At 43.7% G+C, this 576,716-nt stretch overlaps 6 protein-coding genes and 1 long non-coding RNA gene across 31 annotated transcripts in view; 3 read left to right on the top strand and 4 right to left on the bottom strand.

The window, feature by feature from the left end:
• Positions 1-83,645, bottom strand: part of ELP3 (elongator acetyltransferase complex subunit 3) — a 97,732-nt gene extending 14,087 nt beyond the window's left edge. Inside the window, exons 1-16 of one of the 4 annotated variants that reach the window (XM_074820319.1) lie at positions 83,566-83,645; positions 81,017-81,116; positions 79,956-80,094; positions 78,592-78,662; positions 73,960-74,023; positions 71,279-71,347; positions 69,281-69,435; positions 48,051-48,212; positions 44,589-44,715; positions 29,044-29,237; positions 23,395-23,485; positions 20,030-20,095; positions 13,805-14,032; positions 10,700-10,781; positions 10,362-10,525; positions 5,846-9,357 (exon numbers count right to left, since the gene is read on the bottom strand). In XM_074820319.1, coding sequence (XP_074676420.1) covers positions 9,271-9,357; positions 10,362-10,525; positions 10,700-10,781; positions 13,805-14,032; positions 20,030-20,095; positions 23,395-23,485; positions 29,044-29,237; positions 44,589-44,715; positions 48,051-48,212; positions 69,281-69,435; positions 71,279-71,347; positions 73,960-74,023; positions 78,592-78,662; positions 79,956-80,094; positions 81,017-81,116; positions 83,566-83,584 — 1,818 coding nt within the window. In that variant the 5' untranslated portion in view covers positions 83,585-83,645 and the 3' untranslated portion in view covers positions 5,846-9,270. Of the gene's footprint in view, positions 1-301; positions 520-5,845; positions 9,358-10,361; positions 10,526-10,699; positions 10,782-13,804; positions 14,033-20,029; positions 20,096-23,394; positions 23,486-29,043; positions 29,238-44,588; positions 44,716-48,050; positions 48,213-69,280; positions 69,436-71,278; positions 71,348-73,959; positions 74,024-78,591; positions 78,663-79,955; positions 80,095-81,016; positions 81,117-83,565 lie in introns of those variants that run through there. The other 3 variants (XM_074820321.1, XM_074820323.1, XM_074820322.1) reach the window with 3 other exon arrangements.
• Positions 32,369-34,062, bottom strand: LOC141921921 (uncharacterized). Its single transcript, XR_012622821.1, has 2 exons — positions 33,960-34,062; positions 32,369-33,169 (listed from the first exon to the last, which is right to left on the bottom strand). It is a non-coding gene; the product is annotated as an uncharacterized LOC141921921 (long non-coding RNA).
• Positions 83,646-96,559: 12,914 nt separating the features above from the next.
• FBXO16 (F-box protein 16) lies at positions 96,560-134,230 on the bottom strand. The gene is made up of 9 exons (XM_074820852.1): positions 134,193-134,230; positions 127,336-127,478; positions 121,606-121,641; positions 113,623-113,829; positions 111,600-111,764; positions 110,489-110,694; positions 103,758-103,863; positions 99,091-99,310; positions 96,560-96,848 (listed from the first exon to the last, which is right to left on the bottom strand). The coding sequence occupies exons 2-9, from the start codon at positions 127,429-127,431 to the stop codon at positions 96,781-96,783; spliced, it is 1,104 nt and encodes a 367-aa protein (XP_074676953.1). The 5' UTR covers positions 127,432-127,478; positions 134,193-134,230; the 3' UTR covers positions 96,560-96,780.
• A 233-nt stretch (positions 134,231-134,463) lies between these two features.
• On the top strand, positions 134,464-194,686 carry FZD3 (frizzled class receptor 3). 4 transcript variants are annotated; one of them, XM_074820315.1, is made up of 7 exons: positions 134,464-134,568; positions 139,531-140,051; positions 164,953-165,149; positions 166,712-167,729; positions 190,593-190,741; positions 192,553-192,786; positions 194,239-194,686. In XM_074820315.1, exons 2-7 carry the CDS (start codon positions 139,863-139,865, stop codon positions 194,450-194,452), a joined length of 2,001 nt encoding a protein of 666 aa, XP_074676416.1. In that variant the 5' UTR covers positions 134,464-134,568; positions 139,531-139,862; the 3' UTR covers positions 194,453-194,686. The 4 variants fall into 4 exon arrangements, with proteins under 4 accessions (XP_074676416.1, XP_074676419.1, XP_074676417.1 ...); XM_074820318.1 differs by lacking the exons at positions 134,464-134,568; positions 139,531-140,051 and adding an exon at positions 161,795-161,835; XM_074820316.1 differs by lacking the exons at positions 134,464-134,568; positions 139,531-140,051 and adding an exon at positions 162,009-162,170.
• Positions 194,687-232,670: 37,984 nt separating this feature from the next.
• On the top strand, positions 232,671-366,945 carry EXTL3 (exostosin like glycosyltransferase 3). Of its 6 annotated transcripts, none has more exons than XM_074820308.1 (9): positions 232,671-232,801; positions 254,840-254,914; positions 303,357-303,451; positions 324,192-324,320; positions 328,283-330,909; positions 356,149-356,276; positions 359,770-359,914; positions 360,803-360,931; positions 362,834-366,945. In XM_074820308.1, exons 5-9 carry the CDS (start codon positions 328,762-328,764, stop codon positions 363,041-363,043), a joined length of 2,760 nt encoding a protein of 919 aa, XP_074676409.1. In that variant the 5' UTR covers positions 232,671-232,801; positions 254,840-254,914; positions 303,357-303,451; positions 324,192-324,320; positions 328,283-328,761; the 3' UTR covers positions 363,044-366,945. The 6 variants fall into 6 exon arrangements, with proteins under 6 accessions (XP_074676409.1, XP_074676410.1, XP_074676412.1 ...); XM_074820309.1 differs by having other exon boundaries at positions 232,721-232,855; XM_074820311.1 differs by lacking the exon at positions 232,671-232,801 and adding an exon at positions 233,520-233,626.
• An 8,145-nt stretch (positions 366,946-375,090) lies between these two features.
• INTS9 (integrator complex subunit 9) lies at positions 375,091-449,652 on the bottom strand. 4 transcript variants are annotated; one of them, XM_074820305.1, is made up of 18 exons: positions 449,565-449,652; positions 448,710-448,835; positions 445,352-445,479; positions 440,561-440,621; positions 438,008-438,070; positions 433,709-433,848; positions 431,726-431,812; positions 427,051-427,171; positions 424,896-425,030; positions 418,449-418,560; positions 412,472-412,652; positions 410,053-410,113; positions 399,672-399,843; positions 394,146-394,270; positions 392,507-392,674; positions 379,817-379,915; positions 377,360-377,497; positions 375,091-376,392 (listed from the first exon to the last, which is right to left on the bottom strand). In XM_074820305.1, exons 3-18 carry the CDS (start codon positions 445,414-445,416, stop codon positions 376,216-376,218), a joined length of 1,905 nt encoding a protein of 634 aa, XP_074676406.1. In that variant the 5' UTR covers positions 445,417-445,479; positions 448,710-448,835; positions 449,565-449,652; the 3' UTR covers positions 375,091-376,215. The 4 variants fall into 4 exon arrangements, with proteins under 4 accessions (XP_074676406.1, XP_074676405.1, XP_074676407.1 ...); XM_074820304.1 differs by lacking the exon at positions 448,710-448,835; XM_074820306.1 differs by lacking the exons at positions 377,360-377,497; positions 448,710-448,835.
• A 264-nt stretch (positions 449,653-449,916) lies between these two features.
• Positions 449,917-574,807, top strand: HMBOX1 (homeobox containing 1). Of its 11 annotated transcripts, none has more exons than XM_074820298.1 (12): positions 449,917-450,244; positions 496,788-496,871; positions 498,037-498,118; positions 509,361-509,840; positions 511,779-511,864; positions 521,243-521,353; positions 528,482-528,635; positions 549,977-550,059; positions 552,265-552,360; positions 554,038-554,132; positions 554,342-554,473; positions 557,846-574,807. In XM_074820298.1, exons 4-12 carry the CDS (start codon positions 509,374-509,376, stop codon positions 557,981-557,983), a joined length of 1,362 nt encoding a protein of 453 aa, XP_074676399.1. In that variant the 5' UTR covers positions 449,917-450,244; positions 496,788-496,871; positions 498,037-498,118; positions 509,361-509,373; the 3' UTR covers positions 557,984-574,807. The 11 variants fall into 11 exon arrangements, with proteins under 11 accessions (XP_074676399.1, XP_074676400.1, XP_074676401.1 ...); XM_074820300.1 differs by lacking the exon at positions 498,037-498,118 and adding an exon at positions 555,132-555,212 and having other exon boundaries at positions 449,933-450,244; positions 557,846-557,968; XM_074820299.1 differs by lacking the exon at positions 498,037-498,118 and having other exon boundaries at positions 496,788-496,841.
• The last annotated feature ends 1,909 nt before the right edge of the window (positions 574,808-576,716 follow it).

The following is a 576,716-nucleotide window of genomic DNA, read 5'->3' as shown; positions in this document are numbered from 1 at the left end:
CAAGGAGGCAGCTTCACCTGCTGCCACCAGCACGCTCGTCAAGGACAATTAGCAAGACACCAACACTTTAAGGATATGGCAGTAGGAAGGTGCTGACCCTCTCCTTGTGGCAGCTGATTTAGGCTAGGTAGGTAATGACAGAGACAGCTACTCAATAGCCGGATACCTTCAACTCTTCTGCTGTGGATAAAGGGAATGCTCAGTGGTAGCCCCATCTTAACAAAAAACTTGCGTTACGGAGGTAAAATAAATAAGCCATGTACTGTCGCTGTTAAATGCCACTGGTACCAAAACCACCAACCTCTGCCGTGTCCATCAAAAGCGAAGTTGGAGGCAGCTACTTGTGCTCAGCACGTGGCAGCGGTGTGAAGTTTAGAGGAAAGTGGCTTTCACACACTGAAGACACGTGAAGGGCACGCAGAAGCAGTGGTGGACAGTGTAAGTAGGGTTTGGAGACGGTAACGTTGAAAATCCACGTGTAAAGGCAGCGGCTATCCCCGAGACAGGCAGAGACATATCCTTTCGAAAAAAAAAACAACAACCCAACAAGAACAGTGATGTTACACACGGAGTCAAAGCACGGTATTTCGGTGCCAGGATGGGATGTCACTTTGGCACAACCCCAACACTTCTCACAAAGACGAGCAGGAGATTAAGGGCTTGGCAAGGAGCTAGCAAAGCGTAACAGCCCAGAGCATAGTCAGAGCTGGGAGGAGCTCAGCGTAAAGCTGGGCTGCCCAGGTGCAGGCGAGCTCTGACCCAGGGGTGTCTCACACTCGGTTATTGCTAAGCCCTGTGTTGGCACGAGCTGGTCAGAGCTGCTCAGGTATCGGCCAGTTGTGTTCCAAGTCTTCAAGGTGGAGGCCTGAAGGCCACAAAGCCTGGCCAGGAATCACAGAATCATCTCAGTTGGAAAAGACCTTGAAGATCCTCCAGTCCAACCATGAACCTCACACTGACCGTTCCCAACTCCACCAGATCCCTCAGCACTATGTTGACCCGACTCTTCAACCCCTCCAGGGATGGGGACTCCCCCCCTGCCCTGGGCAGCCCATTCCAACGCCCAACAACCCCTTCTGCAAAGAAATCCTTCCTAAGAGCCAGTCTGACCCTGCCCTGGCGCAGCTTGAGGCCATTCCCTCTTGTCCTGGTGCTTGTTCCTTGGCTCAAGAGACTCATCCCCCCTCTCTGCACCCTCCTTTCAGGCAGTTGGAGAGGGCCAGGAGGTCTCCCCTCAGCCTCCTCTTCTCCAGACTAAACCCCCACAGTTCCCTCAGCCGCTCCCCATCACACCTGTGCTCCAGACCCTGCACCAGCTCCGTTGCCCTTCTCTGGACACGCTCGAGTCATTCAATGGCCTTTTTGGAGTGAGGGGCCCAAAACTGAACCCACTCATCGAGGGGCGGCCTCACCAGTGCCGAGCCCAGGGGTAAGATCCCTTCCCTGTCCCTGCTGGCCACGCTAGTGCTGATACAAGCCAGGATGCCATTGGCCTTCTTGGCCACCTGGGCACACTGCTGGCTCATTATCAATCCCCCCCAGGTCCCTCTCTGACTGGCAGCTCTCCAGCCACTCCTCCCCAAGCCTGTAGTGCTGCTGGGGGTTGTTGTGGCCCAAGTGCAGCACCCGGCATTTGGCCTTATTGAGTAGATCCCATTGCTGCCTCAGCTCTGGGCTGTGATGCTTTGTCCTGCTCTAGATGAGCACCCGGGCTTTGGCCAGTGGTGCTGGGCACTTCCAGGGGCTCTATGTCCTCCTGAGTGACCTTGAACGTGCGTGTGCTGCTGTCACTCCGTGCTGCTGAGTTCACTCATTCGCACCCTTCTGTCTCCGTAGACCTGCTGGTTACAGCCTCTCTCCAGATTTCCTAGATTGCTACAATAGATGACACATGCATTAAAAGAACAGAAATCTTTGGGATAGGAACTTTCCCAGAACTGCACCTGCACACACATTATTTAAGTTCACAAGGATTATTTTAAAAGGAGGTAGGGAAGCATTTCTGCCACTTTTTTCAGTATCATAACTACTGTATTTTAAAAGAGAAAGGTATCGGTCTTGTAATTTTACAGCTCAGGTGCTTCAAGTAATTGTAAAGCACTGACTCGTATCTCTCCAGTCATCGTCACTGACAAAGGTAACTACCAAAATCAGAGGATGAATCAGAACAACTAAGTTGCTGCTTAGAGGAAACACAAAGGACCCACAATGTATGAATTTGTTTAAGCACATCCAGTCAGGAGCTTTATGCTGCTGCCATTCAGGAGGGGGAGGACCCAGGACTTTTAATATTTCAGAATTTGTTGTATGTTACATTTCACATACTCATCACTAGAGCTGCTTTAAAGAAACAGTTTGAAGTACTTGTTACAGGATTAGGGTCAGAAGGGGCTAATTATGGGATGTCAAACAGCAAAGTCAAACCAACAGCAACAGGAATCCGCAAGGGGACAACAGATTGCACCTTGATGAGTGGGTTCAGTTTTGGGCCCCTCACTCCAAAAAGGCCATTGAATGACTCGAGCGTGTCCAGAGAAGGGCAACGGAGCTGGTGCAGGGTCTGGAGCACAGGTGTGATGGGGAGCGGCTGAGGGAACTGGGGGGGTTTAGTCTGGAGAAGAGGAGGCTGAGGGGAGACCTCATGGCCCTCTCCAACTGCCTGAAAGGAGGGTGCAGAGAGGGGGGATGAGTCTCTTGAGCCAAGGAACAAGCACCAGGACAAGAGGGAATGGCCTCAAGCTGCGCCAGGGCAGGGTCAGACTGGCTCTTAGGAAGGATTTCTTTGCAGAAGGGGTTGTTGGGCGTTGGAATGGGCTGCCCAGGGCAGGGGGGGAGTCCCCATCCCTGGAGGGGTTGAAGAGTCGGGTTGACCCAGCGCTGAGGGATCTGGTGGAGTTGGGAACGGTCAGGGTGAGGTTCATGGTTGGACTGGAGGAGCTTCAAGGGCTTTTCCAACTGAGATGATTCTGTGAACAGGAAATGTTTTAAGAGGACTGCCCTTTATCCACCTTCACTTAGACCAAACGATTACTCCTCTCAAACTCAAGGTACAACGACAAGGCAGTGTACCCGACCCTAAAGAGCTCATGGAAAGGGATGGGGAGCGAAAGTTTATCAGTTGTTGCAGGCAGACAGACTGGCAAGGCAGAGAAATCCCTTGAGGGCCATCACACACAAAGGCACCCTCTCTGACTCTAGAAGTCCTTGGGCAACAAATGGCTGGAGGCTGAGAAGATGTTTGCATGCTTATTCGATATTTACTCCCTTCCCCAGACACCCAGCATCGGCAGAAATGCCATATTGATCTGACCTGCTGCAGCCTACTCATATTCTTCAGGCAGAGGCAGAGTCTGAGGCAAATAGGCTGCAAGTTGGACTAAGGGCCAACAGGCATGAGGGCTGCGTTGTACTTACTCCATGGGAGGAACGCAGGGAACGAGCATGTGTTTGTCCTAAATCATCCTCTGGATGCTGTGCAGTTTCTGACAAGAAAAACCCTGTATAGCTTGAGTCAGTGCACGCGACTGCTCGCCACTGACTCCCAAAGGGGACCCTGGCAAGCGCCAGCACCTACAGACCGCAGAACAGGAGATACAGCCTCAAAACAGAGCTAAGAAAAATCCCGTCCCGAACAGAAAGCGATATGGGGCTGCAGACTAAATGGTAAAAGAGGAGTGGAAGGGAAAGCTTTGTTAGGGATTGGAGTAGCATCATCATACCAAAAGGAGAGAAAACCCTGAATACAGAATTCAAGCATCGGCTGTTGCCAAAAAGGAAGAAGCGATTATAAATTCAGCAAGCTTATGAGCCCATCCACTAGCCTCAAACACCAAGGTTTCTTACATTTTCAGTGCCTAAGGACTTGTGGACATCAGAGGAGCAACATGTTTAAAATTGTTTTAGTGTAATTTAGGTTTTGGGGGGGGGGGGTGCTTTTTTTAATGAGGAAAAAAAAAAAAAGATGCAAATTCAAAGCAGGTATAACTGAAAGCGAAAACAAAAAAAAACCCCAACCACACCACAAAACCAACAAAAGGCAAAGAAAACACACATGCAATTACAAATGCTGGAAAATGGAAAAACAGACATTTCAGATCAGACCTCCCCAGAGCTCTGAATAATGGAGTGATGCCTCCAGGGTCTACCATTCAGCTACCCAAGCCTGCATACTAATATACTACTCACATCAGAGGAGTAGAAAGGCACCACTCATGCAGAAAATTACCTTAAATGAGCAATGACTTCATGATAAACAAGCCACTTGCTTTTTTACTTTGCTCTTTGATTTAGGGCAGGGGGGGGCACCTCCTCCCTACCATTAAGACGCAGACACCACACTTCTGGGTCTGCGCAGAAACCTTGCAAGCAGGCCACAAAATCACCTCGTTATTGTGAATATTTAATTCTGGTTGGTTTAGTCAAACATCCAGAGATGAGCTTCCATCTTCGGAGGCTGGGGACGGGGGGGAAGGATGTACCTTGCAATTTTAGCAGCCGAAGCATCCAGGATCACTAGCATCCAAGCTTTAAATAGAGAAGAGAATCCGCACAGTGGCATTACCAGAGGTGTAACTACAGCGTCACACACAATATGAACCCAGAGTATCTATGGCTGATATCATTTCCCATCCCATCGGTACCCTCATTTCCCCACGTGCTGTCAAGAATCCAAAATGCCCTCCTTAACCTGGCTTGCAAATGCTCCTCCTTCCCTTACAAATGCACTCCTAGTGCATTTGTCATGGACTCCGTAGTCGATTAAATGCAGTTCTCCCACCGGTCCCCTTCAAATGAAGTGATATTTAACCAGACACACCACGAGGCAGCTGCTGTACAGCCTCAGCTTGCTTTGTGCATCATTCCCCGGTTCATTGCCCGCGATGACTCCTGGGTGCCTGATGCAGGGGACCTCAGATTTTCCTTTGTTTGAAAGTAACCTTGCATGGTTTTAGGTACTGTCTTTATAAGCAACAGCAATCCTGTTAAATCCTGCTGCATCTTCTTCCCTTTTCGTCTGTAAATTGAACACCCCTAAGAGCTAAAAGACTTATGATGAGAAGACAGGTTCAGCTGAACCTGTTTACTCTAAGAACAGCAGGGAGAACAAAATGCTTTGGAAAGAGTCTGCTGGGAAACTCTGCATTTTTATTTTTTTCCCTAGGAGTGCAAATTAACGTGCTCCGAAGAAGCACGGGAACTGATGGCATTCATTTCTGCAGTCCTGGTTGAAATGTGCTTTTAAAGGAAAATCTGTTCACTGTGGCATGAATACCTCCGCTCGTGACGTCGGGAGAGGTCCTCACCCTGCTCTGGGTAGGGCGATGGCAGCTGATGAGGTGCAGAACACGACCCAGATTTCAGGGTGAGACTGGTAAACCAGGGAGGAGCGTTGGTTTTTCCATAACAGCCTTTAGAGATGAACAAAGCACACCGGAGATAAGCCTGCCTTAAGCCAGAAGTAATTCTCTGCTAAAGCAGCAGTTGAAAAGCTGGACTGCAAGTGTGTGTCGAATTTGGGTTATAAACACAACAAAGATGAAACCCACAACTCAACCAACTCTACACTCAAAGCTTTGACTAAGAACAAGCTTTAAGCCTTTAACCCCCGGTGCAGCCTTGAAAAGGAGGATTACCACTTGCGGGCAGTGTAAGAACAGCACCAGAGAGGAAGATTCCCATGAAAGGAAATTATTTTTAAATCCCTGAAAACTGCTATTGCTCACAGTTCTGAAACACCGGAGCAGGTTGCCCAGAGAAGCTGTGGCTGCCCCCTCCCTGGAAGGGAGGCTTTGGGCTTTGGGCAACTTGGGCTAGTGGAAGGTGTCCCTGCCCAGGGCAGGGGGTGGGACTAGATGGTCTTTAAGATCCCTTCCAAGCCAAACCAGTCTGTGATTTTATTTATACTGCTGTGCTCTACAAGTCACTAGGATGAAAATCACTTTCAATTCATGATTAATTTGATTTCTAAATGCTTCCTACCCAATCTAATTTCAGACTTTGTGGGTTTTTCAGTTGTTTGGGTTTTATAAACTTGGGGATAGTTTGGGTTGAGATTGGGGAAAGGGCTGTTGAGGAAGGAAGAAGCACAAAGGAGGTCTCCCCATACATTCAACTCCTGCTCACTAGAATCTGTGTAGGGTTTGTCTTACTGGTTCTTCCTCTGCCCACTCTAAGAAAAGCTCCTGCAGATGGAGACCACACAAAAGCCTTAACAAATCAAGACAGATTCCCACTTTCCAAAACAGACAGATGCAAAATACGTGGAAGTCTCTGGTCTGTATTATGCAGAAGTTAGGCCACATTATAAATCTTTGTTTGTAACATATCTTATACTGTATATATATAAAAACGCTTCCTACTAGAACGCCCTTGCAGAATGCTGGCTTCTGCAGAAGCGTCCTTGCTTAAGGACAGCAATATTCCTGTCCACGCCTGCACCAAAATCCCACTTAATATACTATCAAGCCTGTTTTCAAAGCTGTTACATCATTAAACCTTCAAAATTGAAGTTCATTAAGAACTCGAGGATTGTACACAGTAGCTATTCCACAACACCAGTCCCCTAGTATGGGTTTATCCTTGGCTTCTTTCAAATCCCCCTAATTAATTTTTTTTTTTTCCAAAGGCCATCAATCTGAAGCGGACAAACATCAGAGAGCCAATTCATTAACATTCCCATATTTCCACTTATCTTGGGCCACTTCTTCTCTTATTAATAGCTAGTAAGATTGGCGTTTCTAAAAATAACCAACCAGAGCTGGAAGCAAAACTCCAGGGAGCCCTCGCAAACCCCATCAATCCTCCCAGCAATACTTCCGAGTCTCGTCCTAAGGTCTCCCGAGTACACCCTGGCAGTTGGCAATCTCCGAGGCAGGCCATGAATCAACATCCAATATGAACTACGAGATGCTGATTACTCAAGTAATTTATTACTTCTAGGGTGACCAGAAGGCTGTTTACACGGGGAAATTAGGATACTTCAGAGTACCGTCACCTGTGCCCTGAAACTTTACCTCTGATTTATACGCCAGCTCAGTTTCTCTCCCCTTAATGTTCTTCATTGCAGGTGAATTTAATGCCAGTATGATGCATCAGATTTACTTTTAGAAAGTTCTGAACCTCCGTTTTCTCCCTAACTGCAAAAGGCAAAGGCAAGAGTAGCACAGTTTCCTTAAACACATGAGACAGTGTGCTCAAGCAGCACCAACAGACTGGGAGATGAGTCACTGACTATAATGAACGATTTTATCTCTCGTGGAGACTACAGAAAACAGGTGGTATTAGTTTAATTTCTATTCACAGTCTTGCGATTGTGGATTCCTGGCTGCTGCAGTATGCTTAGGAGAAAGATGTTGGGATCAGTCACCCCGATCTGATTATTATGGTCCTACGGATCTTAATCAGGAGGCAATCATGAATTACTCACTTGTTTCCCATTTACATGTTTGTATCAAATGATTTTACAGTACTGCCTGACAGAGAATATAAAAATGCGAACACTTCACACTGAAATATGCATCTGACTCACTGCTGAGGGGGAAGGAATTTTAGCCCTCCTTGAAGCAAGAAACAGGCAAGTACAAGACACGACACCTGACCTAACGAAGGGGACATCTGCATTTGCAGGCAAGTGAAATAATATTTAATTAAGAGTAGTGAGTAGGATATACGTGGGAAGGAAGCAAGCAGAGGCAGAGAGGAAAAGATTTTGCCTGAAGTCCTCCGGGGAGTCTGGACAAAAGGAAAATTGGGTCTGGCAGCTAACGTGCTCTGCCACGGAGAAAAGAGGTTTCTAATGAGTAAGACTCTAATGGACACAGCCTGAGATGTCAGGAAATGTTGAATACTGCCTTGATCAGGATGGGCAGCAAATCAGCTGGACAGGAGAGAGGTGTTTCTCATGTAGCCTCACTAAAAGCAGATTAGTCATATGGTGGTTTTTTTTTTTCTTTCCTGTTTTTCATAACCACTTGTATTGCCTCTTTTGGATGTTGTACATATATGCTTTCATCTGAATTTACCTTCATCTGGCTTGAGTTAAATGCATTTCCAAACCAACTTCAAGACATGCTTCAACCCAAGGCCGTGGCAAATAATCAGCCAGAGACTCTTGGACCCCTCCAGACTTATCTAGCTCCCCAAATTCATTCCCTAAAGGGGCAGCAGGGCCCCCACCAGCTGCACGAGCTGGAGATGGGTGTCTGGCTTCCCACGTCTGGAGAGACAGGGGTATCTTCAGTGATCAACTGCAGGCTCTGACATACAGCAGGATACCAGGGAGTACCCAGTCATTTGGGGTCCCTAAGAAATGGGCTGTCCTAAAGCGATCAGTATGAGATACCCCTACTCAAAGCCAGGGTAGGGAACAGTCACAGATAATCACAGAATCATCGAGTGGTTGAGGTTGGAAGAGACTTTTAAAGATCATCCAGTTCAACCCCCCTGCCATGATGCCTGCTGCGAATTTCTAACCAGAGCTGAACTTGAACTGATTTTAGAGATGAGCCCTAGTCAATAAGGAAAACCCTTCATGCTGTCCTATCTTAAAAATACACGTATTTCTTTTTGAAGAAACCAAAGAGGGAGTTTGCTACTCAGACATAACCTTCCCAGAAGTTGTTAAGAATACAGAAATTCAAGCACTTTGCTAGCGGAAGCCGCGAGAAGGTTTCAGCCCTGATGGACCAGCACAGCCCCACGCAGTTCTCCAGCAGAGCACGTGCATCAGTGTGGACCAGGGACCATTCCCTGAAGATGCAGTTTGCATGTTCTGGCACTGTTCAGTTGACCAGTTCTGATGTAGCCACTAAGTACAAGACTGGAAAATACTGCTGGAGAAAGGACACTGTTAAACAAAACACTGCAACAAAGCATTCATAAAAACATGCAGTGCTGATGAGGTAGAGTCCTGTGAGAGACACCTTCAAAGCCAACCTCCCTTACATGCTTCCCTCTAGAAAGCAGTCAAAATTCTGCAATAGGTTGGAGATGTAACCTTGCAATGGGTTCCCAGATTAAAAATCTATTTGGAAACCAAAATTAGCAAAACCAAGATCATCCTCCAATGGAGAAGGAACTTCTGGCTGCATTTTTATTTCAGATAAAATCTACAGGAGAACCGAAATTCAAGTGGTAACATCTCCAAGGAAACAGCTGGAAAACTTGTCGTGTTTGCAGATGCTGTAGCATTCTGTATTCAAAGACAAATTGTACTATATTGTACTTTGCACTCCAGGGGTGGGGGGGGAAAAAAAAAGCACAGACAAGGTCTTAGCAGGATGCCACAAACCGCATGCAGCAAAACGAGACTTCTTGCACTGGATCTCGATGCTGGAATATATTCTTCACATCAGTTTCCTAAAACACAGCTAAAATTAGTAACATGAATGCCTTCACAAATTATTTTTTAGTAACTTCTGTACGTTTTCTGTTCTTGTCAAAAGAAGTATTCTTTAGCACAGAGGAATTGTGATTTCCTCTCTCCACACATCCCAAGCGAAGACACTACTAGCAGAACCAAAAAAAAAACATTTCCATTTTTTGTGCCTCTTCTTTACCGAGGAGTGACGTGGTACGGACATTTCTTAGCTGTATGAAATTCCCAGTTCAAACTGACACCATGCAGCAGCTATAGGGAAACTCGACTGGCATATGGCTTAAGCAAATAAGAAATAGGGAATACAGAGAATACAGAATTCTCTTTCAGCATCTGGCTACTGCCTGCACGCTGTCCTCACTCACACTCCGGCCCTTGCCACAAGTACTTGTCGAGATGGCCCACTTTGGCTTTTCAACATCCAGGGACATTACAGAGCTGGGAACACACAGAGAACCTCTTCATTTCAGCACTCAGCAGCTTGGATCAAAGATGGGGATTTCTGCTTTTTGGGGTTTTTTGGTGGGGCAGCAGAAGACAATTTTTTTTTTTTTAAAAAGATCTATATTACAGCTACTCTGTATAAATCCCCCAGCCTACATTAATCTTAAGCCAACAAGAGTTTCTCTTCCCATGCAATACGCCAGCTTCCCCAGTTGTATAACCTATACGCCTGTAAAAGCTTTCTATAGCTACCATAACTGCTAATATAAGATAAATTAAGACACAAAGGTAGTCCCAACCTTGACTTCACACGCACGCAATGAACTGATGCCGCTCTTCTTAGTCACAATGCCTTAAAAATGAAATAGAAGAAAGGGCTGCAGCTCTTTCTTACATAGCTCCCTTCTTCATGATAATGCTTAATGTATCCTAAAAGCACATCTGTCCACCCTAATGACAGCACTTGCAGAAAGACTCTAAAATGGAGGCTGGCAATTTTCTATCCTCTAAGCTCTGGAAAGCAGCCCCCAACAATAACAACCTGCGACGGGGCCAAATCAGCGAGGTTGGAAATAGCAGTGTTTGGAGGAGGAGGAAGACACCCGTGGTCATGCACTCCGTCTCCTTCGGCACTAAAAGCAGGATGGTTCTCCGCATCATGTCCTCCGGTATGTGGTTTACAGTCCTGGTATTGTCTGGACAAAGCTACGACAGAATTTGATTCCATTATGAAGAAGCATCTGCTGATGCTCGTTTTCTACCTAATATGATGAACGTTCACAGCAGTGGCGTTGGCTGCAGTGGGTTTATTTTCAGATTAAGATATATATATATATATATATAAAAAAAAAAAAAAAAGGAGGGATAAAGCAAAGGTACCTGAAATTACAGCAATTTTCCATGACCCGTGCTCCTCCTTGGCTATTCTTTCTGCCTCCTCCATTAGTAACATACCAAATCCCTGTAATGAGAAAAATAACAGGAAGAAAAAGATAAGTTCTGTAAAAATAGAAAGCATATAAGCCAGGTCAGAACGTAAGCATTAGTACAGTTTCAAAAGACTCATATTTTTGGCACAGGAATGATCCTGTGATCAGGAATATTGCTGAATCTTGCAGGAAAGGGCTTGAGAAGAGGTGTACCAACACTAAACTTTAGAGTGGAGCTTTCTCAGGGTTTTTTTTTCTGATCATGAAATTATTCGTAGGCAGTTCTAGTGTCTGACTGCTTCTCAACGGCAGGAACAGAATGATGTTAAATCCAGTGATGGTAAGAACTTGGTAGGCATCCTGTAATTCCTGGTGCTGAACGAGTCTATCCTGCTGAAAGAACCAATCCTAAACAACAATCACCCATCTCAACACCTACCTTACTAGACCTGGGTTTGTGCTGGTGAATTAAACAAAGCCAGAGCACAAATGCCGGCTACAATTGCTCGTGCTGTTGAACTGCAGAAGGATCCCAGTGTCGCTCTGACTGGGGACAGCAGTTCACAGAATCACCTGGGTTGGAAAAGCCCTTGAAGATCATCAGTCCAACCATGAACCACACAGTGACCGTTCCCAACTCCACCAGATCCCTCAGCGCTGGGTCAACCCGACTCTTCAACCCCTCCAGGGATGGGGACTCCCCCCCTGCCCTGGGCAGCCCATTCCAACGCCCAACAACCCCTTCTGCAAAGAAATCCTTCCTAAGAGCCAGTCTGACCCTGCCCTGGCGCAGCTTGAGGCCATTCCCTCTTGGCCTGGCGCTGGTTCTTTGGCTCAAGAGACTCATCCCCCCTCTCTGCACCCTCCTTTCAGGGAGTTGGAGAGGGCCATGAGGTCTCCCCTCAGCCTCCTCTTCTCCAGACTAAACCCCCCCAGTTCCCTCAGCCGCTCCCCATCAGACCTGTGCTCCAGACCCTGCACCAGCTCCGTTGCCCTTCTCTGGACACGCTCGAGTCATTCAACGTCCTTTCCGGAGTGAGGGGCCCAAAACTGAACACAGTTGAAACGGACGTAGCCAGACATTACAGACCCAGAGACAGGCCCTGTCGCTGCTCACTTTTCTGATACACACGTTGCCTTAGCGCCTCGTCATTTTTATTTCCACAACCCCTCCAGGAGTCAGGAGCTGTTACCGTGCTCATTTCAGGATGAAGAACTGAGGCACGCAGCGACCACAGGGCTTGTCAGAGCTACCCACAAAGGCTGCATCAAACCGCTGCGTGACCCTTGCAGACCTAGGCTGGGCTCAAGCTCTGTACTGCTCGCCTAGGCTCAGCCCGTGACACAGAAGATGCCAAATCAAAAAGAATTGCAGAAGAACATGTTAATATTCTGGATCAGATCCATGCCTCTATTTACATTTGGAAATCCTGCACAACAGGAGTGCTACAGAAAACAAAATAATGCTTCAAAATAAGGGAATAGCCTTTCCACTCTATTTAACAACTTCGTTGTCCTATATATCTGGGAATAATTGATTGGATTAATTCACTCCTAACATTAGGATGCAGAAATTGTACTCGGCTCTTTGTCCATCTGTTTTCCTGACAAGATGTACAGAATGGGGCTGTGGCGACACTGAAGCAGATGTGATTTAATTCCAAAACACATTTAACACTTACAGGCATTTTTAAATAACACACAGAAATCTTCATTCTAAAACGTCCTTCTAATCAGAAATTGCCCCCACAACTGTGAAGAACACTTTCTGATTAACCTCTTGAACACTGACTAGTCTGAATGAACATGAGTGCGTCATATGCCATGAAATTTCAATTTGCAGCCTATTTAAATGTTTGTACTGGGCTACTTTCAACTGATTTTCTCTCTTTTTTTGGTTGTTTTGGGTTTATTTTGTTTTGTTTTGTTTTAAATACTTAGGATGACCACCTTTTTATTCCTAAATTTTTATGTGTTAACTACTTTATAGAGGAAATATCCTTCCCCCCCCACCGCCCCAAGCCATTGCGTTATGGTCACACATCATCAGCATCTAGCAAAACTGCATCTTAATTCATATACTCAGGGAAAGATTAATAAATACAAGGAAGTTAATTTAAAGCATCACCTTGAGCACTTCTGGCAAAGAGGACTAACTGATTGCTTTTTTGAAAGCTCAGTCTAAAGGTTCAAAACCTACCAGGGCAAAATTTAATTCACATTTTTGCTCACCGCAAGCCACAGCACGTTACGTGCAGCAGAAGGATAATGTGCCATTTTCATACAAGTCACTGCAAGGAGTTAGAAACACAGCTTTCCACTCCATTCTTCACACGCTTTAAGACATATATGAAATGGTTTCACAAGTGTGTCTGAAGCAAAAAACTGTCTGATCCAACTAAGAGACTCTACTTGGGAGTGTCACCAAATGACAAACCGATAATCATCTCTGAACCAAATCTGGATTTCTTCTGTTTTGGTAAGGAAAATGTATTCAATTAATGTTCCTTTGTATGAAAACTAGGTAGTACCAAAGAAAATCTCACCTTCCCACATGTAATTATTTAAGATTTCAGAAATGAAATTCATCTATCGAATGAGATCAATTTTAGAAGGAAATAAAAAGACACCCTTTGCTTTGTTTTCACTCAGTTTGCAGCCAGGTCTGATGTACTGTACAGGATAGCAAAGGAAAGATACTTCAGAACCAAAGATGCTTAGTAGTCGAAAGTCAAATTAGCACCAGCACACTGTTACTGTATGGGCATGAAGCAACGCTGACACCATGCAGCCATATTTTTTTTTTTAATCTCAGAGTGGTTGCAATTGCCTAAACACGATCACACTAGCAAAAACTCAGAAGCAGCCTGATTTTAGCAGGTGAAATGCAAGAAAGGGCTCAAGTTAAACTCTGTTTCTATTGCAGCCAACTATAATTCAAAGCAACTGAATGAATCTAAGATATTAAATAAAATTCTTCTCCAATTATATTGAGGAAAGGGGAGAAGGGTGCAAGAAAGAGGCACAGATGACAAATAAAGATGGTTTGGAGTACCTGGTGCTGAAATTTTGAAGGATCCCGACTGCTCACGGGGACCACGCTCCCATACACGTGCAATTCCCGGACAATGGAAACGCCTCCTTTCAGCTCAGGTCTGAATGACTCCTCTGAACACTTCCGCAGTCGTAGAAGGCCAACGAGAATATCCTGCTCTGGATCTTCATAAGAGAGGAAGGTCTCCCAGCCACCATTAGCCACATAATCTCTTCTAACTAATTCAATCTGGTCAAAGAGAAGAAGTGATGACAAACACAAAAAGGAAAAGAGAAAAGGAAAATTTCTTTAAAAATCTTTAAGCAACACATTGAACAGACCAAAACCAATTTCATGGATCCATAAATTATTATGTTTCAGAAAAAACATGAAGTGCTTTCTTCAAGGCCAATTTAATTCTAGATGGATTTTAGGAGCACTGGGTAAGAACTGCTGCTACTGCAGTCATATGAAAGATAAAATATGCGACTACTTTAATAGAAATGTATTTGCCAATGGGAAAGAACTAGTCTTCTATCCCTATCTGCAAGCTTTCAAGAAGGGCTGGTAACACACATGATTACCTGTTTGTAAGGCAGAAACCTAAAACTTACATTTCTTGAGTTATTCGAGTTTCATAATCCCTGCAAAATCAATGGGGGCAGCAACTCTTGCCTCCAACCCAGGGACCTGCTCTAACTGAAATTCAGCTCCAGTTACAAACTTGCTAATGTAGAGTGAGTAGTTTTGCATCTGCCTTCACTAAACCTGCATTTAGAACCACAGACTGGTTTGGGTTGGAGGGGACATCAAAGATCATCCAGTCCCACCCCCTGCCACAGGCAGGGACACCTTCCACTAGCCCAGGTTGCCCAAAGCCCCGTCCAACCTGGCCTTGAACCCTTCCAGAGAGGGGGCAGCCACAGCTTCTCTGCGCAACCTGTGCCAGGGCCTCACCCCCCTCACAGGGAAGAATGTCTTCCTTAGATCTCATCTAAATCTCCCCTCTCTCAGTTTAAAACTGTTACCCCTTGTCCTATCCCTACTCCCCTGATCAAGAGTCCCTCCCCCCTTTCCTGTAGCCCCTTTCAGTCCTGGGAGGCCGCTCTAAGGTCTCCCCAGAGCCTTCTCTTCTCCAGCTGAACCCCCCAACTCTCTCAGCCTGTCCTCACAGGGGGGTGCTCCAGGCCCCCGAGCATCTTCTTGGCCTCCTCTGGCCCCACTCAAGCAGGTCCGTGTCCTTCTGATGTTGGTGCCCCCAGAGCTGGACCCAGTACTGCAGGGGGGTCTCCTGAGAGCGGAGCAGAGGGGGAGAATCCCCCCCTCGCCCTGCTGCCCACACTGCTCTGGGTGCAGCCCAGCACACGGGTGGCTTTCTGGGCTGCCAGCGCACATTGCTGGATCATGTCGAGCTTCTTGTCAACCAAAACAACCAATTTAGGTCAATGTCTCTACTGCTTTGCAAAAGAAGTGGCTTGGAGATGTCTACAGAACATGGGCTTTCTAAGTAGCAGTCGACTTCTTTACTAATTACCAATTAGCTCTTTCCAGCACCACACAGGATCTACCTACATGAGCAAACTGTGTACTGCAACAGGAGTGGATCTGAAAGAGTTGATGCTGAGTGAATATGGCATTACACGTGCTTTACAGAATCAGCTGGAAGGATTTTCTTACTCATTCAAATAGTAGTGAAGACACCAAAACCATCCAGACAAGCACCCTGAGAACTGAGCAGTAACATATTACTCGTCTCAGAACCAATTTTTTATAACAATCTAGACAAAGGCAGCTCTAAAGATCACAACAAGTGGAAGGGAGAAGTGAAGTGAGAGTTGGCTGACTGTGGAGAATACAATAAAGACCAGGCTTAGGTAGAAGAAATTACTTCTGCAGAACACTCAGAAGCTATAAAGATTAACTGGTGAATATGAGAGCAGAAGGAGGAAAAAACTTCTTTTTCAGACAGTCCTGACCTACCATCATCAAGGAGCAGCCCCCAGGACCCAAGATGAGACTTCCTTACGGCAACATGAGACCTGATCAAATCTCACATAATGGTAGCTGTGGTTATATGCAGCAGAGTTAGCACTGAGTTAATCTGATGTAACCTGTAGATGATGATGGTAATGTCACATCTTTGGTGACATAGTGACTCACTCTATTTGTGTTTTGAATTGATAAGGGTACAGATGAAATAGCTGCCCATCCTTCACAGAATCACAGAGGTTGGAAAAGCCCTTGAAGCTCCTCCAGTCCAACCACGAACCTCACCCTGACCGTTCCCAACTCCACCAGATCCCTCAGCGCTGGGTCAACCCGACTCTTCAACCCCTCCAGGGATGGGGACTCCCCCCCTGCCCTGGGCAGCCCATTCCAACGCCCAACAACCCCTTCTGCAAAGAAATACTTCCTAATATCCTTGCTGTAGGGATTCTCTTGCCCACCTGTAACAATCAGCTGCTAAGACCAAAATTATTTTCCAAATTGCCCAGCTCAACAGAAGAGTGGTGGCAATAGTTTGCAATATTGAGAGCCTGATAACAACACAGTGTATGTTGGGGGGTTTTCAGTACAGACTAGTCTTGGTTCTCACCCCGTGAACTAGGCACCCATTACCAGCTTTCTAAATTAATCTGCAAGGAATCAGGGGAATAATCGGAGGATTTGATTCAAAAGCACACACCGCTGATCTGAACCAAAACCATCACACAGGTACACCTGACACCATTTTGACAGACTCCTTTAACTTTAGGAACTCAAATGTGAATGGCAAGTGTCAGTGGATGCCTTGGGCACCAGCACTGCACTGGTGTTTCTAACGTTTACATCCTGAGTACAGTATAGGATTGATCCCTATGTATACCTTGCCATGCTCTTCCCAGTACTACTATAAAGACTAAAGCAATGGACCTCAGTATTTTTTCTGCAAATCCTCTAATACCCAGAAATCCATGAATTAAACATTTGTTTACTGAACAGTCATAAGGGATTCTGTCGCCTGCCTGCTCTACCCCATGACAAAGCCTGGGTGAACACAGTTCACAATTAAATCCCTTACTGACTACAGAAGCAAGGCTCATTTCAGCACTGACGTACAGCTCACGGGGTAAGCGCCCAAGCAGATGTCTGCCGATGTGCCAAGTTCTCCAAGAGCACAACTCCGCTCCAGCTTGTGTCAGGATGGCTGACACACACAGATCCAGATCTACCGTGAGGTACATAACGCCACTAGTAAAATGGAAATGTGCAGGCAAATAAAAGAGCATGAGATTTTTAAAATATCCAGATTCTGCAGTTAGTTTCCTACGTGGAAAAGCAGTTAGGTTAAAGCTTTCTGTTAATGTATAAAAAAAAAAAAAGCAGAAAATATTATTAAACAGTGCTATCCTGAGTTTGAAATGGCAAGATTGGAGATCTTGTGGTTTTTCCTGAGGACAAAACAAAACAAGCAGAAAGCGTGGCTCCACTGCTTGTCCTCCAGCAGGGACTAGGTGCTGCGTTATGCCCACATCCAGTCCAACAGCCACTTGTAGGCAGAGATGAAACAAGACTACAGGAACCTTCACCAGGAGGCTTTATATGGTGTGCATTTTTGTAGCATCATGAGCATGTACCAGAGAAGCCGATCTGCTCAGAAAAGTCCCTTCTGGATCAAGTTTTTGGTTCTCCCTGCTTTCCTGGGCACAGAGGGTTCTAGGATACACAAATCCCCTCAAAGACTTTTTAGGGACTCATGAGATGTACAAAGCCTTTTCCTTTCTGGGATAGGGGTATAAAGGTGGCAAAGCCATCCTGAATCCCTCCTGGTCGGCTCTAGCATGCTGCAGTCCCCGGCGTCAGTGCCTCGTCCGTAAACCACCCCGTGTGCGGGGTAAGAACCACCCTCCTCAGGGTGGATCACCATTTCAGTTCGTATTAAATGCCCAGCACAGCCTGTTTTAAACTCACTTTGACAAACAAAGGGAAAACCCAGTTGCAGATTACACTCAACCTAAGACAGCTACTCCCAGCTTTAAAATCTGCCTTATTCCTCCCAAGGCTCTACATTGAGATCATTATCTTGATACAAAACCCCCCGCTTTGCAGGAGCAGCAGCTTCTATATCTTACACTTTCTGCTTTAACACTAATGTAGGTTCATATCTGTAACAGAGCTGTCATCGCCCCTCGCCTTTCAAAAACTGTCAATCCAACGTCTCTTTACAGCAACAATTCACTAGAGCATTTTTAAGGCTATTACGTAGCACTGTGCAGCCTTAACCATTCTGAGAGCAAGCAAATACCTTCCGCTGCTATGGAGAAATGCCACTAATTGAAAAGGCAGCTTAGAGACAGCTCCGTAAATTACCAGCTACAGGCAAGTAATCTACTTCAGATTGATTTTTTTAAAAAAATACTTTTAAAAGCAGACACACCATTACCATTATAAAAATACATACAGCCCACCGATCCTTAACAGAAAGAAGCTGCATAAAACACAACTAATTACAGCAAGAGATTAATTTATTTTAGATCTGACATGATAGCCTCTCTTATCAAGAGGATGCGTTGTTTACTTACGAAGCCAAGAAAAACATCATACCTTGTCATTAGTCTAAAGCGCATGAAAAATTATACCATCTTCAGAATATTTCTCTTGCTTGCTGTCATGATAAATTTTGCTAAGACTACATAATGACATCCTCCTGCCACTCAGACAGATGAGTTTAACAAAGGGAATTTTCAACATAACGTTGCTTTGAAAACCCTGTGATAAGCTATTTGCTAACTACTCAAGAAATTTACAATTTAAATTAGATTAGCACTGCTGAGAACAGACATCTTTGGAAGATAATTTCGTGAGATGACCTCAGATTAGATAACAGGAGCAGAGCACAAAGGCTGTATGGCCTATGTGCAAACGAGTCCGTACAGCCCCAGTTCTTGCAAAAATCTGGTAGGAACAAGATAATTTATCTGGGATCGTTACACATTTATATACGTTATATCCAGTTATATTGGATTTCTGTTCTGCAAGATGGGGAGTATCGCACTCCATCTGAATTCACATAATGGCAGGAGAAAAACAGAATATGGCACCTAGTAATCTCTGATTTGCAAAGTGAGAACATCTTTCAGATGCTAAACTCAAGAGAATATTCATTCTACTTAACTTCTGGCACCAAACTCAGAGCCTCTTTGAAGCCTGAATAATCAGTGGAGCTTCCAAAGCTCAAGTGAGAGGACCTCTGTGAGGAATCTCTCTCTGTGCTGACACACAGCCTAACCCCAGTTTAGCGGCTCCCATTTAGGAAGCGGGTACGTGCCCATTGCACGGAAAAGCAGAGAGGTATGTGAAATTCTCAATCAGCTTTCTACCTGGGGGTGGCAGTGCCTTCTGCCTGGCACAAAGAACTCTTGTTTGAAAGTAAAAGCCACATTATCATGGACAAACTCCAGAATCGTTTCAGTCCCTCCTTAATGTCAGCAAAGGCACAGGAAGAGAATATTCCAGGGAATGATTTATTAGCTACAGCATACGTGTATAGTAAGGTGGATCAGAGCCTGTGTGATCTTAGAAAGCTCATCTCCTTGGGTGCCACGGACCTCCTGACTGCTTTCTGGAACAATTGATCCTTCCTTGTGACTACTGGAGGATTAGTTTCCTAAATTGGATGCTTGAAGTTCAGCAGTGAATATTTTCCTTTCTATAAAATAAGCATAGCAATTTTTCTGTGGACTATTTTAGGATTTTAGGAAGGAAAAAACACAACATGTGTCATATGCTAAATGGATCTACTCCCATATAAATATATACATACACGTGCAGAAGTGTGTTTATACATATACTGTTTGCCTATATAAACATGCACATTCACAAAAAAATAGGCTTTAAACTCATCTTGCTAAACCTTCATTCCTGTTCAGCATGCAGACATGGTGCTATTGGTATTTTCTAAATTCAAATTTGTAACGAGGAGGCAGAAAAGGGAAGGCAGTTATTTTGTTATAGCCGTGCAAATATCAAAATAACTGCTGGCTGTAGTCAGTTTATTGAACATGGTGGTCCATAAATTTTAACATGTGACTGTGTTCAAACAAAAGACATCCAAAGCTGCTGTGAGAATAAATGGAAAATTGGATCCAGCTACAAAGGCAAACCACAGGATTGGACGTGCAACAAATGTGTCTCAAGGTCTCCACACCAAACACATATAACAAATGGTGTCTGAAACAAGCTCCTAGAAAAAAAGACAAATCTTACCTGATATGGTCTCACTTTATGGTGAATTTCTTGAATTCCAACCTCTCTTGTCCTTACATCACGACACTAGGAAAAGAAAGGGAGGAAAAAAGAATTACATAGGAGAAAAACATTAAGCTCTGAAACATAGAGATTTCCAGCCACCTATTGGGTTCAAAACTAAACTGAAATAGCATGAAGTTGCACAGATGAATTTCAAATGGATAGACTTCAAAATAAAAATGCTCACCGATCCATCCCTAATATACCTCAGGAAGAGGTCCTAGTGCTAAATGGAAAGACACGCTGGCAAAAATCAATTCACTAAGCAACCATTATGGCTCATAAGGAAACGTACCCTTTGATTCACAAACAGCGGGCTCCGGAGACAAAGTCAACAGACGTGAAAAAATAACAGAGAAAAAAAACCAACTTTGGCATAACCCATTTTTACCCTACACTGGGAAGGTCTAACATTGGCAAAATCTACGCCAAGGCACCAGAGAGTCCTTAAATAGCCAGTTTTTGAACCTCAGCAACCTTTTTTTTGCATTTAAATGAGGACAGCTGCAGAAGCCCTACGCAGATATCAGACGGTAAAGCTAATGCTGATCTGGCATCCACAGAGCATCACTGAGGCTTGGGACCAACGATGGAGAAAAAGACAGCCAAGAGAAATCCTCCCTCCCTTCGAAGTCAGACAGAGGAAGAGATGAGGCTCCAAGGCGCTTGAGAGACGGGTTATAGCTTGCATAAACTTTTGTGCTTCTCAGAAAAGCCAATGAAAGTTGAGTAATTTGGCACCCATTCCCATAAGCAAACAGTTGTGACAGTATAAGGACTCCGACTGTGGGAGACTATGTGCACTCACATCTTGGCAGGTTTAGCAGGAAGTCCAACCATCAGCTTAACCCAACTTTTGTCAGCAAAGTGCAGCCACAATAGTTTTACCCCAAGTTGCAAATGCTCGTTTCATTCCACTAGTGCTGCTGTACTTGGAGGGAAGGAAGATAACCTCCATCGGTGGACTAAAATTACTTTAACAGCAACAACACCTACTTGCCCGTGTGTTTCCAAAAGGCAGACTTTTAGACAGGGAAAGAATGTGTGAAAATCCAATTCACACAGAAACTCGGAGTGCCCAGAACAAGCTCTATCTCATGCCCTGTCCTCCTCTGAATGCTTTTAAATTCCATTATCGATATAAAGCAACAATCTCTCAAATAGCAGAAAAATGTGAGGTTTTGCATTTGTTTTTATCCTGGGTTATGGTAAAACCAGGATTCACTGTTATACCAGGATTCTAGAGTAGAGGAACTCTTCTCTGCTTTACAGTTTCCTAGCTACACAAACAGAACAGTAAAAGGTAAAGAAATATCCACCCTTCATTAAGAACCCCAGAACTGAGGAAGGACAATGTATTCTGGGATGCTGCTTTAAAGTTCTGTGTCCCAATTGTGTATCTTCACTTGCACCCCGTGGCTGGCAGCCACACAGGCCAGCAGCTGGTCCCTTCAGTGAGGCTCCTCAAGAATAATTTCCTTCCAACCACCACAGACACAAGTTGCAGTGTTAGCACGACTGATCCTCAGCCCTCAGACGTGCTCCTCACCAAGCCATTCCTCAGAGAGGGCTGCCAGAACTGCCAGAGCTGGTGAGCTGGCTGATCTTTACTCCTGAGCCTGAAAATGTGTAAGATTCCTACAAGTCCCTTCCTTGCCTTGGCCTTTTCCTCTCCTTTTGCAAGCCAGGAGACAAGAGGACAAAGCATATTTATAGTTTTCTCCTATGACACAAGAAAAACACAACAGTACCTTACATTTCGAGCTATATTGTAGCAGACTGGTTCCTCATTCCACCAGCTGCAGTGTTTCTGCCTCACAAAATTAAAATCTGTAATCATCTGCACAGCAGAGATATTTACAGAGTTGGTTCTTCTAGAAGCGATCACTGCCAGCCTGACAAGCCCTTTAATGGTTCAGCTCAGCCCTGACTGCCATGGATCAGCCATCCCTGCTTCTCCAGCTGGTCTTGATCAGGTTCAGCTCAAACGATGTGGTTTTAGTATCAAACTCAGGGAAGAGTTCAGTAGTAGCCCTAAAGAGCTCAACTGAAAAGCTGCACCACAGAGATTGTCTCCCCTGCCTAGTTTTGAAGTGAAAAGTCAGCAGGAGGGATGGAAGCTTCTGTGGCTGGCAAAGCTATCTGCCAAATCCTGGCTTGCAACTGGAGAGAGACTGGGAGGAATGATTTAGGGAGAAAGTCCAGGGCATCAGCTCAGGAGAGATTAAGTGGTGTGGAAAGCCCAGCTGGAAGGAAGACAGTCTGGAGTTTCTTTTCTGATTTTTTTGCACTGCAACTGCAAGATCCAAGTGAGACAGCAAAGGCAGTAAGGAGCTAGATGTGGCCTAGAGAACTATCCACGTTAAATACCAAAAGTACAGGTCAGCTGCACAAGTTGATGTGGGACCATGTAGTAGCTGAAGACTTTACTATTGCTGGATGCAGTAATGCCTGAAAAGCTCTTTACGAAAAGGTGAGCTAGAAAGAGCGAGCGCTAAAACACAATACAGACGCATGGAACAGTTGTGGTGAGGATCTGCCCCTGCCTGAACACAGGACACCAAAGCAACTAAAACCCCGTGGAATAGGAAGTCAAGCATCCCAAGAAAGGAAGAACTTGGGCATAACTTTCCTGGAGGATCCGCAAACTGTGGCTGATAGGCAGGTTTCAGAGGGAGCAGTGTCAGGGCAGACTGTGAGGGGCACTGTGAACACCGACCGCTGCAGCGATCTTCCGAGAAAAATCAAGACTGGGTATACGTAGCTCCTTCTGACTTCAAATACAAACGCAATTCCTCCCTCCCCCTCCTTCTCTCCACCCCTACTCATATTTTTATTTGACCTTAGAAATATCAAGAATATCAAGTCTCATTTGTTTGTGCTGAAATCTCTCTTGCAAGATTTCTCTGGCCTCAGACTAAGAGCTTTTCTTCCAATTGTTCAGTCAAGTAAGTGCATGCGTGGGAAAAAGAAAGCAAGAAGAACTTCTAATAGCATAAATTAAAAAGAAACCTTCCTGCCTTCTCTCTGATTTAAGAGTTTCATTCTGCTAAGCAGCAGAATATCACAGACTAGTTACTAAGCACCTTCAGGAACAAGGTGAAAGTGTTAAACTAAAAATCAACCAAAAAAACCAGCGTTTCAGAAGTACCACCAAGGTCCTTTTTAGTCATTAATATTTTTTTGAGAGACCTTTGCAGATTGTTTTAGTTCAGCAGTAAACCTGGCTCTGATCGTGTCTTCTGGTCATTACTCTCCTCTCTGCTATTTTGTGAAAAGTCAACAAGCAGTTCTCCCTCAGTACCAATTGACAAATATTTTACCTGTGTCCCAAGATCTTTCATCCTGGCCAAGGCAAGCTCTCTCAGGTTCCCGTGCTCCACTCCAGAGCTAACTAGTGGCATTGGGATATCTCTGCATATAAGAGGAAAAACAAAAACCTCAGACAACTGCATTAGCAGACAATACACCATAAAGCGCCATTACAGTTGCCTAAGTCAAGATCCCAAATAGCAGACCACAGAATTTATCTGAATTACCTTTGTTTCAAGTCTTAGGTTGAACAAGAAATAAACACAGGCAAAACACAACTAAAAGTAGGAGAAAGATGAAGGGAAAAAAGCTACAGATTTTATTTTAGTAAAAAGATTGAAGATAAAAGTAGGCTTTTACAATCCTCAGAAATAGGTTATAATTTTGCTCTCAGTTCTTGGAAGTCTGGAAAAAAAAAAGGATCATCCAGCCAAGCCTGTGCCTCGCCTAGGACTCCGGGTCAGATGTTCTTATGGTATCTGTTTCTGGAGACCAGCAATTGGGAACCAGACTGCATTTTTCTGCTGTCTTGGAGTTGAAAGTCCATCAGGGAAAATTCATCAGAATTACACATTTTTATATTGGGACACTAGCTGCTTGAAAGTGAAAAAATTCTGTTTAGCAAAGGATTTGCAGCAAAGCCCAGCCAGAAAGTCTCAGGCCTTCCTATGGGAATGTAAATCATGGGTCGTTTAGATGAGATGCTGGGGGATGTGGTGTAGGGGAGAACTTTGTAGAGTCGGGCTGAGGGTTGGACTCGATGATCCAAAGGGTCTTTTCCAACCTGAATGATTCTGAGTCTGCAAACGGCAGAACTCCTTCTTTCAGTTCTCCAAGGAAAGTACTAAAATGAAATTTGAAAGCCAGACCAGGTTTGGCCTCTCCGCTGCCTTCCGGGGCCGTTTGTCCCACTAGAGATTATGAAAGCACGATACCATCCCTTAGGGAAAGGAGGATTTATCCATCCAGATCAAGCTGAAAAAGAAACATGTGAATTATCGGCACATCCCACTCCACACTCACCTTCTATCTAACTATACTATAGGGTGATCTCAAACGCTTCTCCCTCCCCCTGCTCAAACTCCACCCTGGCACCTCTGATAACACATCACCCAAGCGCACTGCTGTGTAAGCCAAACCCCCTCAGATCTCCTACAAGGAAATAAGGACCACACAAGTATGAAAGATACCCAGGAAATTGTACAACAGGGTTGGTCCCAAAATAGGGCTCAAACATTCCTTGGAGAGTATTCCTCCTTTTTCTTTATCTACACAAGCATTCGACAGAGTAAAGAACAGAATATCACAAAAAAAACATACAGAGAATGGGATGGTTCAGGGAATTGGTAATGTAATTAGCTCAATCCGTGTTGGTTCAGTAGTGACTAAAAGTCATCACCATCTAGCAGCTGGCTGATGACCTCCGTAAAATGTATTAATTGATCTATTCAGTTCCTTGAGGACTTGCATTCACACCATGGCCCTCACTAACAATTACTATTTTTGGCAGTAGCTGTATAAAAGATAAAGGTCTTCAAGGTTCCTGAAGACCCTTGTGTTGCTTCAGCCCTGCAGAAGTCTGAGACACTGGCAAGGGGGGCAAGAAAAGGAGTTTTCCTTTACTGTTAAGAATGAAAACAAGGGCTTCAGGATTCCAGGATTCTCCTGCCATTTCAGCACTGCGCTCCAATTTCGGTACAACTTTCTCCGACATCACGAAGGCCCTGTGTTTTACTTTTCTCCCCTGTTTTCCAGGCTCTTTTTTCTATAAAGCCAAAGGGTCTACGAAAAATTCCTCGCCTCTCACACTCGCATGCCAAAAAGTTGAGGCAAAATACAATTAGCTAACCAGTTCATTTATTCAGTGGATTTCTTTGAGTAAATAAGACACCGCAGAGCCAACACAACATACTTTAAAGACCTTCAATTAGAGGAAATGAGCACTTCACATTGTGACTAAAGGACACATCAGAGGAGAATGGCATTTTCATCAGGGTATGTTAGATCTACAGTGATAATCTAACTAAACGCCTTTCTTCTAATTATGGAACAACTCCAAAAAGTCAGGCTGTATGTATTTTCCCTACAGGGACACAGATAAACATCCTCACATCTTCCAGTACTAAGTCTTTAGCTAAATCCAGAGTCAGCTACGAAACAGTAAATGAAGTATTGCAAATAAAAGACAGATTACAACATACAGTATCTTGAGCCTCTCTCATCTGCCTACTAGGGAGCAAACTAAATTAAAATATGAATGTGAAAAATAAGCTTTTTAAGAAAGAGAAAGCAAGAAATAGGTTTTCCATCGCCACTTCACATGAGGGCAGAGTATTTAAATAAATACCCTGTGTGCATCATGAATGCACACACTAACTGCCTATTTTGAATAGCCACAAGACAGCATTGTACCAGTGATTTTAGAACTTGTTAAAATGCTAAACAAATTCAGGGATACGGGGGATTAAATCCTGACCCTATTAAAGTTAATGTGCAATTTGCCAGAGGCTTCAACAAGGCCTATTTAATCTTCTGTTTTTCAAACATTTTGCATTACTTAGGACACTTGTGAAGCAGCTGACTGAAGCACACAGCAAAAGTCTAAAGACCTTGAGTCTGCTCTCAGCTCTGACTTATTATATGATCTCGAGGGAAGGTATTTTATCTCTTCATATCTGCATCTCCCCATGAGTAGAGTGAAAATAACTTCCATACAAAACACCAAGACCCACAAAAGAAAGTCCCAAGGTGTGTGGCACTACTACTTTCACACTTTCTCACACACCAAAGCACTTCGGTGGTAATGAGGTTCACAAACATTCAGGATAAATACAGTATTAAGCATCTCTGACAGTCACAAAACACCCTGGAAGATATATTCTACCCCAACCAGCCATTAAAAAAAAAAAAAAAAAGAAATGCCATTGCTAAACATATTTAACTAGGTTTCCTGAAGCAGAAAGACTTCTACAGCGTTTTGTCAGTGAAACCCTTCCCATGTTCACCCGACTCATTAAACTGATTATTTTGAGCATGTGACAGACTACAAAAACACTGAGTCCCTTATGTTTCCTCAAAAGCTGGTACTAGGGAACAGAAATCCCAAATAGTGGTCCTAATAAGGAAGGGTATAGATGTCTCAGCCTTTTTCTGGTGGTGTTTGCTAGAAAACCTGAATGCACACACCAAAATGGCCAGTCGCCATGCAGAGGGCTAGGGACAAGTTGCCATTCCAGGCACGGGTTGAATCTGAGAAGATTGTGGAAATAGAGCCTGAAATACAATATGTGAAGGCTGGAGGGAGATGGAAAGGGCCTGGGGCAGTCCTGGAGAACAGGAAAAAAGTCACTGTCCTCAGTGAAGCAGGGTTGGGAACAGGCCACAAGTGTTTTTAGAAATCCAGCTTTGTTCATTATTCTGTTGCAGGGTCACACAATGGCCCTGAAAGCAATTTAGATCAAAGTAATAGCTTTTGGACCTTGCACTGGAGGTGTAAAAATCTGTAATCACCACGAACAAATTTCAGATAACATGAGCCAGTCAGTAAGAAAACAGCTATTCCACTGGAACATAATAACTGACAACCAGATGACAGCTGGATGGAGGCTGCTGCTGTTGACAGAAGAAATCAGTCAAGCCCAGGCAAACCAGCACACGGAGCAAAGACCTTTCCAGGCCTGTGTTCCTTAGGAGAAGGCCTGCTAGGCTGCAAACTCATGCTGTCCTCTATGAAAAAACCCGTTATACAATGCCATGGTGATAGCATCATGAACAAACGGGCTGTTCCGTCTGTAGTGGAATTGATGAGGAAGAAGGAAATGTGCAGGGAGAAAAGGTAGGAGTTTTGCCTTTAATAATGCTTCTACGAGTGATGGGAAGAGCCTGGGGGAATATCAAGTAGAGATTTCCCATCAGCTATGTTTTGCTTTCTTCGTCAGTACCACATCCTTCTCAGAATTCAGCTACAGGCACCAGTTTCTCACAGTGACAAAGATCTGAAGAAAGGATCTCCTGGTCGCTGAAACCGTGTCTCAGTTCCTACAGGCTGCTGTATCACAATCACATTCATAAGCCTAATCAAGCTTCACTATAGTCCTATTTAGCTTCTTTTTCTTTTTGGTAACTTTGGAAAGCTACTCCAGAATCTCAGTACTAACTGAAAATTCCCAGCTTCCTGCCTCATTTTATGCAAGGCTATTTCTTTTCTTGTTCTCTGCCCAAATCAATGTTCCTGTTTCTTAAAAGGTTATATTCCTTCTCTCACAGATTTACAGAGGTCATTTATGTCCACATCCATCCTTCAAACAAAAGACTGATGCTCCTCTGCACGTATTTCCACAGTTCATTTTCTTGAAGATGGGGATTATTCCAGATGAGGTCTTACCAAAGCCTTGTCTGGCTGCTGCGTTCATACTTTCATCTCTTTTTAAAAAGGGTTATCCTGAAAAAAATGCTTTTCATGGCTGCATTCACCACTGGCTTATGCATATTACAGATCAAGACATTAAGAACTTTTCCTCCTCTGCATATTTTCCATGGTGATCTTGTTGTTTGCAGCAAAACCCCCCCTGAGTCTGATCTCAAACTTCCCTGAACTGCATCTCATCTCATCTCTATCACTCCAGCTTCACCACCACAAGATCCCGCTTGTGCATCCTCTTTCCGTGATCCTTCCCAGCCCCGCCAGGTTTCCTCAACACCCTATTACTTTTTGTGCCATTGTAAATAAATACAATTTTGAGCAAGATTAGTTTTTTAAATGGATGTTTGAGAAACTCCACTACCAACGCTGAGTCCATACTTTCTTTGCCAAAGCTACCCAGTGTTTCTTGCCTTCAGCCACTTTTTCTCTACCACGTTTCTCTGCTTATCCCCACTCCGCTACATTTATCGGTCTCATTTCCCCATCACAAAATCAAATGTCTTAGAGAAGTCCAGGCAGGTGAGGTCTAATGCACAAGCCTTTCTCTTTCTGCTCGTGGAGAGCCAGGCACTGGCACTGCTTCCAGCTCATGTAGCTGGAAGCCGACGAGGTATTGTCTCCACATGCAAAAATAGGCAAGTAGGCTATAGCCTCCCTCCCTATTTATCAGACAGATTTAGGAGATAACAGAGGAAAAATAATCCAAGGAAGACCCCATACTGAAAATGCAGTGCTAAATAGGAGTATTATCTATCGTCCTGGGAGGTGAGTGCTGGAAATAACGGCACAATCATAGTACATTTATGAAAACACTGCAACACCCACAGGGAAAGAAAGGAAGTTTCTATAGCCAAAAAAAAAAAAAAATTACACACCTCACAGCTCCTGCAATAAATATATTTCTTCACCCACAGCCAAGAGGCAATTATCCATCAATATCATTAAAGTACTATGCGTGCTGCATCCTATGCTCTTGTCTGACTGGCAGCAAAAGCAGGGCCTCCAGAAATCTTGGAAGTTTCTGGGTGCATTAGAGAGGCAGTTCAATTTAAATAGCTTCGCATTCTACTTGGCCTTTCCCAGTCTGAACAGATAGGAAGCAGTTTTAAAAATCTTTAGTGCATTAATGATTAAGGTTGAAAAATAATAAAAGGCTGAGTCAGATCTTACTGTAATTAAAGTAAGAATCCCTCCAAGTGCAATAAATCAATATACAAGGCCTACCACAGAGAATTACCTCTGAACACGGTACACACGTGTCCATGGTGGGACAAGGGCCAGGATTCTGGCCACCAGATCCACAAGAGTGCTGGGGGGGTAGCTCTTGTATCTTCCAGTCTTCCAGAGCTCATACAGACCGGTGCCACGGATCACTAGTGTTGGATAGAGCTTCATGCCATCTGGGCGAAAAGCAGGGTTCTCAAAAAACTCCTGCAAAAGTGGAACAAAAAATGCAAGTCAGGGCAAAACAAACTACATGTCCCAGGGCTTCAGTGCCCCAACAAAACCAATTTCAAAACAGATTTTGTAAAAGACAATTGTAAGTACATTTTAAGAATTACTGGCTTACATTGAGTTGCCAGTATTTATCAGCTTATGACATTTTTCAAAATAAAGAGTGTGCCCTAGATTTAAAGAGAAGAAAAAAAAAAAATCCACATGACAATGCCACAAGTCAAATCTGTACATTACTTCTACCTTTCAGCATGAATACAACAGATATTGCACCATTTATTGTAACGGACTCTGTTCAGAATTAGAATAATAGAAATGAGTGTACTTATCTTCAATCTCAGCAGACCACATTTAGAGATTAATCAATGTGTCTGGGAAACATCATTTGAATAGCAATGAAGAAAAACAGATTTATTCTACAATGATGTTCTGAACAATCCTGGAGAATGGGAGGACAAACAGTATCTCCTGCTAACTTCTATGACTAAATCCCATCACAGAACTGCAAATTGAACAGCACTAGCTCGCACTACACAACAATTGCATTGGGTTTTTCTTAAAATTAAATTTCAGTAATGACAATTAAAATAAAATAACTTACAAAAAAAAAAAATCAAAAACCAGGCAGGACACCCTGAATCAAGCAACCATTAAATTGACTTAAGTGATGACATGGCACGCATAATAGCATCCACAGGCCAGATCTAATACTGGATTAGACTGTTGCACACCTGGAATCCACAGCTTGATCCCTCCCCAGCATAGTATTCTCATAGTAATACAAAAAGTACAAGTCTGTGAAGCTGAATTAACGGCAGACTACTGTGGTGCCACCAGTTGCTGTGGTAGAAGCACTCACCAGCACTTTGCCAAAGTGCTTCAACACATTCATGTGGCCCAGACCCTCTCAGACATTTTGCTATGTTTCCTACTGCTGCTGTGTGTTAAACCAGCTCCTGGAGTGCTCCAGCAAGCCCCGACATTGGCATAAAGCACCATTAGCAGCCTGGTGGGAGCTGGACCTCCACACCTGGGCAGCTCGAAGTGGCTCTGTTGGCTCCCTGGGCTTCACAAAACCATACTTCAAGACGATAAAAAGCAGCAAATGGTTTGCTGCTAGCTTAAGCACACCAAAATGGATCTGCACAGGCTTGAATGCACGCTAGATCCAGCACAAGGACGGGAAGAGGCAAGCAAGGTCAGAGAAACAGCAGGACCACGTCAGCCCAGGCCATTTCTGGCAGACTCCCTGCTTAAGTCTGCGGTCAGGTCCAGCAGCCTCTGGCCTGTGCACCCACGCTCCTGGGCCACCCTACCCACTGCGCAGCTACAGAGAAAAACAGACCAGAGAGCTAGCCCAGATGAAAAAAAAAACACTAAAAAAATATCTTTTCCAGGCAGAGCAGCCTCCTCAGCCATTTATACACATCCTCAGAGAGAGACAGGGACAACTGAGTTGGTTTGAGACACAAAACAAGACCTGGACCACGGAGAGAGTTCATGCTGCTGCTCCAAAATTAACTGTCAAATCCTGCATTTCTGGTCTGATGAAGCTTCAGCCATCACTATCCCAGCAACATCACTGGCTTAAGGAGCAGGAAGTTCCAGATGACCCCATAAAGAAGGATCACACAAGGGTGAGATACTGGTTTTAAATTTTGCAGGGTTGTTTTAACTCAGATCAACTCGCTGATTTGAGTTACCTGCAGCTTTGCAAAACGGTTGTGCCAAAAGCTGCTGCTACTGAGAGAACCGAGCACTTGCCTTGTACAGAATCGCTAAACAATTTGGTTCTCCACCCTCAGCCTCCAGGAGGAATAACTAACTCATTTCTCCTCAAAGAGCATCCAAGATACAACACCAACCATCCCAGACAGGTAACACATCTTGTATCCCGTTAAACTGTGTTTCCTGTAAAGTAAATGGTTTGCAAGGAAGTTGGCTAAAGGCAGATAGAGAGAGATGACTCTGAACCCCAGTGCCCAGGTGCTCACTCTGGAGTGTGTACAGATAGAAGGCTGGTCTCCTCCTTTCCTCAGGACTGTTTATGCACTCCATAAACACTCCTGTTTGTCACAGATTTCACATGGTCACCACGAGATGAAAAAAAACATACTTATCTTGCCAGCTCCATGAAATAATAAAATCATCGCCATCACCCTGAGGACAGGACATAAATGACTTATTTGGAGGCACTCTGGGCTGGTCTGTGCTGCAGCTTCGCCAGCAGCAGATGTGATGGCTCCCTGCCCACACTTCCAGCCACGCCGTCCTGCTCCCAACCTCGTGCCAGATCCGATTCCTGATGGACCCTTGACCAGGATGACTCACCTCACTAACGTGAGAAAACCCAAGGTGCACTTTGGGGAGAGTGCTTTTCTTTTGTTTCAGTGCTGGGCTGCATTACAGAGCCACCTATGGAGCACCACTGGTGAATCTCAGAATATCTCAAGTTGGAAGGGACATAAGAATCATCAAGTCCAACTCCCAGTAAGGAATTAAGGTCAGAAACAGGATCTGTCCCCCTGTGACAGCAGGGGACCATTATGTCTGCTTAATGCATCTCTTGGAAGCGTGTCCCCTCCCCTCTGCCCCAAGGGTTCAGTTTGACTTTACAGGTCAATACTGTTGCTGGTGGCTGTCAGAGAAGGCAGACATGCTCTGCCCTTGGCCAACCACTTCTACCACTTCTCCTGTGCTGGCTCTCGTGTGCATCTGATGTTCAAGATGCAAAGAGGGGGGGGAAAAACCCCATAAATCACTGGACTAATTTTCAAACCAGCTGAAGCAGGTGTGTAATCCAAAGTCATATAGCATATGAGGTAGCATAGGGTCAGGAAAATAATTCAGAATCCTGTTGTCCTGGAACAACCCAAAAGGACAGACTTCCATCTTTTGTAGGTGGTTAGAGGTGCTCTAATGTAAAACAAAGCAACTGTGAAAGAAGGAATAAGAAAACCATGTAAGAGGTGATTATTCTAACGAGAGGAGCTCCATGGCCAAGCAGCACTGAAGAAGAGAAAGACATTAAGGTAAGGAAGCAATGATGCTTCCCCAATGAGATATATGAAGGTAAATAAACCACTACAGCAGGGGAAAAAAAAGGCTTCCAGTGAGGTTATGTATTAATATTCGCAACGATACTGAACTGAATGCAAAAGCATGTATGATTCACCAGTCAGAATATTTAAACATTCACTGATTTACATTGCAGATTAAAGGCAGGCATCAACACAGCTCTAAGGTTAAAGCCATCCAGCAGTCAAAGGCAAGGTCAAATTTTAAGGTTTCTAATCACATTGTGAATTTTGCATTTCATACACACTGCACATTTTACGTCAAGATATTAAGCTGGCTGATAATGCTACTCCACATTTCAGCAATGCTGGCATTAAAAAAACCAACGTATTTTCATATTTATTTCTTAAACTATTTCTCAAAATATTCCTCAAGCTTAATTTTTTCAGAAGTAATTAATTTCAAACAATACAACAAAGCAGTGTCTCCTTTTTTTCCCTGAACCCCTTTTTCCAGCAGTAAACTTCAAATAGTTTCTGTAAATCCCAATATTTAAAGGCTTAACCTTTTTCCATTACAAACAGTTTTGATTAAGTCTCTCATGAAACAAAGGAACTATAAAATGCTAACACATGCCAAGCTTTAGTAGGAACTGTAGCCTTTTCTTTTTTTAATTAGACACCTTAAAAGCTGTCTTCAACTGATAAAAACGTTCAGAACAGTTTACAGCCAAAACAAATTCAATTCCTAAAACAACATTTGTTCCAGAGACCACCATCCATGGCATCCCTGGAGTCAACAGGAGGCCTTCCAGCAGCTCTCACAAGCACTCAATCAGGGCTTAAATTCGCATCTGTTAATGCACCGTGAAGTTAGAGGTTAAAGATGACCTAGAGAGAAAGGATCCTGACGTTATTTCCAGTCTTTTTGAATCATTTGAGGATGCAGCGTAGTGCTCTCGCATGCATGAATACTCCAAATGGAAGCACATACAACTTCAAAGCTACTAAACCAATTTCTTTGAACTTGGAAGTTTCTCTCCTCTAGCTAAAAACTGTAAGCCAGCATTTAACACGTCTTGTATAAGAAAGATGGATGCTAGAGTAAAATTTTAAATTTGTGTGTGTAGACAATGGACAGGACCTGAGAGGTTATCGTAGTAGTTTCATTGTAATAAAATAAAAAAAAAGGTCAATTCAGATCAGCTGAAACTTGATCTGAAGGTTCATAAACATGGACCTTTTCATACCCTAAAATAATGTTTCTCATAACCTTGCCCAATTTATGTGGTATTAGAGAAAAGTTGAGTACTTTTTCACAGCAAGTAATATAATGAGTAACCAGAGAATCCTGGAATTCACATTTTTTTTTGCTTCACCTGAGCTCCATTAAACATACTTTACTTGTAGGAACAGCTGCTCTGTGAATTACAAACAATGAATCTTAATAAGATCCCATCAACACACATTCAGACTACAAGGTTATACAAGTTAGCCACTAACATGTTTTATGAGAACAGTAATTGATTTTAGTAGCATATGCCTTTGTTGTAGAAGTTCCCTGTTATTAAAGCTAATGGCATCTATAGGATCCATTCATTCACCACCTCATAAACTCACTGCCACTATGAATAATCAGGGTCCAATGGGTGTAAAATTAGTCATTTAGATGCCAAGAAACCTCTGATTTTTCCATCAAGGCAGACGTATCGAAGTGCGTGATGGAATCCTTTTGTCCAACTCCCATCAGTTGCTTTGAGTCCTAAAAATTGCATGACATTGTAATTACTGTCCAAGAAAACAGACATTAGTTGAAAACCAAAAGTCAAGGTAAGACTATGTGAACCAAAACCAGATCAGAATCTAAGAGGAGACGGAATCAAGGGATGAAGTCCTGAACTCAAATATTTCACCTTTTTGAACAGAAAACCTGTTACTCACCCATGTATCTGTTCAGAGTTGCAACAGAAAAGTCAAATGATTTGGGACTGTGAGACCACACAGCAGTTTGGTCCCGTGTTCAGGGCTGGTAATAGCACGACTCAGCCAATATTAAAAGATTATACCTTGAAGTTTTAATCTGATTTTACTGACCACTTTAAGTACAGAACAAATTAGAAACATGTTTTGAAGACATCCAAAAGCTGCAGTTCTCCAAAAAGAGAAAAATATTATTTTATGGGATTCCACTTCAACATTTTACAGACCAAAGATTCAGTTGCCATCTTTAATCTTCTTGCTCTCAAGGTGTTCAGCTGTTTGAGGAGATATCAGTTATAGGATAAGTGCAGCAATTTTTTAAAGCAATTTACTAAAATGTCAGGATTTGTTAAAAATAAAGGTCACCAAAATCTATTTTTTAATGACCGTCCACCAGAAATCAGGTGCCGTTCAACCTCATTCTTGAATCACTTCCTTTACTATAGTCCCTGCATTAAACAGATGATTAAATTCGTGTCTAACTACATTAAGATGAACATTATCTTAACTCTCCATATTACAGCATTCCTTATCTCCATCAGCTGTATTATTTATAACTACGAATACTGGTAGCACTTGAAAGCTGCTGCGTTGAATGACACTTCCAACTCTACAGGGAACGAACAATCACTTAGTAGTTTAATTATATGCATTAACAGAAGCTTGTGGCTCAAAAGTGTGGCTCTGTTTTAACTCTAAATTTGCATTTTCCCCTCTTTCTTGTAAATGCTAGTCTAATTAAAATGTAATGAGAGGATCTGCATTCACTGATACTGACAATGGCCTACTGACCGAGAAGTATAGACTAAATTGTGCTTTTTTTTACTGCCTTTGGAGCAGTCTGGGAACACACACGTCGTCGAGCACCAGTTGTCACCTGGGAAGCAGGGAAATGTGGTGCAAGAGCAAGCTGAGAAGTGGTCATTTTACCACCTAAGTGTTAAGTTTAAATCCCTTAACATCAATATCTTTCAACCACGTGACCTTAGACTTCTATCAAGCTACCAGAACATAGTAAGATGCTACTTGTTAGCTGCTCTGAACACCATCTGTTTGCAGACTCTGACTTGTGATAAACGAGGAGGTTTTAGATCTAGCTTACCACTTTGAGGGATAATGATGAAAAAGAATCATATTTACCGTGATGCACATTATAAGTGCATATATGTTACATACTGCGGTTGTATACCCCCTGTGGGCAAAACCAGGAGAGCACACGTGAACAGGAACACAATGCACAACATAAGGCAGATCAGCCCTCTGCGAAAGGGAAGCAAACTCTCCAGCATTTCACCTGTGGCAAGCTGGAGCTTGTTCTGCTGACTGCCTGCACACCCACTCTTCAAGGTATCTTCACCTGACACTTATTTTAAATACATAGAATTAAAATACAATTGAAACATTCTTCTAATATACCTGGGGATTTCCTAAAGTTGCCTTGGGTTTATAGAAGGATGGTATGTTGATATTACTTGTGCCAAATATACCATTCTTTGAGGTCCATCAGGGGTTATCTGTCCTCAAAGAGCAACACTTTCTGACCATCCAAATGTTCTCTGGAGGAGTGACTTTACAGTGCAATCAGTAAATACTGGCACCGAATCAGTGATGTCTAATGAAACACAGTACAACATCGCAACGTTTTTAATTAGGCTCTTCTGAAAGGCATATGTTACTTTATATATGGTGTCATGAATCTCTATAAAATTGATTCAACGGTGAAAGTAAAGCAGAGATAAATTGAGACACTTCTGCTTTATGTCTGCACTCATGACAAAATCTCCTATAGATGTGACCACGGGGCAAGAAGTTTCTAAAGCAGATGATCCAATTTCCAGCTCTTCTGAGAGCACCTGTAAAGCAGTCTGCAATCAAAGGAGGAAAGACCATTTTCCAGTTAATTGTTATAACCTTCCTGACTATTGACAGCTATGTGACAAAATCATTTCAGTTCCTGACACATTCAAGCTGTTAGATTTCACCACATAAATATAATTATGGAAACGACTAAGCCAAGAAAACAGTGACATAAACCCCAACATTTCTGCCACGAGAGGGTCAGTTCTGTGATGATGACCAATATCTATTTTTAGCCCATCTGCCTGCAAATCTCTTTGACACTAGTATATATTACGGTGCAGAAGAAAAGCACATCACAGATTGTAGCATGGTAACGCATGGTAGGTGAAACAGAAAAGTTTGTTTCATATTAATTTTGCATATTCGTTTTGCTAGTCTTTAAACTCCTTAAGGAAGACGCTCAAAATACTAGAGTTTATCAGCAGCACATCACTGCAGACCTCGATGTCTTACTGAACTATTACAAATTACAAAAATTACTAGTGCAAATTACCAAAAAAAAGTATGTTTTTGGCTGCTAGTTAAACTAATCCGTGTGCTTACTTTAGGATGTTCTGTAATGCCTCATACGTAGACTTTGAATGTCAAATAAGAAAAGAGGATTTTCCTGCTAAGGTCCAGGGTGAAGAGTGTAAAGGACCCTGTAAATCCACCCCCCCAAGATGCAGGAAGCTGTTATGCCTCCTCCCTTCCCCAACAGGCTCTAAACCCCAAATCCACATGCCAAAGGGAATCTTCCCAGAAGTGTCTAATGCAAGTGAATCCCCACAATCTTCCACTTCAGAAGAACCCATTATCACATAAAACTCGGAAGCAAACTGCTCTTGGGGTGCAAAGCAACCGTTACAGTAGAGACTAGCTAAATGACAGGAGCATTTAGTCCACAGATGTGAAGCTGTCTTCAGCAAGTTATTTACCAAGACTGTGCACCTCAGCGTCACAAATACCCTAACTCTCTACACACTATAGGAAACTGCTGCTGCCAGACGAGGAGGGAACATGCCTGCCTCTCATCCCATCCCTCCCACGGTCTTTTTTTACCCCTGGACTGTCAGGATCTACAGGTTGCCTCCTGTCTAACACTCGGTTGGATAGTTGCTCTCTCCAAGTTTGCACAGAACTTACCGCAAGGAGATCCTGGTCGGTGACAGTCCCTGGCACTGCTATAATACAACTCAATAAGAAGAGGAGACATTTAACACTTGGAAGAGGCCTTGGGCATCAGCAGCATGACCTTGGAGCGTGGGTTTGACTCCTGAACGCAGTATCTATCCGAACACCAAGACAAATCTCTCCAGATTGTGCTCACTGCACCGAGCAGTCCCATCTGCTTAGTCTTGCAGGTGCTCCAAGTGAGTCTCCATTTATTACGCAGTTTTGGAGAAACCCATGAGACTACCTCAATCAATTTGCTGTGAAGTTTCACCTTCACTTTTACCAAGCACAGAACTCTGGTCTTTATGTTTCTGGAAGGGTCAGCTTTCCCCTAGGGCTAAGTACAGGAAATATAGCATTTTTCATTGTCGTAAGTACACAATTTTTGCAGCACAGATCCCTGTGAAGCATGTCTTCTACCCTAAAAAACATCAAGACCAGCAACTCTATAATGTTTTTGATAATCTAATCCTCCTTCATCAGACCTCTCCTTTCCATAAGGAGCATCAATACAACCATGTGCTCTCTCCCACCCTGCTCAGCGCTGCAAAAGCTTCTCTCATTTACGTTCACAGCAAAACCATTATGCTTTTCTAGGATGTTTTTTTAATTAAAAAACCCCCCAAAACCCCATAAACCCCACAAATCCAACAACTAAGTCCTCAAAAATCTAATTTGGACATCATGGTTTATCCGCTCCGATGACAAGCATTCAGTTGCTGATGATGATTTGTGCTAAAATACATATTTTACTGACTGATGCTCTCTTTGCCTAAACGCCTGGCAAATTTGCACTCTCTATCCAAGACACATCCCTTTACTCCTGCGCTCCTTTCCATTTGGCTTTATGTTCCCAGCCATATGCTCATTATTGACTTCAGCAGCAAGGGGCCTTAGGGAAAGAGCCCCAGAAAACAACTTGAATAGACAGAGCGACTGTATGAGCCTATGCAACCCACAGTTGTCTGGGACCTGTTAAGTACAGAAATGATCTTTTAGTTCAGGTAGGAAAAGGGTCTCAACTATACCTTTATATTTAACAGAAGCTTTTTTGAATGGAAGGCTATTTTAAAGGTAGTGATTGTCATTACCATAACTTTCACGGCTGGCATGCTGGAGAAAAATGTGCGTGCAGACAAAATACTAATTCAGAAAGACAAAGAAAGCAATTCAAGACCCTTAATAAATGCAGTTTTTCCACAGAGCCTTGCAATTTATCACGTCCATACTAACGGCATAGCAGTATGCACTGTTTCTATGCAGTACAACACAACACAGCAAAGATCACGCTGCTACTGAAACGGCCATCCTTTGCATTTTCTGGTGTAAATAGGGTGACCCTAGCCACATTACACACGGATCCCCAGGATAAGGGACCAGTTTTCCCTCTACCTTTCAACTGATTCGGCTATCCTCCTCCTGCACATTGTCACACCAAGGGCTGCAGCTTTAACTTCTACCTTCTTTCCTACATTGCACATATCCAGAGAGAAGTCTGACCCACTTTATAGAAAACACACCCAGAGCCACAGCAAGCAAATAGAAGTTATTTCCACACAGACACTGGAGAGGGAGAGCAGCTTTGTGCACACAGTTCAACCATCTGCAGAAGTGGGCACACACCGGGGCTTTATCTAGATATTTTATCCAGAAATATGAGTGCAATTATCTGTGAAAATAGTTTCTAAAAATAGCCTGTTCCTTACTACCGTAATTCTCATTAACATAAAAATTACCACGGCGTTGGCCATAGTTCATGAAACTGTAATTGTTTCCAAAGTGAAAAGCTTTTGAGCTCTAACATTTACCAAGACTCCAAGAGAAGCTCTAGTAACTGAAGAACTGATCATTAAATACCGTCTAATCTGTTTCTGTAAATGTGCCCATGAAAAGACAAATTTTCAGAGGTAATGCTGGCTACCTGCCAATAATAGTGTTTCAATGAGATGTTTAGTAGGAACTGAAAGGAAAATCATTTACCCCACTAAACATCTCAGAGCTATATTTAAAAACACAGATAATTGTCTTCCCAAAGGAGTAAAAATCAATGTAGATCAGCAGTTTAACTATCTTTTATTACAGTTATTAAAAGCTCCTGATAGAGGTGCAATATATTAGTTTCATTATGAATTTCATCTCCTTGATAAAAATGAAAGCCCTCAGGAAAACTACCTCTTTATTTACAGCTAAAGGCGATAATACAATAGCATTTAAAGTTTTACAACAACATCAAATACATTGCAAAGAAAAAGGACACTCTCATTACCCACTGCATTGCTCGACCATTATTTTTCTTTCTCGTGTTCAACGCACCCAAAAAGACTGTAGCCCTCTGCATAACTTACACTTGGATCATAGATGCATCAGGCATTTCACTAAAATTAGTCTATTTCTGGGAAATGCTTATTTTGCAATTCCTTCAGAAAAACCCCAGCCTGACACATGACTATAAGAAAACTAATTTTCACCAGACTAAAACCATTCGATGACTGAATTTTATTTTAAGAACACAAGAACGGCTCGGCTGAACTGAACCAAAAATCTCTTCAGTCTGATACTTGTCTCCAGTACTGACCATTAAATGGTCCTGCCTATGTTTTTACCCTCATCATTTTATTTATAGTAGACTTTAGATGGACAGAGTGAAGCCACAGGACCTCCTCATGGATTTCCTCATGGAAAAAGAGCTTATCTGGTGTTTCTGGGCAGCATCCACCAGCTCCCACGTGCCTTCAGAGCTGGAGGGTTCTGCCAACAACTTGCTGTGACACTTCCCCTGACACTTCCCACACTTGAAACTTCTAATCTTCTGGCTCTCCTCTCCGTTTCCTTTCCTTTTTTCTGCTCCCCAGATTTATTTCATCTATGAAGGGTCTTTAAAGTTGTTTGAGATGGGCTTACAGCCATCCCTCCCAGACGACCAAGAGGAACAGCAACAGTAAATCATGCTTAGGCAAAGACCAGAAAAATAATAAAATAAAGGCAGACACAGGAATATCTTCTCTCTTAATAAATATGTTACTAGCTTACTAATATTTGTTCTAGAACGGATAAAGTTTGTTGATTATACTATTGCCACTCAGTGGCTCTGCAGAAACAGAATGAGGAATTAGTAACAGCATCCTGGGAATTCTTTAGCCTCCTAAAGTTTTTGCTTAAATCCTAAGTTCTGCTTGGTAGCCCTGTTGGCAAGTGTGATTCATGAATCCTCCCAACCATTTACCCCTAGAGTCACCTCATCTCTCTCGTGCTACAACAGCAAAGCTGAGTGTTTATCGCGTTCCACAGGATGAGGTGTCTGCTCTGGTAACAATTCCATTATTCCTGCTGAGTCCTTGATTTATTCTAGCTATTATTCTAATTATTTTCTCCGACCACCTGCTATGTGAGGCACTGGGAATCAGTCTTATCTGTTGGGCTTGCATTTGCCAACCACAAGTAGCAATCTGTGTGTGTGTGTGTGTGTGTGTGTGTGTACACTACCTGGCACAACCACATGGGTGGTGGGAGGAAGCAGAGCATACTCCCTCCCTGCAGCGTTTTCCCATATGTGGAGTGGGGTGGAAAGACCTGAAGTAGAAAGGAAATCCTCTGAGGCTATAAAAAGAATCAATAATAAGGGAAAAAAAGAGGCATGACGGGGGAAGGAGTGGAGAAGCACAACATAACTGGGACACAGGACTATATCGATACTGTTTAAAAAAAGTAACTGTAATAATCTTCATGATGAAGGCAGGCAAAAAGCCAGTCACCTGCCACTTACTGTAAAAAAAATATAACGAAAGATCTATCTACTATACTCACTCCTATCAATAAATCAAAGTTTTGAATAATTATTAATAAACTCTCCAGAAAAACAGTTGCTATACACACCCACAACTCTGAAAACCTAGATACGTTTGCAAAAGAGTAACTGATGGGCATCCTAGCTGCTGGATGGGAGCAGCAGGAAACACTTTGAAATCAATAGGTCATAAGGGACAGAAGCAACGTTCCTCTTGAAACCATAATTACCTGTTCAATTTGAAGAAGCACCCAGTATTTTTAGTACGCAGTCAGCACAATCAGCAAGTTATTATCTTCCCAGGAGAAGCCCCTGTATTTAATATATCAGCCAGTAATGAAGGCAAGGTGCTCAGACCTCCTTCTAAAGTCATCTGATTCCTTCTTGTCCTGCCTTTCCCTGGTCTGAAAAGCAGGGTGGCTAGAAGGGAGGTTAGCATCACAACAAATAACTTATTTTTTCCAAACTTGTTTAGAACTACTACAAAATCAGAAATCTGTAAGGATCCTTGATAAGCCACAGGTGTCTTTGTCCAAAAAAGTCAGAGGTATCTTATAGAAAGATTATATGTTTTTGTGAATAGGAGAATACTGCATAAAAGAGCACTACTGCTGCTCGTGAACAGCTTAGTACTGTTGCAAGAACACAACAGATGCTCTCCACTCGGTTCCTCTCTTTGCTCTCACATTATTTTTATGTAGTAGAAATGTCTAAATATTTACCAGCATGGACTAACATTTATACAGCCCAACATATAAGTCGTTTTAATAACTCAAAACCATGATATAAAATTTGAAGGTAGGAAATAGAGAATGTACTGTCTAGCTGAATCCCTGGGAAAGAAGGAGTTGTTGTCTGCTGAATACTTCTATTATATTCAACAGTGCAGGGCTAAAGGGTTGTTTTTACCCTCTATTCTCCCCTATTTAAGACAAAGGATCTTTTAAAAATAAATTCTAAAGCATTTAAGATAGGATGAGCAAGACAGAGGAGAAGGTAAAAGGAAGAGGATAGCTGTCTCTTGTTTACCATTCCATCTTCAAACATGTCACAGTGATCCACAACCTCTCCACTCTCATTCCCTGCAGCTCCATTTTCTGAAACACACAGTGATCACTTAGCTGGCCATCAACTCTGCAGCTGCCTCTTTCACACAGGTCTTTTTCCGTGGGCTGTCTGGTCTCAGATGGCGATGGGGACCCCGTGCACCTCTCTAACACAGGCATTTTTGATTCCTTCTTCTCCCCTTTCCCATACTTTCTTCTCTTTAAAACAACACAGGTATAATTCTTCTCCATGTTGATGTGATCTATCACCTCTTCCTCACCCGCCCGCCTCCCCAAGTCCCATTTTTCTTCCTCACTCTGCAGCATTCACATTACTTCTTGAGGGCTTCATCCTCCACACTGATTACTCATCCTCCAACTCCTCATCCGTATGTTCACTGGCATCAAATCTTAATTTGATCTGCGAGCCTCACTTCAAATTTCTGAACTCGTTAACAGGGCTGTCACTTGAGGTTGGTCTTCACCCCATCACCCTCTCTTCTTGAATTCCCCCTCTTAAACCATCACCTGGTTTTCTTATTCCCCTGCTTAGCACTTCTCTTTCTGGCCCTCCAACCTGCCTTTTTGCCAATTCCAGCTCTACAGCAAAAAAATTCTGATCTTATCTTCCTTCCTGCCGTGTCCCAGAGCTGGCTGACCATCAACATTGGTTTTCCCAGCTCCTAAAGCCAAGGGACTTCTCTGGCAGAAACAGTCTAAATCAGTTGACCTTCTCTGCTCTTGTTTTCTCTTTCTCTTGCTTTTCTATGCTCAACTATTTTCCCAGCTTTCTTTTAATCTCCGCTTTCACAATTCCAGCCTTTTCACCAAGTTCTTGTCTCCCCTTTCTGAAAGCTTTGCCTTCTGCCTCTATTTCTGCAAAAATTGTCACTAGGTGGGCAAAATACAACATGGCATTACCCTTCCCCTAACAAGCAGGGCAGCCTGCTGGCCTGCAGAAATCAGAGGCAGTTCAGTGTCACTTGAAGTTATAACTTTTAAACAGACTCCCCAGATCCCCTGCAATGAAACAGGAGCAACTCCAGATCCGACAGTGGAAAAGCCTCAGCCATTTATCAGGAATAAGCAGCAATGACTAATAATCACTAGTAATTTTCTATAGAAGCTTATAATTCTGTCTTAAATAATTTCCTCCCTCTTCAGTTTTACATCTTGCAAATACCTTAGATTACCGTCTCCTCCTTGCTGGGTCTTACCCAAGGTTAGCTCTTTAAATCTTTTTGCCAGTATTGCTATTCTTCCACCTCAAATTCTCTCCAGCCTAATACTACTTCACTAATGACAGGCCCGTAAAGAACGCAGAACTAGAGCTGCAACTTCTCAAGATACTGAGCAAGGGACTCAAGTTTTGCTGTACCCTGCATCACAAGTAATTCTATGAAAACACAGCTACTGCGATGTCCATCCTCTACACCCTTCAGCATTATAAGAAAATAATCCAGCAGCAACAGGGTCTGGGGCAGGAATTTTGAGTTAACCTTCAGCTCTTCTGCTGCCTTCACCTCTAGTTTTGTGTACATCACTTTGCCCCAGCCTCTCACTTTGTCACATGAACATAATATTTGCTAAGTACTATGACATTATGTTTATGAAGAGCTCAAGGAATTTTGCACAAAAACCCTTAGTAAAAATACCTATTGCAGGTTTCAGATTTTCCTTTATGTACTGTACAGCTGCAGTTTCAGCTGGTTCTTTCTAGATGTGCCTGTTGCAGCATATCAAGATAAACCACTGCTTTCTGCCTGTACTTCTAATCAGTATATTCCATTGCACTGATAGTTTTTAGTGCCAGAAAGCACCTAGTCTGACCCTGCACAGAAATATACCTGGGATCCCTGTGTCATGACCGCAATTTCTGCAGTATTTTAAAAAGATGACCAATTTTGACTTAAAATAATAATAATAAAAAAAAAATCTACCACATTACCAGATAAAGTGGATGATTCCCTACATCTATAAACATCTGTTTATCGTTTGCTCTTTACTCCTCATTTCAATTTTTCTAGAAATAATTTTATATTTTCTTCCACATCATTGATAAAGATATTGAACAGCACTGAGCCAAGAACAGAGATGCTATATAATACACCTATACACTCTACTTTGCAATTAATTACCTTCGACATAGTATGCTTTTAACTTTGAATCATGTTCTATTCTAAATCCAAGGAAAGAAAACCACCTTGGAAAAAAATAAGAGCCCTAGTTAATATCGGAAGAGCTATATTCCACAGAGACCCGAGTGACTCAGTCTTTCATGAGGCAAGGATATAATTTTCTGGATGAAGTAGTTCAACAAATCTTTTTCACCCTCCACCTTCAGAAAAGAATTTTAAATTATTTGTCCTTAAGAAACAATTCTGGCCTGGATCGTAACTAATAGCTGAGCTAAGGAAGAGAAGCAGCATTAGATGAAAAAGCTGGAACACACTAGAAACTCCTGGTTATTTTAAGCCATACTCACAACAAACTGGTCCATGTCCCTTTCAAGCCCCATGTTTGGTAGATCAGGCATCATGTGGGCCACCACTTTAAACCCGGCATCCTTGGCTAAGTGAAAAGACTCGCACACAGCCTTCACGGTGTGACCTCTGGGAAGAGAGAAAAGAGATTCAGGATCACATAGAAAAAGGCGTATTTTGATACGTTTAGTTGAGATTATTCTCTAGGAAGTGCAAAGGGTTGAGTTTTATTATCAGTTTACCACCCTCAAGTCTTGGAACATGGCTGTTAATGAAGTAAACGAGGGCCTAAAAGTTTACTACTTCTATAGCAGGTGAACCACACCAAGGCTACAGCTATTCAAACCACAGCCTGAGAAACTTTGGAAAGCTGCTGGAATTCCATTTGTAAAGCAATGACACGACTTGATGCCACAGCACAAACTAGGACACTCTGCACCAAAGACTGTGTATAATTAAAATGAAGCATAATGAGAAACAAAAGCAACAGAAGAGGAAAAGAGGAAGAAGGATGGGGGCTAAGTAAAACCAGCTAGCTAGAAAAATCATCCTGCAACACGCTTGCCAAACTCTCAAGTACTCCTTTTAGAGAAACACAAACTCTTCTCAACTTCTGAGAGGTGCCAAACCTCCAAAACATAGGGTGGATTAGGACTCTTGAAGGATTTCATGTTCTTCTCTGCCAACATCAAACCAAACTAACTCAGGCTTGCTCTCCAGGAGCTCGAAGAGCCTGGGAGCCCAAACGATGGCAGGAACAAAGGTTGAATTTCACATAACTCATCAGCCTCAAGCAAACTCCTCTCTCCTTCCACCTCCATGGCTCAGGAGCCGCCTTCTGCCTCCACAACAGCAATCACTCTCACTACAAGGAGCTACCAGGAGGTCCCCATCACATGTGACCAGTCTTCCCACAAAGTCCTTGCTTTTGCTCTTCCACTACTGGCTGACATTTCTGGATGTTTCTATCCCCTCAGCATTTTCTATCTTCTTCCCTCTCCAATCCCTGTTTTTTTCCCACCACACTTTCACACCAGTTCACCACATTTTTCTGGAATTTCTTGCCAACAGATTAGCTCAGCAGGTGACTCTTCTTCTCCTCCATAGTCCTTTGGATGAAAAATTAATGCCATCTGGGCATCTTTAGAAATGCATGTCTTTGGCTGAGACCTAATGTTAACCAAACCAAACAGCTACTTCCCTTGTTTTAAGGACCTCTTCTTTCCTCTCTACTGGAAGATTCTGCCTCTGTTAAATCCCTACATGTAGTTTTATGACTATAGTTTTATTTATGATTTTTTTTTTTTGGAAGTATTACGGTGTTTTTCTGAGACTGTTCAAGGACAGTATTACTCAAGACCTTGAGTACCCTGAGGGGAGTAAATGGAGACTTGCTTCATAAATAAAAATTATTTTCTTATTAGAAGTGGAATTTGAGCTGCATCAATAACTTGATTATTTGATGCCTAGATCTGTTCCTGAATATTTTTCTGCCTCACAGCCACCAAAAGCACTCAAAAATCTCACTAATGACTTATGGAACATAATAGAAAGTAATTTCCAAACAGTTAGTCTAATTGGTTGTAATCTGACATTTTGCTACAAGCAAAATATTAAAAGTTTAAAGCCAAAACACATCCCCCACAAAGTAGAAGAACAGAAGCAAAATGAGGTCATTTCAAAAGCAAGAGAAACTTGAATCACCCTTCTCTAAAAGTATATTCCAATTCATTGTTCTGAAAAGTTAGAGGGAGATATACAAGTGAACAGCCTGCATCTTCCCTGCTCTGAGACAGCCTGCAGCAAAGCCTTTTAGGAATTCTGCAAGCAACTTTGAAAAGTGCCAAAAACCTTTAAAAATATAATTCTATACAGGATTACTTGTGAGTGAAGTCAAGTCAGTAATATACTACTTCATTCTTCCAATTCATCAGCAGGAAAGTGAAGGTTCGTTAGCAAATGTACAAGCCAAAAGTGACGTACAGCTTTGAGTGATTTATGGTACCACCTCTGATGTGACAGAAAAAAAACGGAGGAAAAGTGAAGATGACTGAAGTGACAGCTAAGCTTTAAAGTTCCGCCTCAGGATAGGACACCTTTAAAAGATCTGAGGTGTAAAAAATTATTTTAAAAGCTGAAAATAAATTTAATTGTTAAATGTATAATCTGTGTCAGAATTACCTGTAAATGAATACATCTAAGATTGAAATGAATACACCTAAGAGTGAGATCTAGCTACATTCCTCAGTATGGATCTTTTCCTCTGGAAAGCTCTGACATCTAGAGGAGGAAAGTACCACCTATAAATATTAGCTCTTAACTCTTGGACTACTCAATAAATGGCTTTTCGTGTCTACTGAGACCTGGAGCCTGACCATTTCATAGCAGTGACATCCCACACTTCCATGCACCAGCAATGCTACAGCTAAACCCACAGGAGGAAACCCATTTTGGATTCTTTCTTTAAGTCTCTACAAGAAAATGTCCAACATTTTCAGTTTTGCACTACTGCCTTTAAGGTAGGTATTAACAAAAATGTGCTTTGGTTATTGAACCATCTGGTTATTGAACTCCGTCATTACATATGATTATGGTTATTAAACATCCTTGGTAGGTGACTGGAATATGCAATAAGAACGGAGGCAAGTTGAATGAGCATCAGAACTGAAAAAACAAGAGAAATATCTCAACAGAATTACCAGACTTGCAATAAAAAAAAAAAAAAAAAAAGATTGGCTTACTTGCCTGAAAGGGGTGGGATGAACAATATATTGTGCGCTCTCCTACGCAGGACAACTGTTCTTTTGGCCACAGGACCAAGATGACAAGGAATAAATCCCAGGCCTCTTGCAAATATATTTTCAATCCCTAGAGATACTGTATGCCTAGAATGACTGTGGTTAATCTATCAACAGGCTTTGTTTCTGGCTATGTCTCACTCTCTGTACTTGCCAGTGTCATCTCTCCTCTCCAGTACTCAGCACAAAAAGGTACCTGGTGTAGAGAACACGCTCTTTGCTGGTAACTACCTCCAATAGGTTATACTGCATTGTATCTACTCAAGCCTATAAATGGTGAATTATGTAGGACAAGCACTATGAGCTCTCTGTGGGCACATGTTCTACTTCACAAAACTGCATTTATTTATGAAGCAATGAAAACAAAGAGAGAGGTGTACCATACAGGAAAAGAACATGAGTTTAAAATAAATCACAAATAACTCCATTTTTTCAAGCCATGGTCTACAGAATATCACAAAGAAATCCATGAAGCCACTGCAGTTTATTAGTTTTTCTTAACAGACCTATGGCCACACAAGCAAGGAAATGAGCTAAATGTTTCAACATTCAATGTCAAATGGGTGTTCAAGCAAACAGGTCAAGACCCGCTACTCAGGAGCATTCCAGAAAGCAGAAATACAGCGAGCAGCCGCGCTCAGCTTCGCACTGAAGCTTTCTTCTCACCTGTTGGTGTCCCTGGCCACGTCCTCGTACACGCTCTGCACTCCGATCTCCAGCCTCGTACAGCCGTAGGATAACATGTCACTTAAATGCCGCTTCAGGCAGTAATCTGGTCTGGTCTCTATCGTTATCCCAACACATTTTGTCAGGCTTCGTTCTGAATACCTGCAAAAAAATCCAGAATCACAGAATTGTTGAGATTGGAAGGGACCTCTGGAGGTCATCTTGTCCAATCTCCCTGCTCAAGCAGGGCCACCTAGAGCTGGTTGTCCAGGACCACATACAGATGGCTTTTGAAGTATCTCCAAGGAGGGACACTCCACAAACTCCCTGGACAACCTGTTCCAGTGCTTGGTCGCTCTCACGGTAAAAAAGTGTTTCCTGATGTTCAGACGGAACCTCTTGTGTTTCAGCTTGTGCCCACTGCCTCCTGTCCTGTCACTGGGCACCACTGAAAAGAGCCTGGCTCCAACCTCTTTGCACCCTCCCTTCAGGCATTCATATACATTAGAATCATAGAATCGTTTAGGTTGGAAAAGACCTTTAAGGTCATTAAGTCCAACCGTAAACCTCACAGTGCCAAGTCCACCACTAAACCAAGTCCCTAAGCACCACATCTACACGGCTTTTAAACACCTTCAGGGATGGTGACTCAACCACTTCTCTGGGCAGCCTGTTCCAATGCTTGACAAACCTTTCAGTGAAGAAATTTTTCCTAATATCCCATCTAAACCTCACCTGGCAAAACTTGAGGCCATTTCCTCTCATCCTATCACTCGCTACTTGGGAGAAGAGACCAACACCCACCTCACTAGAACCTCCTCTCAGGTAGTTGTGGAGAGTGATAAAGTGCCCTCAGCCTCCTTTTCTCCAGGCTAAACAATCCCAGTTTCCTCAGTTGCTTCTCACAGGACTTGTGCTCTAGACCCTTCACCAGCTTCATTGCCCTTCTTTGCAGGCGATACAGCACCTCACAGAATCACCTTGGTTGGAAAAGACCTTGAAGATCATCCAGTCCAACCATTAACCTAACACTGACTGTTCTCAACTCCACCAGATCCCTCAGCGCTGGGTCGACCCATCCTCTATTAAAATTGTGAGGGTGTCACAGGTAACTTCAGAAGAGTTTCCAACACACTCCAGGTGAGAGTATCTATGTCACACTACCAGAATTAAAATGCAGGTTAAAACCCTCAAATAACCCAGCAGCCAGGGTGCCCTCAGCTTTATGGCAAGGCATGGATGAAACAATACATAAATATGCACACTAGTAAAAGTCTGGGGTTTGCTTTGTATGAAAAGAAGTGGACTGCGACAGCCTCACCGGGCTTTTTTAAACAGCATATGTTAGGAAGACGCTCCCAAACCAGACTGAGCCTTGAGCACTCATTGTCTGGAAACAAAGCCTGGGCAAAAGGGAAAGTCAGGGTAAGCAACGAGAACCGTGTTCGGTTTTGGGAACAAACCAAAGGCAGCCTGAGCCCTTGCCCCAGTCACTGACGATAATACAGGACCTCCCATTAAGCAGATCTGGTATAGTCAGTACATTTTCGTTTCATTCCCACAGCGTACAGATAAATTGCAGGGACTGGGACAAGATCCAGCTGCGTTCTCACAAGAAAATGTACAAGACTGTCCATGAAAAATTCCACAAATCACTTCCCTTTATGAGCAAACAGCATGCTCGCAACTTCATTGAAGTTTAACGCTGAAACAAAATTAATTGTTACCCTTCCCCCGCCCCTTCCCCATTTATCACTGGATGTCTAACGAAGACTAATTATTCAGGCTAGTAGAAAAATCCACTACTGATGACAAATGGTAAGTTACTGACCTATGAGAGTGTAAAACAAGAGAGAAAAGGAATCCAAACCAGCCTTGCACCAAAGTTCACAAAAGGAAACCATCAATCAACATAATCTCCAGCACCACCAGCAAGGATAATAATATTCCTTTCCGTACAGGAATCATTTCACTTGACCGTCTTTCCTGCAGAATATGGTGGTTGTATAATAGAGGACTGCAGCACAGGAGAAAAGATTTACAGCAGGAAGAAGGAAACAACTTCTTTGGAAATCATTTGAAACTGCAGAGATAATCTGGATAATTCCCAAACAGGGATGCGGGCAGGATTAACAGTCACTGTTTGAGAGGAATATTGGTCTCTTTAATGGTCCCCCATGATGATCTCAGTATTAATATTAAATGTTGCTGAAAAGAGGACACCTTGAGTAAGAGAGAGATGCTATGCTTATACCTGAAAGAATATTGCACACCAAAATCACAAGGATGACTAACTTCAGCTCTTTATTAGGTGTTCTATAAAAATTCATCATCCAATTTCTGGCTCCGGGTAGCTGGAAACTTCTGAATCAAAATAAAGCTTCAGAGCCTACCTTAGAGCATGATGGAGGTCCAGTTCAACCAAAAAAACCCCCAACCCCCCTGCCCCAAAAGACCAGCAAAAAACCACAAGTGGGCTCAGACTCACAAGCAAAAAATATTAACTCCCTTTGAACTCTTAAAGCCTAAGATATAAAGACCAAGATATTTAAGGGATAGACTGTAATGGCTGTCAAAATAGCATCTTGAAAAAGAAAAAACAACAAAAACCATGTAAAACGTTTCAGAGTTTGCGGCTCACTAATCTGACAGACTAACGGAACAATTGTTTATCACGTCAGGGAAAATATTGCCAACGTGTGATTCATTAACATCAGACTGAAAAACGCCCACTTTTAAAGACGTGATTTGCAAGAATTAAAGAGAGAAATTTTAGCTAGGGGGGGAAAAAAGAAAAGTCACCAGAGAACTCACCCATCATGCCAGAGGGTACGTGCTCATATTAAGCACCTGCAATCAGGCTAGAAATACTGAGGGGAGACAAAAATAATTATATCCCCGCCCACCAAGCAAATTTCTGGCCCAGATATAAAATGCTGGATATAATGAACACCAACAGACCCTGAACTACAACATCTACTAAAGGCACCAACGGAATTTCAGTACGGTGTAATGGCTGGTAAAATTGTCTTGCCCAACTCTATCCTGAAAAGAAAAGAGTGTCTTAATGATAATCAGAAAAGCAAAACAAAGACGAACCCAAACCAGATAAAGTAACAAAGATGCCATTTCCAAGAAAAGTCACAAGCCTCATCAAATCACCATCCTCTGTAAGAGATGCACATTTTCAACCCGAGCCACAATCTTCCAGCTCTACCCAGCAGCCCCAAAGACTTGTGGTGAACAGAGAGAAGTCTCATACTCTGTTTTCTCAACGTAAAATAAAAGCTTGAATTGAGTGGTCCACACTTAATAAAGATTCCTTTCACCTAATTGGGAAAGATGAAGAAGTGTGTGACAGCCAACCTTCCACAGAAGGTGATTCTGGCAACACACTTCCATCATTTCCTGAATAAAGGAAGATAAATTGGACTTTTCTTGAGTTTTTTCTCAACTTTCAAACTTTAAAGACTCATTTGGATATTCATTATTGTTTCTATTTGCAAAATGAGCAAGTCTATTTCATTTGAAACCTAATACTAAACCTAAGGACAGGCACAAACTGTAAGATTATAAATTAAGCAGCCAAACACAGAGTATCAGAAGTAGACATGAATTAAAAGCTTTACTAGATTTACATAACCTGTCATTTTATGGAAGGAGCTATCAAATAGTACCCATAAAAGCTGTACAGATTATTATTATGCAGCACAAAGCTGCATTATACATCTAAGTTCAATTTTTAATTTAAAAAAAAATAAATCTGTCAGTGTTTAACAGCTAGTTTCAACATTTTCCTATGCACGGCCAGCACCTCCTTTGCTGACCAAGTCAATCGTGAGCTATAAGGGAGAGCTTTGAGACCTAAAAAAAGAATCAGGAAATACTATATAAAAGGTTATCTCCTAAATACTGGATTCACATCAAGACAGATACTGATTTTTTTTTTTTTTTTTTTTTTTTTAAATCGAATTGGCAAGATCTCTTATTTTAAAGCACAGTCAGGATCTGAGACAGATATGTACCAGCCAGCAGAGAAAAAGAAAAGACAAACTGATGTATGCTTAAGAGTAACACATTTTTAGTGGAGAAAGCTTTGGGATTATTATATTTTTAAAAATTTTTAAAGAAGTATATCTTTGATATCTCAACTTGCGGATCAAGTCACAGATTTTTTTTATTATTATTAATCAGTGAGTTATGTAATAATTTATAGTAGATTGGCTATTTCAAGATGACACTGCTCCTCCTACATCTCCTACTTTCAGTACTCAGGTTTCACTGTAACTGCCCACTGGAAATGTGGTGGTTTCCCACATTTCTACTCAGTTGGGTAGGCACATTTTTGCCCTTGCAAATCCATGCTGAATGCCACTGGCCACCTTCCTGACCACAGAAGCAGCTTCCACAAAGACATGCTCCATAATGTTCTCGGGGACCAAGGCGAGGTTTACCAGCCTGTAATTCCCCTTCTCACTCCTCTTGAAGACAGACACAACATTGCCAGTGACTGGGGACCTCTCAGTTGTCATGACCTCTTCAAGGCAAGACGGAGCTGCCTCACCCATCCCCTTCCACAGACTTGCATGTGTCCAATTTGCTGGGTGTCCAAGGTAATCCTCTGCCATGGGCACTACCTCTCACCCCAAATTGCCACCGAGCAAGAGCAGATCTTGCAAATAAAGACCAAGGCAAAGAAACACTGCATATTTCAGCCTTTTCCTGTGTCCCTCATCACCAAGATGCCTGTCTCGCCCAGCTGCAGACCCACATTTTCTTTTGTCTTCATTTGCTGACTATGGAAGTCCTTCTTGTTGCCCTATAATCCCTTGGAGTTTCAACTCCAGCTAAACTTTCCTAATGTGCCCTCTGCCTGCCTGTATCCCTCCTGGGTACCCCATACCTCCTTTCACCTTCTGTTCATAGTCCTTTTTTCATGTTTGAGCTCCATCAGGACTTCCCCATTCAGCAATTAAGCAAAGCTGGTGACCTGGCGGTGCCTGCTTGGTTTCCCACCCATCAGGGAATTGTCTTTGCAATTTGAGGAGGTTGGCCTGGAAGATCAGCTAAGCTCACCTGGGCTTATCTGCCCTTCAGGGCACCCTCCCATGGGATCCTGCCTTTTGGTTCCCTGGAAAGGTTCGAGTCTGTTGTCCTGAATTCTGACATCTTTATTCTGCTACTCGCATCCCTTGGGACCTTAAGCTCTAACACCTCAGAGTCACAGCAGCCAAGACCGCATCCCCGCCTCAATCAGCTCTTTGCGAGTAGCAGATCCAGAAAAGCACCTCTCCTAGGCACTGGATGAGCCAACTATCTCAAAATATCATCATAATGCACTCCAGAAATCTCCTAAATTAGTTGTGTTCCACCACGTTGCCATTCTAGCAGGTATCTGGGTGTCAAGACTATATTCAAGGAGTTTTGTATATTGTTCATTAAGTGCACATATTCTAATGCTTACATCATTTTCATCCCTTTTTTTAGCACTATCTCCAGTTTATAAGCATTCTTCTTGTTGCCTTTGATACCAAAAACAGCTACAGAACTTTGCAGACACACCAGTACTATATCCAGATGGAATATGATTTGCCTATTCCTATCTAATTTTCCACTATTTATACAGTCAAGGGTAATTTGGCTGCTGAATCATACAGAAAGCTCATGATAATACAACTTAACTCCTAAATATTTTCTAGATATTTCGCTGCTTCTCGGAATAGAATCCTGCACCATTCCTAGAAAAACAGCTTTACATTTTCCCATAATAAAGTACACAGCTTGCTCGTACACAACTTAGTATGGAATACAGATTTATCCCTTATTTGCCCATCTCCAATATTGATAGCTCCTGCCAACCCTTAGAAATTACTATTTTAACACAAGTATTAAGCAGAAGGCCTGGAGGCAAAAACAACAGAATCCTATTAGAAACCATTCAGGTCAGTAACAATAATTTTCTGCTATGCCTGTTTTGAAAACCAATGTAATGTGTGACATGTTGTTCTAGTCTCTTTTTTAATGTCAACATATCTCACTGTACCAAGTCAATTCTCTTGCAGAAGTTTATGCATATTACACTTCATTTCTCAAAAAAGCTCACTAACAGGATACAGTGACTTATCATGATAATGGACATGATGGATTTGCCTTCACTTAATCTTTAAAAACAACACACATCTAACCACATCCCCTGCAGGAACGGCACGCTAGCCAAGGCAGATATGAAGAGGGAACAGCCTCTATCCAACCAGGCAGCCAGCCTGAAAAGCAGGTACCTAGCGCTCTGAAGAGAGCGACTTCAGGATACTCAGACACAAGAGGTTAAGACAACCTCGATGATGACCAAGACAACTGAAGACCAAGAGAAGTAAAATAGAGAAAGCCCTGAGGAATTAGATGAACCCAAGTTGGAAACTCCATCTGTGATGGTCTTGTATATACAAGTTCACTCAAATTCCGTGTTCATTCTGGTGTTGATATTTATGATCAGCGTTTCTTCTATGACCTGAGAGTGGAGATGGATTTTATCTTCTCAAGTAGCAACAAACATCTTGCAGTGTTTCTCCTCCTTCCTCAGAACAGTCTTATTTGTTATTTGTACTACAGCAGTGCTGAGGAATCCCACATAATCAAAAGAACAATCAGAAATCAAGACAAGTATATAGCACAAGATGACAGAGGGGCAATTTTAATAACAGACTGACCGCAGAGGTGAATTATGCAAATAAAATAGATGCCAAGTCATACAAATGAAGGAAATGAGATACACAGAAATCTTACGATTTGCACAGACGTAGCTATTGTAAAGTCAATTCTTTTCAGCATGATTACAGAACTGTCTGAAATAGGAAGAAGTAAAAGAGAGGTTATTAATTTTAATCATTGGAGAATATTTGGCTGAATTTTCAGAGAATGCTGGTACATTAAAGCAGACCTTCAAATCAGAATCTGCCTCTTAAGCTCAGGTTTTTTAGATCAAAAAGGCACCTACCTCTCCACCAGACACAGCAGTTTGTCATAGGGTATGAAATACTTTCTTAGAGAAAAAACAGACAGCACAGTTCTGGCATAAAACAACTCATTTAACAAAGCTTCTACTCGCTCTCGATTAAACTTTGGCCTACAGACAAAAGTCTCGTCAACTAAAAGATCAGAACATCAAAGACTCAATTATTTACAATCCATACAACAGCAGCTTCCACACTCCCTGGTTGGGATCAGAGTAGCAGGATGTCAGACAACACAGAAAGACTTGCCTCATCCCAGCAAGCTCAAAAAAGATAAACTATAAGAATAAAGCAGGTGGGTTAACACATTGCAACCAGTGGTCACAGCTTAGCTGGGAAGGGGAAGGCACTGCTGCTTATCTACCCCTAGCCTATCCCCAAGAAAAAAAAAAAAAAACCAAACTGTTGCAAACCTGCCTTAGAAGAGGTGCTCAGTCTTGTGGAAAGAGGGAAGTGTTGGAGGGCTGGGTGAGAGAATCAAGAATTTTAATCAGCAACCAAAGGAGTCCTTGGCAAAAGGTTCCTGGCCTTAACTTTGTGAATGACGAGACTGTGAACATCCAGCATCTCAAACAAGACTAACATCTTGAAAAAAAACCCTTCTTGTGCCCTTGACTACAAGGAGCACGGTCCTAGATGTAACACAATCACAGGTGTTCAAGACAGACAATGATGTCTATAGACATGGAATTAAGATAAAAAGTGACACCATTGGTTTCTGAAGACGAAACTGCCAATATAATACAGAAGTATCCTAGGTACCACATCCTCACCCATTACTTAAATGACCTCCTTTTTCTTGATCTCTCCTAGCTCTGCTTTACCACAATGCCAGTCTCTGAAACACAGCTAGCAATAATTAATTCAGTATCTATAATTTCCCGCTAGTAAACAAAACAGGTGGCATCTTACTCATCCAACACGTTTCAAAAATTGCATGTTTGATGATTGCCCAGAGCAGGTATTTCTGAAAGCTCAAATGCCAGTTATTTGGCTTTATACTGCTCCCTTTTTATTACACCATTTCAGTGTTTTCTTTCACTACCAGGAGTACGACAGACTGCTTTGGTTTCTTAGCAGCATCAGCTTCCCAAGGCTCAGTTTTCAAATACTGAAAAACTTAATGTTACTTAAAATACAGTCATTTATTGACTAAACTACAATTTTCCAATTTTGATGAAGTAATAGTATTTATACCTGCTAAAAGATAACTGAGAACAAATCCTCTTCTTTTTTTTTTTTTTCATGAAATGCTACTAACAGGTAAGTCACACATAATTATGCTCCCTCCTGCTGTGTCACTTGGTGTTAGAAATCCAGGATAGGATCTGTGTTCAAAATAGTACCCATTCTGAAGCAAAAACCCCCTAGAATTTACCGATTTTCTCTCTTTCTTAATTTGTTTACCAAGTTGTAACCACAATGAATGGATGTGACATCTGAAAATCCTCCGAAGAAAAAGCACAGCACGAGCAGAAGCGGCACAGTTATGTTAACACACTTCAGGCCTAATCAAAGTAGGGCTATTTGCATGGACTAATTAAATGCCTGGCTGTAACGACAAGGAGGTAATGATGTTGGCTAGAGAGGGAAGGGGGTGGGAGGGTTGTTTGATTTATTTTTGTATCATTCACAGCTTTCAGAGAGCAACGTCATGTAGAGGACCTCTGGGCAAGGAGGCTGCAGCTTTGCTGGAGGGACCCTGACGTTCACAACAGCCAGGCCAGAGCCATGCACGAGAGCCGCTCTGCTCTTAAAATGCTGGGCTCATAAATGAACAATTATTTCGAAAGCCATAATCACCGCCTATTCTCAGAGGATGTCTGAGCAGGCCCTGAAAGGTTTGTCTTAGCTCAGGAGGCAAAAAAAAGGACACTGAACAGAAAACCTCGACAGGACCTTCTAACACTGCAGGCTTATTTTCTAAGCTCCCATCCATCAAGTTCAAGGCAAGAACAATACAGAGAATGTTTTTTTCAGCAACAAATTATTAGCAAGCTGTAACTGAAAACACCAGGATGCATAAGCATATGCTACAGTGAAATATTTCCAATAAGAAAAAACACATATGTGTGGCTCTAACAGAAGCCGAGTTGCAACCTCTTTTTTACCTCTCCCTGTCAAAACTAAAGGTTATGAGGGTGAAAAAAAGCAAAAACAAGGCTAATATGGGCAAGACAGTGCTTATCTCCTCCTCCCTTATGTTAGCTCTCTGCCCTTCTCAAAGCTGTCCCAGTGAGCAGAGCCAAATTACAGTCTTGGAGACCAAAGTCTTCACATTTCTCCTGGAACAGAAGCAGCAGCACGAGCTACCAGCTTCCTCACACCAAGGCTTAGGGAGACCCGAGTCTCTGAACTGCCTTCAGACAGCAACTGGAGTGCCACTAACAAACTGGAACCATGAACATTGCCTTGGGCAAGTCCAAAGGTCTGTTTAGCCCAATATCCTATCCACCCGTGGCTGTTGCAGATGCTTAGACTAGAGCAGTAGGAGCAGAACAAGCTGGAGTGTTTTTTTCCTTGAATACTTTCACAGTTGCCAATTATTTTCTCTTCAGGGACTCCCTGAGCCAGAGGTGATGTCTTTTGTGGTAGTCGGTGTCTTCAGGATTTAGCAGCTCTCACTGGGTATTTTTCTACAAATGTGTTTGGTCACCCCTCAGCCTAACTATGTCCTGGACAAAAGTGCCTCCTTTGTGTTTAATTCCCATTTCATCCGATAGCCCTAGCTCTTGTGCTGTAGGAGATAATCAACATGTATCCTTTTTTTGTCTTCCCCATGCTGCTCAGGATTTCATAGATCTCTATTATATCACTCTCAAACATTTTTTCCGCGGTTCCACAGTATCATTTTCCTTCTCCCCTCCCTTATTCTTAAAAAGACCTGAACACAGGTTCAAGCTGTGAAGGCACTGCTGAATTACGTGGCAGCATAACAATCTTTCCCAGTTTGCTCTCTATTCCCTTCATTATAATTCCTCACACTGAGTTGGTCTTTTAACCGAGCATCAAGCCTGTGTTTCTCACAGTCACATCTACTACAACTTTAAAATCTTGTTCCTGAGTGGCACTAGTCAACTTGGAGATCATTGTTCTGCAGTAAAATAAGGAAAAATCTTTCTTATACACATTGCTCTATATCTACAGTAATTTTCACCTGCCCCTTCACCACCCAGCCAGCATGGTCAAGACCACCTATTCCAGCACAGATTCCTCTGGGATGCCACTAACGACTGTCCTCTATTATGTAAATTGATCATTTATTCCGTCTTCTAATATATTTCAATTATTTATGCATGCAAAGTCTTCACTCTTACTCCAACAATCTTTAAAGAGGCATTGGGGAAGGACCTCATTTTTAGAAATCCAGGTACAGTTACACATATTTGTCAAATGCTTCAAAGAAAACTACAACCTGGATGTTTTGTTGAAACATTAGCCCATTCCAAGTAGCCAGAGGAAAGGAGTTCATCTGCCATATGATGAAACAAGAAGCTCTCTATACTCACTCTATATATAGAGGGAGGTGGTCTGGTTTTTTTAGCAGCTAAAGAAAACAAAACCTGTTATCCTAATAAAGACAATTGAGCTCCAACACATCAGAAAAACATAACCTTTACCAAGATGTCCGAAAGAAGAAAATACATAAAGTGCTTGTAAAATGTCCACTTCTAAGCCCACACTCAACCTGTAGATGAGTATACACACTTCACCACGAGCCAGGCACTTTAAATTTCTGACTAATCTATGAATGCCAGTGAAAAAAACAACCATTCATCTTATATGTGGAAGATGTAGTTAGTCCAACACACCATGCTGATCATTCCAGCCTGGGTTTTCAACAGCCAAGACAAGCAGATCAATGAGCCACACACAGATGAAACGATAGTTTGGTTGCCTACACGCCCAACCAGCCATTCCAAAATTCCCATCCTTGCTCCCAGGATGCTTGTGACAGACTTTTTATCTCCTTTAATCACCACTAATAGCATTTGAAAATGACAAACGAAGAAGCTATGAATGGCGTCTCGAAAGACTTGATAAAACTGCAAAAAGGAAGAAGTGGTTCAGATGATCAGAAGCTTGAAGGCATTATCAAGCTCTGGGCTTGGTACAAAAGAGGGCAAGATTTCCTGTGCCAAACAGCAGCTATTTAAGAAAACAAAATAGTTTACAAGTAATCACATGCCCTCCCAGGCTACCAAAACCATACAGGTCACTTCTGAAATGGAGAAAAAAGCTCATGCATGAGGGTTATCAGTTCCAAACAGTATTATTTTCAAAACCATTTGTCAGGTTATGATGCAGAAGAAAAGCTTGAAAAAAAAATCAGCACAATGAGTGAAAATTGGAGAAGTTTAAGCTACGAAGTTTTAGAAAGGATCAAATGCATTTCTTGGTAACAATTTGGGAATTTCTGTCCAGTAATCCAGGATAAACACTAAATACAGAGTCCCACTCCTTGCTTTAAGCATCAGTTCTGTGCACCATGGTGGCCTTAACCCACACAGTATTTCAAGGGGAGAAAAGCAGAAGGCTGTAGGCTGTGTTTGGTTAATATTTTGGTTTGGTCCATTTTACCTTTCTGGCATCCTTTCACCAAGCAACATAAAATCTAGAAAGAAGTAGCTCTTAGTCCCATTTCAGCTGTCCCTGATGTGGATTCCAGTACAATTTTATTTGACCTTTAGTTAAATTCCACCTCTACAAGGCAATCGATATCAGCTATTCCCACAGGACAGGTTTTACTCTACATCCCTTTCTCTTTTTATCCAAGTGCAAGGAAGCAGATAACACATCCCATGAACAACAAACCATGTCACCACAGTGACACCGAAGCGCAGCTCATCAGCCTGCTACACACAATGAAACAAAGACTGTTTAAAACTTGCATGAGGAGGTGCCCAAGATTTGTCCTTGATTTCTCACATCTTTGCTGTGCAATTTAGTTCAGGGAAGAAGAAGAACAATTTAAATGTCTGCTGCCAGATCAATATGATCAACGATTAGGTCATAATTACCACAGAATAGTCAATATTTGTAGTTACAGACGCAGGCTGAAAAGGGATTCAGGAGAAAAAAATCCTTTTATCTAAAATTATGAAAGAAATGACACGACAGTCTCTTTTATTAAATCTAAACTGAAGTTCAAGGTTTCCTTGCTACAGTTGATGAGACAGACAGTACTAGGTGAGACTTATATGTATTAAAAAAAAAAAATTTAGTTCCAATTTCAATTCTGGTATTGACTCACTGTGGCCTAGGGAAAGTTGCATATTCTTAGTAACAACCACTTCCTAGCTTTTATTGAGAAAAATAACCACTTCTGCTGCTGCGGTGCTGCGTATAGTTCCGACAACTCAATGCCCTAAAAGCTATTGTTGCATAAAGACAATGTCCAGTAAAGACCTTGCTTTGTAGTGTCTGCATCTACCTATTAAACAGAATTCATCTTGTCCCCATCTGACACACTGATATAAACATTCAGCTTGAGGAAGGAGAAGCAGCTTGATTGCTGCTTTGAGGAAACAAAGAAATTGTATCAATAAAATTATAAACAGAGCTAATAAAAAGGAGTCATCAGCCAAAACTGCCAGCGAAAAGCTATGGTTTAGCTAATCTTGTTCTCTTGCCAAAACAACTCCCTCACCTATAAAGCTGCAATATGATCTCTCTCCCAAAAAAAAGCGCTACAAAACCATACACGCACTTGTTTTCTCCGTCCTTGTAAAACCTCACGTTCAGGAAGCGGCTTGCTGCAGCAGACTACAAGAACTGATGGTGCCATTTCTCCAGCTCCATTTGCCATCCATCGTAGCTCCAACTAAGGTGCCAACAGCTACTCAACTTTTAACGGCGATCGAGCTCATTGCTTTGGAAAAGTATTTCAGCTTTTAGCTGCTACAGTAGCTCAAAACTGCATCCTCCCTAGGCACAGACATCGCTCGCAACTCCAGTGAAGATGTGTTGGTCCCAAGGAGCAAGTTCCCACTAAGGAGTGAAGTCAAATGTTTCCTATCGTGGCTACAACCCCCTGCAAATGGCCCAACCTGGCTCACAAGACAGATACACCACAGAGGAGACAGAAAAAGAGTACAACCAAAGGTGAGTGACCACTTGTGTCTTCCTAGAGCCGGGGAAAAACAAAGGCCTGGAAAGGAGAATGAGACCAAGAACCAACACTAGAAGAAACAGGAGTATCTTGCAAAAAGCTATGCTGCACCAAAAACCAGCACGAGCTCGAGGAGTCAAAAGTCAAAGATGAAGAAGGAAACACCTCCTGCCCGGGCCTGCAACGGAGCCAAGACTCTTGGTGCGGGATCCAGCCCACGGATGCAAACACCCACATTGAGCTGGGGCTTTCACCTCCCGTGGCAGCCAGCAGTGCCCGATCAACCGAGTGACACATGAGCTGGATCCTTCTCTAGGCTCCACTGACTACATCTCCGCTGGCTGTAAGGGGAGATCAGGCACCCAGTTCACACAGAAACACCAGAATTGAGCTGTCTTAACCCACGGGCTGAACCACATCTCACCTCAGAGCTGTTAGATAAAAGGTGAATCTTATTTACATCAAAGGAACAAAGGCCCTTCCCACTAATTTTAGAATTTTTTAGAGCAGCACACAATCTATCTCTGGACGTGAACCAGGCAAAGGTCTTGCAGAAAGAGGAAAAAAGTAGATAATGGGATAACACAAGGCCCAGATGAAGGGTGACCAAATCAAGGCTGCACAAACACCCCCAGCTCTGCCAGTTCCCAGCTTCCAAGTACTTGACTTCACAAACCGATGGGCCACGAGGAGGCACAGCATCCCAGAGCGCATTAGCTGCAGCACATTGCAGAAAGACATTTTTCAAAAGCAAACAGCCTCTGCTCTGCCTCGTACAGCATTCACAAAACAGTCACAGGAAAACCGCTTCTTCACATCCTTCTACAAAAGTATGAAAATTAAACCTGTCTTTTTTTTCTTCTTTGCATGCCTACTGCACCCACCATGTTACTAGAAAATGACTTTTCTTTCAAATTAATTTAGCACTGTTGAAAGGCACTGGATCTCAGTTTACAATATCAATGAGGCAAGCACAGCACAGCTGAGGGAACCATAAACCACATCTCACTATTTTACCAGCTCATTTTAATTTGGGCTGAAAAGCAATCTCTGCTGAAAGAAGGAAAAAAGGTAGTGCAGGTCCCGCGTTAGCTCTCCAGGGCATGGGAGTATCAGTCTAGCATCGCTCGCATCCTTACGGAGCTCAAAGCAGTCGCTAATGTTTGATCTTCTGCCCACTTGGAAAATCAGAATACAACAGCAATAAGGCAATGCTTCTGTAATACACACATCCTCCCCTGTGTCAGGGAGGAAATTAACCCAGAAAGCTTATTTAGTACATGCCACACGGTCTCTTCATGACATTATCTTTGGATCACCAGCACAATTTGAACTAGAACTAATAATCAGGCCAGGTTCATATTCATACAGGTGACCAAGCCATGAATAAAACTCCATCTCCAGTTACCGATCCCAGCTGACCACTCAGATCCCATCCCAGCATTAACATTTTAGTGCAGGTCACCGGAGAACTTGTTATGCTTGCCAAATTACACATGCACAGCAGTGAAGCAGCAAAAATGAGAAAAGTATTCCCTTTGGCAGGTGTTCAGCAGTAATTTGCTGAAAATGTACAAAAAAAAGGCACTGAAATTCATTATTTAGCTCTGACAATGTCATGACCGCTAGGGCCATCATCCTTTCCACCGGCGTAGGAGAAAATACGGACCAACAGTATTTACAAATATTGTTAAATTTGGTGTAGTTCAAATTGCTGTTACAAAGACACACTATCACCTCATAAACCTTTGACAAAGATGTATTAGGTCCCAGCACCCACCTTAGAAAACCTGAAGTCACATAATATCAGACATGCTGTTGCACCTGCACAGAAATATATGAGTATGGCTTCCTCACACCTACCTTCCCTAGTCATCTACATTCAGTCACAAACCTGAATATTTTACATGCAGGAGAAAATGCTGTGGAAATACTGAACAGGACAGATAACTGGATAGGCAATCATTTTCCATAGCTGCAGGAGGAAAAAAGATGAACAGCTACCCGTAATAAGATTAGGATCTGATGAAATGACTTTCACTTATATATCTTCCAAATAACACACACTCCAGCAGCTGAAAGTTGGGTCTTGCAGTAGAAAATATGCAATGCAAAAGTAACAGGATGGCAACAAAGGCCAGCCAGCTTTTGGGTAAATTTCCTCAAATTCTGACAGCTGGAAAGACGTTATCCATACTGAAGGCATTTAGGGGTAAAAACTCAGCAACAAACAGGTTTTAATGGCAAACCTGACTCCTGCACCGTGAAAGAGTCACATCCAAAGCTGGAAAGAAAGAAAGAAAACCTGCCTGCTTCACCAGAACGTTAGGAACTAGTCTCCAAATCTCCGGAAACAAAACAAAATTTAGGCAGAATCTCTGTTGTAAATGATCTGGCACTAAAACAATAGCCAGTTATCTCCTGCCTGGCACAGAAAAATCACTGCCCAGTCAGATGTCCTTAGGGATTTGACAGACAAGCTGTGACGGATACAGCCACAGCAATTTGCAGTGCTGCTGCCACCTCCTATTCGCTTCCTTCTCTGCCAGAACTGCTGCCTGCACAGGAGGGGATGCAGGACGGGATAAGTACCCACACACCTCGGCTGCCCAAATTACTGCTAGAATAGGAGTTTAAGCCGACAATTACAGCAGTTTGCAAGGGAGCTGCTAGAGCTTCAAGAGCCTACCTGTCACAGTACCTACTCATTATGGCAAGTCAGGAGGTGAGATCTGACTATCAAATTCTGGCAATTTGTAGCAGGGCAATTTAACAGGCTGGGCTCCCCGCAGCCAAAGAAGTAGCGTATCTTCTTAAATCGCTATCCGATCCAGATTACATTAATTTGCCACAGGGTGAACTCTGGCAGCTGAAGGGTGGATGACTATGTTTAGCTGCCCATTTTGAAAGTGGTAACCTCAAGCACAGGGTCAAGGTAGATAAAAGGAGAACAGTAACCTCTTAAAATCACCCCAGCATGAATCACTGGAGCTAGTGAGTCAAAGCCCTCAGTTATTTTTGCTAGAGTCACAATTAGTACTCAGAAAGCACAATTAAGATACATTAATGTAACAAGCAACCATATGTCAATTGAGCCATCTGAATTGTAGGGGAGCATCTTCTTTGCCTACACTAACTGCAAGGTAAAGCATGTTTGCTTAAACCTCTTTCCTTGAGATTCACAGTACACTAGAATTTCTCACAAGCGGGGCCAGCAAAATACAAACACAAAGCCAGCTGCAACAGCACAAGCATAACATGCCCACTTGTTACCCCACGTAACTTCATCGTGGGTCTGTGGGCTAAAAGTCAAGCAGCCAGGTTTAAATTTTGGTAAAATTACAGCACTGGCAGCAGCAAGACTAGACTTACCTGCAGAAACCTACATCTTCTAATAAAACTCCTACTAAAATCCCGTTTGGGAAATGTGAAACAGACTTCCACTATGACAATTAAGTGCAACCTTTTGAAAGTAGGTTTATTCCTCACTATTGGAAAGCAAAATTAGGAGTGCCTTAGTTGTCAGCCTTCACAATCACTGTATTTCTTGTGGAGCTTCTATTAGAAGAATTATTGATACACAAAACCTAATGTGGGTATTTGAGAAAAGAATATAACGATCTTTCCAGAAAACACATCATTTGACAACCACACAAACCACATTTTTCATGGGTCGCTCTGATCTGGCGTGTTCAAGAGGAGTGATTTCCAGCTGGGTTTTAAAAGGCTGCTTCATGTATCAAACCAACTGCTGCTGAAACTGGCAGCGCTTGGGCTTTTTTTTTTTTAACTTCAAATGGGCTAAGAGGTCTTTAACTGGACACACAATAATCCAGCCCTAAGCAGTGGTTATTTAAAACCTGTGTTTTTTCTTTCAGCAAAGTCTCTAAAGTAGCTGATCTATCTACTTACCACTTGCCAAAAGATCAATATGGCTTTTGGGATGCTTAAAGGAAATTTCCTCGTGCATAATGAAAACATTTGTGGCAGCGGGAAGCACTGCTGCCTGCTCACCAGCTCCATGGAAGACACAGCTAATGGTGGAAACACAAAAGGACACTTGGCAAAAGCAATCGATGACAAGCCTAAGAAAAAGGCAGTCTCACGGTGTCACCAGGTATTTGGAGCTGCAATTTCTCCAGGAGGAATCAAAGGCAGCTGACAGTACTCACTTCTGCCAGTTCTGGGCTTCAACGCACGATGCAAGTGGAAAATGAGCCTTTGAAGAGACTACTGACTGACGAGTGGATGTAAAGCCAAACCAGTCTTGGATTACCGACTTATTATGGAAATAGTTATTATATCTGCTGTGCACCTGAATATTGTCACATAAATAACAGGTACAGAAGGCACTTGAATTGCAGAACATGAGGTTCCAGCAATTTTATCCCCTTCTTACTTTGCCATTAACAACGTGATTTACAACCAGATCGAATATGAGACAACACGATAGTGTTAAAATAAAATTTTTAAAATAATTTCTGTGCATTTTTAAAGACACTATGAGAAGCCAGGCTTGGCGTTGCAGTCCAAGGAACTGCATGCGTGCAGAGCCTGGGGGACCTTTCTGACACCCACCTTTCTCAACAAAGGCAAGCTCTCCTTTGGCCTCATTCACTAATTAAAAGTCAGAACCTGGCTCAGAGAAGAGATGCGCAGCCCTTGGAGTCAAGTGGTGAGTCACAGTGGCAGTTAAATATGCCCAGCACCTCTAATGACTCATGGGTCAGGTGAGAGAAGCAAAATGATGGGGAGCAGCAATTCTCATTTGCAGGTGTATTTTACACCTTCTTGGTTCATCGTCCTCACAAAAGAGCAAAGGCAGCCGCAATCAAGTCAACACTTTGGCTTGATGGGAACAACTCCCCGAGAAGGCTGTATTTCTTTAGTGTGCAAAAAGAAAAAAATCTGTCTTATAGTGATTCTTTAGCAGTTACTACAAATCTCCTCCTAAAGAAGGGAAGCTTATCACCAAGTCCACAACCTTGCTTGGTAGGCATCCAGAAGTGCACTGAAATCTCCTCAGTGGTGTTCTCGGCAGATAAAAATTAAAACTCAGTCTTGTTGCACACTCTCTACAAAACAAAGATCTCCCCCTGGCTCCGCAATTCTTTACTCCTTCCTTGGCCAACTTATTTCGCAAGCATACCAAAGCACCTCAAGCAAAGAGTTCTGTCTGAAGAGTCTAAAAAGTGTTTATTATCTCAATAGGGAGGTGCTACAGAAATATTAAACACCAGCAGCACTTTCTCTGGGAAGTCATGTCCTTCCTCCACTTGCAACAGATTTGCTACAAAAGCCCAGCAGTTTCTCTGTTTAATTTTTTACAAATCACACTTTTGGCTGATGAGTTGATATATGTAAATCCAGTCACTTCTACACTCACGTCCCATTCATGCATCCACAAAAAACAACATCTTAACTCACCCCAGGTCCACTCACGCAAAAAGAATCTCCTACTGCTTTATAAGCAGAGGTATAAAGGGAGTTCCTCACACCCCCCAGGTCAGCTGCCCAGTTTACCTGGAAACAGTTTAAAGCAGCAACCTAGCTTAGATGCTCTGAGCCATCCCATGAAGATCCTGCTCTTTCCACTGACTAAAACCACAGTTTCAGACTTATTTGTCAGGAGCTGGCTAGAGCAGTGCCCCACCTCCCTGAGACATCGCTCCCAGTCCCGCATCGTTTCTCTCACATAGGCGCTGCTGGGTTTGCGGCTCTGTGATTTACCATGAGGCTGGATTTACCATAAGACTCTGTATCTGCGAGAAAGCCCGAAGTCAACTCAGAATATCAGCTGGAGTCCAAGGGCCAACACAGTTTGAGGACTTATTTCTTCAGACTTGCAGCGCTGGTTCCTGGTGAGGAACAGCATATACCCTCACAGCAGGCTACGGTCATACTGTACTGGTTGAAACTGCACAGAGTCACAGCCTTTTTATCAGATTAACTGGGACCAGAAGCTGCAGCAGGCTGATCAAGACAAAGTATTATATGAAGAAAATTCCAAATTACATCAAGAGGAGGATGCCAGATTGATGAGCCCTTCAGTGCTGCACAATTCAGAGCGTATAGGTCAGCATATCCCTATCACTGCAAAGACAGCGTTGGACATAGAAGCAGAGCTCAAGTTTAGGGCAAAGTAAAGAAATGACTGGACAAAAGGGGAAAAAACTGTGTTCACAGTTAGGTGGACTGTAGCCTAAACAGATAGATGCTCCACTGGCTTAATCAAAGGTCATGCTCAGAAGGGCTTTTAAAAAAGCATCCTGGCTGAAGGTCTTTTTTCCCATTAAGGAATCACTGTACAAAATCTAAAGTTATGATTTGCACAAGCAAGAAAAATTTCAAGGCTACCACAATCCCATTCAAAGTAAGGGGTGAGAGAGACCAGATCCCAGGTTACTGCTGAATGCAGCACCCGCAGCGTAAAACAAGTAAAATACTGTCTGTATTCCCCATGTAGCATGGTCTCTGTTGATGGAAATAGTAAGGAAGAAGGGCTGAATCCTCACGTATAAAGAGAAATAAATTCACCCTTAATGTTTATTTCAAGTGTCACTGACCATCACAAAATAGTACTGCAGTGACACAGTACAACAGCGAAATGCAAGAAGCACAAAAACTAAAGGTCTGATTCATCTTGAACTCAATTTTCTTGCCTTTAGAATATTTAGGAAGTGTAACTTGAGTAACTCCCACATACCTCCATTTACTAAGCATTTAACATGAATTTTATGTTAAAAATATAAACCTTTATTTATCTGCTGGAAAAAAACCACACATTGCTAGTGCAGGTTTTCTCACATTGCTCGATCTGCGTGCTTGCCAGGCAGTACGCTGACTTCAGAGTCACTTCGTTTTTGCATGCACTCAAAATTACTTGGTCACACGGTCTGTGTCGTAAATAGTTTCCTCAGTAATCTGCAGAGCGAAGGACAGGCTACTGGAAAAACAATTTTAGGTCCAATAAAATTAGCTAGACACCTGCAGCAGAAAAAATATGGAATAACCACATCCTGAACCACCTGACGTACGTATAAGCCCAGCACTAATTTGAATAGACAACGTGCAAATACCACCCTTCTGCCATAATGAGCTGTGTCCTTCAGTGCCCAACCAGGGCACTAGAGCAAAAGAAAAGCACTTCTTTCCCCAACTTGTTCATTATTTTATCTTGATAAAATCCACTGGGAAAGAGCAGCATAGCACTTTTTGTCTGGTCTTTGAATGACAAGGGAAAAAAAACCAAAGAAAACCAAGAGAAGTGTTTGCTGCCCTCCGGAGGAAAACCAAATGAAATTACAGCTTTAAAATACAAAGGTAGACATGAAGCTAGGCAAGGGTTAGTCCTACTCAGTTTTAAAACTGCTTTCTTTAGATGATTAAAGGATCAAGGAAAATCCACTGCACTGAACGATGACAAGGTAGCAAACTAAAACTGTCAGTAGAGATGCTCATCTAGTTTTAACAGCTCCGAAACATCAAATCTCTCATTTTTCTTCAGTTTTTTACTACAAAATGCACTGAAAAGTTACGTATTTAATGACCCAAAGCACACATAAATAAATCAGCCTCTGCTTTTCCGTTCACCAACTGTAAAATGAGAAGAGCATCTCCTTGTCACACCAAAATACTGCAAGGGTAACTGCGTTTGAGACTGCAAGGGGCTCGGAGCTCCTGAGCACTGACGCTCTCGGGGGTGAGTCATCCCTTATGGGAGCTGACGTCTGGCCTCCCTCCAAGGCGGGATCAGCTCCCCGTCCCAGCTCAAGGAAATAAATCCCGTGGCAATGGGATTCGTCACAACTCCAAATCAAGGTGATGAGGCATAAAAGGTAAAAGTCCAGATGGAACGCCAAGAAATTAGAAGCAGCTTAGCATTTCCCACACGAGAAAATAGATAAACCATGGCCCTATCTTCTGCGGGTGCTATGCAGTACGCAGAGCTATGCTGCAAATTGAGCTATAAATATTCCGTGTCTAAATATGTATTTGGATAAACATTGCCTTTTTAAAAAAAAAAGTTTGTCTTTGGTATTTTCTGTTCTTACACCAGTTAAAGAACACTTTTAAACAATTACATTAAGGAAAAGCAAGACGCTTACCTGACAGCCTCTGCTACATTATTGGAAGTGTGACCTGATAAGGCATCGTGAAGGTTTCTGATGAAGTAATCTCTGTAGTCTTCCGGCAGGGCCATGAATGTTCCACCCATCACAATAAACTCTACTTTATCCACGCTGTGGCCCAACTGCTTCAGCTGTAAAATTAAAAGTACCGGGGAAAAATTACCAATCAGGGACTTATCTAAAAGACTTCCCTGAAAACCCTGAGATTCTTACACTGCGTTTCCTTCTTTAGCTGTCGTATCTTTTACGAATGACAAACCATTAACACTTTTGCACAGATTCCTTATAACCCTCCCCTTAAAAACCCTCAAAAGTTATTCTTCTACTGCAAGAACACAGTACAGATATTGAGCCTAGTGTTACAGGTTTTCTTGACAAAGCAGAATTATCTGAGCCTAGTATCTTGCTGATGGGAGTTACCCTGGTTCCAGTTTGAAGCTAGCTTAGATAAGTCCAGTAGTAAAAGTTTCCTCACATCTCCTTCAATCCATGTAGAAATAACTTTCCTTACAAACTTGTGGGAGAGAAGGACTACACTGAATCCATGGAGAATTTTCCAATGGATTTGGAGATAAACAGGGAACCAGTCAAAGCAGAATAGGATCAAAAAACTCTTCAGATCTTCTAACTCTCCAGCAAAGACGTGAAAAAAATTATTTTGGTAGGAAAGCCACTATTTGAGTACTAAATTCTCCGTTTAAGTAATTAACAAGAAGTAGCAAGTGTCACAGAAGTTCAGTACAATTTTTTTGTAATAGGATCTCCTATTAGTCAGGTATTGTTCAGAACAGATAAAATCTTATAAGACGTTCAAAACTTGTCATTTATCTAATGGAGATGACAGACAATTAAAAGGTCTAAAAATAATTTTTCTATGTGGATCAAGTCAGACTAATGTAGAATTATAGAATCACGAAAAAGCTGAGGTTGGAAGGGACCTCTGGAGGTCACCTAGTCCAACCTCTCTTCTCAAAGCAGCATGAGCTACAGCCATTTGTTCAGCGCTGTGTCCAAACAGGCTTTGAGTGTCTCAAAGGATGGAGACTGCACATCCTCTCTGGGCAACTGCTCACAGTTCCCTGATGTTCAAATGGAATTTCTCATGTTTCCATTTGTGCCCATTGCATCAAGTCCTGTCCTGTCACTGGGCATCACTGAGAAGAGCCTGGCGTTCTCTTCTTTACAGCCTCCCACCAGCTACTTAAATGCACTGGTAAGATTCCCCCAAGCCTTCTCCTCCCCAGCTTAAACAGCCTTGGCGCTCTCAGCATCTCTTCAGATGCTCCAGTCCCTTCATCATCTTAGTGGCCTTCTGCTAGACTTCCCTCAGTATGTTCACGTCTGTCTTCTGGGGAGCCCAGAGCTGGACACAACTCTCCAGGTGGGGCCTCCCCACCGCTGAGGCCAGAGGAAGGATCTCCTCCCTTCTTGATGTGTTGGCAACACTCCTAATGCAGCCCAGGAGGCTACTGGCCTTTGCCTCAAGGCCACAGTGCTGCTCATGGTCAACCTGGTGTCCACCAGCACCCCCAGCTCCTTTTCTGTCAAGCTGCTTTGCAAATAGTTGGCCCCCAGCATGTACTGGTGCCTGGGGTTGTTCCTTCCCAGGGGCAGGACTTGGCATTTCCCTTTGTTCAACTTCAAGAAGTGATCAGCAGCCCATTTCTCCAGCCTGTCCAGGTCTCTCTGAATGGCAGCACGATCCTCTGGTCTATCATCCACTCCTCCCAATTCCATATCATCTACAAACTTGCCAACAGTGTGCTCTGTCCCAGCATCCAGGTCATTAACACAGAGGTTAAACACTCTTGGCCCCCATATTGACAGCTGGGTTATATCACTAGAGACTGGCCTCCACCTGCACTTAGTGCTGCTGATCACAACCCTTGCAGTCCACCAGTTCAGGCAATTAAAAGCATTCTTATTATTTTCATCACAACCACAATGTATTTCCCTTTCAGTGGAAAAATTTACCTGTTCCACTCTGTGTCTTGTCTGGAGATAAGGGTCATATCTAGCCCGAATGGCCCTCATGGACGTTGGCTAAAAAACACAAGGAGATTCATTTTGTAATTTTTTTTTTTAAACAACAGTGAAAAAGAACAAAAAAAACACTTTTAGCATTGAAACAGATGCTTAAGTCTTCAAATCCTAATTGACCCTAAAAATCTTCAAACTCAGAACCAAAGAGTCCATCCAATTTTAAATATTATTTTGGCTCCTTAATTTTTTTAAAATTATAACAAAACACACTGTCATCCTGAGATGATAACATGACATAAAAAGAATAACACAATTTTTCAAATTTTTAGTGCATTACGACAGGATAAAGAATCTCTGTAGTGAGTCACAAAAAAATATCGCAAAAATCACAAAGAAAACATTTTTCAAAATACCACTTTTTCTGTCCCATTCATTTCAGTTTCTCTTCACTTGCACAAGTTATCCAAGCAGCATCCTCTAGAGCTCAGTCTAAACTTCAAATATTCTTTAAGCTAAAGATACTATTTGAACTGAAATCCCTAACAACTTACTTCTTATATTACCACCCAATGTAAGCCTATTAATAACACTCCAAAACAAGGTTTTCAAGTATCTTGGGTATCCTGGATTTGTTTGGTATTTCGTATCTGCTGCATTAAAAGCTCTAAAGAACGAGGACTCTCTTAATCATGCACAACTCACACATGCTGTTAGCACCGAACAAATTAATACAACGTATCTAAAACAACATGAATTTTAAAGCAGTTACATATACACAGGATTTTCCTACTTTGCACTAATGGGACAAGTTTCAAGTCGCCGAGAGGTGGATAACAACACACAAAATCCATACTAAAAGGATGCTCCATCGCTGTTTACCAAATTAATCCGGTTTGTATTTTATCTCATTTTGCTACTTTACATCTGTACTATAGCTATGAGTTGTTTTGTTAAAACCACTCACAATAACTTAGTCACAGCAAGATCTGCTGTTAAACTTTCTCCAGACAATAGGAGAGCACTCTTTCAGAAATATATGTATTTAGTGAGATACCACTGCAGATACAGAGACATAAAAAGGCATGAATGGAATTTCAGAGGCACTAACAGCTAAATAATGGTCTTTTTTCTAGAGCTTGACCTTTGTTAATCTGCAGGGTCTTGTAGGTTGGACAGGACTGAAAGCAGGTCCAGTTAGGACAGGATGCTCAAGGCTGTGTCCAGTCAGTGTTTGACTACCTTTAAGAACAGAGATCCCAAAACCTCTCTAGATCCCTACTCAAGTGTTTGATGACTGTCATGTTAAAACATTATTTTCTTGTATTAAGGCAAAATCTTCCACATTCTAACTCATGTCTGTTGCCTCTCATCTTTCCATTCGGCAGCTCTGAGGAGTCTGGCTCTGCCTTCTCTGTACCTTTCCCTTAAACTCATACTAAGCCACAAATAAAACTTTACGTTTCTGCTGGACGGTTTAGTTAGGAGAATTTTGACACAGATTGGTAACTCCTGTAGCAATCACAGCTAGCATTCATTTCAACAAACTGCATGCAGCAGTGTCCCATGGGAGACAGCAATGTCACCTTCAACTGCTCTCACTCAGTTGCTTTCCACAGCTGGAGATTCAGATTAACAGCCATGCCCACACCAGCAAGTCTTGGGGTACAGCCACAATGCTGCACCGCCCTGCTCACAATCACAGGCTGCTCACTCCTCTCTACAGCATATTGCATGTTTAACAGTATAAACAGCAGCACGGTGAGGAGAAAGAAACAACCGCTACAATAATTGAGAAGAATTTCCAGTCCTAGGTTGAGCTGCTTTAGATCTCGAAGTTTATGAAGCCTGCTTTTGTTTTTTATTCTTGCGACTCGAGTGAATTTGTAGAAACTGGGGAGGAGTGGCTGGAGACCTGTGAGTCAGAGAGGGACCTGGGGGGGTTGACTGCCAGCCAGCTGAACAGGAGCCAGCAGTGTGCCCAGGTGGCCAAGAAGGCCAATGGCATCCTGGCTTGTATCAGCACTAGCGTGACCAGCAGGGACAGGGAAGGGATCTTACCCCTGGGCTCGGCACTGGTGAGGCCGCCCCTCGATGAGTGGGTTCAGTTTTGGGCCCCTCACTCCAAAAAGGCCATTGAATGACTCGAGCGTGTCCAGAGAAGGGCAACGGAGCTGGTGCAGGGTCTGGAGCACAGGTCTGATGGGGAGCGGCTGAGGGGACTGGGGGGGTTTAGTCTGGAGAAGAGGAGGCTGAGGGGAGACCTCATGGCCCTCTCCAACTCCCTGAAAGGAGGGTGCAGAGAGGGGGGATGAGTCTCTTGAGCCAAGGAACCAGCACCAGGCCAAGAGGGAATGACCTCAAGCTGCGCCAGGGCAGGGTCAGACTGGCTCTTAGGAAGTATTTCTTTGCAGAAGGGGTTGTTGGGCGTTGGAATGGGCTGCCCAGGGCAGGGGGGGAGTCCCCATCCCTGGAGGGGTTGAAGAGTCGGGTTGACCCAGCGCTGAGGGATCTGGTGGAGTTGGGAACGGTCAGTGTGAGGTTCATGATTGGACTGGAGGAGCTTCAAGGGCTTTTCCAACAGAGACAATTCTGTGATTCTGTGAAATAAAGAGCAGCCTAACCCAAGTTTATAGAGAGTGCAGGCAATGCATGATGGCAGACTGATGTAATACCTCATATCCAGTGTAAGACTGTGTTGAATATTCAAAATCAGAATCAGGTCCACCTGGGCAGTACCTGCAAATATAAAAAGCCAGAAAACAGGCATCAAACTCAGACAATTGAAAGAGATGGGGTCTACAAAAGGGTGCAGGCTGAGCAGACACTGCTCTACCTACCCCACCTCTCATCAGAAATACAGGGGAGCACAAATTCAAGATAGCTGGCTGACCACAGCAACGTGCCGACCACTCTCCTGGCATTTGGGCATTCTCATATAGGCAAAAACAATTCCACAAAAGGCAGGCTTGACTAGCTCAAGCACTACAGTACATTAATGCTGCAATACAGCTTCCAGACTAAAGCTAGTTCAGGACTGGTCAGCTCAGAGCATGGGATGAATGAATAAATTCCCGTGTTTTTGCATGCTGGAGAGAATGATTCTGTGATATCCAGTAACACCGAGAGGAACTGCGCCTGTGTATGTTTACAAGTGCTAAGTATACCGTGCCAAACAGTTGTTTCATTTAATTTTAATGAGAATGGGATGTCAAAAAAACAGTTCAGACCTGTCAAATGACTACATGCACATAAAACAACTTGATGAGACTTCCTAGAAGCAAGATGTACTGTGAATGTGTTTCTGGAACATGGCATTATTTTAGGGAGCTGCCATATAGTTTTAGAGTAATAGTTACACACAGATTATTAGATTTTAAAAAGTAATTCAACAATCATAAACAATTTAAATATTTTCCACCATTCTATCAAGAACATAGTCTCATTTGATGTAAAATATGATTTTTGTTTGGCATGGAAAGACATAGAGATATCACCCTGTTATACAATCTACGTTTCTTTTCCACAAATTAATAGAATATAAGTATCTTGATAGTGAGAAAGCTCATTTACATTTGTTTTCTGAACTTTGGAATGAATACAACATTTTAAGACCACTTCAAAAGAATACAGACCATCTGCTCTAAATAACAAGGAGGGGCTGGTGGGGAACATGAAGTTCAAGGGCAGCCTTGGCTGCAGTGACCATGAAATGGTGGAGTTCAAGATCATTCAGGCAGCAAGGAGGGCGCACAGCAAGCTCTCTACCCTGGACTTCAAGAGAGCAGACTGTGGCCTCTTCAGGCATCTGCTTGGCAGAGTAGCGTGGGATAAAGCCCTGGAGGGAAGGGGGGGCCCAGGAAAGCTGGTTAATATTCAAGGATCATCTCCACCAAGCTCAGGAGCAACACATCCCGACAAAGAGGAAGTCAGGTCAAGAACATCAGGAGGCTGCAGGGATGGACAAGGAAGTCCTGGACAAGTTCAAACACAAAATGGAAGCCTACAGAGGGTGGAAGCAAGGACAAATAGCTTGGGAGGGATACAGAGAAACTGTCCAGGCAGCCAGGGATTAGGTTAGGAAGGCCAAAGCCCTGATTGAATTAAATCTGGCCAGGGACATCAAAGGCAACAAGAAAAGCTTCTGCAGGTACATTGGTGATGAAAGGCAAACTAGGGAAAATGTGGTCCCTCTCCGGGAGGAAACGGGAGACCTGGTTACCCAGGACATGGAGAAGGCTGAGGTACTCAATGACTTTTTTGTCTCAGTCTTCACCAACATGGGCTCCAGCCACACCACTCAAGGGGCAGAAGGCAAAGGCAGGGTCTGGGAGAATGAAGAACCACCCACTGTAGGAGAAGGGCAGGTCTGAGACCATCTAAGGAACCTGAAGGTGCCCAAGTCCATGGGACCTGATAAGATGCGTTCACGGGTCCTGAGAGAACTGGGGGATGAAGTGGTTCAGCCACTATCCATCATATCTGAGAAGTTGTGGCAGTCTGGTGAAGTTCCTGCTGACTGGAAAAGGAGAACATAACCCCCATTTTTAAAAGGGAAATAAAGAGAAACCAAGGAACTACAGGTCAGTCAGTCTCACCTCTGTGCCTGGCAAGATCATGGAGCGGATCCTCCTGGAAACTGCTAGAGAACATGGAAAATAAGGAGATGATTGGTGACAGCCAACATGGCTTCACTAAGGCAAATCATGAAGGGATTTCAAATTCCTGAAGGAATTTGTTGGCCTTCTATGACGGGGTTATAGCATTGGTGGACAAGGGAAGAGCAACTGATGTCATCTACCTGGACTTGTGCAAAGCATCTGACACTGTCCAACACGACATCCTTGTCTCTAAATTGGAGAGACGTGGATTTGATGGATGGGCCACTCAGTGCATAAGGAATTGGCTGGGTGGTTGCCCTCAAAGAGTTGCAGTCAACAGGCTCAATGTCTCAGTGGAGAGCAGTGACAAGCAGTGCTCCTCAGGGGTTGGGACCGGTGTTGTTCAACATCTTTGCTGGCAACATGGACAGTGGGACTGAGGCACCCTCAGCAAGTTCATTGACGACACCGAGCTGTGTGGCGCAGTGACACACTGGAGGGAAGGGATGTGCCATCCAGAGGGACCTGGATGGGCTGGAGAGGTGGGACTGTGTGAACCTCATGGAGTTCAATAAGGCCAAGTGCAAGGTCCTGACCATGGGTCGGGGCAATCCCAAGCACAAATCCAGGCTGGGTGAGGAGTGGCTTGAGAGCAGCCCTGAGGAGAAGGACTTGGGGGGTGTTGGTTGACAAGAAGTTTGACATGACCCAGCAATGTGTGCTCACAGCCCAGAAAGCCAACCGTCTCCTGGGCTGCATCCAGAGCAGCGTGGCCAGAAGGGCAAGGGGGGGGGATTCTCCCCCTCTACTCTGCTCTGGTGAGACCCCCCTGCAGTGCTGGGTTCAGCTCTGGGGGCACCAACAGCAGAAGGACACGGACCTGCTCGAGCGGGGCCAGAGGAGGCCACGAAGATGCTCGGGGGGCTGGAGCACCCCCCTGTGAGGACAGGCTGAGAGAGTTGGGGGGGTTCAGCTGGAGAAGAGAAGGCTCTGGGGAGACCTTAGAGCGGCCTCCCAGGACTGAAAGGGGCTACAGGAAAGGGGGGAGGGACTCTTGATCAGCAGGGAGGGATAGGACGAGGGGAAACGGTTTTAAACTGAAAGAGGGGAGATTTAGATTAGATCTAAGGAAGAAATTCTTCCCTGTGAGGGGGGTGAGGCCCTGGCACAGGTTGCCCAGAGAAGCTGTGGCTGCCCCCTCCCTGGAAGGGTTCAAGGCCAGGTTGGACGGGGCTTTGGGCAACCTGGGCTAGTGGAAAGTGTCCCTGCCCATGTCAGGGGGTTGGGACTAGATGATCTTTAAGGTCCCTTCCAACCCAAACCATTCACTGATTCTATAACTGTATGGCACTTTGGTATTAAATTACAGTTTCTGCATCTAGAGGCTTGTTTGAAACTCTTATTTTGTGACACAGCAAGATGGACTTGTGGCTATCACAGCATGACTGCTAGGCAGGAGAAGAATGGTACACAGCAGATGGTAACCAAAAGGAATATAAATTTATTCTGCGCGTCCTTAGCTTTCTTTTGAGGGCTATGGGATTAATGACCAATCTAGTCATTTCGTGCTCAAAGACGACCTGAGACAGAAGGGGTTGACAACCCTCCTACTTTAACTGCAGGTGCTGAGCACCTCCAACAGAAAAGGTATCAGAGCAGTCAGCGTATTATTACTTACGGTACAGATCTCAACTGCACAGACACCAAGATAATGCCATCTCTATCAAATCAGACACATTCCGTTCACAGTATAATTGATTAGTTTCCTCACTGCCTGCCCTGCAAACTCAACCCAAGTCATCTGTCACCATTATAAAATTAATTACCAAATTACCGTGGCCAAATTAATTTGCTGGCAAAAGTTGCGCAAACCAATTGAAGACATTTCATATAAGTAATTACCTGGAACATCTCAAACAGAATAGCTGCTCATGAAAAAACAAGAATGGAGCCAGCTCACTCTGTTAGGCAGCTGGTGGTGAAACACACTGATACTTCAGGAGGGACAAGGTGGGAAAGAGAAGCAATGTTTTGAAATAACTGAACTGACGTGGTAGGAAAAAAAACCAGATGAGATTTCAGGTGCACAGGCTCTTAAGTCAAGCAGAAGTAACACACTTTAAGGTAAACCCAGCTTGGGTTCCTCAATTCAAATAAAACTCAGAAGCTATTCGCTTAATGTCATGAGCTCTTGGCAGCTGGAGGCCTTTCCCTTCCATCTGTGCTCTTGTTTCCCTCCAGAGCCAGGCAGAGCTAGACTGTCACACCGAGCACCTTTCTGCAGACAACACCTGCACCTCCTTGGGCCCGTTTCAGTTCAGCAGTTTTTAAACTTTTCAGGTTGAGTCCTGTTTCTTTTCTGTAACTCCAGTCGGCTTACGTACCCAGTCGTATGCACAACACACCTTTGATCATTGTGATACAACTCACATTTGATCATTAATATACTCTCCTGGTTACTATATTCACAGAACTGTGAATCCTACTAAGGTAAGTAGGATTTGGCCCATGGAAGAAAATGGTTTCTTCCTTGAAGAAAAACTGAAAACAAGACTTTTTAGCATAAATGTGCAGGCATCAGCAATCTATAACTTAGTGCTTGTGCAGAAAGGAAGCCTGTCCCCAACACAATGCTACTGCAATATTAGATTTATACAGAAATACTGGAAAACAGTCCTCTTATTTCATCTAAGCTGTGATACTTACACACATATGTTGCCTGTAAAGTTAATGTGTGGACACCTGTGTGGTTTACACATCACAGCCACAACAGCAATCTGTAAGAAGCAAAGTTAGAGGAGAGAAATTACAGTAATTGCTTCTGAAGTTACTAAAATAAAATGCATCTTGGAAGGCTACGTATACATGTGCATCTGCGAGAGACTATTTAAAGATGTTTTCTGCTTAGTCTGCCACCTAGAATATCTATGTGTTAACTCTTGAAGGAGATAACAAATATATCACGAAATAGGAAACCTATTATTTAATATTTTCACAATTCAGAATAAAGCGGCAGTCTGTTATAAAGAACTGGGTGTCTTATACCAAATCTGATTAACCACCCTGCTGAAAAGATGCACACAGACATCCAAATATTCGCTAGAACCATCTAACACACACCTAAACCAGCGCAAGGGTGAGAGTGTGCCACCAGCCACCACCTGGAGGATGGAAGTGGGGGAGAGATGAAGAGAAACAAAAAGATATAAACCAAAAATAATAAAAACAGCTTCCTCACTCCGCCTAACTGAGCTAAGCCTTTCTTCCCTGCCTGATCTCACAACTGCTTTTCATACATTAAACATAAGCATAATGTAAGATGCTACCTTCCTTTGTAAAGAGGACGAGACAGACACACAAAGACTTTCCAGTGTCTGCTAATTTGGGGCACGCAACTCAGAATACCTAATTTCCAGCTGGAGTAAGAGTTTAATGAAATATTCTATAGCCAGAAAGATGAAATTAAAGAAATTAAGCAATTGGGGGGGGTGGGGGGGGTGGCACATGGTGGTTTGGTTGGGGGTTTTTTTTGTGGTTTTGTTTGGGGGTTTTGGATGTTTGGGGGGGGGGGGGGGTGTTAAGTTATAAAAAATGAACACTTCCTGGATTTTTGTTTCTGGGGTTTTTTTTGTTAACTTGACTTTAGGCATGCTATACGTACAGTACGGAAGCATAAAAACACACAGCTGAATGTTAGCTGTACCTCTATTATTGTTTTCAGCCTGAACTACCTTTCAGAGAAACAGGTTAAATACATTTTTTACCTTTGTTCACTGAGAGGGTCTGCAGATTAAGCTGCACTGTTTCTACAGCAACTAAAAACCAAGACATGCTGCTCTGAAACAAAACCTCACACCTCCTCTTTCTCTTCTCCCAAATGTTTTGAAAGGAACAGCCCTGTAGGCACAACATCACAGAAAAGGCAACGTGGAAGCTGGCAACGCAACCAGTGCATCTGTATTAAAGCTTCCGGAATTCAATATCCTGGTCTTTGAAAACAATTTAATACAATTTATTGATGAGAGGAGGGGAGGACGGTGGTGGATGGGGAGAGTGATGTGTATATTTACCCCGCTAGCGGTCCTTATAGGCTTGGCCTTCAGCTTTGGTACCAGCACCTTGCGGTACTGCGGTGGCACAGCAGCGATGATGTCAACCAAACGCGGCTGCGCTGAAAGCCCGTACTTGGCCGATGTCTTGGTTTTCAGCCTGAAAGCACAAATACCTCCAATTAAGAACTCCATCCTGACTTGCACACCCATATTCCACAGCAGTGCTATCACACCACTGTTCAGTGACGTGGAGATCTAGGTAGGTTCTGCCAATTTGCCTTTCCAGGTAACTTATTTAAAAAGCAGACAGCAATTCCTTGCAACAGCTGCCCCGAAAATAAACTCCAAATAAAGTTGCTATGCAACAACTGCCAATGTTTTTAGCTACTGTATATTTTTCTTCTAAATATGGTTTTATTAAAACATCTGCCCACAGACTCTGGCTTACCTGTTTTCAGTGATTTAATTATTTTCACGTCTTCCATGTGACTAACCCCTACACATGCAGACTCTAGCTTGAGTTCATTTCTAAAGACATTCATGCCAGTTAAAGACATCAGCAAAAAGTCTGCAATCACGTAAACGAAAGCAAAAAGTCTGCAATTCCACCATGTAAATGAAATAGAAACAGTAGGAGAAATTCAGGTTTTATTATTCCACATATGTAAAGAAGGAAGAACTTTCTGAAAACAACTTCATTTATCACACATTGCTAAGAAAATTTGATTTAAACTTTATCCCTAAATTAATCTCTCCTTTCCCTGGTGGAACTGACTTTGAGACTACTGAAGGATGAGTACAGGTGGAAACACAAAAAGGCAATGACAAGTTTCTTGGAGTTTTTCACCAACACAACCCATTTTGTACTCTGAGCATTGCCAGTGAAGTACCAAGGTACAATTTCAAATCACCACAGAATTTACAAATCTTGGTGTCTTTATTACCAGATAACGGTAAGAGAAATGACAGTAGCCTGTGAAAATAAAACATTTTAAAATAAAGCCTGAATGTAACAGGCTGTACAGAACACGTTCATCCCTGGTGGACCAGCTCTTCAGTGACGTCCCGGAGTGACTTACTTGTTCAGATTCACATCTTTTCCCTGCTCGTGAGACTCAATTAATTGTTTTATGATGTCAGCTATCGTCATCATCATCAGCTCTGCATGGCTGAGGTCTCCTGAAATGAGAACAAAACAACAAACCACGTGTACAGCCACTGCTTTCTAATTGCTTGTGACAACCAAGGCACACCAGCTCTGCCGTTCATTTTTAATATTTCCTACAGTTGTTGCCTACAGAGGGAATTTTGCCATCATCACTCTCGATTTGCAGCATTCCCCAAACAAATTAGTCACCACCTCATATCACTGACTTTCTTTTACTTCTAGAACAAACTCCACCTTCTTATGTCAGAGCAATCTGCATGACAGCTACAAATAAAAAGTCACTGGAAGTTAAAGATGATTAGTAGAATAGTCTGATGCTACGAGTACACGTGGCAAGGAACAGGACGCAGTGGTGGGAAGGACAGTGGGACCACGCAAAGGAAGAGGCCAGCTCCATCACAGAGAGGGTATCAGATGCAGAACGGGGTGCTGGGGGCAGGGGAGTCTGGGTGTTGCTGGGCCTTTCCCACATGGCAGAGTGGAAACAAACTGGGAGAGGGCATCAGGCAGCACTACCAGTGTCTTAAAAGCTTCCCCACTGCGCCTCACAGACCCACCCCATGCTGCAACGAGGGTCTGCACTGTATAGACAGTATACATTGCTTACATTTCTTCCTTACCAGCTTGGGGAGAAGGGGGGCATTGCTATTAAGAGATCCATCCACACTTCCTAACAACCACGGGTATTTATTTTGATGCCTGCTAGCTGATGCCCGCAAGCAGTTGGTGCTCATTGCTGTGAGGGGCCTCGGACAAGAATGCACCCAAGGACATAATTTTTGCAGCTGTGATGGGTACATCCTGGTGAGGGCAGAGAAGCCAACAGGCACCTGTGGTAGTCAAGAGAGCTGAGAAACTTTACAGACAGAGCAATGAGCCAAGACGAGGCCATATATGAGGAAAAAACCCTCAGAGTTCATGGAAAGGACACTAAGACACCTCTTCAACAGCCACTAGGGACCACCACAGACCACCGAAAACCCCTATGGAAGCCCCTCAGAGACCCTTCCCCAAATTTTAATACACTTGATCAATGTATTAACATATGCATTAGATCCTCTGGAAACAAGTGTGTACTTCTTGGAAATTACATGAATATTCATTTCTTTTATTATATACAATAAGTGTGCTTTTGTCTTTTGACATGCATGTTAGGTGGAACAACCCCCGTGCATCCAGCACTGTAATACAGACTGCCTGCCTTCTAGAACTTCCAACTAAGCCTTAGGGGGTTCTTTTGAGACCAAATTTATGGTAACAATTTCACCTTGTGCAGCTCCGTCTACACCAGCAAGTGTTGGGACAGCAAAATTGTCAGAAACCCCCCGAAGCAGGGACATAGCTGGGCATACAACTGCTCCAACAAGCTTTTGTGCATATCAGCTGCGCTGAAATCTGGCAGCATTTACACCCACCTGGGAGAAGCACCACAGTGATGCTCCCATCTGGTCTCTCTCTGCAGGTAGTTTTGTGGGACACGCCAGGCCACTGCAAGCCCCGTGCTGCCCTACATCATCTTTGCTGCCCAATACCCCTCTCCCAGTTTGTTTCCACTCTGCCATGTGGGAAAAGCCCAGCAACACCCGGACTCCCATGCCCCCAGCACCCCATTCTGCATCTGACAGTCAGAGCACCAGGCAGGAGTAAGGCAAATTCCTGAGGACCCACACGGGCGCAAAGGACTCTGCCTCCCAGTGACAGCGCCCAATTCACAGAATCACAGAATCGTCTAGGTTGGAAAAGAGCTTGAAGATCACCCAGTCCAACCATCAGCCTAACATTGACAGTTCTCAACTATACCATATCCCTAAGCGCTACGTCAACCCGACTCTTAAATACCTCCAGGGATGGGGACTCCATCACCTCCCTGGGCAGCCCATTCCAACGCCTGACTACCCGTTCCATAAAGAAATACTTCCTAATATCCAGTCTGAACCTTCCCTGGTGCAGCTTGAGGCCATTACCTCTTGTCCTATTTCTTGTTACTTGGTTAAAGAGACTCATCCTCAGTTCTCTGCAACCTCCTTTCAGGTAGTTGTAGAGGGCAATGAATTCAACAGTGGGGAGAGAAAACGGGTGGCTCACAGAGGGGTGCCAAGTCCCTCCAACCCTCAATCAAGGTTGGGGCTGGCCCTTTACCCGCCTCCATGAAGGCGGAGCGGGCAGAGCAAGCTCTCGCCCCGTTTTCCTACTCCACATACACACAGCGTTAGGGGCGGCGGTAAAGCCCTACCACTGCACAGCTCCCACCCCTACAGCGCCGGGGGAAGCACGAGGAGGGGCGCCGTCCCACAGCCCCCCCGCCATGCCCAACCACAAGGTAAAGTGTTGCCCCTCAGCCCGCCCTTACACACACACAAGGCAGCAACTTTCCGCCCCACCGCCCTCAGCTCCCGGAACAGGAGCAGGGCCCACCCTGCCGCCAGCCCCGGGCACTGCCATACCCCCACACCCCGCTACCTTTCCTCTTCTGCTTCATGGTGGCGGCAGGGCCTCCGCCTCTCGTCTCACAGACCGCCTGCCGTGAAGCGGCACCGCCCCTCGACACGTGACGTCGTGAAAACGTCGCACTTCTAGCCGCGCTGCCGGAAAGCAACAGGAGGATGGCGGGGGTGGGGTGTCGCCGTGCGGCGCATGCGCACACTGCGGCGGGTCCTGTCCCGCGGAGGGTCCCCACGCGTGTCTGTCCGGGATTCTTCCCTTTTCGCCCTTCCTTATCGTATCCAGTTATAAGTGTCCCTCGTTAAAACACTCAGCATTTACCGATATTTACCGGTGTTGCTGTGCTGCCACCGTGGAGGCCCGAGACCTCCTGTGTAGCCCACACAAATGTTTCTAATCAAGTCCAAGGACGCACACAGGATGTATGAGAGTCCCTACAAATGTTTCTCATCAAACGCAAGGGCAGATAGGACACATCGGGTTAGGTCAGCCTGTTCTTTAAACTGTCAACAATGATTAGTAAGGAACTTCTAATCAGGAACTACAGTCCTTGAAGAAAAGAAACATTCTGAAACATGGAGGCTCATTAAAATTGTTTACCTTAAATCAGCTTAATTAGAGATTAGAGTGTCCTTTGGAGGAACGATCCTCATTAATAGTAAAAATCACGCCCATTGCTTCAAAGACCCCTGCCTGAATAAAGACCCTCACCCTTGGAGCTTGCACAGAAAAATGACAGCCCTCTGTAACTGTAAATGGAGACGAGGCATGTTGTTATCCAGTTAGGGATAAAGGGATAAGAAAGTAGCCAGTGGTCACTAGAGTAAATGTGTATTTGTGTAGTCTGAAGTGTATAAATACCCTGAAGTTCTTTTGTGCGGCGTGCTGGCTTTGTGGAATTGCCACCCAACCCCCACCTCTGCGCAAATATGGAATAAACCAGTAGCTCGGCTCTGGGTGTGAGACTGGCTTTTTGCAGAGCGGGTAACGAACCCCGTTTGAGGGACAACAGTTTCAGGCACCCAGATGGGACCGCGCTGACAGCCTTGCCCGGCTTGTCTTGTCGTACTCAACGGGGAACAGCGGCCCAACTGGAATCCAGCACACACCGACCTATTGGTCGGGGACTCAGAATCCCAGAATCATCTGGGTTGGAAAAGCCCTTGAAGCTCCTCCAGTCCAACCATGAACCTCACACTGACCGTTCTCAACTCCACCAGATCCCTCAGCGCTGGGTCAACCCGACTCTTCAACCCCTCCAGGGATGGGGACTCCCCCCCTGCCCTGGGCAGCCCATTCCAACGCCCAACAACCCCTTCTGCAAAGAAATCCTTCCTAAGAGCCAGTCTGACCCTGCCCTGGCGCAGCTTGAGGCCATTCCCTCTTGTCCTGGCGCTTGTGCCTTGGCTCAAGAGACTCATCCCCCCTCTCTGCACCCTCCTTTCAGGGAGTTGTAGAGGGCCATGAGGTCTCCCCTCAGCCTCCTCTTCTCCAGACTAAACCCCCCCAGTTCCCTCAGCCGCTCCCCATCAGACCTGTGCTCCAGACCCTGCACCAGCTCCGTTGCCCTTCTCTGGACACGCTCGAGTCATTCAATGGCCTTTTTGGAGTGAGGGGCCCAAAACTGAACCCACTCATCGAGGGGCGGCCTCACCAGTGCCGAGTCCAGGGGTAAGATCGCTTCCCTGTCCCTGCTGGTCACGCTATTGCTGATACAAGCCAGGATGCCATTGGCCTTCTTGGCCACCTGGGCACACTGCTGGCTCCTGTTCAGCTGGCTGGCAATCACCCCCCCAGGTCCCTCTCTGACTGGCAGCTCTCCAGCCACTCCCCCCCAAGCCTGTAGCCCTGCTGGGGGTTGTTGTGGCCGAACTGTAGAACCCGGCATTTGGCCTTATTGAAGCTCATCCAGTTGGCCTTAGCCCATCGCTCCAGCCTGTCCAGGTCTCTCTGCAGAGCCCCCCTACCCTTGAGCAGATCAACACTCCCACCCAACTGGGTGTCATCTGCAAACTTACTGAGGGTGCACTCAATCCCCTTGTCCAGATCATCAATAAAGACGTTAAACAGGAGTGGCCCCAAAACCGAGCCCTGGGGGACACCACTTGTGACCGGCTGCCAACTGGATTTAACTCCGTTCACCACAACTCTCTGGGCCCGGCCATCCAGCCAGTTTTTTACCCAGCAAAGCGTGTGCCCATCCAAGCCGTGAGTAGTCAGTTTCGCCAGGAGAATGCTGTGGGAAATGGTGTCAAAGGCCTTACTGAAGTCAAGGTAAACAACATCCACAGCCTTTCCCTCATCCAATAAGTGGGTCACCCTGTCGTAGAAAGAGATCAGGTTTGTCAGGCAGGACCTGCCTTTCATAAACCCATGCTGACTGGGCCTGATCCCCTGGTTGTCCATTATATGACTTTTAATAGCACCCGAGATGACCTGCTCCATGACCTTCCCTGGCACCGAGGTCAGACTGACAGGTCTATAGTTTCCTGGATCCTCCTTTCTGCCTTTCTTGTAGATGGGTGTCACATTTGCCACCCTCAGCTGCGCTCCCAGAGTCGGACGGTGATGAACACAACAGTGCAACGCCTCTACAAGATATCGATAAAGGGGCACAAGGGAGGATTGGTGAGTAGAATTTTTATTTCGGATTCTGATTGCTCTGCATAAGTTGTTCTGTTAAGGGACTGCAGCAGGAGCTTAATTTTCTTCTACACAGAGACATGGGGGATGAGCAGCAGAGGGCTCTCTTCCTAAAAGCTGAGTGTATGAAGCTGTCGTTAAAGAAATTTTTTCTAGGAAATAATTTCAGTATGGGTTCAGTTTCCTCCACTGAGAAACCTCCTTGTACCCCTTTAGGATACATCCTTAAACATTGGAATAAATTTGGATGGGATCCCCTGACAAAATTAAAATTACTAAAATGCTGTGGACAATGGTGGCCCATGTATAAGCTTGACCATGATGAAATCAGGAGGCTGGAATATGCGACCTTGAGTTATAATACTATTTAACAGCTGAAGTGGTTCTGTAGAAGGATCAGTAAGTGGGATGAAGTACTGTATGTTGATTTGTTTTTCATGTTGTGGAATAATCATGAAACAAGGAAAAAATGTAAATTGTTAGCTAATGATCCTAACAGTATACATGTGTTAGCTGAAAGTGGGCAAGGAAAGAAAAAGCAGTGGTGTTGCTCGGCATGCAATATAGGGAAAGGGTGTGTTAAAGTATTTAAGGGGCCAGAGGAGCCAGAGGACGTGCAACTGTGGGTATCAGAACTAGGAGTCAGTAAAGAGGAACCAGTGAGTGAAAGCAGTAGTGAGGAAGAGGGATCTTCCCAGAAGGAAGGGAAAGAGACTTTTAGTCCAGTCTCGGGAAGGACTAGAGAACAGCATCCAGCTGTATAAGCACTCCTCTGACAAGCAGTCAGGGTGGAAGGAATGCCTATGTTTGTACATGTTCCTTCTACTACCTTGGATTTGTTGAATTGGAAACAGTCAATAGGATCATACCACAAAAATCCAGAAGAGATGTATCAGCTGTTGGAAACAATACTGCTAATCCATAACCCTAATTGGGGAGCTCTTCAGGCAGTGTTAAATACTTTTTTTACAGAGGAAGAGAAGTGTCTGGTGTTAGAAAAGGCTAGGGAGGGGAATGAATGCCATAATGCTAATGATGATCCTGCCGCACACATGCACAAGATGTATCCAGAATAACATCCAAACATCAGTTTGGGGAAAAATAAACAGTATCGGCAATTAATTTTGTATGGGGTCCAACACAGAGTTCCAAAACCTAAAAATGTGTCAAAGTTATATGAAATAAGTCAAGGAAGTGAAGAAAATCCATCAGCATTTTATGAAAGGTTGTATAATGTTGCTAGACAGTGGACAGATTTGAATCCAGAAGATGAGGCGAATAGGAGAATGTTTGATATGTTTTTCGCTGGACAATCTGTTTCAGATATTAGGCAAAAATTACAAAAGGCAGATGGTGCCGGAGAAATGTCGATTTCACAATTAATTGAAATAGCTTATAAGGTTTATTATACTATTCCTGATGAAGTCGAGAGAAAGGAGAGACAAAAGGAGAAGCAGAAAGAGAAAATTACAGGCTGCGTTGTTGGCAGCACCAATTACTGAGAGTTCAGTGAGAGGCAGAGGGTTCAGAAGGGGGGGTGGTAGTGGTAGGGGAAGAGGCCACATGAATAATCATGTCATCTGCAGGCCATTAGGACAAAATCAATGTGCTTATTCTAAGGAAGAAGGGCACTGGAAAAATGAGTGTCCAAAGAGGGAGAGATTACAAAAAAGGACAGTGGCCCAAGGGAGTCTGGCACTGGAGGCAGATCTGATCGTGCTAGCAGCCTCACATTCAGATTGACGGGGACCAGCGGAAAATAGTAAAACTTCCCCAGCTGACCTCCTGGTTCCAGTGAAGTTGAGGAACGAAACTGTTGATCTTCTAGTAGATAGTGGGGCAACCCATTCAGTAGTAACCTTTAAGTAAAACACATTGTTGGGATCACAGAAAAGTGAGCTTTTCAGCCATTTTTAAAACCTACGGAATGTACAGTTGGAGGTACTACCTTCACTCTATACGTGCCAGAGTGCCCCCTCCCCTTGCTGGGACAAGATCTATTATGGCAATTGAAAGCACAGCTAACATTTTCTGATGAGTCTCTTCAGCTACACGTGCCTGAGGAGACAGCGTGGAGAGCTTCATCGTGTCTGTTGACTGAAAAGGAGCAGAAAGGGACCAGGATCTCGGAAGAAATTTTGGATGCTGTAATACCCCTGGTATGGGCCTCCAAGAAACCTGGACAAACAAAGAATGCTACTCTGATAAAAGTGGAAGTAAAATCAGGATCACAACAGGGAAGGAAAAAGCAGTATTGAATGAAATTAGAGGCTAGAGTGGGGTTACCATTAATACCTTTGTGCAATATGGCTTACTATGGGAACGTCGGTCTGAGTATAACGCTGCTATCCTACCGATAAGGAAACCTGGACTCAAAGAATATAGACTGGTATAAAATTTAAGGGAAATTAACAAAATCACCATAGATGTTCATCCTGTAGTATCTAACTCCTACACTCTACTGTCTACAATATCTGAAAATAATGTATATTTTACAGTGTTAGATTTAAAAAACACTTTCATTTGTATTCCCTTGGAGGAGGAGAGCCAGAAAATTTTTGCCTTTGAATGGGAGAATCCCAGTACTGGTAGAAAAGTACAACTCTGCTGGAATGTGCTGCCCCAGGGATTCAAGAATAGCCCGAGCCTGTTCGGTAATGTACGTGCCAAAGAACAGGAAGAATGGTGAGATGGGGAATGGGCTGGATACGCTGTGGTAACCCCACTGCAACACGAGCATTGCCACCCAATACCTCCGCTCAAAAGGCAGAAATTACAGCTTTAACTCGAGCCTTGGAGTTATCTAAGGGTAAAAAGGTCCTTAAACTAGAGATACCTTTAGATACTCCAGTCCATGACTTCCAGCCAGGAGATAGAGTCTGTATCCTCACTTGGAAGGATGAGCCCTTAAACGACCAGTGCAAAGGGCCTTACCTGGTACTGTTGGTTACCTATACCGCTGCTAAAGTAAAAGGGATAGACTCTTGGATACCCTACACCAGAGTAAAGGGAGCTCCAAAGGAAGAGTGGATTTCTGAGGAAGTCCAACCTTTGAAGCTGAAGATTTCGAGCATCCAATAAACTGTACCTGGGAATCCATTAAGTCACATTCTGATTTAGATTGTGCTCTGTTTTGTATACTATTGTATACTTTGTATAGTATACAGTATATATATAGTATATATACAGTATATATACAGTATATATACAGTATATATAGTATACAAAATAGTATATTTTGTATACTATTCATAATATTGATTCCTTTTGTGAGATATATGCTTAGAAACGTCTATGAAGAACAAAGTGGGATTAGTTTGGGTGATACGGTATTGTATGCTAATTTTTCTGACTCAACAGGAACCAGGAAATCTGTGAGATCGGAATTTACATCTCAATCTGATTCAGAGGACCGTTACAATCACACACCGGTCTAATTGCTGGGTTTGTACTCATTTTCCATAACATGGCCGAAAGGGGAGTCCTTTAACAGGAATACCCATTCCTTCAAATATATCATGGCAAAATCTGTAGAGTACACCCTCTTTTAAAATAGAATCTTTAGAATCTCGGGGATGGGAAGTAGAAAACCCACCTCCACATGAGAGTTATGAATTATGTTTCTAAAGATGTTCCCCCCCGAAAGGAATAGAATAAATTGCTTGTTGGAAAACAACATTTTTGTGGGAAATTACACTAGCTGTAATTGTACAATAACAATAGGAAAAAGAGGAAATGTTGGCTTGCCCAATATTGTCTGGCCAGTTTCCAGAAGGTGAGGAATGGTACTGGGTATGTGGCACGTGAGCCAGGGAAGTTTTACTGGTGAACTGGGCAGGAATACGCACTTTAGGTGCAATTGTTCCAAATATAACAATCATGGACAAATTTAGTGGAGATAACCAGTTTTGGCTAAGATCATTCCTAAAGAGACAAATAAAAAGCCAATCCTCTTGTAAAATGACCAACAGCTTTTCCTTCTTTTGCCAGCTGGTTTATACCATGGTTAGGAGTCAGCACACTGGAAAAAGCTGTAGGAAATATTTTGGCCACAATTGAGAAAACTGGAAATGAGAGTTATGATGCTCTAAAGGCCCTGCAAGAAGTGTCTGAGTCAGCTAAGATTGCTTTACAAAATAGAATGGCTCTTGATACGCTGCTGACCTCTCAAGGAGGAGTGTGCACAAATACGAGCTGCTGTGTCTATGCAGATCAAAGTGGAAGGATTTCCACCGATTTAAATGAAATTTGGCAACAGACTAAAACGCTTCATGAGATAAAAAAAGGATAACACTTCTTACGGATTCAGAGAAACATTCAAATGGTTAACTTCCTGGTTCCCTGATTTGAGTCTATGGATAAAGAAACTTTTAGGAATATTAGTTACAATATTAATTCTGTTTGTATGCCTTTAGGTACTCATCCAATGTATGCGGAGATGCTGCTTATGTGTGGGTGAACAAACTGTGGAAAAGATGAGACTTATCTAGATGAATTTAAGTTCTCAAGATAGTCTCAAAGGGGGGAATTGTAGCCCGCACAAATGTTTCTAATCAAGTACAAGGACACATAGGACATATTACAGTCCATACAAATGTTTCTCATCAAATGCAAGGACTGATAGGACACATCGGGTTAGGTCAGTCTATTCTTTAAACCGTCAACAATGATTAGTAAGGAACTTCTGATCAGGAACTACAGTCCTTAACGAAGAGAAACATCCTGAAACATGGAGGCTCATTAAAATTGTTTACCTTAAATCAGCTTAATTAGAGATTAGAGTGTCCTTTGGAGGAACGATCCTCATTAATAGTAAAAATCACGCCCATTGCTTCAAAGACCCCTGCCTGAATAAAGACCCTCACCCTTGGAGCTTGCACAGAAAAATGACAGCCCTCTGTAACGAGGCATGTTGTTATCCAGTTAGGGATAAAGGGATAAGAAAGTAGCCAGTGGTCACTAGAGTAAATGTGTATTTGTGTAGTCTGAAGTGTATAAATACCCTGAAGTTCTTTTGTGCGGCGTGCTGGCTTTGTGGAATTGCCACCCAGCCCCCACCTCTGCGCAAATATGGAATAAACCAGTAGCTCGGCTCTGGGTGTGAGACTGGCTTTTTGCAGAGCGGGTAACGAACCCCGTTTGAGGGACAACACCTGAGGCACCCCTGTCCACCCACCCTCCGCCCCGGCAGCTTTCAGGCCCTGCGCCCCGTCAGCGCTAGATGGTAGCAAAGTATTGACGTGAGGAAAGGAAAACAAGCTGGATTTTCCTGGCAAAAGGCTAAAAGTGCCTCCCTGAGAGGCGCCTGCAGACCTGTGCGGTCCTGGGGAGCACAATGGGGAGAGCTTGGGGGCCGGGGGTGTGTGTGGAACGGAGCAGGGGCGAGAACAGGGGTGTTTGGGGGGTTCCCTGTGGGGAGAGACTGAGGGGAAGGGCTCGTTCAGCTGGGAAAGGAAAGGCTTTGGGGGCCCTGACAGCAGCCCCGCCCCATACCTCCAAGGAGTTTATGTCTTCACAGTGGTGTGTGGTGGGAGGACGGGAGATAATGGGTGTAAGTTTTAAGGAGAGAGGTTCAAACTGAGTGTAAGGAGAAACTCTTTCATTGCCAGACCAGCCAAGTGTGGGAGTGGGTTGCCCATAGCAGTTTGTGTCATCTTTGGGGGATTTGAAGACCCAACTGGATAAAGCAACCTGGGCTGGTCCCAGAGCTGACCCTGCTTAGAGCAGGACATTGGACCAGAGACCTCCTGGGGTCCCTTTCAGCCTGAATTCTCCTACGGTCCTATGAAATAAGCTCGAGATCCTTCTACGAATCTCCACTGTATTCTAGAGTCCACATAAGCTTCAACATCTATAACTTCTCAAGGCAGAGAGTTCCACGGCTGAATTACATCTCGCATGGGGAACTACCTGCTTTTGTTTGTCTGTTGCTGTTAGCCAGAGCCTCGCTGGTGCCGCCGGCTCCCGCTTCTCCTTGCTGGTGGCATCCTGGTCAACCAGTAGATTCTGGTGGATCTCTGTGAGTAACATGAACGTAGCAGTGAGCAGAGCGGAGAGGCTGCCTGGCTGAGAAAACAGGATTGCAGAGGTGGAGAGAACAGGCAGAAAGGAAAAACAGGCCACCAAAAAGAAAAAAAATCCCACCAAATTATAGGAAAAAAATGAAGAGAGATGCTGGCAACTGCCGAGTGACCCACTTTTATGATTTATGGGCTGGTAAAAACCTCTCTTTGAAAACCTCCTGATCTGGGGGCAGACCTGAAGATATTTTGGCATCATGCTGACGACGGGAGTGCGCCTGGGGACTGAAGGGTCAGGAGGGTTGGCAGGGAGGGAAGAGAGCACGTGGAAGGAGCCGCAGGTCAGCTGTTCCCACCGCGCGGGTTGGTTTATAAAGCAACCGGAGCCTGCTCTGGTGCCTGAGGTCAGCACAGCAGCCTGGCAGGCAGCTTGTACGAGGAGGGGTGTGTGTGTGTGTGTGCACGTGTTGTGAGACCTTCCTGCCTTTCCCACCTTGCTGGGTGGGTTTGGCAACATCCTGCCTATACAAAGCAAGATCCCCGAATGGAACAGGTTGAAAATATGGTTTAGACCATCTGCTCCCATTGCTACTTTTCTCCTGCCTTCAGGGCTTTTTGGAGAGCTGAATTCAGTTCCTTCCTACAGGGAGTGCCCTGCAATGCCTGGACCTGTTTCTACCTCTGATTTTACCTCCCCAGGGGTCTCCCAAGCATCCTGTGCCAACCAGCAATTTATCTGTGGTTTGGAGAGTGGTTGTGCTCAGGATACGGGCTGCACAAACAGTGACAAATCATCTATCCAGACACGCATCTTCTGCCATCACCTCTCTCAAAGCCGTTGCAGCAGCTGCTGTGCAGGAAGGGATGTTTCAGATGTGGCCACGCCGTCGGGGGTTGTCTGTGTGTCTAGCCGTGCCCTGCTTTGGGCTGGCTGGGGTGTGAAAGCAATTCCTTCCCTTGAATTATGTGGTGGTGCACGTCCTCCATCAGGAGGATGTTTTTGTATGTTGTTGGGGATGACACAGAGCGCAGGACAGGTAGGATGCCTGTGCTAGATGCTTGTCTAACAGCAAGCCAGCAGGGACAAGGCAACCGATTTCAAACCATTTCCCATACCCCCCTCCCTCCCCTTAATCCACACCCCCCTAAACACAACCCTGCGCACCGCATCACTGCCTCCTCATCTCCTCAGCCCTTCGTTACGTGAGCTGAGCTGTGCTCTGCTTTTGTTATCAGCTTCATCCACCTATTACAGCAACTTTTTATCTTGCATTTAGCTACTATCATTAGCTGCTTTCCCTTTGCCACAAGGTCTCCACGCTCTTCAGTAAGCGTCCTTTAACATATTACAATCCCAATGCTGAGGCTTCGCTCTCTGAATGCTCCTACTTCCCTGGCAACAGCTCACGTTCACTCATCTTCCATCGTGCCACGGGAGCTGGACATTTCCAAAAATCCTTAGTTTTAATCCAACTGTACTCCCACCTGCAACTCCCATCAACTTCAGTTACACATAATCCTTTTCCCAAGTTTCTGTTTCTTTAGCTCAGAAGAGCATTAATTAGGTAAACTTCATTTTGGCTACAAAGTCAAACTACAGTACCAAACTCTGCCATTGCTCCCGGCAAGGAACACCAGGTAAATGCAGGTGGAGTTTTGGGCAGAAACGGATGGTAAAGCTTGGGCAAGAGGGCGACTGGCATGTTTGGGTTTGTTCCCCACATCTGAGCAGGGCTGTAGCCTAGGGCTCACATTCTGATCTTGCTTGTACTGGTGGAATTCAGATGCAGCAATGCTGATTCATTGGCCTCTGGGGTTTAAAAGGTACTTTCAGTTCTTTAATCAAAGGCTGTGGCTAATGAGAGTTGTGCAGGATCTGGATATGCCAAGCAGTGCAGGGAAATGCGCATCTACAAGGAAGGGTGAAGGAAGGCACAACAACCTTCCTCTGTACTTGTTTAGCAATTCCTTATCAGCATATCTGGAAGCGGGCTATAAAGGCGGGTAAATAACCATCTGCCTCTGCAGATCAGCAGCCCGGGGCACAGGGGGTGATAGTCTTGCCTGAGGCCAGCCAGCAGCTCCTGGCAGAGGCAGGTGATGGAACCTCTTTTGTTTCCATTTCAGATTCTGACCCATTTTGCGACCTCAGGAATGATTGTAAAGTATGTTGTAAGTACATTTTTATTCTAATACAGTAATCGGTAGGAGTTACATCAAGGCGTTACACAGGTCTGCTGTTACTTCAAGGATAGACTACCTGGCTTGGTATATTCCTGGACATTACTGTTAGTTATCTGACAGCATCATAAATACAAAAACTTTGTAAGAGAAGGCCTAAGCCTTAAAATGTATAGTGAGCACTTAAGACACATGATCATTGCTGCGGGGTAGGCACGGTGTCTGCAGCAATGCCCGAGCACTCAGCTCCCAGACCAGTCAGACCCTGGGAACTTTACGTTTCTGGCAAGTACGCTCATTGATGAGAAAAGAAAAACCATTGCTGCAGGGTTACATCATTTCCTTGTGTAGCCATTTGCTGTTTGTAACACGGACCTAGCGCTGAACTGCTGCCACAGGAAGCTACGCGCTGCCTAACGGAGACAAAAAAAAAAAAAAGCTTGGACCAACAGTTCGGACTTAAGAAGCCAAGGAAACACCCATGAAGCAATCAGTTTAATTTGGTTTCCTGGGGGAAAAGGCTTGTGAGGAGAGATTTGCAATACCAGGGAATGATGCTGATGAATGTTTTGGATGGGATTTACCCCACCTCACTTTAAATGTTCAGAAGTTAGCTTTCTTAATCAAAATTAGTCAGCCTGGTCTCTTGCATAATCACAGATCCTAAGATATATGAGATAATTGCCATCTGCAAGTTCCTATTTCAGCTGATCGCTGGAGAGTTGACCAGCTTAGACTTATCTAGCTCTTAGGCCATCGTGTTAGTTGAGATGAATCCCCCTTGCAAGCATCCAGGAAAACTAGAAAAAGAAAAGAACAAAGTCTGAGAGAGGGAGATGCGCTGAGTTACCTAAGCATTGATTTGGAGCTGGAATTCACATGGCACTCAACAAAATACCCCAATGGGCAGAGTCTCCTGCTGGACACTCTCCCTTCAGGTAAGATCCATGGTGCGTCCTGCCCTGTGCCTGGTCTTGACAATGGTCAATGTCTCTTGCACCAAAAAACTTGAAACCCTCAAGTGACACAGTGCAGAATAATCTGCTCACAAATAAGAAGTCTCCTCCTAATCCTTGACGATCGCTAGTCAGCATTTTCTCTGAAACATGATTTCTAGTCCATGATTGTGGGTGTACTGTGACTCTTCCTAACATGTGGAAAGGTTCAGTTTTACCCCAGCTCTCTCACTCTGGGATATGATAAAGCAATGAGTTACAGTTGTTGTGCATTCAGTCTCCTTATCCTTAAAAACCGCTATTCGTTAATTTACTGGATATTTCCTTAATTGCGGAAGGGACAAATAAGAGCACATGATTTACATTCTCTTAAATAATTAGACTAGTGCCAGCTCCCCACACAGAGCCATGCAATGCTTAATCCAGGGTGTGGGATTTGATTTCCTTCTCACTAACATGATTGAAAAGATGGAGTTGCCTTGTTTAACATGAGAAAGAAATGCTGTCTTCAATACAGCCCTAACCAGTTTTTTCTTGAAGCGTTTTCCCTGAGCCTCCTTTCTCCCACATATTAAAGGTTTTTCCCTTGAAGGCTGTGGTACTTTCTTCACAGTCTCACTGATTTTGGAGGGGCTGTAGGTTACAGCTGAGGGATCACGTTATCATCGGTGGTAAACCGCTCACTTTGTAGGGAGGGTACAATTTCCATCACTCAAGTGGTGCTCCATTGTCTTCACAATCCCCTTGGTGCCTACAGAGACAGACAACTTCTGTAATTCACCAGCAAAGCATCACAGAGCAGCTCAGGCCATGGGATATGCCCCAAGATGTCTGAGCGACACACAGGCAAGCTCACATGAGGTCCAGCAGCTCTAGCAAGGATCTGCACAAGTGTCTCCATTGCCAAAAGCCCTGGTGAACTCTGCAGAGACAACATGCCCAGAAGAAAAAGAGAATATAGCACCAGCTCCAGAGCAGCAGTGACAGGAAACCAGGCTGAGAAGCACAACAGGAAAACAGACTTAGACTGTACTCCAGTTTGGAAATGGTGGATCCCACCTGGAGATCCCAAAGGCAAGCAGGAGTCATTGCAACAAGTACAGTACTTTCAAAAAAAAAAGTATAAAGCCTTTGCTCCAACACCTTTCTATCTAAACTGGCTGCAAGGCAGTTAAGATTTCTTTTGGCCAGTCTAAGTGAGGATAGATGCAGGACCTCCACGCCCATTTCTTTGCATTCTGCAGTGAGGTAATGAAAAAAGTCTTTTCTAGCAACAGCTGAAAAAAAATAAAGCTGGATCCTTATGAAGGACTCAAAAGCACGTGTTCTTCAGCGAACACAATCCGTGACTCGGTTAACATTGCTGTTGTTTCCCCAGTGCCAGGCAGATGAGCTTCTGTTCTGCTGGGATGGAAGATATTCTGGATCCTTCCTTACTCTGTGTCAGATCCTTGGTTAGATGGAGGAATGTGCCAGGGCTGAGCCTCAAACAGTGGAGATGCTAGACAAAAGAGAAATAATGTAAGAATCATATTAATGTAGTCAGAGAATTCAGATTTTAAACATATTTAGGTATTCAGCCAATCGTTGGGATTTTGGTGGCATTTAGTACCTCAAATACCTTTATAAATCTGGGTTGAATGGAAAGACAGTTTCCATTCATCATCTTATTATAGAGGAAACAATTATCAGTCAAAACATCTTTACTTTTCCGGCCCACCTTTCTGACAAAGTGCAAACATGCCCTGGTAAAGCCCAGCTGACACACTCTCTAAAGTTGGTAAGTTTACCTTGGGAAAAGCCTGGCAGAGATCACAAAGGTCCAGGAGAAGTCACTGAAGGGATTAAGACAGGATTTGTCTCTCTCTAATACAAAAAAATATAGGTTTGCCTTGCAAATTGCCCCTAATCCAAATGCAATCCCTCAGGGATAATTTAACTTGGTAGTTTTTATACTACAGTAATGGTGTTTGTAGGTAGCTTGCTTCCCTGTTCTCCCTAGCACTTTCCTCGTGCACAGTTTTTAAATTTCTTATCTTGTAGAAGACAGTGACTGCAGCAGAGCTCAGGCTGGACACGGCAGGCCCCTGCACGTGCCAATATCCCCCATCCATACGGAATCATTAATAATCACTGGGTGGCTGCTTCCCTGCAGGAGCTCCCCTTACTCCATCCCCCGCATCCTCTTTGACAACACCAAACCACACCTCAACAGCAGTTGCAGATCGGTTCACAGAAGTTAAGAGACTTAAGAAACACCTTATTCCTGCTCCCAGTGCCTCCCAGATGCAGCAGTCAGAGCTGAGTGCCACATTCCTGGGAGGCCACAACACTGCTGCCAGACCAGTGGAATTCCCTTGATTGACTGGAACAACCAATAACTCGGCCAAGGCCCTAAGTCTACGCTTAACTCTTCATGACTTGGCCCCAGTCCAGCATACAGCCTTCCTAAGGCTCTGTCCAGGCAATGGGACTTCAGGATCAGGGCCCTATTTTATAGTAACCTTGTGTTGCTTTAGAAATACGCAGCGCTGTAACCCTCCAGCCTAATTTTGATGCTTTCCTCTCTTGGCTTTTATGACCAGGATGCATTTATGTACTGCTTTCTCCGTGAAGTCTTCACGTGTTTTCCTTGGGCCTTATCTTACTCATTCCAGTGCTTTACCCTATTCATCCTTTGTCTGTGTTTGGATTCTTTCTTTTGTCTCCCACAGAAGGATTTGTGATCACTCATTTGCACTGTGGGCCCTCCTCATGGGAGTTAGCCCATGGACCTGCTAAAAATGAGAGAGATCCAAAGAGATGCTGGAGGTCTCCACGTGCTCCATTATCACCCTTCTAGATGGGGTCATCAATAATTACAGGATAGTCGCTGCCCTGTAGGAGTTCCCCTCACTCTACCCCTGTGATCTCTTTGAAAATCCTAACAGGATCACATCAGAAGCCTCTTTTCCTTTGTTCGCTCCAGATTCTTTATCTGCTACCCTCCTTGAACTATAAAAAATCATCAGGGGTCACAGATTGCAATCCTTATGTTGGCAACCCACTTGTGAACTAATAGGACGTTTACCAAAATCTGCACAAACGTTGTGCGCCTCTGAAAGATACCAAAAGGTTTTCCCAGTGGGCTGCAGACACTGAGGACCTTCAGGAGATGCTGGGTGTATCAAGAGGTGAGGTCATCATGAATAGCTGCCCAAGCTAACCCTAGACTGAAATGGCATAAAATTGGTTTTGATTGTGTCAGTCTGCCTCCTTATTTTTGGAAGGTGTTCACGGATCAGCTGCTTTCTCAGCTGTTGTCTCCCTGCTTTGTCCTGTAACTTGCTGAATGCTCTGATTCCAACCCAACCATAGCAGCTCCTCCTGGCATCTATCCAGGACCTGGCAGAGTCCATGGACTTTGGACTGAGCCCACTGTCACTTCTGATCTAAGATCTCTTCCTCTGCCTTGAGTATTAGTGAGTTAAACCCACGTGAAGCCTGTGCCAGCATTCAACACCAAGATGACAGTCGTGACAGACAGGTGGATCTAGCAAGTGCTAGATGTGACGTCTTTGGCCATATGTTCTCTTTTGATGCAGCAGATCACTGTCATCTGGATTCCCACCATCCAGAATGACTGCCTTCTCCTTCGCCTACAGAAATATACTGCCAGCACCATCTCCTTTCCTCTGTGCACTAAATTTGGATATTTGCAGTCTGTACAATAGCCTCCACGTGGGATGTGGCAGCATACTAACATGGAGAGCTGGTGTTTGTCAAGTCTTTCCTTCCTCTTTCACGTGGCTTTGGCACTGGAGCTCGAACAGGTGCTGGTCGTATCCCAGCGTTCCACTGGGAGCTCTGGACCAGGGTCTTTGCGGCTGCTTTGGAGGGCAGGTTCCCAGTTGACTGGTGAGTGGCCCAGCTGGGACGAACTGGTGGTTTTGGAACAGAGTCAAGATCTGCAGAAAGTGATAGCTAGGGAGAGAAGGCAGTAATTATCATCATCCCAAAAGCTTCACAGGGACCGAAAACGTTAGAGTCCATTGAGAACTATAAATTCTATACATCCTATATACATTCTATAAATTATATTCCTAAATGATACCCCTAAATTATATTTGTGAATGATACAAGCCTAATTTGTATTATTTGCAGTGACCTGTGCTCTGGTATGAGTTTACCTTAAGGACAAAAGGACCCAATTAGAAATTGAAGCTAGTAAAGCCAAACCCACATTAATTGATTCTCCACATCAATTCATATGTTAATGCACTAATTCTCCCCCGTGCATATGGCTGCGACTGATCCCAGCCTTGTTGTTTCAAGTCTCACAGTGTAAAGGATGAAGTTTATTTTAGCATACTGTTCAATGAGCATTTTACTAAACAGTATAAAAATTAAGCAAAAAAGCCTAACTTAGCAACACAGTGATTGTTTACTCCTTGAGAAGGACCCCAAATATTCAAAAAGCACAGGTTCTGCAGACCAACAGCTTTGGGATTTTTTAACTGATACTGATTATTTGGTAAGAATAGTGAACAAATGTTAACAAAACCAAAAATTTACATAGCAACTCATTAAAAAGCAATGTGGGCCGATAGTCTTATGTGAAACTAGTGTCCATAGTAAAATGGTGGTGCAGAAAAGTCAATGCTGTTCTGTAATTCCTGCCTGCCTGTTTCCCCTTTCCATTATCTGACTTGGCAGCAGTGGCAGATATATGGTGCTTCACACCTAATTATCTAGTTATAAATAAGCAAACCTAAAGAAAGGCCAGTGATTATACAACTGCGGAAAGTGGGCCAGGATCTGAGCAGTACTTGACATGTGACAGAGATGGTGTGATAAAAACAGCTGCAGTTTTTCTGTCCTAGCTAGGGGGAAAAGCACACTACCATAGAAGCAGTAGTAGCAGCACAGACCTGACTATTCCTTGTTTTTCAGCTCCTGTGGTGTCTGTGGTTCAGTTTTAGAGCTCACAGGGACAGACAGGCATAGACTATAGGAGCCAGGCTACTACTGTTAAAATTAGTGACATATATAAGCTGAGTTTGAATATGCAAACATTATACTGAGTTATTTTCACTTTGAGGAGTAGTCCCATGAAGTTCGACAAGATTTCTTGTATGAATAAATAAAATTCAAAATAAAATATACACTGGACAGGACTGTGACTCAGTGCTGAGAGCCCTGGATCTTCATGTGGGCTACACCCACATGGTACATAAATGCAATTCTTACTCAAAACTTCAACTCCCTGTCAATATGTCATAGGAAAATGTATTCCCGACTTCAAATGCTGCAATCTTATTACCTTAGGATATAGGCAGTGAGGCAAGAATGACTGATCCTGTCAAAAAGATGTTATTTAGTAAGTACTAAAAATAAATCAGTAATTCAGGAACAGCTGTGAGGGTGGAGTGGTCTCTCCAACAGAAACAAGCAGACAGCCTGAAAGGCAAAACCAGCCGCTAATTGCTGACATTGCAGTCATTTGCAAAGCTGTCAAAAGCATCAATCACATTGTACCTCCCTAATAAAGTCTCTGGGAATTTTGACGTTTGGGGCATGAAGCTGCTTATTTTGCTGAGAAGCTGCAGAAGACTCACTGGAAGTCCTCAGGGACTTGTCTAAAGGACACTGATGTGGCAGCAGTGACGCCTGCGAAGGGACCTGTAGGGCCAGAGCTCAGAAATCACAGCAGGGCAGCGCAGCTCCATGTCAGAGGGAACAGGAGGGATGATATAATGCCCTGAACCAGAGATCTGTTTCCATTCCCAGCCTGGTAAAAGCTCAGAGAAGTCACCGAACCTGTTGCATTCTTTGCTTTTATTTATATAATACTGGGACAGTAGCTGCTGAAGGCAATGTGAGCATTGAGGTGGTATAGACAAGCCATGAAGTCTTCATCCAGCAAAGTGCTTAAAGAGATGGTTAACGCTGAAACTCTACATATCCTTAGAATAAGGATAAAGATAGAGCAGGTATTCCCTCCCCACTGCAGAGACGTGGGGGTTGCATGAGCATTTGTAAGAAAGAATGAGGCCCTTTCTTCAGAGATCTAATTAACTTAATTTATTGTAATTTACTATTTATTGTAATTTAGCTAATTTACTTTAATTTATTCCAAATTAAGTGTGAGCCTGGTCACATTTTATGCCACCATTTTCATGATTACTAATAAACTCCAAAACCAAAGTTTACCAGGAGGAGAACTGATTCACCGCATGCAAATGTGGAGCCAGTGGATGTAATTCCAGGACTCTGGTCATCACCTTAATTATGTGTTTCTTCTATTTTGGTGTGCTGTTGTTCAGCCTCCTGAGCTTGGAGCTCCATATAATAGCCCTTTTCACCTCTTCATTGTTGGCTGTAATATACTTTATTCTCACCTACTTTCTGGACTTGGATCATTGATCTATTTAAGAGTTTCATTTTAATTTGACTCGATGTTTACTTGCTTGGGGCACTTATTCTTTCATCACAGTCTATTCTTCTTCTAAGGATTTACTAAAAGATTTGAGCATTAAGCCTCTTTATTTTGACTTGATTAAATAAAAATCTTTTCACAGGTCTTCATTTCAACAAGATTTCCCAATGCTACCTTAATAATAAATGGAAATTAATTTTGAATTATTCCTAGCAAGTTATATATATATTCTTTTTCTATGCATTAGCCTGTCATAACCTAACCTTTATTGACATGTAGTGTTGTAGTCATTAATGGCCAGAGTAACAGGGGGCTTATGCATCAGAGAATAAGAAACAGAGCTCTTCTACTGAAATTTGGACAACTCTAAACTCAAGAGAAATACAAGCCTATTTTTAATGTAAAGGTCTAGGAAAGAGCAACACAGCAACACAGGCTACCCCAGATTTTTAACACAAACAGAAGCCAGTGCTACCAAGACTGGGTAGCACAAAGGCATGGAGCTCTGATCTGGGCTGATGTCCCCAAGGTGTAACCCCATGGCTTCAGGACACACTGGGTTAGGCTGTCCTAACTGCCTAGGAGGGACCAAGGGAGGATGGTGGACATGTCAGGCCTTCGCAGCAGGCAGTGGCTTTAAGACTCTTCCCAGGGCTTTTTGTGGGGTAAGAATTCAGTACCCACTAACTCTGCGTGCTCCCCCAGACAACTGTCTCTGAGCATTTTGTGTCAGCTAAATGCTTTCAGGTGACTATTTGCTACAGGAATAATAATGTCCCTTTTAAACTGTGAGCAGCCAACAGAAAGGGACACACGTATACACATTGTTCAACTCTGTACTGCTGCAATTTGTAGCAAGAACTCCCACTGAAGTTGTGCAGGAGGGTTTGGGCTTCATGGTGGGAGTCAGACTAAGTGCTTGTGCCTTCCTGATTGGGGGTTGCAGGTTAAGTAACTTCAAAGAACACATAACTTTCCTAAAATCTGGGGAAAGAAAATCAACTTCACCTCTTCTTACCCTGAACTAAGATTCTTTCACTTCTGGACTGACAACAAAACACCTTTAAATTTGAAACGGGAAGCCGTGGTGGGGTGAAACCGTGTAAGGGCGCTCTGATCTAAGGGCTAAGAGGAAGCCATTGGAGAATGGAAATTGCAAGACACAGGGTAAATAACTTTAATAACATTTTCTGTTCTTTAACACTGACTGAAGCTATTTCCTTGTAAATAGGCTGTATGTGGGTCAGGAGAATGACTCCTGATCTCAGGAGACAATGCCCCTCTTTTATGTAAACCTTATTTAGCTCAACTCACATGTGTTCCCTGGCTTTCATCGCTTAGGAAACACACTTCCAGGTCTGCAAAACCCCCTGATACGCTTGTGAGCACATCCTTCTGGCAGTTATTTGTTGCCGTACCTACAAAAGCTTAGACCCATGATGCTTTCTGGAAGCCTGACTCCTTTCATGTGAGGATGCCCTATTTTACCAGCGATGAGTACAATGGATCCTCAGTATTAAGACCTTGGGGCTGCTTGCTCAGGATCAGTGCAATAAACTAACATCAAATTGCAACGATCAAAAGTTGCGAGCACAGAAATGAAGCTTTGGGAAGAGATGCAAGTATCCTAAGAGAATTGATCCAGCGCTTTGTAAAGGATGGAAACGGACTGTCAGGCTACTGTGCGGTAAGCAAAGCGAGGGAGGAGCAGATAAGAAGGTCACTGTTACACACAGAGTTACTGTCCTTTTCCCACCGAAGGCAGATGGACGGTGTCTCAGCTGCAGTGAGAGATTGCCCCTGGCGCGGCCGGACATGGGGTGCTTTGTGTCCTCCTTCTGCCCAGGTATCTCCCTCGGGGACAGGCAGCAAACGTGCCTGCCAGCCTACTTATAGCAGGAGCAAAGCTTCACAGTTACCTACATTAAGTAAAAGCTCTAAGCTAAAATGTTCCCGTGTATAACGATATAATTACAAGCCCGTGATACTTGCCAGTGATTTTGCCTTCTGGAGCTTATTAGATCCATGACCTGCTCTCTTTTTTCTCTCAGCTGCCTGCCGGCTAAGGTCTGGGGTCTCCCCTCCTCCTTTCTTTCTCCTGCAGAGTAGAACAGAATAGTATTAACAAGTGCTATGGAGTTGGTTCCCTGGGGTTGAGCAAAAGAAAATCCCTTATGATATTGCCATCGGAAAAGACACGGTTTAAGATAATGCTTTTTATCTTGCACCCAGGGCAAACCAAGAGCACACAATCAGATACCATGGCTCAGAGGAGGGTGGTAACTTGCTATTTTTTAAGTTATGATAACTTTATAGCACTCAAACACATGCCCTGAGCTCGAGACTTACTGATTTAAGCTAAATCCACATAACATGTTACATCAGCTTAGGGGAATTCATAGAAAGGCAAGTTTAGCTAAATCAGTTTGAGAGTTTTCAGTGAAGTCCATGTAACATGTAACAAAAATAAGGCTAGAGGACTGCCCCTTCAACAAGGTATTTATTCATTGTTTTTATAGCTAAATACTTCTTGTATATGTGTATGTCTATGTCTATGAATATGAATATGAATATATGTATATTTATAGATGTATATCAATTTATATGCAGCTGTTATTAAAGTCAATACAATTAACTGGCAGAACAGGAATATTTCAGAATGTGAAAATTAAGTGAAGTACATTGGAATATGGCCAGTTGTCACGTTTTTCCAATACCAGGAGTAAAATCAATACTATGTGGAAGTTTTTTTAAGAACTCGGGCCAGTTCATAAACACATGTGCTCTGAAGGTGTTCTTTCCCCTTCCACATTCAAATTCTGCAATACAAAATTAGCAAATTTAAAGCAGCAACTCTGTGTGCTCTCTGAGTGTGTCTCCCAGCTCCATCACCAGCGTCTCTGGGCTCCTGAAAGGCATGCTAAAAGCACAGTATGAATACAAAATTATGACTATAAAGGGTGGAAACAGAGTCTAAAAGCAGCATTTATCCTATAAAGAAACAGCCACACCACATAACACACACGTCCTCAAAAGCAGCCAACACCAGCATGTAGCTGGTATTCACTCATCCCGGACCAGCTGCAGATCAAGAACCATAAAGACAAATCAGACATTATTTCAAATAGCAAATTGAGGAAAACTGCAATCTGCTTATAAACACTTCAATAACAGTCAAGAGAGAAAATTCAATCCAAAATATTATTATGGGGAATGAACTGGTCACATTGGTGGACTTGGGAGTGTTAGGTTTATGGTTGGACTTGATGATCTTAAAGGTCTTTTCCAACCTAAATGATTCTGTGATTCTGTGATCTTTAGACAGAATGCAGACCTGGCCTTGTAGTCATAAATTAAGATATTAACCTCTGCTGCTGTATTTTAGTGTTCACTCTGACGGTGTCCGAGCATCCCCCTGCAGCAGGGCACCACCATGCTCTCACTTCAAGGTCAGGAAAATGTAAGAAGTGAGGATGGCTTTCTCAAGGCTGCAAAGGCAAAGGGCATCAGAGCCGAGAGGAGGACAGCAGGTCTCTCACTCCCAGTGCTGAACTTGGTGTTTCTCACCCCATTTTCCTCCCTTAAGGAATGATTTTAATTCCCACAAGCCTAACAGGCAGAGAGTACTGGGCTGGCTATTCAGAAAACATGAAAAGCAAGAGACAAGCATTAGGATTCGGAAGGACAGTGAAACACCATGCCCTTCTCACGCAAGCGAGCTCCTTTTTGTCAGAAACTGGGCCCAGGCTGCTGACAGAACAATTACTGAAAGTAATTATTTTCTCATTGGGTAAACACTCCAGTACAATATGCAACTGTTTTTAGAGCCGGCCTATGTCCATAAATTATCTAACTGAATTAGTGCTGGCTTCCAGAAGCCTGCGCTGGTTTGGGGGGGGGGGGGGGGGGGGGAAGGAGCTTGCATTTTGGCTGAGCTGTTGTCATGAGAAGTAGCAGGGCTCTTTCTTGAGGCACAAGGACACAATCTTGGCAGGGGTCCAGCGCTGGGCTAGAATCGGAATTCATTATTCATGATAAAGTGGGAGGCAAATCTTTTGATTTATTGGCAACAAGCAGCACAAACACCAGATGCCTTCCAGCAGAACTGTACATGCACGGACTGAAAGAAACGCCCCTCCTGGTCCTTTTCAGGCAGACCAGAGTCCCAGAGAAAATTTGCTAACTTGGTTCCACACTTCAGATGAAAATCTTTCACTTCACCTTTGCAATATTGCTTAGTGCCCAAAGAGACAAATCCATCCTTGCTGATCTCTGTTTTGTTGTATATAAACAAAAAGCTACCTGGACAATTCAGGCAGAAAACAGACCTACCAGAAATCATCCTTATGATAAATTGCACACATACATGCAGCAACACTGCAGGTCACAGATGTAACTCCACTGAGGGATTTCGATAACCCCTTCCAGGCAATTCGTAATTCAACCCCTGCCTGTATCTCTCCTCTGTCGCCTCACCACTCCCTTGACTCTGCGTCTGATCACTGCTATTCTTAATTTCACTGCTCAGTGACTGTGAAGCTTTTCCCACACGATCCTGTCTAAACCAAATAACCTCTCAGGAAAGACACTCAGGGATCTCTGTCCCATCTCCTTCATGCTGCAGTGATGTTTGTCACTGAGGCTCTTGGACAACATTCAGTTTTTATAGTATGAGCTCACGCCTTTCTGAGCAAGCAGCAAAAAAATCCATCAGAAAAAAAACCCAGTCAACTCTTAATTATCATCCAGATTGCAAATTAACACCATTCTGCCATGTTTTGGGCACTACCCAGCTGTGGCATGGTGTTATGGTTCTTCTCCCCTGTGACATGAAGCACCATCACTGTCCAGGCCAAACCCTCACCCGATTGCTCTACAGAAATCTATTTGTTTTTCAAAGGTAAATACCCAATTACGGTCTCATAGCCTGAAACACATGTTTTGTGTTACCTCTTTTAGGACTCTCTTCGTCTCTGCTCCCCTGAATAATTGGGAGTTGACTGTAGCTTGTTACACTTCCCATGTTCCACTTTTTTTGGCTAAGCAAGGATAAGTTCTCTGCTATGAATTCACAGCAGTGTAGTTTTGATACTGCTGTGGAAGGGAGCATGTAGCTAATGACTCCTCTCAAAAGGCCAGCAAAGAAACAGATGACAACTCTGCCATTTAAATGACAATATTTCAGCTGCAGTGTGGACACTCTGTTGTGATGAACAGGACAGTTCTCACCTCTCTCTGGACCAGAAAGCCAGTTTAGAGTGAGGTCCAGCTCAGAGGAGATGTTAGCCAGGTCCAAGAGCTAGGAAAAACTATTTTTTTGTTACCTCTTAAATTCTGCAAAATTTAACCTGACATTAGGCAGATTAACTTTGATTCAAAGAAGTAGCCAGTGACTAGTCTCACACAATGCTTTGATGATGGCGTCAGGTATTCCTTTGATGTGATCTTGTTTATTCACAAAGAATTTTCCACAAGTCCGGTTTTCCTCAGCGCAGCAGAACTCAAATGGAAAGAACGGTTTGTTGGCTCACACTTTTCTGGTCAACCTGCTGGCCTACAAGAGCTCTCCCTAGCCCTTCTCCCTCAGCCATCACTTTGGCTTGCTGCTGCTTTTCTGCAAGTTCTGCTCCCTCTTTTCACACATGCTCGTGACCTCAAGAAAATATTCATTCCTCTCTATATGCATTCAGACTGCAGCAAAGCCCATTTCCTCTCCCAGACTACCTTTGTAAAACCCTGTATTTGGGGAAATCACTCCTATTGTTTTAGGAATCTCATTTTACATAGATTTCATTACTTCTGACATTCATTTTACATGAGCAGTGGTTGTTATGCCCTTGAGCTCCAAGAATTCATCTAATCTGAAGAATAACTATACCTAACACAGCCTGGGGGATCAGAGATTTTTATCTTGGTTCTCTGTTCTACTTTACAACCCTTTACACTGGTCAGGCAGGGTCTGCCTGAGCCTGTAGGCTGCAGTGAGGTAGATCATCTTGCATAGCGTTCATATGAGACTCCTAACTCATCCGACTAGACACAGTTGGCTGAGCACGGCCTTCATCAGCCGTCCAAAACAATGCTTGGCATCACAGAGGGGCACTCTGACCGCTCTGCCATTGTTCTGCCATTGACAGGCAACTGACACCTGCCCGAGCCACACATTGGCTCCCGCTGCCACCTCCACCGAAAGCCTCACTCCAGGAACACTCAAGCGTGGAAGGTGGTGTCTCGCTGCTCCTGCTGCAGACAGGGAGCCAGGTGAAGTGCTGGAGACCGCATCCCTAGGCAGCTGCCTACAAGGAAAGGATGGAGGATGCGGTAGAGCCTTAGTTGGGAGGACTTCATAGAATCATAGAACGGTTTGGGTTGGAAGGGTCCTTAAAGATCACCCAGTCCCACCCCCCTGCCACGGGCAGGGACACCTTCCACTAGCTCAGGTTGCCCAAAGCCCCGTCCAGCCTGGCCTTGAACCCTTTCAGGGAGGGGGCAGCCACAGCTTCTCTGGGCAACCTGTGCCAGGGCCTCACCACCCTCACAGGGAAGAATTTCTTCCTTACATCTAACCTAAATCTCCCCTCTTTTAGTTTAAAGCCATTAATCCTTGTCCTATCACTACATGCCCTTGTAAAAAGTCCCTCCTCAGCTTTCTTGTAGGCCCCCTTAGGTACTGGAAGGCCACTCTAAGGAGGACTTCTGGGAAGGGGCTGCAGAGGGGACTCTGTCAGCAACGTGGCCACAGAAAAGCAGCAGCAGGATATCATTATGTGAGTGGGAAGCTGGGTCAGCACCTGAAACAGCACACCTGTGTTGCTGAATAATCATTACAGATGAGACTATACACTAGCAATTACTTTCAGCTTAAGTGATATTAAAGGGAGATCCTTGATAAACAAGCAAATCTCATAGAATTCATTTCTCTCCTTGCAATAATCCTCTATAATTACAGATAAATGCCAGATTTGCTAGAACACTTGGCACTAAAATATTCTCCATTGCACAAATGGATAGAGGCTCAAATCTCACTTAGGAGAAGAAAACAGTCAGTGTGCTTACTGTATCATTAGTAACTCAACATCATTTGCATCTGGTTGTCAGCTGCATCTACAGCTCAATGCTGGAACAAGCAACTTTTAAATTCTTCAAACAAGGCTTGTCCCACTTTTGACACTGGGTCATGGGCAGCATAATGGAACCCTAAACTTCACAGAAACCTTTGGGAGCTGCTACATAGAAACATTTAACACAACTGAAAAATAGTATCAGGACATCCATTTGCAACAAGAGGCATTCTGTCAAAATAATTTAGTTAAAAGCCTCAAAGAACTCAAAATGGTGCTAGAGTTTGGAAACATACCACAGAAAGAGGGTGAGGTGGAAACTGGAAAGCTCTTTGAAGTAGTGCAGTATCCTAGGACTAGGGGACGCGGATTATAAAATGATTCATAAAAGGCTTTTGCTCAGACACTGAGAACTTTGTGGAACACCCCGGAGGAGCGGTGGGTCCAGCAAAGTTAATCACATTAAGAAAGAGCCTACGTGAGTGCACAATTGCTTAGCCAAATAATCACTCGGCTGGGGTAATTCATGGGTTGATTGTTCCTGTGCACAGGGCTAATCTCAGCTCTATCAGTTATTTACTTAAAATACAACCTGGATACTTCCATTGTGGCCCCATTGGTTCCCAAGCTTTTTCTTGGCAGAGTGAAGAGGAATCTCCTTCTCTCTGCACCTTTGGTTGGGTGAGAGTCTGTGCAGTCCTTTTCACAGGGACTTGCACAGGAACTAGGCAATGGTCAATCTAACCCATTACGTGTTGACCTGGCTCAGATTAATGATAGTATTACCAGTTTCACAAGTTACTGCACATCAGCTGAACTAAGGTAACTGCTGTGAGCCCATGAAAAATGAGAGTTGGTATTAACAGAGACTTAAATGAGAAATGGGTCAAACACTGCACGCAGGTGACCACTGCAGCCTCCTTGCTATGCTTGTTAATGCACGGAAATTTGGCCACAGATCTAAGATTCTGAAAATATCTCATGCCAGATGTGTCAAAGGAAAACACGGGGCAGTCCTAACACAAGTCGATGTGCAAAACTATACTTTGGGGTGGAAATGCCTTTCTTTTGCCAGTTGCGGACCAGATAACCCTGGGAGCCCAAGAACTGATGCATCTAGGCAGTCTATCCCAGGCAGTGAAGATACAAATACTATTCATTACTTAAATGTTCTACAGTACGTACGTACTCTTACACCTGCATCTTCATTCAATCATCAAAATCTCTTTTCAGCCATAAGATACTCGAAGTGATAGAATTATATTTTATCACAATTAAATCAATCTTCCTTTTCTGTGCAGAACCAGCAGATTCCTCTCAACCTTGCAGCTGTATTTAAAAACTCTGGAATGAACTCTTGTCCTGATTCTTTCCATTACAGCTGTGTAACATCCCCAGGAGTTACAGCCTGTTTTACAGGCAGCCACTAACAAGCTGTGCCCATGCTCTGCGCTGAAAGGACACAAAGTAGTGCAGCTGCAGCTACAACCAGACCAAGATCAAGCCCAAAAAAGCCAAAAGAGCAGCAAAGTGGGTTTGCAACCAGGTTGCTGAACTACAAGGCTTCCAGGCAGTGTGAAGCCCAGGCAGAGTGAGCTTGCAAAGGACACAGACATACCCTATGTCGCAGAAAAAGCAAAAGGGAAGAGATCGAGCTCTTACGCCTGCCTAGCCTGCTCAATGGGATCGTCGTTGTCGAGGTAGTTGAATCGGATGGTGTCTGTAGGGTGCCTGTCTGATGAACGCCATGGTGGGAGCTCTTTTTTCTCCTTGTTTGTCCTCCTTCCTGGCACAGAAAGTTTTGTCTCTGAGATGTTGCTTTTTACTGGTTCCACATCAATAACTACAAACTCATCCTTTGAAGGAGTCTAATAAGAGAGATTAAAAAAAAGAAAATAAATTTTAGTCTATAATGAAAATGAGATTTATTTTGTCTAACTTTAGATTTCTAAGAACTGGGTATTAACTCAAAATAGCTCTCCAGGCTCCATTATGGTCAGTGGGCAGAAATAGGCACCCTGACAATGCATGTCATCACCCATGTCCCTAAATCTGTATTAAGATGAGCTGAGCTGCTTTTGAAGATGCATTGGCTTCCCTCTATTGACTACAGAAAGAATCTGTGGGGGCAGGTTGGTTAAAATTAGAGGGATGAGTTTTGAATTGGGGGCAGAAGAATCCCACCCTTACAGCCTTGCAAACCAGTCATGGCATCAATGAATCTCAGGAGAAAGCGATGACTACTGAGTAATGTTCCACCTCCCCAGAATGGCCCTGTCACCTTTGAAGAAGAGAGAAAGAGACAACACCAAGGGCTATAACAGGCATAATGGGTGGGTTTTTTCCTTGCCACCAAGTAAACTGACTCTGAAATGTCAGCAGGGGTGATGCTTGGTACTCTACCTCTGCTTATCAGATTGAGGCAAGCTATCATATGCTCTATAAACTGGGGAAAAAGAGAGGGGAACAGTCTTAAGTGCTGGAAAGGGAAATTTAGAGGATTACTCCAGAACACCCTGAAAGGACAGCAGAGTGAGACCTTGGTGATTGCTCCTCCTAAGCAGTGAGATTTTCACTTCCCCTCTACCAAGGATGGATGATGGGAAAGTAGAGAGCATGGCCCCACGTGAATTTAGATTCTAATTTAAAATTATGTATTTTCCATTTTACTAGTGGGAGCTTACAGAAAGATAAAGAGGAAAAGGGGTTAGGCACCCGATCAGCCTACTTTTCCTACTGGCCCCAAACATCTCTAGAGGTGGTAGATATGTACCTTTGGTCTTGTGACACGCAGCTCTTTCACCATCTCAATGTAATGTTTCTTCCAGATTCCTTGCTCAAAGGGGGTTGGAGAGAAGTTGATGTACCAGCCAAAACGCAGGCATTTCAGCATCCAGAGCTGATCCAGTTCAGACAGGTACTTCCAGTACCAGCTCACCTGTGAATGCCCAGTAAATTGAAAACCTTGGGGTTTCAAGCATCCATGATTGAAGCTAGCAACTTCTGTGCTGTGGATGTAATTCCACTATGTGGAAACTAGTATGATTCTTCAGCACTGTTTATCACAGAATCCCAGAATCATCTCGGTTGGAAAAGACCTTGAAGATCATCCAGTCCAAACATTAACCTCACACTGACCATTCTCAACTCCACCAGATCCCTCAGCGCTGGGTCAACCCGACTCTTCAACCCCTCCAGGGATGGGGACTCCCCCCCTGCCCTGGGCAGCCCATTCCAACGCCCAACAACCCCTTCTGCAAAGAAATCCTTCCTAAGAGCCAGTCTGACCCTGCCCTGGCGCAGCTTGAGGCCATTCCCTCTTGTCCTGGCGCTTGTGCCTTGGCTCAAGAGACTCATCCCCCCTCTCTGCACCCTCCTTTCAGGGAGTTGTAGAGGGCCATGAGGTCTCCCCTCAGCCTCCTCTTCTCCAGACTAAACCCCCCCAGTTCCCTCAGCCGCTCCCCATCAGACCTGTGCTCCAGACCCTGCACCAGCTTTGTTGCCCTTCTCTGGACACGCTCGAGTCATTCAATGGCCTTTTTGTAGTGAGGGGCCCAAAACTGAACACAGTTATACTCCATTTAAACCTTTCATTAAACCATTCAAGGTCTTCATGACATGCTCAGTGCCTAAATGTTAGCTGATCTCCAGCACAGGGTGAAATATGCCAAAAGTCACTGGCCAAAGAGGAAAGTTTTCAGCTTTTTTGGGGCAACTTCCTGCACTTCTACTCAATAAGCATACAGTAGTTGCAATAAAGCCTTTTCTTCCACTGAGAAAACAGCATCAATAATCTCCCTAAGTCTGACAGACCCGTTCTGAAGATTTTCTCCTTACTCATGTTCTGCTGTTATACTCCATCACACAGTCACCTTGCGTGCAATGCTTGTTCCAGCTTAAGGACAAGCATCATCTCTTGGCACTGCCATGCTTATAATAGCAGTTGTCTGATGATATGACACAGGTAGCACTGTAAAAATCTTCCTTTCTAAGTAAGTAATTTCCTAACCTGTCTTCTCCCTGCCTGTGAATGAATAGTGTGAGTTGCATCCACATAAAACATGAAATGCTGGAGAAAGATACTAGAGCAAGCTTTAAACAAACTGAGATTGTGATATATTCATAGTATGATATGGAGTGCTATGTTAGTGCAGTAATAATGTCACCAATATCTTAACTTATTAATTCAGAACTACTTTGGGCATCACCTCACTGCACTTTACCTCATGCAAACGTGTTTTTGGAGTATTAGCCACTGTGCTCAAAATACTGAAGCCCTAGCCACTGTGCTCCAAAGCACATCTGTAACTTCTCTGCTTCTCCACATCCAGCACTTTACCCCCAAGCATTTTAAAGGTTCTGGTTTTCCTAAAGCCTCATGTGTAGTTCTTTGCGACTACCACAAGTCAGTACTTTTTGAAGCAATTAATGATTCCGCACACAGTGCAAGGTACTTCAAAGGAACATGATTTTCAGAAAGTACCAGGTGTCCTTCCTGTGAAGAATCGGTCTTGTGAAGTGCTACATTTTATATGCCTTAGAGCTGAGCATCTAAAATTACTCTTCACTTCTGTAAATCTTGGCCAATCTGGCTTAATTTAGGATGTGTGGAAGTGTTGCGTTTGGTCTCATACAAGCATCACTGAGCATTTGGCACCAGGCTGCCAAGTCAGAAGACATCCGTGCATTATGAAGAACAGCACTGGTGTGTCTTTGCTGAAAACTAGTGCTGTTTCCTTTTTTTTAACTAGCTTGACCTGACTTTCTGAACTTTAGGTATGTGTTGGCTTTTTTACCTGTGCACATCGACAGAGGCTCCGTGGGTCCAGGAAGGAAAAAATGTATAAAGACAGGACTCTAGGAAGCCTTGTGGTAAAGTCTAGAGCCTCAGTGGGGACTCGATCCTGTAGCTGCTTGGCACAGAATTTCTGCTGTGATGGGGAGCAGCGTTCCAACAGGTCCACCAGGATCCTCCGCCTCTGACCATCTGTCCACTTGTCAAACTGAAAAAAGGAGTTTCAGGTTTTGAGAAACCGGAGATTCAGCTTCTTAAAATAAAGCACACATTTAAGGGAAGGGAAAGTGCATAAGCAGCAGCTTCTGGTGACTCATTCAAGAGCAAAGCACGTGGGAACTGGGAACAAATGGAGAGGCTACTTTAAAAGAAACTCTGAAGCCACGAAACATATGATTTATAATCCTCAAAGGATCCAGGATGGCCTAGTCTAGGACAGACTCATGCTCACAAGACTCTTTGCTCTTGGGACCAGCTCTGAGACCTGGCTTTGCTCATGCAAAGGAGAAGACTCAGATGTGTGTTTACAGGATCAGGTCCCAAATTATAATGAGTTCAGTGCTGATTCCTCCTCTATCCTGACACTTCTATGTCCCCCATTACTGCAATATTTGAGTGCCTCACCATTTTTAAAGTATTTATTCTCACAATCCCACTGCATAGGAGAGAAATCCCCACCACAGAGAAGAGGAGCAAAGAGAAACCAAATCAGCTGCCCATGTCTCACAAGGAAAATCTGCGGTGCAGAGCCCGCAGCACGGTAACAAAGATTTTTCACAGCATTTCTACGCTTATGACAGGTATCTAAAGAGGTGGATTGAAACGGTTGTGGGAAGAAATAAGCACTTAGGTAACCAGACAAGCATGTATCGCTTTGCTACGACGGCAACAACAACGCTGCGTTGAGCGGAGTGGGGCAGAGCTGTGTAAACAGGGTGGGAGCAACGGTGGCGGTAGCTGGTGTTTAACTTGTGTTGATAGCAGAGGCTGGAAAGGGCCCTGTCAGCAGGAATCTCCTGGGAGGAGACTGACCTCATCGCCACAATCTGTGCAATCTGTCTCAAAACCTGCAAGAGCAGTCCTGGCTTCGAGGGCAGTGCAGAGTGCCAGGAGGGAGGAAATGTCAGAGGACCACGGCAGCGGCTGCAGGCAGGAGCAGCAGGAATCCCCGGCGGGAACTGCAGGGACAGTTAAACATGAACTTCCAGAGGCGAAATACGGACTTTGGAGAAGTCCCACTTCATCCTCCTTCCTAGCGCAGCAAGAGCAACCCCGACCCAAACTCACCTTCTTTTCAAAGGCAAAACTGAACTGTTTGGGGAATTCCCCTATCTGGGCAATGCTGCTTTTCCCCACTGGTTTCTTTCTCACGCGTTGGCCATCCCCAAAACACGCACCCTGCTTTCACCAGCCTGTTTCCTGAGGCCAGCTTTCCACAGCTGACAACGTGCTCTCCACAGGTCAAATCACAGCACATTCATTTTTGCATTTAACCTCAGGGGCATTTGAAGTCCTTATTTAAATGTGACCTCCAAAAACTAAAAGTAATAAGAAAAAGCATATATTTCTTCCAATATTTTTTTTTTATTATGAGTGAACGGTTTAAGGTCCAATGTTCCTTTTCAGAACAAACAAACTAGAAATTCAGATTTTTTTTTTTCTCTGTTTCCCCCCCAAAAATCTATGGTCAAGTGGAGGACTGCCAGAATAATAGTTTAAAATATACTGTGCAGATGAAAGGTAATTGAGAAGGAATTTCTTTCCAGATAATTTTAAAGAACTCTTTGTTTCTTTATATTTACTTGTCTGTATTTAATTCCAGTACCGGAGAATGAACACTATGAAGTAAATAGCTCTTCTCCTTCTTGCAAACACCTCTGCAAAGGTCAGCAAGAAGACAGCATGGAATTGGCATTCCTGAGATCCCAGAGACAAAAAGCCAAAGAGAAGAAAGCTCCCAAATGTCCATGGCTTTTCAGACACAGAGAGTGAATTAAGGAATACACCCTTTTCCTCCCATCCCTGTTTTGCATATAACTTCCACCTCTAATGATGTTTAGCAGAGTACTAAGCAAAAACTGAAGCAGGACCTTTGGATTTGGGACTTAGAAACAGAATAAAATCAGACAAAGATGTATCAGAGGGGAACAGAGGAAGTTCTGCCTCTTCCCTTCCCACCCTCAGCTTGATATAAAAGGCTTTCTCCATTGCGTGGTAAAGGGGAAAAGCTTCTGCTGCACACACTCCCCATTCACGATCACAGCTACATCCTCTTCTCATTAAAACAATTCACAATCACCATTTTGCAAAGATAAATTTCTCCCATATAAGTTCCAGACACAAGGGGGTAACTGGCTTACTCTCTTTCACACCAAGAGATTAAGCAAACTAATCAAAGCAAATCTAGTTTCTCTTTCAAGGAGACAGAATATTTGCTCCTATTTAACTCTTCCCCTTCTGCCATGGATTTTGCAATAAAGCAATTCCTCCCAGCATCCTCAGCCTGTGCTTACTCTGCAAGGGAAACTCCATTTAAATCAGCGCCACACAATCAGGAGCATGGGAACACGCAGCTTCTTCTCCATTGCATTCAGCAGCAGCCAAGTAGTTAAGTAGGCATAATTTGTCTCTTTTCCAGTATTAACAAGCATGTCCCCATCCTACATTTGGCTGCCTTTCTCCCCAGTTCCTCCCCTGGCATGTGATTACAGCAACCCAACCAGTTGGACCGGATTCCCCTTTTCAAGGTGCTGCACCTTCTCTATCCGCAGCTAGGAACACTTTTTCCCCTTTTCGGTGCCTTTCCCCGAGCCCTGGCAAACAATGTCTCCCCAGGGACTGTATGACATAAGGCTACGCTGGCAACGCACAGTGCTCAGTCCTTGCTTCTGCGATCAGTTTACAATTCATCCATGAGTGCACACACACAAATAACACAGGCTGACACTGAGGGGAGAGCCCAGGCCCTCAGCGCCCAAGTACAGAGGCTCTGCCGCTTAGCCTAAAGAGGCCCCTCTCGGCCGTAAGAGACAGGTTGTTTTACTGACTTGAACTGAAATGGGACATAATCCTCATCTCCAAACCAGCATATCAACATGAGTTCACAGGGTTACAATCACACACAGGCATCCCAGAATCACAGAATCATTCAGGTTGGAAAAGACCCTTGGGATCATCGAGTCCAACCCTCAGCCCGACTCTACAAAGTTCTCCCCTACACCACATCCCCCAACAGCTCATCCAAACGGCCCTTAAACACACCCAGGGAAAGGGACTCCACCCCCTCCCTGGGCAGCCTATTCCACTCTCTGACCACTCTTTCTGTGCTCTGCAAAGGTAGGTCTGAATTCACTAGTCACTGAGGCTCTTTTGCAGAATGTCTCACAAGTAGATGGAGATGATTCACTTAGAGAGAAGCAATTTTTCCTTCCCTCCCCAGCCATCTTCTCCTGGTCCTGATGAAGGGATTTGGAGACCTGGGACCTGGGTGAGAAGGGAAGGGATGAAGCAGCCAGGCACCTGGTATCTATAAAATACACTAATCCACCCAATCAAATCGTAAACATCTCTGCTGCCAAGGAGCTCCGTGTCAGCAATTAGCAACTAGCCCCCATTCCTTTTTGCTTTCAGCACCGTAATTAAACAACTAAACCTGAAATTTTGCAAGAGGAGACTCCTGGGAAGACTGTTAAGGAAGACAAGGCAGCAGCCTCGTTACAAGAAGCACCCCTCAGCAGGAGCCATTGCTCCTGCACCTTGGCACCGAGCATGGGGTCAGGTCCTGGGTGAAGAGGTGTCTACAGGTGGGGGTCTGTGGTGAGTAGGGACGGGGTTCAGTTGCTCAAACACCAGTGCCCTGTCTTGTGGGGTATCCTGCAAAGTCTAGAGCTGCCACTTCAAGGGTGACAGTTGTCTGCAAGTCCTGCATCACATCTGCCGTGATATGAGAGGTAGATAATGAGACTAAGAGGTAAATAATGGATATGTCCCCACTATCATACTCTCACCCTTCCAACTGTGATCCAAACTGGATCCAAACTGTGTATTTGGCATGGTTCCTGGCCGAAGGTAATGTCTAAATTGTGTCTGAACAACGTCTGGAAGAGTGCTACTGGCCCAGGCCAAAATCGTGCCAGGGAGCGTGCTAACAATTTCATAGTGTGGATGAGCAAGTTCCAGTACCTGGGTACACTCAGATGTGCTGTATAAATTACCAGCGGAAGATGTAGCCCACAGGGTGAGCTGAATCACTGTCTGGGCTCCCCTGACTTGTCTACATCTCATTTGGCTGTAATGGAAGCTGAGACGCTCAGATCACCTGGAGACACTGAAGCTTAGGTGTCTTAATCTACAGGTTCAACCCCAGCTTCATTGTCAACTTATTAACCTGGGTGTCAGCATGATAGCACTGAGCATTAAGGTAGAGCAAAACGCTTTTATGTTTTTTAAATTAATGGGAGGAATTTTTGGCTTGCAGAACACAGCAGAAAGGGAGGCTGAGGCAGCACGTCAAGGCATCTGCCCTGGGTGCAATACAGAATAAAAGCAACTAGAATAAAACAGAAAAATTAACAGAGAGATGTTAACCCTTTCACAGTTTAACCATCAAAAGGGTTTCAACTGAAAGACAGCAGCACAATTCCTCTTTTATAACTATCTGGATAGTGTTTGGGTAAAGGAGTTGGTGTGAAGGAAATTCATCGCAAATGCCTCCAGCAGGATCAAAGCCTGCAAATACTCATGCATGGGAACAGCCACGTGAGACACGACACATCATCACTGCTTCCACTCTGTGCAGCAATAATACTTTGCAGAGCTGAGCACAACCTGAGACAGCCAAAAAATTGTAGAGGGTCCCATCGAGCATTTTGGATACTCCAGGTGACAGCACAGCCAGTCCCATGCCCTTTGGAGCTGCCCAGCAGTGCACAAACAGAGAAATAAAATCCCTCAGGTCAGCTAGTTCATTGTTTCTCAACCTGTGTTTTATGGACTACAACAGTCCAGGAGACATCAAAGATGCTCTGTGGCACAACTGGGAAAAAAATAACTAAATGAAAATGCACATACATAGTCCCTGAATGCATGCAAATAAAATCAGGAAGAAGAAAATAAACAATGAGCATTCAAAGTTTAATCTAATCTTTATTTGGCTGTAAAGGAAAACCACTGTGGCAATGCCACACAAGGCAAACTGTTCTGCTTTCCCAGCAGGTTGGATGGTCCTTTGGTGTAAAAAGGTTGAGAAACACTGAGCTAGTTCATCTCCTGCCACAAGGCAGGATCCACTCTACCTAAACCATTCCTGACAAGTGTTTATCTAACCTGTCCTCAGAAGACTCCAGCAATGGAGATTCCAGCCCTAACCCCTAGGCAAGCTACTCGGGCAGTGAATTATCTGTAGCATTGGCTTTTGCTGATGTCTAAATTGTCTCCATCACAGCAATTCAAGCCCATGATTTCTTGTCCTATCCAATGTGAACACAGAGATCAGATCATTCCCTTCCTCTTTTCAGACATCTTGTGTGCCATTGGAAAGATGTTATTATGTCTTTTCTCCATCTTCCCTACAGCAAAGGGATTGTTTTCATATTTTCTGGGCCTGAGACTGTTCTCACATATGACTTGTTCTCAGAAGTACCTCCAGTTGGTCCTCAGATTTCTCAGAATGCAGGGGCCAGAACTGGGGATGGTTCTGCCTTTCAGTCAGCTCTTTGGGATATTTCCCTGCATTACAATTATAAGGCACTGTGAGCTTACATTCAGTTTGTGATCCACCATAATTCCCAGGAATTTTTTATTCAGAACTGCTGCACACTTGGGTTTTCTCAGATCTGCAGTTTTTATAAATGTCATTCTCACATGCAGCACTTTTCACTTGTCCTTATCAAACCACAGATCATTTCATTCTGATTTCCAGTCTCCAAAGTTCGTGAAATCTCTCCAAGCCTGGTATCATCTGCAGATTTTCCATTCCATCATCCAGATATTGCTGAAAACGCTTAACAGTTCTGGACTTAGGACAGACTTCAGCCTTCCAGTTTCATAATAAAGCATTTACAACGACACTGAATCTGGGTTCCCAGCCATACAAACCCACCCTTCAGCAGTTTCATCTAGTCCATGCTTCCTGAGAGCACTTTGAGCAGGTCATGTGAATTAACATAAAAACTCCTGCCCAGAGCACTGTGATTTCTCAACACAGTTTCTCTCAAGCTCAGAGTGCTCTAGGCTTTGCATACCAGATATTATAATGCCACAGGCTTTGAAGGGAGTGAAGAGCAGCTTTTGTGCTTTCTGCCCTGTTTTCATTGGTATGATGGATGACAGAAGTGCAAGGAGAATTAGATCTGAAGGAGCGTGATGAGAGCTACTGATCTAGTGTCATGCAAAGGGTCAGAAATTTAACCTTTCAGAAGATGATTCAGCACTCATGTGTGTTTGGAGGAAGGCTGTTTCCAGATTTTACCTCTTTCACTGGGGGTTCTAATGAAAACATTTTTGCCCTTCTGCCAGTATATCCCATGGGCATTTTAAAACACCCAACAATTTTCAAGAGACAGGTTTTAGGTCTGTCAGTTACTGACTACCATGCTAAAAGGTGGGTTTTTGAACAATAATGATTCCATTTTTTTTTTTCTTGGTGTCCATGAAATTCCTGATTATCAATATGCATGCATGTCAACAAGCTATGGAAAGCATATTTCCTATAAAGATAAATAATCCTCATGAGCTTAAATAAAATACTTGTTTGTAAAGACCAGTTCACATGCAAAAAATTTCCACGAGTAACCTAGTCAGCATAAAGAATAAGCATCACAGTTCAAATAAAGTTACTGTGCAAATACTCTTTATCAAAGAGTGCTGATAAGGAGCATCATATCTATATTTCTGTTTAGCTTGTGTATGGTATGTGACGACATAACTAGTTTTTTGGTTTCATTTAAAATGATGTGCACAGGGCTCAACCATACAGTTACTATCGAGCCACATTAATGCATTCACTGAATTCACTCATTTATTGCAATAAAGTCCCCGAGTCTGCATTCCTGTTTGCACAGGAGACTGAGCAGATTACAGCTGCCTTCCCATAATGGCCTGTAAATGGATTTTGCCGTATAAAAGAGAAAGCACAATGCGATATTTAAGGTGAGCTTAGGACTAGGGCAAATCTTGTGCCATTGCATGCTCTGCCATCAGCTTCCTGGGTAGGCCAGGTAGAGTTGGATGCCTTTCAAGCAGCCAGCTACAATTCCCTTCATAGGCTATGGAAAGAAAGAGGAATCTCTATAGGGCTGATCCTTCATCCTACATTAAGTGGGATGAAGTACCGCTTTCTCTCTGTTGACTCTACAAGGACCCTGTGATGATCAGAGCAGCCAGGCTTAAATATTATATTTCAGACATACACACCTGGCCAGAGAAACCCCATCCCGAATGCCTAACTTGCAGCCATTTGTGGTTGGGGCAGACAAATCCTATCTCATGTCTTTCTGTGCCTCATTTTTTCATCCGCAAAATAGGGTGACAGCACTTTCATGTCACATGTTGGAGCTGTGAAGATAATGGCAGTACCAAATTGTGAGGTGCTCACTGATTACAGTATTAGGAGCAATATGTGTGCACTTGGTAGATAATATGTCATTTCTTACAGGTTTCAAAGACCTTCTAGCAGGCAATGGCAATACCTAAATATCCAGTACCGTCTTTGAAGACTTCACAGACTTTTCCCAGGGTTTGTTACCCCATTTCAGATCATTCTGATGATGGGATATGATTTCCCAAGATCAGAGCTTAGAGAATGTGGGCACTGAGGGAATTTACACCTTTACCTTCCTCAAAAGTAGAGCAGTTACAGCTCACTTTCACATCAGGAAAATGAACCCCTTTTTCAAAATAGGATTTTACATTCCCATTATAACAATCTCTTGGTCAGTTAGAAATCGAGTTGTATTTAAATATATATTTAAAGAGAAAAGTTTACCCATTTTCCAAGCAGGACTCTTCTTTCTTCGAATACCTATAATACATACACACACAAATAAAATTGAATATTTAAAGGGGATTCAGTATGTGCTAAGAAAAGTACAACTTGAAAAGCAATAAAACAATCTACAAAATATAAACAGAATCACTGAATGAAAGAGTTTAGAAGAAACCTGTGGAGATCCTTTAGTCTAAACTCCCTGCTAGGGTCAACTAAAGCAGGTTGCTCAGGGTCACGTCCAGATGGGTTTTGAATGTTGTCTTGGATGGAGACTCCACAACTTCTGTGGCACCTTGTTACACCCTCACAGTAAGAACATTTTTTTCTTATGTTTAAATGGAATGTCCTGTATTTTGATTTGTGGCTATTACCTCTTGTCTTTTCACTGGATGCCACCAAGAAGAGTCTGGCTCTGTCTTTACCCCTCTCATCAGATATCTATACGCATTGATAAGGTCCTCCATAAGCCTCTTTTCTCTAGGCTGAACAACTTCAGATCTCTCAACCCTTCCCTATACATCAGATTCTCCAATTCCTTAATCATTTTTGCAGCTCTGCCCTGGCTTTTTTCCAGACAGTCCATGTCTTTCTTGTACTGGGGAGCCCAGAAACAGACACAGCATTCCAGATGTGTCCTCACCAGTGCCATACAGAGGAAGGATCACCTCCCTTGACCTGCCACCTACCCTCTTCCTAATGTAGCCCAGGATGATGGTGACCTTCTTTGCTGGCTCGTGGTTAACTTGGTATCCACCAGGACCCCCAGGTCATTCTCTCCCAAGCTGCTTTCCAGACACTCAGTCCATTTCTCCAGCCTGTCAAGTTCCCTCTTAATCACTGGACCAACCTGCTCAGGGATGTGGTAGAGTCCCCATTGCTGGAGGTTTTCAAGACACAGTTGGACAGGAGGCTAGATAATCTCACCTAGGCTCCCTTTCCCACAAAAGGTTGGACCAAATGCTCTTTTCAGGTCCCTTCCAACCTGGCTGTTCTATGATTCTGTGATTTATGAGAGCACAAACATCTGGTCAATCAACTACTCTTCCCAATTCTGTATCATCTTCAAACTTGCTGAGGGTGCACTCTGCCCCATCATCCAAGTTGTTAATGAAGATTTTAAATGATCCTGGCCCCAGTGTTGACCTCTGGCGTACTCCACTAGTGATTGGCCTCCAGCTGAACTTCGTGCTGCTGATCACAATCCTTTAAGGCCAGTGAGTCAGTTTTCAATCCACTTCTCTCTCCACTGGGACTTCATCAGCTTGTCTATGAGGATGTTATGGCAGTCAGTATTGAAAGCCTTACTAAAGTCTGAAAATCAATCAGTTTTCCTGGACCTCTCTTCTCTCCAGGACCACATCCTATGTGATTCTTCCACACAGATCTCTGAAGAGGTCAAAGTCTGCTCTCCTGAAGTCCAGGGTTGTGATCCTGCTATTTGTCTTGCTCTTTCCTCTCAGTATCCTGAACTCCATCATCTCCTGGTCACTGCCACCAACATTGTCCATGACCTTCACATCCCCAACCAGGCCTTCCTTCTTTGAGGTCCAACAGAACATCTTCCCTTGTTGGTTCCTTGATGACCTGTGTCAGAAAGTTATCATCAATGCACTCCTGAAACGTCCTGGATTGCCTGTGCCCTGCTGTATCGCCCTTCCAGTAGATATCAGGGTGGTTAAAGTTCCCCATGAGGACCAAGGCCTGTGAACATGAGGTTTCTTCCAGTTGTCTGAGGAAGGCCTCATCTACTTCTTCCTGATCTTCTTCAACTCTACAGGCTGGTTCTTCTGGAAGGCTCCTTTCACTCCCTAAAGTTCAAGGGCTATGCATGCACGACAGCGAAGGAGAACTCTGCAGACTTGCTGCAATGTGCTACCTCTCATCTCCAGCTCCCTTCTTTGAAGCTACTGCACACACGATGTGCCAACATAGCACTCTACTCTCTCGGGCATACAGTGATGTCTTGTGTCTCCTGTGCTTTGATAAGACCAGAAGCTGGGCTTCCCACCTCTTCATTTTAAGAAATTTCAGTTCTCCTGAGTTGCAGACACTGAGTGCCTGAAATCTCCTAGAATGGATACAACATGGGTAGCTCTCACACAGCCCTGGTGATGGCTTCAATCTTAACGCAGCAAGACCATTAGGAGTAAGATTGTAAGACCAGTCTTTGTTCCCTGGGCACTTTACAGTGACAACTAACAAGAAGGATGATCAGTATCAAAATACAGCGGAGGATTTATGATGTTGACCTTTATCCATAGGGAGCTAGACCTGAAAGCACTAGCACGTGGCTTCCCTCTACCACAAAACTGCCTTCTCTACTCAGGATTGTGACCTGGGAAGAGAGGAAATGCTGTAGATGATTTTTCCAGAAGACAGATCAAAGAGGAAAAAGCCCAGCTTATAACTGCACATAAAAACAGCTATTAACCACAACTAGGAAAACATGCTTGATCATTATAAACTCCAAACATGTTATTACTATGACACCCTGCAAAGAAGGTTCCTGCGGAGAAAGACATTATCAGTGCTGCAGTAGTACAGCAGCTGACAGCCTTAGCTCTGTCTCTCTCAGCAGGAGTGTCTCTTGTGAGGGGTGGAAAATGACATTTCTTTTATTTGTATGTTGACAGTTATTATTTGCTTTATTTGCATGTGGGACACTTGGCAAAGTGCAAAAAACCAAAACCTAACGAGCTGAACTTGGAAAAGGATTTGCCACAAGCAAGTGATGAATAGTCAAAGATCTAAGTTTTGGGTTGGATAATTCAAGGGGAGCAGGAAGCTATTTATATAACTGGAAGCAATGTTAATGGTCTTTGATCAAAGAAAGACACATATTTGCTTTCAGCATTCTTGGAGATACATCTGAGCCAACTCTGTCAGAAAGTTCTGCCTACTCCAGGCACTTGGAAGCATTAATTAGCAACAGAATGGCCCAGAATTGGTATAATCATCCACCGCCTTAATCAAGCCCATGTTTACTGCCCTCTCCTCCAAGGCCTTGGAGTTACACCTGCAGTGTGCCTAAGCTGGCTGGCCTTGGACACAGCCTGAGGCCTAGGTTGCTCCTGAGATCTACCATCTCACATCCATGTCTTCAGGTGGTTTTAAATAAGCTCAAGTTCAAGGCTGTCTGGCAAATCCCTCCACCCCTTGCTGCAAATGCCACTGGAGGCTCTTCTACCCCATATCTGAAGTACTGCCCAGCAGAAGGCAAATCATCTCCTGACTTCCAGTCCTTCCTTAAAGCAGGACTGATGCTGAAGTCTGTCCGCTTTTGCTGCGGGTGAGCAGGCTGCCCTGCCTCCTACCTTTACGTCATCCTTAACTGTAGCACAGTCTTGGCATATCTAAGACTCCACCTCTGGTTTTCTGACCATGAATGCTGCATAACTGGAGGTTTTGTAATTCTGGCTTCTTGACTTTGGTCTGCCCCTGATGGTGATCCTGGCTTTCAAACAATTATGACTGCCTGTGTCCCAGTAGTAGCACCCTGGATAGTCTTTTCTGTTCTAACAGCTGCTGTTAAGGGCAGAAAACCATAGATGGAGGCAGCAGGACTCGGGATGTACGATAGGCAGTAGAGAGCTGGGTCCTACCAATAGTACAGACAAGTCTACTCTTGGGCATGTTTGAAAATCCAGGGAAATCTACAGAACTGTTAATGCAGTACCACCAGGATTACCCAAAATTAGACAGATAGCAAATTTATACTACTAGCTGTTCTTGGGTCTGATCCCAACAATGGTTTAAATGGAGCTTAAATGCTTCTGCCTTGGATCAGCTCTGAATTCCCACCACTCATGCCCCTCATTGCCTATTCTACTAACAAGTACATTTCTTATGCATCTCTTCTCTCTGTGCTTTCATCTTCTCACTGTTTTCCACATACCTTCTATCTAGAAATGCTTTTCTCTCTTCATGCTTTCTCTTAACTCAAGAGTGCAGAAATGAACAGAGATGATTGTATGAAAACGGCGCCTTCTTGCTCACTAGCACCTTACATATATCAGTTGGATTATCTCCTGATTTCAGCTGTCAGCAATACTTTTGTTGCAGCTATTTTTTTTCCTGCTAACACTGCAGAGCAGTATAGTGATATACAAAATGGAGTTTCAGGCAGATCAATGCTTTAAAACCTGGATCAGAAACAAGCAAACACTTTTTATCATGAATTTCATCACTGAGCACAGGTCTGGGAGCTTATGGTATGTTCTTTCCTACCTGGAACATCATTAAACATTGGAGTATACAACGATCCAATACGAGCACCTAAAAGTTTTGCTGCAGCCCAATGGAACATCAGACTGCCTAAGGAGCAGGGGAATAAGAAGTTGGGAAGGGTGTTTTTACCCACATACTTATTGCTAGTTAGATCATACTTTATTGCACAGTGATGTGCATCTGTAAAAAATATGTTTTATGGGGTGTAGGAAACAGACATTAAAATGATTCAAAGGCTGGAGAAGATGCCAGATTGAAAGGACTTCAAAGAGCTCAATCTGTTTAGTTTATCAAAAAAGTTCAAGTGTTGGCTTGAAGCAGGGTAAAAGTCCTTCCACAAGGAAAAAATACTGATTACAGAAGAGTTTAATAAGCTTGGAGGAGAAGATTTAAATGATGGAAGCTAATGCTAGAAGTATTTAGACAGGAGACAAGGTTTCATCTTTTCATGGTACAGGGGATTAATCATGTGAAAATTATTAGGGAAGTGATGAAATTTTCATTTTATAAGAAATGAAGGTACTTAACCCCAAAGGAAGTCTGGATACCTTCATGGAAGATATGTTTTAGCCAAATTCCAGTTACTGAGCTCAAGACCAGGAGAACTGTCTAAAACAAGAGGGCCCAAAAAATCCAGGAAGCCAGGCTACATGATGTAATGGCCCACTCTGGATTAAATTCTATGAATCATCAACAGAAATTTAAACTGAATTCTGAAGGAGGATTATGCTCCTGGTGATGCAGGAGCCAAAAACCCCACAGTTATGTTAGCAGATCCCAGATATAGTATACAGAGTGGGAGGTTAGGAAATGCATCTCGTTATTTATAAATTGAGTGCATCACTTCAGTTTCCAAAATATCAAGCTAGCCTCGTCAGTGCTGGGTTTAGCAGAGAAGCCAGAGCAGGGGTACTAAAGCCTTTCCTACGCGCTGAGATGGAGGACACTAGCCACTTGGACACCTACACTGATACTCAGCTTGCTCTGGGGTTAAACTGAAGTCTTCTGTTGCAAAAGACGAATGGTTTGGCAACTTTCACTGAGAAATGAATACACATTTTTTGTTCAAAGACTACTAATTTGGCAAAATAACAATACTTCAACTAAATACTTGTATGCTTTAAACAACATACATTAGAACTTTCAGTTTTTACATATTAGGTTTTTTATATATATATGTATACATAATAAAGACTGTATGTGTGTTTGATATATACATACTTCTAATAGTAAACAAAATCTTTAAGTTCTTGTTCCATTACTTATGATCTACACAGGCAAAAGCATAAGTTAAATTTTCTGCCACTTGAGAATTTGTGAAGTGAACCTGAGAATTGGCCTTAAGATTTGAGAATATTCAAAATCTGACTAGACAAGATCCTGAGCAAATGCTCTAGCTGACACTGCCTTGAGGAGCTGGCCTAGATGTTCTCCAGAAGTCCCTTCCGACCTCAACAATTCTATGATTTTATGAATTTGACCCATTTGCACAGAACTTACCTTGTCATTCATGAGCTGATGGTTCAGTGGAGTCCATGTGCTCATCTTGGTCTGTAGCTTGGGGCCATCCATGTTTCTAGGAGGTGCAAATGCCATAGGTATGGGAGATGGTGGGTCCTCTGATGTCTCAGCAGCACCTACGGCTGCAAAATTGAACAGAACAAAGACCAACATTATCTCTGTGCTACTCCATTATAGCATGTTAGTGAAAAAAAATAAGTTTAAGAAGGAATCCAATGATTTCACAGCATAGCAATGATACAAGTAAAATTATCTGAAAATCAGTTAGGGTAAGGGCTTTTATTTTATATACTCACAGTAACAGTGACAGAAAAGGCCAGATTTCCTGATGGAACCTCAGTGCACTAATGGAATGTAAATACTTAATAATTAAGTAGATCTTCCCCATCACAATTATTATTGAATACGCCTTTGATTTTTGCTGCATGAATGATCACAACAGGGTATTTGCAGCAAGCTAGAAAGTACATGAAATTTCTCTTTCCAGTTGCTGCCACTAAAAAATGGAGATAATTCGTGCATCTACTTAAGTGACACTAGCTAGGTTTTTACTGATTTTGATGGGCATATAATGCCAAGTCTCAAAGGGCCAATTTGTTTCTGTAACACTTAACTGAAAGAATGAAATCCAAAATGGTTCAGAATTGACTGAAATCTCTCAGGGTCCTGTGTTAGACAGATTGGTTTTGATGGTTTGGGCTGCCTGTGCTGCTCTTTTAGACAAAAATTTCTACATGAAGTAAATCAGACGTTTAACAAAATTTTCCCTTCCTTTTTGTAACACCCAATAACTGGACTTTGTTCAGACAAAGTAATTTCTTCATAAATTCTTGCCCAAACATAGGAAAAGCTTTTTTTTCCTTCATCTTCTATCCTGCAGCTGGATTCAGCAGGATAATGTCATTGCTCACCTCAGGCATCCAATTTCCAGACTGCAGGCTTAAGCTGCAGCAGCCTGAAAACCAAGTCATTTCTTTACCACATTAAAAAAATATCTCAGTTCCCTGCATATAGTTATTAGGCAATTTTTCTGTAAACACTTCAGATCGTTTTAAAGCTTCACAGTGACAAGGTGAATAATAGGACTTTTGGAAGAAAAGAAAAGGCAGATCCACTAAGTAACTCCAATATTGTGTTGCCAGCCTGCCCTGAACCCAAGCAGTTCAAAACCCACACAGCAAAAGGACTTTTCTAGCTAATACAGCTCTGAGGCTCACAAGACACATCTTCATGAAAGCCCAGTCCCCCATTCCTTACCCAGACACAATTCCTGTCTATATTAATGGAAGATTAATCTTCAAAACCCACTGCAGGATCTGTCTGGGCACATCACCTTTTTGATTAGTTTTTCCTCCCTTTCCTTCCTAAGTTATTCCAGAATCAAAGAAAAATAAAGAAAAAAATGAAAAATCTGTTATATCTCTCTCTCTGCATCTGGTGATGTAATATGGTCCGTGGTTAGGAAATAAGTTCATTACAAGAATCTGAGTTCTTTCTCTCTTTTTTTTTTCTCAAGATCCTTAAATAACTCATTGTCTGCATACTGCAATTTTAACTTCCCAGAGAGAAGCCACCAAAAGCTAAAAGACTTACTAAGGTTTCAAACTCTCACATTCTGTAGTTGGCCAATGTTAGAGGCTTCTTGTGCAACTGAGTAGGTGCATTTGGAATACACATTGCAATGGGATCACTTACTGGGTTGGTTTGGTTTTGTTTTGTTTTTCTGCAAGGCCCCTGCCCTTTTCAAGGCACAGAAATACAACATTACAAGCTAGAGAAACAGTTCCACTGCCAAAAAAACAGGTTCAGGCAACCATGTCCTGTTTTTCAGGGACAACCTTCTCCATTAGTCACAAAACCATCAGTTGTCGCTGCAGCACACTCCCAACCCTGGATTCATGTTCCCATTTCCCTATGCTTTCTTGGTGCTGCGTTCACAAAGCACCTCCGTGAGCTGGCGTGTTCGCAGCTCGTAGCCCAAAGAGGCAGTTGTGCCTCTGGACCCTCTTCACTTTCTGTGCCAAAACTGTGGCTCACAGCACACCTGGCAGAAGTCATATTCCCAGCTGCCCATGCCATAAAACTTCTTGAATTGCACTTGATGTTCAAGCACGATGCGTAAATAGGGCTGCAAAAGCAGGTACCATCAGGCAAAAAGGTGAGTGTAGCCAAATATTTTAACTTTGTACAAGGTGTGCCAGCCTGCCACTCCTCCCTCGCCACCCCTTTGGTAGCACTGTCACACAACCACCATCCACTCTGCTCCTCATCTCCCCAGCTACACTCAAAATCACGATGAGGGGAGGGAGGCAACCCCAAGGCCAACCTCAGCGGTGTGTGTTTGCAGGAGGAATTCTTTGGTGAAGTCAGGAGTGTGCAACGTCACTTTAGAGCATGCTGTGTGTTCCTCAAAGGCACGTTGTACATGCTGGGACTCGGTGTGCTTACTTATTAGGTGGCCTTGAATTTCATGGGATGCATCAGAGGAGCCAAAAGCATTAGAAAATATAGAAGCACTTCACCTGTGACATGCAGCTAGCCTAAAATTGGACTGCAAGCCTCCTAAGAAGAGACTTGCTTTACCAACTACAGTTCAGCTGCCTGTTCCCCAAAGGAAAACCTGTGCTTCTTGTCTTCACCCTGAACTCTCTATCCCTAGCAGGATTAACAGCTAATCTGGCTTCTTCAAGAGCCTAGAGTAACTCTGATCAGAGCTAATCTATGACGTGATACTGAGGCGGCGGCAGCAGCTTGCTCAGTACGCATTAAAAAGCAGCTGGTGTACTGTGCAGAGCAGCGATTGTCAGGCTGTTTAGCCAGGGCCCCACTTTTCTTCTGTAATAGTTGTTATCTTTGGACTGGCTGCCCAAAATAACATTCCAGAGATTGCTCCAGCTCGTTCTTCACGTATCTTGGGATGAAATTCATCAAGCTCAGCTGATCTGAAAACATTCAACCAGCAAGAGATGTGAGATGAGGTTAACAAGAAATCAGACTTTAAATAAGGAAAATGTTGGTTCACTACCCAAAGAGGAAAAGCTATTGACACAAGATGCCAAAAAAATTATCCATTATCCTTCTACTAGGAAAAATAAAAAGGCAATGTAGGAGCAGGTGGGCAGGCATAGTAAATACCAGTGCAAAAGGGATTTGGGGGCAAGATGAAGTTTTGTGAGCATATACAGTGTTTTCAAGCTGTTTGATGAACATCACACCAGGTTGGTTGGAGATCTCCAGATGTTTCAAAGCAGTTATCTTACACAGTTTGCAGAGAGCAGGTGAGCCTGGCAGAGGGCAAATGTTAAAAAAGAGTTAAACTTCCTGGGTTACTATAGCCAGAGAGTACATAGGAATGGTTCACAGTTTGAATGAAAGGATATAATGAGCAGGGATCCAAGAAATTTGTGCTTTTTGAGATGTATGAAGAAGGTATACATAATTTCCCAGTGCAGGAAACACGGATGGTGTTGTCTAGCAGTGAGAGAATCTCAAGAACGAAATCCTGCTGAAGCCAATGGAAATACTTTCACTGACTTCAGTACAAGTTGGGTCTAGCCCCTGGTTTAAAAAAATGCGATTGCATTTAAGAAAGATTAACAATACATAATGATCATATCATATTAACTAAGGGCATTGGAATAATTTCCTTTAGCTGGGTTAATCTCTGTTTAACCCTCTGGAATGACATTCCAGAGGTTTGTGCAAACCATACTCCAAACAAGTCCTTCAGAAGCAGACCTGCTTTGTTAATGTTTTTGACCACATCTCTCTAGCAGTAAGCCCTTGTGGTTCAGCAGATCCCGGTGCACGCTGAGGTTTAAGGATGCATTTTGCAGAGAAAGAGCCTAATCACATTAATCCATGTGACGACAATGGCACAGTCGACGAGTTCAGTTGTGAATAAAGAGAATTTAACTGAATCAATCTCAAGCTCAGGCAGGAAAGTAATATTTATTGTAAATTGTTATGTCGGCAATAAACAGTGTGATGATTGATGCTATGGGAGAAATGCTTTAAACAGCAGTAACAGAAAAACAATCTAGAATGTAGGCCAAACTATAGGGCACTCAAAATGGAAAAATTCAAGAGGATAGCTCTGGGTGGGAAAGATAATGTGAAACAGACCCTCAGATGTAGGGGGACACGTAAAAAGATGGCAAGAGGAGAAGGGCAGGAGGCTAAGTGCACATTTGCAATGATTTACAGCAAGGAGGCCAATACTGCGCTCCTGCTTTCTCTCTAGCTAGCCCCCACCCACAAGCTGCAAAGCACTGCTGTCATCCAGCCCTCCACGTTTGTCACCTGCACGTTGCACAGTGAGCCCCTGCCCTCAGTGAACACGTCTGCTCTGACTGTAGGGTACTGCCAGTGTTCCCCACTACCGCATTAGTCTTCTCACGGTTGTCCCCAGTCCCATGGAAGGCCCTGTGACCCTCACGCAGGGGATCGAAGATCTCTGTGGTACCAATGCTACAGCATCAATAAACCCCAGCGCACGGCATCGCCACGGTACTGATAAACCCAAACACTTGCAGCACCTTGTGTCACTGATAGTTCTGCCTCTCCATAGCACCATCACCTCTGTGCACCTTGCACTGCACCAGACCAACACCCTTACCCCTGCCAGGGTGTGCTAGAAATATCTCTGTGCACAAGAAGCCAAGGTTTGAGTGCCCCTACGATCCTCCTTACCCCAGGCAGCGAATAACTAACTCTGCTTTCCTCGCTGCTCCATGATGCCCACCAAGGCCTCGGTACCTCCATCCCAGAGGTGATATGCTCCACTGACCCACAGACCTCAAATCCCTTGTGCTCCTCCATACTCTTGTCCCCTACTGATGCCCTTTCCATGCTGCTTTAACTTCCATACCCACTCTCTTTATAACCATGGCTCAAAGCTGCATCAGAGGAGGTTCAGATTAGATTCTAGGAAATATTTCTTTACTGAGAGGGTGGGCAAACACTGAAACAGGCTTCCTAGAGAGGTGGTCGATGTCCCAAGCCTGTCAGTGGGGCATTTGGGCATTTAAGAGGCATTTGGACAATGCCCTTCACAACATGCTTTGACTTTTGTCAGCCCACAAGTGGTCAGACAGCTGGACTAGATGATCCTTGTAGGTCCTTTCCAACTGGAACTATCCTATCCTATTGCCTTTACTCCACAGCATCACTCAGGTACCCTCTTTGGTCTTCAATAAACCCAGCAATCTCCCCTCCCTGGTGGTGTCAATACCTGACTGCTCTCCTCTGTGTCCTCATTACAGACGTTCCCCAGGAGCTGCTCTGAGCCCAGAAGCACTGACTCCCACTCCTGCTCCATCCACATCAGTCTCCTTGTGTTCTGCAGGGCCAATGTCCTCCCAGGACCTGTCACAGCACTGCATAGTCCCAGTGACACTACACCCAGGGGAACTGATCAGTATTGATCCTTAACACCCTTTCACCCCTAAATAAAACAACAGCGAGGTCCCTTTTATCCCTCAAGAATAAAGCATTTCCCTTTCTACCCCAAACCTCGTGGGATTTATATTGTTACACAGTTGGATGATCCATGGTGTTCTTACCTCAGATTCCACCAGAACTTCCCTAGTCCTGCAGCAGTTACACTGCCCAGTGTCCCCATGTCCTCTGATGCCCCGATAGCTTTCCCCACCCCACTTCAAAAGCTGGTAGCAAACCCCAGCTGCTCAGTACTTGTGTCCGTAGATACCAGTGCTTTTTCCATACATTATCAAGTTTAAACTCATTGCATGATGTCTTTATGCCCAGTCCCTCTGAGCATTAATATTTCTAAGTACTCCTTCCACTCACATGTTGAAATCTCTCCCAGGACCCAAAGGCAACAACAATCCCCTCGGGCCCCTGGCCTGACAGTGCTGGCAGATGGGCAGACCCCAGGCCCATTGTGCCTTAACGTCCCCCACTTCTCCACTGAGTGCATTGGAGACCCCCTTCCTCACAGCATGGGCCATGTTTGGTGCATACTAGGGTCTTCCATCTTCCTGTCAGACTCCCTCCCTGCATCCTATTGAATCTGTTACCCTCTCCACATGCTCTGTGGTGTCTGTACCCTCCTCTCTTTCCACTGTCCCCCCTGAAGTGCTGTGTTCAGCTCTGGGGCCCCCAGGGTAAGAAGGACATGGAACTGTTGGAGCAGGTCCAGAGGAGGCCATGAAGATGCTTGGGGGGCTGGAGCACCTCCCCTGTGAGGACAGGCTGAGAGAGTTGGGGGTTCAGCTGGAGAAGAGAAGGCTCCGGGGAGACCTTAGAGCGGCCTCCCAGGACTGAAAGGGGCTACAGGAAAGGGGGGAGGGACTCTTGATCAGGGGGGAGGGATAGGATGAGGGGTAACGGTTTTAAACTGAAAGAGAGTAGATTTAGGTTAGGTCTAAGGAAGAAATTCTTTCCTGTGAGGGTGGTGAGGCACTGGGACAGGTTGCCCAGAGAAGCTGTGGCTGCCCCCTCCCTGGAAGGGTTCAAGGCCAGGTTGGACGGGGCTTTGGGCAACCTGGGCTAGTGGAAGGTGTCCCTGCCCAGGGCAGGGGGGTGGGACTAGATGATCTTTAAGGTCCCTTCCAACCCAAACCATTCTATGATTCTATGTGTCCCACTGCATTTGTATCCCCCTCCCCACGCCACACTGCATTTGTCCCCCCAGCGTTTGTCCCCTCGCGCCCCACGGCAGTTGTACCGCCATCCCCACGCACGCCCTGCCCACCCCCGTGTGCCCCACGCTCTCCCAGGGGACCCGTCCACCCCCGTGTCCCCTCAAACCTCCGTCACCCCCCAGCTCGGCCTCCCTGAGGGCTCCAGCGCCGGGCCGGGCCGCCCCTCACCTGCTTCCTCCCGCCCGCGGGCGGCGCGGCTTCCTCCTCCCGCCAGGCCGCTTCCCGTCGCTATGGCAACCGGCTCCCGCGCCCCTCCCCCGGGAGAGCGCCAGCCAATCAGATCCTACCGGCGGGGGTCGGGAAGGCAGAACAGCCGCAGGTTCCGATCTACCTAGCAACCTGCTCGGGCTCGTTCTGATTGGCTCGTTCGCTTCGGCAGGGAGAGGGGCGGGGCGCGGCGGCGCGAGGGGGCGGGGCGGAGGCGCGGGGCGGGGCGAGCGCTGCGGCGGGGTCGGGCGCGAGGAGGCGCGGCCGCTGCCTCCCGCCGCCGCCGCCGCCACCTGAGGGGAGAAACGGGGCCGCAGCGGCGGGACCCCGCGCTGAGGTAACGGCGGGGACCTGGGCCCCGGGAGGCGCGGAGGGGGGCGGGATGGGAAGATGGGCAGGGGGTTTCCCTCAGGGATGTCCTTCTTTCACCCCCATAGCGGCCACCTCGCTCGCTAAGGGGCAGAGACACCCGCTCCCGGAGACGGCGCTGTGGGGGGCGGCCATGAAGCGTCCTCTGGGCGGGGGGAGTGAGCGGAGCGGAGGGTTAAGTCCCCCGCTCCGATGCGGCGGGCGGTCGAAGGACGGGGGATGCTAGTCCTGTCCTTCGCTGGGCGACATGGAGGTGCTGAATCCACCCCGTCTCCCTCAGCAGCGCCTCGGGGCCGGGAGATGCTGGTCCCCGGCATTCCCGATCCCTATCCGTGCGCTGGGGAGCCAGCAGAAGGGGATGCTCGTCCCATGCGTTTCCCTTCCCTTTCCATTAGGGACCCAAGGGGAGGGAATGCGAGTCCCAGGTGCTCTCCGTCCTTCCCCTCGCAGTGCATCGGGGACCCGAGGAGGAGAGGGTGCCTTTCCCCCCGCCGCACACACGCCCCTTCTTTTCTTCTGCAGTGCATTGGGGACCCCAGAGGCTGCTAGTCCCACGCTTCCCTCTTTTCATGTTGCAGTGCGGTAGCCGTGACCCAGGGGGAAAGGGATGCTAGTCCCATGCGCGCCTCCCTCCCCCTTTTCCGTGCAGGAGGGACCCAAGGGGATGTTAGCTCTGTCCTTCTTTTCCTCTTGCAATGCCGTGGGGACGCAGGGGGAAGGGGTGCTAGTCTCATGTACATATATATCTTTCCTTTTCCTTTGCAACGCAGCAGGAATCCAAGAGGATGCTAGTCCTGCATGTGCACTTGTTCCTTTTGCCTTTAAAACACAGTGAGGATTCCAGAGAAAAGGGGATGCTAGTTCAGCCTGCGCCCTACCTCCTCTTCCAATCTAAGGGACGATAACTAGCTCCCCCTCCAGTTCCTACAGCTTGCCATGCGATATGAACTCAAGTGGAGCGAGATGCTAGACCTGTCCCTCCATATATGTGGAGAATCTCACCAGAAGGGGTTTGTGCCTTTCCATCCTCCCTGCGGGGAGGGGAGCAGGGGCTGTCGTGGTGTCACTGTGCAGAGGGAGAGGGGAAGAGGAGAAACTGCGTCTCTTCATTCTCATTCTGCGCTGTAGTACAGTGAGGGGGAGCGTGGAAGAGTGGGAGAGTGTAGTGTGTGCCCTCTTTCCTCCATGGGCTCCTAATTGAAATAAAGGATGTGGGGGATTATAGTTGTGGTTCTCCCTTAATATGTAACAGAAGTGGAACAGGGGAGTACAGCACTGGAGTTTCTTTCCCACTGACTAATTAAAATGGAGTTGGGAGAATAATGTATTCTCCTTTTGTGCCTTCATGTGGGTGGGAATGGGTTGGGAAAACGCTGCCAGTGCTTGTGTGCAACGAGTGAGTTCCTTTCCTTTCTCTGTGATCAGAATTGGGTGGGGAATGACTAAGGTGACATTCTCTTCTTGTCTTCTCACTTGTATGGGAGTCTAGTTTGATGTTTTATCACCCCATTTCTCTGGGACAGATAACTGTGAATTAATCCCCCTACATACTTTCTTTCTAAAGTCTGATGACTTTCTTCTCATTGCCCACCCCCCCACTTATTGCCCCCTTGGTAACTTCAAAAATTATTGGAAAAAAAAAAAATTCACTTGTGGGAATCAACCCTTTTAATTTCACAATTTTCATTCTTTATAATAGTCATCTATGCATGTCTTAATTTATCCTTTAGAGCAGGAATTGGATGGGCTTCTTATGATTATAAATAATGTATAAATCCATAACCACACTAACAAACTAGCTGTTTCCTACCCCTTTTGCCTGCAGCTTTTTTTTGCAGTGCCTTGGGGTAGACGGGTAGGTATCCCCTCCTCCTCTTTTATCCCCAGTGTCATCGAAAGTGTTTTGGTTTTATATCCATATAAAAATAACCACAAAATTTCATATGTAGAGGCTTAACAAAGAGTATACAGAACTGGATTTGTGGTAAGAAACTCTCTTGACACTAAAGATTGCTTATTACAGCATTCATCTGTCTACACCAATTAATAGGTCATCTATATGCTTGTTTGCAAAACTTTCGTCTCCTTTCGCAATGGTAGGGTTGTCTTTTTTCTTAATTTCACTGAGATTTATTTTTTTTTTTTCCATGAAAGGGCACTGCATGACTAGGCTATATAATTTGGTATTCTTTTCTGGATCTAGTAAATCTATTCTTAATTTCCTTTATGATATTATATAGTAATAAAATGGAAAAGTCCTGAAAGGACATGATGACTTTTGTTCTGCTTTTTGCACAGTTAAAACTTCTTGTGGCTTATTGAGTCTAGGTTTTTCCGTGTTTATTTCAGTTTGAGGCTGTGGGGAAGTCAGAAGATGGGTGGCTTTGTTTGGAGTCTCTACTTTGAATGTCATTAATATGATGATTTGTGTAAAGTGTTCTTGGAGTTTTTCCCAAGACTCTAGATCCTGACCTGGATTTGCCCAATGTTTATGCTTCTAACTTTAACAGAATAACCAGTGTGAGTACAGTTCATTTTATTTTGCTTCTGAACCTCTCTTATGAAGCGTTATCTACTGATCACTGCTGGGATAGCACCTAAATTACAGGGAACATGCTAAAAAATCAATTGCTAATCCACACTAAAAGTTGACTTCACTAAAGTTGTTGTATAAAGTCTTTTGGAGTTGGTGGCTGAAGTGTTTGGAACAAAGAAAAAAATTAATTGAACCAGTGTTCTGGAGATGGTGAGAAACTGAAAAGACTTCTTTTCCTGAATTTGGGGAACTATTGTTAACATGTTCAGATCAAAGGACTAGATTCAAAGGGGATTAGGCACCTTGGACAAAAGTAAGGAAGAATTGGGTTTGTCTGTCTATAACTTGTAATCTTCTGGTCAGGATGTGAGAATATGCAGAAGTCTTCAGGGTTAAGTAATGCTGCCTGGAAGATGGGATAGTTCAGGTCTTTGGGTTTTTTGAGAGGTGCCAAATTCTTAAAAAATAAGTCTGAGAAATGACTTCCTTAGATCAGAAGGACACAGCTTTTCAGGGTGATATGAACTTGAAATTGGACTAAAATCAGATGTGGTTAGATGTAGCATGTCTTAGATATTGTAGCTAATTTTGGTCTTTCAAATTCAGTGTGTTGACTGCTCTTCACAGCAACACTTGCTTCAGAATATAAGCAAGGCACTGTGATTTGAGCTGTGTTGGGTAGTTCTACCACCTAACTTAAGGTGTAGATAGGTTTTTTCCTGCTTTTTTTGGTCATGTTTTATTTTCCCTAGGTTTGGAACAGTTTTACTATTTATATTCTTTATGTATTTCAGTGCTGCTTCAAACATGGATTCCCTGTCAATAGCTGTGAGAGAGTAAGCAGCCTGTGAAAGCAAGTTGTCAATGAACTTAATTTAACATGGTTATGTTTAGCATCTTGGTCTTTTTCCTATTTGCATGTTTGTTTTTACCAGCCTGTCTTGAACAGCTACAGCCAAAACCATTGCTGCACATGATTTTAAAGAGAAGCAGAGAATTGTTTAGGTTGGAAGGAACCCCTCAAGATTATCTGGTCCAACCCACAAAGTATCTGAGGGTTTAAAGAGGTATATGCTATTTAATTTTTCTGACCATAAGATGGGCCTGTGTAAACAAAAGTGTGCATACATCACTTTTTTGATCGGCTGATACCAGCAGAAGTGTGGTAATTAACTCTTTCGTATCTCTCACTAAGTTTGCATTAGGGACCAAGGAAAAACTTTCCCTCTCTGACATGTAGAAATTACTTCTCTTCCTGAATATCTAAGGAAAAACATTAGTCTCTCAAGACTGGAAGCCTGTTCAAATTTGTGATTGCCTACTCTTGGGAATATTGATGGAGTACTTGGGGTTTTCTGGTTCACACAAAATTTCTAAATTTCTGTTACCTTTTTTAACCATAATTTTTTTTAAAGCAGTTGGTTAGAGATTGAATTTTGCAACTTTCATTGCTGTATGACAAAACTGTTTTAACCAAAGGGCCTCTCTGTACTCTTACGTCTCTGTCAACTTTTTCCATGCTTTAGCCTCCAATTTCAGAGTTTGTTTCTCCAGTCAATGAGCACGATATGCTGAGTCCCTGTTCTGCTTGTTCCACTCCGGCCCCTTAGCGCTGAGAAAATGCAGATCCAGCCCTGGGGAATGATTGCTGTTTAAAGTGGCTCTATAGGTAGAGTGGAACTGGCAGAGCAACCGTAGCGTAGCTACCTTTGCAATTTCCATCTTCACAAGTGTGTGGAGAAAGGAGTGCCCAAAGGATGCTGTCTTCTGACTAATCCTTAGCTGTTACGATGGTTTCTGGAGAGGAAGATATGAGATATGCGTGCAAGTAGAATGGGTTAGAGACAACAAAAAAGCTGCTTACAACTAGACTGAAATTACATATTTGAACACGGGTAGCCAAACCATGACTGCAGGTTGTTGGGCAGAACAGTAGTCTTCACTCCTGCAAGTTGGGACTTGTGTATCAGTGGTGGTGACTGTTTTGTTTTTGTTTTATAATTATTCAGCAGAAGTTACGAGGCCATGCAACTAAAGAGATGCTATCGATGTGAATGTACCAGTGCAGATGCTGAGTCATAAATAGCTTGGTTTCAGTGTGGTCAACAATTGTAATGCTCACATGGTTAAATTTAAAGTGTGGGGTTTTCTAAAAATATTTTCTTCATAGTAAATACATTCCCTATTTTCACCATCCTTTTTGGGTGGAGTCTTAGACCATACCAGCTTTTTTTCCACCAGAAATAGTCTGAAACCAGGATTTAAACTTGTCAAGGGACCCTCTTGGATGTGAGAACTTGAAGCAATTTGCCTGCCAGGCTATTTACAGCTAAAATTTTTTAATCAATTACAAGGCTTTTTACTGTATTCTGTTTGTTGTGTTTTTTATTCTAGGTTACCTAACAAAAGAAGAACATAACTCAACTGCTGTTCTGTCACGATGGGGTCAATTGTGTGGGAATGTGGTTAAACATTTTAATACCTTAACCTAATGCATGCTATATAATACTGAGAAAAGAAAAGGCAAGATTTCTCACACGTCTGTCTCAAACACATCATCTTCTGGTCCGAGCTAAGAATGTTGTATACAAAGAGTATTCCAGTTTTGAAGAACCTTGAACGAGGAGTGAAAATATCACCGTTGAAGTGAAATCTGAGGGTACATGAGGAGTTGAAAGAGCTTTCTGACTGGGCTCAGTAACTGGCCCCATTCCCAGTGTGGAAGGATGGCTGTTAGCTGGATGTTCTGTTACCTTTGGCTTTTGGATGTCTTGGTGGGGCACACAAGAGGGCACAGTTTGTTTTCTTGTGAGCCCATCATCTTGCGGATGTGCCAGGATCTGCCTTACAATACCACTTTTATGCCTAATCTTCTAAATCATTATGACCAGCAAACAGCAGCATTAGCAATGGAGGTAAGACTACTTTTTTCAGCAATATATTATGGTTTTGACCTTTTGTTAACAAATAATTGGTAACACAATCCAGGAAGATATTTCTATGAGAAATAAAAATGAAAAAATCAAGATAATTAATGATTTAAATGTAAAGCCAGATACCACTTACATAAGATGTATTGTAATATATACTAAAATATTCTATGACTGCAAAATTTGCCTAATTTAGTATAACTGAATGTGAAATACTCTGGATGTGTTTGTATGTTAGTCTGTTGCTTTAAATATTTAGACAGATCAAGAATGCATATCTTGAATGGTCTGTCACTTAACTAAATGCCAGAAAAATAGCATACTGAACAATGAGTAGATGGTTTTTAGTTCTGAAGACTATGTTCTTTGATGGCTTTGTAATATTTGGCCTTTTCTTACTCACCTAAAATTTGGTGTGAAGAAAATGAGAATAGTAAGACATGCTATGAAGATAATGGAAATTGCTCATTTATTAGCTGCAAGAATGTCTGTTGTCTTGCAGACAATTTAGGTAACCTGTTTCTGTTCTATATCCAGGCAGTCAAGCTTTTAGACTTGCACTTTCTTTGTTATAATGGTACCTTATTACTGTCGCCATTATTCCCAAAAACCTTTCTTGGACTTACACATAATTATTTTTTCCTTTTTAAAAAAACCCCACATTTTCACTGATATTTGTCAAACCTTTCTTTGGAGAACTTTCTTGATGGGGCTTCAACCACACGCTTTGTCTCTTATTATCGATAGTCTAGTTTATACAAGACTTTTAAGTTCACTTCAGTCTGTTCTCTATCCAGCCACCCTTCCTAAGGAGTTTCCTTACTTGGTATTCTGTGATATGACTAGCATTGATGGAAATTCAGAATATTAGGCAGGTCTTGCTGTCAGCCTGTTCAAATTTTCATGAGAGATTTGTGCCGATTAGGTTTATTTGTATTTTTGAAATGCTTGGGGATCCTTGCTGGTAGATATGTGTTGCTGTACACTGAGAATAGAAAGAGTAATCATATGTTTTCATCTTTGAATGCTCTTCCTGACAATATAGGAACTTAATTTAATTCTTCTTGCTAAGTAATATAAAGCCAAGCCTTCATGTAGTCTTCCTATGTAAGAGTTGTGAGCCAGACTTGACAGGCTTTTTACTGTAAGAAGAAAATAGAGATTTTTACCCTTAAATTTGCTTTGTTTGAAAGAACTATGGACTTGCATTGCAATGGCTGATTTGGATGTGGCTTGGGATTCCAATTACACTAAATACCTAGTAACAGGAATGAATTTTATTTTAGAATTGGTTCTGGTAAGTTCTGAGGACCTTTGAAGATCTAACTGTAAGGAGATAAAATGAAGTCAAAGCAAGTCATCAAGTTTAATAGGATAACAGTGTGAACAATTAGGTGTGTACAAACTGTTTCACTTTGAAAGGTGGAGTTTAGGATGTTAAAGGAAATGATGAAACCAGCTGGATTGAAGACTTCGGAGACTTGGCTTGCAGAGGTGTGGAGATAGTGGGTTTTGGTTTTTTGGCTGGAGAAGTAGATGGTCACCTCTTGGGGTGGAAGTAGATTATCAGTGGAAGGCTTTTGGGATCTGCAGTTCAGTATTTTCTTAAATGATCTAAAAGAGAAGACTAGCGGTAAGATGAGAAAGCCTATAGATACTGTTGTGAGTAACTTAAAGCTAAGGTCAAATCAGAATGAAGAATTGTAAAGATCTTGATTATGTTTGAGATACGTTGAGCCATAAAATTATTGAGGAAATTCAAAGTGATAAATATGTATGTGTTGGGGGGAATAATTTTCTTCACATCAATGGTGGTGGTCAGCTTATTTCATCAAACTTATGATGGTTTGTTCTATTGAAATATGAGTTGAAAGCTTGACTGAGCACTAAGAAAGCCAAAAGGCAAATCAGACATGGAATAATTAGGAAAAGAATAAAGACCAGATGTTACAGTGGTGTTATATAATCCTGTGGGTCACAAGTAGCTGGAGTGTTGTGAGCAATCTCAAAAATTTACTTAGAACTGAAAGAGGTCCAGAGAAGGAGAGGAAGAATGGCCACAGGCTTGTGGAACATATCCCATATGGGGAGTGATAGACTATGGCAGGGTGCTTTAGCCTATTTTTATAACAGAAAAAGCCCAACCAACAACCACCACCATCATAAGTGGCATGCAGAGGGTTGTAGGGGTTTGACTATACACTGTCTCGTCCAGCGCAGGAACTAGGCTCCATCAAATGAAGTTGCTAGAAGCCAAGTCAGACCAAAGATGAAGAGTTGAAACTCTTAGTACCATGGGTGCAAAACGTTTGAGGAGACTGGACCAGGATTTGGAAGATAATGCCAGTGAGGGTGACTAGGTAGAAAAAAACCCACTTCAGGCTCTTCCCCTTAGCGGAAAATTGTCACAGGCTGGGAGAACATTTGGGGAATGTAAGCAACATCCTGCTGATGGTCCATTTTACTGAGCGTTCTGTACCTGCTAATGCAAGAGGAGGTACTATTTAGGGAGGGGATGCCAACCCCCTGTCTGTGGGCTTCTCTGGTGCTTCCCCAGTATCCACAGTCCCTGAATTATGGATGTTAAGGGTACCTCCCTGCCTATCCCTTTAGTATCATTTAATGGATCTATTATCAATGAATTCTCTAAATTATTTTATGAATACAATACTGTCAACCAGTTCACTAGCCACCATGTGAAGAAGTGCTTATTCGCTAACCTGTTTTAAACCAGTTTCCTGCTAGTTTCATTTAATACCCTTTTGTTCCAGTATTGTGCAATATTGTGCTGCAGTTAAATCCTGTTGCACTTGTGATTTTGGAGACCTCAGTTTTATCCCCCAGGCTTTTCCTCTCCAAATTGAAGTGTTCCAGCTGTTTGGGCTTTCTTCTTGCAATTCAGCTGCTTCAATCCTGTAATAATTTCAGTCACCGTTCTCTGTCTTGTTTTTCTAGCCTTGTCCTTGCTGAGGTGTGGAGATGAGAATGGCACACCACTCCAGATGTGGGCACACTAGGGATTTATTTATAAATAAAATCACGCTTTTTCCTGCTCATGGCTTCCTAGGAATGGCCAACATTATGTTCATTCTTCTGGCTTTTGTTGCACGTTTAAACCAATGATTTCAGAGAACTGTCAAAAATGTAACTTTCACTAACAGTCTGTTTAAGGCCACTGTGGGAAGCAAAGCAGTAATATATGGACCCTCAGTCTGAGCCAGAATAACTGGTGTAATTGTTCTTATCTTTGTAAAATAGCTTTCTGCTACAGAGAGAGAAGCAGCTGAGAAACAAATGTTACTTCTCTGCACTCCGTGGTACAAAGCTCAACTTAATAGCCTAAATTAGCTTGCATGAAACACTGTGTTGCTGCAATTCAGATACTAGCTTGATGCCAAAGCTATTCTTAAACTTAGCATGGGTGCGTTGGTGTTGTGGGTGTATGTATAGGACTCCCTTCTGCCTATATAATTAGCATATAGGCCAGTGGTTTCAGACTGGGGATGGACTGTGGGCTATGTCTGAATGCTTCATGAAAAGTGGTGAAGGCTGTGCAAGGAAACAAGGCTGTCATCAAGCTTAAATTCACTATGCAGCAGCCTGTGCCCCCATTAGCAGAGTTTTTTAGGGGTTTGAGCAGGAAAAAAAGAATGAAAAGCCACAGGTTTTCATAAGTATATTTCCACTCCTTGTATTAGCCTGGATTGCCCCATAAATCTGTACTTAGCAAGAAGGAAGTTATTATTTGGCTTTTTATACATTATTTAATGTTGCAGTTAAATGGATGGAGCACTGAAATTTTGAACTGAATGAAGTCTATTAAAACTTGCATTGTGACATTCTTGGGTAAACACCTCTCATCCCCAAGCCCTCCCTAATTGCTGCCAGCATAAAATAATATAGCAGCAGAATCAGTGTGATTCATCTTGTGTATTGGGGGGGAAGGCCTTGTAATTCTCACAGTTTTTCAGTAGCACTTTTTCACAACAGTTCCTCATAAAACCCATAAGAAAAATTCAGCTTGCTTGTACTGAAAGAGTACAATACAAGAAAGAGTGAATGGGAAGCAAAAAGGAGAACTACTACAGCTGTTGTCTTACCACTCGCTTCCCATACCATTGATTGCTTCCTTGAAGGAACTGTTTAAAAACTTATTCAAAAACTCAGAAAATCAGCAAGTTGTCTTTTTGAGACTTTATGCTGAAATGATTCCTTCATAATTGTAATAAAGGCTAATAAGTTACGTCATCAATGTTGACTCATTATGTTGCAGCCATATTGGTATTAACCATCTTGATTTAACCAAGAAAAATCAAATATTACATCGGGAGTCCATCTTAGTGTACACTGGTCCATACTGTAATCAGTTCCTATGCCTGGCTTTACTCCTAGGAAGGACAGTGCCTTAAGCTTTCTGATGTGCTACATCGGCAAGGCCTGCTTTAACCTGGGAAGACTGAAGCGAGGGCTCTCTGCAGGCAAGGGCCTGGTGCGTTATTTTATCCCCAAGTATCTCCGAAGGGACTTCTTTTCCCAGAGGACAAACACCAGTTGCACCAGTCCAACCGCTGCGAACATCCGCTTGGCTGTAGCAGAGACTAAAACAAGAGTCATTTGACAGCTGCTGCTTTCCAAAAGGAGCAGTGCCAATTGACAGGGACTAACACACTAGTCGTGATAGCACATGGAGGTGGGAGATGATGGGTGCAGAGGGCAGGATTTTTGGTGTGACCAAGGCTGAGGTGTCCGGGCAGGAGTAGGGAGCTGTCCTGCCCTCCAGTACTGCACAGCGGCAGCCGGTTGCCTCCCGGTTCCTGTCTCACTGGGGTCATTCCTTTTATCTGCTGTCATGTCAAACGTATTCTAAGGTATTTTTTGAATTTTCTATAATATCCTAACATGTTGTTTTATTACAATAACCATCTACCATAGCCTGTCTCAGCTACACCGGTAAAACTTCCCTCTAAATGTGTTTGTGTTGATAGTGTGACATTGAGATGATGTTGCACCGCACTGCTGCCACAATTTTGCTGTGTTACATAGATCGTGAGCTGAATGAAGCAGTGACAATCGAGGAATTAAATTACCCCAGTCCCCCTGAGGGATCTGACCTTGTTTATCCATATCTTGGGTTATGGTTGCTACAAAGAATTATTTTCTGTCCCTTTTTCACTTAATGTTCCTTTGGCCTTGAAGGATTTGCTTATGCGTAAGACTAGCAAGCAGTGTTTTTTATCTGCCTTAATACAATTTTTGTAGACAAATATTTGTATCAGAGAACAAATAACTCGGTAGCCTGTTGCAGCCTGGGAGCATGCTATTAAAGCTTTTGTCACTGATGAAGGGAACTGGTTTAATATGATGATTGCCAGCATTTTTGCAGTTAAATATACTGCCAGCACTTCCTTCTTCTTACCCTGATTTTTATGGGACCTCACAAATGATGCAAGGGATCAAAGAGGCTTTAAAGGACAGGAACCAGACATGGTTGAGGGCTAAATGTGTCCCTCTGGGTGAACGCAGGAGCATTGTCTTTTGGGATTATACAGGAGGTCAAACGCTCCAGAAATGAGATGATACAGTCACCATATGGGCAGAGGAGATAACATGCTATTCCTTTGCTCTTTCTCACAACTTCCATTCCCATTTTGCATATCAAAACCCAGCAGCAGTAGGGATTTAGGGATGCACTGTAGCTAGGTTGGCTACTGTGTAGTTGGGAGATGCAAAGGGGGAAATAGAGAAATAATATTATCCCACAGCTGATTTGGTTTTTGCAGCATGAGGAGGGTAGCTGGAAGGGGAGAGGAGTAATGTTGACTGATATGCTCCTACTCCATCAGGGTGGCAGAGTTCACCAGCTGGGAATCATTGGATTAATATAAACTACCCAGTCATGGGGTTTTGAATATTTAGAAGCAGATCTAGTGAATAGTTAATGGACTTTGTCACAGAATATGCAACTCCAGATGTGCAGACACCTGATTTTTCATACTCTGTTTCAAATTTAGTGGTTTCTTGTACTGATTCTTGCAGAGGATAATGCCATTGACCTGCTGCAGAGCAGAGGGCGTGCTGCAAGATTTGCATACCCTTGCTAATTATATTTCTGTGTGCATAGCACAGTTTCTTTTCTGTGGCAATAGATTATTTTTTTTTTCTTCTCCCAGCAGTGATCTTTTGAGTCTTAGTTCATTTTTTGGGTCTTTTTTAAGTGGAAAAGAACTGGAGTATGTTTACAGAAGACATAGGAATAAATATGTATTCCCAGTCTAGCCTTAGCATCTGGGATAAGAGTTAGACATTTTTCCAGTGTAGGTAGGTCAAGTATTAAATGGCTCCTTTTAGTGGTGTTTCTCAAACAGTTTTTCTATCAGGCATATATTACTGCTGATTTTAGATAAGCGGGGTTTGGACTCAACATGGAATATTGTCTCTCAATTCTTGATTTGCTTAAGGGCCAGGGAGAAGTGTGCAAAATTCACTGATCTTGGTTTATGTGAATGTGATTCCTACCTTCCCTGGAGCTGGGAGGTAGTACTGCCCCATTCCTCTTCTGTTTCTGAGTGATTTTTTTTGGCTGCAAGTGGGAAGCATCTTTCTTTCTTTCCCACTGATCAGCAAGGATGGGGACAACGTAGGATGGAAAATCCTTAACTTCTTGCCCCCTTAATTCCATCTTTATTCCTTTTCACCCCTGCTCTTCTTTTGCTTTTCCTGTGCACTATATCCTCCTAAATCTCAGGACTTTTCCTTGGCTTTCTGTATTCTTCAGTTCTGCATCCAAAACTTGTAGAACTATAAGAATATAAAGCTAATGGAAAAGTAGGTTTTAATCAGCTGGTGTTTTGTAAGCACCCTAATCTTAGACACTAATTTGCAGTAAGGATTAATTTTCTCTTTAGTGTGTACGATTATGATGCCTACAGAACAATGGAACTGTACAGATCATAAGAATGCAAGCAGTGCACCAGCTGATTAAAGCCTACTCTTTCATTAGCTTTAAATTCTCTTACTCCCACTCTGAATTTTTACCATAGAAATAGCCACATAAAGATTTCAGATTGTTTTATGGTTAAACCAGAATGTCTCAAAGCTAGGATTGCAAAGATGATTCTGCGGAGTACAGGCAGAGCAAAGGAGTGCCTGATAATGTAATGCTTAGAAATTCTTGCTTTAAGAATACCTGAGGCTTGTCTGTTTGAAACACACCAGCTTGTGGTTTCAATCTTGACCTGTAAAGGCATGAGTGTTGTGCAAAGGTGGTAGAAATCCTGAGTGGGTAAGAACAATTTGGGAAGAACTAGAGCTGTTACCATCCCCAGGCAGATCCATACAAAAATTAGTATGATCTGACAATTTTGTAAAATGATGCTTCTGAGGAAGCTGTTTCTTGAACACAGCCTTAGACGGTCCCATATTCGGACCACCAATCCCATCCTTTTCACACACAGATCCAGTGAACGTCAAGATAATCTGAATGAATATTGAATATTCAATGAATACTGAAGTATTTAGACTCTTTAGACAGGAAAAGAGGCCACGTGAGATAGTAATTTGCATTCAGATAAAGCACACAACTATGTGTGTGTACCTGCTTTGAAGTTGGCAGAGACTTAAATAAGGAAGAAAGGGAAAGAGGCTTGTCCTTGGGTAGAAATTTTTTGAAGCAGTTAACCCAGACAGAGTAACGTCCAGGAACAGATGCGCAGAAGACGGACTTTGAGGCTGCTGTTGCATGCAGTGTTTTGTGTTTGGCAGAGTGTTGTAATTCTGACAACCGGCCTGTCAAATACTGATTTACTGAGGAAGGTATTTGTCAGTGCAGAGGTACCCACACCCACAACAGCAAACTGAAGGGATACGTGGACCTAGATCATACCTGAGCATGTGGTCCATCCTAGTACAACAGCCAAAGGGAATATAAATTATAACTTTAAGCATTTTAAGGTGGAATGGATGCTTGCTTAATGTGAGCAATTACGATGGCAAGTCTCTAATTTTTTATTCCTCCAGGAGCCATATCATTGCATTTCAGGAAAGTGGATAAAGGTATTCTAGTGCTGTGCTGTACAGAGCAGCATGAAAGAATAGAGTACTAAAGAGATGCTTCTTTCTAAAAAGGAGTACAAAGAACACAAGGGTTAAAACTTCTGCATGTAGATCATCAGTGTTCAAATAGTAGAGCTAGACAGCAGGTGTTAGAAGCTCAGACTTTCTTTTGCCTGGGTAACAGATGTTCTCCAGAGAATAATTTCAGAAATACTGTTTTCTAGTCTTTTATGTTTGTTAATGAGAACAAGATGCCCACGTGAATATTTTCAAAATGCAAACTAGTAGTGAGAGACAAAATGAAGAGAAGTAGGGTTTGGGTTTTTTTCCGTTAAACCAATAAACTACTGCTTGCACGTTGAAGATAGACTGTCACCATGTTCATGTTTTCTTGAATAAAAGATTAATTCTGAATGATGATCCAACTGGAAATATGGAAACGAAGTTTAGCCTTAATAGTTTAGTGCAAGCATATGAAAAAAACATTAGTTCTATGTAATGATTCAGTTTAAAGTAAATGATCTACATCTTAATCAACATCTATTCACAGTGGGCTCGTTTTCAGGGTCATGGAGGCAGATGGCTCTGCATTGTGACTAATTCTGTAGCATCTGGTGGAGGCTTAAAGAGGCATTATTAGGAAAGGTGGAACACACATGAATTTATTTTGTATAGTTAAATGACAGTGTACTTTATAGTGAGTTGTAGCTTTATATCTGCAAGTGTAAACTCAAAAGCAAAAGAATGTTGTGCCAGAGCATTAAGGGAATATTGGTCTTACCATTTACTGTTCCTCTTACCTACCACAAGCGTACAGACATTCATGCCTATCTTTGTATGCTTTTTCTCTACCTTAATCAAAATCAGCCTTATCTGCAGTTGCTGTGGGACAAAAAGCGTGTTTATATTATATATTGTATGCTATAGCAGTACAGGTTACTTATATCCAGTAGTATGTGCAACTTGGAGGATGTAGTTCAGCTCTGTTAGTACTGACGTAGCTACCTCGTATTCTGCATGTACACGCTTTAGATTTTGTCCCTTGTAAGGCAGAGATCTAGCGTGTCCTCTATAGAATCAAGCCAACACTTCTGTTTAGTCCCAGTTGCTAGCAAGATCTTTCTCTTCCCCCTTTACACTTTTCTGATACAAAGATTTAGATATCTCAGCTATAACTTGCGAACGGACATAATAGGTTGAAAGCTCTTTAGTTTTCTGTCCTTTTGACGTGCCATTCTTTCAGAACATGTTCTTTTATGCAAAAAGTTGGCAGTGATGTAAATAACCGTTGATTACTTAAAAGTTGTGTGGCTTGGCTAGGATGTACTTTTTATTCTGCTGGTCACCTGGAAGTGGTGGATTTTCCTTGCTTTCTCTAGTGTGTAATGCTGGTTCCAATTATAGGATAGTCAGATTCAAAAAGAAAGCCACAACAGACTGACAAGATGAGAATAAACATGAAATAACTTAAGCACCAAGGAGCAGTTCTCGTACATTTTATCATTTGTCTTGCTGGTATGGCTGCATTTTTCTTTGTTTTGGGAGACATTTGTGGTGATTTTAGAGAAAGTTAGGATGGCTTTTGCAATTTGAATCAGTTTTGTATCAATGGGATGTTCCTGTTTGGCTGTGAAGCTGTTGTGTGCTGTGGTATGAGAAGAATTCACCAAAGCATGTTGTTAACATTCAAAGGACCAGTCTTCTTAGATTCACATGTTCTTCATTTGTGCACTGCTGCCTTACTCCCCATTTTGTATCCTGGTCGTTAAGAGATGTTTTAAGGAGGGTTTTGTGACTTTCGGCAGGCGACTGAGCCAGTGTTTGTCCTCTGTCTAGCACCAAACTGGTACGGAAGGTGAGTAGCCCATGGGCTGCAAAAGATCCCTAATCATTGAGGAACCCTGTGCTCTTGAACTGAATTCATTATTCAATCTTGCAACACTTTGGACCTGCAAAAGAATAACTGTTTAATAAAATACGCTTTTAAAGAATATATTTGTTGTAAGAGACAGGCCAGTAGAAATTAAATCGGGGAGGAGATGGATAAACATAAAAACCTAAGTACAGCAATACGAAGTCAGACCAGCGATGTGGTCAGACTTGGTGCTCTGTCACCCAACGGCGGCCCACCATGGGTGCTGGATGGAACAGGCCAGGTGTGTAACACACATCTACCCAGGCTGTTCTTCCATGTTCAGCAATTTCTGGCTTGGAAATGATGTCTTGTGTTAGTAACCTTTCATGTATTTTTCTACAAATTTATCAGTTTTCTTCCTGAACTCATACATTCTTGTAGCATCCAGACAAATCGGTGGCAAATAGTTACAGAAGTTAAAGGTGTTATGTGAAGAATTTGCTGTCATTGGGGTTTTTTTTCCTTCTTCAAGCATATCACCTGCTGTTTTTATGTTCCCTACTTTTTGTGCTGAAGATACAGTGAACAATTGGATCATATTTTTCCTTTATGTATCATTTGTGATTTTATAGAGGTGTTTCATGCCTCATACTCCTGCTGTCTCTTTTACAAGGTACAAGAATAAAAGTATGCCATATTTATATTTTTATGTAGTATATGAATGCGATACCATGTTAATATGTAAATCTGCTCTGTCAGATTGCTCTTGCAGTAACAATAACGACTAGACTGTCTTCCAGATTCTGCAGAACTGTTAGTGTAAGCTGGCTCTGCATGTTTGAAGCCATAGCTCAAGAGCAATCTTCCCAAAGCTGTGTTGCTTCCAATGATCTGTGAGGCATTTAGAAAACATTTTCAGAGCCCATCAAAGTCAACGGGAAGATTCAGCATCTTTTCAGGAGAACATTAAACACTTGTGTCAGATTTGAGAATCAGATCTTGCCCAGTTTCTCTGTGGTTTCATCTAAATTAATTTGATGTGGACTTAGAACTAGCATGAAGTTGGATACTTGGTCCTTAAAGTTTTATTTTAACTTTTTTAATTTGTAAAACTTTTTTTTTTTTTCACTGTAGGTTCTAGCGTTGTGTTTTTAATGATGCCTTTCCATTTTGTTTCCCATCTTGTGAATTTGGCCATGATACTCCCTCCTCCTCCCTGCCTCTGTCCCGCAGAGTTAGTTCCTATGGTTACCCCCCCCTTTGTGGGGTGACAAAGGTTGGCATCTTGATTCTCCCGAGCCAAATTCTGCCCTTTGACTCTCTCCCCTTTTCACACCCCTTGCTAAGCTTGGCCTCTTGCTCTGCTCCGAGGCTTGTCAGCGAGGGGGTTCCCATGGAAACGAGGAAGGAAATTTGAAAAGAGGAGAGGAGAGAACAGAAGCACAAAGGGCTGGTTAATTTGAATTTGAACAAGGAAGGAAGGAAGGCTCCTTGTAGTTCATCTTTGTGTGTTGTAGAAACCCGAAATTTATCTTTTAAAAGTTGCTTTCAATTTGTAAACTTGTTTATATTCCCTGTTTCTTGATTTATAGAACAAAAGTTGTCATGTTTGTGGCACTGAGCAAGGAGAAACATCTTTTTAAATTCAGTGAAAGAATTCTGGTCAGCCATTCATTTAGCTTTTTTCCCCCTCACAGTTCCGAAAGCATCGTTCACGTTTTTAATATTTTTCTCTGAAAACTTACATCTATTACATTTTTTCCCTTCATAATGATTCAGTCATACTGTTAATTATCTAACATCTGCACATCCTTTTTTGTGGAGGAGTGGGTGAATATATGCCTTAGGAATCAGCAGACCCATCAGTTGAATCCCTGCTCATGAGTATTCCTTCTGCTTTCTTATTGTACATTTTTTAGCATCGTGGTCTGATCTGGGCAGGTGCAATATGGAAATGTAACTGCAGAGAAGAAGATGGTAACAAAGTTTGACCTTGAGTTTCAGTTTTGATGCTAACTGTCAATAATAGAGAAAAAAATCAGGAAAACAAAAATGTCTGTCACATGATAGTGCCTTCTGGGACATGTTATCTGCATATTTTACGAATGTGTTAAATAATTAAAGTTTGATATAAATTTGTTAAAGAACAGCGCAGTTACTTTGTCTTCAGATTTCCTTCCTAGCTTTTTGAATGACAAATAGTCTGTCTAGTTCTCACAGAAAAATAGTCTTTACCTCATGTAGAAGAAATACCATTTAAATGGTCTGATTTGAAAATTTGTGCTCCAGCTGCACTTTAACAAAATCTTGTGGCTAAAATGCTGAAAAATCTCAGAATCTGAAAAGTACACATTTTCTTTAGTCTTACTTTGCAACTACAGGCAAATTATTCCCGTTATTGAGAATAACCTTAATTAAGTGGCATCACAAGAAGGCGACATAATTCTTCAGATCCATCAGTTACTTTTTGCTGATACAATGGGAGGCAGTTGCTTTTGTCTGGAAAGAGTAAGCTTCCAGGCTTTTAAAATTTAGGCTTTGGTTCCCCTCTCCCTTTGTACTAGTTGCCATTAGTAGCCGGGGTCACGTAGGGGACTCAAGAAAGGGGTGTTGAATTGAAGCCAGGACTGTAAAAGATCTGCGGCTAGCGATTCTCTTACAGCAGTAGCCAATTCCTCTGACATAACCTGTTGTGCCCATCGGAGAGGAGCCAGTGTGACGGATTAAAGGACACGTTTTTGATCTCTGGGTGTTAGTCCTCATCTGTGAGGTGGGAGGCAGTGGGAGCCAAGCAGGAGTGAAATCAGCAGAGCAGAACTCATCAAACATTAACAAATGCACATATGTACCCTCCTATCCACTATCCTGTCCCCATCCTGCTGCTTCTGAGGTTTAAAAGACAAAGGGAGCTGGAAAGCCAGCTCTGCTGTGTGAACTTCTACGGTTCTTCAGAGCAGAAACGCCCTCGTGAGTGGTCTGCCTGGCAGCTGAGCCCTGCTGTGGCTAACCAAACGGGGCTTATCACAGCAGGCTTCCAGCTCTCTTCGCCTTCCCTACCTTACAGCCACACACCTGGTCTTTGCTCAATTGCATTTTCCATCCTTTTAGACACAGATATATGTATAAAAGGGATTTTGCAGCGTTGGACAATTATTCCAAGAGGCAATCAATGGGAAAACACACTTGTCTCTTGCATCACCCTCAAATGCTTACATCTCTGAGCAATTTAATGCAGCCTTTTCTATTTATCTGACCTGCTCTTTATAATTTCAGCCCACTGACTCCATTCTGTGTCGATTCCCCTGTTGCAAACACCCCTGCAGCATATTCCATGCAGAACTGCCGCACGGAGTATGTTTACAGGGCTTGTGAGTGTCACTTACTGTTTGAGACACGTTTTGAAGAGGTACTTCTTCCACAACACCCACAGATATTTGCTTCTCTTTATTCTATTTAACTGGAAAAGAATTTGGGTCTATCTCCTATGTAGGGACCCCACAGAGTAGTTGCATAATCTTTTTGTCTTCCCTTGTTTCCTTCCATCCGTGTCCCCTCTCTCCTCCCACTGTTTTATTAATCCTGTTATTGTGTTAGGTCTTGTCCTACTTGTCTAGAGTGTTTCAAAGACATGCCGGATACACTGTGGGAGCAATTTTCCCCAAAACTATGTTAGCGATGCAGAAGAGAGCTAAGCACAAACTTCTGTCCTCAAACAGGGAGAAACTTCAGGACCTTTGAGGGCAAAATATTATTTAATCTATTTTGAGAGAAGCAAGCATGCTTTTAGGGTGCCGCAGAAACAAATAAGCAGAGGCACTGTGGGAATTCCTGTCAAATATTTATCTGGTAAATTATTAACTGTAGGGAAGAAAAATAAACTTTGGGAGCTTGGTTTTATTCTTAATTTGATAGTTTTGATGAGGGTTTCAGAGTTGGTCATTCAGACACTTGTGAGGCAGATAACAGCTTCCTGTCCAGTGGAGAAATATTGTACAATTGCAATTATTTTTAGTTCTTTTTCCCTATCTTCCCCTTTAGAGTTCATCTGTGATCTCATTAACTTGGGACTAAATGGGAGGGATAGTATCCCCTAATGAATCTTAAATTTTAATTTACAGCTGCTGCGTTTGGCCTGTTTTTTTTAAAAATTATTAATGGTTTAAAAAGGGTTAAAATTTGAAGTCATCAACTAATTATCTTAAAACTTGCATTTTGAGCAGAAATTATTTTTCATTTAATATGTTGGAGTAAAGGGAAATTTTCTCAGTCTTAACTTTGCTGTTCTGTATTATTGTCTGATGAAGTAGAGAGACCTGTTTAGTGGCCCCCTTGTAATTCTGTAATTGGGTAAAAAAAATATATATTGGGATGGACAATCTCTTTTACAAGATAAAAAAGCCATCCCAATAAATAGAGTCAGTGTTTGTTCAGACAATATGGACTCACTGTAGAATTATAATAATGAAAGAAAAAATCTCTTTCCAAAAACTGAAAACTTTCCCCAAAGCCACCTCATTTTCCCATTGTTTGTGTCCACCTGTACGTGCTGTGCAGATGGCACATTGGAAGAATTTAATGCATAATACCAAAATATAGAGAGTTGATCCCAAGATTCAACTAGCTGGGGTCCCATTTTATTTTTGTAATGGCTTTATTGTACTTGCTGACAGTGAGGGCAACAGTACAGGATGATTCTGCGTGGAGCCCCCCGTAACGCTGATAGATACACTGTTGCTTTTTTACTCAAACTTCCAGGTAAATTTACAAGTTTTCCTGAATAAAATCTGGATTATATCATCATCTGCCCATGTCTCACATGCCAATTAATGCATGTGAAGAGTACTAAGTACTGCAGCTTTACTTGTGTTAGAAATTGGCGAAAATAATCACCAAACCAGATATAATCCCCTGAGAATCCTTACAATCAAAATAGTCTGAAAACTGTAATTGGTATATGAGAGAAGAGAAATGGTAACAGCTGTAGTAGAGTAACTCTGTAAAATGAAGTGGAAGGTGCTGCTGAACTGAGATTTGGAGACAGTGCAGCTTGATTTGGGTTGGATCTTAGTCTAAATGCATATGTGGGACAACGGGGCTGCGGGGTTTGCAGAGGGTAGACCACACATCCAGGAAAACCATTCCAAATTACTTATGCATGTGAATCAACCTGCTAATTTTTAGAATTAACTATACCAAAAGACAGCTTAGTATAGTAGGCTGATAGTGTAGCCTTCCTGGAAATGAAGCATGAGGGAAAGAAAAATAAATAGTTGTCAAGCCAGTAGACAATATGTTTTAAATATTGCCCTGGGAAATATCCTTGATTTTGAGGCCCAAAGATGCAAATCTTCCCTCCTAGCCAACTGTTGACAAGTGTGTGTGTACGTCTGTGTGTGTGTATGTCTCTGTGTGTGTACATCTGTGTCTGTGTACATCTGTGTGTATGTCTGTGTGTGTGTGTCTCTGTGTGTATATGTGTTTTTGCTGGTATGTAGATGTAACAGATGGTTTGTAATGTTAGATTGAGACACAGCTGTTAAAATATTAGCATTCATTTTACAGATAGGTTTTGTTTGCTATTCAGAATCATTTTTATAGCATTAATCCAACAGATTATGTTCCTTCTTCAGTTTGCTTCATATTATTTATGTACATAGTTGTGTTGGATCAGTGTCATGCTCTGCTTCTTTGCAAGCTGTATATACCAAAACCCCTGACTTTTCCATTGTTAGAGATGCATTATTATATTACCTGAGTATTCCTTTTGATTTTCAATTTGGACAATAAATACTGGGCAGAGTCAAGAAGAGTTTCAATATGTAGCCAAACACATCTGTAAAATCATTTGGCACAATTGGTTTTGGTTTTTTATGTAATAGTACATTACAAAGCAACAGCCTTATTTGGATATTGCAAGATCATTCCCTGAAGTATTTAGGTTAGATTCATTATGGGCTTTCATAGGAGCAAGATTAAATCATTTAACCTGTGCCCAAGGAGATGTTCATCCTAATGTAGCCAGGTAAGACATGAGAAATTTTGAATGGTAATTCATTCTTTGAGAACACTGACAGTCATAGCTCAAGCAGTAAGTTTATTTATTACGATGACTGAATCTGCCATTGGATTCTCGTATATGAAACCAGGTGTTTTGGCTAGTAAGAATTTTGTGAGAGAATTTTGACAGCAGACTGGCTGCCAAGGGAGTAGCAAATAGAGCTTCCTGAATTAATTTAGTATGTTTTTCCTCTTGCAGCCTTCTGTCTGTGAAAGGTTATGCTCCTGGGTTTTAACAGCATGAATGTCTGTTCTCTGCCACAGCAAGTCGTCTTTGTCTTCTGTGTTGTGGAGCTAATGCTGTAAAACTCAAGGGTTTACCTTAAACATATCCTTGTAATGTTTGCTGGGTCTGGCTGGGTCCAGGGCAGTTGAACTCTATTTTAGATGGTTATGAACACACCAGATGTCCTGAGCAGCACAGCGTAGGGATCAATGTCAGCTAATGTAAGGTCAGCTTCATGGTGCCCCATTCCTCATCTTCCAGCAACACGGCCCTTTTGCACCTCTAGCACTGGCACAAGTTTGCCCAAACCTGTTGTAAGGTCGTTGAGGAGCTAAACCAGAGAAAAACTAAGCTTAGAAAAAAATGAATTGATCAGCCTAGGTGTATTGTACAGGAGAGATATTTAGATGCTAACACTTAAAGGTCTCAGCATTCAGGATCTTATTCTGACTTTTTACACTACTGATGGGCAAATACAGTGTGTGTGGCTTTGGGGTTAGTTTCGTGGACAGTTTAAAACAATCTTAAACCCAAGTTGATGCAAAGGAGGCTGGTGGCAGGGGAGAGGGCAGGAGTTGATAAACTTATGCCCATTGTGAAACTGCACCCTGAAAAGCATTAGATGACAACCGTAATTTGTCCTCATTTCACAGCCATGTAGGAGAATGATGATGTCAACTGTACAGCTCGTGTTTATTTTCAAGGGGGTCAGCACACTGTAGATTCCCTTGGTTAGTCTGTCAAGAAGCAACTTTGTCTTGAATGTCAGAATTCAGAAAACAGAAGCTGCCTTCCATCCTCAACCCAGTGGAAAACATGGAGCTTCATGTAATCTGCACTGGCTTGAAATATTGAGCTCTCTTAGATATCCTACTACATCAGCTGTGTGAAAAATCATGGTGAAGTCACACATGAAATGGTAGAAGTCATTAAGCCTTTGAGAAATCAAAGTATATTTTCTTCAATAGAAGTATTCAGGGTTGCTTTCATTGTGTTTTAGAAATCCAACTTGTCTAATTTTATTCTGCAAGGTATTAATGTTGTTTATTATGTGGCAGACACTCATTCTATATGTTGATGGCAGTAAAAATGAAAAGGTGAAGCGAATCTGATTGGTAATGTTTAATCTTGGCTATGTCCTGTATTTTCCCTCATGTTTCCAATTTTTAGAAATTCCCTTTTTATGACCTCTGAAGAACTTGCTGTGGCTATCAACTCCACTGTGTGCTCTCAAGTTAGTGTCACGTCTTCTAACAAATCTTCATACCGATTGCTTTTCCTCCTCCAACTCAGCAAGGTACATTTTTGAGCACTGCACCAACAGTGAATTGTTGATACTCTTCACTCCTGTTATTCTTCAAGGAGACAGACCTCCCTTGAGTGGGCAGAAATAGTCCATGAGTCCCTGACACACAGATCAGTCTGCAGTGGCAGAGCTGAGGGAAAGAAAAGGTTGTTACCGCTAACGCTCAGCTTCTGTAAGGGCTTTCTCCCTCCCACAGGGACAGCAGCACTGGAGCATTTTTTGGGCAGGCATCAAAGCAGTGATCACTCTCAGTTTGTACTTGAAGGTTGTCTTTACAACCGCAGGAGATAGAAATGTGTCATTTAAATGAAAAATATTATTTTGTCAAGACTTACAGCTCCTGCCCAATAGTCTCTTGCTTGTCCAGGCAAGTGAGCTTTATAGTGTCTTAACTTAAGAGTATCTAAAATAGGGTCCAGAGGACTATATATTTATTTCTCTGTGATGCTTTGGAATTCTCCCAAGCCCATCACAGCAGGCATATGGAGAGGAAGGAGGAAGTCCAAGCAGTCTCAGCTGTCTTATAAAAACTATCACTTCTTGAAAATGGAAATTGTTACCAGGACCACCCATATGCATTCATCGGTTCCTAAAACATAAAGACCACATTTAGGAAAAGTGCAAATTGACAGATGGATGCCATCTTTTCAGTGTCTTCCAAACGAACTTGAGAATTTAAATTGAAGCCGGAGACCTCTTTAAAGAACAAGAGCAGATGGCTTTGCTTTTTAGTCATATAGACAGAGATTAATGTCATTTGCTGTCTTGTCTTTTAACTACTTTCATCTTTATCCTATTTTTTTTTCTGCACTTGAGAAATTAACCTCAGCTGTCTGTTTACAGACCAGAAAGTTTAGGGTGGTTTTCATGACTGCTGCCCTTTCACAGGGAAGGCAGGTAAAATAATTGGTCTTAGGTTTTGAAGTGAATAACAGGGTGATTGTCTGGTTTTAAAGTGAATAACGGGGTGATTGTTTGGTTCAACCTGTAGCTTGAGAAAAATATCATTTAAACCCATATAATTACTTGACTTTTTTTTTATTGTTGGAATGACTTAATAGCTATTTAAATGTGGACATGTATTTTTAGTACTAAGGTAAAACAATCTGAAATTTTTTACTTTTCAGTCTCTAAAGTAGTACGGTGCCAATCGAATCCTCATTGCAACTATAGTTTTTCCAGCTAACATCAAATTATGAGACCTGGGATATCAGAAAACAGTGGGCTATGTGGTTCATAAGGGTTCGTACAGATAATGCGAGAATAGTTTTTTCCCATGCTGAAGAGGAAAGCTTAATAGGCGGCCAGAATTGTGACCCCATTTGGCTTTCCATACCTATATCACTGTGCAAAGCTAAAAATAATTGTAAAGAAAAAAAAGTATACCTAAGTTTCCCCGGACAAGGAAGTTAATGGTGAGGTAAGCTTTGAATATCCATTATGCTAAATATTCTACAATGAATTTGTCTTGGCACTGTGCATTAAAAGCAGGCTTGGGCAAATTAGCCTTTTGAAAACAGAATAAAGTGTGTGTGCAATAGAGCTGTACTTCCATGGTCACGTTAAGTTGAGCAAGTGAGGATTGATTCCAAAAGAAATGGACTGACTCTTACACACCTGACCGTGTGTTTCTGGCCCTTTCTGCAACCATTACTTATGTGGCACTATCTAGCTCAAGGCCAAACTGAGTGGAGAAAAGGTAGTTTTCTGTTAGATCCAGCTATGGTTTCTGAAGAATTTAGTGCCCCAGATCACTGCTCTTTGCAAATCCCCAGCTCTGCTGTGCCCATGTGAGCACTCCCTAATCTTCTTTAGGAAACACCAGTTCGGTTAAGGCAGGACTCTCAATTTGCTCAGTTTGAAGCAGTTTAAGTGCTACAGCAGTTGTTCAGCTCAGGATATTAATTTACGACAAATATTTTCGGGTTAAGTTTGTGTACCAGCGTGACTGTGGGCTACAGGCTCCAGCAAACCTAGCAGGATTCAGAGCATGCAGGTCAGAGCCATCAGAGAACAAATTTCTACTGCCTCTAGAAAAGCAATTCTGCCTGTAACAGTCTCTAGAGAACACTCACACCAACTGTCAGAGCTGAGAGAGCAGTTCAATCAGAGAAGACGTGGAGTTATCAAAAGCAGGAGGCAGTAACGTGTTCAGTCTAACTAGCAGTTGTCTGACGAGTTAAATCTACCTGCTGCTTCTGCCATTCTCCTTGGGAGGTAGCCTGGAAAGCATTATTGCCCAGGCACTTTTCAGACACAGTTCAAGATTTTTTCCTAATGAATAACAAGCTAAATTCAAACATAGGGCAACACAGGACAGAAAGAGAGGATCATGTGGCTGGCCTGAGACAGGATACGCCCTGAGGCAGTTCTTCCACCAGAGAATTGCAACAGTAATTGATAGTCATAGCATCACTCTTTTCCCATGAGCCTGAGGGAAGAAAACTTCCCTCCTGCTGCCTATGAGTTTATGAGAATGCCTCCTGTTTAGTTTTCTGTTAAAAGAAAGGAATATATAAACAAACAGAATAGTGAAAGATCACCAAGATAATTTCGTTTAAATCTTTCAGTAATGTCAGTTCCCAAATAACAGCCAGCTAAAGGACTACCACCGTGTAAAATAAAAGGTAGAATTCGTTTTATTATCTCTCAGTTATAGGAGAAGTCTGAAACTGTAACACAGTTCCATGGTGTATTTATAGTTAGAGTTATTGATCTTGCTTTGTAACCAAAAGTGAGTATTTGTTAAAAAAATTATTTGGGGGGGGAAAATCTGCACTTATAATTTGGGCTCTCCTTTGTCTTTCATCCCCTCCTGAAAAAAAAACAAAAAAACAAAAAAACAAAAAAACAAAAAACCACAAACCAAAACCAAAAGAAAACCAAAGGCAAATGGGAAATTTCTACTCTCAGTTAGAGCATGGCCATTAAAACATTTTCAGCAGGTAGGAATTGTAGGGAGGGAAGGAGCTGGAGCCACACTGCTGGGAATCGGGAAATTTCTTAAAGCAACTTTGCTACCAGCAAAGAAAATTCTGGGGAAGAGGGAAAGAAGAGATGGGTAAGGTTGTACTGCAAGTTGGACTGCTCTGAGGAGAGTAGTGATAGGTGATTGTGGCAGGTTATTTGCCACACAACACCTGCATGGCAAAGCAAAGGAGGGACGAGAGTGTTCTGACTCAGCCTGAAAAAAAGTTGAGTTCCTAATGCTGCTAATCACTGGGTTTGAAGGAATTTGCATGGTCACAAAGATTGTTCACAAAGGTGGAAGGACTGGTGGGTGTACAACTGTAGATATATTATACAGTTATGTGATCTGGCATATTTTAAATACTTAAGTACCTTCAGGACTGAAGAAGTGTTTATCTCTTCTTAAACATTTATCCCTTCCCTTTCTTGGATTTCAATAATTTGAATTATTGAAATCAGTTTGGCTATCATGTCTTCTCTTGTCCTTGTCCTCTTCGTTTTTCCTCGGTCTGTTGAGTTATTCCACAGGCCTTCTTCAACAGCACGCCCCACTTAAACAGAGAGCCTTTTGTTAGGCACCAGTGGAGTAGGGCTAAATGTCATAACTTGCACTGCGTCCTTGGGCAAGAAGATAAAAAAAGCCTTTTAATCTCCCTGGCTTTATTTTTAATAGTAAACAACATAATCAGTAAGTGGAAGTGACTTTTCCTCTTAGGAGCTGCATGGGGGTAAGATAATTTTAGAGATAGGGTGCTTACAGACTGAGCTGCTTACAGGCACAACTGCTGCCGTTACTGCTTGAAAGCAAGTAAGTCTCTTTTTCTGCATTATGAGGAGCGGCTGTAGGGTTTTTTCTTCTTCTGTTGTCTAGCTTAGCCTCTTCATGATTTTAAAATAAATTGCTTTGATATAATTCATAAGAGAGTTTTTGTCTGCCTGCAGTTGCTATTTTGAGAGACAGAACGGTGTGAGAGAGGCTTGGAGTTGCTGGGAAACAGAACAACCAGCACTAGGGGAACAGTCCTATTAAATTACTCCTACTTAAGTGGATTTCTTCAGCGTTGTTGGGGTTGAGCATATCTGTACCATGGGTTGAGGAGTATGCTCAAAACCAGACGTGTGTTCTGCAGCTCTGAAGAACCCTAAGTGCAGTGACCATGCCCTCTGCGAGACTTTGTCAGGGAAGATTCAGTTACGCTGATGTTACTTCAGATGTTTCAGCGTCTTCAACCCAGCCTCCAGCTGCCGTGCCAGAAGGGAGCAGGTCTCTGCGCAGACCCTGCGTCGTATCTCTCAGGCCCGTGTGCGTGTCTCGGAAAATAAGTGGCATCTCAGATAGCAGGAGAAGCCACTGTTCAGGCAGCTGTCTCACATCCTGCGTGTTTGAGCACCCTGTAACTCAGCCCTCGGGCTGCTGAAGGGGACAGCCAGGGAACACGCTGCTCTTGCTGAGAGTGCTCTTTCAGACCCTGGAGCCACTGCCAAAGAGCACCATCTGCATCCCCATTTTTGGATGGTTTCTGTCTCAGTTCCAATATTCCCTCGGACGCCATTGCCCAGTGTCCTTTGGAGCTGGCTGAAAGCCGTTACAGCAGCCACCTGTCCGTGGTGGGATCAACAGGATACAAGGAAATGCTGGTACCTTTCTGTTCCCTTGAACTTGCTTTACTACTTTGCCTTTTCTTTGCAGCAGCCGTGATCTGGAGCTCTGGTTGCACCGTTTTCTTTCATGCACACCTTGAGATAGTCTGGGATCTTCCTAAATGGTACAGCTTTCTGCATATCAACCAAAACCAAACAGATCTTTTAATGAAGATGAAGTAGCAGGAAAAGAGAAATTTCTGAAACATCTTTTCTTGATGGAAGGTGTATCAGAGGAGAGTAGTAGAGCATTTGTCAGGAGAACTTGAACTTTAGGTAGGGGTACATGCAAAATGGCAGTGGCAGGAGGCAAGACTTGGGAGAGCCGGAGGCATTAAGCCAATAGCTCTTTTTCATAAAAATATAACTTCATTTTCTTATTTTCAAGATTGTTGGAAAAGAAGGAAATTTAAACACTTCCCAAAAAGTGGCATTTTCCTTTTCTTTTCCCTTTCCATCAAATAAATGAAGACTATTAAGCTTTTTCAGTCAGGTCAAGTGTCATAACTACCTAGAATCAATTTCTTGGATCCTTGTTGTCAAACAATAGCTTTAACTGTGCGATAGGCAATAACTACTTAAAAATAAAAACATATATGCTTCTGAAGTAAACGTCCAGTCAAACAGAAAGTATTCCCTGAGTAACAATGAGCTTGTAAACGCAAATACTTTCCAACTGTTGCTTCCTTTTTCCTTGTCAACAGCTCTGAAGGCTTATACTGCTCTTCATACAAGCTGTTGCCAAGTTGCATGGCTCTGTTGTCATGTGACCACCTTTTTAAAAATGCAGAGCACTGAAAATTTAATCAGCTTGGTAAATAATAATAATGTTTTTAAAAAAATCAGTAAAATCACAGCATGGTTGTGTCCTGTATTCCAAAAATTAACCTTCTGCAGAGCAAAGAAGGCATATAGGAAGAACTGGAAGAGTAAGGAGCCGATAAGGAAGAACTAAAATGTGAAACTTTTCCTCATATTTTCTAGGGATTGTCATTTATATTGCCACAGAAGATGACCTATTTTTTGTTGTTGGGTCTGTTCTGTTCTATAGTTTGGAAAAAGCAAATGTTGAATTGGTTTAAAATACTTCTCAGAAAATTGCTGTCTGAAAATGTAATCTTTCTACAGCCTACTCTTCAGCTTCAGCTATAAGATATAGGGTTTTTTATATAGAGAGAGAGCAGGCTCATTTGTGCTTCTGCTATTGCACCACAAATTCTGAAGATTAGACTTCTTGCTCTATAATCCTGCCAGGCTGTGGAGAAGAGGAAACTCTGGTATTGAGATAATGGACTTTTTATAAAAAATCTGTCTAGAGCAGAGCTCATGTTAGCATTGCCATTGATCAAGCAACTGTCACCTTTTCCCTTCAAGCTATGATTTGAAATATAAGTCAAAGAAAAGAAGTGGCTTACTAAAATGTCACTGCTGTTTCTCTAGTTTGGAGAATTCAGCATTTGTATGCTGTTTTGTTTATTCTAGAAGTGTAAATGCTAATGTATTTCAATATTCTGTAGTTCTACTTTTAAGAGAATATAATTGATCTTCTATCAATATCTGAAGAGATGGTGAGGCTTTGTGTAGTGGTAGTTGCCACAAAAACTCAGAATAAGATACTGATCAACTCCTGGAGAGTTTTAAAGACAGACCATAACAAGCAAGAGCAAAACGAACCCATGCTGGATAGTAAGAAGATAACATGGATTATCAATGTGCACCAGTTTTTATTAAGACATAAATCCCTGTCCTACTTTTTTTCCTTCTTTTTCATCCTCAGAAATACTTAAGAACAGCTATATATTGGCTAACTGTGATAGATTTTTCTCTCAGTGCTTCCAAGGAGTGTTGCTATCACCGTTACTTAAACCTGTTATAAAGCAACACAGTAGCACAAGACACCGGTTATTTTTTCTGACTAATTTTGTTCAGCCTTTGATTTCACAGCGCTTTCTGATGGTTAGTCAAGAAATGACATACTTAATGTGACTTCACTGTGATTACAGCCCTCTTCTGGAAGCTAGAAAGTTCTATGTGCGAGAATTTATGTAACAATGATAGCATGCACATTGGGACTGTTTTCTGTCTACAAATGTACTCTGATGGTAGAATGGAGATTTTAACAGATGGGTTCTCTTCAGCTGGAGAAGATGCTGTGAGAAGAACGCGATGGAAAATGTCCTGTGTTTGCATTTTGTAGGAAGATAGGAAGAACACTGCCCTGCTGAAGAAATTCAAGAAATAGAGAGATTATTTACAATTATTATGTCGTGATCTGTAAATAATATTTGAAAGATCACAGTATGCTATATTTCTCTACAGTCAAGGAGTCTCGCATTATCTAACATTCCTCTGATTGTAATCTCATCAATCAAAAACAAGTTTTCATATTATCCTACTAAATAAGCAGTGAGCAATTCATGTGTCTGCACTAAAAGGAATCAAGTTTATATGGCTGTTATTGGAGAGTGTGAAGCTAAGCCTGAATCCTCAGAGGTGTTTAACTGTCTAATTCCCACTGATTTTAATGCAAATCAAGTACATAAATGTCCCTTGTGAATCTTTGTCATTGTCCTCAGGCTTCTTGATTGCCTGTCTTCCTAAAATACATAAGTGCTGTGTTGTGATGATCATTTATTCCAACAGCCAAAGTTCAGAAGAAGAAGGTCGTGGTTATGGCTGTGAAAGCCCTAACACCTCATGAGGCAAATGATAGCTTCATGCGGAAGCGTTCTACAAAACTGCTGTTTGTAGCTATTGAATTCTCCTTTTTCTTTTCCAGCCGTTTCATCCGATGGTGAATTTGGAATGCTCCAGAGATTTTCGGCCGTTTCTGTGTGCCCTCTATGCTCCCGTGTGCATGGAGTATGGCCGTGTCACTCTCCCTTGTCGCAGACTCTGTCAAAGAGCATACAGCGAGTGCTCCAAACTCATGGAGATGTTTGGGGTCGCTTGGCCTGAGGATATGGAGTGCACCAGGTGAGCAAATCTGGTTTTTTTCAGAGTCCCGGGATAAAATTTTAGTATGATCTAGGGTGTTTTGTGATCTGAAACAAACGTTTTAAATGTGTTCCATTACAAGTGCCCTTATTTTCCCTTCCATTTGTGTAACAGCCTGTTTCCTGGGGTGGAAACTTGAGTTCATATTTCTATCATCTGCCCAAGAGATAGTTGAAAATTTCTGTGGGCAATTATTGTAAGCTGCACATGCATGTTCTTAAATGGATGGATATACCCATCTATTTTTCTTCTTGTCATTTATGCTGACCTGGTTTTGTCTGCTATACTGAGGTTTAATAGGTGATACTGCTATAAATTTCTCCGAGAGTTTGGCAAAATTACATACGCTAGAGATTAATAGTCTCTTTTTCTGAAGGGGGAGCTGGCTGGTTTTGATGAGGATATAAAGTCTCAAAGGTCTGTTTTCAGAGCATCTACCTCTTGTTGAGCTTGTGTGCAAACAGATGTTTTCAGCTTTACATTACACCAGTAACTTTATAGAAAAGTATTTGATGATGTTCCAATCTATTTGAAACAGAACATACATGAAATTGAAAACAGTATCTTGATGCTTTATTTTTTTTATAAGTGACTCCAACAGCTAATAAAATACAGGAGCACAAAGAACAAGAAATAGTCTCTTACAGTTGGATCGGAGAGAATGAAAGCCAATTAAAACTTCTTTTAGCAAAAGAGTAAGTCGGAGGATGCTTCTAGGTCCTGATAGTCTGGAGCAAAGATGGCTCTAACTCCATACTGTGAACAGATGCCTGGGCCCTTTAGGTCCTCCTGTCTCCTCAGTAAGGCCCGGGTAGTGAAATTTCAAAGCCAGAGCTAAAACTACTGAAGCTTTGCTGGTGCTGTGTTAGTGCCATTGTGCCAGAACATGAACTGTGGCAGAGGAACAGACGTACTTGGCTTCTGCTGCGCCCGCTGAGGCGATAACGTCTAGCAGAGGGAGGAACGGGACAGCTCTGCGTGGAATCCCTCCAGTCTCTCCTTCAAAACTTCAGACTGCACCTCCAGCAGTCCTTAGCCTCCAGTCACAGCTTTACTTAATTACAGAAATATCTTCATCATCATTTCAATTTATTAATGCTAGTAGCAGTGCTAGGTTGGATTTTTGGTCTAACTAGCTCGCAGTCCTATCTGATAGCAGCTAGCACAGTTGCTTAGGGAAAGCTTTTAAAATGTTCTATAAAACCATGCTTCCTTGGGCACATAGCCTCAGTTTAAATTTATAGACTTCCTGAGATGGATTTTGTATCCTCACCTTTATGCTTAAAGCCCCAATGGGTCTATTTATTTCTCTGTTTTATTTTTAAACCTATTTTATAGCTTCAACATCCACTGCATTCTGGGACAACGAGTTCTAGAGTTTGTTTAGACATAGTGCAGTATTTCATGGATTACCCATTATTTGGATTGTCCTTGTTTTCCCTCCAGTTATTGTGTCTAAAGTTGGACATATAAATAAGGTTACTAGTCTTTGCAAAGTATGCATATATTTCTTGTAAATAATTCTTTTCTTACTTTTTTAGATTCCCAGATTGTGATGAGCCATATCCTCGTCTTGTTGACCTCAATTTGGCTGGGGAGCCCACAGAAGAGGCCCCAATGGCAGTACAGAGGGATTATGGTTTTTGGTGTCCTCGGGAGTTGAAAATAGACCCTGATCTGGGTTACTCTTTCTTGAGGGTACGGGACTGTTCTCCTCCTTGCCCAAATATGTACTTTCGGCGTGAAGAGCTCTCCTTTGCTCGCTACTTCATCGGCGTGATCTCCATCGTCTGCCTTTCTGCTACCTTGTTTACTTTTTTAACTTTTCTGATCGATGTCACAAGATTTCGCTATCCAGAAAGACCGATAATATTTTATGCTGTCTGTTACATGATGGTGTCATTAATTTTCTTCATCGGCTTTCTTCTTGAAGACCGAGTAGCGTGTAACGCATCCAGCCCTGCCCAGTACAAGGCTTCCACAGTGACACAGGGCTCTCACAACAAAGCTTGCACCATGCTTTTCATGGTGCTCTATTTCTTTACCATGGCTGGCAGTGTTTGGTGGGTCATTCTTACCATCACGTGGTTCTTGGCAGCTGTGCCAAAATGGGGCAGTGAAGCAATTGAGAAGAAAGCATTGCTCTTCCACGCCAGTGCCTGGGGCATTCCGGGAACTCTAACCATCATCCTCTTAGCAATGAATAAAATTGAAGGTGACAATATTAGCGGCGTATGTTTTGTTGGCCTCTATGATGTGGATGCATTGAGATACTTTGTACTTGCACCCCTCTGCCTGTATGTTGTTGTTGGAGTTTCCCTTCTGCTAGCTGGCATTATCTCTCTCAATCGGGTTCGCATTGAAATCCCGTTAGAAAAAGAGAACCAGGACAAACTAGTGAAGTTCATGATCCGGATTGGCGTGTTCAGTGTTCTGTACCTCGTGCCACTGTTGGTTGTAATTGGCTGCTATTTCTATGAGCAGGCTTATCGAGGTGTGTGGGAGACGACGTGGATTCAAGAACGCTGCAGAGAATATCACATCCCATGTCCCTATCAGGTGAGGAAACCGGTATGACATATTCAGGAGTGCAGAAAATGGATAGTGAAGGGATATGATAAGACTTACTTGTCATCCCTAAGCGAAAGTGCTGCTATTCCTACAAGGACAGGTTCTTGCCACACTCAAATTATTTGCGTAATGCATTAGGCCTTCTGGAAGATTAGGTATTATTGGAAAATTGGAGGCTGCATCAGCTGCTTGGTGGTTTTTTATGGAGTTTCTGGGCTGTGTGGGACCCAAACAGGATATAAAGATGCTATTTTAAACCAGTTTCAAGAACAGGACTTAATGAGTTTATTTTTGGTCATTAGAGATGTGTTATGAGTTTTGCACTGAAGGAATTTTGGCATTTAAACTGAGTTGTCATCAGCCTGATTACTGCTTTTTCTAGATTTTGTTGTTCATCTGTAACAGTTTTGTCGCTTTGATTAGCCTAGGGGTTTTGTGCTTGTTTTAGAGCGGTCTATGCATGTGTCACAAACATCTATATAAAAACCTACTTGAAGTGTCTTCTGAAGAAAACCAGAGCTCACTGCTCATCAGTTTTGTTTTTTTCAAGAAAATGACACTTCCTCACTTGATTTGTTTAACTGAGTTATCTCAGGAACAGAAGCCTCTAAGAGATATCAAACTGTCCACTGTTTACTTCAGTATTATGCTGGTGCAGTTGCAAAGAAAGTATTTAAGTATTAATTACTTGAAGCCTACTTTCCTTTTTGAGCCAAAGTAGCAAATTGTTTTTGGAATAATATTGCATAGCTATTTCCTGCAACTTCTTTGAAAGCAATTTTATCTCAAGAAGCTGTACAGCAAGCATCTATTATATAGCTGCACACACAGGGGTATAAAAAGAAAATGAGTATTTTGGCTCTAAAGCAGTTAAAACACCAGCTGGATCATCAAAGCTCACATTTTAATGCAATAAAATATCACTTAAAGGTTTGGCTTAGTCTATGTAGCTTGATACTAATCCTTTTATTACCTTTTAACCCTTTTTATTGTTTTCTCTGTTAGATTTTATTAGGGTGTGACTCTTCCCTCCCATCCAATGTGTGAGCATTTTTATGGCAGGAAATATCTGTCAGTGGGTGTGTTCAGTTTTATTTGCTTGATTGAGTCTTCATTGCTGCAGGTTTTAATATGTTAAACTGATGATGCTTAAAAACAAAGAAAAAGAGGAACATGCGTTTTTCTCTCAGTGCATTTCAAATATCCACCATATACTAATCTAGAATTTGTATAAGAACTGATAAAATTTAAAGGATATTGCTTTCTCAGAATGTTGAACAAAACCTATTTTAAATCTTGTAACTTCTGATGTCTAAGGGCTAAAATCCTGGCTAGTGGAATAACGAAAACATGTAGTAAAATGCTACTCAAATCTCTAGAAAACCGTTAACATAATGGCTCAGCAGGGCTCAAAAGAACAATAATGGTTTCATTCACATCAAATTGGGTTGAAGGACCCTCAGACACTAGAGAGTATTAGAAGGGTTTTTCTTCTAACCCATCCATTTTTTTTTCTTAAACTAAACATGCTTCCCTAATTAAAGTATCCAGACTTATAACTGAAACGGATTTCCAAAGCTGTGGGGAAAAAAATTTTATCCTTAGATCATGCTAGTAAAATATATTATTAAATTAGGGGAAAATTTAAAGCTTTGTGGAGACTATCACTCACTTTCCAAACAAGACCATGTTTTTTCTAAGCCTTGATGTTATTTAACTTCACTTCAGATATTTGAATATCAGTTTCTGAGATTAGACTGTCCTAAATTGAGAGCTGCAGTTGATTCCCCAGTGGACATAGGTTTTCTGTGCAAAACTTACACAGGGTTGTGGTAGTTGGAATTTGCACAGGCACACTTTTTCCAACACCAGCAAATCTGAGGTTAAAAATTCATTAGTCTGTTCAACCGTTACATCATCTTTGCCATCAGAAGATGATGCCACAGTAACTCATTCTGGAAAATTGCTAATGGGGGAGCTGGAGTATGCAGCTGCTCCAGGCATGCCTCCCTCCTGTGTGACCCCTTCCTGGGGGAGATACTTTGCTGCAGATTCTCCTGGCTGCTGCTAAACAAATGAAAATTAGGCATCATGTTTCTTTGAACTGCCTAAAGGGCTAAATATTCCCAAAATGGAGAAAGCAACAAGATACCTTTATGCTTCAATCTTGATTCTGGCTACCTGGATGTTCCCTGGGTTGACCTGGCTATGTATTATTATGGTTTTTTGTCAGATCTGGGAGGTATCTGTTGCTTTCCCTGTGAAATAAAAACTTTTTTGTCACAAAGACAGGAAATCAAAATCCCAGTATTCCCTCTCTTTGAGGAGTAGGTGCAGAGTAAAAAGCAGCTCATGTTACCCTACCTTGCCCTCAGCATCCTCCATGTCCCAAGTTTCTGGAAGAGACTAGAAAAGAAGGGAAGGGTTTGTACATGCTGGCAACAGCTCTCTCTCCGTGAGCACATCCCAATCCTCAGTTTTCTGTAGCATCATGGGCTGCTGCAGTTCAGGCAGGAGCTTGAATCTGTTGCCTGGGCAGCAACAGCAGCTAAAACAGGCACCAGTTGCTCTCTCGTACCATGGCTGTGAGGGCTCAGGTGAGCTCTGAGATGAGCTGTCAAAAGTTGAGTCGAGTGAATATTGTTTCCTTGAGTGTCCTTTAGTAGGGAAAAAACAACTACTAAGTTGAGAGGTGAGGTTTATTTACAGTATATACAGCATATCTGATTAAGAAATTAAGTTGCACTTTCCCCTCTGTAGGGGAAACACATTGTTTTTGTGGATGTCAACTTGAACAGGCAACTCAGGGAGTTGGGTTTTGTATCAACCTGGACAAATCTCTTACTTAAAAATATCAAAGTTGCTCTATTAGAGCATCCTTCTTTCATTACGAGTAATGGCAGATTGACTAAGGTGTTAGCACAAGTAATTATTTTTATTGTTTCTGATTCCAGGACTATTTGCAGTAATTGCAGTGATGTAATCTTTCCAGTCAGTATTACTTCTCTGTGAAATATCTATTTACAGTGGCCTAAAAATGTCTTAACCCATCCACCTCCATTTTCACCGAGACTGGGACATTTTTCTTTTTTCTGGAGGGGGGAACAGTGCCTTTGTAATCTACTTTCAGCACAGGAATATTCAAATGGGGAGCTGAATTTTATGTTTATCCCACTTTTTGCTCATTGCTTTAAAAAAGGAATTCATGCTTGGCCTCAAAAAATGGATTAATGTTTTTGAGCAAGAGGAGTTCATGCAGTGGAAAATGAAATTAATTTTCACTAGCTATAGAACCTGGTACCCCCATCATAAATGTAGCATTTTATCTGAGCTGTGTGCATTACGTGTTCTTCAGATCAGTCTTTTATCTCATATATAATCTTTTTTATGACAGTGTAGTGCAATTTTACATCAAGGTAAAATGCAGAAATGAAAGGAAAAAAGCAGGGAAGTGTGACACAATCCAGTCATAAAATAATCACATCTCGTCATCTCTTTTGTTATGGTTGAAAATACATGCTTTGCTGCTCCTCCTCCTGCTTCTGTCTGTAACAGTGGTGGTTCTACCAATATAATATCATCATTCAGAGGACAGAGCCTTGAAACAGAGTTGGATTTTTGTAACGTTGGGCTCAAGGAGGGACATTGGGGGAAATAATATTCTGCGTGCCCCTATTGCTGTTCAGTGTGGCTATCATCATCATCATCATCTCTCTAATAATTATACAATTCTTAGCAAGTTCTTGGTACTGGCTTGGCTTTTTAGTCAGCAGTTCTGACCCAATGGTTAGCTCTCAAAGCTTGTCTCTTTCTTTCACATCCCACTCAAACGAGGGACGAGTGGGACATGGCACTTTCCTCTCTTACTTTGCAATTTCTACCCAGTATGTTGATGGAGCACGTCACGCTATGGGAACTAATTCTGATGAAGTGGTGGACTGGGATAAAATTTTGGCCAGTCACTTTACAGAAGCACAGAATCGCTCAGGTTGAAGGGACCTCTGGAAATCATCTAGTCAACCCCCCTGCTTAAGCAGGGTCATCTGAGGACTGTGTTCAGTCAGGTTTTGGATTCCTGCAGTCATAAAAGCTGTAAGTTCCTTTCTGTCAGACATCTAACTGCAGATATATCTGATGTAAGCTAAAAAGTAGGGTAAAAAGGAAAAAAAAAAAAGTTTGAGGTGCATTTAGCTGCTGTTACATATTCTTGTCCTCCAGGCACCACAGTGCTTTGTTCTTTACAAGGAGAGTGTCTCTTGGGAATTACAAAGACAATCAAACTGGGACACAGCAACTTGCCCCAGTCTATGAAAATATGTCTCAAAACTGGAATGAATTTGGCTACAAAGTGAAATAGATACTCAGCAAAGTCCGTCTCCCAAGCAGGTTGTAATGTACCTTTCTCTTATGAAAGGTAGTTCAAATGGTCAGTACGGCTTTTCTAGCCCAGAGAAAAGGAAAGGAAAGGGCTGCATCAAGCCAGAAACATTCAAAGGTGGAAGAAAGTGATAATTGTCATCTTCCCAGGATAAGGGAACGTGTCTGCTTCCTTGGGATGGCAGAGTATGGTGTTAAAAGCTTTTACCTCCTTTTTTAGTCCCGTAATTGAACTGTGTAAGGTAGTTTAGGCCTGGAGAGGTTTATTGGGCTGAACCACAAAATCAGATTTCCTGCAAAGTAAAGAAGGTCCTGAGTTAAGATTCATTTCTCTTAAATCCAAGCGTAAATACTCTCCACAGTTTTCACGAATGTTTCAGGGCTAGGCACGGTGTTGATGGGAGAGCCATCTAATTTAGATAATAAAGAGGAAAAAAAAAGAAAAATAAACTATTTCAAAGACATTTGCTACCCTAGTGTGGGAGTCTTTGAGAAATGAAACTAAGCCGTATGAATTATCTTTACTTGTGATCTAGTATTCACAATTTCCCTACTCATGTGGCTACACCGGATTGAAAGACCTTAGTGCTGACTTGCCAAGATGAAGGTGGTGCTCCCCGCTTATCTTTTTGATGTTATTTAGAGGAATGGAAGCAGATGTGGACAGCACATTTGATTTACTGTTGGTGGGGAAGACCTGAGGTGAGTTTAAAGTTTTTAAAGCAAAGATCAGAAGGAAAATAGAAAAGAGGTGAGTTTAGAACAAATTGCAGACTCTGATTTTGTATTGGAAACTCTTATTTTATTTTTCATTGGGAACTCGGTTTTGTGCTGGATACTGAATATCCATCCTGTCTTGCTCAGTCGTTGTTGTAACATACTCCAGGTAGATTCCTAAGCCCCAGACCAGAAGTAAAAATAGTGGTGAGTACATTTAGACATGGAAGGCACTGAAATGTATAGATCCAGCTATGGAATCTGTTCACAACTGACTTAACCAACGTATGGCGCTGTGCCTGTGCACTGTCTTCTTCACTATATCATCTATTTTTTAGCTTTGGGCTTGACCTCATATAAATGATTGGAATTTCAGAGAGAAATGGGCATTTTTATAGTGATTCATTGCACATTCAGATGAATTGTACCCTGACTTAATTTATTACCTATTTGAAGAGGTCACATTTGCTCTTATTGGATATTTTTATGTTAGGATTTTTGCTACAAAATTCTGGGGAAATTTTTTGGAAAGGGGTAGGAGAGGTTGGGTTTTTTTTTTTTTGCAATCTGTCCCCTAAAAAAAAACAGAATATGCCTCAACACCTTTTAAACACACTTTCTCAATCCTGACAAATCTTGCCTTGAGTAGCAGTCATTCCAGAAAGAAAGCTTGGTAGTGTGGTTTTTGCTCATTTTTGAAGCAAGGACATAAATAAGCACCTAAGACCACAGTGCCTGGAAGAACATAGGCTTGCGTTTGGGAGTCCCATGGACAGATAATTTTGTTTTGCTGAGCATCGTACAAACATGCTTCGGCTATTGTTGGAGAAGACTTTTTCTGCAAGAACAATGAGCACAACACAACTGTTTTTGCGAACGTAATTTTAACCAAGTTCTCGAAGCAGTTAGTATGCTTATCTCTTTAAATCTTTTCTATTTTCCTTCTTATCTTTGCTTTTAAAAAATTACAACTGCCTTGATATTTTTAAGGAGTTAATTATTAAGAGCGATGCTGTAAGATGATGTAATACAGAATATCATTTCTATCGGCAACAAAAATAGTTAATCCAGCCAATTGTTTTTCCTCTCCGCTCTACCTATTTCACCCCAAGACGAGGCCTCAGTCTTGCTGTGTAATGATGTCAAATGGGTTTTTATTGAAGATGGGAGTCCTCACCCACTCACTTCTGTTCATTGCTGGTGTCGGATAGAGAAGAGAGGATTAATTGTGGTCACCTAAGATACCAAAAGCATAAATGGAAAGAATGTTTTGTTGATAGTACCTCTTGGCTGTCAGTGGCAGTTATATGTATCTAGTACAGGCACAAAGGAAAACAAAGTACAAGCTTGCTAATATATTTCTGTTAATATTGAAATTATACCACATTACAGGTTATTTTAATGAATTATTTGATAACTAACATTGGAGAAATGGATTTTAATATTAGGATTAATCTCTGTCACCTGCTGATAATTTTGGCTCAAAAATTTGTCACTTTTCTTGCTTCCCATTTTCACAAATGTACTTCTTGATCTAATCACAGTTAATTTGTTTTACTGTAAGTTTCCAAGACCATTTTAGATGTCTCAAAATTAACACTGTTGCGATAAAAATCTCTTCCTTTCAGACTGGTTTGCATCACTAGCAACTCTAAATTGCCGTGTTTGTTTTGCATCCTTTTTAAAGGTTGCCCATGTAACAGGGGCAGGGGTAACATTTTCAAGTGTGTTTTGTTCCCACTCAGCATGGCTTTGTCCTTCCTTTACTTTATGTCTGGTGCCCTGAACAAACACCGCAGGAACTTTACTGAAAGCAGAGACTACGCGTAGCCGTCCTGCAGAACTGCTTCAACACAAGGAAGCTTTCTTATGAACAGGTGCCAACTGAAAAGCGACTACGGTGGTAAAGTAATGGTAGGCTGAGAGCCAAGAGTATGGGAGTGTTTAGTCATTTGCTCTGCTGAATATTATATCTCATAGTGCCTGCTTTTAAATGAAATTAGGCAGAAGCAGACACTGAGACAAGCTGCTATAAGTTCTAGCTCAGGTTTTGCAGCTACGTCTCTTCATTTCTCCCCCCTCCCCGCGAAAAAGAGAAGAAAAACAAAGAAAAAAGCCTTACTTAATTAATTGTATTTGTATTCAGTTTTTACACTACTGACACCCCCCCCCCCCCCCCCAATTCTTGATAGACATTTGAATTGACTGTAGAGATTTTAAATTTTGTGATGGCAAAGTCGACTCACATGTGCTTAAGAAATGCCCATGTAGCAGACTCTCTTTTCCCCTGGCTGCCTTGTGGGTGAAGTGTAGCCCCTGCTGACACAGGCTTTATTTTCATGCACAAGTGCTTTAGAACAATTGCACACGCGGACCAAAGAGAAGAAAAGATGGGGCTTGCAAAGATCTTGCCAAAAACAGTGGCAAGAAGTAATTGTTGAGACGTAGAGTCTGCGTTTTTGGGGTGCTGGTTAAGTTGGGATGGAATTTCCTCAATTTTATTGGCTGCAATACATGACATGTTCCAGTTTTTACCATTTTCTCCACTAATCAGGGGTGTTGCCACTATCTTTTTAAATACAAAATGTCTCAGCTGTTTTACCATCTGTGTTACAGTGGGTCTTCAGAAACATGCGGGGGAGAGCACTAAGCTGGATACAGAAAAGAGGCTTTGTTAAGAAACGTTTTAGCACTGTTTCAGTGTGGCACAGGCATAAAGAGAATATACTTAGAGATGTCTATAAATCTAGATTTCTCCTCCCCCCTCTTTTTCATTAGTTATTGTTTAGAATTCCTCTTAGAAGAGGTAATGGATTTGCTTAAATCTGCCCTAAGGAATTGCTTCTTGTTGAATGTAATTATTCTGTCCTAAAAAAAAAAAGAGGTTGAGATAAAAACGTATTTTCCATACTGCTGTTTACTCAGAAGACACTGAGCAAATCTGAGTTATGAGTTAGGCTTCTTTCAGAAACAAAAGTAATGTCAGTTCAGAACAACCACATTAATCACAGTATTGTGCCGTTTCCTAGCAGGGATTCAGTTAATTTCTCCTGATTTAGATGCTTAGGAAAAAGAATATATTCAAGGAAAAGAATATACTCAAGTTAATTTCTCGGAATTCTCCGTTTCAGCATTATTAATATCTGAAATCCTACATAGGATGCAATGTATTCTCTTACCTCACCTTGGCATGTATGCCATTTCCAGTCAATTAACATATTGAGTGAAAGCAATCATTTCCTTCACATGACTCGTTTCTGGCTGTTTTTTTAATTGGATTGACTGAGCTACAGACAAAGGGAAATCTTGATTTCTCAACTATTATCTTCAGACAGGTTGATTTGTACTTGTACCCAAGTATGACTCCTTAAGGTCATCTTTTTCTTTTTTTTCTTTCTTTTTATTCAGTATTTTGCTGAGGGTGACTTGCCAAAGGAGGTCAGATCTTGCTGGCTTTGAGTTCCCAGTTTCGTTCCATTCTCTTTTTAATAAGCATGCTTTATATCTACAACAGCCTTTAATTCTGATCATTAAGGAAGCTCTCTTTTTTCACTGACTCTTTTAATTTCTATTAAAATGGCAACAAAAACCAAGTTAGGAGGTCTGATTTCTCTGGTTCTGAAGCACCAGTCACTCTTAACTTTCAGAATTATATGTTGCAGTACATGTGTTAGGAAACCAGTCACATAAAAAAAGATTGAATTTTGAGTAAATTAAAGGAAATTGCCAATAATTTGCATTTGAAAATTATGAATAGCAATGCATTCATTAATGATTATGAGTCTTTCACTGGGTTTCAGAGCTGCTTTGAGCTGTTGGACAGGCATGTCAAAACAGCTGTAGACCAGCTTGCAAAGAGAAAAACTTTAACGGGGTGTTAACTGTAGATCTCTGCCAAAATCACAGCGAATGCTGAACCTCGATGTTTGTAAGTCCGAATGATCTGCACCCGAGTGAATTGCAGTAAGATGGCTTTTGGTGTGTGCTCTCTGTAACGTTCCTTGACTATCGAATGACTTGTCCTGTCAGCACAGAAACACAAGGTACAATAAATTTCACAGATACTGCACTTCTGTGCATTTATTCCTAGTGATTCCAGAGTATCATTATTGTTTTCAACAAATTTTTAAAACTTCAGTCCCAGAAGGGTACTTACATTTCAATGTCACTAGTCTCAAGACTAAACAGGTCTGACAGTTACACTGCTGACAATAGCTTTTCTTCTGAAAGCTTCAGCTTCTCAGGAAATTGTGATTGCAGTCACCGTATCTATAATGCCACCGGGCATAACACGAGCAACTGACTCCCCCTGTGAGTGTTCTGGGAGGTTTGCTTAGTGGTGTAACATAAAGCAGTTCAGAATGCAGTCTGTAAATGCACAAATACAGAAAGATCTTTACTCTCTCCGTTAAAATAATTAGACCTGAAATCAGTATTATTAAGACTATACTTAAAAATAGCAGATCTATTCTAATGATGGAATATAATGAGATATATGAACTAAGTTCACCTGTACTGCTGGTCCAGCTCTCTCGGATGTATTCTGTATGTGCCTTGATCTTGGTAAACATCTGCTTAGCTTAGACATGGCTGGGGTATACAGCATGAAAATCTAACAAATACTTACACATTTCAAGTTTAATTTTTCTCTTACATTATTCATATGAACAAACAGTGCTCCCCAGCATCATCCTTCTATTGGTTCCTTTTTCTGAACAGAGAATTATTCTGTTTCCTAGAAAAGTAAATGCGGAAAGACTACAGTCTCTCTTCCCAACATGTTTGCTTTCCACGTGAGCTGGGCCCACTCAGGAATGGGATGTAGCTTCAAAATTCAACTGAGGACCGTAAAAATACTTCTTCTTTTTGTATAAATAAGAATCTTTTTATACAAAAAAAGACTGTATCTAAAGAGCCTGGGTTTTTCACATGTTTTCTATTAACACTTTATATTCTTAGTAATGCAGATGTTTTTACTTGTGTTTTGTTTATGAATTTTTTTAATAGAGTTTCTGAAGTCATTATATATAATCTTTAATGGTGAATTATGTTAAAATACCTGTTATGCTCAAAAAAACTGAGACCAGTGCCTTTTTCTCATTTTCACCGTGAAAGCATCAAAGTGTGAACACAAAACTGATTAGCACTAACGTAAATTGATGACTATCAAAACTGATAAGCAATATCAAAGCAGATGAGCTGTGTCATCTTCCAGGATGTCGAACATTCACAGGTCAGAATTATAATGCTGTGACCAGACTGTGTTACTCCTCGTGTTTGAAGTTTGGAACTTGTCTTTCTAAAAATGCTTTATTGTATAGGTTTAACAGCTCAACTTTAATATGTGAAAATACTTTTCATCTCTAGTCCTGAATCAGTTCTTTCAGAGAGAGCTAAGAGGAGTTTTAAGTACAAGTAGGGCATTAACAACTCTTGGTATTATATTTGAGTATACTCTTGTATTTATTTGAGAATAGCTGGGGGTGGAAGGGACCGGTGGGGATCATCTAGTCAATCCCCTGGGGTCACCTAGAACAGGTGGCTCAGAGCCACGTCCAGCTGAATTTTGAATATCTCCATGGATGGAGACACCACAACCTCTCTTGGCAACTTGTGCCACTGTTCAGTTCTCCTTACAGTATTACAATATTCAGTATTACACTGTAAAATTTACCCAATTGATGTAGTAACCCTGACACCAAATTATTTTTCAACGATTCTATTGAACTGATTTTTTAAAGGCAAATAGTGTAAATGATCATTAATATTATTCCGTTCACACTATAACCTGGCAAAGAAGGCCTTTAGACTAATGAACATAGTATTTCTGTCTGTGGAGAATAAGAAATATTTTATAAATACCATGCTTGCTGAAATACTTCTTTGTTTCTTCTCCCCTAAGTTCTGTACTTTAGCTTTAAGCTATGGTTTGGCTATTATTTGCATCTTTACAAAATTATACTAATCTGTTTCTTATGACTTCATCTCCAGCAGTTTCACAGTGTGGTAATTACTCATTCCAAACCCTTTTTGGAACAAATATTATCTCATGTGCAACTAGTTTTTTCTGTATGGCATTATGTGACTGACTGCATTGTGTTGGATCAGAAAAGACTGTAAGAAGAAAACAAAATAAATGAAAAGTAATGAAAGGGTGCCAGGAATAAGGTTCTGTTAGAGCTTGTCTTTGGGGGAGGAGCGTGTAAGAGTCTACGTAGCCTTGCAAAAGAAGAGTAAGAAGGGATGCAGTTGCAGTTTTAGAAATCCATAAAGGACATTAAAAAAGTTGTTAAAGTCAAATGGCAGTGCTGGCAGAATGGTAACATGGCCATGAATAAACTTCAGTTGGAAATTAGAGAATTACATGATGAATTGAGGGGGGGAGCTCAGGATTTCAGGGTAAAGCTGGATAGCTGAATAGGCTTGTGTGCCATTGCTGGCTGCAGGAGTGGAGGACTTGACTTGATGACCGAGGATGTTTCTTTTGTTCTGTGCTCTTAATGCCAAGTGTTTTCCTTCAAGTAGTGGGAGTTTATTAATGGTGATATATTCCAAGCCTGGGTCATAGTAAGCTTGCTAAATTTTGTCTTGTGAGAACTGAATAAATTCAAGAAAGGATATCTACTGACAAAATAAATATTAAGGCTGCAAAGATTTTAGTCCAAGTACATTTGTAGCATGAGGGTTGACAGAAATCAGATTTTCTGATGCATTAGGTGTGTTTTTCTCCTGACTTATATTTTGATTCCCAATGAAGTGCTAATATCTGAAGAAAAAAAGCTATTTTTTTTCTGAGTGACAACAGGAAGCTGCCAACCTCTCTGGCCAGGGGATGAATCTGCCAAATGCAGCCTGCTGCAGCAACCTCTCAGTATCCCTAATTTGTCAGATTTGCCAGTAATTCAGGTAGGCATCTCTTTTATCTTCTCTTAATCTCTGTGAAAGATAGGTATATCAAGCAGCGGTTGTGGGAGCCAGTCAAGAAGCATTTGCTGATAAAACCTTTGTTTCAGCTGTAAGTTTACTGACCCATTTTAGCCCGTGCCAACCACAATCTTTGCACAAAGACAGAATACTACAGTGACTCCATCTGGTTCCACAACAGGGATAAGGACATATTTGGTGAGCATTAGAATGTAAGTAAGAGAAATCGTAGTAGATCAGGTTTGTTTCATCCTTTGTGTTAGACACCTTTGGGTGAGTCATGCCTTGACTTTGTCATTTTATTCTGTGCATTAGTCACACATCTATAAGAGAAAAAGGAGTTTATGGGTCCTTGGACCTGTTATGCCAGACAGCTACAGCTCATCCAAAAGAGGGTACTTGGGAGAGGGTCCAAAGTGAGGAATATGTTCAAGAATTGAGACATGGTTCTTTTATTCCAGCGACAAGAGGAAAGATAAGCTGTGCTGGGGAAAACAACCATGTGGCGGGTGGGAACTTGTTTGCTTTTTTTCTCTCTGCAGAGGACACTCCACTTCAGCTTGTACATGTCTGCAGGAAAAGGAAAGAGAGGTCCAAGTCTCTCTTGGGTAGTACGCTCAAGTAGCCTTGCTTTTTCCATGCTTAATGCCTGGCGTAAGAGCTCGTGATACCAGTTCCTCATAATGGTAAAACACAAGGCAGGTGCTTGGGCAATCTCTCTAAATTGCAAACCATGGCTAGCACTTAAAAAATTAGTTGCCGTGATTGAATGCTGTCCTCCATTTCAAGATAAAGCCACAAACTCCCAGACATCCTGAGAGCTTCACTGAGATTCAGCTTTCCATTGAGAAACAGGCCATTCTCCCAGAAGTAGTCTCCTGAAACTGCAGAATAAACCTGCCCCAAGATCGTTGTGAGATACCTGTAAGATGCTCACCGAAGCTGCATCCCCGTCCCATGAATGGAAGAGCAGTTAGCATCAAACTTCTTGATGGTCGCTGGTTACTGACACCGTGACTAACAGCAGGGCCTGAAGGGCAGAAGCGTTGGAGGCGAGTTATTAGGCTCTAGTTGTGAGTCAGGACCTTTTTAGTTGTCCTCTGGGATCCCTTTTCAAGAAGGAGATAGATGAGGAAAACCCTCCAACGTCACCTTGTGAGAGGCCACTCTCTGCTGTGTTTTTCTTTATTCCAGCTATTTTTCCAGCAGATGATTAGGCTTCAGTGTGTTCCCCTGGCACAACACAGACAGGGATGACTTCTGGTGAAAACCAGTGCAGTTCTACGAACTGCTGGTTTCTTTCCCACATATTTCTTCCCCATAACATGCCAGAAAAACTCAAGAGAAATTCTTCTAAAATACAGTTCATTTCATTTTAGATGTTCTGTAGAGGCAGTTTTTATAAGGAGGTATTTTTCAGGCACTTACATAGATTAAATTCTTGGAAAAAAATGAATTACAGATGAGTTCAGCATGGTGAGATGGATCTGTAGTGCCAACACTTAACTTCTGTGGTGAATAAGTGTCCTCCAGAATGGCCTGTATCCCATTGTGATGGTAATTTTATAAGTTTTTATTGCAGTGTCTTATTTATTTATTTTTAGCTTGGGTTATGTTTCGAAGCTATCTGTTACTGGCCCAAGTCTTGCACAGGCTGATCACTTGGCTTTAGTTTCCATGCTGGGTATATAGCAACTCGGCAGTTATTAAGTAAGTCTGGAGAATAGTTAGTAATGCTTTTTCATAATTGTTTTAACAACAATTTAATTGTTTTAATGTGAGCCAATGGGCAAAGTTAATGCGTGGTGCTTTCATGCTCCTGCGGCAGAGGAGAGTGCAACTGAGAGCAAGAAACAAAGAGCATCCGTGTTCTCGCGTGATAGCGCAGAGCTGCGCCTTCAGAAATCCCGTGGTCTGAATGATCGTATTTATTCTGCTTGGAATAGCCTGGATGTGGCTCACGGGCCGTGTGGCTTTTGGTATTTTGAGCCAGAAAAGTTTCCTTTTGTTTCTTTTGGATGCAGGGAAGTCTCCTGGTGCTGTTGAGACTGTTCCGCACAGACTTGAGCTATGCTGAAGCTCCTGGAGTATGTATTGGCTTTGTCATTAGCCCTTAAATGAGAGCTAAATCAGGTTAGCAATTACCTTTTTTTCAGGTGCTTTTAGTTTCTCAATTCTTCAGCTTCTGTGGCCTAGTAGCCAGAATGGTGGTGTGGATTTGCTTGTTGGATAAGAGTAAAACAAACAAGTTGCAAGATTTTAATAACGTGGAAAAATGATTTTATTTTACAGTGACAAATGCTACTACATTTTACTGGGAGACGAGCAGTGGTGTGAGTGTAATATTCTAAGTCTCAAAGCGATGACAGTGACGGAAATGGTTGTGAAAGTGAGACTGTTGGATCAGATTCCCTTTGGTCTTTCCCCCACTTCTCCCATTTTCAACAAAAGGATGGGTTAATTTGAATTTCATTGCTTTTTATCCTTAGGGAAATATCAAATGATCAGCATTATTGTGGAACCATGCCCCAAAGGAGGGGGACAGGTGTTGTGTTTGTGCTTTCACTTCACATATGCAGCAAGCTCATTAATTTGCGATTTCATACATTTTAGTGGAAAGAGGCCACTGGTCTCTGTCACTAAAAAGCAACCATGATTGATCGTTTGGGGGCAGAAGGGGAAAATATTCAGAAATTAGTTATATAAGCATCTTAAATTAACAGTGTGCCTACAAAGAAGCATTGTTTGTCCCTGGAGGAATGCTGAAATTGATGTTTTTAACCTCCTTTCTGAACACCTGCCACTCTGTGTTTCAGTAGAGAAACAATTCATCCAAACGAATGTCTTTTTGGATTCAGTAAGAAGTACATTTCTGTTTGATGATCTGCTCCAAGCCAGCTGCTACACCAACCCAGTAGACGGGAGGAAAAAAATGGGTTACAGAAATCTTGCTATCACATATGCAATCTTTGTATCTGACAGAACTTGTTTGTTGGTCTTCGCTTGGTGAAACATCGGTGCCCGCGCTGCTTGTGAGACGTGTCTGAACAGACTAGAGCGGAGCGTAGAGCACACAACCCAAACCCCTGCATCTACATCTCGTTGCCTATTTTTTCTTGCTAGCTGAACGCTTCTGAAGGCCTAGAGCTGCACAAATCCAGTTTGGGGACTTAGATCCGTGCAATCTAGCGTTCACACGGGTGTCTGCATGAAGCCTGTCGAGGCTTTCCAATCACATCCTCATACGGGGCTGCCTTAGCAGCTCAGCGGGCAAGGACCAGGCTGTCGCTCAAGCACGATGCTAACTGATTCGCACCGGGTTTGCTAAATCACCGAGTTCTCATGTTGCTAGAGTGCACGAGTCCCTCTTGCATCTCCGGGAAAGCGATCGGGTATGAAGGAAAATGGAGAATCACCACCAGTGTTACCTTTCCTCTAGGAGAGGTTCTCATCTTGAAGGACATCGCCACTGGTCTCTGTTTCCTTGACACTGTCTGCCCTCATGGAGGGGCAGCTCTGATGTTCAGAGCAGACCAGTGTGCTTGCAAGACAGGCTTTTGTCTAAAAAAAAAGCTATTATCAGAGTTTTTGAAGGCCCAGAGGAGATCTGCAGTGTCTCTAGATTTGACTCAGTGGCTTGCCAATATATAAGAGGTATTTTGAAAGCCTTTGATACACGATAATGAGGGAAGCGCTGAGGTTGACAGACGTGACGAAGGGTCTGGCAATGGTGCCAAGTGGGAAACAGAAGAAATGACTGAATTAAATTACTTACTAGATGTTCACAGTTATTGTTTCAGCTGATAACACCAGTGTAGCAGGCCTAAAATGTAGTATTAGTTTTAAGAGGTTTTTTTTTTCTTCATTGCCTGCGACTGCAGTGGAACTCAATCTCTAATACTAAAGGGATCACTTTTCTAATGGGATTCATGCTTCTCCATCTGTGCCAAAAAAGTAATAGTATTTGAGAGCTGTTACTTTATAGCTGAAACAGCGTTTGCCCTCTACTTTTAGATGCACGTTGGGACTTTTTATTAGCATTTCACAACTTGGCTTGCTTGCAGAACGAAACTGAAATTCGAAGTTCATGCTCATACAGAACTAATTTCAAGGGAAATTACTGTAATGTATAATCTGCGGTTAATGCTGAAGTCCTAAAATAGATAACTAAGGTGAGCTGGATGGTGCTGCAGGTACAGAGGGTGTTTGGTGATCAAGTACCCCTTTAGATCCCCGCTTTGAAAGCTGAGTGTCTAAAACCCCTTCAGCATTTAAACCATTGGGGAAGGGCATGAGGATGTCCCACGTCTCTGCGGGAAGGGCAGCATGTTACTGTAGGAAAATTACTGCAGTACAGCAATAGCGTGTTGTAACCCCAAAAACCTTGCTAAAATACTCTTAAATCTTTAATTGTAGCTTCAGAAGCTACATACCATGCACTTATCAAAGCATAAACAATAACAGATTCTATTTCTTAGGCTCTTTTTTTCTTGTGCCACTGAGAGTATGCTTTTGATGACATTTATCAGTCCATCTCCTGAGTAAATTACAACATAATAACTATTAGCAGTGCTTTGCTTGCACTGTAATTCTATTAAAGAAGAGGAAATTCTGTGTAGAGAGTTCACATCAGTGATTTTTACTCCTTGTTATTACAGGATTTGTTAGGTGTAGTTATATGGAGCTCAGCGTAAGTCAGCAGCTGTGAAGGGTTTTGTAAAAAAAATAAGAGATGAAAATACATTTTAAATTCTTAGTAACTGCATTTTGGTTTCTCTTCCTCCTTTCAGTTATGTCAATAGTTTAGCTTTCAGGGATGTTTCTTAAATAAACTTCGATACTTGTAGCAAACAGTATCAATGGTGTAAGTTTACCCATTTTGTTATTGTTCTCATAGAAGAACTGCCACATTTTCATTCAAAACTTCTTACCGGAGGGAGATTTTCTCTGAGAATATAATTTTAAAAGAAAAACTTGTCTTCATGTTCTTGCCATCTATCCATTTCCAAATTGTATATTCTACCACACTTCAATTTTAGTACTTGCAACCATTTTTCACTTGTGGTTGAAATATTTCTGTTAGAAAGAACAATGAATACCTACTATTTCTTTAGATGTTTCCCAATATCCTCACTTTTAAGGAGATATATAGATCCAATTAGGGCTTAAAGAAGTTTGCATGTGTTTAAGCTCCAACATATTTGTTTATATTTTGAATTTTTAAAAACACAGATGGAAAGTGCTTCAAGTGACCTTATTACATAAGCATGGATGGCATCAGAGACCTGAGTGTCTCATTTGTCGATTAATCAGTCTGCCCATTTTTCATCATTTCTGTTATAACCCAAATTGGGGTGACTTCTCTCCTGCCTCAAATTTGCAAAAGGCTTTCTGCAAAGAATCAAACAAAGCTGAGCTAATGGGCTGGAGAAGAGGAGAAAATTATAATTTCTGCAGGCATGGGAGGATGGTCTTCTACAGCATCTAGGACCACATATATTCCCTGCATCATCTTTTCTCTCCAAGATAAATCGAAACTGGGGATCTTGTCCAGTTTTCACTGTTGTCTTCAAAGGTGGTTACACATGTCATATGGTTTTAAAATAGTCTGGAATTTAGTGAAGCATCATGTCTCCTCTTTTAGTCATTCATCTGAGACAAGTTGTGAAAATTAAGATGCTGGTTATTTTAGAAGTGTGGACAGCGTTACAGCAGCAGTTTTTTGTCTAAGTACTCTCCTGGAAAATTATTGAGGTTTCATGTGTTGGAGTTGGATGGGTCCTGCATGATGAATTCATCAAGGAAAGGAAGAGCAAGTGATTTTGTAGTGCTGGAATTGCTGCCATTGTTGCTTCAGCCGATCCATACTTGCTTCAGTAGTCCTAGTTACCTGGATTTTCTCAGCAGGAGGCATAAATAGTAATAGGCAAGCTGAGGGCATCTAAAAAATGGTTTTAAAATAGCAGAAGTGCTACTGAAACAGCTTCAACATTATACTTGCTGTCAGTGGGGATTTACTATAAATAAGGACCCTTATTTCTAGAACTATCAATCCTGGGGTTGCGTGGCAAAGCAGATCACGTTAGCAGATGCTTTTGGAAAATGTTTTGCATTTGAGTAAAGTGGTGTGTGAAGTTTGGATGTTCCAGGTCAAATTATAACTTCAAGTAATGTGAATATATCTAACCACGTTAAAGTCTGCAATGCTTCGCTGGTGTAAGTTGTAATTTTTACTCTTCCTAAATAGCCGGACAGTATAGCAAAAGTGTAAATCTCCTGGATTTAAGTTTTGAGGGTGAACACGAGTGAGCTTTTGCGTAGTTTTACCACTTTTAAAAACTCTGCAACCCATTCTCTGTCCTAATGAAAGAAAACGGCAGCGTTTCGGGCTTGGAGTTACACGAGTGCCATGCTTCTGAGAAATGGGCTCGGAGGCTCTGGGTTTAAACACCTGGTATTTCCAGTTTTATAAGCCTGGAATAGTAATTCCAAGTTTTATTTTTCCTGTGTTAATTATTATAAATGTCTCATAATCCGCAGATATATGTTGTTTTAAAACAGGTGCAGTCACTTTAGTATTAATGATCAGTGAGTCTAATATGTGTTACTACTTGAATTGCTTGCTTTGTTCAGAGGCTTATTTTTGAGAAATGTATGTAATGATGTTTAATAACTTGCTTTGCCAAAGAGTAGGATGTTCTTCCTTTCAGCTGAAAGTATTTGTTGTATATATCTATTTCATTTTTTGCTTGGAATTATTTATAGCACCCAGCATGAATATGTTGAGCCAGAAGCTTTAATATCAAGTGATTGACTATAATATCTTCATGGAAGTAATATAATTTCCTGAGTGCAGTAGGGATTTGTCATATGTTCAGTGTGGGCTATAGTACACACCACAGCACCTGATTTCTGTTGGCTCTAGCATAAAGCAGTATGACTCAGTCAATAAAATAAAGATGTCCTGCAGTACAGCGAGCAACCGAGAGCTTTAGTGCTAGAACTGTTGTTTTATTCTTAATGCAAGAATCAAAATTAAATTCCCTTCAGGCTGGTGGTTATGCCAGGGGAGACTTGGCCCAGCCGACAAACATGAAATATAAAAATTTACCTGAATATTACCTTCATTAAGAAACGATGAATTTCACCATTTATTCCACTTCATGCCACATTTGCACATTATGAAATGAGATAATAAGGTTAATTTTTGAGAGCTTAATTTTGTTGGATAATTTTTTATTGGGTAATTGTTAATTTTTTTTTTTTCTTGAGTGGAATCTCACAGGTTGACTACAAAACCACCTAGAAAGCCTTCAGACTCGTTTTGCGTGGATAAATGGTTGCGAGCACAGGAAGGTCCATAGCGTTGTCAAAGACCTTCAATGTCAGGGTTTTTCCTGGGGCAGAAATCAATGGAAAGCAGTGCTGAGGAAAGAGCTGACACAGGGAGAGCCTTGATCCCACTTCATACGAAGATAACCTCTAAGAAATATCTTATAATAATGCTCATTATGTTTCTACATTTAATTGAAAGATGGGCATGTAGTTACCGAAGACTGATATCGACGGTCCTGAATTCTCACTGTGCTCTAGCCTGCCACAGTGCGCTGTGTGATTTTGGGCAAGACACTTCAATTCTCATTTTCTGCCTACAATGGTGGTGGTATTAAAAAATGCGTAATAACGCAAAGTATTAAAACAATGATTGCTGTATTTTCACTGCTCCGTAGAGAAGCTGTGCTGCCCCTCAGCATTATATGGTTGGAAAATCACAGGGCATGAGCCTACTTCTGGGAAATCATCTTGAGACAGTGACTAGACTGAATTCAGATTTTCAGTTTGGGGGGAAAAAAAGGTACTTGCTGTTGTTTTAGGAGATGGTATACGCTGTTCTGCATTAATATAGTCGCATAGGATCAGAGGGAGGATCTGTCACTGTCAATATATTTTGTAAACTGATAACACTCAACTTTAAAAGATGCCCATCCCCACAATTCCTGTTTGGAAGCTATTCCAAAATCTTGCTCCTGTAAGGACAGCATTTCTTCATGGCTGTTGAAGCCATGATTCTTTCCTATTGCTTATCTTAAATACTCCTAGGTGGTTTTTTCCCACATTTCAGTGTTTAGATATTTCATGTTATATGGTAATTATCTTTTCCACACCTTTGAGTCTTTATAGGTGGGACAAGCCTCTTGCAAGATAGGCTGTCTGCTCCCTGTCATCTTAGCCCTTCTCTGTGTCCCTCTGCTTTCCAGGAAGACAAATTCAAACTGAATTCCCAGAACTGTACAAAGTATTCCAGTCTCACTCTAACCTTACAGAGCAATGTTCCCATGGCTCAGAACAGCTTGTTTGATATTTTCTTCTGTTTTAAACAGGCCGGTAGATATTCAGATCGCTTTAAGTATAACAATTTTTACCAGCTGTGTCACCATCACTCTCAAAGCTGCTGCTGCAGGTACTCCTTGTTGGAAAGAGACCTAATTTCATGAGCATCTCCCCACAATTAAGCAGCCCCAAACCCTCCAGCCATACTAATCGTTGAGCCATCTGTGGATCTTTGTTATCCTATTATGGACCTACTGTATTTCTGTTGGGATCAGGAGAATTTAACGGAAGACCGATTGAATTTCCACTTGTTTAAACATCTTTCCCAGCCTTAGCATTGCACATTCTAGTGAGCACCTTATACTGTCAATATGTCATGATATGAGACAGTCACTGACGTCTTCGCCTGTCAAGTTCCTTTTCTGCCTCACGTCCGCTGCTTTTAGCCGTGCTGCTCTCAGGCAGAAGACCCTTCTGCTCTGGATCTGCTCTGGTTAAAGGCCTCTCAGTCCTTTCCAAGGAGTCACCAACTACAGGATCTCCTTCCCTCCTTCTCATCCGCCTCCTGCTCTTGCCATCACCTCTCCTGTCCTTACATGTCACCTGTGTATCATTCACATTCTCTCTTAGTCCCTGGCTGCCTTCATTTTCTTTCTCTGCCTACAGGACTAACTGCTCTTCTCCTTCATTGTGCCATCGCCATTCATAGTCCTCATCTCCTGTTATAATAAAAATTTTCAAGGTATTTTGCAGCCCCATTCCTTCAGCCTCAGCCTTGTTGTGTCCAGTCTTATTCTCTTCCCCAGTTGCTGACTGTGTTGAGTCTGGAGAGCTGCCAGTCAGAGAGGGACCTGGGGCGGGGGGTGATTGCCAGCTGGCTGAACAGGAGCCAGTAGTGTGTCCAGGTGGCCAAGAAGGCCAATGGCATCCTGGCTTGTATCAGCACTAGCGTGGCCAGCAGGGACAGGGACGGGATCTTACCCCTGGGCTCGGCACTGGGGAGGCCGCCCCTCAATGACTGGGTTCAGTTTTGGGCCCCTCACTCCAAAAAGGCCATTGAATGACTCGAGCGTGTCCAGAGAAGGGCAACGGAGCTGGTGCAGGGTCTGGAGCACAGGTCTGATGGGGAGCGGCTGAGGGAACTGGGGGGGTTTAGTCTGGAGAAGAGGAGGCTGAGGGGAGACCTCATGGCCCTCTCCAACTCCCTGAAAGGAGGGTGCAGAGAGGGGGGAGGAGTCTCTTGAGCCAAGGAACCAGCGCCAGGCCAAGAGGGAATGGCCTCAAGCTGCGCCAGGGCAGGGTCAGACTGGCTCTTAGGAAGGATTTCTTTGCAGAAGGGGTTGTTGGGCGTTGGAATGGGCTGCCCAGGGCAGGGGGGGAGTCCCCATCCCTGGAGGGGTTGAAGAGTCGGGTTGACCCAGCGCTGAGGGATCTGGTGGAGTTGGGAACGGTCAGGGTGAGGTTCATGGTTGGACTGGAGGAGCTTCAAGGGCTTTTCCAGCTGAGATGATTCTGGGATTCTGTGATTCTGAGTCTTTTGACCGTTCCCTCATTCAGGTTTTCTGACCAGCTCCCTCACAGCTGTGATGCAAAGCAGGGAGCCTTTTCCTGTACCCCGAGTCATTTCATGGCCAGTGGGTGTTTGAGATCTGGGGTACCTTCCGTGGCTACAGTGCAAGTGACGGTGTCACACAAATGCTTACAGAGGACTTAATTACACCAGAATAAGTTCATTCCTTTCCTCTACAGCCTTCTTGTAAGAAGACGGTGGTATCTTTCAGCTTGTGCTTGAAGTTCTCTGTCCTTGAAAGTTCAGGTTTTGAGCTGGGTTATCAATTCAAGATGCCTATTTGTTTTAAAACTACGTTACAGACATTCCTGGAAATAGAATCTTTGCATTTTCTCTGCCATCTTTTCCAAACAAACCCTTTGTATATCAAAATGGTTACAAAAATAGACCTCGTGAGCTTTTTCAGATTCAATAATGAAGAAATGAGGAGAGGTGGAGGTTTTGCCAGGTCAGTAAGAATGAGGCAGCCATACCTTCTGATGCCTCGAATTCCTGAGGGGGCGAAACTACAGGCATAACCCTCCACTGAAGGCTAAGGGATAAAGGATCAGCGTTGAACAACCCATGAAGCATTTCACTGGGGTTTTTCCCAACAGCAAACATAGCACCTGTGCTTATATATGTTAATTCCATCAAAGAAACAAGTCTTTATATTTTGTAGACTAGAAAATATTTCACAATTATTCAGGGTAGAGACAAAAGACCAGAAATACAAATAAAGGCCAAGACCTCACAGCAGTTGAAGCTTTTGTTTTACTCAACAGTGGGCTGTACAACACACTCGGTCACACTCCCTAGAGCCACGAAACAAAGGAACCCTGTTGGTGTTTACTTTGGCTCAAGGCAGAGACAGTTATTTTAAATGAATTAATAAATGGAGTAGTGAACTATGATGGGTTGTGTAATCTTCTTTTCTCTTTTTGTCTCTCTAGGTCACTCAGATGAGTCGTCCAGATTTGATTCTCTTTCTCATGAAATATCTCATGGCTTTGGTCGTTGGGATACCCTCTGTCTTCTGGGTTGGAAGCAAAAAGACCTGTTTTGAGTGGGCTAGCTTCTTCCACGGACGCAGGAAAAAAGAGTGCGTATCGGTATCTGATAGGTAAACTGGTTGAGTACAGGTGAATAATCTCCTCTTCCCTTGCGGTCCTGGAAGAGTGTTTTGGTTAGTTTTTCATGGAGACAAAGACAGGAGTAGGTAGGGGCAGTTTTCTTGGAAATCTCTCACTATCCAAAATGGAGCAAGGAAGGACAAGACAAGCAACAGCTCAAAAACCCCTGAGAATGGTCACTTGTTTTTCCATAATTACTCTCTGGTCCTGGAATCGAAGCTACATCACTCCATCTGTTTCCAAACTATTTTTTAACAAGAATTAGGTTTCAGTTGAACACTACAACTTCTCTGTCATTTACTGAGAGGTGAAGTTGAAAGTTTTTATTTATTAACATGCTTATCAACTGAATCAGACCTTTAAATTGAAATTAAACATTAGCTCTTTTCACCATGATTGCAGTTAAAAGCAATTGTCTCTGCTTTTAATCTTTATGCATTAGTGCCAAAGCACAGCTTGACAATAAGAATCTCTTATAGAATCTGTAAGGTTGAAATCAATTTAGACTAAGGTGTGGCATCAATTTAGAGACTATATGATTTCGTAATAGCTTTGAACAGCTGTTTTCATAGTTGTTAATATTGTCTTTTAAGTAGATGTTTGTGGATCCACATGCAGCAAACCTTTCAGTGACTACTCCATGACTTGACTTGTCCATCCTTAGCAGAACTGACCTTCTGCTCAGGTTGAAGTAGAATTACCTTCTGTGAGGTTGGAGTTAATTTTTCTTCACTCAAAAGATAACCTGCTAAGATACGCACAGGCTTAACAACAACTTAATATGATTTTAATACGCGTACGTACATGTAGGTAGGATTTCCGTAGAGGTGCCACACTAGCTTGGTGGGCAGAGGCCAGGGGCAGAGTTAACGCAGGCAGAGGAAGCTGTCTCACAGGTCTGGTTGTCTCGGGGAGATGGTGCCACATGCTCTCCTGGTGCACAGGCACCAGAGCAGCTCCCACGCACGGCAGCGTCTGCCCGCAGCCAGATTCCGGCCCCACTCCCAGAGCCCAGACAAACCTCCCTCCTCAGGTCACCTGTGGTCCTCGGCGAGGGAGAAAATGAAGAGGAGGAGCTAGCCAGGCAGAGGGAATGGAACATGAAAGAATAATATAGAGAATAGGAGGGGAGGAAAAGGCCTCCCCACAAAAAAAAGAGATTTAAAAAAAAAAAAAAAAGGATGCAGAGGATGTGATAGCACCTCCTTTTGTCATGCTGTGGTAGAGTGGCCAAGCGTGTGCCGCTCCGCCAGCCCTTCCCAGCAAGGGATTGCAGCAAACTGTGAGACCATAAATTGGCCAGTTGCTTATGCATTGTTATTATAGATGTTGTATTTCATGTTCTCCTCCTGCCAGTTTTAATCCAGATTTTAAATGCTCGTTTGAGCGAGGAAGCGGCTTCCTGTGTTCCCTGAGCAGCAGTTCCCTGGGTGACATGAGCTGGGCGGGTCGCAGCGCTATCCCAAGGATTTCTCTTGTGACAGTATTCTCCAGTTAAGGCCGTAAGCAAATGCGCTGCCAGCATTCCACGGGTCTAGGCTGGAGGATCGGATACAGGGAGTGGGAAGGATTCAAGAACATGAACTTTGCTGAAATATCCAGGTGTAGAGGTGCTTCAAAATTAGGCAAGTAGGGACGTTATAATGTCAGTAGATGGTCTTATTGGCCAAGCTGTAATATTTGTCTGTTCTGTTTGTAAAGTAGTTCCAGTGCTGTAACTGCGATCCCTCTTACACCGCAGCCGTTAACGTTAATTATTCAAATTGCGTGTCTCATTCAGAGTTGTAAACGAGAGTCGCCAAGTGCTGCAAGAGCCAGACTTTGCTCAGTCTCTTCTGAGAGACCCCAACACCCCCATCATCCGAAAGTCAAGAGGCACCTCTACCCAGGGCACCTCGACTCACGCCTCCTCCACCCAGCTGGCAGTGATGGACGACCAGAGAAGCAAGGCAGGCAGCGTCCACAGCAAAGTGAGCAGCTACCACGGCAGCCTGCACCGATCGCGTGACGGCCGGTACGTTTCTTCGCTTTAATATCTTGTTGAAAAATAGACGAAATTCTGGAAATTCTGGAAATTCTGCTAATAGTTGCTTTCTCTGATCGCATCTCCTCTCCCTGTTAGTGTCTGGATTGGAAAGAGAAAAAAAGAGCATGATGTTACAGAATCACAGAATCATTCAGGTTGGAAAAGCCCCTCGGGATCATCGAGTCCAACCCTCAGCCCGACTCTACAAAGTTCTCCCCTACACCACATCCCCCAACAGCTCATCCAAACGGCCCTTAAACACACCCAGGGATGGGGACTCCACCCCCTCCCTGGGCAGCCTATTCCACTCTCTGACCACTCTTGCTGGGAAACATTTTCTCCTCATGTCCAGTCTGAACCTCCCCTGTTGCAGTTTAAAGCCGTTCCCTCTTGTTCTGTCACTAATTCCCTGGGAGAAGAGACCAGCACCAACCTCTCTACAATGTCCTTTCAGGGAGCTGTAGAGAGTGATGAGGTCTCCCCTCAGCCTTCTCCTCCTCACACTGAACAGTCCAGCTCCTTCCATCGCTCCTCACAGGATTTATTCTCCAGGCCCTTCCCCAGCCTCGTTGCCCTCCTCTGCACTCGCTCCAGCACCTTGAGTGCATATATTTTCAGAGTCTGCGCCAATCTTTGTGAATTACATGGTGTGAATGTGTTCAGCGCTGGTTTTCCTGCAAAGGCAGTGACCTGTGTTACATCATCCAAGTGCAGGGGAAAACAGATCTGTCCTGAAATCAGCTTAGTATTTTTGTGGCTGCTTTTGTTGTGTGTAAATTTGTTTTGTTTCTGGAAATAGTCCTAGCCCTGCTGAAGTAAACAGTAAAAAAAGTTACCCACTCTAACTTGAGGTGTAGTTAAGGTTTATAACATGATTTATCATCAGGCATTTTACTCACCTAATTATCAATACTATACATAGCGCTGCTGTAAGAACTGAGCCACATAAGGAGTTGAAACAATTTGCCTGGGGCCGTGTGAGCTAAATGACTGAGCTAAACAGAGAAGGGCTTTTTCCACAAAAGCAGAGGGTTTGTGTGCGTGTGTGCCAAGATTGATTTACATTTTTTCATGACGGCGGAGGTAACAATACGGCACCTCAATCCGAGAGAGATCTCGAGGGGCTGGAGCGAGTGCAGAGGAGGGCAACGAAGCTGGGGAAGGGCCTGGAGAATAAATCCTGTGAGGAGCGATGGAAGGAGCTGGGACTGTTCAGTGTGAGGAGGAGAAGGCTGAGGGGAGACCTCATCACTCTCTACAGCTCTTAAAGGACATTGTAGAGAGGTTGGTGCTGGTTGGGGGATGTGGTGTAGGGGAGAACTTTGTAGAGTCGGGCTGAGGGTTGGACTCGATGATCCCAAGGGGCTTTTCCAACCTGAATGATTTTGTGATTCTGTGATTCTGTAATAGTAATGAGCATCCTCTCTTTTTATAAATCAGGTACACTCCCTGCAGCTACAGAGGCGTAGAAGAACGACTACCTCACGGCAGCATGTCGCGACTGACCGATCACTCCAGGCACAGCAGTTCCCACCGGCTGAACGACCAGTCGCGGCACAGCAGCATCAGGGATCTCAGCAGCAACCCCCTGACGCACATCACACACGGCACCAGCATGAACCGCGTGATCGAAGAGGATGGCACCAGCGCTTGAGCCGCTGCTGGCGGGCAGGAGAAGTTGATGGGGGTCGCGTGGCCCCGCGGTCCCTCCCGCCGCTGCGCGGTAACGCTCAGTATTATCGTGCCTCTCGTCGGGTGCTGATTTTGCGCATCAGGAAGCCAAAATTGGCTTCTTCCTGTTGAAGCCAGTGATCTTGTATTTGCGTCAGAGCTAGAGTGTTCAGCAATCTTGAATTCTTGAGTAAAAAAGCTGGTTGCCTCATTTGAACCTAGCTGTAGGTAATTATTTATTCAACAACTGCTACTCATCAGACACCATCGCTGAATTTCTTTGTTGAAAAACATCTCCCCCTCCCTCCGGTGGCTCTGCATGTCGGTAGGTGTTACCCTTGAAACCTCACTGGCGGGCTCACGCTGAGATTTTTTTCTGACAAAGCATAAGGGAACTCTTGACTACTGACAGAATTCCTCTGCGCACCTCTCCGGTTAGATAACAAACCCATCCTCCTCTTCATCAAGCGCGGGGAGAGGTGGGGACATGCGTTAAGAGCCGTGGAAAGGACGTCCCTGCGCACCGGCGGGCAGTTGTGATGGTGACACTGGGAAGGCGACACAGGAACGAGCGTTTTGGAGAAGGGAAGGAAAGGAAACTCCGCTGATGATCACGAGCTCTTGGCAGAGCTGTTCAGGCTCAGTTGTTGGGATGGGGAGGGAGGGCGGGGGGAAGAGAGAGGCAGGGAAGAGTGATTTTTGTATAACTTGTATTGTCCTTGCTTTTTTACAAAAGGCTATTTAAATTTTCTACTTGTTTACAATTTACGTAGGAAGAGATCAATTTTAAAACCAGTTATCTAGATAATATCCAGCCACTTATTTTTTAGATTAATGTACAAAAGCTGAGATTGCCTGTTCCTGATCTATTTAAAAAATAATAATAGTAATAGAAAAGCAGAATTTCTCGCCCAAACTGGAATGTACAGCCTTTTCCTTACAAACAGAACAAAGCCCGTTTACAAACCCCAGAGCCAGGGCGAGGGAGGCTGAGGTCAGGAGGGGTTTAATCAGGGATGACCCAGCCTCCTTGCGGCTGGTTTTTGTTGGGGGGAGGATTCTCTTTCCACTGAGCAAGAATTTAGAAATGGGCGGGAGGAATCGAGGCAGGAGGAAATGGAGGCTCCTTCCCAACCGGGGACCTTGCATTACTGAGCCACCACGACTGTTGGTTATTTTCTTTTCATTCCCTGCTACAGATTCACGGTTGAGAATTCTCAGTTTGGGCATTTTTTGTGTGTAAATAATCTGTTGGGGTACGGCGAGTCTTTGTCGACACCGCAGGCGAAAGCCAAGGCGTGTCTCGGATGGTGCAGTCGATCTTCTGAAGCATCTACTGTAAGATTCAGCGTGAGGAAACACTGATTGCATTTAAACCTACCTCAGTAATTACTACAGATCCTTGCTGGGAAATGAATACTTATTTTTTTTTTCATCGTCCTTACATAATTCCCTTTTTGACCTGTTCGAGGCGTGTTGAAAAGCCTTCGTACACGCTCAGATGGCACAACCTCAAGGGCAGGAGTAGGGCACCGGCCCGGGGCGCGTACTTCAGAGGCTTCCGCCAGCAGCAGAAACGGAGCTGCGCTACAATTACTCATTTTAATTGTAGCTGATGACACAACAGCGAAGCACGTAACCGTGCGCTCTTTGAAATCAAAGGTTGCCCCGGGAGTCACCGTGTCTTAGAAATATATTTACTGTAAATTCTCTTTCTTGCTTCCACCGGGCTTTTGCTCCAAAGGAGAAGCCCAAACCAAACCCAACACGGAATAACAAAGCTTAGCAACGACTCCGCGCTCTCTTTATTGTAAATCCAGGGAGGGAGGATGCGGCAGCGAGTGCCCCGGGGCAGAGCAGACTCTGCTTTGCCCTTTGCTCAGCAAACAGCCGCGGGGAGAACTGTCCAGATACTCTACATCACCTTTTTGGATGAAAAACCTTTTGAATGACTTAATCCGGTGAAACTACAACTCCCTGTAAGTCACAAAAGTGGAACCCTTCTTTATTTTCACATTCAGCTCCTACTAACTAACTCACATCAAAGGGATGATAGTTTTAGGTATCTGGATCTGCAGAAGGAGTTGGGTAGCTGAGTTTTCCTAAACACTGTAACTGAACTAAATGAGCTCAAGTGTTTATGTTGTTCTTCTTGGCTCAATTTCCAGTCTTTTTTTTTTTTTAATTGTAGCAATGCTTTGACTTGTTTAGAGTCAGGGAGGGGAACCACGATGGGAGATTTGAAATACATCCTGCTTGAAATTTTGTTAATTTGTGAGGTTTAGTCCCCGTATTGTTTCCAGATGGGAATATCGAAGCTGTTCCTTGTGCCTGTATTCTGTACGCGAGGGACAGACTCCTGTCACCCCAGAGAGGTGATTAAAATGTCAAACCTGAGTTCTGGCTGGGTTTTATGCCCCCGCTACCCCTGCGATCCCACACCCAGGTTAGCACGCCGCTCTGTTTCAGCAGAGCATTCCCCCCTGCCCCGGGTTCACAGCCCTGTACGGCGGTTTCAGGTTTCACGTGTAAGATTATTCCCTGGCCGGGACACTCACAGGGCTTCAGCTCCCCAGTCGTCGCGCCTGGGGGCTCCGAAGCGTGTCCAAGGCTGAATGCAGGGCTACCTGCGCCTGGTTTTGGGGTGCTTTCCTCTCTGACACCCCCTTCTAACCCCCAGAGCTCCAGCCCAGGTGCCTGGTTTCTGGAACTGGAGCCAGTCTTTAAACTCTCCCAGAGCTTAAACCCCCGCCCAGGCCAGCAGTCGTGCGGCGGCTGAAAGGCTCCAGTTGCTTTGGGCTTGGCCTGACCTAAGGTCCCTGTAGGTGATTTACGCAGCGCTTTGTCCCTCCGCGGCGGGCGGTGAAAAGCCTGACCCTCTCTCCCCTGGAGCAGGCAGAGAGGTTGTAGGGAGCCCCGTTTCTCCAGCTCATCCCAGCGGCAGGTTAACGTGTCTCCATCCTACGCAGACGATGACCGAAGCCCCAAACTTCAGTTTGCAAGATCGCGATCTCAAAGCTTCCCATGAAATCCACAGCTTCTTACTCCCAGTATTCCTGGGGAACTGAATCTCCCGGTTTATCCCATTGCCAGTGCCTCGGTGTGGTTTTTTGTCTGCGAGAGCTTTGCTGTCCCGTCCAGGCAGGGCAGGGCATGGCCAGGGGCAAGCGAGTGCTGGTGAACATGAATGTTGGCCCCGTGGCCCCTGATAGCAGATTCCCCCAAGCCTGTGAGGTTCCTTCGCTCTTAATCCCCTCGTAGCTCTTGTTGGTCCTTGAAATCGGACCTTGAAATCCTTGAAAACCGCGCGTTGCACGGAAAAGGCCCTCAGGCCCACGCGCAGCCGCCCTCCCGTGGCATCGGTAGCGTTTATCTTTTTCAAGCGTAAAAGAATCCAAACTCTGCATTTAGTTGTAAATTTCTTGGTCCGTTCTCAAGTGCTATCCCTTTTCTTAGTGCTTAGACCTAAATTTTATGATGGAGGGTTTAGAGATGAGCTGAACCTGGGGTCCGGCGGGGAGCACAGGGCTGCGTTGGGCGGCTCCTGCCCAAATCCAGCCGCAGCCAAACCCAACGCGGCTGCCAAGTCCTGGCGAGGAGCGGAGGGAAAATCCTGGGGAAGGGCCCGCAGACCACGCGAAGAGCCCGCGAGTCGGGGCCAGCCGGGCTCCGGGGGGCTGCGCACTCCCTAAAGCAGGCGAGGGCGGGGAGCGCGCTGTACCGTGAAACCGGGGCGCAGAGCGGGGCAGCCCGAGGCGCGGCCGGATCAGCAGAATATCGAATCGAACGTGAAATATCCCTCCTATCCCGACGCGCTGCGTTTCCAGCCGCATCGGGATTTCTTCTCACACGAGAAGACGTTTGACGCGGTTTTGGCCTGTGGCGAAGGGCTCCCGGCTCGGCGCCTCGGAGCACTCGGGGCGTGTAACGGCGCTGCCGCCGCTTTCCTCCGTGTTCGTGGGGTAATTTTGCCCGTTTCCGAGTGAGAGAGAGGGAGCAGCTTCCCGTGGGCGCGCGCGCGGCCGCAGCTGATTGTGCTTGCAATCGGCTCTCGGTTAAGCTTGTTTACAGTAGGTCCAGTGTCGGTTTTGTAACATTTAATTTTTAGCACTTTAACTGTGAGTGTACAAACTGATTATGTTGTAGTAGGTGTACATTTTCATTTTAGACCTTTAAAAGTTTTTAATAAAAGGATGGAAAAAAATCCGTCTCTTCGTCAACGGGCTTTCTCTGACGTGCGTAACTACACCCCCCCTTTAAAAACCCAGTTCGGAGGCAGCTAAGATTTAAGTATAGAAATAATATATATTGTTAAATAAATTTTTATTGAATAAATTTTTGTTAAATTTGTTTTCAATTTTTAATTTATTATTTATTTATTTCATTTCACTTATGACATTTATTTAATTTATTTAATTTTTTTAAATTTTAAAAAATTTATTTAATTGATTTTATTATTTTATTTTAATAAATTAAAATAAAAATAATAAATTACATATTAAATAATAAAAAAGTAGTACATTTAAATTAAATAAATTAATAGATAAATTTTAAATCACTATTAAATAAAAAATAAATGATTAAATCAGTTTTACTCTGGCTAGCAGCGCTCTGAATCCAAAGAAAGACTTTCTAGACTTAACCTTTCCCCACCATCTGCCCTCGTGGATGCTGGGCACCCACCCCGCCAACGCAAAGCTCCCCGCAGACTCTGGGCCCTGGTTTGTTCCAGCCTTTTACGAGCAACAGCCCCTTCAAACCGCCGGAATTTCGCGAGCAAAGAGACGAGCGAGGGAACGGCCGGTGGCCAGGTTTGGGCGCAGCAGGTCTAGAGGGGTTGGAGCCTTTTTTGCTGGGTTTTTTATTGCCCAGTCAAACCAGAGAACAGGAGGAGAGGTTTTTTTTTTTGAAGTAGCTGCCTGGCTTTCGGGCGGGTACATGGTTGTTGGAGTTTGGGAGGCCAAACACCCCGAGTCCCGCGGGGCTGGTGATAAAATAACGACTTTTAATCATCACAGATGGTGCCGTTCTAGCACACAGCGCTGTTTTGGGTCTCGTTAAGAGAAATCACTCGCTTCAGGGATGAAACTTTAGGAGCTGCTGACGAAGAGACGGGTGCTGCAGGGCCGCCGGGATGTGAGACAGCGCCCGTGCGCACACGCACCCCTCAGCAGAGCGGCTCCGTCCCCTCGGAGCGGTGGCAGAGCGGCTGCAGAAAACTCTTCCCGGGGAAAAACCACGGTGGGGCTGTGGCTACCGAGTGCCAGGGACCCACTGAGCAGCGTGGGGACACTTAAAAGGCAGCTGCCTGTCCTGCCTGAGGAGCTGCACCATGGCAGGGAGGGCAGGAGGGTCAATATCACTTCTCCACCGTCTTCCTGGAATTTAAACCGTCGCTCTTCTGGTTTGTGAAGTTGAGCAGCTGAAGAAATGATCCTCCTCGGCCTCTTGGGGCAGCCAGGGGGGGGATTTCTCCCTGCAGCTGAAACCACTGGGATGAGGAATTGGAGCTCACGTCATTTATCTCCCCGCCTTTGCGCTGCACGAGCAGGTCCCAGAGGGGTTCATGCAGGGGACGAGGGGTTGGGGAGGAGAGCGGAGGTGCCCGGAGCGCGTGTGGCCCTCGGGATGCGCAGAAAGCGACATTTAACGATGGTTTTAAGGACCTGCAGGTGAGGAAAGACAGGACGAGCATGAAATAAGAGCAAGCAGCTGGGCAAGGGGACGCGGCCGGAGCTGGAGGTGGTGGCAGCCCAGAGCCCCGTTCTGCTCCGGGCTGACCTTAAGGGCAGTGAATTTCAGTCGCTGTTGCGCTCCTGAGGCAGCTTAACGCCCCCTTTGTGTGCTGGGGCCAGCTTTGCCCCTCAGCCCTGCCGACTCCTGCCCTCATTGCCATTTCTTCACCAGTTTGACGGCAGAAGAGCCTCTGGCTGTGCGCAAATCCTAAAATTAAAATCTCCCAGAAATCCTTGAAAACAAAAGACTGAAATCACATAGGTGGAACTAGAAGGATCTTTCACCAAAAATCATTTTCTTGATGCCCCTGGGCAGCGGGATGAAGCCACGGACCCTTCGGCATGGCCGTGTGCTGGGCGCCGCGTTTCAAACGTGCTTTGCTACCGGTCCAACTGGTTTTTATGATAATAACTCCAAGCACATTTGATTGATATTCAGTCTCCGGTTTCGGTGCCTGCGCGCGTTTGTTCGCCGCCTGTTCCCAACACCCACGTCCCGCCGGCATCTCCTGCTCCCCCTCTGTCCCATGGGGACGTCTCTGAGGGCTTCAGTGTGGGAGGGGGAAGCTGCTTTCTCCTCACCCATCTCTTTGTTTTTCTGGTTTATTAAATCCCACCTTCCACCAGGCCCCTTTGCTTCCCACCCCCATTTATCCCGTTGCCTCTGCAACTCCCCCCGCAGCCCTTTGATGCATTTCAAAGCGACTTTGCATCGCAGCCGGCTTCCAAAAATTTCCTGGGTGGCCAGAATGTCTCCTGAGGAGGGATGCTCAGCGAGTTGGAGCTCTCAGGACACCTGAAATGGTGGGAAAGCTGAAGGAGGATGGATCTGCAGTGCCAAATGGTTGCCAGCCTCATCCCAAGCTGATCTAATGTAATATTTCACAGAATCACAGACTCAACTGGGTTGGAAAAGCCCTTGAAGCTCCTCCAGTCCAACCATGAACCTCACACTGACCGTTCCCAACTCCACCAGATCCCTCAGCGCTGGGTCAACCCGACTCTTCAACCCCTCCAGGGATAAAATAACATTAAAATAACATTTTAATATAATTTATAACATTTATAATATTTTAAATAGAATCTAACTTGTAAATATATAAAACTAATAAAAAGAGAATTCAGCATATATAAAATACAATAAATATGGCTGAAAAATAATCACATTGCACAGACCTACATGCCAATATATCCAACATGGACAATAATGGCCCAGAGACCGAAGGCAGCACCCAGCAGGGACTCGCATCCCCAGAGCTCGGCCGCCACATCTGTGCAGGGCACAGAGGTTGTGTTTGGGTGCTTTAATTCCATATTTCTCGCTCTCAGGATTGGTTGATGTCTTATTTTTCCACCCCCACCCCCCAATCACCTTTCTCCCTGATTTCCAATTTTTTTAGGGTTTGGTTACCATGTTGTCCTTTGGGGGTTATGTCGGTTTCATCAGCAAAATGCCGATGGTTTCGCCCTCCTCAGCTGCCAGCTCCCAGGGCCGGGGCTGCAGGCGCAGGTGAGAGAAGCAGCTGATATATTTTTTAATTTCACATCAATCTACACGAGCAACACGTGGAGGAGGAGGGCGAGGGGCCTGTCCAGTGCCTGTCAGCCTGCTCGCGGCTTTGCAGCCCTGCCAAAACCAAGGGGATTCAGATACATTTTTGGCTCTCAAAACTTCAGATATTGACTTTATTTCTTACTGTTTCGTCTTGGGATTGACAAAACATCCTTTGTTTTCTTTCTTTTAAATCTATCTTGTTTGGCGTAGACGACTCCTCCGCTGCTGCTTGTGTTTGTTGGCCCAGCACTGGTGCGGAGGGTTCCCGCTTTTGGGAGAACGTGCTGAAAAAATCCCTTAAGGCCTCGAATTGCAACATAATCCAGCTACAAATCCCACCTGGAATCTGTCAGAAGCGACGAGCCCCGACATACCTCCGCCGAGCTCCCGCGACGCCTTCAAAGCCTTCTGATCTCCTCCGTGGAAACGCTGCCATCAGATAAGGCTCGGCCCCTGCCAAAAGACACGAAACATCTGCTTGGCTGCAGAAAGTGGGAGCAGACAGAAGCTCAACTTGCTCCTAAATTTTATTTTTTGGGGGGGAAACAGCTCCTTGTGCCAGTTCTCCCCTGTACAGGGGGGTTTGGGGCTTTCACGGTGGTCCCTGAACCCCGAGGACAAGGTGCTGCCAGGTCCCTGGGGACGGTGGCACCGATGCACGGAGGGAGTGGGGCTGGCAACGTGCCAGCTCACGGAAAAGCAATAAAATCTGAGACTCACCAACTATTTGGACCCCATCAAACCCAAGAACTTTATACTTCAAATCTTTTTTTCCACTTGAATAGTTTCTTGCCAAATGCAGTTTTGAAGCACCTGGGTGTCCAGAAAAGCTCCTGGAGCTCCCTTGGGGGACCCAAACTTGGCGGCAGCCCATCGAAACGTGAGCTCCCAGGGCTGCTTGGGCACGGCTCGGCAGATGAAGGGTTAACGCTGATCTTTGGGTGCCTTTAACTGTGCGCAAAATCCCCAAATCCTGCCAAACCTCGTTAGACAACGAGCAGGGTGAGGGGCAACAACGCTAATTGGAGTGACAGCCTCGCCACAGCCGCCTCCAGAGCCACGAGAAATTAGCAGTGGCGTAACGAGGAGGTGCTGAGTTTTGCTGCCGTTCACAGGTGCTGGGTCACCCCCAGCCCCCCCAAAAACCCCGACCCCCCACATCACTCGATGTGAGTGGCTCTCCCGGCCTGTTCGCAGGGACTTTTCTCCCTCCAGCTGCTGGGGAGGGATTTTGATCCGGCTTTGTGCAGCAGTGGCAGCGGGAAGTGCTGTGGCAACCTGGGTCCTCAGGGGGGATGGGGTATGGGACCCCCCCCATCCCGCACCCCAGGGACACGCAGCAGGGATGGGAGGGGCTGCAGGCTGTGGCATTAGGGACATTGGGATAAACTGGGGGGAGAAACCATGGAGCAGCTGCTGCTGGAAAAGCCGTGACTGGCAGGACCAAGACTTGTATTTTTGCTGAAAGCCCAGGAGAGGGGAGCCCTGTGGCATTGGCAGCGGTCACGGGGCGTCTCTGCTCCCCACCTCAAGTAGCAGTAAATTAAATTCCCAACGGTGCCCCCGCCCCAGCCCCTCTGGGGCTTTGCAGTCATCAAATCAGTCGGATCAGGGACGTAGGGGAGCAGGAAAAGAGCTGCACCGTCCCACAAGCCTTTGTGACTGACACCAGGCTGAGCCTGGGCTCGACCTGGCTCTCGGCACCAGGGGAGGCCTTGTCCTTGTCCCCCGCTGCTCCCACCGTGAGCAGTAACAGTTGTCCCCGCTTTGTGCCCTGTTTCCCCAAGGACAATCCATCCTTAAAGGCCTTTCCTCCCTTCTGGGACAGCAGGGAATTGGGGACCTTGTAAAAGTGCTTCTGGAGCAAGCTGGGCACAGGGAGGAGGCTTCACTGTGTGGGGAGGGAGGGAGGGAGGGAGGGAGGGATGCTCGTGGGGAGGGAGGGAAGCTCGTGGGGAGGGAGGGATACTCATGGGGAGGGAAGGATGCTCACGGGGAGGGAAGGATGCTCCCAAGGGCAGAGGGATGCTCCTGGGGGTGGCTGCTCCCGGCTGGGAGAGTGGGACCCTCAGGCAGCCTGAGCCCTCTCCTGTTGGAGCGGAGCCGAGGAGCTCGGGCTCGCAAAGCTGCTGAGTGGGGTAAACACCGTGAGGGACCAAACCCCGCCGGGTATGGGCGGGTGTTACGGGAGAAGCCGCGATATTAATCCTGCGCACGGTCCTGAGCGCGGGCGATGTCCCACACGTGGGAGGCTGCTGCTCGGGGCACTTTGGTAGGACCCACCGTGGCTTTTCCACCCAAACCCCCACTTTGTCACCCTGAAAAAGGAAAAGCCCCCGGGGAAACGCGCGGCCTCATCGCGGCTAGGCTGAGCACCAGGCCTGGCACCGCCCCCTGGGGTTGAGGGGGCCCCACGGAGAAACCCCCGGGACCAGGAGGGCTGCGGGGAATCATCCCAAAAACAGCATCCCCAGCTGGGATTTTTAATGCAATAGTGCCACCCCGTGCGCCGCGCGAGCCCTGGGCTCCCGGCTGCGGGGACAAGGGGCCCCCGTGGCCCAAGTGGCCTTGGCTGGGACCCAGAGGGTGACACTGATGGGTCAATCGTCACAGCAGGGTGGTGGCATTGAGGATCAAAACACCCCGGGGGTGGGAGACGTGGCTGAGGGCACGGCAGCAGCGGGGAAGGGGTGACAGCTGCATCCCCGCAGGAACCACTCGATCCCGTGGCAGTTGGAATCCTGCAGATGCCTGTGGGACACCATGAAAGCCAGAGAAACACGAAATATGTAGAAATCACACCAAACTCGGTGCTTTCTCAAGCTGAAGAAGGGAGTTTTATGCTGGATTATGCTCTTCTCTATCTCTGATGGTGGATGTCGGGGCAGGGGGAAGATGGAAATATCCCATCTCTGACCCTGTGAGGGGACTCCCATGTCCCCAGCCCTTCCCTGCGCCCCGGGAAGGACCAGCCTCACCCGGGAGAAACCTCATGAGGGACGTTTGGGATTGTTTAGCTGTCACGTGATATTTGTGTGGCCCATAAGGGGGGGGGGGGGGGAGCAATTATTTTGTTGCACGTGTAGAGGATGTTTAAGGCAGCAACAAGGCATCCTGAAATCCCCCCGCCAGATGAGCTACAGCGGTGAGGATGGATGGGGGACGGGTGTCTCCCCAATACCCCAGGGACCAGAGACACCCCAGTGGGTGTCTCCCTGACACCCCAGGCACCCACGGGTGCCTCTGGGTGCAGCTCAGCTCATGTGAGATGAGCACCCAGGAGGAGGGAGCAGAGTGATGTTCCCAGTTTCAGCTCCCCCAAATTTACCACAGGGGATTTCAACCCACCACCATGACCCAGCTCCCTCCGTGCCCACGTTTCCCAGAGACTGTTTCAGGACATCAAACACGGACAAGAAGCTTTTGGGACAGGACCCCTCTGCCCTGAGTATTTTTAGGGTCAGCCTTTGCTATTTTAGTCCCCTCCAAGCATGACCACACCTAAGGGCACACATGCAAACTCATGAGCATGGCCAAGCACCCCGTGCGGTCCCATCAAGGCTGTTGGGAGGGCACCCCGCCCATCCTATAGGTTTCATAGGGGATCACCGTGCCCCTAAGGCTGGTGGAGGGATTTGTTGGACATATGGCTGGAAAGAAGGAGATGGCCTCCTCCCAGGCTGTGCAAATAAATAGAGAGCAGCGCTTGCGTGCTGCCGAATAATGGCGGGGGGGAGACAGTTTTGCGGCAGGATGCACGCCCCCAGCGAGGCTTGAGATGCAGCCGCCTCCCTCCGCTCGGATCTAAAAGGCTAATCCTCTGGGAATAATAGTCGTAAGCCTCTTAGCCAGCCGTGCTGTCAGTGCTCGTTGCTGATGAGCTGATTAAATTCGAATGGAAAAGATTAAACTCACCCCCACCGGGTACCCCGGGATCCTCCCCGGCGGCAGGTGATGGAGAGGGACATGTTCCTTGGTGGGCTCGACGGCTTCGCTCTGCCCTGTTCGTCTGTCCATCGTGGGTCTGTCCAGACCTGGGTGCTCTGTAGCTTGGAGGGATGTTTCCAGCCTTCGTAATGGCCGCAAATCCCCTCCCCGCACTGCACCGGGAGGTCCAGGCAGTAACCAGCCCCTTTGAAGATGGGGGATTATCCAGGTCCGAGCCGCCACCTGGAGCTGGAGAAAACAGTGACAGAAAAATCAGTTACAGGCAAAATTTCCCCAAAGAGATCCCCCGCCCTGGTCCTCGGTCAGCCCCGGGGGACATCCCCAATGTTTTACTTTATTTAAGTGGTTCTATGAAAGAGCCATCACTGCTCCAGACACGAGACTTGGCAAACACACCATGTCAGAGCAAAAAAACATGGGATTGCTTTGGATTTGAGAAATTTCTGCAGGCCCCCCCCTCAGAATTTGGCCAAGTGCTGCTTGGGAAGGGGACCCCAAACTCCCCAGAGTCAAATCCCTGTTTCGGGGAAGCAACAGAAGTGTGTGGAAAGGCATCACGGTAACAGAGCTGATGGGACGGGGATTTTGGTTTAAAAAAGAGGCTTTTTGAGTCGGAGCAAGCTACTGGTGGCATGTGAAATGTCACTTCAGCTCTGCAGCAGCCGCAGGGTGGCTTTGGAAAGCCCGGTCTTACCTGCGAGGCTGCCCACGGTCACTTGGCTGCTCTTGCCCTGGTAAAGAAGAGACACCAAGCTGGAGCTCGAGCTGTGCGCACATCTGCTTGCTCGTGCCTCCGGTTTTCCACTGATTCCTCCAGTGATTCTCCTCCATCATCGCTGGTGGCTCTGTTCTGGGTCTTGCCCATGACCTGCAGTTGCTTCTGCTGCCAGAAAATAAAACAGGAATTATATTAGAGGAGCCTGCTGCAAACTGGAAATGTGGATCAAAGCATGCGGGGTCTCCTGTTGACCCCCTTGCAGAGCGGTATTTGGGATTTAACCCCATTTTGGGGGCGATCCCACCCTGGCTGGGTGTCGGGTCCCTCTCTGCCATGGTTGTCACCCCTTTGGGATCCCTTTTCTTCAAGGTTTTACTGAATTCTTGGTTGGCCTTTGAGTAGGGTCCCACTGCTGCGCTCAGCAGAGCAAAGCTCCTCCCACAGTGACCCAGGGAGGTGACATCACCTGCCAGCCACCAAGTCTTGTTAATATTTACTCGGTCCTTCCACAGAGCTGCATTAATTACCCGCCTGAGCTGCATTAATTACCCATCTGAGCAGGCTGGGCAGAGCGGTGAGGAGATGCCTGTGGGGAAAAGTGGGGCAGAAAGAGTCAGGGATGAGGCTGGGGCTGTGGCCCAGACACCCCCAGCTCCACCCCGGCCCCACATCCCTCCTGCAGCCCCCGTGGGGTACGTATATTAAATCTATACATTGCTACAGCTGTACGTTATTCTGCGTGTCTGTCTGATCCATAAGCTCCTGCCACAGGGGGAATACTCTGAATCTCGCACCTCCAGCCACGAGCTGTACCCCAAAAGCCGATGTGCCCCAACATCTGCCCCTTCTTCCCCAAACCGGTGCGTCCCACATCGCTTATTTTCTCAGAGGTGTTTTAAGGCACCTATTTTGGGGTGGTTTTGGGGTGCTGCCTGGGAATGGGAAGATTTGGGGTGCTGTGTAGGAACGGGCAGAGATCTGGGGTTCTGCATTGGCATGGCGGAGAGAAGTAGCAGCTTCTTGTGAGCCCCCACTGCTCCCTGGCACCCCACTTTTGTTTGCCCAAGAGAAGCCCCCCCAACTCCTCGTAGTGAGTCAGAGCCCATCAGGGGTGTCAGACCCAGATGGAGATTATTGGGGGGTTCATATAGGTTAATGTACATAACTACCTATATATATATATATGCCCTGACGACCCCAAACCAGCCCCCCGGGTCCCAGGGACCCCCCTCCCCGCCCCTTCCCACTCGAGGGGACCCCACGGAGGATCTGCCACCAGAGGGCACCGCGCCCCCATTTTTGGGTGCCGCTTCCCACAATGCAGCGAGCCGGGCCGGGGGGCTCCGCGCCGCTCCGCACGCCGGGCTGCGGCCGCAGGGCGAGCGCGGAGCACCGCGGAGCACCGCGCAGCCCCCGCCGCCAGGTAAGCGCTGCCCCCCCGGCCCTCAGGGCGAGCTCGGCTACTTGGGGGGGGCATTTTATTTTATTTTATTTTATTTTATTTTATTTTATTTTATTTTATTTTATTTTATTTTATTTTATTTTATTTTTTCGCTTTTGATTCTTTTAATTTTTCTAATTATAGTAATATTTTATTTTGCTTTATTTTCTTTTCTTTTAAATTTATTTATTTAATTTCTTTTACTTTATAATCCCTCCTCCCAGCACAGGAGGGGGGCCGGGGCTCTGCCGGGGAGCAGCAGCACCATCCCCTCCCAGGATGGGTCCCCTCTTGCGGGGACCCATCATCCCCCTTTCCCTTCCCCATCCCGGGCTGCGGATTTTCCCGGAGCAGGGAGGATTTTTTGGTGCTTGCGGGGGTGCAGCATCGGCAGTGGGGTGAGCCCTGGCTGGGCTGGCAGCTGCCTCCTTTTTGGTTGGGGGGGGAGGGTCACCCAGAGCCCCAAAGTTAGGGGAAACTTGTCCCCGTGGCTCTGGGGTGGCACTGCCTCATCTCCGGCTCCTCGGGGATGGTGCAACATAAATCAGGCTTCATGTGAAAGCAGCTGTTTAAATAGTGGAGCGAGGGCTCCTCTACCCCCGCTGAAAGTTGCTTTCGAGTTTGGCAATTTGGGCCATGGGGACACAAGGAAAATTGGCCACTTTGAAAAGGCTCTTGAGCAAGGAGAAACCCCCAGCTGGGAGGGAGAGCCTGGGATGGCTGGAAAGGAGGTGAGTGGCCCCCCCAAAGTGGAGGAATGGCTTTGGCTTCCCGGTAGAGAGGGATCTCGGGAGCCCCGCCATGCCCATCACTGCTGGTTTAGTGGTACCTCTCCATCGCCGCGTTAGCTCCTTGTCCCGGGATGGGACCCAGGAGAGCGCGGGGGAGAGCAGAAGGGCTTGGAGAAGTCAGGACACCCCGGTTTCGCTTCCTTGTCCAGTTCCCCCTTCATGCGATAGATCTGGAGGTGCTGGGGACTCACCAGTTCCCTCAAATTGTGTTTGGGGTCGGTCAGTTGGTTGAAAACCTCAGTTTTGCACAAAAGCCCCCAGCCAGAGCAGGATTAAAGAAATTTTTCTGTGCCAGGGAGGGAAGTTGGACAGGGGCTAAAAAAAATAAACTTGTATTTCATCATGCTGGGGTTGGGTTTCTTTGGTTTTCACTCTGCTTTGGGCAGTCTGGGCTCCCTACAGCTGTAAATGTTTCCATGTCCAACCTTCACCTTCAAACGCATCTCAGCGGCCGAGCAAAAAAACTTTTGCTCCTTTCTGCAAACCTTGCTCCCTCTAGAGCCTGCTCTGTCCTCTGCCTCCTGCGTGCTCTTCCTTTGGGTGTTTCTCCTCTGGGTTGCTGCGGGGAGGGATTTTGCAGGGTTTCTTCTCCACCCCATCCCCACGAAGCAGCTCAGGACCAGGCTGAGAGATGCTGCAGACGTGGAAAGTGTGAGCACGGCTGAGCTGGCAGCGGCTGTGTGTCAGTTGGAGCTGTGCGCTCTGCCGAGGGATACGTGCCGGCTTCGTGGCTTGTGCTTGCTCGGCTTCGGAGGTAAAGGATGCTGTGAACAAGGGAAGCCAGTGTTATTTTTGTCCCTGGAAGGGGTGTTAGGAAAAACAAAAGCCCTGAGCTATTTCTCTCCCCATCCCCACTGCTGCAGACCCGGGCGGGTTCGGGAGCTGGAGCCCAGATGCGTCCCAGTGAGTGCGGGAATGTGCCTCCAACAGAGGGACTGAGGGGCAAGGGGTCTTCAGGGCTGGAGGCGCCGGTACATACCACTTACATGGGGCTGTAAATGTTCCCAGTTGCCTGCGCAGAAATGTCAAGCAAGAGCTTTCTCCTTGCTGGAAGAACCTGTGTGGTCCCAGCGATGCAGGGTGGGCACCGTGAAGTGGCAGGGTCCAGGCGTGGGACACGCAAGGAGATGCAGTCCCATGCCATCCAGGCGGATGGCAAAGACCAGGGATGCTGGGGAAAGTGGGGTATTAGTGGGGGGAAAAAAAGAGGAAGATTGAAATTAAATTATGTGTGTGCCCTGATGTGCTGTTCCAAAATAAATTGGATGGGACAGGAGCCCACTGACACCATAGCAGTGGGCCAGGGGGAGCCTGTGGCATCTTTGCTGCAACGATGCCAGCACAGAATCTACGGCTGAGACTTAAAATCAGTGTAATTTGTTAAATGTATTCCATCATCTTATGAGAAAGCAGATGAAACGTAGGTGCCAACGTCTAAAGTGCATGCAAAATGCTGTTACATCGGGAGAGAGGGAAGATTTTTACACGCTGCGCAGGTTCCCATCCATTAGTCATAATATTTCCAGCACGCAGAGGGGTTTTTTTTTACTGTGTGTGTGCTTGCATTTCCATATAAATGAATGCATGGGAAGCAAAATCAGAGGTGACACGAGGGAATGGAGAAACCCAGGTGGGTTTTTTCCCATCAGGACCCTTTGTTTTCCAAGAGGGACCTCTGGCTTCAGCCCTGCTTTCCCAGCATTTGTGGCTGGTGTAGGTGATTCTTTCTTTTCTCTGATGTGTTTTTGACTTCTTTATAGCAGTCTTCATGCTTTGCGGGGAGGGAGGATGGAAATGTAATCATCCCTGTCAAAAAGTTTGACATTTCGTAGCAGATAAAGCCAAATGTAGACAGTTGCTTTGATTTGGCTCCTTTTTGCTGAGTTTAAGGGGAGGCAGGAGGGGATTTAGGCTGGAGATGGAGAAAGGAGGTGGCACATATGCCCCTCATGTCACGGTGACATCCAGGTCTGTTTTTTTTTAGGAGAAATACATCTGTGGGAACCAGCTCTTTTCCAACTTTAGTCCTGCCCAGAAAGTTGAATCAATCGTATCCAGCCAGAATCTGAAGGTGAGGGAACCTTTGCTCCTGTGTCACCAACATCAATTTTTGTGGCAGCTGGAATTTGATCACTGGGGATCCCAAAAAGGATTTTGTGGTTGTTGGGTGGGTTGGAATCGAAGGTTTGTGGTTGCTTCCTTTATCCCTTCTATTTCTCTGGTCTCCCTTGGGAAGGAAGAAAAGGGTTTCCAGTCCCGTGTCAGTATTTGTCTTTATTACATCTGTAGTCGTTCCCCGGTGGGTCCCAGGAGCCACTGGCTGGAAATGATCAAACAGAAGGTTTTATGATGTGTGTTACCTCGTAGCAGGACCAGGACAGGGTCCTGGTGGCCTTTTGGATGGAAGAGGAGAGGTGGGCACTGGTGGCTGTCACACAGGGTGGACACAGCTGCTGACTGTTCCCTACCCAGGGGTGGCTCTTTCTGGATGTGCCATTTCTTTGATTCCTTTCCCAAACACCCGCTGGCTTTTCCCAGAGAGGAGGTACTGGGATGTCCAGTTACGACTGGGGCAGAAGGTGGTGGTGGCATCTTGCCCGGCTGCTCTCTGGGCTGCGTGCCACCTCCCTGCCCTTTCCGTATACCCCTGCAAAAAAACAGGGTTTGCCATGGAACATGGCCTGGGGATGCTTTTTCCTCCAAAATGGATCTGAACATGCCCAGTTCTGCCACAAAATCTTCAGCTGCTTGTGTGGGACATTCCTTAAAAAAACTTAAATACCTGCTTTTTCCCCTCCAAAATAGTGTTGGTATCTGGGACTCTCTCCGGGTTGTGTTCCTGAGGGTTAGGGGATGGCTCTCTTCTTACTAATTAATAAGGCAATGTTTATAATAGGAAATGAATAGGAAATGCTTAAATTAATGCATTAAATTAACAGGAAATGCTAAGGAGCGTTTGCCCTTCCCTGGGGCTGCTGAGAAGTGATCTCTGCGGGAGCCTTGGCTGGAGGTCAGGGCCTGCAGCAGCCCGGAGGTGGGAGCGGAGGGGCTCACCTGGGAGCTGGGAGCCCCGATTTGGGCATCCCGGTTTCACACGGGGATCGCTCGCTCGCCAGCCAAACGGCCGGCCTGGCGAGGTGCACATCCAGCTCTCGGCGGGAGCTGGCAGCAAAGCCATGCTCGCTTTTGGTCCGAGCTGGCTGGGAGGTGGGAGCGCGTCCTGATGCCAAATGAGGACAAACTCCTTATTTGTGCAGATACAGCAGAAGGAGAAATCGTTTTCAGTGATGTAAAGGGTCTGAAAGGAGGCAAAAGGGGTGATGAAAAGGTACAAGATGGGTGCAGGGTTTTTCAGGGCCCCCGTCAATCCTGACCCACCTCCAGTGTGGCCTTAGGAGCAGACTGATTCACCTTCAGAGCACGTTACAGAGAGCATTGGACTCGTCCTCCTGCCTCTTGGTGGGAATTCCTTCAGTGAGGCTCCTCTGGATCAACTTTAAGCCATCTGCCAGCACTGACCCCGGTGAAGTGCCTGCAGAGAGCAAAGAAACCACCTGGGAATCGCTTTGCTTCTTGGACTGGCTTTGCTAGCTGGAAACCAAATCTGTCCCCATGAGCTGGGGCAGGGGAGGTCACGCACGGGGTTGCAGGGCAGACGTAAACACTGTTATTTAGCAAGGGGTGAGGATAAAGTATTGAAATATTCAGAAAGCTGTTAAAAAGCATCCTAAAGCAACGGCGACGGGCCGGCTGGTGAGCCTTTGCAGCGCTCTCTGCCCAACTGTGTGGGTTTGCACAAGCTCCTTGCAGGGATCGTGTTTTGCTACAGTCCCGTCAAACCTTTTAAAGATGTTGTATAAAAACGGTAAAAAAAAAGATGTTCTTGGATGCCTGGAGCGCTGCTGGCCTCATGCTCTGCAGTCCTGTCCCAGGCTTTGACTAAGTCCTGGCTCTGGCATCAGTTTGCAAATCGAAGTGCCTGGCTTCGTGGCACACAAACACCATTCCCCGAGCCTGGGGATTTGCTAGAGAATTACTAACGCTGGTAAAAGGGGGAGGAAATGTCAGCGTGTTTGTATTTGAAAAGTGGGTCCGCGGAGGAATCCCGTGGGGATGCACATGCCAGCCTCAATCAGAGGGTTTGGCCACATAAGTCAGCAGTGGGATTGGGGCCAATACTTTGCATTTCCATCACTTTCAGGATATTTTCTTTTACTTGGCTGGCACTGTAGAGATTTCTTATAGCTGAAAATGAGAAAACTCTGAAATAAAAAAAGCCCAAGCAATTCTTTCTCTCCCAGCTTTCATTTCACAGTTCACCTTTTTGGCTGTAATTTCTGCTGGGGCTTCTGGCTTCCTAGAGAAAGGGTAAAAAAAAAAAGAAAAAAAAAAGCAAGCAGGCGTTTAATAATAGATCAAAAATGAGATTAAGCAGTAAGTCAGCCCTCCCCTACATTCTCCCTTCCCAAAAAGCAACCAAAGAAATCGCAAATCGCCTTGGAAAAGGGGAGTGAAAACAGTGAAGATCAAACCTGATGTTAAGTATAGATGAGGTGTTTATATTTTATTTAATGACCATATACTGCCACCTTCCTAGAAAAGCCACCCTCCCCTGAATTTCTGTGCGTGATTAATAAAACAGTAGAGACGAACTGGAACGGGGAGGATTCAGCAAGTGTCGAGCTCTGAAAGTGAATGCAACGGGCATCATTAGCAGGCGCGGGCAGGGTTTGCTGCTTGGTACACCTGAAGGTCTGTGCACACCCGGTGACGGAGGTGACGGCTGTAGTTGGAGGTGGGTCCCAAAAACCAGGAGGCTTAACGAGGTGCTGTTTGTTGTCCATCGCCAATGACTCTTTGAATTAATTTTGACCGCGTTCTAGAGCGGTGGGGTCTCAGAAGGGAAGGCAATGGGCTGTGTGCAAGATGTGCGGGCGCTGGCAGAAATGCTGCGATGGAGGGAAGAGATGAGCTCATGCCGTATTAGTCACCGGCCAAGCTGCACCAGGAAGAGCCTTTCGGCATGCCTCAGCCTGGGAGAGCGTTCAGTCAAGGCTTGCGCTTGATGAGACACGACTTCCCTGGAAAGGAGGCTTAGCCCTGGCACAGGGCGTTGAGGCCGTCCACCCCAGGCCTGTTCTTGTTTGCTGTAAATCCTCCGGCTCCTTCGGGTCTTGGTTTTGGTGGGGCTGTTGCTGCGGGCCGGGCGGGAGGGTGGGAGTTGGGACTTGGCGTGGCCTCGGCTGCCTCACCAGCCCGTGGGGATGCTCTTCTCCTGGCTCATCCCAACAGTCCCCAGAGCCAGCATGGACGTCGTGTATGTCAGTTGCGTGGGCTCAAGCGAGCCAAGTTGGGAGGATGTGCAAGGGGAAAGCCCTCGTTCTTGCACAGTGTCTCCACCGGAGACAGGACAGCAGAGGAGAGGACTTTTAGTCTGACCCACGCCATGGTCCTGTTTGCACCTTCGATGAATAAAATACCAAGAGGGACATGAGGCATAGCCAGTCCTCTCCAGTATCATCTTTGTCCAAAACAAGATAACCCAACCTGGGTCGTGCCATGGGGATGAAGACCCACAAATCCAGCTGCAGATGTTTTTCTTGCTAAATCGCCCACTTTTAAGTGCGGAAAGTGTCACAGCCCCTCTCACTCTGCGACGGGGCTGCAGGGAGGAGGCTTGAAGAGCTATATCCATTGCAGCTGTGGGTGGTGAAGGCATGGCAGGAGGCGAATGCGAGCAGCAATCCCATGCGTGGGTCTGGCATGTGGGGCTGTGAACGTTCACTGAGGGCTGCCAGAGCATGAGATGAGACAAAAACTGCCCGCCCGCTGGAAAGCACCACTCCCACTTGTGATTAGCATCCTCTAAAGTGTTAATTTATCTTCTTTGTCACCTCCTTGGTCTCAACTCTGTACTTTTAGAGTTGGAGGAGAATCTTTTCATTACCTGCTGGGCTGCTGCTCTTCTTGTTTATTCCCCAAAAGGAAGAAAATTAGACATGCCAGAGCTTAAATTTTAAAAAAAAAAAAAAAAAATCCAGACCATGGAAACAACCACTTGGAGGTAGAATGAGCCTCAACAAGAAAATGTTTGTCTTCCACCTTTTTCTGAGGCTGGCTGGGAATAAAGTGCAGGGAGAAGACAGGGCAAGGTTTACTTTCTTTTCATGTCAAATATATTCCAAAAGCGGAGTAGTTGGGATTTCTTTTTTTTTAAGTTGCTTTGCCAAGTTTGGGTGGAGAAAACCAGCTGAAAACCTTGCTTTGGTGGATGTGGGATGGAGGCAGGAATGCATTTATTTTATTTATTTACCTGCTTTCACTGGTGAGGCCCTGAAGCAAACCAGCAAGGCCGTGGCCGCGTTGCCTGCTGCGTGCAGGCAAGAAGAGCACTCTCCCCCCCAAATCCTTTTTCCCGGCACCAACAAGATCAGCACTGAAGATACGTGATTGAGTCAGCAATGCAGATGCCATCAAATGTCTGCTTTATTCCAGTGTATGAATCAGAGCAGAGAAGTGTCAGAGCCTCATATCCTGCATCTCCTGATAAGAGTGCAGTTACCTCTGAGGAAACAAACCACGGTGAAATCCCATTATCCTGCCTGTTGTGAGCACCTATAACTCACTGGCACCAGCAGCGCTTATTTTATTGCAACTCTTGCAATAGCACGTGTAGATAATTTTTTTAAATCCTACATCCTGGAGCCAAAAGATGTTTGGGGTTTTTTTCTGTTTGCAGAAAAAGTGATCCAGCACATCTATATGCACACATATATATGAATATATAAATATTACTGTTTTCTGGAGCACAGGCTGTTGGTGTTAACCCCTGTTAGACCAGTAAGAGCAGCGTGTGCCACTCATCTGGGTACTGGTTGCTTCCTCAACAGGTTTTTCCGATGTATCTTATTCTTGGGGAGGAAGGGGGATTAGCTTCATTTGACCTTCCAACCATGCATTTACCTCCAAAATCAGCTAATTTCCAGACTTAAAATTTTCTCCTTTTGGTTTGCTGTGAAAATTATATGTGGAAGTGAAACCCTTTATCCCCAGAAGTTTTCTGCTTCTCCCTTGCAAGACTTTTCCATCCCCAGCTCCTGCTTTTGAAGGCACAGACCACAGCCAGCTCAGTGACAGCGTTTCCTTCTATTGTTCGATGGGGACAGCTTCTGGCTCCCTCTGCAAAAGCCTCGCGCAGCCGATGGCTTTTGCATTAGCTGCCTCCTTTCTCCTGATCTCAGGGGACCATTTGTGTCCTGTTCCTGCTCCAGTCCCACTTCTGGACCCGGTCTGGGAGGCTTCAGTGGGAGGGAAGGAGACTTGCAATGGTGCAGTTTATATCCCCTAAAAACAGATACAACAGTGAAATTTTGCAAAGAGCTGGCTGTATTGTTCCCAAGGGACAGTGTGGAGTTGTTTAAAAGACAGCTACGCTACTGTTGTTGTGGTGGAGGCAGAGAAGGATCATTTTCAGCCAGATTCCTCTTTGGAGGGGCTTGTTTGTTCCTTGGGGTTTTTCTGCACTGGAGACTACAGAAGTTGGGATAAAAAAGATTTCTGTGATTCCCCATCTGTAGATTTGAGGAAAAACTAGTTCAAATCCACCACCCTAAGCTACATCAGAAATCTCACTGCAGAAGTATGGAGCCTAGACATTAATAATTAGGAGCTTGCACAATAAAGCGATGGAATATTTCACTCATGACACATCTTTCAATCCAGCTGATGCTGTGCAGAGATCTGTGTGAAAGTTCTGCGCAGCCAAGTTGGAGAAGTTTTTTGTTCCCATTTGTGCCTTTTGAAGGAGATGAAAATGGGAAGGAAAAATCAGGTTGCAACCTGAAAGTGTTTGGTAAGGGTCAAGTGTGGGGGTTTTAAGGTGCCCCTCTATTATAGAGTGTTTATATGTGCTGAAAGAAAATGATGCAAATTAATCCTTTCCCTGCTTCCCACGTCTTCAAATCACTCCGATTCAGCCAAGCTGCCTCCTCTCAAACTTGTGACAGAAAAAAGAAAAAATCTTCTGGACTGTGACTGAACATGAGAAATGTTAGTCCCCAGGGGTCTGTGTCCCTGAGGCTTGAGGGCTGGATGATAAGAGCTTTGGGCCGTGAGATGACAAATGTAACTTGCTTGTTCATGCTCCAGCAAAGAGGTGTTTTGGGTGTAAGTATTTCCCAGTGACAAAGCTGAATTCTTAGCTCTTACATGAATATTCTTCACCTTTTTTTTTGATGCAGTTAAATCTAATTGGAGGGCTGGTGGTATTTTGAACAACTGTAGCCACCTAGGAAATTACGACCTTGGATTTATTCAATCAAATAATATCAAGATTAAGAGTGAAAATAGCTGAGCTTGTCAGTCAGAAGGAATTGTGTTGCAGCCTGGGCTCAAATCCATCACCTGAAATCAGGAGACTCTGGCAGGGTATTCTTCATTCATCAGCAAGAGGCATCACAGCGAGATCACTTAACTGTAATTCATCAATTTACCAGGCTACTCAATTAAGTGGGGGCTGGAGAGAGGATGAAGGGAATAATTCTGCCTGTTGTAATGAATCTTTGGCCACCTGAGGACTTTTTTTGCTCGTTGCTCTGTTGTGTTTCATGTTGCCTTGTAGGCCCATCAGGAGGAGAGCCTGGGCCGGCCATGCACTGCTGTTAGCCCTGTTTTTTTCTGTTGTATCTGCACGCTTTGTGCACGGGAAGACTTGCACCGTGCCAGTTGTGGGAGAGGAGGGCGGGGACACTGTCTGGTAGCTGTGTACATGCAACCGTCGCATGCACCAATACAACTTCTCACCCTGTAACTCTTAATGAGGAAATATGCATAATATTAATCATAATTTTTGAGTGCAAAGTAGGTTGTTACCTGAGAAGAGGCTGTGTTTGCTGTTGAATTTACGTGAATCTCTCAACTCCTTGCATCTTGGTGCTAGCTTGAAGTAGGAGTGCTGCTTTCTGTGCTCTTTCCTTACTGTCCAGGTCAACCTTGCGACTATGAAAACTGCACGGCAATTTCATGACTGCAGGGCATCTTGATGTCAAAGCGAGTCTTCAGGTGGTATGTCTCATCACTCTTCCAAGCCTTCTTAAAAAGAAAACATAATCACAGTGGTGGTGAGAAGAGAGGGCTTAAAGAATTAAAGGGAGTCACGAGTTAGAGCTTTTCCTCTACATGGTTTGTCACTGACCTTAGCCTGACTTAATCGTAGTCTGAGGAGATCCTGGAGAACCTTAGATGGACATCTGCAAAAAAATGACTTAAGTAAAACTTTGTGCAGCCTGGAGTAAAGGGATAGGCTTTTTCAGGTCCATCTCAGCTCTGTTCTTTCCGTGTTTCTGTAGTCTGACCCCAGACTCATTGGTGAAGCAGTTTGGGAGCTTGGTGCAACCTCTGATTCTGCTATGGGTGGTCCTGTCTGGCATCAGCTGCCCTGAGGCATTGGCAGTGTCATTCTAGTGCTGGCTGCTGCAGCCCTTCAGCTGTCTTGAAGAAGGAAGCTGGGCTAGAGGTTTCTTTACGAATGTGGTATTTTAGACATTTGCCTATTTGTGTGTACATCCAAATATGGATTTTTCCAGGAGGCTACACCTAAATCTTTAGGTTACTTCACTGTGGATAACTCACTGTGTGGAATCTCTGCTTGGATCTGTGACGACGCTCCCTTGTTTTGCCCTTACAATCATCATCCATGTTGTTTTCTTACAAAATGAGACTCAGTCTCATCCAGGTTTCTTATCACCCCATGTGTATGAATGTTTGTGCCACCCCAATAACTTCTGAACCTGTCGGCCTGTTTCAGTCAAGCCTGACAGAGAGATACGGGTCTGCAAGGGTAATTAAGGTTGCATAAGTTCATGAAAAACAGGCAGGCAGGCACGAGGGATAGCTCAGGTACTTACAGAGCCTCAGGGAGAGGTGCAGCTCCAGCTTGCGTGAGTGGATACCAGACAGTCCCCACGAGGGAGAGATCTTCCAACCGTTTCGGTCATGAGATGAATCAATTGGAGCCAGAGCGTGGTCCCTCTGTTGCCCTGGCAGACCCAGGCCCATGGATGGCAGTCTCAATTTGCAGTAAAGTGTCTTCTCAGATTAAATGCGGTGGTGAGTCCGGCAAAACTAGCCCTAGTAGAAACTGACTGGTGTTGGAGAAGCCTTTGGCTCAGTGGGAGGTGTAGCTGCTTGCCTGCTTTCTGTAGAAACACAGCAAAAGACTTCAGCAGGTCCAAGGACTCCAGGTCGTGAACATTTCCTCCTAGCTGGGTTTCTCACAAGTTCTATTGTTTTCTTTCCACAAAAGGAAAAGAAAAGGAGAATTCATTTGTTTTTAATAATAAAATACCTCCAAGGAGATGAAGCAAAAGGAGCTGTTAGCAAGAGGAATAGGTGGAGATTAAAAACACATTCTTTCTCTCGCTGCCCCTTGCACACACACATACATTACACATCTGTGTAGCCAGACCCCTTCTCCTTGTGTAACATGGGAAAACTAAATTGAAAAGGAGACAATACAAATCAGGATGAAAGGGGAAAAAAAAGAGGATGAGTCAGCTCTACTTCCGCCTATCTGAACCATGGGGAAGCCTGCCTGGTGCTCATGACAGATTTTTTGCAAAAAAGATAATGCATCAGATTGATGACAGCTTATAAGATGTACTGCGAGCAGTATGAAAATTGCTGGTAGATACTTGAATGTCACTGACTGCAGAGAATGAATTGCAGGTTGAGTCGCAACAATTTCCCTAAAGCTGTGGATATTAACATACAAATACCGAGGAAGTCCAATCTTTGAATTTTTATCTGCTTCAGCTTGAGAGTCAAATAGGCACATTACAGAAGTGTCATCCATTTGAGTCAATTGTGGCTGCTGCATTTGTGGAAAGGATGCATCTGGGTTTATTGATAACGTTATTGAGGTGCTTAGAAACACAAGTGCGTTTGGTTTATTCTCCCTTTAGTAACTTATTCTTGTTTCTGGCATTTTGTTAAAATATTTTTTCAGTTCTAGTCTCCTCTGGAGATGTCTGCTGAGCAGAGCATTAGTAATGGAGACGCTCTGTACGTCCATATCATCTTTCCTCTGAGTTTGTTACAAACCTGACTTTTTTTCATAGCTTTTTTGTAAATTTTAAGGTAATTTTATTTGCTGGAGGAAAAACTGAGATGGAGAAGAGAATCTAGGAACTGTGTTTTACCGACCTTCTAGTGAGTAGGCTCATCTGCTTTTTTTCCTTTTTGGTTAAACCACATCAGCTGAAATGCAAGTTAGTGGCCAAAACTTCCTGTTGATCTCCATTTTACAGTCACTTCACCCATTTTACTTCCTCTGCTGCTCTGCCACTCCGTGCCTGTGCAGAGAAGATACACAATCAGTCTTACACCCACTTGAGAATTAACTTTATATATGTGGTTTCAGGCTTGGGGGAAAATATTTTAGGTTGTAGATGTCTTCTGCTGTCAAAGCAACGCAAGGGAAATTCTACCCAGTGAAGGGGCTGTGTGACTGGCAGCCCTGAATTTCTGCCTTGTGCTCGGCTGGTTTTAAAAATTGCATTTTAGGAGCTGTGGCCAACGACTTCACCATCTTGCCTTTGTTCCCATCTTTATAAAGAGTTCCTGCACCCAAGGAGGTGGTTGTGAGGATTAGTCATTGGTTTTACAGCTCTTTGAAGATGGCAAGCAGTGTCGAACAGCTCAGTGTTTATTAATGGCATGGCTTAATATCATGAGAATTTTTTACAGCTGAGTTCAGATACGCCAGAACGGAGCCTCAGCAAGTTGAAAATGGTATTGCTTCATTGATCTCATCCCAGCTGTGCCAGCTGATGACACTTGATTATCTGGCCCATCATACCTGATCCGTGGGCTGCAACAGGGAGCCCTCCCTCTCGTTACTCCTCTAGCAAGTTCTCCTTCCACTGGCCTCCTGCCACAGCATACGCCAAGTTTAAATCTGGTTCTGTGTTTTTGGCTTCGTTCCTTCTAAATGATTTCAATTTTGTTGGCTTTAACTGATCCCAGTGGCATCTTTTTATGATGCACTTTATTCAGCTGCTTCTACTGCTTCAAGTGCAATAATACTCCTAAAGTTCAACCTAATTTTTAATTAAAAAAAAAAGGCAAAGAGTAGTATTGTTCTGTCACTGGTGGGAGAAAGGGAGGATTTTTCTTAATCTTTAAATTTGATTGAATTTAAAACACGACATACATAGTGGTTTTAGTGGAACATTGCTGTAATTGGAAGGGCAAATTATTGTTTGTTCTTGCTCTCTTGGGAGCCAGTACTAGTATTGATTATACACAAGTATTGCCATCTGCTAGATGATCTCAAAGCACTTCAGGACTGGTGGATGAAGAAGACCTGGGGAATGTCATTAGTTCCTCTACCAATAAGGAAGCTGAAGCAACTTTCTAAGGCTCAGGTTGAGGTAATGGTTACTGGGGACAACAATTCCTGATCCATCGCAGTGCATGTATTGCGCTAGATCAAATCCTTCCCCGCACCAGCTGGAGTGATTTCCGTGTTTATTCTCTGGTTTGCCTCTCTCATTCACCTCTGCTTTTCTGCACTTGCACCATAAAAAGCTTAATTGCCTGGTTCTGTAGCTGATGAGATTTCAAACTCATGTGGTGTTGTCAGACTGTGTGTTTCTGCGGAATTCGTGCGTGTAGGCATGAATTTATAGGGAGGGAGAGGAGGAGTGGGAGGAGGACAGTGTGTGTGCTTGGGGTTGTGCGAGTGCCCGGGCCTCTCTCCCACCAGGTCCAAGCAGCGCGCGTCCACCTTTGCTGAGAACCACAGTCATACCAACTTGATTGTTAATCTGCTGTTAAGGAGATCTGTGAGTAGTAACCAAACTAAAGAAGCCAGCGTTTGCACACCCAGCGCTGAATGTATGGGTTTGCGTATAGGAAAAAAGAGAAATCGCTTTCTTTGGCAGACTTAGTTTTTGATGAGCTCCTTGAACGGTCCTGCTCTGCAATCTTGCTATCACCAGTGCCAACATAAGATGCTGCCCACTGAAGTCCAGAGGACTGCACAGAGTACAGGCTACATCAGCTCAGTCTGCCCCAAAACCGCACCCATGAACGTACTTTCACAAACATTTTAGGCAGGACTACAGTGAGAGAAGCAGTCCTGCTCCTCTCTGCCCACCTTTAATCGCTGATGTTCCTCTTCCTTCGTCCTGCTAACAAAAGTGTTACTAACAACATGGGCAACTGAACTGCAGAAGTGATCTGGGTTAAAAGAAAACGTTTAATGAAGTAGTTTTTGCCAAATTCATTTTACTTGAGCATCAGCTCTTCCTTTGCATGAGAATAGAAATTAATTTTGTTTCAAGTTCTGAATACCTGAAGACATGCTGAATAGATAGAAATTGGTTCTATTTATAGGCTGCAGAATTCCTTTGTACAATGAAACAGTTTGTTTTAATTTAAACTATGTATTCAGCACATTTAGCTTAATTTTATTTAACTACAAGTTTTACATGCTTTTTTCCTGCATTCTAATTGTTTTTTAAATTTGTGACATAAATCCTAAGTACAATTAAAAAGTCAGACTAGTCATTAAGAAACTTCATTTACCATTTTTAACATAAAATGTGTTGACTTGCATAGTTTATTAATTTTTACAAATGCCCAACTGTGAAAATAGGACAGCTTTCCAATTTAGCCAAAGGCCTGATTTACGGAGAAATATGCCTTTGTTGTTCTCCACCAGCAAAAGTCAGCTTTTCATTAAGAATAAAAAGGCAAAAAATAGAAAGTGAGACAGTTTAAATCAATCACCTGGAACCGAAGTATTTTGCTCGCTGTTTTGCATCAATAAATCCGGTAGTCACAGGTAGGATGGCTGAAGAAGGATTGGAGGGCAAGTTAGCAATAGTGTTCCTTGAGGACTGGTCTCAAGACCAGTGTTAATCGATGTATTAACTAATGATAGAGCAGAAATTAATGGGATTTGGAGATGTCATCAAAAGAGGAAAAATAGGATATCCCATCAGAACAATGAATGACTTGAGGACTACTTGCCTGTAAGAAAATGCAAGCTCTTGTAATGCAAGCTCTGATAGGAAGTTGGGGCTTCTGTGTTGGAACTGGGATGTATTAATCGATCATAGGATAATTCTGATGTCCCAATGACAAAGATGCACACTGAGATCGCATTTGTCAACCAAGTTATTTCCACTGGCAACAAGGAAACGTGAATGCCACTGCAACAGGATTTAGTGAGGCATGGTTTAAAATGTACTCTGCGTTCCTTGTCCATGTAGGGGAAAGATTGATTTCAACTGTAAAAGGTGCAGGGGAGGGTGTCTGCTAGAAATGATCTGGAGAACAGAGAAGCTGGTTCACAAAACGATTAAAGGAGCCTGGACAGTAAGCCAGTGACAAAAAGAGGCAGAGAAAAATTATATTCCTTCTCTATAAATACACTGGCGTAAATACCAGAGAGGGAGATGAGTTATTTAAGTTAAATGACAATTCTGGCACAAGAACAAATGACTCTGAATAAGTTTAGGCTGGAAATGAGCAGAATGGCTTCAAACCAAGGGAGGTTCTTGAATAGCATTCTAATGGGAATTGTGTAACAGGGGCTAAAAACCTGATTACTGTGAAGATGGAGCCTGATAAATGTATTAATGGGATTACGCAATGTGGTTGACTTCAGTATTAAGGGATCAGACTCAGGATTTCCGGTCCTGTGCTTTTGCAAATACACTTAAGAATCCTGCAGGTAAGAGAAAATACATAGAAGGTTTTAATTTTAAGAAATATTTTCATAATGATTCGGCTTGGAGTTGGTTTCTCTGTTTCTAATGCAGTAATAACTGAATTGAGTGAACTGCAGAAAGACGGAAGCATCCTTTCTGCACTGGGAAAAAAGCAGCAGCTGGCAACTGTTTCCCTGTTTTAGTGGTCGATTTTGGCAGCAGGCCTGTACTGCTTAGATGTATATATTTTTTTAATTTAAATAATTTTGGTACATTATAGTAAAGTTAGGCCTTGAAATAGATTGTGCTCAAAATGATGAAAATTATTTATTATTATTTAACTTTGTAATGATGCTTTTTAAAAAACCTGCAGCACTTAACGCACACTAGTGTTTATTATCGATCTCACCGTTCTCTTTATCGATCCCCATTTTCCCCCTTTACTAATAGTCCCCAGATTTCTTGTCGCTTTGCTAAAATCCTAGTAAATAAGACCGACTGCCTTTTTGTCAAAAGAAACCAGTTGTTTTATCAAAGATGGGTGCCAAGCTATTTTAGCACAACGTAACTTTGATCTCACGGTGCACTTTACACTCTGTATTCCCGTGCCTTTTAAGTTTTGATTCAGACTCTGTTCTCAAGTCTTGTTTGCAGTTGATGGCTGTGACTTCCCCGAGCGCTGCCACCTCTCGCCCTCCTTCCTTAGGCAGAGATATTCTGCGTAGAGGCCTCCATGATTTGGGAGGGACGCTGGTGGAAGCAGGCTGGTATTGATGGGATGCCGTGTGATTACACGAGAACATCAGACACGCACATCGGCACTTTCAAACACGGGCTGTGGGACGAGGAGGTTCATTCCAGCACTTCTAAGCTTTTATTATGAAAATTCCCAAATTTGAGTTGAGGGGATTGTGTAGACCTGTTAGAAGTCCTTGCTAGCGGACTTGACATTTCAGCAGCCCGGAACAGAGCGCACCGAGCAGCGCAGTTGACTTTCCCCTGGCTGGGGGAATTGCAGGCAGACTTTCTTGTAGCCCAACCTACCTTCGCCCCTACGTTCTCTCCTCGTTACTCAACGGCACGGCAGCAGCTGTATTCAGTCTGGGGGCTTGACCGTGACTATCTTCAATCTCCAGCATGTTCTCATTGCTTCCCTCCGTGTGCTTTTTATTCACCTCCTCTATTCAGGATGCAAATGGCAGATGGTTTTTCTTCTCTGGTTTCAAGGTCTTCTCACTGGAGCCTTTCAGGCATCAACCTCATCAGCTTCACAAACTAGTTCCCTTAATTACCTCAACTTTTCTTTCTGAAATCGAAAACCTTGCAGACCTGCTTTTATTTTGCTTAAACTGAACCAATTTGTGGAAAACAGGCTTGAATTGAGTGATCACAAGCAGCTTTTATTACAACATCTTCACTATTTGCTGAAAGTCTACAGCAGAATCACCTCACATTTGCTCAGAACCTATTTTGTGAAGAAGTCTGTCGGCTATTACATCCCGGACTTACAGGGCCCTGCTGTTAGTATTTATTCTTCCTTCTATATCTGGAATTTAAGATTCCCTTATCAGCCAATTCCTAGGAGTATTTCTTTCTCTCTTTAGTCGTTTTTAAAAGCTCTCTGCACACATCCAAATCCAACGGTGGGGTCTCCAGCGGACCTTCTAACACAATCCCAGCAGACAGCCTTTTACAGTCTTTTCCCAAAGTGACTTTAATCCAGAACGATCATTTTATGCATGCTATCGCTTTGGATTTTTAGCAAACACAGATGATTCACTCAGTTCACAGAATGAACCACAGAGCAGTGTCCCAAAAGATTATTTAAATAGAGTTTTGGATGTGGATTTGGGGTTACCGTGGGTAGCGTGCATGCTCAGGTCTGACTTTGGTTTGGGGCTTTGAGGGTGGGTTTTTTTCTTAACCACCTGTATAGATGTTTACCAGCCTTCTTTACTATATGCTGACTATAATTTCTAACAGATTGTTTTTCTGACAGTCATGTAGGAAGAATTATCCCCTGTTTACATTGTGGTAACTGAACCCCGGGACAAATGAAACAGCTGGTTTAAGCACATAGGTCTCTGTGAGCGGAGTCTGCGTTCCCTGAGTCTTCTGTCTTTTCAAGCACTCTCAGCAATCTGGCAGGTTGTCAAGGCCCCTCAAATTGTGTGGGCTCAAGGGTGAGCTGAAGTGCTGGAAACTCGCAGCCTTGAGTCTGGTAGTCTGGTGCAACAAAGCACACGCTTAAAATGATGCTTTTGTACTTTACTGAACTGCCTGCTTTGCAGTCACTTTTAATTTAAGTTTAGACAGTGCTGAATGCTTAATTAAAAGAAGTGCTTTTGGTAGACAAGAGTGTAATACTCAAGCTACACAGCAGTTACAATATGTAGGTGTTTTGGGATTATGTTATATATGAACAAAATGATTGTTTCTTTTTAACTCGTGTTTAAATATAGTTCAAATTATGGAATATTTAATAGAACAGAATAAGCTGCTGCTTGCCAGCTTTTTCATACCAGTGGTTACCAGATGCTTCTGTATTTATAACCTCGCCATCTGTTCCAGGGTGGAGTTTGGGGGTAGTCTAGGTATTTGGATGTGTCTTCCTTCATGGGTATCTCTGGAAAACTTCAAAGCATCTGTTTTGAGATGAAGGGGAAGCATGGTTAGCTGTAATACTCAAGGAATTCAAGGGAATTTTACAGAAATGCAGCTGATTCCTTAGTGTAGCAGGGCTCGGAAGGGGAAGGAGCCTTAAGCAAAGAGGCAGCGCTGGTATTTGGTGCCGTTACTCAGTCATCGCCAAGATCCACTCAGAGTTTAGCTTGGCTGTCACCAGACTGGGTTACTGCTTCCTGCTTTGGATCGTGTCTTTCTTAATAGTCACTGAAATTTCCAGGAGTATTGCAATATGGAAATCTCCTAATGGGAAGTTTTTTTTATTATTGCTGTAGATAAATTTTACTTAGATATGTTTTAGATCATTTTTTTGATGCTGGGTGACTTTTTTTTTTTTTATTAGAATGACAGAGCTAAATCTAGCTAAAAAGAGAAACAAACAAAAGTGCTTCAGACACATTCACTCTCTACTGTACATCCTGCCAGGGCCTCGGTGAGGATGGGAGAGCAGTGACACTCTGTAGGACTGAGAAAGTAGCTCGGTTGGTTATTTAGCTCCTTTGCCACGAAGCCACCCATGTAGTGGCTTGCGTGCAACATCCCTCTGTTCTCAGGGTACCACCATCGTGAAGGCTGCTGGTGGTAACAGCTTGCTGTTAATGTACCTGGTTAGGTTTGATATACACTCACAAAATGACTCTGCATGACTCTAAGCATTTCATTTTTTAGGTAACAATAAAAATGCAAAGGAAGGGAGGGCTAGGTTCACAGAATTGCCGTAGAATTGCTGTGAGTGGTTACAGACACAAGGGGAAGAAAATCTGCTCTACCTTCACCCACACGCACTGTGTCTAGCTCCACCACAGCCAGGAGTGACTTGTCACACTGAAATCGGTTTGCTGGTAGTTTTGGGGATGGGGAAACCCACATTTTGGTCAACAAACTACTTGTGAAAAATATTCACCCAGTTGCTAATGATCTGGGACATACTGGAGGAGGAGGGAAAGCTACATGTCTCTCTACCCATCCTCTGAGCCACCTGGTCTCTCATGGTTTATTTGTAACCACTGCCCTAATCTCTTTTAACTTACTTCATTGTTGCTGAAATATGAAAATTACCCTTTTAGGCATTGTGGTTCTCGTGAAGAAAATAACATAGTGTGGTTGTGTATGGTTTTATAAACAAAGGATAATACAGTCATTTAATGAATTTATCTAGAACGTCTATTCTTAATCAAAGAGTCTGATTTGGCACTGCAACTCCACATAGTCTGAGTGTGATCTGTAATATTCCACCTTAAAACAAAACTTTCTACCACATTTTTTGCCTCATGATTTTTCTTTCAAATAGCTAGGTAAAATAAGAAACACTAACTGTGCCTTCACTAACAAGGGAATAAACATTTCTTCTCCTCACCCCACTTTACTGCCAGACAGTGTCCTCCAGCATCCCAGCACCTTGCCAAAAGCTTTCACTGCTTTTATAAACTTAATTTCTCCTGCCATCAGGCTCTGGTTGCCCTGTGCAGGATGCTGATAGTTCATTGTATTTGCTCTTTGGATCCCAGCTGGGGCTGCACTGGGTCCAAACTAGACTTAGCATTTGGGAGGGAAAAGTCTTTGTGTCCGTGTGTCCATTCTTATGCTAACTTTCCCTTTCCCAACATAGATATTGCCACTGAATGTTTCATTTCACGCTCTAGCCCTTGCTATGCTTTATGGCCAGCAGTAGGGTGTATTGTTACAATTTTTGTGCCCATGGGGTCTTCAAAGTGCTTTATTTCAACGTACCGAGATGCCTTCACCTACCAGCTACTTACACTGCAAAGCCTGGCAGCTGCTCTAACAGCAGGAGCAGGACCAGGCCACTGCTTTTATGACATAAAGTAAGGAGAAAAAAAAAAGAAATCCATATCCATTAAAAACTGCAGGGAGAATGTAAATTGTCAGAATGTAATTATCTAAACTGGATTTTGGCCAGCATTCCAGATTAACATCTCCTCTCTTGTGAAGCATGCCGTGGGATACCTGATGGCCGAAAGCAGGCAGAGTCTCGGCAGGATTAAAAACTGAGCTTTGCTCTGTAGTCGTTCCATAGTGGCTGGGAGATGTGTATTATCTGTTTAGCACCTACAGCACCCTGGGGCTAAACAGTGACCGAATCCTATGAAATCTGATAGGAGTGGCTGAGGTTAAGAGTGCGGTCTAAAAACATTCCATGAAACTTGTAAAATCCACAGATGGTCCGGCCTTGCTGCCGTCTCCTGTGGAAGGGGGGGGAGAAAGAGGTTAAATAAGATTTACCAAAAGGACTGCAGCAGGGAAAAGATGAAAGTTCAGGGTCCTCCCCTTAGACTGTTGTTCCCTTGAGGAATGATGGATGTTTTTCTGAGGTTTGTTTCAGGCCATGGAAGCGTGCCATGGAAATGTGCATCAGCTGGCTCTGAAACTCTTTAATACCTGCTTGAAATTACTTGATGTAATTTATAGCAGATTGGAGACACCACTATGTTGTTAGATGTGAGAAATACTTAACGAGTAAGGGGATGAGGAAGAGAGAATGGGTGCGGGTGCAGAAAAGAGGTAGAGTGGGGACCATTTCAAATAGAGAAAAGGAGGGCACAAAGGTGTGATGGCATTCATTCGCTGTGTTCAGTTGCAGCTGCCAACTGGAAAACGACTGAAAAGGTGGAGGGTGGTGATGGGTGGCGTTTCTCGGGGTCGGTGTTGGGACTGGTGCTGTTTGTTGGTGACATGGACAGTGGGATCAGGGCACCCTCAGCAGGTTTGTGGGTGACCCCAAGCTGTGTGGTGCCGTCAACACACTGGAGGGAAGGGATGTGCCACCCAGAGGGACCTGGACAGGCTGGAGAGGTGGGACGTGCAAACCTCATGAAGTTCAACAAGGCCAAGTGCAAGGGCCTGTCCATGGGTTGGGGTAATCCCAAGCACAAATTTAGGCTGGGTGAGGAGTGGATTGAGAGCAGCCTTGAGGAGAAGGACTTTGGGGTGTTGGTGGATGGAAAACTGACTGTGAGCCAGCACTCGCAGCCCAGAAAGCCAACCATGTCCTGGGCTGCATCCAGAGCAGTGTGGGCGGCAGGTCGAGGGAGGGGATTCTCCCCCTCTGCTCCGCTCTTGTCAGACCTCCCTGCAGTGCTGGGTCCAGCTCTGGGGGCACCAACATCAGAAGGACACGGACCTGCTCGAGTGGGGCCAGAGGAGGCCATGAAGATGCTCGGGGGCCTGGAGCACCTCCCCTGTGAGGACAGGCTGAGAGAGTTGGGGGGGTTCAGCTGGAGAAGAGAAGGCTCCGGGGAGACCTTAGAGCAGCCTCCCAGGACTGAAAGGGGCTACAGGAAAGGGGGGAGGGATCTTGATCAGGGGTGTAGGGATAGAATGAGGGGTAACGGTTTTAAACTGAAAGAGGGGAGATTTAGATGAGATGTAAGGAAGAAATTCTTCACTGTGAGGATGGTGAGACACTGGCACAGGTTGCCCAGAGAAGCTGTGGCTGCCCCCTCCCTGGAAGGGTTCAAGGCCAGGTTGGACGGGGCTTTGGGCAACCTGGGCTAGTGGAAGGTGTCCCTGCCTGTGGCAGGGGAGTGGAACTAGGTGATCTTTAAGGTCCCCTCCAACCCAAACCATTCTGTGGTTCTATGATAAGGGAGGTTCCCAGCATGAAATCATACAGAGATGTCTAAATAAGGTGTTCTGTGAGCAGACTCATGACGCCAATTTTTCTTAGATTTTGTCTTTTCCCTGTAGCCTCTGACTGCCACCATTTCTTCTGTCTCCCAGGGTGTGAGGCATCACAGGCCCTCACCCCATTTCCCTTTCTCACCACCCCCAAACCTGCCTCCTTCTTGTCCTTACTCTAAACCCCCAGATCCCTCCTTATCGCTACCTCCCTGGTAGCCCCAGGCACCCCCCAAATCCCAAACCTCCTACCGCTGTTTAGGCTGCTGGCTGGAGAAACTCCACTTGGGTGTCTGGCTGGGAGCACACACAAGCTGGCTGCTTGGTTGGTGAGCAGGTCGAGAGAAGGGGCAGGATCCAAACGGCAGCTGCTTTTTAGGTGTCTGTATTGCACCTGCACGCTTTCATATAGCAGGATCTAGTATTTTTAGACCTCCGCCCCTCTGCCAGATTCAACTAAAAGTCACCAAGGAGTTTCAAAGTCTTTAACAGGACTGGCACTGTGCAGTCAGTTGGCTCTGTGCATTAAGGCTTGTTCCTTTGGGAAACCAGGCTGAGAAGCTGGTGGGAATAAAAGGCTTCTCCTCACTAGGGAAGGATTCAGGCAACTTTCTATGCAACTTACTTGCTTGTTTAAACTGTTATTCACCATAAAGTTATAGATTCTGCCCATTAGGATCCACTTCCGATGTGAAAATTTTACGTGTGTTCTTGGATACTGTATATCAGAAAAGAAAAGCCGAGATAGCAGAAAGGGTGGAAAAATGAGGATAGTTGAACACAGTAATTTTTCTGTTGGCATATACAGAAGGCAGATGAGCAGTGGATTTTTGGCTTGGTGGAAGGGAAACTGAAAACTCCACTTTAATACTGATCTCCTATTACGTTAGAATAAGAAGGGTAAGTACACAGAGAAGGAGATTAAATCTGAAGATGTCTTGGTCAATAATAATGTGTAACAGCCTTGATAGCGCTTTCTGAAAGAAAGACTTGCCAGACTGGCTGCTGATCCGGAAAGCTTGTTTTCTTTTGGGATTTGGGAGAAGAATTGTTCTCTTGAGTTGTGTTCTGAAGTACACGTTTTCCACTTGTATTTCTTCCTCAGTGAGGTCCTGAAGGGAATTTATCGTCTCCCCATTTCCTCATGCAGAGCTCCAGGTAGAGCAGGGTGGAAATAGCAAAACCTCAAGCTGTGGCAGAGTGGAAACAGATGTGTGTGCTAGGACAACGTGAGTGTGTTCAATGATTCAGGTGTTCATTTTGTCTTTGTACTGTGCAATGCAGTCATAGTCTGGTTTTTTTTTCCCTGAAAAAAATAGAAAGCATTGTTTCTTAGAGCCTTTGAACCTGCAGTACCTATCCCAGCCCTTCTGTACAGCACGTTCCCTGCTTGAGATTGGATTTTGTATTGTTTATCAAAGGGTAGACCTGTGCCCCGCCACCTTACCCCCCACTGCTTTTTCATCTCAGTATAAAAGTTAGTTTCCCCTTGCATTCTTTACACATGTGTAAATGACTGTTAAAAAGTGCAGAGTGGTGGAAAAGTGGTTTCTCGCAGTTTTGAAGTGCTCATGTTTTATTAAAGCTGAGATTCCTGGAGCTTTGTGGCCAGAAACGCACTATAGTTGCCACCCTCTCCACTCCTACAGAGATAAAACCCCATTTCTTCCTGTGAAAATCCTCTAATCCCCCAAAAGTTGTCAGTTGTGTGCTTTGGGGTGGGATTTGATTCCCGTAGGTATGAACGCCTTTCATGGGGCCCCTAAAATACAAAATTAAAGTGTATGAAGCAAGGAAGCAGAGTACTGAACCTGTTTGACTTGGCTTTGTTGAGATCCTGGCACCGTTACTTGTCTTTTTTTCCACCCCTTTGTTTCCCTATTGCTTTTTTTCCCCCTTTGCTTCAGTCACCATTTGTTGCATGGTATGTTCAGTTTTTGTCATCCTAAATTTTATATAGCTGTGGTGACTTAACATTTAACCATTAATGACAATTAACACCACTCTAATATTTAAAAGTACCTTGTCCAGAATGAGTGATAATTTGTGCTGTTAATGCAAACCCTGCAGGTTGGATCTTGATGTGATTTTGTAACAAATCCAAATCTGTAGTGGTATTTTAGTACCTGTAAGCAGGCTCTGCAGTCAGTGTCTTTATGTCTTTAGATCAGCTTCTCACAGGATAGTTGTTTTCATAACCCCATTTGCCAGGAATCACCTGGACAGCTCTCTGGGAGACTGGTGACCACCTTTGCAGTCACCGCAAAGGGGTTTGACCGACGCAGGTGAGGTGGGACTGAGCTCTGTGGGTGACCTCCAGCCTCGCAGGGGTGCTGGGGGACAGCTGAGGAAAGACAGGGCTGCTGTGATTAAGAGCAGGGCCGCTGCAACCCGTGCGAGGCAGCGTCGGGCACTGAGGGAATGGCGGCTCCTCCGTGAGGGGGGGGCGGGAAGAGGGGCAGTGGAGCGCGTGCCTGCCTTTAGGCGGGAAAAGCGCCTCCGCGCAGCGCGCATGCGCAGCAGCAGGTGGGCGGGCTCTCGGGGGGCGGGAGCCGCTGCTCCGCCTCCTCCACCATTTAAAGGGACAGGGCTCACCTTCGGTTTGCTCCCCCCGCTTCGGAACCGGGAGGGGGCGGGCGGTAACTGTGCGAGCCCTCGCCAGCTTTGGGCCCTTTCTGCGGAGTTTCGGCTATTCTCGGCAGATTCCGGAGCCAAGAGTCTCCTCCCCCGCGCTTCGGCTCCCCGCCCCTCCAGCCCTTCGGCTGGCTCCGCCGCCGGTTCGGCTATCTCCGCCCACCCTTCGGAGGAGGCCGTTAAGTTCCGCCACCACTTCGGCAACTTCCGCCGGTTCGGTCGGAAATGGCCGAAGACGTGAGAGATCCAGCGGTTTAGGGGAGAAGACCGGCCGGCTTCTCGGAACAAACCAACTGTGTCCGGACCGGGGGGGGGGGAGGGGGGGGAGCAGGGGAGGACGGACGGACGGACAGACGGGGAAGACAAGGCGGCGGCTATGGCTCCCCCCCCAGCCACTCGCGGAGGGCGGCACGGCGGGCGCCGGGACCGCGGCTCCTCCAGGAGGGAGAAGTGAGGGCGCCAAGAGGTAGGGTGGACCGTAGCACCACCCCCCCACACACACCACCCCCCGTGGGGCCGGGTGAGTGGCGGGAGCGGTGCATTTACCGGAGGAAGCCCCCTGAGGTGGTGGCGGCAGCGGGGGGAGGAGGAGGAGGAGGAGGCCCGGCTGAGGTGTCCCCGGCGGGGAGGGTCGCCTCAGGGCTGGGGGACACGGTGAGGGGGGGGGGGGGTCTCTCAGGGCTGTGGACGCTGGGGCGGGGTGGCCCCTCACGGGGTGAGGGACAGTGTGGGGGTCTCATAGGGCGAGGGGTGCTGCGGGAGGGGGGGTCCCCACAAGGCTGGGGTCCCTCATAGCAGGAGGGTTGCGACGGCACCTGGAACCCAGGCGCTGCTGACAGGCTCCAGCCTTCCCGCCTCCCCCCTGCCCTCCCTCCTGCCTCTTCCAAGTAACTCTGCGAGGGGCCGGGGCGCAGGCGGCCCCCAGACCCCGCCTTGTCCCCTCTCCCCTAGCTGCCTGCAGCATCTCCTGCGTTTTGGGGGGATGTCGCTTCCCCCACGGCCGGTGCAGCCCCGTTCCTCCCACTCAGAGGAAGGTTTTGGCGTGGGGGCTTGAGGCCTAGCGGTCCGGCTTCGAGGGTCACCAGAAGCCCTGACCCCGATGCGCTCATCGCTGTCTCGCAGGGTTGTCCCGTGTCTTGGAAACTTGACAAAGCCCTCGCACTCGCCGTCGCCGCAGCAAGTTCCTCGGGATCTGTGTGTGCTCCCTGTTGCTCTTGCTGGGGTTTTGCCTTACGAGATGGCGAGGACAGAAAGGACAAGGCTGTTGTCTCTGGGCTTCTCAGTGTTTCTGGTATGCTTGTATTGTGCTCCTGTGAATTGTTTGCTGAAGTTGAAGTTCATGTTTTTCGGGGTTTTTTTCCCCCCAGCTGTTTTCCCCACATGAGGTCTCTTCTTGCTCAAAAACATAGGGGTCTTTCCTCAATCAAAAATTTTACCAGTACGGGACTAATACATTGCTGCTGATTGCCCAACACTGCGTTACGCTGGTACAAATCCAAACAATCTGGAGCCTGGAGGAGCTGGAAATGGTTAAAAAGGTATTAAGGATTCACAAAGATGCCGAGAAGCATTCTAGATATGCTGTTCTGTTGCTGTGTGTGTTAAGATTCAAACATTGAGAGTCTCATTGACTGGTTTCTGATCTGTTGTTGCTTATGCATGTGCCTGATAAGTTGTTTATGTTGATATCCCAATATGATAGCTTGGCTTTAAAATTTCTGGTGTTCCGGGCTGCAAATCTAACATCTGTATAAAGATTAAAAAGCTTTGTTTCCTGAAGGGGATGTCACGTGCAGGTGATTATCTTACAGATATTTCTGTTTTCATGGAGAAACCTATTATATTTAAGATAGTAAGATTCTTGGAACACGGGGTGTGTTTTGTACGTTGTCAGGTTTTATCAAGTAATGAGCGATCTTAACCTAGTTTCTATGCAGAAGTAGCATCACAAATTAACCACAATCTGATTATGTGGTGATGGGGGGAGAGAAGTATTCTCCCCCCAACAAATCCCTTAACTTCATGTGCCATCTGAGAGTCCCGTCGTTACATGTAGTTTTATCTGTATTTGCTCACGGCTTTGGGATGCCTCCTCTTTTCAGTTTTTCATTCCAGAAATAGGAGTTTGCATCAGTTCAGCTCAGTGTTAGATTGTGGAGCCGGGGTAGTTGACTCTCCTCATTTGAGATTCTGGCAGCTCAGCTGTGGTACAGACAGTTCTTGAACTTCTTGATGTCTTGTTCCAGAAGGGAAGTCCAAAATAGTTTTCTGAAATTCTCTAATTTTTCAAGTGGAGACTGTTAGCTCTCATGTTTGTTTGCATGTGAGGATGGATTTTGGCAGTTGTCAAGTCAGAGCAAAAGCAGCAAATATGCAGAACAAGAAAAACATGATTGTTGAATTGCCTTCACTTAGACTGTTTCTCAACGATATATGGGAAAACTGGAGGGTTGTTTGTGTACTGTTAAGATGGGATGGGAAAGATCATCATCATCATCTTCCCCTGAATGTTTTTAGCATGGATCTCTGGGACTGTTTAGCCGATGAGCTGAATGTTATTGATGCATTCCCAGGGCTTGCTTGCGTATGTGGAGCCAGAGCCCATCTTGAGTCCATTCTCCATGACTATTATGTCTTGAAATGCCATGATGCCATCATCTTAGTTTTTTAGAGTTTGTCTCTCACCTTCTGGCTGTGTGTAATTGTTCTTTTTTCCTTTCAGTCTCTGCTGCCTGATTTTTTTTAATTTTCTTTTTTTTTTTTTTTTTTTTTTTCCTCCTTGCTGTTGGATGCCTGTCACCTCTCCCAGTTGCCTTGCCTGTTTTCTCAGGGCATTCCTCCCCCTGCCCACAATAATGATTTCACTGGGGTGGGAAATGCAGCTAACCACATATGCTCCCTGTTTGAAGCCAAGATCACAGCAGTCGAATGTGAATTGGTTCCTAGTCCAGAGGCAATTTTTCTGCTTTGGCAACCCCACAAAAACACTGAACTGGAAGGGACCTCCTGATCATTGAATCCTGTCTCCTCGTCAGCAGATAGATTTTTCCCAGTGCTTGTTGTCCCACTTCTCTACCTGTGAGCTGTGCTAAACACCCCTTTTTTGGGGCAGAAACAGACGGAACATTTTGAAGCAGTTCCTAATTCCGGAGTTTTAACCCAGGGTGGAACTTTTGCTGTTACTGTAACGAATGAATCTGAACCCAGCTTGGGATTCCTATGTTTTAACCACTCAGCAGGCAAAATATGTAGGGATTTTGTTTGCTTCCTTGTGAAAAAGGCAAGTGATACTCATAGGCATATTTAGATCTGCACCATTTTGGTACAGGTAGGCCTATCTGTGCTAATATGTGGCTAGGCAGTAGGGCAAGCATTCACGTGGGATTTGGGGGACACAGCTGGGACTTCCAGTTGTCTCTTAAAACCCCTGCTGACACAGGCTGTGCTTGCTGGGCTGGAGCTGGCACAAGCATGCTTGCAGTTCTGTGGTTGCAATTTAGACATATCCTCAAAAGCAAAGAGCCCGTAGTTTTCTTCTTGGAGAACACCTGAAAGTACTCTTTACTGGGGATTGTCGTGGTTGAGTTTGGCCCCTGACTATTAGATGGCTGTTTGTCAGATGCAAATGATGTTGGTGGATGCTCCATAAGAAGAGGTGGAAAGCCAGTTTGAGGTTTTGGGGTTTGTTAGGGAGGATAAAGACAGAAGCATGTACAGCTCTGTGACTTAGAGCTAATCGATCTCTGGATTGCCTGGGCGTAGGAAGCCTTGAGCACTGGCTGACCAGGTAAATTGATGTTATTACACTGCAGTTGCAGGGCTGGTTTTGAAGTGCAAATTGAAATCCCATTTTTGTGAAATCATTGCTATTAATTGTTGTTTGTTACCAGCAAGAGCAGTTTAGAGGACTGACTATATCACAGATGGATTTGAAAGGACATTTTTGTAGCTTCTGCCTTGACTTGCTGGACATTCCCTACAAGACTGTAGCAATTCTAAAGCAAGTTCCAATATCTTTATTTTTTTTAATTTAGCATTTGCTGAGGAAGTTTAAGATACCGAGTCTTTCTTATAAGAAGTGTGTAGGTGTGCTGTGCTCCCTCTGCTGGCATCTGCCCCTGCTAACTCACAGATATCGGTTTCTCAGGGCTATGTTGAAGTAACCACTAACTCTATAAAGTGACCTGTCCCTCATTGATAAAATCAAGTGAAATAAAGAAAATTGAGCCTCGTAAATCAAGCAAATCAATATTTTATGTTTGTCGGGGAGGAGGGGATCCTAAAACTCCAAACCCACAGATAATCTGTAACCACTAATGGATGTAAAGGAGTTGTTTTTTTTTTTTTAAGGCGTATGTTTTAATGAGTCTCAGAATATCTGCCCTTACAGTCAGTTTCTTAAATGGTTGGGATCTCATTGCCTGGAGTTGGGGGGGTGTGTTCTCTGCCTACCCCCTGCCCTCCCCCTTGCCCATGAATTTTGGTACATTAAGAAAGTGTGTCACTTCTCTAATGCAAATGGCTGCCTGAGAGTAGTATCAGAACATGGGATTAACCCATGAATGTAAGAAGCCCTCTCAAGTTTCTTCTAATAAAAAATGCTAATAACATTTTCTACTGCACAAGTAACATTTTTATTTCATTTTTAATGTACAGTTTCCAGCTGATTAGCCTTTTATCTGCCTTGTTTCACAAAATACTTTCTTTTATGATTCAAAATACTTGCAGGTATCTTCTTATCTGACTTTCTTTGTAGGGATAGCGGCAGTGCAGGTGGCCTGAGGTTTGTTTCCATTCCTGTTGTGTTTTGGTATGAGCGTTGTTTTGGTGAAGCGTATATTCTGGCATCTGACTTTGTAGGCTGAGCTTTCTTGCTGTTTTGTGCTAGGTCTTCTGTGTAACACGAAAGGATTGTGGAGCTATGTAATAATCTCAAATCTATGCCAGTATATTGGTCATCTATGAATCCATTTGGAAGTGAATTATATTTATTTGAAAGCCAAAACGCCGTTGAGCAGGAAATAAGTTGTTCTATGCATGTGTTGTCTTCCTTAAGGAATGCTTCTTGACAGGTTGAGAACTTTTGAACTCCAGTCAAATAGATGATGAATTCAAGTTTGGCAACTTAATGTGGAAATTGGGTCCTCTGCTTATATAAAGTCAGTACAATTCAAACCATCAACACCCTCCCCTCTGTTGTCCCATCAACACGTCTCAATTTTCAATGCAAAGATAAGCTTTTCTGTTCCCCACCCCGTATGTACCCCACCTTCTGGGTCCAGATTTGAATGTGATGCAATTAAGCACGTCACTGAATGTGGGAAAGACTTCTTTATCATCTTCTCCCTTGATTAAATGCCTCCGCATCATATGTAATGCAGGAGTGCGTTGGGATGAAATTTGTACACGTCTTCCAGTGTTTCTATTATGGGCATGAGGAAGTAATTATACTGCAGGTCTGCTCTGTGTAGGCACTTAGTGGGAAGTGATGTGTTCTGGATTGTGTTGGTGTTGAGTGGAGTATATGCTGTGGAGTACTGCTGACATGCAGATGACGCCTGGAAAAGGTTGGCATGAAAGCGTTGGAGCTTGTGACAAGAAGAGCTGCCAAACAAGTAGGGAGCCTCAGAGTTGAGAGCAGAGCCTAAATATATAGAGCAATAGTGTGAGCCTCTTTCTAAGGGGTCTGTAAAGTCTAAGCAAAGCAGTCCCGAATTCGCTATTGGGAGCCTTTGTGTCTGCAGGGAAGCTTGTAAGGGTCTGCAAATAAAATAGGCCGGAAACCTTTGATAGAAGTGGAGTAGTAACATCAAAGCGGCGATGTGTAACCAGCAGGTGGGCAGAAGACAGGACAGTATGATCCTTCTTCCTCATTTAGAGGTAACTCGCTGGCCAGAGACAACGTGCGATACAAGAGCCTACTGACTCCCAGAAATGCATTGTACATCTAATAATATATGTCAGTGAACAGGTTAACATCATTCGCAGATTATTAATAAAGATAGCAGTCCCCTAGCAAATGGGAAGAAAAAAACCCAACTGATGCATTGTTTAGGTAAGATATTTCTTTCCTTAGGCATCTCTCCTGGGAAGACCTTGGTACTTGTAAATTAATGTGCCGCCTACCTTGTGTACCTTCATTTTAATGTGGGGATTGAGGAGGAGCCAGCTATCGGAAAACCAGCCAGAGATGGATGCGTTGGAAAGTTGCCACTAATTACTGTGGCGTCTGACAATTAGCTGTTGTTAAGCCTTTCCTTGCAAGTTCTCAACCGTGCATCAGGAAACAAAAACAAGGACCTGGAGAAAAGCAAGAGCTGCCCTTGTAAGGATCTTGTAAAAAAAAAAAAAAATGCTGGGTGGTTGTTATTTCGTTGATCTTACTAAAAGCAGAACACAGAGTTGATTCTGACATGGTTCCTTTCTAGTGGAGCAGGTGGGATTTGACGGACCCAGAAGCTCTTTGGTTTTTTGTTGTTGGGCTCTTGTAGTCTGCAAACTTCTTATGTCTCTTACCTATAAAACAGGTTTGAGGCTACTTTTCCTCAGCTGTAAATCAGTAACATCTACAAAGTGTTATTTTTGATGTTGATCTTAGAATTCTTGACCAAAATTAAGATTTAATGAAAATAATAAAAAGATTCAAAGAAGTCTTGCAGTTGGTTTCTCACATTTGCCTCCAGGGTCTTCTGACTTTGTTTTCACTTTGTGGCAGTGATGAATAGCAAGAAGCCTTTTGCAAGTGTCTCAAGGGTGTAGTTAGTTAGGAGTAACGATTGAGCTGGAGCTGGCAGGTATCTCAAGGCTTTTGTACAGAAGCTAATTCCCCCCCACCCTTCAGGAATCAGACCTGCTCTTTCTCTGGAAATTACTTTTACATTGCTGGGACAGTGATTTTGATTAGAAAGGCCAAGCAACACAATTATTTCTTCCTTGTCAAAGGAGCTGTCGGGGAAGAAGATGGTTTTGCACCCGTCGAATGTCTATCTTAGTGAGCTTGTGCTTCAGACAACATTTCTCGGGCAGCAAGGCCCAGAGCATCTTCCGGAGTAGTTTGTACAAGTACGACCCAGGCTTTGCACCGACTTGCATCTCTGTATAATTCCACTGACTTGGAAGGAGTGACATGTAATCTCTAGACAGATCTCGAGCCTGTTTTAATATGCATCTCTGATCTATAATACATGCGCAGACACGGTGATCCTTTTGGTTACCACCGCAAGCAGCTCTATCTGGGACAGAATGTGGCACCTGTTTGACAAATGTAATAGAGTAGGTATTATAAAAAGCAGCAAAGTGAATTTCCTCTTCTTAAAACTGATTAAAGCAAAAGCAGTATTGTGAATGTTTCTTGCCGCTTAATGCTGCTTTGCAGGGGTGTCTTGCTTAGTCGCTTTGCTGTCCCTGTACCTATTCTTAGCCTGTTTACGAGGAGCTGGTGTGTGTGTATTGCGGGAGCGCTGTGTTAACTCATACTGGGTATGGACTATTTGTATGTTTATGTGGAGCCTTTTGGGGAGAAAGGGGATTACACCTGAGCTCTTCTGTTGCCTTCCCCTGCTTCTGTGCTTTATAAATCTTTAGGAAGTAGAGATTAATGTTTCCATAGTATCTGAGCGTAGTGCAGTGCTACTGTGATGTAGGGAAGTACTGCCCAGTACTTGTTGACACCAACCTTTAGATCTGAGATTCATGGCATGGTTGAACTGATTTCATACCTTGCTGCTGGAGGGGGTGGCCTTGGTCCCTTTCCCTCTCTCAGCTCTGCAGTCCTTGTCATTTATATGATGCCTCAGTGAAGTGATTCAGTTTGATAATTCAACAGCAAACTGCTTGTGGGTTTTTTGGGGGGGATGTGGGGGGTTCCCTTAGCAGTAGGATGGGGCAGAGAAGTTGCTAGGTGCCCCTTCTCCCCTTTCTTACTGTTAGTTTACTGTCTTAATGTTCCTCCATTAGGATATTCCTGTCTTGAGTCCAACCTGGTTCTCCCAAGACGTGAGAGATGAGCATTGGCAGTGCCTGAGGAGGAAACCCACTCACTTAGCAGGGGCAGGGAGTATCTCTGTATTTTGATATTTTTACCCAGCTCTGGTACTCTGAATTTTGCTGCCCTAAGGCTATGAGGGATAGATGCCCGGTAGGAGCTAGTCTGTTTCTGTTACTCAGAGGGCAAAGCAAGAGGCAGAGCAGTGAGAAGCTGGGCTTGCTGCTCCTTTGCTGCTGGAAGGGATGGTAGGATGGGTACCTGCTGCTTAGCGGGGGCAATGCCTGTGTGTGCTTGGCCCCTGGCAGTGGTAGGAGTGGCTGAGCATTGCAGGGCTTGGGCAGATGCAGAACAGGTAGTGGGGATGGTGACGGAGCTGCTGCGCCGTGTCAGAGGTCTGCTCCAGCCCTCTTTCATCTTTACTGCAAATGTAGAGTCTGCTCAGGACCGACGAGGGTAATTTAATGAAGCGGGGGGACTTGTTATAAATGAACACGCTGAATGGACAAGAATAGTTCGCTGTTGTATATGACTATGAAGGTCACTGGGATAGGATGCTCATTTTTCAGTTCCTGCATGCTGCTGGGTAAAACTGAGGTTTGTGCTGACACATGCAGTTCCTGTTAATGGGGACTGGAGTTGCACTGAAAGAAGAAAATGCCCCGTTTTGAAGGCTGCTTGGTAGCGAGACAACTGGAAAGACATGTGGTATTAGTACAGATCTTTTCAGACTTCAGCGCTTCTTTTTATTGCCTGACTTTTTATTCCAAGGATGTCTTGCTATGACTTCTGCTCTTCTGTTATAAAGAGGTGAAATTAATCATCTCCCTTATTTCCCATACATGGGAAGGAATGTCTTCATTCTGGCCCAAGTTTAACTGCAGATGAGATCTGTTTTGGGAACTGCGTTATGCAAAAGCAGAGGGAGAGGAAGAGGAAAGAAACAGTTGTGTAGCCTACTTGCTTTGAAATGCAGTTTTAATGGTTTCTTGGTATTCATGTAATTATTTAACCAGCTATGTGATCCTTGGGATTCTTACTCTTTCCAAGTAATAACAAGAGCAGTAAAGATATCTTGTTAAATTGAAAAAAAAGAACTGGCATATGTTGTTTTCAGTATTACATTTTAGTAATTGTTTGCAGTGACCTTTTGGAATCTCGGAGAGAAAATTTGTTTGCTTGACTTTCTCCCAGATCAGCTCCTGGCTATCTCAATATAGAGCAGAATCGAGTTGTTTTGGGTTTTTTAATTACATTCTGACAGCAAAGCCTATACTGTTTGCATTACAGTTCTGCCTTTTTTAAAGGTTAAGCTGTCTTTAACAGGACTTCCACAGATGTAGTTTTCTGAAACTTTGGGGGGTTTTGGGTTTTTTTTGGTTTGTTTTGGTTTTTTTTTTTTGAGCCCGAATTGCTTGTCCTTGGTGTTATTTCAAAATAATGCTTTATTTATTTATTTTAATCTAAGGAGAAAATTTTCCCTGTATTTTTGAATGTCTAGAGGTATGATGATGAAAGGGCTGTGGTTTGTTGGATTTTGTTTGTTTTTTGGTTGTGGGTTTGTTTTTTTTAGTTCAAGAGGTTGTAATGTGATTAGGTCATAGAACCTTACCAGGTTTAGAAAAAGAAATAACGCTTTTTTACAAAGTTTTGGCAAAAGTCCTGTGAAATCTTGTTCCTTGATGTCACTGGATTGTGATCACAGCCCACTGTGGGTTTGGTATGTAGGAAAATGTCTGACATTTGAGAGGACTTCACTCTGCACAAACTGTGTTTGTGACAAACCTGCTTTTCTTGGGGATGAGACCAATGGTTCCTCCTTTTACCCTTTTGAAAAGTCTCTTCTGGCATTCTTCCTCTTTCCTCTCTAAAATCTGACAACTCTTGAGATCGAAGGGTCGGAAAAACAGATTGTGTGAAATCTCTCAGATCAGCTCAGCATTTAAGTATGAGTTTTCACAGGAGAGCCCATTGCACTGTGTTTTCTGAAGCTGTACTTCGAGAGGCTTGTGAGAGCCTGGTCCTTCAAATCCAGCAAAGAAAGCTCTGTGAAACAAGCATCAAAGAGCAGGTGCTGCAGAATTAGGGTTCTGCCACGTTTTGAGATACAAAATTGCACTGACAGAGATCAGCGTCTCTCAAGGGTAAGTAAGTCTCCAACATGAGTGTCCAAACTGGAACAACAGAAGAGACACAGAAAATATCTCCAGTAGCTCAGTTTGCAGCTGGTCCTTCCCTGCCTCTCAGTCTGGTCCATGAAGGCAGCGTGGTATCTAGGAGGACTGAAATGCTGGATTTATTTGCATAGATGACAGAAATAAGTGGAAAAATCAAATGGGACCCAACCACGTTTCTCATTAGATCCACGTTGAACTGGAGGTGGGCGAGCACAAGCGTGTGTGATTTCAGCCCTCCCAATCAGGCTGGTTTTTGCACATCATAACTTGAAAAAGTGGGCTTTTCATCCTTGAATCTGAATCGACAAACCCGAGGGGCACTCTGTACTTCCTGCTAAATTCCAGATAAGATCATCTACTGTTTGAACTTGCAAAGCAGTTTAGGTGTGTGCTTCCCAGCTTGCAGGGCTCCTGCAAAAAGTTTGATCCACCCCTTCCTTCTGTTGAGTCTGTTAGGAATGAATGATGTTCCTCAAGCTGTGAACACAAGAATGATTTAGCTTTAAAAAAAAAAAAAAAAATCCCCTGCAAACAGATGATGTAATGCCCAAGCTCCATGTTTAAACAGTAGCTAATTTGCCAGGGGATAAACCAGAGTTAAATCTGTCAGGCTTTCTAATTCCCAGATTCAGCAGAGCTTTGTTCTTTGTGCTTTCAAATGCAGGGTACGTATGTGTGTCCACTGCTGTTGGGGTGATTTCCTTCAGCTTCTGTAGCTGAAGAGTTTGTCCAGGGGCAAGGGGAAACGTTGCTATAAATCTTGATATGTATCTTTTTGGTTTTAAGTTTTACCCAGTGACTGAATTAAAAAAACCAAACCAAAACCATCTCTTGGTGAGCTGCAGCGCTGCGAAACAGGATTTCTTCTGAATTTGGATCGTGTGTCTCTGCAGGCATCTTCCCTTCACCAAGCAAGATGAGCTCCCCGCAAGGTCCCAGGGATGCTGCGAGGTGGGAGGCTCCACGCTCTGTTTATTTTGGTGTTTGGACTCTCCCAGACAATTACGTACAAAACAAGGAGCGCTGTTTTCATGCATGTAGCTTTGTTTTTATGAGCAGTTTCCTCTGCTGGTGGCAGCTCTGACCTGTGTAACGCTGTATAGCTGCTGACAGGAGGGGACTTACCGTGCCTGGTTGTGTAAGAGGGAGGTTTCTATCAACACTTCCCCCGCTCCCAGGGATGGTCTGTTTATTGGGATTCTTCCCTGACCTATTCCTTTAATCTTCAATTTTGGCACCATTTCCCAGGGCTTTTCCAGCTAGCAGGATGAACCAGCACATGCAGCAGGGTTAGAGAAATCCAGAAGCTTTAGTACCTGCCTGTGATGATGGAGGAGGGAAGAAGATGCTATCGTGAGAAATTGAAGTGGCAGTTAAAGGAATTGCTTCTATCTTCTCTAGCTTTTTATATTGAAAAGCAAAAAATGTCAGTCTTCTAACTTGGAACAGCTTCATATTAAAAGTTGACACAATCTGGGGTAAACCTATTTCTTTGCAATGTCATTAACCAACTTGGCATGCTGGGTGGTTTCAGCAGTTTTTCTTCCTCTAAACAGCGCTGGCAGAAAACTTGGAGCGAGTTGCGCTGACGCTGCGCTTGGTCTGGAGATGTTGCTCTGGAAAACAGTCACTTTGGGAGAGATCACATCTGTGAAGAGACGTTGCTGACTCACAGCATCGATATCTGCTGGGATGTGCTTGTTTTAAACAACTGGATTTCAGAAGCTTATAAAAATTGCAGAAGGGGGTGGGAAGCCGAGAGACTGTCCTGCAATTGATAGTTTCTTGTTTTTTCCACGGTTTCTGTTAAAGAGTAAGAGTAGTGAGCTGGTTGCAATTTATGGTGGAGTTGTGCTTAATCTGTTCTGTTTGTTATGATTTTATTCCTCGCACTCTGCTTGCTGACTTGACTTTCTCCTCTTTGGCATTATTTTCACATAAATCCTTTTCCTCAGAATTTCCCTGTTCTCTGCCAGCTGTGGAGCAGCTGTGAAGATACCAGAAAACATTAACTGCTTTCAAGAACTGCTCAAAGACGCATGGTTTTGGCGATGGAGACTGGATTTAGCTGGAACTTCTCCTATGGGCTGAACTGCCCTATAGCCAGCAGTGATGGGGATGTGTTGAGAAACTGTGGACTGGTGCAGACAACGGGCCTTTTGTCTGATTGCCTTAGCAACCCTGCCTCTCTGAAAGATGAGATGTTCTCACTCGCTATAGCGTTGTTCGCAGGAAGGCTGGTTGTTTCTCATGAAGCAGGCCTGGTTTGGAGGTCTGATCTTGGGAGACACTGGTCCTTCTATTCCCTCAACCCCTTTTTTTTGACAAGAGGAGGTCTCCAGCCGAAAGAAGTCCGTGGTTATATAGTGTTTGTCCCCCAAATCCCAAGCAGTGTGTCCTGCTGTCTCTCATCCTTTGCTGTATCAGCTCCTGTGGGCACAATGCGCTGAATTTAAATAAATTGTAGTCCTTGCTAAATATCTGTCAAATATTGACTTAGTCTGTAGCGTGAGCTGACTAAGCTGAAATTAATGGTGTAATTCTAGCTTGTTTGGCACGTATGTATAAGCAGTTTCATTGCAGATGGTAGAGGAAATTAAGATCTTACCTTGACTCCATCTCAAGGGGAGGAAAGAGAAGCCTCAGGCTTATAATGGCAGTAAGGAAAGACTTGGCAGAGATGTGGGGGGGAGTGTTTGTAAAGATGTTATTTGAGGGTAATAAAAACTCTTCCTAATGAGTGAGGTCATAAGACAAAATTGAGGAGTTGTTGTTAATTGTGTGCTATTACAGATGTCTTGAAATGATCTCCTGCGTTCTGGTCCATTGCCATACCCCTGGGATAATTTTTCTTAATCTGTTGAAAATGAGATCCAAAAAAATGAGACAATCTGGCTGGCTGAGGTTTCGGTGTAGATCAGCAGACACAGTGCTGGTATCTGCTGGCTTCGTGTGTTCTGTGGAGGCTTTACCCTCTGCAGAGATAAGGGTATCTAGAAAGACACCGTGGCATCTCCTTTCCTTGGGTTGAAGAGATATGGACAACTCCACATGTTTTTTGAGATGTAGCTGCAAAATGACAAAGCACTGATGGAGATTCAAAGAGGTGTCTGAAGTCCTACGAGTCATCCGAATGAGCTGATGGCAGAACTGGAGCTCAAACATGCAACTTCCCTCTTGTTTCAGAGCTCCTGTGCAGCCTGTCCTTCAAACTCCTGGGAAGCTTGTGGGTTTTGAGGTTATCTTTGAGAGGTTTGTTGCTGGCTTAAATGAATCGTGGCATTGAAAACAATCAAGATGCGGCTTCAGGACCAGTCCTGCTTGAGTGACTGCAGGGATCTCACTGTTGGTGCTGTGAATCTGGTGGAAGCTTATGTAAATGGTGAGCTCATGAGTTGTGGGTTTTTTTTTTAAAGACGCCTTTTTTTTTTTTCTCTTCACCCCCCCCAGCTTTTTGCTGCAGTTTTGATGCAGGCAATAAGATGTCCATTGTAGCTTTCAGCTTCATGGGAGCTTTATGCCTACAACTGATCAGTTCTTAGCTGGTCTTCGGTAGCCCAGAGAGCAAATGTAATGCAGCAAAATCATTATGTGTGAAAATATTTATTGTATTACTGTAAAGGTCATTGATGGTAATGAAGGCTCAGTACGATACAGTCCTGAAATCTTTCCAAAGATGGTATCTGTCACCACTATCTTTTGAGAGCAGTGTCTCCTAAAGTACCTGGAATAACTTATCCTTGGTACATGCTTGGATCTCCCATAGGTCAATAAATAGCTCTTATACTGCATCTGAAAGTTAAGGGCTGTATTTAATTTTGTTGTGTGTACTCTGAGGCAGGCATGAAGGGTAGAGCAGGAAAGGAGTCTTAACTTGACCTTGTACTTTTTTGCTTAAGTAATTTGCAGAGTTGTATAATAAAATCTCCATGATCTTGTTTCTATTAATATTATAGTAATCTAGAATTGTTACTAATGCTGAAGGGCATTTTTGCTTCTACGTGTGTAGGAGTGAATTACTTGTTGCATAACATGATTTGGAAAGACAGCAATGAAAAGGCTTCTCAGCAATGAGGTGGGTTGTGATTTGCCTTCCCCTGAACCACAAAATGAAGTCTCATTTGGCAAACGGATTTGGGACTGCGAGGAACCTCTCAAACCATTTTCACAGGTGCATGAGTGGTGGTGCGTGACTGTTGCCTGGTGGAGGGCCCTGAATGGTGTAGGTTATATGACTGATCTATTTGCTGGTAGTTTTAGCATCTGGCTAGGATTAGTTGTTCCGCCAGCTGATACCACATTCCTTCTTATAATGGTATGTCTTTAAGCAACAGTTAGATGATTGGATGCCGTGGAGCATTTTGGAGTTTGGCCTTACAAATACAGCTTGTTAATTGAGGCTACGCTCGCTGTCAAGGCTGCTTTTTTAAGTTCTGCTGTCTGTCCTAACGATATTCCAGTCTCTCTGGCTTCTCATTGACTGCAGATGAAGTGCTGACTGCAGTCTGCCTCTGATCCTCACTTTGTTAGACGGGGACTGCAGTTCTTCTGCCAAGCAGCGGCTGCTGGCATGCACATTTGTCACCTGTGGCCACTCCTCTTGCTGTGATGGGCTCTTCCCTCGTCACACCGAGAGTTTTGCTAATTGGAAGTGAGCATTGAAGGGGCTTCGTTTATTGTTCGGTGTCACAAGTAAGCTCTTTGCCTGAGTGTGAGGTTCAACAGCTTTGTCTGTCATGATCAGACAGATCTCTAGATAATCTAGCAAATCTCTTGATTATGAGGGTAGAAAATAATGTACTTTGATTTACAGGTGTTGCTGCACAAAAAGTGCTTCTGTGAATTCTCTGAATGGCAATATCTGAGTGTGTTTGGCATCCTCAATTTCTGAGGACGTCCATTTTCTGAACATATGCTGAATTTCTGCATACTTTCCTGGACGGAGCATGCAGTTGCTTGCACACAGAACAAGCCGTTTTACAAACAAGCAGATTATTAATAATTTTTCAATAGCATTTTAAGCCAAGTTCAGGGATTACATTGGGTTGAGAGTCCTTGAGGTTTACAGTAAAAAAGGCAAAGGATGATAGAGGTTATTGCCTTATGTCTGATTTTACAGGCAGGGTTGAAAAAGGGAAGGGAACGAAGCATATTTTTGAATTAAATCCTCTAAACACATTTTCCTTCTCTCCCTTAGGAGGTTGTAGGCAAACGTGAAACCATTTTCCAGTGTCTACCTCTGTGAGCAGTGGAAGGGGGAAAGAGTCACAGTGGGCACATGTATCTCGCCTCTGCAGCTTGTGGCGGCTGTTTTGGTGAGGGTGTACGGCAGCAGGAGTGTCGCAGGTATTTGTGAAGGGTGTTGAAGTGTTTTCTCCTTCTGGGCACATAAACTCTCTTGGTTATAGACTGACTGACAGATGCAGAAGATTAGGAAATGTTTTCACAACCCCTTGGAGTTGTGACAAGCTGGAAGAAAGAGGTCCTGTGGTCTCTCCTGGTTGTGTGGTAGACCAGATAGGGAAGTGATTGGATTGAATCTAAGCTTTCTTCTTGTTTGAGAGGTTAGTTGTCACACCGTGCTTTTGCTGGGACAAAGAAGAGGGGGGATGATGGGAGGGTAGAAATACTCTGGTTTTGGTTTGAAGAACTAATGAATTTATGGTGTTGGCTTCTTTGCTATTTAAGGTGAGGGCAGCATTTGAGTGCAAGACATGTAGGTTGGGACTCTTTTGTACAGATGTAGTTGTCTACAAAGTTGTTTAGGGTTTTTTCTTTTTCTTCCTCCGAGGTCTGCTTTATAGTCAGCAGAGGAAAACCAATAATTTCTGTAGCACAGTTCATCTTGTCCTAAGTAGACGTCTTGAACCAATCAAGTTTTATGTGCCCCAGAAGTGCCTGCTGCTTTTGCTAGCTGTAGAGAGAGCCAGACCAGCTAGTTTAGGTGTGATGGTAAGCGGTTGTGGCCAACCGCGACACCTTGTTGACTGAGAAGTGGCTTACGCAAGGCCAGACCTTGGGTGCTGGGTAGTTTTGGAGACTGTACAAACTCCTCGTAGTTGCAGCTTCCTCTTTCTCAGAAGGAAGAGCTGATGTGGTTGCTGGATCTGATTATACCACGTGGTAGCAGTTCTGAGGTTTTGAAGCATGTTTCTGGCCATTTTAGTGAGTCATTGTGTGATGGTTCAAATATCAATGAAGAAAGTTGAAGGGCTTTGTTTTGCTCTCCTGACCCTGGAAAGATTGAGCAGTTTGTCAGTTGTGATCCATCCACAAGGGAAGGGTCCAGCTAGATGGGGTGATGTCCTGGTAGCGAGCTTGGAGGGGGTCTTGCTGCACAAGCAAAGAGGGGAACGAGATAGTGCAAAGGGTCTTTTCCCAGTGGTTTTTGTATCTCTGATCAGATGTGCATCGGTGGAGGAAATCACACTGAAAACGACCACAGAGCTTTTTGTTTTAAGTCTCTAACTTGAGCCTAGATCATACAAAGCAAACCCTCTGAGCCCGTGAAGGGGGTTTTGTGGAGGAATAAAGCTTATTGTCAGCTTCGGTGTTCAGACCCTTGGGAAATTGTGACCATTGTCTGGGCTATTATTGCTTAATAAAAGCTTTGCATTTCCTCATTCAGGGTCCTGAAAATCTGGTTCTCTGCTTTTAAAAATAACTCAGCATGAGCCACAATTGGGAGCATTCACAGAGGAAATTCTTCAGCCGTTTAAAACAAAGTGAAGGGAGGGAAAAAAGCTCTCCTTAAAGTGCTTTTACTTGTCCGTGAAGAGTGAGTGTGTCTGAGCCATGCTTCCGCTATCTGAAGGAAACACAGTGGGGTGAGAGCTCCGTTCTTCTCCTGCTAAAGGTTTGTTTTCCTGCAACCTTCAAGGATTTTGGGTCTGGCACTATCCCAGCTGGGGAACCAGGGCCGGTACTGGGCTGGACACGCTGGATGCATCCTCCTGGGATGGAGGGGATGGTGTACCTCTCGTGGATGAGTGTCTCTGGGCAGGTGGGTGGACTGGCATTCACTGACGCCGTTGATGTGTGTCGTGCTTGATGCAAAAGGTGGGAAAATGGTTTTTGTTCTGTTTGTAACAGTGGCCGCTGCAGAAAGGCAAACGCGGTCACGCGCTGAAGGATGTGAAGGTTTTAGGGCACCTGCTACTCCAGACTCTGCACTGGTTTTGGGGTGCACACACTGCTGCGGGCTGTGACGGGGGTTACTAGTGGGGGACAGAAATGAAGCCAGCACTTGAAATGGAGCCAGTCATATTGCAGCTAGCCTCACTGCTCTTGGGGTGCTGGACAGGGGGGTTTGGGGGAAGGAGGCAGAGGAGGGGGTGCTATGGGTTCTGCAATGTGCATCAGCCCTGAAGTTGGCTTATCTGTAGTTTTTGCTTTTCCTGACTTTTGCTGTGAGGTTGCAGCCCTGCACAGAAGCCCCTGAACTATTTTTCAATTCCAGTTTTGGAGGCTTGTTTCTTTCCGTATGTGTGTTCTTATTTTCCTTCTTGTGTGGAAATAATAATATTGCTTGTTTCTTATGTTCTGGCTTTGACTAGGAGGAGGAATGTATTCATTTTTTGTGTGTGTTGTGGTGTTTGGTTTTTTTTTCCTTCTACAGCAAGCAGTGCAGTTTCTGCTGTTAAAATATTCTGGACAGCAGTCGCTGCCCACGTACAGCACAGAAACGTGTGTTTAGTGGTTGCAAGGCATGCTTGCTCTGGGTGTGCCGCCTTGTTTTTGTTCAGTGCAAGTGTCCACGTAATACGATTGGTTATAATTGATCATTGCCGTTAAGCTAGGGAGATATCATTTACATTAGTAATTTGTACTTTGTGCGGGCCAGAATTATATACGTTGCCTCTTGATTTTGAAATAAGTTTTCTCTTGGAGCTGCGTGTTTCTTGCAGGATGGAGGCCACAGCGTGAGGGAGCTGCCTGGGATGACACTGGGATACAACAGTGCTGTAAAAGGCACTTGATAGTGAAGAGGCTGCTGGCTGGGATATCAGCTCAGTTTTACCACTGAGATAGGAATTGAATTTAGCCAGAATATGGCTCTTTCGTGCCTCAGTTTCTCCACTGAAAAATGAATACAGCATGATCTGCCTTTTCACTGCATTGATCAGCTTGCAGACTCTTTAAACTCTGTGTAATTAAATCAGAGAACAGAGAAATATCTTAACTACAGGGTGTGGTGAGATCCTAGTGCAAGAGGGCTGAAGATCTTGCCTAGTGTTGGTGTGTTTCCAAGCCACGTTCAAGCAAGTGCTGAGACACCTTAGATGCGGTGTGCTGAGGTATGCTGTGAGGTTCAGCATTAGTTGGACCTTTTGCCCAAAGGCAGTTCCGAGAGCAGTTTCTTTTCCTTATAAAGAAGGATACAAAAGGTTTGTTAGTGTGTGTGCATGTTCATTAAGAGCAAGCAGGAGTTACTCTTCCTGTCTTCTGTTGTGTCAGTGATATGCACAGGTGTATGCGATGCAGGAGAATGGGGACAAGACACAGCCCTGCAGTAGCTAAATCCTGTCACACCTTTGTGTGGATTGGTATTACTTGAGATTTTCTAGGTCATGTGCACCATTAAAGTGATTTCCATGCCTGTGTTTAGAGAATCTGCTGTGCCTATTTTCGTTTATATCCATGTGACTGATCCAGGGCCATATGTTAAGAATATAACTGCTTTAATGTTTTTTCTTTTCGTTTTTTTTTTTTAAACCTTTAGTGTCTAAATATATCTAATAAAAATGCAGACTGGAGCTCTTTAATGAGGCGATAAGTCATTCCTGCCTCCCTTCTTTTTAAGAAAAAACCACCTCACACACTGGTTTCTTTTTGTATGGACTTCTGCTTTGCATTTCTACACGTTCTTCATAGCATGAAGCCTCTCACAAAAGGCAGTAAGAAAAGACTGCTGAACAGACCATTTTGGCGTGCATAAACCTGAACTCTTGCAAAGGGAAAACCCTGAGCTTTAGCGGGGGAAGCCCCAGGCTCTGTGTCAGTGTGTGTGATGATAGAAAGTGTTTTGGGGGAAAAATAAAAAATAATGCTGAGTAAGTTTAGCATGGTCTTGAATTGTACAGCTAAGTAAGCAGTTTGCAAGGGGAAATATTTCCAGTTTTGTTCCTTCCTTTTTCAAAATTCAAGTGGTTGTTGGAAGTTTTTGCCACCCAAAGGAAAATCTTTGTATCGCTGGCACCTAACTTCTTGGTTAAGTTGGTGGCCGAGGTTGTGTGCAGCAGTGTGCGGGTGGCGGCTGGGCATTGATGTATGGATACGCTGTTTTGGAGTTCAGACCTTTGGTTCTGGGAGGAAATAGCTTTGCTACAGGAACAGCTCTGGTTTGCAAGCACGCTGCTGCAGCGAACGTCCCGTGGTTGTGGTTTGACAGCTGAAGTCGGAATGCAACTGCTAAATCAGATTACGCTTGCACATGGTGGCTGGGTGTGAAATCCTGGGTGGCTGCGTGGCACCGTCACCGCCGCGCGCTCGCACGACGTGTTTTCTGGAGCGGCAGAGTCGTCTCCCCGAGTTGCCGTGCCTCAACGCTCGTTTGCGTCCCAGCGCTGCCGCTCGCCGCTTCTGCCAGGACATCTGTTCGCAGGCTTGTACTGTGAACTGCGGTGTGGAAATGTCCGAATTGGGGGAAAAGAAAAGATGTGCTTGTTTTGGAAGGGCTTCTTCCTTTTTTTCACTGTTTGCAGGTTGATCCCGCGTGGGGTTGGTGTGGTAACACACTCTAAGTCGGGCCCTCGGTCTCCTTTTGCTGGAGAAGACCCACCACGTGGCCACGCACCAAGACTTGTGTCACCAGGAAGAGGAGAAGGGAGCCTTAGCAATTCCAAGTTGTGATTGAGGATTGAAAGCCAGCATTTTGCTGTATAAAACAATAGATCTGTGAGTAATTGTTTAGCCACGAAGTATGTCGGAACAGCTGAAAAAGAGGTTGGTGAGTTCTCTGAAATGCTGTCCCATGGGAAAAGCTTCTGAGAGAAGGTAGTCAGGGTTGTGTTTTTTAATTTAATGACCTCTTTCGATGGGCAGTCAAACTCTACTAATCAGATTTAGCAGGGCCTTGCATAATAAGAGGTGCTTTATTTACAGTCTGCACATTCACTCACAGACATTGAGGCACAATGATAAATTATTTAATTACAGATATCCAGAGAAGCAAGCCAGGCGCCTGACGGGGCGGCATTGTCTCTCTGGCTTCCCAGCTTCGCATGTTCTCTTGCTGGTGAAGTCATAAAATCCAGCCATTTGCAGAAGTGGTCTCTCGGTTATTAATGTTAATTAGTGAGGTTCTGCTCTATGAATATTCCTGTAGCATGTACTTTCAAAACATACAAAGTGCTAAGCTCTTCACCCGTGTAATGAGCGTGTACATAGCTATATTGTTAATTAGCTGCATCCCTCCGAGGATGCGTGCCCCTCTTGGGAATGGTAGTTTTGGTGTTTAGCTGCTTGTGGTAGTTAGAGCAAGTCCCCTCTGAGACTTGCTTGCAGACTTGTGCCACAGTCAGGTTGTCAGATTTTTGGCCTTTGTTTTAATCATTAGTTTCTCCTTTGTGCATTCTACTTTCTGAACAGTGCAGTTTCTAATATTAGTTATTTTCAGATTTGCCATTAGTACATTGTTTTAATCAGTGCTGACAAAGCGCATGACTTAATATATGCTCCAGGTAGGGGTCGGGATTTAAGTGTTCTTCAAAAAAGCTTTTATGCCACAAGAATGGTGCTTCTTGTGCTGACAACAGACTTATATCTCTGCCTCCTAATAACCATCCTGTGATAACACCGTCTTCCTCTGACTTACACAAACAACTCTATTCCAAGGAGAAATTTCCTCCTGAAAATGTAGAAGTGCTGTTTGTTCTGCCAAGTCCAATTGGGGCTTTATTATTGCTCTGATTTAGTATCTTTGCTGATGGGATGCTCCCATTGTGAGTGAAACATCTCCGAGATATCTTCTCTCTGTAACTTGGTAGAGGAACATTCAGCCCCTTGTTTTAACACCGAGGGCAATCAAATGGAAGAAGATGGTGCTCTTTTTGCGGTATAGGTAAATAATATGACTGTAAATGAGAACCAAGTTGCACTTTTAATTTTTATGTATGTTCAGGATGAAAAAGCAATATGAGATCAGCAGGTCTTTCCAGAAGAGGAGGGTTGTTCTCAAATATGTATGCTTTGTCCCTAGTTTCACTTTTTCAGTATCATCCAGAAAACTCTTGCTTTTGCCATTTGATTATAATTTGCATTTAGATTGGCTGCCTGAAGGGGAGTCGCTTGCAAGGGGAGATGGGGCTATATGGCTCGAATCTCTCGCAGATCTGGCTGAAAGTAATGGCATTTACATAAAAACCATTAGCTCTGTTATTGATAAACATGAAAGGCATCCATTTCATTTAATTTTCTGATGAGGAGTCTTTAATATAAGCATACAATAGCAGTGCAGTAGTAATATACCTGCCCCCCACCCCTCCTTACTGACCTCTTGTTGTTTTAAAGGCAAGTTTTGATTGGGATTTTGTTGGCAGGGAGATGTGGAGTTATTCCAATTTACTGAAGTGGCCAGTTGTCTCGCTACATCGTAGGGAATTATTTAATGCTCATCTTAAGAGAGGTGTCTATTAATTGAATGGGGATTTAATGTCTCCCTGAAGCATAATTGGTCTGTGTGTGATGTATACTAACATGTATGTCTAGCAACGAGTTTCCCTTTTGTCTGCATCCCAGTGCAATTCTATGGGTAATCTTTTGCTTAATCAAAATAGGTTTAAGCAGAAGTTCAGTGGTTCCTTATTAAGGGGATAAAGTGTGCTGAAACAACAAATCTGTTAAAGGAACTTCTTTGCACTCAAGACCACAGCCCATCTGTGTCTTGATAAAATAATTTTTGTGGCCAGTGAGGAAAAATCTGTTTTCCTGTGTAATGATCTTGACCACGTGTGTAATGGTGCATTGGTGATCAGCATGTGTCACAAAGAGCTGTGATTCACTGTCTCTGTAGTAACTGGTTTTGTGTAGCTGTTGCTGCTACTCCCTTATATAAGTATCTTGCTTTGTTCTTGGGTTGGATCAGATCTGACCTTCTTGAGAACCTCCAGAGGCAGCTGGTGGCAGAGTTGTTTTCAAACATCACAGCATTTGCTTGAGATACCTTGCTGTGAGCTTTGCAAGCTCTTCCAGTTCTTGACCTCGGTGTTGGGGGTGTTTGCGTCTGTGTCTGTTTTACATTGCTTAGCTGGTCTACTTTTTGGGGTTTTTTGGTTTTTTTTTTAAATTTTTTTACCTTTTGGTCACTTTGTCTATATTTACAACTTTTTTTCTTCTCTAATAGGCTCCAGACAGATGAGTAGAGAGTTGGGTACAGAAGAGGGACAGATTCCAGTTTCCCAGTTGATCACCTTGTACAGTGAGTACCTTAATATTTCAAGAATAAGATTTTCTGTAGTGCCTAATGTTGGCTTAGAACTGATTTCACTGGGGAGCAGCATTAAGTCTGCATGCTTGGACAACGTTGTCCTAGAAATACAAGCTTCCTTGGCTTAACTCTTGTTTTGGGAGAAGCGTGCCCCAGCTCCTTTTGTCTGAAGTGGTAAATTTTATTCGTCTCCCACTTCCAGTCGTGCGCACGTTTCAGCAGAGCGGAGAACTGAGGCAGTTACGTCTTGTACCCGCTCAAGGCTGTGGGGAATCCACACTAAAGGTGTTGCCACATAATTTAGCAATGCGTCATGTGTGGCTTCCTGTGCTGCAGAGCAGAGGAGGCTCTAGGGTCAGGAGAGCAAAGGTTCAGCTCCTCTATTCCAGCCTTCTCGGAGGTGTTGAACTTGGGGAGGAAGGCAAGTGAGGGACCTGCCACGGCACGTGTAGGGGTTACTCATAAAGGTCTGCTGTGAAATCAGGCAAATGAGGCTTGGCTTGACTTGTGGGCTGGAAAGGGTAAGAAAAAAGAACTGGAAAGTGTCGCCTAGTTCATGGTAAGGATGGCAGGTTTTCTCTGTAAGTGGAGGAGAAAATCGTTACTTCATGGGGAATTTTTACACATTAAAATATCTTGCATGCATGTTAATGGGCTATAATAACGAGCACATGCTTCGAGGTGTCTACAAATATTTTTAAACCTGCTACTGTGAGGGACTTCAGCTAGTAAGTACTGGTTAATTGGAACATCTTGGCCCATCTGGTGCAGTGGCACAGCCAGATTGAAATAGTTAACTGCCTACTGGAGGCGTCTGCACGCTGGGAGGACACTCTACTTCTGGGTGTAAAATGCAGGCGCAGACACAGCAGGTGAGTGTGGGAGCTGCATGACTGACTGAGACCGCTGCACAATTAAGTTTATTGTAACAGTCCTAGCAGGCGACTCCCCTAAGGATAACATGGGATGATGAATTTTAAAACTGAGGGTGTTCGTTAATGAAAGACAAGGACGAAATAATAACACTTTGAGAGCGGAGTGTGTCAGCAGGTTGGTTTAAATACATCCTGGGAACAGAGATTCCTGTGCTTCTGTGCAAGAAGGGGAAAAGAGGCTTACTTATTTGTGGTTTCTTATGTGGCTGCTTAACTTCTCCTCCTGTATCCTGTAGAGCATGACATGCAGGATGTCCTTGGTTCAGATGTTCTATTCGTACTTACTATCAGCATTGATTTACCTTGTCATACTTCTGGATTCAGAGTAGCCTTTTTACCCTACTTTTGCTATGTGCCAAACACAGTAGGGACTCTCTTCTCAGCTGGTACATAGCTACTGTAACAAAGGCGATAGTGAATAATAAAACTGGAAGTAGCAGAGAGGTCATATGAAGAGCAAATGATGCCGTTATTGACCAATGGTGCCATCGTGCCATGGTCTTAATCGACAGATCTAATCCCAATGTGTGTTTAGAGTCAGATCTGCTGACTTCAGTAGCTAAAATAAGTCGATACCATTGAATTCTCTTTCTCCTTGCATATCTTAAGTAGAACATAGTAAGTTGCAGCCTGACAGCTGTGCAATCTGCAGAAGGCCACAGGACTGCATAGGCTTCCCCGGGGGCATAATTTGGCCTGCAGAACATTTATTACGTCTGGTGTTGTGTGTAGTAGGCTCAGCAGTGACCTTCAGAAGCTGTTACGTATTTGTGGGCCTGATGGCTGGAGGAGTGAATATAGGAGACAAGGATTTTGGGTTTGGAGTCCCTTTTGTAGGGCAGAAGACTGTGATTAAAGCAGGACGACAGTATGTATGAATTTAGGTCAGTAGGAGATAGCTGAGCAAAGGGCTATTCTTGGCAGAGAACGGAAGAGATGCTAGAAACATGGTCTGTGATTGCCATGGAACAGAATAGGAAAATAACCTGTTTCAAGGGACTCCTTGACAAGTCATTCTTACGCAAGACTGTCTCTGTGGCACTAAATATCTAAATAATGGGGCTGCAGCTAGAATAGAAAACTTTTTTCAGGAGACTCATCTTCAGGCATCACCTGAGGCTTCCTGACTTGGCAGCAAAGCGAAGTATCACAGGAGGTTGTATTGCAGGTCCTCTCCTATGAGGATGTGGCATCATCTGTATGAATGTGAGCGTAGGTCTGATGCTTTCTGTGCAAGCACCAGGCTTAGCTGTGTACGTGCTTCTGTGGTCTTTGTCTGCTCACAACTGCAATTAAGAAAGCTGAGAGAGAGAGCAGTTGGTTTGGTATTGCAGTGGGGATTTGTGCTGCCTGTACCTCCTGCCTGCAGTCCTCCTGAGGAGCACTGGGCAGTGGGGGAGATGAATTCCTGCTTTGTGCTGCTCTTCTCAGAAGATGCCACAGACTCTTGCCTGCTTCGTTAAAAACTCAGAACACGGCAAGCACCTGAGCTGTGGGAGCCCAGAGGTCTGTCTGGTCTCCAACAGTGGCTGGTAGAAATGGCCTTCATATCACATCAATTTATTTAGCTCTTATTTGAACCCACATGTGCTTCTGGCCTCTGTCCTGCTACCATGCATTTCAAAGTTTAACTTTGTGTACTGCACTAGCTCCTTTTGGTAACTGAACGTGCTGCCAAGAAAATTACTGTAATAAGCTCCTATTCAGGGAATTGTTTGCATGTTTGCCAATTCCACAGTGGTTTGGGTTCTGTAGATCCCTACTGTGTCCCCTGTCAGAGGTCTCTTTTCCAGGCTAAAATGTCCTGATTAACTTGACTATCCTTACAGAAGATGCTCCGTGTCTTGAGCCATCTTCACTGTGCTTCTGTCCTCTTTCCTTTTGACGTAACTTTTGCTCATGGTGCACATTTGGTTTTTTTTCCTCCTCTCAAATGTTCTTACAGTTCTACTTATTAGAAACTTGAAAGAACCATTAGGTTTCTGAGGGCCTGTCCTTTTGTTTCATTTCTCTGTATTTATAACCCCAGAAAAAAAACGAAGAATTATGTATGCTCCACATAATAATAAGCCACAGACTTACTTCTTTTCTAAAAAGCAGAAGTTTATGTGTCTAATCTAGAGACTCTATCAGAAAAACTATGAATAAACCTGATACATTCCAGTGCACTGAGTCACTAGAACAATATAGTATTTAACAAGGAGCCCTGGCAGACGTTGTGTGGCTTTGTGCTAAAGCTGTCAGCCAGGATATGAGATGTATCTTTGTATCCTGCGGCAAAAAAATGAAACTAAATGGTTGCTGGTGTGTACTGCATCTTCTAAATTGGGACAAGAAACACTCTGGATGTTAAACATTCTCCCCCTCTCCAGTGGTTAAGAAGGGAAATTATATCAAAATAGAGAATTAGTCTTATTTAGATAAATATATATCAGTGTCATCAAACAGGTACCGGTCCTGCAAGGGAAAGGCATGCCCCTCCATCCCCTGTGCTTTGCGTAAGTGGTATTTATTTTATTACTGCTGTGGCTTCCAAAAGGTAGAACCACAATACAACGTGATTAAAATCTTAACATCCAGAGTTGTAGTCACAGGTCTGCAGTGATGGTCTGCAGACTGACATGCCTGGGGCTGTGACAAGTTTGTGGCTTTGTATATCTGCCCTGACTCATATCTGTGGCTTTTGTGCTGCTGTAAGATGAATCACGGCTCCTACAAGGGTGGTTAAAGTCCTGCCCTGTGGGCAGCCTGGGAAACCTGGGCCTTGGTTCAGCTAAGGAGCACTTGGGTGTTTTCCTCATCTTCAGCACTGAGTCAGAGCTCCGTGGATCATCCAGAGAAGTTTTTTCCTGTGTTGAAGCTTATTTTCTGAGTCCTGGGGCATCCTTCCCCAGGCCTCCCAGCTCCACAGCTATTCCTGCCTCTGGGCTTTTCTTCCTTTTTTCTCTCTGCCACCTTCCTGAGTGCTTCCTTCCCACTTTTAAAACCAAAGAATGGTTGGTATGGTGAACATTTCTGCCATACCAGTACTGTGCCAAAAGTCCTGCAACTCTTCTGCACCGGACCACGGTATCACTGTGCTGTAAATTACACCTACAGGTATGTGCAGATCAAGTCCTCGTAGCAGTTTTCTCCTGAAGCAGCCAGTGTTGCTGCTGCATCCAAGAAGATATGTCAACAAATGTACAATAATTTCATTGCACAAATTTTTCCCGCTACTGATAATATAAAGCCTCACCTGGCCTGCCAAGACGTGTCACCCTGGGCACTCTGAGCTGCCTCACACAGTCCTGACTCCACACTATGGAGTCCCACTGGGCAGGGGTCATATATGGCACGAGGAGGAGGAGAGAAATACATCCAGAAACCATAGGTTGATCTGGGGTCTATTGCTACCCAGGGTGTCCCAGACCCTGCTTGTTCGAATGGAAGGACTGTTGGCAGGAGGTTTTTTCATTCTTTCCTTGCCTTCTTCATATATATAATATATATTTATGGTTCTTTCTCATTCTTCTCTTTACTTGTGCTTACATGAAGTTGCACACAGCTAGCTTGCCAGCACACACACGGCCTACTGTAACAATTCAAATGTAGTTTAGTAAGATAGTAAATTGAGAGTAATTTTTAATCGGGTTGGAATAAGAACAGCCAAATTGGCTGCTTCTCTTGTTGGTTTCAGAGCTGTTTTTGGCTGGGCAGTCCTTGGAGGGTGTAAATGTGCCAGACATCGATCTCTCTGAAAGAGGGATCAGTTCTTCCTGGACAGCACTGGAACACTGCATCTATTTTTTTATATATATATGTATATATTTATTTTTTTTTAGTACATTGACCAAATAATATAGCCAGCATGGAAAAGGCTTGTAAAATGCTGAGTTATGTGTTGGATTTTTGCTCTGCCCGGGAAAATCTCTTGTGGTGGAGAGACTCCATGTAAGGGTAAACCTCCTGTGTTAGCTTGGAGCAATGGAGGGTTTGGAGACCTTGCTGGGATCCCTGCTGTGATCCAGTGACGCTGAGGAAGCGCTGTGCTATAAATGGGGAGCTCCAAGACGCCAACCAGCGCCATCACCCAGGGGACTTTTTCATTTAATACAGCCATTGAAATTGAGACTTGAGGCTGCATGGGACAATGCTGTAATGGTAGAGCTGTAACAGGCTGCCTTTGTGGCAGAATTACAAAGCTGGCAGTATGTGCTGAAGTGCTCCTGCTTGCTAAGCCTGTAATATCAGTTCAGGTTCTGTTCTCCTCCCTTCCCCTCCAGGAACTGGTTCATATTTAGGTAGAATAAGTCACTGTTTGTGTATTTATTTCTTTTCTGCTTACAGTTCTCAAATCACATGGCAGGTTAGAGGAAGAGAGCTCAAGTGAGATTGCATCAGGTTGCATGCAAGATCCTCCATAATGCGTAAATGCAGGTCTGCAACTCTCCATCCTTCTTATTCTCTTGGTGTTGCTATTTTTTTCAGTATTAAATGATGAAGCTCAGCTATCCCCTGTTGGACTGGGGCTCCAGCTCCCCTGCTGCTCTTCTTCAGGCTGTTTCCTGGGTTCATTCGTGAACTGCTCCTGGGAGGGTATCTGAGCTGATTCGCAGCGATGTTTTTTCCTGCTGTCTCTGCTACAGGGATGAGGCTCTAGACGGTTTCTTTCTGCTCCTCTGTCTTGTGCCCCCATCCAAAAAATAGGGGGGAGAATCTGACCATTCCTGTTCAGAAGTATCATGCGGGGCTTCTTTTGAAGCTGGGATAAACATTTACTGACACTTCTGAAGCAGCAGAGATAAATAGGCAGAGTTACTGAGCTTGTAGCTGCAATTTTATGTTGAGGTAGAGAATCATCAGCCTTTTCACATGTTTGCTGCAAGGGACCATTTTATGCCAGCCTTTTCTTCATACTTATCTACAAGCATGATTTATGGGGACCTCTCAGTGAAGATGTGCTCTCCGCTCTAGAGATGAGAGCGGCTGATCAGAAACCATGTCCCCTGCAGGCTGGATATTCTGCTGGGGTGGTTTCTGAGACCTATTTACAGAACGAGTTGGAAGTAGAGCTTGATCATGCCAGCCTGGAGAGCTGTGGGATGAAATGGGATGACATGTCTGGGATGACACGTCTGCAAAACAGATGATACCTTGGCTGTAACCTGTGTCCTGGCCAGGCAAATGAGTTTGAATTCAAATTGCAACATCCTTTTGGCAAATATGGATATATGTGGATGATAGATCAGCGTGGAAGCTGAATGGAGGCCAAGGAGTTGAGTCTGCAGTGGATGCCTCCTGGTAGTCAGACAAGCCTCATTGAATCTGTCCTGAGGGTTCCTTTGCTTTGCTCTGCTCCATTTTCTTCCGTCGAGCACCCCAGGTACTGTAGCAGTGACGTGTGATGGTTCAGGAGGTGCTTCCGCTCCCTTGGAGCGTGTCTGTGCCAGCCAGGGGTAAGAGGGCTCCGTGTTGCGGGACACGTCAGCTTCTGGATAATTTGTGAAGCAGAGGCCTTGAGCGTTTGTGCTCGTTAAAAGGTTCTGTTGTGAAAATGGGGTTAGTAACCCTGGGGACTGACCAGATTTCGTTTTGATTTAAGAACTTATGGCTTCTCTTGATTTCTCCTGAGTGCAATATCATTCATTTATCCAAAAGTGGGTACTGAGAGCCCACTCCATTGGAAAAAATTTAAGTATATCTGGACTTTGGCACCTAGGAAGGGAATGGTGTTGGAGACAAGAATACTCCAAGGTGCAAAGCCTGAGAACAGATTAAAACCTGCTTGTGAAATGAAAATGTTGCAGTAATTATTTACTATAATAAAGCTATTTCAAAATGGTTAAAAAAGTATTAAAGGGCTCTCCAGGAGGTTTGCATTACTACAGTAATGATTAGGAAGTAGGGAACAGTGATTGCCAGTAGCACTGATTTGCTTCTCTGAGTAAAATCTATAGACAGCTGGACGTAAACACTTTCTAGATAGCCTCAGACTTGATAAAAGATTGACTAGTGAAATTTCAGTTTGGATAAAAGCTCATTAGCTCACGTTGTCAGATGAAGCTTTTTTCTGTACTGAAGGTTCACGTGGTAGTTTAGAGAGAGGCCCCTGGGAACAATTGTGGGAAGCCCAAGTGAAATCCTCCTTGCTTTTGTGTGAGCAAGGAAGTTTCCAGTGCAATTTGATCACAGAAGGCCCTGATATGAAAAGGATTTACTTTGTGGAATTGTTCTGTCATCACTCAGCAGGATAATTGACTTCTGATTAGGAAGAAAATATAGCTGAACATTCGTGTTTGAGGTTATAAAGTCCTCTTCAAAAGGCAGAGCTCTTACTTAAACAGCGACTGCTCTGACAAGAACAGGATGCTCGCGACTCCATTATGCCGGTATTGATGTAACAGCTGTTGTTGTTTAAACAACTTGTTTCTCCCTCCTTCACACTCCTTCCTCCTCCTGTTGCAAATCAAAGGAAGAGTGGGAATCAGTGTTGTTATTTTTCCAAAAATAATAACAAGGTTATTAAATTTTTCACTTCTGGAAATGTTTTTGTCATGTGCTTCCTGTGCTCGGTAAGTCTCAGACCTGCTGTCTGGGTGTTTAGCCAGTGATGCTGATGACTGGAGGACACTTTTTTTCTTACAGACCTTTGCTACCAGCTCCAAAGTGACACAAGAGCTAAAAGCAAGCCAATATTTGTACCTCCTGCAGGCAGCAGAAAGGCTAATGTGGAAGTCATGGACATCTCACTGTGCAGATAATGCTTAAAATTTTAGAAGAGGAAATCTTGGTCCAGAGTGGTGAGCAAGGGGTGCAGCTTCCCTTGCTGGGAAGACTCCTGGGCAGAACTGGTTACACATTTGCCTCTATGAGCAGGCTTCAGCCTGGACCTGTGTTGCAGTGCTGCAGAAAAACTTACCTGATGACTTGAATCTTGGTTAGTAATCTGTGAAGAGTCAGATTATTGTTTTTCATACTGTTTTACACTGTTGAAAAGAGGAAGATTTTGAAAGCTGGTGCTGAGTCGGTCTGGATCTGGAAGGAGTTCGGAGGCATTGCACAGTGCTTCAACCCTCTGTACGAGTGTCCAGTGCTGGCTGCTGCTCTGGGCACTATAGATCTTACCGGCTATAGTTCAGGTCTTATAAGGCAGTGCCTTTGGAAAGCAGTTTCAGAAGAGAGGTTTAAGTCGGGAGGGGTGGAAGGTGAGTGCATTGCTGCACTGAAACTGCCCCTAAGGAAAGGAGGGTGCATTTCTTCCCTTTTCTCTCCCGCCTTCTATGTGGGGCCACCTGGATCCTCTGCTTATCCTGCTGATCTGGCTGCTGCCTTTCCCTGTGGACAGATTTAGTGTCCTTTTTAATTCTTTCTAGAGTGTTCACCGTGAGGCGTCACAGAGCTGATGCCTTTGAGGAGGAAAGGAAGCCTTCGTTAGGTCTCTCGGGAACTAATTTATACTGATACTCTTGAGTTCGCTAGTCAAGTGTGTCTTTGTTTCTATATGGTTTTGCCTCTGAGATCTTATTGTAAGAGTGAGATGAAGTGTCAGTCTGCTGCTGTCTGTGGGACTAACTACACGGTTCATGGTTTTGGATCTTTTGCAGGAAGGGGAGGGGAAAATTGACAAAATATTTGGGCTGAAATTGGATGTTTTAGCCATTCTGGTTGAAGTTGGGTTTTGTTGTTCTCTCTCAGCAAATTGTGAATTCTTTCAACCTTTAACCTTTAGACTAAAGCACTCTTTAAGAATTATTACTAGTTTATTTTATCAGTGATACTAGCAGAAGATTGGAAAGTGTGTGGGAGAAGAGTGATCTCACCCTTGCCAGCCCTGATAGGAGATATCGCTGGTATATTACTGTCTGATGTTTGATTTTATTTCAGTACAGTAAAAAAATCTTAAATACTTGAAATGTGTGTTATAGCTGCGTTTTTTCAAGCTATGATTAGAAAGAAAAAAATATTGGGACAGAAATTGGCTACTTGCCATTGAATACTGAGCTTTGCCTAATAGCCAAAATTAAATGTTTTGCATGTCTGCTTTGAACATAGTTTACTCTCTCCAGAAACTTCTTAAAATGGAGCACACCTGAATGGGAAAGCTTTTAAAAAGTCTGTTGGAAATCCCAAATCAGCAGGGTGTAGATAGAAATATCAACAGGAGAAAACAACCATGTCTTCTGCCCGCACAGCCCAGAGTTTGTTTTCAGAGAGGTTTTCCCTTTTCTGGAGAAGGTGGAAATGCAGTGAGTGACTTAAAGAAGTGAGTGGTGAAACCCGATGCCATTTCTGGGTCTCCTTGATGGTTTTTCTTGCTCAAGTGAAGGCCCTCAGTTTTTATTCTGTTCATTTTATTCAGAGTAAGTGTTCCCATTAGATTGTGTGCGTGAAAGGGTACTGGATGCTGTCTGGGATGGAAAATAAGGGAGTAAGCCAAGAGCAGCACAATTTATAACATTAAGTGATTTCTTTGGAACATTAATGAGCAGTGACCCAAGCACCGATAAATGGTCTGTAGGGTTTTTTTCCCCCTTTCCTTCTAAACCTATGATCATTTCCCTCCCTGGGCAACCTGTCCTTCACCACCATTAGCTTTGTCTCACTTTTTGTCTACATTCAAAAGTTGAACCACTTTATCAGCAATTGATGTGTGCTCCTGGAGAGTGGAGAGCGCTACGGTGATATAAAAGCATTTTTAATAGAATGGCTCATTCTTGTGTTGGGAGAGGAATAATGGACGTGAGATGCAGCTTTATAGTTATAAAGCTATCTAAATTTAGAGTGTGGCTGTGCATTGTAGCTGAACTGATATAATGTCAAGCCAGTGCTGCAAGGAAAGGTTTTGCTCCCAGCGTTGTGCTCCCACTGATCTTTTTGTGCTGATACGTATCTGATTCCTTCCTTCTTGGTACAGATAGTTTTCTTCCACCTTAACTCCCTGAATCAGCTCACTGTGGATCCAGGCTTGGAAGCTGGGGAGAAGATCTCTCTTTTCGGCAGCAACAGGCAGTTAGAGCAGCTGAGCAACAGTGCGAAACCACATCCTAAGGGAAGTCTCTCGTGCCAGTAGCGCGTGTCAGTATTTGAAAGGTATTTGCAGTTCTGCTTTCTCCCCTGTGATAAGTGATGTGTGGGGCAACCAGCCCAGAAGCAGTGATTTCATATTACTTTGTTATCCTGAGTTAGGTTACTTCTCCTGGAAATAGCTGTGTTTTGCTTAGAGCCACCAAAATAAGTGCAGAGAATTGTGGGCAGTTCATTTATACAGCATATGCTCTGTGATGTTCAGTGTGTCACAGCCAGCTTCAAAAAAACTAATTAAATAAAAAAATAAATGTTTTGCTGTTTCTTGCTGGATGTTGTTGGCTACTTAATGGAGCTCGTTGGCAGTAAAGCGCTCCCTCCCCAGGGATCTTTCCAGAGTCATTAGACTCAGGGAAGGATGATCTGGAAGAGCCTGGCACATAAGAAACGGCTGCTCCTCTCAAGTGTGGAATGTTTGCTGGACACGGGAGCTGCAAAAGGGGCCCTGTCAGGCGTCTCTGAGCAGCTGCAGGGTGATAAGAGGTGTGTTTGGGGTGCTGAAGGGCAGCAGAACATTTACTGTCTCTCCCTGTAAATATGTAATACAGATGATACCATATGGGGGGGAGGGGGGGGGGGGAATACTTTAATTTAACGGACAGTATTGATCCCCAAAAGGAAAATACTTTAAGACCACAAATAAGCAGCCACTGAGAGTCAGAAGGTGGCCTTTAGTCATGAGATATGCAGCTTTAAAGCCGTAGTTTGGGTGGAAAAAAGGGGGGTGAGTTCAACAGCCGGGTGGGCTCTTTCTGTAACATTGTGATGCTTTTCCAGAGGGTTTTGCGTTGGTGACTGTAGCAGCTTGTACTTGATGTAGGAGGTCCCGAGCTGTCCTGTGCTTATTTATACTCGCTATCAAGATTCAAGGCCACTGAGTAATGCTTGCTTTGTGTGATAGTTGTGTGCAGTGCGTTTGCCTCCCCTGAGGGCAGGAGAGGGTGAGCACGCGTGGGGGGGTTATTGCTCTGTCGAAAGTCATGAGGACAACCTGCAAGGTGGCCTCTGCAAAATGCTTCACTTGCAAAGGGATGTGGTGCAAAAATTTGCTGCTCTTCTGCTGCGTTGGGGCTTTTTTCTGAAAAGCGTATACTTCCAAGAAGGATTTTAAGGCAATTTCCAGATGTTAATGTGATAGTATTTTTACTGCTGTATTTTGAGGGAGAAATCTTTTACTGAATGTAACCTTGGGCAAAGTTTAAAACAAACAAACAAAAAAAGTGAAATGGGAAGTGATAAAGAGTTGGCAGTCATACAACTATGGATCTGTGTGGGAAGGCAAAAAATGTGCTCTGTCTCTTATCGTAAAGAAGAAAATAACAAGGCCTGGCCCCTGCCCCTTGCCTACGCAGGCAGAGGGGTACCCCCCTGCTAGCTTGGGTTCTCCTGCAGCCTGTAGTGCTGAACCTCAAACCTCTCCTTGAAGTTCAGAAGAGGGCTGCTGAGATGGCAAAGCACGCTGCACATTGACAGGTTGGTGTGTGGCTGCGAATTCGGGGCCTCTCTGATCTCCTACAGGCTTTCAGCTTCTGCCATCCCTGGGGGCAGAGTTGCCCCAAGTTACCTCGATGGTCCCAGGGCTCCCATCCTCTCCCTGTGCTGGGTACAGGCATCGGGTCGTCAGTTAATGCCACCTCTCAGCTGGTACCAGTCAGCTGCTGCTGCACCATGCAGATGTGCGCTGTGTTGGAGGGCACTGCTCTGTGCTGTGACCTCAAAGGGCAACAGAAGTCCAAAACCAGGCTAAAAACTGCAAATGTTTATCAAGAAGGACCCCAGAAGGGCAGCCAGGAAAGGTCAGCGCAGCTGCCTTGCATCGCGGTGTGCATTAAAACACAGCAACATTTCTCATCTGGAATTGCCGTGGTTCAGAGTTGTCGTCAAGATGAAGTGTACCACAAACACATACATTTCTGCGGGAATTGCTCGAAATACGATGGACACCTTTAATAATGTCTCAATATCTACCTCACTGTGTGCAATCTTAATTTAACTAGAAGCCAAGGGCATAGATGAGATTTCGAGCCAAAAAGCATTGACTCTATCTATCACTAAAAACTAATGCATGCAGTTGAGATGCATTATTTTAACCCCTGTATTACCACCATCCTGAGTGAGCAGGTTGGAGAAGCAGCTCCGAGATGGATGGCAAAGGAAGCAGGCGCCTGCACGGAAAGAGCCCAGACTGGATCTGGCACGTGGGGCTGGGTGGAGCCGTTGGGGTTCCCTGTGGGTCCTGCCTCCCTGCAACTGGTTGCAGAGGGGGTAACTAAATACAGCAGCAAACATCTGCTGGCTCTACCCCAAATGTTTTTGATGTCTTCTGGCTGTGCCAGATTGCAACAGCACATGTAATACTGGAATTGCACAACCAGCTGCCTGGTTCCCTGGCTATTTCAGGTTTTCCTGGGTCTTTGGAGCTGCTTCTGTCTTGGATTAGCAAAGAGAAAATGGTGGCCACCTGTGTGGGGCAGTGACAAAGCTGACTTATCAGTGGTGGCCCCAGTGTGCTGCGGCATAGAGCAGCCTGGTTTTAGAAGCCGTACCTTGCAGCTCCTATGGAATGTTGCTGTGACCACGCAAGCTCCCAGGAAAGCCAGTTGAGGCACTGGATTAGTCTAAGGAAAGCTTTCTGTCTTCTGCATTTGGTCTGAATGCTGCTTGCAGCCTGGACAGTCTCCTGATTTGCTGAGCACGGTGGCCAGATGGTGGTGAAACCTGTGCTGTGCCCTGTGGGGCATGGCGTTGCAGTAAAACATAAATGGGTTATAAATTATATATATCTAAAACTATAGTTATGCTGTGTTTGTGTAAGTAGTGTATGCCGTTGGGTATCTGAGCTCTCCAGAAGGAACACGGTCCAACAGCATTTCTGGTGGATTATCTGAATAAAATGACCACATCAAGAGGTGGGGTCTTAAGCCAGGCAGGCTGGCCCAGCTGGGCAGTGAAGTGGGGTCAGAGAGCAGCTAGAGGTGTGATAGACAATTTGAAAATGTCCTCACTTCTGCTGTTGTAGGAGAGCATAACCTGAATGACACTGAATTTGAGTAAAATGGTCTAGAGCATGAGACTAGATGATTTGAATGACAGTTTGTATCCTCAAACTCTTACTTCCTTGATAGTTCCTTTAGGTTGAAGAATGCTTTAACTCAGTGCACTCGCTGTGTGTGAAACTGGTGGACCTGTGATTGCTGATGAACTGGCATTTCCCAGGGATCTGCAGTAGGCTCAGCTGCATGTAGACATCTGCTTTTTGCTGTCACAAGCGAGGGACCTGTGTTTGTCCAGCTTCAGGGCAGCAGATATCACTCAACACCTGACTGGTAGGGGAAGAGACAAGTCTTCATCTCTGTAGAGCTGGGGACGACAGTCTTCCTCTCTGCAGGGAACCTCCCGTGTTCAGCAGTGTAAGGCAGAAGGGGTCTTTGTCAAGCATGTGTTAGACAAAAAATTAGAATGGAAACAAGGTTTTAAACTGCATATTTTACACTATTATGTTCTTATCCAAGCTTCTCCTAGGCTATACATATGTTGGGGTGAGATTTTTGAAAACTAGTGGATTTTATGCCTTTTAGTGTCTTAAGTCTTTGAATGTGCTCCACTTTTAGGTTTCCTTTCCAACTTCATCATTAAATGTATTTCCAACTGAAATATACACTTAATCAGCGGCCTCAAGGGTTTTTTTTTAACAGGGAAGAACTCCAAATACGCTTATTTTCATGGTAAGATCACAAGCATAGGCCACCACTGTGTATTTTAGCTTTTTAGTTCACGTGTGTGTTTGTGGATATTCTTCCTCTCCTTGCAGGTGTTCTCAGCCACTCTTTGTAGATCCAACAAACTGACCCTTCTCCTCTTAAATACAAAATTTTCCATGTCAATTTAGCAAATAATTGACTGGTTTGAGGATAAACTGTTTTTTACAGGAGACAGGGGTACTACTTCCCTGCCAGTGTAGGTGTCCCAAATACTTAATGCCTCTCTTGCTTTTCCTGTTAAATATTTCACTGCTCCTTTTTATCTCCACTGGTTCTCCCTGCTTTAACTCAGCATATTGGATTAAATTTACACTAATGCTGTTTTATTTTATCGCACTGGAGAGTTGTGTATGTATATCAATATATGGAATAGGAAGCTTGTTTGGGATGATAGCAGTAGCTGTTGATGGCTGGGCATAAAGCTACTTTGAAATACTTATGTGTGCTGATATAATGTCTAATTAGAGGGAAGATGGATGAAACCTGATTGTTACTGGATTGCAGGCGCTTGCCTCGGGCTCAGCAAGGAGGAACTCAGCCAAAGCTGAGGACTCAAGTCCCTAATTGGAGCATGGCGTGGGGGAGATGCTAGAAGTATTTCTCCTCTTCCAGCAGGAGAGAGCTGGTGTTACGGCAGGCAGATTGCTGGGGTAATGAGGACACGCTCTTCCCTACCTGCAGTGGGACTCTTGAACTGGCAGTGTGCGGTCTGCACGTAGTTAAGTGGCCCAGGAGCCTGGGATGTTTCCTTGGACAGTGGCTTTACGAAGGTGGGTGTCTATAAAGTGGTTTTGGGGAGCAACAATGCTGCAGGGAACGGCTCTCAAATGGGGGAGATGTTTCACAGTGTGAAGCCAAGTGGGTATGGAAAGGCTGAATCACCTCTGAAGAGGAAAACCAAAGGAAGAGCAGCTGAATTATTATTTACAACTCATACAGGGATGGTGTTGCTTTAAAGCTTGTTTGTAGTGCTCATATTCACCTCTGCTGACCTGCACGGCCAGAGCTGGCTTGCTTTTTCTGTGGAGTCAAGATTTCTGTTGGGGCGGTAGTCGGAGGGAAGTAAGAGGCATCAACTCTATCCTGGCTGTGCAATGGGGAAGGCTACTGGACTGGAAAGGTTAATTGGTGTTTTTAATGGTGTATATATCTATGGGGCACTTCCTAAGTAGAAAGCGTAGTTACCTCATGTTAAAAATGCCCGAGATATTCATTCCCCTCTGCGAAATAAGGATAAATACTTCTTGATCTGCCAAAAGGGGCTGTGTGGGTTTAATTAACGTTTGCAAAGTGCTTGTGGATAGCATCTTTCATCTGAGAAACTAAAGGCAAAATATATTCTAGGCATTCTCGCTCAGCTTTGCAATTATTCCTCCAGCTGTCGTGAGCTGTGCCAACAAAAACTACTCTCCTGTCATCAAGGGATTGTTGATGCCTTGTGACTTGTTTTGATTTTGATATTCTCTTCCCCCCACTCCTTCTCCCCACACACTTGCTATGTAAAATATAGCATGCTCTCCAAATCTGGGGGAGAGAATAAAACTCACTCTTTTCCATCACAAACTATTTGTCTCATGTTATGTCTTGCCCCCCTTTTTTAGTCTATGCCCTTTGAGGGGGTGATGGTGTCATTTTCTTTCTTTCTTTTTTTTTTTTTAATATTGTCATAATTTATTAAATCCTAGTCACTTCAGAGGGGCATGCTGGCCTGTACACTGTCACATTTTATTTTAAGGTAGATGTGAAATACTAGATGAATTCCTTCATTCCCTGGACTCAAGTTCCCCTGAGTCCACACTCGCAGCATCTGGGGAGTTAAGACCTATGTCTTTGTTCTCCCAAATGCTATTTTTATTGCTTACAGTACTTTGTGAAAGCCTCTTTGTAAAAGTCGGTATTACTCAAATTTAGTTTTAAAGGAAGTCTTGTGTGTATAGAGTCTTCAAGAGAATAATATTAAGCCTAACAATTTTCAGATTAAATAGTTATGGGCTCAGCCCAGATTGAGGTACAGCCTTTTACAAGTTTGTAAGCATATCTATGTAAAAAAGGAAGAATACCTTTGGTTTCTAAATACATTTGTTCTTGTTACTTGCTGTGGGACTGGGTCTTTGCACTCTGTGTCATGCTGTCTTCATCCACCCCAACGCATCCTGGCAGCACCATCACGTAGTTGGTGCTTGGCAGCAGTGGAGCTGGGTGGGTTTGTAGGTGGGCTGAGCACGGGAAGCCTATGAGGGACATAGAGACGTGGGAAAACTGGGTACCCCAGAGCACCCCCACAAGTCTGTCACTTAGGTAACTGTGGCTCCAAACTGTTATTCTTGTGAGGATTCATTAATCTTGACTTAAAAAGCATAAGATTTTAATTTTTAACTTGAAGAAAGTGCAAAATATCATTTGAAGTCTTGGAGCGTTTAAGCTCATAATTATCTGTGGGAGTGAAGGCTACAAAGAAATTACTTCGAGAGTCGCTATGTACGGCCACTTTCATCAACCTGTGTGTTAAAAGTAGATCTGTTTGCTTTAGCACTTAAACCCTTGCTCCTGTTTGCCCTTCAGATGAAGTAATGCTGTGGGAGAACGGGCTGGAGTCTGTCTCACCGCGTACATCTCTATCGGAAAGCGAGCTGGTTCTTAGTGACAAATTCTTTTATTATTGGCAAGGGTTTAAGAGCCAGAGAAATAAAATGCTCTGCGATAACTTCTTTTCCCCTCCTTTAAATTCCAAGTCGTACATCGCAGAGTACATGGCAAGATGTGGTTATTCTCTGCCTGGTGCTTCTGGCTTGAGGGATTTGATGCTCCAAATTGAAATGAATATCCCTGGTTCCCACTAAGGGTGGGGGGAGTTGTGTGACTTCATGAAGATTTGTGTCCGTGTTTGTCAGTGTGCACTTCATTATGGGAGTAGAGATGTCTGACTCCCACATAAAATGTAGCAAGTTTCTTCTCCTCAGAAGAGAATTCTGAATTCTGCCAAGTGTGTCATTGATGGTTTTCAAAATAATAAATCTTAGCACGGTACATGCACTTCACTCCTTACTGGAGTCTGATATTTGTTGGGTGAGGACAGCATTAGCTGAGACACAATCCACCACTGCCTCCCTGTGCTTTGGTGCTTGAAGAGGGGATGGAAAATCTTGGGAGTGAATGATGACTTAACCAACAAATTTGATTAAAACAAGAGATGAGCTCATCTGAGCATCCTAATAATCATTTGCTCCTCTTATGCAACTGTTGAGATTTGAGCTTACGGCAGCACATTTCCTGCTGCCCCTGGGCTGCGTGTCCTTTGTGGAAGTGGTGCACCGAGAGGGATATTCCCAGTGCTGCTCTCAGCCAGGGGAGGTTTTCTACTTACCTTTTTTGCTAAAGAGCTCTACGTTTTCTTGAAAAATGTCAGGAGATGTTGCCTGGCATTTGGAAACAGTTTTGCTTCGCTGTCTGTTTTGGAAGGGTTGGTTTTTTCCTCCTCCTAACCACCATTCTCATCTGATGACCGCATTTGTGTCAATGCACGCATCTTTTGTGGCGACTTGGTTGTTCGTGACCAGCATCCCTGGATGGGGGAATAAAGGGCAAATGGCTTTGAGGAGAGACTTGGAGGAGGAAATGAAGCCAAATACAGAAACTGCACATGTGAAGTTTGTTTCTGTAACCCTGAGCTCTGATTACGTGCAGTTCGGCGTAACGATCTTTGCGGCTATGGACAAGTTGAGTGAGATGAGCAACGAGGGAGGCTGTGAAGCCGTACCCCTGGACTAGGAACCAAACTGCTGCTCCACTGTGCATCATCTTGTGGCTTTATTGCTGAAAAATGGGGCTCCTTCTCTTGCTCTTAGGGGACTTTCTGATGTTCCAGTAGAGCTTCATCATCTGAAGAAAGCTCAAAATTACATCTCTGAAATTGTTATTCTGTCATTTCAAGCACAGCTTTGTGTATCGTTGCCAGATAATTCCTCTCTTCAAATATGGGGAGCCATCATCATGTGTTCCTCTCTTAGCTGTATTTTAGCTACTCTTCACTCTGGGGCTCTTCTGTTCCTGGAGCAGAAGAGATCAACAAGCAAGTTCGTCATGATTTGTTTCCTTACATATGCCTTAATTACAGCACTTGAGAGGAGGGATTTTTCCCATCTCTCTATTTTGTTTAGTTTATCTCATTGTAGGCCTTTCCTTTTGGGCTGGATTTAATTGGCGAGCCGTGTCTCAGGAACTTCAGCTGGTATTTAGTCATGTCTTGCTTTAAAAGTTGGGCAGAAATCCATTCCTCCTGTTTGACCTTTTAGCTGTCTGCCTGCCCCAGTGGCCTTTTCTCTTTTCCTAGCAGACTTGCATTTCTGAAGCTGGATGAGTTATTCCCCCTCTCCACTGTGTCGTGTTTTCCCTAAACTGGTCTGATTGATTCAATTCATACCCTCTAAGCAGTCTTTTTCACTTAACAGAGGCGACACCGTAAAATGAACTTAGAAAACAGATTTGTTATTCCTTAATATTTTCAAACTCCCTAGTCTCCCTTTTAAAAAAAAAAACAAAAAACAAAAAACAAAAAAAAAAAACCCAAAAACCAAACAAAACAAAAACAACAAAAAAACCCCCAGAAACTGCCTATTGAGCTTTTCTGTAAGAGCTTTGTATCTCGACTTTTCTCTTCACGGCTGGCTCCTGGGCTGTAGCACTCAATGCACAACTATAATAGCCTTAAGCATCATATAATGCTTTCCATTCCCAGGATCTCTAAGCCCTCGACAGCTATACGTTCACAGCTCTGTGGAAATACAGCCATCTGGGAGGTAGAAAGATGACGATCGACTAGAAGAGCAGTATCACACCTCAGTCTGGGAGCAGAAAGTTGGGCTGAGACTGCTACGGGGTGTTTGGAAGAATCGCTGGGAGGTTCATGGCTCATCTGCATATGGATATGCAAACTAATCTGAATTCAGCTTCTTAGGTTCTTCAATTGTTTGAAGTTTATGAAATTTAATTCTTACGCGGAATGAAATTTGCCTGAAGGTTTGTCTTAATTTACTTTCAGAGTCAAATTAAGCTAATTTGAAAGAAGGTCACTTCTGCAAATAGAGGTTTAGTGTGGTTGATCTAATTGGCTTGGATTAATACCCTTTTAGTTAAAATAGAGTCATTTTGACTGAGTGGCCCTGTAGTGAAGTCAGAGCTGGGTTAGGACCCAGGAATTCTTGCCGTTGTCAAAGGGTTTTGACTTGCTTTTATTCATGCCCCATTTCTTTGCCTTTGATGTGGGCATGCTGGCTGGGCACCAGGTGGTTTGTATCGCTTACCACGCGTTCGTGTGGGGGGAGATTTCTCTCTGCACAGCAAATCCACCACATCATCAAGTGAAATCTGCCTTTCTATGCAATCAGATGCTTTGAGTCTAGCAGAGCAGTATTCATTTTAAATTTATTTTAAAGCAAGTAATTTTTCTTTTCCAGAGCAATAAATAAGAAAAGCTTCCTTGATGCTTTCAGAAAACTACAATTTTTGTTTATACCATTTCTGAAATCTACGATGAAAACATTAATGTTTCTGTGAAAGGTAAAGGTTTTAAAAGTGCTCCAAAAATGAAAAATGCTCTAAAATGAAAGCTTGAGCAACTTGTGGATCTGTGTTCCCATGGAAGATGCTTTTCTACTGTGGACAGAATAAAGGCTGAATAATCTTGCTTAGAACTTCATTCTCAGATTTCAGAGCAAGTCTTCTTTAAACCTCTTGAATCTACACACATAATTGTCCTTCGTGGCAAATGCTGGTTTTCTTTGTAAAGTCAATAAATGGAGATAAAGAAATAAAACAAGCGCTAAGATCTTTGAGTGAAGGGGAGAGATGGTGCTTTTGCAGGTACTTGGAAGAAATGAAATTTAAGCTATTTTCCTCATCTCAAGCTGCTGTTCTTTTTGTACATATTGGCTTTTAAAATCTTGTTCATTCTCCAGTTCCTGCTAGGAGGGGAACACTTGCACTCATCTGAACTCTAGCAGATGGCTGTTAGGTAAGTGTGTGAGCTGGAGAAAGGGACCTACAATTTCTACAATTTCTCTCAAGCACCACAGATTAAATAAAATTTCTCTCTATAAAAGCACCTATACGTGCTCATAATGTTAGACCTTGGATATTTTATCTTGAATAGTCATCCTTTCTACCTGAATTATGTTACTTCATTTTAATTGTAACAGATTAACCTAGTTTGTGCTGACTGTTTCATAAACTGGGATCTTGTGTGCCTGTAATTTGTATGGACAGCTTTGATTGGCATCAGGAGTTACTGTCCTGACATTGATTTCAGCCTGTGAGTAAATATGTGACACTTGTGTGAGTTGCCTGGCTGTTGTATGCAGCTATCCATTGTCACTGACACTGTGATAATGCTCTTTTGTTAGGAGGATTACAATTATACTCATCCTGTCCCAAATTAATGAATTATTTAATTATTAGATAAAGGATAAATGAGCTTAGTAGATGGGGTTTAATTAGCCTGATAATTTAGTTTGATGTTAACCAGCTTTTTAAATTTTAAATATGTATGTTCTTTCAGTTCATTTTGTTTAGTTAATAAGGTAAATACAACTTTAGTGTAGCGATTCCCTTTTTGCCAGGAAGAGATGCAAAGCGAGAGCCAACCCAGCAAGAATGCAGAAACATGTGCTTCTTCCCTCCTCTTACCTCATGCTCATCTGTAAGCACTTAAAAATGCATGCGATGATTTGATCTCCTGGATCTGCTGTTTTTCAGTGCTTAGAAAGCCTGCTGCAGGGCAGGACAGCGGGGTGTCAGGATTTCCTGAAGGGCGTTACCCTTCTGCTTAGGTGGCTGCAGGGAGACCCAGCGCTGCACCGGGAACGTTGCGAAAGGTGAAGGCTGAGAACAGTGGCTAAGGGGATGGATGGTGCACTGGTTCCTAGTGCTTCTTCAGTGTTGGTTTTAGAGCAGTTTGGGGAAGAAAAGAAGCATTAGCTTCATTTATTTTATTTTTAAGCCAGGAACTTTTTTGGCCCCATAGGTCAAGGATTTTCCCCAGGCAAGAGGATAGGAATAATCAGCTAGAAGCCCAAAGCTCTCAGGACCAAGAGCACTTGTTCCCTTGGAGCTGAGGTGTCTCATGGTGATACTGGAACATGCAGCACAGAGAAACCTTGAAGTGTCTCCAGAACTGCTCAAAGAGATTTCCTCAAGTCTTTTATTGTATAAAGTGCATTTTAGCCATCAGTGGTGGCCTGTTGACAGGGACATTTGCAGTGAATGCTCTTTCTTCCCTTCATGATAGGATCAGAGTGTGCAGGTTGCTGTGTGGCAGGCAGTTGAATCCTGTAGAGAGCAGTTGCTGCCCGCAAGAGAGGATGTGAAGCAACTTCATATTCTCTCTTACGGGGAGTTCACATATTCCTGTTCAGTGTTAAGTGAGAAGATGCTCAAAACAATAATGTGTATGTGGAAGATTTACCCCCACAGAATAATTTATCTGCACACTGTCCCCTCCACATCCATCCCTAAGCACTTCCCTGGAGTCTGTCAGGGTGCAGCTCTGGGGACTGGGATGTCACTGGTTAGGACTGTCAGTCAGGCTGTGGCATTCCTGGCCTGTTCCCTGACCTCAGCCCACCTGGCACAGCCTGGACATGATCACACTGTTAAACTTCCAGCCTCTAAATTGGGACAGCTTGGTCCCAGCTCCCTTTGGGGACCATCCCCAGCCTGTGCCATTTCCTGACCCTTACCTGGGGGCTGTTTGGGTCAGCTCTGGCATGGTCTAACTCACTATTATAGGCACAGGCCCTGGGTTTAGTCCTTGTCCCTGTCATTTAACCACTTGTTTTTCCTTCTGTGTAGGAACTGAACTCTTCAGGTGAGGGACTCTGTTCCAGGATGGTGCGTGGGGACCGTGTTCTTGGGGCCATCTCTGTTCATGTTGCTGTAGTGCACAATAGTGTCACCATTAAACTTCCTGGTAGTAATTGTTCTTCCCATGGCAGGATTGTCCCTGTTCTAGTTTCTCATGTCTGACTTTACTATGAAAGTGTTGCTTTGTCTTTCTCTGTTAGAAAGGTGTCCTGTAGTCTTGTTTTCAGCCTTAAAACTCCATATTTTTGGTGTTATTGCCTGTCACAACACAGGATCTTTCTCTGACTGGTCTTTACTCTGAAATATTGGCGTCATTGTGCCAAATTCCCTCCTCTGCCAATGTGTCCGGTTCTTAATGTGAAATGAAAACATGGGAAATCCAAACTGCTTCACCAAGAGGTTTCAACTGCAAGTTCTGGTCATGAGGTGGCCATGGCCCAGGGCTGGGTGTGCAGTTCAGGGTGGCTGGAAAAGCAGTGCCCATGGAAACCCATGGTCTGCACCAGCCAAGGGTCTGGGCTCCCTCAGCACAGTTGCTGGGACAATGCTAAAATCAGCACCAAAAGAGAGGGGCAGGGGGCTGTGTAGTTCTTGAATTATACATAATGATTTTAATCCATTAAATGATCTAAAAAATGAAATCCCACATGGTCTTAAGGTTTTGGAGGAGAGAGAAGGAGGCTGCTTTCTTCTGGTGAGCAAAGAAGTTAGAAAGCAGTAGGTTGCCTTAGATGATACCTCACTAACTATATTTCTTCATACCATGGCTAGAACTTTACAAAAACTGTTTTGTTTGTTCTGTGTTTTTTTTAGGAGAAATCCAAGACAAGTACTGAGACGTGTTTGATATTCTTGTTTGAGGCATGTCAAACATCTTGTGTTAGCAGAACCAGACACAGCTGAGGCTAATACATAAAAATGTAGTAAAAGTGGGTATTTTACTCCTGTCTACTGTTACTATGAAATTCCTGTTTCAGTCTGGCTCTTCAGTTCCCTTTTATGAACAAAATTTTACCTCCTTATGAATCCAGATCTATAAGACATGCTGTGCTTTCAACCTTCGTATGCACCTTTCTTGGATGGGATTTCTCATTTAAAGGATATGGGACTCTCTGGACTGATACAGTGAAAGCAAGTCACTTGGTTTTTATTCTCTTTAGTGTTTCTTCACTGTTTCTGCAGTCTGGAAGCACCTCCTTCTAGAAGCTAAATAAAATCAGAAGGAGATCTGAGACTTCTCAGTCCTGTGGTTCTTTGCAACAGCTGTGTGCTTCTCAGAGAGGTGCGCAGTGGAAGGGATGTCTCGGTAAAGCTAAAGCCACCAGCTTTTATTTTGTGTGGCCAGTGTGTGTTGATTGCTTGAGGTATTGCAAATTCTGAAGTGTTAAGTGAAATTACCAGGAAATTACCATTATTTAGGTCAGCTAAATTGTCTTTGAGTTGCCTTTTGTGTATATCCATTTCTTGTTACACCCATACTTCAGAAAAAATTATGGCTTAAGGAGCAAACTGTTGTACACATGATGTGGCCAGCACTTCTTGTACATCAGTACCCTTTGGAGTTGACATAAAAATATGTGTGGGAAGGGAACTGTTTCAAATAATTTTCCATGGGGTGAAGTACCTGCGCATAGTTTTCAGTGGGTTTTATGTACAGGTGTTCAGCCTTTTCTGTTTAGCTGACCCTGTGGATCATCTGTGGAGATGTTAAGATTTGTAGCAGAAGAAGAGGTTGCAAGCAAGTCAAAACACAAAGGTTAAACTTACTGGGAATCACAGTTTCTTTGTGTGGCTGAAGTCTGGATCTGGGTTTGTTGTCCCCAGTTTGAGCAAGGGTGAAGCTCGTGTTAGAGTCTACGCTGATCCAGTTCCTGCTGTACTTAACACAGTTGCCTCTGCTGAAATGTCTCCGTCATGTAAAGTCTCCCAGATTACGTTTCCCTTCAATGCAAGGGAAATTCTGCAGAGGCTTTGGAAGAGTCTGTGTTGTATAAAGCGCATGGTGCAAAATTAAAGAAGACATTTTGTAGGAAACGGAGGCATTTTATTGAAGACAGCGATGCTTTGTGTTAATGGCATGCAGCTGCTTGTCATCGCGCATCTTTGTGGCACATTGAAGCGTTAGATGCCAAACATCATAAAAGTCTCAGGTCTTCAAGAGATTGGGGGGAATGGAGGCTCTGTCAACTCTTGAATGTTTATTCAGATGTGTGCGCTGTCTGTAGTGCTCTTGTTCCCTAATGAGGGCTCTGCCTTTGGTTCTGGGATGAATCAGAACAGCTCACTGGGGGACAGGATATAGAAGGATCTGGGACTGAGAGATTGACTGAAGGTCTCAGAGCTCCAGTTGTGCCTCCCTGGCTCGGAGTGATCCCCACGAGCCACTGAGGCTGTGTCTCGCTGCCGGTCTGAATGGCAGATCTGCCAAGAAATGGGCTGCTGTGCGTGAAGCCTGAACAAATGGTTCATTTGCATGGTTAGTTCATATGTTTGCAAAGTCTGTTTCATGCTATAAAGCGCTAAGCTTCATTTCTGATGAGCAGGTGTTTGGCAAGTAAAGAGACATCACACCATCAGCTGGGATAGAGGAGGAATCTGCTACCAAAGTGTTGTTGATTCAGAAGTCGTGGCTGGTGTTCAGGAAACTTTTATTTGAAGAGTTTTCTGAAGTTCTTTGCTTGCAAATGAAACGAGAGAACCCTGCTGGGCTCCCAGTCTTGTGCTTATAAATGGTGCTGGGCAGCAGGATCTGTTTCTAGGAAGAGGTTGATGATGTGGTTAGCTGGGCAAGTCCGAGGAGGGGTCAAGTCCTGGGTCCTCTCAGCTTTGTGTGTCACTGCTGCCCTGCAAATTAATCAGTGTCTCCTTGGCTCTTCATTATTATGGAGTTATTTAGCCTTTTGCTCTTTGCAAAGTCTGCTTTAGTCCTGAACTTCTGAACATGACTCAAAAGAAAGCCACAAGTAAAAATTTGATTCAATATAAAGCTGTAACTTCAGACCTCACAAGGTGCCAGGAAGGGGGTGTCAGACTTTGCAGTGCTTTAGGTTCATCCTGCTTCGAGGGTGCTTCTGAGTTAGCAAATGGATGGGCTTAGCCTCTTTTGCTCTTAATCAACAACTGTGCTGTTTTCCCCCAACTTTATTCTGCCTCCACGTATGTGTTGCTGGAGGAGCGGCAGGTTGCCTGGTCTGCTGGGGCTGTCGGTCTGTGTAATGCCGCTTGCTGCGCGGGCTGTTTCTCTTTAGCATTCCCATGTACTTGCGTGTGGGTTTTTGTTTGGATTGGCGAGCGTGAATGATCATTTTTGAAACACTCCTGTGGATTTGAAAGCTTTCGTCCTGAAAAAAATGAAGTCTGTCTGCCCTTTCATCCTGGAAAGATTACAGAGAGGCTTTAACATTTGTGAGATACTGGACAAAAGATGCTGTTGGAAGGCAAAGGTGCAGAGTAGGATTTCCTAAATGCTTGCTCTGCCCTCGCAGAACGCAGTGGTAAAAATAGCAAATTATTTTTGCGAAAGCTGGAGCAGTCTTGGAAGGTCCCACCCATGCTATGTTCTTTATTTTCGTGGGAGATTTTAGAACCATAGGAGCTGTGTACGGCAGCAGCCCAAGAGATGGAGTTGTCGGCTGTTTGTGCGGCCCTTTTATAGGGATAAGTAGGTCAGTGTTACCAAGTGGTACTCGTGACACTTCACCCTGAAAGCAAAGCATAGTTGTTGGTCTGTTTTCTGGCCACTTGCTTCATTCAGTGTTACGTGTTTCGCCTTCAAACTGGCACGTGACAATTTAAATCTGCGCAAAGCGTTGCTGTGACACTGCCTTTCTTCCAAGGGTCTGAGCTGTGAATCCTGCGACACAAACGTGCTGATTAACTAATTGGATCACTCTGCTGCCAGTGGGTGTAGATATGCAAAAAGAGGTGGGAGAAGATGCTCATGCGGGGTTTCCATTTCTGTCACAACTTTTCTTTCCAGATTACCCCACATTGCTTTTCTGGTGTTGAAGCTACTTTGAGGAGTTAATACATTGTCTCTGCAATTCACAGTCGATGAGGTACAAGAGTTTTCAACTGAAAGAGATACCATTAATTAGTTTTGGCCCTCTTTGGAGGACCTCAGAGCATTTTACGAAGAACTACCTCTGCTCTGCCCCCTGTAAAGGAAGACCAGCAAAAGATTCCAGGTACTGGAATATTCGGTTCCAAACAAACCTCAAACTTCAGAGCTATAGGAGCGAAGTGTCAGAAATCACACTTTTCCTCTTCCTTTTATTCCTTTATTGTGTTTTGATTTGGGGGTGTTCCCCCCCTCCTTTTTTTTTTTTTTTTTTTTGGTTGTGGGTGTTTTTTTTGGTGGGGTTTTTTTTAAGCTTGACATCTGGGTCTGAAGTCAAGGGGCTAAGAGGGCTCCACTAAGATTCCTTACATGTTCCTGGCATGTCTCGCTCCCACGCTCAGGTTTTATTTCAGAGTCAGAGCTATGAAATAATTTAAGCCAGACCAGCAGAAGGTGCTTAATTTTTCCTGTCTCCCAGGATCCTTTTTCGAGACTATCAAGACATACTTCCTCAAATAAGTTCCCTGGTAGTTTGAGGCTATAGGCATGGCTCAGTGTGGCTTTGCACTTTCATTCCTGTGAAAGTGGGATGGTTGGAGGGTGCAGATTGATCAATTTTGTGTAGTTAAATCTTTTGGTCTTGTTACAAACAGATTTGTAAGATGCTTTACATACTGCTGAACAGGAAGTTGCTCTTGATTATATTTCTAGTCTCTGTTGCTATTTGTAACCCATAAGATCCCTCGTGAATTACTGAGGAATGCTGCAAGCAAGGGAACCGGAGCGGATGAAGCGAATTCCCCGAGGTTGTGCGGAAGGTCTGAGACACAGCTGGGAATAAAACCCCAGTTACCCGACACCCTGTCCCTTGCTTTAACTACTGTATAAGAATTTCTTCCTACTGTGTCTCTAATAGAAACTGCAGGGCCAAATTAAGTGGGCAGATTGTAATCACTGCTGCTGAGCTATCCCAGCTGTAAAATTACTGCAGCCCTCTGCTCTTTGCTACTAATTTGGAAAGTTTGCTGTCTCTTCCCCTCCAGTGCTCCACCTTGCCACATTCCAGGCTCCACGGTGTGGGAAAAGAGCTTGAATGACCATAAAGAGCCCAGATGTTGTGTCCAGGGGCAGGAAGCGCCAGTCAGCTACCCTTGATTTGTGAAGCTAAAAATAGTGAGAGCATTAACATGGATCTATCTCTCCCTTCAGTTCGCTGGGCAGACTGGCCTCTCCATATGCATCTTCGTTGTAGGACATGTACAGCTCAGGGTGCAGTCAGGCAGCTTGTTAGATTAATTTTTTGACAGTCTGGTTTATTTTTTATTGTATTACAGGAGTGCCTGCAGGCCTGAGTGGAGCTTAGATCCCCGTTAAGAGATCAGCTCGGCATGACATGAGAGCATTGCAGGAGACCATCCAAGCCTGAAGATGTTCTAGATGAATTTAAGAGTGAGCAAGTGTAGCCAGTGATAGGAAGGAAACAGAAGGCTGCAGCCACATGACACAGACCAGTGATAAAGCCAGAGTGAGTTGTTTATTACCTGTTACCAGCACAGTTGGTATCCTCAGCTCATCCTCAGCCAAATCATTGCTGTCACATTCTTGCTTTGCTGGGAGCACTGGAACGGTGATCGGGAGAGGCAGGCATCACCCCCTTCCTAAACCAGCACAGGAGTGTGGTCAGTCAAGAGTGGTTGCTTGGGCAGACTCCGTCCAGATGGTGGGTGTACTGGACAACCTTTCAAAGTCCCTTTGAGTCCTCTTTTCAGTGCTTTCATGTCAGGGGTACTGAGTGGGAGAGCACATGTGGGCATCTGGGGGCCTGGAGAGTGTCTGGGAGGGTGTTGTCTAGCATTAAGGGTGGAGAGGGTAGGGAACAACATGATCAAAGTAGCTCTTGTTCCTTGCAGCACAGATTATAGTAATGTTGCTATGGCCACAAATCTCCCTCAAATTGCTGCAGCCAATTCATGAATTTCCTTTTTTATTACGTCCTAACACTGAAAATTGGCTAGGCTGCCAGAAACCTCTCCCAAGGAAATCTCTACCGCTGGAGACATCAAGAGCTGCAGCAGAGGCTGGAGTACAGGTAGTAAGTATTGCTCTACTAGGGGGATGCTGTGAAGAGAATCTCTTGTTGCTGTAATTTTGGGATTCTTTTGAGGCTAAAGTAATTAAATTAATCCTAAATATCTAGCTGCTCACTTATATCCCATGACTCCCTATTAATTAGTTACTCTGTCTCCAGGGTAATTGGAGTATCAGGATACCTGAGTCGTAGGCAGGCTAGTCCTGTAAGCTTTATCCCTCTCTGTTCTGCTCCCTGCGGTGCTTTCTCAAGGAAGCCGTGTGGTCAGGCGAGCTTCATCGTCCCCTGCACAGCAGTGGGCTTCCCGAAGCCAGGCGCTGAGATCCCTGGCAATGCCTCCTGCCGCCGCAGCGCATGAGAAGCTTTTATTTTTTCCTTGTGTTTGTAGCTTTGCTCGCTCACAAAGGGAGCGTGTACTGTACGGTGCGTCTTGGGCAGCCCAGCCAAGCATGCGTCCCTTCAGCTTTTTGAGTGCCAAGCACCAGGAGGTAAGGGACTTTTGTTTGGTTTTTTTCTTCCTGTTTTCAGTCGAGTTCTACATCTTGCATGAAATCACTCGGCCAGCAAAACTGTTGTCTTTGTGGGTGGAGAGGAAGGGAGCAGGGAGAAAGTTGGTTTTGGCTGCAGCATGGCTTTCTCACCCCATGGCAGGTTTTGGAGATGCCAGTGCTTTGTCCCAGCAGCTCTGACCTGAATCGGTCTTGTGGGGGTTCTGTCAGGGCTTTGGGAGCAGGGCTGTAAACACGATTCCCAAACACCACTCATTTCTCCATCACTGACTGCCTTCTGTGACCCTGGGCAAATAACTTAGCTCTTCCTTGCCTTAATTTGGCTAATTACTGCCTTCCGATATCTCTGAGTTCTGGTAATCGGTGCTGCTGGTTGTACATTGAGACAACAACAAAGAAGCTCTCGGCTTGCAGAGGGGACAGTTTCAGCGTGGTTCCCTGTTAGTCTGCAGCCAAATAAACATCAAAACTCCAGTTTGCTATGTTTAATACGACAACTTAGAGGTGACGACTGAGTTTATAACACAAGGCTTAGCTGTCAGTGTAGAGTTGCTTGCCTATTCCAGCGTGGATGCTAACAGGTGGGACTGGTGTGACCTTGTTGTCTTGAAATCAAACAATAAGTTCCTTTGATTAATTTGTTAATTTGATGCTTGTTGAAACATATCCTTGGTAGTTGTCCTCTTCTGAATTGTGGGGTAGATTTTGCCATGGTTTGAAGTGACAGAGCAAAAGCTTTAGTGCATAAAACAACTTTATTCATTTCGTGAGTTTAGACTAGAAATCTTTTGCCTGTCTACAGCATGTATTATTTGAGGAACTATGAGATTTATGGTTATTAAACATGATCGAGCCTTTTGGGGAGGAGAAATGGCTGTGCCCTGCAAGTGTCTGGGTTAAGCACAGCTAGTGTTTTGCACATCTTCTATGTCTGTTTTCTTGTTCTTCTTGGGCTGCCTCGTTTTTGTGGGTGTTGTGGGTCTTTTTGGTGTAGCACCTTGAGTTCACATACACACATCAAAGACTCTACATCAGTGCCAGCGTCAGGAATAGGGAGTTTTCAGCACAGTGGTTGGGTTCAGCTGCAAGATGAGCCTCTGAGGCATCATCCCCTTTGGGGGTGAGAAGTTGGGGCAGCAGGGATGAGCATTTTGGGCTGACTCTGCATAAAGAAGCAGAGGAAGAAATCCTCATGTATCTACTGGAGCCTCCTGGAGTACTTCTGTGATGGGAGGGAGAGGACCAAATCTGGAGGAACTGGATGAGAAATGGAGTGAGGATTGTGGTGAAGCTGGAAGCAAAGGAGGGAAGTATTCCACGTGAAGAATGTGTCCGAAGATGGGTTCAGACCATAGGCAGAGGCTGTGCGCCCTGATTTAATTCCTTTTTTTTCCCTATTTGTTTTTACTTCCTTCTCATGCCGTTTGCACTAACCGCACTGACGCTTTTAGTTAATTTCTAAGAAAAGGAAAAAAAAAAAAATTAAACCGCTTCTGCAGCTTCAAAAGCAGGAAATCCTCATTAGCTGTGGTGTGGCCTTATCAGCTCGTTCTCACGCTGGCAGCCTGAGCTTTGCCACACTGAAGTCCCCATCCCATGGCACAGCAGGCTTGGAGCGGGCTGTGAGCTCTTGTGAGCTGCATGTCTGGCTAGAAAAGTCAAGGCTATGCTGAATGGACAGACTTGGACCACTCTGGCACCCACTGGCCTGGTCTTTTGTCCGCATCCATGGTGAGTTCTCGCGTTCACCCCACAAAGCATTAATGTTCTTGTAACTGATTTGATTTGGCAGAGAAATTTATGTCCGGGGGAAGTCATAAGTAGCCTCTTTTCCCATCACTTAGTGTCTTAAATGTTAGTGTGACTTTTTTTTCCCCCCAGAACATGGATTTGAAGTATCACAAATGTATGTTAAATGTGGATCCTTAGTTACCATGAGAGAGACGGATCTGTTCCTCTAGGACAGATGATTCTCTATCATGCAACTGAATACAGAAGGAATGCTTCTCACCCAGGACTTGCTGCTTATTCCTTTCTTCATTTGCTGCATGACCACCTTATTACCCTTCTGCCTCCAAATCATCTGCTGCAGGGCTTGGTTTGGCTCAGGATCATTTTTATAAAAAGCTTCCAGCGCTATTCCCTCCGCGTGCGATCAAAATACAGATAATAAATACCATGGATCCTCCTTTTGTGTGTGTGGAGGCAGAGGTGGGCTGGGGGATGGTTTTTTGAGGAAAGATGTGTAGAAATCTTTCCCAGTTCCGTTCATGTAATCAGTGTTTAACATTCTTATTGTGTGCTTCAGCCCGATCACCTTTAACTTGATTGTTCTGAGATTACTTATCTGAAAGAGACGGAGGTTCATTATGTTAATTGGCTCTGAAATTACTGCATTAAATATCTGTAATTGGTATTATTATTCTGGTCTCGTTGTGTCCTAGGGTTTTCAGTGAGCAGGAATTGATATGGAAACCTGCGCTTTCTGTTGTGGTTGCTGGCGGAGCCTCACGTGAGGTTGGTGTTAAAGCACTTGTTCGATGATGCTTATAGCAAAGAGCAAGTTTGGTGACGTGGAGGGGGGTAAGATCCCTGCGTGAAGGTGTCTGTGTTTAATCCCAGCTCCGCGGAGAGCTATCTGCTCCAACTGAGGTAGGGCTTTTCCTGCAGGACTGCTTTGGCTTAGATCCCAAAGTGCTTTTTGGAGAAAGGAAAGTGCTGCTTTACCCCGTGTTGTACTGAACCAGGGCAAGAGCAGCCTGAACGCAGTGCAGGGAGGGAAACACCCGCAGGGGTCTACCGCAGAGCTGACAGCCATTGAGGGGCTTCTGATTGCCCACTTGGGCTAATGGCCCTGGGATTAATATCACACACTTTGCCTGCTTGAAAGAAGCTTTTATAATAATTTTACAATAAGAATTGTGAATACAGGGAAGATACGGCCACTTGAAAGCTGAACTATGGATGTGCGGTTGGAAAAAGTAATTTTAGGGGGGAAACAAGTGTTGGAATAAGCTGGTGTTTCCATTCCTGGCTGCACTGCCTAAAATTGTTTGGAGAAGGGATAACTTCTGCCAGTGTGGTGTGTCTTGCTGCTGTTGACAGCACAATTTCTACCCAGTTATGAGATCCTCTTACAGCCAAAGCTATTCTTTTCCCTCCCACCTCTCCAGTTTGGCCAAAACGGTTTTCTCCTTCATCAGGCAGAGTGAAAGCTTTCTTAACGGTTACTGACAGTGTTGTGAGCTTGGATGAGCTGTGACATAACTTGATCCTCTCTAAACTGCAAAGCACAGGCAATATTTCAGTAATGTGCTGTAAGAAGATTTCTGTGCCCAGCAGAAATGGTAACGTAGGTTAGAACTTGGTGTTGGTGGGAGAACGTTGAAAAGAAGGGAGGGCTGCTGGATAATGGGTGAGGAAAGTAAAAGGGTTGGGGTAGGAGTCAGAAATTGGAGTAAGGACAGCATTAACAGGTAGGAGGTGAGGTGCGTGGGAAGGAAATGAGGAGAGGTGTCTGAGTAAAAGGGAGGAAGTGAAGACCTGCTTTCAGTTCCTCCCAGGCATTTCTTTTGAAGCACACGTATTTGTTTCTGCTCTGCTCCGTTTGCTGGTGAGCCCTAGGGAACTTGCTCTGGCAGAGGGCTGGAGGGTGACACGCTGAGGAGGGCTGGGCTGCTGTTAAGTTCCACAGATGGACACGGCTTCTTGCCCAGGAGTCGGCCAAGACACCCAGGAGGGGCTCAGGAGGGATGTGCGGCCGCCCTGGCTGGACTGGAGTAAGACCAAACCTTGCACTGTGTGTAGGGCATGAGAGTTGTTCCCTCTGCGCATTGTAACTACCATGGCAATGATTTTGCTCCTTGAAGCCTGGTTTTATTGGAAGAGTAAGTACGCAGCAGGCTGTTCAGGGCTTCATTTGAAAGAAAAGACCTGTACCATTTGGTTGGGCCAGTGTCTGGTTAGAGCAGCATCCTGTGTGGACGCAGTAGTGAATGCTTAGGGAAGAGTGGAAGAGCAGGTGTTTATAGTGATTCCCCTCCTATTCCCTCCTACCCTGAAGCAGCCACAGACCTCCAGAGCTGGAAATTGCCAAGTCACCTGCTCTTGCACAGGCTGAGAGAGTTGGGGGTGTTCAGCCTGGAGAAGAGAAGGCTCCAGGGAGACCTTAGAGCGGCCTCCCAGGACTGAAAGGGGCTACAGGAAAGGGGGGAAGGACTCTTATCAGGGCAGGTAGGGATAGGATGAGGGGTAACAGTTTTAAACTGAAAGAGGGTAGATTTAGATTAGATATAAGGAAGAAGTTGTTCACTGTGAGGGTGGTGAGGCACTGAAACGAGTTGCACAGAGAAGCTGTGGCTGCCCCCTCCCTGGAAGGGTTCAAGGCCAGGTTGGACAGGGTTTTGGGCAACCTGGGCTAGTGGAAGGTGTCCCTGCCCAGGGCAGGAGGGTGGGACTGAATGATCTTTAAGGTCCCTTCCAACCCAAACCAGTCTGTGATTCCTTCCATCTCTGTGGTCTTGTAGACCAAACTGCTCCTAGATTTGTCCTTACCAAATTATCAATATGTGGTGTCTCTGCAATACCTCGAAGAGGCAAATAAAGCCAGATGCTGATTGCACTTCTGCCCTCGCATGCTGACAGAAGTACAACTTCAAGGATCCTGCTTTCATCTCCTGTATCTTCTCCTGTTCTCCGCTTTTGCAGCTATTCGTTTGCTTGACACAAATGCACAGCTCTGTGTCGCCTCTCGAGCACTAGAATAAGAGATGAACTGGCCTGTTGTCTGCGTTAGACACCGCTGATGCAAATTAAAAGCAAAATTAAAGCTTTAGAGGTTGCTTCTTGTAAGGTGCTGTGAGTTGGAATGAGTATTAGAGCCATGTTACAGCTATATGGGACACTTACAATATGGGTTCGCAGAAGAAAAGCTACTTAAAGGCAGTGGATAAGCACACTGTGGGCAAGGGAATCCTTTTCCCACTCCAGTTGCCTGTGTGGGTGCCTGGAGCTTTGTAAAGAAATTTTCCACAGTCTGATGCACACATTGTAGAATTAAGGACAAACTTTGCTGCCACTGTTTTGAAACTATTACCTTATTATTTGAATCTTTGATCGGAAAAATCTCAAGGCTTTTTTCACCATGCCTCTGAGTCCCCTCTGAGCAACACAAGACACTGTCAGCCTTTCTGTGGAGTCAAATTTTCTGAAGTTTTGTCTGCTTTTTTTAAAAAACGAAAGTATTCTTTAGGTCAAAGTTGGAATGATACAGCTTCCATCTGGGAACTATTTTAGTTTTAATTTGAAAAAACAGACTATAAAACACACACTCATAAAAACAGTTTGTCCTTTCCAATATACTAGAAGATGATTCTCATCAGCCTCTTAAGGCATTCTACTTTCATGTATTTAAGCTCCATGACATGTTCAGAGAGATAGTTACTGTGGGTTTTAATACAGGGTCATACATAAATTTCCAGTATGGATCATTTGGGGAAGATTAATGTGGGGAGTGTGTTAATAGTAAAGAATTTGAAGTCATTTCAGATTTTGCAGCACTTGCTATGCACAAGTAGCTTAGTGACCATAAAGTTGCTGTCCAGTTTTGCTTGAAAATGAGATGTACTCAAAGGATGTACTTAAAACTTTGAAAATCAAGCGTGCCTGTACATGTGCATTCATGCTCCTACCTTGCTGTGGAAGGGTAGTTGACATGTATCAGGTGTTGACTGTGGGTTCAGTGCTTCAGCCTGATCATCTACCTACTCCTGCTGCTTCTTTGTCATCGCTTTGGGAGCTGCAAGGTTTAACAGCGGGGTACACCAGGAATTCATCCACTCGACAGCAATGTGGCACTATCCAAATGTGTTGATCAGTTTTCTGTAGATTTCTGGAAACCAGCTAGCTGATTTTTGGCTTTTTAGCGTTAATGGCATCTCCAGCTCTACTCAGCACAGCTGAGTTCAAGGTGCAGGGGCAGGAGTAAGGCACCACTTAACAGTGTAAGAATTTACCAGATGATACCGTCAGCTTTCCATAGGGTGACACTGATTTCCCAGGTTTTGATTTGATGCTCTTATTCCTGAGCCTGACAGAGCCTGTGTGTCTCCGTCGCCCCCAGGGAGGTCCCTTGATTAAGTCATTCATGTTTCATGGGACCTCATGGGGAGCCCATGCTGCCAAAAGTAATGAGCTGAAAAGACTGGCAGTGTCAGATTATATCGGCATCCTGCAAAGACCTCATTCGCTTCTGATTCCTTGTTATTCTTGGTGAGCTTGGTTATGATGCCATCTGACTTTTGTGATAGGGAATTTTTTACAGCTTGGTTATGGAGAAGCAGAGTTGGGCAAGAAATCGTGCGAAGCGGCGAGGTGTCTGGTGGTGTTTGACCTGCAAGGGTTGTAACTGCCCACCTTCTCCTTCATCCCAAGCGGTACTTGCTTCAGGGATTGTTGGAGACTTAATAAAACCCCAAACCACCACCAAATTGCTTTTGAGTAACGTGAAATTCTGATTATGGAAATGTTAATCGTGTATCACAACATGCATTCATCTTCTGCCTGCTCAGAAATCCTGCTGGTGGCCTGTGCATAAACAGAAGGACATTTAAAGAGATTTTTTTGCTTAAAACGCACTTGTTAGGACGCGTATTTAAAGCTGGTACCTTCATGGCTAAAATCAATGTTTTTGTTTGTGAAGCAGCATTGGTGTGCGAGTAACTTTTATGGCCGAATAAAGGGTTGGTCTTTTTCCAGAGGAGCTTGCAGCCTAAATTGGATAATGCAGCAAAACAAACCAGCAGAGAAAGGTGGGTAAAGAGCCTCGAGAGGGGATGCAGGTTTTTATCTGGGAGAGTTGAATGGTGACATTCCTAAGCCTCTCCCTGCTAGCATTCTTCTGTGTCTGATCTTCTAAAAATACTTGGAGTACATGTAACTTAAGGTGTGATTATTATATTATGAACAGAGTTGAGTTAGTGATAGAGGGGTTGTGCTTTTGTTATATCTTATTTTGCCACAAGTGATGATGCAGGCTGATTTTAGTCTCTGAAGGGAGATGCAGACTCTTGGCTTGCAGCTCTCACACATGTTGATCCAGATGAGTGGCCGAGAGACAGGAGGGATTTCTGACCAAGTGCCTGGCAAAGGTGTCCTGAGATGCCCTTGGGAGGAACTTACCTGCTTCTCTCTTTTTTTTTTCTCCTATTTAGGAGAGATCCTAGAGACACAGCTAGCTAACTCAGGTACCTGGTGTTTGGTGCTGTAAAAACCTTATCTGCAGTTTGACCAGATTTTTCACTTCCCAGTGCAGCTGGGGCTGATGCTAACACCAGTTATTAAAAGTTTGCCAGACTTCCTGTGTTTGAAAATCCTATTTTCAGTTTCTCATTTTTCATCAAACTTTATTTCAGCTAGAACTTTCTAGCTGATTGTCTGCTGGGAGATGTGCTTTTTGGGAAGGGTTTAGTGAAAACCCTTCAGCTGTTTTAGAGAATGAGACTAAGAAAATACATACTTTCTTACAATTAAAAAAAAAAAATAAAAATAAAGGCACGGTGACCGTTTCAAGTCAGTGTGCCCCTGCACTTGGAGCAATGATTTGATGTTTGGCAGATGTCTCTTTGGCAGTTCCCATAAAAATCCATCAAAGTTGGGCCAATTTGGAAACGTGTGGGGGAATAGGGGGCAGGGAACTGGAGGAGGAGGGAGAAAAACTGTGTTGCTTAAGCATCACTGAATACCACCCTCAAGTTGGATCCTCTCCTTGCTGTTGCCATAGAGTGTGTCATTTTGGAGAAGCTGCTAGAAACAGTCACTTCAGAAATACCGTTCTCAGAGCAGTGTGTGGTTTTTTTGGAGACCCTGGATCTAGTTTTGCAGCGTTAGTGGGTTCAGTGGGACCTGTCCCCTCTGTGTATGCCTATATGTGAAAATATATATGTGTATATATAGAGCTGTATGTTGGTGAAGATAAAATATATCTATATATCGAGGTCTGAGGCATCCCCACATGAGCAGAAGCTGCTGGTCCTAGTCCATCCCTACCTCTGAGGCTCATGTCCTTGTGGGAGGACAACCTTAATATCTTAAGAGCTTCATCCTGGGCCAGGTTTTGGGTTGAAACCACTTCAGAATGTTTTAGAAGAGGCTTAAGAAAACACAGTTGTACAAATCTTATTTCTGCAAGAAACTAGGCTGGAAGTGGGCTAAGGGCAGTGTTTCGCACCCTCAAGTGTTGGGCAGAGCATCAGTGAGATGGAGAGCGTGGGACAGAGATGCTCCGGTACCCACCTCTACTCTGCTGGCAGTCAGCGCCTGCGGGAAGCAGACAGGCAAATCGCTGTGACCCTGTAGAAATGGAGGCCCAAGGAAGCAAAAGAAACCTTAAGGGACATCTTGGATCAGGCTCTACAAGTTAGGTTTGATCCTTTCTGCCTTTTTGTTCAACGTACTCTGGAGTTTGCAGGAAAGGGACGTGAAACCCTGTGGCCTCTCTTGTGCTCCTGCAGCTTGGGCTGGTGCATTGGCCTGTTGGGTTGGGGCATTGTGGAGGACAGTGAGGATAATGAGCCTTCTTTTCTTTTTTCTGGTGGAGGCGGTTATGCCTGAAGGAAATAAGGTGAGGCATTAGAGTGGTTTGTGCCTGTCTTCCTCATAAAGGAAGGTTTCGATTGCAGGATGGCTGAGATGACCAGATGTTTTGTCTCAGCTCAGTTTGCCCAGGGGGAATTGCACAAGATATTCCTCTGTAACAAAACAAACCAGCAAACAACCAACTTGACTTAAAGATGGAGCCTATGTCAAAATGTAACACTAGGGGTCGGTGGAATCGAAGTTGCTCTAAGAGCTTCTGGACTTCAGTGACCTTCTAATAAAGCTTTTGTGCATGTTAAAGTTACAGAATCAAGCATCTTTGCTGGTAGCACCAAGCATCGTTCCTGTGCTGACAAAGGCCTGCAGGAGTACTGGATGGGAGGAGAAATGCAAGTGTCGTTGAAGGATGTATTTGCTCCTAGGCAAATACTTAGATTTGCCAGTTTTTCAGGTTATTTTGATTTGATAGCAGATTTATTTTTTAAGGATGACTTATCCTGCTTAATCAATTTTCTCTTGTCCATAGTGAGAAGAAATTGAGTGTAATGTCTCGTGCTTATAGGTAAGAGTGGGTTGTCTGTGAGCTTGTGGTGAAACACTGCTCCGAAGGAATTCAGTTTTGTGTGACTAGACAGTGTCAAAGCTGTCATGGAGATAGTGTAAGTCTGTGTGTGTGCTCTTTTTTCATCAGTGTGGGAAATAAGTCATGTAAAGGCTGTGATAAAGCTGTAGCACTGTAAATGTGATCATGGGAGTTCTCAGGAATAGCTGCATCCTTGCTGTTCTTGTGACTTTCATCAAGTACAGAGTCTCTGCGGAGAAAATGTGTGGACTTCACAAAACTGATGGAGTAATAAATCATTACGAGAATATGATAAATGAGTTGGAGTAATCCAGATGACTTGTAAACTGCAATCCCGCAAGTCATATGTGAAATGACCCACGATGAAGTCAGAGGTGGAGGAGCGAGCAGCCTGGGCCATGCCTGAGGAAGAGGGCTCTGCCCTGGAGAAACAGTCATGGTGAAAAGGTACTTGTGGTTGTACTGAGCAGCCAAGTCCACTTGAATTCCCAGAGTAGTAGTGCAGTATGGAGTGTTTAATGGCATCTATGGACATGTGAACTGGGAAATGGCAACAAAGGATGTTTTTACTTCCAAAAACTCCATTTATGAAAATACTGGTGGAGTAGCTTATTTAGCCCTGGTATCCGTATTTTAAAATAGACATGGGAAAAGCTAGGGGACATAAAGAAGGAGCAGAAGGGCAGTATTTGGAGCGGGGAGAAAATATCTAGACTTGAACTTTTTAAATCTCCCACTGTGTGTCAGGTCAAGAAAGAGGTCAAAACATGACTCCCTTTTGTGGGGAGAGGATGCCGGGTGCTGCCCAGTCTGTTGGAGAGCACTGGCAGAAGCACCGGTGGTTTGGAAGGTGACATTAGGAGGTAGACATGAGCTGCAGTTAATCTTTGGAGCAAATTACCAGGAAAGGGTGGATTCACTACCTCTTTGGACCAAGCTTGGATGCATCTTTGGAAGTTGTACTTTAACTAAAAGCAGGTAACTAGGTTTACTGGGAGACACATAACCAGTTACTTTTGCTTTACATGTGGGAATGCTGAGATACAGAGAAGGTGAGACTGTTCTGCTTGTGCAGAAAGTCCACACCATGGGCACAGACTAAGCTGTGTGTTCAGTCTAGTGTCTGTCACCAAATTGAGGCCATGTCAGGAGGTGGTTTCTCATGCCAGCACGGTTCTGTGCAGTGACACCAGTTTGGGGGTGTTGAGCAAAGGGAGTTTCTGTTCCCTTTCTTGAAGGCAAATCCTATAACACCATTTTTGCTGTGAAAGCAAAATGCCATTGTGAAACAGAGGGTGGTTTCACACAGTGGAATGGTGAAAGTTCTTGCTTGGACTGCTTCTTTTTGAATGAATTTCTGCAGTGGACTGGAGACTTAGGACAGTTTTCTGAAAGGGAATTGTTGCTACTTCTGTGTGTTTTATCTGTCTGTGGAAGAGGGAAGGACTTCTGTGCTGAGACAGAATGTGCCTCTTGCTCTTCTTTGAAGCAGCTAATTTGCCCCTGCTGAGCATCCTTTCACTTGATGCTAATCTTTGTGCCACCTAACTGCTTTAATGTGAAAATATATGCAATAGTGGGCTATGACTTTAGGTAAAGAGGGACAAGCCAGCCATAGAGGACCTTAATTAAAGGTCCAGTTTTTATCCCTGAATGTCTTGAGCCTGAGAAGCGTGTGCAAAGGGGCTTTTTTTATGAAAGCTTTTTCTGAGTTAGCTAAGGAAAAAATAATTTTTTGTTGTGTGGGTTTTTTTTTTTCCTTTATTTCCCCTCTCAAAAGTAAGTCCTAATACTGTCTCTTGTCTTCTTACCCCTTGTTGATAAATGGTAGGAGTAAAAGTGCTGGAGTAAATGTCTCATTTTCCTTATCCACTCTCATTTCTGCATTGAACATCCTTGTGCATTCCTCCTTTGCTTATGCCAAACCCCAGTTTCTCTATGCAAAGCCCTCTCTATGCATCGTTATATCAGTTTGATTGGCAGACTTGAGCTTGCCAGGGGAATTTAGGGATTTTTAAAGGGGATCTTTGTCTGTTTGGGGTTTAGATTGGTCATTTAAAAGTGTGTTGTCAAGAGTTGTCTGTCCTGCAAGAGGACATGAAAGGGAAATTGTGGCTTCTGGAGTAGGTGGTTGGGGACACGCAGACCTTTCAGCTGAGCGTCTCCAGCATAAGCTTGTGCGTTGGCAAGCTCCTAGTCAGCTGTGAGGTAAATTATTAGCTTAAATCCCTTTCCCTTCCGGTGACTCAGCAGGCAGGCAGTAGCTTTTAGGGCATCTCTAACCTGTTTGACTTTCAGTTGCGAGTCTGAACCCAGACTGGCATAGTCTTTGGAGGTAAAGGGTAAGAAGGCAGTTGAAACTAATCCTTTGCTAGCAGGGTTGGCTTGACTCTTGGGGTGGAGCAGGGAGGGAATAACTTCCCAGTTTGTTTCTGGGAAATCAGTTGTTTTCATTTGGGTTTGCAGAAGAAACTAGCAGTTTATCCCTATTCTTCACAAGCCTTTGCAAATTCTTTTCTTGCAGTGGGATCATAAAATCTTTGACTTTCTCTCTGCTCTGCAACAACAGGTTTTAATTTCACTGTTTGTATGATTTCGTTTGCTAATGGAAGCTAGATAGGGGCTCTCTGGGGTTTTATTCTGTGCTTTTTTTTTTCCCCCCATAGACCCCTCCTGCCTTATCCTACTGCAGTCTGCACTGTAACTCTGGCATAACAGGCACCCCAAACAGTCCTTCATTTCTAGCTCTGTTTTCTATGTTCTTTTCCAGAGTATTAATATGCCTGGTAGCCTCTGTGCTCAAACGAGGCATAAACAATTCAGACAGCAAATGCTATAGAGCAAGTGCAGTTAATGGACCCAGATGGTTATGTTGCCAGTTTTATGTGACATGCTGCCTGCATTAGCCTGGGAAACTTTCTGCTCTTAAATATTGTAGAACTCTATTTAATTTGTGTTGTCCAAACTTCTGCTGGACTTTGGCATCTCCTTAACGGCACTTGGTACCGCAGGTACAGGGGTGCCAGTAATGCCTTGTGCCTGACCTAGCATGATGTCTTCATCCCAACTGTGGTCAGGTTTGGTGGAGAGACCCTTGGAGAGCCCGTGTGCATGTGGCGGAGCGGGTTGCAGCCTCCCGTGCCTTCGCCGTGGACAGATGGCCCGCTGGAGCTGCAGATCTGAGCTCGCGTTGGCCTTCTCCTCAGATCAGGGTAGAGTGTTGCATGCCGGGAGTGATTTCCACGGGCATATTTCTGTATTAGGTCGCAATATTTGTCTACCTTAGTGCAAGAGAATGAGCTTAAATAACCATACTGAAAACAAATTTTAGATACACGATCGCATGCCTGACAATGTGAAAAATAACGATGGTACAGGCAGATGAGGGAAATAAAAAAACCAGCCTGGATAAGAGCCTTGAAAGAAGAGAAAATGGGGAAGCAAGTGGACATAACTGTCAGGAAAGGGTGAGATGAAAGCAAATTGTGCTGTTTTTGTGACCGAGGGGTAAAGTAAAAAGCTTTTCAGCGGACACTGCGAGGATGAAGGAAAAAAAAAAATGGACAAATTTATCTGGATAGTGAAGAGAGGAGGTCAGAAAAGAAAACAGAGATAGTTAAATATCCCAAGATGCCATTTAGTGCTGCGTGTTTCACTCGTGGCCTTTCCCAGCCCCCACTAACACAGATTGCTCCAGGCCACCTGGGGCTGCAAATTCTCCATCCCTGTTTCCTGCTGGGGCAAAGGAGAGCTCGGCTGTGTACATATCCGAGATGGTGGTTTTAATTTCCAGGAGGATGTAGTTCTTACTTGTTTATGTTGGAGCAGCAAGCTGGAGAGGCCAGGAGAGGACCATGTGTTTAAGAGCAGGGCTGGATTCCCCGGAGAGCTGACGAGCCTTCCTAGGCATTTCTCCATAGCTGCCTGTCTGCATCTGCCATGCCCTGCTCTGCCTTGAGAACCTGGGTTAGTCCCCCTGTGCTCTGCACTGGTGAGGCCACACCTTGTGTCCAGTTTTGGGCACCTCAATACCAGAGAGATCTTGAGGTGCTGGAGCAAGTGCAGAGGGCGGCAACAAAGCTGGTGAAGGGCCTGGAGAATAAATCCTGTGAGGAGCGATGGAAGGAGCTGGGACTGTTCAGTGTGAGGAGGAGAAGGTGAGGGGAGACCTCATCACTCTCTACAGCTCCCTGAAAGGACATTGTAGAGAGGTTGGTGCTGGTCTCTTCTCCCAGGGAATTAGTGACAGAACAAGAGGGAACGGCTTTAAACTGCAACAGGGGAGGTTCAGACTGGACATGAGGAGAAAAACTTTCCCAGCAAGAGTGGTCAGAGAGTGGAATAGGCTGCCCAGGGAGGGGGTGGAGTCCCCATCCCTGGGTGTGTTTAAGGGCCGTTTGGATGAGCTGTGGGGGGATGTGGTGTAGGGGAGAACTTTGTAGAGTCGGGCTGAGGGTTGGACTCGATGATCCCAAGGGGCTTTTCCAACCTGAATGATTCTGTGATTCCTCCAGCCCTGCATCCCAGAGACACAAGGCACAGACCCTGCCTGCTATACACAGTACAGTATTAACATTTCTCTTGTAATCACGCCTATCTTTAGGACATAAGGACAGGTTTAATCCCTACTTTATGTATTCCAGCAGTCCCCACGCTGGTCTCCTCCCATCTCCAGCTCTTAGTGGTGAGCTCAATGACTTAGTGTGGTTACTTAGGGCAGAGCTTCCTTGTTCCTTTTCAAGGCGATTCTTACATGCCTCGTTGAGGCTCTCTGCAGCAGACATCTGTCACTTGCTTTTCTGCTACGGACGGCAGCGACGAGGCACACAGTTAAAGGTTGATGGTGGGGTGAGCGGCAGATGTCGATAAGCGTTGTCTCTGCAGTGTGCGCGCCGTTCTGCTCCGTCTGTGCCAAATGCAACCCTGTTTGCTTAGCAAAATAACACGAAAGGCAGGAGTGACATGAAAAAAATGCAATTTAAATGTTCTTTTAAAAAGACAGCAACAACAAACTTCTTTTCAAAGGATGTATCCGTTAAATACATCGTGCTACGTAGATTCCTGTGATCTCGAGAGACCTTTGGGAGCTCCAGCTCACCAAACGGTAACACATCAAAGAAGTGTCCATGGGGCTTGGAGTACAAACATGTAATATGCAGATGGCATAGGGAGTTCACAAGGCTCTGAGTCCATGCCCAGGGAACAGATACTCCCTTGCTGAGAGACCATCTGACAGCCTCCTTCTTTTAGATGACTCTTTGCATCAAAGGTGACCTGAAAAACTTTTTTTAATACATTAAAAAAAAAAAAAAAAGCTCGCAAACTTGAAAATCCCGAGGTCCAACTACAAGAGCCAGTCCTCTGCTTAAAAGATCAGTCTTTGCAAAGTAAGTTTTGCTTGTCTTCACAGATTTTTAAGGCATGGTTGCCTGGCACAGGGGCATCTTGAGCTCCACGTTTGCCAGAGCAAGAGCTCGTGTCCATGTGTGCCGAGGGGGCTGTGGTGGGACCCACAGCAAGTGGGCAGTTGAGAATGACCCATTCTCCAATATTTACCACATAGCAACATCTGTCATCTGATAAACTAAAGGGAAGGGATGCCAGGCTTGATGAGTGGGCCTATGTGAACCTCATGAAGTTCAACAAGGCCAGTTGGGGCAATCTCCAGTATCAACACAGGCTAGGGGGTGAATGGATTGAGAGCAGCCCTGCTGAGAAGGACTTGGGGCACTGGTGAATGAAAATTGGACATGGCAATGTGCGCTGGCAGCCCAGAAAGCCAACCGTGTCCTTGGCTGTATCAGAAGTGTGGCCAGGAGTTCAAGGCAGGGGATTCTCCCCCTCTGCTCAGCTCTTGTGAGACCCCTGCCCCCCCTGCCCCTGCAGTGCTGTGTCCAGCTGTGGGGGCACCAACATCAGAAGGACACAGACCTGCTCGAGCAGGGCTGGAGGAGGCCACAAAGATGCTCGGGGGGCTGGAGCACCTCCCCTGTGAGGAGAGGCTGAGAGAGTTGGGGTGCTCAGCCTGGAGAAGAGAAGGCTCTGAGGAAACCGTATTGTGGCCTTTCAAATTATAAAAATGGCTTATAAGAAAGAGAAGGACTTTTTAACAAGGCCTGTAGTGACAGGACCAAGGGGCGAGGGTTTTAAACTGAAAACAGGTAGGGTTAGATAGGACATAAGACATGTTTTTACATTGAGGGTGGTGAGACCCTGGAACAAGTTGCCCAGAGAAGCTGTGGCTACTCCCTCCCTGGAAGGGTTCAAGGCCAGGTTGGACGGGGCTTTGAGCAACCTGGGCTAGTGAAGGATGGTGCTGTCCATGGCAGGGCGTTGCACTAGATAATCTTCAAAGGTCCCTGCCAACCCAGACCACCTGGTGGTTCTGTCATCTCGGCTGGGGTTGGGATCATGGTGTTTGGTGGTTTTATCTCTGAGGTGTTTTTATCTCTGCAGCGGTGGAGTTGCTGAGGCTGTTGGTGCAGGAGTAACTTGGGGTTCTTAATGTTGTTCTAAGGCTTCTGTCTCTGCAGGTAAAAAAAATTATCTTCAGAGCATCAGTTCCTGCAGAAAACCTCACCTTTGTAGTAGAGGCATTTTTGAGGCACCAAATAATTCCGCCTTATGCCTTGGGCAATGTAGATTGGGCTCTTGCTGCAACTCGGTGGTGTAACCGAGATCAGGCAGCCAGGCTGCCTCTGCCCCGAGCGCAGCGTAACCCGGGTTCAGCTGAGTTTTACCTCCGTGCTGAATCGGGATCCGCGATGCAGATGAAAGCGTGGCCCAGCGTGCGCTTCCAGCAGAGGTTTGTCAGTCTTGGGAGCCCCCCTCACCGCACCCCAGTGGTGGGGTGAGGCGGGCTGCATGTGTTTCATGGCTTACTGGTGTGGGGGTGGCACTTGGGGACCTGCAGAGCGGTGGGGAAGCAGGACTTGAATTCAGTCATAGATTTGCCTGGTGCCCAAAGTAACGCACTGTTTTGACCAAGAATGCCCTGGTCCGTTCTGCCCTCCCAAAAATAACATCCCCCTCCCTTTTTCCGGGTTAGTTTTCATAATCGGATCTGGAAGCGAGTCCTCTGCTGGGCAGGCAGCCAGCAGACATCTCGGCGGTGGGATGTTCTCTGCCCCCCAGCCCCACCGTGTTGGGGGCAGCTGGGTGAGGAGGAAGAGCAGCATCTCATACCCGCTTGGTCTAGTGGGGAGAAGCGGTTGGGTTGGTCTGTGAGCACAAGTTTAAGGAATGGCTGATGCAAATTCAAACGCTTTTTGATCGTCCGTAGAGAAAAGTCCAGCAGAACCCCGGGGTGGTGCTTGGACAGAAAGCAGATGCCTGCTGTCTGAGGAATCTTCAAAACATTTCTCCTTTTGCCAGCACTGTTTGAGGCTTTCCTGGCTTGGATCTGTGCCAGCCATGTTGTGCTCCAGTCCGCCGCTTATCCCCTTCAGGGGCTGGCACAGCAGGGATGTGGCATTACCTGCCCTTGATCGATGGGGCAGCACTGGGCACGGCAAAACAAATACCCTGGGGATATCTGGTGTCTCCTCTCCATCTGGGACCTGGTCTGGAGGAGGTGACCACCCCAACCTGCTTCTGCTGGCTCCCTCGTGCATGCCAGCAGCGTTTGGTGAGCCACATTTCAATCCTGGCATATGTTAGAGGAATTAATTTGTGTGCCTAGGGATGAGGGTAAAGGAGAGGCTTGTTTAGAAGCAAATTAACACAAGGTCTCCTTCAACACCTAATTACAATGTGTGCTGTCCATCCGGATTCCACCCCATGGAGAGCCCATCGCCCGCTGCCACACTTGGTTTTAGCCCGAGGGCCGTGAAGCAGCTTGTCGCCTGCCTTGCCATGTCGCAGCAGATGTGTGCCAGAGCGCTGCTGGCTCCCACCGATGGCGGGGAGAGTCACGACGCCTCTGTGTGCGTGTGTGTGTTTTGGCAGAGCTGCAAAAATCAGCATTTACCACATATTATGGAGCCACGTCCCATTCCGTCAAGTGGGAATAACATTGCAAAAAGTGCATGTCCCCGTGAGGGAACAATTTGGTAGCAATCAACAGTTGTTGACTCTAGAACAGCTTCTGCTGGTCAAGCCACTTCTTTAAAGGCTGGGGTTTTTTGGTCTCTTTTTTTTTTTTTTGAGATGGCAGCTTGGTAAGGGCCAGATATTGTTGTGACAGTACCTGTAAAATCCTTAAGCTGCTTGAATCACTCCAAGGAGCCAAGCAATAAAAGAGCTAGAATAAAATGTATCCCACAATGTCCTTCACTTCTGCTGACAACTGCAGTTTAAATGACTGGTGCAACCTTTTAACATAGCTAGCTTGTAAAAACTAATAAAAAATAAAATGAAGTCATAACAGCTACTTGCCACCGCTTCTTGGATGGGGAGTAGAGAGAAACTGCCTTTCTTTTTGGGTGAGCCTGTGCTAGCGTACTATTATTGCTGTTGATATTATATTCTGATCACTGTCATTAATATATGCTGCAATTTTTACATTATATGAGTTGTACAGTGTTTATTAGAGAGGGGGCTTTGCTTTTATCATAAGGTAGCATTTATTCCATGACCACCCTAATGTTTTTCAGAGCTTACATTAGAATTATGCTTTTAAAAAACCCCTAAGCTCTCAGAGTGGTTTGTTTGGCTGATTTGAATTTGGGCATCTCATTTCCAGGTGCTGCTCTTATTCTTTGGATCCTTTGCCCCAAGCGTCCAGAGTTTCACCCAGAATAATTTGTGACTTTGAAAGAAAAAAACCAATTTAACCACTGTGGATTTTTATTTTGTAAATAGTATGCATTCAAACTGTGCGATAAAATATTTCCAGACCTTAAAGAGCCAGCGAGGATTGTGTACAGATGCTGGGTTCGCATAGTGTGGGTGAGTGTTGGAGCGTGTGTTTTGCAGGGCATGATGAAATGAAATCCTCAGCTGTGCCTGTTGAGTAACATCTTCACTCGTGATTCCTGGAGAACTCTGGAAAGAGCTTTGCAGTCCGGGGAGGAGCGAGGAATAGAGGGGTAGTGGCTGTTAGTTCCAGTTTCTGCAAACATCTTGTAGCCTTGTGCAGATGGAAACGTGCCACGTCCTGCAGCCTGCCAAGAGAGAGAAGAGCTACGTTCACGATATGTTTCCTCCTTTGTAGCCCAGAGATGTAGGCACTCGGGAAGCATTTTGGTAGCTGAAGTGAAACGGATGGAGGCAGCCTTTATAAGCAGCTGCCAGTCTTGTCACCAGTGCCCAGCACCAGCCCCTGAGGACCAGCACCAGCTCCCTGCTGGGAGTGGCAGCGGAGCTGGGACTGTGTGAAAGGCTACGAGTATGGAACGCATTAGTAAGAGTAGGGGTGGGAAGAGGGAGACTTGGGACACTCCGCTTCTACTGGCCGCCAAAGCTGTAACTGTCCAAAAGACTGTGTAGGAGGATGAAGGCAGGATGTGGATGGCCCTGAGACGCAGCGCTTTTTGTTCTGAAACAAGAGGAAATGCCACCTACTACAAAGGCATCGCCCGCTGAATGATAGTCCCGAAGCCTTGGACTTGGGTTAGCAAAAGGTATTCTATTTTGTTTCGGTATTCTGTATGTTTGGCTGCTGAGATCAGACAGTTGTTTGCAGCAGAAGTGTGTCTGGGAGAGGATTTGAGCTAGGGAAAAAGCTGGATGAAAAATCATTGTGAGTTACTGGGCTTGCGGCTGAAACTGGTGGGTGGAACTCATGGTGTGTCATGAACAGGTCAGACTGGGTGGCTCGCAGTGCTCCGCTTTGACCTTGGCACTTACGGAACAACGTAGTTAATTATTTTATTTTCTTTTTTTGTGGGAAATGGTCACATGCATACGACTTGAGAGCTATCAGTTGCCAGGTGGAAATGTTTTCTGTGAAGGGAGCCGAGAGCACCTGGCTTTGAGGTGGTGGAGCACAGACCTGGCGACCCACATCTCATCCCATTTAGCTACAAAGGATTTGAAATACCCCTTCTCCAGGTTGCCTGGCTTTGAGAGAGGTATCAGCAGGAGGGTTTGTAAAGCATGCTGATCATTTACCACCGCAGTTTTGCTGCTGTAGATTGTACTGCCTCTTACGAAGCAAAATATCCTCATCCCCAGCTTCAGGTAACGGGCCAGGGTTTGGTGGAGTGAGGGTAACTCAGCGAGTCAGTGGCGGGGCTGACAATCGAGCATCTCTCGTGTCCTTCTTCTGGACCTGGCTGTCCCTGGGAGTGTGCATGCCGCTCTTACAAGCCAAAGCATCATATTCAAGTAGGGGAGGCTCAGAGTTCATTTTCATGGTGTTCCTGCAATGGAGAGGGCTCAGGACTGGGAGTCCAGGTCATGCAAACTTTGCTTGGGGAATTTTGGCCAGTTTGCTTTTTTTTACAGATGCCCTCCACTCCTTGTGAGTCTCTGCTGTGCTGAGAAATATGCAGGAGCTGAGGATGGGCCTCACTGCTCTAGGTATCACAGCTCCCAAGGAGGTATCCTTGGGCCTAATCCTGTTCTGGTCTCCTCAGCTAGTGTTCTCCAGCCTCTGATACTCCCCAGCAGCCCCGATTGTCAAGTCCATGGCAGCTTCTGGGCTTGACGTTGACTCTGTCAAGAATCTCTCATCTGTTTGGAGATGGTCTGGAAGGAGTGTTAGACTGGATGTCAGGAAGTATTTCTTTGCAGAAGGGGTCGTTGGGCGTTGGAATGGGCTGCCCAGGGCAGGGGGGGAGTCCCCATCCCTGGAGGGGTTGAAGAGTCGGGTTGACCCAGCGCTGAGGGATCTGGTGGAGTTGAGAACGGTCAGGGTGAGGTTCATGGTTGGACTGGAGGAGCTTCAAGGTCTCTTCCAACCTAAATTGATTCTGTGATTGAGTGTTATTAGCCAGTGCACTAATAGGCAGCCTCTCTTGCATGGTACCTCTAGGCAATGGGTAACGTGTTTTTTAAGTACATGTGGTTTTGTTTGTGTTTTTATATTAAACAGGAGAAGAACCCTTGAGATAAAGGCTGGGAGAAAGAAGAAAAGTGGTGAAGGAGTCGATGTGTGACGCAGGACAGGTCTGAGCCAAGGTGCAGAAGGTAAAGCACAAATGAGCACTGTGGTGTCAGGCTGCTCCACGCCTGGCATTTGACTGCTTCTTTCCTTGCTGTGTTTTCACACAGTCTATCAAAACATCTCTGCACTCCTCTAGCAGCCCTCTCCCTTCTCCCCATAGTCAAGTTAAAGTAACAGTGAGATGGGACAGTGTCACCCGTGGAGTCTTAATCAAGCCCTTTACATATTTTTTTTGGCCATCCACTCTTTTATTTAATCATCTATTATTTGCTGGAAGTTTTAGCCAAATTCAGCTGGCAGAACTGCAGGCGAAGAAGCGGCATTTCACAGTATTCTGATTTCAGCATTTTAAATTCTGATTTTAAAAGCAGCGTTGAATGTCACTAATGGTCTGAGCTCGCTGGCTCAGTGTCTGGATGCCTTGGGATCCAAATCCCTGCCTACAGTTCAGTGGGGGAGTTGGGCTCTGAAACTGCGTGCGTGATCTGAAAATTTTTCTTCTTTAGCGTTATTCATTAGGCAGATTCTTGTCCCAAAATGCTTTGTAACCAAGGTAGGTTCACCATGTAAGGATTAGTCCATGGGTGCTGATGTTCAGGTGGGGGGGGGGGGGGGGGGTGGGGGGGTGGCAGTCTCACTGCAGGGGTTGGAGATTGCTGCTAGCAGCACATTTCTCCTTCTCCAGTTTTCCTCTCACTCCTGTAATGAAGCTAGAGGATGAGATTTTGTGCCCTGTGCTGAGCTCCTTGAGGCAAACTCCAGAGTATTGTCAAAACTGCTGATAAATTTGGGCTTGAGTAAAGGTGTCAAGCGTGAAGCAAAGTGGCTGGAGCATGGAGTCACTTCTGCCTGCGGTGTTTTCTGGCAGAGGGACACAAGGGCACCAAGAGGCAGTTGCATCCTACACAAAGCTAGTCTGGCAGCCCCAGGTTTTGAGTGGAAGTATAGCACACGGATTGTTAACTAGGAGCCACCACAGTTATTCAAGTTGGGATTTGATTTGCCGGATTTAACTCCTGCTCTTAGGAAAACCCGGATGAAATGTAATGGCCCATGATACAACAAGAAGCACACTAGGTGCTCTCAAGGTCCCTTTTGGCCTTGAACTCTACTAATCTGTGAAAAAATCACAGCTGCATCTCTAATGACACATGACCAGTTCAAGCCCCTGTTTTGACTTGCTGTCAAAAGATTTCTCCAGGAGCGCTGTGTCCTTGTGTGTCATGTTTGGAGCACCTGCTCCATATATACTTGGGTTGAACCGCTTCCAGCAGACTGAGCAACTGTGCTGGTGATTTCCTCCAGGAAATCCAGCCATGCAGGATAGTGTTTAGCTTATGCGATCGTGGCAATCAAGCCATAATGCCACTCTTTTAACTTGCCTTTTTTTATATATATATATTTTTTTTTTTAACCTGTTAACTGTCTCCCCACCCCCAGCCACATATCTGCACATCTAGGGTTTTTTTTTCCTGCCTTGTTCAAGTGAAAGAGTAAATCCTTTTTGATTTATTCTAGAGCAGCCCTCGAGCTCAGCTCCTGTGAGAGCCTGCTGACTTTGAGTTCAAAAGATCTCACGTCTTTGAGGCCGGGCTATGGTCTTCCATCTTGCCTCAAAGTTAAACTGAAAGAGAAAATTCTTTTTTTTCTTAAAAAGAAAGAGAGAAAATAAGCGTGCTGTGTAAGGGAATCGGTCTTACCTGCAGCAGAAGAGAATGCCGTCGTGCAGAATTTCAGGTTAAAATCTGGTTGCTTAGTGAAGGCTTTATTTTCAAGCACCTAGCATGTTGTTTAGTAAGTGTTTTGTAGAGATAAATACTTCCTTTTAAAGCAGTGCTGTTGGCTGGCTGGGATCCAGCCTGTGATCCTACATTAAAGCATTTTTTTGGTGTTTAAACCTCTACATTACCTTGGTGGCTAGAAATGGTAGTTCTGATCCCTAATTTCCTGCAGATCTGCTGATAACAAGGTCTGGCTCAGGCCAAGTTTTATATGTGCTAACTCTCAAATTTGGTCGTTATGTCTGTGCTGAATTTCACCGCAGGCAAGAGTGTTGGTCACTGGTATAATTGCCTTGTTGCCTGGTTGATGCTTTCAGAAATAGTGCTAAAAGATAGGCCAAGGACATTGCAGTTCAACATTTAGGCTTAACATCTGCCTTAGCCTCTGCATTTTGTTTTCTTTGCTGCCTGACTCGAGGTGTCTGGAGGTGGAACTGAAACTGCTCGAACGTGGGCTCTAGTACACACACCGGATGAGAAAGGCTTGCCTTAAATGTGGATTTCTAATGTCATCCTATGGAGCAATATTCAACGTGTCCAGCAGTTGTTGCACGTATCAAATGGCCACCTTGACATAACAGAGGGCTTGGGTGTGGTTGATACCTTAAAATGCCTGTTACGCTGGACACTGTAGTGATGAATGTGAAGTGTTAAGCCCTGTACCCAAAGATGAGCTGTGCACCTTAAGAGGAGGTGCAGACTGCTATCTGGCACATACATACATATATATATATATGGGTATGTATTTATATGCATGTATAGAGCAAAATAAGTATGTAGGAGCTATTATATGCTAGCTGTCTTCCATAGGGCCCTGCTTAGGCCAAATTTATGCAGTTGTTGCTAAGCTGTGCCTTTAGAAAGGTTGAGGTAATAGATGGAAGACCTTTAATATACAGGGACCCTCCTTTTAAAAAACAGCTGTTTTGAGCAAGGTGACCTTGGCTCTGCTTCTAACTTGGGAAACCAGCAATGCAGTGGGAAGGAGACGCTGATCAGTGCGGTGAAGGCTTGGTCAGATGCCAGCAGAAGATAAAACACAGGTTGGGTTGGTGGAGTTTTAACTACAAGTGAGGTTGTCAGGCCTGCTGTGTAAACCTGTGGATGCTCTCCCAAACTTGTACGTATTGATACACACCTGGGAGGTGTATCTATTTTTTTTTTTTTAAAAAGCTCCAATGCTGGTACGGCATACTGAGGAGAAAATCAGCTTTCTTACTTCCCTCCGAGCAGCACGATGATTTGCTGGCAGAGTAAGCGACAGCTCAGCTAGTCCTTACAGGCATGGTGAACGTCTCACATGATGTTTTGCAAGCCGTTCTCATCAAACTCTTCATTTTCAGAAACCCTTTCTTTCAGAGTTTTACGATCCGTGGAACATGTACATGAGAACATCTTGGTGTTTATACCCCCCTTTTGGAAAAAACACATCTAGAAAGCCAGCTGAAACTGCAGTCGTTTTCTGGCATGTCTGTGTACAGTAAATCCACACAGCTCAGGTTACGATACAAGGACAGGTAATTGACTCTTCTTTTGTTCTGTCACCAATTCTCCTGCTCTTTCTTCAGCAGAGAAAAACCACATATCGACCTTCTCCCACAAACCTGTGTTCTGAGCCAGCAATAAAGTAGGAAAATGTTTTTTCCCAAATCTAATTTGAGACATGATGACTGGACCATTCTTAAACAGCTTCCAACTTAACAATAAAGAAACTTCACAGAGTGCTTGGCAGGAGCCTCTGTACATAATTTAGATCATAATCAGATGCATTAACACGTTTTATATGGATCTCATGGGGGCCAAGAAGACAAGGTGTGCTGGGTAATTTCTTTCCAGATTTCCTTACCTGATTGTTTATTACTCTTGGGGACTTCATTTGTGGTCCAAATGTCACCAGCAGAATCCTGCTGCTTCATGTGCCTGCATTTAGAGTAGCTGGTAGCAAGGCTTCAAATAACCTAATTGGTGTGTTATCATCAGTCTTTCCATCTGTGTGTGTCAAAGGGAGGATGGAGAGTACGTGGGGAGGGAGAGAGGCGAGAGGAACAAAAGCAAGGACCCAATCCTGCAGATTGCTGAGCTTCCCCTGTGCCTGCAGCTCAGTGGGAGGGAAGGTGCTGAGAGTGCTTGACGAGTAGCATCTTTCCTGCTGAGTACAATCATGAGCTCAGCTTCCAGAGAACTGCACGGGGGAAGTGTTCCCTCCCCACCTTTTCATTTTAGCTGTTAAACATAAGCAGCTCTAATTTTATAAAGCTTCTGAAAGCTTTTCGGCACTCTGTACAAAGAAATGATCATATATCGTTCACATTGCTTCATTGTTTTGTCATGAATCCACCCATGCCAAAAGCATCCTTGTTGTGAAATCTCTCCTTTGACAGAAAATTCTGTTGCCGCTTTGATAAATGATGTTTTGGATTTCTTTCTGCTCTGCTGGTTTGTATTATCCCCTCAAAAAGTGGGAAGTGAAGTTCCCTGTCACTTCAATATCTTCTTTATACGTGCTGAAGTAATAACCCTTCCCGTGTGTTTCATGGGTATTTATTTGTTTTTAAAATGCTGTGAACTAGTGTAACATCAGGAGTCCCAATCCTGCTGCAGCCATGGGCGGGCGAGGCCAGGCTCTGCTCTGAGATGCACAGCTCAGGCTTGGAGCCTGGGCACCAGGGGATGCTCCTGGGCACTGGGACTCGCTTGCCCAGGGTGTAACCCCCCAGCCAGCCTTGGCTGGCTACCGTTGACCCACACAATACCCGGCTGCGGGCCAGAAGTCGGCACAACCAGGAACTGAACCCGCAAGGCAGGTCGGATGTGGCCACTGTGTTCGGGAAGGTGAGAAAGTTTGAAGAGCATGAAAGTGGCTGAATTACACCAGCTGGACTCAGGGCCAGAGAACAGGCAGATGTACCAGCGCAGCCTCAGTGCCGTGGCAGCCCGTACCAACAACACAGAGCTCCTCCTTCCCCTTTTTCCAGTGATAATGATACTGAAAACCATCTGTGGCTGGAAAGTCGCAGTGTTTTACTGGCATGCAGCGAAGGAGTGCTGTGAAATGATACTTTGGATGCTGTGCATAACCTACAGGCAGACTGTACCAGCTAAAACCCCTGTGCTCAAACCAGGTTTGAGCACAGAAAGATCCTTTGGAGGCCAGAGGAGAAGCACTGTTTTGTGTTTGCCTCTTTCTCTTTACTTTTTCCCTTAATAGTTGTTTATCAACAACATTTTCCCAAGTGATGATGAAACTCAGCATCCCAGATTAGCTGCAATCGTAAAGTGACTTTTATAACGGAACATAATGATGATGAAGAAATGAGTATCCTTAAAAATCAGAGGTGATGGGGTTGTTGACTTTCTATTTCACATACCAAGTGAGTCTCTGTGTCTCACCCCTGTAACACCAGCGCATTGTGCTGTTGAAATGTTGACAGGGAGAAAGGAGAGGGCAAAGAGCTGAGTCACCTAGTGCTTCTCCCACAAACACCTGCCTTTCCCTGGGTTTTCCAGCTAAACGCTGAGAAATGGCATTACTTGCAGGATATCCTGCCCCAAAGTATAAACGTTATGGTTGTTGGGCTCTCCTGAACAAACCCTTTCCCCTCCATCTCCTGCTGATTTTGAAGCACAAGAGCATCAGAGCAAGCTGATACAGGCTCTGAAGGGTTTGTGCAAGCAGGGCAGGGAGGCGTACACAAGAGGGAGAAAATATCCCCAGTCCCTTTGCTATTTATAGTCAGTTCACAAGCAGTTTCCTTGCTTCCAGTGCCCAAATTACCAGCTGTGACTGATGTATTCTCCTTAGGTCAGCGGCACGTACAGCGGCCAACTTGTCTTGACAAGCTCGGGGGGTTATCGGTTCGGCTGACGGAGTTAGCACAGCGGCATGCTGAGCAGCACTGCTCTGCTCGCTCTGTGGTTTGGCTGGGGCACGGACACGTTTGCTCGCTTGGGGCTGTGGAAGGGGGTCTGAGCTTGCCACGGTGGTGAAGGAAAAGGAGTTTTGTTTCTTATTTGCTTAAGATCTGCTTGGGCCGGACTTCAGAATTAGTGGTGTTCAGCCTGTCTTTGTACCAAAACACTGCGACTGTTCAAACAATTGCTCAGCTGAAATTATTGCATTATTTCTTGCTAAAGCATTATTTGATTTGGCTTGCTGTTTTGTCAAGCCTGGGAAGATAATAGCTTGCTTTAGCCTCTCGTCTCCACATAGCATGAAAGAAGCTGCTGTCTGGAGGGGATGCACTGCTGCTGTCTGTGAGTTAGAGATGCCGTGGTTTATCTGCATGGTGTAGGACTTATATAGCCTTCACCTGCCTTCTCCTTTATCCTGCACCTATTGCTTAGGTGGGTAAGAATTTTGTTTGCTGAAGACCTGCCAGGTGCTGGTCTCTTCCTGCTAGATCACAGCTGCTGTTTTCTCTTAGTGCATAACTTGGGTAGCCCATTACAGCTCAGGCCTCATATCTAGAATTAAAAAAAAAAAGGTGGTAAAACGCTTCCAGTGATCTTATCCATGTGCCTATATGCTGAAATGCAAGGGGGAAAAGTGTTGCTTTTCTGCTGTGTGGTTTTCTTGCGTGGCCTGGCAGGTCCTTCTCACGTATGGGGAGAAGAGCAGAACTGCTGCTGAATGGGGAAACTGAGGAATTGAGGTTTTCTTGTGCCTAATTTCAGCTGAATATACTCTGCTATTTGGGGAATGCATTAAGTGTCACAAGGAAGGGTGTAGACATAGATAAGGCAAAATGGGAAAGATAGAACACAAACTCTTCTGATGGTTAGAAATGGGAAGTGCTTTTCCCCCCCCCCCACCCCCCGACCCCCGTATCAGGCCGTAGGATGCTGCCTGATGTGTATGTGTGTGGTTGCCCTCCACTGGTTGATATTAGAATGACCTCCCTGTATCAGAGACTTCTTTTAGCCAAATCAGTGTGTTTCTTCAGATTGACTTTGAAGAGTCAGGAGCGTTTTAAGTGCCGGGATGAGTTGTTGAGAACTGCTCAGTGTGACTACTTGCTCTTCATCTGCAAAGCCACCCTGGGCAAGAAGCAACGTCTGAACTGGTGAAGCAGGAGGAGTTGTCCAGTGCCAAGGGATTTGCAAAAGCAGATTCTGTCACTAAACATGGCCAAGGTTTGCAGAGGTGTACAGGTGCTCGCAGCAGGGTAGCCAGGGCTTGGAGAGGCTCCAAAACACGTGTTGCTGCAAGACATGGCTCTAAGAAATCTGTCATCAAGGCCTGGTGACCCCATGGGGCATGTCACTCCTCAAAATAGGCTGCACACCTCTTGCCTCCTGGTCTGTTCAGGGGAGTAGGCTTGAGTTACGCATCAGGCTGAGAATTATGCGACAGTTTTAATTACCAAACTGTTTGCTGACCTTCAGTTTTATGAAAATAATCTAAAAGTGAGTTTATCAGCACTTACATGGCTGTTATAGTGGAGAAGCAGAGGCTTAGAGGATTTAAGGGAACTGCATCCAGGACTTGTGATTTCCACTCGGGTGTGTTATACCATGTCCTTGAAGGTTGCTGATATTCATTAAGTCAGATAATCCTGGTCAGCAAAACCAGTGACTTCTGGTTTTGTGTTTTTTTTTTTCCTTCTGGATCAGGACCAGCAAAGTCGGGAAGATAGCTGTGTGCCTTAAAAGACCATATTAAGGCTGAAAACTTGTCTCTGCACTTGAAACCATTTCAAAACGTGTATACTAGGAACTATAGGTCTTTGTCTTCTATGGATTTTGGCAAGACAGCTGCTAGAGGAGGCTTGAAAGGAAAACAAACCTTAGAGGAGCTTTCGAGTTTGGTGAAACTCGATAGTTACACTTCCCAGTAACAACAGAAGACATTTCTAAAAAAGAAAAAATCCCAAACCTGGTGACACCTAGAATTTAAAGACAGCATCTAATCCATTCTTTTTTCCTCCCACTAAAGCAACCAGATGGGCTCCTGTCTGGGATGTGCACGCCTTGTGTATCTCTCTGCGTGTTGGCTACATGAAAGGATTTGAGGAAATGGTTATGTAGTGGTTGAGCAAAGAGATGGGAACAGAGGAATCCTTAAAAGGATGTCTCTTAAAATGTCTTTTAATATCAGCCCAACCCATTTAATTTCACAGTGTTGCTCTCATGAATGTTTTATCACCTCCTACAGGTATTAAGGCTTATGACACCACTAAAGCACCTCAGATTTTAATGTGAAAGTAGTACATGTGTCTTAATTGAACTGATGTATTCCTCTGTCAAGATGTAAATGTTAGAGAGAAGGAAACACAGTATGCTGGGAGAACTTACAAAGAGTTACTTTTATTACATGTTACAGCTTTATCTGGTTCAGATAGCTCTAGGAAAACCTTCCACCTTCTCTTTGGCATTTCTTTGAATCATAGAACAAATCAGGTTAAAAGGGACCTCTGCAGGTCTCTAATCCGATGTCCTGCTTGGAGTAAAGCTAAGGGCAAGTGTCGATGAGGTCGCTCAAGGCTTTGACCAGTTGAGTTTGACTGTTGCTGGGGTGGAGGGTCTACCACCTCTCTGGGCTCCTATTCCAGTCATTTGGTTTCCCCCTGTATATCCAGTCGTAGGAGACCACATCAAAAACCTTGCTGATGTCAGGGTAATCAATGTCAACTGCTGTCCGCTCATCTACCAAGCTAGGTGTTTGGTTGCCGAAGACAACCAGAGTGGTGAGGTACATGTTGCCCACAATACATCTGGTCTGTTCCCAATGATGTTCTTGCCCTTCATGGCCACGGAAATGGCTTCCAGGAGGATCTGCTCCATCCATCCTTGCCCGCAGACTTCTGCCAGCAGCAAGGTGCTGTGCAGGCAGCTGGGCAGGGTAAGTGCAGCCTTTCCAGTTGCGTTGTCCTCTTTATTCCTATCTCTGAGGTACAAATACTTGCAAGAGCGAGTTTGTGTTGTCAAAGTTTGATGCTTGGAAACTTACTGCAGATAACCTTGGCTTTGTCTTGACTTGGCTGCTCGCAGGCTTTCATTGCTTTAGCTAATAAAGCCTTTACAATTGCTTAGAGACACTTAAAGTTGTTAGTGTTTAAATAAAGGGATTAATTTCAGGCACCCTGCTGCTAAACTTGTATGTTTGAATTTTGAAAAAGTGTGTTTTCCCTGTGAGGTGTGAACAGGCTCTGAAAACCAGTTAACTTTTATCAGCTAAATGGACTGTAACTCCTTGTGAGGAGCCGCTGAACTCTTCAGCATCGATTTACACTTGCCAGGCAATGGAAACAATTATGTTGGCTCCATGAAGAATAAATAGAGAGGGGTCTTGCAACATGAATATAGGAAGGTGCGTCAGGAACACCTGCCCTTTAAACCTACTCCTGCTGTTGATTTTATTGATGATTGAGTCGGTATTTTAACATTTCCATGCCTTGGTTTCCCTGCCTATAAATTATTTGCATCTTCCTTTTGGGTTATTGAGGACTGCTCGGCTATCATGTATAAAATGCTGTCAAGGTAGGGTGCCAAGTGAATACAAACTATTTTATTTTTAGTGCCTTTTGAAATCTTGGACTTTTTGTTCTCCCTTTTTATCTGTCTCTTTCTTTTTAATCACACAAAATGGAAATAAACTCAATCACAGCTGTTGCTGGAGAAGAATCATTAGGCCCATCCAGCTGGCTCTCTCGGGGCCAGCGCGGGATTGTTCCCTACGCTGCATTTCAAAAGTATTTTATCTCCTTTAGTCTTGCGTGTGTGCGGAGTGATGAGCGTCTTTCACTTCTGTCAGCTCTCTTCATTGATCCAAATGGGAAGGGCTATTTTTAGGTGGCTCTAAGTAAACGGACATCAGGCACTGCAGAAAGGGAACTGGGTTATTTTTGGAAACCTATCAGCAGCCGTTCTGGCAGGTCCTGCTGCAAGTTTTGTCGTCGGTTGGACTGTCTCAGGTTGTGGTATCAGTTCCCAAGGTTGTGAACCTGGTTTCTCGGGTGTGATTTGCCATCTGAATCTGGAATTAGCAGCTGCTGGAGTTTGTCTTGACAGCATCAGTTTGTGGGAGTTGATATCCCCCTAAACCAGCCTGGCTTGGAGGCATGCAGGGTGGTGATTGAGCTGGAGATTTTGGGGCGGAAGATGAGGGCAGCTTAGGGGCAACATATGAAATACACCTCGAGTGGAAACAAGCCCATGGAGACGACCTCACGGTTTCAGCCCTGGATGAATGTGCCGAAGACTTGGCGTCTGTTAGTGGCCGCGCAGCAGGTTTTGGTGTGCTTTTGGGCAGTTCATTTGGGTTTATTCTGCTTCAGCGGATTGCAGAAGGATGAAATTTTCTTGGTTTTGCTTAGTGTTTTTTTTTTTAATAAGCTTTTTCGGACAACTGCCTCTCACTGAATTTGTGTGTGGAGCTTGCCGATGCTGCACGGAGCCATTAGGCACTCCAGTTACTTGGCTGTGAATGTGCGAGTTGGAGTCCGTGGGGGCAGTGACTAAACCTACACCGTTGCTGGTTGGAGAGCTTGAAAAGCCCAAGCAGAAAACATTGTGTATGTGATTTAGTTGCACATTATCTTCTCTCTCTCAGCAAAGACCCAAGTCTAATTTCAAAGGTCAGAACATGCTCTCACCTGGGTGTTCCGGGCCTTTTATAGAGCAGTTGAAGGCCATTACCTAAAATTAGCTGGCTGCTTGGGGAAAGCTGATATTAGCTTCATCTTAGGACTCTTTTCAAAGCTCTTGATGATCATTTACTTGATGGGATCCTATTGAAGTTCATGGGTACAAGGTAGAAAATTAAAGACAAGTAGCACCCAATACTGCTTCTTGGCTGAGAAGAAAAATTGGGTGGGCACAATTCCTCTTCTTTGGCACAATTCTTCTTCTAGGGTGGTTTTTGATGGTGGTTTATTTTAGTTTTCTGCAAGGATCTCTAGTGAAGCTTGCTTGGGTAGGCCACTGGACTGCCTTTAGAGTCGGACTTATTTTTATTTTTCTCAAACTTCCTGATGAACCAGACATGGTGGGGAGCACTGGGAGGGGAACACGTGATTCTGAAGCAGGCTTAAATTGTAAAGCACAGACAGATCTGCTAAGCAACAGCATTGACACGTTTAAATAAATCTGCTGTTGAGTAATATAGAGTGACATATTGAGAGCAATTAAAAAAAAAAAGAAACTTGGTACAAATTTGGGAAATGACTGGAACGGAAACAGAATGTAGATGTTAAAGAGGACATTGGATAAAAGGGAGTGAGGTCCATTCCACCAAAGGACCGTACTGGAGAACCAGGATGTCCATCAGGAAGGGTGATTCAATAGCAGAAGTGCAAATTTATGCTGAAATTGTCTCTTGGCAGTAGGATCCTTGTATTTCTACTTCTCTGCCAACACTGATGGTCACAAGGATTGGAAAAATTAACACTGCCTGGCTCAGTGAGGAGCACGTGGTGGGACGTCAGAGAGCTTAGAGAAGGTAAGGTGGCAGGTCTTGTTGCTGTGGCTTTTTTACTGTTGTTCCTCTGGGTCTGTAGTAAGTTGGGTGACAGTCCTGTTGTACCCATCACTGTTGAGGTATGTAACGCTGTAGAAGAGGGCGCAGACTGAATTAGGAGGGTTTGTATTTGAAGCAGGTGAAAGGAAATCACTCATGGAGCTCAGCTGTGGAACTCACTGCTGCAAGAAGCTGTGAAACCAAATGTGGTTTTCATTTTCTTTTTTCTTTTTTTTTAACAGTTCAGACTTTGTACATGATTGATTGCTTAAAAAAAGTATATTGGTGGGCACCTTCTCTTCTAGGGCTCATGCAACTCCTATTTGCTAGTGGTATGGGGAAAACTGTTCTGAATAAGCTGTTCTGTGCGTAAGATTTATGAGTATTTTGCACAAAAGCAGCTGGAAATGAGCACTCAGGAGTGAGGGATTGAAGTGGATGGATCATTGGTTTGATCTAATATAGCCATCCTTGTGGTTTTTTATTATTTTTATTGGATTCTATACAGTGGTCAAATTGAGTTGTGAATTTTGTGGCTATCTTAATGACTTTGTTCCAAGCCGATGCCTTCACGTCTGTCTGCATGGCACGTTCGCGGTGGAGTTGGTGGCTGTGTCGCTGAGCCCTTCAAAGCGCGTGTTCACCGGCAGCTTTCCCAGGCTCTGGGAACATCTCCCCTTTTCTTGGCTGGGCATCAGGTATTTACTCTGGACACGAGCAGTTTTTGTCCAGTGGATGGCAATAGTTAACTCATGCACTAGCCAACCTATTATGCTGTTAAGCATAAAAAGAAGATAGCTGTGCTGTCCCCTGCAATATTTTTGTGCAATGTGAGCCATTTATGGTTCAAGCCACTGAGATAAGAGTGAGATGGCACAGCATGACTGATGCTAGGCCTCACTCTTCTGCCCACAGTAACTGATATAAATGGCCAGAAGAGATGTTTGTGGCTTCCTTGTCCATTAGGACCTCTCGGCATCTATTCTGCAAATGGTCCCTGAAGCTGGCGTGAGTTGGAAATGGTCTGATCTTTGGGATGATGGCTGGGAGACAGCAGCTCGTGTTGGAAGAGATTGCTTCATCTGCATGAGCATTGTGCTGGCATTGTGTCCCACTGCCCGTTTCTGAGCTGCTCCGAGGACATTTGGCCCCACTTACCCAGCAAAAATAGCTGTTGTGTGTTGGAGATTTCTGCCTGGAGTATTTTTAAGCCTGGTGTGTCCTTGCCAAAGTAGCTTCAGCCTTCCCAAATGTACCCCCTCTGCTAACATTTGGATTCTCTTCACCTTCTGTTGTGAACGGGCAGGTGGGACTGCGCATGGTGAGGATTACTTGGGCAATCTCCGAAGTGCAGAGCGCATCCACAATATCCGTGGCACACAGTTTCTCTGGGCCGTGAAAGCACGGTAACAACATTAACTGTTCAAAGCCCTGCACATCCTGCTGTCAATCCAGGGAAACTGTTAAGCTATTGACTTCGCAAAAACTTGGCTGGTTTAAGCTGCTCAGTGCTAGCACCAGTCTCACCACTCATTGCAGTGGATGAATAGCTAAAGCGTTTGGATTATATGATTACATCAGACAGATTGTCTCAAAGCCACAAGGTATTTAGCTGGCCTGTGTGTTTGATACCAGTTAATAAGGATTTCTTTAAAAAGACGCTATTTCTTAGCATTAGGCGTTCTTTAATGTTGTCAGAGTGTTCTAATAAAATGGGACTTTGGCATCTGGTCTTATCTGTTAGTCTTCCAATAACTGTTGAATCCATCAGCTGCATTCACTCAGATTGGAGGGATAGAGCTCACCAAAGCATTAACTCCCTATAAATGTCCTGGAAATAGGAAACCGAGGCTGTTTATGGGGTACTGGTGAACCCCATGGAAGATCGAAGGCATCAAACAGTCAGTATTGAGGCTTCATTTGTGCTGGTGTTCCCAGAAGCACTTGTTGGGGCTACATTGAGACGACAGATGATATTTTTCTCTAAGTACAGTGCTGAGCATCGCAGAGGCTGTTAAAAGTGCCTGACTAAATTAATAATCATTCCAGCTGTTTCTCCAGCTAGCTAACAGGACACCATTAGGTTCAGGAGAGCAGCTGGGAAGTGGCTTCAGACCGGGCTGTGTGCTTGACAGGTTTTTGGTTTCAAAGGCAGAGGATTTAGAGGAAAAAAAAACCACCCGACAACCAACTCACACAAGGAGTCATGCTTTGGTGCCTCGGCCTGGAAAGCAGCGCTGAAGCTAAAAGCTCTATTAGTGGGTTTCAATTTACTCGGGCTGAATCCTTCCCTGAGGAATGCTCATGTTCTGTGGAATTACAGGGTTCGGTGTGATAATGTTTTTCTCCTTTATTGCTCCCTTTTGCACTTCCTCGGTGTGAGCAGGCAAAGCAGCAAAGCTCTCGCAGAGACTGGAGAGGCGTGAGAGCACTCAAGGGTTTGCATGGGAGTGCAGCTCTGTTAGACCAGGAGTTGTGTGGGCACAGCAAGATGCGGTCTAAGGAGGCTTCAGAAATAATAAATATCAACAGAGGAAACCAGTGCTGGGTGTCTGCCCTCAAACTGCTGGTCGCTGGGTGACTTGCTGCAAGGAAGGAGGGTGGAGATGGGTCACAGGGAAGCATGAAGGAGGACATGGATGAACTAAGCTGATGGGCTGACAGCGCTCATCTGTGGAGGGTGCAGAAGACACAGTGAGATGCTGGGGTTGTGGGAGAGGGAGAACAGGAGAGACCCAAAGGGGGGAAAGTGGGATTTGGGCAGCAGAGGAAAGGTGGTGAGAGAGGGGCAGAGAAAATGATCTCAGCAGCTGCATTTTGCGCGGCTACTCCTGTATCCTGCAGCTGTTCATTAGAAATTCTGTTTATGCCACAGGGAGTTTTGGAGTCTCTGAAGCTGACACAGTTTTAATAGACAAAGACATTTTGAGTGCAGCACATCTGCTCCGGGATGCTAAGGAACAGGCTCCGTGCAGCAATGCCATTGGTTGAAGCATTACATCGTGCTTTTTTTATTTTAAGACCTTCTCTCTTTTATCCTAAAAAGTAATTTTTGAGGTCAGAAGAAGTGCTGTGTTTGCTCCTTAAGTTTGCAGTCCTTAAACAGTCCTGCTGTACTCTTCCTAATATCCCTGATTTCCCAGCCCTGAGAGTTAGTAGAATCACCTTTTACTTTGAAGGATCCTAAGGCATTTCACAAAAGTGGCCATCATGGAGGTGTGAAGCAATGGTTCAGTAAGGGATGCGCTGCGTAACACGAGAGTGCAAAAAAATGTCATCGTGAGTATGGGATCTGACTTGTGCTTCCCAGGGTATGGAGGGTTGCTGATGCCTCCCGAGCCCCAGGTGTGAGCTGGGAACTGGAAGTGTCCAAGTAATATTAAATAATATGTGAATTATGTATATGACAAGAATTTCATAAAACTAGGGAGTTTGGCTGTTAACCGTTTTGGTGGGTTTTTCTCCTGTTAAGTTTCAGATCTTAAGAAACACTAGAAGGGAACCAGCAGGCTTGGGCTGCATCTCGCCCAGGCTGCAGCGGTGAAGTTGTGTTGGGACCCTCAGCACGGGCACAAGCTTGGGGCTGGAGGGAGCAGAAGCCTCCTTTGCTTCTCTGATGAGCTAATATAACACTGCATTAGTAAAAATTTGGTGAGTGGATATATTAAACTGATCAATTTATTTCTGGGCAGATTCAATCTAACCCTTAGCTTAACTTTTATAGCCTGTGCCTTTCCAAAACCCATCTAATCTTGCTCAGTGATTGAATCTACCTTGTGCAGGTGAAAAGATAATTCCTTCCTGCACCTCCAGCTTTGGCCAAGTTTCTTTTGGTTCCTCTTTCCCTGACCTCTCTCTTAGGCCTTCATTAAACAGGACAGCGTAACTTTGCCCTTCCTAACTGGTCTGTTATTACTACATCTGTCTCCCCATGTTTTCTGTGTTTTTGTACCTACCTGTTATAGGAGCAGTCTCTGTGCCGGACACACAAGCTGAGTAGAGTTTGCTGTTTCCCATCCTGCCTTTTCCATGGACTGGGTGGTGTTAGTCTTCGCTAGCCATGCAGCTTGAGACTAGGTTGTTTATGTTTCTTTATGATATCTTGCAAGTGAAGCTCTGGGCACCAGTGACAAAGCAGCACACAGTGTGTGTCAAATTATCCAGCATTTCAAATCCGAGCAACGACTTCGCTTTGTAGAAATTTAATTATTATGCATTCTGCTAGTGCTTATCTTCTATCATACACTCTTCTGCAGGTTAATAACTTCATTAAGCACACCCACAAGCTTCAGGCACTGCGTTTCGTTCTCTCTGTGTATTTTGAAGTGACATATTTGGCTGCTTTCACATCTGCACATCCTAACCTGTACAGTGCAAGTGTCCTGCACAGACTTTCATTAGCTGGACTGCAAACATTTGATTTGTTAGGCCAGCTTAAGTCACCTGGTCAAGTTCCTCTTTGCTTTGCATGACTATGGTAATTAGCTTTTATTTCTTTATTTCAGCCATCATAACGTTGCTTTAGCTGGCAGAGATCTTACCTGAAAGGTCTGTACCAGTGGTGTCTCTTGGTTTCGGGTGGGGACTTTGGCGCAGTGCTTACGCCAACAGCATTTTTACAAGGATGCTACATGCTGTATCGCTTTCTGCCAGCACGTAGGAACCTTGTACAGGAGGGAGATCTGTAGATACACTTCATGGTGCTCTCTGAGTCTTTTAAGGATAGGCCATGCCCTGGGGAGCTCACAGGTTAAACAGATGGGGAGAGGAATGGCCAGACAGGCGTGTTCACTGTGGCTCAGTTCACCACTGAGCCGGGGCTTTAGAAAAGGCTTGCCAAGGTGCAGTGCTGGGTTGATGAGTGAAAGGAGCTCCTGGGGGGTCCAAGAAAGAAACAGGAGGTAAACACTGTGTGTTACAACCCTGAAGGACCAGTAAAGCTGTGGGCATTTGTGTGATGGGGGAAGAAGAAGCAGGACAGTCGTCGACTTTCTAAGAAGCTTAGAAAAAGGAGAGACTGTCCTTAGATTTATTTTTTTCCCATGGCTGACCTTAAGCTTAACCATCCTTCTTTACCAAGACAGGGACAGGACAGCCTGCTCTCCACTCCATCCTAGTCTGGGCTTGATTTTTGTTGGAGGTGTGTTTTCTCCAAAGCAGTTATTGTGATTCCATCTCTCTGTGCAGAGTGCTTTTCCACTCTGGTATGTGGCCAAATCTACATGAGTCTTCACATTCCAAAGCCTGCCTGTGCACAAGCACTACCAGCTACTGGTATAACAGCAGTAGTGGGGTTAGGACAGCTTTTACACAAGCCTAGCAGAGGTGGTGACATGATGGTGTGTGGGACGGTGACATCTTTCTCCTAAAACTTCTTCAGATGATGAAGATGCAGATTAGTTGAGCCACTGGGTTCCTGCTGTGTTGCATGCCTGTGAGTGCAGCAGAAAAGCATTTAATGTCCATCACCTAATTGGGACTCAGGTGCCTGGTAATAAGAGGGGTTTTTACCCATAGGACCCCATTTGAAACTAGTCCAAATTAATAGAGTCCTGGCAATAGTTGTGTTTGTGCATCTGAATTTCTAGCTTGCGTTGTAATGAACTGTGTTGGAAAAGAACCCACCTGCTATATCAATATGGGTGATTACGGCACGTCAGGTAATTTAGTTATTTGGCATGATCGATCGGGCTGTCTGAAACAGAGCGGCCTCCACTTACGTAGTGATGAAGTGTTCTCCAAAAAGTGCAGAAGGCCGTCAGCTTGCTAATGAGGCTGCGTGCAGCTGCCCGCCCCACGCATCAAAGGCTTTTCTGAGAGGAGAGGAAAAGCTGGTGTTAGACACACAGCAGCACAGATACAAATGGGAAGACAGGGAGCGAGTGAAAGAGCGATGCCAGGGAGGGAAGGTACATTTGGAGTTGGTTAGCCTGGTTGATTTGGCCACGTAGCACTGATGAATTTAATGTCACTGCACCTTGCTTGCATGTAGCAGTCGGGGTTTTCTGGTTTCTATAGGTTTTCTGTGGATGTAAACTTCCCAACGTGCCTGGTCATGCAGACTGACTGCTGACCTGCCCCCTTGCCTGCTGAAGTCTGTGAGAAGCCACCTATATGATTCTGTGTTTGTTAGAGGCCCCTCGGTGAAGATGCTCCATCTCCAGAACTGGCTTCTTTCCTGCGTGTGGGAAATGGTGCAGACTTTCCAGAAGATTCATAGAGACAGGTTATTTTCCATAGTGACCCACCCTGCTAAGTGAGATGCTGTTAAACATTGTGTGTGTTTCTGTGCTCTTTGGGCAATATTTCCTTTTTTCTTTTAACTTATCCAAGACAAAGAAAATTTTAAATTTATGCTTAAGTACGACCTGAAGCATCTATTAGAAAGCAGGAGCCTGAATTCTGCCACGTTTATTTGCGGCTGAAGAAGTGGTGACAATGGCAATTTAGGGAGGTGTGAGAGGTTTGTATTTTTGCCTTGGGGAATATAATGTGCCTGAGCTATCTAGGGCTGAAAACCACAAAGAATACCAAAGGACTTGAGCTGTCTCACTAAGTCAGTGTTTGGAAAGCCAGCCCTCTCCTCCTGTCTGGAGTTGACCTCTGCCTGCTTCTCTCACACGATGCGAAACGCCTGGCTCTTCACTGTGGTTTTACTTCAAGACAGTTCTTCATTAATTGCTTCAAGGCAAAAGCAAAAAGAGCCTTTCCTTCCTCCCACACCTAATCTATCCCATTTAGCAGCGAGCAGATCAGCCACGCACTGAGTAGCTTGTGCCACTGCGCACAACGGAGTGAAGTACCTGCTTCCTGCGTCCCAAAAAAATCTTCAGCGCTTCGTAAATGGGAACACAGTGAGCAGCACAACATCAGCTTTCTTGTAAAGCTCTGCCCTGCGGTCCCTTGCTCTGCGATTTGAGGGGGGGGGGGGGGGGGGGCGGGGAATTGCATCGAGGGTGCTCTGCCGTTCGGTACCGCAGAATATAAAAAGATTTGCTCGTAAGCTGGCTATTTCTTTGTGCGGAGAAGTGCTTGTGTGCAGCCTGGAAGAATAAATAAAACAATATGGCTTGTTTATTACCAGAAAACAACACTAAATAATAAATTTAAGAACTAAAAGCTCAATATGTAAAGTAGATTTTGCACTGCATTATGCAAAAAGCAAGAAGGCACCGGAGAAGGAAACTGCTGGAAAAAGGCAGGGTAGGAAGATGGACGATCTTGTGGACAGGACAATTAGATGTGAAGTGAATCCCAAGCTGGTGCAGCTTCTAGGGTGAACTCAGGCAAGTTGTTTCTCCGTACCTCCATTACCTGCTCTCTGAGAACTGGATGAGGTTTTACTATCTTAAGGATTTAATCAAAATAAATGAATGTTCACGAACCACTCTGTTAACCTCAGCTGAGGAGCACGACAGACCTTTGCAGAGGGCAAAGCAGGCAGGTTTCTGCATACACTTCAGGGAGAGATTTCTGTAGCTTTTGCTTGCCACAATACTGAACATCTCCTGGAGTGTGCTCTTGTCCCTGTGCTCCAGATGGGGAAAAAAAAGCTGCGAGCCAGACTGTCAGTTCTTCACTTGTCCTCCTTGAAGCAGTTTGAGTTCACCTTTTGCTTTGTAAAGAGGGAGAATGGGGCATGGAGGTTGTGTGATTTCCCCTGGGTGCTGGGGAGTGGCAGTGTTAGAGCTGGGGGCAGACCCAGGACATCTTGACTCCAGGTTTCTGCTCACATTTCTGAATTATTGCCACCTGAGAGCCCAGGCACAGCATCATAGAATCATTTAGGTTGGAAGGGACTTCTAGAGGTCTCTGAACCTGGGCATTGTCCAGCTAAGTTTTGAGTATCTTTTGGCCTCCTATCCCAAGGGCTGGCTTTGGCTAAGCAGATACTGGCCAGAGCTGCAGTTTGAGGGCACTCCCCACGTCATGTGTTTTTTCATTCTGCCAGTGCTGAAGCCCTGGAAGATGTTTGCTGTCATCACAGACAGATTTTGGGGTTGCAGGTAATCTGCAGGAGGAACCCCGACTCCCAATCCTTCCTGTCCTCCTCTTCCTGCTTCCAGCCTGGATGTCCAGTTCCCACTTCTCCCTCCCTTCTCTTCCTTCCTTCCGTTCTGTGGTGATGAGGCAGCTCAACTTCCATCCTTGAGGGAGCAGCACTCTGTTTTACTTCCACACCTGTGATGGTCAGCTCCACCATCTCTTCTGGCTATCAGTTTCCCTGTTCACCTGCCATCAGCTCCCAAAAGCACCAGCAGAAGTACACACAGATGTGCATCTTGGGATCTTGAGCCTGTTGGGGTTTATCAGCTGATGATGCTGCTGCTGAGGAGCGGCTGAGGGAACTGGGGGGGTTTAGTCTGGAGAAGAGGAGGCTGAGGGGAGACCTCATGGCCCTCTCCAACTCCCTGACAGGAGGGTGCAGAGAGGGGGGATGAGCTCTTGAGCCAAGGAACCAGCGCCAGGACAAGAGGGAATGGCCTCAAGCTGCGCCAGGGCAGGGTCAGACTGGCTCTTAGGAAGGATTTCTTTGCAGAAGGGGTTGTTGGGCGTTGGAATGGGCTGCCCAGGGCAGGGGGGGAGTCCCCATCCCTGGAGGGGTTGAAGAGTCGGGTTGACCCAGCACTGAGGGATCTGGTGGAGTTGGGAACGGTCAGTGTGAGGTTCATGGTTGGACTGGAGGATCTTCAAGGGCTTTTCCAACCTAGATGATCCTGTGAAAGCCAGTGTCTGTGTTGTCTGGGACCTGTTCCCAACAGAGCACACAAGCAGCACAGGGGAAGTGTAGAATAACAGGGCAAACACATGTGATACTTCTCCTAATATTATTCAGCCGCTGCCTTCTTCAGCACACGTGGCTTCCTAGTGTTGCTGGAGCGAGCACATGAAGGGGCTCTCTTGGAGGTTTTTTCCCAGGACCCCTTTACCCTGCACATGCCCAGCTGTGGATAGGGAGCATGGCTGGAAGAAGCTTTGGCTTCGTGTGGAGCTGCAAATGTGGTGAATGTTCCTCGGTTTAGATAAAAGCTTCCTAAAGCCAGGGATGCAGTTTATCCTCTGAATTTACAGATTACAAGACCTTTTACGGCCTGTGCGTGTAGCAGTGTTGATCTTAGCCTAGGAGGATTCCTCTGTACCTGTGAGCTCTCGAGATGGTACAAATCCCTCGTGATGATCCCTAAGGCTGTAGCATGCAAAGCATTTCAGAGTGAATTTTCCATCTGCTCCTTTCAAAGATCTGCTCTCAAATGTACCTTCAAGCACACACCTAATAGATTTATTCTCCTTGTTCAACTGCTTCTGTTCCCAAAGTGATCGGAGATTTGGGTTGTAATCCTTTCCTTTGAGAGCATTAGGAAGTAGAAAGTTATCATTGCTGAAGGGCTATGCTGTGTTTGTTTCTTTTCCATTTCACCAGAATCTCTGTTCTAAAGGGGGTTTTCTTTGTTAAGCAGAATTTTCTGCTTCTACGTTAAAAAAAAGAAAAAAGTGACTTTTTTTTTTCTTTGATTTCCTTTTTAGTGCTGGTGAAAAAGAGACCTGGCAATAGAAACTGTCTATTCAAGACTGGACAGGTGAAGCACAGGAGCCACTAACACGCACTCCCTGACATCCTTCGCCGTTCATCAGGAGGGAGCCTGTGTGACAGAGGTGGGTACGGTGCTTCGTTCTCCAGGGAGAGAGCCAGCACAGCAGAAAGTTTGTGAAGGTAACATAGCAACGATAACACTGCAGGCACATCATTTGATGGGTAAAGAGAGCAAGGGTGAGTAGGGGTATGTACAGACAGAGTTTGGGAGCTCTAATTTACCAGATGCAGGATCCCTGTGGATTTTCTTCCTGGAAAGTTCACTGCAGTCTGTGCCTAATAGTTATTTATTGCTGTGCTAAGCTCTGGAGGACCGTAAGTTTAAAATTTCCAGGCTCTGTTCACAAATATGCTGAGAAAGGAACAATATTTCCCTAATTTTATAGGGTGATGGACAAAAGGAGGTGTAAGTGGGGAGGAATAGGTGTGCTCAGGTGTTTGCAGAAGGACCTTGGTGACTGAACATTGGCAGAGTAATGACTCCACGGGCATCCACAGATCAGACCAGCCTGGCTGTTTCTACTAGAAAGGCAAAATGAGGGAGAACCTCGGGCATTCCCATAATTTCACTGGCACGGGGAATGCCTACTGTGGAGTTGAGGAAAGCTGAGAACGCAGCCCGAGATTTGAACTAAGATGTGACAACGTGCTCAAAAAGCAGTTTAGTCTCGCAGCCCTGTGCCTGTGGGAGAAGGAACTGCAGCGTGCAAACCTGTCGTGCCCAAGAAGTCGGTCAGGTTGGCACTGGGGAAGAGGCTCTGGTAATTATTGAGCTTCTGATTTCCTAAGAGCTCTTCCTGCCTCCTTTGTGTGTGTGTGTGTGTGTGTGTGTGTAAATTAGGTCTATCAGGCAGCAACATCGTGTTATCATGTCAACAAGAGTTTCTCAGTGTGGGGCTCAATCAGTTTAAAGAACTAAATAGTATTTGGGAGTGAGAGAAATGAGTTCGCTAGAAAACCCAGCAAACTAACTTGTTTCTCCTCCTCCCAAACTTCTTTTTGGGAACTATGGAAAGCAACAGCCTTTTTCCCCAGGGCTACTTATTGCTCTTAAACACACCACTGAAGTCTCTCTTGGTAAAACCACAGATTGGGTTTTTACTTTGCTTTTTTTTTTTTTTTTCCTTGAAGTCCTAATAATAATGTGTTACAACCTCAGGCTCTATCGAGTTGATGAGGAATAAAGTCTTAGTAATGAAGAAGAGTCTGAGAGTGTGTCTAAAGTGCTTGCCTTATCGCCAGCACATATTTCATACTGACAGTCAATACTTTTAACTGATCCTAAGCCACGTGTGTTGCATTTTAAATGTCTCCCCAGCCTGCTCTGGTCTTTCCCGCATGGTCTCTTCCAAACTAGTGTCAGAGTCAGTCTGTCAGCTTCTGGTTTCTGAGCGTAGGGATTTTTTAAATTCACAGCCCATGTTTTTAGGTCAGGAGGATAAAGTTTGTTCTGTGTCAACTGAATGGAAGGGCCGGAGGAGCCACTGGAAGGATTAGGTGTCAGAACAGCTGCAGAGGATCATGTGTGGGGTGATGGATTTAGCTTTTTCAAGGACCCCAGTTGCCATTTTAGGGAGTCCAGTTTGCCATTTCATTACTGTTTAGGGCTCATAAATGGACAAAGCAAATACAAAGGAACAAGATTTAGATGGAATCTGAGCTGATAACCTCTGGGACTGCCTTTACTGCCTGTGGGGCAACTGTTTTCTCAGGCCAGTCTGAAGCAACACGTCCACGTGCCTCCTTATTTGTTCTTGGCCACGTTTATGATCCCTTGTTTCTGTGTTGTCTCAACACCTTGCAGGCTTTGGCCGCACTTACCCCTTGGCACCCCCAAACAAAACAAAAAGAACCAGCAGAGCTTGTTTTCCCATGCGTGCCTTGAAGTTAAGCTGTTTTTTAGATTCACTGATGTTCCAGTGAGTATGTGCTTTTGGCATTTCCCTCAGGAAAAGGATTAATAGGGCAGCTCTTGTCTCCTGGCTAGCTGTTTGCAGAAAACTGCTAGCAGTTCCAGGATCTTTGCAGCCCCTGTGAGACCAGGTTGAAATAGCAGGGAGTGACCGACTAGCACACACAACACAACGGTGTCAGCATGAGCTTCATTTCCAAGGGAGAGCTTAAAAAGGGGGAAAAATAAAGAAAAATAGACTTTAAAAGCTTTTTTTATTTTTATTATTTTTGCCTTCAGTTGCCTGGTTTGTACACCGGTGCATGCTAAAACCTTCCTGTTGTGTAGCAGAGGTCCCAGAGGCATGATGGAAGTGTGCTGCTATTGCCAGGGCTCCCTGTGCCTGACTGACAGCCCTGGGGATTTACATTCATCACCAACCTCTCGCCCAGCCCGGGCAAATGCAAGTTGGAGTACAGAGAATAGTGTTAAAATGTCCTGCCAGCAGAGCCAAAGCCTCCCCCATCTGCCCACAGCAACTGTGCTGCCAAGATTCAAGAAAGCTGATTTAGCCTTTTGCTGACTTTTTAGCCCTTTTATCTTCCTGACCTTCTGAGATTTATGCCAGTGCTGTTCGCCAGACAACATTATGAATTTAAAATCTGCCTTAATTTTAAGTGTCCGTACTGCGGTGCAACTCAGTTGGGGGGCAGGTTTGGGGGGATTCCCATTTAATTGTGGGGCGTTACGTTACGGACAACAAATGGCCTTGTAACGAAATAGGCCTAGGAATTGTGATTTGTTGCTGCACTTGTTTTCCCTTTCATTATGATTTTTCCTGGTTAAAATCAGATCTCCCATTTATTTTTTCTGACACACACTTGTGTACTACACTGAAAATTATTCCTGACTTCTCTCTGCTCCTTTAAGGTGAACTCCTGTTTTGCTTTGGCCTGTTTCCAGATCTCTGTTTTAGCTGAGATTTGCTTCCTCGTCGTCTTTCTGCTAATTCTTGATGAGTAGATGAGAGGAGTATTAAATAGGTTTAGTGAAAAATGACCGTCACCAGTGTAGATGACTTTTCTCTAATTAAAAATTGAAGCGGAAATGAATAAGCTTCTCTTGAGGCTGTGCAAGAGTCAACGCTAAGCCCAGCACTGTATTCATCAGTGATGTGGGAAGTCCAGTATATGAAAGCATATCCCAGAAACTTAGGTACCTCAGAGGATGCTAATAAAAGGGAAGGGAGAGTTTCTAGTGGCAGCATATTCACACGGCCCAGATTTAAATCTGTTGACATAGACCAAAGACTCAGAGCTGAATTTGCCACGTCCTTGATTTTCATGCCCACGCTAGGTAGGCATTCAGTGCTATAGCAGAGTTTTCCAAGCAAAAAGGCATGTCTAAGCAAGCTGGTACCGCTTGGGTAGTGCGGTACCCAGCAGATCCTAACTTGGGCATCTTTGTTTTGATGTACAGTGTAGCCTTTTCCAGTTTTGACCAGAAATTCTCTCATATGCAGCCAGCCAGCAGGGGTAATCGTAACCAACACGAGTACGTTCCCTGTAAACTTTCCCTTGCAATGAATCAAAAATTTCCAGCAGGAAATGAAAGCAAAACACTTCATCTAAAAATTCCTCATCAGCTCGAGTCACTAGACCAGAACAATAGTGATTACACTCATTTATGCAGTACAAATTCACAACAGTGCTGTGTCCCAGGATCACAACATGCCATTAAAAGGCGGGTGGAGAGAGCAGGTGTACATTAATATCTCCATTTTATACATGAGGAGACAGGGGCTTGCAGATGTTAGGGCAGCTTCTGCAAAGTTACACAGCAAGACAGCGGCAGAAAGAGGAAACCAGATCCAGGGGCTGTGATTTTTCTGGTCTGGCCACCGAAGCATCCAACCCTAATGAAAAGCAGAGTGCCCGGAGAAGGCCATGTGTCCACATCTAATGAATCCCATCGCTTTCTTAGGTTTACTGGTATTAACGCCAGAGGTTTTAGACATGTATGAAGGTTGCTCTTTCGCAGAGAGGACGGTTGCTTTTAAAAACCAGCAATGTCTTAGGTCACTAGGGGGTCGTTTTGTTTGCATTGTCTGAATCTATGATTGTTCCCTTGTAGGAATGGCAGAGCATCAGCCGCGCAGCAGCGATGAGAGAGACTGACATTCGTACAAGTCTCTTCTGGCTCCTTCTCCACAATGGCTGGTGCCTCTGCATATTCATTGGATGGTAATGCAGGATGTCGAGAGCAGCGGTAGAGTTTGGCTTGATCCCATTGTGTTTTTCTTCTGCCGGTTGAGACTTTGAATCACCATGACAACGCTGTGACACTTCCAGCAAAGGTTGCCCACAGACCGGGGGTGGGCTGGGGGTGGGTGAGAAGGTCAATGATTGAGTCTAACAGGATCAAAAGTTGCGCCTGCAGCAAAACGACTGTAGAAAAGCCGTCAGCACGACAAGAAGATGAAATTCCCCTTCTATTGGCTTCTCGTTAAGCAGGCACAATAAAATTTTTTTTTGAGAGAGACTCGCTATAAAAACTCTTTTGGTTATGGCTACTGATCCAACGTGATTGGGCGCGCAGCGACTTTTGAACTCATGACTGGATATACGATGTTGCGGAATGGGGGAGTGGGGAACGGAGGCCAGCCGTGGGTGTTGAGATGGTCCAGTCGGATCCGGCTCACCTGGCTTAGTTTCACCCTCTTCATTATCCTCGTCTTCTTTCCCCTCATCGCCCACTACTACCTAACCACCATCGATGACGCGGACGATGCCGGTAAGCGCATCTTTGGCCCTCGGACCGGCAACGAGCTGTGCGAGGTGAAGCATGTGCAAGACCTGTGCCGCATCCGCGAGTCGGTCAGCGAGGAGCTGCTCCAGCTGGAGGCCAAGCGGCAGGAGCTCAACAGCGAGATCGCCAAGCTCAACTTGAAGATCGAAGCCTGCAAAAAGAGCATTGAAAATGCCAAGCAGGACCTGCTGCAGTTGAAGAACGTCATCAGCCAGACTGAGCATTCCTACAAAGAGCTGATGGCTCAGAACCAGCCCAAGCTCTCCTTGCCCATCCGGCTGCTGCCAGACAAAGATGATGTGACCTTCCCCCTGCCAAAATCCAACCGGAACTGCAGACTACACAACTGCTTTGACTACTCGCGCTGCCCCTTGACATCTGGCTTTCCAGTCTATGTCTACAACAGTGACGATTACCCTTTTGGTAGTTCCTTAGACCCTTTAATCAAACAAGCCTTTGAGGCGACTGTCAGAACTAATGTTTATGTTACTGAAAATGCAAATATTGCTTGTGTGTATATAATTTTAGTGGGGGAAATGCAAGAGCCTGTAATGCCAAAACCTACTGAACTAGAGCAACAGTTGCACTCTTTGCCATATTGGAGGACTGATGGACATAACCATCTCATCATCAATTTATCAAGGAAATCGGAAACGCAGAACTTCATTTACAACATCAGCACTGGGCGGGCCATGATTGCCCAGTCCACCTTTTACGATGTGCAGTATCGACCAGGGTTTGATATTGTGGTATCGCCTCTGGTCCACGCTATGTCTGAACCCAATTTCCTAGAAATCCCGCCCCAGGTGCCAGTCAAGCGTAAATACCTGTTTAGTTTCCAGGGGGAGAAGATCGAGTCTCTCAGATCTAGCTTGCAAGAGGTTCGCTCTTTTGAAGAGGAGATAGAAGGCAATGCCCCAGCTGACTATGACGATCGGATCATCACCACCTTGAAGGCTGTTCAGGACAGCAAGTTGGACTTTGTTTTGGTGGAGTTTACGTGTAAGAACCAGCCTAAGGCGAGTCTGCCCACTGAGTGGGCTCTGTGTGGAGAAAGGGATGACAGACTAGAGCTACTGAAGCTATCTACTTTTGCACTGATAATCACCCCAGGGGACACCCATTTAGTGATCTCCGCCGGGTGTGCCATGAGACTGTTTGAGGCTCTGGAAGTTGGAGCCATCCCGGTGGTTCTCGGAGAGCAAGTTCAGCTACCCTATAATGATGTGATCCGGTGGAACGAGGCAGCCTTAATTATACCAAAGCCACGTATCACAGAAGTGCACTTTCTTCTGAGAAGCATTTCTGACAACGATCTCCTTGCCATGAGGAGGCAGGGCCGCTTCTTGTGGGAGACCTACTTCTCCACCTCCGACAACGTGTTCAGCACAGTCTTAGCTATCATAAGGACTCGAATCCAAATCCCAGCTGCTCCTATCCGAGAAGAAACTGCTGTGGAGATTCCCCACCGGTCTGGCAAAGCTGCTGGTACAGACCCCAATATGGCAGACAACGGTGACCTGGACTTGGGGCCTGTGGAAACAGAACCACCCTATGCATCTCCCAAATATCTCCGCAATTTCACCCTCACTGCAATGGACATCTACCGGAATTGGAATTCTGCTCCAGGGCCTTTCCACCTCTTCCCCTATACTCCCTTTGACCCTGTTTTACCATCAGAAGCAAAATTTTTGGGGTCTGGGACTGGATTTCGACCAATTGGTGGAGGAGCAGGTGGCTCTGGGAAGGAGTTCCAGGCTGCTTTGGGTGGCAACGTCCCCCGGGAGCAGTTCACAGTAGTGATGTTGACTTATGAGCGGGAGGAAGTGTTGATGAACTCCCTAGAAAGGCTCAATGGTCTCCCGTACTTAAATAAAGTTGTGGTAGTGTGGAACTCTCCCAAGCTTCCCTCTGAGGATCTCTTGTGGCCAGACATTGGCGTCCCAATCATGGTAAGAAAAAGATGTAGCTACTCTGGTCTTGCTGCCTGGTGGGGTTTGTGAATTAGAGTTGGCTGTAGCTCTTCTGTAGCGTGTCAGCTCAGCTTAAGTCATCTAGGACAGCATTCATTTCACATGGTTGTAGATGTCTGTACCTGATCTGGATGCTTTCTCATCGGAGAAAAACAGGGAGATTACAGGTATGACTCATCTGACCCATTTTAAGTGTTTTCATGAGAATACCGTGGCTCCTGCTCTAGAAACGCCGGTTTCTCTCCACTGGCTTTGAAGGGAGGCCGATGTTCAGAGGTGGATGCCTGTGCTCTGTGGATGCATGAACTTAGGCAAGATGAATTGCTGTTGTGAGAGAATTCGTTCGATGGCCTTTGGGTTATGAAATACAGGAGCTGTTACGCAGGAGAGCTTAAATTGTAAAAATACGGGATCTTTAGAGGTGCCAGGTGTTTAGCACTCGGGAAAGAGTAATTGCTTGTATGGAGCCTGATATGAATCTCGGGGCTTGAAGCTAGAGATTCTTGCTTATTGGAAATCTTTGCTTAGACTCTTGAAGTGTCACACTGTAAGGACAGTTGGCACCTTATAAATACGTAAGTAGTGACTGTTTCTGCACTTTACCAGATAAATCTTTTATAGAAAGAAAAGAGGGACCCACTGAAGCTGTGCCTGTTTCAAGGGCCTCAAAAGTCATTTATCACTTTATATTACAAGGGATGGCAGTGAAGGAAATACAAGCAAAGGCCAGCATGACCATAAGAGCTTCCATGCTCCAATGTGACTGAGTTTTGCTTAGGCTTGGGTTGAATATTTTTTTGCCCGGCCAAACTGAAGAAGTGACACCTTCAAGGACCAACATTCATTTTTATGCCCAGCTACTCACTTGTATATTGGCAGTGTTGCTTGTAAAGAGTTAATTCTGCCTAAATTATTACTTACTTATGTATGTATTTATTTTAGGACTTATCTGTCATCCCAGCATAACTTTTTGCACTGGCCATTGTTAACGATATTAAATATAAATCTCCATGTGCCCTCGTAAAGAGAGCATGGGCATAGAGCCACTAACAAGAAGCAACACTGTGTTGTCTGAATCCAGTTGTATTTAGAGGACAAATGGAAGGATAATGCCTTACAAATTAGGGAAGGGAAAAATAAAAGAGGGAGATGGTACTTAAGTACGCAAACTGCGTGTAGTTTATGTGACAGGACGCTACTAAGCTTAATAGCAATGTGAGCTTTATGCTTCATGCAAAGAGATTCATTGATTTAATATTTCTTTTTATTATTATTGTGATGAATAAATCCTTCTGCTCACATTTAAAAACCCTTATGGTCCAGGGACAATGAGGAGAGAAAATTGCTTGGATAATTGCAAAATAATCTTTCACATTAGTCCTGTTGAATGCCTGAATTCTGCAAAATCTTTGCATTGTGTCTGCTGAAAAACCGTGTACTCCTTCAGAGCTGAAGAGTGGGGATTGTTCTTGGAGTTGCTAATGGGTGTTATTTGTGAAAGAAAAATATGTTTCTGTTGGTGGAAGTTAATGGCTTTTTTTTTACTCTGCTCTCATCTGCTTATCTATTATGTTGGAGGCCCACGGGCTTTTTTTTGGGACTTTGACACACATGTGTTGCTGTGTGTCGCCTTTGAGCCATATGCTGGAGTTCGTGGGCCATGGGGGATGTTCGGTACCACTTGGTTCAAGAGGAGGAAATTGTCTTGTGTCTGCTTTGGGATGCTGAATGGCAACACTGTGCTCATGGCCAGGGGCCAGGGAATGGCTGGAGCACAGCAAGCTTCTGCTGGGGTCCTTTCCGAAGGAGTGCATTGGTCTGATAATAGGTATGCTTTCTTCCCATTTTTCTAAATTTCATTTTTTAAAAAAGCCCAGGTCTCTTGGGATCTCTCATCGGAAGCTTAGCCCACTGCAGCCTCCAGGTATCCATCCCACCGAAGCGCTTGTTGCTAAGTCCACCTCCAGACTGGGTGTTGAAATCACGTTGGCAGTCTGTAGGATTCATCTATATGGATGGTTTGGTACGGTAGTGATATAAAAATTTACCTGGGCTTCATCAGTGACAGATCCTAAGACCTGCTGTGAAGAAGGGCAGCAGGAACTTGGGGAGCAGAGGCGAGGCTCCGTTTGAGCCTCGGCGGCTGAGACGTGGGATGTGCTAGCCAGGGGAAGAAGCAGGTGGATCCGTGGGGTTGGCAAGAAACACAAGCCCTTATGACTGCTGATGTCAAAAGAAACTGCAGAGCTGTGAATCTGATTTTCTTACAAGGGAAAAAAGTGTCTTTTGATGGGGAATATTTAATTCTCTCAGATCTTAAAGCAGTGCTGTATCTCTATGTAGTAAATATGTTCCAGTAACTTTAGGGTGCAAGGAGTTGCCCTGCGTTCAAGTCCCAAAGCACAGAGCTATGCAGAGAAAAGTCAAGGGAGAGAGAGGTGGATGGGTGCAGAGCTGGGTGCCCCCACTTCGATTGAAATGGGTCCAGGCACCATCTGACCGTGAGGAGCAGCGCGACGGCAGCACATGTGTGTCAGCACGATCCATGATCAAAGCACCCAAAGCCAGAAGGTTACTGAGGTAAATCACAGCCTAATGAGACAAAGAAATGTGTGTAGCGTGTCCTGGGCTGGAAAAACCCTTGGAAGCATAACGTAGTCTTAGTCTTAAGTCCCACCAGCAGTGCCTTGGTGTGGGATTTAGGACTACGCTTTAGCTGTGAGGCTTTGTACTAGCAGAATACCCAAAGGAGAACTGGGCTTCCTCCTTTACCCTCACAGCATGAGTTGACCTTAGTTCATCGATCAGTTCCTTGAAACTTCATTTGCAAACTGCTGCTTGGTTGTGATTTGGTCTTGCAAAACAGGTTATGTGGTTTCTTTTCCCTGGTGGTCTGGGAGTTAATCAAGAGCAAAGCTTGAAGCTGTGTTGGATCTTTGAGTCTTTCATGGATAATGAGATAAACAGGGCTACAGAATATATTTGATTTTTTGAAACTTTTACTTAGATGTAGATTTCTTGTGACAGCATAATTTACTAAAAAAAAATCAGTAAGATTCCTTAGCTGCACAGGAGTCTCTGATAAAATATTCTGGCCCTGTACCAAGCCTGAAGTGACTAGGTGCAAATACAATTTAATGTAAAGTTGTGTGTGTAGTCATTCAGGGTTGCCCCTGGAACAGATGTGGGTAGATTACCCTCTAATTTAAAGTGCCTTTGTGCTGGAGTTGAGCTGTAAAAATTGTTCCCATCTCACATTAAATAGTATCGCAGCAAAAAGCAAAGGTTGTAAGTGAGAAATCTTGTTTGTACAAGCTCAAAAACTTGCTTTCTGCAAGTGTTTGTATTTCTAGTGCTGTATTAGAACTCCCCCAGACAGAAGAACCTGGAGAGCATGACTCTGCCAGCACCACCAACAACCACTGCTTAACTTCTGAGCGCCTCCCTGCAGGATTTCTGCAGCATTGATTCAAGATATGTACTTCAGGATGTCTGCGGCATCTGGCAAAGTCACGATATACTCAAGAAATCAAAAACTGCCTGGAGCACCATCCCTGCCAGCAGTTGAGCTCTGCTCCCTTGTAGCGAGGGCGAGAGTCCTCCTGCACAGGGAAAGAAGATTGGAAAGAACAGGGAAGGAAAATGGAAAGGAATTTGGGTTAAATCCTGCTCTGAACAGGTGGAAAGACTGCACTAGGGCTTGAGTGAGGTGGCGATGCTTGCCTGTTGCTCCCACACTGCCCCTGCACACCCATTAATCTTGGAAAGATTTCCGGCGGCAGAATAAAGGAGGAGTCATTAAGGAGGAGATCTGGCTCAATCTTGGGATAGAGACTTCCAGCCTCCCCTTTCAGCATCTCCATGCTCAGGATTTCTAAATAGCGTACAGGTGATGACAGAAGAAACCTCACTCTTTGCTTTGCAATTCCTTGACAGCATTTTCATCCACATGAATAAAAGTGAAGGGGAAACAAATGAAACAAAACACTCAGGCAACCACACACACATTCAGCCCACGCAAATGGTAATAAGATGCACCCAAGAAGATTCAGCTCCTGCTGCGCTTTGTGGTGTGCTTGGCACCGATGTGCTGCTGCTTTCTGATTGCTGTAGGGCACTTGCTTGCAATTCCTCAGCAAACTTGCAGCATAAATGCAAGCCCAGATGCTTCATAAACCCGGTACATGGTTTTAGCAGCTCTTCAGATCCTCTGGAGCTGATTTACTATCTGTCTTCCATGCAGCTCTGAGCAGGATGTGGATTGGGGCAGGGGGACAGGATTCATTTTCCCTGTTTCTGCTCTGGTTTTAATCCAAAAAAAACCTAGAAGAATGAATTAAGCTTGAACAGCCAGAGTTACCTGAAGATTGTTTGTTTAAATGTATTTAATATGTATTTCAGAAGGCTGCCAGTGCTGCGTATGCCCTTGGTTTGGTGGGGAAAGCACAAAGCCCTGATCAGCGAGGTGATTAAGCTCTGGAGCAGCTTGCAGTCAAAACAGCCGCAGATCCTCTAATGCAGCAATTAAATTATCCATTTCCCTTTCAGAAAGTTCCTTAAAGCCCCCCAGGAGTTGCAATCTCAGCCAGGAAAGCAAACTGTGCTCAGCAGCCTTCCTTTACCTCCTCTCCTACCCCCATTTCTCAGCCTGTGGGTTGTACCCTAGAGATGGGAGAAGACAGGGAAAGGGAAGACAGAGCTCAGGAGAACCCTAAATTTGGTTATAATCTTGAGTAAAAATATTTCGCAGCCCCTTGTAGGCACCCTCTTCTATCCAACTTCAGCATCTTCAGGTCAGTCTGTCTCTTAAACTGGACAAAGGTGCATTTTTAACACCTTTTCTTTTTTTTTCTGTCCTTAGTAGAGTAAGGAGAAAGCATCTCACTTTAAGTAAAGGTTTTGCCAGCCAGAGAGAGGAACCTGCTGCTCTCAAACTGCGAGGGCTTAGTGCTGTGTTGCCAGTGCAGCGATCTCTGCTTGCCAAAGGCCGCGGAGGTCCAAGCAACATGAGAAAAAGGTTTGTGGCAGATAGCTTCATGAGAACAGATGCTTCACCTGTTTACAGGGGTGTTTGAACCTCGAACAGTGATTTCCAAGCAACGTTGCCTCTATTCCTTTTTATTTTTTCCTGTCCTGAGCCCTTCGTGCGCAGCTTAGGGTGGCTGCTGACATTACTAATCTCAAATCCATCGCTTTGGATGCGGGGGCTGAGGGGTGGCACCACCTGAATGGTGGTGCACCAGCTGAGCCTGCTGGGCGGGGTATGTTGGTTGCAAAGGAAGAGTGACATTTACCCTCGTTCACTGATAACTGAGATTTTGTACTGACTTCATATCGAGGTTTATTGCTGGAGGGGGTGGGTTGAATCAGGATCATCCAGTTGTGTTGTGGTTTTACTTTGTTTTGAGCCAGTGTAGCATCTCTCCCACTTTCCCAGTAATGACTGGTTTTCACTTGGGTTATTTTGGGAAGCCCAAGGGCTTTGCATGGGCTGCTGGTACCCAGCTGAGCTGTGAAAGGGCTTCCCCCATTTGGGGCTAAACCTTTTTCAGCCCAAACCAATACTTCGCAACCTGTGCTCACATTTTAAGAAATTGCAGCTTGAACTTCCAACTCTTCTTTCTTTTCTGCGTGCGTGCAGGTCCTTCAGCGACAGAGCCGTGGCTGGAAAAGCCCTGCAACAGTTTGCTTCCTCCTCTTCCTCTGGGGTTAGGTGGTGTGTGCTTGTAGGCATTTCTGAGCAATTTAGCTGGGTTCACTGCCAATGCCAGCTCCTGTGGCTTTCAGCAGTGACTAATCCTTTCCTTCAGCTTTGTTATAGAATAAGTAGCTGGCTTTGATCTCTGCAGCCAGTTCCAGTGGCGTAACGTCCTTTTCTGCTGGCTTGGTGGCCGGCTGAGAAAGCTCATTCAATTTAGCTGCTTGTTTAAAAAGGAATAATCTTTGGAAAATGTCTAATCCGGAAGCATTGCTGCATCTGCAGACCTGTTTGGCTGGCCACAGTGTCCCTTGAAATGCCACTTGTTAATCAGGAGCAGACGGGGGGGGGAAATGCCGTCATGACTTTCCCTTCTGTTTGGGCAGCGTCTGTATGACTGTACTGTGCCGAGCTCGCTGCTGAAGGACGGGTGCCTTAGGTTTGCATCTTCTTTTTAGCAGAAATACTCGAAGGTGCTTCGGTATCTCCATTTTAAGGAGCGTGATGGGGTCCCTGGGTGATGCTTCTGGCTGAGAAGAGGAGGAACAGAACCTGGTCAGACTGTAACAGCAGCATGTAACGTGTCATGGTGGCAACATGAGCTTCTCTGCTTGGTTTGGGGTTCTGATAAGAGCAGAGCCAACCTTGCAAACTAACGCTCGCAAAGTCACCAGTAACTCGAGCTGAAGTGGTGTGTGAGACCCAGGGTGCGGTCCTCACGGGGACCATGAGTTAGACAAGAGAATAAAACTCTGCATGCTGATCATACCACCAGTTCAATTGATCCTTTTCCTTCCTGGGAGCTTTGTATAAATACCAGCTCGGGTCTTGACTTCTACCAGGTACCTAACCCTTCCTGGGTGATGTGACTTGTGCTTTTCTGGACCAACTCACCTGCTGAAGCTCCTCAGTGAGTCAGACCTTTAGACTGGGCACGTACTGCTTTTCCCTGCCTCACTCTAGGTTGAAACTCTTGGGTACAAAATCAGGAGGAACCCAACTTAAATTTCAGCTCCTGGATTGCATATGGGAGTGGGGAGCTACAGGTTTGTTTCCAGAAGGAACAATTCAGGCAATGGTTTCTGTGACAAAATCAACTGAGAAAATCACCTTGTTTCTTAGCATTGAGCCACTTTACACATGAGATTTGCACCATCCGTGGCTTAACGGGTCCCATCCAGTGCACCAACTTTACCGGTGGTATATCACAGGTTTACGAGTTAAATTTCTCGAGGAGAGCAATTTTATAAGACAGGGTGATGTTGCACAGAAATGTCAGTGTGCTGCTCTCGGGTACGTAGCACCACCTGCTGCCTGCAAAGCACGGTGCTGCCGGAGAGGCAAATTAGTTCTCAACTCCCTGTGAGTTTTGCTCTCTCGATATCTATTTTTACCGTTGTATAGCAGAAGAGGAAGGAGCAAATTTGCTGCTTAGTTTACCTGCGATGCTAAAATCCAGATGCTTGTCACTGCAGGGCCTAAGCAACGGTGCAGCGATGCGTGAATGTACGCTGATAATGTAACAAGCAGCGCTGACTTCTTGGGGATTTGCGCTCTGAATATTAACTCAAACACCCTTGCAATACTCCACTGCTGTGGCTTAAAACCACCACTCAATTCTTTCACCTGTCATATGCTGGTTTCTAGTAGCTTTAACATAGGCAAAATGTTACCATAGCCTCAGCTGTCTAAATTTCCTTGGCTTAGGATGCAGCTAATGGGGTCGGTGACCAGAAGGAAGGTGTTACTGTCGGGCATTGGAAAAGAAAAATAAAGGAGGGAAGCATCCTTGCATACTACTATGTACATAATTGGATGTTTTTTCTCACACATGAAAGCTTGAAGATGTCACAGGGGCCAGTCCCCCTGTGTGGAAGCCTTTAACCATCAACACGAAAGCTGTCCGTGCATCTTCAAAACGCTCTCCTCTCTGGAGCAGGCTCTGTCACAACAGCCAAGGGACAAAAGTGGCATAATAGGACTTGGCACCAGAGTCAGCACAGCAACAAAATACCACATTGTTTTTCCAGGGCTGGATTCCTGCTACTTTTAGAGTTTGCATGGTGGCCTGCACATACCTGTTTAAATGGCAACAGAATATTTAATGTCCACAAATTATTCCTCACAGTGGAACAAGCATGGGGGGGAACTGAGTGTGTGGATGCATTTTCTCTATTTTTTTCCTTCTGTTTTCACCCTCTTTATCACAGGTGATAGTCCCCCTGTGCTCTGCACTGGTGAGGCCACACCTGGAGTGTTGTGTCCAGTTTTGGGCACCTCAATCCGAGAGAGATCTCGAGGGGCTGGAGCGAGTGCAGAGGAGGGCAACGAGGCTGGGGAAGGGCCTGGAGAATAAATCCTGTGAGGAGAGATTGAAGGAGCTGGGACTGTTCAGTGTGAGGAGGAGAAGGCTCAGGGGAGACCTCATCACTCTCTACAGCTCCCTGAAAGGACATTGTAGAGAGGTTGGTGCTGGTCTCTTCTCCCAGGGAATTAGTGACAGAACAAGAGGGAACGGCTTTAAACTGCAACAGGGGAGGTTCAGACTGGACATGAGGAGAAAATTTTTCAGAGAAAGAGTGGTCAGAGAGTGGAATAGGCTGCCCAGGGAGGGGGTGGAGTCCCTATCCCTGGATGTGTTTAAGGGTCGTTTGGATGAGCTGTTGGGGGATGTGGTGTAGGGGAGAACTTTGTAGAGTCGGGCTGATGGTTGGACTCGATGATCCCGAGGGGCTTTTCCAACCTGAATGATTCTGTGATTCTTTTCATTCTTTGTAACTTTGTTATTGCAGCTTTTAGTTTATATGGCACCCTGTGTTGACATCCACTTCACTGCAAGCTACGCCCTTATTCTGATAAAGTCCTAGAGCCCGGATATCTGTGTTGCCTTTCTTCCCGTGCTTTTAACAGTCTTGGTGGAGTGGTTTTGCTGTGCAAAATCTTGATTGTGCATTCTGTGCAGGGTGCCTTATTTGTGAAGTGAAGACGGCCTTATCTACCAGAGTAGCTACAACTTGATGCTGTACCACAAGAAATGGATGGGCCCCCAGGCACAGGAGAGGAGGAGCAAGCTGTTATCACCAAGGTCATGAATTTGGCTTTAGCTTGTGGGTATTAAATAGAGGAGACAAAAGAAAATCTGTGTTACTAAAGTTTGCTGGAACAGGAGGGACCTTGTGGGGCATTGGGACATCAGGGAGGCAACTGTGAGGGACATAAGAAGGTTATAAAGAGGAAGGTAACTCTTGGATACAAGGTTAGAGAAATAGATGAGGAGCGAGAGAGAGGCTTTAATCACTGTTTGTTCTTATGTGTCTGGTGTAGCTCACAGGTGCCTCCCCAAGCACTGTGGGATCGATCAGCAAAGATATTGCAGCTCTCAGATAGAAGATGGTGACTTATTCCCAAGTTTACCGGTGGGCTGGCGGTGGTGCAGCACAGCAGCCGCAATATTATTCACCTCCTGGACAGTCTCTTACCCCTTTTCCCCACGGTTCCTGCCTGTAGCTGGCAAGGAAGCAGATGCTGCTCTCTCTTATCTAGCTGATGGATGCTTTTTCTTCAGTTTTCTCGAAATCAAACTCTGCGGTTAACGATAAGGCATGACAGATCTCCCTGCCGTGCTGTGCATACGCAGTGCTCCCCTATCCAAAAAGCAGCTCCTGGCTCCTTCCTGTGCTTCTGGAGGAGGAAGTTCATCTCATGTAAAAGCGATCGATAAGCAGAAACATGATGGAGTAGCTGGATTCAGAGCCAAGGGCTACAGTTGTTTTCCCGTTGTCCTGACTGCTGGATCCCTGGAATTGGTACTGTTTAACTACAAGTACTCAGAAGGGATTGGAGGCTTTTTTTCCTGATGGCAGTGAGGGGATGCCATTTTAGAGAGCATAAGAAAATCAGGGGGAAAAGCAGTAGTTTTAAGTCACTTCCATTTGTTTGCAACCTTCAATTACTTAATGAAAGTCTGTGTTAGCCCTGTGAAGAATATTTCCCTTCTAGGAGCTGAGGGCATCTTGCTAATAAGCCAGAGGGAAACTGAGGCACAGAGAACAGAAAACCATGCCTAGTCCCTAAAGCATGCACTCATATGTCTCCTTATAAGCTCAGAGAAATGCTGTTTTCACCTATTCCCAGATTTATGAGCAGCAGAAAGATGGGAGATCTAGTGAAGCTGTTCTTAGGCTTCCCAGATAATATTTTCAGATCAAAATAGTTTAGCAAAGTCTTCAGGTTTCTGAGTGCTTATCTGAATTGAACTCTTGAGGGTTTTTTGAGGTTTGTGTAGGGAAGAGAAATGGTTTTTGTCCTCGACATTGAACGCTTAAAGCTTTTTGGGCAGGGAGGTTCAGTTTCCAACTTGGCTGTGGAAGGGCTAATCGTTGCTTTGATCTCCCGAGCTGCCCAGAGCCCTGGCTGGTGGAAGCCTGTCTTATCTCTGCAGTAAGGGACAGCCCCATCTTTTACTGTGAAAGAAGAGAGCTAACGGGGAACAAGAAAATTGCTTTTCTGGGGAGAATATAACAGCTGTAAGCTAGATAATTCTTTGCAGTAAGGCTCATTTTCCTCTTGCTCTGAATGTAGGTGACAAAGCAAATTGGTTTCAAAACACTGGTAATAATTAGGTTGATTTTATCAGAAATTTATAAAAAGAATTGTTTTTAATTATGTCTCATTCAAGTGAACTCTAATTTCTAACACATGCTGGTCCTTAATTCCCAACCCATACTGTGGATTGTGGGAGGTGGTTATGGTAGTCTGTATTCATCCCAGCCATGTGTTTGTCAGTAATGTATTAACTGTGTCTCGGTGAAAGCCTTTGTTCCCCCTTGATTTTATTTTATTTTTAATTGACTGGTGGGAAGAGTTTAAATAGATCACTAAGCCAAGATTTGAAAAACATTATGTTGTCCACCGCAAAGCTTGGAGAACATGGGGATGGTGCTCCTCTTGCTGCGGCCACCTTCTCTTCTGGATGGAAGCAGACGGCGGGCTGGTGTGGGACACGGACCACGTGAGGTAGGATCCAGCCATGGGATCCAGCAATTAGGATCCAGCAGTTGAAGCCTGCGAGCAAAAGGAAAATCTTCAGAAACCCATCTGGTGCTTCTGTTCTGGTTTGTCATCTACTGGCTCTGCCGTGTCGAGTGAGAAGGTGTTTATTGCTTGCTGAGGCAAGACTGTGTGTGTGGTGAAACTGCCTTTCCCCTTTATTTGACCACATTCAGGGTAATATTCTGACCCTATTCTCTGATATTTGAGCTGATGGGAATTGCTTTTCTCCATGAGCTGTACTCATCCCAGAGAAAAATGAGAGATAAAATGCTGATGAGGGAATCATGGTATGGAGTTGCTAGTTCTTCTAACATTACATAAAAGAGCTCTCATCTCTAGATAATGGATTTGAGGACAGACGTGCTGGCAGAAAGCTGTCTTCGTTTCACCCAGACCCATCAGAACTTTCCCAGTGAGATCTCAGCCTTCTCATCTCAGAGGTCCCCAGAAAGCTTCCAATCTGGAATAAACCTGGAAGCCAAAACTGGGTTTGCATGCCTGAGTGCTCTTTATGGTTGCTGCTCCCAGCCACGTAAGCATTAATAAATCCTCTGTCCTCTTCCCATCAAAAAAATAATCTACCTGCAAATTTGATAGTTTCTTGGCTCTGCTTATATACCAAGTTTATATACCAGCTTTTTTAGTAGCTGCTCAGTAAGTTAATAGTCTGACCCCAATTCCTTCCTCTGTTAGTTGAGATATAATGTTCATTTTGATGCCTTCAGCCCCCAGGTAGGAATGCCTGCGCTAAAGCTCTTCTAGGATGGGACACAGCAGCTTTTAAATGCTGAATAACATCACTGAGCATCGTTGGATGTAATGTATTCCAAACAGTGAGACGTACCAATTTTAACAAATTTAAAAATAATCGCACCTGCTCTGCCAGGCGTTTTGTTTTACTGCTGTAGTGGAAATCCTGTTTGACAGACACAGAGTAGAAAGAGAAGGAACCTGCTGAAGAAGTAATTGCACAACAATACTGGAGATTTGCACTGATGAAAGTCTGTTAATTAAAGCAGCTGGGCTATCAGCCAAAGAGCAAAGTGTGGAAAGATAAGCTCTGCCTCACTTAGTGAACAGAAAGAAGCTATTTCCAGTAATCCCCCGGGACCACATCCCTTGGGTTTCCAGCACTTTCTTCTTCCACTGGAGATGCTCCGACTCCCTGTTGTGCATTTCTGTATCTCTAAGATGGATGTTGCTGTGTTTCCTTCCCATTGATGCTGATGACCTGGTGTTGCATGGCAGCTGATGGCTTGGCAAGAGGAGGATACCTCAAGGGTGCTCCTAAACTGCCTTGCTGCCTTTTAGACAGCAGATGAGATGTGACAGCCCTTCTCAGATCCATCCCTGAGCTCTCAGTCCATTTGCTGCCAGACTTCTCAGCACGGACCAGGGGACTAGCAATGTGTCTTTTCCAATGAAATTAGAAGTGCATGAATTAGCTAGTGGAGTCTTAAGAGTGAAGGGCTGAGAGAGATCTGGGCTTCAATACTTTAGAAGGTTTGGGGTTTTGCTTGTTTTTTTAAAATAAGGTCAGGGAGTTGCAGTTTGTCCATCCTTCTTAAGCTCTCGTATGGCTGTTCCAGGCTCTTGTATGACTCTTTCAAGGAGGACAACGTACTGAGATTGTACCTGGGCTGGCACATCTGTGATGAGGCTCCACCTACATAGCACAGCTGGGAAAGTGAGGCAGGGACACTGAATATTTTTACCAAAATAAGGTCAGGCTTTCCCAGTCAGTTCCCCTGTGAGCTGGTTGGGTTTTAATTCTTCATCTGTACAGGCTGTGTTACACAGCATATCTGTGGTTAGTTCCAAGTACAGGAACAGGATAGTCCTGGCTGTGGGCTCCTTCCTGGCCTGTTTTCACTCTGCTGCTCTGAATTTCACAAGCTGCTCTGACAACAAATTAGCCCAAGGAGTCCTGGCTGCGGGTATCACTACAACATTGTGCAACTCTGCCCTGTGTAGTACAGTACCAGCTTCCCTCCAATACCCAAAACAGATCCAGGAGATGAAAGCTAGTTCAGAGCAACAATCACTCTCTAGCCTGATGTGCTCCTCCAGCTCTGCCTGCCTCCAGGGATGGGCCAGGGTGCTGCGAGGATCTGCAGCTCCTCTGCTAGCAGAACCAATCTCCTGCTGAATCCCAGGACTCAGAGCTGGCTTAAATCTGAAGCAGAAAAGTGGTATCTGTTCCCAGGCTCACTGGCAGTAATGCACATCTATTCTGGAGCTGTTGGTATTTACCAGTCTAGCTCTGGAAAGTTTTTGCTGCGCACAAACAGTTTGAATCCCCCATCCCTGAGCTCCAAGCGCCAATACTCCACCTTGTGAAAAGAGTTAAAAGATGCTGCTTGCCCTCTTTCTGTCTGTTTGCGTGTTCTCTTTTTCAACAGCGAGGGCTGGTTAGAAATGGCATCTCTGTGTTTTACCTAATATTAACAAAAGGGCTTTAGTGCAGAAAATGCAAGACAGGTCTCCCTGTTCATCAGCGCTCAGCTCTCCCCGAGCACGCTGCTGGAGCTTGTCCAGGGAGAGCTCAGGTGCCCCAGCTGGATGGAGCACAGAGCTGGAGAAGGGACGCTGTAGAGATGGGCAAGTCATGGTGAGGAAAAAGCTTCCCCTTGGATTGGATTTTATAGTGCAGATAAAATTTATCAGGGACGGGCAATGGGGAGACTGACACAAGCCTGCTATTTTTTTGCTGTATTAAATTATACAGAGCTGTGCTTCTCCAGCCTCAGACTCTTGGGTCTCAGCCTTATGTATCCAACCCTGTTGTTTCACCACTTAACTGATGCTGCCCTACCAAGCGTTGGGTGAAATTTGTTGGTTTTCATGACTTAGAATTTGAAAGGACAATATTCCTATTGTCTAGGACTGACCTTTGAAAATCCTCTAACAGTTTATTTTCAGTCAAAGATCTTTGAGTTGTTAGCAAACATTCATCAACCTAACAGCTGTCCTGCAAGATGAGGAAAGGATAGACAGCACCAGTTCGTTAAAATGCAGCCACATTGGCGTGGAGCATGCCAGTAGTTTCAACAGTGCATTATATCATTACCCCGAGCTTCAGAAGAGGAAGCATTTTATCCAACAACCTTTTTGCTATTAAAATTACCACTGTAGCAGCTGAGGGGTATTTGGAGAGGAAGAAGAGGCACAGAAGATGAAGTTCAGAGTTGAGATGGACTGCCAGAAGCAAGAGCTTGAAGATGGAAAGGGTAAAATGAAGGCTGAGAAAACTGAGTTTTTCTGAGAATATATTTTTGTTGTTAGGCAGAGTGTTCTGGTGCTGTCACTAGAGAGGTCCTGGTGGCAGGATTGTGGTCTTTCCTGCAGAAAGTTGGATGTGACACCCCACATGGCCTCTTACAGGAGCCACGGACGGCAGGACAAGAGCAAAACCTCACCGCAGAATCAACACCTGGTAAGGGCTGTACTGCAGGCAAGTTCAATGCTGCAACTTTTAAATTGCAGCAGAAATGCAGCAGACAGGATGTTTCTAGTTTATTTGCCTTACTTTGTCTTACAGAAACCAAATAGTTGCATACGTATGGCCCTGCTTGCACTGTGCATGCTCTTGCATGCCCCACCCAGAGAGGTGGGCATGAGTCTCTTGAACTGAGGAACCAGCGCCAGGCCAAGAGGGAATGGCCTCAAGCTGCGCCAGGGCAGGGTCAGACTGGCTCTTAGGAAGGATTTCTTTGCAGAAGGGGTTGTTGGGCGTTGGAATGGGCTGCCCAGGGCAGGGGGGGAGTCCCCATCCCTGGAGGGGTTGAAGAGTCGGGTTGACCCAGCGCTGAGGGATCTGGTGGAGTTGGGAACGGTCAGGGTGAGGTTCATGGTTGGACTGGAGGAGCTTCAAGGGCTTTTCCAACCAAAATGATTCTGTGATTTTGTGACGCTTCTGCTGCTGTCCGTCGTCTCCACAGTGTGTTTCAGCTCTGAGCTCTGGGACTTGACAGAATAAATTTCATCTGAATTTTCAGACCTTGAATATCAAAATAGGATTTGCCAGGTGAATGCAGGTTTGCAGTATTAGTCTAGCTGTAGCTTGAAAGAGCGTCAATGAAGAACCCCCACTTCATTCCTCTGTCGGAACATCACGCCTTTGGATATTGCCGATTTCATTCCAAAATAAAACCCCACCAAACCCAACATTGGGCTTATCGGTATCAAAACCTTGAGCGTGAGATCTTCTCAAATGGCTTTCTCTGGTTTCACAGCAAACAGCGACTTGTAAATGTGGCTCGTGATCCCAGATGTGCTAATGGAAGTTGGGTCGTGAGCTCTTCTGTCCCCTTGCGCTCAGCAGTTTTCCCCTGCGAGCTTTCATGTACAGCTCAGAGTGGAGTTTTGGAAAGTTGAGAAACGAGTGAGATGAAGCAATGGGAGATGAGGTGTTTGAAAACCTCAACTGCAAGTGACAGCATGTTATCCCAGGGATGTTCTTTGGAGCCAAATAATTACAAATAATTGTGAAATAAATCTAATCGGACAACCAACTCAAAGTGCATCTTTAATTGCACAGCCACTAACAGCAACACACAGAGAGAATAAAAATAAGTGAGTATCTAGATCCCTTTACTGTTAAAATAAGCATTCTTCTCCTTTTTAGTTTCTCTAGAAAGATGTGACAGCTGCACCCATATGAAAATGAATAAATAATCAGTTTTATTTGTATCGCAAGCTGTTTTCTCATCTTAGAGATGAGCAACCCACTGATAGCAGTCGAGTAGTTTAAAGAGAGACCAAGTGTTTGCACATACTATGTGCACGGACACAGTATCAGTTTACAAAAAGGATTTCCGCCAGTATCTTCCTGTGTGGTTTTGTTCTCAGTGGGGAATAATTTATGCTTGGTTTTATGTTGCGTTATTTAATTACGTGTATTTTAAAAATGCATCTGTTTTGCCAATTTATATGCAGTATACGCTGCCTTTGGATAGCTTTGTAGCGAAATACCCTTCCAGTGAAACTCTTTTCATACCTCTGGAGATGAGTCTTAAAATAGTCTATAAATCCTTTTCATTCGAATTTTGAAAATGCCTTAAGTTGGAGGTAACAAAGCACAGAGGCTGGAGGTTCAGGGCGTAAAGGAGGGGGGCTGTAACTGTTTCAAGGTGAAGAGGAAGCGCTGGGGAAGGAGCAGCAGAATAATTAATACATGAGAAAGGGGATAACGGTAACTTTCCAATCCATCTTTACAAGCAAAGATTAAAGGGAAAACAAGAAGGTGAAGAATTGCCAGGGGAAGCCCATGTGAAAACCAGGGACATCTCATCAGGCAATAGAAGACTGAAGAAACATCCCACTAAGAGTGTTTCTGAAGAGCTGGTTTTGGGTGGATGTTTAAATAAATGACTGATATTTTTGGTGCAAGTGCCAGCAAATCAAGCAAGAGAGCAGATTCCAGAGAATATGTATGGGGTAGGTGAGAACTGATGTGGAAGAGATCTGGGAACGAGCACTGGTGCAGAAATGCAGCCTCCTTTCTCCTGCTTGCTCTTGCCTTTGCCCGGCCGCAGCAGATGCGAAGCCAAGTGCCTTATGGCCTGGGCCTCATCTGGACTAGCCAGAGCAGAGCTCTGGGAATGGCAGGGCTGTTTCATAGGGAGAGACCAGTCGCAGGAGGAGCAAATCCCCTTATGGCAGCACCTCGCATGCAGGTGGATCCGAGCAGCCTGGATCTCTCCCCAGGATGGCTTTGGCAGGGGTGGCGAGGCTCATTTAGGAGCTGTGGTCACATCCGTGCCCGTTTATCGGTATCTTCTGGATTTCGGTGTGTTCATCGTAGGATAATGGCAGAAGATTGTTGTCTTAAACACCTCAAAGAGCTGCTTTCTGCATCTGTGATTTTGCCTTTGCCTCCCAAATTTTTTTTAAACATTAATTATCGTAAACGCTCACAATCAAAAGAACATCCATTTCATTACAAAACGCCAATCTGCTAAAATCTGTCAGTGCTGGTGGCGTTTCTGGAAGGAGCTGTAACACCATGCTTACGCCTGTGTCAAAGTTCAGGGCTGCAATTTCCTCTGGATTTGCAGCTCATCAGGAACTGTCAGAAATGCCCTGTAGTCCCATGTCATGCTGGACTAATTTCCTTGAGTTTTTGGCTCCCGGCTGGGAATGTGAGGGTGATTGCAGGGAGGAAAGGCATCAGCCCGGCGGCTTGATTATGGTGGAAAGGCCATGCTAGCATCCCATCTTCGGCCTGCTGCCTGCCCGCGCAGCCCTGGCAGCGTGCTGGGAAGAGCATCATGTTGTATCGGGTGAGGCTGGATTTTTTTATTTCTTACAAAATGAAGAATAGCTGGCTGAGCTCAAGGCTTGAATCTGTGCTTTTCAGTGTGATTTTGGCTTTAGAAAGCAGCATGCTGGCCAGTAGGAATTGGATTAATTTCTGTGCTCTGTAAATGGGGAGGGGTTTCTCATGATGGGAGTTGAGGTTGGCAGGAGGAAACAGTTCTGCATGGCCAGGGCAGGACCCCAGGGCTGCTGAGTTTGATGCTGCACTTTCAGGAGGCAGTTGATAGTCTTCAGTAAGCACCACCGTAGTTGTCCTTGGTAAGGGCAGTCAGATAGATTTGAGGTCTGGGCTGAGAGCCATGGTGATCTTGCCAGCTTTTTGTGGAGCGTCTCAGCTTGCCCAGGAGCAGGTAGTGATAAAACGCTGAGAAAATCGAGGGGAAAAAAAGACTGCAGTCTTGGTCAGACCCATGTGATTCACATGCACATCATCTAACTAGAAGGGCTGCAGAGATTTTTGGTGGCATCTGTAGCGATGGCAACAGCTTCTTTGGCTTCTCCTTGGCAGCTGCCTTGGCAGAGAGCTTGGCTTCTCATCATGCAGCCAACGTGCACATGCGGTGCCTGCCTTGGGACCGGCCTCTTCTCTCTTTTCAGCTCCCTGACATGTTAAATGGGGGAAAGATAACACAGAGCACGAGACAAAGAAGAATCAAAGTCATCTTTAAGAGAGTGAACCTCAGGTATGTAGTTTCCATATGGAGCCTCTCCCGATGCCAAAATCCCTGCCGTGGCTGGGATGATTACAGCGTGCTGCATCCCTGTCTGACATCCCAAACTTGTTGCTTGATTTCCAGCTGGTCAGTGCAAACCCATTCTGACAGCTGCACTCCTGAAAAAATACACAGCTTCAAGGATGCTGCTGTTTCGTGGGACCAGGCAGACTTGTTGTCTTCCTCGTCCGCATCTCTCATTGCATTTGCAAAGAAGCAAGTGCCAGTCTGATCTAACACCTCGGTTGCAGAGGGAGCAGGGAATGGAGTCAGCCATGGTAAAAAAAGATATGATTTATCCTGCTTATGCATACGTGAATCTGCACACACATAACTCCTCCTAAGGTGTCTTGTAAATAATCTTAGCACTTGTATGCTGATGCATAGAGGGAAGGGGCCCTGATGTATCTGGTAATCTGTGGGTCTTAAGGGCTAATCTGGGCAGCTTTCTCAGTCAGAGGATGTCTGAATTTGTCCAAACTAGGAGTCAAAAATAAATGTGTGATTACAGAATAGTTTCAGGGATATTTGGTACCTGCTCATTGTTCCCTTTTGCTGGAATTTGCCATCTCCCAACATCCTCTAAAACAGCCCTCCCTAACCTCTATTAAGCCTAGTTTGGCTGACTTTCAATTGCTTTCCTCTCCACATTAGCAGCCGCGTGTGCTGTGAGCCTGCAGGCGCGTGGGAGAGCTGGAGAAGTCTTGGCTTCCCGTGTGCTTCCTGCAGAAAGGAAAAGCTGTCATCAAGGTGGACGGGAAGCAGCCTGCTCAGCTTGAAACAAGGATGTGGGATACGGGTGGGATGGAGATCATCAGCTTCCAAATGTGTAAATTTTGTCATCTTTGATGGGTGGGGATGATGACGGTGGCACCTCTGGAGCCAAAGCCAAGTGGTCAGACTTGTCGTCCATGATTTGGGAGACGTGTTACCGCTTTTCTTCACGGAGAGGATCTAACTCCTGCCTGCTCCTCCATGAACAGCAGGGTCTTCGGTGGGAGCTTTGTCCCAGATGAGGTCCTGGGCAGATCCCACTCCTATTTTCAGTGCTGTCCCCATTGGGCTAAGCTGAGTTTTGCAGAGGGCTTTGCTCTGGTCCAGCAGATCAATCCTTGGGACAGCAGCAAGCAAAAGGTCAGAACCCTGGAGCCTCTGCTTAGAGCGCTCCCCTGCAAAGCAGAGGCTTGCTTCGCTGAATCTTATTAATAAAACGTTCAGACTCGGTGCCAAGAAAAGGGATTGACAGTGCTGTAAATCTGCATCCTCCCTGGAGGACTGCGCTGGCAGGAGCTCTCGGCTTTTTCCTTCGAAGTGTAGATTGAGGTCAACTCTTCAGGCAGAAGAGGCAGATGCATTTGGCTCCCACGTCTTCAGTGCTGCAATTCTCAGCTGCATGTGAAAGGGAACTCGTGGTGTCCCCATCCCCACTCTGCCTATGGTGCTATTTTTTCCCCAGCCCATTTGGGTTGAATTGGCATGTATTTGGGAATGATGAAAACGGCTTCTTTTCCCAAGAGCTTGTTCTTTATCTCCCCAAATTATTCAGCTCTCCTAAGGGCATCCTTCTGGCTTTTTTCTCATAAAGACCTGACACCAACAATGAGGTTCCCAGTTTCTTGCAGAGTTTGCTCTTTGCCCAGAAATCAATCCAGTTCACTAAGTTGAGCTGTCAAAACTTCTCCAAGGGCATAGATGTTCTTCATGTTTTCACCATCAAATTATATGTGACACTTAATTTAAAGCTTAAGCGGAAAGCCTCACTAGCAAGGAGATTGCTGGAAGATATTGATTTTACTGCATTTTTATATTTATGTATAAAAACGTACTATAAAGTATTGGTTAAGGGCATTATTGCAGGGCAGACTCTGGATTTACACTCTGTTTTAGTTCTCTAACATTTTTAAGATCGATTTGACCAACGCAGCTATGAACAACACCAGGGGCAAATGGGCTTGCGTAGAGTTGTGGGGTTTTGTGTTTCTTGGGTCAAAAAAACCCCCATGAGGTGGAACTGAATCACCTTGAATTGCTGAAAGGAGAAGAAACTAATGTGGTGTTTTGGGTGCTCGGGGGCATTTTAGGTCTTGCAGTTTGACTCAAAAGTTTGCAAACTGTTAAGGATGTTCATGATTTTGAGCTGGGGACAATTTAGGTTATGGCAAAGTGTTTTTAAAAAAAAAAATAGTGTCAGGGAAAAGCCGAAAATAACCAAAATAAGACAGCCAGAAGTACACAGTCTGGGATAATTTTGAGTCTAGAGGGGCTGGAGTTTGCATGCAGGTCCTACCACTGATGCTTGGAGTGTTCAGAGCCTTAACATTTGCTGTAGAGGAAGGTGGCTTTTTGGTGTGTCTGTCTTACTGCTCACTGGTTGATTTTGTGTCCTCCTCACTATTTTAATCTCCTTGCGTAAGGGCAGCTGCTGACTCTTTGTTTTGCTGGAGTGCAGCATTTCAGCTTTGCTGAGGAAACATCTTTTGTTGGGTTTTGACAGAGCTCTTGGCTCAAGACCCTTGAGAAACAAGATTGTGGCAAAATCGGTCATTAAAATGATGGAAGGGCAGGTGAAACATCCCTGGGTGAGAGATTGAGACCTCAATCTGTTTGAAGAAGAAAGAGAGAGGCTTTGGTTATGGCTCTTGTGTACTTTTCTGGGGAGGATGAGGCCCATCAAGGAGCAGCAGCTGGGAGCTGAGGGCAGATAATTCTCGAGGAGCAAGTTGTTAACGTTTGACTGTGAACGTCTCAGAGGAAAGGTGGATTCTCCCACTCTTGATGTCTTCAAATGCAGACAGGATGCCTTTCCAACAGAGATGCTTCTACCGGTGACAGCTCAGGTCTGAGATGAGATCCCTGTGACCTGGATCATGCAGAAAGTGACTTGAAAGTCCCTTTTGGCTTAATTTACTTGTGTCAACCCCCCCAGCCATCTGCCACTGGTTCTCCAGAAGGCATTTAGGGTTCAACCGGTGCCACAAAGTTTGAACTCGCAGCTTCGTGATTTGGTCTGAGTTGTCATTTCACAGCTGTCTTACGGTGCCGTGTGATGAGTCTTCTAGAGGAAGGGTGGCTGCTTCAAGTCTCCTGGACCACCATGTAAGGAGGTCACACAAGATAATCAAGATGACCTCCCCTGGCCTGTAAATCCCTGAATTTGGCAACGTAACATGGCTCTTGTCTGTACGTATAGATGTGTGGTCACCATAGTGTCTGCTGGCTTTCTCTACCCAGCCCCACGCATGGTGGAAGGAGATTAATTAGTTATTTCTGGAAGAGTGCTCTGAGATGCCTGCAGCAGAGGACATGGCACAATAAGGTGTCGTTCAGCTGTATTTTAAGTGTGTGATGAAGTCATGAAAAATTGTTAAATCTCACTTAATGCCGTATGAGGGAGAGGATTGGACTTTTTTTGTATTTTGCTGGTATAATAGCCTTTCTTTTTTCACCTGGCCTAATAAGCTTCTGAGTACATTTGTGCCCATAATGTCCATTTCATGCCTGAGAAATCTGGTGTTTTTAGAGGCCCACTGAAATGTAAAAACTTTAGAAGAGATAGAAATGTTTCAAGTCCCTGAATCAAATACTCTTCCCATAACCTGTTTTTACAAGATTAGTTGCTTGTATTAAAGCTGGAAAGTTCCCTGAAAATTCACTTTTATGTTTCTCAAGAGTTATATTTTCTGTCTAATAATGCGATGCCCTTGTTTCTGCAGCTCGGGATGCAGCGTATGCGGTCAAGATCAAAACCTGGTCTTGCCTGAGGAGGCACCGTGCTAGAACCGTCTTGGGGGGACAGAGAGACGGGAGGAAGGTTTTGAATCTCGACCTCATGGCTCCCATCTCAGATCGCTGCCTGCAGGTCACCACGTGCTTCCTTGGTGTAGTCGCCCGGGGCAAAGCGCAGGGATTTGCAAAAGCCACTGAATAGTTGGCTGATGACAATTAGCAGCATCCTAAAACTGTTGTAAATCCAGGATTGATTCTTTGAAAACAAGGCATCAAAGGCTTTAAGTTGCTTCTAACTTTTGCTGGAACTAATGTGATGAATTGAATGTGCGTGTCACGTCACGACTTGGAGGCATCTGGCTCCTTTGTAGCATCCTTCTCTTTAGGGAAGAGTTTAATGCCAGTGAACTGATCTCTATCCTCTGGGGTCCCCAGTTTCAGATGTTTCAGGCAGGATCCACTTCACTTTCTCAATTCACAGTAGTTGCATCATGTTATTGTTCAGCAAGTTATGAGAAAACAAGTCAATAAAGTTTGCCGGGTTTTTCCTTGGGATCTATCGATTTACAGGGTGATTAAATGCTCCCAGATGAAAGGCAGGAGTACACCTATTCTTGGTGAAAGGCAAAAGCTGAACACTGACACTTCCAGACCTGCAAAGCTTCAGACTTGATGGAGTAACCTGAAACATGCCCGTTGCAGAACTTCTGCCAAGTTTTGCGTCCTGTCCAGATCTTCACAAGGCAAGAAGGTGGATCTCACTCTAAAGCTCAGGTGAAAAACAGCCCAGACTTTGTTGGGTCGTTGGACCTCCAAGCTAAACATTGCATCTTTACCTCTCTCTTGATTTTGAGTAGCGGTCAAAGCTCAGATCTGGCCCTGGATTCTCTTTTACTCTTTTGCACAGTCCCTCTGGAAATGGGTGACACAAAAACGTACAGTTGCCGCAGGGGCTCACTCTGGCAGCAGAAAAGCTTTAAAAGTGTCTCAACCATAAATGCAGGACAGTGCTGTGGGCAAAACCTCTGTGCTGCCGTTCTCAGCTTTGGGGAGCAGAAATGAGTTGACATTTGCAGATGCAGTACCCAAATCATTCCTGAGAAGCTGAGATGAAGACCCAGGGCGAGTAGGAGTCTGATAAATTCAAAGCGGTACCCGCTTCTCAGGCCACCAGTGAGGCAGAGAGGGCTTTTTCTGCTGCTCAGCCTGGTGGTGCTCGCTCTTCTTTTGTCCTTTATCCGTCCATCCATCTTCAGCTGGCAAGGTAAGACCTTGCCTGGAAAGCATATCAACTTCCTATGGACTCAGTCCAACTTGTGCTAATCCTCATGAGTAGGACACCCACAGACCTGCCTGAGATGAGGCTTTCTGAGGAAATACCATCATAACAGCAGAGATGAAGCGTGGCACGTGCTCTTTAGCAGAAGGCTAAATTATGCATCAGTGCTGGTTTTAACAAGTTTGCAAACTTCCTAGAAAGTGGGATCTACAACGGAAGGAAAAAAATTGGTGGTCGCAAGACTTCACGGTGCTGCTTTCAGAAATCCATCTTATATTGTTGTTGAGCTAGAGAGAGTGACGACCAGTTCCCAACTGGTCCAGGCTGGAATTTACTGGAGGGACCCATGCCTGTGTCAGAAACCAAGAAGGCTGCTCGTGGATGTTTTTTGCAATCGCTGCTGATCCTGAAGCCTTTGTGAAGCAGCTGAGGGCTGGTGTGCAGGGTGTGTTGCCCATGCGTGACTGGGAAAGGAGCTGGCCAGGTGTGGGAGGCAGAAAATTTCCTAAGGTGTTTAACCACTCACGTAATAACATCAGATCCTCTAGGTGCAACGATGTGCTGGGTGATTAATTAGAAAAGGGTTGGAAATGGGGGCTAATGGCTCTTAATTAAAAAGGTGAAATGCCTCACTGGAGGCGTTCAGTGGCCCCCACCAAGGTCTGCTTTGCTGCCCTGTGCCATGTGCTTGGTTTTGTCATCGTATCAGTTTGCCAAAGTGCTCTTCCAGTCCAAAAAGCAACTCTGACCCGGGCCCAGCTGCCCCATCTAAGCCTGCTCCTCCTGGTGCCAGCTGCAAGAGCACTTGGGTTTGCTAAAGCCAGGTACAGATACAGCTGTGGCGATGTAGGAGGAGTTTTAAATTCTCCTTATTGACAATTGGGGGACCACTCTTGGCTCCTCTCCTTTCCTGGTTGATGCATCCAGAGGATGCCCCCCAGTGTGTTGGGATTGGTGATGCTTCTGTGGAGGTGGTTTTCTCAAAGCCTGCGCTGGCCTCCTTGTGTCCAGGTCTTCCTTGGCCTCCTGGCCCAGTGCCTTAGGGCTGTGCCATTCCAAACCTCCTGGTTTTTTGATTCCTGTCTCACCAGCTCCCTCCCCCAAATTGGCATGTGGAGTTGCCTCCTCTCCCGCTTCCCTCCTCATCACCCATTCCCACCGTGATTCCTGCAACCTGTGTTTAACAGCAGTTCCCAGATAGAGAAGATATCCTGGGAGCATCTGCTGGCTCACGCTAACTCTGAAAGTAAATACAGACACTGTGATGATTTTTGCCATGCCTCTCCACCTTGGGAGGAGAGGGGGGAGAAATTCCTGTGCCGGCATTGTCTGTCTCTGCTTTTGCCTTCTCCTACGGGCACTAATTGCATCGCAGCCCTCCCAGGGTGGGAGTGCTGCCGGCTCGGTTCTGGCCCTGCTCCACCGTGGCTTAGAGCTGCATAATTTGTTCACCTCCCCGCAGTAAATTGTTTGTGCTTTTGATGGATCTTCAGTGAAATATTTTAATGCATTCTTGTCGAATGTTCCATTTCCCCCCCCCAGCAGCTATTGACAGATGAAAGCACTAACTCCAGCTTTACATGGGAGTTTAATCGTACCAGCTGTCATGCAGATCCCCGATACAAATATTTTCCACCGTTAATGGGTTCAGTATGGGCTTTTTTTGTGTGATCAAATGTAATCTTATTTAATGGAGTTTTATTGCTGTGATGTCTTATTCTTTTCACCAGGCTAGACTTTATTTTTAAATCAAGAGAGATTGTTCAGAGGAGAGCCAGAGAAGTCACTGGAGGGATTGAATGGGATGGGAAGCCTCGATGAACTGAGCAACTATAGATCAGCCAGGGCAGGCAAAAAGTGTAAGAGTGAGAAAGGGTCCAGTGTGGAAGGTACAGTCAAGAAAAGGGAAAAATTCAGTCTGATCTTACACGTGTCTGGCTGGGCATAAGGGAAATTGCACAGTGGTGGGGCTGGAAGAGTTTTGAGAGAGGAAGGCGTCGCAGATGAGTTGTGACCAAGGCAGAAAGCATGGATAGGTGCAGAAACAACTCGGTTCAGATCAGCGCTGGAGAAATGTTGCAAGGGAAACTTCCTCAGCAACTGTAGGAGGGATCGACCATGGCTCCTGTGTTTCCACTTATGGCTGACGCTTCATTATTGCAGAGCCACCCTCCTGCCTGTGAAAGGAGACCTCGAGCACAGCCATCACAGCTGGTACCTGCAGCTTGGGCTCGGCTTTTGGCAGTCCTGTGAGCTGGGGAGGAAGAAGGGCTGGAAGCTGGAGCGTTTTGCTTAGAAAGCCTTTCCCCATCACAAGGGCCATGAAGCAGCACCAAAATGCTGGACTGCTGCAGCTGGAGTGCACAGCTCCAGCCCCTCAGTCACTGGGCGTGTACAGCCACTATAACCATCATTTCTTCCTCTCTTAGGTCGTCCGCACAGAGAAGAACAGCCTGAACAACCGGTTCCTGCCGTGGGATGAGATCGAGACGGAGGCCATCCTGTCCATTGATGACGACGCTCACCTTCGCCACGACGAGATCATGTTTGGGTTCCGGTGAGTAGCCTCCACACGTGCAGACTTTGGACCCAAACTGATGTTTTTCCGCATCTCAGGTCGGCTCGGGAGCAGCATGGCCTCGTAGCTAAAGCCAGGGTCAGAATTAGGACTAGCACATCCCTTCCCATGGCTTTCTAACTCAATTTCTTGGAGTAATAAGGTGGTAATGAACTGTTTAATGAGCACAAGGGGGTGGGCTGATTTCAGGTTGTCCAGGCAACCCTGATTCTCACACTTCCTAACCTCAAATCTTCGGCTTTTGCTGTGCTGATAATGTTCCCTTAATGGTTTTGGGGGTGCGTGGCTTCCTGGGGTGGACAGGAACTGGAAAACAAATCCAAGAGGCTGTTGTGTTCCATCCTTCATGTGCCATTGGCAAGGCCAGGACGTTCGCAGCCACTGCAGGATGTGATGCTCGTGAGCTCACGGTGAGCTGCTGTCCTCTTTGCTCCATGTTACACTGGGATGTGACAGCTCTTTTGGCATTTTTTTTTCTGCAGAGCGTGGAAAAGGCAGATGTTACACAGAAGAGGCTGGTACTGGTTGCTCTCATTCCCATCTATGTTTTTTCCTTGACTTTGCCCTGGCAAAAAGCTTCCTGATTAAGGGGCCAAGGGAGAAAGCAGTTACATGGGCTCCTGTCCTGGGAGGCTTTTGCAGGCTGCTCCTGCAGCTCATACAGCTAAACCTCGGCTGCCAGAGAGGAGCTGGGCAGTGAGGGTGGCACGAGCAGAAAGCGCTGGCGCTCATTTGGCTGCAGCTCGTCAGCCCACTGGGCCAGGAGCAGCGGCTGCAATTGCTAATCCGAGAGCACCCGGCAGCTGGCTGGGGGGCGGGAGACGGGGACCAGCTCTCCACTGTCACCAAAACGTGTTGGCTCGTGTTTGGGAGGAAGATTAAAAGGCACAAAATGCCTGGAAACCCAACAAGCTTTCTCAGAGAGATGAGAAATGAGGTGTTAAAGTGATTAAAGCAGGGGAGTAGGCGTCAGGAGTCCTGGCTTCCCTTCCATGCCCTGTTTCAGGCTGTTTATCTGAACTTGGCTGTTTTCTCCCCCTCTTTGGTCTCCGTTTTCCTTCACTCATCCACAGCGCCTGGCTGAGGCTTTACTGATTAGCCCTGGAGAGCATCAAATGAAAATTATAAGTGCCGTGTATTATTCTCACTCATATCCTGCTTACAAACACCTTGTTCCTACAAAGCCTCCCTGGGTTAACACATTCAGCCAGGGAAGAGATGGTGTCTCGGTGATTGAGTGAACCTCTGCTTATAACAACTATGTTTTGCTGAAATTTTGCTTTGGGCTGTAATTCTTGGGGCCAAAAGCCTCTTCTTGCTGTGTTTGCTCGTCAGGAGCGAGCTGGGAGGTAGGTGCCCCCAAGCAAACCTCTCTGAGGAGCATTCCCAAAATGATTCTCTGGAGAAATCCATATTTTTGTGGCTGAGCTGGAAAGGAAAAAGTGTCACGTTTGTAGGAAAGTGAGATGTGGGAGAAGTGAAAGGGAATGAGTCGTTAAGACTCTGGCTTTTCAAAACAATCACACTGGATTGACAGAAACCACAGCAAACAAGAGCTTGCTGGGAGGATGCTGCCTGGGAAGCTGCTGGCAGTGTTAATTACTTGTTTTTCATTACCAGGTTATATCAGAGTTTCATGAATTTGAGTAGAGGGTATAACAATAAAAACTTCTTTGCTCCTGGCTGTGTCAGTAAGTGTAATGAAAGCTCAGGGCTCTTGGAAACTCGGGTCTCTTCATCAGCCTGTGTTTACCTTGCAGCCATCACTCCTGTAGCTCTCTGTGGGATTGGGGGTTGTGGGGGGGGGGAAAAAAAAAACAACACAAAAAACCCCCCCAAAAAACCCAAAAGGCCACTTTCTGCCCTAGTTTGTGCCTGTGAAGAAGGGAAAATCCTTCTGTGTCCAACAGCTCCCGCCTGGGACATGTTTCTTGTAGTCAGGAGTGACTGGGTTTGGAGATGCAGCTTGGACACTGACCATTGGGGAGATGGGATCGGATGATCAAAGGAAGCTGGCACCCCTGCGAGTGGCAGCTGGGCTCTTTCCCAGGTTAAGCAATAGGCACTGACTTTTTTTCTTAATTATTCCAGCCAGTGTTGCAGCTATCCTGTGGGATTTCTCTCAAGGAGAGTGAGCCTCGTATGAGAGCAGAATATTAAGCAAGGCCACGCTCTCACACGCAAACCTCAGGATTTAATTCCCTACGGCTCAACTGCGAGTGTGTGTTAGGGCGAAGGATGCACTCATGGCCCTCGTGGTTTTTCCCATAAGGAGAGAGCCCAGGAAGCTGCTGGATGCTGGTTTGGGATGGGAAACTAGCAGTTTGGCACTCCAGATCTTCCATCTGGAGACACCGGGGTCTTCAGCATCTCAGCAGCTTTCCTAAAGGGAGCTTGATGTTTTCTTGACTCTTTTGAGGACGAAAAAGCTTCTGGGAGATGAGGAGTCCAAGGGATTTGGGAGAAGAGGCCAGGAGGGTAGGGAGGCTCTGCATAGAGATCTAGACAGGCTGGAGCGATGAGCTGAGGCCAACTGGAGGAGTTTCACTAAGGCCAAATGCCGGGTTCTGCACTTGGGACACAACAACCCCCAGCAGCGCTACAGGCTTGGGGAGGAGTGGCTGGAGAGCTGCCAGTCAGAGAGGGAGCGGGGGCGGGGGGGGGGTGATTGCCAGCCGGCTGAACAGAAGCCAGCAGTGTGCCCAGGTGGCCAAGAAGGCCAATGGCATCCTGGCTTGTGTCAGCAATAGCGTGGCCAGCAGGGACAGGGAAGGGATCTGACCCCTGTGCTTGGCACTGGTGAGGCCGCCCCTCGATGAGTGGGTTCAGTTTTGGGCCCCTCACTCCAAAAAGGCCATTGAATGACTCGAGCGTGTCCAGAGAAGGGCAACGGAGCTGGTGCAGGGTCTGGAGCACAGGTCTGATGGGGAGCGGCTGAGGGAACTGGGGGGGTTTAGTCTGGAGAAGAGGAGGCTGAGGGGAGACCTCATGGCCCTCTCCAACTCCCTGAAAGGAGGGTGCAGAGAGGGGGGATGAGTCTCTTGAGCCAAGGAACCAGCGGCAGGCCAAGAGGGAATGGCCTCAAGCTGCGCCAGGGCAGGGTCAGACTGGCTCTTAGGAAGGATTTCTTTGCAGAAGGGGTTGTTGGGCGTTGGAATGGGCTGCCCAGGGCAGGGGGGGAGTCCCCATCCCTGGAGGGGTTGAAGAGTCGGGTTGACCCAGCGCTGAGGGATCTGGTGGAGTTGGGAACGGTCAGGGTGAGGTTCGTGTTTGGATTGGAGGATCTTCAAGGTCTTTTCCAACCGAGATGATTCTGGGATTCTGTGATCTCCATCCCTTGCAACCCTACCGGCAGCCGGGCCATTGGTGTTGGGGACACGCTCCTGTGCGTAGCAGTTCCCAGCCAGACCCATGCTCATCTCTGGCCGGGCTCCCAGAGTTTGTGTCTCACTGAAAAGCTTTGTGTTTGCAGCGTCTGGAGAGAGGCACGGGATCGCATCGTTGGCTTCCCGGGGCGCTACCACGCATGGGACATCCCCCATCAGTCCTGGCTCTACAACTCCAACTACTCTTGTGAGCTCTCGATGGTGCTCACTGGTGCTGCCTTCTTCCATAAGGTGAGCTGTCATGGCCACAAAGCCCTGAACTTCCCCTTCCTTCTCAGAGTAACCAGAGTCTCTATGTTTGTAGGGTCGTATTTGTGGTGGTTTGTTTTGTTTTTGGTTTTTTTTTTTTTTTAAAGAACACATTTTGGAGCTCACCACTCCTTTTCCCTCCCTTTCTCCAAACTGAAACACAGCCAGCAGCTGGTCTGTGTCCCGGCAAGTGATCTCCCCAAGGAATGGGGTATGTTTGTGCCCTGTGAGAAGCACCATGGCACTGAAGCAGGTGGATGGAGCATGGGGCCGGGCGTGTTTCAGCGATGCCCTCGCTCGTGGCGAGGGCAAGGAGAGCCACGGGATTGCCTGCCCCACGTCTTTACTGTGGCATCTTTGACCTTACAGACTCAAAAGTGTTGCGGGGAGTAATTTGGGGGTTTCTGGAGCTGCGTGGTGGCACGGGCTGGCTGGGAGGTGTGGGTAGGAGGTGGGTGGTTTTTACTGGGAGGGAGCAGGGCAGAAAGTGGCTCTGTCTCTCTCTGTATGGGAGAGGCCACAGTGGGCAAAGAGACTGAGAGACAAGGATGGGCCCCAGAGGGACTGTCCTGAGCTGTCCTGTCACAGTGGGAAGGTTATCCACCAGCTCCTGCTGCCGTGCAGATGCTGCAGCAGCAAAGACAGCAAGGTCAGAGGGAGTTGAAACCATCATTTCTCAATTTCTGAAGTTACAGGAGCCCTGGGACTCAGTCAGGGTGGTGGCTGTGGGGTAGACTTGCTGCTGCTCTGTCTACAGCAGATCTCCTGGGTGCAGGATTAACTCCGTCACGGGGAGTCTCTCCACTGGCATCCTTGAGCTCTCTGCTTGGGGCCACTTTGAGCAACGTTGCACCTTTTTATCCTTTCCAGTACTACGCCTACCTGTACTCCTACGTGATGCCGCAAGCCATCCGCGACATGGTGGATGAGTACATCAACTGCGAGGACATCGCCATGAACTTCCTGGTCTCTCACCTGACGAGAAAACCTCCCATAAAGGTAAAGCGCCGGGCAGAAGCTTGTACTGGGCTTTGTGTTTTTGGAGAAATAGCAGTTTGGTCAATGTCTGTGAAAGGCAGGCAGTGTGTTAGGAGGCTGCACGTCCCCTGCCTGGCCTCGAGATACAGTGCCTGGTCAAAAAGGTGTGAAAACTCACTGCAGCCCTTAGAAGCAGCCAAATCCTGGCCATGGTGAGCAGATGAATTGGGGTTTGACTTATGCTGCAGCTCAGACCAGAGTCGGGTTGACCCAGCGCTGAGGGATCTGGTGGAGTTGAGAACAGTCAGTGTGAGGTTCATGGTTGGACTGGAGGAGCTTCAAGGGCTTTTCCAACCGAGGTGATTCTGGGATTCTGTTTTCTGGCTCAGCAAAGGCCCTTCCGAGCAGCTGATCTCAAAAAGACAAATTTCCTTCTTTCCATAATGTACAGTACAAGTAGGAAGGATTTCCTTGCTGATCTTGTGTAGCTTTCCAGAGACATGTAGGCTCATCTGCGTGCGGAGGGCTGATGGTCCAAACGCTGCAGCCCAGCTGAGGTTTCCCTGCCCTGTGATAACAAATGAATGTCACAGTTTTGAGCATGCATTTTAGATGCAGATCATTCTTCTCTTTATCACTGCTGGCAAACGGCTCTTTACAGCCCTGCATATGTCTCACCGTCGCAGGCCAGCTGCCTTGGAGCTGGGTCTTGGCCATAAATATGATGGGTGGGTTTTTCTGTGTGGTGGTCTTCCCATCTGGAGCTACTACAAAGTGGAGGTTGTAGAGTTTGGTGCAGCTGAGAGGAGAATCATTCCAAAAGCAAAGGGCACTGCAATGGGATGTCCCATTCAAGACAGATAAGGAGGCCCTTTAATTAACGGGTGGCCCCTCAACTCCTCCTGAAAACTGGATACCCCTCCAAAGATCTTACTCTGTGTGTAAAACAAGAGGCACCCCAAATTGCTAATTCTTCTGTAGCATCTGTGGGCAGCAGGGCGAGGGGGGCGATTCTCCCCCTCTGCTCCGCTCTGGTGAGAACCCCCTGCAGTGCTGGGTCCAGCTCTGGGGGCACCAACAGCAGAAGGACACGGACCTGCTCGAGTGGGGCCAGAGGAGGCCACGAAGATGCTCGGGGGGCTGGAGCACCCCCCTGTGAGGACAGGCTGAGAGAGTTGGGGGGGTTCAGCTGGAGAAGAGAAGGCTCCGGGGAGACCTTAGAGCAGCCTCCCAGGACTGAAAGGGGCTACAGGAAAAGGGGGAGGGACTCTTGATCGGGGGGTGTAGGGATAGAATGAGGGGTAACGGCTTTAAACTGACAGAGGGGAGTTTTAAATTAGAGCTAAGGAAGAAATTCTTCCCTGTGAGGGGGGTGAGGCCCTGGCACAGGTTGCCCAGAGAAGCTGTGGCTGCCCCCTCCCTGGAAGGGTTCAAGGCCAGGTTGGACGGGGCTTTGGGCAACCTGGGCTAGTGGAAGGTGTCCCTGCCCGGGGCAGGGGGATGGACTGGGTGGGCTTTAAAGCTTCCTTAAACACAAACCACTCTGCGGTTCTGTGATTCTATCTGTAGCCAGTGAAAGGAAAGGAGTTCCTTTCTCAAGGACTTTTTTTTTTCTTCCTTGAAACAGCTTCCCAAATGTTAAACCAGAAAAAAGTAACTCAGCACTGGTAGATCATCATGTCCCCTTTTCTCTGCTCTGACAGAGCTGCTGTGGACCACGTCCTTCTGTCCTTCCTTGCCTGGACACCCTCCAAGGGACGCCCAGCAGCCGAGGAGAGCGCGGCCCAGCTCATGCCCGCTCTGTGGCACGTCATGGGGCACATCCAGCCCCGTCCCCCCATGCAGCACCTTGGGCAGGGTGTTCCCCCCGGCCGGGGCGTTCCAGCAGCGTGGCGGTGACCATCTTTGTCCCTCTCATTGCAGGTGACCTCCCGTTGGACCTTCCGCTGCCCCGGGTGCCCCCAGGCTCTTTCGCACGACGACTCTCACTTCCACGAGCGACACAAGTGCATCAACTTCTTCGTCAAGGTGTATGGGTACATGCCCCTCCTGTACACCCAGTTCCGCGTGGACTCGGTCCTCTTCAAGACTCGCCTGCCCCACGACAAGACAAAATGCTTCAAGTTCATCTAGAAACGGGAGGCAGCCGGGCGCCCTCGGCTCTCTGAACTTGGGCCGGAGGCGGGGGAGAACAGGGGGTGGCTTTCCCCACGGAGCTGTGAGTGCAAAACACCTTTTGTTATTGACTCCGGCCTCCCTCCTGCAGAGCAAAAGGGATGTCCTGGCTTTGGACGGGCATGTTTCCCCCCTCCCTTCCCGCTCTCCCCACAGCGACTTGACCGAGCGACAGCGATCAGGATCTCACGGCTTCTGTAAAGACACTCCCTAGGATCGTACACTGAGGAATGGCACGCTGGCTAGTGGCTCTGCCCCTTCGCTAGCCAAGGGCAACCATTCTTTTTAATTATAATTATTGTTATTTAAAATGAAAGTGTTTTAGATTTGCCGCGTGAGGCTTTTTTTTTTTTTCCTTTTTTTTTCCCCCCTACCCACCCCCTTTTCCCCTCTGGACCTGTCAGCCCACTCGAAGGGGACCGTAGCAAGGCCAGGTTGGAGGTGTTTGACTGCACAGAGGTTATTCCCAGCATCAAGGCAGCTCCACTCTCCGCCGTTGTCCCCATCCTTTCTCCCACGGGGCAGCCTTTCCCCTCCCCTCCTGCACACCACGTCCTGACTCATCCTTGCCCTGTGGCTACTACTGAGGACTTCCAGGTGTCGGCTGGCGACGAGCTCTTTGCTCTGCTCTGCTCACCACCCTGAGCCCTGCCCTCAGAGAGGGGCGAGCAGGGAAGAGCTTGGCCCCCAGGGTTCCTTCCCTGGCTCCCAGCACCGCATTGGTCCCGGGCCGCAGCCCTGGGGGAGTTTGGTCGCTGCAGTCTCGTTCTTGGTGTCCTTTCCCACTCTGCGTGGCACACGCAGGCGCTGCTAAACCTCGGAAGGCAGGGAGCGTGATTTGGGCTTGGGAAGGCTCCATCTGCAGCACAGCAGGGGCTGGCAGTGCCCCAGGCTCGCGCGTTCAAGTGGGCTGCCTTGGCCTGCGGTTTTCTACAGCTGCTGCAGCACTGAAGGCAGCTGTGGGGAGTCTCCAAGTCTGGTCTGGCCTTTTCACAAGTGCTTTGGGACTCTGGTTCCTGCCCTTCACTGGCCCTGGAGATCTGCTCCAGTAGCACGCCAAGATCAGCTATGTGAGCCTTTGCTGATAAAACAAACCTCTTCCCCGAAAGCATCCCAGTGTCAACACAATCTGAGAGTCGGTTCTTCGTGGTACCTGGTCCCTGCCAGGCAGTAGTTCAGTTTTCAGTGCCAGTGTGACGGGGATTCGGGTTATCGGAGCCTTCTCTTGAGGTCACTTCATGTTTTGCAGAGTAGGAGAGGACACTAACCCTCAATCTATGCGCAGCCAAGCAGAGCCGAGGCCGAGCGCCAGCCCAGCCCAGTTCTGCCTCGTCCCCCAGCCCTGAGCCAGACATGCCCAGGTCGGGTTTGCCCCTGGGCCTCAGCATCGCTGCCTTAACCCCAGCCCAGCCACACTCATGCCCTGGCTTGGAGCTACGTTTGAAGGTTAATCCCACCAAGAGTTTTCCTTGCCGGGAGACGCCGCTGGCATCGCGCTCATGGGGCCGTTTTCAGAGCCAGTTTCTCTCCCACCGAAGCAAAATGCCGTTAAGTCCGACCTCTGCTCGACTCGCTGCTCTCTTCTGCTTTGCTCCCGGCCTGTAACGAGAGGGAAGGACACGGGTTGCCCTCTCTGGAGTGTGATATTCTCCCTCAGTGCGTCCCAGGTGTTGCAGGGCAGCCTGGAAAAGCTCTCACTGGGTAGACGGGAAGGTAAAACTTGTGCGATTCACCTCAGCATCCCTGGTTTTCCTGGCCCGACTTCCACGGTGGCAGGTTGCAGCTCGGCGGGGTGTTACCACCTGGTTGTGTCTGGTGTGTGTGTCCCAAAAGAGAAGCAGGGATGGGCTGGCAGCAGCTCCTGGGCTCGCTCCTAAAGTCAGCCCCGTCCTCACTCCTCTCCCTCAGCCTGCGCCGCGTTTTGGGGTGTTAAGTGGCCTCTCCAGCCGCGTTTCAGCCAGTTTTTCACGTCAGCCCCACAGCGGGGCGGGGGGGGGTGTCACTGACGCTTGTTCCTCAATGAGAGGAAGGGGCAGCCCATCCCCAGCAGAGCCGACAGCTCGTGCCTTCACCAGCGCTACAGACCGCAGTGAAATACGGCTCAAGGTATCTTTTCCTCTCCGTATGTTTTTTTCTCCTTTCTGCTCTTTTTGTCTTAACATCAGGTGCTCAAAATGGAGCACGTGAGGGCTCACAGTCTCCTTAAAAATGCAATTGGAGATTCCTACGAGGTCCCGAAACACCTGAAAGGATTTTTCTGCCCTGGGGCAGGGTGGAAAGGTGGCACTTGGCAGTGGCTGCACCAGCTTCAGCATCCCCGAGGGGCCTGACACCCCTCTGCTGCTGGCTTTAATTCTCCCCTCTCTCCCCTCATTAATAGGTGGCTCGTTAGCGACGATGAGGTCGCTCCCGCACAGCACAGGTCCCTGGTGGAGGCAGCTCGGCAGGAGTCAAGCAGGAGCAAGGACCGAGGCAGGCGTGGATTGCACTTTATATAAATAGAGTTACACTTCTCAGCAACTTATTTTCAAAAAATCTTAAGGGAAATTTTATTATTCTGGTGAGAGACTGACACACAGGGAGCCTGGAAAATGGGGAGGTGACATGAAGCATTCCGCATCGGAGGGGCTCGGGGTTTGCTGAGCCTCGTTGCGTGGCTGCGGTCGGAGCTGGCAGCAAGCCCAAGGTTGGGGGTTTCTCCCTTTGCGTTGGTGCGTTTCTGTTCAAGGCCAGTAGAAAAGTCAGTGGTGGAAATCCAGATTGTTCTTCCCAGGCTCTTACCATGCTCTGCTTTTGCCCAAAGTGTTGGGTTTTTGGGGTTTTTTTTTGGTGGTGGTATTTTTTTTTTTTTTTTTTTTGGAGGATCCCTGGTGCTGCAGGAGCCAAGGGTCGGGCTGGGAGCATCATGGTTGGGCGGGGAGAGGCTGCGTGATGGGAATCGCTGGGTGCGTCATGGGATGGTTTCTTTTTGCTGAGACCCCCCCAAAAGGGGAGGATTTGGGGGTGAACAGGTGAACGGGTGCTGCGAGTCACTGATGACAGCTGCTGGGGGGGGGGGACGTGCTGGGCAGCAGCAGCGTTGGGAGGGTCGGGGCCCGTAAGGAAACTAAATACCAGCGAGAGCAGGGCTGGTGCTGTCCGTCCTGGTCCTCTGCCGCTGTGGCTCTTACCCAAATCTTCCCAAATTGCCACCAAAACCCCTCCGGAGCACAGCCTCATGATTCACACCCCGCCTTTCTGCTCCTGAGACATCCCAGGATCTGAGCTGTCCTTACCCTTCCCTCCACCATCAGGGAGGAGAGGCACATTTCTAGAGCGCAGTCCAGCCCGTGCCCCCCTCCCCAACCTCCTCCTCCGCTCCCCAGTCTCTCTCCTGGGATTTCCCGGGGGTCCCAGGGTAACTCCGAAGCTCAGGTTAGGTTGTACAATTCGTCCCAGCTCCAGCACAGAGCAGTCTGGCGCCCACGGGCTCCCCAGCCCCGAGGAGACGGGGAAGGTCTCTCAGCGGCTGCACCTTTCCCAAGGGAAAGGCCTCTTCCCCTTCCCGATGTTTCTGCCGCTTCACCCAGGACCGGGGGGTTGGTGCCGGGTGCGGCGCGAGGCCTTTTTCACGTTCGCTGTAAATAGCATCGTCTGCGGTGACACGGACCCCCCCGACACCGCCCCATCCCCCCTTCATGTCGCACAGCCCCTGCCCTCCCCTGCGCCATGGTTGTGCTAACTGCTCTGTGAGCACCAGGTTTAAAAAAAAAAAAAAATACAAACCCACAAAAACCGAGAGAAAAGAAACACTCCTTCAACACGAGCACAATGTTGAGTTTTTTTGTAAAAGGATCCAATAAATGGAGAGTTTAACTTGAGAGAGTCTCTGTTCCTGCTTTGCTGGGGGCTGGGAGAGGGGTTGGCTTGCATCCATTTCTTGGTTGCCCCAAAAACGAGCATCTCCCCAGATTTGCATTTCCCGAGGGAGCAAGAGCGCGGGGCAGGTGAGTTGTGGAACAGTGGAAACCCCTCAGGAACAACAGTGTCTGGTGCTAAAACCAGTTGTAACCATCCGTTAGCTCGTGGCTGGGCCCAGAGAGCCCCCGGTCTGGCCCCAGTGGTGTTTGGAGCCTGGTGTAACGTCAGGGGATGTCACATCGCAGCTGCCCTGGTGACACGGGGCTGCTGGTGGCATCAGGGACGCGCAGCCAGGACAGCGGAGCCGCAGGAGGCTGCAAACCCTTCGATTTCTGCATTACTAGTTGAAATCAGCTGCCTAAAACACACCTGCCCCTGAGCCCGGCTCCGCTGGCAGGATGTGGCCCGGGAGCCTCAGCCCTGCAGAGGGGCTTGGGGACGCTGAAAGCCACCACGGGAGTTTTCTGGGTATTTTAGGCAAAGAAAACGGGAGCTGAGCTGGCGGGGGGATGGTGAATTTTCCCATCCCCACCCTGGGATCCTGACAAGGAAATCCGGGTGCCAATTCCTATGGTGTGTGGGGGATGCTCCTGGCCTCTCTCCTGTGCAGGAGGATGAGGTGGAAAAACCAGCTGGAGCTCGGTGATTTCTAACCAGATTTCCACCAGCTTCAAACCTGCGGGGAGGAACCGAGCTCTCTGGGCCAAGGGCTCCTCTTCCACGCCGGGCTGGAAATCCCACACGATTTCCTGCACATTGCTGGATTTCCTTTCTGTTTTTTTTTTTTTTTTCACCTTCCCTCCTGAGCAGTCGCTTCCTCCGTGGTTTTTTTGGTCGTCTCTGTGTCACCTGTCCTTGCTGCTGTTCCCCTGGGAAACGTATCCTTTATTTTCCCTATTGCCTCCGGGTAAAGGCTTTGCCCTACCAGGATTATTTGTGCTTGGATTTATTCCCGGGATAGGCTTCAGGGAAACCCCAAATTATTTTCATCCCAGAAGGGAAGTGGTGGGTGTGTACTCAGGAGCTGCCTCCCAAATACCTGCGGTGTCTCCCCAAAATATTGCCCTCGCTGATAGATGAGGGCACAGACAACCTTGCTCAAAGGCACTGACCTCTGGCAGTGGGGGGACACTGTTTTGGGGGGATGCTGTTTGTTTTGGGGGTCCGGCTCCCTGGTGAGCTCAGCAGCATCTTGGGCACTGGCTCAACTGTAGCAGATTCACTCATGGGGCTTTTCCAGCTCTTACACAGCAGATAAAAATCTCCTGTTGAAGCAAATAATTTTTAGAGCTGTAACTGATGTGACCAACCTGTGAGACGAGCCACAGCACCACGGCTCCTGTTTGGTTTTCTTTTTTTTTTTTTTCCCCCTTATCTGAGAGATTGTACCTTGGGATGGGGGAAGAGGCACTGGTGCGAGGAGGAGGGAATAAAGCCCTTGATAATTCATTTCCTTCTACCGGGAGGGAGGATGCAGGGCGGGCGCGGGGCGGGGGGGGAGTGCTTTAGACTCCTCTACATTAAAAAGTGCCCTCAATTTCTCAATTTTCCCTTTCAGCTGACACATTCCTCAATAAAAAGCAATTTCACTGCAATTGCTCCCCGTGTTTCCGTTCTGCCTGTCAAGAAAAGCCACCAGCTCCTGCAAGAACCCGGGGAGAGGACCCGCAGCCGCTTACGCCCCAGCCACGCTGAGACAGGCAGGAAGAGGGAAATTACTGGTGGCTTTGGGTTTTTTTTTTTCCCATCTGGAAATGCAGGAAAACACCCCTGCAGGGCCGGACACCAGCAGCAACCCAAAGCTGAGCTCACGTTGGTTCCGTTAAGGTTAAGTAGATGACCCGTTTTCCACCCACAGGCCCAGGGCAACCAGCGTACCCCAGCATCACTTTCCTGGTTAAAACAAACCAAGAAGAGGCTTAACTTTGAGTGTGTGGCGTTGTGGGGAGTGGGACAGGCAGTGAAAGGGGAGCGCTGGTGCTGTGGGGGCATTACAAATCCCTCCCTCCATGTAATTTTTCAGAGTGTGTCACTGGGCCTGCGCTAAGCGATGTGCGAGCTGTGTAGGATTTATTACTCTGGCTTGCTGCCTGCGATGGACTGTGAAAGGCTTTTTGGAAGAAAAATAGGATTTTTATCCCCAGTGTTTTAAGAAGGTATTCTGGAGTGTTAGTGGGCTGAAAAGCAAAGAGCTGCTGCGTTTCCCTGGGTACCCAACGCACAGCGAGGGTCACGTCACCCACCTCGATCCCTGGGTCCTGCTTTTGACACCAAGGCAATGACGCTCGGCTGCAGTGGAAGTACAAAGATGGACTGGACTGGACTAGAATAGACTAAGACTAGACTAGACTAGACTAGACTAGACTAGACTAGACTAGACTAGAGAATAGAATAGAATAGAATAGAATAGAATAGAATAGAATAGAATAGAATAGAATAGAATAGAATAGAATAGAATAGAAAATAGAATAGAATGACTAGACTAAAATAAGAACAGAATGGAATGGAAGAGAATAAGACTAGACTAAAATAAGAGGGGAAGGGGAAGGAGAAGGGGAAGGGGAAGGATTTCAGTCAGAAGGGACCTACAAGGATCATCTAGTCCAACTGCCTGGCCCCTTCAGGGCTGACCAAAACTGAAAGGATGTTGTTAAGGGCATTAGGAGCCCTAGTCTTGGCTTAAAAGTCCCAGGCGAAGCAGGGTGTTGCTCATGATGCAACCGAATGGCTGCAGGGAGGTAAAGAAGGACCTGGGGAAGCGAAGCAGGCGGTTAGCACCGCCGCAGAGCACCTGCAGCCACCCAGCGAATGCGTGTGCCTGGCCGATGGCAGCACACTGTAATTTAGAGGCTCAAAATAGTAAATATTATGTGATTCTGTGATTCTGGTTATTAGCCAGGCAATTAATAAAAGACCTGTGCTGTGCTCAGTGTTGTGCCTGCAAGGGAAGGATAATTGTCACCGTTCATTTTAACCCACTCAGTAATTTAATGTAGTAAAAAAAAGAAAATAACCCTAAATCAAGTGCCACCAGTCCTTGGGAACATCTCCCTGGAGCCCAGCTCTGCCCCGGGGATGCAGCAAGTCCTGGAGCAGCAGTGTGGCAGAAAACCAACAGTTTTTTTGGTTGTTTGTTTTGGTTTTTCCTCTTCAAGAATAAAAAAAAGAGAAGTGATGTAACACCCATTCCTACCACCTTGGTTTTAAAGCTTTTTGGATGCTCTTCTTGCAAGCATTTCTCAGCAGGGGCCCTGCACCCTCGGGCTTTCAAGCTCTCATCCTGCACATGTTTTGCTGCCAACATGATAATAAAAATTAAAAATAAGACACACTGTGATGCCTTTGCGTGTAGTTGGGCTTCTCCACGTAGCACCAAGCAACATTGTGCTGCTTTGCTCCTTCTCTCACCCTTTTTGTTACTGAATACCCATTAATATCAAGAAAATAATAATAATAATGCAAAGTTTTACCAGGAGGGAGGCCAGTGTTTGCACCTCTAGTTATTGCTGCCGTAGGAACTGGCTGGTTGTTAGAGGTTTTCTCACCAGGGAGTTCATGCAAACCCCAAGGCTTGGCCTAACCACACTGAATTATGTTCTGCCTCAGGACATTTGCTGGTGCAGCTTTAATTACTCACAGCAGCCCCGGTCTCACCATTTGAGATGGAGCCATCGCCCCTCTGTGTGCTCGGGGCAAGGAGAGGAACACGTCCTAGGGGACACTCAGGGCCAGCCAGGACCAAGGGAGAGAGAAGATGGAGGAATAATTTATTTTTTTGCTGTAGGCAAGGCAAAGAGCTTTAATCTTTTAAGTCTGCCGGTAAAAATGCAGGAAACTGGTGCTGTGACTTCTGAAAGATCACTGGGGGATCACTGCCTCTTAGGGCTGAGTTAATACTGCTTGGCCCAGGAGCTGATGATCTTCAAGGTCTTTTCCAACCTAGATGATGCTGTGATTCTGTGACTGTGCCACAGCAGGCCACAGGAGAGACGCAGGGTGCAGCCCCCCTGATCTCTGCCCCCAGCGACGCCTTGCCCAGGGCACTTTACCTGCCTCCAGTTCCTGGCCAGGGCAGAGCCACGTGGTCCCCAAATGTCCTCATGGGAGAAGTACTGTGTCCCCACAGCTGAAAGTGTAGCCCCCAGAGCTGCCTGCTCTGGAGAGCAGGACTGGGGGGCTTGGCTGTAACCCAAAGGACATGGGGCTTGTTCCTTGTGGGCCACAAGACTTGGGTCCCCAAAACAGAATCATCTCAGTTGGAAAAGCCCTTGAAGATCCTCCAGTCCAACCATGAACCTCACACTGACCGTTCCCAACTCCACCAGATCCCTCAGTGCTGGGTCAACCCGACTCTTCAACCCCTCCAGGGATGGGGACTCCCCCCCTGCCCTGGGCAGCCCATTCCAACGCCCAACAACCCCTTCTGCAAAGAAATACTTCCTAAGAGCCAGTCTGACCCTGCCCTGGCGCAGCTTGAGGCCATTCCCTCTTGGCCTGCCGCTGGTTCCTTGGCTCAAGAGACTCATCCCCCCTCTCTGCACCCTCCTTTCAGGCAGTTGCAGAGGGCCATGAGGTCTCCCCTCAGCCTCCTCTTCTCCAGACTAAACCCCCCCAGTTCCCTCAGCCGCTCCCCATCAGACCTGTGCTCCAGACCCTGCACCAGCTCCGTTGCCCTTCTCTGGACACGCTCGAGTCATTCAATGGCCTTTTTGGAGTGAGGGGCCCAAAACAACCCACTCATCGAGGGGCGGCCTCACCAGTGCCGAGTCCAGGGGTAAGTGACATACCCGGGCCGTGACATGCAGCTGAAATCCCTCTGCACTCGGCTTTCCCCTTCCTCCCAAAGACCCAACATCTTGCTCCAGCTTCCCTCTGTTCATCAAGTCCAAGTCCCCGAGGAGGTGGCCCTGGTGTGGCTCAGGGCACTCACCAGGTGGCATCAGGGCTAGCTGATCCCCAGTGGCCCTGACAGCGTGGGGACATGGTGTGGGACAGCACAAGCCTGGAATTAAACCACTTGGTCCAGTTGTTTTTATTAAGGCTGACATTAACAGAAAGAAAACACAATATAGCTCTCTCCATCCAGGAATATCTGTTCTATAAAAGCCATCCAAGCACAGAAAGCTGATTTTTAACCTTTTCTCCCTTTTTCAGGGGGACAGGGGATGACCAAGGCACAATGAACATCACACGGTGGCCAAGGGGATTTAATTTTTTTCCCCTTTTCTGGAAGAAAGAGAGTGAAACCAAGTAGCTTTGCTGTCGTTTGTCCATTTAAGTGTGCCTCTCTGGTTAAAATGTATTTGCCATCCGTAGTATTCCACCCCCTCCACTTGCAGCTCTCCTGGGCTGCCATGGTTACCTCTGCAGGACTGACCCCGCCCGAAGAAACGCTACTTATGTTTCTTCCTCTCTGCAGAATGAACAGGCACTCATTTTTGCTAGATTAATTAAGATTTTTCATTAAAGAATTCCCCTCTCGCCCCATACGTTTATTCCAGCAGGCACAACCTTTCCATTTATAAGAAATGAATGCTTTCAGATGCTGGACTGGAGCAGTAAGAAGTTTTCCTGCCCAAAATGACAAGAAGAAAAATGTAAAAACTTTACATTTTTAAATATTTTTTTTTTCCCCAGGAGGGTGGGAAAGCTTAGCTACCAGATGACCTGATAAAATACATCAGCATGGCTGTTACTGGTAGGAGTCAGAGCTTTGCACCTCACCTAAGGATTTTGGTGTGACAGCCCAACCGCATCAGTTGCCTTTCAGTAGTGAACCAAGCTAAAAACTAACTGTTGAGCTCAAGTACATTTCTAATCCTGTTAATCAGCACAGCAGCCTACTCCCAGTTCCCGAATCTCCTTCAAACCACTGTGCTTTTAACACACGACTTCTGCCGCCGCAGCTTTCAGCTGTAAGTCTCAAGGCAGCCTGCAAAGGAGGATGCTACAATTTCTCTGTCACGAAAGAGGAAAGTGAGGCACTAAGCCAGGAACGTGCCATAAAATCATCCATCAGAGTCAGGGCTAGTCTGGATCTCTCTAGGCCTGTCAAGTTAGGCAGCACTGAGAGATTTCCATGGGGGGCTGAGAGCAGTGGGGTTTATTTGGGCCAGTTATACACTAGTCACTGCTGTGGAGTAGCTGTTGTGGCCGATACAGGCTGTCTCACTCTTCACATTTAAATATTGCCTTACTACCTTGAGATGGGGACAGCCTCTCTCTAACCTGCCTGTCTGCGTAACGAGGCTGTGCTGGATGGGTACACGAGGAGATTGTTCTCCCTGATGTGCAAGGCTGGTCAGACTGCGTAACTTCGGCAAAGACAGCAAAGCTCTCACCTTCCCGCCCTCATACACCTGCAGAGTCAGAGAAACACAGAGCTGGATTAAATCTTTTTTGTCAGTGAACCTGCAGCCCTGTTACTGCAGCTCCGTGACATCTAACCACATAAATGTCATAGAAGTGTCCCCGTGTGTCTCTGCACCCGGCTAGTTCAGCTCTTGGGTTCTGGCACAAGGGGATCTTCTTGACCCCACAGGTGGCTACAACTTGTCTCTACCCCAGCCGAGGACGTCTTGACTCTTTGTAGGTGGGATTTAAGGCTCCTCACTCCGTGGGGCACGGAGGCTGAGCACTCAGAGCCCATTTACCCCCAGGGAGCCACAGCTTGGCTCAGCTGTACCCACGTGGCCTCCAACCAGTTTGGCGAGGGGAAGTGTCATGGACCCGAGCCCACACTGACCCAAAAGCCCGGTGGAGCCAAACTGGGATGGTCAGCCGTGGTTCAGAAGCTGCAATGAGAGGACCATGAAGTGCTAATTACTGAATTTTCTTCCCCATTCCTGCTTCAGGAAAAACTGAGGTGGAATTTCAGCTCTGTGTGTGCTTTCACTGTGCTGGCAAACTGACTCTCCCTTGTTCTTTGCCCCAAAACAAGCTCTTCACAGTGAATTGTTGCACCTGCTGGTCACTCCCGCAAGGTCACAGAATCATCTCGGTTGGAAAAGCCCTTGAAGCTCCTCCAGTCCAACCATGAACCTCACACTGACCGTTCCCAACTCCACCAGATCCCTCAGCGCTGGGTCAACCCGACTCTTCAACCCCTCCAGGGATGGGGACTCCCCCCCTGCCCTGGGCAGCCCATTCCAACGCCCAACAACCCCTTCTGCAAAGAAATACTTCCTAAGAGCCAGTCTGACCCTGCCCTGGCGCAGCTTGAGGCCATTCCCTCTTGGCCTGCCGCTGGTTCCTTGGCTCAAGAGACTCATCCCCCCTCTCTGCACCCTCCTTTCAGGGAGTTGGAGAGGGCCATGAGGTCTCCCCTCAGCCTCCTCTTCTCCAGACTAAACCCCCAGAGTTCCCTCAGCCACTCCTCATAAGACAGGTCCCCCGTGCCTCCTCCACGGCAGCACACCGACGTGCTCAGCCAAGGCGGATGCAACAAGCACTAACGCACAGCCTCGGGTCTGGCTTCTTCAAGCAACACGTGAAGTCCCCTATAATTATAAATGCAAATGAGTATCTTCAGAAAATGAAGGCTTTGGAGCGCTGGGACGAACGCTGGAGCTGGTCTAGGTAACAAGTAGAAAGATGCTCTCAAGGACTCATCTATTACAAGGCCTGCTCTTCCCTCTCCCCCTGCCTCCTCAGCTCAGGCGAGGCCTCTGTGTGTTAAGAATAATCTTTTTGGAGATTTAATTACAAGGTGAAATATGTCCAATTCTTTTACTCTATTTTCGAGAGATGATAAAGAAGCTGAGCTACTGCAAATGTTGTAAACTCTTATGAGGATTAATGCTACTGCAACAAGTTTTTTATCACATTAATGATACTATTTCTCTCATGCCCATGACACACACACAAAGCAAAGGTACGGATGCTGGAGTCTGTACATCCAGTCAAATAGAAATCCTTAATGTGTACGATGTGGAAACTGCAATAGCAAATAGTTTTTATTACAGAGCTGTTCTTCCACTGCCTTAATCTCCCCAAAGCTATAAACTGAAGGAGTAGTTATATTTTACAAATGTGTACATACACGCACAGGCGGATGTGGAATAGGCATGCAGATGCTTTTATAAACCACAGAATGTGCTTCCTCCTTGGCAGTCTTACTATGCTTTTTATTTTGAACACCAAATAAATACAAAACAATCCAATAAAAAACAAACAGCAGTAAAGCTGAGAAATCGGTCGCTTTTAAAAGCAATACTATTAACTAAGTTTAGGCCCCAAATATATGATTTTGAGAGTGTAAAACCTCCCCAGGTCTGCAGTACAGATGGCTTGGTATAAATGACTCAGTATTTCAACCAGGATTTGGGATTGTGGGGCTGAGAGGACAAGTTTTCAGAAGGTAGAAACAAGAGGCACTTAAAATCTCAAAGGTTTTTCATGAACACTAGGAGTTGAACTATTTATATACTTGTGAAAGGATCTTCCTGAGATACTTCCTCCACTGAGGATGGAGGAACCCAGGAGAAAGAAGTCTTCTGCGTGAAGAGCCTGGAGCTAGGTGGACAAATCTGGTCAGAACAGGTGAGGGTGCAGCATCAATAACCACCTTGCATTGCTAAAGCATCTGGCTTTTCCAAAATCTCTCTGCTTTTGCAGGGAATGGCCAGGCTCTTGCTGCTTTGGAGCTATTCTACACGTCCAGCACAGCCCCCTTTTCGATTTTTATTTTTATAATCTTTACCTTACCAGCTTTCTCATTCCTCTTTGTGCCAGTGAAATACACATGCACAATGTAGATGGAGAACAGACAGAAAATTGGATCTGGTGACTGGATAGAAGCAATGGGGAGAAAAATAAATCTCTTAATAGCTAAGACCATTGTTTCAATATTCCTACAGAGTTTCCTCAGGTAAAGGACTGGGGCATACATTGCTGAGAGGGTCACACAGAGAAGTGTCTGCATCTGCACACAATTTCACCCTGACCTTGTAAATATACACTCTATTTATTTACCCTGCAGTTCATATCTCCTATAAGATTCCAACTCCCAATTTTACAGAACAAGAATCCCCTCTGAAGTATTCCAAAACTGGTTAAAAATAAAATTTTAAAAATAGATAGATATTAAAAATACTTCCTTGCTTCTCCATGAAGGGGAAGGTGGCTTCTGGTCTCTTTGAATCAAGAAATTCTCTCTCTCCCTGGAGTCACCCTCTGGAAAGCTCTCAGCTCTGGGGTCTCTCCTTGCAGAGCAGCATGATGTCCACGAGCTAAAATTTCTGCAGGAATTTGAGAACCAGGTCACGCAGTTTCACCCTCAAAGGTTCATCGTTGTCGCAGATGATGTGTGTCGAGTCCTCCTCGATCTGAATGAGGGTTTCTGCCTCCTGGAGGAGTACGATGTGGCCCTTGGCTGTGTCCTCCACCTTCACATCACTGAAACCATGCTAAATGTAGCATTGGGGAGGGAGTGAAAGAGAAGAGATGTTACAACAACTCAGGAAAACAAGTAGAGATGAAAGACTAGGGCACAGAGGGGAGGAGAGGGGAGAACGGCTACAAAATACAGAGTGCCATTGCAGATGTCCTAGACCTCTGGGATTTGCAGAGGAAAGACGCATAGGCTAAGCTAAACATGACCCTCATTATACAAACAGATAAGCTATAGAACAGGGAGGCTAAAGCCAACATTTTCCACGACACCAGCTCCCTGCAATTGCAAAATCTTGAGAGACAAAGAGGACAAATATCTCCTTTAACTACAGCAATTACCATCTCCTGACATTACTGCCTCAAAGAAGAAGATAGCGGAGAGCTACTGAACCCCAGGGCAAACTTCCTCACAGACAATCCTGCCTCTTTTTCCTGCTAATTTTCTCCAAGGAGTCACCCAGGTGAGAACAGGGCTCCACAGAGCAGTAACCACCCGCCTGCAAGTCCAGTCACCAAGCCCCCTGTCCCGCAGCTCCCCAAAAACCTTCTCCAACAGTGGAGACATTTCCAGGATCTCTTCTTCACTCAGTCACCTCATTTTCACAAAACCTGTAGGAACTTCAATACTTTTGAGACCTCCTCCTCACTGTTCAAATTTACTAGAAATGAGCTGATGAATCCAGAATTACATGGGGGAAATTCACCCACTCAGAGTGACCCCAAAAGCTCTGCTTCTCTGGGAAACCAGGAGGAAATGACTGACATGAAGGCGCTCTATCAGGACATGACTCCAGAGGGAACTATTCCCTCCATACTCAGTGCAGGGACACACAATCCCTGAAGTACTTTGCTAGCTAATTAGCCCCTCTCCATTTCAAGCTACTCTAAAATTATTTCCCCCCCTCTCTGCTAGCGAAGCAGCACATTTCTGAGATAAGCAGAAATCTGCTTGAACCTCACTTGCCACCAAAGACTTACTACCTTCTCGAGTGTCTGCACAAACTGGTCCACAGGAATGGAGCCGCTCAGCAATGGCTTCAAAGGTTTACACTCTGGCACATCATCACTCACTCGCTTTCTCTTCTTGCTGGCGGGAGGCTGCGGAGGTTTTGGAGGGAGCTAATGGATGAGAAGGTGCACAGTAATGCAGTGAATCATATCGGCTCATTATAATTTAGTTGGAATAACAAGTACATGAGGTAGAAAAGGAATACTGATTTTGTTTTCTGTGACTAAAGGGGAACATTGCAGTGCTGAAGGGGAGAGGAGAAACCCAGCCTTGGGCTCCACTGCAGCTCTCCACACACAAGCCACCATTTATAGAAATAAATTAGCAGGTTTAGTTCAAACCTCCATCATCTTAAAACTTCTGTCAAATTCAGTTCTGTTCAAATTTCCGTCATCTTAAAAGGCCTGCCTGACTCAATTCAAGACTGAAGCTTTCTATTTTAGCATTCAAGTACTCTGCAATATTTTCCAGAAATCATGCCTTTAAGAAGGCAATGCCTTGAAAATCACACTCTAAAAGATGCAACATGTTGAGAAACAGGCAAATTCAGAGCAAGTAACTACTCAGGGAATGAGAAAAATGGGTAGTTTATTTCTCCCTAGCCTCAGAAAAGTGAGTCTTTAGGAAGAACCTGAATACAGACAGGGAGGCATGAGAGATGCTGCAGCGCCTGAAAAATCACTGGAGTGTGATCCGGGTATAATTTTGTGCTGCTTCAGAAAGCTATCTGCCTTAACTCATCCCAGGGACCCTTCTCCGTTAGCAGGGAGGGGGAGGCAGGGTTAGCACGTGCAGCGGTAGCTAAACTAGCTAAACTAGCACTGTGTGCTGCTGCACACGCCAGCAAGGTGTGGGGTTAACCGAGCACTTCTGAAAGACCATTTCATGGAGATGAAAACCGGATTCCTATAAAAAGAACAGTGAGGAAATTACTGTGTAAAATAAATCCCTGTGTCCTTTGCCAAGTTAGTTAGGTAGGGGAAGTGTCAGCACTGGTGTTTCCCAGTGAACTAGCAACTCAGTCCCTGGGAAAAAGGTGCTGGGGAAAATTTCTCCAAAATTTTGGCAAGGCCGTTTGCCAGGGATGCGTCTGCACAACACACAGGGAATTTGCCTGAAGCAACCCCAGTGCTTTGCAGCACCCTGACAGACTGGGCTCCTCTCAACTCCGCGTCTTTCCCATCACGTAGCATCATGGCTGAACCTGCTGCTGTGATGTCCTCGCGTTACTTTCAACAGACAGGGAAGGGTTTTTATTCATCCTTGGGAGACAAATGCCGCCGGCTCAGGCTCCAGTTCCACGAGCACTCGAGTCACTTCACAAAACCCACCATTTTCCCTTCAGTTGGTGGGCCTACATGCATGTATCGTGTTACTTGTGCATGAATCACTCACATGGTTCTGTGTTTGCAGACTGAGTTTTTGGGGCTTGTCTACACAGCTTCTGTAACTCCCAGAGGTCCCAGGCTCAGCCAATACTGACAGATACCGCCGTGCTGGCTCACCTCCATCATTTATGAGGGCTCTGGCATTTTAAGCCTAGGCCTAAGTTTATTTGGCATCAGGAATCAGAGTAGAGAAGAGAGTAAACAAACAACACAAAGTAGAAAGCAACCTCAGACCAACTGCATTGCAATACTTCAATTTTTTCCGCGTTGCCTAGTGTTCCTAGGGAACTTGGAAAAAGTAAGACAGCCTGTCTGCTGTGCGCCGATATAAATCTTTAACTGATCTTTATGTCCCTGCATTAAAGACATTAGTGTACTGCCTCTTCTCAAGCGTGGTGAGCCCAGCCCAGATCTGCTGCCCAGAGCGTGGCTTCGCCAAGTTCCCTGCACGCTCACGTGTCAAAGGAGAAAGGGGTCCAGGGCATCCGCTGCTGAGCGGGTCCCCCAGCCACCAGCTCCTTCTGCAGAGCACTAATGCCAGGAATCGCAGTGCCAGGCTGAAGGAGGTGCTAGGAAGGGACTGTACACTCTTACTTTGTACAGGCATGAACAGGCTGCTTCTTGGGGAACAGGGCAACTTAAGGAAGACAGCCCCTTCACACGTCTAATGTTTTAGGTCATCTCTCTCCTCTGACCCTCAGTTCTAAGTCCACGAGAGGCTGACTGACGCTGATCCTGGTGTATGGGTTATGGAAGACAGCAGTATGATTTGTAGCTCTCTTCAGGAATAATCTCACTTCCCCTTTTATCTTAGCCAGGCACACGGCCAACAAAAAGAGGGTAGAGAGATTTATTTGCATCCCACTCTCTACTCTAAGTGTAATTCCTCACTCGCACATGCCAGGACAAAGCATCTGACAAGGACTCTGCTCTGGTGGGGAAAGAGTTGTTGGAGGGGTTGCCTCATGAGAACAGCTGGGGTCCCAGATGGCAGGAAACCCAGTGTAAGGATATTTTTCTTCCTTTCCCATTATACTGTACCTGCAACACATGCTTGTTGTCTTTAGTATGCAACACTGCAGAAACTGTTGCTAAGGAAATACCAGGCTTAATCTCCAAGGGCACAAGCGAATCTGCAAGCTAAAGCAAAAGAAAGATTTTGTTCAGCAAGTGATAATCTCAAAATTTGTATGAATCCAGCTGTGATTTAAATTGGCAGTATGGTATTTTTAAACACGGACTAATGAACTGTAAACACAAACCCACTGATACAATGACAGAGCGCTCCTCTTACCTGCTTAGTCCTCCTCCCAGCTCTTAAAGCTACTGACTTTCATACTGTTATCAGAGCAGTGTGAGGTTTTCAGTAAGCAGGGCAAGTCTCACAAAATATAGCAATTAAAGAGAAACCTTCTTTAAAAAGACATCAACTACTTCAATAATTTTTTTTTCTAACAGTAAAGCTCAGAAAGTAATTTGTCATTATTTATTATGTTTGTTGTTGATGGACAAGGAAAAATCAAAGCTAGTTTCCTTTCAGTTCCATAGTGCTGCGTCATTCTGGCCACAGAATAGCGGGAAGAAAAGGGCTTGTCCGTAAAAACCCAATCGCTCTGTTGACTGGTTTGAAATTTTTCCTTCAAACTCTGCATAGAAACCCTTCCACTGCCTTTTCTATAATTTTTCTCTGAAAGAAATAAAATTTAATCTTGGCTGCAACTTTGAATTCAGTGGCAACCTCCCAAGATCCTCAGCATTGAGACTGTTGGCAGTGAATGTGGAGTGGGCAGTACTGCACCTGCTGAGACTTGTGGAAGTTGGCCAGCTGGGAAGCCCCTTTTCCAGCCATGTTTCCAAAGCTGCAGAGAACAGTGCTCATGAACACAGAGAATTATTCCTTTTCCCTCCAAGGGAATTCTAGATGACAATACACTGGGCACCGGGTGCCTTGAGTCCAGTCCACAACTGCAGCCAGGATCTAGTCCTAGATCAAAAGGTACCTTCAGAGCGCCTGGGCCAGCAGCCCAAGCAGTTTCCAGGTATCGCTCCCAGCCAAGCACGCTCCCGTTATTCACTGTGGACCTGAAGGCAAGGCCGTGTGAATTGTGCTCTGTGTCTGTGGGGAAACCCTGCAGGTGCCTCACAATACAAAAATGGGTAAGATTGCTCATGCGTTACACCACTGGATGAGAGGACTTTTCAGTTGTGAAAGCAAGTGACACCTAAAGAGACAGAATCTACGCGGCTGTTCTTCCCAACAGTTGTACTATCAACCCACCCAGACCATCAACTCAATGTCACAAGAGCTTCCAGGAGGTGATCTTCATCTGAACTCCATTCCCTTTCATCCTCAAACACATGGCACTTCCAGCTGGAGCCATATATTAAGAAGACCTTAACCTCTAGGTAATGGAGTTCTTCTGAAACTTCAGCCATCTACTGTAGCGCTTCCACGGAGCAGAGCTCTGGAGAACCTGCTGTCATCACTGCCCTGCCAGCATGGCAACACCAGCTCTCTTTAGCTTGCCAGATGCTCCCATGCATGAAAAGCAGGAAGAGAAAATGAATGGATTTTAGAAAAGCATGGTGTATTCCCATTTTGGAGATAGTGAACCTGAGGCAAAGATTAAATTCCTTACCAAAGACCATCCAGTGATTTTCAAACAGGATCCAAACCAGGAGAGGGATGGAGAAGAACAATGGAACCCTGACTCTTCTCAAGAAATTTCAGGTACTAAAACTTTATTGCCAAGTACTCTGGTCGGCTGTAAATTACGATTATGTAGGTGATCACTCTATTACGGCAAATCCTTGTGAATAGAAGCAACTGAACTTGACTTCAAAAAGCACTCACTACTGGCCTAATCCTTTTGCCATCAAAGCACTGAGAAGGCTTTTCTGTGGCTTCAATGTCAGCGAAGTTCAGGTACTTCTAGTAACTTCTGAAAATCTTGCCTACCGCTATTAAAGTCTCAGGAACATTTTGGGAGCAGCTCCTTGAAATAAAACAGTTGGATAGATGATTGTGTTGGAAAAACACAGACATTTTAGGGCTGCATTCCAATCATCTAGATTTTGCACATATTCAGACTTGGTGAATCTTAGAAATCAAGATTTCATGGAGCAATTCAGATTGCTCTCTCTCTGGGACTCTGCTCAAGATCTTTAAAGCAGGCAATTTGAATACAGCTATTGTTGAAGGCTAAGAGAATAAAAATATAATGATAATCATCGCTTCAGATTTCCCCTGGGACCTAAAAATAGTAACACTTGCAGCAGTATGTTATGCTGCACTTTGCAGTGGTCGAAGGCACTTTACATTCCCACCACCTTCCAGAGGAGGATCGATACAGAATGGGCTCTAATGAAGAATACATGGCAAAATGACAAACATTGTAAAGAGAAAGATCCTTAAAAAACAGAGAACCGCTTAGAATCAAAGTCCTCTTCTGCCACTGAAATACTTTGTTATTAACATTTATGCAGGTTTTAACCACACAGTTGGTAAATAGCAACACTTTAATTATTAACAGTCAAAAAGACAGTAAGATAGACGTTCATTTTTATTTTCTCTAAGATATTGCTCCATCTCACAGCCCTCTCTATGTTGCGGCCAATCCTTTTATTATAGAAGTTCACTGACCCAAACCAAAAAGGTCATTTAATCACATCCAGTAATTCACCCACCAAGACCAGACAGCAATGCTGTACTCCTTTCAACTGACCTCCTGCACACACAAATCACAAACTCTTCCAAAATGCTGGATTAAAGAAACCCTTTTCAGAGAGATAGCAAACCTTGTCTATACTCCAAGCAATGGCAACTCCACCATTTCCTCTCACAAGCTGTTCCAAACTTTAATCTTCCTTGCAGCTAGGAAACCGTGTCTTATTTCAAGGTTGAATTTGTCCAACTTTCAGTTGCTGGATCTTGTTATGCCTTTGTCTGCGAGATTGAAAAGCCCCCTACTATGCAAGAATAAATGCATCTTCCTTCCAGTCATTATCACAAGTCTCATGCCACATGCTGGCATCAGGAAAGTCACGAAAGCAGACACACACGGCACTGAGAACTAACATCACATTAATCAGTCCCCTGCCTATGGATGAGCACTTGGACTGCCTCAAGACAGACCTCTGTGTGTGTGTATGTGTACTGTGTATTTCATTTTTTTTTAAATCCCTCCTGTTAAGAAAAGTTTAAAACAGAGACCAACCGAAAAACAAAAGTCATTGACTCCCAGTAGTCTTAAACTCAAGTGTTGACGTGAACCTTGTAACAGCTGAGGGAGAGAAGAGTCAGCTTGGGATATTCTGCTCCCGTGATCAGAGCTGTCCACCTATGCTCTTACAGAGTAAAGACATTTTAACTGTAAACTGCAGTTGAATCTTGCGTGCAGGATTGCATTTTCCACAACAAAATGAGATCTGACACATAGTATGTGAGCCCAAGCACCATTGTTGGCCAAACTATTGTTGTTTATAAAGAAGAAAATATTTGGTTAGGTTACTCTGAAGTCTCTACTAAGGCCTTCATCAGGGACAACTCTCCCTGGGCTTAAGGTCGCATGCTGTCTTGAGTCACCAGCCCAAAATCCTCTTGCTGGTAATGAAGAGCTGAACAATGACTGAGCATGGGATCTGAAACTCCTACAGTAAAAAAAAAAAATGGAGGCTGAATAATCAGTGAATAAAATCAGGAGAGGACCAGAACTTTAGCACACACCGTCTTGGTCCTATGGAGGATTTTCCCAGGGAGAGACATACACCGGCCAGTATTCTAACATCCAAGTCACAGCCATACTGGCAGTGGTGACTACCAGTGATTTCTTCCTAGATTTTTGGGACACTTCTCCAAACTTCTCCCTTTTTCCTCTTCACCTCCAAGTTTTAGAAGTGCAATAGCTCTTGGCTTACACTAGACAGGGTGCAGGACACCTGACCCAGCAGGTAGAGGCAAAATCTGAGTCGAGTGACGTGAGCTGGATCTTCACCCTCCACGACTGGAGAAAAAGGGAACAAGCAGGAGCACAGCAAAGCTTATCAGTAATTAAAATCCCCTTAACTTTAAAGATTTGAAATTCACTGATGTGTACACTAGATTACAGCATGTGTATTTAGAAAGGGACACAGCTGGGTTTTTACATCAACATTAAATGTGTATTTTCCAGATTTGCAAACTGTGCATAAGTGCATGATCTTGCTTTAGAGATAGGAGCCAGCATTGTAACTCTGGATCAAACCAGAGAAGTCAAAGACATGAAACAGAGCTGTGAAACCACTGGTCGGGACAGACCCATTATGAACTCAACACACTGCAAGTCCTTAGAAAAAATAAAGAAAGAAGAAAGTTGTAAGATATTCCTTGGGGCAGGAATCAGTTCTGTTCAGTGCTTGTGCAATATCTAGCGCTCAGAAATACTACTAAGGGGTCCATTACTTATGCTACTACACTGCAGTAATGAAGTAAATGGAAAGAAAATTTTAAAAAATCATCAAAAGTGGACCACGGGCGACCAACACAACAGCTTTCTCTGATAAGGCAACTGCTGAGGGAACTGGGGCAGCCACAGTCTGTGCTTCATGAAGCACGAGCAAGGTACCACATGGGAAATTACAAACTGTGGAGTTCTACAGCAGTCCTGAGGTGGCAAAAGTGCTGGTTAAAGTAAGGATATTCCCAGACAACTACTGGGCCGTTGTTGCAATTCTTGAAGGGTCAGTCTTGAGCCTATTCCCATCCAATTTTTATTAATGGCTTCAGTACAGAATGAAGAGAGTGTTCAGAAGGCAGCACTGAAGTTTGTAGAGGCACCCTTAATAGAAAGAAAGATCAGGCTATCATTGAGGAAGAACTAGATGACCTCAAGAACTGGAGTAAGAAAAACAAGATGAAATTCAATAGCATGAAATGCAAGGCCAGGGACTGGGCTAATACCGAGAATTTCTGCTGTGAGCTGGCAGCTGCTGGAAATGACAGAGGTGAAGGGTCCAGGTTTATTAGTCCATCCCATGAGAACTGAGAGTCACAAATGTGACATGGCCATAAAAAAGCTAAATGTAACTCCAGAAAATATCAGTAATTCTAGCACAGATGAGCTCTTGCTATTATATTGGGCCCAGCAAGATCTCATCTGAACTACTTGTAAATTGTGGGTAATTTAAGTTCAAGTAAGATATTCTGAAGGGTAAATCAGGGCAGGAGAAGCTGTCTTGTAAGAGGAAACTAAATATCTTGGCTTGTTTAGCCTGGCAAAAAGAAAGCCAAAAGGAGAATTTGATTATTCTACATAAATACCACAGGGAAAATACCAACAAAAGGGAAAATCTGTTTATGTTAAAACACGGTGTTAAGAATAAATATGTGCAGACCAGCCATGAATACGCATGGGCTGGAAATGAGGATGTTTCTAGCCATCAGAGATAGTGAGAGTTTGAACACCATTCTAGCGGGAACAGCAGGGGCAAAAGTCTTCACAATTTGAAGCTGGTGCCTTAACATTTTTTGAGGCACATTATAACCACTCTTCCTAACTGCAGCTGGGTTCTGGCCATGTAACCCATGAGGGCACTTTCATTTCTAGGTGGAAATGATTGCTCACAGCCTTGGAGCTTGCCAATGTGAAAAGATTCCCACGCAGATCCTAGCCCCTAAAAGGATGCAATTCGTATGCGACAGAAAAATATCCTATCCCAATTATTAGAGAAGCCCAAAGATTTTAAGATCTGCCTACCTTCAGAGGGAGTCCACCAGGCCCTAGTGATCACAGTTTCACAGAGGTTTTTACAATAAGTAGCCCTCAGCAATATCTGAATGGAGACCAACCTGCCTCATCCTCCATCCCTCCACTCACCTTGCTCCTCACACACATCAAATCCAGTTTCTGGATGCAGAAAAGCATCTTCCCAATGTACCTTTAATAGGAAAAGAGTGCCCAAGTATTCCACGTGTTTAAAAGCTGTGCAATAGCTCTTTCACAAGCAGGGATGATCTGTCTCATCAGTTTTGTAAACAGAAGAAAAACCACGGTCTTCTTCCTGTCACTTCTATGTGGATGGCAATGTTAGGAAGGAAGACAATTTACCTCACCTCTACTGCCCTGCCTCTTCTTGTCCCTTCACTATTTAAGTACCAGGAGTTCTGTTGTCGAGTCACTTGAAACCAGACACAGAAATGCACAAGAGATTATAGTGTGGGCAGAAGTCTCAAACAGCTTCAGCCTTGGCTTTATACCATCTGCTAAATCAGGCAGAGCCTGAGTGCAGGAAGTCTGCAAGCATCAGATCCTGCAGAGGAAACAAAAAGATAATGTGGTCAAACACATGCCCCGAAGGGGAAAGGTCTAAAGATTTAAATATGCCTGTGGAGTAAGCATTCATGACCAGCAAGCGTATTAAAGAAGGCGCAAGCATGCTGCAGGCCACTGTGCAGTAGAACGGAAATTGAGGAATCTTTCTAATGAGTCTTAAAGGAACAAGGGCATTTCCAACAGCGAAGAACAAACATCCTAGAACTAAGGGCATCTATATAATCATTAGTGGGTGATCCGAGTCATGTCTTGTTGGGGTTTCAGCCTCAGATTTTACAGAATCCAAGCGTTTTAAATGGGATGATTAAATTTTCTAAACTAGCCCTAACTTAATAGATCTTTCAGTCTCTGTGGGTCTGCTACAATTCTCTCTGGAGCAGATTTTAAAGTCTCATTAACTTCAGTGGATGAAGAATCATGCCATAAACATCTAAAATTTCTTATATTATTGCTTGCAAATGCCTACATCTTAGCTTTACTTTTCCATAGAGCCAACATCTAGTGGAGAAATAAAAGAAGCTGAAGGGGTAGTCCTGCAGTTTTGAGCAATGAAACAAACCTCTTCTTTTACATCTACACGTTCCATGTTCAACTAATGGACCAGGGCTCCAGATCAAGATGATGAACCTTGCCCCCAAAGCCTGGAAATCAAGACAGAAAGGTATGTACTGACCAAACAACAGGAAATAATCCTGGTTGGGATTATAAACAGTAGTCTCAGTACAAAAGCCAACTGCTGGCTTTTTGCCAATCCTGTGCCAAGAGACAATTTTAAGGAGATATTTAAAAAGTGTAATGAAGAAGATTTATGGCTGTTTAATGAAGCTCTTCCCCAATACGCTGGATAGCCTGGGAGCAGGCAGGAAACAGTTGTTTGAGGAACTTACAAGAGGACAGTGGAAGCCAGAACCAGCAGAAGCAGAAATCAGCCTCAAACTTGAATGAAAAATGATGGGCAGGGGAAGCAAGGATGTGAAATATCTTCAAAGTAAAGGCAAGCATCTTACAGATGCAAACAATGAGTCATTTGAAAGACATGAAAAGGGCATCAGTTAAAATATTCAAAATATAGTAACCAGTTTATGGGTCAGAATGTCAAGTCAGAATATAATGTTGAAGCTGACTGGGAAGAGAGGTGAGTGCCTGGCTAGAAAAGAGTGTTATCTTACAGCCAGCCATCAAAAATGAAGGAGAAACAAACCTAGATATTAATATGGGCAGACAAAGGTAGGCCAGGAGCAGAAAAGCAGATCCAAATTTCATCAATCTAAACAGGTCAATCTGTGGATGACAGTAATCAGAGAAAAGGTGCAGGGGGAAAAAAAAAAAAGGTGAAGGAAAGAAGGGATAACACATTCAAAGCTCACACAAGAGGGGAGCAGGGAGGAGAATGAATTCTCTGCAGAAGCAATGGGAAGCTGAACGGCCAGGAGAGAAGAGACACCAGAGTGAGGCGGGAGACATTTTCAAGAAGAAAAGAATGGCTGATTGCATTGAACACTAATGACGTAAATCAGGAAGACAGCAGACTACAGTGGTTCTGGCTTTGTCTATGAAAAGGTTGGTAAAAGCTGAAACAAAAGTAGTTTTGCTGGAATGTCAACAGGTGAAGTCAAACTCAGAGAGGGCCTGTGCTAGAACGAGGGAGGGACTCCAGGCAATTTTACAGACAGTGGTTTCAGTGAGCTTGGAGCTGAAGGGAGGAATGACAGTAGCAGAAGCAAGCAGATGGGTTATATTTCATTTACTTTATGGTAAGTGAGACTATGGCATCTCATACAAGGGGGAATAGTCAGGTGAAGAGGAATGGAGAGGTCAGGAGACTGGATAATGTGGGGTCACCAAATAAGTCAAGGGTTAGAAGAAAGACAGAAATCAAACTGAAACATGGAAAGAAGTTGGAGAGGTAAGATGAAAGCCATGTTTTGCCTTCCTTTTCTTTCAAAAAAAAATTGGCAAGATCCTATGTGGAAAGAGAAGTCGAGACAGGAGAAGGGAAGGATGAACTGAAAGCTACATAATTATAATGGGCTGCCACGTGGCTTTTTTCCTAGTTCTTCTCTGCAATTGAAGAATCATAGAATGGTTTGGGTTGGAAGTGACCTTAAAGATCATCTAGTTCCAATCCCCCTGGCACAGGCAGGGACACCTTCCACTAGCCCATGTTGCTCAAAGCCCCGTCCAACTTGGCCTTGAACCCTTCCAGGGAGGGGACATCCTTATAGTTCCTTGTCATTTCATTCCATGTCAGGCTCTGCACTGCACATTCACACTCTCCTATACTGGCCTGCATCCCCAAGAACTTGCAAATAGAGTATTTTAAAAACACAGAGCCCTCACTGAAGTCAGTCTGCTGCTGAAATCAAGTGATCCGCACCATTGTTCAGCTGTAATTAAACTGGAGGCACATTATTTGCTCAAACACTACTGTTTAATTTATCTGTTTGCTCCAGAAGGTGTTTTCCATTTTCCCATCGTTCTCCTGTGAATAGACAATGCCTAACCAATTTCCAGGAAGCAGTCTTTTTTTTTATTATTTTTTAAAGTGAAAGGCAGATGCTGAGAAGAACAAATTAGTTAAAGGGTAAAGGTTTCCACAATACCTCTGAGAGCCATTCCAGCCTGGTGCCTTGGGACTGTTAAAACCTCTCTCTAAACAAAGGCTGCTCTGAGTGTAAATCTCATTAACATACAACAGTCCTGCTTGACCTGACTTTGCTCTTCCATGAAGTGATTGAAATGTAGACAAACTCCAGCAGCATAAGTAAATTTACATTAGTCTGACAGAATCTGAACCACTGAAACAGTTTTGGAAAGGAAATTTCACACTACCATACCGGCAGCCTGTATTGACTGAAACCACGCTGAGCCAACTGTTTGGTTTTCAAAAGCTTTAAGAATCCAGACAGAAGTTTGAGCACATGTCCACTCTGAGAAAGGGCTGTGGATGTTAGGAGAGGGCCCTGATCAGGACTTCATTGAAGCAGACATTCTTTTATGAGACTTTTAGCTGTACTTTAGACACAAGTCCTAGCCCTGGAGCAGATCTAGCAATTACTTTTTTTTCCAGGGTGGATTTCATCATTCCATTTTTGGCTAACGTGGTTTTGACAAATAACATGCCTTTGCAAGGTTTGCTAAGAGCTATAAAATACCTTTTCCAATCGCCACTTGAACCTTCACAGAACCCCAGAGCTAGTGGCAGCCCGTTTGAAACAAATGCCTTTTCCTTGCAATATAGAATTCCTATATATTCAGGCACCATTAGAGACTTCCTGGATGAAACTACTGAAAAGGGGACATTAAGCAGCAAATACTCCTCACCAGGGAGCCTCATCTATCATATCTGCAATCCCGTCTGGCATAAACCAGCCAGTAGAAGGGAAAGTTACAGCCATTTTTTGCCACTACTGTGTAAACCCTGGGTGAAACCAGCATCTGCATCGGCTTCTCAAAACCAACATCCCAACAACCTCTCTGCACAATGGGACAGAGAGACAGGGCTCTTCTGCTGGGAGAGGGAATGAGGCAAGCTGTGCAGATGGCACATAAGAATTGTTAGGGAGGTAAGGTGCTCATTTAGAGGGTTAGCATCAAAGGAAATACAGGCCCCAGAAAAAGACAGTATTTTCCTCCTTCTTCCATTTATTTGAAAACCAAACAATGATTCTTTGGGATTGCCTGTTGCAACTGGTTACAGAGTAGGAGAGATCACACAGTTACACTTCTCAGCAGCTATCAGCCACACTGCTAAGACTCAAAGACTGAAGGCAGAGAGAGTGGGAGACAACACACCATCCCTCTCATGCCTTACCACCACCCTGCAGGTCAAGTTGGAAGCAAAAACTAGCTTCACACGGTGATGTGATGAAGGCATGCTGAAATAGAGATTGTCCTGGAGAGACAGTCTGTGATCACTACAAAGTTGGCATTGCTATTTCTCTAGCAAGTTTCCTCAAAAAGAATGAGCAAAGTCTCTTTTTGAAGATGATTTGCACATCTCAGTGCTGGGGAATGGCATCCTGTTAACAGCCCTGAATCACAGCCTTGCTCTGTGAGGCAAGCACACAACCACTAACGGGTCTAACTCTCAAAGAACCCCCCGAGGCAAGCAAACATCACCTCCCTGACACCAATGCGAAAGGACAACAGCTTTCCTGAAAGTCTCAGAGATGATCTGATCTACCTTATTTTTGTATCATATTACAAAGTCTTTTCTGGAGCATCATTAAATACCAAGTAGCTTTTTGCAACAAGTTGGTAAGTGCAGCTTTGGAACCCTGGAGAATATCTGAACGTGGAAAATCACATAAAATGTTTCTACTCCCTGCGCACAAATAGCCTTGAAATTAGGACTCCTGTGTGAATATAATTTGATGTTACTTGTTAGAGGGAAAAAAAGGGCCATTTTGGTTGATACTCCTGTCTGTGCGGCTTTCTGCTCCAAGTTAAAGTGGATGCAGTAGAAACCAGCCCTCATTTTCTACGTGCTTCTTTGATACCCATTCCCAGGCTGGTGAATACCACATTATCTCCAGTGCATCCTCTCTCCAACATCCCAGCAGTTTTGGGAAGCACTCTTGTTTCTGTGCAGTGTTTTTACCTAAAGGTATAGGAAGAATCCATTCACTTCAGGGACAAACAGCACCTCAAAACCACTGGAGATCTGGGTTTGAGAAACAGAGAGCATTTTCACATTAGGGGTTGCCAATGAGACCGAATCCACACAGCCTCTTGAGCCTCAAATGTAAGGGATCTTGCTGCCAACGGCCAAGCTAACAAGAGAAACACTGACTTGTTTTCTGATGCGGTCTAGTCCCATGAGCATGGCAATGCCTTCAGACTAATAAGCTATGCCAGGGAGCTCTGCAGTCCTCAGTGTCCTTTCCAATGTGAGCTGCATTTTGTGTTTTAGACTTGTGCTGATCATACAGGAAGACTCCGACAGAGCAAGAAACTGAACCTGTGACTCCCGTGGACCAGCCTAGCTCTTAGACAACTCTCGCCCTCGAGAGAAACTTCAGAATGTATGAGGGTTGGTGAATATTCATCTGCAGCATCTGTGCTAATTTGCATTCTGTGTACAGGGAAAGCTGGTATCCACCCTCCTTACAGGGCTGACACAAGGGATAGGCTCACACACAAAGGCTCACTTACACCCTCACAGTTTAGGGGAAAATCCAAAGCTTCAGTGGAATCTAAATAACAGGTAAGCCACGTGCTGGCTCTCTGCACTCAGAATATAAGATTTGGTTTGGTCATGCTGGTGAATGGAAGTCACATTTTACTAGTCTTAGGTTTAAGAGGATCCAATAAATATGCAGATTTCCAAACCAACTAAATATACGTGCCATGATGGAGTTGCATCCAAGTCTATTTTCTAATTAAAAAATCCCCCCTTGTCTCTGGCAGTCCTCTAACCAGTGGGCTGGGCAGGCTCCTAACAGAACTGATGCACAAAGTAGACATACATGAAATGGTAGGAATGGGTGTTGCGGACTGGCTGAGGGATTTTGTTACAAAGGTACCAGTTCTGTACTTCATGTCTGGCTTAACAAAGGCTACTTCCTCCCTCTACTCTCTGATGAAAAGTAGACTCAACAATTTCCAAAGGGCAGTAACGCCTGCTTGTAAAAAGACACTGTCACCTTTGATCTAAGGACACATTTGTGCTGATTGGATTGTCAAAAAGATATTTTAACATCATGTCTGTTAAAATATGGGTCACCCTTTGTATTATGGGCAATTTATATTTGACTTATGGGGTTAATAAATTATTAATAGGTGTGGCGGGCATAAGTAGTCCACATTACAGATGGCTACAAGCAACCCATTAACCTGTTGGACTTCAGCGGTCTGTAGGAATTAACCATTTATTGAAACTGCTGTAATACAAATTAGCCATTTCACTATTATGCCTTTAATGTATGACTGAATACTGCTCCTCCAGGGAAAAGGTATTTCTCATGGCAGATATAGCTGGGGAAGGAGAAAGACAACTCCTGGCTCCTAACTCCCAGATTCTTTGGATTCTTTCCATGGCCCTGGGCCACCAATTCAAACTGCAGTGCCTCAACTTACTCATATTTAAACTGGAGATGACTGGCTTGCCTCACAGGTGGCTAGCATTTGTTCTGTATTTTGAGACGCAATAAATCCTTGCAAAGGACAATTAATCTGGACATATTTTTTGCTTGCCCATCATGTTTTTTCAATTCCCATTAGTTTACATGGTGAAATTCTCTCTCAGAAATGCTTCTTTCTTAGCCCTCCATTTGATAGAAATTGCTTGACATGATCATGGTCAACAGTAAATCACAGCCACGAGATATCTTCAGTCAAACGGGCTACTGAAGCAGTAGCTTGAATTTGGCTGTATGAGCAAGAAACCACCATCTTTTTCCCCATTTTTGTTACTCACTTCTGGCATGATTTCGATCTTCTCATAGCGTCGCTTGTACGGAAGAGTGAGCACCTCTGCTCTGCGGTAGGACATCGGGGGGGGCTGGCAGTCTACCATCAGATCTGTGCGATGAGACTGGGTGGGTGGTGGCTGAGTGTACTGCTCCGGGCAAACTACGTGGAGAGGCTGGAAAAGAAGATTGTGGTGACTTACAAAAATGTTTGGTTGATTCTGTGCGCTGCCCTACAATGGTAATCATTGCCATAAGGAGGTTTGCAGATTGTTGTTAGCAAGCTAATTTATTTGTATGAAAACAACACCCAAAAGATGCAATCCGGCAGATCCAGACAGTGTTGGAACAAACTGTTCAAGGAGCAGGCAGTCTTTGCTTTGTATACAACAGTGTCCAGAGTAACAAGGCCTAAATTTGTGTCTTTAATCACCACTTCAATATCAGCAGTCATGTTAGCTGCCAGAAGGAGAGAAAAAAAAAAACCAACATTGAGTAGCTTTTTCTTCCAAACCCGTGTCATCTAAATTGGAAGCAAATGACAGTAGTGGTGGAGACCATTTAAAAATGGCATAGAGGGAGGCAGATGTATCAATATGCAAGGCTGCAAAAACTTCAGCACAATAAGCAACTCTGAGTTTTCCTGACCTGTCAGCGATATATTAACAAAGCATAAACAGGCTGGTTGCCACAAGGATCACTGCAGGATTTAAGGAAGCCAAAGGACAAGACAGCGTTTCTGCAAGCTGTTTTGGAAACAACATTGTACTTCAGTAGTAACATGGAAGAAAATGCTTGTCCGAAAAACAGGCAGTAGCAATTGCTATCAGTTGTGTGGTGACAAACCAGGTCACAGAACAATGAGATAAAATGACCCAGACATTGTTAAGAGGTTTGGAAGAATATGTACTTTTGTGTTCAACAAGTTGAAGATAGAACAAAGGGAAAAGCTCAGCCAGGAACAAAACTGGGTATTATTTTAATTATGTCATGAGTCAGAAAACAAATTTCAGTAGAAACAAATTGGATGGACAAGGAGAGGCAGCTAAAACCAAGAAGGGTCAAGGGGGGAAAGCAGAGACTACATGAACGCTCTGGCCTTCTTCCTAGAGAGAAGAAGTTTGGATTCTGCAAACGGAATACGGACAGCAGTGGATTTGGAAGAAGTGTGAGAGTAAAACTCCAGAACAGCAGTGCCAGGACCAAAACAAGTATCAACTGCAGGATGAAGAGGAGATGGTTAAAGCTGAGGGCACTGAGGATACTCAGCACTTGGTACCCTTCACGTGAAGACTGTATCAGACACAGCCAGGCTTATTCATACAAACAAGAAAAAGAATAAGGGGAAAAGTTATTATGACTATATATACCTAAAAGGGAGGAAAGAAATGCACACACCATTTGCTCTGTGCTCTAAGCTTTCAGGGATCTTCCAGCCAATTCCGTGCAGAGATTGGCAGTCATGCCATATTCATTTTGGAGCAGGATGATAAAGGAGAGCTCAATGCTGTGCGCTCTCTCGTGGAAAAAAAGCATCTGAGTGTTGTCTTGATTTTGCTATTGTTTAATGTAATGGTTGTTCACAGATGACCTATTTATTTCACGTGTGTGAAGAAACATAAGAAAAGGCAACAGAAAATTTATTACCTGGACTTCTTTGAGTAATTTAGACACCTGAATAAAATTCAGTCTTGTGTCAATGGGACAGTAAACACATTTCATTGCCAAAGGTTGATAAGGAGCCAGGGCATCCAGATAAGAGAAATCGGGTTCTGAAAAGAGAAATGTTGAAAACACTGAATGCCTATTAAGAACAAAGATGGTCCAATTCCTCTCTGATTCCACATTCCAGTCTAGACAAGCTGTTGTTCAGCAGTGTTAATTCTGTTATAGATTTCTCTTCTTCCTTCCCACACCCGTTATTTTCAGTTAATTTGATGAAAATTATGCCCACAATTAGTCTTACTTTAATCAAGCAACAGAGCAATACTATTTCATTTGAACACACTATTGCATGATTTTTATAACAAATTTAATCAAGACAAAACCATCATCTCTTATTTTTAATCAGATCCTGTAAAAGAAGGCAAGAGGTATACATTTTTGGTATCATAAGGTAACCCAAATGTCAGCTTGTTTTTTCACTATGACAAAAATGCAGCATAAAGATCGTATCTTGATAAACATGTACCAATGTCCTCGCCTGCAGACACATTACCTCCCAACTCCTTTTGTTTTTCCTTACAGTATATATATTTTTTAAAAATCTAAGTGCCAGGTGTAGACTGATGGAAAACAAAGGTCCAAATTTTAACATAACCCAAGAGGACCTGTCGGGCCCTCCTGTTGAAGGGACAGGCAATTGGGCTTTTCATGGTTATGCCAGCAGAGCAGTTCTAGTTCAGGCCAGTATGAACTGAAGGTTGCTTGAGGTAGGGGCTATCCAGGAGAGATGGGTTGTGATAACTTTATTAGGTGGTATCTTTATTAGACCTAGCAAGTCTCAACTTCCCTTTGTACTCTTATTATTGACTTTTAAAAATCAGATTAGAGGTTTGCCAGGGAAAAGTCACGCACTGAATGGGCATTTACTCACACAGAGAGTAATACAACATTGACAATACTACAGAAAAACACTATTTTTTTGGTGAATGAAAAACGTAGCTCTCATAGGTGACACAGTGTAGGATACATGTAGCCATTTGATTCTGGAGGCCACCAACTAATGATGTGGAAAAGCTTATGCCATCCCTATCTACCTGATAACTGTGGGATAGATTGCATAAAGGGAATGCTAAAAAGGAAAAATTGGTATTAGTTTGGTAAGTACAGAATGGGAAAAAGAGAAGGGGATGCATGAAGAGTTCTCTGCTAGAGTATTCTGAACCACAGGGCCTCAAAGGACAACCTGCAGAGTGAAGCACAGTTGTGAACCACTAAGCCTTGCTAGAAAACAGTATGAGATATTTCTCTTGTATCTGCTCAGGCTGTGTAAAAGGATGAACTTAAAGGAAATGTAAATACAGAGACTTGAGGCCAGATTTAGACACCCATCTTCTATGTTCTTACATCACCCCGAGGAAAGCACTGGCTGGATTTCTCATGTAGACAGCAAGAAAAAATGTCCTTAAAACTTTACCACAGGAAGTTCAGCACCCACCATGGCATCCGACATTCAATATTGGGCCTCATTCTACTAATAAAGACAAGTTAATTGCTAGCCTAAAAATCTGCTGCTGGCTACGTATCAGTGATCATGATGTGGTTATATTTACCCTGTGAGAACAGAATATAGCATCAGCCAATGATACATATGCTGGAACTGTCAAAGGGATAATTTTCCCAAGTTTAAAGCAATTGTCAGAATAACTGCCTGGGAACATCAAAGTGAGAAATATTAACAAAAAATTATAGTTGTACAAGAACATCTTACGAGATGCCCAAAAAGCCATGAATCTACAAACACGAGATAAAAATTATACTGGGCAAAAAGCCACGCTAGTTAAAAGCAGATGTGTTAGTGGCAATGAAACAAAGCCTAAAAATATCGATGTAAAAAATGGGAGTTAATGGCAGTTAAATTTAATAGCAATGAATAGAAGTTTAAAAATAAGAATACTGAGAAGGTAGCTAGTTGAAGAATGAACAGTGGGTCAATTAGGGTTAAATCAGAAGACATTTTAAAACTCACTGGGGAAAACCAGAAGACATTTTAAAACCATTGGGGAAACTTAAGTCAGGCACAGATCCTCTGATAGAGATGTACAATGAAATTGCAAATAGTAAGCTTAAAAAAGTTATCAGAAGAGAGCTTCTCCATCCCATCTGGTGTTGTGGATGACATGGGGATTTGACTGCTTGTATCTGAGAATGCCATGAGGCAACACCTCTTCAGACTAAGTATTTCTGAATCAGTAGGCTCAGGTAACACACAGACATGGATTTTCTGAACTAAGATTCCAAAATGGCATCCAGTCCAAAGTCTCTCTGAACAACAAATTAAGAATGTAAGAGCCTTTGAAAAGTGAGAAATTCTAATGAAGGAATTCCAACACAGGGCTTTGAAGATTTAGAACATGTGAAAAATGAAACTTGAGCTAGTCTCACAGTGAACTTGTGACATACAGGAATAGCTGTTTTGAAACTACCAAAAACACAGAAGTCACCCGTCTGACAGAAGACAGCGCTTGTCAAGGACACATATTGACTTTTTCTGACAGAATTACAGGTCTTTAGCTTTTCCCCCAAGACATCTGATTTACTACTTTGTGATACTGAGTTATAAAATCTTCCACTGTACAGCACTAATGTGGCATGCATGAGCTGTTTTTAAGATCTCCCAGGGAGTTAGTTTTTAAAGCATTGTTGTTACCGGAGAGAGAGCAAGAAGCAGACTCCTTTCTACTGTGTTTTCTTCTAGAATTTTTTTATGGCTTAGTGGCATTCAATATTTTTAATCAATAATCTATTCAATACAGCTTCAGTGGCAGCATTTGCAGATGACACAAGCAAGCAGAGCAGCACTACAGCTCACTCACAGCTGGTGTCCTGCCTATTGGCTGCATCTGCTGTTTTAGCCTATATTCTCTCTCGAGTTGTTTTTCACATTACAAATTGGAAAGGTGGAGACTACCTAGCTCCTGTGGACTGAACGAGCAGTGTCATCATTAACAATGCTGCACTGCTTGTAGTTTAAAGGTCCTAATTACTAGAAACTAGTAGTCTTTCACAGGAAAAGCTAGAATATCATCTTCTATCACATACTGCTTCAATGGACCAAATTTCTTCCGTAACTACAGGGGATTTTATCTTAAAACAGGAGAAGCTAAATAATTAAATAATAAAAATCCTGGGCATCAATGGAGGTGCTTCAGATTTCCACTGGAGTTACTAAGAACAGAAGAATTTAATCTGCTAGGAATTCCTGTAGACAAAGATGTCTTTGTTCCCAGCTGAGACAGTCGTACGGAAGTAGGAACATCCTGCTGGGTGCATATGCCTACAGACACAGACAGAGTCCAAAAGCCACAGATAGATGAATTTAGGAAACAAACGACCACAAGCACGTGGAATCACTGTGCACTCCAAGGTCATCATAATAACCAACGCAGATCTCAACTGGAGTTTTATTTGAAGTATAAACTGGGAATGAATCTCAAAGACTGTGACCTAATGCATCCCCAGGTTGTTACGACTGCCATTCAGATGTCTTAACAACTTGCCAGGGTCACATTCTAATAGAAGTCTGTTCTATTTCCTCATTTCCCAGAAGGATTACATTTTAATACAGAAAGGTCAATTACCTCTCCCTACAAGAAGGCACAGAATAAGAGTTCTTGCCATTAAAAGCCAGTTTCTGACACCCTCACTGGTGGTGGGTAGCACATTCAGAACATGATTAATGCCACCCATTTCCTAGGGGTTCATGAAATACACAACCCAGCAAAGGGTGTACACACTCTGGTTTTAATTAAAGTCCCAATTGGAGCAGAATTCACTATTACCAAGACAATGCATATCTATATTGCAATTTTACCAATTACTTTAATTAGGGCATATCTTCTGAAACTACCTCAAAGGTCAGGAGTGATAAGTACTGTAACAGCTATGACGTTAGTGCTGTGGTACCATGAACCATTTCCCAGCACAAACACAGTCTAGATTTAAGTGTCTTATCTGCTCAGCAGGAACCCCCTTGTATCTTCCCTCCCCTTGCAGTAGGGCTAATTACACACTTCTTTAAATCTTTCCAAATTGGTTTAACAGCGTCATGATACTGTGACACTTTTTGGTACCAATATTGTGAAAGAATCAAAGGGACATGCTCATCACAAGCCTCAAGTCTACAGTTAAAAAAACAAAGAAGGGAGGAAATAACCCTTTTCCAATCCTCTTTTCTTTACAAGGTTATGTGCTTTCCTGCAGTCCTATTCACTAAAAAGAAGAGGAAAATGAGCTTAACAGTGGGACTCCATCATGGCCGTGCTGTGGGAGTAGGTTTGATCACTTACTGGTCTCCTTCCCATTTCTAATTACTTTGTCCTAGTCCAAAATCCACACCTTTTTCATCTGGCTGAGTTACATGTAACACATCTCCCAGTTGTATCAGAGCTTGTTATACATAAAATCAGTAGCAATGGCCTAAAGGATTATTTCCCTTCCCAGATCTGAAGAGTGCCCACGGTAGGGTTCTGTTTGGATGACACATCAGGTATAAAGAAGAGGCACCTGGACAGAAGGTGAGTTTGAGGAAAGGCCTTGAAGTATTTTTAAAGCAGATCAAACTCTGGAAGATATCCCCTTTGCTAGATTTCACAAAAGCTTCATGTTCTCTCTTCCAACACTTAGTCTTGCTGTTAATGATCCCAGGATGGAGCTGCCCTGTGGATCTCAGACCATAGCTCATTCTGAGGTGGATTGGCTTTGATTCATTAAATCCATTAAAAGTAGGGTCAGCACTAGTAGCAGACCGGGAGAAGTGGAGGAACTTAAAAGACCTGTTGTGTCCCTGGGAGCCTGAGTCATCGAGAAAGGAAACAGCTCCCCAGGGTATTAGCTAGAGCTGTACCTTCAGCTTCAGATACAAATGTGTCTGTCAGCCAAAAAAGCATCTGAAAAAAAAGCTCAGCCAAAAGGCAGCCACGGCACAGATCACTACCACCAGGTCTGTATGGGGTGCACACTTCTGAAACAGCAGAGATGACAGAAACATCTTTAGAAACACTGTCTGGTTGCCTGAGGTTTTGATGAAAGAGCAGGAGAAGGGATGAGGAAAGGTTTGTGATTCCAATGGAATATGGAGAAGTGTTTCTCCTTTTTCTCCAGCATCAATTAGGTCTTGCCTGGGTTTAACTTGCAGCCAGCTGCTTTTAATCCAAAAATTAATTTCCTGTAGATATTTTACTGCTGGGCATAACAAAGATTTTGCTTAGAAATGGCAGGAATGGACTCTGCACAGCAAAGGTTGGCTCTGCAGGGCTAAAATGAATTAAATGGCACAATAATTACATTTGTTCCTACAGTCATTCCTGGGGTCTTAATTTAGATGAGCTCCTACTGAAGTCAAAAACTTCTGCCCCAGAACAAATGAGTAAAGCCCCTAGGATGTGGCTACACTTAACCTGAGTGTACAACCTATTGTTAATTTGATAACGATATCTGCATTTTACTTACCTGTGAATATAACAGTGTTCAAGCTAGATTTTCCCCATAACTCCATGAAATGAACCACATCCCCAAATCTAAGAGAGGGATGTCCAGTGAACACAACACATGGCTGCTTGAAGTCATTGCTGAAGTCTCCATGGATGCTGGGATAATGTTTCAATTTGTTTGTCTGAATGAGCTGAAATAAAACCAAAAATCCAGACATTACAAACTTTTCATGCCTCTGTGCTCTGTAGTTCAGTGTGTTTATTTACATGAGATTATAAATATTCTACGGTTTATTTCTAATTCATCACAGAGTCCCTTCCTGCATATGCCCTAGATTTTCCAGCAGATTTAGGAATGACTGTCCTAAATGTTATGAAAAGGAAGTCAGAGTATGAGGCCAGGTGCCTCCAAGTTCTTGCTTTCATTTCTTTGGTACCAGCAGTATGGTAACTGAGAGGAAACTCTGCAAACACTCCCTGCTTAGAGTTTCCTGGAGTGAGCAGAGTGCTCAGCTGCCAAATTCAAAATAAGCTACTTTTTCCTATTTGCCATGTCTACAAAGAGCTCTGGGCACTGATGTTTAACCTGGTTTTCCTGCATCACAGTAGTACCAGGCAATTTTGCCTTCAGCAGTATGTTGCTATGAATTTCATTGGTAGAATGGGTTCGCACAAAGTCAAGTCCTCTGAAAAACATGGGAAAGAACAGACTGACTTGCCCTTCCTTAACTAACGCTGAAACTAGTGGCAACAATGAACTAAAGGCAACAAGAAATACTTGTCACTAAAGCTGGCAAACAGAGTGTAATCAACTATGTATGTGGAACAGATTTCTTTACTAGGATGGGGAAGTTTATTTATCAAGGCACTTTTTGAAGAATTTTGCCTTATTTCTCCTGCCCCTGTTTTCTACCTGCAAAGTAAGGTCCAACTTAAAAAGCAATTTAATAGACTAGTCTGCTAAGCACTTTCATGCAATACTTTGCAAGTATTTTCTTGGCAGGTATATGCTTCCATCCCCAGCCTGAAAATAACTGTACATACAGCTTTCTTAAAAAGTATGCAATTTAGCACAATGAAATCACACACTGAGCAACTAAGAACACACATGGAAATAAAAAGTGTGAAAGAGTTTGGGAATGGTACTTCCTTTGTCAGCCAGTTTTAAAGGAGGTGGGACTGTTCATCAAAGATCTCTCCATACTTTGCTGTCTCCTGCCAGGCATTGCAACATTGCTCAAAATATAGAATTCCCATATGCAGGGTTCAGCAACATGTTTCTGCACCTGCTGTGTGGTGGAACCCCAGACGACACGACTAATTAGCAAACAGCATGCTCTTCACTACATGTCATAACATGATGTGTGCATCCTGCCTTTCTAGCAGGAAACCCTGCCACTGAGAACGTTCCTCTTCATTGTAACATACTGGATTTTCAAAAGAGGAACTAAGAAAGAACATTATGGTAAGCAACTCTTCTGGTCTCTCAAAGCTGTAATTCATCTTTCCAGATTCTCTTTTGTTACTTTTTATCATTGTAGATCTAACTCAAGATAGCGTGCCTACATGGAAATGAAGAGAACACTGAGAATTATGATGCTTCCTCAAGCCTCCTAGCAACTTACGCACAACAAAGCACTTCAGAACTTAAGGCTATTACACAATGAGGTTCTTAATTGAATTTAGCATCACTGAACAAAAGTATCAACCCTACTCAACTTCTAGCTGTCACCACCTAAAGATATGTTTTGGTGCTAGAACAGACAGTGTACAAACTTACCCTCAATACCCTTTCAACAACAGAAAGTTGGCTGCACATTGGTGACAGTATTTTTATCTTTCTCCCTTGCTTCCTTGAGTTTGGCCTCCTTCAAGTTCCTAACAGCAAATATGTTGCTGGGACTTTGTGTTTGACTTCCCACATGTCCTGTTTATAGATGCTGTGCAATAGCTAGATGGCTGGAATGGGATTGGTATCATTCCTTCCGGGGTTTGACGTAAAATGGAAGCTGTAGGTGGACACAGCCCATTATTTCCATGTGGATCCTTGGATCCTGGAGGAAGTAGTTAGGGGACTACACCTTCTGCAGCCTACTAGTAACATCAAATTCCTATTTAATCTTCAAGTGAGAAATTAGGAAAAAACATCCAATAACTGCTCTGGCAGTTAATATGCACTGAATCTTGAAAACATTTCTGCAATTAAGACTGGTAAAGACTTCTGATTAACACATCTGGAGTGCAATATTTAGAATCTAAACTTAGCTTCAGTAATAAAAACTGCAGTTTAGCAGACAATGGGCAAAACAAATCTGATCCCATAAAATTCTGGCATTTAAAAGAATGTGTAGGAAATGGCCCCATGAAACTTTTCCATTTTTTTGTGAGAGAAGCCAAAAGCCTGAAAACTGAAGTTGCAGAACCAGTGTCAATTGGGTAAACTGGAAGATGGGGACAATTTCTACCTCAAAGATGAAATGGGATATGTGACATTCCAGGGCAAAACTTCCTCAGGGACCAGCAGATAGCTAAGTGAAAGACATTTCTACAGCAAGCATTTATGTAGCACACTTTTGAAAATCACAAACTGTTCTTTCAGCATCCTGTTTCACAGGTTCTTTAGGATTATATATATTTGTATGCCGCATTCAAATCTTTGCTAAGATGTGAGAGCAGCGCTCTGTGCAAAAGCATTCTCAACAGCCTATTTCACTGCTATACCTATACAAATGTTCATTGTTTACAAACATAAAAGCTGTATTCTCTGCAGAGCATTATGGAAGCTTCAAATCCCTTCCTATTACTTTGTAGAGACACAGAAACTCTAATCCAGTTTTCAGGACCTTGGATTTTGTCTGTGTCTTTTTTTTTTTTTTTATTTCCAGCCACAAAACATCTAGCATAACACTGGGGTGCACTGCTTCTAACTGAGGTGCCAACTCAGGAGGGAAAAGGTACACATATTGAATCCTCAGCGCCATGTCCTGAGGTGTGGTGATACTTTTTTTCATCTTTTCTTTTTATCTTGCAAGATCTTTTCTGATAAGTCTACTGAAGCTTCGTACCTTAGCTCATAATCTCTGATTCTCACAGCTGGACATAGGAGGGGTGAAAGGTTATAAAAAGAAGTTTAGAGGCATTCTACTCACTCCAGTGATAAAGCAGCTGGTACACTTTAGTGTCTAGAGCAGAGTCTTTTCTAATTACCCAATGAAAAACATATGGAGCTGAACTTGCAAAACAGGTCCAAGAAAATTTCACAAATCATTAAGGGGACTAAATTTGTAATGATTTCATAGAATGATAGAATCACAGAATGGTTTGGGTTGGAAGGGACCTTAAAGATCATCCAGTTCCAAGCCCCCTGCCATGGGCAGGGACACCTTCCACTAGCCCAAGTTGCCCAAAGCCCCGTCCAACCTGGCCTTGAACCCTTCCAGGGAGGGGGCAGCCACAGCTTCTCTGGGCAACCTGTGCCAGGGCCTCACCACCCTCACAGGGAAGAATTTCTTCCTTAGATCTCATCTAAATCTCCCCTCTTTCAGTTTAAAATCATCACCCCTTGTCCTATCCCTCCCCCCCTGATCAAGAGTCCCTCCCCCCTTTCCTGTAGCCCCTTTCAGTCCTGGGAGGCCGCTCTAAGGTCTCCCCGGAGCCTTCTCTTCTCCAGCTGAACCCCCCCAACTCTCTCAGCCTGTCCTCACAGGGGGGTGCTCCAGCCCCCCGAGCATCTTCGTGGCCTCCTCTGGACCTGCCTCTGGACCTGCTCAAGCAGGTCCATGTCCTTCTGATGTTGGGGGCCCCAGAGCTGGACACAGTGCTCCAAGTACATTTGTACAGGTCTTCTATATCTACAGATGAGATGGGTTGATTAAGCACAACAGTCATCACCGTGTCACTCCAGACCTCCAACCAATACCAAGCCTAGGCCAAAACCAACGCCTGGCATTTAGCCAATCAATATTTTTAAAACAGGACTGATTTCTGGAAACCAGAAGCAACTCTCAGAGCATCCTTCTACAGAAAGCACCATTATTGACTGAAAGCTTAAGAGACAGAGGACGGTAAAGTACTGAACCGAGACTGAGGAAAGCTGTTTTTTTTTTAAATCCCAAATGGTTATGCTTCCCTTTAAAGCAGTAGACTTGATTTACAGGGTCAGCAACTGCTGCTATAAACAGGATAAATCTCCAGAGCCTTTGTCTACCCTTTATTGAAGTGAGCCAAAATACACTGCTATTTACTCTGTGTGTGTTTTTGTGTGTGTGTGTGTTCTGTATCCAGAATTTTGAACAGATGTGGTTCTTATCAGTGAATGAATGATGCATTTATTACTTCACCTCCCTCATTCCCTTCATAAGACGAACACTATCAGGGGCCTAATTCTATATAATACTATAAGACAAAACATAATACTATACAATCACCTGGTTTCAGGTATTTATTGATTTGAATGTGTTACACAGGAACTGGTACATGGAGGAGGGAATCAAAGACGAAGAAGACAAATGCTAGTATTTAAGATCACAGGATCAATATTACTCCCACCCTGGCTATTTTTTGAGTCAGAAAAAGAGGCTTTTTGTAGCCGTTTCTCTTAGATGTTGCTAACAGAATCTTTAATAAGAGGACAGTAAATCCAAATTCTTCCTCCACTGGCAAATACTGATCAATATAAATTACCTCTCAAATTTTTGTTGCAGACATTTAGAGAAGTCTGGATTCACTTATAGCCTGAAATCGTCTATGTAAAGATCGAGCAGAAACAAAAAGGAGCGAAAGCTTCTCATTTTGCCTTGCTAGAACAATTCAACTATTCATTTATAAAGTCTCTACCTCCACAAAAGGGACGGTGCAGAGTGTTCCTGTTTAAATGATCAGGGAGGTGGCTAATTCCTCAGCTGTGGCTGTGTTAGGATGGGACATTCCCGTGCGGTCAAGGAATTTGATAAAACACCACAAGTTGGTTCTGGGATACCAGAATAACATTTCTAAACAAAACAAATTACTGATTTATGCTCCACAGCATTTCAGCTAGGCATTGTGGAGCTTAAATCTAAGCCTATTTAGACAGTTGATCTAGATAACTGATACAGTGCCTTCGAAGTGAAAGCCACCACCTCCCTAGGCCAGCCTGCTGTATTCATAAACATTTGGAAACCAGGTTTTAATGTTGCAGCTTTCAATGTTACGTCAGTTTGAGCTCCTTCTCCTCTCTCCCCCATCACAATAACTGCTGGTGAAAAACTGAATTGCCTCTTGCTTGAGCGTAGGAGAGAGCCATCCACAGAGCAATCCATCCATTCCCTAACTGACTGTTTCTTCACTCCACTTCCCCAGTTTTCCTCCTGAGAAATCACTGGCTGTAATGGAGAGCAGCCTTGCTCCAGATCCTGACTCCCTCCAACAGAGTCACAGCAACTCTTACTCCAGCGATCGCAGAGAAATGCCTTTAAAAAGAAGCTCTTTTAGCTTGTACACTGCTAAAAGGCTGCAGATGAGACTTCAAAAGCTTGTGCTGCAAGAATCTGGACGCTCCATTCATACTAACTTTAGGAGGGATTGATGTCCAAATCCCTACAAGCCTGAAGCACTTTAGCCCACATTCCTTGCTCGTAACAGAGGGGAAGTACATTCCCTGCTCACTCAGACTGGATGTTAGGAAACCAATTGCCACCCCAAAAAACTGTATGCAGTGATTGTGCAGGAGGAAATATGATGAATACCTACTACTACATTAAAGCGGAAGTAACAAGGAGGGAGTAGAAGTGTTTTGGGTTCTCTGCGGAGTTGAACAGTGTGTCTGTTTTTATTCAGCACAGCAGGACAAGGCATGAGTTCAAACCAGGTAACATAAACCATAAACCTGGAAAATTTCCATGCAAAGAGAATGAAAAAGCTTCAAACACTTCAAGCAACTTAGTAGAGTAAGACAAAATAAAAATAGCTGTAGAGAAGATGAAGATACTTTTATCCTCTTCAAACAATAATAAAGGGATAGTTGAGTGTAATGCAAAATACAATCATAACTGATTAAAGAAAGTAAATGCTCTTTTATACTACTACACAGGCACCACTGGAACTCATTGCTGCAAGAGACTACTTCAGCAATTTGGGGGATTTTTTTGCCTTGTTTGTTTTTAAATCGTGCTGTTTATACAACTAACAGGAACACTGCATTTCAGGACCAGACAGCATGCTGGGCTGGACTTGTTCCGTAGATAATTAGAAGCTTATTTCCTGGCCTGTCCCTTTCTGATGTATCATGCCAGGCATGTTATTAATGCTTGCTAATAACTAAGAGGCATGTCTGAGTAATTCCCTGTTTTCTTCCAACAATTGAGCAGCTAAGCACATCTTTTCCTGATGGGCAATTTCCGTATAGGTTACATTGCACAAGCCTACCATCACTTTGAAAAAAGTAAGGCAATTCTCCACTAACAACCTATCCAATAGAAATGATCATTCAATGTCTGTTTCTGATACTCATTAAAAATCCCCTGAAGTGCTAGTAAGCAGAGCTCCTGACTGTGAGGTTGTGAAGTCAGAGATTTAGAAGACAGTGTTTACCTAAGACAAAAAGGCTGGCTGCTGACTAAAGCTCTAACTTAGTAACTGGAAGCCCTGAGTCCAAGTCCTTGCTCCCTCCCAGACTGATGGTATGGCCACGGACAGGTTATTCAGGCCAGCTCTGTGTTAAGACCATTTTGCTTGGTAAAATTACACCGAAACATCATAGCAGCTGAGCCTACTGTGGGTACTCTTTGCACAGGCATAACAGGAATTCTGCCAGGGAATAAATAATACATTTGTTGAAGATTGTACTGGAAAGACATTATATAAATGTTTCACATTATGAGAGTTATATATACAGAGTCAGCTGCAAGATTTTGCCCCTTTTCTGTTTACAGTTTGTTCCAACTCTGTATTTCATAAAAGAAAAAGAAATCCAGCTCCTCTCCCATGCCTTAGAAACAGTATGACAACGTTAAACCATAACCAGCTGTAGGTACCACTAAAACTGGAATGCAGCCAGTTTTAGTGGCAGCTGAGAATTACAGGAGTAAAAGGATGACAGTAGCTGTCCCTCAGAGGACAGCAACAAGGAATCAAAGGCACGTGCTGAGTGCTGGGTCCCTGACGAGGACATCTTGGCGCTGTGTTGGAGCACAGGTGTCTTACATATCAGTCATCTATATAATTCTCAACATGCTGCGATTGTTTAAATCCAAAGTAAACCAAACCATGCATCTTACAGAACAGCAAGGAGCAATCTGATCTGGTGTCTTCAAGCGTGTCTAAACTTCAGTGATTTATGACCTTAGGAAAAGCACTAAATGAAATAGCAGCCTCAGTCTTACTTTGTTTTGGTTCTGCTGTTAAGTCAGGCTTTTGAAAGAGTGTTGCTATGTGCCTACGGCTGCTGCCTCCCACCACATAAACTGGTTTTGCAAAACACCCAGTATGTATCAGGAATTAGCAATGAAGAGACCCATTGAGCCTATCATGGGACGGTGGTAGCACAGGTTACTCCACTTCCCAGTGTTTACTCCACTTCCCAGTGTTTATACAGCAGCTGTAAGTGAACACCCAAACACACCATCTTAGTTGTGTTAGAGGACTTACTGTGAAATGTGCAGTACTTACTTCAGATGGCAGCTCAGGGCTGAAACACCCTAAAGGCTACAGCCATTTCATAGTTTGGGAGCCACAAGGATGTGGATACACACTATATTGTGTCATTTAGCACATTTAAGGCAACCCTTTGGCAAAAACATAAGCCTAAGAATGGCTTCCTATCAATATCCGTGGGTGTGGATAAGCTGTTTGTGCGTCTCATGATAAAATGTCCCTGGTTTTGTGGGTCATGACCTGTATGATTTGGCCTTGTCAGCCAAAGCCTGTACCTGTAACAGGCACATGTCTCCCTTTGTGCACTGCATTTTGTCGTAAGGAAATTGATCTGCGATCCACTGCTGTGAGTCCTTTCCTGGATAATTACCTTACACATGAAGCACAGAGGAACGTCTCAACAGCTAAACAATAATTTGGCAAAATCTCATGATCAAGAGGCCTCTGGAGAATATAAAATGTCCTAAAAATTAGAGGACACAGTTATCACTCTATAAACACAAAGACCCATCATATAAGATGGGCTCATTAATCCAGTCTTTGACAGCTGTGTGTTTGGCTTCTCTTTTTTTTGGAAGGGTTTTCACTTAAACCTGGCAGTTCCAGTGCATATTGTGAACCAAAATTCTGAAGCAATGTCTTTGGTAGAATAAAGGCTGTCAGTGAAACCAATGACACTGTGGATCAACAAGGACACCCCAGAAAGCAGAGATGCAGGGGAAATTAGAAAGCACAGCCAGAAGCATGGCTACAGAGTCTTGTACTCAGAGATCAGGCTTTGGAATTGATTTATCGGTGTGAATTAATTTTATGGTTACAAAAAAGTGGTGAATAGGTGGCTTGCCCTGCAGTCTGCATTATTCTTGGTAACAGATTATACATAAAAGGCTGGGTGATGAGTGGATTGAGAGCAGCCCTGAGGAGAAGGACCTGGGGGTATTAGTGGATAGAGAACTGACTCTGAGCCAGCAATGTGTGCTCACAGCCCAGAAAGCCAACCATGTCCTGGGCTGCATCCAGAGCAGTGTGGGCGGCAGGTCGAGGGAGGGGATTCTCCCCCTCTGCTCCGCTCTTGTCAGACCTCCCTGCAGTGCTGTGTCCAGCTCTGGGGGCACCAACAGCAGAAGGACATGGACCTGCTCGAGCGGGGCCAGAGGAAGCCACAAAGATGCTTGGGGGCCTGAAGCACCTCCCCTGTGAGGAGAGGCTGAGAGAGTTGGGGGGTTCAGCTGGAGAAGAGAAGGCTCCGAGGAGACCTTAGAGCAGCCTCCCAGGACTGAAAGGGGCTACAGGAAAGGGGGGAGAGACTCTTGATCAGGGGGGGAGGGATAGGACAAGGGGTAATGGTTTTAAACTGAAAGAACGGAGATTCAGATTAGATGTCAAAGAAGAAATTCTTCCCTGTGAGGGTGGTGAGGCCCTGGCACAGGTTGCCCAGAGAAGCTGTGGCTGCCCCCTCCCTGGAAGGGTTCAAGGCCAGGTTGGACGGGGCTTTGGGCAACCTGGGCTAGTGGAAGGTGTCCCTGCCTGTGGCAGGGGTTTGGAACTGGATGATCTTTAAGGTCTCTTCCCACCCAAACTTTTCTGTGATTCTGATAATTCACTGTGCATCCTGCTTGAAATGCATTCAAGCATCCGGAAAGAGTGAGGGCTTCTAGTAAGACCCTACTTTCAACAATGCCTCTGAAGCACTTACAGATGACAGATGTGATGGGCAATGGCAATTTCCAGAACTGGAAAGAGATACCTCAGAGGGAAAAAAAACCCCAATGCCTGAAAAAGCATTTAATCTCTGGACTCTTAAACCTGCAATGGGCACTTGGCACATCTTATGAAACAGTTTTGACCACAGGAACTAAAAGAACCAGCTTTGTGAGACTGCATGCCCCAAACAGCTCAGTGTCTCACAGGAGTAGGATTTAGCCAAAATTATTTCTCAGTCCCATTTCTTCCTTTCCCAGCCTGCCTCTCATTTGCTTCAGTGGGAAATCTACCTGTTCCCAGTGGAGAAAGTAAGAGATTTCCTTTCCAGATATGTGAGATAACTCTGAAGAGATGAATTATACATTTATTTAATGTCTGATTGGCTAAAACTTCCCCTCAAACTATTATTTTGTTGCAGGGAAGATACCCGCACATATGTGGCAGGGAGATTCCCCCCCCAAAGATAGGAACCTTATTCCTCTTTGCTTCACTAAGATGCTAGCTCAAGTAATTTCATTTAAAATTGCCAATGACAGCACTTGGTGCTGCAAGCTTTAACTTTTTATATCAAACCTCTCTTTCAAGTACCATTTCTCCTGCAGCAGACAACATGGTGCCTATTTCAGCTAGGGAGGTAGGAGCTGGGATGACTAAGCTGTCTCTGATAACAAGCTCTTAGTTTCACAGACTTTGAAATAAACTGCTTGGACAAAGGGAATATTCGTGGTTGCAGTGTGATAAGAGCAAACATTCAACCATGTGTACGCCAGATAGCCTTCTGCGGGGGAAGAAGTGAAACAGGCGAGCATATGTAAGTTATATGCTGAAATAAACATCATGATAATTTTTGAGTTGAGGGAACACCATCATTCATTCCTCCCCCACGCTCCCAAATTAATCACAGAAAGCAAAGGAAAAAAAAACCAACTTGTATGAATAATGACACAGAACTATTAAATAGCTGTAGAAGCCTTCATCAGAAAAACAACAGCCATGCAGGACTGTGTTCCAGAAACCCACTCACTCTGTGATCTTAGCAGACAGCAAGACCATGGTTTACTTACCTCAGCATGGGGAAAAGGAGGTTCTGGAAGATATACCTTTGTTTGTTTGTTATGACACAACCTTTAAAAGAATAGGAAAATAAGCTGGGTTAGAGAGGTGCAGAACATCCTGCAGTATCTGCTGCCATCTACTGTTAAACTTTTTCTGGAGAAAGACATTTCGTATCTGTGGCATCAGGTGCAAAATCACCAATTTGTTTTGTTGCTTCTAGTCTCTCTGTTTAGAGGGCCAACACCTACAGGACATGGCAACTCAGTCATAGCCAGATCACGTAGGGAAGGTGCAAGACACCTGAAAGTCATTTTGTACATACTATATACCAGAAGTCCTTTGCTGTTGAAGACAAATTTGTACCTCAACATAATTTCATAGTTCAGACCTCAGCAGTTTTTGCAAAGCCAAATCACCTGACACAGAAAAAGTCCACTTGCCTCATCCCACTTCTCAGCAGTGACTTGATCCTTTTGTTCATTATAATCTAATTCCCCTATGCATTTTATTATTGCAGCTACAATGCTGGTAAACTGTCTCTCACCATGCCGTAATGCTCACTGTTACCTGCTATTTTACAGCAATCATTTATTTTTAAAACATAAATATTGAAAGTTGTTGATTAGCTCTAGCCAGACTCCTGATTCATCCTATTACAGAAGTTAAAATAAGATATTTGTCAGAGATCTGTGTGACGTTACAATTATCTGTAGTGACACTGTCCTGGTGGCTTATTCTGGGAAACACTACCTTCTCATACTTTCTTCACTTTATTAAAAAGCAATAAGCCTGGGTCAAACTAAATTTGACAAAGTCTAAGAGATACTAAGAGCAGGAAATTTCTTTTAACTGACTAAAATAGTAGAATTGGAAGGCCAGAATCCCTGAATTTCAACCCCAGTTCTGATGCCAAACCTCTGTTTTACAGATGTTCAACCTCTGCCTCCACTTCCATGGAAGTAAAACATTCACCTTACACATAAGCGTTTGGAGATTAGCTAATCTTGGGTTTGACTTTTGAATATAAGCCACTACAGCAAAGTAGAATTTTAAAAAATGGTGTCTGAGCACTTGGGTGTCTGAATTCTGCCAGCTAGACACAGCAGACAAAATGACCCAACTGGCACACGTAACATTCCTGCTACTTTGACAGTATTATTATATCAAGAACTATGCAATTACCACTTCAGCTGCTGCTGAAATGAAATCATCATGTAAGCACAAACGAACAATTGTTTAACTATAAACTATACGAGTCAACACACCCTGGTGAGTACACATAAATTTGGCCAGGACACCAAGGCTTGATTCTCCCTACCTTTGCTGAAAGTAATGCAATTAAAATTTACCAGATTTCAATCCTCTTTACAATTCCAAGGGATCAATTCACATAAGATTTCCACGACCTCTCTTTTCTTTCCTGAACTCCAGACTTGAAAAATACAGAGAGGAAGAAAGGAAGGAAAAGCTAACTTATTCTATTTAATAATCTAGAGCACACCTCCATTTGTAAGAATTTAGGAACACTAATAAGTGGTTGGGTTCTCCTTTCCATGGCTCAGAATCACAGAGCAGGTTGTCCAGGACTGTGTCAGTTAGGTTTTGGTGTCTCCATAGATAGAGACTCCACAAGCTCTCTGCACAACTTGTTTCAGTGTTTGACCACCCTCACAGTAAACACGTGTGGGTTTTTGTTCAGATGGAGTTTCATGTGTTTTAATTTATGCCTCTTGATCTGTCAGTGGGCTGAGAAGAGTCTGGCTCCCTCATCTTCATTTCTTCCCACCCGATACTTCTACACATTGATAAGATCCCCCTGAGACTTCTCTTCTCCAGGCTGAAGAGTTCCAGCTATCTCAACCTATCCTCATCTTTGTGGCCCTGTGCTGGCCTTGCCCCAGTATATACTGGAGAGCCCAGAACTAGATACAGCACTCTCCATGTAGCCTCACCAGTGCCAAGCAGAGAAGGATCCCCTTCCCTGACCTGCTGGCAGTGCTCTGCCTAACACAGTCCAGGATACTGTTGGCCTTTGCCATGAAAATACATTGCAGGCTCAGCCAAATTAAGCCTGAAAAATCTATTCTGCTTACACAGGAGACCATGGTATAGTTCTGGGGACACTGGATAAGACATGGAAACAGGCACAGTTAAAATTCACTCAAGTCAGGTACATCATTTAATCATCAGTGCAAGTACCAAAAGGGACAGATTATTTGAGTTTGTATGTTCTATAGGAAACGATGCTTCCCTAATTATAGAACATCTACTTACACACGCACGCACACCCTTGTGACTCAAGAAACGTGTTCACAATTCTAATCAAGTGTATATTAGAATATGTCAAGTAGAGACAACCTGCATATATCTATTTACCATAGCTGAGTGTGTGAATTGAGGCTGATGAAGCAGTCCTTTAGCACCTACCATTCAGCAAAGATCTGGGAGAACTCGAGGGAGCTGTTGGCAACAGGTGAGATGAAATAAAAAGGGACATTGGAGAGTCCAGCAGAGTCAATATACTGATACAGGCACTCCAGCAGATCATATATTACTCCCGAGGGGTAACAGGGAACCAGCACATTTCCTCCATTACGGACGGTCATAGCTAAGAGAGAAAGAGAGAGAAAGAGAAAAATCAATTAATAGGGTTCATATTTAAACTTTTTAATAGAATTCCTCTAATCCAAATATTACATAAGGTATAGAAAGAAGCTATCGCATGAATTAGCAGAACACATTATCCATATGAATTGGGAGAAATACTTCTGATCAAGAAATACATTTATTTACTGCCTTCCCCAGGCTTAGTGGAGTGAACAATTATACTCCATTAGCTGGGGGGCACATAACAGACTGAGCACATACAAAACTCCTGACACGAGAGGGCGGTCTTGCACCGGCACACGAGGATAAATGAGTGACACAAACCACCTTCCCATCAAAATAAACTCTGCTCCATCTATTAGCTGTCCACCAGAGGGGAAGGACAACAGCTCACAGGTCTCAACTGAAAGCACTACACATAGTAAACTGTTCTGTACTTGGTTTTCGGTGCTCTAGATGATTGGCTGAAGATGTGGCTATTTCAAACAGCCCTCAAAGCTAGAAGAGGGGGAGGGAGTGTTTCTCCCTCTTAAAACCTCTAAATATTTCTGTCTTTTCAATATAGCAAGAACAATTTAAAACTTCTATGAATTGTAGACAGCATGAAGCTAGAAAAAAATGAGGTAAAGAAAAAAGAAAAATAGGTTTACTCTGTAATTGAGACAGATCTGAGTACAACAGCAAAAGCAAGTACAGAGCAAATATTTTGCTCTTTTGTCAGAACGAATTACAAAAATGCTGTACCTTATGGGAAAGTGGAAATACTTCGTCCAGCTTGCTGAGCAATTGCTGCCTTACTAGGATTTCAGCTGTGGGCTTGGGGTAAAACCATCTACTGATGTTAATTGCAGTGCAGCAGCAGTAACATTACGCATCAAGGCATTACACAAAAAGCTGTGAAAGAGCCTGAAAATGCATATATTACATCCCACCATAATCACTTCCTTGACTTCAATTTATTGACAAGCTTTGATGGGGTGCGGATTTAGCACATTAAGGGTCTTTTTCCCCACCTACATGCTTAAGGAAGATTTTTATGGCTGAATGTTTAAAGATTTTGTCTAGGGAAGTGCACAGACTCTGTAGTAGGATTTTCCACATACATTTAGGTGTTTAACTCCTTTTAGCAGTCAGTGCCTGTTACATGCTGCTCGCAACAACAAATGGTGGTCAAAGACACCTTCTAACAGAGTTGTAATATAACTGCAGTGTAGTGGGTTAATTGCCTGGGTTTTCTCCAAGTTACATACAAACTATACCATCAAAATATTTGTGAATGTGAATAGCAATACTTTGCATTTGTCTAGAACCTGAGAGGTTACAAAATATCCCAGCGATGTGTTATATTATCCCTCTTAGATGGGCAAGTCTAAACTATCCCATCTGTAAACAGGATGTGAAGAGAGAAATGAGGAGATTAAGAACGATATTTTCAAAGCCATCTGGGGACTGAAAGTTAAGCCTCTGACTCCAGGACCAGACATTGCATTGCTTCCTCAGGCACCCACAAATTCTGCAAAGAGGGAAGATAAGTACCTATATCCACAGCAGCAAGAATGCTGCATGGGGCAGAGACAGGGGATGCAGAGCACGGGGCACATCAGTGATCAGCGGAAAATGCTAAGGAAAGGGGTATAGCTGCAGCTCTGTCTCTGCTCTGAACAAAAATACTGGCTGAAACACCAAGGTGTGTGTCTCCAGGAAACCGGTTCCTTCTTCTTTCACCCAGGCATAAACTAGCTTCACCCAGTTAAGACAAATGGCTTCCTCCCACCTTTGAGGAGGCAGGAGGAAGAGCTTTCATCTAAAGATGGGCTGGCTAAAGAATTTGTCTGGGCCCTGAAAAGTGTGTGTTTCATTCCTAAGCCTCAGAGTTTGAATTCACAGCTCTCCCTTCCCCGCAGCCCTCGGGTAGCTATGGGAACCTCAAACCTTTTTGTTGAAAACAACCAGAAGTTCAAGATTCCTGGGGCCATGGAGAAAATAACAGAGGGTAAGGTCTTGGAGCAGACACCAACTTGAGTTTCTGTTCCCAAGAAAACTACAGAGCTGGTTACCAATAATATAAAATCACAGTCCAGGGAGTGGAGAACTCTTCCAGGCAGCTGCCCTACCCACTAGGCCACCTACCCAGAGTGGCTGACCCCTTGAATCTTGTGTTCCTGGCGGCACAGTGACGCACCTTTGAAACTGGCCTGGTGAATACTCCTGGTCCCCAGGACAGGAAAGGACAGCAACATGGCTGTCCCACCACTGACAAGGCTCTGTGTGACAACTTTCCAGTTTAGAATTCAGCTCAGCTCCTCGGTGCAAGTTTATCTGTACGTGCTGTGGTCAGCAAGCTGGGCACTACTTCTTGAGGGTGCTCTTAAGTGGTTCCATAAAGGGATAAGAATTACCTCCCAGCTTCTGCGACACAGGGATGAAAACCTTTACAAGCATACTGCCTTCCATGCAAACAGCAGGTCCAATCTGGCTCTCTGCACCACTACGGCAACTTTCTATAGTTGTCAGTAAGAGGACACGTATATTTGAAAGCTGTTTAAGGCCCAATTTATCTCTGTGACTGATGGATGCACTCTCTTGATAAAAGTTGTATAATAATCTTGGCATTTCAAATTTAGTCTCCTTCAGTAGCTCCATAACAAGTTGTTCAATTTACAGCTCACAATGAGATACTTGCTTTTCGAACAGCTGCCACCACAAGGTCAAGTTGGCACCTAAAAAGCAAACTGTGCTCTTTTCTGCTTTATATAAACACACGCACACACACACACAGAGGCACGACCGCACACGCACACAAAATATCACAAACTGTCCCTACAGACAGTCTGGCAATTTTGCTGATGATGCCCAAGGCAATGTAAAAATACAATTGCTTTTCTCGAGCTGCACAGTGCTGGTGCTGCAATGCTGAGCACAGAAAAAAGGGGTTTGGGCTAAACCGAGAGGAACTTGGAGACGTGACAAAGCATGGTTTCAGTGCTGCACACATAATGCAGAGAGGAAATCATGCATGTGACTAATAATCTACATGCTGGGATGAAAACAGAGATCAAGGTGAAATTTTCACACTTCCATTTCTGTGCTTCCCAACACTTACCCACAAACAGGCTGTTACCTCATGATACACATTTTTGGTAAATTTCCAGTGTCTGCTTTAGAGTTTTTACTTACTGTATTTTAAGCTTCTTGTGAAGTCCCCTGAACATTTTGGAAATGGGAAAAAGATACGAAAACTATTGCGCTCAGCTTGCCTACTCTGTCGCTTTTCCCAGTAACCAATTGTTTTTTGGACTTTTTTTACACATTTGAAAGAAAATTGATTCACTATTTTCTTCTCCTGATGCTGGGGTAGATGTGTGAACACTGCTGGTGTTATGTAGAAGACAGCCCTACCACTACATTACTCATAGAATTATTTAATTTCTTCAGGTTGCTGCGTTTTTTGGCAAATACCACTCAAATTTCAGATTCTTACAATGGCATTATTTTAAGCATGTATCTTCCTTTGGTCTTTAATAATTTTCTGATTTCTCTGAGTTTGTCTCATTCAAGATAGAAGCTAGCTTGAAGACCTTCAGCAAAACTCTCAAAAATAGTTCAGAATGTTTCTGTAAACCAGAACAACCTGCGCAGACAAACACCCACCTGTACCTACATATGTAACATATTTATTTATATGCATTCACCTTTTGGATTTTGCTTTGGGCCCAAGCTACGTCTCAAAGACTTTTAATTTTTAAAAGCATTTTAATTAACAAGCTTCTTGCTTACTCAGCAGACAGCTGTTGCAGTTCAAGACACGAGTGACACTAAGGTGCTTGCTAGAGCACATTTGCAGCAGAGCTGGCAGCAGGGCAACACGTACCACTCCTCGGCCTCTCCTGCCCAAAGTCTAACATTTCAGCTCAGACTTGCTTCCTTGGTGGTTGAAGGTAAGATGACAGGATGTGATCATGCTACCGTCTGTCAGGGGAACAGTAACCCCCATAAAGGTCCAGAAGGGACAGAGAAGGGCAGCACATCTGGATCTAGCACAACAAGGTCACCAAAGCTTATCTGAGATGGCTCATAGGGTAATAAAATTAACAATGTTTGAAAACAATGAAAACACAGACCTTAATACACACACACAGATATAAACACATGCATCACTTAGGAAAGGAAGTCACAGGTGTTAAGAATTAACACAGCTTCAAGGGAAGGTTGAACAAGTTCCTGGAAGAGAAAACCCCTGAACATTACTAACTACACAAAAAGCCATGTCTGAGTCAGGAAATTCCTGAAATAAAAATACTTGAAGGCTATAAGATTATAAGGGGTAAGTATTATATAGTCTCGTCCTGTTCTACTCTTCTCCAGACATCTGCTCATGATCCCTGCTGGAGCCAGGATGTTGGCAGCGACTATCTTTGGTACAATCCAAGATTATCATTCTTATAAAATGCCAAAACACACTCTATTAATAGGTATTTACACTACAAGGAATCATCCTGACCTTGGAACTCGTCTTTTCATATAAACAAAACCCACACAATTTTACCTTGTACATCCCACAACAGGACCTATGACTCCTTTTGAACTGAAACTTGTCCTAAACAGGGATATCTGATTTTGATTTAGGGATGGTGGTTGACAGAGGAATCTACCACCTGCCTTGTACTATTTGCCCTCCACTACCACGGCAGTCTCATACTGGGACTGTGAGACAGTACATAGATAGTCAGCATCTGTGCATATGTGCAAGGATTTTAAAATGGGAAAAATTCCAAGTATTGTGGTTTTTTTCTTCTCTAATGGTACATTCACATGTAAAAAGTAAGACTAAGAATTACCTGCACTTCAGTTCCGTTCTCTGTCTCATTCTGCAACCTTGGGTAAGGCACCTAAATACAACAGCTCAAATTTCTCCCAAGCGTGTAATGGGGACCGCAATACTTGCTTACAGTGAGGATTCCCTGATTTAGACTTCTAATGTCTTTTGATAACCTTTGTAACAATCCTCCTATCACAAGCTTTTTAGTCTTATTTGTAAATAGTTTAAAATAAAGGGAAGATCTCTGATAAAAGAACAGACAATATACAGCAGGATAGACATGAGAAAGTGCTTTGATGACAGAAGGGTGAGAGCACAGAGGAGCTGAGGTGGGGGAAGGGGAGAAAAGGAGAGAACAGCACTGGATGTGACATTCCAAACAGGCTGGAAAATGCTGCCATTCACACTGATATCACAGCTTTGCAATTATCAGCTTTTCCAGCTGTGAAAGCGTCTGATTAGGTTTTATATTTCTGGGGTCTATAAATATATCTTGAAATATTTTTTTAAACAGAGATTGTGCTATTTGCTTTTGATATATTTAAAAATCAGGTGTAAGAAGGGAAGCAGATGTGCTTGTTTTCAAAACTGGAAGTCATAAAAAAGCATGTAAAGATTTTACACTGGCTGATATACAGGAAGGAAATAGTAATATTTCAGCTGGGAACAATATCCAAAACCTAGGCAACATGTAGTCTGTTGGCAGCTAAGCGACATACTTAGCGAACCAAGAGCAGCAGATGATTAAATCTCATTATACCTGTTCCATTCCAAAACATTTTAGGTACAACTTGTGTCTCTCCAAGCACTTACTGTATTAATGACATCAGGAGCACATCGTAAAATCTAAACAGCTAGTTTTATGCCAGAAGCTATAGCCGGACAAGTTATTCAGTTCCAGGAATCTCAGAATTATTTCCCACCCAAAGCAATGAATAAGATGATAAAACAGACTAAAGACTTCTTTCAACGACCTACCCAAGTTGCTGCAGAACTCTCCTACCATGCCATCTGGGTTAGCAGTAGGGATTTGTGTAAGACCCGTCAGGATGAGAACATCACTATTTTTAAGAGAAGCCTGGTCCATGGGCTGAAACAGAGCACAGCGAGATAAAATGAGTAACATGACAGTTATAACACAGGTTTCTGTGCTCTGTACCAAGAAGACTGCAATACATAATACATACAGTGACCAAGAAGGAGAACACATGGAACACTTTAAACTGAACATTCCTCCATCTGTGGAAATCTAACTGGAGTTAATAAAAACACATACAACTGTTTACCTGCATACTACAGCCCAAAACAAACAATGGTACTGTAACCGGATCCATCTCAAAGTAATCTCCACAGACTAATCATTTCATGGCCTCAGGAGCTGAACACTGAAAAGGCAGTAATTTGCTGAGGATGTGGCAAGTACAGTCAGGAACCATTCTGACTCTTGCATTTTACTATCTCTGGCTGCAATAGTTTACAGCTTGCTTCCCTTTGCAAATCAAGGCATCAGCTTTGATTTCCAGGGTTCCCTGTCTATAGGGGACAGGACCATTCTCCTCAACCATTCAGGGGATTCTCTCTGGAAGAGGTGAGATCAGCAAAGGACTTTGGGTCTGAAGCTCTCAATTTTGTGTATGAATCTGCACGCTCCACAAGGCTCTCCCCTGAGTATGAAGTCTGCTCCTCTGCCTGCAGTGTTACGACCATGACTTTCAAATACTCATTTTGTATTGTTTGCACAGCCCTTTTTTGTGAAGTCTGGTTTTGTGAAATGATAAATGGCTACTGCTGGTAGAAAAGAGAAATTGGTTTAGATTCCTTAATACTGATAAATTTTGTTTATTTATCTAAGAAATAATCACACATATTAATTTTTTAAAGGTAGCTATACTATCAGGCCAAACAGACAAGTACTTCCTTAAAAGCCACTAGTTGAAAAAAGGTGAAAAATCATAGCTTCAACTGCACCAAACACACCCCCCCCCATAAAAAAGTAGTGCTCCCAGTGCAACACCAGAGCTACAATAATAGAAAAAATATGACTTAGCTTACCAGTCTCCCCTAGCAAATCTGATTAGCAGTATGCCCTCCTCCAATACATTTCTTTGAAGACTGTGCTAGAGGCTAAGCTATGTCAAAGTGCAATAGGTGATTTCACAGGGCTATGACCTCTGACCTGCTGGCTCTACAGTATATGCTGTACTGACAACCTACAGTCATAGGTACAACCCTAGATTTTGTGGTTAAAGTGCTGAGGGTAACTATCACAAGCATCCATCCACACCCCATCTGCTTCCCAGGGGACAGAAGAGTTTAGATCTGCACAGTCTATCCTGTGCCTCACAGATGTAGCAGGGGGACTGACAATTAAATGGTCCAAGGAAATACTGTGGCAACTTGGCCACTGGCAGTCTTAGTGTTAAAGCAAATGTTGTTTCTGCCTTGACTGTGTGTAAAGGCTCACACTTTCTTCACTGAGGTCAATCATTCACAGAATCATTCAGGTTGGAAAAGCCCCTTGGGATCATCGAGTCCAACCCTCAGCCCGACTCTACAAAGTTCTCCCCTACACCACATCCCCCAACAGCTCATCCAAACGACCCTTAAACACACCCAGGGATGGGGACTCCACCCCCTCCCTGGGCAGCCTATTCCACTCTCCAACCACTTCTTCTGTGAAAATTTTTCTCCTAATGTCCAGTCTGAACCTCCTCTGTTGCAGTTTAAAGCAACTGTCACTAATTGTGACAGTTGTTCTGTCACTAATTCCCTGTGAGAAGAGACCAGCTCCAACCTCTCTACAATGTCCTTTCAGGGAGCTGTAGAGAGTGATGAGGTCTCCCCTCAGCCTTCTCCTCCCCAAACTAAACAGTCCCAGCTCCTTCAACATTCAACATGTTTTATACTGGCACTTTATTAAAGCAGAATGAAAATGCATACCCACTTCTCTCCATTAGCAAACACACAGTAGAAATTTAGAAATTATACTTAAGTGTGACCTGATACTAAATATATATTCTTGATACTCAAAATTTAGCATGATTCAATCTCAAAAAGGCAAAATCCACTTCTCTCTCTGCAGATGCAGTACAGCTATGGTCAAAAGTGAACTTTTAGTCTCACTCTGGGCTGGGATGCACTTCCCACAGCTACTGTTTAAGCAAAGGTGGGCAACTGCAGCCAGCTGTATGGTATTTTATGGTTATTTATTCTCAACAGACCCTCTTCAGTCTCATCAACCAGGAAAGACTTCTATCAGAAGACACTGATAAAGAGATTTCCTCTACTGAACTTAGATCACTGCACAATTAATTCCCTTGCTCACAGTCCCTTAGTGCCATTCTTAAGTAGTTGAGAAAGACCTTGCTCTGTTAAACACGCAGGGGAATTTCGCACACTTCGACAGAAGTTTACACTGTGCACCACCTTGTAGGACCAGCCCTGTTACGTGAGATTTATTGCAATCTTTGACTCTCCATAGCGTGTCCGTGCAGATGAAATGCCAATAATGCAATAAAAAATAATATCGAATCTGCCTGTGATAATGTACATAATGATTATGCCATATTAGATACGCATAATTTCAGCTGCTATTGCACTGAGAGGGCTTGCATCGATTTTTGTGGGTTAATGTAAAGAATATGTCTTAAAAGGCTTTTAGTGACATGTCTGAACCTGTGCTGTCAACTCCTGTTCTCCACTTCAGTGGCAATGGTGTCAATTCTAGCCTCAGAAGAGGGTGAGGCAAAATTTTCAATAGAAACCATCTGCCAGAAGACAGAAGCAAAGAGAACAATTAATGGTGCCAGACCTAATGCTCAAACAAACCCTTTAAAGCTCTTCAGTTATTTTCAGCCGCTATGAATAAAGCCTTGCTGAACCCTGCACTTGTACTTCCTACAGACCTGCTGAGGATTTCACAAGATACTCCTGCTGCTGCATCCAAGATCAACCCAACAGCCAGCATTCACTGCACCCGGTTCCAGCTAATCCAGACATCCTAGGCCGTGTCTAAGCTAACTGCTTCACCTTCTATCTGCTGTTAATAGAGATGAACTGGTTGTTACAGATTATGCTGGGTTTGTGTGGTAGGGTTTTGGTAGTGGGGAAGGGGGCTTCAGCGGTGGCCCCTGGGAGAAGCTTCTTGAAAGTTCTGCCAGCTCCAAGCTGGACCCTCCTCTGGCCAAGGCCAAGCCAATTAGCGATGGTGGCCACACCTCTGTGATAATGTATTTAAGAAGGGGACCCTGAGAGGGGGTTGGGGACTTGTGAGAAGGAGTTATGAGAAGGACACCTATGCGAACACCAGGGTCAGGGGAAGGAAGGAGAGGAGGTGTGCCGGAGCAGAGCCCCTCTGTATCCCGTGGTGAGATGGCAGGGCCACCCCCTTGCCACCACGGAGGTCACCAGAGGAGCAGAGATCCACCTGTGGCACTGGAGGAGGTGACTGTACCCGAAGAAGGACAGGACTCTGAGGGAAGAAACAGCCCCCGCTGGGATGACTGCAACACGCAGGGGCGACCCACACTGGAGCAGCCCAGGAATGGCTGCAGCCCATGGGAAGAACTCAACGCCAGAGAAGGTTTGTGGAGGACTGTCTGCCGTGAGAGACACACCATGCTGGAGCAGGGAAAGAGTATGCGATGTTTCCCCTCCCCCCTCCCGAGGAGGAAGGAGCAGCAGACTGACCATAAACCCCATTTCCTGCCCCCTGTGCTGCTGGCAGGGAGGAGGTAGAGAGATCAGTAACAAAGCTGAGCCCAGGAAGAAGGGAGGGGTGGGGGGAGGTGTTTTTAAAATGTGGTAAGCTTCTCACTGTCCCACTCTGTCTGTTAAGTGTCATTATTGTTAGTGTTTGAATTAAAGTGATGTTCTTTTTTCTTCCCCTAATGAGTCTGTCTTTTGCCTGTAACTGTAACAGATGAGCCACCCCTCTCTGTCCTTATCTCTATTCCTGAGCCTTTTGCTTTATTTCCTCCTTCCCATTCCTGAGGGGGAAGGGGTAAGTGAAGGGCAGTGTGGTGCTCAGTTGTCCTCTGGGCTCAAACCACGGCACAGATATACCATAACCCTCTGCTGATTATAGATGTACCTTAAAATTTCAAGAAAACTTTAAGGCGTAATTTACACCAAAGAAGCAATCCCACTCTCTTCCCATGACTGTTAATTCCCACCCATGCTGCCTTCTCCACTGTGTCAGCACTTAAATCCCAGCACTGGCAGAAGGGAGAAGGATGGAAGGACTGAGTGGGCGCCCAGTTTTGGTCAGCTGAGATGAACCTTATCCTGTTTGCACCTTGAGAGAAGGAAATCCTTTCCAGGCTATTACTGTGTATATTAGACAAGATGTAAGAGGAAGAAGCCTTTTTCCATTTGTATGCCCAAATAATCTGTGTCTTTTCACCCTAAACAAACAAATGGCTGATAAGAGCCTGGTCAACTGAAGCTCATTTTTAATAACTACGGAGGGAGTTCCAGAAGATCGGAAAAGTGCTAAGGTTTTACTACTATTCAAAAAGCTCTGGATATGTTTTTACATAAACATATGCTGATTAACTGGATATCTTTTTAAAAATAAAACGCAGTGACTTTTCATACACTTTAAAAGATGAGAATTTCACTATGTCTGCTCACGATGATTCTATGGAGAAACAGGTCAAACAACTTTTCACTCCCTGATGAAAAAATGCTGATTTGTTGAACACAGATTTGACTCTGTGCCACTCAAGATATTGTGATCATTATATACTGTCTGTCAAACATCAACTAGATGAAGAGCTGGTTGGCAGCTTACAAAAACCACTAGTCATTATAGAATCACCGTATTGTAGGAGCTTGTACTGGTGTTCTCAGGGATTAACAGTAGGACAAAAACTATCCATTGTCTTCAACAATTATCTGGAAGCAAATATAAGATGATGATGATATCTGATATGCAAACGATATCTGGTAACATTTGTGATGTGGTAAATAACAAGGAAAGGGCAAACTGAATGCAATTTCAACTATCTGGTAAGCTATTCCTTCAAATTATGTGTCAGTACAAAATAATGCAAAGTGCACTGGACTGTATGCTAAAAAATGGGGCTCTTGGAGAACATGTGGGACAAGCAACACTGTCAGCAGAGAGAATAGTTCAGGTTTCATCTCTTGTTAGCAAACTGAGTAGGTCCCTAGGGTTTCACGTAGGCTCACAGTACATTTTCCTGCACTTGCTAAAGCTGAAACTCCCTGTCTAACTGCTACCACTTCTGCAGGTTGCAGTGAGCGAGCACAGATCTGCTGCCCGTGGGCTGTGCTCTTACCAGGCAGTTCATTCACACACCATTCCCTGCCACAGGGAGGTAACTTCCATAAAACCAGGGACTTTACCAGAAGTTTCCAGAGAAGTGATCACCTTTGGAAAATGACGAAGCACGGCCAGTCTAACCTGATAAACTGAATCTCCATTTCATGTAAACAAAGAGAAAATGCTCTCAGTTAGTAAATTGCTTTTTACAGTGCAAAGTTTCTCACAGAACTACTCCGTTCATATATTGTCAAATGCTGCTGCTGCTCCTTCACTAAAATGTGATAAAAGAGCACAACCCAGGCCAGTATGAGGCTGATGAGAAAAAGGGATTTAGAGACTGAGACATTGCATGTAGCTAAGTACAGCCATACTATTAAGGATGGTTTATCCATTGCAGTTGTTCAGCTCCTGAGACCAAGCTTTTAAATGAAGGATGCTGAGAAGCAAAGCTCTTTAGAAGATACTCACCTTGGGGGAAATTACTTACTGATCGTGAACCTGACACATTTTCTAAATTATTTTTAAATACCTCCTGCTAATATTGCTTTTAACTATTTTGACAACTTCTGAAGCACACAGTACTGCAAACTTCAAGCATTCTTCGCACTAAGAATTTATGGATCTAGAGAGAATTAATTTACTGGAAATTACATCTACAGCACTATAAAGACTTTGCCCTTAGCAGAGCAGGGTGGAAAAGTTGGCAGCCAGCTAGCTATCATTTCTCCCAAGGAAGGATGTTTCAGAAGTGATACAGAAGCAGTCTGTGAACTGTATGTAAAGACTCTTCAGTGAAATATAGATTTTAAAAAATGTCACTAATGCTCTATTGTTTAACTCTACTGAAAATTTCCTTTTTAAGGTGAAGGAGAATTTCCCAGCTGGCAAGTTAACATCAAATCATTGATAACAAAGAACTTCAGTTATTTTTCCCTAGTAATTATTGATACCTGTCCACTTACCAGGGTAGTATGTCTTCTTAATGCCCACTAAGCCAAGCCAATTGCTAACAGAGGTACCTTAGTACAGCTTCTATACTACACCTCATCCCAACTAGAATAAGCCCCTCTATTTTTTTTGAGCAAAGACACTTCCCGCTACAGAAGACTAACAAAAGTCTCCTGGGGCTGTACCTGAGGGTGTGTTGTAAGTAGAGAAGATCCTGAAACATAGGAAACCTTTTCATAGTGCGACTGGATAATCCAATTGGAACTTCCAAGAGCATAGCCTGAGCTGAGGGGAGTGACCTGCACAGCACCAAACAGCTCCTGAAACACACAGCAAGAGACATTAACTTGAGTGAGCCCCCAAGAAAGTCAGAACAGGTCATTTTATCATCAGTGATACCAATTTTAAAAGTAATTCTGCTATTCAAAGCCTTTATGAAGCTAGTTTCCTGACCTTTAAGTCTGCTGGTTTTATTTACTGATGTGTACCAGGACACACACTCTGAGAAAAGCTTTTCCTGAGGTAAGGCCTTCATAAAGTCTCTCTTCCATGTGAATTCTACGGCATCTAACTGAGTTCACACTGAACCGTAACTCTAAATGGAGGAATCAACCAGGATACTGATCCTCTGCTGCCTTTGCTGTATTGGAGAAGTTTGTAGGAGCTTTACATCTTTGAAAACTCTATACTCCCATAATTAAATTTTATTGATACTGGCCAGCAGGAGAGAAGGAAGAACAAGTAGTTCTCTACTGATATAAAACTCTGTTTGGGTTATGCATTTTGCTGTCGAAAACATTCAAACTCACTCACTTTCTAACTTTATTTCTTTTAAAATGTTACCTACTGGTGATTTAGAAACAACACCCTGCAAATTCAATCCAAATTTCAGCTTCAGCTCTAAGCATAAGAACCTGACAGTTTTCTCCTTTCCAGGTGTCATTAGAAAGTTTATTGCTTTATCTGTACACAGTAACGTGTTATACTTGTTTTGAGAAAGGAAAATAAACCTCTGTGTATACCTCACTAAATTGATCAACTTTCTGGCTACTGAATAATAGAACAAGCATCTGATTCATGCAGTTGTAATGATTTTTCTAGTATCTCACTACATATTTGGATGCCTTGCAAAAGGCAGCAGGGTCTCCATCCCTCAGAGTGTGTAAACCAAGACTCTACATTCTGCTGATACACAGACATGTAAAATAGGCAACAAGCCATTCTTAATGTTGTCACCCAGTTTTGGGTTAAGTGGCTAATTAGGGTCTGATTCTTTTAAAAGTGAGCTTTGGGAAGAGAGAAAATATGTCTCTTTTCCCGATAACTATAAAAGAATGATTGGCTCAGATGCACAGATCTAAAATTAGGCTAGGTGCATCCACACTGTGAGGATAGTCAAAACTGAACAGTAGCCACCCATGGATACTGAGGAGTCCAAATGCCCTCAACCTGTCTAGTTGCTAGACAAAGCTGCAGCCCTTACTTATGTCAGCAGCCATGTCAGTGGTGGCTCAGGGTCCTTTTTCACCAGCTGTAATGCAGCACCACACAAACCCAAATCCACCAAATTTAGCACACAGCAGCACTGGTTACTGTTTCAAACTGTCTTACATGTAAACAGCAGTCTCCAAACTTCAGTGGCCCATTGCTTGGGTATATAAAAAATAAAAAGCTCTGGGTACACAACTTACTTTAACTCACCTTTTTATTTCTTATGGCCCTGAGCAACAATAGGAGGTATCATGGCCCACGTGCTGCCTACAAGGCATAAGGGAACACTGTACCTGCAGACTACTGAACTGTTGGTTCAGTTCATTCTAGAAACTACGCTGGATAATAGCGGCATTATAGACAACAAATGTTAGCTGGGAACCTTGGGAAAGGAGTTTTTGAAGTTCAGGTCGAACCATTAGGTTTTGTTTACAATCCCTAATTTGCAGTATAAAAGAAAGTGGAGGATAAAGCACTCAAAAGATTCCCAGAAGTGAGATACAGTAACTCAGAAGGGGATGTGGCTTACAGACGGAGAGGATGCATTCATTTGGTACATCCTCCCAGCTCTCAGCGGGCCAGCCATCAACTCCGAATTTGAAGGTACGCCACCTTAAAATTGGCCTCCCTGAGGAAGAGGAGAAACAAATGGATACTCCCTGATTTCACCAAACAAGAACCCTTCCTGGGAGACAGACTGAGGGACATTCAATGTAATCTTGTCTTGCTTTCCTAGGCTAGGGTAACTAGATCTTGAGGGAAAATAGAAAAGGAAAGGCATTTCTAGAGAAAAGCTGGGAAACAACAGGTTGTTACTGTTTTCCTGAGGACAGCTTTACAGGTACTCACAATTTTCTGAGAATACCCCACCAGCTGGATCTTACTGAGCGCAGCGTTCACTTCTGGCATGGTGTAGCACTTCCTCCACATAGACACCTCCACCGCGTCCTTCAGAGGGGTGGGCAGCAACCTGCAAAGATCAATGGGGTGTGTGCATTTTCAGAACTTCCCGATGGACCACCAGTTTTTATTCCCATTTATATTCTCCAGATCTTAGATTTTTCTCTTTTTTTCTTTTCATTTTAAATATGCCTGGTGCTTCGAAGTAAGGAGCAAGACTTTCTGCCTGTTGAGGAGCAGAGGGACACTGCCCATTTTGCCTCACCCCAAAGACTGCTCTCCTTCAGCTCTCTTTGTTGTTATTCAGCCCTTTCATCAAAGAAGTAGCTGTGATGAAGGTGTTACAGCAACTCTTGTGGTATTTTCACCACTGATGAAAGACGCTGGCTGATCTGACACATCAACATGAAACGCACCACTACAATTGGTAGAGATGACTCGGATCTTGGATCAGTGTCTATTTTGCATATCCTAAGAATTTGAAAACAAAAGCAATCCACAATCTTGTGATTAAAATACAGGTACCAGACCATGAACAAAGGCTGGCTCTGCTCTCATTTTTGTCCCCAGACTCTTACAAGAGCACGTGCCACTGCACCTTCAACTCAAGATACCCCACTTGCCTTCCAAGTGAACTGGCAAGGATACATTAGCTGACACTGCAGAGCTCTCTGAAATCCCCTACACGGAAGTATTTGAGATGTTTTACACCAAAGTAAAATCCATCCATTCCGCTCTTCACAGACATTGCAAGTTAGCTGGACAGCGTTGTCAAGGGAAGAAGTGAACTGTAATGGCATGGGCTGTAAGAGAGATGGCTAACTTCTGGGAAATAAATCTTCCTTAGCAACATGAACTGAGGCAGGAAGCAGCACAGCTGCCAAATGCATAAGAAGAATAGGATTTTTTTTGTATATTAAACCAACGCTAAATCAAAGGCTAATTCAAACCAATTTCCAAAGATTTATGGAAATTGGTCAAGTTTCTTTGATCAATTTGTTTAAAGGAATTTAATTTATTGTTATATCTACTAGGTCAGTGAACTCCTCCATAATTTAAGATACTGAAGAAAGGATTAAGGCCAGCTATTGCCAAGACTGCTGTACAGGTCTGGTGTGATAACTGTAATTCCTGCACATGCTGGCTGAAAGCATACTGTGCTTAAGGAAACAAACAAAGCGTTCAAGGTCTTTTTTGGGAAGTCATAAGCAGCAAAAGGCCAAACAACGTGGATAGTTGTCCACCATTGCACTGAAGCAAATTGCCTGTAAAAGCCTTTAACCTACCATAAGAAGCATTTAGTGTTGGATGCTTTCAGGAGCTTCTCTTCTGGGAAGAGGAGAATATATCTCCAGGTAATGGAGAAAAGTGGGGAATTGTCCTTGGTGACTAAAGTAAGTTTCTATTAGCCTTGACTCTGTGGCTACACTGTAAATATACTCTGATCCCTAACAGAGACCAGTGGCACCAGTCTCCAGCGGTTCCATTCTTTGCTGAGTGGCACACAGAGACAACGAGGACTGCTGGTTCCTCAGGGTGTGCCCCTGCTGGCATTCAACCTGTCACCCACACTTTTAAAATTTGTACTGAAAGTTACTAGAGTATATTGAAAAGTCTGGAGTGACTCTAACACTATGGCAACATCCTATTATGGATCACTCCTAACAACCAGATGTGTGTGGGCATATGCCAGGACAGCCAACCTACAGCCACAAACAGGAAGGTATCATGAAGAGCGTGGTCTGGTGGTCAGTATACAAAAATTATGCTTAAGAAACTCAGCGGCTTGTATTCTTAACTGGGCATCTGCACAGAGGCAGTCCCTCCCGTTCAATGCAAAGGATAACATTTAATATATGACACAACATGCTCTTGTTTGAAGGGAGAGGAGGACAGCAGTACCAAACTAGATCAGAATGCTGCCCTCTCTTGTCCACTACTCTGTCGCAGGAAACAGTTTGTTTCAGACACTTTATAGAAAGATGTAAGAAACCATCAAACAGGTAGTTGACAAAGTGTCTTTCATAAGGCAACCTTCCTCTTCGGCCCCCTGAATCCTAATCAGCCTGAAAGACATCCTGGATGAGCATCTACAGAGCTTCCATGAGATTGCTCATTTAAAATAAAAACCAATGGTAATAAAACTTGCTAAGCAATTAGTTCAGACTGGATTTGATAATGGAAAAACGTAAGCCACTATAATGAACTTATTATATTTTATACAGTATTTGCATTTAAAATGCTTCAATGCTTTATCTAATGAAGATGATAATACTTTGTGTTTTATACTAACTATTCAGAGTAGAACTAGCTGAACTGTAAAGCTGTAATGGTGATTGATCAGCCTGAAAAATTAAAGTTAGACTCAGAAGTAATAAGTATTCTGTTCCAGCAACAGCCAAGTATTAAAAAAAAAATTCACCAAGGATCACATTTTCTTAAATAACGGATGTCAGTCCAACCCTGCATGTGCTATTAGCCAGGTGTTAATTTGTGGCTCAGTAGATGTTTGCTCACATGCTATAATAATCAGTTCCATTCACGCTTGCATGACACTTGTCACCAGAAATCTCAAAACACTTTGCAAACATTAATTAAGTCCCTGTATACCCTCTATGGTGGATGGGAGCTCCATTTTACAGAAGCATAGGGAACTGAAGGGGGAAACTCAAAGCACAGGTGGGGCAGAGTTGGAAACGGGATTCAGATTTGTCCCCCGTTCCAGCTCACAGACAACAGTGGTTCGTAGCAGCCTCAAGGCAGAGTTTATTATACACAGACTTACGTTACTAAAGAGCTGCAGGGCTACGTCTGGTTATCCCCACTAGCACAGCATTTCTTTGCTCTGTCTCTACCTCATGTTTAGGCAAGGTGTGCATTTTATGAAAGCTGGCGGACCCGCCAACAACATACCATACTGTGGCAGTGCTCTCTGCTCTACAGAGGTCCTGTACGTGGGACAGGACACCCTCTGTCCTCAGGGGGTAGGCGCTTATACCTTCCTCCTACCTCCACTGCTACCCCATTCCAACAGCTACTTGACAGTACCAGGGAGGAACTATCAATATTAGGGTACTTCCCAAGCCTTATGTGACAGAAAAATGTATTTTAAATATTGCTCCAACAAAAAGATTCCAGCCTTCTATAGCAGTTGAATCAGAACAAAGATTACCTCTGTGTTCGCCTCTGGAATAGTCAACAGCACACAAAGTGCTAGACAGCACTTTTTCTAAAATACGACCACCAGGAAAGTGACATTAAATGAGCTCCAAGATATATGATCCTCCTTTAAACCATGCATACAAAACACATGCAGTAGTGTGATGAGAATAATGGCTGCAGTCCTCTCTCTTCACACCACTGTGAGCTTCAGGAGTGGTTCTGGTCAGACCAGTGGACTCCAAAATTAAAAAAAAAAACAACCACTATTCTGATCAGAGTATACATCAGCCAGCACAAAATTCTGATCAACTTTATCGTCTTTGGTTTTGTTTTACATCTGTGTTTTACTTGCCTTCTTCAGAAGAGAGTTATAGTGCTGAGATAAGACTGCTCCTAAGCTCAGCAGGAGAGTACAATATATAGCTAAACATATGTTAATTTGGATTTTTAATTTCTTTGCTCTGTGATATTGGAAAATATCAAGACTACTTTTATAATGTATGAAATAATTCATTTTTAGTAAACTTTTAAATCAAGTCACGTTAAGAATTAGGAGTAGAAAATGGGAGATCAATTAAAAATGCACAAAGCAGGTTTTAAAAATAACTTTCTAATCAACCGTCCCTATCTTTAAAATGTGCCAAAAACGAAACTGACTCCTCCATAGAACATGTTGTGCACCTAAAGCTGTTTTTATTTCCAAGGAAAGCATTATGTGCAATTAGTAAACTATATGGATCATTTTTAGATTACATAGGCTTTCAAAATTTTACATGTAGAAGACCTCAATTTTGAGTACCTTGTTGTTAGGTATTGAGGGAATAATGGACATGGAGTTTCCAACTAACCTTTTTTATTCAGATTTCAATTTGCTTCTAAGATTTGAAAAGCCAAAAAAACCACCTCTGCTGTTCAAGTGCAAAATAACTGCAGCCCTGGGAAGAAAGGTAGCACTGCTCTGGGTGGCCATCAGGGACCTCCAACAGTTGTGTCTTCACTTTCTTAACATTTCAGCAAACATGAATATAAAAATCATTTTAAATTAAAATTATTCCAATACAATATAATTAAGTTTAAATAGCTTATTAGTTTCAACAAGTTTTTATAATGTTAATACAAAAATCTGCTGGTTTTACCTACCATCATGGAGCTAAACTATGTGAGAGGAGACCAGGGGAGACTTTTGTGTAACCAAGTCTTCCTTCAGGAATCAAACTCGTATGGTTGTTTGGAAGACCAACAATGTGCAAATCATTGAAGAAAGAACCAGCTCAAGCAGTCATAGCTGTAAAGCTCCTCAGCTTTTTTTTCTGCTTAATGGTAGTAGCACTCTCAAATGGTGGCAGCTGAGCCATCATTCCAGTGAATTCCAAACTTTGGTCAATGCTTTGGACAGTGTTTTGGTCAGTGTTTTGGTCAGTGTTTTAGGACAGTCACCCTTTCCTGGTGGCTGGCTCCTTACCTCTGCACCTCCTTGTTCTTCCACATGGAGGCAGACTGAGCCTTTGGCACACGTTCAATGGAATTCACCAGTTCTTCCATGAGAAGTCTGAAAAGACATCATAACTAAATTAGTATTGCAGCCCTTCACACAGGAGAGAATTTTATCCCAAATGGTTCCAAAATATCACACAAATTGTAACACTATTACACAGTTTTAAAGAGAGGTCCTTCATAGAATCATAGAATGGTTTGGGTGGGAAGGGACCTTAAAGATCACCCAGTCCCACCTCCCTGCCCAGGGCAGGGACACCTTCCACTAGCCCAGGTTGCCCAAAGCCCCGTCCAACCTGGCCTTGAACCCTTCCAGGGAGGGGGCAGCCACAGCTTCTCTGGGCAACCTGTGCCAGGGCCTCACCACCCTCACAGGGAAGAATTTCTTCCTTAGATCTAATCTAAATCTACTCTCTTTCAGTTTAAAAACCCTCTTCCCACAGAGGCATCGCAGCAATTACCCTCACAAACATTAGTCCTGTTTCCCCACTGAGCACATCAAGCTCAAGTTAGTCCCATTCTGTTTGCCTGGTTGCGACAGCAGAGCATCTGGCCCACTGGGTCACGGGTTATTTGGAAAGCAGTAGGACAAGAGAAACTCCCAAATCTCTCTCCTGCTGCACAAGATGATTTCTTCATTACTGAATGCTTGTCATATGGAACGAGACAAAATATAGGAAGAAAACTCGTTAGCTGATGCCTGTTTATCACTTAGAGAAGCCAAGCACATTGTCAGAGTGAACTCTCCTCATATACAAATGCACAATACAGCATTTGAGACAGAAAAATACGCCAGGAATTAAAAACTGGCACTGCAGATCTCACTGCCCAAAATTAAACTGCATTTGTAACTGTATGTGTGCTTCCCCTTGAAGGTAGGAAGTAGCAGATTTAACTGCAGAAGAACGGCATCTGGAATTACTTGGGGGGGGGAGAAGCACACCAGTATCCTCTCCAACAAGACTACGCTTGTTATCTTCAGCTATGGGCCAGCAATACCCCAGAGGTCTACTACTAGTTCATATTTATACAATTCCTTTCTCCTACAAGGGCCTTCAGTTTCTGTTTGTTTTTACACAAAGGGAGAATTACTCTGGCGTGGAAAGTTTGCACAGGACTTTTAACAGACAAAGATTCCTGCCCTGAAGTGCTTACAGAGTAGTTCAGATACCACGGCCTAATCTGGTTTCTAATTATTGAACATGGCAGCTGTTCTGCATGAGAGATGCACACAGCACAAGTCCAGTTCGACTTCATCAAGGGCCAAACCAGCAGCCTTTGGTATTGACCTACCCAATCAACAGACAACTTTTTAAGAAAAGACTGCCAAATTTGATGACCAAGTATTAAGTTTTTGACTGCCCTGTCACGTCTTATATTTTCGACTTCAGCCTCATGTGTCTGCTGTTTTTCTTAGCACTTCTCTTTGGAGTTCAGAGCTTATGTATCTCAACTGTCATTTGAGATGGAGCCAGCTTAAATTCCCCTCCATGATGTGGAGAAAAGTGTGATTACATGAATTTCAAATGCTGAAAAACTGCAAGGCAATAATCTTAAAGTCATTTATTATTGAAGACTGGTGATTCCTCTTTTGTTTAAGGGGAGTAGAGAGGAGCAGAAGAGATCTTTGGTTCATGGTTTTTCAAGGTTTGAAGTTGGCTATATGGCAATTGCTGCTCAAGGTGTCTCAGTCCACTCAAGATCTACTATCCCACATCCACTGCCTGGACTCAACACAAAGCACCTGCTGCAAAAGTTGAAGACAGATGGTTGCAGAGGTTGGGAAACATTGAGTTAACACATTTGCAGCACTAAGGACTTGGCTGGCGTTCAGCTACTGCCTAAGAGCCTCTTCGGAACATTAGACACTGCTCCTCTACCCATATTGTCCTTTACACCTTTTCCTTAGCAGTGATGAAAGAGGAGTAGAGAATATTAAGGGGCTTTTTACCTGCCAATCTGAACAGTGGGCTCAGTGGCATACACTGTTCCAGTGAATCCTGTGTACTCTGTGATATAGGGCAATGCCATCATGCAGTGATAGTTTGAGATCAAGATTACATCTACCGTGGAGAGGTCAAGCAGCTCAGTCTGAAAACAGAGGAAAGAGATAAGCAACATGTAAACCCTTTCATGCAGTTTAAGCAACGGCAAAAAAAAACTTTTTAAAAAAAACCCTTTATATTGCAGGAATGTAAACAGTTTAGGAAAAAGAAGGCAGGGGGGAGCATGTCTCAGCTGTGGCAAAAATTAATGTTTCCTTTAAATTAATAAGATTTATTTTAAAAGCCCCCTAAAATTATTTCCTTCTCAAATCTGAAAAGGAAAGCATGTCCTGGGTTTGTCTGTCTTTCATGTAATGAAATGGCTGCTGTTAAGAGAGGCATGATGATTAGACTTTTATCAAAGAACTGATGTGTGCGCTTCCTTAGGGAGGAACACTGGGCAGGCACCAAAACTTCTGCAGTAGCAATTTAGCAGAGTGTCTCCTATTTTTATGTGGCACATGGTACTGTACCCCAGGAGAGTGAGAGAGATGAAAGTAGATTGTATTTATTCATATGCTTAAAATAATTCTCCTATTTTCCCAAACTAAATGCTTGGCATCTTCATCATTCACATTTTCTACAGCAGGAGATTAAGCTCATTCATAGGATACAACAAAACAGACGGGTGGGTCCAATGTGTTTTGATGTGACAGTTAAGACAGCAGTTCAGAGAGTGAAAGAAGATTTCACACATTGTTAAAGGAATTTTAATTAGAAATATTTACTGGTAATGCTTTAACACAAATGGTGTCAAGTCAGAAATTTACAAGATATATGACCTCTAACTCAGTTATTATAGAGCAGCTAATGGAATTCAACACTCATCAAGCACATATTATCTGATTACAAGGCTTGGTCCAGCAATTTGAATAAAAAAGGCAAGAAAGTAGGTCACTCAGCCTTTCAGAGGGCTGACACAGTGCTCTGGTGACAAGCTGCTTAACTCATAGCTAAGCATTCACGGTTTCAATCCATGATCACAGCTAATGTTGGAGGCATGATCTCCAAGCTGAGTAGAGTAGGTGAAACACCATCCTCAGATTCATGACAGGGCACCCTTTTATCTTACGAAGCTTGCCAGGCAGAAATACACTCACTATGTGCTATCAAAGAGCCTGCTGATGCCTGCTCCTACCAAGCTGGCCCTTCACGTCTTGGTTTCCAACTGTGTCCAAACCATACAGAATCAAACGGGGAGTCACTCAGCCCCAAGCTGAACCCCAGCCCAGCAAGCCGTCACAGAATTACAGAATCATCTAGGTTAGAAAAGACCTTGAAGATCATCCAGTCCAGCCATAAACCTCACACTGACCATTCTCAACTCCACCAGATCCCTCAGCGCTGGGTCAACCCGACTCTTCAACCCCTCCAGGGATGGGGACTCCCCCCCTGCCCTGGGCAGCCCATTCCAACGCCCAACAACCCCTTCTGCAAAGAAATACTTCCTAAGAGCCAGTCTGACCCTGCCCTGGCGCAGCTTGAGGCCATTCCCTCTTGTCCTGGTGCTTGTGCCTTGGCTCAAGAGACTCATCCCCCCTCTCTGCACGCTCCTTTCAGGGAGTTGGAGAGGGCCATGAGGTCTCCCCTCAGCCTCCTCTTCTCCAGACTAAACCCCCCCAGTTCCCTCAGCCGCTCCCCATCAGACCTGTGCTCCAGACCCTGCACCAGCTCCGTTGCCCTTCTCTGGACACACTCAAGTCATTCAATGGCCTTTTTGTAGCAAGGGGCCCAAAACTGAACACAGTAATTGAGGGGTGGCCTCCCCAGTTCCGAGTCCAGGGGTAAGATCCCTTCCCTTTCCCTGCTGGCCATGCTATTGCTGATGCAAGCCAGGATGCCATTGGCCTTCTTGGCCACCTGGGCACACTGCTGGCTCATGTTCAGCCAACTGTCAGTCAATCCCCCCAGGTCCCTCTCTGACTGGCAGCTCTCCAGCCACTCCTCCCCAAGCCTGTAGCCCTGCTGGGGGCTGTTGTAGCCAAAGTGCAGAACCCGGCATCAGGAGGATACAGACTACCACTTGACAAGCTTAAGCATCCCACATTTCAGCATCGTAGAAGCATTTACTAATAGGATGAAAAGGGTGTCAAAACCAAAATAAAGTATAATTTTCCCTGGGACTTGCGGCAATCTCACTAAAAGGGCCTATGAACTGAAGAGGTCTAAAAATGTTTCTTGAATGTGAAGTGAGAGAGACCAGAAGATTGCCAAGCAAAGAGAGGGCTGCACCCTGCACTCTGACATGTGGAAGTGTACTCTGCTGCTGAGACAGCCTCTTATCACCTTGTGGCTTCTGGATTCCATTCAAAACTTGGCTTTCTTTGGCAATGGTGTTCCTGGAAGTGATACTGTGATTCTCAAACCAACTGCTTTTGCAGACAACTTTCTTCAAAATAAGTGGCATGGCAAGAGACAAAAAGGAGACAAAGAAGAAGACAAAGCCTCTTTCACACAGGCTCCTTACACTGCGCTGCCAAACACCAGCAACATATTTCTACTCTGCTGATGCATTTGGCTGGCCATGACACCTGAACCCTCCTCCAGACAGGGGAGCCTGTGAAGCTAGAGATGCGAGCTGTGCATCACCAGAGGATCTGCTCCTTGAGCTCGCAGAGGAGACTTGGCATCTGTTGAGAACTTTGGGAACCGAAGCATTTGAGAGGCCATTTGTAAAGTCCCTACAAGGGTGACATGCGTGGCTGGTTGCTGTCTTCTAGTTGTACCATGGACTGCTGGAAAACAGAGTTAGATTCAGTGATGACACTGGTATAACGAAGCAGCAACTTCCCATCAGTCATATTTAGAGCTACACATGTGGGTAATTTCCAGCCCAACAAAGTAACCAGAAAGCCTAGTTGAAGCACCCTAAACCCCAGCAGATTATCATTCCTGTGCATGGCCTCAATTCTGAATGGAATCCAAAATGTAAACTCAATCCTTCCCAAGATCTGGGCCATAATGGCACTTTCTAGACATACAGATGCTTCCTACATATCTCCCTTCCACAGGACAGTAACCAGAAAGCTCACAAGAACTCAGAATTATTAGGGGTTTTTGGGGTTTTTTTGTCTGATTGGATTATATCCATTCCAGTTGGGGAAAACAAGCAATTACACACAGATCTGTTGATACCACTTGCCAAAACTATTAACAAAGCTGTTAACTTGCTTCAAAGAATCAAGATGACAATAGTCAGAAGCTGTAAGAGGTGAGTTTTGTGGAATCAACAATCAGAAGTGCTGTTGCCAGAACCCCAGAAAGCTGACAACCACCTTCCAGGAATGTTTTGTACTTCCTGTCAACAAGGTCAGGCAGAAAGGAAAAAAAAAAAAAAATCGCTGCCCAAAAGCAATCATCTCTATCTTTGAAAGACAGAGAAAACATCCCAACATGAAATGAAAGAACTGATGTTATCACAGTCTGAACACAGCTGAGGAAAGAGGATACTATTCCCAGACTATTCCCCACCATTCACCCCCATCACTCTCCGCTCAGCTTTTTACTTCTTCAGCTTTCCTACATACACTGTTAATCTGATCAGTCAGGTAAGCTCAGTTAATTCAAACATTTTCAATAGTCTTGAAAAAAAAAAAAAAAAAACCCAGCTTGAGAAGCAGCCACTTGCAGTTATGTCAGTGAATGTGAAGGTACAGTTCTTCCCTCAAAGAGGCAGTGATGAATAGCTAAGAAGGCAGCAAAACTTTTTAACCTAAATTTGCTGCCGGCAGAACAGCACATCTGACTGCAGCCCAGCAGAATCAAACAGTGACTTAACCACACGGTCGGCTCCCCAGGGGAGCTCCACTAGGCAGGTCATGCATCTGTGGTTAGAGACAAGCAGCCTTCCTTGTCTTCATTCACTGCCCTTATCTAGATCAGCACATGTATCCTGTCATAATCAAGTCCAGCTCAGTCATATTGTCTTTGCAAGGTCCATAAAAAGGGACAGTTAAGTCTTATTCTTCTGTGAGATATTGATCTGCTCAGAGACCTACCAGATCTCCCAAAACCATTGTCGAAAAGGGCTGTTTCCATCCTTTTTCCAGTGTCATAGATACTAGAGGCACCTTAACAGCACAGATGTTTTAGCAGTATTGTGAGTACTGATAAATTAGCATGAATCTAATAATAATAATTTAGCAAGTTTCTCCCACATGATTGAATGGAGTCAGATTTCTCAGTAAGGCTTTGATTAAACTCACCTCTGGTAAACAGAACTCAGGCACGGAGTCTACAAACACATGGCCAGAGCACTCCTTTAGTTCCTGTAAGAAAAGCACATCAACAGAGAAGACACAAAAATACAATGCAATGTTACTCCAACGCAGCAGATTTTGCACTTTCAAAACCTTATCGCAGGTAATTTCCAGCCCGTTACTACATTATGTTTATCCCCTCTTCTAGATACAATTTGCTGCAAGCAGATCTGCTGAAATGGCTTTCATGCAAGATGAGGCTGCTTGGTACTTCAAGGGATCAGATGCTTGTTTGGAGGAACAGAGAGAACACTCTGGGAGGTAAGGAAAGGGACCCCAGTAACCACTGACTGGTTTTGCTGGGGTCATCAAGGAGGTGCTGTCCTGCAAAGCTGCATTTTCTCTGCTCTCCCAACTGCAGATGTGTTGGCTGGGAAACCTGTAACAATCCACGTTGACTTTGTCTACCAGAATCAGGAGTAAAGTATGAATTGAAAAGTGGGTCAGGAAGACCACTCTTCCCAGAACTGCTGCTCTCCTGACCTGGAAGGTGTGCACAGCACCCTTATAGCACCCTGGCTATCTTACAAGTTTGGAATTTAGTTTTGGTTCCAAATAACATCAAACCTTTTCTGTCTTATTAGGAGCAGAATACAATTTTTAGCCTCTGCCTCACAGCATCTGATGAAACACCTTTTGGGTATCTAAGCTCCATGTGGCACTTTTTGTTCGATTTCTCTCTAATGGATCTCTAGTCCCCTATTTTCTTCCTTTTTTTTCCAAGGCTGACATCAGAAATCTTTGTCACATGAGAAGTCACATTCTTCAGGATTATGTATGGAACAAAAATATTCCCAACTCTAGTCCTAACACACCTCACAGGCTACCTATCTCCCACTCTGCCTTCTCCTGTGGATGCTTCTCTTGCTTGTCCCAAAGCGAGTGGTCTCAGCCACCTTCAGACTGACAGAATTAAAAATTGAATCCAATTCTTAATAATTACAGTGCACCTGCCAACTAATAATGAATGAGCAATTACATCTAGTGGCAGAAGTCTCCTAACCTCATCTCAAGGGAGTTCAAAATGATTAAAACTAGATCGCAGCAAATTTCAATGCCTCTCCAGGACTTAAGTTTTATAACTGTCATCCAGAGAGTGCTATAACAGGAATGTCCACCCAACATGATAAAACATCCCCCTTTGACTCCTTCCCTTGCCTTTTTCCAGCACAGGTCAAAGAATTTACCATTCCATGCAGTTACAATGGTCAAGGTGAAGGTAAGAGATGCTGCCTTTGAATTTTTAACACGATTTCCATTGACACTGTGCGAGTTTGAAGATTTCTCCTGAGCACACACTGCTGCAGCAGCACCACAGAAATGTAAGTATATCACATATAAAAATATATACAGCCTACCCGCTCTTTGGACAGAATGGAGTCCAAAGCTCTGAGACCAAGGCTGGGGTTCAGGAGAAACAAATTCCAGGGAATTCAAACTGGGCAACTCCATTCCTGTCACTGAGCCTCTGTGGCTCTGCGATTGCCAGTTAGCATGTGTTCTGAATAGAGTTGTTACTATTTTACTAACGGAAATGCTGCCTATACAGTTTCTTTTGTCTCCAATGAGAAGAAAAATCAGGTCTTTAATCTATGATCTTCAGCTCCCTTGCCTGTAAAAATCAGATCAATCCATTTTGTCCACCTCAAAGTCCTCTACAAAAGCAACTGTTATTACTGTTTTCCTTTAATGTTCACATAGTCAGAGAACAGTCTATTAAAACAGTATTTTCTCTACTGATACCTATTGCTGCACACATTTGAAATGTATCTGCCTATTTTACTAACATCTGACATATTTTTGTGTTCATTGTTCCCCTATGGCAGATCAAGCTGGATGCTGCAGTGCCTAGTTTTGGTTGAAGCCCTGGATAAATTCTGCCTACAAAACTAATGTAATAAAAAGGGGGGGAAAAAAGAAAAATTCGGTGTCTCTCATGTAGCTGAGTAAGTCCTGTGTCTTAGAATTAGGAGCCCAGAGATAATATCCTCCCTGCTATGTCCAGCAGCAGAACACATGTTGATTTCAGAGGCCAAAGACACGCTTTTCCTCTATGAGAGACCTCCCATCGGCAAACCATTCACTTTCTCATAGTTCTCCTGCCTAAAAAAAGGTATGATACCAACCTCATTTATAAGCATGCTATGAAGCTTTACTGTCAGAAAAGTGAGGCTGTTGAATAAAAGGCACTCTAAGAAGGCAAAGCACTATTATTTATGGAGTTCCATGAAATAAGAAAATATTCATACTGATGATTTCTGCATTTTGAGAGGATTTTTTTAAAAAGCTAGGCTACCTCTGAAGACTGAAAGCCTCAGAGTTGCTGTTAGCATTTTGTTTCAAAACGTTCTGCTCTACAAGGACATCATGGCTGGTAAGACTACACATTGAAACCTTTGCGATGAGTCAGCATGGAAGTATTGTTCCTGCAGCACAAACTCCTTAACCTGTCAGGTAGCTTTTTGCACGGCAAGAAAATTCTAACCATCGGTACAGTACCTTGTCCAGAAACGTGCTTCCATCTTTCAAAACCCAACCAGGGAGTTTGGACAGCCTGGGGCTGCAGAAAGAGAAAAAAAAAATAATATTGCAATATGAATTATATCATTATCAGTCACTAAGCATAGACCTTCTGTCTGGTGTCACACAGGAAGAGAACACCATTTCTGTCTCGGGGAACTAACAATCTCAATAAAACAGACAGACAGTTTCACTGTTTAAGTGTTCAACTGAAATGACTTTTACAAATCATGACTATGACACTTATAAGTAAAAAGAGTAAGAGGACGACACATGCAGGGAATTTGATTTTAGTCATTTATGGTGAGAATTTCAAAAAGGCTCAGTGCTGCTTATGTTGCCCTGTGGTGAAACTGGCTGTATAAACAGAAGAAGTTAGGGCAGCAACAAACTCTATGCCTGAAACAGTAAAAAAAGCAGCATAAAACTGCACTGGGATAGAAGACGACAGACAAATACTCCCATTGGCAATGGCAGGGAGAGCCCAAAGCTCTGGACCAAGTCATTTATAGACACAGAGATTGTGATTTTATTGGTTTCACGCTTAGGTCTCACCCTGAAGACCCACACTAAGAGCTGTACAGTGTGTTTACCTGGGTTGGAAAGACAAAGGGACAAGGAGGTTTTGCTGCAAACTGCATGCTTTAAGCTGGCAGGTCTGGTAACATTCAGCAATGGTAGGGCCCCTTTTTTTTAAGTATTTCAAATGCTAATAAAGAAAAGTCAAAGTGGATGCTGTAATCCTGAGTTTACAGTAGTAATTGCTGCAGCATTTCTTGCTACCATAACTGGAAAGACATATTTATACTTCACAGTCACATTTGATTTTTGGGTGAGCCTACAACTGAGCTCTAAACTCACTGTCTGCCCAGATTCAAGCACATCTACAGAAATCCAGAAGAGAAAAGAAAAAGTTGAGGAAACAAGAGAATTCGACCCACACAGAACCAAGCCCTGCAACAACCTCAGATTTGGAGACAGAACTCGAGAACCCGGTCGCAATGAAATCTGCAAGCGGTGTGCACTAAGCTCTACGGACAGACATGCTTATATGCTATAACGGCTTTGAAATTTCAGGTCTTGAAAATAGGAAGTGATTCAAGGGCTCAGAGGACTGCTGTATTCAGACTAACATCAGCATAGAAGAATAAATTCTAACTGGCACTCCAGAAGGTCACAAGGAAGGAAAATGGGGAAATCTAAGACTCAAGGAGTGAAGACAGAAGGTAAGGGTGACAGCAGAAGGATATGTCATCGAGAAGCTATGCCAGAGAAGTGCAACCCCCTTTTGAGGGTAAAGAGAAGTAGTCAGATGATAGAAAAGATGAAGTGGCTAAATGTACTCCCCACTGACACATTCAAAAGCACAACTTAAGAGCAGTATTTTGGAGACTGAGGGGGCTGAATAGAACTGGTGCAGAGAGACTAAAAGAAATCTGGAAAAAGCAAGAACAAACCACTCTGATATGCAACAATTTTGACAGATAAGGGAGGACAGAAAGCTTGGCTGGAAGGGACATCTGGAGGTCTGCAGTCCAATGTCTCAAAGCCAGCACTAGATCAGGTCAGCCACAGCTTTGCTCAGCCGTGTCTTGCAAATCCCTGGAGCATGAGATTCTAGAGCCTCTCTGGCGATGGGAGAAAGTGCTAAGAAAAGCTTCATCACCAGGAGGCTAATGTCAAACCCTAGCCTCCCAAGATACAATTTGTGGCCACTAGCCCCTTACACTGCCTGCCACTGTTGAGAAGAGTTTGGCTCGGTTGCCTCTGGAACTTCCTTTGAAGCAGACTAGGTGGCTGTTAGCTCCCTGTCTAGCCTCCTCTCTGCCACACTGAACAAGTCCAGCTCTCTCAACCTCTCTGTGTAGTCATGGGCTCCGGACCCTGACCATCTTGGAGCACCCTGGACACCCTCTCCAGTTTCTCAGCATCTCTCTTCAAGTGGGAATCCAAACTGTGGTTTCACCAGCACGAGGCAGAGAGGAATAAATTTCTGCTGGTCCCACTCCCCCTAATTTAGCCTAGTACATTGTTTGCCTTATTCATGACTTGTACCAACCCTGGCATCCACTGAAGAGTATACAGTCTTGTCAAGAGAGGCAAAATTAGCAGATAGGACTTGTGTGGGGGTAAAAGTGGAATAAGCAACACAGGACAGAAGGGACTCTTTACCTTGAAGCCGAGAAGTAACACAGTTCCTGCTGACATAGTTTTGACATTGTAACAGAGTGATTGATTAATCCAAAATAGCTAGAACTGTCCCATAAATAATGTGAGCAATTGTGTCATGGCTAGACAGGAAAGGTTAAGAGCTTCCCACATGTTCAGTTTACCGTTTTGCATTTGACTTTGGTACAGGGGAGAAAATTTCAGTTGACAAACCTCCTTCAAAGTACATGAACTGGCATAACACGTTTGGCAACTGCAGGTACTTTGCACATGCTCCATGGGCTAGTGAGAAGAGGGACTGCCATTTCCAGGACAAGGTGGAATATAAATACCCTTTGACCGGCTTTTTTTGAAGAGCAAAGAACCCTAAAAAATGTCCAGTCCCTTTAATGACACAAACACTACAGCACGTTCCCCTCTTATAGATTAAAGCACAGGCTCTCAAAATGTTTGCTCAAGGAGGGTCCTGTGCCAGGTACGACACAGGATTTAGCTGCATAGCAAAGATCCTCTGTAATATCATACCTTTATGCTCGACAGAGGTAAAAATTTGGGTACCTTTGCAGACCACATACTGAGACTTGCAGAACCCAAGTGGCTCCTGGATTATACTTTGGGGATCTCTGGTTTAAAGACAGCAGAGAGAAGCATAGCTCCTCTCTGGTTAAGATTTCACATGGGTCCCTCTCAGCCCAGCTGCAAGAAGCAGCACATTTGGTTCTGAGAGGACATGCAGCTGGTAATAACCTAAGATCTGACAGACCTATGTTCAAATTCTTGAGCCGCTCTGTGCTTCACACAAGACCTCAGGCAGTCCTTCTTGTAGTCGCTCACCTGGACACTGATGATAATGTCAGCTCTCTATCACCTGGCCGTGTTATGTTGATAATATGCTTTGGAATCTCAGAGGTATTTAGACATCATGGTAACGGAGACCTAATATATAATGGCACAACTATGAATACTATGGAGAGATAAGGACTTTTTAGTGGCAGTCACATTCCTCCTCAAGTTTCTAACTCATTTCCACAACTCCCTGCAGGACATCTGTTTTGTAGAGTACTGAAGAGATCAATTTCTTGCCCAAGTCCATGTGCTTAGGACAATCCTTGCTGTAAGGGGTGTTCAATCACCTTACGACAAGATTGATTGGATTTAAATCCAACTGTTTGCTCCGATTCCACTGGGCCATCAGGGGTCAAATCTGACATCCTTTCTTATTGAGTTTTAGTCATTTTAGTGCAGACATTCTGGAGGTACGTGGGGAATTCCAGGTTGTGACCTGCAATTTGGCTGTTCATTCCCAGGGTCTGCTATCAGCAGACAAAGCTGGCATATCCCCGGAGAGCGCTGATGCCTGCAGTTCTAAAGAACCTCTTAAGCCTTTGTTCAATCACCTAATTTTGCTACTTGTTTCTCTCTCAATTTCCTTTTAATTTAGGGAGTGAGAGAAAGCAAATGCAAGGCAATTCTGTCTGTACCTGGATTTCCCAAATTTTCTGGATCCCTTTAAAATCTGCTGCTGCCCCTAAATGTTGTAGTTAGCAATGGCATTATGGAACAGGACAAAAATTGACTATCATACTGATCAGTCTTAAGGCATTTGTTGCCTGCTCTACAGCAGATCTTGAACTCCACGTTCTTGCAGAACAATGCAAGCATTGTCTATTCTTTTCCTCTCCAAAAAATAACAAATCATAGGAAGTGCTGGACAAACTGTTTTAATCTCATTAGGTCACTTAGGAAACTCTCCTTCCCAATCATATTCTTCCCCTCTCAATCAAGCCTTCCCTGAACCCAGACACGTTCCTCACTTATTTCCTCGTGGATCGAAGTTACTAAATGGCTTTTGTAAAAACTCCTGCTGCTTCCCATCACCAGGAGTTACTCATTCCCACCCTCCCAACACCTCATTTTTGCAATTTATTCCATTTATGCAAGACATAAGTCACCCTAACTGAATATCCAAATTCATCCAAAAACCTGGGAAAATATGACTTTGTAGTGAGGGCACAGAAGGGGGAGTCTTGATCTCAGGATTCTCTTCTAGACTTTACTTTTGTTTCACTGCTGTTTCATTCCTCTGCCCAGCTGTACTGCCCTTTTATTTATTTAATTTTTAAAAGGGAACAATTATACCATCAAGTCAACTAACGAGGACTGTTAAGTGCTATTTTTCTTTGCATTAGTCCGTGCTCTGAAGAAAAGCCTGAGAAGACAGTGGTTAAACAGTACTTGCTGGGCTCCACGCGCTCCATCTCAGTTACCCATTTATCTCATCTTGCATGAAGAAGCCAGAAAGATGACAGATATGTGACCTCACTTGTGCTGAGCAGTTGCAGCAATACTTTACTGAAGCTTAGAATAAATTATCTAGAAAAACCAATCAATAAATCCATAAAATGTCTTCCGTCTAGTGAGCCAAAGGACGTTATTTTGATAAAGAGAATTTTTAAGTGAACAAAGTCTATTTATGATATCAGATGATGCTGTTCATTTGTACTCATCCCCTCCCTCCTTCCAATACACCATTTCATGCAGAGCACTCCAACTGCAACCCAAGAAGACACAGACTAAGTGCTTACAGGCTGCAGAACATACCTCTGAACCAGGGGCAACGGGAGGAAATTGAGGGTAGACGTCATATCCAGTCCACAATCCAACATGATGGTGGTGGATTTGAACTTGAGTACATTGCATGGTAAGGTTGGATGTCCTGACAGGCAGTACTGAAAGAAGAATACGAAGATGAGTTACTCATGACCTTTACCAACAGAGTGAACCCCACCCCCCCAAAAATTGCCTTTTTTCCCCTTATTTTGAAACATGTAGTTTCACACACACCAGAATAAAACCTGATTTCCTATGAATCTGTGTCTGTTCATTGAGATTTCCTCGTGTCAAGGTATTAAGGGGCAGATTTTCTTCAGACAAGGTTTTCTGATCACAAGGCTTGAGAGGATGACAAAGCTCCTCTCTCCAATTTAGGACACACGTAGAATCTCTTTTCTAACAACCACCTATTTTCACAAAAATCCCAGAAAATCCGTTTCTTTGAAACCCAGTCCTACTGGCAAAACTTGGCTGAAATTGGCTAGCAGATTTGTAATTACTTGGGGTGGAAAGGGAGGGAGACAAGCCCTGCAGGAACACAAGTTTTATTTCCTTCAGAAACCAGCCTAAACAACCAAACAAGGTGCAGCCCACACCTTCTGCGGCTGCTTGGCACAGACCAGCAGAGGAAGCTGCTCGTGTGCACCGCAGCAGCTCTGGGGCATGCTCTCACCTGCTTTTTGTCTTGCTAAAGGCAAACAGGAAACACGAGGGAATGGACAACCATACCTGAATGGAAGGGTTTGTGTACTGAGAAATCCCAAATGCTTTGCAAGCTTAATGAGCCAGTAAGCAGGTTATGTACGGGGGCACTTCAGCATCATTGAGATGCAGTCACCTCTTGTATGGAGAGTGGCAAACATTTAACGAGGCACAGGAGCAGCTGAAGCTTTGAATAAGAAGAGGAGTGAATAAAAATGCCAGCTTTAAAATGCGGGATTAGAAATTTAAATGTCTGAATAAAGCGGGCCACCTCCGCATGAGGGTTTCTCTTCTTTGACAAGGAATTGGATGGTTCTTCGGGGATTGCAAGAAAGGAGATTTTGCATCTTGGATACAAATTTCTGCATCTCCCAAGTCTGGGCATCTGGTGGCACAGCAACACTCAGATGGTCAAATGTTAGCTTTTAAATTCAGGTTTTGGTCAATTAAGATGAAAAATATCAGTTGGATGGCCATGCACTGCACTAAAACCAGACTAAGTCATTTTCTAAGTCATTTATACCTTCTGCTCGCTTTCTAGACTTCACTCTACAAAAGCGGAAAGAAGGTAGATGAATCATTTCATTTTCTACCTCTGCTCACAATATGTTAGCACAGGACTGCAACTGTCTGGATTAACAACTCCCAAGGAGTCTATTCACATACATTCATCAAAAACCTGTTTTAAATTATATTTAAATATTAAAAAGCTACTAAGCCCCAAATAATAAATTAAAAAAATCACAAAGACTTTTGTTTTAAATTCACAACACCTTAATTATTAAGGAACAACATTACATTTTGCCTGCTGTTAGCAAATTTTAAAAAAAACATGAAAAGCCATGCTGGTGGAAGAAGGGAGTATACAAGCAAGGAATTCAGTTGTTTTATTCACAAATACAAATTCACATGTGAAATTAAGTTCTCACCAGACCAGAATTTCGACAACTGAAGCTATAAATCCAAGTAAATAATGATAAATGAAAAAAATACGATCTAAACTATTTTTGTAGCTTTTAAACTATCGGTGATTAAAAAAGGCAATGAAATATCACCGCTTTTATCAGCAAAACACTTTCTTGCTTTTTTAAAAATCATGAATAGGATCATGACCCTGACATCTACAAGTTAACTGGAAAAATCTTCCTTTTTTCTTCTTTAAAAGCATCTAAAATAATCTATATCTGTGGCTGTCAGGCTGTGGTAAATGGATTCCTGGGAGTCAATGGACTCTTTCTACCAGATTCAAGTAAAGTGACTACAAAAAAAAAAAAATAAAGCAATTCATATATGCTATACAGCTATTTGCACAGGTGACATTTCTGGGCCTGTACCGCTGTTAGAATTTTAGATTAGGAATCCAAGAATCAGAGTGTCTGCACTATATATGTCTCTATATATACTGTAAGTGTGATAATTTCCACCCAGTTCGTACTTGTTACTGTTTAAAACAAATCCAGAGATCCCAGTCACTAATATTCCTGACCAGACTAAAATGCAAGTCCTTTTTGCTCTAAGATTTGTTTGCTTCTATCTTTATTCCCTTATGGCTAAAGGCTGGTGCCTCATCTCCTAACTGAAAAACACTTGTGTTAAATATGCTCACCTCAGCTCACAACTTCCTTGGCAGGCTTTGTAAATCGGATGAAAGTTTGACAAAGTGGGGCACAAAGAGGTCAAGATGAGGGGCTAATTCCAGATGCTGAGGCCCTCGCAGAGGCAGGCTCTCAGCAGACATCTGGTTCACACTGAGCGCTCGCCAGCTCCGAGCGTCTCTAGTGATCTCATGGATGGCAGTGTGACAGAGAAAAGAGATGATGTCTCACGCTAGCAGCTCCAAAACAGTCAAAATCTTGCAGGTTAAACCTAGTGCTCTGAATTCCAACTGAAGCCAACAAACACTGCAGTGCATTCTTTCAGTATTAATATCACACGCTAGCTTAAAATCTAGGGGGAAATTAGCAACTGGGTTTGCCTGGACCAAAGCAGATTCGAATCTGTGGGAATCTGACATTTTCACTGGATTCTGAATCACGTCTGGAGTCCATCACCGCTACCTTGTTCTTCCAAATTCAACCCAAATTTATGAGAAAAAGAAGATGAAATAGCATCCATCTTCTCCCCCCACAACCCCAAGATTCAGACACAGTTCCAAACAAACATAAGATGAAGAATCTGGTCTTATGATCCTCAGTCCTCAAACTTACACACAGGTCTAAAAATGTTACAATACAGATTTCAGACAGCTTGTATTCGCTCCCCCAACCCCTTCCCTCTCCCTGCCCCTACGCAAGACTTTAGACATTAAAAGAATTCTGCATTTCCACTATGGTCTTCATTTAGAGATTTCTCAGCTTGCTTTTACCCCCCTGCATTATATCAGCCTCCACAATCACATCCAGAAGTGCTTAGCTCTGTACAGTTGTCCCACTGGTAGTATTCATCCATGCAGAGAGATTGAATCGCATACGTAAGATTATGCAGGATCAAGCTCTCCGGCCACCTGCCTACTGATTTAATTTTACACAGTTACACCACAGATTGTGAATTAGTGGAAGTCTCAAAACAAGCTCAGAATCCAAGTTCACTTCTATGAAGCTTCCTCAAGACAAATTGCTCAGTCACAAAACAGAGACAATCTTACATTTCACAACGGTGTAACTTCAGGTTAAACAAATCAAATGTTATGCTCAGGTATTTTGAAACTTGCTTTGGTTTTCACCTCCAGACAAAGAATTGCAGCACATGATGTGAAACAGGGAAATTCTTCCTGGAAAATAAAGTAGTGGCTAAATCCAAGGTCTCTGGGAAACTTAAATAGTTGAAAAGGGAAATCTAGAGAGGAGACCAATAATAGGGGTAACTTTCACTGTAGAAGATTGTAATATCAGAACCAAAATATTTGTCAGAAGCACAGTGCACCCTTGCCAAAGGTATGCCAGGCTGATTTTCTTATCGGTTAACTACCCGTATTAGAGTCATACCGCCGATGGAAAACGATTTTATTATGAACCACGGGGATTTATTAATATTCCTAGAGCAACCCAGTAGAAGCCACACGTGCAGCGCTCTAGCTCCAGCACTGCTCCACAGCGAGACTCGCGTTTACGGGTAGGAAGGCTGCGAAACACCCTCCTCCTCCTCCTCCTCCTCCTGAATCCCACCCATGTTTCATCCGACCTAAAACCCACACCCGGACAGACCCCTGGGGCGGGGGGTGGAGGAAGGGGCGCGGCGCGAGCAGGCCTGAGGAGAGCCGCCTGCCTAGGCCTGTGCCTAACCCCGACCCGCCCGAGCCTCCCCCGGTGCCCTCCCCTCAGCCGGCAGCTCCCCACCGACCGTTTAACAGCCGAGCGCTGGGCCCGCCTCCCTCAGAGCCACCCCCGCCCCCCCGCCTCAGTTTCCCCTCACGCCCGGCCGCGCTAAAGCTGCCGCAGCCCAGGGGGCGATCCTGGGTACCTCCCCCCTTTTCGCCGCGCCCCCAACCCCCCGCACTCACCAGCTTCATGCTTCACCCGGCTCTATTTACCGGGACAATCCTGCCCCCACCTTCCTGCCCGGCCCCTGGCCTCCCCCCTATTCCATCCCCCAAGGCATTATGGGATTTGCAGTCCCATCGCCCCCCCGCCCAGGATGAAGTCATGGTGGAGCCCGCCCCTGCCTCCCGAGGCATGCCGGGAGCTGTAGTCCGCCCCGAGCTTCGCCCCGCGCGCCGCCGGCGTGCCGCGCGCCCGAGGCATGCCGGGAGTTGTAGTTTACGCGCGGCGGCTCTCCCCGTCACCCTGGGGAGGGGGGAACTACAAGTCCCAGGGTCTCACGGCGGCAGCAGGTGGGAGCTCGGATGTTGATATCAACATGGCGCTTGTCAGACAGACAAAGACAGTCAGTCTGGTGTGATTGAGCCAAAAAAAAAAAAAAAAAAAAAAAAAAAAAAAAAGAAAGAGGGAGCCAGCCAGGAGGAGGGAGCGGCAGGAGGAGAGACAGGCGGGGAGGGGGCCCCTTGTCCTCGGGGGGCTGGGGAGGGGGGGTTCGGCGGCCGAGGGATTTCCTCCCCCCCTATTGTTCTCGTCCCTCTGCGCCCCCGTTAATCTCCCCTCACGCTGGGGTGGGGGGCGGGCGGGGGGACCCCCCCACTCCTGCCGTTACATGGTGAGGTGGAGACGCCGCCAGCACCCAGAGGTGAGTGTTGCTTGTGGGGAGGAGGAGGAGGAGGATGGCGGGGGGTGGGGGGGGTGGGGGGAGGAGGAGGGCGAGAGCGGCGCTTGTGAGGGGAGGGGGCGGGCGGGTGGGTGGGCTGGAGGGAGGGAGGGGGAGCGGGAAGGGGGTCCCCCCTCAGCCGGCACCGCGGCTGCCTGCGGGGGAGTTTCGTCGCGCCGGAGAGCGGGTTTCCTCACAGCGTGGGATGTGCGTGGGGGGGGGGGGAAGCCGGGGCGGGGGGCGGCCGGGGGCGGGCAGGGGCAGCCCCTCAGCCCGGGCGGCCGCTCGCCGGCAGAGTTTGAGCCGCGGCTTTGGGTGGCTCCGCGTCTTCTCGGCGCCCCCGGAGCGGGGAAGGAGGAAGGTGTCCCTGGGAAGCTGCTGCGGGGGTCTGCGGGAGGGCAGGGCAGCCTCTGGGTTTTAAAGAAGAGCCCTCCATCGTTGTTCCTGCCATTTATTTATTCATTCTTATTTTTCAAATCCCTCTCCCGGTTGGGGGGGGGGGGGGGCGGGGAGACGGACTCGTGGTGGCGGAGTCCCCTCAGCCTGGGTGGGTGCTTTTTTTTTTTTTGCCTTTTTTTTTTTTCCTCTGGTGGTGTTGTTTCGGTTTTGTTCGCCGCTGAGTTTGGGGCTGGGCTGGTGCGAGCCTCAGCCTGGCTGCGGAGGGCGGCGGGGGCCCCTGTTCCCTGTCCCCAGGACCCCGGGGGGGGCGCTGCCCCGGCCCGGCCCGGCGGTAGCTTGGCCGGGAAGGCGGAGGAAGGAGGGAGGCTCCGACCCTGCGGGGATGGAGCCCGGTGCGCCTTGAGGGTCGCGCCCGGCATCGAGCCGGGGCTCTGCCGGGGAGCTCTGCCCTGGCTGGGGAGGGGGGGTCCCTGAGAGGCCGCCGTGGGTGTGCGAGGGCTCCCGGGGCTCCTTTCTAGGGGAGCCCCGGTGTTTTGTACCTATGGAGGTGGGGGGAATGGGAGCCACGGGTCCCCCAAACCCTGCTGGCTCCCTGGGCTGGGAGGCTGCGCGACGAGGAGAGCGAGATCTGTTGCAGCTCCCGGGGCTCTGAGAGAGGGTTTTCGGGGAGGGCAAAGGCGTGAAGCCGAATGGTGTCTTGTTGCTGGAGAGTTTAACATAGGAACGGGTTGGGGGAGGAGGAGGACCTGGAGGGAAGTCATTCCCAAAATGTGCGAGGAGAGCTTGGGTGGGGTGTCATCGGCTTGTTTATTTTGTACTTCTTGGGAAGAAATGGGGAGGGGGGTGGTAAATGCTTTTGTATCCGTGCCTGGGATGTTGTGGGGTTTTTTTTGTTTGTTTTTTTTTTTTTTTTTTTCGGAAGAACAGTGTGTTTGACCCCAGGAGCGGCTGGAGGAAGTGGCGTGGAATGCCGCTGAACTGTTTTGCACTGGTTCAGGGTTAAAACAAAACAAGAGACGAGTGTTTTTAGGTGCGGAATACACATGCGAGACAGAGCGAGCCGAGTTCTTCAACCTCAGTTTTGTCTGATGGATTTTTTTTTTTTAGTTGTAAGAGTGTCTCTTGGTATGTTTGCAGAGCACTTCTTCGGAAAGCATTTTTTCCTTTGCGATAGATCTGAAAAAAGCCTTGGTCGTGTGTGCTGTTTTTCACAGCCCCTTCGTGTTAGGGACAAAAAATGCTTTTTTTTGGGGGGTGGGGAGGGAAGAAGGAAGAGGAAATGAAGATTTTAAGCGTGTTTGCTATTTGTCTGTGGAGTCGTGTATATCTCAGTTTGTTCTCCTGCTCAGGTAGCATTAGGAGCAGGGATAAGTGGCTTTTAAGTACAAAATGTGTATGAACAAAAGCTGGGATGATTTAAACTTTGTAGGGAGGAAAGCGTTAAACTGATGGCCAGGGCACGCGTTTGAGAGCACCGTCGGAGCAGATCTGATAGACGCTAGGCTACGTGCCCCTGCCTCAAACTAATGGGCATGGAGCAAAAAGAAACTGGTGGAAAAAAGCCCTATAGTTGGCGTGAATGATACCAGGTAAAATATATCGGATCGGAAAGAGGAATTGTGCTCTGCAGACGATTTGAGGGCTGGCGAAACCCTGAAGTGCCTGCTTGCGTCCCGTGATATGACTAGCTCATTTCTGCAGGGCTCATCAGGTACAGACTCTGCTTCCTTCCTGGGATGGTGCAGCTGGCATTTGATTTCCTCCATGGATGGGAGAGGAGGAGTCCTGTGCAGTTTTTTTCCCCGAGATGATTGCATTTTCTTTGGCCTTACTGTACCCTGCCTCATTAGTAGGAACTGCATCTATATTTATTTACCATTATACCAGGTCCCTTGGGATGTCGGGTGTAGTTTGGAGTAGGTATATATGGATTTATCACTCTTAACATTTTTTTTTTCTCCCATCATGCTAGGACCAAATCCGTCAACGGCAGAGAACAAACTTAATTTATTTCTGTGTTTTGCATCTCCCTTTTTGCCATTTCTCTTCCAAATTGCGAAGAAAACATCTCTGAGATGTGGATGGGGGAGGGAAGTAGGGAAGAAGTAAGAAAGGAATGGAATATGTTATCTGTGCAGGGATGCATTTGTTATCTGCACGTTCTGGGAGCACCGGGCTCTGTGAAAGAGCAGGGTTTGATACTGCATCTGAAAATTGGGGTTTGAAAATGCTCTCTTCCCTTATGTGAGGATTCTTCTCTAGCCCCACGACAGCCCCAACTTTTTCTGTATGGTTGACAGATTGTCTGACGAGCCTGGGCATGAGACTAGGAACAAGGAACTTGTGTTTTACTCAGCGATGTCTGTTCTTCCTCCTGTCGTTCCTTTAGCACCAGTGCAAGCACCAGAACAGGCATCAGCATTTTTACTCCTGTGTCATCCAACTGTTTAGAGCAGGTCTAGACGACATTGTGGTATGCAGACTGCCAGCTGTGTTATAGGAATGTTACCATAGGTGAAACTCCAGGATTTTTAAAGAGTAGTAAGGAAATCTTGAAGAAAATCCTGTGTGGATGAGGCCTGCTTATCTCTCACTGCTCTACTGAGCAGTCTTGAGCAATTCCTTTCTATTTGTTGACCTTTCTAGAAAATGTGCATCTCTCTAGCATTGTGATTCTGGTAATTCCACAGAATTACTAACCAGTGTCAGTGGCAGAAACCTGACTTCTAAGGCAGTTTTTGTGTTGTGGGTCTTACTGGTCTCTTTCAAAAGGATGTTAAAAGTTCATGGCTGTCCAGTGTTTTGAAAATTAAATTATTATGAAGTGTTTATAGTGATAATCCATAAGTTCATGGAAGTGAACTTACATTTTTTCATCGGTATCTGGAGTGGAAAACAGTGAGGTTCTGACATTCACTTTTAAAACTAATTTTATTTTTAATAAAATGAATTTTTAATAAGCATGAATGTCAAGAATTGTTCTATCATTAACTTTTGGGACTGCTTTTTTTGTTGTATGTCAGTGGGGCAGTGGTGAAATTTGGCTCTTTAGGACATGATGTTTGGGTGGGGAATTGGAAGAATTAATGAAACTGGAACATGAGAAAGGAAGAACGCTGTACTGTCCCTTTCATAAAGGGATCTCAGAAGATGTTTGGTTGTGTATGTTAGAAAATAAACCAATTTGCATGAAATGACAGCACATTTTAATCTAAAGCAAGCAACTTGTGCTTTACAGTGATTTCTGGGCACAGCTTTTAGGGACACTACAGAAATACATATTACAGTGTTGGAATCTGTGGCAAATATTTTTCATCTTCTGCAGAGTTTAAGATTTGAAATCAAACACTTGAAGGGATGCTGTCAGTTTAAGAATCCTCCTGCAAAAAAACCCCCATGCCTTCGTTTCTCTTGTCGATAACTTTATGCAGCTTTGACACTTCTTCTAAAGTAACTGAAGTCGATTTTACTTTATACTGATTTGAATGGAGCGGGCATTGGATTCCGCATACACGTCCTCGTGGGATTGGGTTTTAATTATACCTGTGCTGATAATATTATCTTGTGGGTTATCAAAGAAGTGAGACCAATGTCATGATTGTAGCGGGATTTTTAAGAGATAATGAGGAGAATTTGAATATTTTTTGGTCTAACTCATATCCCTGAAGCTGTTTTTATTCATAAGATTAGTAATAAACTGTATTTTAGAATACTAATATTCCTGTATTGACTAAAGCTCCCTTCTGACAGGTATAAAATTAGGATGGCTGGGTACAAAGTATACTAAGCATTCATGTTTGAACACTCAGTCATGCAAACGGATTGCGTGTTAGCTATGAATGCAATTTCCAGTGTTAATGCTAAAGATAAGTGTTTTGACAAATGCTTTTAATTTGGGGAAGAATACAAGCAAGAATAACAGGATATGAAAAGAAAGTGTTATTTTTCATTTTGCAGGTGGCAAACCAAGTTGTAGAGGGTTTAACTTGCCCAGGTTCCTACATGGAGTCTGCGGCAGAACTAGTAATCAGTCTGTGGTCTCAAGGGCTTGTCGGGGCTTTAATCAGAGTTTTTCTTCCTCTCCTCATTAATTGGCTAATTTCCACATTTTGAAAATAATGTCTAGAGATTATTTTTTTTTTTTCCTCCAGTTTCAGACTTTATAGCCTGAAGTTTTTTCATTTTCAGTCAAGCCTTGAAAACACAAGGCTGGAAAGCTTTGTCTGAACAGCACCTCCCTGACATATGATACTATCTTGAAACAGCCTCTGACAAGTGAACCCTCTCATTGAAATCATGTGAGGAATTTTATTACTCAACTCTGAAGATCTTCTGGGGGAAAGGAGGTTGCAAACTATTAACTATGAGGTCTTCATTGCAAGTTGGCACGTAAAATGTTCTTATGTATTGAGGCAGTCATGTGGTCCACAGCAAGAAGTAGAGAGTCGGCTCTGTAGTTGCTGGCCAACTGAAAATTTCATCTTGTAACTGTGAGAAACACGTTTATTTTTGTGTTGTGCCTCCTAAAAAGAGAGATAATTTACTTGAAATCTGGTCTTTCTTTAAACATGGTTATTGCTTTCCTTCCCCTCTCTTTCTACTCAGCTAGGTGCTTATACAGGGTTAGCCTGTGACCATAAAAGCATGTGGAGAAGCTTTTTTTGATGGATAACCTTAAAAAGTATATTGTATTTGGGATGGTTCTTTTCTTTGCTGTTGCAGTTGGGTTTACCAAAAGCTTCCTGCATAATACGCTGCTGAGCAAAGTGCTCGTTTCACAGTTCTGAAACTGCTGCTATCGCAATTACTGCATCGTAAAGCCTAACCTAATCAGAAGTGATCGATTTATGGCCGTAACTTGTGTGGTGTGCTAGTGGAGTACGGCTCTGATGTTTCGATTTGATTCATTATGGCCGAGCCACTGTCCTTCTATGATAAAAAATACTTTGTACTTTCGTTTGTGAATCTTTTAAGTGCTTTACAGAGGTATTTTAGCAGTAGAGAAACTGAGGCATAAGGTCCAAGTCAAGGACACATACCGAATCAGTGGCAATTGAACGCGGCTGGCTCTTCCCCATTTATATTGCACTTCTAGATCTGTGATTTATTAATATATATTAACCGTATAAGGAATTTATTGGCTGGTCATCTAATGTGTTCGATAAGAATACCTAAGTCAATGAGATTTTTTTTTTTTTTTTACAGTGATGGGAGGATTTCCTATGTTCCATTGACTTACGTTTTTTGACACTTGTCATCCTTATTTATTCAGTTGATTTTATTGCTTTTAAATCCATTAGATTTTTTTTCTACCTCTCTGTCAGGCCAAAAGCACTACAGGGTAAACTTTCTCTCAAGACTGTAAGGGATGCCCTTTTCTCTTGCATAGCTTTTCTTCTGCTTCATTTAATAGTAGTTTTTCAGTGTTGGACTTCAGATCTATCTCAGGAATGCACATGCATGTTTGTTATTTGTTTTGATTCAGCACTGTGTTAATGTAGACACCAAAAGGTTGAACAATTACCGGTTTTATGCGCTTTTTTAAGAATTAAAATAAAAATCTGACTGGTTATTCTACTGTCGGTGTGCAGATTTTCCAATCAAAGCTACATGCAGAGTCTGAAGCTAAAGACTACTCTTAAGACTGGAAACTGCTGTAGTGCAGTGCTTCTGACAAAGTGTATTCTGCTTTATCTTTCCTGTGCAGCCAACCAGAAGGTATGGAAGGTCAGTTAACTCTTTCTCCTACAGAATTCCTCTATGAATGTTTACTTTATCATTCCATATTGGTTTCAGTGCAGTTACTAGCCTGAAACTTAGTACGAAGCATGGTCTTTCATCAGGTGGTGTGTACATACACACCAAAATGACTTCTGTAGTATGGCTTGACAAAGACCTAACTTTTCGGTATATGTCCATGATATGTTGGCAAGTCACTATTTGCCCAATGGGTGGAGTGTTGTTTCCAGATCTAGTGAAGAGTTTCTTGCAGCTTGAGGAAACAAATTTTCTTACCTGCTTTGTGCATAAAGGTGGCATTCTTTTGTTCTCCATACATGTAAGATATCTATTTAGGTTGTTTTAAATTGATGTGAACCCTGTTCACTGCTGTGGTGGTAGATGAGATCTTGACATTGGGCTAGGGAAGTCATTTACAAGCCAGGCATACAAAATATATTAATTATGTTTGGCTGTACCCCCAGCTGAATCTCACTTGCCCTGAATTCCTGTCATTTGTTTTCTCCCCACTTTTGAACTTAATATTTAAGAAGCCTTATTTTCTTTTCACTTTCTAAAAAAAAAAAAATTAATTACTGAATTTTAGATTCAACAGTAAAACAACTCCTACTACTGAAACAATACTGTAGGCTACTCTTTCAGTCAGCCTTGTGAACAGCCAGTTTTATTCTTCTGATAAGCCTATGCCCTATCAATTGGGAAGTGTAGCATATAGTCATTTCCTGCATTTTGAGCTGCCCATTTCTTATGAGCTCTGAAGCAAGCACTGAATCTGCTTTTTGTTCTTCCAGTAGTACTGTAATACTAATGGAAGTAGAAAGCATTTAGTTAGTTCATAAAATACAAGCGCTGTTTCTACTTGGATATTTATTCTGACCTTTATTTTGGACAGTTTCTCTGCCCATGATCAGATTCTGTGATTACAATGTCAGCTTTCACTAGAAATCTCTTTGTAATTTAACTGGCAGGGTTTTGGAGTTGGAGCAACTGGGTTTGTGGCAGCTCTGACATGTTAGTAGTGCTCAAACGTGGAAAAGGAAAGCTCTTCCTGGCAATGAGATCGCGCTGGGCTCTCGTTTCTAGGCTCTGTCATAGGTCTTTATTTTATGACCCAGGGCAAACTTCTTGACTTGCCTGTGTTCCAGTGTGTAATATGAAAATAATCCTTTCAGGGCTGTTGAGATGCTTTCACGTTCATAAAGTATTTGAAGATTCTTGGCTGGGTGGTAGTGCATGCTGCTGCTCTTGGTAGTATAAACATGAATGTCATAAGTGTGTTTACACAGAATAAGAACTAGTTAGTTAAGCTAATAGTGATTTTTCATGCCGCAGATGGGAGAGGTAAGTAGCTGATCACAGTTTTCTCAACTGAGTTGTATTATGCACGGTTTCCAGACATCGTAGTTGGTCATTCTCTGACTGTTTGCATTTCATGGGGGCTCCATCTGTTTGATGGAGCGGTGCTGTTTAGTGGTAAGTACAGCAGTCTGAGAAAGAGGGAACTTACTGAACTTGAAACTTACTCCTCCCTCTTTAATTTCCTGGTCCATAGAAGTAGAATGATGTTAACATATTGGAGATTCATAAAATTTAAGGCGAGAACAGACAATTAAATTGCCTCCTCTGATATGTTTTATATGCCTTGTATCACAAGCCTTTAAATTTTAATCATTTACTCTGAAACTGAGACTAGTAACTGATGTTTGGCTAAAAACAGTTTGAAAGCTTTCCAACCTCGAGTGTCCATCACTGGTAATTTCAGACTCATCGCTTCTCTTGGTAGTTTGTGCCATCTCCCTGTTAAAAATAAGTAGCTGATTTCTAATTTGAATTTGTCCAAGTTCTGCCGCTGGTTCTTGTTACGACTTTCCTGACAAGATTAGAGCCCTTTAGTATCCAGTGCTTTCTTGCCATGGAGGTACTTACACTCTGTAATCAAGTTACTCAATTGATAAGGAAACGGAGTTGAGCTTTTAAGTCTCACTCTGAGGCATTTTCTCCAGCACTCAGATCATCCGGTGATTCTTCATGGTCTCCGTTTATTTTTAACATTGTGGAAACCAAAAATGGTGAATGTTCCAGCCTGTATCTGATCCATACTGAACACCAAGGTTTTTTGCTACGCAGCTGTTTAAAAGGTTCACAGTAGCCCTTTTGCATAGGAAAATCCTGTTTGTGAGCCTCACTGCTCACTGAGATTCTTTCTAGTAAAGTCTGCCATTTAGTAGTTACAGTCTGCATTTCTTAGATTATAAATTTGCTTTTATATTCAGATGTGGTTTGCTTTCCTGAGCTAAGTTAAGGTACATACTGAGACTTCTTTCTTTTGCTGTCCTTGCCACATAATAATGTACTGTTCCTATAGTCCTGTTGTCAGTCGCAGATTTTTATCTGCAGTGATAAAAATGTTGAACTGCATCAGACCTTAAATTTAGTGACAAAAAAATTAGCATGATGCAATCCCAGGAAGTGGATTAAGAACTGGCTAACTGACAGCTCTCAGAAAGTACCAGTCGATAACGGAGCAGCCGATGCGGATTTCCACTAGAACCAAAGTACGCTCTGTGCACATACTTTCTTCTGTTCACCTGCATTTGTAATCTCAAAGAACAAAGTCTTTTATCAAGACATTAGCCATTAAAACATGCTGACTGGCACCATTGGTGTCCCTGTTCTCTAATTCTTTACTGGGAAAATATGTTGTGTTTTTTTTCCTCTTGAGTTGCTGGGATTGATATGCAGCTTGACTGCCTTATAGCTCTCGAGGTTTGCTCCATCCCCTGTTTGAGCATTAGCATAATATGAACATCCACTTGGGCTGGGGTTTTGCCTGCATTTTCTAGAGAGTCACTCATTAAAAAAGTAAAAAAACCAAAAAAACCCAACCACCCTACAAGACTGCTGAAAGCCCTCTGCAGTGTGTGTTTTTTAGGCTGATTTAAAATGTTTCCCTGCTAACAGATTTGCTGAAAAACATCTTTTATTACTGGTGCTTAGTGTGACGAGAGCATGTTGCCCCAGTCTAATGAAAACCCTTCACGGTAATCTCAGTGGTTCTCCCTTCCACTAGAAAGTTCCTGGTTTTTAAATTTTATTACTGTTATTTTATTTGCATTTTATATCTTGAATCTTGCACTGGGGTTATTAAGAGGAACATCCCAAGACCTTTTGTTCCTGAATGTCTGCAAGTATAAAATTGCAATGCTTTTGGGGTGGCCGTGGTGCATCCATCTGATGGCAGATTGCATGGCATCATGGAAGTGAAGACCTTTCCAACCTTTACAAGCAGCTACTTCTGAAGATGCTTGTGAATTATCCTTCAGTTGATTTCATGGGCATTATTCTCATAAATATTGGTGTCACACCTCTGTCACACTCAAGTAAATTCCGTTTTATTCATAGCAGTGTGGCTTCTTGCTTTTTGTTAGAAATGCAGCTGCCTTCACTTGCTGGCTGTTCCCTTGAATTTCCCTTTTCCTGTCCCAAACTGATTTAGCTTTTACTCCCTCCACGTCGCAGCTGTAATCAGCAGTGCACAGGAATGTCTCTCTCTGTAGAAGAGGCAGTATTTTTGCCTTGCTTTTTAGAATACTGGATAATATGGGATCTTGAAACCAAACCTTATTTAAATACCACTGTCAGTAAGAAGTGAAGTGTGTTGTGTTTTGGGTTTGATTTTTTTTTTTTTTTTTTTTTTTTCACCCCTCCCCAAGGTAGGTGTTTGAAAGGACTTGTTCCCTGAGAAAGTCCCTGTTTTGAAACCTGCAAATTCCAGGCAGATAAAATGCAAAGAGGTCAGGCAAGTGTCTGAAGTTTGGGATGTCTGCTTCCTTTCTGGCTGTTGAGTGGAAAACCTGCTGTAGCGATAGGCTTTGAGGACAGGTTTGGAAGGGTGAAGGAAGGGAAGAGGACTGAGGCACAGGATCTTAGAGGCTGGGAAAGATACTGTGAAAGAAGGTATGCCATTTCCACTTCTTGCAGTCTGAGGAGTGGGACTGTGGAAGTGTAAGGCAAGTAATAGAGACTCAAAAATGCATGCTGTTCTGTTGGACATAAGTATTTTGTATAATGCAAGCCTCTGAGCTCAGCCAGCGGCATTCCTGCCTCCTAGCTAAATCGGTATCTGATTTTTCTGTTCCTCTGCTGTCTTCTTGCAGGAGTTGTTTATTGACTGAAATTGTTTCCATATGGCTGCAATGTAGAGCTTGATTACATTAAACGTGGCGCTTTCCTGTGGCATTGCAGTGCTATGGAAAGATCATCCTTCTTTTTCTCCTTCCAACCTCCCCTTCCTCCATAAAACCTTGGTTTTGGAACATGTAACTTGTTTGGGTATTAGCTCTCCCCCCCCCCCCCCCCCCCCGGCTTCTAGAATGGGAAAACTGGGATCCAGTTCTCTTTGGCTCTTTGGATCTGATTGCTTAGGTGGGTTAAGTTTTCGTATAAATTGCTGATAAAATGCTTAAGATGAAGATCAGGATGACATGGTTGCAGTTTGAGAGCACTACTGGAGCTGGGGCCCCAGTGTGTTAAGCACTGAACAAGTATGCAGACAAGAGGTAGTCTATACTTCCAGAGAGCTTACTGTCCATCAGGACAGTCCATTTAGATTGTATTTGTTTACACTGATGATCAGTTTAAATGCTGCTCCGAGGTGTTAAAATTCCTGTACTGGGCTTCAGGACACTAAAGGGCCAGATTCACCACTTAATTGGAGCCTGGAAGCTATGTCTAGTTTGTGGAAAGCAGATACATTTAATAGCAAATGGATGCATCTGTATCTTTGATAAGAATAAAAGCTGATTGTTGGCTAAGTTAGCTAATAAAACCAGCAGTGAAGCATCTCCACCCTCTATTTGCAATTTTTTTTCTTTTATAAGCTTAAGTTTATAACCTGGATTCAATATTTGCTGGTTGTTAAAAATGTTTTCTATTTAAATTACATAAATTTTTCTGTTTAAAATACATAAATACCTTTTCCTTAAGCCTAAGCCATCTGATGTAATGCCTACATTGTAATGTATTTAAACAGGACCTAGGCAATGTGGTTTTACTGCCAGTATCTCAAATAAAGTCAAACCAGTGAAGTGATGGTAGTCACTCTTGGCTGAGCACATGGAACCAGAATCTGATGAAGTAGTAAAGCAGTTTTTGACAGAAGTAGCCTCTCCTGCATGTGCATAGAGAATAGTTTCTTCATTTCTGTATATTCAGATAGTTCATATCACATACTATTTAATTCAAAACTGAGAAACCATTTGGGAGCTGTAAATACAGAAATGCTTGTTTTCCTCGCCTAACATAAGGTAGAAAAAAAGAACAATGAGGAAAGAGGTTCACTAATACTGAAATATTTCACTGGAAGACACAGCAAGGTTCAATTCACTTAATAAAGATAATTAATTTGTTTTCACTAAAGCATTTTAAAATGCAAACCATGTTTCCGTAACCTTTGGATCTTAGGGATAATATTTTTCCATAACCTGCGTCCAGCACATGATGTATCATTCAAGATTAATAAAATTGTCATACATAAAAGCTGGCATTTTAAAATTGTTTTATAAACACTCTGGCTAATAACCCGGGGTAGAAACTGAAGTGCAGGTATGCTCTTCCAGGCGTTTGCCTTGCTAGGGTGTGGAGCTCCCTCCAGTCTTTTATTTAAATCAATACAAAATGAAAGCCTCAAGGGCACAAACTAAACTTTCCTAACCACAGGGTATCTGGTGACTTGCTGGGTGGTGTAGGGCACTCTGAGATGTTAAAAGTCTATGAGCCAGGTTTATTTAAATGTCCCTCATAATTTAGAGGTGTTTGACTAGTGAGCTGGCAGGTAAACAGAAGACAGTGACCACGAAGCTGTCGTGGCCATCTCTTCTGCTTGTCTTTTTCCTTGAGGGACTTGCGGCTGCCCAGTGCTTGTAGTAAAGCTGTAGGCACCTTGTTCCAGTTGTGCCACTACAAGTCTTAAAACTGTGGTATGATGGAGCAGCCTCCCTTTGGCCCACACCAAGGCACCTTACTTCAACAGGAGGGTGGAGGGTGGATTTAAAACCTTTCATTCCCCTTTGCATTTCTACTTTAGATGTCTCCCTGTCCAGCATGCTGGGTTTTGGGGATCCCTTGGTAGATGACTTGTATACGTTCTGAAGAGAACTTTTTATGAAAGGCTTTGGATCCTACAGCTGTGGTAGGATGCCTACAGGTCCTGATTTATCATGAAGACCCTTCTACTCCTTATTTTGCAAAATGCTGTGGGAGAGATAGGCTGAAGAAGCCTTAGTTTTCTTCTGTCCCTCGCAAAATGCACTACCTATGTGGGAGCAGAAGCAAGGATTAGAGTGCATTTAGTTTTCAGTGTTGAAATCTTTGCAGAAAGGGAGAAGGAAAGATAAATTGTGACTGCTGCAGACCTTGTCTGTTCTACTTGCACATCAGCTGCTGTTGCTTAGCCAGTGGATAATCAGCTAAAACAAAACCAAAACTTCACCCCTTTAAACCCCTCCTTTACAATAATGAAGTTTAGTTAGTTTGCTGTTACTTTTCAGTGGTTTCCAGAACTGTTGAAACAGCATAAGTTGATGAAGACTCTCTTGTGTATTTATGTGAGCTCAGATATTTGAATATGGAATACAAGTAGTACTGAATATTTGTAATTTCCATTAAATTTCAATGCCTTTAAGGGATGAGTCCTTAAAACAAGATATAACTAACATTAGAGGCAGTGGGAGTGCTGTTGGCTTTCACAAGAACTGAACTGAAACTACATTGAGGATATTTTCTTTTTTTAATTAAGATCACTGAGTTCTAGGTCCTTTCATACTTAAGACTAATTAATGCTCCATTGTTTTTGCTTTTGACAGACTTTTACTGTCAACCTTCCAAAGAAGACATTGGCCCTTCCTCCAATTATTTGATGAAACAATTTACTATGGGCAGCCATCCCCCTGCCCTTCATGGTAGAAATCTGCTCTGGTGTCCTCCTGGGTGCTGCTTCCCAACTCTGCTTTATGTTTTCTGTCTCGTACAGATAAAAACCTGCAGAGTGTTGGGATCAAAACATTTTTATTCTCCTTCCCACTCTTGAAAAAGTCCATAGCGCTGGCCTTCTAGTTAACAGCATGTGTTAACTGTCCCACAAATAACTGAATAAAGAGGATGATCCTAGTTTTTTACTAATGAGAATTGCTCTTTAGAAGAGACTGCAGGCTCAGGGCCATAGTGCCATTGCAGTATTATCAGTACGTTTGGCTGCAAATGGGATTTCTTTTTTCTTAAATATTAAAGGGAGGGGTTATGACTTCTGAAGTATAATTGTGTAGAGACATTACTTGGGCAGACCTCCTAAACTCTCCTGCATTAATTTGGATGTGCTGGGTATGAGCTCTGTGTGCTTACAGCCACAAAGGAGAGTTGTGGACTGTGACTGGTGTTCCCAGAAACCAGAGAAATTGCAAATAATGTGTCTGCTTGCTGCTGCATCTTGAGTCTCTTTTCCCTGTTTTTCCTGCTCCTGTTGATGGTGTTTCTTTTGTACTCATTCCTATGCCATTTGCCGTCATAGTTCCCAATTATAAACTGTGCTTAAAACCCATTTTAACTAACTTTTCAGCTCTGGCCTTAGTCAGCTACCTAGCAAAAGTGATTTAACAATGTTCTGCCAGGTTTCTGAAACCACCATGCCAAAAAGCATGGGCATCCCTAACCTCGCGGCTCTGAGACATTTATCTTCGTAGGAAGACGTGTCTTTGTAGTCCAGCCATTACCCCAGCACCAACCTAAATCCAGGTGGATCATCGTGTGCCTGTACATTTATTTTTAGAGCAAGTTGCACAGGAAAATTGCATATGCAGGGAGGTTAGACCTGAGAAGCTCAAGAGGTGCTATCCAGCCTCCACAGTTCTGTGGTATGTGCAGATGGAGAAATTAAACTAATAGTTTTCATATGGATACATCCTTGTGCTTTTTATCCTGTCCCCCATTCTTTCTCCTTATTTTTGAAAGGTGGACCTTTTAAAGCCTTTTAGAATAGTTCTTAAAGACATACTACTACTCTCACTGGCTTTAACACCATGGCTGGGAAAAGGGAGGGTTAGAAGCCAGTTGTTTAATTGCTGTTTTACATGGTAGGCTTTGAAATCGTGAATTCAGTGAGGTTCCTGCTTTGCTGCGCTTTTTCTACAGAGCAGCAGTGGTGCACACACACACAGTACTTCTAAAAATAAGGGTGTATGTCGTGAAAGTATTGCTTGAAGCTAGGCTCTGATCTGCAGTAACAGCAGAGCTACGCTAATTTGTAGCTCTGAATATTGGCAGCTATAAAATAAGATTTACTTAAGAGTTGCAATACACGATACGAGGCTAAGCTCAGTTAAAATCAGGTTTAATAAATGAATGGCTGTAGTGGTCAGCTCAGAAGTTTGCCTTACCTGTGGCACAGGTCTAGATAATCAGCAGTCGTGGATGCTGAGGAAAGCCTGTAAGAATATTTGATACCTCAGCAGCACATACTTGCAAATATCCTCACTGTGTGCTTCAGGCATTCGGTATATCTTTTGTATTCCATCTTTTCCACTCAAAGAGAAGTCTAGGCATGTTAAATCCTTAATGGCCCATTTGTCTAGACAAACTGCCATCCTGAGCTGTGTCCGTTGCAGTGTTTTCCACCTGATAATGTCACATACCTGGAGGCTAGGTAGCCTTTGTGAAGTGAGGTGCTTTTTTTAGTTCGGTTCCTAGTGAGCAAATGTCCTTAATTTATAAATTGTCACATTTTTTTTTTGGCTGGTTTTATTCCTTTTTTTTTTTTTTTTTTTTTTGTTGGCATCTCCATTCAGTTCTGTCCTATGCCACTTAAGGCATGAACATAGTCTTTTAAATTCTTTTAGATGTGTTAGATAGTAAACAATTATTGCTGCCCCACAAAGGTAACTCACCGATCTGTTGACAGGGCTGCGTGATTAATAACTCTCTCATTTGGTTCAGATGAAATTGGGATAATGGACCTGTACATAACTTCTTGCTTGGTCTAGCCAACGCTCTGAGTGATATGTGGAGTGCTCACACAAAGTAGGTGCCAGCAGGACTCTGCAGGGGCTAACTCCTGGCAGGGAGGTGACGGCCAGAGAGGCAGGACTTGCACAGCTTAGCTTTCTGCTGACATACCTGCATCCAGAAAATACATCTGTCTGTGTCCAGAGTAGCATGAACATCGCAGAATGAGGGCAAAGAATGATTTCTCTCCATTCTAGGTCATCTACAAACATCTATAGGACTATCAAGTTACTGTTTAACTCCAGCTCTGTGTACTCTTCATACGTAAGGACTAAGCCTGCTGTCATTTAGAAAATGAAGGTGTTTTTCTGACTTGTCAGTACCTTTTTGGTGTGGTATGATTGCTATTTGGCTGTCATTTCTCTTAACTTGTAAAGCTGTCTCCAGTGTATGCAGTTTTATATCCCATTAGCTCGCTCTTTCTCATGCTCATCATATTGCACTGCAATCATCTGTCCTCTTTTCTGCCCCCTAATACTACTGGATCTCTCTTTTAATACTGTGTTTTCTGAAAACCTTCTTCCTATAAAATGCCACTGTGCGAGACTTTTTTTGGCTACAGTGATCTTTAAGTCTTGAACGGGAAATTCACATTTTAATTTTTTTTTTTTTTTTGTATTTGATAGCCTCAGCTTTTTGGAGCCTGACTGCCTCCTAGTTTACCTAAAACATTATTTTTTTAATAGGATATGTTGGAACATACTGTTTCAAATGCTGTACAACAGTGCTAGTTCTTTAATTGAGGGGGGGGAAAGGAGCTGGAAACAACACTGCAAATGAAGTTCCTGTGAGTTGCATCACTGAAAGCACAAGGGTTAATATTTTTCTCCAGATGTTAATCTGTTTCCTGCTTTTATTTTAATGTATGGTTATAGCAAGATTTTGGTTTCTTTGTCCCTTTGCTCTTGAACTAGAAACTGTAATCTATTTGTGGTGCATAGTAGAAAAGTATTTTTTTTAGTCTTCTGGTTTAACAGTTTCTCTGTAGAGGAGGAAAAAACAGATAGAGACATCCTTCCAGTGAAATACAAAATGAGAGGACTGCAATATCTGAACTTAGCATTGTCTCCCCTAGTAGGAACAAAGATGTCAAAATAGATTGAATGGTCCCTTACTCCCTCTGTTTTGGAGAAAACAAGGGAAAGCGGTATGCTGAAGAGAATAATCTGCAAATAAATGGCTGTGAATGACATTTGCATTTCTCCTTGCACGAAGTTGGTAACAGTTCTAATAGGAATGGATTGGAAATGGGTTTCCTTAACGTGAAATGAGTAGCATGCTTAAATTTCATTGCTGCTGATGATTTCTATCCAAAGATTTCGGTTTTACAGCTGTTATTAAAAATTTATGGGGCAACTTGAGATCAAAGCAAATACATATTCTCTTTATTATGTAAACTTGAATTTTGTGCAACATATGCATTGCATCTATACACTTTATGCAGGAATTCTTGTTCTAGCAAAGTCAGACAGCCTTCAGATTGTGCAGTTAGACCTGAGATGTGGAAAAATGGTTATATCCCAGTGATTAATGGTAGTCTGATTCTTTGTCTTCTTTCCTTATCTCCCAAGTAACTAATGAAAAGGAAGAACTCTCCTGAGGTGCTGTACTTACATGTCTCCTACTTGAAATCTTCAGTACTGTGCTTCATACTGAGGTTTTGTCACACTTTTTTTTTTTTTTTTTTTTGTGTTCCACATAACCTACGTTTCCCACTGGTGTGCTGAAGGACTACCTTGGACTAGCTCTCACTTCTTAAGGCCTAGACCTGGAAACATTTTCTATAGATACCTAACCTTACGTGACGGATCATAGTCTCACAATTAGGGCTTTAGACTACAAGGGGTTTCCAGGAAGGGGGTGACCCACCTCTCGTGTGTGTGTTTGTCACTGAGAAAAAGGCAGCCCTTGCTCCAGGTACCGGACTCCTCATAAATGCCATCTGTTCATTCATATTTCTTCTCTGAATATCTTTTCGTCTGCCATTCCCACCTTGCTGCATATGAAAGTAAACTGTCAATATTGGCACCTTTTATAAAATTTTTAGGGTGGTTTTTTAGTGTGTCAGCTTTGAGAGTCTACATGTTATCTAACAATCTCAAATTTCACCAGGACCCAAGATCTCATTTTTGCAGTGAAAAGCTTGCAGACATGAACCCTGATGGTTCCAGTTTGAGAAGACAACTGAAAAACCCATAATTGCGTGGTTTCTGAAGGCTGCAGTTGCTTATATTGAGGCATCGCTTTGAGATTCATACGTGCCAGTTCTTTGGTTTGTATTCCACTTCTGACCTGTCCTGTGTCTCCAGCTAGTTGGTGGTTTCTGACCTCTCACATGAGCTGTTGCTTCTGTACTTGACGGGGATTTGTGCATGCAGTCCTGGGTGTAACTTTGCTTTTGGTCTGCTGTTACTTTAAAGCGCTGATAAAAAGACTGGTAAAATGGGGGAGGGAAGGCAAAAATCTGAAAAGCTGCTAGATTTTAAAGATTAATCAGCCTGGTTTAAATAGCAAGCAAACCTACAAGCATTCTTTTCTACACAGCGTGTTTTCTTCCATTCTGCTCTTGCCCTGTTCTTTCTCCAGGGGAAGATTTCAAGCTCCATAAGACTGTGTTCTTATATTAGTGTCAGGACACAGGCTGAGATTATTTGTGTGAATATGTAGAAACAGTTACATTACCTGGGGTTACTTTCAGGCTTTCTCGCTTGGTGGAATTACAGCCTCATATTTCACGATTGCTTATCTGTTACTGTTTATACATATCTTTATTTACAAACTCATACCAGGGAACTCTTGTGTGTGAGCTTCCATCCTAAGCAAAAGAGAAGTCAGTGTAAATGATCGGGACTTACTAGCCTGTGTAGATGATAAAACCCATCCTATTTATAAATACTATAAAGAATCAAACAGTAGTATTCTCACAAGAGGGGTACAGTCAGATCTAGGGTTGCTATAGTTAATATTTAGTTGGTTAGTGGGTTTTTTGTTTTTTTTTTTTTTTTTCATTTGAAGAGTATGTACCCCCGTGCCTTTAAATGACTTTCTGCACCCTTATAACACATAAAGAATTGTTTCAGTTTTGCTGCAAGGAGAGAAGTGATATGAGTAACCTGAAAGATGGAGGCACTTCCTAAAGCAGACCAAGCCCTGATGCAGTTTGTTTGTAGACCTGTTTTCTACTGGCAGCCACTTACCCTCTCTCTTCTCTGCTGGGGGTTTTCACCTCCTCTGCTGTGCAGGTTTGACTGCTTGCATAAGTAGGCTTAAAGAAGGGTTGTAAAACTATGATGGGAGCAGGGGGAGCAAGGGAAATGGATAGAAATTATAATTCTTTCACATTTTCTCCTCTTTTCCAAATTGATTACCGGTTGTGCTTACAAAGCACCATCTACAACACAGATCAAAAACTGAGGATGTCTTGTTTAAATCGGTATCAAACAGCAAGTTTCCATATTGGTGTTACTGACTTGCTCACTCTTGGTGGTCCATAAGGTATTAGAAGGGGGGCCCTGGAATAACTGCAGCAAAATTAAATGTTTTGTACTACTTATGGGCATGTTCTCCAGTGCTGTCGGTGCCTGCTGGCATTGTCTGAGAAGTATAAGCTGAAGGGATGCAGTTTTTAATTAAGAATAAATAAGAATATTTTTAATTAAGAAAATGTTTTACCGAAAAGGTTAGTGGTTTTATGACTCTACCACTTCCATGTATCTTAGTGTTAGTGGGGTACAGGGTGGCCCATGGAGTTGTTTCAGAAAAGTTGGGACTTTTTTAAGGTTAAGAAATGTGATGGTCTTAGCCTTCAGCAAAGTGCAGCAGTGTTGTATAGTGTGCAGGATGCACAGCACATCCTAGGTGGTTAACAGACCTCTTTGCGTGCATCCTACGGCATTGGACTGTCTGTGAAGGTGCCACCATCTAGGGTTGTAGTGAGAATTAATAGTTTTCGGTGTGTTCTGGTGATGGGGAAAAAAAAAATATATGCGACTTATAACTGAAAATGTGTATTTGTTTATTGAATAGCATTTGATACAAGATCAGAATTTTCATTTATGGGGACACTAGCAGCTTTTTTTATCTTGCCCCATCAAAAGTGGAGAGAGAGGGGCAAAAGGGCAGGTGTGGATCAAGGGAAGCAGGTAGACATTGATCTGAGCAGATGGAAGCTGGACAGTGATGCAAGTGAGGATACTGGGGGGACTGGATGTGGTCCTTTGGAGTTGTAGGAGGGGGGGCCCAGGGCAATAGTGCTCCACCAGCCAGAAACTGTGGCAGAGTGAAACAGCAGAGGTGATAAGCAGTGGATGGAGAGGTTGCATGGTGGTTGGGGGTTTATTAGGAAGGATTTTGCTCCTGAGAGAGGCTTAACTCCTGCTCCATCAGGGAGTGGTTATCAGATCACCTGGCAAACAAGAGAAAATAAGGAAAAACCAGAAACTGTGTTTTCTAGCACCCCCTGTCCTGTTGCTTCCCTAGTCATGATTTTTTGGGGACAATTTTTTTCTTTTTGCTGAATAGTGAACTTGCAGATCCAGGCAGTTAAGGGAAGATCAGAGTGTTGCTCTTACTTGAAACTTCTTGGAAAGGAAACAGTCTTAAAGGCAACAATAAATGCTCTGGTATAATGCAGACTAAACCATACTTAAAACAAGTCTATATCCATCACTCTGATACACTGAAATCCCAATCTGTGATTTGATGTCAGGATGATGAATTATGACCTTTTTCATTATTTATTTTAAGGTTTAGTTGCAGACTTTATAAAAACATAAAGTGTGTCTGGCTCTGGTTGTAAGGTTTATTGAATGGCTGGGAGAAGCTTTTAGATTTGGAGCACAAGTGGTGGTTTGTTTTCATATAATTATATACACGCGACTGCATTTGTATGTACATGCGATTTATGTTTGTTTATTTATGTAATTTACAGTGGGTAAAATTACAACCAGGTATAAATCACATTTAGTTACATGCACGGTAGTGGGTAGAGGTCAATTCATGGGTGTCGCCTTGCTGTGTTTAGCAGAGTTCCTACACGTGGAGAGACAAGTTTAAGCTGCTGGGGAACCAATTTAAGATGAAACAGTGTAAGGCGCTCACAGTGACACTCAGGTTGTGCAGATTTATTTAAATTGCTCTGAGGTCTGGTTTAATCCTTCCAATTTGCGTAGACAAGGCCATTGGAGAACATTCCTGAAAATAGCATGCACGTGCCTGGCTTCACATAGCAAACACTACCCTGCTGCAGGGCTCCTGGTGGGACCAGTGGGATGACTTCGTTCAGACCCCGTTGACTGCACTGTGTCCCAGCAAACACAGCCCTTCAACGCTGCCGTGTTTGCCTGGGTAAGATGGTAGAATCTGCTGCTTCGTATTTAATCAGGTATGGATGGAAGGGTTGCACGTTACTAGTCTGAGTTTTAAAAAACTAGTTTGAGTTTTAAAATAAAACTCAAACAGCTCTTTGGCCAAACAGCTCAAGCTGTCCATCTGCTTTCTGTTTGCCAGTGTTTGCTGGATAGCTTTGGCACTCAAGGTGTTCACTGGCTTGTGATCATGTTGACAGCTTACATCGGTGTCTTGAGTAGATCTGATATGAAATATCATCAATTGTCTTATTCCTCATTTGGACTAAAACCTTCTCTACTTCTTGACAGTGACTAAATCTTTCTCTAAAAGTTGCTTTTCCTGCTTCCTAGCATGGGAGTGACCAACTTTGTGTGCTCAAAGTACAGTTTAAGAGTTTATAAACAACTTATTACACTTGTTTGAACAATTCTAGTATATCCCATGTGATACAAAACTAATAGCCCCAGCCCCTTCAAGTTTGTGTTTTTAGAAGGTGAAAGAAAAGGTTGGTTGTTTTCAATTTGCGTGTTTCTTCCTAAAGGATGGGTGCATTTGTTTGCTTGAATTTCACATTTTTAACAGTTTTTTGCCCCAGTTGTACCATAGAAATGCAATTGTCAATTCAATGCTGCTTTTTTTTTTTCCCTATCAAGCCTAGAAACCCGACCAAAGAAAATCTTGTGCTTATCCAGTAGCGCAGAATCATTTTGTTAGATGAGGCAGACAATGTCTTTAAGTCTGGCTTCACTGTGGAAAGTTAATTGTGGCTGTACCTGTGCCTCTAGGTGTAAATATTCACAAGCTGAACAGCCAAATCTGGTTCAGAGACTTGAAATCCAGGCAGCCCTCCTACCTCTAAGTACAGGCAGGACCTTGTACTTGAGTGTTGCTCCTGCCTGTAGAAGTGCAGCAGTGGCAGTGCTTTCTAGCTAGCTTGTCATTTAGGTGTCCACAAAGACTGGCTTTGGCCTCTTAGAAGACACAGAAGTTCCTCCAGGGACTAACTCAAAGGATCTGCAATGAGGTTCCTCTTTTGAATTGTCTGTAGAGGACTTCTGTCTCGATTACCTGGAAGAGGAGCCTAAGGAGGCTTGTTCTCTTCTCTCTGCTTTTACTAACCCACCTGGAACAGGCACTGGCTAAACTGCCTAAATGCTTCTGGTCTTCTCTCAGAATTTCCTTTTCTCTCCTTCGCTTAACTGCTTAGGGCAGAAATAAGACTGCCTCCAGGGTAGGTCAAAGCTCCGTTAGATATGTCCCAGAAGTTCTCTTGCCTCCGATAAATGCATCCCATAGATGCTGTATTAACCTAAGTATGGCTTCAGAGGGTGGGTGGTTGTACCGGTGTGTTGGTCATCAAAGTTAACACTGCGGCATGTAGATCGATTTAAATCAAAGTGGTTTAAATAGCAGGCAGGAAACTGGTTTGAATAATTGATCTTTAGTTTTGTTTTGCACCTGTATTTCTTGGGTTCTGCTGAGAACTTCATAGTTTTCTAGCAGGTGTCAAGAAGTAACCTAAGCAATTACATTACTTCCTGTACATTTATTACATGCTGAATTAGAAAATGGTTAATTCTTTGTGTCTTTCCCAGCTGATTCTTATTTACAAATCATGTCAAGCTACATTTGGATGGAAACTGAAATTCAGTTGAAAGTGCAGTTCTACTTGATGTTAAGGCTGTGTTACACTTATGTCAAAATACAGTTTTTCTTTTAAAAGACACTTATTAAATACAGTGAGTCTTGTCTGGGTAAGGTAGATTTCACTTAGTTTTTGGTTACCTTGCCCTTCAAAAACAAAGCTGGTGGAGCTCATCAACTTATTTTTATTCCTCATTTAAAAGCCAGAAACTGTTTTTCCTGCTTTCTCAATTCCCAGCTGATTTCTTAACTTTGAAAGCAGTAGTCATTGAACTGAGCTAAATAAGCAAAGTAAAAAGAAAATGTTTGTTCTTTTGTACTTGCAGACAAGGATACTGCTTGAAAGATGGGCTGGCACTTAATCAGACACTAGTTCCCAGTGCTTACCAAGTGACTTCCACTAGTTCACTGGCTTGATACTCTTTTTCCCTTGGAAAATTTTTGCAAAATATGCCTCTTACTCATTCATTTTGCTAATTTACATTATTTTAAATTGGAAAGTAATTTTAAAGCTTTTATTTTTAATCTGCATGACTCTGCAGTGATGCAGATGCACCTTTGCTTACGAGTATTGCAGCTGTGTTTGTGAAATCAAGGGCACGTGTAACAGCAGACCCAGCCCTGTCAGATATCCTGTAGCCAAATGAAGGATTGACAGGGCGTGCTCCCACCCGGCTCTCTTCTGCAGGATGGGGCTCTTGTGTACATGCAGCCCGGCACTACAGTGTCTGTTTTGCTCTGGGGCTGCATCTCCCAAATTTGGGCACTCATCCGTGATCAGCCTTTCAGTGGTACATGGGGCCAGGGACAAGGAAAGAAATGATGATGTCCTGGAGCTGCGAAGGGAAAATGTCCCCTGCTAGAGACTCATGCTCAGAGTATTGTCCAGCTTTGAGTCTAGTCTAGGGATTTTTCCTTGGGCAGGGAACAACCCTGTAACTGAGAGTGTGTGTATTCATGGTCTGCACGTCTGGACTTCCAAGAAGTGACCACAACTAACATGCTTAAGAGTGAGCTCTTAAGATAATGTCTACGTGAAGTCCTTCAGCTGTTTAAATGATAGGATTTGGTTTGGCTTTTTTGTCATGCCTGCCCCTAAGTTTTTAGGATGAGTCTCTGGAAGGTTGTTGGAAAGGAACTGCTTAAATTGCTTCTGTTTGAAGGATATACATTCATGGCAGGATGCTCGCTGTGTAACAGGGCTCTCTGCCGGCTATTTTGAGCTTGTTTATCTTTCTAGATAATGCTTGCCCTGGCATCATTCATAGTACTCCTTTAACTTTTAAAGGCTTTAAATGCAAGTTAAACATAGACCATCTACTTCCACTAAATCCTTCTTTCAGACTCATGTGAGACGCTAAAGATGGCAGCAGTATGTCCTTTTACTGACAAAACAGAGGGTCTTCAGCAGATGGCAGAGCCGCAGCCTGTAAACACAAAAATTGGAATTAGTGCATAGAAGAATAAGAAATGGTTTGAGCTCTACTGAAGGCAAGACAGGAAAGTCGCCCTGCAATCGCTAGAGCAGGAGCTCAGTTTGCAAAATGAGCATTCTCAACAGATGCAACTTCTGTGCAGTAGTTAAAAATAAATTGTGAGGAGTTAAAAAAAAAAAAAAAAGTTGGGAAACAAATCTGGGCATCAGTTTATAGCAACTCCAGTTTTCTGAGTGTATTGGAGAATGAATTTCTGACATCTTAAGGCAGAAAATGTCTATATACAGCAGTAATAGCTGTTTTTTCTCTCCTTTTGGGATCTCTTAACTTTTCCTGTTTCTTAGGTCTGGGCTGTTTTCTTTCCTGAAATGAGCTAAACTCTGTCTACTTTTTAAAAATGAGAAAAATAGTGTTTTGCTGCATACAGAGATTTCAAGTAGGGTTTTTTGTTGGTTTGTCCAGCCTAGGGTATTTTAGGACTCAGCATAATTTAGAATTTATAAAGTTTGTTTCTTTTGTTTAATTTTGGAACAAATAATTGCCTTTAGTATGATCTGAGTTTTGTAATCTAAAAATACTGTCTTTTCCTGTTGCATGTTTTGTTTTATTTACTAATTAGTGATAAACGCATTGGTTATAAATACATGGATTTAACAAAACTCTTTTGCTAAAATGTAGAGTATCTGGTTTTCATTCCTTCCCTCTTAGTTTGAAGTCAAAAGCATAAAGCTACGTAGGATCGATACCTTCCTGGTTTTCTTAGGAACAGATTCCTTTTTCCCTCACTCTTTTTTTTTTTTTTTTTCTTCTTCCCCCATGTGTGTGTTGGAGATACTGTTTAAGCTCTGATCCTGAAGTATGCTAGTAATCATGCTAAATCCTGAATCTTCCGAGTGGAAAAGCTCACGCAGTTGGCCATGCATTCTGTAACCAAGAACTTTTCAGAATGGTAACTTCCTACGAGAAATTGTAGCACTGCTTAATCTTCATGAAGTACTGTAAGTCTTTAAACTAAAATGTGTCATAATTGGATCAAAATGACCACGATACCGTTACTAGTTCTGTTCTGTACCATAAAATGTTTGCATTTCAAAAAACCTGCTTGGTACTCAAGACAATCTTGCTTTTGTGTATACCAATAAAAAATGGTAAAAGCACTCAATGTTTACTCTTCATTTTTAGAGTTGTATTTTGTGTAAAATGTTGTGCATGCAAAGCATCCTCTAAATTCCTAGTAGCAGGTTCCTGTGCTGTCCCAGCATGCTTGATAATGTTTAAATATAATTTGTATGATCGTGATATCCTAAGTTTCCTTAGTGCACTTGCCCCCTTCCAGTTTCTCCATCACTTCCTTTCCTCAGTTTACCTCAAATTAGGGATTTGGACAGTATCAGACTCACCTGAAAGTTCAGGTGAACAGTCTGAGGGTTGAGGAAAATAATAGTTTATGCAAGAAACACTGAGCAGGCCAGGGAGAACTGGAAGGAGAATCCAGCTTTCACGAGCACAGAGATTGGTAGGTGCTAGGTAATGTTTTTGTTGCCTTTAGAAAAGACAGTTTTTCTTTAATGAAGGAGTGCCTACACTGTGTTAGTCCCTGCTTTGGCCCAGTGATCAATGCAGGAGAAGAGCATGTTGTGAAAATTTACCACTGTAGATCAATAGCCCCTAGCTACCCAACTGTATTAAAGGTAATTGATGGGCTGAGGGGATCTTGTGAACACTTGTTTGTCCCATCAGCATGTTTGCTTATTTGTTGATAGTAGGGACATCTACAGAGGCACTGTCAGCTGTAATATATTTCTGGTTTTACTTGGGATTACTGCAGAATGTGCATTCGTTTTATCTTTTAAACCACTTCAGCATCCTGAATATGATTAGACATTAGTAATGGAAATGTATGAGTTGATAGTGAATTTTATAAATTTTTAAATAAGAACACAAAAGCCTTATTTATGCTGGGTGAATTGAGATTTAGAGAAATATCCAGCTAACTTTGGCCCCTAGATGACATTTTAAGGGATAAACGATCAAGGTTATGCAAATGAGTGAATTGATCAAAACTGGTGATTTAAATCACTTTGATTTACATCAGCAAGAGGGAAGCTTTGATTTAAATCATTGATTTTAATCTTGTTTTGGGATTGTACTTTCATTATTTTCCTAAAGACAGGTTGATTTTCATTGGCTGGTAACTATTTGAAGCATGTTTATTTGCAAACAAGTACAGCTCTTAAGTTAATTTCTTAATTTATTTCTTTGGGCAGGAGGGGGAATGCTTAACTGGTAGGGTAAATGGGGCAGGAATATGTCCTTAAGCAGGTACATCATTTAACAAATCCTTATTTAAATTCTTTAACATTTACATTTTCTACAAATGGCAAATGAGCTCTATATAGATGAGGATTGGAACTGAATGTAAAAAAACCTCACTGTTTTGAGATTCCTATTTAAATGCAGCTATCTTAAAAAGCCAGCTCTTTTTAAAAAAAAATTTTAAAAGATGACAAAAACATCTCATAAATGTTTTACATTTTAAAACTGATTCATTAAACAAAGAAAGCATTATCTGCAGTTAATGAACTGAACTGTTTCTGGATGCCATGTCCTTCAAGGTTTGAGAACTGGCAGATCTTAATTCTCTCTTATTCTCCTACCTCTTTTATTATTCACCGATTAGAAGAGGAAAACAAGCTTTCCTGCTTTTTTTTTAAAAAATTTTTTATTTTTAAACTCCCAGTTGGTTATTCAGCTTTTGAATGAACAAGTCATTGATTTGAATTAGATGAAGAAACTAAACTGAACAAAATATTCCTTATATGTGCAAAAGAGGGCAAAAGTGGTTTAGCATTTGAGACTCCTTCCAGGTGTTTATGCTGTACCTTTCACCAGTTCAGGAGGCGGATTTATTTCCCTTCCTTCCCAGCCTCCCCAGAAGACAGCAATAGCTAGTGCTGCTAAATATTTTACATGTAATTTTACATAACATTATAGTAAGCTTATGCTTTAGAATAATTGATCAAAATTTTAATAGAACTTTTTAAAAAGTCAATTAAAAATGTAATTCAAAAAACTTTTTTTAATCTTCCCTTATGAAATCTAATATGAATGCAGATAATTTCCTAGCATTTTTTTTGATGATGAATGCAATCTAGGCTTGGTAATCAAGGTGAAAGAAATGTACTAAGCTAGTTTTCAGCATGGAATGCATATTGAATTACTTTTTTTTTTTTCTCTGAAGGACTTTAACAGAAGATTTTTTTTTTTATTTATTTTTAGTGTAGAGTGTGTTTGTCTCACAGACAAGTTCAAGTGGTTTGGTCACTGTTTAAATTCACAAAGCTAACGAGGCAGGCAGACACAGTTCTGTTTTCCTGTGATTAAAAACAAAAGTCTTTCACTCTTTTTTTTTTTGTTGTTGTTGTTGTTCCTAGACCACAAGACTTGTTGAAGCCATAGAGCAGTTATAATGAAGATTGAATAAGAATAGACAAGGGATACCGATCTGTTTAGATTTGGTATTACATTTATTTTATTAAAATTGATGTAATGATGACAGTTTAGTCTCAACTGTAAAGAGCACCTTAAATCCTTTGGTAATTAGCTGTTTGCTTATTGCTCTACATTCTCAGGCACTGCATAAATATTTACAGTTAGGAAGAAAGGCAACAGTTGTGGGTGGTGCTGATGATATCTTTATGCCTTCTTCAACAATATCAAACCTGTGATGCTTCTTACAGCACTGTGCTTGTATTCTGCTGAAAACTGTGTCTCTATTTGGCTAGAAAATGCTGCAGGGCCTCTCTTTTTCCCAGAAAAAAACCCAATTAATTCTTCAGAATGCACTCTTTACTTTTGTGCCACCCTAAAACTAACGCCTCGCCACGTTGATTTACCAGCGCTCTGTTGCTGAACGTGTTCTACTGTAAATCGGGGTGAAAAGTGAGGTCCCAACATTTTGTCACTCACTTTCACTTGAATTCAGTATTATCAGGTCATTCGTTTGCTGCCATTTGTGTTCCTTGGTGATGCTGTGATAAATAGCTTTACTTTCCATCATTCAAGTGGCTGCTGCTGGAAATGACAAAGCGATACATTGACCAGGTTCTTTCAGATATTAAGCTCTGTTTAATAAGTTGGAAAATACTTGCTTTGTTCTGATGGGGGAGAAAAAGCCACTGTATGAGTGCAAAATACTGTTGCTGTACAGATCTGTAAAACTGGAAGGAGGAAGTAGTGGTGCATATGACCTTATGATAAACTAGAAACGTCTGTTGCTACATCTGTGGGTGCTTATGTCCCACATCCTAGATTAGATTTTTAATTTTTTAATTCTGTGTCTCAAAAAACCTTTGCACGTATCTTTGCAAGCGTCAGTTGGTGACTGATACAACGTACTGAGCCAGTTTCTATATATTGGAACATCCATTTAGAAATAAACCCAAGGTGAGACAGAATAGAAATACCAAAAGGTAAAGAGGAATTAAGTGGTAACTGCTTTTTGCCCATGCTCATAGTACAGGGGTTGGTAGATGTAAAATGAAATGGAAAAGATATCCTTCAGGATATGTGCCAGCCTTGATAAAATAAGATTATTTCTTGCCCATTGCTATAAAATACCTGATTCTTGATACTGTTATACATCTCGTCCCTCAAAAATGTGGACATGGGAGTAGGCATACGGATTTGCAGTCTTTGATTACGGTCCACATAGAGACAGCTCCTGCCCAGCTGTAGCACACACTTTCTCTTGCTCAGTTGGACGGGCAAACGAAAATGGGATAGGGATGTGTGGCAGGAACAGGACTGGAAACAAGATGTTGTGAAGTTAACGTAGAAGCTGAAAATGTGGCAGTAAAAGGATGAAGAATTGAGTTCTGAGGGGATTCCTACAGTGGAAGGAAAGGGCAAGGACATTCAGAGTGAAACCTTCAATAACCCACCCACTTGCCAAGAGTTGTTCAGACTCAATGTGAAAGTTTCTTGTAAGGAAATGAGGAATATGCTGTTTTCTGCGTCTGCTGTGGGGAGTACAAGAAATAGTCAACCTAATTTTCAGCAAAAAGTTGATTTTAGGAAAAGAATTCCTGTGTTGGACTTCTGGAATAGCTCGCTTGGGGAGCCTTAATATTCTGGTTGCTCTTCCCTGAGCTGCTTTAGGCTTTTCCTGCCAGTAACTTCATCTCAATGCAGCAACAGTTATCTGTAAAGTCTAAGTGATCCTGCAATAAAAGGGCCTTCTTAATCAAAGATGGTAAAGTCAGAGACAGTCAGTGCTTTCAGTATTGGCATCCTGTTCTGCTAAGGCAATCCCACGTAGGAGGAAGACAGACACAAAAAGTGATTTGGCTGTAATGCAGCAAAACAAATTCTGGCCAAATTGTAGACTCGGAGTTAATGGGTACACAGTGTTACTCTGCAAGTCTCTATAATGCTGACTGGAAATCATGGTGAGTTTTGTAGTCCGTTAACTACTTAAGACTGTTTTGTTATTTCAAGTTTGACTTCAGCTAGTGAAAAATGGGGCACTTTCATGTCTTATATTTCAAAAAATAAAAACATTTTAAGACTATTAAAGGTAAATCTTACTAGATTGCTTTAGAGCAACTGTGAGGCTGTGATCTAATCCATTTATATGCATTGTGTGTGTCATCCCCCCTTCTCCCCCAGCCAACTGGATGTTGACTTACAGTGTCAGTTTTCTCCTTGTAGATGTAGAGCGAGTCTTTTCTATGTACCATGGTTTAGAATATATTCACGCGCTCTGGCTCGTGGAATGGCTGTACATAAATTGTGCCCAGGCCATTTAAGAACAGAATATCCCTGCAGGTTCAGACTGACGGTCAAACTAGCCCAGTAGCCAGTCTCTGATTACAGTAAAAACACTACTTGCGGAAACTCAGCCTTTATCTTGCAGTTGAAGAAGTGACAGAAACCACGCTCTGGGCTTTGGCTTCATATATTATGACTGACAAAGCTCAGGCCGCCGGACATCCCTTCTCTGCCCCTGCCCAAATATCTGTTACCAGTTTTCACCAAAAGCCTACTTGACCCCCTTTCTGCAGCTCATCTGCTGTTCAGCTCTTCTTAACAAGGCCACTTGCTACTTCTTGGCTGATCAGTCACAGGTAAGAGTGGCTCCAAACTCCCTTTAACAGGTTAAGAAGCTTTTTGAGACCAATCCTATTTGTTTTTTTGCCAAAAACTTTATATTCCCAAGTATTAGGCATGAGCAGTCTTTTGAAATTAACTGATGTTTGTTATTTACAGTATCAAACAGACAAAAAAGTATTATTAAATCAGGGTTTGGTAAAGTGAAGGGGTTGATTCTGTCTTAAGGGTATAAGATGTGTTTATTCACTTTGTTTCTCAGCTTTTCCACTTTTCTTTCTATCATTTGACTCCAAGAGCTGGAGCTTAAAGAAGAGTAAATGCTGTCTGTGAATGTGAGGACAGTGGGAGAATGGCTAAGATGTATATTATTTTCCAGTATGGATTCTAAAAAAAGTCCTAAAAAAAGAGACTGTCAGAGTTACTCCATTTGTATTTCCTTTTTCAAATCCTTAAATGGTTCCTAGTGCAAATCCTTGGTGAGAACTGCAGGGAATCAGCCAACACTCTCTAGTCAAACTCTTCCCAATGTGCATCATACTTTTCTTGTAGAGCTCATTACATGTAGTCTAGGCACCCCAATGCCAGCAAGAGGGGACAAGATAAAACCATCCTCTTCAGGTTTTGGAATAGAGTTGGTAGCCTGTGTTTGAGAGGTTTAGCTGTGTAGCTGTGTTGATGGAGGGCAAGGATGATTTCTGCTGGAATAGTAATACTGCACAGAGGACAGTGTTCACATGGTGAGGGATTACTTACTTCAGTATACTTGTTCCCCTGTTTCTGTAGGAATAGCAATAAAAGCATCTTTATGTTACTGTAAAGAGATGAGGGAGGAAATTATATCACTTTAAGTAATGCAATATTGTAATTTCCTAGAGTGGAGAGGCCTGGGCTTGAGGCTTAGGTAATACCAGGTCATAACTTCTCCCTCTTCATTTGCTTGCTAAGATCTTGAAAGGATTTTTGTGAGCTTTCCGCGTGAGTGGCATCTCATCCCTGCTGCTGTCATAGCATGCAGTCTGTCATCATATTCACCAAGCGCACTGTTGTGGTTTTTTTCCCCCCCAAGATTTCACTTTTAAAATAACTGCTTTAACGTACCTTTTCCATTTGATGACTGGCATCTTCTTATAGGGACATGTCATCCCTTCTGCTGTCTCTAGCTAAAGAGAGTCAGATCTTATTTAGTACAAAGTGAATCTAGGAAGATCCATCTATTTTGGCTACTAGATGAGAGAGAACTTGTAACGAATGCATGCAGTGAACTTGTACTCACATCCTAAAAAAAATGGTTTAGATACTTGTTTAGAAAGGTGGAAACTGAAGGAGAAATGTAGTTCATGGTCTCCAAATGCCCTCAAACACTGCTGTCCTGTTTTGTTCTCCAGAGTATCTTGCAGCAGTCTTACTGTGCTGTAACTTTTGAATGTCTTCCAGGAGTTCTTAAAATTATATGACTAATCTCAGTCATGGGAATTTAGCTGTGTTTTCAGTGGTAAGTCATATTTAAACAGGGGTTAAACTGGCTTAACAAATAGTATCTTTGTGTGGATGGGGACAGATTTATATAACAGATAAGTGTTCCAATACATTATCAACTGGATGTAAAGAATCATAAAGCTCTAAGTAATAAATGAAGTTGAAAGTACTCCTTTATATAAGTCAGTATTTTGGATAATAGTCTTAGAACTAACTAAAAAGAAAAAAAAAATCATCCTACAGTCTCCTGTGCTTGGCAGCAGAATTGTTAGTCAGCAAGAATGTGCAGAACTTTGTGAAAAATTGTTTTTTAGATAATTGCCTGTTGCAGACTGTCTAGAGGAACTCACATTTTATTTTTGGCGTATTGCATTAAACGGTAGCTTTTACATTTTAGGACTGATGTGCTGATTTATATATCCTCCAGTCCTCTGGTAGGCGTCCAATTTCCAAACTTGGATACTTCTGTTGAGTAACTAAAGTCAAAATTTTCAGTTCTCAGATGGGAAGAGAAACTTTCCAAGATACCACCTATCTAGCTTGAAGGAAAATTGTAAGATGATGAGTGTGATAGGTCTAAAAGCGTGCATAGGAAAGGCTTTACGCTCGTTCCCATCTGGATTTTGGTGTGTGTATCTTAGAGTGGCTTGAATATCCCTCTGAGTAACATACATGCACTTAGGGAAGGCTGGGAAACTTATCTAGAAGTTCAGAATCAAGATGCAAGTAATGTGTGAATTAAAAAATTTTGGGTTTTCTTTCATTGCCCTTAAAATAGGAAGCTTGTAGCATGGGTAATAGGGCTAAATTAAAACAGCAGCATAGTGCTGGTATTGCCAGTTGTTAGTGTCACCAGTACACAGGAGAGATATTGCAGAGGTCTTTTTGAATTCTAATTGTTAGAAACTTGTTAGCAGTGTGGGTTGCTGCAGGACGTACAGGGAAGGTGCAGTTCCCACCTTTGATGATACAACCATGCCTCTTGAAGTGTGTTTTGGAAGGATGCTGCTGGCTCATCTGTGGTACCACAGCAGCTGGAAATAGAGGGAATAGAAACATGCATCCACACCAAAAAAAGTTTTAGACCTCTTAATTTGCAACCATTGTAACTTGAATTCATATCTGAATTACACATGTGTGTAAAACCACTGAGTCCTGGGTTTCTCTCCAACAGGTGCTTCTTTTTTCTTGAGTGGTGGGGCTGAATGGGATGACGTTAATGGACTCTGTATCATTTATTTGGGTTTAAAATAAAGTGTGTGTGTGTGTATATATAAAAATATATAAACGGCCCTCCAGAAGTTTGAATGGTGAATTACAAAGAATCTTCCCTGATCTTTGAAAATACAGGGTGTAACGTGGAGACAGAGTAACAGAAAGAGACGTCTAGAAATGATGAAAGTCAGGGCTGGAATAATTCTTCAGATGGTTTCTGTTCATCATGTTATCGCTGTACAACAGAGTGGTCTGCAGCTTTGAAGGCAAGTCAACCTTGCTCTGAGACAATCTCTTTTGAACCGCTGTTTGAGCTGGTAGGTACCTGACCCAGTTGGACAGGAGCGAGTAGATACCTTAAGACTGCTTGACTGCATGAAAGGGTAGAGAGCTCAGCTCAGGAAAACAGCTCCAAGAAAATGCTTGTGCAAAGGGGTTTTAGAAAATAAGCTGCATTGTGGCTAGGAAGCTTTCTGGTTAGGGGGAGGTTTGTGGGGATTTTAGAGCTTTCTGAATATTGTCAGTCCAGCAGATAATACAGGTTGAAGGGAAAAAGGATTTTCACAAACCCCGGATGTGGCACTGGTTGGTTTTGGGAGCAAGGGCAAATAGCTCAGTAGCCCATAGATGTTACAGAACAGCTCAACACTTTGGAAAATAGGAAATGTCTGAACATGAGGAATAATTGAATGTTTCTCTACCTATCATTTTGCCGCTTTCTTGCTGCTTCCCATAGCACCAGACCGGACCCTGTGTTAAAGCTAAGCACAAATGTTGTTTGGTTCAAAAACAGCTATAGTAGATAATGCATTTTCTGCTTGTTTCTGGAAGTGGGAAAACTCCATGATCAATCAACTACGAGAATAAATTGATGGCAACTCTGCCCGTCTTCAGTACAGATGATTTGTTCTAATTCTTCCCATCCCTTTGCCTTCTGTGTCTCTCACAGTTAGCAAGTTTCCTCCAGAAATTGCCTGTGTTCAATTGCATTATATTTGAAAAAAGAAAGTTTTCAGAGAAGTTAGCGAGTGAAAATGGAGTATGTAATGGTAGCCATAACTGTAGCCTTTGCTGCCAGTGACAGCTGTAATTATATATGGGGCACATACATTCTAGCAGATGCTTCCCATTTAAACCACATTGGTTTCAGCATAGACCAAATTTAGGATCTAAGCATGGTGACCATAGCACTCGCTAAATCTCTCATTCCATCTTTTGCCATTTACTGTCTTTCTCAAATGCTCAGTGAGACTTTTTTTCCTAGTTGTTCTATGGAACAGCTTTGATTTTTCTCACTTTGTGGTTATTTTAAGCTTCAGAAAACAATAAGAATGTACTTTTCTTTTTCCGCCCCCCCCTCTTTCCTCTGTGCTTTTATGAAAGCAGAATCTGTGTAGATAAAGCACAGTTGATCTGTTAGGGATTACTGTTTCTCAGTTATTCTTTTGCTCTTGCATATCATGCCTTTATGTAGAAGAATATTTAAAGGTGCCGTGTAGAACAGCGAGATGAAAGATTCTTTGTGCATTGAAGAATGGTGTCACAGGAGTCCACCTGTTCTCCCGTAACTTTTTTTTTTTTTAAACTGAAGTTTATTTAAAGTGATTTTTAGTGCTCATAAAAGCTGCTGGGTTTTGACAGCCTTAAAGATTGAAAGGCTGTCCCCACAGGTGGTGGCAGCAGCACTATGGCCTGGTATTCAGGGCACAGGAGCAGGAATCAGAAGATCCACATTCTGTTCTCATCTTTATCACAGGTGACCTTGAGCCAAGTAACATGTTGCTGAGGCTCAGTTCTCTGTGCAGAATTTTACCTCTGCTCATGAAGACATTGCAAAGATTTGCTACCCTCTTAGGGAAGAAAAGACAAGGATAAAAACCTATTGCATCATAAGCAATAGACCTCATCTCCAGTCTACCCGCAATGAGAAAAATTGGTAGTTTTCAGGAGAAGATACTACCAACAGCCTATTGAAAGTCTCAGAATAAGTGGACGTACTTTTTGGCTGTGCAAAGTTGTCTAAGAGGAGCTAACCAAAGCAAACTGGTTTCATGCAAGTCTAAAAAGACTTGTTTCTGTTAGGGTGTCCTACATGAAATCTTAGTAATTTTTGTGGAGAGTCAAGCTGAATCAATCTAGAGTCCATTTGATGTAGCATTGTGTGTCAAACAGTGGTCGGTATCGGCCAGTTAATGCACCTATCCAGCTTGCAAAGCTATTCCTCTGATTAAGTACAAGAGGAGTTTTCTTTTTGACCCTTTCAGGCTATCAGCTTAATTCCCAGAAGCTTCAGATTTAATTACCCATATCATTACCACAACATGCATAGCTGCAGATTTTATTAATGACCATAAAGTTATCGAATCCTCTTTAAAATGAATGCAGATTCCCAGCCAGAAGGTCCTTTCACACGTCAGCTCTAGAACAAGTGAATCCCACAGGTTGGTGCAGCACCTTTTCTGTCCTTTTGTCAAATGCTGAGCCTCACTCATCCATCTTTTTCTGCACCTGATTTCCTGCTAATTTACCAACCGCTAGTAATGCTCTTCTGCAGTTCTGTCACCAGACTCGGGTATTCTTGCCTCTAAAATGGTAGCTGAGCTGAAGTTTTACCCTTCTTGGAGCCCATTTTTATGCGTTTAGCAGTAGACTGACCTTTATACCTCTCTGTTTCAGACTCCTTCCGCTCACTGCATTGCTTTTGTTCCTATCCCTAGAATGTTTTTTAATCCATTTCAATTCCTTTTCCCTGCACGATGCTTTATGACTTTGTAAATCAGTCTGAGTGGTACAAAATCAAATGCTTTCCTGAGATCCTGATAACTTATGTCCACTGTTTCACTCTTGTCTAACCTAACGATTTGGTCGTATAATAAAAAGGATTTCAGCAGATTTGTCAGGCATGACCTTCCTTTTATGAATCTGTACTGGATGTCCTCTACTAAATTATGCATTTCCAAATGTTCTGCAATTTTGGCTTTTATCAACGCTTCCAATACATTCCCACAGCTGAAGCTGGATTTCCTGTTCTAAGAGAATTCAGCAGAACTGTCACAGCCCAACAAAATTCATCAGTTTTTCAGAAATCTCCATAATAAAACTTCTGTTTTCTGCTTTTCGTCCTCATCTTACTGGATTCTTGACATTGGAATTAGTATTCTGCTTTACATAGCTCTGAGAGTACTGTGCTTTCAGGAAATAACTGGCTCACCATTTGCAGTTCAGCAGGTTTGCGTGTCACATGTGGAATGAGTTGCTGAGTCTCAGCCCAGTCACAGGTGAGAGGATGTGAGGATGTAGGCCGGTAGCTCAGAGTCTCAAGCTGGCTCCAAGCTTCCTAAATAATTTCATTTGAGACGGGAGGTCACTTCACCTCTCTGTGCATCTGTTTATTTTTCTGGCCTGCTTCCTAAAGAGTATTTTACATTGCAGGCTTGCTTTGTGCTTTTGTCTGAATATATATGTGTGCGGGGGGGAAGGGAAACTCCAAATCCTTCAAGTGTTCTTGCTTAAAGCCCTTATGCTTGTGCTTATACCTACTTTGAACATATAGCTTGCCACTTGGGCTATGCTTCCAAATATGGATTTCTCTTGGAGGTATGTTCTGACCCACCTACTTTGCACTGCAGATATATTTAGCAAAGTTTTGCCGTAATAGTCCTACAGTGCTGTCCCAAAGCTTCTGATATCATCTGCTCTTCTGCCTACCTCCTTCCCAGTTACCTTTCATGCATCAAAAGCCACCTGCCAGAGTTCTGCATCTGCAGTCAAGGCTTTCTGCCACGGACACGGCTCTTTCTCAGCGGTAGGTAGTGTGCAGAGGCTAAACAGCCCTGTCTTCCCTGTGCGCTGCTGGCTAGGCAATGCAGCTTGCCTAAACTTGGGTTAATTCTTCCATGTCTGTAGCAAAGATCATGAGTTCTGGGAGAAACCCTCAAAGTTATGAATGAGACCAGCAAAATTGGAGACTTCCATAATCGAAGCTTCAGAGTAGGAGGGATTTTTGTTTTTTTTAAGCAAAATTCACAAACGGATGCATAGTCCTTGTCTCCAAGCCTGGCTCGTACAAGACAAAGGTGCTGCTCAGCCTGATTAGGTTGAGAGGAGCACAGGAGGCTTCTGCAGTTGAATCACGATGTCGGAGCAGACTGTCTGGGGATGGGGTATGTCTTAAGACCATGGGAATGGCTCTTTTTTGGCCTAAACCCAGCTTAGAGCAAACAGCACTACAGTACTGGTTCAGTATGTGTCTGCCCTGTATCTGCTGTTCATTGCAGGAAGAAATTGCCAAGTTATATAGATACTTAAGTTATGGCAAAATTATGGAAAACACTGCATTTAACGGGCTGGCTTTTCTTTAGAAAGCCAGATTCTGCCTCCCTCCTCCAATCTTCCTGTTAGATGTCATCCAAGATGGATTCCAAGTGCAAAAAAAAAAAAAAAAAAAGGCAAGCAAACCTGCACTAAGTGAATCATTCCTACTAAATTTAAACCACTTATTATGGGGAGGGAAAAAAAAAAAAAAAGAAAAAGAAAACTCGGATTACAAGTTTAGCAAGCATGAGCACATATTTCAGCATGTATTGCTGTATTTGTAATTGCCAAACTACTGATTTCTTGGAACTCTGCTATTAGCATTGTTAAGCAGTGTTCCAGACAGTCACTCCTATAAATCCCTGTTAATATGTTAAGCAGGAGAAGCCTTTTGCAAGAATAATATTTTGCCGTCAGGCGATCTCCATTTGGGGCGTGCTGTCTAGACTAAAGGGACAGGTAGGGGAAGTGGCTGCTTGCTGTTAGGATGTCCTGCTTTGAGCATCCATCCAGTTGTTTGCTGGAATGTTATTGCCACTTCTAATAGGTGCTTAGGAACATTTTATTTATTTATTTATTTGGACAGAGGTGTAAGAGAGCGTATGAGGTTTCTGTACGGGGTGTACTTCTAGCAGTAAGGCCTATAGTTTACTGATCTCTTACTCTCATTTATATGCTATTCAGGCAATAAGTAATGACGTGAAAAACACCTCAGACAAACAAACAAACAAACAAATGTCCTTTTCACAGACAGATATTGTTCTTTTTCAAGCATGCTATTCCAAATAATGAAGTGCCTCAAACCCTGAAATTATGAAAGCACATTGCTAAATGTCCCCCCCCCTTTTTTTGATTTATTTTCATAACACCAGTATAACCAGAACACTTCTATCACTGCCAGTCTGCTGACCGAAATCACGTCTGTGCCTTCTGAACTAGTCAGTGGGTACAAACAAGATGGAGTGTCTTGAGAATAAATCTGCCAGAATACAGCTTTACCTTGGAGAAAAAAGATTGCCCTCTTCCACGTGCATCTGTTGAACCATGTACCTCTGCAGGGGTGAAAGAGCCCCACAGGCTTTCTGGCAAAGCATGTGAAAAAGAAAACATGTTTGCTTGACGTGGTACTTGGAGGTGGACCTGACCAAAGTCTGGGTCATCAGAGAGGAGGAAGAGGGGAAAGCAGGAAAGGAGGTTAGAGCCACAGATCAGTATTTTAAAAACAAGCAGTTGACAAGGGCATAGGGATGGAGAGGGGCAAGGAGACTTGTTTGATCTGCTGCTGCAGTGAGGACACATCTGCCAGATCCCAGCCCAGTTCCAGCAGCACTAGCGAACGTGTGGATTCCTTGATAACTAATCGTATTCTGAAGTGAACAACAGATGGGAGCCCTGGGTGCGCTATGACTGTCCATCAAACCTACCTTCAGTTGTAAGGCAGAGGGCAGGCGTCGGCGAGACTGCCATGCTCGTAGTCTCCCTTTATGGCACAATTTTATCCAGACTTGTTTGGGGACGGAAAAGGGTTGCAAGCTTATTTTATTTCAAGTAACTGAGAGCTTGCAGAGCTTTGCAGAACACCATTTAATGTTTTGTAGAGTTCCTAACAAGTTTATTGTTTGTAGAGCATGTTGTCAGACTACTGTTTGGGAAAAGGACATGATCTTAAATCCAAAACTTATTTTAAAAAAGGTAATACTTAAATTTTATGCAGCATATTTGCTATTGCCAAGTGATACCTCATTCTTCTTAATACTTTTTTGTGCCATATAGCAATGTAAAAATAAAGGATTGTAAGGCATTACATATTTCTCTTCCGTGCTTGTTCCTGGTACTAGTGATGGCACATAGACTGCTCACTTCTTTTCTTTAGGTCAGCATCTGGGCGTAGGTTCTTCAGCTGACTTCAGCTGAATATGTATGCATCTTGTTTTGGGCACCTTCGAATTCACATAGAATCATGTAGTGGCAGTTTTCTGTGCCTGCCAAGGGTTTGTGGTACGCCTGCCTTGAGATTAATCTCCCTCTGTCAAGTGACCTGATGTCAAGTACGATTTCTGGAATTCTGCTAAAGAAGGTTTGGTGGCATCTACTGAGGTGCATAGGGCTCCCCTGGAGAGTCACAGATGAAGGAAGGCCTTGGCCTGTCCAGATGGATGAACACTCTGTTTTCTTGGGGCTGTTGTACATTTTGCAGTGCCTCCTGGTTTTGTGCTCTTGAACTCACCTGTCACCAGCAGTGAGCTACATGGCAACTGAGCGTAAGTCTTCGTAGTGGACATCTGTATCCTCTTTGGGACAAGAAAGCTTCAGGTCGGAGTGGAACTGACAGCTGAAGAGGAAGACCAGTCTTTGAAAGACTAGACTTAATTTAAGTCCAACATGTAAACCTGCACAACAGCAAGATCAAAAGCCAAGCTTTGCAAGCACTGATTCTTATAGCTTTGGTTAGTTGTCCTCAAGACACTGGGAAAACTAATATGTTTGCTCATCTTTGTGTGTCCTGTTACTAGCAGGCTGAGATTACTTTATCAAAGTTTTATATACCAGATGGATGTTCTGAAGGCACTGCTGACCATCTCGGACCTGCAGGATGCTGTGCTTCAGCTCCTGGTGCTGGTTTTCCTTCAGTTGGGTACTTCTTGCCATGTGCGGCATGCAGGGCAACTGTCTGGTTGTTCTCCAACATGAGTGAGCTCCCCACTGAGACCTGTAAGCCTTTCTTTCTTGTTCCTAGTGTGCACTCTTGGGCATAGTGTGCTCGGTCTGCATCCTGTTGTACCCAAATTGCAGTCAAACAGGGTAATTCCTCTGTGCCAAAACCAATACTTTGTGCTAGCTAGACTAGAGAGGTGGTGAGCTTGGGGCACTTCAGGAGGTCAAGTTCTTCCACAGCATACTGCATAGTAATTCAGTTGGTGAGAAATTTAACTGCGGCATTATTACGGTCATAACCACACAGGTATGGACTGGATATGAGCCTGCCTGAATAGATTTAGGAATTAGAGATGCTCACATCTAACAATATTCTGCGGTGGAGGTATACTCGCAGTATGCACATACTGTGCTTGGCAATATAGAATCTTATTTGAGTTGGCATATCCAGTGCTACTGTGTCACTGTATTCCTTGCAGAAAACTGTCAAGGTAATTAGTGTTAATTGAGATCTTTTTTGAATGAGCCTCTCATTTATTGTATGTTTGGCCTGGGCTTGTACTTGAGGATTTGGCAATCTCCCATCTGCAGTTTTGTCCAGATGAACGTATATGCCCTACGGTGTACGTATCAACAGAGTTCAAGGTATAAATAATCCCTACTGTTGGCTTGTAAGGGCTTTAAGTCTTCATTCTACTTTAGGGTATGTCTTGCCCATTGTAGCTTTGTGGGAGTTAGCTGGCATTGGAGTGCTCCTTCACCTCTGCTCTTGCCTGTTGTCTTCTGACATGCAGTTAGTGATTTCATGACAGCTTCTGTTCTGTTGCAATGCAGCCTCAAAACATTTTGAACTGGACCATTCAACTGAGAGTCACCATCTCCTTAAATTCTCTCTCACATGTGAATGACCATCTCGCTCTTCCTCACATGTTTCAGCGCTCAAACTGATCTAAGTGGATTAAGATAATGTATTTGATCGTTAAGGAAGTGGTCATTGTAGCAGCCGTTAGCTATCACTGTTAACCATGAAGTTGTGTGCCTTGCTGTCAGTCTTCCTCTGTGAGAACTACTTGTAATTTTAGCCAGAAAAGCCAGTTCAAGTCTGGCCTTTGGTTCCAGGCAAGTTTTTAGACATGATTGGAGGGGACAACATGCTGAAATTTGGGAGATTCCACAGCATAGGTGCTTGATATGTTAGGGCTGGAAGCTGGTTTTTAAGCAATAGTGAAAATATAACCTGGGGTTCTCTGCTGAAATGTGTCTGCAGATGTATCTTGAGGACAGCATTTCATTTTCCAGCTGCCATTAAGGACAAAGCAATACTAAATTACGGTTTTTTTGCTGGGACTGCATTGCCTTTTACAAATCTCTTGGACTTCTGGAGTAACTCAGGGTCCTTTCCAGTGAAATACAGATGAACTTTTCTGCCTTTCTGGAAGCCCTGTGTGAGTTTGGGAAAGTTGATGATTTTGTGAGCTCAGTCTTTCTGTAGAGAGGATCTGTTGCTAGTCTGCTTCAAAATGGAGCCTGGCCTCTGGCTGGCCTTCTAGGCAATTCCACTAAATTTGGGTAAGGAGGTTTCTTTTGCGTGGGGTTGGAGAGGGAAAAGGAGAGAAACAATTTTAACTGCAATTCTTGGCTAATTGTTCTGTGGAGATCTACTGCAGGGCATGTTGTGGAAACCATGATCTACTTGCTTGCTTTTTTAAGTTTACCGACTGCAGCTTTATCATAAGATTGAGGTGTGTGTTTTCTAAAGGGGAAAAGGCTTCTTTCCATGGTTTCCCTTTAGTTAAAGAGTTCTGAGGAAGAAGAGGATCACATAAAAAAATTTTTGATGTAAGCTTGGCAAGATGCTTCTGTATTCGTAATATACATTATTCACCATAATCCCAAAATACGGCTTTCTCCTGGGTTGTACTGTAAGGGGTTTTGTAAACCAACACAGTCACAATAAGACTGAAAACACTCTTGGAGGTAACTTCCTGAGGAATTTCTTCAGGAATTTTTGTGTTCATAAAAAGTATGCTTTCTTGCTCTTTGATTGAGTGGCACAGGTTGCGTGGAGAAGTGGTGGAGTCTCAAACCTTGGAGATAACTCAAAAGCCATCTAGACATGGTCCTGGGCAGCTGGGTTTGGGTGGCCCTGCTTGAGCATGGGAGTTGGACAGAAGGACTTCCAGAGGTTCCTTCCATCCTCAACCGTTCGGTGATTAGAAGGTCAGAACCTGTCCCTTAAAATCAGATCTGTGCCATAGCAATTCGTGCCTTGGTACCTTGCAGCTGGTACCAAGGAGCCAACAGGCTCCTTGCAAACATCGGTTCAAGGTAATTCAGAAGCCACAGCAGATGCAGCGACTGCGTTGCTTGTGTAGCAATGACTTGACGAGAGCTTGTTGTGCACCTTCTTGAGGGTCTGCACAAGACCATGCTCGAGGTACAGATCAATGTACTAACTTCAAGTAGTGATATTTAAATAACTTGAAGTCTGGAGAGATTTAAGAAGCAACTCTTCTCTTTGTGTTGTGGTACAATGACCGCATGAAACTGGCTGCTGCACATCGCCAAGTCGCAGTGTGTGCTCAGGAGGTGGCAGTTCTTAGAGAAGGTCCTTAACCTTGCTTTCCAGGGCACAGATGTAACACATCCTCAAGTCATATGGCAGAGCATTTTTATTTTTTTTTTTCTAATAGGCCTATTTTGGGAAAATGGGCTAGAGAGTCCTAGATTAGCTTTAGTATTTTGGACACTAGTCCTACTTTTGTGCATGCACCCAGATGAATTTATCTTAAAGTTTTGATACAAATGCAGTACCTGGAGTTTTAAAAGCACCGGATAAACAACAGCCTGTCTGAACATCTCCCAAGAATAAAGCTGGCAAAGGAAGGTTTAACAGCAGCTAATGTCTAGAATCTGAAGCCAGACACATTGAAAGTAGAAATCAAGTACAAATTTGTAATGGAGAGGGTGGTTAACCACTTGAATGAACTAGCATGAATGGATCCTTGGTCCCTTGCTGGTTTTGAGGCAAGATGTCTTGTGGACATAAGTCAGGTAACAGGTTTGGTTTCCTTTATGCTGGCCTCACTGGAGAGAAGGTGAAACGGATGAAGTGTAACAGCCCATATTTATAGACACGTGCATACGCACACGAGTGCACACACGCACGGAGTCCAGCCAGAAGACCTGGCGATTCCTACAGACCTTAAGTACAAGACTTAAATTTTGAAGTCTTTTGTTACTTCTAGGAGAGGATTGGTTTGTATTTATGCGTGGGGTTGGGAGTCTGTCTTTATTGCGAATTCAGCAGTGGTAGAATTTCATTCTGAATTTCTTCACCATCCAATGCACCAGGTTTGTCGGCAAGCTGAAACTTGGTTGTTCTGCGTTTCGGTAGCTGGTACAGTTGTGGTAGTGGGGCTTATGTCCTTAGGCAGATACCATGTTCAGCCACTGATACTATCCGGTGTGACTTTAAGCCAAGAATTTAGCCCATCTGTTCATGTTTTACTTTCGACAAAATGTTTCCCTTCCTAAGGACAAAAGCTTTTAATTTGTTATTTGTAAAGCCCTTTTTAAGAACTTACCAAGGAATGTATTAGTGAAATACAAAGCAATGGCATTATTTTTTTACTGTGTGACTCACTCAGAAATTAAAAGGGAAAATTAATTTCTTTTCCAAATAAGTGATATCAGCCTCATCTTTACCAAGTGACTTTCTCCTTGCTTGTGCAGGGTGTTGTGGATCAGGGCAAACTATACTTCAAAACATTTAATTGCATACAGTGAGAAATGAAGAAAACTGAAGTGGATCCCAAGAATGTATTAAAAATCTGAACTAAAATGAGAATGATTTCATGTCAAGTGAGACAAATGCAGAGTTGATACTCCAGTGCTTCGCACTTCCACTTGTCCTTGGCAGCAAGAAAATGAGATTTTTAATATCTGAAAAACAGATTGCCATGAAGACTCATCCATTGTAAATTTAAGCTGCCTTTATAGCAACTTAAGCTGGGGACAAGATTGTTCATTACATCTGATTCTACAACTGTGGCCATGATTTCCATATTAATATTGAATTTTTTTTATTGTCTGTACCAGAAATAGGAAGGAGAGCTGGTAGTGTTTTCCCTCTGTTAGGAGATAATTTATTTAATGAATAATGCGCAAAGGGCAAAGGTTTGTGAGTTCTTACTTGCCTATCAACTGTAGATAGTAGTGACACCTGCCTTTGCTGCTGTGATCAAACTTGGTTTGGTGCTTCGGTTTATGCTAAAAGGAGACTGAGGGAAAGAGGGATATTGATTAATGATTTCAGAACCGTGATTTGTTGGTGATGGAAGTTATGTTGTTTTGAGTTGAATATTTTTGACTAAAACTATAGGTGAGGGGTTGCTTGTTTCCCATCTGATGTGCCCTTAACTTACAAAAACATTTAATCAACCTTTACATCTGTATGGGGGCGGGGAAGGTATTTCTCTGCCACTGAACTTTAGACCAATGTTGAGTCAAAGCCTATTTGTAACCCTTTTCAATAGCAGCCGTTCTGTTCTGGCATCAGACGTAGGAAGCACTAGCTTCCTCTTCTTTCTGTGTAACTGCATTTGCTTTCACAAGTCCAGCTACCAAGGCAGACCTGAGGATTCCCCGACCTGCCTTACTGCTGGGCTCTGTCTCCGACAGTTTGCGATTGCATTCAGACTGTAATACTGCTGCCTCAACCTTTAACATAGCAAAAATGGAGAATTTCTCTTATTTTCTCATGAACTCTCTCCTGTTTATTTCTGCCAAAATGCTATCAGCCTCTGTCTGTGCTCACAGATCTGGAGTGTCTTGGAAAAGTTCCTTCTTCCTCCTCTGTTCACATCCCAAATTTGGTCTAGATCCTAATGGCTCTTCATTTATAACATCTGAGGTCTGTACCATTTTTTTTTTCCTCTTCCATTAGTATCACTAATATCATTGTCCTGCCTTTGTCATCTCACACCTGAGTTACTGCAGCCTTTTCTTTGGCTCTCTATCTCATCTCCTCGTGTTCCAGTTTTAATACTGCGTTTCATGATGATGGAAGGTGATCTTTTCTTTCCTTTCCTTTGTGGGTTTTGTTCTTTGCTTCTTCCACAGTCCTCACCCTGGAAGCAAATCTTTCTCTGAGGAATCCAGTTCTCTATCATTAGCCCCTCTGACCTTCAGAAAGTTTGTATATATTTAAGTCTAATTTGTTCCTCTTTGGAAAACAAAACAGCGCTCTGTGTTAAACTTTAAATTTGGCAATAAGTCAACAGCATGATCTCATATTTTTTGTGACTGCTTCGGGGAATATGTTTTAAATGCAGTTAAGAAATTTAAGAGAGGAGTGTTTTGGTGTAGAACTATCTATCTTTAAAAGGTCTGGCGTGGCTGACTGCGAGGGACCTGAGTGTTTGTCTTTTCCACCCATCAGTACTTCGGTGTTACGGTTTCTCTCCCAGGCTACAGGACATGACCTGTGACAGTCTGCTGGGACCGCTGATCTTGTCTGTGACCTTGCTCTTGGTGACCTCCTTTCCTGGAGAGGAAGAAGGCAACTCACGACCTAGATGCAGGCCAAATGAATTGTTTTGGAAATGGCAGCAGCCAGCTCTCAGCAACTCCCCTCCCTGAAAACACCCAGCGCTTTCCTTTGCCACATCTGGGTGGGAGCGATCATGTGGGCGCAGGCTTTAACCCCCTGAGAAAACTGGTGGCCAGAAGCTTGACTGCTGCTACTTCTGGAAAAGCTCATTCAGCCCAACCTTTTGCCCTGAGAGTTCCTAAGTTTTTTTTCACGAAGGAAAAAAAGAAAAAAGCCACGTAGATGATGGTATAGTCTGTGTATGCCCAGTGGACTCCATCTGGAATAGGTGCAGATCTTCCCCAAAGCCTCTAGCAGGTCTGACAGAGGAAGAGTCGTGCTATAGTGTCTGGATCACCCTTCGCCACTGAGAAGAGCCAGGGTGTGTCTGTCCACAATGCTTAGTTGCTAATATTACAGACATCTCTTCATGGAGCAGAGTAAATTACTCCATGCAAACCCCTGTGCAACCCTACCCACTTGTTTTCTATTCCAGCTCTCATACACCCGTAGCCTGAAGTGTAAATATTCTCTCTAATTCTTTCTGTGTCTGGCTGGATATAACATCCTGCCTTTCTCTTTCCCGTTAGTTAAAGTTTGACTTTTGAAGCACTTTCAACCCATGTTAGTTTGTGGAGAAAGACATCAGCAGCGATAGCTAAAGAAAATTCTATTAGGTCATTCCTTTTCAGAACATAGTACCTGTCTTCTAAGCTCTTTGCGGATGTTAGCCAAATAATCCTTTTAATAGCTTTTGTGAGTTGAAAGGGTAGGTAACTGTCATAAGGCTAAATGATTGCATAGATTAATTTACTTGTGGCCAAAAGAAATCAATTGTAATTTAAATTTTTGTCTCTGGACTGATTAGTCTACCAGACATCAACTTTCTCCTTAGGAATCTACCATGTGCATTGCAGTTATGTCTGTGATAATACGTGGGGTCTGGATTAGTTACAGATTATCCAGAGTAATGTGATTGAATATTTCCAGTTTTTAACCTATGGGTTCACACAAGCTTAGAATACTCAGCTGGTTGGTCTTGTTTAGATCTGTGGAGTATCCATTAATAACTTGTCATTATAATTCATAGAGTGTTTGGATATAAAAGAATATTTGCCAGACTTTAAGACCATGAGTCCGTTGCAAACCATGTCAAAGCCCCCACTGAAGACAAAGTAAAGAAAGAGGGTGAGGCTTTAATGGGCCAGTTAAAAAAAAAAAGAATGAATTGGAAGATGATATAAGAAAATCCAGTGATTCTAGGGAGCATTTTTCTTAACCATGGCTATGTTTAGTGATTGGTATATATTCTACTGCCTTTTAGCAGAGGGATGGATTGGGTGATTGAGAAGGGTCCTGAAGGTGCCTGTCTTTTTTTAATGAGAAGTGGTTTGGTGCTACTGTCTGGTGAAACTGCTGTAACGTTGCCCTCTTTAAGCCGGTTGTTTAATTGTAAGTCAGGTAACAAGAAGTCAGAATGTATTTGCCTTTCATAAAAACCTCTAATGTTCTTCTGTCTTTTCATTGTGTCTTACAGAATGGTGAATAACACTGAAGACCCTCAAGAGGCTTTATAACGGCCCATCCCCATGTAAAGTATGCTCAGAACTTTTCCAGTAGTGTAAGTACGAGCTAGAAAACACCACAAAAATTAAGAGTTTTATGTTAATTTGTCTAAAAAGAGCAGACAGATGGTTACAACGATTATCAGCAGTTGGCTAAATGAAGAGTTCCACTGGTTTGGTAATTGCTGGACATTTAAACCAGGGATTAGTAGTATTTAATTGGTCACTTGGTCTGGCTGATATGTTAGTTCTGCTTTTCTGTCCCTGAAAGAGAAGGGAAATCATGTGGTACTTAAAAACTCAGCCTTGATCAGAGGAAAAGGTATTGATAAAAGAGAGATCTCCATACATCCACTGAACATACTAGAGGGATACTAGAGCTGTGCAAGAGAGTTTAGCACCACTACAGACTTGGTGAAAGGAGATGAGTACACCATTAATGTAGTATTATACAGCAAAGGCAGAAAACCTAGGGCATCTAACCTAACATTAGAACTGGATGTGTTGGTCCAAGCAACCACTGCTGTATGAATCCCAGTAGGAATTGGAAGTTGTCTAAATCTCATCCTTGGATTTGAGCCTATTAGTTTGTTCTTTTAAATGACTTCTGTCATGAATCTTGAGTGTAATTGGTATCCATGCTGTTTCTTCACTAAATAAGCAAATGAATTCAAAGTTTGCAGCTTGTCAGGCTGAAAGGAAAGGCTTGACCTGTACTGTGCTGTCATCCATCTCTCACTGGCCAGTCCTGTATCGCTGTTCCCCATACCTCTTTTATAGGCACGACCAAATGCTTGTCCACTGGCAGTCAGTCTTGAGATTCTTTGACTTCTTGACTTCTGATTGCACCTCTGTCAGACTGAGTTGGAAAGAGAAATCCTGTCTGCAGAATAGGTAGCAAGAAACCAGGCTGCTGTGAATGCAGTCAAGTTTTCCCAGATGGATTATTTCAAGGATGAATATTATTCATCTGGCACATGGACATCCGTAGTGCAAGTGGCAGCGCAGTCACAGACTTCTGTAGAGGGAGTCCCAGCAAAAAATAATGACTGCCAGGGGTTTTGTGTTGGAAACTAAACTACCAGTGCATTTCAAAAAGACTTCTTGATACAACCATTAATTAGTTATTTTCTGTTGCTGGTGGCTTAGTCTTCTATTCAAAATTAGTGGTTTCCTACTTTGTTGCCAGTCCCCTGAGCCACCTCCTCTTCTTTCTTTTAGCTGGAAATATGTTGGATTTCAGTATTAAAATCACCACTTGAAATTGTAAAGATCTAGTTCACAGCAGGAAAGAAGTCTGGAGGTAAGGCCACGCTGCCCTGTGCGTCTTTATTATACTGGTAATTCAGAGTTTGCAGAGTGATCTTGGAGCTCCTCTGTGCTTTGTGTAAGCACAAGGACAGTCTGTCAGCTTTAACTTTGAATCAGACTTCTAACAGAAATTTCCAAACTGAATTATATATAGTTTTAATTTCCTGTGCTTTAGCTAGATTTCAGTCATGTTCTGCTCCTGTGCAGTTTTAGTTGGATATCGCGTTGTTCTGTTGCTTTGTGGGATCGTTGTGGCACATTGATGTGCCCTGTTAATCAGCTGCCACCCTCCATCAGAGAAGTAGCAGCTTTTTCGATTTATTCCATTTTATGTGCAGTTAGTACGGTCATTGAGAATGCAATATAAGTATAGGTGAATAATTTTGGACTGAGTGAAAGCTGGGGTGAACCTATTTGGAGGGGATTAGAGAGTATTAAATTAGAGGAAATGGACCAAGATGACCCATTTAGGTATGAAGTTTCCAGATTAAACCATAGATATCTTTTAAAAAGGATAAGTGAGCATTGTGGTTTTAGAAGAAGAAAGAAGAAAACAGAGTCTTTTTTTTTTTTTTTTTTAAAAAAAAGGTTTAAATACTGAATAAGATTAAAATTGAACAGTCTTAAAACTACCATGGTTAGAGAGCAGTTTGGTTACTCTTGCCATGGGGCAGCATCCTCTGTCAGAAGAGCAAAGTAGCAGCTGGCTGCAGTTACCATTTCACCTACCTAGTTTATCCACAGTTGGATGAGAGTCAGTACTTGAGAGGAATTTGAGGCATGGTGTGAACACAAGACTCTTGATTTTGGTCTCAGAAGAATTAGTCATTTGTCTGAAACTAAGTACTTCTGTAGCCAATGCAAGTATATCTCTATTGGGTTCTCCATAAATATAATGGGAGTAATTACTTGTACTTCACAGGCTCACGGCAGTATTGATTAATTAATATGTGTTAATAGTGAGATATGACCATCAGTATTTGTGTTGCATGTTTCAAACTCTCTCTCAAAATATGATTTCTGATGGAACTAGACAGTTTCAACATTATCACTTAAAGTTTACCTGAATTATCAGGCCAGTGCTTATGAATCTGACTGCCAGCGATGACAGAGCTGTCTTGGGAGTGAGTAAAAGCCTGCTGAGTGGAAAGAAAATCAGTGTGAGTAATGCAGATGAAAAAGGACTAGATTGAAGCCTTGTCATCATTTAGGAAGAACAACAGAAAGAAAGGAGCAAGTATGTGAACCGATACCAAAGTCAGCACACGTTGAAGAACAGACAGCGGAGTTACAGCGGCTTAGAAAGTCACCACATGGCTGAGCTGTTAACTGTCCAGCTTCCTTGAAATGTGACACGAAACATGTTAATTAAACTTGGGTGAAGGAGGACTGAGCTAATTTGCTCTTTTTGTCTTCAGTGACAAGGTATCATGTAAATAGTTGGTGGCTGTAGGAATAATCAGTTGGCATTTTAAGCTTCCTTAACTGAAACAGTGTCTTGTCTGAGTCCTTAGTTTTACTTTAAGATAAACCAGATGAGTTAATTCATGACCTCACAGGCAGCTAAGCGGCTCTGAAAGGGGCCTAAAAGAAACCTTGTTTCCTGTGTGCCTCTTAACACCTGCTTTTGGCCAAATGGCTTGTCCCCATCTGTTGAGTTGGTAACAGCAATCATCAGAGCCTTTTCTGAGCTAATTCAGCTCGCTAACCCAGGCAGAACCTAGCTACACGTGGGTTGGTTGACTGGTTGATTGATTTTCCTGCTGGGTTAGTGAACTGAACTGGTCTGTGGAGATTTCCACCGTGTTCTGGAGCTATGCAGAAGAGCAGGTCATAGGTGGTTTACCCTCTCTTGGGCATCTGCAGCCTCAGGACTTGCATCTGTAGGTGTTGTCCTCCTGCTCCGAGTAGGGCACAGAAAGATTTGGACTTGTCCTGGGAATATAGACTGGGTCATCTATATGTCATGCAAGAGGAAATTTCCCTAGTTGAGGTCTGGGCTACACAAAGAGATGTCTGTTGCTTTAAGAGCATTAACTAGGATGTGTGTTTCTTCTTGAAATGCTTTTAAGTAAAATAAAACTCTGATATGAAAGCGACTGTGGCCAAAAGCCCATGTTTTTGCCATTATGATTTATATTCTTGAAGAAGGCACTGTTACCTATTCCTGAGTTGTTTTCCAAGTATAATGTCTGTCTTCACTAAGAAGACTCTGTGCCAGTTAAACTATACTTGCAAACTGTTTTCTAGTGGAAAAAAAATTTGCTTTGTAGCTAAGCACAAAATTGGGGGTAGGTGAGTTTCAGTTATTTGCTGGGTTTGGATTTTAGTTTCCTGAAGTAACGAATTTCTCTTAAAGTGTGTTGATTGTTACTGCTGGTGATAGATCCTGAGGGAGAATGAAAGTGCCTGAAATACTTCAGAATGTCTCTTTTTCTTTATGTGTGGAAGAGAGGTGGTGAAAATCCTGGTGATGGCATTCCTTGAAACTTGTCCTACACCTTGTCATATCTAATGCTATAGATGGACCCTGTAGGATGGCTGTATGTGTGGTGAGAAAACGCTCAAAGTGTGCCCAGGCACTTGGTCTACCTTCTTGGAGAATGCCTGTGTGACTTTGAACAAGTCATTTTGGCTTGTCTGAAGGCCAGCCCCTTTCTGTGAGTTCTTGGTCTTCAAAAATTAGCATAGTTTTACTTCTCTGCCTCACAGGGATATTCTATAGAAAGACGTGTTTCAAGTATTTAGATATTCCAGCTAACAGAATTAATAGAGAAGAACTCTGAGATTCTGTCTGAATTTTAGTAAAGGATTGGTCAAATTCTGAAGCGAAGCGGAGGAGGCAGAAGACATCGGTATACCTACCTTTGTAATCTTGACAGCTGAAAATAGGTGACTTGCCAGTCTGGTGTCTAGGTTAGGCCCACGTCTCAGTTTTGTTGCCACAATGACTCTATTCTTCATGTTTCTTCTTTAACACAGTATTTTGGTGTGTTGGTGAGATTTGCTTAGCTGCGTAACTCAAGCTCACAAGTCCTGCCCTGATGCTGTTACAGGGTTTATATATCCAAAGTTTAGTCTTCAGCTCCCAAATCCAAGAGCTCCTCCTTTGCTCGTGGCACAGGTTTGGGCTTTGGGCCCTGGTTCAGCACTCAGCTGCCACTACAGCTTTTCTCTCTGTTAGTCCTTCTGATCCCTCATTCTGCCCTTGAATCCAGCCTCAGAGTTTGAATTCCTGCCTCGTTGCTGTAGAATTGCAACAATAGTAGGAAGTCCAGATTTTAGAAGTAGGGAAGGTTAGGGTTAGACAGATAAGGTGTCAGTGTGAATCAGTCTGTGCCTTGAGTAGAATGCAGAAGTATCTGGCTCCCAGCCCCCTGCTTAGTCAGAGGTCAGTCCCTTTTGTAAGACTTGGATTATGACAATAATTGGAATTTATATTATATTTTTGCCTTGTAAGATCAATCTCAAGTTCTCTCTCTCCTTCCCAAAGATGTAAAGTGTCTACTATAAAGCAGAGTAAATTACTCACCCAAGTGGAATCAGTGTCAAAACTGCTAGTGTTTGCTTACCGCCAGTGTGCCAGCATCCAGTAAAAAATATTTTATCGGCAGTGAAGAATTTTGAAGACTGAGTGGAAGAAGAGCTTATGTAGAAGTAGTGAATCTGGGTTTGGGGCTCTTTAACTAGCTGAGAAACTTGAAGCCTCCTGAAGAAATGATATGTTGATATTCTGCTCTCAGCTTGCCTTCTATAATTTGTGTAGCGGTGAGTATTTGATTACGTTGGATTTATTTTCAGAAGTTTCAGGCTGCTCTTATTAATTGTCACCATTTTGATCGAAAGCGTACGGCAGTGTTCTGCATTCATAAGACAGTGTTTTGCATTCATAAACAGAACCGGTGACGTTTAACCTCGATAGATCAGCTTGTAGTCTGATTTCACTCCTTGCTGCAATGTGAGGCTTTCGTTTCCCTGGGATGAGAGCAGTCATTACAAGCATTACATTTTGTTTGTGAATCAGGATGAATGGGAGTAGAGTCCTCTTTGAAAATCAGAACTAAGAGATGCAACTGCAGGAGATAATTATGCTAACGTATGGATAAGGATGGCTCTGTGTTCGTTGACATGATGAGCACTTGAGGCCTGATTTTTTTTCTCTCTCTTGAAAACTGGTACAACTCCACTGAAAATACTGGAGTTGCAACTGATGAGCATAAGTGTTGGCTCAGATGAGTCAGACCCTTAATCCTGTGTTGCGCCCCAGAATTCATAGCATCAACTACTGTTTTGAAGGCAGCTTTGCTTAATATGGTGCAAAGCTTTGGGTGTTTCTGAAATATTTAAATGGGCTGTGAATAAAAGGAGATGCATTTGTTCAGTAAGAACAGAAAAGGCCAGAGCTTGAATTTCAGAGGACTAGATAGTGTTATGCCCTAAATTTCCCAATTTTGTGCCAACAGTGCCTTAGAGCTGCACTTGATGGGTCACAGTCTTTGCGTGTGCGTGGTGTGCACCATTTACTTTGTGATATACATCAACCATTCCGTGGAACAACTACAGCTCGGAATGAAAGCCTCTCTCTTGAGCATCTTGTAAGAACCAGCTGCATCCTTTGGGATGGGTAATGGTGAGTGAGATGTAGAAAAGAAAGAAGGAGTGAATGAAACTTTGCTTGGGTCCTTGGTTCTCATGAAAATGTATGGAGGGAGAAACAAGCTTGCATATTGTAAAGCATGATTAAAAAATTAACAGACTAGGCAAACAGAAGGGGAGTTTCTTGGTAGTCATTGGTTCTGATAAAAAGCATTCAGAGCGGTATTTGTGTGAATTTGGTTGCTGAATATCAGGTCGGTTGATAAGCAAATTATATTGCCTTTGGAAATAGCAATGCCATCATTAATACCCATTTTTGCTTGCTGTCTAGATCAGAGACCTCATGTAGAAGGGAAATAGAGCAGCCCAGTTATGCCAAACAAGGATCCCTACACCGGTGCGTGGTCTGGGGTCTGGGCATGCAAAGCCAGCACAGCTGCTCTCTCTGCTATATGTTTTTAGTATAATATAATATAGCTGGAGGACGTCCATCTCCACAGTTGTTAGCAGTTCTCGCTGGTACTATATGCACATACACACAGGAAAAAACCTGGCAGGCTAAGGAGTTCAAGCTGTGAGAAAGACTGTGATAGTTAAAACACTTGTTCAGTTAACTAGTTGTAGAAAGTAATCTTTTTGCTATATACTTTGGGATAACCTACTAACTACAGCTGAAAAGCTGCAACTTTACCTTGTGATTTTGCCTTTCCATGGAAAGGGCGAGGTTGTGTTCAGTGACACCAAGAAAGTGCATGTTAACGTTGCAAAAAATGATGGTGCTTTAAAAGATAAAATTACAAATTCTGGCGATAATGTTAACAGGACAGTGTAGTGCTGTTGGGGTCCTACCCTGGACCAGCAGTATATGCCATATGTCAAAGAAGGGTAGAAGTTGGCATCTCTCCCCATCCTGTTTGCCACACTTGATGTGACTTTATCAGAATCATTTTTAAACCAATTACCAGACCTAGTATCCTGTTCTGAACACTTTGGCTCTAGCCCACATCCATATTATGCAGACGATATCAAATATAGGTCTTATATCAAAAAGTGCAACTGGTTTTATAAATTTTGAGCTTTGCAGAGCTTATTAGATAAAGCAGTGAATTTTAATGGAAATTTGGAGAAGGACTTCTGCAGAAGAGGATCTCTTCAGTGATGCTAGTCTACTTCCTACTCATGTACAGTGAGTAGAAGAGTGGAAAAAATTATTTCTTGTGATCATTAAAGAGTCCAGAGCCATTTTCTCAAGTGTTAGAGGTGTTAAGGCTGTGTCTGGCCTTATTCCCAAATGGGTAATTGAATTGCTTTGAACTTCTGCAAGTTCAATTGGACATGGACTTAGCTCGTGGCTGTTTTGATGGGATTATTCTGCTGTGTTCCATCACCTAGAAAGTTAGTGTTGGGTAAATGATTCTTGTATCTCTGTGGGTTCGGGCTATGATAGTAGGTGAGAAACCCTTGCTGTGTTTTTCCTTTTCTCTATGAGATGCAGGAAGATAAGGGAAGAGAACACCTCTGTATCTGGCTATGTACCCCCACTCAAGATCAGTATTTTCAAAGTGGGGACAGAGCCCCTTATCTAAAGGGTGAAATTCAAAAAAGAGGCTAAATAAGTCTTGGTGATATGACCAGGAAAAGCAACGGTACTGAGAGCAGTTACGCCCCTAAACAGCCTTCGCTTCAGAAAGTGGCATTAGAAGTAAAAAATAGTGATGCTTCATCTGGCTGGTTGAGACCTGCTGGTTATTTTATATCTGCGGATTTGGGAGGGAAAATAAGGGGTTTTTTTATTTAGCTCCTTAGAATTCTCCCTTCAATCTGATATTCAGGTACCTCAGGTTCCTTTTGGATGAGCCACGAAAGATAAGCATGAAGTTTTAATGCTTTATAGATACCAAGAGGCAGTAAGTGGAATTGGTCCATGTTACTTGGGGTGTGACTGCCAACTTAATGTAAGAAATTTAAATAAGTTTGATACTTTAAGCTACCTTTTTTTCTGTCAGGATCTAATTAAAATTGATTCATTTTAAGGGCCAGATTCAGTTGTTAAATTGGTCAAATTTAGTTTTGAGCCTAATTAGTACTTTGCAGAGGTCTTGATTTCGAAATTTCAGGGAAAAAAATGCATGGCAGTTCTCCCTTGGTTGGCTCTCTCTTTCAGATATCTCCCCAAGGAAGTTTGACAGCCCATTGTAACGGGTGAGGGTTTTGCTAACTGATCAGAAGATAAAGCATGTGATTATAAGCTAAAATAGCGTTGAGGATATTTTGCTACACTGGCAGCAAAGTTTGCCAGACTTTGACTACAGCAAAGCAGTCGGTCCACAGTCTCAGGAAAAGTATTTGCTATTTTATGTTCTCCTGCACACCCCCCATCATTCTGCTTGTTGCTGTCTCATTTTACTACTTGTTACTTTTGCAGTTGATTGTATTTCACAAGGAAAAAGAGGGGGGAAGCAAATTGAATTATAGCTACCCAGAGGAGTTCAGGAGGATAAGAGGCTCTTACAGCAATATGGGGGGGATGAAGTAGTGGAGAATATCCATTAATTAATGAGGTGAATGAAATTATGATGATTCTAAAATGGCTGGTTTACTTAACTCCTTTTAAATTGATCTTTAAACAGTGTAAGTTTATTAAAATATTTTAAAAAGGGGAAACAACTGAAGCCCTGCAAGAGTAACAGTTCTAAATAATGTTACTGTAGTTATTCATTAAAAAGCAGTAGATAGCTGGCAATGTTGGAACATGTTCAATAATACCACGTTTTGCAATATTTGTTTTGGGTTTTTAATGGAAAATTCCCAGTTCCTGCAGTTGTTTTCAATACATAAAACTCACTCAGAAATACTGTTTCTAGATCTCATGCTTGTGTAGAAAAGCACATGAAAATGTGAATAGGAGTTCAACATCAAGAAAACCAGTAAGAAGTATGTCAGATACAGTATGTGTTGTGTGGGTATATGACATAAGTGAGACCAGTGAGACACTGTGTCTGATTTTGATGTTCTTATCTTTTTAAGTGTTGAAAAATTATACAAAAGTTGTCTAAAAAGGTTGGAGGAATAGAATAATACATTGCATGGATGGATTGATCATTCATTTTGGTTTTGGGGTGGTTTTTTTTTTTCCTAAATAGCTAACATTTTCCCAGTGATTGTGTTAAACATATTACAATGGCTTTAATTTGACCGTAGGTTTGCTGTTCTTGGATTACTTTCTGCAAGCCTTTTAGAAGCAGTGCACAGATTATCAGGAGTCTGTAGGACACACGTTGGAAGTCATTGACTGTCTTATTCTCATGGCAGAGGATGGCCTTGTCCAGCAGCCCTTGCATCCCTGTGTGATTGAAATTATGCTGCATCAAAGTGGGACAAAGTGGAGGCCAGATCACTTTCCCACATACAGCTGCATACAACAGAAGGTCAACCATTTCTCTTGCTTCTAAGAACACTGCAGTTCATTATGTGTAATTCACCAGTAATTCACTAACGGATACTTAGGATTCACTAAAGGATTACGTGTAATTCACTAAAGGAGATTAATTTGGCCTGAGAACCCAGATCTAGAAACTCAGGGCTGACATTTTAGACAAATTAGGAATCACACCCAGATTTTAAAGGGAATGACTGGCCATGGCCACAAGCTGCTGCAGGAAATGCTAAGTTCTGTGTTACTTGTCATTTTTCAAGCCATCTAGAAAGTCATGCTTTTGTCAGGTGTGAGTTTTTCAGTTCATGGGACTAGAAGGACAAAAGTTTTGGGTTTCTAGGTCTTTGACAAATGGGAGAATAAACTAGATAATCTAAATTATGTTTTAGTATTAAACATTGAAGAATCAGTAAAGTAGGAAGTTTGAGTAGAGGTAGTTCTGGATGGAGGTTCTAGTTCATTAAATTCTCCGGTTCAACAGAGTACTTGAGCACATGAAACTTGATGTTGACAGATAAATGATCCAGAAAGTGGTGACATTAGAAATAGTAAGAAATGCCAAAAATGGGTTTGTCTCTAAGGAAAGGCAAGCTGGCCTATCTAGTGAAAACCATCTCAAGGCCAGATGTTTAAGAAGAGATTTTCTCTTTGAAAACCACGCTACTCAGAGCTGACATGGGGGCTTTCAGGCTCTATAGGAGTTTGTGATGTGAGTCAGTAAGTCAGCATGACACGTCTCTTCTCACAAAGCTTGGAGAAAAGGATTGAGCAGCCCTGCCTCCCCCAACGCAGAGGCCAAACCTAGAACACAGTGTCCGTTTCCAAATGCTCCTTGTCAAGCTCTGAACGTCTCAGTCTGAGATGCGACTTCCAAATTTTAGTTGTTACAATTCCAGTCAGTCGCTAGTCTACTGCTGCATTGGCTGCTGTGCCCTCCTTTTAGTAGAATAATCTGGGTGCTTGTCTTTTAAAATTTAAAATGGCTTGTACGTTTTGAGTAATCAATTGTCCAAAGGACAGCACATTCCTGTTGGACTGAAACACTTATATGGCTGTGGTCCGTCCGTCTTCTCACAGTCATTTTCTTGGATGGGAGTCATCCCCTTGCATTGTCCTCCTGCTTCCTTCTCCCACATACACACTGTTGAAACAATGAAAGGGGCTCAGTAGTTGCTTGATGAGGAGCTTCTTCTCCTTTCTGTATTTTCCAGGCTACAAATGCCATTTTTGTGGATTCATGCATCCTGGCTTCGTAGCACCATGTCTGTACAGCTACGCTCTAGCTACAGCTCTACTAAGCGAGCCAGTTCTCGGTGCTGTTCTTCAACCCTAAGGGCACTTGGCCACATTCATACTACCAGACTCTCTTAGCCTTGAGACGGAGTGGCTGCATCCAAACAGGGTGTTCATGGTTTCTGTTCCATGCAGAATCTTGAAAAAAGCCTGTAAAAATTGGTCAGGAGTGCTCTGGTTGTGCTGGACCAAAACTGTGCCAAAGACAGTTACAGTGATTTAATAATGCCGCAGACGACTCCGTGTAGATGCTACGGTGCCTCTTCCTGGGCACTGTTTAATTTACTAGTATTGACATGGCCATACCCTCTGACTCGAGGATAGACCTGTTCCCACTGCCTAGTCAGGTCTGTGTTGTGAGATGTTACTCCCCTGAAGAGATTCCCTTGCTACACCTCCAAAATACAGTCTTGGTTTACTTTGTTGTGATTCGTGTATCTGAAAAAAGATTAAATGCAGCAATTGAAAAGGTTTTGTCACTCTGTAGCTCCTGTTGGGGACTTCTCTGTGCCAGTGCAGAAATGGAAATGAGGAGTGATCTTCAGAATTTGCAAAGAGAAATAGGCAGCCCTGTCCCTGGAAGGTCTAGCATCATCATGACAGCCATCATCCCTCTTCTCGTTTTCGCAGGGTCCTTGGAATTCTTCCTTGACTTCCCTGAGGCTGCTGTTTGTGTGCTCTCGCTCGTAGGGATTGTACATTAGCTCTGTCATGTCTCCTGGAGTTTGAGTGATCTCTTCACCCTGCTCTCCTGCAGGAATTGTAATAAACCCTTGACTCATAAGAAGATTCACAAGAAGGATGGCAAATGACTGGATCTCTTTGCCAAGTTCTGTCTGCCTTCCATCTGCCATCCCTTCTTCTCAAGATCTTGAGTTCTGAAGGAGGTGATCTTGTCATTTGTATGACATTTAGATCTGTAGTGAGGAGACTTAGGAAGGAAAAGAAATTAAGGGAGCATATTGTAGTTTGTTTGTTTTTTTTTTTAGTTCCATTTCTGGGGTTTGCAGCAAATACATGTTCATTGTTCTGGCACCTTGGGAAGTTTAGGAGTTAAAAATGCTTTTGATGAGCCACCATGATGATCGAGTTACATGAGAAGTCTGCCTTTGGAGGGGAAAAGGCTGTAGACTTACTTCTTTAAATGAAAGCTCAGTAGTAATTGGATGTGCTGCACTTTCCTTGTTAGGGCAGGCGATCTGTGACAACATTCCAGGTTCAAAAGTTACTAACTTCAGAAATCAAACTTCAGAAATGGGACTTCAGTCAAATCCACTTTGGTCCTACGGGCCACTAGAATTTCCGCTAGGTATGTTTTTATCTTCTTTTTTTCAAGGTAGCAACAAAAAGTTAGGGCAACTTGAACTCTTTGTACTTAAGATTCGAAAGAGTTGAGATTCAGAAATCTGACGTCATAAGTGGTTAAAACTTCTCCAGAAAATTGCAACCTCTGGCCTCAACCTAACGCTTTTGGAATATGGAATTTCTGTCTGGTGAATACTTAGCAATGGGCAAATTTTGCCTGAAATCAAGTTGCAGCCTTAATTACTGAGCAACCACTGTGTCTCTGTAGCAGTGGTTTATCAAAAGTAAAAGGGTACTAACTGCAGGTTTATTGTAGAAGGTGCAGAGAATGCTAGCAGAAGAGAGAAATGCTATTTGAGCACTTCAAAAAAAAAAAAAAAAAAAGAAAAGAAAAAAAAGGCCTTTCTGCTACATAGTGAGTCTAGCATGCAGGGGAGGTTGCCTGCTGAGCTTGTTTGGAGGTGGACTGTTGGGCTGCCGACTCTGTCATGTGTGACAAAGTTTCAGACCAGAATTGATCTTTCCTGCATGTAAGGTACTTTTCATGTACCGCAGAGAACTATTGAACTGAAGTATTTGCTTTTCCATTTTACCTTGTTTTTAGTCTGCTGGAAACCATGTCTCACTACACAGACGAACCAAGATTTACCATAGAGCAGATAGACCTGCTTCAGCGCCTGAGACGTACAGGAATGACCAGACATGAAATCCTCCACGCGCTGGAAACCTTGGATCGTCTTGATCAAGAGCATAGTGACAAATTTGGAAGAAGGTCTAGCTACGGAGGTGGTTCCTACAGCAACAGTACCAACAATGTCCCAGCATCTTCCTCTACAGCCACAGCTTCAACACAGACCCAGCATTCTGGGATGTCCCCATCACCGAGCAACAGTTACGATACCTCCCCACAGCCTTGCACTACTAATCAGAACGGGAGGGAGAGTAACGAGAGGTTGTCTGCATTCAATGGGAAGATGTCACCTACCCGCTACCCACTTGCAAACAGCTTGGCTCAAAGGTCATACAGTTTTGAAGCTTCTGAAGAGGACTTGGACATTGATGACAAAGTGGAGGAACTGATGAGGTTAGTAGTCTTTGTAAATTGGAAAGTCAGAGTGAGAAATCCCTCAGAAGAAATCTGCATGTTGGAGGACTGCTGTAGTAGTGAGAGGTTGTTACCAAGAAAGCAGGAACTGCTTTAGACAGTTATTCCCCTGCTAGTTCCCTGATGGTCACTATCTCAGTGTCTCCCACCAACCCCTGGCTGTGTGTGGGTATCCCACAGTCTTTTTTACTGTTGAAAGACTTTCTTTCCCATGCTGTACCAAAAATTGAAATCAATGTTAGCACAGTAAGTTTCCACCCTGCTCTTTTTCAGAAGACTTCTGACTTGTCAATGCACATGACCCCTCCTCCTCTACTTCATTCCTATTGTATTTCCTTCCTTATACAGGGGGAGTAGGGAATCTGCTTGGTTAATGCTTTTTGCTGGGATCCGCAGAGCGTGTATGTTATCTGTTTATAGTTTGTGGTAGGGGCTGACTCTCTTTGGGATTTGCACAGTCTGCAGTTGGCGTAGGAAAATACAAATAATAAAGAAGAAGCAGAAGTCTTCAGTGAGAGCCAGTTGGGGTTGTTTTTCCAGACTGACCTTCCTTTACTTTTAACGGCTTCTTTTTCAGTGTTATGGCAAAGATAAAAGGAGGGGGATTATACCACTGAGGATGAAAGTCAGAGTCAGTGGGCTTGATGACAAAAAGAAATAAGAGGAAAGGCCAAATGTCTCAAAACAATTTTGGTCATAATGTTGGAATCTTTTTTTTTTCCCTCACCCCAAAAATTGCAGCATTTATGAAGTACCTATGAGAGAACTAGGGTCTATAAGCTCCAGGGTGAAAATACATTTGAAGTAGTTTGGAGATTTAGGGTAAAGGTGTGGCTTTTGGGGAGAGGATTAGAGGTGAGCAGTAAGAAAAGCTGATCAACCTCATTTACTGTCAGCTGCAGGATAATGGAATAATGCAGGAAGGTGGTGAGTATAGCAGTACACAGGAGTATCCGTTACTGAAGTTTAATCATTCCTTTGAGTTTTGGGTTCCTGTGCAATGAGTCTCAGGTAATGCTTTTAGTGCTTATTTAAACTGAAACTACTTTTATTTGCAGGCATATGGAAGATGTGTTGGGTACAGAAATAAAAATGAACCCACAACATAGCATTTCTTTTGCATTTACATTTGCAAGCTTGAATCTGTCTTGATTGCTGCTGGGGCAGGAGGGGAGAAGGGGAAGGGAAAATTACCAAATAGTAAAGTCTAATAAAGTCTGGTTTTAATTGTCTGCCTTTCTCAGAAAGGGAGGAAGAGTAGGGAAAGGTATGTGTCTACTGTAATTGAAATTTGCTGTATATCACAGTCCCTGTGCAACCTCCAAATTATTTTGTTTTTAGCACAGTTTTAGTCCCTTCTGAACTATCTTTGCACACCTTGTAAAAATCCTACAAAGCCTTTAAATAACTGACGCTTGTTCATTTCAGTGCAAGCTGTGGACTAAGCAAGTAAAGGTGGGGGGATAGAGGTTGCAAAAGCTTTTCTTCTTTGGGTCTTTTCCTTGAAAGGTTGGAGAAGGTTTGTGTATGTATATTCATTTGTGTAGCTAACCATGCAGACCCTGCTATCCTTTATTTTTTATTTTTGTGCCTCATTTTTATGACTGAGGTTTTTATGCTGGTATGAGAGATTTATTCATCCCTGTGTAATGAAACTTTGTACATTCCATATGGCAGTGCTGCACCTAATATGAATTATATAGGACATGAGTCATCCATTCCCCTGCTAGGGTACTTTGATCAAACGTGACACTTGTTAAAAGAAGTGTCCACTGGTGAGGCACTTTGAGTATTTTAATGCCTGCCTTCCCCACTCCCTGTCCCCTAAATAAAGGAAATAAAGCCATTTTGCATCTTCAAAGTGCACTTTGGTCTGTCCGTCTTTTTGTGTGTTCTTTTGTTTTTTTGTTTTGGTAGGAGGGACAGCAGTGTGATAAAGGAGGAAATCAAAGCCTTCCTAGCCAATCGGAGAATTTCCCAAGCAGTCGTTGCACAGGTAACAGGTAAGAGCTCGGGGAGTCCTTTCTTCATTTTGGGAAACTGTGTCTAACTGCCTATCCGTGCACGGTGCAGATGTTGGAATATTGCTTGGCTTTCTGCATTGCAGTGCAGATCTGTCAGCTTAGTCATGATAATGTATGCCTTTGATTTAAGACCCATTGTCCCGCACATCATGGAACTTCCCCAGTGAATCACTTTTTCTTTTTTTTTCTTTTTTTGTGGCTTGTGCTAGCAGATTTTATTTTACAGCATTATAATAAGCCCGATATCTTAAAATGAAAACGGTTTTCCTTAATTCTTAAATTGTTTGTTGAGTGTGGCGAATAGATGCGTATCTGCATCTCTGTGTATGGAGTGATACATAATATATATTTATATTATAAAATATATATGAAAAGTCGGGAGACACAGCTATAGCTGGTATCACTACATCCAGGAGTCAGATTATGATGGTGTGAAGTTTTTCAATCACTTGCCTTTGAGTCACAATCAGTGACTCAAGGTTGAGGGGATGACCATAGTAGCTCAGATTTTACCTAGAAGTAGTTCTCTTTTTGTCTTTTGCTCCATGCCTTATCTCCTTCACATTCAAGACAAGTGAACAGGCTGCAGTGGTACCACTTCTTCCTTGGGTGTGTTTCCAGAGCTTTACACAAGGAGTAATAAAGTCTTACTGCTCCTCCATGGGGCGGGGTGCTATACAGGCTCACGCTGCTTGTCCAGAACAGTGTAGCTGGTAGCATATTTAGAATTACAGAATCATTTAGGTTGGAAAAGACCTTTAAGATGATTGAGTTCAACCGTTAACCTTGCACTGCCAAGTCCAGCACTAAACCATGTCCTTAAGCAGCACGTCTACGTGTCTTTTAAATACCTCCAGGGATGGTGACTCCACCACTTCCCTGGGCAGCCTGTTTCAATGCTTGACAACCCTTTCGGGGAAGAAATTTTTCCTAATATCCAATCTAAACCTCCCCTGGTGCAACTTGAGATCATTTCATTTCATCCTATCGCTTGTTACTTGGGAGAAGAGACTGACTCCCACCTCACTACAACCTCCTTTCAGAGTTGTAGAGGGCGATGAGGTCTCCTCTGAGCCTCCTTTTCTCCAGACTAAACACCCCCAGTTCCCTCAGCTGTTCCTCACAAGACTTGTGCTCTAGATCCTTCACCAGCTTCGTTTCTCTTCTTTGGATGCGCTTCAGCACCTGTGTTTTAGGATGAAGACTTGATGATAAAATATAGATAGCTTAATCCTATGTTATACCTGTAACACTCATTTTTTTAACCCAAGCTTGAATAAAGATCTTGAAATACATCATTTTTAAGGTTCCCTGATGACTAGGAATGCCAAACCAGCAGGAGGGAAGTTGTTCTTTTATGATATTTCCAGTATTTGAAATGTTGTAAGAACCCATCTGGCTGGGAGATCTGGATTTGCAGACATGCTAACAGTTGAGGTAGGCAGGCAGAAATGGGTGCTTGAGCCATGTTGCCAGGAATTCCTTCCACGTCTCCAACTCTCCTCTGTGATCTTGGGCAAAATTACATGTCCTTCCCTGGTTTCAATTTCATCGGTAAAATTATGAGATTAACTTTTTTGTGTAACTTTAAAGAATGTTATTAGCCTTCTCAGATGTTAGCACTAGTACTTCAAAAATTAAATGCTAAGTCTTGTTACTTAAATTGTACGTGAACTCTGAAGTTTTGGTAGTGAGTGGGTCGCTCCCCTACTTTTGTGTAGTCCTTGCCTGAATATAGTCCTGAAATAACCCATCTCCGAATTAACCTCTGTATAACACCCTTCACATCTACTAGCAAGTCAAACTAGATTCCCCTTCAAGAGAAATAATGCAAAGAGGGAAAAAATTGCAGAAAAAAATCTTTCCAAAAAAACCAGCTCTTTTTGTTTTTGTTTTTTGGATCAGTGGGACTACTGCATGCAAGGCTGTTGAATCAGAATCACCACACCAAACTAAGTCTGTATCAGAAGGAACTGATGTGATTATATTTAACTAGGTATCTTGGTGCATGTCTTGATACCCCTGCAGGCAGACTGTAGGAAAGTCAAGACCAGTCTCTTCACACCTGACCATTTTGCTCTTTCCATCCTCAACCTGCTCTCTTGTATTTCAGTTGTTGAAGTTGTTAAGTGGCCGTTTAGCCTTTGGGAGCTTTCATTGTTTTCCAGGCTATTCCTCCTGTTAGTAATGCACCATCCACTTCATACAGAGTTGACTAAGTTTCACACCCATCCCACTCAACCCTCCTGCATAACATGGGGGGGGAATCCAGAATATACTCACACAGTGATCAAAGAAAATATTACTAGATGTCTCTTTCGAGCCTGTCAGTGGGACAGAACAAAGACTGAACTAATGGCACTGTGTTATTTTGTTTTCAAGCCAAATCAATGGGAAACCAGGTAGATGTAAAGGTTAAATGGCTACGTCCTTTTATGGATGAGCCAGTAGTGTTTCCGTGGACCTTTCAAATAAGAAAAGAAAGTGATATTTTGTACGTGATGCGCCAATCTGTTCCTCCCGCTACCCTTTGCAGTTGAACGGTGTCATCCTCCATATGCTTGGTGGGAAGGTCTATGGGAGCTGATTCATTTTAAATATAACCCATAGCCTTGTGTAAGCAGATGTGTAGTACTTATGTGTCACTATGAAGTACATAGTTATGGCTTATCTGAAAGAAATAGTAAATCTCAAAGAGATGTTTGAAGGGACCAGATTAAAGAGTGTGCTCAGCACTACCGAGGGGAAACATCAGCTTCCTTTCAAAAGCGCAGTATGGTGAAGAGTGACTGAAAATAGCTCAGGACAGAGATCCAGAGCAGAAAGCATGTGTCCCAGGGCGCTCACTTCCAGAGTTGTCTTAGGCCTGATGAGTGCTAGTTGACTTGTGTAGTCTTCAGATGTATCCAACATCCCTTCCTATTCAGATGTGAAATGGGCTCCCAGGAAAGGCCTGGAAACCACTTTTGGTTCATTAAAAAAGCAGTTTGTATAGACAAAGGTAATGTTTTACAGAATATATGATCCCCAATGGTGTCATCTCAGTGTTTACAGACTTAGTCTTACTGGTAAAGCTGTTCTGTAAATAATTCAGTAAACAAGAGGAAAAATAGATAAATAAAATCCAAAGTGTGGTCAGTAACAGATGGCGTAGGGGAGGACCATAAAAGAAATGATACCTTTTCAGAATACTGTTCAGCCTCCGGTGATCCGTGTCTCAGGGTCCTCTTTATTATATTGCACATCAAGGTGGAACCCTGGTCTGGCCAACGAAGAGGCTGTGAAAGAGCATGAAGGGGGGCAATTGTGCAAGAACAGATCAGCAAACCGCAGATGCTGGTGTGCTTGCAGCCTCCATCACCGTTTGTTGTAATACAAACATAGCAAGCTGTTTCTGGAGGCTGTAGTGCAGGTGTTGGGCATATTTGACTTGCCTATCTGCTGGCTACCATCCTGCATCAGCTGGAAGTCATTTGTTTAGCACTGGAAATAAATGCAGAATAGCATGGCTTCAGCTTTTAGCGTTCATCTCTTCTGCCTTGGGAAGAGAGGCAAGAAAGAAATGAAAAAATTATGGCTGGCTCTGTCCAGAAGGAGAGTTGTTTGCCTTGGCTACCCATGCTGTCAACTTTGTCCTTTCAATCTCTACCAATTTCTTTACTACTCCAAAAAAATTGTGTGTGTAGTGGGAGGGGAGAATGGCATGGAGAGGGGAAAGGAGTAGTAGTGCATCTTAACAGTGATATTAGACCTTCAGCTAGGAACCTAAAACTTTGCTTCCTTTTCTTAATTACAGCTGGGTTTGAAGTTGGCCAGATTGAACATACAAGTGATGAACTTTAGCTAATCCAGTGTATTTGCATGTCTTTAAATTACAGGTCTTTTATTAGCTCATCAGAGAGTGTAATGCTTCCCCAGGACTTATGACCATATTTGTCCCCAGAACCGTGTTCTGTCCTTGGTGCAGGAACCTTTAATGCAACTTCTACCCCTTGAAACTTCCATTTTACCTTATTTCACTAATTCTTCAAGCCACTTAGGATTTAATTCAGAAATACCTTTCTCCTTTTTCTCATCTTAATTCTCATATTGCATTGTATAGGAATACACATTCCTACATCACCTACAAAGCACACTGAGCAGCCTTGTATTTACAGACTGCAACAGTAAACAGCTTTTCCTTCTGTTTTTCCTGTGCTGCAGCACAAGGGGATGGGAAGTGATGGAGAGGGAGGATACATGAGAGAGGAACACGGAGCTGAAGGTTAAAGTCAGCTGTTGCAGTAAAACAATTTTTTAGGCTCTCTCAGTCTTTATAAAATTACCAGAAACTTTAAAAGTCATTTAGATAATGAATCTGACAGGGAAAATTAAACCTGGAAGACATTCCGCAGGGCTGCCTTGTGTACTGAGAGAAGAGGGCAGATTGGAAAATAGTAACAGAGTATTAAATGGTGACTTGAAAGTAAAGGAATGATTGATAAGAAGCAAAAACCTAGCATAACACTTATTAGTGCTGGTCCTAAATACAGGAGCTGCTTTTTATAGAAACTTTTTTAATGGTGTCTGTAATAAGATAAACAAGAAGCACTTGGGTTGGGCTCTGTATAAATAATCTCCTACTGATAAGAAAAATGACAGTATAAACAGGAGCTAATAATAGTTCCTGCTGAATTTCCTATCTTGTTATTTGAAGCTCCTTTTAACATAGCTGCAGCTTACTTGGGGGGGTAGGTATTTAGCCCTACATGTGGCAGGTGAGATGCCAAATTTTTATTAACAATAATTTGAAGTCTTGTGCTGCGATTTGTATCTGGGTACCAAGTAAGTTATGGTCAGAAGGCAGAGGATGAAGAGATAAATGTAAACTTATTAAGAGATGCTGTCTCTTAGCTTCCAAATGTACACAGAGGGTGGGGGAAATGTTTTCAGAAACAAACATCTTTCGGTTATGTACTACAGTAAAGGAGAGAGGGAGGAGTATACATAGATGAGCCCTTTGCAACCAGGCTAAATGCTTTGATGGATGATGCCTCTGCGAGGTTTGGAAATATTACCTTTTCTATGTTTTACACATAGGGAGTGAAGGAACAATAAACGCTTGCTTTCCTGAGGTCACAGTGGAAGCAGTCTGTTGCAAAGCAGGAATTTGAATTCAGATTTCTAGATTCTTAGGCCACTACTATAAAAACTAAACCACCATTTAAAAAAACAAAAGAACAACAATAAAATGCAGAGGTCTCTTGAAAAAACAAAACAAAAATCTCCACATAACACATACAGCTTTCCAGTGTGCCGTTCTGCTAACCTTTCCAATTCTGCTTGTACAATTCAGCCCAGTCCTACTGTCTCTGTCTTAATTGATATGAGATCTTCAGGACTTAGCTTTATATCATGCTAAACACACACAGCATCTAGCATGGTGGAGGGCAGCCTTGAAGCACTGCTGTAACATAAATAAATTCCCTTAAGGTTTGGAACCTACATACAGGGATGCTGAGCAAATCCAAATACAAAGTGGAACTTAACTAGTTCCATTGTGAAGAGAGTTCAGAAAATTACTGAATTACTGATCATCTGAAATGACAAGAAACTGGATTTTGAAAAACATTTTCCTTCCTTTTTTTTTTTTCCTATACTCATGACAACACAGAGGAAGATTTGTTTTTCTATGATTTTGATCTTTGCAGGTTCTCTGTAAAGAAGCTTTGCTAATCTCCTAAATTGATAGATGTCCTTTGCAAGCACGTATTATATGAATCTAGGACGTTGCTTACAAACTGAAGAATTAAAACAGTCAGTTTCTTTCTTCTCCAAATCTGACATATTCCAGGTGCTTCTAAAAATCTCTCCTGAAAGAAACATTAAAGAAATGCAAAGTAGAGTTGCTGAACAAATCTATCTGTGAAGGTGAAAACCAGTTACCAAAGACTTGATGAATAGCAGTTTTGAGGGTTACGAGCAGATTTGTACTGCAGATACCAGTTACATTCTCTTGATGATGCATTTTGCCATTTCTTTTATGTATTTGAATGGGAAACTTTTTCCCCAAATAAGAGAGAGTCGGGCTGGCCAGAAAAGCATGTGTGTACTGTCATCTCCATTTTGTTTATAATTAGGAAGTGTAACCTGTTGTGGGGAGGAGTGACATGCGATACAAGAAGTCAGCATTTGAATTACTATAATCCTTTGTGATCACTGCTTCTTTCTTCAGTGTTTTCTGTGAGAAAGCTAGTTGTGCTCATTACAATGTGTTCGTGTCCCTGCTGATGCGGAGCCCAGAGGATGGCAGTCTTCCTTGAGGTCCATGGCTCAGTTTGAGAGTGAATTTCCTCAAGACAGCTGGATTTTCAGTACTCCAGAGAACTTATTTCATTAATCTGCTTCTGGCAGCAGGATGATTTCTTTTTTCCTGCCAGTGCAATTTCCTAAAGTAGCATGATTACAGACAATGTGACAGGATGGTAGTACTAGTCATTGTCCCTATGAGTCAACTGTGTAAAACCCACTTGAGATGCAGGAAACACTGACAGGACAATTTGGGGGCTTGGGTTTTTTTTAATTGAAAAGAGAGAAAGATGGATTTGTGATTAAGACACTGTACTGGGATCTAGGAGATCAGTTCTTCTGCTACGGACTTTGCATGTGACCTTGAATCAGTCAAGCTATTGGAATATATAGTTTTGGGGCCTCTAAACCAAGCTGAGGTATAGATGAAGGATATTTTATATCTTAAAAACAAAAAGAGGAGGAGTGGTATACGTAGAGGAAACGCTTAAGAAGCTCAACTCTCATTACAGATCTCTGAAACAAGGAAAGAGGATAATAAAAAACAGAAAAGAATGACAAAAAATAGGACTTAATACAGTTTTCTAGAGGTCATCCACTACATTCCTATGACCAAAACCAAGAACAGCTGCCTAAGCCATACCTGACATATTGTCTGGGTTTGCAGGATTGCTATAGAAGTCTGCTAGCTAAAAAGCAAAATGGGCTGTGGGCTTTTTGCTAATGCAAAGAAGTGCTATGGACTGCAGTGCTGTTCATGAGATACCATAGTCAAATAATCATGTACTGGGAATTTGCATTCGTTGAATCTGTACATCTCAGTGCCCTTTACAAAGCTCTATTTTGCGGAAGCGACTTTATAAACTGTGAGGACTCGCAATGAGTCAGATGTGGACATGGCAATACACAGCTTGAATCTTTTGGCTCCTGCTCCTTTGCTTTGTCTCGAGCACATTGTCTGAAGTGGCTAACATCTGTACCACTTTATGATAGTATCAGGCAGCCTCTTGAGCAGAATTTGGATTTTCCACTATACAACTCATTGAAGATACTTAATCTCTATTTATAATTTTTATCTAATAATGCTTTGCATTTATATCTTATGTTGTTATCTAAACACTCAACAAATACTAATTCACTGCAATAAGTGTAAGTGGACTGTAGTAAACAAGTAAATTAATGGTGCTGTTACCAATTGATTAATAGGAGCCATGCAGCCAAAAGCAGTGAGACACAAACATTTGTGTCCCACAGCACTCTGTTAAAGAAATGGCTTTTATAAATCATAATAGTGAAGGGCTGCAAATTTTCAAAACCTGGTCTTTTCACTGGCAATCAGGCATCTAGATTGCATGATTTCAGCGAGCCTTGTTTTGGGCTGGAGAGTTTTATCAACTTATATTGACTTCTTTTGGTATTAACTTTTATGTTTCCACAGTTACTTGATGTAAACTTGGCAGAATCGAAGGTTTGTGTTTGCTCGAGTAATTCCACTTCCCTAGCAGTATAAACTCAATTATATATCCCAGTGTGGGCCCTGGGGGTAGTCAACTCTTGACTGCCCCAGCTGTTTCTGAACTCTTCCAGTTGTGGGGCAAAGGCAGTATGTGGGAGTGGATGTTAAGAAGATCACTAGATGTATGGCAAACAAAACCAAACCAGGGTATATTTTGTGGGAGGAGCTCTACTGAATAGCAGTAAGCTTCTGTACTCAGAGTAAAACACACCTATCCCTTTTCCCCAGGACAATTAAGACGTCGTAGGCTCTTGAATTCTGTACAGCAAAAGCAGTTAAGAGCATAAACCCTGTGATTTAAAAAATGTGGTTGGAGTAAACCCACCTGAATATGATACCCGAGAGTCAAATTGAATCGTTCTAAAGTTAACTAGCTTTAGTGTTCAACACACAAAAAAAAAAAGAAAGCATGGTACCCCCCCCACCATGTTAGAAGTGGTAGAACTACAGGGGGCTGTTTTTCATGAGTTAACTATAATTATGAGATCTTATAAAACCTTGATGCATCTCAAGAGGGGAGATAGTTCAGTTTCTGTGTGAAAACCAGCCTTCTACCTGCTTCAGTATTATCACGAAGCAGGTGGTAGCACAGGTGGTGTTCAGCTGTATATTGTTACTTTGGAGCACCTCCTAAAACTTTAGTTCTCAGGAGAGTTTACATGTTGTTAACCCTTTCTGATAGCTGAAGAGCCTTGTGGAAAACACAGGGAGTCCTCCTACCTGAAGTACTGCTTCAGTTATTCAGCAAACTACATATTTTCTGATATTTTCAAATAAGCCTACATTCACCTCCTAGTGCACTTTTAAACCTCTTGTTTTATTTCCTCTCTCTAATCATTTCTGTTCCCTTTCTGCATTGATCCTTCATTCAGTGTCATGCTTTAGAAATAACTGTATTAACTTCTAGGGGTTTTTCCCCTTTTATTGTTTTCTTATAAGTCTTTCTTCAAAAACTCTGGAACTTTTTGTCCCTAGTCTTGCTTGGATACCTAGAGCTTGAATCCTACTTTGCTGACAGACAGCTGCCCTTTCTGTTTTGTTTTCTGACCGTTGTTAGAGCTGCTGATAGTTGGCTTGCTCCATTTCTGGGCTGATTTGATCTATATCACATAAACTGTTTCTATGTTTATCTCCCTTCTTATTCAAGCATTGAATGATAATGATCTCATATCATTTATATATAATAGTGGGTAAGGGACTTGTTCCCATTTCACAGATGAAGAAATTTAAGAACCAGGGAAGTTGTGGACAATTCAAGTCAGCGGTAGATTTGGCTTCCCAATTTGTGCCCTGTTTTTGTAGATTGATTGTGCTGATTCCAGGATGTACCTTGAGTAAGGTTGAAGATAAGGCCAGGGATAAGTTAAAGCAGTTAGGGACAGGGCGGGGGTGGGAAGCTTGAACTCTCTACTCTGTGATTGAACCATTATGAGTTCCTGGGCTTTATCAGTATATAAGCCACTTTAAAATGTTTTAAAAAGAGCAAGTTTTCTCTTCCTCTTTATCTCTTTTTTTTTTTTTTTTTTGTTTTGTTTTGTTCTGGTTTTTTACAGGTATCAGTCAGAGCCGGATTTCCCATTGGCTGTTGCAGCAGGGGTCGGACCTGAGTGAACAAAAGAAAAGGGCATTTTACAGATGGTACCAGCTTGAGAAGACAAATCCTGGTAAACAAATACAGCCTAAACATCTCCTGCTGTTTTATTTATGAAAAAGAAGCCCTTTGTCACTGTTTTTTATTGTCACTGATCATTCACTTCTTGGTGTACTGAAGAGGTATTCCCTCTGACCAGTTTACTTTTTGGGAGGGTAGGAACAAACCTGCACTTTCCTTTGCAGCAAAAGATCCAGAGCTGACTCATCCCTAGCTGTCTGTCCAGCGCCTCGGTCACGGTTACTCGCCCTGTCCTCTCACCACTAGCCAACCCTGGGAATCGGAAGCCATCAGTGAAGTTGTAGTCTGCTAGTACAAGATTCATGCTGAGGCTCTTCAGAATGAACAAATAGAAAGCATTAATAATGCTGCACAATTATCAAGTTGCAACAAAAAATACACAGTTTGGTGGAGAGAAACTTTGGGATAACTTCAGAGGGTTTTGGGTTGGATCTCAAGCTTATGGATGGGATGTTGATAGTTACAGTGATAAGTTGGAGATGTGTCTCTCAAATCCCACTTGCTTCTCCAAATCTCAAAATAGATCTTAAATATAAAAAGAGAAGTAAAGCTCCTCATTATCTTTAACTAACCAGCAATCTTCAAAATCACAGTTGAATTAATTTCCTTGCATTGTTCTTCTCCATAGATGTTGTTTGACCACAGTTCTTATTTTTCCCTTTAGCAGTTTTATTGTAAAGATAAAAATGTTTACATTTAATTTCCTTTAAACAATGACATGATTAAATTAACTGTGTAATTGTTTTAAGGAATTTAAGACTCAAGCTCTCTGATGTGAACTTGGCTTCAATATCCAGAATTCTATTAAGAAAAAGTCCAGTGAAAACAGATCCTCAAAACTCCTGCTTTGTATGTAAACTGAAAATCAAGAGGCACCAGCTGTCAGTTGGCCTGAGAATACTTCATCTTAAAGTTGGGTGGGTTCAAAGTGACGGCTGAGCCTGTCCTTTCTGTTAAGTGTCTAGAAGATTGTTCTAAAGAAAGAAAGTGCCAAGGGTTGTGAGGTGCTGGCAAGCAGCAGGGATCGCCAGGAAGCCTTGGTTTTGCAGTGGCTGGAATTGTGAGACCAAGGATCAGCAAAGTTACTGGATACAACCGTTCAGTATCAACTACTTGGAAAGTCTCAGGTTGTACCCTATGAAGTAACTCTCAGACATTGCCTTTTGATGGAAGTTATTGCCTCCAAAATAGTGGAGACAGCTTGAGGTTTTTTGGAAGGTGTATTTTGGAAAAAAAAAACCAAGTCCTCTCCTAACGATGAAAACTGTTTTGTGGATCTTTCCTTTAGCCTTGAATCTTTTCTTGCCGACGTCATTTGGAGCTGTTTAAGAAATATATTCTGTGCTGGGATAAGAGAAGCCTTGTCAAACTTAGCACTAAAATCTTTACTTCTTTCTCTTAACCTTCTTTCTTTCCCCATGTCCACAAGCTCACATCTTGTTTGTCCTTTCGCTCTTGAGAAGTGTCTAAGGGAGACTTGCAATGCTGAAGGTTACGGCTTAAATTGAAATGAATCGTTAACCTCTACTTCTCTGATGCGCTGTCTTGCTGAGGTCTTGTTCACTTTTCTGTATACACACATGGAAAAATCTCTTGAAGAGTGGCTGTCTGAGTGTAACCTTTTTTCAAGTAAGAGATCTTGTACAGCATTTTCAAGAAGTATAAAAGGCAAAATGGCTTCTCTGCCTATGTGAAGGGACTATTTGGATGCAGTTAAGTTTCCTTTGGAACCAAATAACATTTGGTTTCTTTAGAGAGTGAGGTAAAGGGGGGGAACCCTCAGTTTTCCTGTAGCTGTTGGAAAAGTCTACTTGAGGAAAAGGTAGTTATATTTATTTATTTATTGTAGGATAATCCACTACTTTGAATTATTGCCACCTACTATATTGCAGGTCAGTGTGGCCAGCCAAGAGATAATTAACATGCATATATGCAAGTGTATACAGTATATTGAGGAAGGTACCAACCTTGTCCAAGGAATCCTGGATTTAAGTTATTGTTATAAAACCAATTTGGAGCCTAAGTTTTGGATACTACTTAGAGTATCCTGTGATTAGTACACTTGACTAGCTCTTCTGCAGCCTTCTTTAGAGTCCGAAACAGAGGAAATCAGTAGAGCCCCCTGCCATGTTCACAAAGAAGCAATGCCATCACTGCACTCTCTACAGAGTGTAAAAGATTGTCCTCTTTTGACAAAACTTAAAAGAGATTGACTGACATGTTTTTTTTCTACTTGCTCACTTCCTAGGAAATTATATTTTGCTTTCTATTCTCATATATCCCATCTTTTTCAATTCCAGCTGGTGGGAATAAAATCTCAATCCTCCTCCTTTGAGTAACAGAGTAAGGTGTCTCTGCGTATAAGCACCTGTGTGTTTGAGTTACCAACGGGCAAAGGGAGGTCTTTGGGAACTTTTAGTTCCCTTATTTTTTTAATTCCTTATTTTGGAAAACTGCATTTTCAGATTAAGTCCATTTTCTGACTGAATTTGTTTGTGTAGTAATGGAAAGAAAACTTTTGCTTAGAACTGAAACAGTTTTGAAGGACTAGTACACCAGATATAATCAATTTATGAACTGTAAAGGAAGAATAGTTGTTTCATGTGGAAAGGACTTGGCAGACCTGTAGTCTTTTCTTGACTCTGCCAGTTTTTCTGTACACCTCGTAGCAAATGATTTCACCTTTGCACCTCACCTTCCCAACTCCTGGATAAGGATGAGATGTTCCCTGTGTGTGACTTGCCTGCCTTGCAACAGCAGGGACTGTCTTCTACTATGCTTATATAAGCAAAAGATGCCTTAAATACATCAAAAGATATTTTTATTTTTTCAAATATACAGTGGTGCTCTATAATGCTTTAAATCATCCACAAGCAGTCTTGCATCTGCTAACCAAAGAACTTTGTGTTGTGGAGGCTTAGGGCAGTTTTTAGACCCTGCTGTTGAGATGTTGCTAGATGTTGCTCCTACGCAGAAGAGGCTCAGCAATTCCATCACTTCTGTAATTTGCCAGCTTGCTTTGGCCTCTTGAATATGCTGTTTGTTGTTTGCTTGGTTTGGATTTCTTATTTGCATGGGTACTTTCTATATTTCTCCTATCTTTGGTGGCGGGTCTTTAGGCAACATCAAACTGGAACATTTCAAAAGAGACTTAAGTCTCATGGGTCAGAAAAAAGAACCCCACTTTTCCTACTGTACACAGTAATCTTGCTCAAAAATTTCTTGATCAACATTTTCCTGGTAGGAGTGATGTTGGAGTTAATAGCAATGCTGCAAATTCCAGTGTACTAGTGATTGTAAATTTTTCTGGAAACACTTGCCAATTAGGGTGAAAGGCACTTTTTTGTTGAAAGGAAGAAGTCGGTGCTAAATGCTAGTGTTTGAAAGGTCTTTAATCCAATTAATAGGGATGCTTTTCATTTAGATCGGGCTTTTTTTTGGACAGGCACCACATCTCTAGTGTTTTGTAGAGGACTGAGAGCATTTTGGCAGTAGATAAATAGTATATGTTTCAGAAGCCAGTATATGAGTGCATAGAGTCCTGTAATGTACTGATTTTTTTTTTTTTCCCAGAGCCCATGGGATTTAAAGAAATAAATATTTCTTTTTACATTGGTAGTTGTTAGCCTGATTAGTTTGGCCAGCACTGGGTCTTGGGCAATATTGAAAGTCTGTTACGGAGTAACTTTAGCATGTCTTTTGCCTCTGTGTACTGCAAACTGAAGCTGGCACCTAGAAATGATGTGTTGAAGTTACAGATGGATACAGACTGCTTCCATTTAGGCTGGATATTTATTTCTGCCAGTCTTCTGTAATAGGAAGGCAGCTGTGGTCACCTTGGAGAAAACCATGTGCTCTTCCTCCTTGAACAAAAGGGGAAAAAAAAGGTAGTTACTATCAAGATGTAGCATCTCTTGTGTTATTCCTATAGCAGTTCTTGTTTACCTATAAAAGAAAAGCCTACCCCCCCCCCCAAAAAAAAAAAATTAAAAAAAATCAGGAGCTTGATATCTCTTGAGATTTGCACTGAAAACGTATTGTTGGTGATTTACTGTTTTACAGACCTGCAGAGAAAATAGTCCCTGGTCTGATCCTTTCCATCCAAGCGATGAGCTCTGTAGGGAACCTTTTGCTGTGCAGGCTGCTGATTCAAATCTAGCCTGGCTCAGTAGTAACTGAAAGGTGTTTATCGTGTGATCTCAGGTCAGTCTGGCTAAAAATATAGCATGACATCTGTTCTTATCAGTATAATATATGATAGGTACTTGCTGGAAAGGCTTGCTACTAAATGGTTTTTTGGAGCTGGGAGATGGCCTGAGGCTTGCTCCGGCCACTCTGCGCATCGCGCCTCTATGGCAGGGCCTCTCTGAGACATGTGATGTGGATCAGCAATTGCTTGTGATGCTTTTAAGAGCAGCTCTCTTTCTTCAGGATAGTGTCTGGGATGTGCTGAGAGGAGGCAGGCCTTTGCCAGCAGGAATTTTGAGTACAGAGATAGAGCTGCGTTCCAGTTGGAAAGCACTGCTCTTGCCTCCTCTGCCGAAAACCCACCTGCAGCATCCCCAAAGTCATACCCCGCATTTCAGAAAATGCTGGCTTGCACAAAGAAGATTCTGTATTGTTGCAAAAGGTACTCAGCACTGGCAGGTAGTGAGAGATGTCGCTTTTCATTTTTCTCTGCGAAAGGAGTTCTTCCCAGACGGTTCACCTCTATACCTCTTATAGATGTCTTGCTTTTTGATGCATATACTAAGATGAAAATCTCATACTGCATTTGCTCTGCTCATTCTGCTCAAGAGAGAAGTTTCGCTGCTTCTTAAAAGCTGTTTGAGGGGTTTGTAAAAAGAATCTGACCTAGTAACTAGGAAGTAACTTATTAAGTTGTAAAGAGGTGGAGCTGGGTGGCAAGAATATTGTGATGAACTGTTGGAACAGCGAAATAAACAGGATCCCCAAGTGCTCACTTAATTGAGGGGGATGAAGAGAAGCTCCATAGTTACCTTATCATATGTGGCGACAGTGCATATGTTCACCAATTCAGCCACTCAGAGATCCAAGCACATTTTGGGCCTCTGTATGCATTCAGATGCTTCTGTCTTTATGTGTGTGCAAAACAGTGGTGGGTACTTGATTGTAATCTCAGCATACTTCTCTCTTACCTGCTGCTGATACTGATGTTATACCCCAATGAAAAGAGAAATAGGTAAATTTATCTAGCAAGGCTACTAAAACAAAAAAAAAGCATCTTATATTCAGCAAGTGAACATATCAGTAGCAGGAGAAAATTTATGCTTTAAATGCAGATTTTTTTTTTTCAACCTTTGTCTGAAAAATCTCAGACAAATTTAATGGAATTACTCTGCGTCTCTTACTTTGATGTTAGGCATCACTGATACTCCTATGCTCTCCCTGTGAAATTAAATCCTCAGGTGGGGAAAGTATATTGCTAAAACAGTGCAGGGAAAGCTAATTTCTTGTCCTGTTCTTCCCTGCCTCTCCTAAATATTTTTTCTAAAGTTTTTTAGTTTTTGAAGTGTACTTAAAGCCTAGCAACTTGATACTGACCCAGACCCCTAAACTGTGCAAGTACTAGAAAGAGTAGATAATGAACTTTGCTTGAAATGGCCTCCCAATGAATTGGCAATATAGGAAATATTTAATATGTCAGTAAAACTAAGTAACCTGTGTAGGCTCGTTAGCTGGGAATTAGTAAGAGTCACTGTTGTGCATGCAAGGCAGAGATTGTGGGCTTCATTTCCTGTAGACTTCTGGGTAAAATTTTTAAATTATTTTGGACTCCACTACCTAACATAGATGCAAGCCCCTGGCAGTAAGGAAAATACTCATTGTGCATTTCTGGAAAGGAACCTAGCCAAATGCATAAATAGCTAATTTCTTGCTTTTTAATTGTAGGGATTTGTTTATTGGTTAAACTCGAAGTTCCCTTAACCCTTTTACTCTGTTTTAAATTAAATAAGCAGTGTTGTTTCACTGACACAGTATGTTTTTATGATTAAATCCTAACCATTCTGAGCAAGTCTGTGTACCCAGAGGGATATGCTGTCTCAGCCCTGCTTTTACGTGTGCACAATCCTGTATTCCTCCTGTGAGCAGAGTTGTCTGCTTCTCTTGGATCTATCCCGGCTGGTTCAGTGCATGAATTCCAGTTGAGCTCAGTATGCATATGGGACATAGGTGGTGATTATCTTTTCATACAACTGGGGTTTTTTAGTTTTTTGCACACAAGAACAGATATTTTTTCCCTGGAGGGGAAGTCACTGAGTACAAAGCTGTCCTTCAGAACATACCCTGTTTTACCTACTAATGTCCTATACCAGGTTCCCATCCTCACCAAAGGATATACAAAAGATCGATCTCCCAGTGTGTCTTGATTTATCTTGATTTATTAACTGAGAGGCTGTTGTGGAAAGAATCAGGGGTAAGTTTCAAAGGGCCTTTCCTGAAGGCATTGTGCCAAGTCCTGTCTCTTGCTTGATGCTTTCCAGCTCAGACTTCTTGAAAGGAGAAATATATCCATAGAAGGGGGACAGAAGAGGAAAAGTGTGATGTTAATCTGCTTTCAGTGACTTTTTCAGGCAACCTGGCACTCGGGAGCCTGTGTTTGCACAGGTCACAGGGTGTGTTCCTATCGGTGGAGCTATTTCAAGTGTTTACTCAGCTCTTCAGACACATGGAATTTGGTATAAATTTACATTTTGCTTCCTGAGACTGTTGTACAATTAAATAGAAACCTGCTATTTCCCATTTTGTGGCGGAAGAGGTAGTAACACAACCTAAATAAATCCCAGATGGGGCATAGCTCACCCTTTCTGTAAGACACTTTTCCTCTTGATGAAGACAGGACAGCTCTTCCTAAGTGGCGATCAGCTCAGTTATGTCTCCCTTAGATTTCTATGGTCACCTGATACCTCTGGCTTGGAGGTTGGGGATGGGAACTCTAGCTGGCTTTGTGTATCTTTAAGGTGTCTTTGTTTGATAATGCTTTACTTTTTTAGTTTGAATGGTTTCATCATCTGTCTTGTCTTTTTTTCATGAGCAGGAGTGAGGAAATGGGCATGATTTTTAATCCCCTAGGAAACACAGTATTTATTATTCTTAGGGGCTACGTTAAGCATGAGACCCGCTCCTATCCCAATAGAAGAGCCAGAATGGAGACAGACGCCTCCCCCAGTCACAGCTACCTCTGGGACCTTCAGACTACGGCGAGGCAGTCGGTTCACATGGAGAAAGGAGTGCCTGGCTGTTATGGAAAGGTATGTCACTTTGGGGTTTTGGAGATGGGCATTTTAAAGCCAATACAAGTATCCTTTTTCCTGCTTCGGTGAACACCAGCTTCATTTTCACGGACGTGTTTTAGCATCACGCAAGCCAATAACAGTGTAATCATTTGATTCCAGATGATAGCGTAGAAGGAGCTATTTTACCCCTTTTGTTGTTTAAAAGAAATGTTATACTGCTCTGGACAATATCTCATTTTTTGTAGCCCCTAAGACATCTTGTTTTCAGCTCAGTCCGAGTACCGGGGTTCAGCTCTTTCTTTGCTTTTGCAGAAAACTTTCCTAATCTGGGCTCTGTCTTGGTGGGGGTCTGCACGCTCTTTACAGTCTACATTTCTCCTTTCCCAATTTACTGATTTGTCCTCATAATGTATCATGTTAGAGTTGATACTGGCATTTCGGCCGCACTATAATTGTTCAGGATGCAGAACTTTGCCTAACAAGCAGTAGATTCCCTGTCCAAAAAGGCTCTTACAACCCTTTTACATGAGCTGGGAACAGTACAGAGCGAAGTGGATCTTTCAAATACATATGCAGAGTGGCAGGTGATCATTAGAGCTCCCAGCTCTTCAGTCCTGCAGAGACGAAGCACTCTCTGAGCCTGGTCTCCTGGCTGCCTGTGTGCTTTGCCTTTCCCTCTGCTTACAGTAATGTCTCTTTTGTGGATAATATTGTATAATAGAAAAGGGCTAGTGAACTCAAATGTAGTTTAGGAATGAATGCTTGTTTCTGTTAAGGGCTAAATGGCTGGGAGGAGTTTTCTTCCCTCTAAGAGCATGAGGAACCTCCTTTCCATGAAAGCACCTGATGACTCTCTGTGTGTGCTACACTCCTCTCTGGTTTGCAACTCCATTGAGGCCTTGGCCAGCAGATTTTTAGGACACGCTTTTGCCCTTTCTGTAATGCTTCTCGTTCCTCTTGCTTGCAGAAGGGTCTTTGGAACTGAAAAGGAGCAGGAGAGTGTCTCTTTTTGCCTAAGCTAAGAACAAAATACTGAGCTCCCTCAGGGACCCAAGCCATTTACCACAGAAGATGGACATAATTCTGTGCGGCCACAGGCCATCACTGGGTCTTTGCAGGGCTGAGACCAGTAACTTTAGGTGTTTGTTTGTTTCCCTATTCTGTCCTGGCACTGCCCTGATGTTTTCAGCTTCAGCTGAATGTTTCCCCAAAAGAAATAACGTAAATGTTTGAAATCTGTTCTGCTTTGCCTAGACCCAACTAATGCAAAGTCCTGAGATCTGATAGTACAGGGGATTGTGTTTTTTTAATGTCCCCTTCCACACAGGCAGTACAACGTGCTATGTGGGATCTTTAGCACTTTAAAATGCTTGTATGACTGTCCTGATTGCAGTGTGTACCTTCAGGACAGTGCCATCTCCTTATTAACCCTCCGCCTGTGAAATATTTAGTTGGTGAGGAGTAGAATCAGAGCTCTTTGGGCATGGGTGTTTTCTTTCTTGGTTTCCATCTGGCCTAAAGTGTGATAACTGCTGTTATTTGCTGTTTGAATGATAGTGCCTTGGCCTTGTTTGTGCTAGGTGCTGTGGAAACACAGAGCAGAAAAGAAAGCTAAGCAAGCAAGCACTACCTTTTCCTCCTTCAGATCTCTCCTAAAGCCACTCTCTGCTGTGACACTCTCAAGAAGTCAGACAACCTGTAATTGTTTGGTATGTGTCTGTTAGAAAGGTGTGAGGTTTGTTTTTGTGTATGGAAAGAAGCAAGTTGGTGCTGACATTGGAAATCATCCAGTCGTGTATGCAGATACGTATCTCTTGATCTAATTTTTCATTACCCTCTTTCTTCTTCTTTGTAATTCTTGGTTTTGTTTGCTGTGACTTGTGCTCTGCAAGGTCTTTGCTGCTGGGGTTTTCTTCTTATTCTGCTGGTTAATGGAGACTTATGCCACATTGCCTTAATCCTGGCTTTAATATTAATTTGCAAAGCTCTTGGTAGGTCCCCGCAAGCACTGAGTTTCACAGCCTTGTGTGTGGGTACTGGGAAGCATGGCTGAGGGGTTTTACTTGAAGCAAGAACACACTAAACTCCAGCCGTGGTAAAAGCTTTGTATGACGATAAAACTACACCATAAAGCAAGTTGGGAATATGGTTGTTTTAACTGTTACACTTAAAAAGCCTAGTTGAGCTGTAAGGATGAGCTGTTTTATGTGACAGGTTTTGAAAGAGTGGGAGAAAAACACTCTCTTGGGAGCCCTAGGAAGAAGCTAACTAATTTCACTTACAAGTCACCGGAGTCTTCCAGGCTTGTCTGTAATTTGACTGATAACAACAGCCAGGATGAAGGTAACCAAACTCCTGGCTGGCTGGCCCAAGCAGATCAGATTCACTTGATGCCACAGGGTCAGGAATAAGCATTTGGCCCACTAAAAATGCTGTTTGGCATTGCATGTGGTCTGGTGCCATTTATCTGATAATTTGCATTTTCCTCTGAAGGATAAAGTTTTGACTGTGAGTGGAGGCATCTTACTGAGTTTAATGGACTATTTTCCTTAATTAAATGCAAGTTGCATTGCATTGCATTTGTATGTCCTTCAGCATCCTGATGCGCTGTTGATGCACACAGGGATTTAGGCACCTAGTTTTGAGCTTCTTACTTGGGAACTTCAGTAAAGTGCTTGTTCATCTAGGCTTCTAGCTATTCAGCAATGAGAAGCAGAGATCCAGAGGACAATTCCATCCCATTAATGTAACTCATATGAGGGCTATATCTACCTTCCTCTCTGGCTACAAAAGAGGAGCCTTCTGCAATTAGACCTAACTTTGATGATTTAGTTAAATGCCTGAAGATAAGAGGGTTGAATCTAGACCTTAATGGAAACTCTTGTGTAGGTAATGCAAAACTACTTCTTCCTAGAAACTTCTGAAACATTGCTGTAAAGCTGTAGGAACGTTTTTTGGGTGAGGATCAAAGTCTTGGGCTGCTCTACCAGTTAATTGTGGTACGTGCTTTTGACTTGGGTTCAGTTGGTAAGAAATGCAGTCACTAAAAATCGATGTGTCAAACCAGCTGAGAGCACTTCAAGGAAAGAATCTGAATCTGGTTGTAAAAATTAGCAATATTTGCTCTAGGAGCAACTGAAAATGCACAGCACTAGTCAGGATTTGGCCTGTGAACTGAATGAGAAGGGTGAGGGTTGAAGGGCTAGCTTCTCTTTTTACAAAGATTTAAATCAACAAAAATTCCAGTGCAATTAATTAGTATATTGGTGCCAACCTGATATAATTAAGATGAGAGTTAGGACCAGCACATATACTTAAATGTCTAATGTACATAAGTGTCTGTATACAGGGTATGTGTATTAAAGAAACTAATTGGTTTATACTGGATTTGCAGAATGCTGCTTGCGGTTTCTGTAATTCAATTCTCCAGTCTTTACTGCTTTTTTGGAAATTCTCCCAGGGTAGTTTATTAGTCGCTAGGCTTAGATTTCGGACAATAGATTCAGGTCTCTTTCTCCCTCTCTCCTTTCTATTTTTTTTAAATATCTCACCGAATATTTATGCTCTGAAGGTTAAGAGGAGCAATAGTTCCAGAAAGTAAAGTTCTATATTTAACTGCAGACTAGGTGTGGTTCAGACAACTGCAGTGCAAGCTCCCTCTTGCTGCTGTGCTAGTGATATCAACCTTGACCTGTTCTCTTCTTGAGCCTCCTGCTCATGAAATATGCTGAGTTTTGTGTGTGGTGATGTTGTCGTGTGGCTCACCCTCCTTTGGGAGCAGAGCTAAGACTACAGTAGTCCTTTCTGTGAAAACCTGAGGTTAAACTTGAAAGTCTGTTTCTGGTTCAGTTTCATGTTCTTCCTTATGTCTTGTCCCAAAGATAATTTTTTTTTTTTCTTTTCTCTGCTTTACTTCTTTTCAACCCCTCTCATTAGAACTACAAAATTGAAAATTCCCTTAGGGTTTTCTCTTTTTTAATGAAGCTGTGTTGTCTTGTCTATCTTTTTTTTTTTTTTTATTATTTTAAAGTGATTTGTGCTTCTCCTCTAATCATATGTTGGAGTTGAGGTTTATCTTTTTTTTCAGGCAAAAAAAAAATAATCTAAGATTGGCAGCAGAATCAATGACTGAATACCCGTTTTAAGGCACTTCTGTTGAGTGCCATTAGAGACTGGGGGGGGAGGGAAGTGGAGTGTTGTTTTTTAAGTATATGCTTTATCCAAAGATTAAATTAAAATAACTGTAAATTCTGCTCTAAACAAAATGAATAATTCATCAGTTGAAAGTATTTCAGTTTGTCTAGGGAGTAGGGACTTTGCTTTCTGGTTGAGGGTTATTTGGTTTGATCTTTTGGGTCTGTTTTTTTTTTATTTTAACACTTGTCTGTGCTCTTGAAGCATCCTTTGGTAAAGATGTATTTAGGGTAAATAAGACAAGATGATATAGATAACCTATTATTCCCATTTCATAGATGGCAAAACAGAGTCAGGTGTTTCACTTGGCTTTGTGATCCAAGGCAACTTTATTTATAAGAAAATGGGTTTCGATTTCTCAAGATACTGAGGGTATAGTTTCATGATATAGCTGAACTGAATTAACAGTTTGTCACCATCTCATCCTTAGGTGTTATCCTGTCTCATCGCCCTTCTCAATTCCTCCTCCTCAGTTTCCCTTCTCCTGCCACCCTGCATTGTGCCAGATATGTTTGTCTGATTGAAATACCAGCCAATTCAGCTCAGTTCGGAAAAAAGAAATCCTTTTTATTTTCCCCTGCATTTTATTGAATTGGTTCAGCTTGCCGTGCAAGGAGGGTGTGCCAGAACTGGCCCAGGGCAAATGACAGGAATGCCCAACTGAGAGCACAGGGAAGGGGAGGTTTAACAAAAAGATAGACAAATTTTCCGTGGTGTTTTTTGATCTGCTTGTTTTTGTTCTGATTTTGTTTGGTTTGAGTTGGATGAGTTCCTGGTTTGGTTAAAAGCATGATCACGCTGACAGTTGTGCTGGCATCATGGAAGAGGTGTCCTTTGTTTTTTGCCAAGGAGCAGGAATGTATTACTGTGGCATCACTGCCAAACTCTTCGTCTAATTTGACCAGGTTGTATTCTGTTCCCCCTTTAAAGCGCACCCAGGTTGGTGAGGAAAGCCATCTCCGTGCCAAAACCAGTCACTGTTGCATTTCCATCGGCTGTAGAAGATTGTCTACCCTCCTGAAAGAAGCACTTTCTGCAGTGGTCCCAGCGAGCTGGTGCCGGGCTGGGCCACTGGAGCCCTGGGCATGGTTCTGGCCCTGAGCGTTATCAGTCCTGACATGCGTTATTAGAAATTCTTCCGATTGTGAAAGCGCTATTACTGCAGCTCTCCTGAGCGCTGGGGCTTCCACGGCTTCCCTGGGGAAAATGAGAGCTCTATTAGCTCCTGAAATTCAGTTAGGAAATTTTCTTAGTTAATTTCATCCCATTACTCTTAGTTATGTCTTCTAGCAGAACCTTAATACCAGCCCCATAGGGGATCTAAGTTTCCTGTGCAAGGCTTAGGAGGAGATTTAAGTTTTGGATTCATTGTGTTTCTCCCTTTTCAAGCTGACAACAGAGCAGGAAGTAATGTCCTTCGGCCTCTTCCATTAGGCTTGTACATTGTTAGAAACAGAACATCAGTTTCTCATCAATATAACGATGTTCACTGGTTGGCTCAGGAATGCTGCTCGTCTTCCTCGGGTTTGTTTTGCAGCCTGCTGGGAGGTGAGGAGTGCTGAGAGTTACGCTCTGCTGTCCCTATGACCCTCAGATGTCATTGAACTTTTTGGTGGCTTGCCATTCTCAGCTGTAAAATATCTACTACCTGTTTGGGAGACTGAGCCAAACCAAAGAGAGGATGAGCAGGATGCTAAAAGCCTGTAACTCTTGGGTTACCAAGGAAGATTTGTGTTGGGCATTAGGAAAAACTTTCTAACTTTAGGATGGTTGAGCACTAAGCAAGTTATCTACAGAAATTATGGAACACTTCTCAGGAGCAAACTAGCTAAAATCTGTCAGGATGGTTCTGATATGCTTAATGCAGAGGGAAACATCAGGTGACTACGTTATTTTCCAGCTTCTTCTGTCATAAGGTGTTTGTTAGCAACTTGCAGTGGGAGATTCATGAAGTCCTTTGAGATGTAGGAAAGAAGTGGGTTTTTTAGCATCTTTGTTTGCTGTTCATGCTTGTGAAATGCCTTGAGATCTGTGCGTGCAGGCACTTCACAAAGGCATTCAGTAAAGTTCACTTTACAGTTCAGACGCAGGCAAGATCTTTTTATTGTCTGAAAGTTCAAGTGGTTTGGTTCAGGGTCATTGCTGTATGTCTTCATAAAATGCAAGAGCAGCCATTTTATGCTTGCTACACAGTATCTTTCTTATTTTGCATTAGATCAAGCTATGTTCCCTCTTAGACATGCATAATATGCAAGCTTCCTATTCTAATCAGCTGTAAGCAAATCCCAGTTGTTTGGCAGATTCCATGCAGTAAAATATAATGCAAGGATGGCTGTCCAAAGTGCTCACCAGACTCTGGTCTCTTGAAGGATCCAGCACATAATGAGTTATTTTTCTTTTCAGGGAGCTCAGGTGCTTTTTGTGTCTTTGTGTTCTCTCTCTCTCTTTTTTTTAAATAATAAAAAAGAAGATCTGTGGGAGGGGCAACTCCTTGCAGCAGACTCCAGATAATTTTTTTTATCTGCCAAGGTCAAAATAACTGAAATCAACATTTGCAAAAGGAGCCTTGTCAATCTGACCTGCAACAGCACTGTCTGCTGCAGTAACCCCACATTTTAAGAATGGGAATTTTTCTCTAGTCCAGACACTCTTCTGCCTTTCTCCAGAACCCGTTGAGATACTTCAGTATCCTGTCTCCCTGCTCATGAAGGTGAAAAGCAGGATGTCATCCTGAGTTACAACATAGTCTTCTCAGGGCATAAAAGTGATCGTCATACATATACGGGGTTGGAAATATCTATAGCTGCCCAGATGCTTTCACTGAAGATGTAAAAAGACGTAGTTGTTGCTCACTGTGCAGGCTAAGGTAATTTTTGCTAGCCCCAGTAACACCAGTATGAGAGGATCTATAAGACCAAATTTACCTCTTAATTCACCTCTCATTTGCTTTTAAGAACACCTGCTGGTCCTTCAGGAGTGCCCCAACTCATGGACCCCATACTTGGGAGCATACCCCTGAATGCTTACAGGTGCAACATCCAGCTGCCCAGTTTGCCCTTGCAGTGATTTCACGTCACCATCCCCAGCGTGTAAAGCGATGCTGGGGCACTGCATAAGGAGAAAAGGTATAGAGACAACCTCAATTCCACCTGCGTTCCTACTGGGGAAACAGGAGTGTCTGAAGAGGTCTGAAAAGCAGCTTGAACTACAGGCTGCTTAATATCTGCCTAGATCAGCCTCATTTAAGAGCAGCTGTTTTGTCCTTGGGTGCCTTTTCCAGCTCCATCTTTTGTCCCTGGCACAAGGGTTGACTTTGGGATGTGTGCTGGTACCGCACCAGCACCGTGGGCCTCCAGCCTGTGACTGGGCAATAACCCAGGTGGTGATGATGATGATGGTGGTGTTTGTCATGCTTTCTACCTGTCCTCTTCAGTCTGTAACTACTTCACACATGGCTAACAACCGTGTGGCTGTGGACAAAAGCTCTTATCTCCTATCCTGTATTTTTTTAAATCCTGCTATTGCAGCAGTGGGCATTCTTATTATTCATATAAATATGTAATTCCTACTAAATCCTGCTAAGGTCTTCAGGGTACTTTTGGGAGATCTAATTATACCTGGTTTCATTTTATATGCTAAAATGTGTTTAAAAAGTTGGAGGTCCCTTTTGCCCGAGTGTCATGAGAAAGAATAAGAAAGAACATTGTGTTTACCTTCCCGTGATCATTCATTTTATATACTACTATCAATGTGCTGCTTATTTATCTCCTTTCTCAACTAAACAGTCATTCTCTTATCTCTTCTCAGATGACAAGACTTCCCTTGCCTCTAATAACATTCATTGTCACTCTTCTCTGGACCTTTTCTATTCCTACATTGAATTTTTAGTGACCCAGGGTAGGTGAGTAGGGACAGGAGCAGAACTGATTACCATATTGTGAATATTCCAGTTTGTACAGGCAGCTGAATCTGATTCCTATTGTTCTCTGACCTCTAGCCTAACATCTGGCTTTTGCTGATCACTTTCATGTATTGGTTGAGAGTATGTTTTCTTTGAGTAGTCCACGATGATGTGCGTGTCTTTTTCCTGAACAGTTACAACTAATTTAGAACCAGTCATGTATGTGAGGAGTTTGAATTTGTTCTCTTCTGTGGGCATTACCCTGCTTTTTGAAAAGATATCAAATTAAGTTCAATTGTGGGAGTGTTTAGACCTTTTTTTAAATTCACAGCAATTATCTGCTTTATTTGTATCCAAAATAAATATTTCACTTTTCAGACCATTATTTAATGTAACTGTTAACACCAGTCATTTTAGGTCACAACTCCTCTGAGCCAGGGGCTTGTATTCTGTTCATACACAGAGCCTAGCACAGTGGGCTCTCTGCAATCATGTTGAGACCTCTAGATGCTGCTTGCTGTAAGGACAGTGTAAAAGTCAAAGTCTAATGCTGGGGGTTATCTCTCTTCAAGCTTTTTTCTATGCCAGCACTCGACTTTCTGTAATCCTTCGTGGTATTCTCCTTCCTATTGACTGTTCTGTTTAAAGTATGCAGAATCGAATAGTAACAAAAAGCTCATATTAATTAGCTAGACTGTTATTTTTTTTACCTGTTAACATGATTTTGGGAGTCAGGGGAAAGTCATGGCATCCTTCTCAGAGAAACGGTGAACCGGACCCTGGCACATTCAGTCTACATTTTGTATAGCCGTTTCATAATGACTCTCACTGTAGGCTGTCTGGAACAGAATTTCTTGATCGTCTTACAACCCATGTGAAGGTGATGTGCTCTGGTGCAAGGGTATAACAGTTATACTCTGCTGTCTCTGTACTGAGGGAGCTTGAGACAGCGCTGGGGACTGGGAGTCTTTGGGAGCAGACTCCTGGGAAGTTTAGATGGCTCCCTGGGCAGTGACAAACGCAAGTGACCATAAAGGTGTGATCATTCCCCCTTTTGGCTCTTTTTCAGCCTGCTTAAAGTCCTGAGAAAAGACTAGACAGCCCTGACCTGCCAGGGAGGGTTGTTCCAGGTCCAAGTTCAGCTAAAAGGGATGGTCATCGCTCACAGTGAGATTTACCTGACCTGTATGTAATATTATCCATGGAATAAACCCACTTAAGTGAATTACAAAATTAACTTCTTGAGTGATCTGGAAAGCGTTTGGAAGGAATTAGTAATCAGGTTGGCACCTTGTCACCTCTCGCTTTGATGCAGCCAGCTGTCAGCACGGAGTATACGTGAGCACCATCCAGCTCAAAGCACTGTTGGATTTGCCCGTTTCTGGTTTCTAGAAGTACGCAGAGTGTTCCTGCTGACTCTCACTGCAGCTAATCTCTGAACAGAATCCAAACCTACCTCAGTGAAAGGAAACTCTCTGCCATCTAGTAACAGATGTGAGGTCTTTATACGAGTAATAAACAGAGTAATTACAAGGAGAAGTGAGGGAGGAAAATTCCTAAGTAAAACTCTTAAGTATGTTGCATCATGTATTTATGGGCTCTTGGTCAGACTGTGGAGTGCTTTAAACAGACTAAAAAGAATGCTTTATCAGAGAACCATATGGTCTTTAACCACAAAAGTCACTACCACATCCTAGATTCTTTTTTATCTTTTTTTTTTGGTAGTCCAGGATAGCACAATTGACCATTTTTTGTCTGATTTTTCTTTGGAACGTGCATAAGTTTTTTAATTCGTTTTGAATACTGTGCTGTTTGTTAGAAACTGTGTCAACAGAATAGAAGATGTGGACCTCTTCCAAAGAGCTTTTTTAATATGATTTCCTTATAAAGAAGAATGAGAAAATAGGGCACGTAAGTACAAAACATATAGAAAAAGTCATCTGATTTGTTGCTCATTATGTACGTAGGCTGGCGCTCTTTCAGTCTAAATGCTCCTTGATTTTCTCTTAATCACAGGAGCGTTGGACTGGGACTTCAAGTTTCATGTCCAGCTTCTCTTGTTTCAGTCAACCTTTAATATATCCTTTTCAGAAACTGATTAAATTCTGTCTTAGAAGCAGGTACAGCCAAGGGTACAAAGCCCATTGGGAGATGGGTACCCAGCCGGCTCTTACTGTTTCAACAGTTAATATCTAAATTCTTGAGATTGTTTGTGACCCATCCTTCTTGGATCAATATTATCATTTAACTAAAATAAATCCTTACCTCCTGTTCTTGTCTCTCATGTTCGTCACCTTCATGTATTTATGGTAAACCATAACCTCATCTCCGCTTTGAGGCTTGCTCAGGTAAAACATGTTTATGTCTTGCAAGATAGGCTTTCCATTCCTCTGTCATCCTATGATTGCTCTTGGAGATGTTCAGGTTTAAATTGATTTTTTTTGAATGTGGGAGACCAGGATTGTACGTAGTCCAGGTGAGGTCTCGTGTAGGGATTTTAATGCTTTTCTTTCTGGATTGGAAACACCCAGCATCCTCGGCTGTATCAGGCTTTGCCTTTTTGGTGGTTTTGTTGCACTGTGTCCTTTGGTCATAGTGACTTAACAGAAAACAGTCTGTCCAGCTGGTGACCTTTTTGTGTATATGAGAAGTTATTGTTCCTAAAGTATATGACCTTGCATACTGCACTGTTAAATTTTCTTTTAGTTCTTGCCCTTAGGATTTTCTATTACATTTTATGGTACTCCAATTCACTGTATTGACATGACTTCTGACTTTGTCATTAGCAGATTTTGTTACCATGTTCAGACTTTGTCTCAAGATCATTAAGTGTTTTAGTTCTTAAGATACTCCAAAGATGATACTTGAAGATATCACTGATAGCAGTCTTCCAAGCCATTACTTTAAATTTTCAGCGCAGTCTTAGTTATATGTTTCCTTTCTACCCTATTGCATAATTATACTAATCTTTGTCTTTTCCAAAATTATGAATAGTTCCCCATTTGTAACTGTATCAAATGCCTTACTGAAGTCCAAAAATCATAGAATCATAGAATGGTTTGGGTGGGAAGGGACCTTAAAGATCATCTAGTTCCAACCCCCCTGCCCCGGGCAGGGACACCTTCCACTAGCCCAGGTTGCCCAAAGCCCCGTCCAACCTGGCCTTGAACCCTTCCAGGGAGGGGGCAGCCACAGCTTCTCTGGGCAACCTGTGCCAGGGCCTCACCACCCTCACAAGGAATTTCTTCCTTACACCTAATCTAAATCTCCCCTCTTTCAGTTTAAAACCGTTCCCCCTCATCCTATCCCTACCCCCAATCAAGAGTCCCTCCCCCCTTTCCTGTAGCCCCTTTCAGTCCTGGGAGGCTGCTCTAAGGTCTCCCCGGAGCCTTCTCTTCTCCAGCTGAACCCCCCAACTCTCTCAGCCTGTCCTCACAGGGGAGGTGCTCCAGTCCTCTGATCATCTTGATCATGATAAGAATAATATATTTTTCTAGATGCGGGATGTACAGTTAACAACTCCTCAGATGTTTTTAGAGTGTTACTACCAGTACTGTTTGAGTCATGTCTCCTAAAGAGACTGTCCCCAGGGAACTTGGCCATTCTGAGCTAGAGTGGCAATGACATTTAAGAGGAAGCACATGGCAAAAAACATGGCTCATGACAGGGAGCACAAATCTAGGAGTAAGGAGCTGCAGATTCATCTCACAACTCTGCAGATAGTTTCTTGTGCCTGTATCTTTTAACTTTGCTGTTCTTCTACCTGTAAATTCTTCTAATAGCACTAAAGAATAAGATTAAAGAACACAATTTCAGAATACTTTTAAGGGGTTTATGATCTGGTTATAGAAAGCACATTTGAAATACAAAGCATGTTTGGTATTTTTCAATCAAGTAACACTTTTGAGTCCTTAGAGCTTATTATTTCCAAGGTAACTATTCACAATCCTATAGGTAAAAAAAATCATATCAACTTGGATAATAAACTCAGGTGAATGGTCATTGAATAATCTTTAGCAAATAAATAAGATGATGTTGCTGCTGCCAGACTTCTTCAAGGATCCACAACGCTACCTCATTGCTTAAAACTTTCCTTAAACCTTCTTCTTTGCTATGATGTCTCCAAAGAACCTCATGAAGCTCGTCTTGGCACCATAGTAGCTTAAGCGACCAGCGTGCTGGCCTGTGTTGATTCATTATTTTTTGTTCTCATTTGCTTATATCCATCTGTTGCATTGTATTTAAGTTGCAAGGCAGAGAATAGATCAATATTAAAAAAATAAATAGTTTTTCCTGCTTTGTGTTGCACAGCACTCAGTACAATGATAGTTCTGGTCCAGATCTTGGAGGTACTAGGCATTAGGAAAAGTATATGTAAGGAGTCCAAAATCAGAAGCTTTGATCCTGAGCCTCTTGACTTTAGGCACTGGATATCCTGCAAGAATTGGCTTTATCTTGTTTTCTGAGTCCTGTAGGTTCCTTTCATTAGTTTAATCAATTTTTATTTTCTGAAAATGTAGCAGCAGTGGTGGCTGGCTGTGTGCTTCTAAGCTGAACTGAGTCTGCTGCAATACTGGAAATTGAAAATAAAAGCTTGCAGATCTTTGAGGGGAAATGCTAGTGATTACGTTGGAAGTTGTTGGCTCATACTAAGCTTTATCACAGATCTCATGATCGGTATTTTTCCTCTCCTGGATGCTTAGGACAAAGTGAGACTTCAAGCTTCATAGCCAGACCGACTATAAAATCTTGAAAAACATGACCTTACTGAGGCTAAACTAATAACAACTTGAAGGACCTTGCTGCTTACACTTGACATTCTGTACATAGATGTTTTGTGATCCAGTGCTGAGAAGTACAATTCTGAGGCAAGGATATGCTATTCTTCTAGAAATACCTTACTTTAGATGAGCAGAAAACTGAGTTCTGACTCTGAGTTTATTCATTTCTTCAAGAGAGCGGAGATTGATGTTTTGGGTTGAGTAACATAAAATCCAAGTCATACATTTTGCTATTTATTTGTGTTGCCAAATAAAGCCTTGGAATCCTCTGCTGTCTTGCAAGTAGTATCTCTAATAACCTGTTGTGCTTTAAACCCCAGCTGAAACCAGGATGTAACCACAGTGTTGATTACATCTCGTTGGAAAGGTGGGTCGTCACCGAGCAGCAAAACAGTCCTTATGAGTGGGTGGGCTCTTACTGAAGTCCCGGGGCTGATTTCTGCAGGGTCTCACCACTTCTTGGAGATGTTTTGTCCATGGACTGACCCTGCCTTAGCTTTATGTGCTTTTGAGAACAAACTAATCCAGAAGATGTAACTTTAATGACTCATCCCTTGTAGAAAGTTAAAAAATGTAGATGAGATGTTTGTTTCACGGTTCTCTTCATAAAGGTCTTGTTTATCAATTGATTAGGCCCAGAGGATTTAATGCACATAAAGTATCCCTGTAGTGTGTAGGTCTCAATTTAAATATTGCAAGTAAATAAAGGAGAACAAGAGATACTATTAGTCATGCTTAGATGCCTTGTTAGGAAAAACTTTGAAGGTGCTGTCTGCTCACACCAACCGGTTGTTGAAATATTACAGAACAGTTCTCACTTTATCATGTCTTGACGTGTTAGTTACTTGCTGGCTTCAAAAAATTTCCATCTTTTTTTTTTTTCCCTTTTATTTTGTGAACGATTTAGTTAACTGTGTTGGTTTTGGGAGTCTGCGATACCATTTAAGTTTAAGGGTAGTCATAAAATTTTAGCCATTGTCTTCTGTCAGTGTCTTCAAGGTGCCTTAAGCAGAAAGTACCGGTGTATTTCAAATTGCTAAAAACTCCAAATCTTTCTACTCAGAAGAGAGCTGTTGTATAATTTCAGAAATACTCTTATCACCAAATCCAATTACAAGGAAGAGTAAATCGCCACCTCCGATGTCTTAACTATTCTTTTTTTAATTGTTAATTATCTCGACAGTAGGGTGCTACAGATTAGGAGGCATAGATTATCTTTTGCAAGTATGAGGCTTTCAGAGCTATCAATTAATTCTGTTTTTAAACAAATTTTAGGATAATACTAATAGCTTGATAGGATTGTGTTGGTGCTTGAGACCACTGTCAAAATACAGAAAATGAGTTTTAAAAAATTAGAAACTTGATGATGTTGTAGTAGCTTTGAAGGTCATACAGTTTTATGCACTCAAGTGCAAGGTGTATTTTTGGCATTTTAATCTACATTGCAGAGTAGATTCCTGCTAAGAAACATCAGTAGAATGACTGTCTCTGAGTTTAGGCACTGATTTGTAAAACTAGAATAGAGAGTCAGCTCTATTGTACCATTTTTTTTTAATGTGTACTGAAATGACTATGCAATTTATGTACACAAACACATACTGACATGCAAAATAATTACAATTTTATATGCCTGGTGGTCTAAGTGATCTAGTCCTGTTGAGAACTCTCCTCCAGGTTTGCACTTTCCATGAAAAGAATTACAAGAATGTGACATCTCTTAAAATGAGAGATTTAAAAACTATTCTCTTCCTGGACAGAGAGTATGGCAATACCCTGGACTTGAAAGCTCAAACTAGGAATAATATGCAGATTTTTGAAGAATGAGGATTTTTACAGTTTGTTTCCAAAGCTTAGCTAAAGTTATGGTAAATTCTGCATTGGATAAAATCCTAAATTTTTATGTTGGGACTGGATATCTCTGTAGGTTGAACAGAAAATCTGGGCTTAATGCCAGAATTGCTGAGAAACCTCTGGTCAGTGCTGTAGAAGAGGTTAAGCTAGAGTCCTACAGTGGTTTCTTCAGTCCTTTAAATCCATACACCTATGAAAGCCATTAGTTAAATGATAGTGCTATAGGGAAAACAGTGAAGAGCTGCAGCAATCGTGTTCATCAGTGTTTTTTCTGGGTTTGGGATTTTTTTTTTTTAAATTTGTCTTTTGCCTGGATGGAAGGTCTAGTTGAGCTGACGCTGCAGGAATGCCTAGATTCAAGTTCATCTACTTGCATCCAGAGAGCTGCAGTTCTCATCCTTGGCTGATCTCAAGTGCAAAAGTGGCTCACCAGATGTTTCCTGTAGCAACTAAACTGGTGGTTACATTTTGCAGTCCTAGGGGAAAGAGAAGATGGTGTCTTCAGTGTAATTCTCAGCTCCATCAGTTTATCTTTAGAGAGGATATCTGCGCTTTAATTTTGCTGTCTAAAATAGAAATGCCTTTACTATATATTGTGGGGTGAACTGTTGACATGCATGCCGTTATTATAGAATCTGTAGGAAGATCAGTAGATAAAATGGATGGTGGTGTCTGTTGACCTCACTGAAAATGGCATTAGTGATATTCTTGGCCAGTATTTACTGGGAAATAAACCAGTCATTACGCTTTCCGATGAGATTATGCTTTGAATGTCACTTCTCTGACAGTCTGTCTCATGCCACGCAGAGATAAGATCTCAGGCACAGATGACAGACTAACTTCAGAAAAATTTCCATTGATTTGACAGCCTGAATAATAGTTCTGTTAAAAGCCACAAAGACTGAAACAATGACCTCTTGCTACTGGGTGATACTATGTTGATAAATATACTAATGAGAGATAAAGTAGGTAACTATATTCGAGTGTTTTATGTAACTTGTCAGTGGAAAGCAGAGGTACCGTGCAAAGGGAAACCAGATAGGGAGCTGAAATTACAGGCAGTCTTATCGAAGACAAAAGAGCAGCTTGCACTCTCGTGTATTTTGAGACACCAGAGGGTTTGGCATGGAGCTCAGTCCCTGGTGGCAGCAAGATCTTCTGTTCATCAACAGGGGTCAGATGGGAGCTGGGGAAAATGGGCAGTTGTGTTTTTCCATACGTCCCTGGGCCAGTCGCCGAGCCCATCACTCAGGCTTTGCTTTTAGCATCAGTTGAAGAGGATGTGTGTGAGCTGCCATTGAAGGAACCGGTCCCAGCTGCGTGTTTCAGCCATCTCCTGCCCGCCTCCCTTGGCTGTGCAACCACTGCTCTTGGCATGTGTGGAAAGCTGGACCAGAGAAGCAGTCGGGCAGAAAACCTTCCCTCTAAAAGGGAATGAAGGAGAGGATAGGACGTTCCTTTCAGTCTGTGCTTAAATTATGTTAAGCTGGACTGCAGCCTGAGCCTCGGCGAAGATGGTCTTTGGTGGAGGAGTTGAGCCCCAGCCAAGGGTGCTGGGATATTTCACTCATGGGTGCTTCCCGCACTGGTGGAAGTGGGAACCCAGAGACACAAACACAAAGTTAAATGAGGGAGTGAACTCGCAGCACGTCCACTGTTCTTCAATAAATATCCATCTGCGTATTCTTACCTCCCGTTAATTGCAAGGTAAATTATCCTTCTTTCAGTGAGACTGCCCTGATGTACACATACCTGAATTACCTCACCTTGAGTGTGCGTAATTCTGCTGTAGCAGCTGACCTGCGGTGAATTGTTACCCTGCAACACATTTGAGCCTCTCTACTTCGAATCACTTCCACACTTTGAAGCTTTAACCATTAACGTCATGCTGTAAACTAAGCCTTTCCCGAACCCGGAGTCTTTTGAGCAATTCTGGGGTTTTATGTGCTTGTGTCTGACATCCAGCCCTATGAAAAAGCGTCGAACCTGGCCATCCTTTCGCTGCTCTGTAGCTTGGGTTGTTTCAGACACTTCCCTGGCAGCTGCAAAGCTGATACGAAGCGGTAAAACTTCCACTCTGGATTATCAGGAACACTGTTGAGGCATTGCTTAATGCATCTGATATCTAAGCCTGGATAACAGAAGCCGTACAGCCAAGCAAAAAAGATTGGCAGCTATTGCACGAATTCAGATCAGGGCACCTTGGTAAAGAGTGGGGGGGAATGCATTTACTTCCATTACAGAGCCTGGGGCCGAGATGGATTCTCTCTCTGTCATTGTCCTAAGCACATTATCCCTGAAAGAAATAGGGTTTCTCTGAATCTGCAATTTTTCTAGGCTTCCAGTGTTATTGAAATGAAACCGCTTCAAGGATATCTACATTCTTTACCATCATATGGATTCTCATCTCATGTAAATTATTTGGCCACTTTTCATTTTAATCCTCCACTGTCATTTTCTACAAAAGAGATCATTTGGTTTCTTCATTGAAGGTATTCAGCTGACAGCTGCCCTTTGTCTAGAAAGCAGTGTGCCTTTGCAGGATTTACTTGTGCCTGCTCCCCCGCCCCCCCCATATTTTTCATCTGTAGTTTTCAGGAACTTTTCAAATTGTGAACAGTCTGTGGTTTGTAGCTGTGAAGAGAAATTCAGACATCCTGCATTCTTCCCCAGTCCCTTAGCAAGAGTATACCTGGCTGATAAGAAACAGAACTGGAGGCAGATGAATTAATTTCCTGCTTGCAAGAAGAACTGTAGTCAAAAAACTCACAGTGTTTTCACAACTTCTACATGAGCAAACTAAAACAGTCAATGATGAAGTATTGAATTTTTTTTCCATGGCTTCCCTATCTCAAAAACTCAGTTATTCTCACCTACTCTCCAGAAATGTTGGGAGGCTTTAAATGCTGTGCTTTATGTCATGGTGTATCACCCACAAGTCCCATTAAGACCTTGAAAAAGTGATGGGAACAAAATACAATGTGTTGGTGGAGTGTGTATATGGAGAATTTGGAGGCTGAGGATGAAAATTGGCTCTTATGGTTGAGGTTGTATGTTTTTGGTTACCTGTAGCTATGAAACCTTTTCTTTTAAGACTGTATAAACTGCTGAGTGTGATCTCTTCTCTGATAAGGCCAGCTTGCACTCTGTTCAGGTTAACAGCACAATATGGTGATGGAGAAAAATATTATCAGGAGAAGCTGAGGAGAAGAAAACAGTTTTGGGGAGCACCAGTTGAGGGTTGGACAAGTTCACAGGCAGCTTGAATGTGTGGGGGAAGGAGAGGGACGTCATTGATGTGGATAAGGAATAAGCCAGCAGGTGGAAGGAGAGGCAGGTTCTAAAATTAACGTGTCAACTGCAGAAACTGAGTTTAACTTCTCCGGTAGTGCCTTTCCAGCTCCCCTCTGGCGCCCACTTAGCTTTGTGATCTCCTTGAAAATGTCTTATTTACCATATGCCTGAAAACTTCTCAAAGTTTTGGTGGTTTTTTCATAAAATAGGGTTTCAGGGTGAAAAGAATTTCAGATTTTCAAGTGGAAATCACTTTTCCTGTAGAAACTTGCAGGCATTTACATTAAAAGATAAGAAAGTTGTTAGAATTTAAAGAAAATGCTTCAGAATGATGAAAAATATGTTTTGATCCAATCTGATAAAAAATATTTATAGCTTTTTCAGCTGTAAAATGTGTTAAGAGAAGAGTTACTGTTTCAGCAGCGAGTTTTTTTCTAAATCACAAAAATGATTGTACTACGCAAAGCAAACTTCCTTGTTTGCCAAAAGAGGTGTCTCATTCATTGTCCAGTTCTGAAAGTTAGCTCCATCACAGGGAGATTTCCTGTTATCCCAGAGAATTGTAAACTTGAGCCTTAGTTTCATTATTATTAGAAAATGTGAGCTTTTTTGTTTGAGCCAGCAAAAGTGTATGGCAGTCAGTGGCTTGCTAAAAGGATAGTGTTAATTATGTGCCAGGAAAAGGATCACTAGTGGCTCTTGCATTGTCTTTTCTTCATTAATTGGTGTCTCACTTTCTTACATCAGCATAAGAATGGGCAGTTCAAGTATACACCGTTTCTTAATTTTGCATCTTTTGTCATTGCTTCCATAGTTGGGCACTATAGCAGTTTTGTGACCACAGATGATCTCGATCCATAATATCACGTTGTCAGGGTTTCACCTTCTGTTTTTAGTACATCTTCATGTAGATGCATCAGGTTTTCTAATTTTATGGGGTTTCTTCCATGGTGTTTGTTCTTAACTTTTGACAAGTATCTATAAACCAAATAAATAATCTTCAGCAAAGGGAGTCCATAAAGAAGCTGTTATGGCTACCAAAATTTGCTGAGTTAATTTTTTGTACACATACTAAAGACCTGGAGTCCTAATCAGGAATCCAGGTCGTACAATATATGAATGTAAATAATAGTACAGCAGTTTTCAGCTGTGATGTCTTGATGTTTCTTTATCTTGTGGCACTTAAAAGAGGAAGTAGTTCTTGGCTCTGAGCGCAGAGTGGAGTGCTCTATTTTGTAGGTGGAAGAGCTGAGACACTGTCATGAGGCAGTTGGACTGGGATCCTGAGCTTCTGCTGCCATCACTAACTACTAGAAAAAGCATTTTATGGTCTGTTTTCTAAGCTCTCCGTTCTCCAAAAAAAACCTTTGTACAGGACACAACCCTTTTGAACAGAAATTTGCAAGTTAAGATAGACACACGTATCACTTCAAAGGCTATAATAATACGAAGGATGATATATCTGGAAGAGGAAAGATTATACTTTAAAAAATACCGTGCCCGGAGATATTGCTGGGAGGGGCAGGAAAAAAAAAAAGAAAATCTCTTGCTGATAATTCAGGGAGCATTCCTGCTGGTGGCAGTGCCAGAGTTGAGCGTGCTGTGTACTTGGAACTTCCCAGAAAGTAAGTGTAACCAGGTGTCCTCCTCTTCAGATCTAATGGCAAGATCTCAGCTGTTTTTTCAGAGTAGGATCAAGCTTAGTGGGAATCTCAGTTATGGTCAGTCTCTCGGGATTTACTTCATAAGAGCAACTCAGAGGTCCCAGGAAGAAGTAGTGGATGTTTACGTGTAAGTGTGATTGCCTCCAAAGCCCAAACTGGTAGTATAGATGTAGTCTGCCCTTCATTTAGTGAAGATGGAGCTATTTCTGTGGTTTTGTTTGCTCTCTAAGCTAGCAAATCAAGTGGAAGTACATTAAGCATTGCAACCCTAGCTGTGCTAATGTGTGATCTCTCTTAGTCAATGAGTAGCAACTTTGAAATAGGGCTGTGTTTGTGGGCATAGCTGCAACTGTAAATAACACTGGGAACAGTGGAATGAAGAAGTAGTAGCTAAAATTCAAACTGAATGATCAAAATTTGTACTTAGAGTGTATTGATCTAAACTGGAGGTGAAACAGTGAGATCTGCCTTAGTACCGCTTATTAAAAAAGAAGGTTGGACAGAAGCAATTGCTGTATGCAACAGAATCCAGGTTTCCATAGAAAGTAACTGTGCTGGGGCTGATCTACCGGAAGAGAAATATGACCATGGAAAATAATAATTGCTTAAATATGCCTAAACCTCCTACTAACAAATGATCTACAATTAAAGGATATACCTTATTTTCAGATACAGAGCAGTGGTCCAACAGCTGAAGTTGCTACTGATCAAAGTTGATCAAAGAATTCTTATGATTATATGTTACGGACAATCTACAGAAAAAAATGTAGTAGTCCCTGCTTATGGCATGCTTATCAGAGTCCATTGAAGTAAACAGGACTTTTTGTTGCTTTTAATGCAAATCTGATAAGCTTTGTAGAATGTAAATCAGTTCATTAAAATTTGTAAAGCACTTAAATGAAGTAAAAGAGAAAACAGTTTAACTTTTATAGGATGTTTGCTGCATATAAAGTACAATAAAATCCCAATTATTTAGAAAAAAATACTGTTAAAATATGCTGTACTCAAGATGTTCTGGGGAAGATTTAAAATCTTTAAACTGTGATTTTTTTTTTAAAAAAAAGATCTAGTCTGACTCTAGAAATCTTACTATATTACTGTATAATTTTGTCTGTACAATCTTCATACCATATCTGTCTAAAGTATGCAACATTTGTGTGTGTGTAGTATATAAACAAGTATGTATGTGTGTGTGTATATATTAACCCAGGGGTCAAAATAAATATTGAACAGCTCCTTCATTTGTAGGATGCTGCCTAAGTTAGGGATATGTCAGGGGAAAAAAAAAGAAAATTATAATAAACAAAGGCAGAGGTATGGCCTATGATGTTTTCTTGACGGTCTTAATTCTGATATTCGTAGCATTGCCTACTTTGTTGTATCTTCTAGTACAATAGTACAGTGTTCCAAATGATGAGGTGACACTGCAAATGCTGAAATAATATTCATTTATCTGAGGCATATACTAAGTTTTATAAACTCTACGTGGATATGGGTGCATGCTGATATTACCTTATGCATGTACAGGTTTGCATAAAATTTACTGCATCTGTGTTGTCTCTGTAAGAGTGATGCATAAACTAGCGCTTGACACCTTTTTGCTGCTTTGGAGTCTTCATGCTCTGATTTCTGAAAAAAACTTCTTTTTTTTTTTTCTTCCCCCTCTTACAGTTACTTCAATGAGAATCAATATCCAGATGAAGCAAAGAGAGAAGAAATTGCAAACGCTTGTAATGCAGTTATACAAAAGCCAGGTGAGGAGCTGGTCATGGTGTCCTTTCCAAAGGCAATTGCAATTAGATTTCAACATCTCCTGCTAAATTCAGCAAATCTCATTTTATGGCTATTACTAACAAATGTAGTGCTCTCAACTAGCAGTTGGTTTCTTCTTGAGCGTCCTATAACTCGTGTTGTTCAGAGCTGCCATACTTGGATGAACATGACAGTCAATGCAGTTTTCAAACCTACATGCCAACACCAGCAACTTAAATTTCCACCATTTCAGATATGAAGTGCAAGTTGTGCATTTGAACATTGCCTTTATACAGCTTTGTAAATGGCACTGCTAAGAAAATAAACATGTCTGAAAGGTTTTCATTCTTTACATTCAGTTATTTCAAAATACTTATACAAGCACTCAATAGTGATCTGAGAATTTTATTACACTCCACAGAAGTGGGTTTTACTGGTTCTGTTTTACAGATGGGGAATCTTGGGTTCACAGACTGAGGCTTGCTGGGGATCATACAGCAGGTCCTCAGAGGAGTAAGGAGCACAGCTTTCCTGTGTTTCAGTTTTCTTTTCAAATTCTAGACAGGGGTCTCATTAGAATCTGCGTATTAATGGAGGACCTTGTATTTGGGTCAACAAGTTGCATTTTCCCTGTTCCTGGAGAAGTCATACTTTGGAGAGAAATATGAATATTCAGCGTAGTATGAGTGGACGCACCTGCCTTTGCATAGTTTTGCTAACCAAACATTTACATAGTTTTCAGAACTTGTATTTTGGATAGATTTAGATTTTATATAACCAGAATAAAAATTAATGCAAAAGAAGGCTAAGGCATGACTCCTGAACATTGGAATAGTCACAGGATAACAGAATCATAGAGCAATTTAGGCTGGAAATGATCTCTGGACATCATCTGGTCAGGCAGGACCAGTTTAGATTAGGTTGCTCGTTTAGTTACCTTGTTCAGTTTTGAATATCTCCAAAACCAGAGGATTTCCCATCTCTGGCCCCTGTTTCACAAGGCTGAGCAAAATACTTTTTCCTAATACCTAGTCAAAATTTCCCTTGTTGCAACTTCTATGTGTTGCCTCTTGTCTTTTCATTTTGGAAGGAGAATGATCTAGCGGTTAGAGCCCCGAGGAGGTGAGGATTTTATTCCTGGCTGTGCTACTGGTTGGTTTAGTAACTTTGAACAAACTCCTTAAACGCTGTGTCTCAGGATTGGTAAAATACTGTGAGTAGTACTGATGCAAAGTGTTAGGAAACAGCATAGCTATCTATTGCCAAATTTTTCTTTCTTTCACTTGTCTCATATCTCCTTACTTATTTAAGTTTGCAGATTGCTGCAATTACATGAATGTTTTGTGTGCTGAATAAATAAATGAGAAACAGTCTGAAGCGGGGGAGTCTCATCCCCGTGTAGCCTGCAGAGAACCGAGAATGCAGCTACATTGAATAGGGTCAAGGCCAGCTGAAGAGGTTTCTGTGCTGCCCCTGCAATACTGAATCCCTCCAGTCTTCCCTCTTTTACGCTGGTGATCAGGAGAAGGGATTGTGTCTTGTAGCTGGCTGGTGGCTGTTGGGATTTGATTTGCTGGTTTAAGTGTAAAACTCCAGTGATCCTGTTTCCAACATCCCCCTTCTCCCAAAAGATCGCAAGTGGCCGCGCACGATTGAGAGGGTGTGATTAGTGCTGTGGGAGCACTATAGTGGCTGCTGGTGGAGAGGGAGGAAAGCAGATCACGGGGGGAACACAAAATTTCTTCATTCATTTTGCTGCTGAAGAAAACAACGTCATTGAACTATACCCTTGCGGCACATAGCAAGAGAACTAGCCCAAGGGTATGCGATTTGTGGCAGGGCTGTGAATTGAATTTGAGTTTTTTGAATCTTAGTTTTGTGCTTGAACTAGAAAAGCAGCCCTCTATTCTCCCACAGCTCTGGATTTGATTGATTTAAGCTGCAAGGAAATTCCTGTATTTCGGATTTTAAAAAAAAAAGAAGAAAGGCTACTTTGTTTTTAGAGAGATATTTGGCATTTATTACCATAGCATCTGGGCACAGTACTCCTATTCACATAAAATTCACTTTATTCTTGGTTATAATAATTTTTCAGTGCTGTCTGTATCTCAGGGGTTTATAAAATGTGTAAGGGTCTTTTGCCTACCTGTGGCACCCAGTGAGTAACAATGCTGTATTTCCTCCCCCCTGCCCCATTACTTTCATAGGAAAAAAGTTATCGGATTTGGAGCGAGTTACCTCCCTTAAAGTGTACAATTGGTTTGCCAATAGAAGAAAGGAAATTAAGAGAAGAGCCAATATCGGTAATGTATCAGAGAGCCTGCTTTCAAGGTTTAGTATGTACACTTGCTCAAGAAAGATGGAAATTACGTAAGATTGTATTAATGAAAATACTAGAGGTTCTGACATTCTTAATAGAATTGTGGAGCAGTTTTTAAAATTAGTCTCTTGCTGTTCAAATTTTTTCTAAAATACAAGTAGGAATTTCGTTTATGGAATTCCATCATCAGTGTAGGAAAATGGTGTAGTTAATGAAGTTTTACTGGAAGATCAGTTTTAAAAACCAAAGTGGGAATTTTGTTGGTGGAAGGAGAATCATACTTCCCTCTGCTCAGATTCCTTTGGGTATCCAAAATAAAATCTGAAATAAAAACCTCAGAATATCTGCATTGGAGATAAGGGAAATTGAGACGATGGCAAGTTCACAACCTTAGCATGCTGTTTAAATGAAAAGTGATGGTTGTGAAGAGCTTTTATCTGGTTATAAGTTTCCTTGTGTCTGTGTTCCACTGAAATGTGCTTGTTTTTTCAGCCTAAACCTGGGGGTGTCTTTCTTACTGCCATCTCTGAAACCCCGCAGGGATCTAAGAGTCCAGATGAGTTGTTTTACACCTCAGATACAGCCACTAGGACCAAAGGTGCTGCAAGCTAACTGATTTTTCTGGTTACACCTGTGCTCCTTACAGCTTTCCAAGGGGTTGCACAGTGACAAGTGGCTGGAACAAAGTAATAATTTTTCTTGATGAGCAGGATAAAACAAAAGTCACTTCAGAGTTAGCCCTGCAGGTTCTTTGTGTGAGTAGCTGATCATAAGGAAATTAGAAGTGACTCTGAACTTATGAGAAGTAAACCTTCTAATATCAATAAACATAAGACATTCTAATGAGAATAAGCTCACATTAGTGGCCAGGATTCAACAAACTTCTGCAAAATTTTATGCGCTTATTTAGATACTCTGCACAATTATGTTTGCAGTACGTAGATGAACAGATCCATACCTGCCTATTGCTAGTATTTTTGCAATTGTCAAATGTTATGCCCTTTTGCTGTCTGCTGCTTTTTGCCATATCTGAGAACAAGAAAAATTTCTTTTTACATTGTTTAATGTGTTACTGAAATTTAATCTAGATTTATTTTCTAAAAATGAAATCTGTCTGTTGAAGGGGAGGGGAACCAAACCAAAGTCAGTACGAGGTGGGTGGAGTTATAGCTATCTGTACTGTTTGGGGAGGAGAGTTGGAAACATTAAAGAGAACCAAAGGGAGCTTTAGATGCATGATTCCTCCTGGAAGATGAAGATACATATGTTTTTTAAATCCCGTAAGTGCTTTAAAAAAATTCTCCATCTATTTTCAGACACTCCCCGCCTCCCTCAAGTCCTGCCAGTCCAAACTATGTGGGAAGATTTACAGAGAATGCCTTTCCCTACTCCAGTGCATTAGAGATTAAGCTGATTTCTAATAGGACTGACTGGAAAAGGAGGATTCTTACTCTCAAACAAGTCTGTTAGTTGGTAGGGAAGGATTTCAGGCAAACCAGTATCTGTACATTTGCTACCTTCCTAAATACTGGAGCGTGAAGGGGAAGAGGCTAAGAACTATGTTCTTCCAGTTATTCTAAGTTCTTGAAAAAAAAGTGTAGTTACTTTTAATTACTCTAATGCATCAGATAAATTAGGGATCCATTTGCTTTTTTCGAAGAAGCAGCAATCCTGGAGAGCCATGGAATAGATGTACAGAGTCCAGGAGGTCATTCCAACAGTGACGACGTTGATGGCAATGACTACTCAGAGCAGGTAAGCCCCGCGGGTGAGCCGCGTGGCCCAAAGAGGGAGAGTTCATGCGACACATGAAGAGGCCCTCTACCTCTTGCAAATCAGAGGTCTCTTGTTTTATTTTTGCTTTTTTTGTAATTGTAATGGGGAAAGTGGAAGAGCACAGCTCCCCTATTTGAATGTGTTGAGCAACCAGCATTCACCCACATGGATTTATTGTCATACAACAGGAGACTTGGCAAGTACGCAATGGGGAGGAGGAGGGAAGATGTTCAGAGGGAGGCAGAGAAGCAGAGAAGGTAGAAGAAGACAGGAGGATCTGCTCCAAACAAGCAAGTTACACCATTCACGCCACACGCAATGTATGAAAAATGTTAGGAGAGTGTTAACTCACCCAGTGCACCATGCATAACTTGAGCTCTCCTTACCCCTGGCGCCGTTCTAGTTATCCACCCTCCTCCAGAAAGGATGTACAGGTCTTTAACAGTTGCTCCTATATATCAGGCATCAACATGCTTCCCTGCAAAACTAGGCATGTGTGTTCCTCTTGCACCTAGAATTTCTTTCTGCAAGAAATGTCTCCACTATAGCCTGTGCTACAGCTACTGTGAGTTTCTTATCTGGCACCCAGACAAGAACAGCAGTAAGCCCCTGCCCAGTGCACTTTATAATCCCTTTTGTCAACCTTGCCCAGCAAGATACTGAGCACCCTCCTATAAGGTGCTGAGCTCCCTCTCTTTGTCCATGGGAGTACCTTTCAGGAGTGTCTCAGGATCCATCCCTAAAACACTGACAGACAAAGGGTGAAGGGTGGGGGGAAAGGATTTGATTAAATGAAGTTTGATGTTTATTTGGCCCCATACCTGTTCCGTATTGTTCTGCAACGATGTGCCATTATTTGGATTGTTTACATATTTTCTGTCTTTTTTTTTTTTATTTTGCATTTTAACTCTTGCCTATTCTCTATTTTTCTTGGTTATTTTTAACCCTTGACAGCAACTTCTTTTTTAAATTCTCTAGCAAAAGAATACCCCTTCCCGCACTCTGAGCCCTCACCTACCCTAAAGTTGGTGACCCTTCCTTCACACACCTTCCTGACAGGTATTGCATCCCCTTCCCAATTTTCCTTCAGGTGTCAGTGTTGGCCAAATCCCCCCTCAGGACTGTGTGTGCTTGGCACCAGTCAACTTGAACAGTTCAGTGCTTTGGTTCTGGTTTTGATACGAGCTGTGTTCTGTGCTACACCCAACAGCTGGGGTGGGCAGATCGCTTTTAATTGACTCATTTGGGAGAGGTAGGTAGGTCTCCCTCTATAAAGGCTGCTGGTGGAGTGTAATAGCAACTGAGTGTCCTGGAATGAGTCCCTAGCATACTTGGCTGTGGCCCAGTATGACAGATATCTGGCAGAGGCATTCCCAGCCGCTCTGCTTCTGATGGGTATTAAGGCCCTTTTTATAGGTCATCACCAACAGATTTGGTGGAACCAACTTTGCTAGCTCTAGATGATGAGAGGCTGCTCTGTGACTGTTATAAAATATTTTGAAACTGCTGCCGAGCACAGATAATTCCTTGTCAGTCAGATACAGGACCTGAATACTGAGATAAAGTGTTATGGAGACTCCCAAACTATTTTTTCCTTCTGTGTGTTATCCAAAATATTTCGAAAAGAAAAATAAATTGGTTATTAAAATTTCAAGATTTTTGTTTAGAGTCCTTAAAAACTACATTTCTCAGTAATCTAGCTGGGCTCCTCTATGAAGTGTAATTAGGCATTAGCAGTGAAGCGGATTAAATGACAGACTCTCCCGATGACCATTTAACATCCCTTAGCTGTTAAAACCATAAATTCTGTTTTCCACAATGACACTTAAACTCTAGTAAGCTTTTAAACACAAAGTTCATCCAAATACTAATGAAGTGCCTAACACTCCAGAAGTCAGGACTTTTTATTTCTTACAGTGGTCAAGATTACTGAGAGGCCCTTAGAGTGTATGCACATCACAATATTTGCCTGACATTTGTTGTAAATGAATGCATTCCTTTAAATAACTTCAGGATTTTACCAAATCCTGGCTTTTCTGTCCCCTTCAACATTTGTCACCTGTCATCTTAATTTAAAAATGCATAATATGTATTTTAAATATTAAATTTCACAAGTTCATCACGTAAAGGCTGTTGGAAGACTGAGAAATGTTTATCATTTCCTTTCTGTAAATACCAATTTTTAAAAAGCGAGATCGTGGTGTGGTAACTATTAGTACCCCATTTTACAGAGGGGAAGACACCATGATTTTGCCTACAGTTCCAGAAGAATTTATTTGACAGCTGGAACTGGAGTTTGCATATTGCTGGTTCTCCTTCATACTGAAAACCGGGCCCTATGTCTGACGTAGACTGAGAAACACGCACAACTCACTATCAAATTTATGCTAGAATTGCCAGACTTTTAGGTCTGCTATTGTATGGCCATTATGCACCTGGAGAAGGCAGCCCTTCTTGTTCATTGATTTTAAAATTTTCACTGCGGCAGAGTTTCTCTGTATTAGTTTTGCTTGCCAACCATCACAGCTGTCAACGCGGTGGTCCTCTTACAGCTGAGAGACTTTGCTCTTTAGAAAATAGATGAAGAAATATATGGCACATAGTTCAGTAGACTGGAGAACCTGGCAGTATCTTCACCTGCACTTTTGAATTATGGTGGTTCCAGTCCCCTGAAATCATTGCACTGTTTTTCTTAGCAGTCTAGGAGTTTTTCAGCATCTTTTTCCCTATACCTGTGTGAGTGCAGTGTCCTCACAGGATACTGGCTCAGACCAAGGGTTAGTCTAGGTATACATCCTGTTTCTGAGTGAGGTCAATAGTTGTATTTAAAGAAAAAGTTGTGGAGTTTTTTTTTTTATTATAGTAGTTTCCAGCTTCTAGAAGTAAGTAGTTTTGAGAGGCTTCCTGAGCCAGGCATCCACTTCCAGTTTTGAGTTTCTAGTAGAGTAATTTTCCCTGAATTTGCCTAACCCCCACCCTTTAAAGCCATTTTTACCTTCGTCTGATCTAAAAATCAGTGAATCCTACAACTGAACTGTGATAAGTGGTGCTTCCCATTGCTACTATGTAATATATTATCATTCCAGGGAGTGCCCTTGCTTATTAGATCACGAGAAGCCATGAACAATTGTCCTCTATTTACTAATTATTTGAAATAAACATTTACTGTATCAGCCATCAGCCATTTATTTTCCAGACTGAAGAACCCGAGTCTGTTTAGCCTCTCCTCATAAGGAAGCCACCCCATGCCTCTCTTCCCCTGGGTTGCCATTCTCTCTACCTTTTCTAATTCTATTGTGTCCTCTTTAAATGGGATGACCAGAACTGTATATTCAAAATGTGAGCGTACGATGAATTTGTGCAGTGCATAATGATTCCTATCTAAGTTTGGTTTCCTGACATAACCTTGTGTATCACTTACCTTTATAATTTAATATTTTCCTCAGAATACTTCCCCCCCTCAAATTTCTCTGTTGAAAATTGGGTACACCACTCCTTGCCTTGCTTACCTTTGTCTGCACAGTGAGGGAAATCAGTCCTAAATCAATTTTGTAAATTCCTTTCACTCTCTACCCCTGTAATGAATGTGCAGTTTGCTGCCCCTAGTCCATTACTCTACACACTAGTTTTATCTGCTGGTTCTCTACTTACGGAGTAACAATGCTTCTCTCTTCTCCTTTCCACATGCACAGGATGACAGCACTAGCCATAGTGACCATCAAGACCCCATTTCATTAGCCGTGGAAATGGCAGCAGTAAACCACACCATCTTGGCATTGGCCCGGCAAGGAGCCAACGAGATCAAGACAGAGGCTCTAGACGACGACTGATACAAAGAAAGGGGAGGGTCAAAGCAAGAAGTAACTTAGTTTTAGACGTAGCACCTTAGCAGACTTTCCTCGGTCCTTAATATGTGTTCTTACAGTATAACTTTGCAGTTTCTTGTACGTCAGTTAGCTGTTAGGGTCTTGTTCTGTGAAGATGGCATGGTGCCCTCAGCCTTTGCATATACTCTCTCAGTATTAATTCCCAATAAATAATCAATCAACCAACCAACCAACCTCCCTCTCCCAGCCCCAGTGGCTAGAAAAATCTTGCTGCTCTGTCTTAGCATTCAAAGTGCTTCCAGGTATTTTAGACAGCCCTCAATTACAAGTCTTAGGCTACACTTAAAATCTTGGATACCCTTAGAGATTGTGTTTAAAAGAATAGTCTGTACGCTTTTCCTTCTCTGAGACTGAAAGGATGCAAGCTGAGGTAGTGGCACAGGGTCGATGGACACCAGATCGGGAGTATCAACAGAGAGTAAAAAGAACACTAGAAACCCCACTTCAGCATGGGAATAAATGATTTCCAGCTGCAATAAGCCGTGCCTCACTGGTCATACAGTGACTTGATATACTTTTGGGTGCTGTGCTGAGAATGTCCATTGGAAACACATTCACATATTTCAGTTGATGTTCACATATTCAACACAGACATCCTCTACTCTCACAAGCTGCGTGGCTTAGTGGATAAGCACTGCCTTCTGCCTCTGGGACCATGATTGAAGCCCAGCCTGGGATCATATGAAAAATGAGCTGAATGTCTAATGGACAACAGTCCACTTCTCAAAACCACTATTCATTATTTGGCATGGCTAGCAGTGCCTGCTCAGAAGAGGTCTAGACTCTATTGATCTGTCATTAACAATTCCACCTTTTATTTTTCCTCTCGCCTTTTCTGACCCCACCCTGCTCCCCTCTCCACTTTGCCACTTTCAAAAGCAATGTTTTCCAGGAAGGTATTAAGGTCATAAAATGGGTGAGTGGATTTTTACACATCTGTGTAACTAATGCCTATGTCCTGACTAGCCTGAAAGGTTACTGGAGAACTCTTGCATCTGACCTTTGCTAGATAACCATCATAGCATAAATATTCTCCTAAATACGAACTTTTTTTGTTTGTTTAAAGGCAGGAGGATCTCTTACCTGAGAAATGGGGTGTGAATGTTTTGTGTTCTCTTTACTCTGTCCTTGTTAAGATGTGAGAAAGCTATACTGCTACGAGCAATTTAATTAATAATTGGAAGCCATACTGATAATGGATGTGGTAATATTTGTAAAGCAAACCTACTTTAAGTAGCAGAAACTAATGGAATTGTTTTCCTTGATCATATGTAGCACTTTTGTTACTTTTTTCTTAAAGATATTTATATTTGATAAGTCTTTTTTTTATCATTTGAGAATTCAAAATACCAAACAGCAAACTTGCATTACAGAGTCACCCTGTGATCACCTTGTCATCTAGTATCTAAATGATGAACTGTGTGTGCATCTAAGAAAATTACATCTGCTGGCATTGTGTGGAAATGATCTCCTGGCATTCTGATAAAATGATACGTTGCTGCTGGTAAGAGGAAACATTTCAATGGAAACAGCATGGGAATTGTTAGAGACGGACAGGACTGTGTTACATTAAAAATAAAAATTAAAAACCTATGTAAATTTTTGTATATAGATATATAAAGATTTGCATAGCGTTTCCTCAACATTCCATTTTTATCTTCCCCGTTTATGTGGGAATAGCTTAAAAAGGGGACAACAGCTTAGTCTGAAGGATGGGTTTCCCTTTTCTCCCTTCCACTTGAAAAGAATGAAGGGAAGTTGCTATTACTCGGCTTGTTCTCGTCCCTTCCTCACGCTTAACATCAGATAGCATTGGGAACTCCTAAAATGTGGCTCCTCAGCAGGTTTTTAGCCAGCCTAAACCCCTTCAAGGCATAGGCTAACTAGATCATCTTTACATCTGTTAATCTTGTGAAAATTGCTTAGGTAAGTGTGGAGGAGATACTGTGCTTTCAGAGGGCACACAGCTGGCACCTCTTTGTCTCTGTAACTTTGAAGATATATAGGTAGGGCTCAGCCTCGTCTTTCACTTATGGATTTCATTGGAAAATTTATGTGCTTTCCTTAGATATAGATCACTGAAGCAGAATGAAGCCGTCTTTTTTTCTGTTTTATTGCATTTCTTGAGTAGGCAAATTCATAAGTACCATCAGGGCAGACTCAGGAAAGAAAGGAATTGGATCAGCGACCATTGCACCATTGCAGTTTTTTTCTTAATGTGTGTATGAATGTTTTGGTACTAAGGAGTGAAAGGATGGGGAGAGCTTTTATTTCTATTTTTGCACAGCAGAATGATCGAGCAAACTATAGCCTTAGTGGAATTTTACCTCCTTATTCATTCCACAGTCACACACCAAGCTGACAAGCAACATCCACGATTTATAGTAAGGAGATTTTAATAATCGATGACCTCTTTACGTTGGGCTTGCCACCACCATTTGTTCTGGCTGCTTCATTTTAAAAAGAACAGACTCAAACTGTTGGACAGCTGCAATTTTAAAAGAAATACTGCTTACTATACCATCTTAAAAAAAAAAAAAAGTCATTGTTCCAAGCATTGCATTTTTAAAGCAATAGGAAAGGATAAGAATAGTACTAGAACTTCTGTATCATGATTATAGGTTCATGTGATGCAGTATTAAAGTAACACCACTGAAATTTTATGTCTACACCATTTAATGTAGAATATTCTGGTCTTAATTCTGTTTGTCGCTGTCAGGTAGCTGCTGGTCTCGTCATGCATCAGTATCCTGTCTGAAGGTTAAACAGTTAAACCCCTTATGAACAACTGGAGATAGGGAGATCCTCCTTGTGTGTCGCTTCCTGGTAAATACTATCTGCTCACCAGAGAAAATAACAAGTGACTTCACTGGGGAATCAGACACTTAGTTCCATGGTGCCAGTTTTTGGGTTGCCCCTCTCTATTTTGGCTTTTCTTTGACCATCGAGAGGTATGAGGATAGAGTAAGACTGTTACCAGGATGCTCATAGCAGTCTGTTTCCTTTATTCTGAAAGTTCATAGTGAACAACTTGCAGTTCGCTAATAAACTTGTTGGTTTGACATGAATTAGCTAAAATGGATCAGATGCTGGTGTGATGATATTAGGAGAAGCGTACGTGATCTGGAGTAAGTGAAAGAATTGGTGAAGAGTGTGTCCTGGAATTTAGCCTTTGTTCTAGGGTTTTTTCCACAATATGGGAGTCATCTTTGTCTTTCTGCCTCTGGATTTTCTTGAAAATTAAGCCTCGTTTTTGTAGCATTGCAATGCAGTTGCAATTTGTTGTAGCCAATCTGGAATTAGTGCAGTTTGTTCTCATGTGGGTTCCCTTGAAGTGGATCTGGTGGCAGACTAGATCTACCTTTTTGTTCTGTGAATAGAGAAGAAATTCTTTAAGATGCTTCTCTTCTGTGATGGGCACAGATTGCTTTTAACCTTGTAGAGTAAGTTCTGGCTGTTGTTTTGTCACTCATGAAGTCCTTATACTTGAGTTGTTGTCTCTTACCGTCTTCTTAAAACAACAATTTCTACCTCCTCTTCTTTTTTGGGTTGTTTCGGGTTTTTTGTTGTTTGGGTTTTGGGTTGGTTGATTGGTATTTGTTTTGGTTTTTTTTTTTTAATTCCCCCACCGTTTTCCATGAAGTTTGAGATGCCAGGTGTTTGCAAAAACATTTTGAGGTGATAAAAACAAGTTGACATAGCAATGAGTAGACGTGGTATCTGCTGATGCTCTAGCATTGTAGAGACATCTTCTACATACTCTGTAAACATAGGTGTTGTTACAGTGCAATCCCATTACCCTGTGTTGGATGTGAATAAGTTGGTTGTGAGTCAGCAGTGCACCCTTACAGCAATTAAGGAATCTCATTAAGAAGAGCCTTCAGCAGGTCAAGGAAAGCGATTAGTCCCCTTGGTTCATCACTTGTGGGGCCACGTCTGGAGTACTGGGTGCAGTGTTGGGCAGGAGTGAGTCCATCATAGGGGTGCTGAGATGAGAGGGTCGGAGCACATGTCATGTGGTGAGAGATTGCGAGAGCTGGATTTGTTCAGACTCTGGGGACATCCTGTATTTTGTTCTTTGGCTCTCTTAATGCGTGGGTTTAGAGAAGACTGAGCCAGGCTCTTCTCAGAGATGCATAGCAAAAAGGTGAGGGGCAGTGGGTTCAAGTTGCATTAAAGAAAATCACAGATGAATATAAAGAGAAATATTTTCATACTCAAGAGTGGTAGAAGAGTGGCCCAGAAAGGCAGTGGAAACCCCATCTCTGGGGCCATCCAGAACTCATCTGGACAAGGTGGGATTAGAGACCTCCAAAGGTCTCTTCTGACCTTAATTATTCTGTGATTCTGTACAAACCTGCTCAGGTTGAAGTGTTTCCTAGTTCCGACTATACATGTTGTGTTGTTTAAAGAAATTCTCTTAATTTGTCGTGGGCTTTTTTTTCTGTTTTGCTATTCATAAAAAAGTTATCTTTCCTATTCTTCTGATAGAGGGGAGCTTTGTTTGCAGGGTCTGACTCCAGGTTCCAATCAAGCCATAAGTAATAAATTTCATTAATTATTTGCTCTGTTTACACAGTTCTTCAGGGATATTTGAATTATTCTGTTTGTTTCATTGCCTAACATCAAACTGGTAAGTTTTCCATGTTTTTGTAACATTTGTGCTGTAGATCAGTTTTTGCCTTCGTTCGCAATTGTTGTCTTGCTGCTGTGAGTGCAGGTGAAAAATTTCACACAGCTGAATGTATTAGAGGAAAAATTGTAGTTAAGCCCCACTGGTGACTACTATAAGCAGCTAGAAATTTTTGGTTCAGTAAATCATTAATTGGTGATTATCAGAAGCTGAAAGGGCATGACTGGGAAAGAGTTACATTATAATCACTTGGATCCTCCTTTTCTTTCCTTAAGTATTTGCTGTTGGCCACTACTAGGGGAAAAAAATATACATCACTAGGCAGACTTTAGGTCTGATCTGAATGTTATTTTGAAGAGAAATAGCAGTGGTGTTTGCCGACGTGGACTGGCATGGGGTCAGTTAGACTCTCAAGTGTTATTTCTGCCTTCAAGGTGCACAAGAATATGGAGCTGAGTTCACCAAGATTTTGAGTTCCCCAATGTGGTATACAGTTTTTCCTTCACAATGAGATGCTGCTTGCAAAGAAGTAAAATGGAAGCATCATTCTGGCCTTCCCCCAGTTGAGTCACCGAGATGTGGTAGTTGTAACAGGATTTCATAAGGAAACAGTTCTTTATTTTTCATATAGGTAAAACCAGCAAAATTGGTATAAGAGTTTTCAAAACTCAAAATCGCTGCTCCTAAAGCACTTAATGCAGGATGTTGTTTCCCTGTGTGTAATCTTAACTGGGATGCAAAGCTGGATTCATGCCTTTCTCTGCAAATTACTAAGACTCAGTGTGAGATTTTGCCTGTAGTACCGAGAGCTGTGGATGTTCAGTAGATTACTTTTTCCCCCTTTATCCCTGGAATTCTCCTAATTTTCTTACTAGAAGGTTTATGTTCCTCCTCCCACCTCAGCTACATCATTTTGCAGCACTCATTCCCCAGCGTTCATCAGCCTCCTTTTTTCAAGTTCATTGGATAATTACCAGCAAATTCTAGGGGTTTTTTGTCAAAATAAACTTTGCTCTTATTTTAGACAAGGCTTCCCACCCAAGTAGCTCTTGCACTCTTTGAAGTTATTTAACTTGATAATATTATTTTGATCAAAGTCTTAAGCTTGTAGGCAATAATCTTGAGTTTGGTGTAGCTTTTATCATTTGGCAGGAATCTTTTTTGGCAGGATCGGTCTTGGAAACTCTGTTATATGTCAGTGACCTAACACGTTCATTCGTATTAGACAGCTGAAGATTCTGTGTGTAGTAGCACTAGTCAGGGTTGTATCGTGATCCCGGCTAATTTAACAGAGTTTTGTGGTGTCGGGCATTTTCACTGTGATTTCTTGGAAGGGAAGGTTGATGGCCCGACCAAAAAGTACCTTGCAGTTCCCAAGAAGAGTTGCAGACACATTTCAAAATACAACATTCCCCCTTGGGCTTTTTTGCAGCTGGGATATTTACTCAGGATATTGAATCAGTTATTGGCCAACAGGCATTTGGCAAGCTGAAAAAGCGTAGCCCTAAAACCTTCATTTTAGCATCTATTGCTGTTGCCTGATTTAAGGGGTTTAAACTGTCTGACTAAAGATGCTGCACGTTAATGAAAAAAAAGAGGCATTCTAGGGATGGCAGCTATAAATTCCAAATTTAAAATACATAAAAATTAATATTCTCCTTTGTGAGAAATGTGTTATAACTAGAAAAGTGGACTTGGTCGTTTTGAGGACTGTCAGTAAGATGACAGAATTCTCATGTTGGTTTTTGTCCAACAAATATAAATAAAATCAGATAAAGTGGCACCAGTGAAACAGATGTGGGGAGAAAAACTCAAACATCTAAAGAGTTGTTCATTTCTAACCTTGGCCTTAGGATTTCTATCACTTAAAAACAGGCTGGAATTGTTTGTTCATGCCTGCTTTCACGTAGGCATCCACTGAACGTAGGTGATGCTGTAGCTAAGATGGTATTGGCACAATTACAGTAATCAGTACAAACTACTCTCTGTTCTTGTTAAGGTTTTTCTGTCGCACTCTGTTTATGAAAATCCATATCATACTTTAGTTTGAGCTTGCTGGAAGAAGTAAACAAATACATTTTGCTCTTTGGAGGTACCAAGATGGGCTCTGTGATGCCTGCAACGTGCTTATCAGTGTAGTATCTGGGTGATAGTATTGACAGTTTATGTCATGGAGATAGAAAAGGATTTGCCATTTTGGGTGCGGGGGGGGGACAATTCACAAAACCTCTTTTAAATGCCTCTTTTAATCAGGCTGATCAAGGAAACTAACTAATCGGTTTGATTGCTGCAATGTTGTGCTCTTCCCCGTTCTTTCCGGTAAGCTTTGGAGTGCTCTGGCCAACAGCTTAAGCGCAAGTGAACCAAAACCATTGAACTGGAGTGAACTGCATAATGGGCCTTTGATGTTTCTGTATGTACAGTGCATCTCTCACTCAGATGGCTTGGCAGAAGGCTCTCCCTGCCATTTATTCCCTCTCTTCCCTCCGCTGTTAAATGGAAGCGGGTGTATTCTGCTGATCAAAACATCCAGCACACTTCTGCTAAATCCTTTCAAACTGCAGCCAGGGTAATTGGGATGGGTAGGATAAATGCATAAGAGTATGGCAGTAAAAGTGATGGCAGCTCTTTTGAATGACTGGGTGTCCTCCTGACATGTAATTAGCTGCTTTAGAAAGATATGGATTGGCATGGTCATAATTAAAAGGATTTCTGTCTTTTCTGTGATTGAAAACAGAAGATCTTCCGCCCCCTAATTCTCTTTAATACCAGTGTTATTAGTGACACTTGGAACACAGCTACTTCGTAAACTTAAATAATGACCTATTCCTAATGGTAACTTACAACAGCAGGGACTGAAACCGAGTTTAGTTTTCTATGCAAGGCTGCTTCTCTTCCTTTTCATGCTTCCCCCCCTGCCCCCCTCCATGTATGTATTGCTTCTCAGTGAGTTTGAGAAACAAAAAGGACGTTTAGTTATGTGTGACAGCATGATTACAGATTACCCAGGGTTCTGATTTTAGCTCTTCTTGATCTGTTTTAGAGTTGTAGTGTTGAGGAAGATTAGCCATGGTCCGGGACTCCGCTGAATGACTCCTCCTGTGTTTTCACCCTTCCTGCAGGTAGAGGTTACCGACTGCACTGTTCTCCTGGAGCAGGGAATGTAACTGGCTCTTCTGTGCCACTCCCAAGTTCTCCTTCGTAGTGTCTGTGTTTGGAAGCCTTATCAGCAGTTGTTGCCAAGTATATAACCGTATTGTCCTCAAGCTGTCAGCTGTCTCCCGTTGCAGTTGGCATGGTGTAGTGATACGAGCTAACCCACCTTTTTCTTAAGAAATCTCAAAATAGCCTGCAACTGGATAGTTGGCTGGACAGTATGCTTGCCATTCGTGACACGAGAGGATATATGGTGGTGACCTAAAATAACATCATAATCTTTCTCTGATACGTTGCTAGATTCTCAAAAAGCATCTGTCATAGTGTTACGTGCCTTTTTATTCTGTTTTTGTGAGAAATGTTATCTGTTGACCAGTCTTGAGTATTGCAGAGCCTGTGCTCCATTTTTACCCTGAAGTTTCTTGTCCATATTTTTCCATAGTGCTGTTCTCCTGCTGTAGTTACTTATCAGACAGGTTTCTGGAGTTTTTTGGTATGCAAAGATGTGTCTAGAGACTCTTAGTCAAATTTAGAAAAATTAGCAGGTTCCGAACTCCAGCAGATTTGCAAAAGAAGTTAGGAACTTCCTTAGGCTCTTATTTAAATCCTCCAGTTACTTTTCAGCTTTGTACTGAAATACTTGTGTAAGTCTCATCCAGTGTCACTGTGGTTCAGAACAGACCTGTGGGTCACGGGTACTTCAATTCTTCCAGCGCGGTTACCACTGCTGGTACTACACTCACAGTAGCAATGGTAGCAGACTTCTTTTCTAGGATATAATATTTTTAGACATTAACTTGCTGCTATCCTGGCCTCAATTCAGCTTCTTGTCCTCCTCTCCTCACCCTTTCTCCTTAACTAATTAGTCTTCCATGTTATGGCAAGATGGCATATGTAGCTTAAATAACCCACCTCTGTAATTAAGAGGTTGACATCAGCCTTCTGAGATATATTTTACATCATTTGAGATTTAAAAACATTTTACTTACAAAGTTTATCTGTCACATTGCTCAAGGAGGGCAAAGAGATAATGGAAGTACATTATTAATTAATATTTCTCACCCAATATATTAAGAATATTAAGCATATATTCCATTCCTCAAAGCACATTTGACTTTGGATTTTTTTTTTTTTTTAAGTCTGCCTGCTGATAAAGTTGCTGCTATCTCTCTTTGACAGGACTGTAGTGACAGTACTGAAAGTATCCTTCAGGAGCTAACCAGAGGCAGGAACTCAGGATATCAACTCACTGACCAGTTTTTCCTGTAGCAGAGTGCAAGCCATTTCATTTATGCATTATGGCAAGTGAGCAGATCTTTTGAAGACCAAAATGACATAGATTCTCCTTTGGCACATTCAAGCTGTTCTTCTATTCAAAAGGTTTGATGTAATTTTGGGGTGGAAGGTAGCAGCAGGAGCATCTCACCTTTCTGTGTATTGGATAAAGTGGTCTGAGTTGAGGTGGAGCTACACTGGGTTCAGAATGGCAAAGAAGAAATTCAGTGTGTGGCTGGGAAAGACAAGATTTATTGCATGAAATATGTAACTACTACTTGAGAAGGGTGAACATCTTGGATGCTTTATTAATGAGGTAGTTGAAGCAGTTTATGAAGTGTTCTGAAATCTGCAACTTATGTTTCTTTGTGCCCCGACGTGTCTTCGTGGCACATCATATAACGTAAAGTTCGTTACTGGAATTTGAGACGTGCTCTTGTTGGGTTTGTTGCAGAGGTAGTTGCCTATCAGTTTAGCTAAACGTTTACATCTTGGCACGCAACTCATGGGGTCACACACTGCTCATTGGGCAGTAACAGTTTAATTCTGCAACTCTTCCTTCCTTTAGAGCTCTTAAGTCACAGTTCTCTTTCTCCAGGTGCTTGGAGAAAATAAATACTATTGAGGGATGGATCCACTCATTTGCAGAGCTTATCAGAGTTACCATCAGTTGACAATCTGCCCCTAGATTTCAACAATACTCACTTATTAATGCTGGGATTTGTAGCAGAGCAAGAAGGAAACCAGTCCTGACGTTGCATTACCAGTAATTCAGTTCAGAGAAGTAAGCTTGAAAATTAGGCATCTGGTTAGGAGTGAAGAGTCAATAAAGTATCCATGGACATTAAGAAGGTATTTGTAAATGTGTTGAGAAAAAAAATATTACTCAGTTTATGTTTATAAATCCACTGGATACAAATGGTAGAATTTGTGAAGAGTTATGTGGAAAAGGCAGACACTTTCAATTAGGGGATTTTTTTTATTTTTTTTTTTTTTTTTTGCATTTGGAAGGGCAGGAAATTTTGTTCATCTCGTTGGATGAAGTAGAATAGGGAGTTCGCATCAAGACTGTGGGAGGCCATCTGATATTCAGGATCTCCTTGTAGCTTATAGATTGGTCCCTTCTGGCCTTAATTGTAAAACTATGATTCCAAAGAGGTAGACTTGTCTTTTACTCTTACTGTTATAACCTGTTCATAGAATTTAATAATTTATAGAGATTTGAGTACTTAGAGGGGTTCTCTGCAGTAAGAACTTCTTTTAAAAGTACGACTTTCCATCAGAGAACATATTGTGCCTTATGTCTCTAAACCACGTGAAGTTCCAGTTATGTATGATAAATATCTTTTTACACTTTGTACTTCTGCCATGATGGGAATCAAACAAATGTAGTTTTGATAACAGGTGGTTTCTGTATGCTGCCGTATTACTTAAATTTGCTCCGCTATCTTACAGATTTAGTCTATTCTACTGACACAGCGACGCCTACATTCACACCAGTCAGTGCTGAGCAGCTAAAGGAGCTCTGGAACAGCATTATTCTGTTCAACTGTTATTTTTGCTTCTTATTTGAAAGTAAACAAAAAACCCTAACCAAAAGCCTGTCTCAGTCTGAATTTCTAACCCTAAATTCTTTGTTGCTATTCCTTACATTAGACATTTGGGTACATGAATTCCAGTTGTTTAGGGTACTTTGCAGTGATTTTTATTATTACCCAAGAACATTCAACATGAAAATCATTCAACATGAATAAAATTTGATCAGTTGTGACCATTTCCTCTAGCGGCAGTGCCTCAAGCAACTCTTTTTTTACAAATGCTTTCATCAATTGCTAGAGTGCTTCAAAAAACATCACAGCCAGCAGAAGTCTTCATGCTAAACTGATGTCTTCTCTTATTTCCCACATTGGGCCTGTATTTCCTTGAAGGAATTCCAAACGAGTGTTTTGAGCTATACCTCCTCCAACTGCTCTGAGCCATTTGCTTTCCCCTGAAGTTGATTCTTGTTGGTACCAAATTTGTTACACGTTATTTTCCCAAACTTCAGTTCTTTTCACAGAGGTAACTTCTTTTGTCTTGCGTCCAAGCTCCTTCATGCCCTGGTAATCCTATTTCACCTGGTTTACCGGTGGTTTTCTCATACAGAATTACTCTGAGCTGAACCTGTTCTCACAGTCTCTAAATATTATTTCCATCCTAATAAAAAGCAATCCAGTGTAATGCTGAAGCTTAGATTTGGTTCAGTCTTATCTTCTGAGCTTTCCGCTAGCCAAAAGACCTCGGGTTTATCCAGTGTGGTTAGTTAGCAGCCCTCCTCCCTTCCCTCATTTCAGTTTGGATGCTTAGATTAGCAAATCAGGGAAATAATAATGTTTAAGTGTGATCTTTTTTTTATTAATGCTTGGACTGTCTTTGTCACTGGGAAGACTGGAACTGGGCTGTGCACTTCAGCAGATACTCAGCAATGTTTTAGGAAATCACTTGCAAAAACAAAGGTATATCTCAGATACAGCAGTGCTTCTGAACAGACTAATTTGATGTTTCTTGCACACAGTTACAGTGCTCAGGTTTATCTGTTCTGTTTAGTTCTTTGTGCTGTTTGCTGCCTCTCCCACTCCTGTTAGCACCCACTTGTTGCTCTCCGTGCCCTTTCTCCCCTTTCCCAGTCTTTGGTGACTTGTGCTATTTTAATTTTGTTCCTACCTGCTTTCTCTTGTTTCTTCTCCTCTTTTTCGTGTACAGGCACTTTATTCCCTTCACAGCTTCAAGCAGCGTGTTTATGCTTAGACATTTTTTAATTCTTTTAATACTACTTTAGTCCAGGTCAAGAGGCGTTCACCTTTCCTTTTGCCTATTAGACAGTGCTGTATCGGTTGCTTACTTGAAGTACAAATATATATAGTCCACAGCATAATATAAATACGAAATTTTTTGTCTACTCTGACCATTTAAAAAAAAAACAACTCATAAATTTAGTTAATTTACAGCAGGATCTTTACTTGCAACCTCCCATGTGAAATAAGGTAGTTCCAAGTTGGACCATGGTTAAGAGAGAGGGACAAGGCAGTAGCATTTTTTTTCTTTCACTTTATTTTGTCTTACTTGCCCCTGGTGTTGGAAGCTGTCTTAATTGGTGCAGTTGTTTTTCTTGGTTAGCGCGCTGTTGCCTGCTTTTTTACTGTGAGGGTTGGGACAGGATACATAAATTGGCAAAGCTCTACCGAAGGAGGCTGTGTGCTGGTTCCCCTTGTCATTTTGTCCACCCAGGGCTTGGGATCACTTTTTGCAGCCAGAGTAGCTGCTTATTGTTATTAAGTTGCTTTAGATTTGAAGATGATTGTGAAAACTTGAAATTACTTTTCCAAATGAAAAATTACAGTGAAAACAGTTTGGATTTTGAGCTTCCCATCTTTCAGTATTATCCACTGAATTTTCTCTTTCGACTTTGGTGTAAATTTAGATGTCATCTTGAGACTTGTGCTGAACTGAAGCTTGTGACTCGTTTCTTGTTGCTGTGGGGTCCTAGCCCTGTTTGTTCTTTCGAGGGACAGATTTTTCCATTTCACCACCCGTTGCAATACAAACTAGATTTTAGAGCAAAAAAACCCCTTTCGCCTTGCTTTTGGCTCTAGCTATACCGTTAGTCATGTCTTTCTGAATCTCATCAGCAGCCGACCCTCCTTAATTTGCTGCCAGAGTTGTTCTTGAGGGTTATGGGCAGCGCTTCTCACACCAGTGCAAACGCTCGGCGTGCTGCTGCTGGCTTAAACTGGGAGAGCACTGTGTCTCTTTGGAAGTCAGATGTCAGATCCGATATGATGAAGTGATATCATCGTGCCACAGAACCACCGTAAGACAGGCTTTTACCTTAAAGATAATACAGGAATAACAAATGTAAACTAGATTTAGTTCAATAGCAGTTCTATCAAAGGGTGACAAATAAAAGTCAGTTGTGTCCATGGGGAGCACTATTTTCTTGACAAATCGCCTTGGCTGTCTCCCTCTTGGTCTTTATGATCTTCCCAAGGCTGACGAAAGCTTGGGAAGTGTGAAATATGTGCAGTACTTTTTTAATTTTATTTTTTTTCTTAGTGTCAATTTAAAAAGTGCCTAAGTGAGTAACAGGACTCCAGAGTGAGCTGGAGGAACAGGATTAGACCTCATTTCCCTCTTAAGAAAAGAGCCCTCCCTGCAGTCCCTCCGCACGTACGACTCCAGACGAGCTGTGGGAGTCCGGAGCCCTGCAGAATCCGGCTGGAAAGAAATCTCCGCTCCTTCCTCATGCTGCCCCCCTCGGTTTTCAATCTGTTGGTGGGGATCTTCTTAACAAATCTCATTTCTCAGCCAAACTTTAGCAATCTCTGATTTGGGGTGGACGGTAAAAAGGGGGGAAGCTTTGATAGAATTCAGTAGGAAACTGCCTCTTGGATTGCAGATACAAATAGCTTCGTGCATTAAACATGCACCTCTGGATAACCGTACGTCTGAGACTCTGGATAAAAAAAGCTAATATGCATATTTAATCACCCCTTTTTGGAATCACAGAGGCAGTTTCTTCCTATATTCTTAATTATTTCTAGGCTTATAATAGTGGCACCTGCTAAACATTTTGTCAAAATAATTGTAACTATTGGCAGGTGGTTATAATTTTGTAAACATACATGAGAATTTTATGTGGGTGAAAAAAAAAAAAGATATCAATGCTAGTATAAAAAATTGTGTTAAAGGAGAATTTCTTCTGACCATAGTAAAAGGAAATAACAGAACACTATTAAGATGTATTAGTACCACTTAAGGATTCAGAAAATGAAAGCAATCCATATGTAGATATTTTATTTTTCATTAGTAACAAAATGTTGTTTTCACTGACAACTTAATAACATGAGTTGGGAAAGCCTAGGAAATTACTATTGGCAAGAAAAACTATAAGGACATCTCTTTTGCAGAGAACAGAAAATTAGCTTGTAGGATGTTGATGGGTGTTGATATAAGCAATGATCAGATGGGAATCTATTGCTGGGGTACTAATGAAAATAAAGTAGTTGTGGAACCTATAATGCACACGGACCGTTTGACGTTGTACTGTCGCCCTGCTCTAGAGATGCCTTTTTTAACAGTGATTTTTTTTTTTTCCCTAAACCAAGTGATTGTCAATAACAGTGGTTGTAATTGAAAAAAGATTAATGTAGTAGTGAGTGTTGCAAACCTAGAAGTGAAAAGACAGTGGAACAGTATCAGAGGCACAAAAAAATGAAGCAAAAACCCCAAACAGAAACCCTAGCAAAGCTCCAGGGAGCCGCGTTTTCTCATTTCAGAGTTTTGTGCGTCTTAATTTTGTTCCACTGTCACGTTGACTTGGGGGCGGGGGGGGTGTCGTATCAACCTTGCATCTCCGGTAAGGGCAAGCGAGCATGACCGTAGTGGTAGTGTTGTGGGTGGTGGATGGCTGGCAGTCGCCTACGGTTACTTCACGTGTCTACCAAACGCATCAGTAACACGCCATGAGCTGTGTCCCATCTCTGCTGGTCCCCCTGGCTCACCAGCGCGTTCTTACGTGTCTTTTCCTCCGTCAGCATCTTCCACTCGCGTATTTGTTTCTCCCGCCATGTGCCCTGACGAAAATGGCACCTGTGTCTCATCTGCTGTAGGTGTTTTGCCTACCTCAAGAGGTAAACATGGTATCCTAGAGTCGTATGTTCAGTTTCTTCTTCTTTTTTACATGAGCACTAGCGCGCGCACACACACACACACACACACTGGAATGTATATTCTCCTCCCCCCCACCCCCCCAAATAACCTCTTGACCTGATCCTTGCTGTAGCCACCACCAACTCCTCTTGCAAATTGGATGCTGCTTTAAATGTGAAAACAAATGTTCAAGAAGCTATAAAACCTGAATGAAAGCTAAAGCTGAATTTATAAAGCCTTGTTGCATATGAGCCAAAAGTGCAAAAAGCTCTATATAATGAACTAACCTGCCACTCATATAAATATAAATATATATAAATATATTAAAATCAGACTGTTCTACAAAATTGTGTATTTGTATTTTTGTGTACGTACAATTTTCTGCTAAGCAGAAGGAGGATGTAGTATAGGATGATGTGAGAAGAGATTTTGTTTAATCATATTTCTTTGTTACTTATTTTTGTTAACATCCAGATGCCTGTCTTTGTCTTATGTGTATGACACTGTTCGAAAGGTGCAGTATCTCTCTCCCGCCCGCGTGTTTTTCAACTCCGTGAAAAGAGTTGGGTGATGCTACACATCATCATCAAACCCTGCAAATATGCCCAGGTCTTGATCTTAACAAGGGCTGCTCGTTCAGCTTAAAGATAAGATATTTCATGTTGGTGTTTAACGGGCGCGTTGTGTCATTGCTCCTGATAGTAATGTCAAATATTCACGCGCTGATCGGTTGCTTCTCACACAGGTGTTCTCCAAGCACGCTCTCCACACCATCCACGGTCTGTAGTATCTTTACTACTGGAATTTCGGGGGGGGCAGAAATGAAGTAGGGTAGATTGGGAGGGAGGATGAACAGATCCTTGTGTTAGGAAGTTGATTATGGAAAAAAAGTCGCCAGGGAAGCAGTACTGTGTATCGCAGGGAAGTGAATCTCAGGTAACACCACCGTGGAGGAAGGTGCCACGGGGAGCTGGTGTTCCCCACAGCTGGCTGCACGCTGCCAAAGTGTATTTTTGCTTTCAGGCAGGCGGGTTGGTAGGGCAAGTAGGGTGTAACTTGCCCTGTGCCACTTCAGACACATCCTGCCCTCCTTTGCAGGAGTTGCATGCGAGGCACGCGCAGCTCTGCTGGCTTGGTGACAGTTGGGTCCATCGCTGCGAGAACACTTGCAGGAGCCTTGTTTGATGAGGTCCATCTTCTCATGGCTTGGTGCCCTTGCAGTAAAGATACTGATTTTTAAGAAGAATATTCTAAAATCTTCTCCAAATCACTGCATTTATCTGCAAGATGCCGATGGGTCTGCTCCATCATTTACCCCAAGGAGAAAAGTCATAGTTTTTCTCCCTCGGTGCTCTTGGGAATCCGTTACAGAGTGGAGAACTACCCAGGGAAAGAGGGGGGGGGTTTAAAGGAAAACTAGATAAAACTAGAAAAAGTAACGCAAAGCTTTGGGCACGAGGTGATGGGTGTTCACCTTCCAGCTCCACCGCAGCCCCTGTGGCAGACCGGGCCTTTCTGCGTGCTTCAGCGTTCCCATCTCCGACATGCAGGTGAGAGTTCACATCTGTCACGTCTTCCTCAGGCGCCCCGTACTGCGAAAGTATGAACTATCAACTTCTTCCCTTGTGTCCTTTGCTCTCTTTTCTTTTTTCTTTTTTTTTTTTTTTTTAAATTTCTGACATTGTTTGAATTTTGGCCCAGGGAGAGCGATACTGCATCTTTACATGTAGGGCTCATATTTATAACAATGTGTAATGACTGTAGCAAAAGTCCTTGTTTCTATATGTGAATGGACAGAGAAACAAGTGCTCTATTGTATTGATTAAAATAGTTAAAATGAGTCCTGTATCATTGTATCTCCTATTCTGGATTAGTGCCTTTTGGACAGTAGACTGTTCTGTAATTAAAATGTAGTATAACTGCTTTTTTGTACAGTTTTGTTTTAATAAAACTTTTTTTTAATTTGTGTTTATTTTAGTATTGTACCTATTAGAAAATAAAAATGTATAACTCAACGATGCTTTTCTTCCAGAGTCCTTTTTGTGCAAAGCTGACCAGGTGTGAGAGCCCGAGAGAGGCCTTGGACGCAAGTAAAGACCTAAAATGTGTCTTGAGAACTTGGTAAACATAGAAAAGATTAACTCGCTTGTGAAAGACTTAAACTCTTTGTGCCTTCCCTTTTTTGTAAGGACTGTCTCTGGGAGTAGGCTACACCACGGTGCTACATTTAGAGCGGTGGCATCACTCATCACTTGGAGTTTGAGCCATGGGCTGATACCGGTGGTTGCTGGGGCTCTTTCCACTACAAGGAGGTGTTAAGAGTAGAGTTTTACCTTCTTTGAGTGCAGCGGTGTTGGTCACAAGTAAACTGGTCATACAGCACCATAACAGCCAAGGCGATGGTGTGTGCAAGGCAAAGAGGCGCAGTTCTCTTTGGAAACCTCCCCCGCTGGGCTCCAGGAGCCACGAGAAGGGCAGCTGAGTCCCATCCCAAGACAGGCTCTTGCTGGAGGAGCTGCTGCAAGGAGCAGGCTTGGGGATGTTTGGTAATAACATGGAAAAGGTGTTGAATTAATGAGGACAAGTGTAATTTTGAGAAGCCAAAGGCATGGGGATGCATTGGCTGCCCTTTCATCCTGGCCTGGTTGTGCTCAGGGGGGCTCCAAACAGGGTCTGGGAGGTGGATGGGGAAGAGCTTCATAAAAACAGGGGCGGGAGTTGCTGCAGCTGGCAGGTGTGAATTAGCCAGGTAGTAGAATGGAGCCTTAATATCACAGAAATTGATTTACTCGTTGAAATGGTGTCTGGGTTCTGCAATACTGGTTAAAAGTGGGAGTCTGCAGCCAGGGTTTGAGTGGTTTTGGCCAAAAATTCTGGGGCTTTGTTCAGGATGAACACCCCCAAGCCAAGGGGCAGGGCAACTCTCGTGGAGCTGTGGATGATGACTTCTACACCTTAGAGGTGGAAGCACCTTTCAGATTGGTCCTTGTGCCTCTCTGAGATACCGGGGTGGGGGAAATGAGCTAAAGCTGTCATCTGCAGGGTTAGCTGAGGAGGGGTTTGCTCCTGGAGGGAGCAGTCTGGGGGGGGCTGAACCACAGGGAACGTGGGGCTGTCACCACCTGCCTGGCCCTGCTGCCCCGCTTTCCAGAGGAAATGGTAAAATTAACAAATAAAAGGGCCTTGCTGTAAATCTAGTGTTGGCTCACTATCTGGAGTTGAAGGCTAAGCTCCCAGAACTGTTGGGTTTTGAGCTGTTTTTCTCACTGGGTTTTGCTTCTTTACAAGTTAATCCCTAATTCGTTTCATTTCTAATTTCCATCGTAAGGGCAACCCGCTGGAAAAACTCCGCGATTTGCTGCTGACCATCGGGGCCTGAGTCCCCCAGCTCGTTTTTTTGGAGGGGAGGGGGCGGGGATGTGAAAGGATTCGTGTGCAGAGGGCAGGAGTGGTGGTGAGGGGGCTGTTCCCAGCGTGACAGGGTGCCCACACAGAGCCCTTTCATGAGGAGAGCGGTCCCAGTCGCTGCCCTGGCCAGAGGATGAAGGCTGAAGCCCTTTCCCTGCCTCACAGATGAAAACCAGGAGTGCAGAAAAGCTCAGTTTGGAAATCTTTTAAAAAAAAAAAAAAAAAGATAAACACACATCAGAGGCATGTGCTTTGCAAAAAGCTCCACTTCCAGCCCATTTTGTGCTTTTTTTCCTGGGGAAGCAGATGATCAGGGCACATAGTTAGGGGAAAAAAAAAAAAATTTATCACAGGTTGGTGTCCAAAGGTGAGCAAAATCCCCCTTAGAAGTCGTGAGCCGGGTCAAGCGAGGAGCCTGTGTGTGTGTAACCCCCCCACCCCCTTCCCTGGCTGCCTCCAGCTGAAATCTAGCGGCTCTTGACTTCACCGCTTGCCTGTTGTGGCAAAGGGCTTGAA

Source organism: Strix aluco, chromosome 3 (assembly GCF_031877795.1).
Source record: "Strix aluco isolate bStrAlu1 chromosome 3, bStrAlu1.hap1, whole genome shotgun sequence".
NCBI lineage: Eukaryota > Metazoa > Chordata > Aves > Strigiformes > Strigidae > Strix > Strix aluco.
Note: the sequence above shows the minus strand (reverse complement) of the source record. Positions and strands in the feature narration are given on the sequence as shown.

Coding starts and splice junctions, on each gene's coding strand:
- FBXO16 (XM_074820852.1), bottom strand. CDS start 127,431: ATGGCATTTGCACCTCCTAGAAACATGGATGGCCCCAAGCTACAGACC. Junction 103,864..110,488: donor ATTGAGCAGGCTAGGCAGGC/GTAAGAGCTCGA, acceptor TCTACTCTGCAG/GAGAAAGAAAGGAGGAGGGG. Junction 96,849..99,090: donor GACAAACACCAGCTCTCCAT/GTTAGTATGCTG, acceptor TCTTTTGTCTAG/CATCTCCACTGTTTGAGGCT.
- FZD3 (XM_074820315.1), top strand. CDS start 139,863: ATGGCTGTTAGCTGGATGTTCTGTTACCTTTGGCTTTTGGATGTCTTG. Junction 140,052..164,952: donor CAGCAGCATTAGCAATGGAG/GTAAGACTACTT, acceptor TTTCTTTTCCAG/CCGTTTCATCCGATGGTGAA. Junction 190,742..192,552: donor CACGGACGCAGGAAAAAAGA/GTGCGTATCGGT, acceptor TGTCTCATTCAG/AGTTGTAAACGAGAGTCGCC.
- EXTL3 (XM_074820308.1), top strand. CDS start 328,762: ATGACTGGATATACGATGTTGCGGAATGGGGGAGTGGGGAACGGAGGC. Junction 330,910..356,148: donor ACATTGGCGTCCCAATCATG/GTAAGAAAAAGA, acceptor TTCCTCTCTTAG/GTCGTCCGCACAGAGAAGAA. Junction 356,277..359,769: donor GAGATCATGTTTGGGTTCCG/GTGAGTAGCCTC, acceptor TTGTGTTTGCAG/CGTCTGGAGAGAGGCACGGG.
- INTS9 (XM_074820304.1), bottom strand. Junction 399,844..410,052: donor CTCCTTTTCCCCATGCTGAG/GTAAGTAAACCA, acceptor GTTTTATTTCAG/CTCATTCAGACAAACAAATT. Junction 394,271..399,671: donor GAACACTGTTATATTCACAG/GTAAGTAAAATG, acceptor TTCTCTTTTCAG/AACCCGATTTCTCTTATCTG.
- HMBOX1 (XM_074820292.1), top strand. CDS start 496,849: ATGCTCAGAACTTTTCCAGTAGT. Junction 511,865..521,242: donor AGTCGTTGCACAGGTAACAG/GTAAGAGCTCGG, acceptor GGTTTTTTACAG/GTATCAGTCAGAGCCGGATT. Junction 554,474..557,845: donor CCATTCACGCCACACGCAAT/GTATGAAAAATG, acceptor CCACATGCACAG/GATGACAGCACTAGCCATAG.